Below are 536,391 nucleotides of genomic sequence, written 5' to 3' on the forward strand. Positions count from 1 at the left end.
TCACTTACACAAGCAGTTTAGCATACAGCAAGCATGATAGACAGTGTTATTATGTGAAGCATGAGAAATGAGTCAAAAGTCATGAATGGCAAAATTCATTGACCATAGATGAGAACTTTGCCTGAGTGAAGCACTTGTGTGGGTATTATAAAGTAATACAAGAGATAAAATAACTCAGATTGAAGCATAATTCAGTAGATGGAAAATGTGATGACTCAACTGATCAGCAAGACAAAGCCTATGTCCGGTGGAATTATACATACCCTGAGCATTATTGTGTCCTGGGAAAAAAGATTTATGTCACCTTTGATGTCAGGCATTGATCTGCACAGGCAAAGGGAGTTTGTGGACACACCCTTGATCCATCAGAATCATCAAGAATGCAGCAGTGCAGGGGTGCACACAGGTGTGATAAAGACAAGGCAGAAATAGCATCAAGGCTATTGTACTCAGACCTGCTAGAGTAGAAACACATCCAGAAGTAGCCAGGAAGGACTGTAAGAGTTACCTAGTCCTTTTTCCTTCTCCCAGTAAGAAGGAAAGATCTGTTATACACAGATTATTGTTGGCACAAATTTTTCTGCCTTGATCTGAAAGACCTCAAGATAGAAAGTCTCCATGGTCATCTGAAAACAAATTTCAATGTTTGTGCTCTGTTCTGGTAGTTTTTCTTAGCATCCAACCTCATTCTGATTTACTGTAATTTAAGCTCTTTATGGCTTACTTTCTTCATTATGGATGTAGAAAACTATTCCTCCTCTCATTGAAGAGACTTTTAATTCCTCAACATACTTTAACAAATGTTTTAATAACATTCCTTGTCTTTTAGAAGCAAAACAATGGCAGTTTCTTCAGGTCATATTAGATAGTGCTGCCTCTCTTTGGTATTCTCCTCTGGATTGTCCAACTGGTCTGCATCTATTTTATGATATCCATGACTTATATTTCTGTGGAATACCACTGCCCTGCTGAGGATTTGCCTTTTTGACATCTGTACATCATTGTTATCCCTGTTCAGTTTGGGATTCTCTACCTTTTCCACAGGACTGCTAGCCTGACATTCCCTCATCCTGTACTTGCTAGTTAAAATTATTCCTGCCAAAGCAAAGTGCCCTGCAGTTGTCCTTAATGAGTTTCATCTAATTTTATTCTGATTATATCACCAATTTGTCAAGATCACTTGAAGTTTTAATCCTGCCTTCCAGTACTCTTGCATTCAGTTCCAGCTTTGCCTCATCTACAGATTTAATAAGTATGCTCTCTCTTCCATCACTGAGGTCACTAAAGAAAACATTGGGAGGTCTGTCTCCATGTCTGTATCCCCAAACCATGATCCTGTTCATTAACTGTTCATTAAACATCATTCAGTCACCGGGGGCTGCCTGCTTGCTTGATGCTGTACAGGACATAAACACTGATATTAGAAATTCTCCAGAACACGAAGAATCTTGAACTTCTACAACAAAACAAAGTACTTTGTAGCATGCAGTGGGAGCAGCTACCAGAGTCTAGGCTGCAATTTTTACTGGAGTCACTGACTATAGGATATCCAGACTCAATGGCTTAGCTAATTTGAAAATCTGTCCTGAGTCATGGACTCTCTGAATCACAGAGAAGGGAGGACTTTCATGACCAAAGAATGTCTCGGCTTTGTACTCTGTCTCTTAAATCCTCCTGCTTCTCCTAATTTCCCCATAGATAAAGGTTGCTTGACTTGAGGAGCCCAGTATGAGTGGGAGTCTGAGTTCCCCTTTTGTATTGTGCAAGTCAGAGAAGAGAGAGCAGGCTCACTCCTTTTCTCACAAAACACACAAGTAAATGCACACAAAACACAAACCTAAGGAGTTATAGAAGTAAGCACCTTCATCCCAGCTCTTGCACACATGAGGCACTGCCACCTGCCCTGTGGAACCAACCAGTGGGGATGCAAGTGGGGAGACTGGTGTTCCCCTTCATCCACCCAGCAAATCTGAACGTTCTAGCCATATTTTTACAGTTTTTATTGAATTTTTTTTTTTTTAATCTCCTAGGAACTTTCTCCGTGGGTCATTACAACAAGGACTAACCACAATAGTCTGCTTTTCTTAGCTGGCTTTCACAGGGCCCCTAGAAGTTGGCTTTGGTCCTTCAAAAATTTGTGGGCTGCAAGCTGAAACTTGTTGCACTTGGTCCCATTGTATATGGACCACCACGTCCACAGCAAGATTCTGCCCAGCTAAGAGCCGAAATTGCCTCCTCCCCTCCTAAGTATTTTTACCTTAGGTGTCTGCAGTTCAGGTGGATTAACAGCAGCCATGTGCTTTCTCCCTCTTCTCTCTCCTGCCCTGTTCCACAAGCTGCTTACCTGTCAGCCTCTGTCTTCACACTGCAAACTGTTTGTCAGTCAGTGCCTCCCTGCAGCAGCCTGGCCCATGTTGGACCTACCACCCCAGCTGCAGGACCTTCCCTTTGCTCCTGCTGCAGGTGTTTCCCAGAGCCTGCTCCAGCGTGGCTTCCACTGCCTGTGTGTTACTGGCCAACAGTCACAATGCCATTGTTACTCTCCTATTTTCCTTACAGTTCTAGCTTCACCTTACCCTGCACATCCAGATTCACAGGACTCCTCTGATAACTGACATCACATATTTATTGGAGCATTCACATGAACCTCTCTCTTCTCTGTCTTCATTCTTTTCCTAAGATCCTATTTTCCAATTTAACTCTTCTTGTTTTCATAGACTTTGTCTGATTCAATGTGATTAATCTCCTTCATTATTTTAAAATAATTTAAAATCACTGCAAGATCTCTTTTTAAACAAGATAATACCAAAGCTCTTCAGTCTTGCTTTATAACTCAAAGCTGAAAGGCACAGTATTACTGTCATTTTCCTTGCTTTATCCCTTAATCATATCCTCTTTAGGTAGAGTAAGAAGTACTGAAAAGAGCACTCTCAACAAGAACTCACCAGTGGTTTAGGTAATAACAATAACACCTTTTTGATATATATTCTGTTCTTACTGTAATGCAGCCTAACATCCTGTTCAGTTGTTGGGGTCCCTTTTTTTTTTCCTACAGCTGTGTGTTAGGCTAGGAGCTCTGGGGATTATTTAAAGAGACTATTTTCCAGATTTATCAATTTACCTTTATGAACATTTTGGTCTCCTCGTTCCAAGGGGAGCAATCATCCAAGCCAGCACTGTTCAGTGGCACTGTCCTGCTCTTTAGCTGGCTCTCTACTCAATCTCCTCTCTTGAACCTGACAGATTCCTCCATGGAAGCAATAAAAAGGCAGGCAAGGTGTTAAATACGAAAGATTGCAGGCATTAAAGGATAAAGTCACTGCAAAGCAACAGGTTCCAAGTATTTCTTGGCTAAGCACATGTACACTAATGCTAGCTTAGGTGTTCACAGTATACTTCACTGTCAGCAATGGATTCCACACCTAATGGGCTTGGTTTCCAAAATCCATCCCTCTTCCAGGGCCTCGCTTCCATTTTTAAATGACCCAAGCTGGAGCTACTAAATTGTATTTTACTTATATTCAGCTCCACACACAGAACACAAATCTCTTTTACCACAAGAAATGCTCTCCATCTCTCTGTTTTCTCTTCTGCCTAAGGGAAATCAATCTCTCTACAAATGCAAAGCCAATTCCTAAATAATCCTCTGGGATTACACTGGCTCACAGCCCCTCATGCCACGGGGTCTCAGGCAGGAAGGATACATGGGCTGTCAGTCTACACCCAGAAAGAATCTGGTTGAACTCCCTGACCTACCAGAGCCATCAGGAAATCTCTCAGTGCCTCCTTTTGTAACACAGGGTTCAGTGCTCTGTTATGTATCATGGCTATTGTAAGGATAACAGGAATGGAATAAAAATTACATGGTATAAATAGTAACAACAATGAAAGAAGAGAAATAAAAATAAAAGAAGCAAGATGAGATGTAATCTAAAAAGATATATAAATTGTTTTTTGGCAGAAAGAAAATTATAAAGTCTGCAAGATGCTATGAAATGTTTAAAATTATTGTTGCCCAAAAAAAAAGAAATAAAAGCCTTTGACCAGACTAAGGAGATTTTTGGTATGTGATGGAATGGTAGGACAAGACTATCAGCCTTGCTGTGTGCCTGGAAAGAAGTGTCTCCCAGCATTTTTTGGCTCCATTCAGAATATTTAACTCTCACATTGTTGTGAAAAACCCAGTGCAGTGCCCCAGTGGAGGGTGATGCCCTGTTCTGCATTGAAAACAGGTGTTCAGCTGGCTGCATTCTAGTGGAGCACAGGAGATTTGTCCTAGATTTTCTGGACATGATCTCTAGGTAATATTTGCCCTTGTTTTCAGATGTTTCAGTAAAATCAGATAATAACTGTTGATGTACTGAGCCTTCCCTGAATGGACTGACAATAGATTCCCAGAGCTGAGCTGTAGGCAGGGCAGAGGGGGATCCTGGCCAGTGTACCTGGAGGTGAGTGGACTTTGGTGCTGCAGTTCTGGAGCATTTCTGGTTTATTGGGACTGGGACACTCCAGCTGTGCCTGTGATCCACAGAAGTGCAGTCCCTGCCTGGGGATCAGGAGAACAACAGCCCTGATAACCCAACCATTCATTTCCTTAATTTTCAAGCTGTGTTAGGTGAAGAACTACATTAACAAAAACTCTCCACTGTGTTTACTCATTTTAAATGGCTTTGAGATACAATTTCCTCAAAAGGTCCTATACAATCAATCTCCATTGTTCTGTATATATTTGCAGAAGATAACAGCTTCATTAAAATATGGTGTGCTATTAACTGCAGTAAATGTATAGCCTTAAACCTTAAAATGTAATGTAATTAAATAAGAAATATGAACCTAAGGAGGTTAAGTGCAATCAACCACTGACATACACATTTGATTTTAATTAAAAAACACACACAGAGGGAAATAAAGGGCCTCCGTACATACTTGGATAACAGGAAATCCCCTGGACATAAAAATAGTGAATTTAAGAATGGAGAATATAAAGGTCTAGTTCAAATTTAAGATTTTATGACTGAGGACTCCATTAAATCTTTGAACACTTACAGTAAAGAGTTTGGAATCGTTCCAGTCCAATTCTTTATGTTCTCACAAGTGACAGATTATACTTCTGAACTTCTATGGCAAAAGAAAGAAAGAGTGATTGTATTAATCCATCTAAATCTGCAGCTTGCTAATTAAGATGAAAACTATAACAATCTGTGCTTAGGTGAAGTGCAGTATTTTTATAACCTGGCTCAAGACAGCATCACTAGCCAAGCCAAAAGTAGAAGATTTAAACTCTCAAATTATTGAAGAACAATAAAAAAAGAACCACTTAATACTAAATTATCAACAATCTGTATTAAATATGAGCTCTTTCATAGCACCCACTCTACTTTGCTTTCTATATTTCCAAGACATTCCTCGTGGTGTTTAAAATACAGAGAACAACATAGTGCTTCAAGCCTCACCTGCAGCAGTGGAAGGAGGTTCAGTCAGGTTTAAACTGATTGTTGCCCAAAAAAAATTCCTCTGACAAATTCCTGCAGTGGCAACCCCAGAGGGCCAGTCTCACATAGTGGTTTTTGTAGCCCAGAGATATTAAGGAGGGAATTTCAAATGAGGATTTTGCAAGTGAGCCAAGCATTGGAAACTAATGCACTACCTTTACTAGGTTTTAAAGGGAATTGAGGCAAAATTATCAAGAATAAATCTTTTAAAGTTTAGGATGTAGAGTTAAGAATTCATCACTGCATCCAGGTACCTAAGCAAAGGAGCAAGGATTTTATTCCAAGCTTCTCAAAACATACTAATTACTGGTATAAATCTGTTGTCACTAGTGGCATATTGCCAACAGGTAATTGAGCCTTAAATGAAAATGAATGTGAGACATGTGAAAAGACAGCTGATTTGACCCAGGATGTCAGCAGAAACATAATGTCTGGAAGGATCATTCATGGGGTTAAGGAACTCGTGTGTTTGGCCATAAACTGCAAAGTAACACGAGTCAAACCAGAGAATGAAATTGAGAGAAAACACAATCTTCCTGTCAGTAGACTCTCCTCTCCTACAGGGTACATGGCAGTCCCTCTAAAGACACTACACACTGCTTTCCTCTCTTTTTATGAAGTCATTGAGGTCTGGCTTGAGTGAATAACCAGAACAGACAATGTTAATGTAATGTCTCTCCCCAGACCAACACGGGTGGCAAACACCACAGCTGCCACTGAGAAACAAAGCTGACTTTGAAATTCTGTATTCAAAACAAAAAGCATACGGCTCCAATAGAAAAGGATCCAAGAGTCCTTGTGAATCACAAATTAACAATTAGCCTGTGATTGTCTTCTTTCAGTACTTTCAGGTCTGCCACCTCTGACAGCATTTTTACCAAACATTAAGGAAGATTTTTTACCCAGCCTAACAAGGCTGCCACACTCCTTCTTCCAAGAGTAAAGGTTGCCAAAAACATTCCAGCACAATATTCCTCATTTCTCACCATCAAGGTGTGTTTCTCTTTGCCTTCCCTCACAAACAGGTATTGGGAACACCAGATTTAGGAGGTCTGACTAATGGTATGTATATATGCATGCTTTAATTCCACGTACATGTGCACAGCAGCCAAAAGGTCCTCCTTTGTCTCACTTGGCCATGTCCCCACTGGTCCTCATTACCTCCATTTTGTTAGCACCAGGCTTTTGTGCAGTTTTCCAGTAAATGGGTTCATAGAGCTGATTATTTTATTTTATTTTTTTTATCCCAGAGGTATCAGGCTAGTTTTCAATTTAATCTGTTCCATCTAAACAGGTAATTGGGAGGAAGCTGGATGAAGAACTGGGAGGCAAATACTATTCTTTGAGTGGTGATACAGATAAATGTCATATGTAAAAGAGCATATATCCACAGTGTAAATTAGAGTTCAGGCTCAGTCAGCAGGCAGTGAAGACTCTCCTAAACAGATGCTTCCAATGGTAATTCAGAATACCTAAACCAGAAGCCTAAAATTAAACAGCATGAACATGACAAACCCAGAGTGTCTCAGTACTGTAATTCCCACAAAGAGTTGAGGTTCTACTTACAAATGCAAATGATCTGGGCTTAAGCAGAAATACTTTTGCCTAATGTTTTTTTTCCATGGAAAAACTGAAACCTTCCCCTGTGAGGGGCAGTGAAGACCCTCTGAAGGGCTCTCCTGCTAACACAATAAACATCTGTGGGTTCTTTCCTCCCTAATGCTGTTTTTCTAGGGGTCCCTCTCTGATGAATTAGCAGTCCCAGTAGATTGTGGCAAACAATCCCACACACCACATTTTAGGAAACAGTACTTCTTGGAACTGATTGGTTTGGTCTGCCTTAATGCAGGCAAGTTAACACCACATTATCAAATGGACTGAGGTCACCAACCTCCACAAGATGATCTGCTTGATCCTGTTCAGGGCAAAAAACAAAAAAGAAAAAGAAAATTAAAAAGCTTGGATTCCTTACAGAAATCTGAGTGCTCCAAGCTGGAAGCAGTAGGCTTGGTCACTCACAGCCCACCCACTTACAGATCAAGATGGACTGGAACAACCTTGTCCATAAGCCAGAAAAGTGAAGGGGGTTGGGAGGTGGGAGGAAGAGTTTCATATTTCATCTACCACTTTTAATAGAAAACAGAATGTGGTGGGAGGTTGAAAGAAAAATAGCAAATCCCTGGAGATCCTAAATGTTGGCCTTGCAAGTCAAACCTGTCAATCACACCGTGTGCCCTCCAACTCTACTTCTTGACAGGAGGGAAAGAAAGGAGGAACAGACTGGCACATTCAGCCACTAGGTGTTACTGTTGCTCCACAGACTTTAAAATAAGGAAAACATCTATCAGAGGCATCATCTGCAGCTGCACCTAAAGATTTAAACCACAGAAACTACCTCCAACTTCTGGATTCATGTACTGCAGCTCAAAAATCAGAACTCTTTGGTGTCTTTTCTTAGGGTGGCCATAGAGGCAGACATGTTCCTTGGTCTTGTTTTTCATCTCTGCTTTGTTTCTCCATCTATATAATGGAAATAAAGATCCTCATCTCTCCTGGGAAGGATGTTGAGGCCACAGATCAATAAGAGTTGAAGTCCTTGACAATCTGTTGGCATCAACAAAGCAATAAGGTTTTGTATGAGCTGTTCCTGTTGATTCCAGAATAGGTTTCCTGAGAGAGACTGAACTGAGTGTTACCCACAGACTCATGACAAAGAGCAGGGCTGCACTGCACCCCTGTCAATGCACCTTAATGTCCTGTTTCCCTTTGGTCTCTTGCCATAGCTACACCCAAAGATTTTTCCAGAGAGCAGCCACACTTCATCCAAACCATCATTTACTTAATCAGCTACGCTTTGAGCCCCAGAGACACATCCCTGCCCTGAGCTGCTCAACCAACAAGCTTTGAGATTACAATATTGATTTTCTCCTTCATTTTTAATAACAGCCTACAATGCTCAAAAATAGGTGTTCCTTCCTCTCAGTCCCTGTATTCCATGCCTTGCCTCCAGGTGAACCAGTATCTGTCTGCACCCACTGAAGAGCTGTTTCTGCACACACACAATAAATGTCATGCAACACACAGCAAGCAGGCAGAGCCTGCCCTTCATGGTGAGCTGTGCCATGTGGTTGTATTTCTAAGCCAGGCAGCATTTTCACACACAACTGGAATGCTCCAGGGTATGTTTCCCAAAGTTTGGAAACATTGCTACAGTACATTAAACAAAGCACCAATACTGAGCCACAAAAGCTTATGAAAAATTTTTTTGAGTTGTTTTCATAGGAAAATTTTTATGTGCCACATTAAATGAAATACAATGCAAACTTAAAATACTGAAAGGCTGAATGGTTTGCAAGTGCTCAAGTATTATCTAAAAGCTGACTGGCAATACATTTTACTGCTGCTTCCAGTAAAACCAGTGGTCTCTGCCTTGGAGGCAAATATCCTCTGATCTGCAATTCAGGCAAAAAGCATCACTTGCCCTCATACAGCAATCACTGCATCTCTCACTCAAGTTCTTACTGGCATTTCTAGAGCATAGAAAAGCTTTATTAAAATATCATTGATATCTTGCAGTGGCTTTTGAGGGGTAAAAGGAGGATTTTACAAAGAAAGTCACCTGAAGATGATAATTTTTGCTTGCTACCGAAACATTATGGTGGAAAACCTGCCATCTAATAAATGCAAGACATAAAGACCATTACCAGCATTTTCTGTAGTTCAATGTAAATAGATCACTTATTGCTGGGGTTTCCTCCCTACTGCAGTCTGACAGGGAGTTTTAAATCAGTGAAGGAAAATGATTCACACACATGTGCTCTCAGCAAACAATACACCAGGCACTAACATAGCTTTACCCATATGCCTAAGGCAGATGCTGATAACATCAAATGTACTTGACTTAGATGCCTTTGAAAACAGTTACCCTAAGTGGCTTGAAAGCTTAATTCCCACTTTCTAAAGTCACTTCAAACCCTAAATCACATGGATAAATCCAAAAATTGCACCCTTAGTCGGCTCTGCTCTCCTTACTCTTCAGTGGCTAATATAAACATACAAAAACCCTATCTGACACTCCATCTAAAAATTAATCCTAATTGCTTTCTGGGCAGCAGCACAGACAGCCAGTTTTACCCAGTTTCAGTTACCTCTTATGCATTTTTTTCCCTTCTTCTGTGCTGGTGTCCACAATAGGACCCTTTATAACATATTTCTCTTCATGTGCTAGTGTCAGCTAATACCATAAACCAGCTGAGGCTGTCCTGGTTCTTCTCTCTGGGCCACCCTTTCTGTCTTTCCTTTGGAAGTTAAGGGTCTGAAATGTGGAAAACAACAAAGCTGTGGAAAGAATTAACTATGACTTGTCCCAACTCATTGTGAATTTGGTCCTGAATCATGCAGAACACAAACAGAAAGCACACATCCAGTCTGTTACAGCAGAATCAAGTTCACAGGTAGTTGCAGCTACTGCTTTTTCATTGTCTTAGTCCCAAAAAGCTGAAAAGAAAGGGCTTTGTGATATTTAAAATATATGTGAACATCAGGATGCCACTGCCACACTGAACCACTGTAAACTATCCCTACACAAGGAGTGAAACAACAAATGAGTCTCCACTGTGACAGAGTAGACTGTACCCCCTCAGTGAGAGCAGAGCATTTCTGGTTCACATTTATTAGCAGTACTGGTAATAAACATTTACACTGTGGTAGCGCCTAGAGGCCCTGTTTGAAAGCTTGTCTAGAAGTGCTATTGTACCTGGGCACTAAACAGCTCTGAAGCAGCACATCTGTCTGCCAGATGTTTTATTTTCTTAGAAGCTGCTATTTCAAAAAGTCTCTTGCCTCTCCTAACAAGCCTTAATAAGAATCTTCAAGAGCTTGGCTTCATCATCCTTCCAAGGAGAATCTGCTGTTAAAACTGCAAAGAAACAAGGAAGGAGAGCACTGCTGGAGCTAGTGAGGGACACCAGGGCAATGCAGAATGGTCTGAATTCCACATTGACAGAGGGCTCTGGAAGAGGGCACTGACCTCTGCCTGTTTCATCCCTCCAGGGCTGCCCTCCACGGCACTGGGGGCCAATGTAGGAGCAGCATTGCATGGATGTGGCCAGCAACGGGGTGCAGCAGTGAGCTTGGTGGTCTCTATTCCATCCTTCATTGACTTTTGGACCCTGAAAGTTAGCACAGGAGTGATGGGCTTTATCTTCTCATGGTTCAAAGATTGGTATCTATGGGCAGAAAAACAGTTTGAGAGGGACTTTGCACTTTCTCCCACTTCTGCCCTCAAAAGCCATCAGCTGTTCCTGCTCTGGTCAGTGACAGGGCTCACACAACTCAGTGGTTGGAAATACTGTCTCCTGCTGAAAGGAGCAGCTGGGGAATGTCAGGAAGATTTCCTCCTTACCGAAGCGCCCTGGGCCACAGCAGCACATACATTGTGAAGGATCCCTTTGCTCTTTTGCTGTGACACCACATTTGTTCCAGCAGACCTATGAGCAGGCTGGGCAGAGCAGGGGAACAGAGAGGGAACAATGGGGACAACGCACACAGAATTCACAGAATGACCGGGTTGGAAGAGACCTTTCAGATCAAGTCCAACCCAGTCCCTACACCTCAACTAAACCCTGGCAGCCAGTGCCATATCCAGGCTTTGTTAAACACACCCATGGATGGGGGGACTCCACCACCTCCTCGGGCAGACGATTCCAGCACTTTATCACTCTTTCAGTAAAAAACTTTTTCCTAATATCCAACCTGTATTTCCCTTGGCGCAGCTTAAGACTGCGTCCTCTCGTTCTGTCAAGCAAGGACAGCGCGGGGACAGAGCAGGGACACGGCGAGGACACACGCTGCGGGCACAGTCTGGGGACACCAAGGGGACACTGCGGGGACGGAGGGAGGACGCAGGGGACGGAGCGGGGACACTGCGAGGGCGGCGAGGCGACATGAGGGGGACGGAGGAGTAAAGAGAGCGCGGAGGGAGCGGTCACAGAGCGCGGGCACAGCGCGGACACGGGCACAGCGCGGAACGGGCACAGCGCGGGCGCGGGCACAGCGCGGGCACAGCGCGGACACGGGCACAGCGCGGGCACAGCGCGGGCGCGGGCACAGCGCGGACACGGACACAGCGCGGAACGGGCACAGCGCGGGCGCGGGCACAGCGCGGAACGGGCACAGCGCGGAACGGGCACAGCGCGGGCACAGCGCGGACACGGGCACAGCGCGCCGCCCACAGCCCGAGCGCTGCCGCCCCTCACGGCGCGGCCCGCGCCTCCCGTCACGTGAGCGCGGCAGAGCCAATGGGCGCGCTGGCGCCGGTTGCCGGGCAGCGCGCGCGGGGGCGCGGCGCGGCCGCCATGCTGAGGGCCAAGGTGCTGCTGGTGGGGCCCCGTGAGGTGAGCGCGGCCCGGAGCCCCAGCGAGGGAGGGAGGGAGGGATGGCGCGGGGAGCTTGGGTGAGCTGTAGTCTGGCACGTTAAATTCCTGTGTGTGTGTCTGTGTGTCTTTCACCCCCGCGTTGTGCCAGTCGGGCAAGTCGGTGCTGGCCAACTTCGTGTCCGAGAGCACGGAAGGGATCTGCAGCTACAGCCCCACGCAGGGCGTCAGGTGAGCCAGGGCCCCGCGCCCCCTGTGCCGCCCGCGCCATCGAGCCCACGCGTGTCCGTCATCTCCGCAGGATCCTGGAGTACGAGAAGCCCAGCCTCGGCGGGAGCAGCAAGGGAGCTGGCTGTCGGTTCGAGCTCTGGGACTGCAGCGGTGATCAGAAGTAAGCCGGCATTGTTACTTCCTCCAGGTTACTGAAATCCTGATAGATCTGTTTACAGCATATTCTTAAAGCTCAAGCCAATGATCTGTTTGATATGAAGACAATTCCTGACTCTTTACCCCAATATATTTTTATAGTTTTTGTTGTAAAGCATCTAACACTAGGTACACTCTGCCGTGATAACCCCTGAACTCTGTTTTGGATAAGGACTGACTCAAACAGTAAAGTCCACAACTCCTGGAATGAAGTTACAGATACAGGAGACAGAGGCCCACTCTGTGATTGCCTTCATCTCCGTTAAATTATGTGAATGGACTTCAAACAACATGTGCATATGATTGAGGCCTTAATTTCTAAAATGTAATTGTGAATGATCCGTTCTTAGGGAAATGTTTAATTAAGTTAAAATGAGCATTTGACGAAAGTTTAATTAAGTTAATGAGCATTTGACCAAATTCTACATTGTCAGAAAATCATCAAATTAGAAAATCACGAGATCAACTGTCACAATAGATAAGTCAAAATACTTGGAATATGATATATAGCTGGCATGGTTACTGATGTTGTAGTTAAAAAAGTACTTAATGTGTTCTTGAGAAGGGGAAAAAACTTGAGGAAATTTGAGTGCATGTTTCTGCTCTACAGCGCTCAGTCTTTCAATTCTCTGTGTTTTTCAAGGTTTGAAACATGCTGGCCAGCTCTGATGAAGGACTCTCATGGTGTAATAATAATCTTCAACCCTGAGCTGCCCAGCCACCTGAAAGAAATCGAGATGTGGTACTCATGCTTCGTGCAGCAGCAGCCACTGCTTGACAGTCAGTGTCTCCTGGTGGCACATCACAAGCCAGGCAGTGCAGGGGACACAGAAAACCTGTCCTTGGGTAAGGAGATGGAGAACTCCATTTGTAGCTCAGAGCTTTTCATTGATCTTTGTGACTTCAAATTTGTTAATACTTCATGGTTTTTTCATCTAAATCTGTTGATTAAAGAGCACTAAAGTGCTTTGAAAAAGCAGAAATAATGGATTTCAAAGGTGAGCAATATTCCTGTTTCTGGGAATGGGGAAGGGAAAGTGTCAGTGGCTTCTCCAAGTGTATATGCAGCTGAACCAGAAATTAGAACTCCTGCCTTATTTCCTTATGAGATGTAGTTTGGTTCTTACATTGGATTTTTTTTTTTTTTTTTTTGTGTAACAGACACCCTTTAGGGCATTTAAGTCTGTATTTTGCCAGCCAAAAGAACAGGAGCTCTTCAAAATAAAAGGCAAATGAGCTGCATCTTAAAATTAGCAATAGGTACCTTAGATACTGCAGAATTATTTGTGACTATTTATGGCTGTGAAAACACACATTCCCTTCTGGGCAACCTGTTTAAACAAGGACATGTTTGTTATAAGTATTAATATATTAATACATATTTAATACAACAATATTATTCCATAACTTCTTTGAAGTAATCAAAGAGTATCATATCACTTTAATAATAAAACTGTAGTTCAGTGCTCAATTTGTTTAATTCTGCTTAACTGAATATGAGACCAAAACTAGACTTTACACTTGAATAATAATAAATTTTGAAGAATTTAATCTGGCAATAAGCTATATTTGTTTGCAACACTGACAAACTCTGCTGCATTTCTCCTTGCCCTGTTCTGTGTTATCTGGGGTGTCAAACATTGTGTGCCACTGAATTCCAGCTGAGCTGTTTCATGATTGTGACTATTTCTAAGAAGAATATACCTAATTATTCTTATTTATTTTCATAGCTTATCCACTGAACAAGCTAAAATTGATACATTCCAACTTAGAGGAAGATCCTGAAGATGTTCGGATGGAATTTATCAAATACTTCAGAAGCATTGTCACCATAATAAATGAGAGCAGAGAGAGGGAAGAAATGTCAATTATCTCATAATATTAAAAAATATACTGAACAAGGAAGAAAAAACATTATTTTCCCTTTGTAAGCTATATTAGCCTGTGAACAAACCGTCCCTAGGAGAATTTTCTAGGCTACAAATACTTCAGTCTGTCAAGAGGGTCTGACATCAAGTGAACTGTGGTGCCAAGGAGATGGCTGCACATCCAGGAATCCGAGTGCAGTTTTGTAGCTGCGCTTTGGTATCAGAGGCACAGGAAGGCGTTTCCATGTTGCTGTGGCCCAAAATACAAAGGTTTGGGTCATGTCTTCAGAATTCCTCTGTGCAGGGCTGCTTGGAGAAGAAAGCCTGACAGAACATAAGACTGGAGTTCTGCTGAAGCACCTGGGCGAGGTGCTCATGTTAGCTGGAGAAGGCTTGTCTTTGGAAGTACAAACTGATTGGAATAGAGATCTAAGAAGTGATGGTGTAGAATCCATGTTTTTATGTTCCAAGTTGTCCTTGTCGTTCCCTTGAGGAGAGCACATTGCACAGCCATTGCCTTGGCAGGACAGAGCAGGCTGCAGTCTTTCCCAAGACTAAGTTTTTCTTCTTTTCCAACAAAACAAACGTGTTGTGAGGACACTGTTTAGGTCTCTCTGGGAGGAAGGAATTGAAATCTTGGTTTAATGCAATATTCTGACTTATATTAGGAGCTCAAATAAGTTCTGAATTCTCCAGAGGAGGAAAAGCTGTTTCAAAACTTTACTGTTCCCTGTTGCATTGAAATAAATGGTTTCAGAGATTATTTACTTTCTGATTTGTTTGGTTTGCACTCATTCCTGTTCTTTGTGTGTTTTGCTGAAGAGGGTATTTTTTTGTATCATGTATCACTAAGGCAATAAAAACATTTAAAAAATGCATCCTCTTTGTTCTCAAAGGGGAAGTTAATTATGGGTTTGTGGAACTCTTAGCAGCTTGTTTCATTTTTAGGAAGGAAAATAGTTAATAAATTGTAATATATTTCAGCCTACAACAAGAGACATTTACAAAAACTTGGACCCAAGTAGCCAAAGAAATGACAACACATTGACACTATCTTTTAATAAACATCCTTTAGAGAAAGTATGTTAAAAACCAGGAAGTACTTAATGTATTTTGGTGCAAGACAACAGAAGTAAGAGATTCTTGGGTTTTTTGGTGATCCAGCCTAATAAATTTCTATTTTTTCCTATGTTCATAGTTCTTCTCTAAGCAGTGAGTAGCCTGCCCTTGTGCAAGTGGCATGTGAGGTGAAAGATTCAAAGATCTCTGAACAGTTCCTGTTCTGCCATTAAAGCTGAAAGCTACAGATGATTCTGGGAGGCAAAGAGGGTGGTACTGAAGGAAAATATCAGTACATTGAGAGAAAAGATACTAGGAAATAAGTGAAATAAGCAGAAAAAGATTAATAGGTTGTAGGTGAATAGTGGGAGGCTGGCATTTCAACATCTGTCTTATTTACATGACTTCTGAACAATCAGGTTTTCCATGCTGGCAATCAGTGTCATAGGGTGGTCTGTTGGAGGCAGTTATTAAAAATACACAATCTAACTAGAGAACAGTTTTTTACATGCTGCCTTGGATTACTTTTTCCTTGTTTCCAGCTGTGTGGTGCTGGAGCCAATTCTTAAAATATACTGCCTTAATAAATTCAGTTTTTCCCAACAGCAACATTGTGATATTCACTGGTAAAAGATTGGTGTGAAACCTACCAAATATTTTACTTGGCATGTAAAACTGTTTGTGTGATTCCAGGGTCTAAAAGTCAGTGAACTCTCCTGTTCACCACCTTGCTTCATATAAAATGTTAATCATGATCTTACTTTAAACTCAAAAAAATGTTGTAAATTACAGGTATCTATAGACTGCAACACACTGTTCATCAGAGAATAAAAATAGTGTTAGAACCAAAGACAGATGCCTAGACTCCACTTTGTATCATCCAAAAAGGTCATAATACACAATAAATATGGAACATCATTCGTAAAATCTGGCCAAGAAATGAATTTCTGTCACTGCTGAAGAGCAGTAAAGGCATAGGCTCATGCAATGTTAATCCTTAGTACTGGAGACAGTAGCACAGAAAGTATTTATTCGGAAGTGTCTTTCATTAATTATTTACAAAGGCCATGAGGGACACCCAGCTGGGAAAGAGGTGTGGGAATGCCAAGGAACACCCGTGGGGTCTCTGCCTCTGTGAGCTCTCAGAGCCTGCAGAGCCCCAGGAGATGCCACATCCTGGTGTCACTCAGACTGTGGGGAAAGCTGTGTCTCTGTGCCTGAAGACAGGTGGTTCATGGGGGGTGGTTTCTGTGCTCTGCCCTATTTCTGCTTGGCCAAGGAAGTGCCAGGCAAGTGTAAAGGAAATTGGGAGCATGTGGCAACCAGCCACAAATCAGCTGGCAAGCTGTGTGCTTGGGAGTAGGAACAATCTAGGAGCAGAGAAGAACAGCAGTTTTGCATCAAGAGCACTCTTAATTTATTCTTCCATGCTGAGGACCTCACCACCATGCTTGGATGTTTGTAAAGGCTTTTTGGAATGGTCATTCCAAGAAGAGAAAGGCAGACAACCAGTGCAGTCTGTCAACTCCTCCAAAATGTAGCCTTCTCCAGGTGTCCTCAGTCTCTTCGAGTGAACAGGTCATGTCCCCTTCTTAACCTGTCTGCAGCCATGAACTCCAAACTCTGGTTTTGTATCAGCTGTGCACAAATTGGGAGTCTCCAAGTTCCCTATCCCTTTCTGTGGATCCCTGTCTATACTGGAATTCAGTGGGTATTTTTTCCACTGTTTTTTCTGTCATGATTTTAGAAACTGAGGCTGGAATCAGGGGCATATAACATTTTAAATATTAATTAATTAAAATAAATTCAGTCTCTAGAGTGCAGAATCCAAGTTACAGGATATGCCAGCTGTGCATTGAGAAAACAACCTCATTTCACTTCAACATTATTCAGGTGCAACATTATTTTGGCACTGACTAATGATAATTCTGATAGCTTACTTAATTTTGTTTGTGACGTACAGAAATGGTTTTCAAAGTTTTATTACTGTATAGCCACAAAACCCTTCATAGCTGTACCTGAGTTCTACTCAAGTTCACACTCACCTCCCATGAAAGCAATTACTGGACAGCTGACCTGTCTGGACAAAGAGTCAACATGGAAATCTGATAGGGAGCAGTCAGAATCAGAGGAACTCTGCAGGGCTAAAATGCAGAATTTTAAGACTTCAGGGTTATATCCATAAAGTTAAAGACTGTGGGTACTTTGCAGGCTGGTCATTGAAGATATTTAAGCTCTTCAGTTGTAAGAGTTTGCTCAGGTTACCTCTTACAAGCTGCTTTCTGCACACACAGAACATTGTGAAGTAATTCCTGGTGAGGATGAAGACAGTTACAGGCAGTGCTACCCAGATGTGTGACTTGTTTACAACTAAACTTTGGGAGTAGCAGCAAAGCTGAATGAAATACATTTGGACCTTACCAAAAAAATGCAGCTTTCTTTTCAAGTCATATATTTTGAAGGCCAGGCCTTTGGTCTCAGTTGCTCTCAGCAGTATTGTTCTAATGGACACAATAGACATAAGAAATCCCACGTTGCTATTTCTATTATTGTGTTGCCAAGTGACTAAAGGGAGTCATGTAGGCCCCCTCATGAAGAGTGCCCATCCATGCTGGGGTTCTGCATGCTCAGTTTAAAATATCTAGGGTGCTGACATGCAGATGCTTTAAGAAACAACTTCTAGAAGTTATCCAGTACCTCTTAAAATCACATCTTAACTTTTCAACAGGAGTACCTTGCTCTGGAGGTCACTTGCATTTTCTCTTAATCACTTCTCCAGAACTCTCCACTGGTGGAATACTTGGTGCAGCAAAGATCTGCTAAAATACCAGTTTACCTTGTTGAGAAGTTGTCTTCCCCAAGACTCTGGAAACACTGCAGCAGGAATTCCCCCAGTTTCAGTCAGTGCTCTGTGTGCACACATGGACACCGTGGCACCCAGGAGTACCAGACACCAGGTACTGCTACCCTGAGCAGTGCAGGGGTTATCTCCTGTGTACAAAGCAAGCCTTTTGTCACTTCAGTGTGCATTTTTGCATTGATCCATAGAGGTTATTTACTTAGGACAAGTTTCCCCTTGGGTGACTGAGCTTTGCATAACTAGACACTTTGGAAAGGCACCTGCTCAGAATTTGCTGAGAATTCATCCTGTGAAAATTCTTCCCAAACTAAAGTGGGAGCCTCTCACCTTGTGCTGGAATCACCACTGTGATGGAACTGGCTTGTTCAGGTTTGGCCACCCATGCTCAAAAAGATACTTTAATCAGGAAAAGGCCACTGAACGGCTAAAGAAGAAAGAAACAATTGTATAAGAAGTGTTGTTTTTTCCACTATACCAACATAGCAAGGGGAAATCCTTGATGTCTGCAAATAAATCACACAGAAAGAAATCCACTGCAATTACTTGGACATAAGGTAACAGCAGCCATCAAAAGAGCAGAAATGTTGTTGAAAAAGGGTTGGGCCATTGTAACTAAGGTACACAAATCTAACTATAAAGCTCTCACTTATCCTCTCCTCTTTTTGTTTATTCTCCTGCCCTTAAATTGCATGTAGAAATAATTTGACCTGGAACACAAGTTTTGTTGTTTTTTGTTTTGTTTTGTTGTTGTTGTTGTTGTTTGGTGGTTTGGGTTTTTTTTTTTTTTTTCCTGAAAGACACAAAAAGCAAAGGAAATCTAATGCGTTCTGTTTGTGTGTAATAATCCAAACTAAAAGGCAGCCTTGGCACAATACTAAATGTAAACAAACTAGTCAACCAATAATTCTAGACTGTAAATTGAAGAAGGTTTCTAACAGAGTGGGAAAAACCTGGTTCTATAACAGTGTTTAAGTAGGAGTTTGTGATAGATTGCCACTGGACTTGATCCTTCTAGTCCATCTCTTGTGAAAACAAGAGGCTGCTTTTTTCTTATTATTCATACAGGTATTCTTCTGCAGAGGTGGCACTGAACCAGAACATCAGCTCCAAACTTCCTTGAACTTTGAGAAACTTGGATTCTGATTTGTGCTCCCCAGCTGGAGATCAGCTGAAGACATAGGTTGTATTTACACATATGCAGAGGAAATGAAGCAGTTTTATCAACTCACACCAGAAGAAAGATAACACAAATTTTCTCACATGAGTCTCACTTTAGAGAGTACTGCCTGAAGATGGGCACTGGGTTTTGCTTGCATAACTCTCAGACAGAAACAAAAAAAATGCCACATTTTGCTGAGTTCTATTGTCTCTCCCCACTTTTGTAAGGAAATTAAAGCCTATTTCTCTCCTAGTTCCATGAAATCTATCTGAATCCTGGTAACAAGTCTCTGAGAAATTGCTCAGAGGGAATAACAGACAAGGGTACACCCTCCACTGCTATGTTACTGCTCCATGAGTTCCAGACAAAAGCATTTCTTGTGGTTTGGCAGCAAGCATCTACTCCTAAAACCCTGGGATTGCATTGTTCTTTGCATGTCAAAAGTTGATTTAGTGCCCACAGGCACAGATTGCAGGGTCCCTCTTTTCAGGAGGGATCTTCAGGTTTTGTAGACTGCTGGGGTCACCTCTCACAGCCAGTGACACCATTTGGGACAGTCACACCCAAGTGGACTGTGAAGAACAGGCCTTCAGGTCTGCCCTGCAATGAATATTCCAGGATTTTTATCCTGACCTAGGTTAAATGGTAATACTCCAGAAACTGAGCAACTGACTGCCAGGCCCATAATAACAACTCTGAATCATTAAATAAAGATACATCTTCAGGATAAATTATTGTTAAGGCTCCAAAATAGTTCTGCTGTGTTTGGAATTCTAATAATGGTAGGCAAGCTTGACTGGAACCTCTAATGATACAAAGATCTTGCAGTCTTGCTTATCTGTAGCTAAGTTAATGAGCCTGGGACTCAAACACAGCTATTATGAGGCCCTTCTGTTCAGAATGGTGTATCTTTACTTTAAAAGCAGATCATTAAAAGTAATATCTAATGAAAACTCCATCTGTTTTCTATTGAGCATACACTTGGCTTTTTTCTTTTTTATTCTCTAAGGCTCCATGAAGCTTTGCAGCACACAGGGCTGACACTGTCACATGCTAACAGGACAAGCCAGCCCTTGGTGCAATTCCTTTGTCCAGGGAAGTTAAATATTGGGTATATCTGGACCTATTAACATAAAGGTAACCTTTTAGACCTTTCATTTCTTTCGTATCCAGGAACTGGAGAGAGATGTACAAATATGAAATGGTGTAATAGATTTTAAGTCATGCAGACCTGCACAGAACCAAATCTACAGGCCATAAATGTTATTTTAGATTAAAGCATTGGCAATAAAAGCTGAGACTTGCCACTCTATTATCTCTCTTCTACCCAGCTAAATGGGAATTTCTGAGCCCTGTTAAGACAGGGTATAAGACACAAAGTTGTGCAATTGTGATCCCTACAGACACTCTTACAGTTTTCTATCACATGAACCTACAGAAGCCAAACACATGCACATGCAGTTTCCATTACTAAATAATTCATTTGCCAGTCCCAGAAAAACCTGGTAGTATGAATACACAAACACTTTATGCTAAGTGCTATTAAAGCCTAATTTCCAACAGACTTAAGTCTTAAGGATTTACCCAAGTGAAGATTTTCTGTCCTCTTATAAGAGTTTTCCTTCCTTATTTTTTATACAGACATGGCTACCTGCAATAATTAATTTTTTAGGAATTTCACAGGAAAAGAGAAACATGCCTAAACTGACCATGGAAATGAAAAGGTTTCTTTCCCATCAAAAGAAGGAAATTCTGGAACAAACACCAAATAAAGTGGGAAACTGGGAGAACAGGAGAGACAACAAAGAGGAAAGAGTATATTTTTGAATAGCACCAAGCTGTTTATGAAAAGGATTGGAAACTTGGCTCACTACAGGAGCAGAAGACTGGACTCAGCAATCCAAAACATAATTTTAATTCTACATTTCCTTCACCAGAACTGGTGATACAATAGATAATTTTTCGTTTAGAATTAGTTTTCTCTGTACTTGTCTGTGCAAACATGTAAGTTAAAATGCATGTTACCTCTTTCCCATGCTCCAGCAAGGACAGTAAGAAGAGAATGTGACTTCTTGTGAGACCTATAACAAGCATAAATTAATGATGACTTAATATGCATTCAGTGTGGAAAAAAGTCCCATATTTCATATAGCTTTATAAATAAAGCATACCTTCTATGGTTGATCACAAATAAACCAGAAGAGAATCAAGCAGGTAATGTGGAAATACAAAGTAGTAAAGATTGAGTCTTACCTTTTGCTTTTGTAAGAAAATGAGACTCATGTTTATGTTTGTTTATATTAATTGGCCCCAAATTGTGTTGGAACTGGCTCATAATTCCCACCCAGATTTTTAGAACTTATGATATTTAATTCCTGCAAGTTCTGTGAAAATAGACAGCCAAGTTAAGACAGATTATTCATTTCTCATTGAAGAAACAGGCTAAAATGAATTAAATCCCCATTAGACATCAGAGAATCCATGCCTAAACACAATCCAAGATATAAATCCATAGGAAAAAAATATTTCACTGTTTGCAGAACTACTTGTATTGAATGAGATCACAGAGATATAACATCACTATGACAGAATCTAATCACCACTCAACAAACATTTTGGAAACAAGTCAGCAACCACATCTGCTGCACCAGAACCACAGCCTCATGTGACAGGAAGCTTATTAGAGACCCTGTCTCTCATTATTTTGTTTTTGCTTATAACTTCTCAGCGTGAATATTCAATATTGCAAAAGCAAGCAGCTTCCTTTACAGACCATCCAGAAAGGAGAAAAAAAATTGTGTCAAACATTCCAGATCCTGAAGAAATTGATGCCTGTGGAGCTATGGATTTCTACCAGCAAAACATCTGGCACAAAACAACATTAAACATGAATAACTTGCTTCTCTTTCTCCTTACCATTGGTGCGAGGCAATAATAACTCCTCTGAAGTTTTCTTGATGTATCAAGCCTGAAAACAAGACAAAAGAGAAGAAATCCAGCCCTTTAAACATAGCAAGACATCTTAAAGCAGTGTAACTCAAAACACCTTATTTTCTTAGTAGAAAAGAATGTTACATTGTAAGACATTTTTCTTGGGTACTATACAGGAAACAGTTTCTTTGCAATACTCTGAGTGTAATTTAGGAATTCCCATTTGGTGCTCTTTCAAAGCTTTGGTCACAGATCCAGGAGTCAGAGCCTCTGAGCAGGTAAATTTGGTAAAATTTACAGGGGAAAACACCATTCATAGAAAAATCTGTCCAAGACTGAAGCCAAATGTCCAAATTCTCAGCCAGGGTGACAGTAGCTCTGTGTACTCAGCCGTCCTTAGCTGAAACACTTTCTAAAGCGAAAGGATTAATCTCAAACTTTTCTAAATTGGGTGGGTCATATGCACCAGCCCTTGACTCACCCCTGCAGTCACAGGTGGTGATGTGAGAGCCTGCCCCTCTCACTGTGCCCAGCAGTGGGATGATTTTTGGGAAGAACAAGGCTGTGGAATGTTGTGGGGCTGCAGTATGGGCACCTCCATCTGTCGAGTGGCATCAGTCCTGTGACACACAGCAGCTCCTGTTTTCACATTCCTCAGCTCTGCAGGAATTTTCCTGGCACACGAGGCTGGGCTGGCAGTGGCATTTGGAAGTGCTGAGCTGTGGGGAAGCACTCACCTTCCCTGGCAGGCAGGTGCTGCATGGATCTATCCCCACTAGGGCCTTGTAGTGGGCAGGCGCCTTTCACACAGACAAAAGCTCTCAAACAGGGTCCCACTCTGCAGACACATCAGACAATATCTTCTCAAAACCTCTGGATAACCTTTCTTTCTTCTTTCTGCATCACCTTGTGGACAGATAAAAAGCCTTTCAGGGAGATCTTAAGTTGGTGTTGCCATTTCAACCCCACAGATGTCAAAGTGATTTTTACACTCTTTCTGCTCAGCTAATTGCCAAGCCCCAACAAAGGGACTTTAATGGACTGCACCAGGCAATAAACCATCATCTATTGGCTCTAGCAACAAGGAAGGAAGAGAGGGAATGCAATGCTGGAACAAAGCACAGACCCAGAGCAGGTCCAAATACTTGCAGCAACTGATTTATCCAAATATTTGATACCAGATGTTCTATTCAGACAACTTTAACAGAGCTCCACAGAACACTAAATGCTTCTTGTGTTTTCAGTATCCAGCCCACTCCATCTGGGCACTTCTGCCACAGGGCACAAACAAAACACTGCTTAATATTAATCAAAGAAGTGAGTTTTACTCTCTTTGCTCTTTGCAAGTTCAATATAAAAAGAGTAAGAGCAAACATATGTTAAGCTGTTCCTGGGAACACTGAACACAACAGAGGAGCTGTCTTGGATTACAGCATTTCCAAATTATGCCCAAAATCTTGTTTTGGGGAGGGTATATTAGTGATATGTTACCACAAATATTGTGCTAAACTGGAGCACTCTTCATCTCTGATTAATAAATATCTGGTTCACAAGATACCAAATTCATATTTCCTCACATACCTAGACTTTGCACAGATTATTGCATAGCTCCTAGTCTGCAGAAAAGTTGCATCTTTTTTCTTGGACATCTATTTGAATATCACTCGTTTACAGATAACATTTTTTGTGTGTGCCCATTTTTAGCCCCATGGCCTCCTTGTTCTCCTATTAGTTCCTTTTCTCTAGCCCATTAACAGCCTGTAGCCATATATACTAAAAATTACTACATCTGTGCAAAACCTTTCTCCAAATTATTTTAATATTTGAAATCCAGGACTACCTACATTTGTCAAGCAGTACCATGCTCTTGAGACTGTGCAGTGGCAGCTGAGGTCACTTCTTTATTTTCTCAGCTGCCAGTGCAGCCTCCTAGTCTCTTTTTGCTGATTCAACTCTGCAAAGGGGAAGGATAACAGGATCAGTATCTGGCCCAGTTTTCTCTCTCTGCAGTAGCTCCTCTCCATCATGGATTGAATTCACCTACTTTTCTTAACTGGCCCCATCTATTGCCACCTCCACTTCCTCCTTCCTTGTGTCTCTTGCTCCCTCAGTCAGCAACTCCAACTCAGAATACAGCTGCTCTTTAAAAGATGTGACCTTCTCCATTGTCTCCTGCCCTCCTGAGAGGCTGACAGCTCTGCCAGCCTTCCCTTATGTTATAAATGAGAATTTATTCAGCCAAATTAAAAATAAAAATTAATTCTATTAGCGGTCAAATTCTATCTAGCCAGCCATGGAAAAAGACAGTGCCGAGCCCGGGAATTGGCCCTGGGTGTGCCACAAGGAGTCAGCCTCAGCAGAGGTTTTCCCCATGCCCATCCCTCCATCCTGGTACAAGCAGTTTTTATAGGGAAAATTCCACCTGAGGCCAAGATTTCAGCAATCAGTCTTTTCTTCTATTCAGAGTCCATAGGTTAATAAGATTGTCTTTTTTTGGTGATGAGAAGGAATAATTCAGTGTCCGGAGTAGGTGAATCCCTGATGAGATTTATGGGAAGGCTGCATTCACATGGATCTGTCTGAGGATTTCCATGAGATCCATCTTGGGTGATGATCAGCACCGATGATCAACACCTGCAGTCCCGGTGTCAGCACCTGGAGCCCAGCCATGGCCCAGCTCCTGCCGAGCCACATCCTTTAACTTGTAAATCAGTTCCCAATATACACCCAGTCTCACCTGCAAAGGGGGGGAACTAATACAAACGGGCATAATCTAACAAGTATCCAATATTCCATATTTCATACAAGGAATGGCGCGAATTATATTTACTACACATAACACCTTATAAGTTCCTTCTCTAACTGGCTGTGGTCTCTTTCTATGAACTCCTCGTGCACCCCAGCAGGTGCAGCTGGACCATGGGATGTGCAGAGCTGCCTCTGTCTCAATGCCACCGAGTTCTTGTGTGTTTACTCAGCTCAAGCACTGGATGGTGCTCTTGGCACTTCCATGCTGCAAAAGCGCTTTCCAACTCTCCCACTTCTCAGAGAGCTGTAAAATTTCCCCAGGGTCACATACAGTTGCACATCTAAGCCTCTCAATCCCAAAAAGAACATGTTTTGACTACACAGAATGTAGCTGAGGTTGCAGTGGAAGAAGCTCACCTAGGTAAGGACAAATGCCAAATGAAATGTCACTGCCTATCACACACAAATCCACTGAGCAGTGGCTTTCACATTCGGCCTCAAATATTTTATTTGCTAATTGGTTCCTTATCAGTGTTCCCCATAGCAACGAGGAGATGTAAGTGGCATCAAGTGGGCTGAGTGACATTATGTCTGCATGTAAATGTGACTGGGATTGTGCATGGAGGGGATGATCTGAGGGAGGTTAACAACACAATGTGAAACCTCCTGTGGTCTCAGAGGAGAAATAAGCTTCTTAATGCTGCCTGCAGGAGGTAGGGAAGATATCTCATAACCTTTTTGACAGAATCAGACAGATTCTATAGCAAATGAGTTTGTTTGATCTTTTTGCCTACTAAGAAATATTGATTTTGCACCAGATGTTTGTCTTTGGTTATTTTTCATAAGAAGGTCAGAAGATTTTTGGCATTTTTAAGGGTGTCATGAATAAGCAAAGGAAATATACTTTATGGCAAAAAAATAAACCCCCAAAACAAACCAGTAAGGAGATAGGAGTTAAATGTTCCATTTTTTTTACTTTCTTTTGCTGATTTTTGTTCATCCTCAGGCAAATGAGGCTGTCTCTTTGAAGTTGCTCAGCCTTGTATATTGGAGATAATTCCTTCTCTTCCAGCTCTTTTAAAAGGCTCTTTATTCAATGCATGGTGACACAGAAGTACAAAATATTTTGTGTGTCTGCATCTAAGGAACATAGGTCTGGAAAAGGCACTCTAGCAAATAAAGAATCAAATAGAGAGATCACTGTAGCATTTAGGAGAAATCAGGGGAAAAGTGAGTAAAAGGACTCATAAAGATGGGGTGGCATTGATGAGAAACATCTGGACAAGCTGGATGTACCCACTGACCTTAGATGTGGGATTTAAACCTGTATTGATAAGTATTTGGATTTGACCACCTCTGTTTATACAGACATCAGCACAGCCCCAGAAAAAAACTCAGGAATCACTGAAGAATCCCACCTGGAGGAAGGCCTTGAATTACACTTTCCAGCAATCCTACCTGGATTAAGCATTTCAGAGGGTAGGGTAGTTCATCTGAAGGACTTGCACAGATTTGGTGATCCCCTGAAAGCCTCTAGGCAACTCTTCAGCTCCTAGCCCACTGTTCACACAAAGACTGCTGTGTCTTCTTGGGTATCCTCCTTCTAAATGTCTCCAAAGACAGCTCTGAAAGGGACAAACTGAGGGTTAACAGCACTTGGATGAATAAAACACTCCAAACTGAGCACTGCTGTTGAAGCCTTAACATGGAAATCTTTTGGCTACACCATTTAATACAACACACACGGGACAATGAATTTTACAGTACTTGCAACACTCCCTCCTTCTCTTGGCAAGTGGGCATTGCAAACCATTAGAATTTATGGGATAAGTGAGCTGCTTGTGCCTCAGAGGAAGAAAACAGGATAAATGACCCAGTGCTGCAGATGTGACATGGCTCAGCCCATCGAGGTTAACAGAGCGGCCGCCTCAAGATTCAGAAGTTGAGTGCAGGAGATGCTACTGCTTAGAGAACTGCTACTACAGACAATACCTGAGAGTAAAACAGCCTCAGGAAGCAGAAACACTGCTGTTATTTTAGGTTTTTAAAAGGAAAGTGTAATCTCATGCACAAGAGAGTTCTCTCTGGGGTGCCACTGCCCTTGCTGTCCCCACGTTGGGTGTGCTTGGTGAGCTCTGAGAAATGTGTGGTTAAAACCCTGGTTACTGAGAATTTCAGACTTTCTGCTACTGAGAATTTCAGGCTTTCTCTGCTGACAGGCACTGACCCCCAGGAGAACACTGAATTTCACCTGAGACCGTAGAGAAGACTTCCAAAATTGAATTACAGAACTGGGATTGTAGGGGTGTAGTTTAAATAGAAGTCTGGAATATCACATAGTAGAAAACTTAAAGTTTAAGGTTTTAAAATATAGGAACATATATAAAACAAGAGAGAATTTTTAAAGAAGCTAGTCCTTCTTCATAAGTTTAAATAGTATTATATAATTAGATTAAAAAGTCCACATTACAAACCACAGGTAATTAGTTATTAAGTTAAAAATAAAGATAATTTAAACATAATTTCTTAATTAAACAGTTTATCCTTTAAAAACCTGGTAAAAAAAGAAATTACTCAATTTTTAGTTTATTAAAATAAAATACTATGAAACTCAGTGAATACTATGAAACTATAGTTTATAAAACTATAATATAAATAAAAAGCCATAAACATCTAAATCTAAAGAAAAAATACCATCTCACACATTTAATTCTAACCCTAACAAAAAACCAAAACAAAACAAACAAAAAATAACCACCAAAAACACTCCATAGTGACTGACATGGGCCTTGCTGGTGCCTCTCCACTCTGTTGTGACATCCTGCTGCAATACCAGAGCTGCCAGGAGGGAGCCTTTGTCCAAGTCAGCAGAGATTCAAGTAGAGATTCTGGTATTGCAGTAGTTGCATGTGTGCAGGTAACTTTGTAATGCAGTTTTAGTGAGTCTGAATGGGGTATGGCATATTTTTAGATCATCCCAGGAAGGAGTGTGTAAGCACAAAGCAGAGCTGTGCCTCCCTGCAATGGCAATTCTGATGTACTGCTGAACAAGGTTACCCAAAAGACTTTACTTAATGTGCCCTTTGTTACTCACACAGACTGAATTTCTGATTTCTTGGTTATTTTGCAGTAAGAAACCTTGTTTAGTTTCATGTTATATCACAACATTCAATGATCTTGTCCCTTGGGAACACCAAGAGCTTTCAGATCTTAATATAGACATCTTTCAAATGAGATCATTAATGTGTATATATATCTGGATTTAGAGCCAATGCAAGCACTTCGATTTTTTGCCTGCCAAATTTTCTTTTTTGGCTCCATTTTCTTCCCATATATTCAAAGAACAGCACCACATGGAATCCTTTAAACAATAGATGGGATAACATCATTTTTCAATTGCTCTTGAAAAGGTTTTTAACCACATAAACTATTCCAGGGTTTGTTAAGAAGTTACCGTTGCAAATAATGTAATTGTTCCAGACTAAATTCCTTGCATTCCAGAAGAACTTTTGAAGCAAAGAGCATGACTGATTTGGGATTTTTAACCTGCCTCTTTATGGTAATACTTAGATGAATGTAAATTTTCTCCAAAAGCTTTGCTTTAAAAAGAAAGGACCAAAGCCCAGAAATACTCCTAGCTGCAGAACCAATACTTAATGCTAATGACCCATTGATCTCAACAGAAGGAAAATAAACATTTAAAAATCAGGAAACTGAACCCTTTATTTTAAACAATAAAAAAAAAAAGTGAGAAAAACAGTGGACAAAATCTGGTGAAATCTAGAAATATATAAAGTGCAAGCAATCAATTCTGGTTTTCCTCTTCTCTTTTGTGAGCAGGACCAGGCTGTTACTTGCCTTTGGAATGAAGCCAAGACTCGCTGTCCTGCACTACTGAGTCTCCCCTTAAAGATGTGTGTGACTTCTGCTTCTCTGGGCTTCACCTGGAATTTAAAACACAGGGTTTTTTCTGGTAGCATGTTTACTCTTATCATCTGAAACATTCTTGTTGCATTCCTCCAAAGGTGATGTCATTGCATGGTTTGGCCAGTGGAGACTGTTACCCAACTCTCCACTGTGTAACACCTCCAGGTAGGGTAGGGGGGAGATGAAATCTCCTTCTTGCTGAGGCAGAGGGCGCCAGTCCTGCAATTCTCATCCCCTGTGGGTGCACTGGAGTTTAGCCTTAACAACACACAAAGCCACTTCCCAAATCCACCTCGCTCCTGAGCTTTCTTGGATGAATTGAATCAAGCAGTGGGTGGTTTAGGAGATGAACCACACTGGGAGCAGGGCCTGTGATTCACACAAACCCCCCACCATACAGGGCACAATGGAATCCAACTTCTTTGTGGCAGTAAAGCAGCACACACAGGGAGGGAGCAGCACTTTAGAGGGACTTTTGGATCTCCATTCTGATTATGTGCTACAGGCCAGCTTCTCAGTTCCCACACACCAGCCTGTTTCCACTGCATTCACACCAAATGCAGACTTGGCCTTGCAAGTCCAGAAATTCAGTTTATCTTTCTAAAGATTCTGGGTTTTGTAGAATTGGCTTAGCTGTCATATTAACAATAGTACCTTGTATCACTCAAAAGGAATTAGCTGTGTATTTATTAGCCAAACTCCCAGTGAGTACAAAGCTTTTGGGATCATACTCTTCCCCAGTGTGATCACAGCCCTGTCTCTTTAATCATCCACAAGGAGGGACTTGCTGGAGTTGCAGGGAGTCCCCCAAAGCTGTGCACTTTGTGGCAAGTACAATGTATGTAACTGGGTCTTGTCCTGACATGGAGCTGGGATACAGCTAGGGTAACTCAACCAGCCTCGGGATCTGGGACTAGTGTCACAGATAAGGACAGTGATAATTACATTCTTCAAAGCCTCGTGAAAATAGATGCCTCAGTTGAGGTTAAAGTGCCCCAAGTAAAGGAAAAAAAAAAAAATAAAGACAGAGAAAAAGAAAAATCTTTCTACATGATCAAAAAAAAAAAAAAAAAAAAAAAAAGCAGGGAAAATTTCATTTGGAACTTGAGTACCCATAAGCACAGAAGTCAATCAACCATAAGACCTATAAGGAAAAACAGATTTAATAAGCTCTTTCTCCACTTATTTATTTTCCTCAAGGAAAATGAAAATACTTATTTTTTCCTAGATATGTTATATGAATTACTTCACTATTCTCCTTGCAACCAAACAACCCCAGTCCCCTCATTTTCATCCTGGTCTCCAGCAACCACTGTGTGTTCACACTCACTGCTTGCCCCTGGCTGTTACTGTTCAAACAAAACCTGCAAACTTATTTTTTTCAATGAGCCTGCAGGATTACATTTCAGGCAGAGTGCAAGGTGACAGCTACTCCTCCATCTGTACTGACACAGCACACATTCTCCAGGAAGATGCATCTTCCATTCACACGTGTCTGCTGCTGGTGGTGCTGATGCTCAAAATGCCCGTGTTAGGCTTTTAGGCCAAATAAATTTGATTAAAAATGATGGGATTTTTAGGAGCATTATTTCTGGAGAAGCTTATTCCAGAAATAGTCTCTGCACACCTGCGTCACTGATCCTCAGCACTGCACTTGTCTAACATTCACACCACCAAGACTGTAACTCAGGACTCCTGGTCTCTGCTGGTTCTCTGCTGCAAGACCTTTTCTCTGACAGAAAACTGCTACAAAACCTCCTTTACTTCTTTTAAGATTTAGCTGAGTCATGCTGGGAAATCCTTTGAGATCAAGGCTATAAGAACTACAAGTGAGTAGAATTAAATGGGACACTTTTGGAGGCACAGAGGAAGTTACTCAATTGTTTCAGGTTAGAAGACATTCTATTAGATACTACATAAACCTTCACCTCTGTCAAGTCCAATTACTGTTCAGAAAAGAAAGATTAAGTAAGAACCACACCTATAAAGCTAGTACAGCTCTAAATTGAAAACCAATAAAGGAAAATAAAAGTACAAACCCCTTGAGAGCTCTTATATTTTTCAAACTACATATAAAACCCATTCAGAATGTAAACTCAGGAGTTCAGATAGAGACTTGGAAATGTTGCAATTCCAATAGCCAATATCCCATCATCCTGTCTATGGAAATTATGAAAGTGAAATTATATTAATCCCTTAATAAGCACTTGTAGGTACAGTAGATATCAAGCTTGTTATTATCTTACTTGCTTTTTGCAGCATGAGTGCTGCTGCACTGTTTGATCCTTGACCGACCAGAATGTGTCAGAGTTTTGCCTCAACATGAACAAGATGAAATTAGCTGCTAATATGGGTGCTCTGAGGTACCCACACACCAGGGTGGAGTTTCAAGAGCTCAGTTCCTACACTCAGGACTAGATTTTCAGGGAAATTCATGCACTGAATGCTTGTAATATCCAGCTACTTATAAAAAAGCCTAAGAAGGAGCTAAGACATTTGTAAATGTACCTCAAGTGATAGATCATCCTTTGATCACCTGCTACTAAGTCAGCAATTCCATGAGCAGCTGACACTTCTGGGTTCTCCAAATTTCAATTAAGAAAGCCCTAGATGTCTCAATTTGGGAACACTGAAAAGTTAAGTCTTTATTTTAAGCCTGCTTTATACAATAGCAAAGACTGAAAAAATTTACCTCAACTGATCAAAAAGGGCAAAATGGAATAATTTCCAAAGACTCCCAATTTCAGGTTTGCATTTGGTTTAAATGAGCAAAAGTTTAATGGAAAAGGCAGAATCTCATGCCTCGCCATACCATGTATTTTTGCAGCAAGACTTGAAAAACAGTGGTAACAAGTGAGATTCAGTTTAAAAGTGACTCATTTTAGGGTATGCAAGCCATAAGAAAAGTGAGTTGTAAGAGATCCTGCCCTTGAAAGGAACTGGTGTACTTTCTACTCCAACTCTGCCTTCTGTGATTTCACATGTGCCCAGATGATGTAGATCTATTATTTTATTGCTACAACCTGGAGTTCAGGCATGTTCTCCCAGTGAGGTAGAAGGACTAAAACTCACCAAAGGACTAAACCTCCATCAACACAGCCCAACCACGGGGGCTGGGGAAGGGATCCCTTGGCAGGACAGGCTCCTTCCTCTGCCCAGCCAGATCACAGCCGCATTATTGGCGTGACAACTAAAAATAGGCCATACACCGATTTCCATGCCAAGTGTGTAATTTACTAATAAAGCTTCCTGATTGTTTGCAGACAAATCATGACTTTTGAGGGTCATTTGGCCACGAGGTTTTATGAATCTTGGGCGCTCCCATCCCCTTCAGGGCGAGTCGTCCCACCAGTGATGCTGCACTCAGCGCCACGGTCGGGGTGACAAGGTGGGCATCAGTCTCAGGCTGGACTCGACGGCCTCGGAGGTGCTTTCCAACCTCAATGATTCTGTGATTAAAGGGCGGGATTTGTTAGTGTTGTCTAAATAATAAACATTAATTATGCCTCCGGGCTGTAGGTGATTTTTCCCTTGCCGGGGCCGAGGGGCCAGGCCGGGCAGGGACCCGGGGGGAGCCACCGCCACCCCCACGCTGTCCCCGGTCCCCAGCACCTGCCTCTGTCCCTGCTCCCAGTATTTGGCCCCTGTTCCCCATTCCGCTGCCTGCTCCTCGTCGCTGTGCCCTGTCTCTGGTTCCCGGTGTTTGTCCAGCCCCTATCCCTGGCTCCTGCTCCCCGTCCCTGTCTCCGCCGCCCGCTCCCGGCGCCTCCCGCCCGGCGGCCGCTGCCGTGTCTCACCGCGGGCGCCTGCGCGGGGCTCCTCCTCCCGCTGCCTCTCCTCCTCCCGCTGCCTCTCCTCCTCCTGCCCGTCCTCCCCTCCCGCCGCCGCCGCTGTCAGGATGAGGCGGAGGAGGCGGCGGCCCGGCCCGGCCGCTCCCGTCCCTCGGCCCGTGGCGTAGCGGTCCCCGCCCGGAGGAGGCCGCGGCGGTGCCGCCCGCCGAGCCATGGCCCAGCCGGGCCGCAGCGCCCAGACCGAAGGTAGGGCGGGGGCGGCGGCGCGGCCTGCGCAGCCCCGGGCTCGCCTGGCAGCCGCGCCGGCCGCGGGGCGAGGGCGGCGGCCTGGGCGCGCTCGGCCGGGCAGGGTGCGGGAGCCCGCTCGGAGCGGGGAGCTCGGCTGGGAAGGCCTCGGGAGGGGGCGGGAGGCAGCGCAAGTGGATTTTTCAGGCTGTGAATGTGGAGCAAGGGCGGCTCCCGGCGCGCACGGAGGACGCGCTGCTGCTGGGGAAGGGGAGCCCAGCCTGGATGGGACGAGGCTTCCCCGCCCTGGTGGGAAGGAGAGGAAGGGTGGCGGTGTATCCAGGTAGATATTGATCCTCAGGGTGGGGCGCCGTCATTGATTTGGCCACGGCAGGGGATGTTTGGCTGTGTTCGAAAAGGCACCTCGGAAGGTGCAGGTCGGGATGGGCAGTGTGAACAGTGCGTGCTTTTGCTGGAAAAGACAAAGAAAATAACAGGTCTTCTCTCAAGGTGGTATGTACCTGTGCAGAAGGAAACTAAGCTTTCCCTGAAGGTTCGTGCTGTGGAAACGTTATTTCTTTCTGGTTTGAGAGGAATTATGAATGTTTTTTTACCTTGGAAGAGGTTACAGAACTGTGTGCATATAAAAAAGTTGTAGGTAATGCTTAGCGTGGAAGGTGAGGTTGAAGGGACAGTGTTTACTGTATGGGAAGGGGTGAAAAAGCCAGAGTTTAAATTGAGGCTGGTCATAACGTAGTTATAGAACTGGAGAGATGTGCAGAATCCTGCAGGATTGGTGCTTACCCAGCCTTTGGACTAGGCTAGGCTCTCTTTTAGAGAGCATTTGGGTTTCCTTGGGGAAGCACTCTGTTAGAAAAGGCCAATGATGTATTCTTAATTATGCATGTCTGGGGAATTGCGTGGGCCTCTTTTTTTCTCCTTTTTGTGGAGTTGCATGAGAAAGTGCTTATCCTCAGGGATTTCAGCCTGCCTTTTGGGAGTTATAGTAATAAAGGCGCTTAGATTGTGGGGTTTTCCCTACATTAAGGTCAGTCATTGCTGGCTTGTCCTTTGGGAGCACTGAGGGGAAGGTGAGTTGCCCTGCTGTCATGCTTATAAGGTCAGTGTAGGTAAGGGTTGTTCTCCTGTACTTTGTGGTGAATAACCATTGTTTATTGTTCTTCTGAGGGCTGCAGAACAACTTCCAGCAGATTTTCTTCTTGGCTCCTGCAGACTGTCTCACTGCAAGTGTGCAGGGGAGCTGTGCAGTGTACATAGGTTTGCTGCCTCTTGACCAGGAAAGGTAGCTGTAGGTCTGTAGTGTATTAGAAGATCCATGTTGGATGTGTTTGTGTTGTTGCTATTTAAAAGGAATTCAAAAAGGTACAAATAAATTGAGTGGTTTGATAGGTTGGTGAAGCCTGTCTTACAGGAGGTATGGATTGCTGTCTTTTTCCTGCTCCCTAGTCATGGGAAGATGAGGATGCTGTAGAGAAGGAGACTGGTTGGAAAGTTGGATGGGTTCTGAAAGTGGTTGCCATGTCCTACACTAAAGAACTGGAGCTCCTAAAATGGCTCCTCTACCCATCCTCCTTTGGCAGCCATAGGACCAGTTTGGATTTTTTATCCACTTTGATTACTATACTGTTGTTCCTCATCTGTGTTGATTTTGCTTGTAAGTAGCTTACCAAAAGTGTGCCTTGAAACTGTTCTATTTTAACACGGAAAAAATTCAAGAAATGAGTTATTTCATATCTTTAGTTGTCTGCACTGAATTTATTGCTTAAAGGAGTAGCATAACCTTCGATTTAAGATTACATGTGACAAAATAGAACTGGATTAGTATGTTCCCCTAAGGAAAAAGAATGGTTTTTTATAATTACTTGTATTGATTATAAATAACTTATGCATTCTTTACTCATGCAAGACACAGCTATGATTTGTTTTGTGGAAAGCAAGTATAAAACTACTACTTTTTTTGCTGTGGTAGAGATAACATATGGAACAACATGAGAGGAATTAATGTAGAAATTGTCTTCTATTCTAAAGCCTGCACTGAAATGAAAATGGGCCCAAGAACAGGGGAAGGAATAATGCAGAGAAATAGGAAAAGAATGGGTTCTGTGTCCTACCTTGGTTTGTACTTTGGATTAGTGGAGACATTAATAACCCTCTAATCCAATGTGTGGGGTGACAGAATTGCTATATGATAAGAATTACAGGGAGGCTGAGGGCAGCCCTTGGCTGCTGCTGGAACTCTGTGCTCTGTGCTGGGAGCCCATGCTCTTGACCTGTACTGCAGGTAGGTGTGTGCTGCCTGCTGATCCTGGTCAAGGGGCTTTTTTTGGAGCGATTTTAACTTATGTGTGTTGTCTAGATTGCTTTACCACAGCTGTAATGTCTGATTTTTCAAAATATTTTTACTATTAATATAATATTCAAAATTCAAACCTTTCAGGCTCCCTGGGTTTAGTTTGGATCTGGGTGCTTGCCATCTCTGAATGTAAGGTTGCCAAACAAAATGTGTTGGCATAGCTTTTCCCTATCAGAATGCTCAGGATTTAATTCTCCTCATTTCTGGAAAACACTTCAATGAAGGAACTGCAGTAACATAAAACATTATTTCTTCAATACTGAAGTTAATTAGAATGATAGGCCAATTATTAAACTCTTCTTACTGCTCTAAACTTAAACCATTAGTGCAGTCAGACTGATAATTAGCATATCCATTGATATTGTTCAGTGATAAACTGTTAATGGCACAGTCTATCAAATATTTTAATAAGAATTTGCTGGCAGAAGGAATTGATCCAGTATTGGAGTAACTTAGGCCAGTAAAAAGTGTCAGTCTGTCAGTGGTGGGAGGCTGTGCCAGCTCTCAGTGGAGAGAACTGCTCAGCTGTAGATGGAAGATTGGAGCATGTTGCCATATTGATTTTGGTGCCAGGATCCCAACAAGAGCTGGGACTTGCTGTCACTGTCACCACCCCAGGAATGTCACATAGAAAATTAACTAACAAAAATTCCTGTGTTTTTATATTTCTAGTTACTTTCCTTGTAAGTATATCACTTTTAAACAAAATTGAAGTATCTAAAAATGCTATTACTCATCTCCAAGCGAGGTGTGGTTTGTAGGGGCCTGGCCGTGGGTGCTGATGTTGTATTGTTGATGCAACTGTCAAATGTCAAACTTTTATCTCTTGGGGAGTAATTTCAAAATTGTTGGTACTTTCCAAGAGGCAAAAAATTTCTTCCCTCACTTATATTTTGCTTAGCCCTTGCTTTGTTATTATTCAATAACTACTGATATTATTACTATAATTTCAGTATATTATTACTAATATACTAAAAATGCATTTTAATTAAAACACAAAAAACACACTTGTTTTTTTTAGGCTGTGTGCTTTTCTGTCATTTCAGTGGACAAATCCAGAAATTGCTTTCAAAAACAAAACAGACACCTTGAATATACATATTTCTAAGGAAGTTCTGATTGGCTCAGCAGGTCAGTTTGCTCTGGAAAATGGGAATATCCACATTCAGGTGTCTGTTTTCCTGTCAAAGTCAAATTACAAATCTCCTAATTTTGCAAAATACCCTGACTATGTTCTTTATCATTACCTGTTGATCTGCCAGAAGGCACAGGGAATATGCTTTGATCTGTGGACTGATTCTTGCATTTTGGACACTGGAAGATGTAAATTCTTAACCCATTTTCATTGCTTCTTGGCCACTTCACCATTATCATGGACTTAGTAATGTGTTTTTTTCCCGTCCTGGCCTGGTGCCTTGGGATGCTTAACTGCTTTCCCATAGCCCTTGGTGGGTGGACTGGATTCCCACTGTGAAACTAGTTTGTATGCACTCCCTTGAAAGTGATTGAAGAAGGAATTTTGTTTTAAAACTTTCAAGAAGCTAAACCAAACAATTTCTGTCAGTGTGGGAGTGGACCAAATCCCATAGGCTTCATAATGGATGACGGTTGACTGGCAGACTTGCTGGATTTTCACTCCAGGCATTTTATTAAAAAGTGCTTCTCAGATGTGAAGTTTTCTATCCTAAATTTAGGTATTTTAACTGCACTCTTTTCTTCTTAAAAAATACCAAATATGTAGTTTTTAAAAAAAAATAAAAAGGCCAATTTTGAGATTTTGGCTTTACTCTGACTGAAGTCTTTCAAGGTAAGAACTGGTAACATTGATTAGCAGCACTTACTAAAAAGGCTGTGGAAGCCATTGTGTGTGTGTGTGTATTTCAGAGGAACGTCTTTCACATCAGAGGTCTGGTACTTCTCAGTGGTTCAGCCTTTACCTTCAGAGTTGATTTTAGTGTCTGATTTAGTAGTGGCTGAGTTAATGGTACTACCCTCCACAAGTTATTCTATAAATAGCGTGAGCATTGTGTCATTTTAGTCATAGTATAGTCAGTTAGGCATGATGATGAATTATCTCTGGAAAAATTTAAATCATTAGATATTTTTGTGTAAATTGGCATAGGAAGAACAAGTGAGCAGTGTACCCTTGGTTAATATTTCTGTGCTGCTCAGAAGGAGGAGGGTTTTTTTTACCTGGAAAGTACCCAGTGCTTGAGAAAACTTCGGAGTTGTCCTGTTCCTCTATAAGCAGTGCCTGTAGTACCCTAAGAGTGCAGAACTGCAGCATGACTACTGATCTAATGAGGAATTATGTGTATTTATTGGTTTTTTCCCATTCATGTCTCCTTCTGTCAGCCACAACTCCTTTCATGTCTCCTTCTGTCAGCCGCAACTCCTCTTGGTGTTCAGCTGACTTGTGGTCGGTCGTACTTCCCTCTTTCCTGTTTCTATCCTACACTTCTCTTCCCAGGCCTGGCTCCTTCAGTGCAATGAAGGGGGGAAATAAAAGTTTTTGAATCACCTTTTGTGTCTGTTTCCATCTGCTTTGGCAATTCCTGCTCCACACAGTGAAGGCCTTGCTTGCTCTTTGATCTCAGGGTTTTGCTCCCTCCCTGGTCAAACACACAGTCAGTCATTTGACAGTGTCTTGGACAACTGCTGCTCTTCAGCAAGTCCTGGTTTCCTCAGCCCTCCTTCCCAGTCACCACCTCAGCTTCTTTAATATTGCTCTTCTTGCCTTTTTTAGCCTCTTGTCTGGGGTATCCCCTGGACCTTGCCCTTGTTTTGGCTGCTCCAGGCCTTGCTCAGCTCTGTGGGATCACACTCATCCCTCTGTTCTTCCTCTTCTAGAGAAACTTGCATGACCTTACAAACTTCCTCAGTGAAAAATGTCTTTTCCAAGCAATATGGTTCCCTAGCTATGCTGAATCCTAGCTTATTTGCTCTTTTTAAAATATATTTTTCTTTATTTAAGAGCTCTCCATGATCTGTCACTCAGGAAGGAAGATCTCGTTGTACTTTATTCTTGGTATTCAGAACTACTTATCTGCTTTCCAGCCCTGCCTTATACATGTTCAGGTTCTGAGTGTTTTTTCAGAACAGATTATAGAATTTGGAGGCAGAACTTCAGTTACCTAATCACAAGGTTGGCTGACATCTAATTATTTAATACCTTAGTATCTTTATGAACTGCTGTAGATAAGTGCTTCACAGATTGCAAAAAATTCATTGCTGGAAGTTAACTTATGCCTCTTGGAAATAGAAGTAGAAAATAGAAGCATTCCATCTTTTGGCTATCAGAGTAGTTCTGAAAGTTGGTGTCAGTTGAGAGTAGGACAGGAAACAGCAGAGCTGTGATCTGCTCTTTTGGTTCTGTGTGCAGTTAAGGGCCCTGTCTTGTGTGTCTGGGTTAGGGACTGAAAAATAACCAGAATCCTGGAGTAAAAAAAAAATAAAAAGAAGTCTGATTTTTAGTTACTTTATAAGCCAGAAGCACTTAATAAGCCTTACTGTGGTGAGTCACACTGAAAAGAAATTTAAATTTGGATGGGATTTTATTAATAGTTTTCTTGTTGTATTTTGTGGTTTTTGAAAGTGTTTTTTGGTAAACCTGTAGAGCAAAAATGCAATAACAGAAGTTATACATGGCAAAGTGAATTGGAATCAATAACTGGAAGGCAATGGTAGCATTAGCTGTGTGTATTCCAGAGGGAATAGCCTGGAGGTGAGAGGGAAGGATTACCTGGGGATCAAACCAAACCAGCATTGTCGATTATAATGGTGTTCCCATGCCTTTAAGCCAGTGACCTGAATAGACTGTGTGGTTTGTATTGTATCTTCTGCCAATACACGTTTTTAGCTTACAGATAATTGCAACAAGATTTGCAATGCTGTTTAAATGGCAACAAAGGAGAGGAATATACACAACAAAAGGAGAAACATCTCTTTCACCATTTTTGATGGGTGTTTCCTGTATAATTGTTTGTCCCCCACACCCCTGCCTTGGTAGGGTAACTTTGTATTTGCTTGGCTGGTCACCATTAAAATACTCCCCAACGGAAATGATTTATTTTCATCTGTGCTGCATCAGTGCTATGCAAAATGAGGAGGCAGCACCATGGTTGGTTACTTTAAAAAAAGAACAAAGCAATAACTTACAAACAGTAATGCAGATAAAACCACAGAGTATAATACAGTCCTTACATCTGTGTGTTCAATGTCATTGCCTTTATATACACAGGAAGAAACAGAGGAGTGCTAGAAGTTATTGCTCAAGCAGTAAGTATTTTAACCATTGACAATAAATTTTAATGTCCAATATCCTTTAAGAAAATTGTCTTTCCTAAAGCTTATAGGAGTTCATATTAGACTCCCATTGACTTCAGACACAAGAATTGGAACGTTCATCTTACATCAACAGTAACCTCTGCCAAAATCCCTCTGAAACATGTTATCTGAGGTGTTACTTGGTTTATTTTGGTGAAATACAAAGCATAAATTTGGCTCTGTTAATTCAGATCATCCGACAGGCTGGCATATTTATGTCATACACTGCATCTTTTAAATTTTCTTTTAAAGATTGGTTTCAAGTAAGGTTTTCTTAATTGCCAGCTTGCAATGTCTGTTTATATCTTCTCCCATGTGAAATTAATGGGAAAGCAATTAGGCAGACTCTGGGTTCTGCACTTGAGTGACGCTTCTAGCTGTGAAGATATTAGAGCTGCCTGTCTGGTCTTCACAGCTTCTGTTGGAGTCTTAGATAAAACTGGAGATAAAGATGTTAAGTCTCAAACCGGTGCTTTAACTCCTGATGTTAGGGAGTTAAATTTGTTGGAGGCACTGAGGATTACATTTAGCTGAGGATCCATCAGGAGGGGCTGTAATGGCCTGTTACAATGTCTAATCTAACTGGGTGTTTGCTTTCAAGTAAGAGTAAATGTGAGCCTAATCTTATTGTGGATAGCAATGTTTTCTGATATATTTTTATCTACAGCTCTAAGTTTTGTACCAGTGTAAGCACTTCTATAGTAGAAACTGCAGTGCAGTGCAGCTCTTTCAGTTGCATTTGTTGAAAACCTGTGTGTACAAACACTGGTGGGAAACCTGAGCTTTGGAATTTGCTTTCTAATACCAATTAGTTTGTCAGCTTCCCCAGGAGAGTCTGAGTGGAAATCAAGATTTGAAAAAGGTCATTTATCACTTACAAATGTCAGTCATCAAGTCTTTAAAAAGTAAATTCTGCTGCATGACTACAGCAATCTCAGTTGCCACAAGGGAGAGTGGAGGACAGAAGGAAGGCCAGACTATTTCTTTTGGCAGACAGCAAGCACTTAGGTTAAACTGATAATCAGATGGTACCCATAGGCTGTGGTTTCATGTTGCAGCTAAGCCAGTCTAGAAGGTTGCTGCTGCTGAGAGAAATGTTCCTGCTCTTTTCTTCCTGCTCCCACAGTCGTGTTTCCCTCATTTCCTTTGTGCCAGCTGTGCACGTTGGGCCCATCACTGAGCCCAGTCACCCAGCTGAGAACTACTCACTGCTGAATTAATTAGTTTAATTTAGTGAAAGACCTGATAAGCATTGGAGCTGTCATAAAGGAAGGGTGTAGACAACACAGTAATAATATGAGAGTCCAAGGGTATGGTTCTGACTTTTTTTTTTCCAGTTTACTCTGATCTGGCTGTTCATTGCCACGTGAGTGTCAGGTTTGCTCTGTGCTTAGCCAAGTGCTGGGTGTGGTCTGCCTTGGACCTGGTTTGAGACTCAGTCCCCTCCCACCCTCCAACATTTTCCTGTATCACTTCTGATGCTGTCACTGCTGTCAAAAGCTCTCAGAGCGTGGTGGGGGTAAAAGGCACATGTGCTCAAAGTGAGGTGGGAGTGCTGAGTTACCCTATCAGATGACCACCAGTACAGAAATTGATTTAAAAGGATTGTAACTGCAGGCTTAGTCAAGCCTTCCCATTCTATATTGCTTAGACCCCTGGAATATATAAAATTATTCGAAAATATCATGCTGGAGGAGGATTTTCTTCCTTTTTAACTGTTCAGAAATTCATGTAGTTGACAAGTGGTAGCAAGAAATATGAATATATAGAATCTCAGCAGTATTTTTTGTCAAGAAATAAATTCTAGAGGCTTGGGGGAGTAATAGTCTGTTGTTCTCAGGGAACCTATTAAATTGCTGTAGAAACCTTACTCCAAATAATAGGATCTGTAACCCGTTCCTTATCAAATAAAGATGTTAATTGTCTTTTCTTATTATTATTTGTTATACTATATTTATCATCACAATGTCTCCATATGTGTATCTAGCAACAGGCTATTTTCCAGGCCCTTTATTAAGATTCATATCCTTTAAATGGCTACTATACTGCACAGTCTTTTCATGCCTACAACCTGCTGGTCTGGCAACTAAAATTTTGAAATTACTGTTCCTTGAAAGTAAGTTTTACCTGTTTTCTTTCCCAGTTTATTTTCTGTATACCAATTTGAGTGACCAAATTGAGATTATGTAGCAAGGGATAGGGAACCACAGTGGGAAAGAAATCAGATGTTAACTCCTTGTTGTGCTGCTTGTTCACACCCATAACTCTTGAGTTACGTATAAGTTGCTGCTGTTTCTTTTCTGAAGTTTTTCTGGTACCTCTAAAATTACTGTAGTGCTGTCTGGTAGCTGTGCATGTGGAAGTGAGTTGCCATGCTCTTGTGATTATTTCAGCTTTTGAAAATATTCATAAAGATGCCAATTTGCTTTAAATGGCAATGTTATCATAGCTGTAGCAATGGTAAATTACAGAAACCATTGCCTATATAAATTTCACAAACATTGGCTTCTTGTTTCTTCCACATCACCTTCTTGGTTGAGCTATAGTTCACTTTTGTTACCTTCCTTTGAATTTTTATGTGTGTTAGGTTATCATTAATTTGTTCTTTCTGCTCAGAAATTGGGAAGCAGAGTACCTGGGGTGGTCTGTAGTCTGAATGCTCTCAAAGCTACACCTCAATTCTTGGCCCATAACAAACAGCAAGACAGCACAAGATCTCAGACTAATGGTGTCTGGGGGAATTTTGGAATTAATGTAATGGTTTTCTTTTAGATATTAACTTACTTCATCAAAGAGAACAATGCAGTAGGGTTGTTTTGCATTGTTTTGTTGGTTGTTTTTTCCTGAGAGTTGAGTCATACTTTATTCCCATTTTTCTGCCTGAAGAGGACAGCCTTTAATAAATCTGTAGGCGAAGTGATAAACATATAATAAGGTGTCACAGGGTTTTTTTTCCCTCCCACTGCGAATGAGTCAGCAATTAAATTATCTTGAAAGAAAATTAGTCTGTTGTCTGGGTATAGCAAATGTTTACATTTTAAGAGAACAGTTATATTAGTGGTGCTCAGAGTGCAAATTGTGTAGGGGGTCTCCTGTAAAATGAAATGCATATCAGAATCTCTCCCTAAATGGCTCTCAATCTGAAATATTTTTATTTCATCAGAACATCAGATTCCTGGTGGTTTACTAAAAGAGACAATATCCTCAACTTAAATTTTCTGTAACTGGGAAGACAAACTGAAAACCTCACTGTCAAGTGGAACTGCCACGTGTAATCCAGTTCTGGATTTTCTGGTTATATCATACAAACGATGAGATGTAGTAGTGTGGAAAAACTTGGCAGAAGTATTCCTGTGTAAATACGAAGGCTCATTCATATTTTCAGTTTTGTTCTGGTTAGGAAGATTTACGTGACTGGACATTTTTGGGGACTTGTTTTCAAATGCTGTGGAAGGGAATAGGTGGCTGTGCTGGAGATCTGGTTGCAGGCTGGAGGAACCTCTGTGCCTGCTTAAAACACCCTCTGTTGGTGTTTATCTTGCAGGTAATGAGGAGGGACAGGCTGGTGAAATGAAAGGGGCAGGGAGGTGTGTGAAGCGTTTGACAGCTGCAGTGTCTGAGCTCAGATGTGTGAAACGCTCAAAAAGCTTTGCTGAGCCTGCAGGGTGTGGAGCCCTGCCTAGGGTGGCCTGGTGCCGGCAGGGCTGTGATCCAGCTGTGAACCCTCGTGGAGAAATGTGCCCAATTCTTGGGGACTTCACCGTGCCCAGTTCTGTGCTGCCATCACCCTGCTCTTGTTTGCTCAGGCAGTGACTGGTCTGAGTAAATGCCCACAGCCTGTAGAGTAAATAACCCTCTTCATAAATCCAAGGAGACACTGAGCAGTTTTGGTTTGGTTTTTTGTTTCTTGGTTGTTTGTTTGTGTTTTTTTTCCCAAATTGATCCTCCTAAAAAGAACAGATATAAAAAAGAAAAATTTTTAAAGCAAGGACAACAAGATGCAAGCACTTAGGGAGCAAGGAAAATGCTGGTGATCGTGATGAGATTGGTAACTGTTCTCTCCATTTTGTGTCACTGTAGATGGATTCAAAGTTCACCAGACTGTAGCTTGCTGTTGAAATACTCTGATATGCGTTCAAGCTCAGCAACACTCCGTTTCTGAGGAGATTGATTCACTGGTGGTAGCAGCAGGATACAGCCAAAATCCTTTCCATAATATTCCACTAATGGTGTTGTCTGGTTGACTTTTCCAACTCTGTGATTCATCCACTGCTGCCCTATTTAAATTATTCAAAGAACTGATAAAGCACAGAGTGTGGTTGATTTTCTTGGAAAAAAAAATGCTAACCAGTAGTGTTTTCCTGAAATTTCTTGACTAATTGTTCTCCTCACCAAAACATCAGTGGTAGAGATGAAATAGAGTGAAAATTAATGGTGGTAAAACTTCTTGTGCATTAAGTTGGGACTACTGTGGAGAGGACTATATGCACAGAACTGAGAGTTCTGATGGCAGCCTGGTTAAAAGGAGAGAAGCAGCTACTATGGTGAGCAGGGATGTACAAAAAGCCAGGCTATAATGATGGAGGTAGGGGACTATCCTTGGGAAGAAATTATCCTTTTGGCAAATGAGAAGAAACTACTGGAAAAAAATTCCAGCTCACTTTTGTCAACATGGACATCCATGTTTAAGTGCATTCCCATGATACTTTTTGTGAGTGAGCAATGTTCCATTGCAGTCCAATGTAAATAATGGCTAACTGTGCATAAATTTAAAACTAGACTTCGGTTAACCTGGGGTCAGAATGACTAAGTGTATAGAAGAGCATGAGATTTCGTGAGATGGAGATCTGGACCCCAGGAAGGAACTGCCTGCTTTTGTGTCCACAAAAGAAGATGAAGGAGGCAATAACAGAGCAAGAAAGTAGTTAACACATTGTGAGCGCTGTGAAAAGGGAGAAAAAGTGGGAAGTGGAAAAAAAATGGGGAAGGAGAAACTGTGTGTTGGCCTTCTTTGCCTTGTAATTGTGCATGAAGATGTTTGCTGTGCTTTTGGGGAAAATTACTTAGTTGTTACTGCATATGGCTGTTTATCTCTGCAGGTTTAATTAAGCCATTTAAAGGACCTTTGTTTTCTCTCTCCCTTTTGCTTGTTCTCTTCTTTTGGCTGCCTCGTCCCTGGAAGTGTCCAAGGCCAGGCTGGACAGGGCCTGGAGCAACTTAATCTAATAGAAGGTGTCCCTGCACAAGCCAGGGGTTTGTAAGGAAATGATCTTCCAGTCCATACCATTCTGTGGTTCTTGGTTGTATTATAGAAGACAGTCTTCCCATTTATTCAAACATCTACATTTCTTCAGATTTTAATTACTTTAATTTAGTGATGACTTTTCATTTTCTCTCTAAGATCCTTAAGGTAGGATGTCACACAGTGTTTAGCTTGAAAAAGAAAAATAAAGACTAGAAATAGGCACTACTGAGATTACAGGCTATAGTGGAAAGATGTTGGTCATTTAGCTTCAATTAAAAATAACATTATTTTCAAACTTTAATAATATATTGCAAACTTCCACTTGATGTTAGTAATGTATTTATTATGTGGTTAAATGTTGGTAACATGCAGTGCTTGGCTGAATATTTTTCATCCCGCACTTGCTGATTTACTGTAATAAATATAAAGCTTCTGTAACAGATATGATGCAGCAAGGCCCTGATCTGCATGGTGATACCTGCATTTATCAGCAACACCAAGTTTTATGGATTTGGCCTTAAATTGGTACTGGATTGTTTGCCTGTGAATGTTTAGTCAATAGAGAGCAAATTGTGGATGTCAAATAACCTTCAGCTGTACAATCAGCCAGAAATGGCTGGATGAATGCAGCAGTGTCTGAAAGCAGCACTGCCCAAAATGGGGAACTGCCTGAGCCTCTTCTGCAGTGCTGGGGAGCAGGGCCTGTGCCAGGGCACAGCTGTGGGGCAGAACCCCCTGGTTTTCCCTTTTCTGGGCTTGAGTTCCAGTCCTGTGCCAGGGCACAGCTGTGGTGCAGAACCCCCTGGTTTTCCCTTTTCTGGGCTTGAGTTCCAGTCCTGTGCCAGGGCACAGCTGTGGGGCAGAACCCCCTGGTTTTCCCTTTTCTGGGCTTGAGTTCCAGTCCTGTGCCAGGGCACAGCTGTGGTGCAGAACCCCCTGGTTTTCCCTTTTCTGGGCTTGAGTTCCAGTCCTGTGCCAGGGCACAGCTGTGGGGCAGAACCCCCTGGTTTTCCCTTTTCTGGGCTTGAGTTCCAGTCCTGTGCCAGGGCACAGCTGTGGGGCAGAACCCCCTGGTTTTCCCTTTTCTGGGCTTGAGTTCCAGTCCTGTGCCAAGGCACAGCTGTGGGGCAGAACCCCCTGGTTTTCCCTTTTCTGGGCTTGAGTTCTCACCACACACAATGAAACGCTCTGAAAGGGGAGCTGTGACAGTCGGAGGCGTTTGGTGCCACTCTGAAACAGAAGGTGGCAAGTGAGAAGTCAGGGGTCATTCTCTGCCCTCAAATAAAACAAGGAAAGTGTGACCAGTGAGCTTAAGCCATTTGGCCCAGTAAATCAAATGCTTTTAAGAAAAGCAAGTAATTATTTTCTTCCTGTTTTTTTTTTTTTTTCCCTCCAGTTTAACCTGCTGCTGTTGGATATTTGTGTGTAAGGGCAAATGCTTATTGAAAATAAAGCAACCTCATTTCATAAGTCAGGAATTGCTTCTGTTTAACATGCTTGTTCAAAGAACCATAATCTGTTCCTTTGCTTCTGAGTGTCTCATGCAAACAGCTGGGGTTTATCGGGGGTTTATAAGGTTAAAATTGGGGTTTATTGTAAGAGTGGGGGGCTTGGTTGTTCTTTTTCCATCAAATCCTGTTTGAGTAAAATAAAGAAAAGCTTTTAGCAGTCTATATGAATGGTCTGGTGGCAGATTAAAAGTTTATGTAGTATAATAATATAATAATTGTGTCTCCAGTATGATGTCACGATAGACAAAAATTAGTGCTCATGGAAAATAACAGCAAGTCATAGTAGAAACTCACACTCATAAGTACTTTTTTATACTTCTGTCTCAAGCAATGATGACAACCAAAGAAGGGTAGAAAATGACAGAAACTGCATATATTTTTTTGTCTCCAAAAAGTTGATTGTACATGTAGGTTCTTTCTTCTCTGTTTTCATATTTCAGCTATGTTAGACTGAACTCTTGATGTCATGTTTGACTCTTTAAATATCAAGCAGAAAGCTCTATGGCATTAATTTTATAAATAGACCTGGTACTCAAAAATAGTCTTATTGATAATCAGCTTTATCTGTCTTAGTTCTGGAAGGATTGCTACATGTTTGTGTAACTGGAAACTATCATAGATAAAATTTACCTCTTTTTGGAGCTGGTCTGTGGAACAGCATATAAATAACTAGTCAATAAGAAATGTGTGTTTTTCCTGTGTTTTCCTAGAGTTGGAATTTTGCTGTGCAGTGGGTTAAGAGAAAGCTGTATCTTTTTTCACTAGAGATTCTCTTTATGTATTGCAGCAGTTTCATGGTTCTCCTGTAAATTGGTGAGTCTGCTCTGAAATGGATTTTGCTGCCCTTCTTTTGAGTTCTTCTCCCTGGTTAAGGCACATGATGACATTCACTGTGCTTTGCTGTAATGTCAGTGCCCCACAGGAGATGAGTATCCCTGTTTCTGACCTGGAGTGTCTCTGCAAAATCTGTGTTGCTAGCTAGAAATAAAGCTAGTGATTTAATTGGCATCTATAACTCTGTCATCTGTAGTCTTTCTAGCCTAATAATCTGTGAAAAAACACTATTTTAAATTGTTGTCCAAAAGGATTTCTTGTTAGGATTTTTTTAGTTTGGTATATCATTTAATTTAAAATTTTCTAAGTGCTATTTCCAAAGTTAAGAAATTGATAGGGCTTTTGGGGTTTCTTTAGGGTCTTTGTTTGTTTGTTGATGACTTAGGGCCCTAAATAGGGAATTAGGTCTTCCCGGTGCTCAGTGAGGAAATACAGAGCGTTCCGTGCCGGTGCCGGTGCCGTGGGTGACCCCGGCTCCGGTTGCAGCCGGGCACGGCTCCAGCAGCGCTGCCCGTCTCCAGGGCTGTGTTTGCTCTGCCTCATCCCTGGTTAAACATTGCTAGCTGGCAGCCCGGGCATACTGACTGCAAGTGGATGGCTTTGCTTTTGGGGCTGGCTTGGAGTTGATAGCCTGTGGTAGCAACTAAGTTTTCTTTTTTCAGCTCTGTTACAGGCCTGGGGTGAGTTGGACCTAAATTCAGAGTTAAAATTAAGTGATAAATGACAAAGGCCTAATTGGAAATCTATGGATGAGCCCATTTCCTGCCATTGACTCCAGTGCATTTCCAGGTGGACTTTAATTTGTGCTATGGAGCCTGAGGGTACCTGTGCCTGGCAGTCTGGGCTTGGAATCACACTTGCATTTTGGGAAGCGTCTGTATGGCTTTTGTACAAATTGTACCTCTGAGGAAGAAAATAATTTCTTTGTAAACTTAATCACTTAGCAGAAAGGTGGTAGTTGTTAGGGCATCTCAGAAAATAAACTTTGTTTTGCTTTTGCTTGTTATGCAGGTGCATTTGAGGGGGTTGATGTCGACCTATAAAGCCTGTTGTCCTCAAGTTTGTGCCTTGTCTTACTGCAGGGGGGATGTGCTGAAGTCTGTCCTGAGCTGTATATGTACCACAGGTGGTAAAACCACTTTACACTTAGTATAGAATTGAAAGAACAATGTTAATGCACAGTTGCAGTGATGGATGACCTGCAGTTGAGATCTTAAACTGCTTGTTTTTTTGAATGCATGCAGCTGGCCCTGACAGCTGCCAGAGCTTTGTTGTGGAGGGGGTTGATAATTTAGTTATTTATTTATTACTTTTTAGACCTAACTGCCAGGCTGCAGAGAGGGAGGAATACTGTAAAAATGTAAATATTTAAATTTCATTTCCTTCTTGGTGACTCTGCCCTCCCTCTTTCTGTTTGGGCAGGAGGATTTCAAAAGGATGAGTCTGTTGTTTCTCCAGCTGAAAGCACTTGAACATTCTGCACTTGGGGTGTCCTCTTGCCCTTCCAACCTCAGCAGAAGCAACTCGCACCTTCAGAAGTACAGCTTGGTTGCTTTGCACTCTCTGATGGGAGCAGCAGCACAGCTGCTGCTGTCTCTCTGCTGAAGGAAGATGGAAAGGGAATTAAGTAAACAAGGAATGCTCGAGTCATCTTTGAGGGCAGGAGAGCTGAGTCTACAGTTGATTTAACTTTCAGAATTACCTGCTGTAGAATGAAACAGTTTATTTGTCTGTTCTTCAAAAGAGTATGTGCAAGGTGAATGATGTCCAAATTCTTCCTTGTTCATTTGGAATGTGTGCTGAGGCTGCAGGGTGGTACCTGTGGATGCAGAGCTGCCTGGCTGGCCCTGGCACACAGTTCCCTTAGGCTCTAGTGCCTCCAGGAGTTTCCCTTGAGGAGCTGAAGCTGAGCTCAAGCCCAGCTCCTTAGGGCCAGCACAGCTGTTCTGGGGTGGAGCAGGAGGTGCCACGGTGGCTGCGGGCTCTGCACAGGACTGTGGGGAGTGGAAACACAAGCAAACCCTTTCCCTTTGCAAGACTTCAGCAAGAGATCAAAGGCAACCCTATAACCTTGGGAAGCATTTTTCCTACCCAGACTTGGTTCCACATGTGCTGTTTCATCCCTGGTTTTGATCCAGACACTCTCTGAACTCTCTTGAAACTTTGCTCTCAGCGTGTCTTTGCTGCAGATTCCTTTCATTTTCTGGAGAACACTCCTGTGCAGTTGCCTTTGAACTATCCACGTAAGGATCTCTCACATAAGGAACTATCCCCCCTCTCTGCTGGCCAGAAAAAACTATGTGTTTGTATTTAAGGTGATAAAAAAACCCCAACAAAATTAGGATTTTTTTAAAAAAGCGACTTTAAAATTTCATCAGTCCTATATCTATATTTATCCTTCATTCAGTACAGAGCTGAAGAGATTAGGTGCTCTATTTTGTAGCACCATAAGCTCTTATAACCAGCAATCAGTAAAACATATTTGTGCTCTTAGAAGATCTTTTTTTTTTTTTGGTGTCTGCTCTTAGTCTGCATCATCTGGTACCAAAAATAACTGGCCCCATCTCAATGGCATTGCCCATCCAGTGTTTTACCACTGCAAGCTGTAGAACTGCTTCCAGCTCTTTGTGAGTCTGAATGTTTGATGCTGAAGTTGTGTAGCCTTTGGATTGTGTTTTCAGTACTTGATTGTAGTGGGAAGTGTTGGATGGGATACACAGACACCTCTGATGGATCAATATTTTGTGTATCTAGTCTGTGCTGTATAGAGGCTGTAACTGAAGTGATTCACTTTGCGCGGCAGAGTTGGAACATGCCCACAAAACGCTTTTGCAGAACACACAGAGACTCATGTAGAGTCTCATTGTTTTCCCCAGAGCATTGCAGCAGGGAGATGTGTTTTGTTCTGGTTCATCAGTCTTCTTTCTATTTCATATTTGAATTCTGAGGCGTGCAAGTTGAAACTGCCACCTACAGCAGGACTTGAGGTGCAAAGAAGTTGATATTGCACATTCAGATAGGTTGGTGGTTGTATGGGGTCTTTATATACCATCATAAAATGGTATTATATGGGTTTTTTTTTTCCAATCATAAGCATGTTATAACCATCTTTGTAGATTTCCTACTCTTCCTTATTTCATTTACCACCAGATGAAGGGCTAATGTGATAAATTCTGGAAAACAGTGAGGATTTTTACCTGCTGGAAATGAGGAGAGTTTGATCATAAAATCAGTTAATTCTGTAGATCGTGGTCATCGTCTAGCAAACGTCTTCAGATGTAATCTGGTTCATCTTTTGGTTAACATGCAGAACTGAAGACTGGATTCATAATGGCACCTAATTTTCAGCTCACAGGGTTTCCTTCCTGTGCTTTGCTCTTTCATAGCTGTTAGCTAAGCTGTTGTCACTTTGCTTTCTTTGACCTCAGCCTCTGAGCACTTGGTGCTTTATTGCTCAGCCCTTACACACTTCCCAGGGGAAAAAAACATCACCAGAATTATTTCTATTTCTTCCTTCATTGTATGTACCAAATTGTGGTTTTCTTTGGAAGATTGTTTTCTGCAGAACTCTCTGCCACATTCCCTCTAGTTCCCTAGAGATGTTTAATCAGAATTTGGTGTTACAGTCTTAAGAAAGCCTACCTTCCTTTGTTCCTTACAGGACTGGCTAGTTTTCCTCATTATCATAGGGCAACAGCAGAGCTAATGAGTAAAGATATTTTAAAAAGAGTAGGCCCCAAACCTCAGCCTTGCAGAATGGGATGTCTGGATAACTGTTAGTGACGTACCTTATCTGCTGCTTTATTTTTAGATGCTCTTCTACAACGGGTAGCAGAATTGGAAAAGGTCAATGCAGAATTTCTGCGCACAAAGCAGCAACTTGAGCAAGAATTTAATCAAAAGAGAGCAAAATTTAAGGAGCTATACCTGGCTAAGGAAGGTAAGTCCTCAGTTCTCTGAATTATTCTAAAGGTTATTGAACTTCATTTTGAAATAATTTGAGTATGAAGCATAGTCTTTTAAACAGTTATAATAAGAATGTAAGAGATTCAATAGGTGACTATTGAGCATCCTAGAATGAACTTTAAAATTGAATTTAAAGATTTGCCTCATGGATAGGAGCCAAAGCAACTTGATGTCCATGCAGAAACACCATCACTGAGTTTTAATACAAATTTCCTGAATTCAGGGTGTGCTCTCTGAGCAGGAGCTGATCTGGTAAATGGAAAGTATAGCCTGGATGCTGTGCTGTTTCCATTCTGTTGCCTTTTTTTTAATGTAGCATTTATTTGTCTTAAATTTCCATCTGAGGTAAGCTGTAAGCAGGCAAATGTTATAAAAGTTTTAATACCAGCCAAGGGCATCTATTTCAATAACACAATTTATAGGAAAATTTAAATCATATGAGCTCAACTATCATGATGAAGGATCAGAGAGTAGAGGTAGCTGTTCTGAGAGCCAGATTGATTTATCTAATTCTGGTGATTTTCCTGTCTTTAACATATGAAAGCAGAGCCAAAACATAATGCATTAAGATTGCAGCTGCTGTATAAGCTTATGAGAGCAGAAATACAACAGGCATAATGAAAATTGGATCATACAGCAAGTCTATATTCTTGTGTTTCTAAGGCTGGATGAAAGGAAATTTAAGATACAAGACACTACTGATGAGATCAGCAATAATGTTCCCATTTTGGTACAGTCAAAAAATACAAAATACATTGTGGTAGGGGAAGAAAAAACACCCCAACTTTCACAGCTACTGAAGTGAAAGGACACCAGAGAACAATATACAAGCAATTACTTTTCTTTTTGTTTACCCTTCCTCCAAAAGTTTTTCCACCTCCCTGTGTCCAAGATCCTCTTCTAAATGTCCATTGGAACTGTTGGGACCCATCTTTAATACTGTCATTTGTAAACTAAGAATATTAATGCTACAGAGTCTTGGTTTTTTAACACAAGGATTAATGTCCTTTTAAGTATTTGATTGGCTCTGGGTTCTATATTCTTTATCGGGGTGGGAGCACCACGATTGATTCAGCTTTCTGGTCCTGGGGGAAGTACATGGAGATGGCTTGGTGTTGGTTGTGTGCTGGCCAGATGTTTCTGCTAAAAGTGATTGCCATAGAAGCAGGCTATGTGGGCATAAAACACATATTTTGTGTTAGTGCTTTTGGAATTAATTATATAATACATGTCTTCAGAACTGTCTATTTCAGATTAGCTGAGAACTCGGGAGGATAAGATGAAGTTAGTTTAATTTCTGTTTATAGTTCCAACAATTAGAGAAGTAGTGGGTGTTACATTGAATGTATCCCTTTTCTTTGTAGAAGCTCAGTTTTACCAAAGTCTGTGGTAAAGAGTAAATTAGGCTGCATATTTTTCTCGTGTGTGCTCTCCAAAGTGGTCACAGTGTTTCTGTTCAAGCAATATGAAGTGTTCCATCCAAATTAAGAACCAAATTGGTCCCAGAAATGGTGGGGGGAAACTGTTCTCCAGTCTGTTTGTGCCTTTTCCAAATTCATTACCAGAATTAGTTAAATAACAAGAACTGATGAAAAGCACAATTCACTTTCATCAGGTATATTGGTCCTAGTTATATCTAGTGTCTGTACCATAAGATGCTCCTTTAATAAAAGACAAAGGCAAGCAAAGTCAAGAAATAGGATTCCCTGAAGAGACCTGCCAACATGTGTTCAGTCGTTCCAGGTGGATGTTTTAATACCAGTGCTTCCTTCACTCCCTTCAGTTCTTTGCCATAGCAACTGGGGCTACACTTCAGGTTGAGCTTATTAATCTAGCTAAATGTATACAATCCTGTTTTCAGAGGACCTGAAAAGACAAAATGCAGTGCTGCAGGCAGCCCAGGATGACCTGGGCCAGCTGCGGACCCAGCTGATGGAGGCCCACGCTGAAATGGAGAACATCAAGGCCATTGCCACAGTGTCAGAGACCACCAAGCAGGAGGCCATCGATGAGGTCAAGAGGCAGTGGCAAGAAGAAGTGGCTTCCCTCCAGGCCATCATGAAAGGTAACAACCAGGCAAGCTGCTGAGATCAGTCACCCTGATGTCCTCAAAGATTTGTGCCTGGTCTTCCTCAGAATATGGATAATTGTTATAGCTTGGGAAAGCTGCAGAAGGGCTGAATGAAGTGTAGTTCCCAAGGTTGTGAAAAGGAGCTTGATGGATTTTTATTGTCAGCTTGAGGACAGAATTTAGAATTCATGGCCATGGGAACCTCATGTATATGCAAAGCATTTTTGAGGGACTGTGAATGTGATACTTCATCCTTCCATGAAGATAAGTATTATGCCTGTAATTTGACAAGTCTGCAAACAGCTTTAAGCTGCCAGCATGATTCTCTTTTTTCCTTCTGTGTGAACACAGTTCTGCTCTCACACAGTCAAGTGTCCCTCCAGTACTCACATGGGCCTTCCCCCAGAGTAGTGACTGCACATGCTGCTCTCTCAGCCCCGGGTGTTTTGATCTATTCCTTGTTACATTTGCACATTGCACAGCTGTTGACATTTCTGAGACAAAGGGAATGAACAAAAGGATATGAACTGGGAACAGACTATTGCCACAAATAGTCTGTTTTCTTAAAGGTTCACATACAGGATCACACCATCCTGAACCTAGTGCCTGTCAGCTGTGGGCAGTTTTTCCATCACCTCATTGTGCTTTTCACCCAGAACAGACAAACCTTCATGTATATTGAGTACACAAATGTCTGTTTATTTATGATCTGCACAGATACATGAACCTAGATTAAGGCTCAGCTGTGCCAGTGTAAACAGGCAGCTCCCGAGCTGAGAGGGGTAGTATGAATCCTGTTGCAATGGAAGCTATGTGAGAAGTTCGAATTTTGGAGTACCTTTTTAAGGTTTTAGTAATTTGTTTAGATGGTGTACTTGGGGGTACAAAATGTGCTGCTAAATAGGATATTAGTCATGTACGTTTCCTTGAAATTAGGAGTTGCACAGTTTTTGGGGTAGTTTCTTTCTGTTCTGTTGATGGTACTAATTGAAATTTAATTTCACTTCTTACATATTTGGGTTTTGGGGCAGGAGTCCAAGGGAAGGGAGAGTTGTCCTAGTTTTCATTAATTATAGTAAATCATTGAGTGGTTGGGGAAGGAGTTCCTAAAGCTCTGTTCTTTAACTTAGATTGAAAATAAGTTTTGAAAATGCTGTTTTCTAGAGACTGTTCGTGACTATGAGCTGCAGTATCACCACAGGATGGAGCAGGAGCGAGCTCAGTGGAGCCAGTACCGAGAGAACATGGAGCGGGAAATTGCGGAGTTGAGGAGGCGACTCTCCGAAGGGCAGGAGGAAGAAAACCTAGAAAATGAAATGAAAAAGGTACATTGCAATGGAGTTCCTCAGTTTCTCTTTGAGGATAGGCCCATGGGGTCATGCATGGATGGGTTCATTCCTATGCTTGCTGTGATTCCTCAGCAACTCACACAGCCTGGTGCTGCCAGCCTTTGTTCATGGAAGTCATCATGACCTAATCCATTTAAAGCCTTAAAGACTTTGTTCCTAATTATGTGCATTCAGTGAGAGAATTGCACCTGAGAAGATGGTAAAGTTTAGCCTTCAGCTTGTAAAAACAGACACGCTTGTAAAGTCACTTGTCATGATGTCAAATGAGCTCAAGTAAAACCACCTTTAGATTTTTCTGGATTGACTGCAGTTTTATATCTATTTCTTGAGGTCAGGATTGAAGACACTTGAGATGATGTTTCATGTTCAGGCTTAGGTGTTTATTATTTCTTATTTATGTTACAGTCTCACTACTGTGAGTTCGGCAGCTTTTTCATTAACAAAGCACAAAATGGCTAACTAATTCTTGTTACAAGGTCTTTTAAAACTAAACTATCCAATTAAGAAGGGACACCTAGATTATTTTCCCTTTCAACCCAATAACTGATCCCTCAAAGCCCACAATGCAGACTTTTCTGTCCAATCACAAAACATTACCCAAACCCATGAAGAAGAAGGAAGAAGAAGATAAAGAACAACCTGCTTCCACCCTAAAACCTCCATCTTGCTTCATATTTATCTCTATATTCTAAAATCCCAAACTCTTAAGTTTTCCACCCTGTGATATTACACACTTCCAACTAACTACACACCCATAATCCCAGTGCTATTAATCAATTTTGAAAGCCTGTTCCTGACCTCGGGTCAAATGCAGTGTTCTCTTGTGGGTCTGTGCCTTTAAGCACAGAAAGTTTAAAATTCTCAGCATTCAGGATTCCAACAGTTTTATAAAGTTTTCTTTAGAGTTCTTTACTTTTACTTATTTTTCCAGCTCTTAAAAACTTAAAGTGCCCATTAAAACCTCAGAATATCTAAGATGTCTTTCCTGTTTCTTTAAAGTAAGCCATGTTTGTGCATCACAGTTCTGCTGCCTCCCTAGGAGTACAGAACCTTGCTGTCACAAAACAACAGGCTCTAGATGATGAAAAATAATTCTGGAGTATGGACAGATATTGTTGTAGTTGTTCAAAGATCTGACACTAAGAAAGGTTCACAGAAGTAGGTTGAGGTGCCTTGTCTTGAGTTTGAATTTTTTTTTTTGTTGAGGTTGACATGTTTCAGATAGGAAGGAAATTGAACCTGTCATAATAGATCAGTACTTTATAAAAATCTTTGTGTATCTTATTATAATAACTTGCATTTTCATTAATTTCTCATCTCAGCAAGCTTACCTTAGTCTTCAAGATATTCTAATACAATTTTAAAGTAATGACTGAATCTATATTCAATAAAGAAGTAGGTTAACATCTGATTATCTGCCACATCACTGCATGTCCCTGTTCCTGCTTGCTGTCAGCAGGAGAAATGCAGCGTGGAGAAACATTTTAGCTATTTCTACTGTGTTGTAGCAAGCAATCAGTGTTAGTGTTGCAAAATGGAATTCTCTTTCTGAGACTTGGGAAGAGATTCCTGGCTATTTCTAGTTGCAGTGGCATTGTTGCTGTGGGACTGCTCTTCATGGGTAATTTCAAAGGTAGAGTTAAGACAAAGCCTGTTCTAATCCCACTGCAATTGTAAGACACTTACTGTTTTTAAGAAAAGCATTTTCAACTATAGTCCTTTAAAAGGGAATTAAATATGCCTAAAGGAAAAGGTGATCAGTTTACTAATCTCTGGTAATAGGAGTTTGGAAAGCTTTTTAGGCTTGTAAAGCAGAGGAAGACGTATCTTATGTAATAGGAGGGGGAGGGGAAAATCTGGTTTTCAGAGTGCAGCTTGAAATAATTGCTTAAACTGCTTTGCATGAGGTTTTAATCTTCTTTGTTATTATTAAACCTGTGAGATTTTTCCTCAAGGAGACTAAGAATTAGATCAAAATTAGGAAAAGGACATTCAATTTTACCTAAAAACAAACAAGCAAATCCCAAGGCCGTGAAAAGGTTTGCTTGGGCAGCAAAATAATGAATATTCATGTGTCAGCAGTCAGTGTGAACAGAGGAACTTTCTTGATCACTTGGGATGTGTTATTTGAAGACTTGTAATCAATTCCTCATGCAAAATGGTATTTGCAGCCAGCAATGCTTGTAGTCCATCTTTATATGTTCTTCTGTCAGAAAGAGCTTGTCTGGTGGAACATATGCTCTTGTCTGGAAGCAGCTGTTTTGATTCACCATGTAAATACATTTCAGATTACAAATTGCTAATTTCTGTAGAGAATTTGTGATTTTGTATCACAAGCAATGATTTCTAAGAAATGTTTTTCTAAGAAAACCTTATAATTTTGTCTTCTTAATCTCTCTTCCCAACTCAGAAAAGGTGGATACCTTGACCTAATGATTAACATGCTCACCTAGTGATTAACCTTTCAGAAAACCTGCCAGTGATTTATAAAAATCTGTTTTCCTGTTGAGTTGTAGTAGCAGATAGGTCTGTTTTTTGTTTTTGTTTTTGTTTTCACGGCAGCTAAAAGCAATCTACCACAGCAGCATGTATTTCCCTGCTGGGGAATGACTGAGCTGACTCTGGATGAGTTGTGTGGATGAGTTGTGCCCAAACTTTGGCCACTGGCAAAATGTGACTTGACTTTATTTTTTTTTTTAAGTTAGACCTCATTTTCTGTTCAGGATAGGATCTGTTTTGCTGTTGGAGCTGTGATGAATATAAATGCTCTTCTTAGCACAGTTGTGTCAAATTCTGAGTAACAGAAGTCTGCAGAGCAGATATTTTGTGTACAGAGATAGCAGGAAAGTACAAGGTTCCTGTAAGGAATTGTGCTTATTAATCAGGAGAGGGGAAATTGAAAAGGAAGAGTAATCAGATTTCTGTGACAGAGTTGGTCATAAAATCTGATATACAGTAAGCTATTTTTGTTGGTAATGGTGAAGAACAGTGGGATAAATTTAGAAGAGTTTAAAGTGATTTAGTCCTGCTTTAAAGAAAAATCTTCAAATTGTGTCTGTGTGTTTTTCACTTGTCTCATTTTTAAGGAACAAGCTCAGATATAATGTTACTTGAGATTTCTCCAGTCAGATGTTTGTTCCTCTGAAAATGACTTGGACTCATTTTTAACATTATCTCTCCATGGAGTCATTTTCCTGCTGTGGGCTGCAGTTCCCTCAGTGTGTTCTGCAGCCCCCATGCTGGGGAAAGCAGGTTTGGCTGGGGCAGAAGTGGTTTGGGTGCTGGTTCTTGGTTAAGGAATGAGTAAAGATGAGCTGATCATGTGTAAAACTGTGGCTGTTGACAACCAAGTCAAGTTTACGAAAATGTTAAAAGGATATAAACGTTTTAAGGATCACACCTCTGGAAGTGTCTGAATAGCACCTCTTAGCACAGGAAATTTGGTGCTGTGGCACCTCTTGCCACGTGTGACAGTATCTTTAAGTAGCATTTTTCAACACAACAGATATTCTAATTTTATTAAAAGATTGATTTGAGCTTTAACATAGATTTTGGAGTCTCAGTAATTCTGCTTTATGTCCAAAAGTAGACGAGGGCCCAGCACTCCTTTTGTTAGCAGAGAGAGGCTGTTGGGAGTGTTTAGCTCAAGATCACACTGGCCTTTAATGGGGATCCTTACAATATGGTGCAACCACAATGTCAAACTTCAGTTCTGTTTACCAAGCAGTAAAAGCTGGAGTAATTTTTCTGTATGTGGATTGGGATACAGTTTTGTCTTTCCAGTTGTTCACAGTCTGGTTTTGCTTTCAGAGGACTTTTTGACTGTTTCTCTGAGCTGATTGGTTCCAACACAGGCACATTTTATTGCACTGTATTCTGTGGTGAGCCATGTGAAACGAGGCTGGCAGTGAAATATTGCTGCAATTATCCTGAATAATTAGAAAAGAATGTTCTATTCATTCTATTAAATGAATAGAACTGATATGATAAATGAAATATAAAGCAATGCCTGAAGTGGAACTCCTGCTCCCATTTGTTTGAAAAATGTGACTGTTGAGTTGCTGGCTGCAAGCACCAGGGTCTGGGTGTGTATGACAGTCACATGTCCCTGGTATTGGATTCATTGCCAAGTGACATCCCTTGCTTTCCTCACAGCTTTTATTGGTACTCCAGCAGTGACAAAATGTGGCAGAAATAAATGAAATGTAAAGAAATTTATTTTAGTGTCATGTTCAGATTTTTCTGTAAAGCTTTAAAATTGTAGTGCTTATATAATTGACAGGTATTGCAATAACATTTTATTTTGTCTATTAATTTTAAGTTAGAAAAGTTCAATGTTTAAAAATATTTCTATTTCTCTTCCTAGAAGTCTTTTTCAGAGTATAGTTGTCAATAAGCTCACCAGAAACTCAAAGTCAAATGAGTAACCTCTAAAACCTGCATTTTAGTCTAGTTTCAAAACCAGACATAAGTGTTATCATTTACTTTCTGTCTTTGCTGATGAGGTTATGAAAGGTGTCATCTTTTGAAACTCCAGCTTTGGGGCACAGTTCCCTGCCCTCCCTCCCCTGCTGAGTTCTTGCAGTAGAAGACAGAGAACAACTGAGCTTTCTGAGCCTCATGCACAAAGCCAGCCCAAATTAGAGTGCTGGAATTCTCTGTGCCTTGGAGAGTATTTGAGTGTTCTGCTGCCTCTTGGGGAGTCTGTGGGAGCTGCTCCTTTCACTTGGAAAGTCTGTAGTGCATTCCTGAAGGAAAGGCAGAGCATTTAAGAAATAGGGATGTCAGGGCCAAACATTAATGTGCAGTTCTAGTTTTGAACCCTGAATGCTATTTCTCATTTTAATTCTTGCTATTTTTACCTGTCTTTCCCTTTTTCCCCCTTTCCTTGAAATAATCCTCTAATTCTGCTGCTCTTTGATCTTCTCAGAAGTACTTTTTGAAGGAAATAATGGGATAAATTGTCTATATATAGCTTGAAATATTCAGTACAGTAACACCAAAACCTGATGCTGCATCAGTAGTAATGTAAAGTTGAAAAATGATCTTCTGAAATAAAACTGAGCTACACTAAGCATTACTGTGGAGCTCCATTTGCTTTTAACTTTTTTATAAGTAACTGCATGACCAGTACCTCATCATGCACATCTTTTGGGTTTTTTCATATGTACTATGTGGCAGCAGGTTGTGGGACAGTTAGGGCCTTCAATAAAGGAAAAGTGTACATTATTTTAAATGCTTGATGCATACATTTTCTCACAGGCATCATGAGGGATAGATTTGCTAAAATTCTCTTTTAAATCAGATATTTGTGGCTTAACCCATACACAGATTAAAATTTAGTTGCCTTCTGTGAATGGAGTAATATCAGCCCATTGTCACAGAGATGGCTGCTGAACTAAAGAAATAGCAGTAAGATGAGCATTGAAAGTGGAAGTTTGGTCAGCTTTTTTTGTTGATGTAGAGATTTTCTCCAAATGTCTCCAGTAATGGGAACTGGTGTGAAAATTCTGATGATGCATTGCAATTTATTGTCTTAACTTCAGGCTCAGGAAGATGCCGAGAAGCTGCGCTCGGTTGTGATGCCCATGGAGAAAGAGATTGCAGCCCTAAAGGAGAAACTGGCAGAAGCTGAAGAAAAAATAAAAGCAGCATCAGAGGTGAGGTGGAACTCTAACTGGATCCTGATGTATATCTTGCAGTGTGCTAGTTTGATGCAGACAAGTCAAATTTCATAAGAGAGAAAAAGGTGTATTGGGAACAACAGGAAAACTCTTCATGCCCTTCTTGTCTCCTGTAGCTCAAATATCATGTTTGGCCTACATGCATTTTTGCATCTTTTTGTTTTGAGAGTTGTACTGTGTGTGTGGGATCTGAGTTTAGAATAAATTGCACAGCTCCAGGTCTACTAATAATAGAAAAAGCTCTAGAAAAATATCTGCTTTGCGCTTCTCCCAGCCACCTGGCCTCTGGGTTATTGGCACACTTGGAGCCACGAAGTCAGACTTTCCCATTTGAAAGGCTTAAAGGGCAGCAGATGGAAGGTTTGGTGTCCTGGGGCAGCAAAGCTGTCCCCACCATCAGTGGCAGTCACAGCCCAAGGCTGTCCTGAGCCCTGGCTCGGCGTCAGTGTGTCTTGTGCTGTGCTGAGGAAGATGAGCAGCAGCTCTCTGCAGCCAGTTAGGAATTGCCTGAAGGCTTTGGTTTTCTCTAAGATAAAACCTCCTGTGATTTCTGACTCAGCAAACCATAAAACTGAATAGTGCCATAAAGAAATCTTTCAATTTGTTCCAAGATGGAATCCATTTCTCCAAGCATCATGTCTGACAGATGTTTATGTAACCCTGTCTTAAAAGGTTCTGACTGGAGATTCTGCAGGACACTCATTTCAGTTCTTTGTTAGCTTTGCTATTAAAAAAAACCAAGCAAACAAACAACCAAAAAAAAAACCCAAGAAAACCCAAATATATTTCTTCAGTATTTCTTGATATAATTGCTTTTTGTTGATAGATTTTCTTCCTTTTTGCAGCAATCTTTCATGAGTTGGAAAGTTTTCTTTTCTTGTCTGTCCCCAAGTTTTCTCTCTTCTTAGGCTTACTTCAAGTTTGCCTCAGTCATTTTTTTCTGACTACTGTGATTACTCTGTTTTGAACTAAGGAGTTCTTGGCTTATCAGCATTTATCAGCAAATTAGATCCTGGCTATCAGCGCTGATTACTTCACAGTGAAGTGGTCACTTCACTGTCTGCTTTCCTGAGATACTTCTCTTTTTACCATCTGTGTGCTCAGTGCTGCTGCTGCTGTGGTCCAGCTGCTATAACTGTGATGCACTGATAGGTTTGACTTAGAATTTTAATGAGTAACTCATTCACAAGTAAATAAAAGCACTGCTTACACACTGGTAGTTGAATATTTGTGATCTCTGCAAATAAACTGGTCCTTCAGCACCTGTACATTACCTGAACAGGCAGCACTATGACTTCTGACAAGAAGGAAATGTCTGAGAGTGTTCTCCCACTGAGCTGGTTATTTCTTTCCATTTATTCAGGTTAAAGAACTGAACCATTATCTAGAAGCTGAGAAGTCATGTAGGACAGACTTAGAGATGTACGTGGCTGTTCTCAACACACAAAAATCAGTCCTGCAAGAAGATGCAGAGAAGTTGAGGAAGGAGCTGCATGAAGGTACCTACCTAACAATAGTCCTTTGACTCTCTTCCACTGAGGATGCAAAACCCAGTGGAGCTGTGAATTCTTTTATAATTTCTTACTTGATCTTGATTAAAAGAAATTGGGAGAGGGAAGCAGGACTTTTAAATATGAAAGGACATAAAGCGTTTGCAGAAGAATTTAATATGTAGTTCCCTTATATCAGAAAAACAACAGTCATTCATTCCCTCAAGACTTGTTGAATGTCTGCTAAGCTCTTTAAGCATTGCAAGCTTCATTCTTGCTGAAGTGATTTTAGGTGTGTATTGTATTTGTGCATAATTATGAGCATTATTTCCATAATGTATAGACCTGGCTCCCTGAGTGTGGCAGTGCTGAGTGCTGGAGTGAGTTTGGAAATGTCCCTGTACTCTTCTCACTGGGAAATCTTGAACTGTCAGTAATATATCCTGAATCACAAGCCAAGTTTGGAAATTAAGAAAATGGTATTTGAAATAAGACATTATTAACCTAAATAGTTGTTGAACAAAGCCTGACTGTTCTTGATTAGACGAATAATTACTTTTATTCCTGAAAATGCTTATCTTTGGAAAAGATATTTAAACCCTTCTGGTTCAGAAGAATATTTTTCTCTGCTTGCATAGTTTGCCATCTGCTCGAGCAAGAGAGGCAGCAGCACAACCAGCTGAAACACACATGGCAGAAAGCCAATGACCAGTTCCTGGAGTCCCAGAGGCTGCTGATGAGGGACATGCAGAGGATGGAAATTGTGCTCACCTCAGAGCAGCTCCGGCAGGTGGAAGAGCTGAAAAAAAAGGATCAGGTTACCTGCTGCTTTCCTCTTTTTGCTTTTATTTTTTTTTTGTAATACTGTAGGTTTACTATGGTGTAACAGGTGTGGAAATCACATGTGGGGGGTGCAAGTGTGGTAATAGCTCAGAAAATGAGAACTGACAGTTTTAACTGAAATCTCCCCTCTGAATGACAGCTGGCAGTTAAAACAGACCCCATTTGGACAAGTATTTTAATAGTGGTCTATATAGGAACTGTAAGGTTGCCAATAGTTAAATAAAAATTTAAGAATATCCAGAAATTAGTCTTGGAGGAAGAAATAGTCATCTGTGATGCAAAACGTCTGGGTTAAGGATGTCAGCAAGTTTCACTTCTTTCTAGGTTTTTTCAGCCTTCCAGTACATGTCCTAGACATAAATTAAGACTTTCATTTTAGATTAACTTACACAAGTGATTGTACATACTTATGACTTAGTGATCTATTAGGGATTTTTCTTGATTCCTTATATTCCATCATTTAGTGATCAAGGCACTTTCTGTTTGACTTTTTTTTTAATGTTCATGCTTGTATAATGGCCATTAATGGGTCTTTTATTAATGGGTCTTTTTTAGATATGTTATATATTTATAGTCTATACAATAGCCAATGTACCAGCTAGTTTTGTTACTTGCTAATCCTTATAATTAGAATTTTAAACTAGGTAATATGCTTTTTGAATAAAATCATGCTAGAGCATGAATCAGCCACTAAACGTGCAAAGTTCTCACTTTAGTCAGCTTGGGTGCCTTGTGAAATGAACATTATATTTATTAACTAAAGGAATATTTATGTGAAAACCACTGGGTTTTAACGAAAGTAATCCTTTTCAGTGTCTTCTTTGTAGCTTAGTTTATCATGAAAGCTGATGTCATGACTATTATGGCAAAATTGAATCCCATTTTCTGTGTATGCTCTATTGACCACTGATTTTTAGGAGGAAGATGATCAGCAAAGGCTTGGCAAGAGAAAGGAAGAGAAGCAAAAAGATTCAGATGATGAAACAAAGGCTTCGTGTTCTCTGGCCCCTGAAGAAACCCTTACCCAGCTCTCTAATGAAGAGGTAAAACAATTGAATCTTTCACTTGTACTTGGGCATTCCTCAGGGTGTTCATTGCAAATACAAATGCAAAGTTACAGCCCTCTATTCTCTGTAGCTTCTAATCTTATTAGGCAATAAAAAAATCCTCGGAGTTGCAGTTGAATCTATAAATCCTAATTAAGATTGGAAGACAATAGTGCACCATCCTGAGAGGTGCCATTAAAAATGGTAATTTACATTTTACATTCTGGAGGTTAACTGCTGGTAGATTCTCCTGGGATTTCTAAGCACATTCTAACACACCTAAATGTTCAGGATTAAGCCAATTATATCTGAACATTTAGCTAGAGTGTTGTAGCTACTTTGCTAACCAAATTGTTGAATTCTGTACTTATACTTTCTGAGGGTCCATTTTGGTTTTGTGAGTCAAATGAAGGAAAAATTAATAAAAACCCACAAAGTTTTTGTGCTATAGGAGCTTATTTAACCTTCAAGAGACATGAGAATTTTCAGAGTGAGCCAGTGTTTTGCCTGGTTTTTATCATTTTTGAAGGGGGAAAAAAGGATATACTTTAATATATGTATTCTGAAGTAATTCCTTTACTTTTATCAAGGATTTGTAACAGTTCAGAATGCAGAAAGATATTCAGAATGATGAGATCTAAATGTAGCTGAGATCTAATTCTACCCTTTAGCCTACAGTCACTTTCTGTTTCAAATGCTGTTTGTAGCTTCCATGTCCAGATATGCAAATGAGGCACATTGGTGAGGAACAGAAAATTTATCTTCTCGTGTTTTCTTTAATCTCAGTTCATTGCATATTCTTTAGTCCATCATTCACAACACTTATTTGCTTCTAAGATTTATGCACAATGGAAATTTTGTATTTTGAGAAGGAGCATAATTTTCAGAGTGGTTTGGGTTTGTATATGTGCTTGGTTTTGTTATTTATGATGTTTTTAGCTGTTCAGAATATGTTTTATATGTTGTAATCAGTCATATTATTCATCAGTTCTTACAACTTGTTATATTATAACTGCTAACATCCTCTGTCTTGGGCAGTTTGCAATACAAACATTTGATTTACTAATATTATTTTGGTTATCACAGAACAACTGTAGCCTGAGAATGCAGTTTTATGTAAGTCAATATTCCCTTGGCTTTTTTATTCTGAACTTGTATATATACATGCAAGTATAAAACACCTAAAAATGATTAAAACAAGGCATCTACAATAGTCAAATAGTCATAAACCAGTAGTACATTATATATAGATATATTATAGGTTACAAGCACTTATATGAAGTGCCAGCAGCCTCCTAGTCTCTGGACCTATTTCAGAAATGATAATTTTTCTCAAGAGGCTGGTTCCAGTGTTACTTCCTTATGTGTCTAATGGCAAAGCAGAAGTGCATAATATTTTAGAAGGTATTTTGAAAGCAGTCATGTGCTTTTTAAATAAAGCATTACTGCTCTCTTTTCAGTGCTACAAAAAAACCAAAAATAGATCGAGAGGCTCCATGTGCCTGATACACATCACAGGACAGTGATGGCTTTTGGTGCTGGCATTCCCCAGAATACCTCTGGGTCTAAGCCTGGCCTTTTCCTTTTTCTTTTTATTTTATGTACAAATAATCTTGTGAAGAAAATATTTTGGTGTTTTGTCAGACACTCAAGGCAGAAGAGAAAAATAGAACAACATACACTTGTTGGTATAGAGTAGATTTTAAGTATATTTTTCTCTGTTTATTTTTGTGTTAGTGCATAGTGTTTTCTTTTATGAAAAACTTTTGAGTTTCCTTTTGGACGTGGAGTATCTGCCTTCTGTTGTGTAGATTGTGGTTGCAGAGGGGATGTTTCAAGTACATCTCTTCAGGGGAAGCATCTTGCCTTAAATATTGGAAGATGGAAGGTGACTGTGTCCTTGCTTGTCTGGCAGGAAGGTAGTCTTACAGAAGGACTCTGTTCACAGAATACATTTTTACTTGCTTTATTTGTTTTTGAATTCTAGCTGGTTCATTTCAGTTCTCTGTCCCTCTGTGACCATAAACTTAGAGAGCACATGTTCTTGCCAAAGAAATTTAAATTTGCCTTTGCCATGCCTTGTAATTAGTGTCCAGCTTTCCTCCTGTACCACTAAAATGGTAAATATTTTTTTTTATTCCTTGATTTTCAATTCCAGGTGCATGTGAATAGCACCCATGGCTCAGTCCATTCCCTGGATGCAGACTTGCTTCTTTCCTCTGGCGAATCCTTCAATAAACCAGACACTGATGTGTTTAAAGATGGACTAAGGAGAGCGCAGTCAACAGACAGTCTGGGCACATCTGGATCCTTACAGTCCAAAGCTTTAGGGTACAACAACAAAGCAAAATCTGCTGGGAACCTGGATGAGTCAGATTTTGGACCACTTGTTGGAGCAGACTCAGTGTCTGAGAACTTTGATACGGCTTCCCTTGGATCCCTGCAAATGCCGAGCGGGTTCATGTTGACCAAAGATCAGGAAAAAGCAATCAAAGCAATGACACCAGAGCAAGAAGAGACTGCTTCCCTGCTCTCCAGTGTCACCCAGGGTGTGGAAAGTGCTTATGTGTCCCCCAGCGGGTACCGCCTGGTCAGTGAGACAGAATGGAACCTGCTGCAGAAGGAGGTGAGTCCCGCCCTGCTCCTGCCCCCTCAGCTCTGCCCAGAGCCAGGTGGGAAAGGAGGAGGCACATCCAGGGCAGCTGTTCTCTTTGCCCTCTTGGAATGCTTCTGTAGGTAAAACACATCCAGTGTAAGGTGCATGAGCTGGCCCTGCTCCTGGGACAGGCAGCTTTACTAAAGTTGCTTTGGATTTTGAGGAGAGTCTGGCAGAGGTGGCTGTGGAGCTCAGTATTTTCTGAGAGGAGGGAAAAAAGGTGGGAGAACTTAAAGAACTGGAGAAGATGTGAAGTTGAGGAAAGGGCATTGTAGTGGAGCTGGGGATGAGTAGGAGAAGGCAGAGAGGAGCAGAAGCAGCAGAGCTGGGGGTGCTGCTCTGTGTGCTGGGGGTGTGTGCTGAGGGCTGTGCACAGGGGGCACTTTGGAAATGAGCAGCCAAACTATGCCCAAGGTAAAAGTACCACAGGACGTTGTTGGGGACTTTGGTCATCAGAGACCCATTTCTGAGAGCAACAAGCTAGATTAGGCTAAACCCTGGGCCAGTTACACTGTGGATGACCAAGGAAATTGTTGCTTCTGAGTGTTCTGCCTTGTCAGTTTTTTGGCAGCTTCATATGGTGCCAAAGCTTGTATTTGGTTTCTTGCTGAAAAGCGGAGTATTTGGGGTTTCCTGTGGTTTTTCTTCTGGGGAAGTGAGGCCAAGGAGCCTCTTTCTTCCCACTTTAGGGGGAAGAAAAGATGAGGGGAGATAATAATCCATTTAAAAAAAATGTATTGAAGGAGAAAATGCTACATGGAGGACAGATGAAATGAAGAACTACTGAGTTTTTCTCAATTTGTTGAAATTTAACTTAGTGCAAATCATTGCTTAGGAGGTCTTTCCAAACTGTTGTAAAGTTGATTTGTTGTTGTTGTTTTCCTACTTGATTTGCTATATCTGGAGAAATTGCATTATCCTGAGCTCTGAGCTGAGTGAAATCCTTACTCTTGAGTGTTGCCTTGCCCTGTTGACATTTTGATGACACTTTGACACATTCTGACAGGCAGAACAGAAATCCAGAACAGAAATGCAGCTTCCTACATGTTCTGGAGGCAGGAGCACACACTGGGGTGTGAATGCCTCTTGCCTTGCTGTGGGTTGGACATGGAGCAGCAAATACAAACACAGATTCAGCTCAAACTTGACCTGCAGCTGGAAATTTTATTAAACTTCCACTTGTCCCCTTGGCCAAAACCATTGCAGTTCCAGCATGACAGCAGATTTACTCTTGGTTTCCCTGCTGCCCTCCCCAACACTGTTACTTTCTTCTCTCCTGTTTGGTTTCTGTTTGTCAGAAGAACACAACAGTGACTTGATGAACTCTTTGTGTCATGGCTTTTTGTGCTAATGGTGAGACCCATGGCAGGAAAAGCTGATATCCCACAGCTGATTTGAGTTATCCTTCACTTTTTAGAGCAACTCAATCCTACCATTACATGATTCTGCCACTGTCTTTTGTCTGCAATGCTTTGTGGCCACACAACACACCTGAGTGTGTCTAGCATTCTGCATTCCCTGGAGACTTCCCTGGCTCATGGCAGTGCTGGCTCTGTGTTCTGCAGGTGCAGAATGCAGGGAACAAGCTGGGCAGGCGCTGTGACATGTGCTCCAATTATGAGAAGCAGTTGCAAGGGATCCAGATCCAGGAGGCTGAGACCAGAGACCAGGTGGGAATTCTCTCATTGCTTTAACCAGACTTTTGCAGCTTTTTTAACTACTAAGGGTGAGTGTTACTAACTGGTTTTAATTGACCAATATCAACATATATCAATATATATCAATATCAACAATAGCAACTCAACAGAACTTGATTTGTTGTTCATGTGTGGCCATGTACATATTTCTTAGGGATTCACCTTGAAGAACCCCTTTATTTGATGCTGTAATACAATGCAGTAAAGGTAGTGTTCTATAAAAAGTATTATGCCATGCTGAAGTCAGTATCTTTAATAATTTATACTTTAAAATGCTTGTCATGCATTAAATTCTATTATCTTTGATACTGTAAGATCTGTTAACAGAAAAGGACCTCATCCTAGCAGCATAAAATGACTTTCAAGTCTTGGAGGATATTTGTTTCCTGCCATATACCAAAGGACAATTTTCAGATGGGTGTGGAAGGCATGAGTCACATTCTGCTTTGAAATAAGTGATTGAAGTCATTGCATGGCCATGGTCCAGTGCAGTTTGATGTCCCATGTTTCCTTAGAGGGATAATCTGTGCTGAGCCTGTTTCAACAGCAAGGGAACTTCTGGGTTGCATAGAATTTTTGAGGTATTTTATGTTGTTGTTTTGAGAAGTGAAGGGGTTCAGGAAATAAATACTCCTCAAGAGAATGGAAAATGAATTAATTTTGTTGTGACAACACAGGTGAAAAAGCTGCAGGTGATGCTGAGGCAAGCTAATGACCAGCTGGAAAAGACAATGAAAGATAAACAGGAATTGGAGGATTACATGAAACAAAGTGCTGAAGACTCCTCTAATCAGGTACAAGGATTTGGTGATTGAGATCCAGGAATGATGAAATGTTCTTTAAAAGTATATAACAAGAACTTGTGTTTTTTTAGATATGGATGGGCTACTGGCTGTAGAGGCAACACAAATGAGAATTTCTAGGGTTAGTTATGCTCCACCTCAGTCTGACACAGTTTCTAGATAAATCTATTTTGCCTCTAATGTTGTATTACCCAATTTTGGCCTTAAAATAACATATCTAATAATGAAATCCATTACAGAGGGTCAGTAGGAGTTTGAGTTTTGGAGTGACCTGTGTCTGAAATGACCCAAACATGCAGGCAGAGCCCTGTGCTCTGGGCACAGCCTTGTTGCTAGAAGAGTGGCTCTGTTCCACCACGTGCTCTTATCAGCATTTGACACCCAGTTAATGGACTAGTGGTGAAGAATGCAGTAATGAGGAGCTGAGCAGGCATTAGCAGGGCCAAAATAGGCACTGAACTCCTTTAAAATAATAGCCCACTGGAAAGATTTTTCAGTCTGAGATGTGTACCTAATTCTTCTGGAACAATGAAGCCAAATACAAGAAGTGGTATAGTTAAAAATAAAAAGAAGAAGAAAAACAAAAGTCATCATCTTTGGCCTATTAAAGCTTGCAGTAGTACATGCTGTGTACCAGAAACTGAATTTACTTCACTTGGGCTGGAACTGTGTCTCTTCCATTCCACACAGTATTTTTTCTTACTGAAAAAAGAGTCATTAGACAAAGTCTTAGACAACAGAAACATATTTATATGTTCTTCTGGCTGTACCAGGGTGCTGTTAATTAAATAATGATTAATCTTATTTGTGTTGTTGTGGAATGACTTGTAAAATTTTTGAAAGTGATTTCCGAGAAAGGTACAAAAATTCAAAAAATGCTGAAAACTTAGAAAAAAGCGCTTCAGTTTCCCTTCAGTGTCTCCAGAGTAGCTTACATGTAAATTTTATTAGAATTAACTGTTGATTCAGAGTTTGGTAAAGAGAATATAAAAATGTTGTTGGTGCAGAAACACAACATCTGTCCTTACTGCCTGGAGCTGCTTTCCTGCTTGACTGAGTAAAGAATTAACATAAACTTCAGCGGATTAGTTTGAAATTTCAAAGTACCTGTTAGTAATGATAATAGGCAAGGGAATTTATTTCTTTTTCAGAATCCGTTCCATGCTTTATTTCTTACATGTCTGTCTGCTTTCTTTCTTTAAGATCTCCTTGCTCATGGCCAAGTGTCAGAAGTCAGAGAATTTCCTCAGTGAGCTGCAGCAGGCATTTCTGCAAGCCAAGAGAAGTGTCCAGGAGCAAATGGTGAGCCAGGTTAATTCCAGAGATCCATGACCAGCCCTGTTTGTCTGAGCCTGGGAGCTCAGTGTGTGTGTAAAAGGCTTTGTCTGCCCAGCCAGGGTTGGCTGGAGAGGGCTGAGCATCTTCACTTGCAAAGGGCCTGGGCCAGTGAGCTCTGGTGGCAAGTGCTGGGGCTGGAACAGTTTGTGTCATTCTGTGTCTGTGTTCCTGCACACTCAGGAGCAGGGAGATCACTGGCCAGCTTCTTTTCCCCTTATTCATTATCTGATTCCATGTCCCTTTGCTATCTCAACTTCACCTCAAATCTGAAGACAGTAGATTTTCTCAAGACTCTTTTTTATGATTCATCACAAGAACCATCATTAGTGAATGTTTTCTCAGGTTTTAGAGATGAATGATCAGTGTTGTTGCAGGTCAGACTTAAGATAGCAGCCCTAACACCCAGGGAGAGATATGTATGGAAGATTAATTTTTTTAAAACTATTTTTGAGCATCTTGTTGGAATTAAGCCAGAGAATAGGAAGAGCTCCTCATGTTCAAGAAGTAAGTTTGACTTCCTTAGAGCAATTCATTCCTTTCTATATCAGATTCAAGTTTCTTCTTTTTTCCTCCCTGGCACAGCATTTGTGGGGCATCAAGAGAATTCATCCTCATGAACCCCAGCATTGCATTTTTGGGGTCAGGGATTGTGTGCAGCACATCAGGGTATTGCTGGCAGAGATGCTCTGCATGAGAACACGTCTGGTGGATGTGCAGGAGATTCAGAAAATGTTTTAATCTGAATCAGCTTCTCCTCCTGCTCCCTGCAACACAGCTCCTGCCATTGCTCAAGCTCCCCATTTCCATTCCCCTTGGAAAACTTTCTTTTGTAATGCAAGCAAAGCCATGTCCTCTTCATCCTTTTTCTTTCCATGGGATCAGCTGTTCTGGTGCTCTCCTGGGAGGACAGTGGGAGGCAGACACCCACCATGGAAACTTTCAGGGTGAATATTTCAGGTTTTTGGATAACCTGCTCTTGTTGCTGAGTGCTGAGGTGGTTTTAATAAACATCCCTGCCAGCTCCTGAAAACACCTGTGATTCCCCATCTTCCTTCCCCTCCATGACCATAGCCAGCTAATGGATAAACACAGGAGGAAAGTGGGACACTGAACAAAGCTGTACTTTATCACTTGCTTCCTCCTCTCTGCCTGGACCCTTAAAGTTGGCCGTGCCTTTATTTCTGGTGCTTAGGCCAGGCAAGAGGGAGCTGCTGGTGGTGATCCACAGCATCATTTTGTTTCTCTTCTTTACAAAGAATATCAATTCGCCAGACTTCTGAAAGTAGGGGTAGTAAATGGGGCAGAAGACATTGAGCATGAACCTAAGTGTGAATCTGCTTTTCTTTGCATTGTAGGCTGTCCTGACACAGTCAAGGGAGCAGGTTTCAGAAGAGTTGGTGAGACTGCAAAAAGATAATGAAAGTCTTCAAGGAAAACACAGCTTGCATGTGTCCTTACAGCAGGCTGAAGATTTCATTCTACCAGAAGCAGCAGAGGTAAAACATATTTAAATAATTAACACCAACAGTGCTTGTGACTTGTTCTCACTGGAGCATTATTCTTTATCAAAAAGGTGTCCCAAATAGCACAAACAGTAACTGGAATTTTAACCCTGGAAGTCTGTGATGGGCAAAGCCAGCCAGTGGTCCCCCTGTGCCGTGGCTGCTTCAGGGTGTTGGATGGATTGTAAAACCAGTTAGCTGTGGCCTGACAGCTGCTCTGTGGTCAGTGGAGTGTGGGTTTGGCCCAGTTCAGCCAGTTCAAGCTGCATTTGCCAACTGGGCACACAAGTGTTCAGTCAGCAGAGCCCCACTGTATTGATTCAGTGATTCAGGTGGTGTCAGTCTCTTCTGTCCACTTCAGACCAGTGATAATCCAAAGCCTTGAATAATTATAAGCCTTATAATCCCTTTCATGGCCACTCCTTTCCTTTCAGCCTAAAAGATTTGGTGGGGCTGGAGGGCAGAGGGAGCATCATAAACCCATGGGGATGATTGCCATGTTTTCATTTCCTGTGGCCAAGCAGACTGTGCTGTAATGCCGTGCTGGGAGCAGGAATGAAATCCTGGGATGTCAGGGGCAGCCCAGCTTTGTCCTTGTGCAGATACCCCAGTGCTGGATGTGGCACAAATGCACATCTCTGCTAATCTCTGATCCAGGAGCTCCGGGAGCTGATCCTCAAGTACAGGGAGGACATCATCAGTGTGAGGACAGCAGCAGATCACCTCGAGGAGAAGCTGAAGGCAGAGATCCTCTTCTTGAAAGAACAGATCCAAGCTGAACAATATTTGAAAGAAAATATAGAAGAAACTCTACAGCTGGAAATAGAGAATTGCAAAGAGGAAATAGGTGAGCAGGGATGAAGTGGTCTCAGAATGGGAATATAAGAAATTATTAAGATGCACAAAGACTTGATTTTACAGTAGATTTACCTGGATTCTAATACTGTGCACTTTTGAAAGCAGAGACACCTAAGCTTTGCAGCTGAAAACAAAAGTACAGTTATTTGTTTGCTTTTGAGGTACCTTTGATGTAACACAAGCTTAATTCTCCTTTAAATATTAACAGAAGTAAACAGGGTATGAACAATTTCCTGGGTTTCTTGCATTTAAGTTTTAATATTCTTGTTTTGCAGCTTCCATTTCCAGTTTAAAAGCTGAACTGGAAAGAATAAAAGCAGAAAAGGAACAGGTAAGAAGCTCTTTCACTGTGGAATTTTTGGGTTTGGTGGTGTGGGTTTTTTTAATAAAGGGGTTTTTTCCCTTTCCTGTATTGATGCCAGTGTAGGAGTAGGACACATTCATAGTTCTGTTCCTTAAGAGGTGTTTGATCTGTTTTATTAATCTGTAACCTAAATATTGGATTAGCTAATTGCTAACTAATACTAGACTACCTTGCATTGGCCTAAATGTCAGGTTTGGACATTTCTCTCCAACTCCAAAAGTAAATAAATGGAGAGAAAGTGATGTTACTCAGGTGTTTTCTCTGCCCCTAGAAGAGATTATTTAGGTGTGTTTCTGAGTCCCTGGGTCCCCTATGTATCTGAAAGACACTTAGACTTCCTTATGGAGGGATTGTGGGAGATTGAAATGTTATGAAGTTTAGTTAATATTTTTTCAATATTATTACTATACAGTTGGAAAGTTCTTCACAGGAAAACCTGCAGCAGCTGGAGAGTCTGCAGGAGGCAAAGAATGCTCTAGAAGAACAGCTGAAGAAGGAGACTGCAGCAAAGGTAGCTATGATGTCTGGATGTGAAGTGTATCTGCATCCTTTGTGATGAGCAGCTGTGTCAGAGAATGTGGCACAACCTAAGAATGAAAAAAAAGAAGCTTTTGAATGTTGGTAAGAAACTGGCAGGGCAATAATGTCCTCTGGATGTGGTTTAAATCCTCACCCCTGTTTTCATTGGGATTTGTAAAGTGGTGGCTCTGAATTGCTGCTGACCTGAGCATCCCTTGGGTTGCCCTCCCAAGTGAAGGCTCAGGAACATTCCTGAGGAGTGTCCTGATGACCAAACCTTGGCTTGGATGCTTTGATGCTTTTGAAGAAATGGTTTTTGTAGTTGCTGTAGGAGGGGGCTCTACTTCAGCACTCAGGTGAATTAATTGTGAGCTGAGCTCTCTCTGCCCTCTCATGTTGTGGTTTTGGTTTTTTTTATGCCCTTTCCTCCAACACTTCTCTGACTAAAGCTCAGGACAGCAAGACAGTTACATTGCCAGCAGCAAATTACTGCACTAACCATGAACTTACTGCACTAAAACCCAGAGCTCTGCCTTTGTATTTTGAGATCCCTGCTCATGGTGCTGTTAAAGGACTTTAACCAGTCTGTTGGCACGTGTTAATGGGTATCAGCTCCTGATTTTGCACTTTGGAAAACTGAGGTGTGGAAAGACAGGTTTAGTTTGTTACCTGTGAATGCTGTGCTGCTAGCCTCTGGTATCACACTTTAATCAGGTTATACAAGCCCCTGATTTTTATTCAGTTCAAGCAAAAGAACCTTTTCCTCCTCAGGCCAACCTTGAGCAGCTGGTGTTTGAGGAGAAGAACAAAGCCCAGCGGTTGCAGACTGAATTAGATGTCAGTGAGCAAGTGCAGAGAGACTTTGTAAAGCTTTCTCAGACACTTCAGGTAAGAGTCCAGTCAATGTGTAAGTGCTACTTTAGCTTCATTATTTCTCCAGAGCTGAGTAAAATAAGAAATAGCAGTTGTAATTTTTCTTATGTTGGCATCTATTTTAGAATTTGTTAGTGTAATAAACTGATCAGGTATTCTTACTATGATATTATTATTATTAAAGCTGTTGGGAATCTATTCTGCTTTTCAGCCAGCTCTCAGTTACTGTACTAAAAGAAACTCTGCAGGGCCAAAGGTCTTCCAGACCTGTGTTTTTCCTTGTCCATCTCCTGATGCTTCCAATGTGATATTTTCGTAGCAAATCATTCAGATGCAAATATTTGAGGACTAAGTAAGAAACAGCTACTGCTTGATCTGAAGATATGAAATGGTTCTTAGTGTTACAGTTATTGCTTTCTGTTTATAGATTCTAAAAGCCTTGTCCTTGCTATTGTCTCTGTTGTTATCCTTGTGTTTCCTCCACCAAGTGGAACCTGTGGTTGATGTGAGATGCCAGGAGGTGGCTGAGGGGAGGGGTTTTGTCAGGGGTGTCCTTGAGGCTGATCCTGGTTTGTCAGGCTGTTTTCTGCTGCAGTTTGTGTGCACAGGGACTGTCAGTGTCATGGGGAAGCCAGGCTGGACTGGGCTCACCTTCAGGGTCTGTGTTTCCAGAGCTTGCACCCCCTGTATGTTCCATCACAGAGAGGGTGATGAAGTTCAGCCCCATCTCTTTGGAGTCCTTGTCTCAGTGACATCGAGCAGAATTCAAACATTTTCTGAGTCAGGCATTCAGGTTTACTTGGAAAATTAACACCAGGATGTGGGAGATTTGTTTACTAGACACAGTTTAGCTGGATGGACAATAGAGATCTGTCCTCTCTGGCTCTGTGTCTGGAGGAGTTGGTAGGACAAAGGAGACTATTGAGTTGTCCTGCCTAGGGAAGTTGCTTCTTGTTTGTCCTCATCCTCTTGGATTTTAAAGTCCTGCAGGCACAGTTGTATGCAGTTCTTAGAGCAAGCAGCCACCACTTTGAAGATGTGTGGTGGACTCTGCCACAACTTGCAGGTAGTTTAGTAACCCTTGAGCTCAGTAAGAACTGTAGCTCTGTGTTTTGTGTTTTCTTTTTGCCCTAAGCAGTTACTGCACATCAGTTTGAGCTCCAGTTTAAGCAATGGTTTGTGCCATGTGCAGTGTACACAGTGTGAGAACCATCAGAGGAGGATTGTGGTTTCTTGGCAGGGTTATTCCCTTCCCTGGCCTTGCCAGGGAGAACCTGGGTAGGTGACCCTTGTGTGAGGGGTCCACTGGCCAAATTAGTTATCAGCAATTCAGAGGAAGGGTTAAAAAGCAGCTAAATGCTAGTTGGGGATTTATAACTGAAAGCCCAGTTCCTATTGCAAAGATGGTGAAGGTTTGAGTGTGAGAGAGAAATCAGTTGTGCTCTCTTTGCATTGATTTCACCACAGTTCTGCTGGGCCCTTTTTCAGCAGATAAGAAATAGCTTAAACTGGATTATCAGCAAAGGAGTGAGCCTGGAAGTGGGATGTTTGCTCTGAGAGCATTTTGGCTGTGATCTTGAGAGGTTCCAAGGCACATGTTGGGCTGCTCCTGGGAAAGTTTACTTGGCACATCTGCAGTTTTCCAGTACAGTATCAGTGACAGGACGTGAGACAAAACATGGGGTGCTGGTGATGGCTGGAGCCCCCCAGAAAATGGGGAATTACTGTAAAATCACAACTGCCTCATGTCTTCCTCCTGTTCTTGGACCCAAATTAAGCTTGTGCTCCTTCACACCTTGCATTTCTTCAGCACCTGGTGATGTTGGATCCTTTGGGGGCTCCTTTTGTGCCTGGCTCTGGGCTGTTCCCCTTTGGGCCTGGCTCTGGGCTCCTGGCCCTGGCTGACTGCAGTGCCTGTGTTGGTTCCCTGCAGGTGCAGCTGGAGAGGATCCGGCAGGCAGATTCCCTGGAGAGGATCCGTGCAATCCTGAACGACACAAAACTGACGGACATTAATCAGCTCCCTGAAACATGACACCCTGATGGGCTCCGAGGCTGCGGCTGGGGTTTTTAACTCATCTTTATAGCAACATTAATTATTATTTAACTCTAACCGAGAGAGCAGAAGACAACAGAGGGGAGCGATGACTTAAGTTTTGTTTCTAGAGGGGAAAAAGGTTTCGTACTGGGCAGGAAGAGAGCACAAGGGTGACTTGTAGTGTAGGAAGGAGAACTTTCTAATGGAAACACTAATGAGTGCAGTGTTTCGTGTTCCACTGAGTGGGATCAGTCCTTACATTCTGAAAAACTTCCCTCTTTCAGCCGACTTCGTAACCTAATATAGAGTTTTGGAACATATACCCCTGTCTTTCCCTCTGTTCTTTCCCCCACTACTGTGATCAAAGTAGCTGCTGGAAACTATTGTCCCTCCAAAACGTTGAAGAGCAAAGTGGTTGAAGTTTTTCTGTTTGAATAGTCAGTAACAGTATTCAGCTAGCAGAGAGAATGAGGTGTAGAGTATGCTGTATGAATATTTTATATTAAAATATGACTTTATTAGCAGGACACTGGATATTGATCTTATTTCATAACTCAGTACTTTTTTTTAAAAACCATTGGCTCTGTGAAGAATCTGAATGCTGCTGAAATGTGGATATGAGTGAGCTGTGTATCTTCTGAACAGATAAATGCTAATCCAAAAGAAAAAGAACACTGTACTGAGAATTTAACTCCTTGCCATTTTTCTGTTGAATTCAGATACAGAAAGAAAAGCACAAGAAATGCACTGGTTTGTAATCTCTTTTCACAAATGTAATTTAGAATATGGAGCTACAACCGGTTGTTTCTCATCTCCTAAAGCTGAGCAGTGCCTGGAATCCTTTCTCTGTGGAAAAGAAAAAACCAAAAAACCCAAACAGAAGAAAGCTGGTAAAATCTTGTTAATGTCTGAGGATTGGCCCGAGGTGGTGCAGGTGTGCTCTGCCCTGGGGGTGGCCCAGGGTGTGAAGGCAGGAGCTCTCTGGGGAAGGTGCTGAGGGCAGTGCAGGGTGAAGCTGTTCCTGACCCCTCTGCCAGCCCAGCCTCGTGCCAGCACACAGGAACCACTGCCAGGCACTCCTGGTCAGGGCACAGATGTGCAGGAGCTGCAGGACTGTGCTGCTGCAGCTTGGAGGGGGCAGTGCAGCTCTTTGCTGTCCTGCACTGCTCACAGGTGGCTCCTGTGCTGTCCCGTTCTGCTCCCACAGTTAAATTGCACTGAGTAATGTGGCAGCAGAGGCAAGAAATTCTTGTGATCACTCAGTTGCCAGTTTGGGTTTCTTGTTCTATAAATGGCCAGAGGTAACACGAGCACTCCTCCTCCCCCTCCTGCACTGCTGGGGTTCCTGCACGCAGCTGGAGGGATTCCTGAGCTGCTGCAGGTGTTGATGATCCTGGTGGTACAAACCCAATTCCTGAACTTTACAACTCTGTTAAAAGGAGGCTGAAGGAGCAGATCCAGCTGTCCAAAACTTCATTTTTCCTCCATTCCTTGATGTTTTTTCTTCGCATACTTGGCCAGAGATCTGCTTTTCTTCATCACCTTCAAAAGTGACAGAAAATGCTCCAAACTGCAATGCACATGATTATATATTTTAAGTGCTTAGATCCTATTTTTAGCAGTGTATATCCTGCTACTGACATGAAGTCAGAACCAGTGGTTTTGAAGAGGAATGCCTTAAAAACAACCAAAAAAGCATCATACAAGCTCAATTCCTTGCCACTCATTACAAGAATTAAAGCATTTTATTCACCCTAGCAATTAATTCCCTTCATAATCCTGACACCCAAAAGTAATTTTCCCCACCTTAGTAATGACTAACAGATGGCAGAGCTCTCCTGTCTAGAGATGACACTTGCTGTCACATAAAGGTGATGTTGAAGTGTGGCTGGAGTCTTACTTGGCTATTGCCAGATTAGGGATTTTTTATTCTTCCTTACTATTTGCTGAACTGTGGCTGACAGCAGCCACATCCTAATGCATTTATCCAGGACCAGATATTTTCATTCAGTTTTCCAGTGGCTGGGTAGACTTTGGAGACAAAACTTACAGGCCTTTAATAGGAGCTACAGAACAGAAAGGAAAGCTTTTTTCTCTGTTCCCACCCTCCCTTGCCAAAAAAGAATGTGTAACAGGTTACAGGGTTAGTTCCTGTAACTGGGGACTGCTTCATCTGTGCAGGAGGTGTAAGGAAGCCTCTTGTATGGCAAAACTGCACCACACCCTGCACCCTCTTCAGCAAGCTGAGTGCTTCAGGAGCTGCACCTTGAAGTCTTTCACAGTAAAATATTTTTTGGTTGTGTTTCTGGATGGTCCCAGTGCTAGAGGGCAGGGAAGGGGCTGTTCCTGGCCTTCCAGCATCCCTGCCTGCTCTCAGCAGCCCTGGCTGTGCTGGCTCAGAGCCTTCCAGGTGGTGCAGGGCTGGGTGGCTTTTCCTTGGTGTGTTTTTATGGCTCGTGGGCACAGCTTTCCCCAGGTGTGGTGGTGTCAGGACGAGGTCATGCTGCAGCCTGGCAGGAAGGAGGCGAGTTGGGGCAAGTGGTTTGGGCTCCTTGGTAGCCCCAGGGCCTGTGGAGCGTTCCCAAAGGCAGATCCGCAGGCCTGGGGGGAGTGCTCTTTGTGCTTTTCCTTGTTTGTGAACCAGGCACTGCACAAGTCCCTGAAGGAACTTCCTTGGTGTGGAGAGGAGGGCAGGCAGTTCTTGCATGGTTTTTCCTTTTCACCCCCTGTTCCATCACGCACCCCAACACCTGTGCTCCTGTCCCAGTACCAGCTGTGACCATTTTAGTGTTGGAACACGAGTCACCCTTTTTCACCAGCTGCTGTCATGCCAGACTTAAACAATTCAGTTTGAAATTGGAACCCTGGCTGTTCACAGAAGTGGTGGGAGATGTGCTCCCTGCAAACTGCTGTCCCTCCAGGGGGAAGGACAGCAAAGCTTCAGCAGCAGCAACTGAGCTGCTGCTGAACTCAAAGGGGCCTTTAAAAGTAAAACAAGCAGTGTGTGCCAAATTTGCAGAGCAAATTTAAAAGACTGTAAATGTAGGAAAAGCTCTTGGTGTAGATACTCACTGGATGATGGATTCTGGTGTTGCTGCTCATGAACATGAGAAAACAGATGCTCTTCCTCCCAGTCCTGGGTGTTGTGGAGCGTGGCTGGGCCGGGGTGGGTTCTCCTGACTCGGGCAGTGTCTCTGCTCAGCTGTGGCAGGGGCTGAGCTGTTGGTGGAGGCTGTAGCAGGGCCCAGCTGTTCTGTCTGCGTTCTGTGCCCGTGTAGTCCTACCCTGTACCAAGTTCTCGCAGCATGTCCGGCAGCCGGTCCCGCCCCAGCAGCGCCGCCCCGTTCCAGCAGTGCAGTAGCTCCTGCCCCCGAGCTTCACACGGCGCCTTTCCCCAGGGCAGGGGGAGCGACAACAATTACTTACTGTCCATAGAGCCTGTCTACAGCAGAGACTGGATTGGCCTTGTCATGGCAAGAAGGACTCCAGAGCCATCTTTTGCAGAAGGAAACAGTGTTTGGAAGTCAATACTGCATTCCAGTGAGCCAAGCCATTGGTGTCCTGTGCAATCGTGGGTGTAGAATTCTGCTGTCTCCAGGATTCCAGTGTAACCATTTGTTAACTGTACTGAAGGTGTGTCCTTTATGGAGAAAGTGTTCCAAATTAAAAAAAGCTGCTGAAGTGTGTGTGTGCACGGCTCTGCTCTGTCTCCTCTGCCTCCTGCCACAGCCTCCCCCTCCAGGGAACCCCTGAGGGAGCAAGGGTGGGAGATTATCCCAGGAAAACCCCAGGGAGCAGCAATCTTACCCTCTAATACCCTGACTATAAAACACCTGCAGCACATCCCCTTCCCATGACAAAAACAAAAACCACAGCATGTGAGGAGTCATATCAAAAGTACTTTATTTCACAATTCTTTACAAAATAATATGCAAAAGGTGTATTGTTCAACATACAAATGGTAAATATACAAGGGGGAACAGCAGGGACAGGTGAAGCTCAGCCAGCCTCTGGGTGCAGGGTCCTCTCCAGGGGCACGTCAGAAGTTCACGTGGCTCCTGATGTCGTTGATCTGTTTCACCATCTCCCGGATGTGTTCTCCCCTTCAAGAAAAAGTAACCCAAGTCAAAAGGCTGCACAGAACTAAGCAGGAAGGGAAACTCTTTGGATGGTAGAAGCAGTGAATGGGAGCAGTGCCTCTCATCCCAGGCAGGACTGCAGACTGCCCTGGGATCCTGGGGCAAAAAGCACTTCCATCCGTCTGCTCAGAGTGCTGCTCTCGGGAGCTGCATGTCCCCGGTTCAGCCCCCCTCCCCCAGCAGGGCCTAAATGACCCCCGAGACAGCTGAACTGAGTGAGGGCCGGGGCTCAGGGCCCTCGGGAGGAGCCCAGCCTGCACTCACTCCTCTCTCAGGACAGCCTGGATGCACTTGCTCTGGTAGGCACTGAGGCTGATGCTGGGTTTGCGGGGGCTTCGCCCCTTCTCCATCTGTTTCTGTTGGTATTCCTTTTTCATTTTCACCTGGGGGTTGAGAGAAAAGAGAAGGCCCCAGTCAGTGCTGGTCCTGCCTGCCACAGTGGAAGCTTGTTAATCACAGACTGCTGTGTTGTACTGCAATTAATTGGCTCTCTTTGGGTTCAAACCTGTCTGTTTTTGCACTTTGCACAAAGAGAAGAAATGTCCCTGCCAGGCTGAGGAAGAGGGAGCTCTCTGAGGGCTTACAGTGCTGTACTACGTCCAAGGGCCCAAATTCCCTTTAGTACATTGCTGCTACCTATCACAAGTTCAGCATCACTTGTTGGCAGGACTCCTCTGTCAGCACTGAGGGAGGAGCTGTCAGTAACCTCCCAGCCCCGACATTCCTCCTCTCACCTGTCTGATAGCATTGCTCAGGTGCTGCAGCTGGTCATGGATTGTCTGCAGCTCCTTCTTCATATCTTTTTCAGTGTCAGAGAGAACAGGAAGCTGAGAGTGGAAACTCCGAAGGACTTTCTTCATCCTTTGAAAGCAAGAAATGTCTCTGAGTTAGCTTCCCTGCTACCCAGCTCTGCTCAAACACCTGCAGCCTGGTGCTTTGGCCATGCTCGCCAAGTCTCAGGGGCTTCACCTTCCCCTTCCAGCTGCTCTCAGGTGGCATTTCTGAGCATGGGCTGGCTCAGGCTGGGCCTGCACACAGATCACACCAAGCCCCAGAACACAGAATTTCAGAAGCCCAGTCCTGTAACTAACCAGTGCAGCAGCTCCTGCCCACTCTGTTCTACCACGCCTGCAAACTCTGTTTAACATCAGGTGGTGTGAGGTGAAATACAGCCCCGTGTGCACTCACCTGTTCATGATGTCTTCTTGCTTCTCTTTGGCTTCCTCATACTTGTCAGCCAAGCGCTCGGCCATTTCCCGCAAACTTTTCCTTAAGGTGAGGGAGAAACAGTTCCTTACTTCAGACCCTCACACAGGACAAGCCAGGGTGTGGGAGCAGGAGAAGGGAGCTGAAGAAGCCAGCTGGGGGAGGGAGCAAACCTGCAGGCTTCACTGTGGCTGGGAGTGCCTGCACTTGTCACCTGTTCACACAGGGCCGTGTCCAAACCACCACCACAGGTGCATCATTCCTGAGGTTTGATTTGATAAAGGAGATGGCTTCTACTCACCTCTCCTCTCGACAGTAATTCAGATCCTCCAGTTGTTTCTTTTTCTGTCCCCACAGCAGCTTCACTCTGAAGTAAACACATACCAAAAAAAAAAAAAAAAAAAAAAAAAATCAAACCACTTGCAATGAAGTGAATCAGGATTTACACCACGGAGAAAATGCTGGGAGTGGGAAGAACTAAAGACACGGAAAAAGGGGCAGTGGTGAGAAACTCCCATTTTGTTCTAATGGTACACTGTAAATAACTGACTATTATTTGAAGCAGCAGAGACTTAAGACAATTTTCCTTTGTCAGGATTAGTGCTGAGGTCAGATTTCCTGCCACCCACAGGCCCAGGCAGGCAGACAACACCACAATAAAAAGTTATCTGTGTCTGTTTACCATTTTTTATTCCTCTATAAGCCACTACAGAGATCAGCTATTAAACTGCCCCTTGCTTTTCCTGATAACTCAGTTTTAAGTTCTGTTATTCACTATTAGTTTCACATTTAGTAAATTCACTCATTCACCAGGATTAGATCCACAGAGCAGGGTGAGTGCTCAGTATTTAGTGCTGCTCTGTCACAGAGACATTGGCCAGCAAATTTTTATGAGAGTTCTGCATTACCTTTGCTGAATTTCCTCTTTTGCCAGGTCCTGTTTCAGTATATATTCCTCTCTGAACACCTGGGTGGCTCTGCTGAGGAGCTGAAGGCATTCTTCAGGGGGAGGAGCAGCATCTTTATCTGCAGATCTTAAGATTGAGAATTTTGCCATCTTACTAATATGTTCCTTGGAAAGGCTGAACCACTTCCAGTGTTTATGGCAAAGATCAGGGGGAGGTCTGTTATGAAATCAGGGATTACAATGAAATCCCTTTGCTAAAAATCTTTTTTTTTTCACATGAGGAAATCCCAAGGTAGCTTAAGATACTCCAAACCCAATGGGCCAAGCAGTGAGAACCTCATGAGCTAAAGCTTTGATGCTTTGAGCAGGAGACTGGAGCCAGGTGATCCCCTCCCAGCCTGCAGCATCACTGGATGCCATCCCCACAGGGACACAGTGCAGAGCTGTGCCCCAGCACTGCCATGCCCAAGGCCACGTGCTGTTCAATAGGAGCTGGGCAACACCCACTGTTCCCAAGTGTTCCCCCTCCAGGTGCCCCAGGAAAACTCATTTTGCTCACTTGAGGTGCAGGGGGTTGGCAGAGCTGCGCTGCAGGATGCCCTGGATGTGCTTCTCGAAGGAATGCTCCGACTCGGCCACGATGCGCAGCGGGGACACGGCCAGGTCCTGGTCCTCGCTGGTGCACAGCAGGGGAGGGGAGGCAGGATGGACAGTGCTCCTGCCACACAGCAGCACAGGGGAGAACACACTCAGGACACACACCGAAACCAGCCCCGAGCCTCCTCTCTGGAAGCGAGGAACTCCTCCCCTGTGGAGCTCCTGTGTTACTGCAGGGGCTTCTGAGAGCTGTTTCAGTTATGTGGTAACTCCAGACTCACATCCCCCACACCTGTTTGGTCATGGCTCAAACTAGCAAGAACCATAAATATCCTTTGGCTTAAGGAGAAGAAAGTTCCAGAACAAGGCAGGCAGGCACTGCAACAGCAGCATGAGCTCCACAAAGCATTCTGCCCGGTCACTGCCCACCTGTGTGGAAACAGTGAAATAAATAAAAGGTCTGTAGGAGAACCTGATGTTAACACTGGCTCCGCTGATGGTACCTGTCCTACCTTAAACAGTGTGGTGCAAAAAACAAGCTGAAAATAGTGTCACCCCCTCAAGGTGTTCATTTCATTGTGCAAATGCACATTTACACCACTCTGTATCTTTGCCACCACCTCCAAAGAAAGTAACTGGAAGCACAAACAAAAATCCTGCTTCTTTTTTTCCCCTTTCAGGCACACATAACTTCAGCAGCCCATTAAGAATAGCCACACTCCTGAAAAACAACAACAATGCCATCAAGAACGTTTTCTTTGTCCTAATACTCACTATAGTGACCTGATTAATTATATCCCCTACAAACACCTCATCAGCAGAAGGTAACTGCTACAGTAACACTTCAGTGCTCAGCCAGGGAGTGTTCAGAAAGCAAAACTTCACTGTGTGTCCTAAGAGGTGCAGAAGCCTGGGGTGAAAGAATCAAAGAGTAATTGAAAAATAGGAATCTCATTTTTTGGTCCTGTATTAGTTTTGGTTTAGGGTAAATTTGGGAAAGAACTTTTAAAAGGGTTCTTTTAGGAAGCAGATTTAATCGGCTTTTTTTTTTTAATTGGTTCAGGAAAGATTTTTTTTTGGAGAAAAAGTGGAAAAACTTGTTTATTAAATAAGTAAAATTAAATAATATTAAATAATAAATTTTTTTGCTAGTGTAAGAGACAAATTTGGAAAATTTTCTTGGATTGCAGTCTGGCTCACTTAGTCTCTTATTAGTTTTTCTGGTGCTGGAAATGTTACAGCCTAGGCCCAGCCCTCTGGGCCACAGGTGCCAGCTGCTGTTGTTTTTTTGGTGTTTAGTTTAGAGCAGGTCTAGAGAAAAGGAAAAGCCACAGTCCAGGGAACTTCTTTGCCTCAGCTAGTTAAAACTAACGAGAAAAGTAAAGGAGAGCTCTGTTTTGCTGTCTGTCTGCTGACAACACAGTCTAGGAGCAGGAATGTGGAGGAGTGAGTGCAGTTCTTGAAAACAAACTCTGTGCTTCTCTTTCCCCCTTTCACTTTTGGAACAAATCTTAAAGGTGTAGAAATTATTATTTAACATAAATAGGGCAGATGACTGGGGATAAAGGTATCATATAGTTAACTTAGGACAGGTCCTTTCCATGCAGTCATGGACTTCAACTGAGAACCACATACAAGAGAGGCCTTGTAATGCACTCATAGGTGTTGGTGATGCAAATCATTGTGGGCCCCAGGACATCAGACACGATCCAAAATCCTCTAATTGGAGCAGGCTGCCTGAAGGGAAGAACACAAAAATTACCCAGTCAGGAAAATTCTTTGTTCCTGAAGTTGTGCATGTTCACTCTTTTGGAAATGCTCCCAGGTCAGGTAAATGGTGGTGAAAATTTCTGCTGGTCTGACAAGTGATTTTCAAACAGAAACACAAGAATTTAAGCTACAACCCTAACAGTGCAGTAAGAATCCAGTTGTATTGTTTGAAATCTTTTGAGCTTACTTTAATGGCAAGAATGCAGCAAAAGATGATAAAACACAAATATTTTCCATACCAAGTCCCCAACTTGAAAGCACTTAAGAGTTTGTTTTTTTTACCTGCATGGCAGTGGTTTTGTACAAAGAATATGTTCAACAAAGCACTTCTGTTCTGCTCCCAGCTCTTGTAAACTGTCTTTATCTTCTTCATCTACAAGGAGACATGTCAGGATGCATCAGATCCCCTTTGCAGGGTGAGGGATTCAGTAGTACCTGCATCCACCAGCCTGTTACTGGGAGATGTTGATCTGTTCCCCACTTCTGTCACTCACCTGAACCAAGGAATTTGTGCAGTTTATTGATCCATGTCAGGCCCACACTGTGGACACCAGCTTCGTGTGTGCAATGGTATCTAGAGGGACATTTGGGATCTGAAATTGAAGCAGAAAATATAAGAGATGGCACTGAACTGAGAAAACTCAGCCTTCCAACCTGCACTGCTGATCCTGTGTATCAACTTAGTGTCCAGTCAGCTTTAACATCTTAGTGCAAGCACCAGAAACAGAGATACATGTGTCAGAGTCTAAAATACTGATGAGTTGTTTTGAACCCTTCCTATCACACCACATCTGCATCAGTCAGATAGATTTTCAATGGCAGGTTATTCAAACTAGCAGACCAGCATTCCAACAAACTGCTTGCTCCCAAAGACCCAAACACTTTGTCCTGCCCCCAGTTCCATGGAATAAGCATATCCTTCCCTCAGGATCACACTCTCCACAGCACTTCCTCACACTCACAGGTCAGCACAGATGCAGAAATTTCTACTTTATAACCCTCAGGTGACAGGATTTAGTACTGACCATGTGTAATCTGCCCTTGAGCCAACACTGGAGCCCATCCCAGGCTTGCTCCTTTATTGAGGGCATCAGGCAAATCCTTACTCTGACCCCCCTGTTTGTCTGACACCAATGAGAACACGCAAATAACTGAATCCTAAATGCATGGAATAAACAGCCACAAGCTGAACAACAACCCTACCTTGGTGCAGCTTGATTGGGCAAGAGAAGTCAGACTCCAAAGGATCTTCCTCATCTCCTGTCGCCAGTTTCAGTGCAAGTTCCAGCTCAACACATTCAAACACGTACAGGGAAGGAATAAGATCAGATCTTGGGTCCCAGGACTTTTCTGACTGTAAAGAGCATTGAATTTTTCTGTCAAGACATCATTTAAATAGGAATGCCAACATAAACAGCATCAAGAAAGAGTTACGTGTTTTAATTGTCAAGAAATGTAGTTCAAGTTTACTTAAAAGAAATTAATTCAGACCCAGAGTTTCTTAGAAAATCCTCCTTAAATTAGATCCTAGTAAATTTGATCAAAAACTGATCTACTGTCAGGGTACATAGGACTGGGAGTTAAAGTGTCAGGGAGCCACAGAGACTGGCTGAAACAGGAGAAAGACTCACTACTTCATTCCAAAGGAATGCAGCTTTGGCACTTGGCACGCACTTCCAGGCATCTTGCCACCTTGCAGCCGGGAACATGGATTAAAGAAACAAAAATACCTACAGAAAAACAACCCAAAGCAAGACAAGTACCTGCTCATCGTCCTCCTCTCCATCCAGCACCACGCAGTGGTAGAGCATTCCCGACTCGGTGGCAATGACCAGGATGTTTGGGATGCAGGGCAGGCACAGCACGGCGCAGGCGTCGTAGCCGTAGTTGTCCTCGGCAGCCGGGTGCATGGGCAGGGGCCCCAGCAGCTTCCCCAGGCTGCCGGTGCTGCAGGGAAGATGGGTTTGTTCTCAGCACCAGCTCTGCAAGGGGATTCCCACAGCTGGCAAGCAATGGCTTGGAGCTCTAAATCCCAACAGACTTCTGCAGATTGCAAGTATGACCTGCAGCTCCTTGGTGGAGATCTCAGAGGAGAAATCTGAGCTCATTTATTACATTTTATGCTCTGAAAACAACCAAAGCTACACTGCAAAAATTCAAGAGGAAACATTTTCATACAAGAACACAAAGTACTCATAGAAAGCTCAAGTTAATGATTACTCAGCTGGTTTCTTGCACTTCACAAGCAGCATTTTGTACTGTGGCATTTCTTTGGGCAGAACTTCAGATGGACTAAGGCCATCTCACTGCCTGCAGAAAAATCTCTTCAGTAATGAGGCACACAGAGCTGCTTCTAACCCACACTCTTTAACATTCAGCTACACAAGATCTAACTTGTAAGTCTTGCACCATCTTCTCAGTTTTCTAAAGTAATTCCTTCTTGTATCATGTTTATATTCTTGATTAATCATCCTGACTTTCCACTGCAGAACATGCCTGTGAGCCCCCTATGCTCCTCAAATATTCCTTTTCCTAGGATGCCCCAGGCTCAATGAGCCTCATCCAGAGCTAAGGATGTCTGTGCTGTGAACTGAAAGCCACAAAAGACTGAACAGCCTTAGACCCACTGATCTTTTTACAGCCCTCTGTCTTCGTATCAGATTGCTGGTGGTAAATAATGCACAATGCATTCTGAGCAGTGGAAGCTGCACCCATAATGTCTGGATGAGAAAGGATGACACACTGGTTTTGGATTCCAGTCTGTCAGCACAGCCACAGAGAACAGGCTGCAATATAAGGTAAATCAGCCCAGCATCCCTCACAGAGTCCCAGCCAAGCTGAGAGGTGACTCTCTCACCCCAGCACTGCATATCCAAGCACCCCGTGAGCCCCGAGGGTCAGAGCCTACCTCTGGAGCAGGCTGATGTAGGTGAGGAAGGTCTCTCCATTCTCATAGAGGATGTACAGGGGGTAGCCCAGCACCTCCTCGCTGCCGCGCTGGCCCAGGACGTGCTTCGGCACCGGCACCTGCGGCCCGAAGTCGAAGGCCACGGCCGTCTCGCCCAGGGACGCTGTGTAGGCTCTCCTGGGACAGGGCACAACCAGCTGGGGTCAGCAAGGACTGAGAGCACAGCGAGGTCCTGAGGGAGGTGCTGCCAAACCCCTGCCAAACCCCAGCCCGCCCAGCAGTGCCCTGCCAGCAACAAAAGGGTGTGAGTGACACCCCAGGCATGGCACATCAGCTCTGCAGTGCCCCACAGCTTCAGGGGACACAAGAGCGGCTCTGGTACTTCCTGTGAGGGACACCACTCCGTGCTGCAGGAGTTCTGTTTCCAACCGGGCCAAGAGGGAAATAAAAAGATAATCTACCTTCTACATTTCTCACTCAAAAACCCCTTCTTAACCCCATCTTAAAGTCAATGTGTGTTTTTCAAGCTGCTACTCTGACAAACACTTGACTGTACAGTTTGTCACCACTTTGTTTTAGAAGGATGGAGGAAGGAAGAGAAGGAAGAGAAGGAAGAGAAGGAAGAGAAGGAAGAGAAGGAAGAGAAGGAAGAGAAGGAAGAGAAGGAAGAGAAGGAAGAGAAGGAAGAGAAGGAAGAGAAGGAAGAGAAGGAAGAGAAGGAAGAGAAGGAAGAGAAGGAAGAGAAGGAAGAGAAGGAAGAGAAGGGAAAGAAGGGAAAGAAGGGAAAGAAGGGGGAAAAGTGTAGGTATTCTGCTATGAACTACAGAACTATTCTCAACTACAGAATTCATATGAGATTTTCAGGCACATTTATCACTTACTCATTCAGAACACAGCTGAGAATACTGAGCTTATTCTGCAAAAGCATTTCAAAATACAAAAAGCCACACCAACCCTGTTTTGATTGTAAGAGTCTCCTCCTCAGTGTCCGAAAGCACAATCACTTTGATGGGTGTGTGAGGCACCTTCAGACTGTAGAACCTGGGCAAAGAAACAGCAGCAATGTTCACTCTGCTGGCAGTGCTGCATGTTCCCTGCTGACACAGGCACATCAGCCACTCTCAGCCTGAAATCCCTCCCATCCCACCTTTTTAATGCTAACTCTGGTAAAAACAGCAGGATGCAAATTCAGTGACAATAAATTAAAGACTGGACATGACAAAAAAAACACACTTCAAATAATCCACCACAAAGGGGGCTTACCTTATAGTGTTATCTGATGTCAAGAGCACAATGTGGGGCTCCATGGTGTCACAGGGGTACCAGGCTGCATGCTTTAGAGTCAGGGATGTTGAGCTGGTGAAGAACCGTTCCGCAATAGGAATGGTGCTGGAATGCAGAGCAGAAGCTTGCACTGTGACCAGAAACACACAAGCTACTTCTTAAAGCAAGTGGGGGCAAGAAGAGCTAGAGACACAATGAAAAGGTTTCAGAGTCTTTATCTGTACTACTCTGGAAGTTGGAAAGCAGCTTTAACTTGAAGCCCTCTGTTATGTCCCCCCAAAGATCTGCTTTTAGCTGCCCCATCTCTGGACATGTCCAAGACCACGCAACCTGGTCTAATGGAAGGTGTCCCTATCCATAGCAGCACTTGGAACTTGCTGGCCTTTAAGGTCTCTTCCAACTCAAAGCATTCTGTGAAAAGCTAGAGAATACTAGAGGAGAATTTTGCTCCTCAGCAATTGCAGCAAGTTTAGAAGGTCATTTATTTGGGTCACTTGACAAGCAGCAAGCATTTAAGCCAAAATAATTCTGTTCATAACTTCCCCACAACCCCAGTACAACCTGTACCTTCCACCAGTGCTTTCTGTATCTACCTAACCCCAAAAAAGGGAGGCTGTGGAGGAAGAGTGGCAGGACAAGGGCGTAATTTAACTCCTGAGGTCTCACCCACCTGCAGTTGACCGTGGATTTCCCACCTTCAAACTCAGAATTCTTGCCCCAGCGTTTGGGCAGCTCCAGCACCATGAGCCCCTTGGTACCAATGAGCGCCACATGGTGCTGGGCGGGGCTCAGCAGCGTCTGGTGCACGTCAAAGAGGGGCGGATTTATGCACAGAAGGGTCTGAAAACAGAAATGATACAGGGAAGCACAAGCCGCTCAAAGCACTCGCGGAAGTACCTTTGTTTTGGATGGTGATTTACACGGCACGGAATGAGGCACAAAGCAGTGGGTTCCTTGCGGAAAGGCACCCAAAGGCGGGTGAGGGATGATGATGCTCCTTCAGGCAGCAGACACCTCAGCCCCGTGCCCACCATGGCCCTCCTCCCCTCACACCTCACACCTCGCATCCCCTCACGGTCCGCCAGCCCCTCCCTACAGGACCGCTCTTCCCCTCACACCTCGCATCCCCTCAAGCCCCTCACAGCCAGCCCGTCCCGACACGACCCCTCACACCCCAAACGCCCCCAGCTCCTTTATCCCCTCACGCCCCTCTTCCCGCACAGCCAGCCCCTCACAGCCCGTCCTCTCCTCATGGCCCCTCACACCTCCACCTTCAGACCCCCCCTTCCCTCACACCGCCCGCCCCCGCTCCCCTCAGCGCCCCGCTCAGCCGTCCCCGGGCGCGGGCCGCACCTGGTAGCGGCCGAGCGCGGCGGGGTCGGTGCCGCCGAGGCGGCGCAGGCCGACGGCGACCAGGGCGGCGGCGGGCCCGTCCCAGAGCAGCAGGTCGGAGCCCAGCCCGCACAGGAGGTCGCGGAGGCGCGGCGGGCGGGGGGCGGCGGGCGCGCGCTCGCGGAGGCGGGCGAACAGCGCGTGCTGCGGCAGCGCCGCGCGCCACTGCTCCGCCGGGCCGCACTCGGCCGCCATCGCCCCGCGCCGCCGGCGTCACCGCCCGCGCGGCCAATCCGCGCCGCCGCCCGCGGACTACATTGCCCGGCGTGCCCCGCGCGCCGCCTGGCGTCTCTGCCCGCGCGGCCAATCGGCACCGCCGCCCGCGGACTACATTGCCCGGCGTGCCCCGCGCGCCGCCTGGCGTCTCTGCCCGCGCGGCCAATCGGCGCCACCGCCCGCGGACTACATTGCCCGGCGTGCCCCGCGCGCCGCGGGCTCGGCGCGATGGCGGCGGCGGTGCGGGAGCGCCGGGCGCGCTACAAGAGCCCGGGCGGGCCGCCCTGGAGGGACACGTACCGCAGGGTGAGCGGGGAGGCGGCGGGGAGGCGGCACCTAGGCTCCCTTCTCCCTCTCCGGACCCAGCTCGGTCCCGCTGCGGCGGGTGAAGCGCGCCCCGCCCGAAACTCTCCGCTAAGCCCGCAGCCAAACCCCTGCAGCGCCTCCGGGACGCGGCTGCTCCAGCCCCGTGCCTCCCCCGTGTCCCCCGGGAATTCCCGGTCTCCCTGGGCGCACTCCCCCGGTGTCCCGCCGAGTGCCGGCGCTGACGCCCCGCGCTCTCGTCCCGCAGCGCTGCCTAGAGCGGCTGAGGAGCAGCCGGGCCAAGCTGCTGGACCGCTACCGGCAGGCCGGGGACGCGGCCGGCGGGGCGCTGCTGGTGCAGGAGGTGATGGAGCAGGAGTGGCAGGAGCTGCGGGACCGGCTGCCCGGCCTCCGCGGGGAGCAGCCCATGGAGCAGGTCAGTGCCGCGTCCCCAGCTCATCACACGTGTGACAGCGGTGTCACATACAGCCCCCGCGGGTCTGCTTCAGCGCCTCACTGCAGCCCACAGAAAACAGCTTCAGGGTTTCCTATTTCTGCAGCTCGGGCAGGGTGTGGAGTTGTGAAAGTGCCTTTGGGCATGAGTGGGGAAATTCTTTATTCCCTTCACAAACAGCCTGTGGATCACTGCAGAGGGTTGGTTTCCTCATCTGTGCTTTTTATAGCTGGTCTGTCACTTCCCTCTTCTGAGAATGGGAGTGAAAGCTGAATGTCTTAAAAAGCAAATTTAAAAGGCTCTACTTGGATCCATTCTGGCTGGCTCTGCACATGTGTTTACAGTACAGTTTTCTTCCCACAGTGCATGGCTTTGCAAATAGAGGGATTTACTAGACAGGAAAAGTGGATTTATGTTGCTCAGTCAGATGCTGGAAGTGAGAAAGTGGCTGGGATGGGAGGATTGCTGACTGATTCACCTTTCAGCTGCTGGAGGACCCTGATGAACTGGCAGTGCTGGAAGAGATCCAGCAGGAACTGATCTTGCAAGGTAAGATCTGTACACATCTTCTGATGCGCTTCTAATCACACTTCTGTGTGATGCGTAACACCCCTGACTTCCTGGTGGTGCAGAATAGCTGAGGCTGCACTCCTGGGTTCCTGCAAACCTCGTGATACAGGGGAAGAGCCTTCTTAGAAATCTTGTTGAGGCTTTGGGGTATTGACACCTCTTCTCACAATTTTAAAAGTTTAAGTGGCATTTTAAGGTCTGTGAGAGAGGCCAGAGAAACAGGAGATCTGTTAGCTCTAGGAACCTGTATAAATCAATTCAGGATGTTACTAAAGTGCTGATCAAGAGGTAGAAAGACCCATATGAGACGAGCTGAGCCATAGAAAAAACTGGATTAGCAGGAATGATTTCACCAAGCGTAGAAATCTGACTCAAAAGAGTAAAAGTTCTTAGAAACTCATATGCAGCCCAGCCTGCACCTGGCCAGCAGCTTTGCCTGTGCTGCCCAGCAAGCCCTGAGGAGTTCTGCTGTGCTGTGTTGTTGCAGAGCAGTTGGTGATCGAGGAGTACGAGCGGAGCCTGCGCTTCGATGAGGAGTGTCTCAACGCCATGCTCGACGGCCTGGATGCCACTGACAGGGTCATCTGCCCAGTATGTAGGAAGTAAGAAAGCCCTTGGCATTGGAATCAGATTCCTCACTCTCCTACAGCAGTCTGGGCTTAGAAATGTGCAGAGAGGCTGCAAAATAAAAATGCCTGAGCAATGATCTGAATCTAATGGGAGGGTAGGTTGTTTTGGGTTTTTTTTTGGCTAAAATCTTCCCTTGTTCTGTGTGTCATTGTTTGCTCTTCCCAGGAATAACCTGACTGTAAAGGCTCACTTGGTTCATTGCCAGTGTGGATTGTACATCAGCACACAGGTAAGCTGCACTGTGACACGTTGTGTGTGGCATCTCTGCTGCAGCTTTAAGCTACAGACAGGAACTTCAGCTGGCTTTTCATGAATTATTCTCAGGATATGACAGAAGGGAAGCTTCGGTCACTTCTGGAGAGCACCTTGACAGAGCACAGCCAGAGGTGCTTGCACAGCCCCGAGTTCACAGTCACCAGTGGCATGGAGGAGGAAGCCAGTCTGCTGATGAGCTGCTCCGTGAGTGTAAATGTCAGGTTCCTGGAAAGGATCCCTCTTGGATCTATGGCTCAATTACATGGACAGAAACCACAAGTCTGTTGATCCCTGGGGTTTATGTGGCTGTTTTTTCACAAAATTCCTTGGAAATGGCTTTACCTCTGACCACCAGTAACCATAAAAGAGAAGTTCCAAAGCACACACCTTTAACTGCTGGATTAGGGAAGCTGTCAAATTCAGTGCCCTAACTTCAGCCAACAACTTTTAAGTATTGTGTGCACCATCTGGTAAGTGGTTCATGAAGAAAAGTTTTAAAAAATTCCTTGTTTAAGCCTCCTGAAAAACCTTCATCCAGGTGTCTCAGAGAACACACAGCAGCCCTCTGGCTCAAGCTAGAGCTGGTGCTTGCTTTGCTGTGTGAAACAGTGTGAGGACAGTGGCAGGGCCAGAGCATTTCAAATACAGCCATGGAATTGTTTAAGGTGGAAAAGACCCCTGAGATCAAGTCCAGCCATTCCCCCACCACTGCCAAGGGTACAACTAACCCATGTCCCCACGTGCCACATCTGCATGTCTTTTAAATCTCTCCAGGGATGGTGACTCCACCACTTCCAGTGCTCAACAACTCTTCTGTGATTTTTTTCCCCCCTGTCAGTAGTTTTCCTGTTCAAACAGTTTTGAACATTATACATTAACACAGTTCTCTGTTGAACTTTTTTTGTGAAGGTCTGTGACTCCTGGATGATTCTCCTCTAAGGTGATTCAGCTGCTGCTTTACTTCTGGAAGACTTTAATACTAAACTTTACCCAGAGCTGCTAGGACTCTTGTGTACATACTTCTAACTGCTGTGTCAAAAAGACACTCCTAAAGGCGTAGTATTGCCTTGACCTGCACTTTTAATCACACAGGACATGTTTTGAAATAAATATATTTAGTTTATTTTGGCCTTGGTGTTGTCTTAAATACTTAAATACATCAGTGATCTCACAGCTCATGTTGCACTTCAGCGTTCTCTTTGAGTTTAAGTGAATCTTAAATAAATAAACTAACTAACATGAACTTAAAACCTTCAAATAACAATTGGAGGCATCAGTTTAAGTATGAAATACTCAACCATCACTGCCACAACTACTCTGTGAGCAGCTCTGGCACAGAGAAACTCTACCATCACGTTCATGGCAGCACTGGTACAGCAGGAAGAAGAGAAACCACCTTTTTCACTGATATGTTGAACAGTTTTTATTCTTCACATTCACTCTCAAATTGTACAAAAAGCCCCATGCAGGGCGAGGCAATTCTGGCCTGTAGCATCAGAGAACTTGGGGCTGCACCATCACTACAAATCTCCAAATCCAAGGGAGAATCCTTCTCCTCCACCTTCCAAGTTACTTACTCTCTGTATCCACTGTGAAGATATATTTGGGTATTGCTGGATGAAGCAGCACTGTGGAATACCCACACTTGAGGCTAAATTTCCTAGCCTGACCTACTGACATTTGACAAAGCTTTTAAGGTCTTCAAGGAATTTAATGTACTCCTGGTGCTCCAGGGCAGTGCTGAGCTCTACTAACTCGTCAGCAAAGGTGTTGTCCACTCCTCGGTCAGCCAGGAAATCCATCAGGTGATCGTAGAGAGCCTGGAGCAAGGAACAGAAACCTTCCTTAGTGAACACACCTGGGGAGGGGGTGGATTAAAATGTCCCCTGGAAACTGGCACTTCCTCCCAGGAAAATCAGGCCCAGCTCCCACTGATGCCTTTCGCATTTTCCAGATTCTGTACTGCATTAGTGTGTGACTCTGAACTTCAGGAGTGTTAGCAAGTTCTCCTCACAGTTCAGTCAGACAGAACAATCCTTTTCCAGCCTGAGAACCAAGGACACCATTGCAGCTTCAGGCCCAAAAAGTGCAAACAACAGGGAATTGAGAAGAGCAATCTGGGAGAGCAATTTGGGACTGCATCACCAGGAGAATTGGACAATGAACCCCAATATGAAAATGGACTAAAACTTATAAAAGTGTGAAAACTCCTGACTCATCACCCATCTAGGGTGCAGCCCTGGCTGGGCTCTTGTCCTGCCCAAGGTGTATCCTTTAAGGCCTTTTAATAAATCCCTATTTTATTCCTTTAACACTGTCTAGCCTCTGTTCTAGGCAGCCTCTAAGGCACCACCACAGAGGGCAGGCCTGACCTTGGGTGGAACATTTGGACAGAAAGGGCCATGGAACACAAAATAAAAACCCAAACCCAACTGCAAATGAGCTGCACCCTGGAGATGATCCCCAGATTGTGGGAGCCATCAGGGGAGCTGTGCCAAGGATGACACAGGCCAAGCTCTGCCTGTCCCCTCTACCCCGGGGTGAACTAATGCTTTGTAAAGGTATCTGATGTACAAGTTTGTTTGGAAGGCTTCAGTGTTACAGTCATGAGCTTGGCTTTTTCCTTTCATACACATTTTAAATTAATTTAATATCTTAAGACACGGGAAAAAAAGAATAATCAGTGTGGGATGGTCTGCAGCACACTAAGCAATTTTAACATGGATGCTTCTCAAGGGGATACACTCTAGGACTTATTTCTACTTTCAGTTTTAAACACGTGACAGCCTCAAACTAAAAATTGTAGCTTTTTAAATCCTGGCATTGAGAACATAAGAACAGACAGATTCTACTGTGTATTTTTAGTGTTACAACTCTATCAACACACCTGGAAAACCAAGACACAATGTATTTTTTCAGACACCACACACAGATGCTTTTATCTACACATGGTGTCTGATAAGCCACATTGTTAAACACACAGATCAAAAGACAAGTGTCAAAGCATTTCCAGATCGTGATTCCCTGCTGGGAAATCCACCTATAAAATCTGGAAGGGAAGGAGTTCCTCCTGTCTGTCCTGATTCCTGGTAACGCCAGCAGCAGTGCACAACCCTGGGACCAGGAAACACCTCAGGCTGCAGCAGAATCACCAGCTCAGGGGCAGAGCAGGGCCAGTCCCTGTCTCAGACATCCAGACAGGTTTAATTCCCAACCCAGGAGCAGAGGACAGCCAGGTGGGGTGAGCTGAGTGCCCTCTGTGGCCTTTAGCAGCACCTACCCAGTCAAGGGAATCCGTGTTGAGGGTGTAGTTGGTGTCCTTCCAGTCAGCTTCTCCAGTGGGCTGGAAGCTGACCTCCCGAATTGTGAAAATATCACTTTCTTCCTCTCCTTCATTTCCAATCTGAGGCAGGAAAACAAATGCAATTAGCTGCAATTACTGGGCACTAATGAGCTCAGCCAGCTCATCCCCAGGCTGGGAATCCCTCAGGAAAAGTCCCAAGGCCAGACAAGCTTTCCCCTCTCACCATGTGCCTGTGAGGACAAGCACAGATATGCACAGAACTCAGGAAAACCTCTAAGCTTGTGCTGCCAGAAGGGACCTGATTTAAATCAGCAGCTCGAGGTTTAAAAATATATAAAAACTTCTTCCGAGTCTTCCCATGTCCATCTCACCTTTAACAGCCAGGACTGTTAAACATCTCCTAATGTTTACAAAATAAACCACAAATACCAGTGTGAGCAAAAGCTCTCGATTTTATTTTCTTCCCTCCTTTTTTTTAATCCCTACTTCTCTACTGTAATTCAATAAAGAGCCCAATAAGGGCTGATCAGAAACACCAGGGCAGGATGTGAAGAATGCCATAAACATTTCCTCCCCACTATTCTTGCAAACTTAAAACCTTTTTTTTTTTTTTTGTGATTAAGAGAAAAAAGAAATAAGAGGAGACTGCATATTGTGCTGATTCAGAAAAGCAAGAGATTACAAAGAGCAGTTAAATCCAACAGGGGCACTCACCTCATCTTCAGGGAAATGGCAGTCAAGCACAAGGGTCTGTTTTGTATCATCTTTTATTACTTCCACAACAAAATTTGGAGTTGATGTAAGTTCAGGCTAAATAAGAAAACAGTTGCATCAGCACTTGAATCTGAACAGGAGCCAAAGCAATCACAGCACAGCCCTGTTCTGTATTCCCTGACACCTTCCACTATCCCAGGTGGATCCAAGCCTATCCAACCTAATCCAGGACACTTCCAGGGATGGAGCAGACACAACCTCACCACCCTCACAGGGAACAATCTCTCCCAATACCCAATTTAGCCCCACTCCCTATCACTTAAAAGCCATCCCCCCATAACCTGTCATTCCATTCCCTTGTACAAAGTTTCCCTCTCCCACTCTCCTCCAGACCTTTTTGATAGTGGAAGGTGCTAGAAAGCCTCACAATTCCTCTAACTTCCCCTCACAGAGCCCTCCCATCCTGCTCTGCCTTTCTGCAGGGGAGAGGGAGGTCAGGCAGGGGACAGGCAGCCCTGGAAAATCTGCATTTTGTGCTTTAATGCTCCCAAACATCACATAAGCCTCAACACTCGAGGACAAGATTCCAAGTTCCCTAAGGCAAGATTCCAACTTTGGTCTGTGTCCCCAGCATTTAAAGCACATCAAGGCTACGTTACCTCCTGCTCATCAGGCTTCTGCTGTTCCTGTGTGTCTTCTTCAGCCGAGGGTGGGATGCTGTTATTGATGTTGAATGTAACCGTTATCCTGCAAAAGAAACAGACACAATTCTTTTGAACACACCCAAGAAACGCCCATCAGAATGGGTCTCTCAAGCCCTCATTCAGAATTCGCAGTGTGAACAAAACCAGGCATTGCAGTTAAAAGTCACACCTGGGAGAAGCTGCTCCCTCCAAGCGCTCTCACTTTTTCAAGTTTTACTGAACTGTTATTTCTAAAACGGGAAGCCCGTGAGAAACTTTGTAACACAAAACACAGTAACAAACCGGTGTGGGAAAAGCGCCTTTGGCCCAAAGTGGTCAAACCAAGAGCGTTTGCAGGGCACAGTTTGGGGAGTGAGCAGAAGGAGAAGCCTGGTCACTGTCACCCACCCGCCCTCGGGTGCTGGGGACCCTTCCCAGACCCCACTCACTTCTCCCCCGCGATCTTCCGCACCAGCTTGGCCTCTGTGCCATGGACCTCCAGCTCCCAGCCCCCGGAGACCTTGGGCAGGGATTTGTGCTTCTGGATCTTCTTCTCCTCCTTGATCTCGTCCGTCAGGAACTGCGCAAAGGCTTTGTCTCCTGGTGGGAAAGAAAATGAGGTTAGGGAAAGGGAGGGTTATGGAGAGGGGGAATGAAGGAATGGGGTGGGGGGTGAGTTGAGGGAAAGGGGTGTTGGTAAAAGAGGTGTTGGAAAACAGGGTTAGGAAAAGGGGGCTAGGAAAAAGGGGGACTAGGGAAAGGGAGGGTAAGGGAAGAGGGGAGTTAAAAAAAGGAGGGTTAAGGAAAAGGGGAGTGGAGTTAAGGGAAGGGCGAGTAGGAAAAGGGGGGTTGGAAAAATGGGGGTCTGAACGAAAAAAGGAGTTAGGGAAAGGGGGTTTGGGGAAAAGGGAGTTGCGAAAAAGGAGGTTAGGGAAGGGGGAGTAGGGAAAGAGGAGGTAGAGAAGGGGATGTAGAGGAAAAGGGGGCTTAGGCGATGCCGGAATTTAGGGAAACAGGTGGTTTAGTGAGAACGGGGATTAGGGAAAGGTGGAGCTGTCTTAGGGCTGTCGGGAAAGCCCCCGCCGCCCCACGTGCTTCCCAGTTCGGAGGGGGTGCAGCGCACGTGTCCGCCCCGCGCCCTCCCCGCTCCGGCCCCGCTCACCCTCGGTGTGCAGACCGCCGCAGCCGCAGGACACGCGGCCGGCCGAGCCCCGCCGCGGCCGCAGCAGCGCCGTCCGCCCCGCGCCGCCGCCCAGCTGCCACAGCGAGCGCGCCGGGGCCGGCGCGGCGGCGGGCGGCGGCAGCAGGGCGCGGGGGAACGCGGAGCTGAGCGGGCGGCGCGGCGCGGGCCGCGGCGGGCGCAGCGCGGCGGCGGCGGCGGCGCGCAGGGAGCGGGCGAGGAGCATCGTGCGGAGCGGGCGGCGAGGAGTGCCCGCCCCGGAACCGCGCTCCGCTTCCGGCCCCGGCGCGCCCCGCGCGGCTCCCGAGCCACGGGTTCGAGTCCCGGCTCGGCCGGTAGGGGGGCCCGAGTCCCGGCCCCTTGAGACCGGGTTCGAGTCCCGGTCCCGGTGAGGAACCAGGTTCGAGCCCCGGTCCCGGTGAAACTCCCGGGTTCAAGTCCCGGCCCCGGTGAGACACCGGGTTCGAGTCCCGGTCCCGATCAGGAACCGTGTTCGAGTCCCGGCCCCGATGAGGTACCGGGTTCGAGTCCCGGTCCCGATGAGACACCGGATTCGAGTCCCGGCCCCGATGAGACACCGGGTTCGAGTCCCGGCCCCGGTGAGACACCGGGTTCGAGTCCCGGCCCCGATCAGGAACCGTGTTCGAGTCCCGGCCCCGATGAGGTACCGCGCTCGAGTCCCGGTCCCGGTGAGACACCCGGTTCGAGTCCCGGTCCTGGTGAGACACCGGGTTCGAGTCCCGGCCCCGATGAAACACCGGGTTCGAGTCCCGGTCCTGGTGAGACCCCCCGGGTTCGTGTCCCGGCCCCAATGAGACCCCCGGGTCCGAATCCCGGTTCCGGTGAGATCCCGGGTTCGAGTCCCGGTCCCGCTGAGATCCTGAGTTCGACTCCCAGCACGGTGAGACCCCGGGTTCGAGTCCCGGTCCTGGCAGGATGGAGTGTGCCAACGGCGGACCTGGTTCCTGGGATCCCTGACAATGGAATGACCAGGGATGGCACAGACAGCACCCAGACAGGAGTGAAGGCACAATGAGAGTTTTAGGAATGTGGGAGACATGCACGAGTTTTATCCCAGACATCCTCCCACTCCTAATTATGACTGCTAGTGTACAGGCCAGAGCATGGCAGTCTCCTCAGAACAAGAAAAATGAAAGAGTATTTTAGAGGAAACAGTGACTAAGGCAGTGTTTTCTGGCTCCAAGTCTTCCCTTTGTCAGAAGCTGGCACTAGTGCCCGCTATTGAGAAGCACAGAAGGCTCATTTGCTGCTCATTGCAAGGCAGGAGAAGGAAAGCATCTGTCCCACCCCATCAAAGGACCAGAATTTTAATTCCCAATTCCCCACAGGAATCTGAGCACTGCACATGTAAATGGCAGAGTCCATTCTGCACAAGAAGCACAGATTCACTGTGCTACCTTCACATCTTCAAGCCCAGACTGCTGACAACGAACACACTCCCATGAGAACCATAAACACCAGGACTGTTCCTATGATCATTTGTTCTGTGCCTCACAAAACAACACCCAGGATTGGGATTTTCACCATCACTTCTTTATTCTGGAAAAAACACATAATGTAAATAAATACCCATCCCGTTCCTTGAGGTTATAAAAAACACGGTTATACATCTATCCATTAAATTTTTAGAAAAATAAGTCTTTCAAGGCGGAGCTGAAAAAGCCAGCTGGTCCCAGGGTCAGTTGTTGGCCATGCGGAGCTTCCTGCGGAAGTACTCGGGCGCGGCCTCGTGCAGCCACTCGGCGTCCACCACGCACAGGTCGCGCATGTAGCACCTGCTGGTGCGCAGCAGCCCGGTGTACACCACGCAGGCCGGCTTGGCCTGGAACAGCACCGAGGAGGGGTGGATGGCCACCGCCTGCTGCGAGTCCACCGTGCCGTAGGAGCCGTCCGGCCGCAGCTCGGCCGCGTTCATGAACAGCCCGTGGGCCAGGCAGCGCCGCACGCTGCCCGTGTCGCCGCGGCACGACTCGAGGGGCATCGACAGCTGGGAGAGACGGGAGTGAGCCGGGGCAGCCTCGAGGGGCACAGCCCTGCTCCACTGCAGAAAGACTGGGGGATTCTCCTGGGAGAGCACGCTGGGGGACTAAGGAATTCAGCTTGGGGGGATGCTAGGCTAAGCCAGACTAAGGGCCAACAAAATGGATCGTCACTCTCCTGCTGGAAGTGAGTGTAAGGCTGACCAGCTATAGGAAATCAGGTAACCCCCAACGGGAAGAAATTATGATGTCTGGCTCCAGATCAGAAGGCTGAAGGACCTGCTTTATTAAGACTATATTATATTACATTAATATACTATTTAAAAAGATACTACACTATTCTACATACTTAGTTCTTACTTCCCTATTAACTAACAAACAAACAAACTCGTGACTCTGTGCTGAGAGCCCAAGCCACAGCTGGATCCACTGGTCACTGGCCCTGAACAACCTTCACCAGAATCCAACCCAGCAATCACTTCAGATAAACAATCTCCACACCACATTCCACGTGGGGAAAATTAAAGGAGCGGAGATAAAGATTGTTTTCTCTTCTCTCTGTGCTTCTCCTGAGAGACAGAATTGTGTCTCTCTGTCCAGAGAATGGGAATGCCACAGACCAGCATTCACAAATGACACCCCACAAGACCCCATGTCACTGCAGACTGCCAGGGGTTCAGTGGCAGCTCCCACGCTGTGCCCAGCAGGAACAGCACTGAGGGGAAGCTGCTGCCACACTGAATGCCTGACTCCATGGAGAAGCCAGCCAGAACAGGCTGCCAGCACTCTGTGGCACAGACAGCACAGTGCCACCTGCACTAGAGCAGGAAAAACCCTTAGGAAAACTTGGTCCTTCCCTGAGAAGTCTTCTTAAAAGTTCTCATTTCTCCTTGACCCACTAAGCCCTGCAGCTTTAAGATTTTAGAATGCAACTGCACAGTCAGGAATTTTAGCCAGCTATTTACAGGAGACTGAAAACAATCCCCCATTTTCTCACTCTTTGGGACTTGGTGCACAGTAACATAAGTTTGGGGACAAACAGGAAAATACCAACAGGTGAAACAGAGAAATATGGAAGCAAGTTACCTTTATACAAATGTCCCTGAGCTGAGCTCTGACTTCTGCCATCAGCTTCATGTTCCTGCCATTGATAAAGTTCTCTCTGCACCATCCCTGCAGCAGAGACACCAGGAGTTAGAAGGGGATATTTCTTCACCTCAGGAGCATGACAGCCTTTAGATACTACAAAAAGCAGAATCCCCTCTACAATCTGCCTCGGAGAAAACGTGCTGACCCCCTTCCTGGTCATATTTCTACCTCCCTTTACTCCACTATGTCTAGATTCCCTCCCACTCTTCTCAGAAACAGCAGGTGGTGGTTCTTTTCCCTCTCAGAGCTGCTCAGCAAGGCCACCAAGAGCTGCAAAACAGCCCTTGTTATCCTGCAGGTGATGAAAATAAATCAGGTAAGAATGTCAGATGTTGCAAGGAATGGGGTACATGAGTCCACAGATTCACAAATCAGTGAGGGGTTGATGAGTAGGATAAACCCAAATCTACTTTTAAATATGCTCAAAGTTTTCCCAATGAATCCTGTCCCAGAACATGTCCAGATATGTATCATCAAATCTCAACACTCTCCCACTCCCTTCTGTTTCCAGCTGGAACCAGGAAAGGAAGAGCCCTGGCTGTGATTACAGAACTGGCCCCACAAAGCTTTGCCAGAGCTTTCTGTAGGAACCTTTGTTACTGAACTTCCTCCAATCCCAGTTGTAAAGGATGGGCCCTCTTTTCTCTCTGCTTTGGAGGATGGATGCCTGTGGCACCAGCCATGGAAGATGCAGGTGTCAACTCTGCTCTCTGCCAAAATCCCCTCACCCCATGAGCTCAGGCAGCTCAGATCATCCCACCTTGTGCCCATTGACATTCTTGTAGGCCCTGTACACGTTGAGCAGGGTCAGATGATCCCCCTCACTGGAGATGAATTTCCTCCTGGCAGCCTGCACCTCATCCCGCTGGGCAGGGGGGTTGTGGAGGACACTGTCCACTGATAACAGTGACACGATGGTCAGGATCTCCTCTGCACAGTGGAACTTGGGTGACAGGAGGATGGCCTGCGCAGACACAACAAAATTCATCTTTGGCTGACCAAATCCTCTTCAGCTGGGCAGATCTTTCTGCTCCCTGGCAGTCCAGGAACTCCACCAAACATTGTTTAGGGCAATCTCATAAACTGAGCCTAAGAACAGCTGTAAATCCTCTGATGGGTTCACCAAGCACCTTTAACACCTGCCAGGCTCCTTCCTGAGACTGACCAGTGCACAACCAGCACAAACACAGTGAAAAACCAGCTACAGCAACAGACATTTCATGGACCTGCCAAACAATCCTGAAAATTGCACACAAATTTGTCTTGTTCACCTTCAGAGGTGCCAGAGTAAAGAAAGTCTCTTTTAAAAAACTTCCCTAAATTTAACAACAAATGACAAGCAAGCCAGCAAAAGGGCTGTAAATTATGTACATTAATGTACAGCAAATATACCAGTAGAACTGCAAACACCCCAAATTTCACACCTTGTTTAAGGAGTTTGAAAGAGAAACATCAATGGTACAGAGATGAATATATGAGATTTAAAAAGTTTTGTTTTTGTTTGGTTGGTTTTTTTTGTTTTTTTTTTTCAGTTTTTACCTTGGAGAACTTTGGATCCAGTGGAAAGACTGCCATTTTCTTTCCCAAGGGGGTCAGGACAAGCTGACCTTCCTTGTGGGTCACAGCCCCCAGCAGGTCCAGCTGATCAATTGCTGCTTGAATAGCATCTGTCAAAACAAGGACTGTGAGGCCTCCTGCCTCCCACTGAGGGATGTGAAGATCAGCTGGTTCCATCACTGCCTCCCTCCTCTGGCCAGAGGGACAAGTATTTTCCATTTAGAGAAATGTAGTTTATCCTCCTCTATCCCAAGAGAACAAGCACCCCATTTACTCTTCCCCTGGCAGTCAGGGCACACCTTTATGTTGTGTTGTTATGACACCTTATGTCCCTGCTCTTTTCCCCAAGGCTTCCTTTGTAGCCACTTACCAGGAGATGGTTTGGACATGAAGTCAAAGGTGAGCACATTGGGAATTTTCAGGGCCAGGAGCTGAAGCACCACACTAGCCAGGTTACACCTGCATAGGCAGAATAAACAACTGAGACAGTTCTCTTATTTTATTCTTTTTTTTGTAGAAGCTGAGATAGAATCTCAGGTCTGTGCTGCAGCTTGACAGAGACAAGTCTGATGCTGCTGGTGAAGCCTTACTTCCTAAACCAGGAAGAGGCAAGTCCAAACTCTGGAGGACAGTCAGAACTATTGCTTTAGGTGTTTGGAGACTCAGTGCCCAACTGCCCACCCTGAGCAAACATTTCCCAGTTTTTCTGTCTAGTCCCCACACTTCCATTTTTCTCAAGTCACCCCACCAGCCTCTAGATCCAGTTTTGCTGCACAGTTCTTCCCACAGCTCCAGCTGTAAAAGAGGTGTGGCAAGGGGTGTGATGGCTCTGTCCTCACCTCTGTATCTCAGGTGTTGTCATTTCCTCAAACTTCTCAAAGTCCTCCTCTGTGTAGAGCCGGTAGCAGATCCCGCTCTCCTGCCTCCCAGCTCTGCCCGTGCGCTGCCAGGCCTGGGCCTTGGACACCTGCTGCACTGCCAGCACTTCCAGGCCAGTTTCTGGGCATGGAAAAGCATCACCTCAGCCACTGCCTGAGCAAGGCACAGCTTTGGAAAGCACAGAGGATTGATTAGCAGTAAGAATTCCCAGGGTTTGCCATTCAAATCCAGCTCAGAGCTCACTTGGTTCAGCGCTGTGAAGCACAGTGAACCATCCCATGCTGTGTCCCTGAAGAGAAGTGGCATTTGACAGATTTTTAACCCCTCATGGCTGATACTCAAAAAAACCTCACAAAAACACCACCAAACCCCACACCCCAAACCTGGGTCGTTAATTTAAACAGCATGGAGGGTGTCTGAAATCCTCTTCCAGCAGCACTTACGGCCTCCAGTAACTTCTGCAAACCCAGACCCAAATCTTGGCCCTGTTCCTCCTCAGAACTCCTCACCAGGGCTGTACTTCTTGGCTTTGACCATGCCCGTGTCCACAACAAATTTTATGCCCGCAATGGTGATGGAGGTTTCCGCGATGTTGGTGGAGAGGATAACTTTGCGACAGCCCTGGGAGGAAAGAAAATCAAACCCAGGTCAAGGCCACCTTAGAGCAGCTGCAACACAAATTCTGCTGCTTTTGGCCTCTGTGGGCCTATCCCTCCCCCACATTGTGAACACAACTGTGCTTACTGTGCCAGCTCTCAGAAACTGAGGTAATCTTCAGTTTCTAATCAGCTTCTAACACATTAGTTTGCATTTGCAACAAAATACACCACACCAGAATAACTGTTCTCAACACATCTTTCAACAATTTTGGTTTCATTTCTGGCACAACATTTGTGGTCTTATTTATCTGTTGAGTAGGTAAAAAAGAGCCTGAGGCAGCATGTATTCCTTTCCTTATGGCCCTGACAAACATTCTCAGGTTTTCAGCTTACTCAGTATTTCCCCCATTAGCTGCTGTAGCTTTTTTGTGATATGGACAAAAAATTCCTATGAAATGGAGGAAATTTAAATTCCTGTGCCTTCTAATCTTTCCTTCTTTTTATGATCCCATGTGACTTACTGAATGCATCTATTAAAACCATCACAGTTGCAGTGTATTATATCTCTGGAACCACTCAGCCTAAAGCCAACAGAGACTATTGATTACTATCAGTACACACTGCTTTAGCCCCTTAAAGTCCATATGTTTCATCCAAGGACTCATTGAAGCGAAACCCCTCCTATTCCCTCACCTCAGGGGTAGGTTTGAAGGCACGGAGTTGTTGGGAGTGGGGCAGAGAAGCATAAAGGGGCAGCACTGTCATCCGTGGGCAGCCCTCGGGGAGGTGCTGGGCAACGTCTCGACAGGTTTTGGTCATTGCTTCAATTTCTTCCTGACCAGTCAGGAACACCAGGATGTCCTGGCATGCAGGGGCTTCCTGGAACCAGAGGAAAAAGCAAGTTAGGAGGGTTTGGATAGAAAAGGAGAACTGAGATTGGTAATGAGATGTGGCTCTGGCAGCAAGCCACTGAAGCAGGCTAAGAAGAAAGAAAAGACACACATGTGGTGCAAGGTATGCAACAGCCAGAACTCCCAATGGATTCACCAGAGACAAAAAGTAAATTACATTTTGAGGGATCGAGTATCAAAAGGATGGAGGCATTTCTGTGTCCTCAAATAACTGTCCAGGTCAGGCAGAGAGAGCCAGCAAGCACCCAGGTACAGAGAACTCAGCTGAGGGGAACATTCAGGTTTTAGGCGTGAGTTGATATTATAGAGCTTTGCTTGGCAGTCTCCCTTCAGCTCCAGCCGGGACACACAGGGCCCAAATCCCAACAGCAGCAGCCACTTCAAAGCACAAAATATGTCAGAGTCCAGGACATCCCTCTGGCTGCCCTGGCTATCTCAAGACCCTGGCAGGGGGCTCAGAGACTTTGGCATGAAGTAAAAAAAAACCTGTGGCTTCCATTTTAGCCCATGGAAAGAACTGCCAGCTTTGTATGAGGAATTACAAGCCACAAGGGTTTGAGTAGTGTGATATTTGGATTAACACAGGGTGAAAAAGGGGTTTTTAGAATGTAGTTCAGGGCATCAAGATAGAGGAATCTGGGTGTGTCCTAGCCTTCTTTTCCTTCTTGTCCTCCCTGTCTTGGTGTGATGGTGACACTTTTCTACTGATTTAAGGTAGAGACTCACTGTCCAACACATATGTTAGATATTGGCATGTTATTGTAAACAGACTATAGGCAACTTTTGATATAAAAGGTAAACACTGCCCGAGAGGGCAGACAGAATGCCACAGCCTCCTTGCTAGCCAGAGCTCGGAAGCTCAGAGAAAGAATGTTATAGATAAGGAGAAATAAACAACCTTGAAAACACAATCAGACGCATTCCAGACTTTGGCTGCAGGGCTAGGGAAACTTGAAATGGACTTTTATCACCTTGAGGTCAGCCCAGCATTGAGACCCCAACATAAATGCAGTTTAATGGAACAACACAACAATCCAGGTATTTGGCAGTCAAACACCCCAGCACAAAACAACAACCCCTGGCCCCAGAGGGACACAAACCTGGAGAGACCCTCATACCTGGTGGATTTGGAAAATGGACACCAGTGCTGCCTGCAGGTAGTCACTCTGCTGCTCCTTGGTGTAGAAGATGTCAATGGGATGCTGCCGGCCCTCCAGATAGATGACAGGAGCTCCATTGAAGTACTGGGAGAACAGGTCCACATCCATCGTGGCTGACATGACAATCACCTTTGGGGGAGCACAGCATGGGTCAGCACTACAGCTTCCATCCAGCTGGACACCAATGAGCCAGGACCAGCCAAAAGTCAGCCTCTGGATCCTGAGAACCATGCTGAGAACAACTCACAGGCTTTGGGACAGGAGAGAGTGATTTCTCCTTGTTAAAGCCATCAGCTTTTTACCACAAGCAGAAAATGCTGGTGTGACAGAATGGGCTGGTGTGTGGAACGAGACCATGCAAAGCCCCTGCCAGGCCCCTCCAGCAAAGCCAATGTGCTTTCACACAAATTCCTGACATGTCCACCTGTTGCCCTGATTTTTAAGTGTTTTCTTTTATGCTTCTTTTGAAAGTTTTAAAGTTCTCATAAAACTTCTTTAGCCTTCTGATAATGTTTACATATTTGAGAGTCAGAGTTCCCACAGTTTCATATAGAAATAGAATAGCTTACATATTTCTCTGTGGGTGGAGAGAAATGGTTAATTGATCTTTAGACCAGTGTAGTTGGAGAGGTGGTAATTCCATCCTCCAATCCACAGTCACATTTGGAATTCTATAAATACCAGATGTTGGAATAAAACTGGGTCTTCTCCTCTTTTGAACTTACCAAGCTGCTGTGTACTTATTTAATGCCCAGTAGTGACATCCACCCATCCCATGTGCAATGCTCTACCTGGGAATGAGCATGTCCCATCAGCCAGAGCTTCTGCACCTGCAGTGATCTCAGAAGCAGTGCCAAAACTTCCCAAGCACTCTGTCTAGCCTAGAGCTCACACCCAAGGGGTTTTGGTGGAAAAAAGGTGTGGTGGTGACCAGATACCTTGTTCAGAGGTGTCATACCAGGCCCACTTCACCATAAGTCAGACACCCTTAACTACTGAGATTTAAAGAGACTTTTTAGGAACAGAAAAACGGTCAAAGCTGAAATTCCAAACCTTTGGAAGGCCCTGGGAGATGCTGAGAGCACTCAGAGCCCAGCCCCACCCTGCCCTTCACTGCCATCCCGGGTAAACACACTTTCAGTGGCCGCAGGCCCCGCTCCTTTCGCTTCTTCTGAGCGGCTTTGACCACCCCGAAGAGCACGTCCGTGTGGATGGTCCTCTCGTGGGCCTCGTCCAGGATGACCACGCTGTACTTGTGCAGCAGAGGGTCCCCGATGGCCTCCCGCAGCAGCATCCCGTCCGTCAGGAACCGGATCCTGGTCTCGGCACACGAGCAGTCGTCGAAGCGCACCGTGTAGCCCACCTGGGGAAGGGAGCACAGGGAGCACAGATGGCATTTCTCACTGCCCCCGTGCCACAGGGAAGGGCCACAAAGCCCTGGCCACTGCACTGGACTGAGCCAACCAGAGGGGCATGGAGGCTCTGGAAAGCAGAGCAGTTCCTCTTCCAAATGTAGCAAGCCACCCAAATGATACTGCCAACATCTCTTCTTCCTAACTAGAAGTTCATTTCAAATGCCCCCAAGTTTCCTTCCTTCCTTCCTTCCTCCCTTCCCTTCTCTTCCTCCTTTCCCTTTCCCCCTTTCCTCTCTGTAATTATTCCAGGCTCTCCAAGGATTTTATTCAGGGGAAGTCTTTCTCCTGTGCCTTTCTCCCCCAGACCCACACTAATTCAGCACTCTGCTCTCCTTGGCAGTGATTTCTGACACAGGGAGGAATGGAAGAGAGCACAATATTTATTTTTGTTTTATTCAAAAATCAGTATTTTTTCAAATGGAACAAGCCAGATCAAAAAGTACAATACCACAGAGACAGACCATGCCCACCCTGTCATGGGACAGGTAAAGAGCCATTTTTCTCCATTAATTTAATTATAGAATCACAGAATATCCTGAGCTGGAAGGGACCCACAGGGATCATCCATTCCAACCTCTGGCCTGCACAGACATCCCAACAATCCCACCCTGTGCACTCCTGGCAGCGCTGTCCAAACTCTCCTGGAGCTCTGGCAGCCTCGGGGCTGTTCCCATTCCCTGGGGAGCCTGGGCAGTGCCCAGCACCCTCCAGGGGAAACACCTTTCCTGAGATCCAGCATAAACCTCCCCTGACACAGCTCCAGCTGTTCCCTCAGGCCCTGGTTCTGGCCAGAGAGAGCAGAAATTGGAGCTGTCCCTCAGGAGGAAGCTGCAGACCTTGGTGAGGTTTGACCAAATTCTCCACTTCTCCAGCTGAACAGACCAAGTGCTCTCAGCCATTCCTATGATGTGGCCCCTCCTGTCCCCTCACCATCTTTGCGTTGCTCCTTTGAGCACTCCCTGACAGCTTTTACATCCTTGTTACATTGTGGCACCCAAAACTAATTATGAAATGAACACTATCACCCCTGTGGCTGGTTATTATCCTACCCACTGAAGCCTGGCAGGGCCCCTCCCCAGAGCAGCACCAAACCAAAGTCAATCTGTAGATAACCTACCAGCCTCCCCAGCTCCGTCCTCTTCTCCTCAGCCACTCGGGCAGCCAGGGTGACAGCTGCCACCCTGCGGGGCTGGGTCACGGCGATGGTGCCGGGGTGGCCAATCCCCACTTCGTACAGGTACTGAGGGAGCTGAGTGGTCTTCCCCGAGCCTGTTTCTCCTAAGGAATATCAAGGGAATAGGGTTTTGCCCCACACTTTTGTAGCGTTGTCAAATTCGGGCTTTTATGTTAACTTTTAGCCCTATTTGAGGATGGGGAAGCTGAAGACAGAGGGAAACCCCACCACAAAGCAGTGGCAGGTCAGAGATGCCACCAATGCCCTCCTCTGCAGAGCTCCATCCACCCAGCTGCTCTGCAGCCACCCTCTCGTTTAGAAACGAACTCCAGCCTCCCTGGAGGTGAAGTGTGACACCAACAGGAGTGACATACGAAGCATTTCTCATTTACTTACAATAAATGCTAAGTCTTTAGACTACCAGGTGGGAAGTTGTAGATCTTCAGCTCCTCAAAGTGTAACAAAAAGATTTTTCGTTTGCACTCACAGAAAGCATAATAAAATCAGTGAAAATGTAAGTGAGGAGTCATTAGAAGAGGAGAGCTTTGCCACCTGGCTTTGACTGAACTCCAGGCAGACAGCGAAAGGAGAGGGAAATACTTTTGCCTTCTCCACAGAAACCAAGTCCCCGCTGCTTTAACCCCGGCTGCCAAAGCACACAAACCATTCCATTCCCTGCTCGCCACACTTCAAATTTACACCCAAAACGTTTCTGGGCGCTTGTCCCGGTACTCACCGATGAGGACAGCGGTGTCGAGGCGGCGGAGCCGGGCCAGCAGCGGCCCGCGGGCTCCGGAGATGGGCAGGGAGCGGCGCTGCACGTGTGCGGGCGGCGCGGCGCTCTGGGGCGGCGTGCCGGGGGGCGCCGCCTTGAGCCGCTTGGCCGGAGGCGCCTCGCTGTCCTGAGCCATCTCTCGCTCCCCTCACGGGCCCGGCCCGGTCCGTCCCGCGCTCCGCGGGCTCCCCGGCGCACCGATGACGCAACCGCGCGGCGCCACGCGGTGCATGCTGGGAGTTGTAGTCCCGCCGCCGCCGCCATTTGCAGCGCTGCCCGCTCCGGGCGCCCCTCGGGGCCGGGGAGCCGTGGAAAAACCGCGGACCCCGAACGGCTGACACAAATATAAAAAATAAGCCAAATACAGCCGAGGAGGGCATTTATACAGCAAGAGAGACGGCTGCAGGCAGCGCAGGGACATGTTCCCACTCAGGACTTATCCCAGTCACAAGCTATGGAGAGGTTCTCAAGCACTGAACTAAAAAGAACACACAAAATTAGAGTTTGATCCAATTCCTGCCTCATAACCTATGCTGAAGAAACATTGTCCAATACACTTTCATTCCTGCTCTCTAGGAGCACGAGAAGTCTGTTTTAGAAACAATCAAAACTGCCCCAAAACCAGACCAAAAAACCCAAAGAACCCCTCAAGGCTCCCATAACTTTTTATAACTTTTAACAGACAAAAATGCAGATAGAAATTACCCCACACATTTTATCAGAATCTAGCACACTGCTTGTGGAAAAAGAATTTCCCTTGAGATCCCCACACATTTCTCTCCTGGACTATAAATTAAAAAAAAAAATAAAATAAAACCTGTAGCCAGCTTTTAGAAACAAAATCTGAGACTAAACGAGATAATCCCATCTAATGGGGAAGCTCATCCTCTAATATGCAGAATGAAGATGCAACTTTAACTCCTTTTATCTATTATGATATAATCAATAAAACCCCACCTGATACTTTCTATGGTGATTTAAGAACAACTGACCACAATGAGCTGAACTGGGCTCCAAATTCCTATGTGGCTGGTCAGAAATATTTATAATCAATGTAGCTTTAAGCTAAATGCCACTGAGTCTCACTGGCCTGTGTTGGACACAACCCCACAACAAACTTCATCCACAGATTTCACATCCTGAGCAGACAATGCTGTGTCCTGCACTTCTGAGACACTTTGGGAAAAGCTGCACTTATCTTTGTCTCTTGAAGGACTTGCTTTTCCCAGCCCCTGCTTCTCCACCTGCTGCCTCAGGACTACAGGATGATACAGAGGATTAACCAAAGAGGTTCCACAAGACATTTTATTCAACTCATCATAATTTTTGAGTCCTGACTCCACATAGGTTTCCTTCTCTAGTGCTGCAGGTCATCCAGTAACAGCAGAGGGCACAGGGGGTGGATTTTGCAGGCACACCTATTTAATTAACCACCAGTCTGAAAAATGGGCACCTGAACACACAGTTCTTGGGGGGAAAAAAAAAACCCTTGGCCTGCAGAACATTTCAAAAATCCAACTGGCAGAGAGAAAAGCTGCATGTTGTGTTCCCTGCAGTTCAAAGATGACTGGAGACAGCAGCACCTCAGATTAAAAAACCTTTTGCCATTGAAATAGTGACTTAGCCTTTCAATCATCTTGCAGTTGTTTTATCCAAGAATAAAAAAAATAGTTAAAACCCAAAAAGTTGAGTTTCTCCCCTGCAAAGTTTCCCATAGAGATTTCATGTATCAAATAACTTGAAAAAAATGCTTTAGAAATCACTTTAAACAAGTACTTGTGTGGCCTTGTTAACTGAAGTTAACAGGAAACAGTTTCCAGTTTTAAATTTTTGGCTCCACTGGATTTAGATGATGTCCAGCACAATGAACACCCTGACTGGGAAGGGTGCTGGGAGTGCCTCGGGTGAGACTGCCATTTCATAAAGTGCTTGTGTTGCAAACCACAGAGCTGTGCGAGCCCTCTGTGTGCTGGGCCGGGAGAGCGGGCGTGGGGCTGGAGCCAGGCCGGGCTCTCCGGGGTCCTGGGCCAGGCGCAGGCTCGGATTATCCCCCGAGGCGCTGCCCCTCTCCCCAGGCAAAGCCCCCCGGCCGCTCCTCTGGCAAGGGGTTGTAGTTGGGGTCATCCTCCGGCGTGTCAAATATTGCTTTCCTGCAAAACACAAAGCACGGGCATCCTTGACACTCAGCCCTCACAGCCCACGCGCTGCACACCGGCCTCCCTCAGGAACTGCTTGCCCAGGCACTGGGATTTATGCTCTCCACTTTGGAGCCACCAGGAAGGAGATCCCAAATCAAGATTGATGGGGTTCATCCTCTGATATTTATGGATAAATATTCTATGCCAGACATCTTCAGTCTTATGATTCTATGAGAAACAACTATCAGAGGTGTTGTGGGAGAGGACCACAGGGGATTAGAGCATCCACACAAGAGGGAACTGAGTGGGAGCACAACTGCTCAATACTATAAACACTGAAGGATTTTGTTTTTTTCCAAAATTGTGACATAAGGATGACTTACAGAAGAAAAAAGCCCATCAAATATCTTACTTGTAGTACCTCAGCCACTGTTCAAACTCAGCAGGGGACACAGCTTTGGTGCCACAAAAAAAGCTGTCAGCAAAGCCTGAGAAGTGTTATCAGATAAACCAAAGGCAAAATCCTTTATAGCTCTTCTCCCAGTTAAGTTGGTTCCCACTTAAACAAATTCCAGCACCTCGTTTGGCAATGCAAGTTCAATAAAAAGCAAGAACAGACACTCCCCAATTCTGTCTCTGCCCAATTCACCAGAAGCTGATGTGATTGAATTGCAAACAGTTTTCCAAACAAGCATTTTTTCCACGTCTCTTCCAAAGCAGACACCAATACTCACAGGACAGATGGTGTTCTCAGGAGCCTTCCACCACCAGGCTGATTGGGAAACACATCTTCTAAGAAAAAATATATATGCCCAACGGCAATGCCTGGTATAGAAAGAAAAGCCAAAAGGTGATTTTTCACTAGGTCTCCTTTACAACTCTCAAATGCTTTACACTAGAGTTTTCAGGAAAACAACATACATTGGTTCTTTCACAGAAAATACAAATACAGTAATACAAAACCTAAGGAAGAAAGCTAACAGCAGGTAAAGAGCTTAACTTATACTATATTATGTTAATATTGAGGAAAGGTCTTATTATTAAAAGTACTGATGTTTTGGCTCTGTTAGAATTGATAAAATAGTAATACAAGCTATTTTATTTCAGTAGACTGATGCTATTTCAGTCAGATGATGCATCAGGGCTGATTCCAAGCAAAAAAAACCAAAACATCAAAAGCTCTTTCCATCCTTTATCACAGCACAAAACATGCTACAATGGCTAGAAATCAGAAAAGCCTAAAATATAAAATAATAAATATATCAGAAGAATTAATATCAAATGTTAGGGCATTTAGCCCTTGGATTTGTCCCCATTTCTGTTTCACATAAAGCATGAGGAGGAACAGATCCTCGAGATTGCTGGCATTGCTCACCCAGGAGATCCACAATGATGGAGTTCCCCAAAAGCAGAGAAAAGCCCATCAAGACCCAGGGCAGGAATGGGGCTTGGAAGATGAGGAGACCGAAGAAGTTCATGCGGACGTAGGGATTCCTGCGGCTCCAGACGTACACCAGCATGATGGTGAACGCCTGCCCCAGGAACACCAGGTTCACAAACAGCCCAAAAAGCTGCCATGGCTCGCTAAGGAAACACTTGTGAGGTCAGGAATTTCACAGCTTAATTCCTAATCCTGTGTCTTCCACACAGCTGGTAAATCTGCTTTCCCTGGTGCGAGTACATCAAACTACCGTCCATCAAATCCAAAGCTGCAGCGGGATTTGGGGTACCTGCAGCACGGATCATCTCATTAAAGCAGAATTTAATTCTTCACAGACAACCCGAGCACGATCCCACACCTGAACAGTCCCCTGATAACCTCATCAAGCAGAAAAAAGACCCTGAAAAACCAGCAACAATCCCAAAATATTCAAAACCACCCTAACAAATATCCCTACTCCTTGTGCAACAAACTATACTAAGGTAACAGTAACAACGTGGTTCCAGTTCTCCTTCACACATCTGTAGCTTTACTAAAGGAGCTTGGAATTAAAACAGAAAGGATACAGTCATTAAAAGTCCTCCAAAAAGGAACATAAATACAAAATCTGCCGTGCGACCCCGGAAAGAGCCTTCCTCGAGCATGCGGCAGTAGCGGTATCTGAGGCCACAGGTCAGGAAAACTCCATTGCAAGTGAGTTTAGAGACAGATCCAAGCAGAAAATGATTCAATTCTACATCACCTTCAAAGTGTTTTATCCATTTACTGCATCACTTGGCTCTTTCTGGATACTTCAGCAGAGAGGGTGACCCGGGAGACAAAAAAGTTACCTGGAATTTTCTCCTGCACCAGGTGAGCACCAACCTGAAGGATCAGGCTTGTACAAATTCTTAACACCAAAAACATAATTGTCAAAATTCTTGAAGCCCATTCGTGATACCAGTGAAGCTGGCATTGCTGAATTCTCAGGAATTCAACCTTTCCTGTGTGCAGCATTCCTGCACTCTGGAACTCTGCTTGCCAAGGGAACCAACACAACTTGGTGAAGGATACAAAAAGATCATGTTAAATAAAAAATTAAAGCCAACTGGTCCAAAGAACAAGTAGTTTGTGATTAACCTCCATATCTGGAAATAAGACAAATACAAGGACTTTAAACATGACAGCTTATTTTTATTGTCTAAATAGGAAAGCAAGTAACAACAAAACGGAAATCTCCTTTACAGAAAATGAAATGAAAACCTATTTTAAGGCATAGTGGTCTGCACTCTGGCTGGAATAGCTTTTAAAAAGTGTATTTCTAATACAAGAAGTACACCGTTTTGAGAAGACAAGCACTTAAAAATACTCTACACCACATTTTAAAACCTCCCGTGCTTCAGAACACACTTACTTGAAAGTGCTTAAATATTAACTCAGGGTTGAAATACAGCTGGAAGGGCGTGATAAGTTCTAATTGCTGAAAAAGAAGAGAACATTTTGAAAGGATCGGTACAAGGAATAATAAAAAAAAAAAGTAAGAAGAAAAAACACACATCCAAAACAGCAACCCACTCCTGTGTGTCAAAAAGAGCCCAGCAAGCCCTCAATCAGCACTGAGAGGTTTGTGGCAAGTGGGAGCCTCAATACAACAGCCCTGTAGCGCTGCTGTTACCGATTCGTGCTTTGCAGCTTCCCGGGGCTGCTCCCTCCCTCAGGGCTCCTCGCGGCCCCTCACCGAGCCCCGAGCGGGGGCGGTGCCTCAGGGCTCCCCTTCCACGGCGGCCCCGCGCCCGCCCCGCTCCCGCCCCCGGCGCGGCTCCCCCCCGCGGCCCGCACTGACCACGGCGGCGGTGGTGAGCACGCAGGCCGTGGTGTAGGCCCGGGTCACGGGCGGCACCTGCAGGTACTCCTGCCGGAACGTCTGGTACGCCATCTTGGCGGCCCGGCCCCGCCCCGCGCCCCGCGCTCCCATTGGCTGAGCAGCACCGCCCTCCCTCCGCTCTGCGCTCTCATTGGCCGAATACCCAGCTCCCGGCCTCCGCTCCGCGCTCCTATTGGTCGTCCTGCAGTGACAGCCCACCACCTCTCGCTGTCATTGGCCGAGAGGCCAGCGGGCGCGAGGGACGGAGCGCTCGGTGATTGGGCAGGTGCGTGGCCTGGCGGGCGCTGATTGGCTGCGGGCGGGGCGACCCTGAGGCGGAGTTGGAGCGAGGCGGGAAAAGCGCGGCGGCACCGCCGGGCCTCAGAACCGGCCTCGGGCCGGGAGCAGCGGCAGCAGCATCATCATCATCATCATCATGAGCAGCATTGGGAGCGGCGAGAGCGGTATGGGCGAGAGCGGCAGCAGCGGCCCCGCCGCCTCGGGTAACGCCGGGGAGCCCTGCGAGACCCGTCTCCCCCTCGCGGCCCTCCCGCCCCGGCCCCCCGCCGCCATGTCGGTGGATCCCATGACCTACGAGGCGCAGTTCTTCGGGTTCACGCCGCAGACCTGCATGCTGCGCATCTACATCGCCTTCCAGGACTACCTCTTCGAAATGCTGCAGGTGGTGGAGGGCGTGATGCTGAAGAAGTTCGAAGGCAAAATCAGCCCTTCGCAGATCCGGAAATGCACCGAGAAATTCCTGCTCTTCATGAAGGAGCACTTCGATAAGCTGTTCACCAAAATGGAAGAAGTGCTGCTGCAGCTGGTGCTGAACATCCCCAAGAACGTGCTGCTGCCCGAGGACAGGGTGCAGGAGCAGTACCGCTGCAGCGAGGAGGAGTTCCAGGCGCTGCAGGACGAGGTGCGGCAGCTGCAGGAGCAGTACAGGGCGGAGGTGGCCATGGAGCAGGCGCTGCTAGCCGAGCTGGAGGAGCAGAAGATTGTCAAGGCCGAGCTGGAGAAGACTTTGCAGTGCTTTGATGAGCTTGAGAACATCTGCCGGCAGTACGGGATCGGCAACTTCAAGGAAAGCCTTGCCCTCCTGACACAGAGCTCTAAGAAATTGCAGGAGGTGCTGAAAGACGTTGAGGAGAAGAGCAAAAAATTGAAGCTGGATGATCAGTTAATGTAAGGGAAATTCGGAGAAGGTAGCAGATGCCATAGACACAGCTTGCTTAAAATAACCGGGTCTGATCTTCCCCTTAGTCTGCTCACCCTGCAAGGATTTGGTCTAAAAGCTGTTGAACTGTGCCAGTTTGCACCTCCCTGAGGCAGGAAGGGGAGAAAGCCTGTAAAATGTAACTCAGATTGTTAACTTCCTAAGTTTTGGGCCGGCTAAGAGTTTGAAAACACTGAATGTTATCTTTGAACACAATGTAAGACTTGTAGGAATGTGTAGGTGGTTTCCAGCCTGAGGTCAGTGAGGCCCCGGGGACTTTGCCGGTGGCCAGGGAACTGCCTGGATGTGAAATGCAGGGAGAAGGATGACACTGATGCTGTCTACAAGGTTCTGATGAGATCTGTTGGCATCAAACCAAATTTCAGCTCAGTTTCTGGAATCTGGGGGTTCCTCACCACTCTGCCTGTGCTTGTGTTTCTGTCAGCCCGGAACAGAAGCCACTGGAGGAAATGAGTAATTCCATCACGTTGTCCTACTTCACCTTATGTTGCTTTATGTATATATTTGTTTGGGGTTTTTTTGGTTGCCCAGTGTCCCTTTTCTACTAAACAAAGTTTCTTTTATTAACATTTAATCAGATTTTCAAGTGAAAATGTTATGAATATTGATAAGCTGTTGTGTCTGAATTAAACTTATTCTCTCTGTGCTTAATTCAAAATCCCTGACACTTTCCACATCAGTTTTTTAATCTCCTGTTTAGTCCTATCATTAAATATCAATATTAATTCTACTTTACTAGCATAGAGGTTTAAAAGTCATTAACCCGGTGAATCACTTAGAGGTTATTTCAATAAAAAAGTGTATTGAAAACATGAAACGCAGTTTGGAATTCTTTCTTCCCTGAATTGAGAAGAGTGAAAAGTGTCACTTGGCAGCAGAGGGCAGCAGCAGCCCGGCCCAGGGATCTGCTCCACGGGAGGTTGGTCTGTTTTTCCAACTCAGTGTAACTTTCCTAGACATCAAAACTTATCGTGTTTCCTCAGGTGAATCAGTTGTTTTATTCTCTGTAAACAGGAGACACTTTTCCTGGGTGTTCTGTGCCCAGAGTGACCACACACAATATGAGGAAAACACGGACTGGTAGAAAGCTGCACCCTACTGACTTTGTATACCCCAACACTATTTTCCTTCAAAAATGAATTATTCCCATGTTCACAGGTTTTTCCTCTCCCAGGCAGACAGAGACAATTTCACTGCCAGGCTGGAGTGGTGGGTGGGGGGAATGCTGGGCACAGTGGTTGTACTGGGCTGTGCCCGGCCCACTCCCTGACCCCTTGATGTCCTGCTGTGTCCCCAGCCAGGGAAATGTGTCCACAGCTAAATCTGGGATTGAGCATCCCAGCCTCCTGCTGTAGATTTAACCCATGCTGGCCTTGGGCCCTCCTGTGATCATCCCTTCCCTCCTGCTCTCAGAAATGCCATCCTCCCACACACTGCAGTCACCATAATCAAATATTTTATAATAAATTATCTCTGATGTTCCTTGGGCAGGGAACTGTGGCAGCTCACAGAATCATGGAATTCCTTGGGCTGGAAAAGCCCTCTGGGCATCAATCCCAGCGGTTCCCCCAGCTCTGCCACGGCCAGCACTCAGCACATCCTGGAGTGCCACATCCACAGCAGCTGGATCCAGTGGCTTGGTGAGTAGGGTAGCACCAGGCTAATGCAGGAGCAGGACCTGGAACTGGCTTGGAAAGGAAGGGGGAGTATTGTTAATGCAGGCAAATCCAATGGGAAGAAATGATGTCTGACTCAATTCAGAAGGGTGAATTATTTCTTTATTATAACTATGCTAAAATACATCAATATGCTATATAAAAGGAGGACACTAAAACTACATACTACTTTCTCTGACTCTAACACAACTCGTGACCCTCTCTGAGTCCAGCCCCAGGTGAGTTGGATTGGCCATCAGGCTCAAACAATCCTCACCAGAACCCAACCAAGTAATCACCACAGGTAAACAATTCTCCAAACACATTCCACATGGGAAAAACAAAGAGCAGAAATAAAAAATGTTCTCTCTTTCATTTCTCTCTGTGCACCTCTGAAAAACCCTGAAAGGGAGAGAAATGTGCTTGCCACAGGGGAGAACTTCCAGATGGATGATTTTAATGCTCATTTTCTCCCAGTACTTGCATGGAGCAGGAATATTCAGAGCCCCAGGCTGGGAGTGAGCTACCTCATAATACTCAATGTAAAAGCTGTAACCAGCTGTTGGTAAAACATTTCCAAGAGCCTATTTCAGGAGAAAGAGCCTTGATGTCAAGCACCTGGTGCAAGGAACACCCCAGCAGCAGAGCTGAGGTCTGAGGGGAACAAAGCCACTGGTTTTCCTGCCAGGATAATGCCCTCCTGCTCTGGAACACAGGAGGGGCCCTGAGGATCCATGGGGCTGAGGATGTCCTGGCAGCTGGATGCTCCATCAGATAGAGAATGGCTTCAAGCCCCTCTACAGTTCCTGAGACTATCAGACTTCCAACAAAACTCACCCCTGGGAATAAAAGCATGACCTGGCTGTGAGGAGGAAGAGTGCAGCTGGATTTGCAGGCCTTGTGCATGGAGAGGGGTCAGGTAAAGTAGGGAAGGCGCTGGCTCTGTGTCCCAGGGTTTGCCCTGCAAACCCCTAGGGCTGCAGTTCCCTGTATAAGGAGAAAACAGAACATTTAAATTAAGAAAATTTTGGCAGAATTCACAGGCAGTTGGAGTGGTGTAGCCCTCCTTGACTTACATGCTGAATAATGGTGTAATTAGCAGCCGTTAATGAACCCACACCATGGTGTAATTAACAGCTGTTAATGAACCCACACCTGGCAAAATGCCGGGGGAGGAGGGGGCTACCATATGCCTCCTCATTAAAAGCATTAATTACAGGCAGGAAATGCTGGTGGAAGCCACAAGCTTTAATCACTTCACCTCAACCTGAGGGTGGGTCAGCTCCTGCCTTTGCTGTCCCAAGGTGGCTCAGGGCTCCCATCCCTGTCCACATCCCACAGCAAGGCTGAAGGGACCAACAGGGCAGGGGAAAAGATACCTTTGCATTCTGAAAATGAAACACACCCTTCGGTGGCAAAAAAAAATTCTTCCAAAGGGAGTTTTGCTGGCAAAAACTGAGCAAGTTTTTTTTGGGTTTTTTTTTTTTTTTCCCCAAATTAAAACAACCCTGTGGAAACTCCAAATAAAAAATAATAGAGATGGACAGAGAGAGAGCCAGGCACTGTGAGTTATTCCAGCTGGTGAGTGCATCCCATTTTATGGGATGGGAATGAACATTCTGAGTGCTCACTGGGATTTCTGGAGAGCTGCCCCATGATGCCTCCCCTGCACCCCAGCCCTGGCAATAAAACAAATGGGGCATGGAAAATGGGCATTCAGCTCCCATTAGTGGCTAAACATTGATTTACTCAAGCAAAGAAACTCCGTCAGGGCTTGACTACTGGTGGCTCCTGGCCGTGTTTGTGGGACATCCCTGGAAACTGTTAGAAAAGAACATGGTAAATGACTTTTTCCTACTCAAGAAGAAAATGGAAAACCTGAAAATGTCTGGCAACAAACGAATCACTTCCATGTATGAGATTCTTTTTCCCCCCTAATTAAACCACGGGGGAGAGGGAATATAATTTATAAAGGTTCTGCTGGAGGGAGGCCTTGGAGACAGCTGTGCTTGGTGTGGAGCAGCATGGACAACAATAAAGAGTGAAGTTTATGATTCTCCTTTGCTGGGGACTGGAAAAACTATGTCACTCACACAGCTCTGCATGGCTTTGGCTGCTTCCCTGGCTGTTCATCCTGCTCTGCATCCATCTCACCCCTGCTGCAGCTGGGTTTGGGTTGGAAGGGACCTTAAAGATTATCTATTGCTTGCCATGAGCAGAGACTAGACTAGGTTGGGACAAAATCATTGTAGGAATTAAATTTCAGCTTGAAGAGGAATAAAAAAAAATAAACAAACTAAGGAAAAAAACTAGAAAAATAACATTGAGGCAAGATGGAGCCTTTGGAGGTCAATCCCCTGGATGGATCCTGCCAGGTAGTGGTGCCCCAAAACTGAACACTTTGAACCCTCTGCTTGGTGTCTTTGTAGCTCTGATTAATTTTGTCCCCTGCCCACAGCCTCTTCCTGGGCAGCCCTGCCTCCCAGTGCTGGGCTACTGGGGATTCCATTACCCCTAGGGATTCCATTCCTGATTTCCCTAAAGAAAGGGAATTCTCCTGCTGCTTTGTTTGCTTATCCTTCCTAGGCTCTTATTACTCCCACTTACACAATTCAGAATATTATTCCCTCCTGTCACCTTAATTTCTAATAATTAGTATTTGGTGTAACACTACAGCAGACAGCAGCTCTTAATGAATATTATAATAAGCACTAAATTATAATTTACTGCTCTAGAAATCCATTTTGATACATAGCCCACTTACAAGAAAATTAGGGGGAGTAGCTTTCAGGCCATTTACCTGGTTGGATCCAACTCCAAATTGAGTCTCCAGCAAGATTCTAAATGACCATGAGCTCCAGGGGCATTCAGTGGCCTGGGACACATCACTGACCATGTCAGGGCTGGATGTGCCATGGTGGCAGTGACATGACCTCACCAGGACACTGCATTCACAGGGAACCAGCAATTATCTGCTCTCAGTATTTTATTTACTCCCTGACAAAATGCTGGGGTATGAATCCATCTGGAGAGGGCAACAGCATCAATCCAGGAAGAGTGCTTGTGCTGTAAGGAACCTTGATGTCCCTGTTTCCAACCTCAGCCTCTGCTGGTCCCTCTGATGGAGCTGTTTTCCTTCCATTTGTGGTGGTGGTTGCCAGGAATTTATTCATCCATCAATTAACAGGTAGGTTTGGCATTGGCAGCTATTGGGGCCCATTGTATGTTTGAGCAGAACACAGAGACCCAGAATGGTTTGGGTTGGGAGGGATTTTAAGTTTATCTCATTTTACCCCCTGCCAGGGACAGCTTCCACAATCCCAGGATGCTCCAAGCCCTATCCAACCTGTAACACAGAAGCAGTGAAGGATAATTTCTTTGAGGTATTTATGAAGCAATATGAGAAAACAAATAAAAGAAAATAAAAAAAGAGAAAAAATTAAAAAGGCTGTCTGCAGAAGCTGCTCATCCCTGAGGATGCAGATGGTCAGGAAATGCCTGGAAGTAAAAAAGAGAGCCCAGCTCTCTGCAAGAAGATCTTCCCAGAGGCAAGTGTCCTGGAACTGCCGGCTCCCAGGATGCTGTGGCCAAAGTTAAGGAAAAATACATACTATTACAGGGATATTACATTTACAATAATAGACCCTCTTCAACCCTTCCCCTAAAGGGCAGGAGGATGGAGACTCCCGAGCCACCTGGAAGGGGAGAGTGGACAAAGTTTCCCTGGCTCCCATAGGGCAGATGAATCTGTCTGGAGGAATGGCACCAAAAGCTTGACAAAGGCTGAATTTTGGAACACTCTGATTAACCCTTTTCCCAAGAGGTTTCTTTAGCAAACAAGGACCAGACTGGATACGTTGACCAGTCTGTCAAGCTGAGGGGTCGGGCCTGGCTTTTGCTTTTTCAAATTTTCTTCACAAGTGACTCTTTGGGAAAACAAGTATCAGCCAAAGCCTTCGTGTGCTGTGAAGTGGGATTCCTGCCGATTTTATTTTGTTCCGTCCGCGGGGGCGGGGTAAAGGGGGGAGCTGTTCGAGGGGTCTCCGTCCCTCTCGCCCTGGGGGATGCTCGGGAGGGACGTGTCCCCGTCCCTCTCATTCTGCAGGATCGGGGGTTTCTCGAGCCTCCTTACTTTCGCAAGGCCGGCGGTGACCTCGGTCCCCATCCGCTTTTGGGGGAGCCCTCTGCGCCTGTCGCCCTCCGATATGGGGGGAGCTGGGACCGTGTCAGAGCCCCTCCGACTGGGGGGGACAGGGGGCAGCTGCTGTCCCCTTTCCGCTTGGAGGGGCCGGCGCGGGCTCGCTGTGGCCCCGCGATTTAGGGAGCGCTGGCTCCACCGCCTCCCGCGCTGCGGGGCCAGGGCGGGCGTTCCCTCTGCGCTCCTCCGATGCGGACGGGCCCGCGCCTGCCGCCGCCCTCGCAGCCCCCGGCCGTTCTGCCTACTTGCCTTGGGCCGGCCGGGAGCGCTCTCCGTCCTTCTTCGGTGTGTGGGGGCCGGCATTCTCTCTGTCTCTCTTCGCTTTGTGGGGGCCGGCACCTTGTGCCCCTCCGATCTGGGGGCGAGGGACACGGCGGGGCCGGCGCAGGGGACCGCGGGCGGCCAGAATGGGGGCTCCCGCTTCCCCCTCAAACACGGCGCACAGCCTCCGCAGCCCCGCGAGGCACAGCCGGCCCCGAGGCTGCGGCGTGGCTGCCGCGGCCCGCACAGCCCGCCCGGCGGAACCGCTCGCCGCGGCCCGCACCGCCCGGCCGGGCCGAGCCGCTCTTCACGGCTCGCACCGCTCCCCACGGCCGCCGAGGGATAACTAAGCCATGCTGGCCCGCGGCGCTTTATATGCCGTCTTAAGCCCCGCCCCCTCACCCACAGCCAATAGAAGCTCAAAATGTCACAATGGGGGCCGGAGCAAAGAGTGGCGGTCTTTGTGATGATCCAGCGATGCAGGAGGCGGGGTCGCGACGCCAACGGGCGACGTGATTGGTCGACAGCCAGAGTGCTCTGTGATGGGCGGAGCCCGGGCGCAAGAGAGCGATCTGATTGGCCGGGAGGCGGGGCGCTCTGTGACGGACAGGCAGTGGGCGTGGCCCACAGCGCGGGGGCGGGGCCAGAGCCGGCCGGGCTTTGGGCGGCGATCGGGGCTCAGGCCGGGCTTAGAGCCGGGTTTAGAGCCAGCCCTGGCCTTAGGGCTAAGGGAACCTTGAGTTTAGAGCCGGGTTTAGAGCCAGCCCTGGCCTTAGGGCTAAGGGAACCTTGAGTTTAGAGCCGGGTTTAGAGCCAGCCCTGGTTTAGGGCTAAGGGAACCTTGAGTTTAGAGCCGGGTTTAGAGCCAGCCCTGGCCTTAGGGCTAAGGGAGCCTTGAGCCGGGCTTAGAACCGGCCGTGGCTTTAGGGCTAAGGGAACCTTGAGCTTAGAGCCGGGCTCAGAGCCGGCCCTGGCCTTAGGGCTAAGGGAACCTTGAGCCGGGCTTAGAGCCGGCCCTGGCTTTAGGGCTAAGGGAGCCTTGAGCTTTGAGCCGGGTTTAGAGCCAGCCCTGGCCTTAGGGCTAAGGGAGCCTTGAGCCGGGCTCAGAGCCGGCCCTGGCCTTAGGGCTAAAGGGAGCCTTGAGCTGGGCTTAGAGCCGGCCCTGGCCTTAGGGCTAAGGGAGCCTTGAGCCGGGCTTAGAGCCGGCCCTGGCTTTAGGGCTAAGGGAACCTTGAGCTTAGAGCCGGGCTCAGAGCCGGCCCTGGCCTTAGGGCTAAAGGGAGCCTTGAGCTTTGAGCCGGGCTTAGAGCCGGCCCTGACCTTAAGGCTAAGGGAGCCTTGAGCCGGGCTTAGAGCCGGCCCTGGCCTTAGGGCTAAAGGGAGCCTTGAGCTTTGAGCCGGGCTTAGAGCCGGCCCTGACCTTAAGGCTAAGGGAGCCTTGAGCCGGGCTTAGAGCCGGCCCTGGCCTTAGGGCTAAGGGAGCGTTGAGCTTAGAGGCGGGTTTAGAGCCGGCCCTGGCTTTAGGGCTAAGGGAGCCTTGAGCTTAGAGCTGGGCTCAGGCTCAGGGCTGTGACTGGGGCTGTCCCAGCCTTAGTCCCAGAACGGGGCTGGCCTTAGGGCAGCACTGGAGGCTGCGCCTGGCAGCTGCCTTAGGAACTGCACTTCCAGCCTGGGTCGTCTCTGTGGAATTTATTGTCATTTTCTCATCAGTTCTACAGTACAAAAGCATGCAAAAAATAGCCTCTCTCTTCATGGTACATATTTACAGTGCAACAGCCACATGCTGTCACAGTACTGAGTGCATTTACATCATGCTGGAATCATAGCAGAGCACATACAGGGGCAGAGGTTCAACTTCCAGTGCAACAAGAGACAGAAATACCAACAGAACAGGCCTAGAAATCAGAAAGAGCAGCAAAATTACAGCACAGAGGATCTGCATTGTACCCTCAGGAGTTGCAATTCACATTTTCTTGAATTTACACCGCTTTTTGGGAGCACTTGGATGGCTTGTGGATACTGACAGAGGGTCTGGGCTCTGCCAGCAGCAGCTCTGAGTGTACATGGCTTTTCTCCAGGAAGGGAAGGAGCAGGGCAGTGACTGAGGAGCTGCTTTCCTTCCCTCATCCCATGGGAGGCTGCATTCTCAGCAACAGGGTCATGGCGTGATGCGGGTTAATTCAGCCTGGGAGGGACTTGAGCTGAGCATGGACTTGTGTAGAAGGATCTGGGCCAGAAAGGAATGCCTTGCACTGCTCTGCTCAGCAAACTCCACTACAAACCTTTGGCACCTCATCCAGGTTGCATTTCCATACAAAACCTCCACTCTGCTTTCCAGCCTCCAGAGCAGAGGTGCTTGGGCTCTCAGTGGCATCCCCCAGCACAGCCCTCCTGCCTTGGGAAATTCAGAGCAGAGAATCCCTGTCCCTGGGGGAGCCTGGGCCTCTCAGGGGCTGGGACAAAGCCTTGGGCTGGTGGGACAAAGCTCATGGGGTCCTGGGCAAGATGGGAGGGAAAGCACTGAGCTGGGGAAGGCAAACAAGCTCCCAGCCACACACCACAAACGCAGAAATTCCCCCATGGCAGCGCTGCCGAAGGCTTCAGGACAGAGTTGTGCTGAAGGAACATGAAATTTCTCCCAGCAGCTCCTCCTTGCAAGTCTGGCAATAAATCAGGAATGAAATTGCACCCTGGGAGTTGTTTTATGGAGCCGCTGTTTGTTTTGCGTGGAGCAGCTACCCTGTCCCTTGTCAGGCTCCCTCTGGCTGGAGCCCTACACAAAGTCAGCTTTCCCACCAGCTGCCCTGATGCTGAAACCTCATCTGCTTGCAGCTGTGACAGTGACAGCAGCACATTCCTGCCCAAAGGGTTAAAGACACGGACTGTGCATTCCTCAGTGGAGCACACAAGAGACTTGACCAGGATTTTTACCTAGCACTACCCCCCAAAACCAAAAGCCTAGAGCCATTTATTGAGCAAGACAAATCCACCTCCTGAAGATCAAAGAGATGTGCTGTTCCTCCAAATGAGAAATTTCTTTCAAGAAAATCATCCTCAGCCTGGAAGAGTCTGGAAAACTTGACCAGATGCAATGGTGATGGGAAAAAGGAGCCCTCCTGGTGACTCCAAGCCCAGCTGACCCAGGCCAGAGCATCCCAGTGCTCCAGGAACAGCAGAGAGAAGGATTTGGAGGGGAAAAACACAGCACACACCAAAGCACGAATGTGCCACACCTGCTCTGCAGAGCCCACACTGAACCCCATCTCCTCCATCACAGAGAGGAGCAGACAAATATTTACCCATCCAGCTAAAGAGAATGATTTTACTCAAGAGCTAAAAGCACTGCCTTGCCTGGGATGTTTATTCTCAAATAAATCCCCTCTCTTCAGTCTCTTCCTTTCTTCAGAGCAGAACCAGTTGCCCTGAGCTGCTCTAACATACACATAAACAAGCAAGGATTTCATTGCAGCTGAGTGAGTAGAGCCTGGCTTTGCCTATCTGAGCATTTCTCCTGCTGCCAGGGCACATTTTTCATCTCATTTCATGCAGGTTTTCAGGTTGCTGTTTGTGACACGATAGGGGTGATCTCTGGGCTAGAAAGGAAAGCCTGTTGGCAGATTTGCTGAAGAAACAAGGTGTGACACCAGCTCAGAGCTCGAGGGCTTGGTTCTTGCACCTGTGGGAACAGCTCCAGAAGGATTTCTTGTAGCTCAAAGGGCAAATATTTCTAAGTATATTTTGAGATAATAATAAAAAACACCCATTCCTCTCCAAAACTGAAGTGATGAATTGAGGTACCATTAAAGGAACAGGATATGGAGCTCATTTATAACTCATCATTTGTTTGGTTGCATTAATTGAGGCTGAGAACAGCTTTCCTGCAGCCTTCCCCACCAGCTCCCAACCCCTTGGGCATCACTAAAATAACCCCAGCTGCCTGGGTTATCAAATTATTCTTGCCACGGATTAAAAACACAGTAACTAACCCCATGTTTGCATTCATAGAGCTCTTTGAGCACAACCCAGGTATTGCTTAGACTTCAGAAGTGATGAGGATTACCAGAACTCCCTTTTCTGCCTAGGATAGGGCACATTCCTGAGATGTGTCTGTGCTCCAAGGTCACTCCCTGGCTCTGTCCTGGGGACACCAGTTGGAGAAAGATTTTTCCACAAACTGGAGGACAGTTTTCCCAGCTTGGCCCCTGGTTTGCAGCAGGAGCAGGTGGCACCACAGCACAGATCAGTTTGTATCCACAGACTGTCCCTTCCACAGGCAGCAGTTCCACCTGGACAATCTTTCCCATTTGCAGAATCCCCTGTGCTTTCAGACCTTTCACTTCATACCTCTGGGCACCTAAATCCTCATTACAAAGCAGCAGGATCCAAGCAGAAAGTCCCGTGTCCCAGGCTGGGGGAAGGATCAGGGCATCCTCCTGGTGCTCAGAGGATGCTGAGCTCACAGCTGATGAAGACACCAAAAACCAGGCAGGATTTAGCACCTGGAAGCAGCAGTGCAGAGCTCAGCTCCACAGCAGCAACCTTTACAGGATCCAACACCAGCTGTCAGCATTAAAGGTCTCCATTCAATAGAGAAGCTGCATGTTATTTCCCATTTTGCCAATATTTACAGGTGAGATGCATCCCAATGAGGTGGCTGAGGATGAGTGAGGGCAGGTGACAGGCTGGGGACAGACAGAAGGCACCAACAGCAAAGCCCAGCTGTAAAATGTTAGGAACCATCAAACGAGGTTGCAGCAAACAGAACAGGAGCACCAGGATGCACCAGGCACTACCAACGACCCTTGTACATGTGTCCCCCTGCACAAAAAATGAGGGAACAAAGTCCCAAGTCCTCAGGATTAGCCTAAAAACAGACACTAAGGTGATTATGTAGGAACCAAATTTAATCATGTCCTTTCTCGAAGTGCTATAAAATAAGATTCCAATCCCACTGGCTTCCCAGGGGCATGCTCAGAGACCCCATAAGGCTCAAGGGAAAATAATTACATATATTTTGACAGATGGATATCACTGGTTTTTACTCTCTGAATGGAAGAATGACATTCCTGATAATCCACAGTCTGTACAGTCAACAGCCACAAAAATGGCTGTATTTGCTTTTTTGTATTTACCTTTTTAAGTGCAATCTCTTACCAGTTGTCAAACGATTGAGATGAAGCTTCTAACCCCAAGTTTAGAAGCAATCAATGGAAAAAATAGCAGCAACAGCACATGCATAAAAACCAGAGTCTTAAAATTAAAAGTTAAAGCCTTTAAAAAAAATAAAAATCAAAAGATCAAGCTGTGAACTTGTGCTCTGTAGCTTTCTAAAAACCCTCCACCAACATTTTCCATCCTAGGAACCTCTCCCAGTTTGGGTCATTTTTATGAAAATAAAGTTTAAAAGCATCAGGTACACAAGAGATAAGTGAAGAGAAGGAAATGAAATAAAACAAATCCCAAACCTGCCACTCTTTTCAGCTGGGGAACATGGTCCATGGGTGCAGGATGGGGTGCAGCTGCTGGGGTGCATTCCCAGCCCTGGCAGACGTGCTTGGAGCACTGAGCTGTTGTGTGTAGCAGCATATCCCCAAGCTCCAGGGCTCTGTGACATTCCAGGGCTCACGGCACAGCCAGGGAATCTCCTGTAACTCCTCTGCTTTACAGCTCTGCCCTAAAGCCACGGCTGGGGGCAGGACTGACACTGTGCAAAACTGAGGGATGGGAGGAAAAGGGAAGAAAGAGAAACACAAACACAGGGAGGGACGATGTCCATCCAACAGCGGGATCTCCTCCTCATTCAGCTGATATCCATTTTGCCTTCATCTCCACGCCAGGAGCAGGACTCCTGACGTACACAAGTGCATTAAATAAAACAGCTGCCCTCCCATATAAAGCCCATCTTGTAACACCATTTTCCCCCCTGATGCTTGAAGTAGAGAATGCAGCAACACAAGGAGAAAGTCTGTGGGGGGAAGATGACCCTTGAGAGGAGCAGGCCGAGGCGCTCGGCTGCAGCGAGGCGCGCATGGACGAGCTCATGGCTGGAGCTGCTCCCGTCCTCCTGCCCGGCTCGTGGGGCTGCCCGCCATCGTGCTGGGCTCAGGCTGGCTCCGTGCTGGGCGCTGAGGGCAGTGAGGGCGCTGAGGGCAGCCGCCGCTGCCCCTCAGGCCGCGGCCTCGTCCTCGCACACGTCGGGCAGCTCCGGGTCCCTGGCGGCTTCTCTGCTGCCCTGTGTTCTGCCGGGAGACAAAGACAACGTGGGCACGCAGCGAGGCAGGGGGGTTTATGAAATGAACAGGGCTTGTGCCTTTATTAATGTTCAGCTCTTTATTAAAAAGATCAGCTCGGCAGGGGGCTCGACACAGAGCTTGCCCCTGCTGTTGTAGCTTTTTCCAGGTAGCCAAAGGGAGGGGGAGAAGGCGTGCAGGGTCTGTCCCTAAAGTCTTTGTGGCACACTGGTAGCCACGAGGAAAGGAGAGAGGACGGTCTGCTGGTGGGAACTTCAGCTACAGACCACACACCTCTTCACCCTCCGGCTACCAGTGTGCCACGGAGACTTCAGGGACAGACTCTGCACGCCTTCTCCCCCTTCGGCTTCCTGGACGGGTGAGGGGATGTGCAGAGCCTGTTGCTGAAGTCCAGCAGCAGCTGTCCCCTCTCCTTTTCCTCCTGGTAACACCAGGAAGAGTTGCTTCTTTGTTCCTGCTTCCCACAGCCCAGTCCAGCCCTCTGCAGGTTATGGTGACAGGTCAGACATACACTGGGGATGTGGTTCCCTTTTCCGCACTCAGAGCACCTGTCCAATCTCTTCCACTGTGCCCAGCTCTCCATTTAGGGGTGTTTTCATCCCCAAAACCCCCTCCCAAAATTCCACTGGTTCCTCTATATTGCATTCTAGTCCTAGAGTGGCAGTGTGGGTGGGGGTGTAGGTGATCCCCAGGAGCAATTAGCTAATTAACATTTCAGTATCAGTACTTAGCTCAAGCTACCAGTGTCCCAGTATTGCCATGCAAACCAGGAAGGTTCTTTTGTTCATAACAGTTTATATATCAGTGATGAACCAGCCTGATGTGCTGGTACCTCAGCAATAGCCCAGCACGATGCCCTGCAAGGATGTGCAGCTTGTGCCTGCTCGGCCTCTGCTCCCAAAAACTGAGCTCTCCATTTCCCCAATTGCTCTTCTCCATGACAAGGTATGTGGTTTTAGGGGAAAGTTTTGTAGACCAGCAGCATGGTTTCCAAATTACCTACTTTGCATTTGAAGAGTTCTGGCCTGCTCTCCTTTAATCTGATTTTTTAAATAAAGATCAGATTGATGGGTTGATCCCACAGTTGCTGCTGTAAATGGCAGTAAAACTAAATGTTTCTACCAGAACCCAGTTTTTCCTAAACAAAAACTGTATGATTTCCGTTCCTGTGAGTTTGCCTGGTCCCCAAAAGAGCAGTCCCCAAAACCTGAGAGCAGCAGCTCTAGAATCTCAGCCAAGGTCACTTCCTTGCACTGCACATACACTACAGTAACTTCAGCCTTTTCTTCCTACTCCTAACTTTTGATGTTTTGTCATGTAGAAGGCTTGAGCTGTACTGCTCGAGGAGCAGCACCTCCACCCCCATGTGGAGTGTCCCTGGATGGAGAAAAGGGGACACCTCCAGATACCACCCACAGCAAAAACCAATTGCAGGCAGGTGACTTCACCTACAACACCCATTTCTCCATCATAAAGCTATCCACAACACAAAGGAGGCAATCATCTCCAGGCAATTGTGTCTCCAAGGGGTGTCCAGCCTCGCTCACACCAGTCTGGCTGTGCCACAGAATCATGGAATGGTTTGGGCTGGAAGGAGACCTTGAAGATCACCTTGTTCTACCCCCTGCCATGGGCATGGACACCTCCCACTATCCCAGGTTGCTCCAAGCCCCATCCAGCCTGGCCTTGGGCACTGCCAGGGATCCAGGGGCAGCCACAGCTGCTCTGGGCACCTGTGCCAGGGTATTCTGTAGAACCTGCATGGACAAGCCAGCTTGGCAGTGCAGTGTCAGTGCCTGGAGCACACAGTGTCTGGGGGCTCTGGGGGTATTTCCTGGCTAGGAAGAACACAAAGTACACACAATTGGCTAACCCAATTTTTGAAGAAACAAGAAATGATCAAAAATCATATTCCCTTCTCCCTCCACATCAGCAAAGCCCTGCAGTAAACCTGACCTTGAACCCATGCACCATTTCCCTGCAGGGAAGGCTGAGGAACTGTCTTCAGTGCCTGTCATCTCCCTCTTCAAATGATTGATCACCTCATTTAGCTGCAGAGGTTCTGTTCTGTGGCAGCTCAGCACAGCCCAGCTCCCTGTCTGGCACATCCTGCTGATCCTGCTCCTGTCAGGACTGTCTTCAATGCTGTCCCACCACCCTGAGCAGCCCCTGCCTCTCCAAACACCTCCATGTCAGGGTGAGAGGACTCTCAGGGTGGCAAACAGCAGCCAAAAAGCTGGGGCTGCCCATGAAGCAGCAGAGATGCAGTACCAGAGCTCCATGTCTGCACAGGAACCAGGCTCCTGCTGTGAGGCCTGAGGCTGGATGGGAATCTCCAGTAAATAACTCTTGCTAAGAAATAAGATTCTATTTCTCCTACATTTTGTAAGCCGCAGGGGAGCAAAGCCTGGTTTGTGCAATTACCCAGGAGAGCACATGGCTGTGGGGGGATCAGAGCCACTGGGGATTCACAAGTGTTCTGTGTCCCACAAGGAGTCCCCACACTGCCCTCCCAAACACAGAAGCACGGCACAGGGAGGGTGTGGGACAACCTCCACAGCTCAAACACACACCCCTGGCAAGTGCTTAGTTCCTCCACGAGTCCCCATTCAGTGCAGGCTGCTCAAGTCCCTTCCTTCCTGTGGAAATGCAGCAGCAGGAGGCAGTGGCACCCTGTCAGTCCCCATCTGCCTCTGCCTGCCTTCTCCTGGCTATTTTTGGACAATCTCTGCAAGTCCTTCCTCACTCAGAGCAGGTGACATCCTGGCTCTGGCCCACCCATTTGTCTCAGAGCAATAAGCCAGGCCAGAGTCTCCAAAGTGCAGGATCTGTTCCAAAGGTATTTAGAGATGTGTGTTTGTTTCCCAATCTCTCAGCCCAGGCTGTGTCCTGCCTAACCACTGGATCCCTAGGACTTCCCACAGAGGTGTCTGCAGCTCATCATGGTCTGCATTAATGTTATTTAACAGAACTAACTGGACCAACACTTCCTAGAAGGGTCTGTGCAGGTGGTTGGACAAGCGACCATGTTTTGAAGAAGTCCTGGCTGGGGTGGGGTGTCACTTGGAGCAACTAATTTTGGTGTGCCCAGAGCCATCCCAGTGCTGCACCAGAGGCAGAAACACAAGGGAGTGGTGGAGCATCTGGAGCAGAGGTGGCTCCAGCCTTTTCTTTTGCATAACCACTAAAAATTAAACTCAAATTACAAAGCTCAGCCTTTCCCGAATTCTGTAGCTATTCCCTCTGCAGATGTGGGGCTGAGCACCACTTCCTGCTAAAACCCAACTGTTGTTTTTCACCCCTCCCTCCCTTCCTAAAAGCAGCTGAAATGCCAAAGAATCAGAAATAGAAATAATAATAAAAAGCATACATAAACATTAGTGTCACACACACAGAATCAATGCAATAAAACTGCTCCTACAGGAAGGAAGGATGGAGCCAAATGCTCTCACTACACACAAATCACACAGGCTCAGGAGGGGACACAGGTTTCTACAGCACCCAGGGGAAACACAGACATGGAATTACCTTAAAGATGGATGCAAATATACAGATGTGTTTAAGAGGAATCTGTCCCTGAGAGCAAAACAATGAGACAAAGGAAGAAAATGATCATGAAGATAATGGCAGCAGGTGAAGGAACTTGTATTTCTGTGCCTGTCCAGCCTAGAGTGCAGAGTGGAATGGGATGGAACATCAGCCACATTTACCTAAGGACAGATGAGGACAAGCACTGGTAGCTCTTGTACAAACCCTCTCCAGCCCCTACCACTGCTGGAAGCTCCAGGTGGCTCCCAGCACACTGCTGATGTCCAGCTGTGCTGCCCTGGGCACCGCTGGGCTTTTGTGTCCTATCAGCACCTTGTGCAGTGAGGCACAGCCCTGGGACACTGGGCTCCTCACTGCTGGTGGTGGGTCATTCCAGGGGAAAGTCCTGTGCCACAGCCCTGTGAGGACACCCACCTGCATGTGGGGCATGGCTCTTCCCACAAAACATGCAGTTCTCTCTTTGGGAGGAGCTGTTTCTGCTCAGAGACCCGGGACAGCCACTTTTTATACCTCCTTTTCCCCCTTGCCTTCCTCGTGCCTAACCTACATGGACAACGTGGCCCTAAGGGCAGTGACCCTTTGGGTCTCTTTTTGGGAAGGCTGGAAACAGGATAGGCTTTTTAAATACCAACTGATCCCCCACAGAGGAGCTGACAACCACATTTCGTCAACAGTATTAGCAGCCATAATGGGAAAGTAAATTGGGTCTGTCAAAACACAGCAATTAATTTGATAGGTAGTGCTTGCAATAAATGAGAGCAATAAAATGTGGTGAAGCCAGTGCTGACTCAATCAGGAGAAATGTGGAGTAGGCAGAAGAAATGCAGCAAACACTGCTACCAGAAATCCAGAACTTAGCTATGAATGCTGAAGTGGCCTTAAAAAAAGATCAGTTGCTTCTGCAGCCAGCATTAATGATGGGCTTGAACCTGGCCATGGTCTGCAGGATCCTTAAGATTCCATGAATCACTGCCTCTCCTGGGAGCTCCTGCAGGAAAGGCAGGATCCAGTGACACCTGGCCACTGCCCAGATGACAGGGGAGGTGACAGCTGGCAGCACTCACACCATTCTAGGTGTGCAAAACAACAACTGCTAAATGGAGCATCATCATTTTAGCTCCCCTCCACCTGCTGAGTGTGTCTGTACTGAACATCTGCCTTTTAAACTGCTCAGTGCTGATAAACAGAGCAATAAATAACAGCCAGGAGAGGATTGGCTTCTTCCAGGTCAAAAGAGTGCTAAAAAACCATTCTGTCCTCCCAGGAATAACTTAAGGACTGTTTCACATCAGTGGGGTCTTACTGGTGTCCTCTAAAGGCATCAAGGCTGCAACAGGAGAGCCCTGCTGCTACCACAGACATCTGCCCACAGCATTTCCAGGAACAGAGCCCAGCATGCTGTGTAGGTAATGCAGGGAGAAGTTAAAAAAAGATTCAGCCACATGATTTAGTTTCCTCCTCTCCAAATCCCAAGGAGTGAGCTTGAAGGACAGCTCCATTTTAAGAGTCATCAATTAGACATCAAATAGCAGAAAGCTCTGGTACCAGAGCTCAGCTCACTGCCAGAGGATTTCCTACAGAGTATATCCTCAGAAATGGCACAGATGTAAGATGCTTGAAGCAGCAGTGAGTGGGGCTCTGGCAATTTCACATGCAGCCTAATTAAATAAATTGAATGTGAAACTGGAGTATTCTAATTGCTTTCCTTTTTTCTTCTGTAGAAACACGAAAAGTTATTTCCTACCTACAGCCAGTAGGAGCTGCAATATTACACAAGCTGACTTATGTCCCTCTAAAGGCACTGCTACTGGGACAAAGAGCTCTGTGCAGGAGAGCTTGGCAATGTGTGGCTCATTTTTCTCTCAGCTCCTCCAGGGCAGCCACATGTCCACAGCACAGCGATGGCTGCAGGCACTGCTTTTCTGGCATGTCCCAATTTCGGGGTCCCCTGTCCAGCAACAAGAGTGAGGGACATGCAGAAACTCTCTGCAGAGCTTTATTACAGCAATATTATCTGCTCCTGCAAGATCCTAAAGCTTTACAGAAATCCAGACTAACTTGAAACTTATTTTAATACAGCTGTAATCATAATATTGGCACTTTATATGTGTAGCAAGGGTGTTTTTTCCAGGGAACAAGCAATATGAATTAAGAAGTGGATGTGCTTGGTGTCTACTCTGTTTGCCCCTGAGGAAATAACACTGTCATCAAGAGATAACTCACTGAACAATGAATATTTCCCGTTTAGCTGTGGTTCACTTGAGATTAATGTCATTAGATCCAACACATCTATTTAAATTTGAAGTTATTTTCATTAGATTCAGTCAGTAAAACGTTTTCCAAAGTTTGAAATAATAATAATAATCCATATGCCTTAAAAGGAGCATCCCTGCTGTGGTGTTTAATATACAACACCATTTGTTGGAGAGACTTGGCAAGTGCCTTTCTTTTAAACAACAATTTTGAGATGGGTTTTCAAAGCTGCAGTTGTGCATGAAGTAATTTAGGATTAAGTCAATTGTTACTGTCAAAAATTGGCACTGATGGCATGAGACTGAGAAATTAAGCACAGGGATTGTGCAGTGGAGAATTGGCACATTCATATTGATTTTGGATATTTCTAAGTGCTCACACAGCTGGGCAGAGGCCAGCCCAGCACGGCTGCAGCTGGCCTGGCATGGTTTTGTAAACTAAGGGCACCAGACACAGCAGCACAACAGTGGAAATTACACACTGCTTTAAAAATAAACCTTTTAGTCTGTACAAGGAGCCTGAAAACACACAGGTCCAGAATGAGCTGAGACAGGGGAAGATGCTGGGTTTCAATGAACTGAAAAAAATCTGACTAGCAACTTTAAAAAGGACACAAAAATGGAGGATTACAGCTTGTCATGAAAGCTTAAGAATATTTTATAGAGGACAAGACACTGATAATGGGCTGATCAGAGGTTTCACAGCTACCTGAGATAAAATGAACTTTGTTTTTCCTGAGCAGATACTAAAGCACCCAGCTCCAGGCAGGAACCACCATCAAGGGTCAAGGAATTTTCCCACCACCTGGCTGAGTTTTCAAGCATCTCAAATGAAGGTAGAAGGGAACAGATCCCTTTTGGAAACAGGCACAGGGTTACCAGCCTGAAATATCAGTTCAGGCAGGGTTTGAAAAGGAAATCTGCCTTGCTCCAGCTTACCTGTCTGGGAAGAATAAAATACATTTTTCTTCAAATTTAGTAAATGTTTCCCCATTTCAGAGCAATGCAATGCAATGACCAGCAATGATAGTGAAGATATGGGTAGGAATGTGTGTCCAATTAGCAAGAACTAATTTGGAAGGCATTGAGCAAAGAGGAACAAATCAGGGCAAATCCCTTGTGCTAAGATGGCAAAGGAGCTGTGACTGCCGTGCTCCAGATGTGTCCCACAGCAGCACTCATGAGCAGGGTGTTTCAATGCCAAACTGGTGTCTGGTCATGGACACCAAGACAAAGGCTTCATTAAGTCTCCAGTAATCAGCTGGGGACCTAGAATATTATCATCCTTAATTGAGCTGAGCCCTGAAATCCCCACACACCTGTGAGAGACAGAGAGAGACTCTTCTAATTGTGTTATCAATGGTGCAGTGAGACTCAGCACACCCTCCTGGGAGTCTGCTAGGAATGGGACTGGGATTCTGGGTGGAAAGAATCATTTTGGGACAACACAGCTTTGTTGTCAGCCACAGCCTTATAGATCCTGTGGGGTGAGAACTTTATTTATATAAAAATAATTGTCCCAGATCAGGCTACTGGTCCAGCTGTTATTTACTGGACTGATGGCCCAGAATCCTGGCTCTGAATGGAATCTGTGACAAAAAGGAAGGAGAAAGAGTAAGAACCACGTAAAGGACAGAAGAATTCTCTCCCCATCCCTGTACACACCATCATGGTTAAAAACTGCTAATGAATCTATTAGTCATCAAGATCTCTATTCCTTTTTTAATCTCAATAAAGTAATTTATACCCAGCCTCCAAAGTATCCCCTTGTAATGTGTTTCACTATTTCATTAACTGGCAAAAAACTGTGAAAAAAACCTGAATGTGTTCTCAAGTGAAAAGGCAATTTCAAAGTGTTCTCTTTTGTCTGATGTCTCTGCCCAGACTTGGGCCCCAGACCCCAGGTCAAATCCCATAATCTCATGTTAAGTGAAAAAACCTACATAAACTGCTCATTTGGTACCATTTCTGTTGCCCATAGAAAGGAGAGAAGAATTAAGCTCTCAATATAAATCCAAACTAGACCCTAATGAAACTTATCTTACTTCACCAATCTCTAATGGATCTTTGATCACAGCATTATAAACTAACAGGTGAAAAAAGAGACTCAAGTTTAGCAACCTACATGTGTTTAGGCCAAACCCATCTTACAGTGAGAACTGCATGTATAAAAGAGTTTTTAGGCTGCAGCAGTACACTGTACTTCAATCTGAGAGGACTTGAGGTAGATTTTATCTCCAGTGTTTGATGCAGAAGGAAGTTTTGTCTTTAAATGCTACAGAAAAGATTTGCAAAGTGCTTCCCCACAGGCCGTGCTGCAGAGCCAGGCATGGTGCAGGTACCTACATCAGCAGGTTCCCTGGAGCAGACATGGATCTCTCCTCCCGCCTCGTCTGGACCTCAAAGGGGTTCCCAAAGGAGCGTTTCCTCAGCATGGCCTTCACGAGGATCTTTGAGGAAGAGAACAGAGCAGTAAGAACAGCAGGACTGGCTCCTGGAAGCTAGTTCAAAGGAGGAACAACAGCTTCTTTAATAATTCAGCTGACATTTTACAGCAAAGAGCACGAAGCAAAGGAACCCAGAGAACAGCTGCTTGAGAGAGCCAGGCTGCTGCAGTGGTCACACAGAAGAAGTTCCCAGTGGGTCAAACGGCCCAGATTTCATGCCAGAACACACGTGTCCCCTCTCCAAACCTCCCCCAGCAGCTGAAGGCTTCAGCACAGCCCTCACAGAGGATGTGGTGTGTCACACGTACCACGGCTGGCAGGCTGGGGATGGTCTTCACGGAGTTCTTGACCTCCTCCTCGGTGACCTCCACCACGGAGCAGTGCTCCTCCTCCAGCGGCAGCGGCTCCGCGCCGCCCCGGCTCAGCCAGGGGTGCACCTGCACGGGACACACAGCCCTGGCTGGGACAGCAGCGGGGCACAGGGCTCGCTGCTGTCACTACTGCTCCATCTCCCACTGCCAGAGGTGATTTTAACCAGCCTCCTGCAGTCTGGCTGCAGTCTGGCTCGGTGCTGTCATACCTGCTGCCACCCACCAGAACCACGGCACACCCTGAAACGAGTTTGGAACACTTTGACAACCTGAGTTGTCTGGAGCTTTTTCGTTTTTTGTCTTGCATGCAGCAGAGCAAAGCCCCCTGTTCTTGCTGCCTCTCATGGGATGGTTTCTTGGCTGGGAGCAGGAAGGAAACCCTGTCTGACGGCATGGGCTGAGCACAGAGCCCAGCCTGACACGTCCTCTGTCAGCATCCAAGGCAAGTCCCCAAGCACACCAGCCAGGGACAAGGGCCAGCACTCAGCTCTGCTCTTCTACCTACAGGCTCTTACAGTGAAAGAGAAATACATACATGAAATCCCATAAATACAGCTCCAAACCTGCCTTTGAGGCCAAATTTTTTTTTTTTTTGAGGCCAAAAATCTCCAAACCTGGGCATGGAGAGAAGGGATGTCACAATTTTTTCCTGAAGCTCAGCTTTTCTAGTGTCGGCTTTGGTGGCAATACTGGTGTTGGCCTGGGACAAAGCAAAGCAGAGCTTGCCCTGTAGAGCTTGCTGATGGATCTCTATGGAAATTCTGGGATCCTTCAGCAGGTCTAAAGCCTTGGTGAGGGGTGACAGGAGGACAGCAAGCCCACACAAACTCAGAATGAAACCATAACTTGTGAAGCATTGTGCTCTGCCAGGCCTGTTCATTCTTTCTATTATTAAACATCTCCCAAATAATGGTGATAGAAAAGAATGTGCTGCCTTGAGGCCACTGGCCACACAAGGACCAGGGGAAGAACACATACCCAATCCCTGGAATGCACATCCAACACTGTCAGCCCAGGCTCTGCAACTAGCAGTTCCCCTGACAGTGTTGATTCTCCCAGGGATTCACTGAGATCAGCCAGCTTTTGAGTAATTTTCATTTAAACAAGCAAACAGGAAAGCTTTTGTCAATATTCCCCAAGCAAGAAGCAGTGATGGAGCTGTGGCTGCAAAATGAGTACTCTCCTCCGAGGGAGGGTGCTAGAGACAGCTCCCAAAACAAACACTGGGAAGAGCTTTGCCTCATTAGAAGGTACCAAAGGACATAAAATCAGCTGAGACTAAAAGCTTATTTATATCAAGGTGCACCTTACCTTTATTTCAGGGACTGTTATCCTCGTTTCTGGATTTTTATCGAGCATGCGCAGTATCAGATCCTTCAGCTCCTCACTTATCTGTGCTCTGAGTGAAGAAAACAGCAGCACACACTTAACAAGGCAGTTGTAAGGGCAGCAATGCACAGTTCTTACTGCAGTTACCTGGTAGAGAATCTGCTCTGCTCAGGAGGTGTTTTCTCTGCAAACCTGGCTTGGAAAAAAGGAAGGCACCACAGTCACTGCTGCAGGCCTTGGTTATCCTGTTCTGCCCCCTAACACAGCAGCACTCACTCAAAATGCAGGAGGAGGGATCAGGTGAAGGGGTCTAAGGACATCCTTGAAGACAGCACTACCTAGGGGAATTTTTGAGGGAAGATCTGGAACAACAAAGTGCTCCTGAGAGCTGAACTGAACTCTGTGAATCAAGAGGGGCACAGCTTGATTTGCTGAACCCGCATCATGAGCAACTGTATGCTGGATAAAACACCCCCATCTGACATTCCAGTTCCCAGCTAAGCCTCCAGGTTGTGTTATTTAAATTGCTTCCAGAACACAGATTGCAGGCAGCCTGTAACTCAGTATTCCCTACCTGCAAAGCTCAGCCTTGGGGTAACAACATTAAGGAATGAATACATGCAAATAAGAGAAATACATCTACATTTTTAACACTATTTCCAAGATCTAGATGTGAGAGCACCTGAACCCAGAAGCCACTCTACTGGCATGAAGCCCTTGGTCCTGCAGCCCAAAGGCTGCAATGACTCCTGTGGTTAATGATGCAGGAGAAGCCTTTAAAATGCACTAGATCTGAATGATCAAAGTGCTGCTGCAGTAAAGTGCCAGCATGTGACTGAATTGCATTAGCCAGTTGAAAGTCTGTGTCACAAAAATGACTCTTGAAGAATTGTTTCTTCATGGAGATGGGACTGAGCAGCACAAAATGTCACTCCCCAGGAAGGCTGGATTTGAGACTGAAAACAATAGTGAGCACCAGGTGCTGTGCTCATCTCCTCTGCACAGAAGGGAATAAACTATCACAAACCAAAATGAAAACCACATCACAGCAAGGGGTATTTCAGTCTGATGAAAACAGGGCTGCTGTTTAATAATTCATTAATATTTTATTGGGACTTTGGCTATGAGATCTTTAGAAACAACTACAAGGAAATGCTGCTCGTTCAGAGGCAAAAAGGGGGTTCAGTTTGAAGGGTAAACACTTAGAGCTGCATCAGGGCTCTGCTATACACAGGCAATAGAGCCCAGACAAGGGGAAGAACAGGATGAGTCCTCAGAGACTCGGGTGACAATTCCAGCTGGAATGGAAAGAACAGTGCTGCCCTTGAAATGAGCTCCAGAGGAACAGCCATGGACACTGACAGTGCACTTAGCAGCTCAGAACAAACAGATTCCTTCCAGACACCACACTGATGCAGGTGAGATGGCATTTTAAAAAATACTTTAAATCAGTTCTGTGCCAAAGTGTCAACAGCTTTACTTAAAATACAATAAATAGAATATTAAATCACTTAACGTTTCTGTGCACCAGATTGATTTCTATGCAACACAGGATTAAAGCCCTAGGGAAAAGCCCCATCAACAGGATCACCAGGTGTCAGGTGGGTTATGGCCAGGTGACAGATCACATCACCCTGTCTCTGGTTTCCCTTCTCCCATTCTGCAGCACACTGTGAACACTGTGCCTGGTGGCATTTTGCCTTGGAAAAGCCTGTGCTGTCTGGGATGTCTCACAGCCATAGTCCTGTAAGAGCTCTCAGGAAGATGCCAGGCACAGGGCTCAGCATCCATTCAGGAGGGCTGCCAGCACCCAGATCACTTTACAGGGTGCCTGCAGGTCAGGGAACATTGTCCTGGGCTTCACAGGAGGGACTAGGCAGAGCTGCTGGCTCTGCTGACACATTTGAAGAGAAACTTCAGCTTGCTTTTTATTCATGCCAGGATCCTCAGGGTGTGAGCTAAGCCCATTTGCCTCGTGTCATGGCAAGGACTCAGTGACGTGAATGAGAACTCCATAAATATTTATCCTGGTGTCTCTAAGGGAAGGGACAGGATGGTGACACTGGTACAGTCAGATCCATCTGTCCTAAAGGTTGTCAGGAAACAGGCAGTGAGTTTCCATGGGGTCTCTGCAAAGAGGAATGTGTCTTTTGTAGCCATGGTGAAATAAATTGAAACCAAAATACTCCTCACTATAGAGAGGTGCTAATTCTGTGGGAGGTCAGGGTGGATCCACTCCAGTGAATTCCATGGCTCTGTGGCTGCCTCTAACAAATAGATGTGGTTTGGACAGCTGTCAACACCTTGTAACCCTCAGCTCCCCCAACAACCTAATCAGGGGCGCAGCTTTTTTTAGACTGGGAGAACAGGTCACTGAGGAATCCACATAAATCATGCAGCCCAATTATGGCTGAAGGAAATGCCTGAATGAAGGAAAAGTTCTCAGCACAACCCAGTTAGCCTATTAAATGTTAATAACTTACTGCAGAGGCAGATGGGAACAGTCACTTGTAAGCTGACTGCTAACCCAAATACATGGTGGCTGAGGGAGGGGTGGGAGTTCTGCCAGCCCTGAGCAAGGGAGAAAACTGCCAGGGGAACATAAACAGGTTTGGGGTTTTTTTGGCTGCAGTGCTGTCAAGACAAAGTCCTGTTCCAGCTGCAGGTGGGGACGCAGCAGTGGAGCATGACCAGCCTTTGTGCTCCTAAAGCCTCAAGGCCAGTGACCTGGGCCTGCCAGAATTGCTCCTCAGCCACACTGGGGTCTGTGAGTGCCCTACAGGAGCTGCAGCCTTGGGGCTGCAGGTGCTGTGCAGGCTCCAGCTGGGCAGAGGGGCTGAGCTGTCTGCACTGCCTGTGGCTCCTGTCACTGCAGGGTAATTAATGCAGCCCAAGTCTCTAAAAGAGAGTACTGAGTGTCCATCCCTTTCTGTGGAATCAGAAGAAAGTCTGGGAATGCCAAGGTAGAGGCCCAGACTTTACTGTAATGTGAAAATTCAGTGAGCATCTCACAGAAAAGTCTTGCCTTGCCCCAGATGTTGGGTACATGCACATATCACAGGCTGCCTGACAACATCCCTCCCTTCCCCTCTAAACACCACACATGCCTCTCATTAGAGTTTTAATTTGTGCTTGCTCCAAACCAAGTAATTTTATCTAAAAATTTTTATTGACATGAGCAATGAGGGCAAGAATTCTTTGCCTGACTACTGGGTGAATTTGGGAAGGAAAACAAAGAGTCCAGCTCTGGCTAACTCATCTGTCAGGAACCACAGGAAAGAAATTCTTCACCAACAGGAAGTCACCAAAGGCCTGAAGCTGGAGGAAATGCTGAGGAGTGGCCAACACTTGAAGCTACAGGAATGGTGACCATGGAGCCAGCATCCCTGAGCACACAGGGAGTGTCACCCCTTCCTGCCAGACTCTGACCACGAGCACTCATCAGCTCAATTCTGAGCCTCCACTGCTCAAATGCCACCTGAGTGGCCTTGGTTTGTCCCCTGCTCTGCTCAGGACATGCTGTGGCCACAGCTGCCTTCCCACCTGACACCCCAGCACTGCCACTGTGCCCCACGGGGGTTTCCTTCCCTTCCCTGGCCAAACCCTCAATAGGTCATTGGTGAATTAATTCCTGTTTTTTTCATAACTGCCAGTTTTTTCCCTCTCTGCCAGTGCAAAAGACAAACCCATGTTTTCCTGGGGTGTGCTGCAGGAGTGGGATTTGCTGAGCTGTGGTTGCACATCTCAGGCCAAGCTTCCTTCCATCAGACAGTTCCCCTGGCTCCAAGGGAAGTTCACAGGAGAGGGATGTGTTACTTAGACCAAGACCAAGGTTCATCACCACATTGCTTCTGAAAATGAATGCATAAATCATTCTGGTGGCTGCTGCATGGGGAGACCAAGCCATGCATCCAGCATCTCCAGAGTCAAGCAGGTGGGGCAGAACTTCCTCGATCCTGGGATCCCTTCACTTCCAAAGAGCCATTTCCTTTATTCCTGTCTGCACAACAAGGACAGAGGAAGAGCAGAACACTTTGAACACCTCAACACCAGCACAAAACCCACATGAAGGACCCAGGAGAACACAAAGCACCTCACCCACTCATGTCCATCCCCCCATGGTGACCACTGTGCCACACAGGGGATAAGGCTGAAAACTGAGCTTTATTTTACAGCAGCTGAGTAAAGTTTACTCACTCTTCTGGGAACTCCACAGGCTTGGTCTTGATCCTATTATGAAGACCCAGAATATATTCATCTATAAAAGGGCACTGTAAAACAAACAAGGAGATTTTCCAGTTGTCCAAGATCCTGGCATCACTCAGGCATTTGTCATTCATGTAACACCAAGTACAACCTCTGCATTCCCTGGATTTTACACAGAGATGGAAATAAATTAAATCTTCCCACACACAATAAATCGATTCATTCCTCATTAAAAAATAAATTCAGAATAACAGCAGAGGCATCTAGGGAATACATAACTGGACTGGAATACCCTCCTCCATCCAGTCTGCCAGGTGACCATGAACTGCCTCTGTCACCTCCCCTGGCCACTTCTCACCCAGAGCTGGATGCCTGGTGCCTGTGTGGTGGGATCTGCAGAGGTCAGAGGTTCAGGTTCATTCCTGCTCACACCTCCTGTACTCATCCTGGCACAGCATGGGTGGGACATGGGGGTTCTGGCCACACGGGAGGGAAATGCCATGACAGGACATGGAGTGAGCAGCCAACCTGGACCCCCATCAGTCCTAACTCAGCTTTGGCAGACAGAGCTTTCTGGTTCCCAACGTGCTGCAACAGTTTGGGATCAATCCTATGCCTCTGTCCATGCTCTGGCTCGTTTCTAAATGCAGGAAATGTGGATAAACCCCCCACAAGCTGCTGGTGGTGGTGCTGCTGCTCTGGGTTTGTAGCTCTGCATTCAGGGCCCAGTGCTGGAAATGATCCTTTCCACAGGTCACAACCTCAGCCCCTTCTGATCTGCAGGGGATTTTGAGCTTACAGAAGGTAGGTCTTTGTCTCTAATATTTGCCTTTATTTGGAAAGGAATGAGTCCAAAGGCTGGCAGATAGGGCAGTGCAGGGCTCCAGCACTGAAAAGCAGCTTACCTTCCCATAAACAAAGCAGTACAGGGTGATTCCCATGGCCCACACATCCAGAGCCTGAAAGAGAGCATGAACAGGGAGTAAAGGAGAGGCAACACAGATGATCTGAGTAAGCTGGATTTCCCAACAAATCACATAACACTCTTTGTATGGATTTAACACTTTCTGTGTCACTTTGAAGTTGGGCTCCTAAGGGCAGCTCTTGCCCACCTGAGGAATGAGGGCTGTGCTGGGCCAGGCACAGCTCCCTTGCCCTGCTGTGACCAGCAAGCAGCCCCTTCCTACAGGAAATGACACCATTCAGGGCTGAACCTTAAAAGTTTTCCAGACAAAAAAATCCCTATTAGCCCCTATTCCCCATGTCTGCATCACCACCCTGGGCAGTGTCTCTCACTCCCAGGAAATCAAGGTGCTCAGCAGCCCCCTGTGCCTCTTGATTATTTTGGGAGGGAATCAAAGGCTTCCTCCCTTCCCCTGGGGCAGGGAAAGGGCTCTAGCATGGCTCCTGCCTAGGCAGGGATCCAGATCAAAGTGTCTGCCCACTGCACAGAACAACCAACGTGAGCTTTGCCTGGCCTGGAGAGAATTAGAGCTTCATTTTTACTGACTGACAGCCCTAATTTGTACCACAGTCGGGATGCAGGTGTGGCACTGCCCTTTGTGCCATGCCTGGGGGTACCAGGAGACCCCCAGTGAGCACAGACCTACCTTGCCACTGAAACTTTTGCCAGTCTGTGAGATGGCCTCTGGTGCCATGAAGGCTGGTGTCCCTGCTGTGCTGGAAAGCTGGGCATCATTCCCTTCAAACTGATTGCTGACACCAAAATCGGCAATTTTGACGTGGCCATCATCTCCTAAGAGCAAGTTGGAAGGCTTGATGTCCCTGTGGATGATCTTCTGGTAGTGCACTGAAAAACACCCAAAAAAGGGAGCAAAATTGGCCACGGCAGCCAACATACCCAGAGGAAACCTTTCCAGGAGAGGGAAAATAAAGGTGCAAGCTCAGGCACCACACTCCCAGCCCTGCTGGAGATGGAGTATAATGGTTCCTGCAGCCATTCCTCTGTGGTGCCTCACTGGGACACAATTCTCAGAAATACATCTAGAAATTATGCAAAGAAAAGACACAAACTTAGGGACAGCTCAGCCAGAGGGAACAACCAGTGCTGCTGGAGAAGGAAAACACTCAAATCCTGCAGATTTGCTTGGCCTCATCAGAAGGGGCAGAACCACAGGTAGAATGAAAGAGGTGACAAGCAGCTGAGTGCCAGGTTCAGCCAACAGCTCAGAAATCAGTGGGCATTTCCAGCTCAAAAGGTGGAATAATGGAGCTCCAAGCTTGGAGCAACACCAGCACCCCAAAAGGGCACTCTTTATTCATCCAAGCTTCTCAGTGGAGCCTACAAATAGAGAAACAACCTCAGCTTGCTTTGCATCACCCCAAACCCCACCTGGCCCAAAGCTCCCAGCCATTCCCACCACTCCTGCTGTGGCCAAACCTGGCCCTCATTCCATGAAGCTCCAGCCCTGTCTCACTCCACGAGGCCAACCATGGGCACCAGCTGAAGAGCTTGTACATCCAACGTGCAACAAGCCCTTGCAGAGAGTTTGGAGGCTGAGATGCACTGAAAGCAACAACAAAAACCATCTCTCTTGTGCAATATTGCAGTTGAAAGACATTTCCAGGCCACTGAGCGATCAGGGAGTTGTAGGGAAGTGGCTGATTTCTCAGGAACTCAGAGAACTTGAAAAATAAAAAAAACCACCAACTTTCAGAACATTAAATGACCCCAAAGCAGAACTGTAGAAAACCCAAGAGACTTTACTGAAGGAGGAGGAGGAAATCCTCTAATCCTGCCCTCTCCAGAGGACCAGGACCCCCTGGCATCCCTCCTCCCCTGGCTCCAACCAATGTTTTCACATTTCCTTCTCGCCAACAGAGCATGTTTGTTTTTATACCTCCATGAGCACTTTTCATATCTCCTAGGAAATACACACTGGGTGGAGGAAAATGCTGGTCTAACCCTTTCCTGCTTTACAAACCTGACCAGCACACTGCCACAAAGGCAGCCTGCCCCACGGAGCACCCCAGTTTGTGCTTTAGGACCAAGAATGAACAAACTTCATTTAACTTTCTGCTCTTTTCAAACCAACTTTCCAGCAGGCCTTGCCTGGGGAGGGGAAGTCACACTTGCAGGTATTTTCCCTGCAAGGCCCTCTCCTCAGTTTAAAGCACTTTTGGGGGATGCTGTCCTTGGCACATTAAAGAGCTGCTCTGGAGATCCAGCAGAATAAAACTTGCTGGAGAGCAGCAGTACTTACATCTTCTTCCAGATGTGCACCAACTGCATGGCCAGGCTGTGGTGGGAGGCACTACTGCTAACAGCCTGCCTAGACAGCCAGGATAAACACCCAAACCCTGCAACAACAGTAATTGGGAGGCAACATCTGCTCAGCAGCAGAGCTGGTGGCAAGCTGACATTTCATTATGGTAATATAGGGATAGCAAATAAGGGTGAGGAGGGAGTGAAGGTTTCCTTCAAGAGATAATGAGCAGCCTTTCAGGCAGGTGTCTGCTGACATGCCTGATACCACAGGGCTAAGATTCCCTAAAAAAACCCAAAACAAATATGGACCATGTGAGTACATCCCTGGAGCTCGGTCTGTGAAAATTAAGGCAAGCAAGTACTCCAGGCTTTTTATTTTTTCTTCCTTATAGGAAAGTAAAAAACCACAAACAAAACAAAACCAAAAAGCATTTCCTCTCTGATATAACTAATATATTATAATATAATGTAGAATACATTCCCTGCCTCTGCACCATCTAATGAAAGATGAGGAACACTGTGGGCAGTTTTCCAGCTGCCATGTGTTTCCTCAGTGCCCATCTCTGCTCTGGTCCCCAGAAACACAGAACAAAGAAATTAGAAACACATCCTTTACAAAAATCAAAGCTATCAACCAATGGCTCACTTGGCCAACGAATGTTTGAGTTTCCAGGTGAGAACATTACAGTTCTGATAGTCTGACCTTGGGTGCTCAGAGGAGAGGCTCAGCACAAGAGCCTGCAGGGCTGAGGAGCCCAGGAGTGAGCCTGGCCTCTGGAATGTCACCTCCCAGGTGCTTTTGAACACCTGGCATCCATTTAAAATAACACCAGGCTGGCATGGGAAGGGGACTGGGAGCAGTGTCTCACCCACACACTGTGAGTGACAGCCACCAAAGTCTCCTGCCAGCTGGCTGAAAGTTCTGCTATCTGCAAATCCCCTTCTCCATGCAGCCTTGTGCAAATAGCCATCCATGAAGGGAGAAGGACAGGGGACTGAGCACCAGCTGCTGTAAATGAATATCACAGCCATAAAAACTGTGCTCACATCTGTCAAGAAATGATTTGGAGCTGCTAACCTGATGGAGGAAATCTGAAATCCCTGTTCTGCTCTGAAGAAACGTAACTTGAAGTCCCAGCCTGCCAGTTGCTGTGGCATCCTCCTCTGCACAGCTTTCCAAAATTGGCTTTGGGCTTCAAAATGCACAGGCTTATCCTCTGCTGTGCTGTGCCTTGCCACTGGGACAGCTCAGCACAAGGCAAAGTAAAATAATCCCCTAAAATCATTCCCAAGTCTTCTTGCAGGCAATAGACAAAATCTGGTTTGTGTGAGAGCTGCAAGACCCCAACACAACTGAGCTTGGAAAAACTTCCCAACCCACCAACTTCTGCTGCCAGTGCAGATCTCTTGCAGATTACATTGCAGGGAGAAAGGCAGGGACAGTCAACCCAGCAGGACTGGCCACAGGCCGCCTGGACTTGCCTGCAGTGACACAAATCACTGCCACAGGAGCCCAGGGACTGAGCTGCCTTGGGGGAAAAGTGCTGGTTAATCCAGCAGGATCTCCAGCACAGCACACAGAGGAAAGGATGGTGTTATCCCTGCAGAACTCCAGAGGGAGAGCTAAGCATCTTGGAAAGAAAAGCCTGCCACTAATGACACCTTCCAGACTAATGACTGTACAGAAGGGACAAGGACCCACCCCAAGGGGAGCAGGGGACAGCCACAGTCAAACACAATCACCAGCATAAACTAACCCTCTCATTTCACCATCCTGTTTAAAGCACATTTAGGGGTTTTATTTACATGTTGAAAGTGCTTTTCCTTCTCTGCTGAGCCTGATGCATCCCTGCTCCTCTTTGTGTCACAATGTGTCCTTAATTCCAAGGACATAACAAGTGTTTTGTTTCTGGGACCTCTGGTCCTGGCTTCTAGTGAACTAATCCTAACAAGAGTGCCTTTCCTACCTGCTGCTTGTGAATCTACAGAGGATGAAGCTTGCTCCCAGCTGCTTCAGGATGGTGAAATGAGAGGTTAATTTATGTTGGTGATTGTGTTTGACTGTGTCTGTCCCCTGCTCCCCTTGGAGGGGGTCCCTGTCCATGACAAGGTGTTATTAAGAACCAGTCAGGTTCTGGGTGCACATGTTGGTTATAAATACTGGGAGATTGTAATCAAGTAAGCTTTTTATACCTTCTCAAATTCCCCAGAACAATTCCTGGGAAAGTGTATCTGGCTTTCTCTCTCTGACCAGGCTGTCACAGACACACTGGGACCCCAAGCTGAATCCACATTGTTGAGAGAACTTCCAGCTCTTCTGTGTCCTGCTCAAAGTGCAGTGCTCTGGGTTTTCTGCTTGCTGCAGCTCAGAAAGAGTCACAAAGCAGGCAGAGACTGCCCTCAGACCCAGCCCAGCCACAGGGATGTGGCTGCTGGATGCTGGAAGCTTGGGAAGGACCATCCCATTGGTACTGCCCTTCAGGTCATGCCCAAGGCCACACCAGCAGCTGAAAACCACTCACTGCCATGCAAATACACTTTAACCTGCACCCCTCCCCAGGTTAAAATCCATGCTGAGCTGCCCCAGCACTTTGCTGAAGCTGCTTTGGCAAGCTGTCAAAATGGCTCCACATGTTGCTTTTACCTGGAAAGTTTTGCTCTTAAAGCAGGGCCCAGCAGCTCACCAGAACAACCTGCCTGGGCTCCAAGCCACCCTGCACTTTCTGTGCTGCCAGACCTGTGCAGGGCATGCACTGGTATTGCTTCATCATGAAAATGAAATCACCTGAGATATCACAGAGCCCTCAGGACAAAGTCTGATTATGCAGCACTCTGTTAAATTTGGTTTTATTAGACCCATTCTTCAATTCAGGGGAAAGGTAACACTATTTCAGGCCTATTTGCATCCAGATAACAATACAATGGATTCCTAGAGCATCATCCAGGAAAAGATCTCAAATGTAATAGAAATCCTTATTTGTTAACCCTCACAGCCACCCCATAAACACAGCAAGCAGGTCAGGGGAGTGCCTGTGTACTACATTTTATCACAACTTGTGTTAGAAAGCCTGACCAGGGATAGCTGAAGTTGGATTTAGTCAAGACTTAGAGCTCCAGGGTGCTCAGAAACAAGGAAATTATGCTAAAAGTCTGGTCTGTCTCCTACTACTGCCTAAAACCAGCCTGCTGAAGGCTGATGCTGTACAACCTCAGAGGAGGATTCAGAGCACTCAGGGTGTGAGCAATCCTTGGGAAAGGAGCATCCTTCCCCTGTCCTTGATTTCAGAGAGAGCTCTAGCAGGCATATTGCTAGCATACCACAAAACCCTGCACTTGGGTGTTCAGTGAAAAAATTGCCTAAAATTAAAGGTCTTCCTGAAAACCTGGCTTTTTAGGGTTTTTGTTTGTTTGTTTTGGGTGCTTTTTTGTTGCTGTTTCTTCACTACTATGTGTTTGAACCGAGTTGGCAATAGCAGCCTGTCTTAGAAACAAGAGCACCCTGGAACTGAGGCCCAAGAAGGATGAACAGGATGGTCCTGGAAAATCTTATGTACAGAGGTATGACCAAAGCTCTCAAGAATGGAAAATTGCCTTGGGAAGAGATGCTATGGCAGAGGCTTATAAAACCCTAATTGTTAGAGAAGTGTTGGACAGGAAATGAATCTTTTCTGTCTCTAAAAACACAATACCTAATGGATAGCAAACAGAATAATCAGGTAGCCAGGTTAAACCAAAAGGAATTACTCACTCTCAACCACTGAGAGAGAACAAGTCTCTGAGCATGATGGGCCTTGCTAAGGCAGAGGAACATGGTTTGAGGGTCTCAGTAGATGGGGCTGGAGAAAAGGGAGGATTTTGAGGAAGTTCTCTGTTGCTGGGCCAGCTGGTTCCTATCTGCACACTCCTATCTGGGTCTCCACAGTTCTGCCATTGACCTCCTGCTCCTTAGCAAAGCCCTGCTGAGTACATCATTCCTTTCTGCTCAGTCCCTCAGCTGCTCCAGGTGGGACAAAACAGCCATTTCACAAACACTCCTCATTCCAGATCCCACAGGCTATCCCAGGACTTTCCCTTTCACTCCTGGATGCCTGGGAACTGTCTGCCAACAAATCCACTGACAGGGAGTGAAAACCCAGAGGGAGACAGAAGTGTTAGAAAGAGATCTTGTTCCTTAGTCCTTTCAGAAAAGTTGCTTTCTGCTGCATTCCCCTCTGGAAATCTTGGAGATCCAGCAAGTTAATACAAACTTGCTAAAAGCTCATTTAGAAATTAGACATATGAAACTTTACAATGCACTGACACATCCTGCTATTTACTGAGGCCAGTGCTGAATTCTGCTTGATTAAAACCAGAATCCCATTCCCATTCAAGGACAAAAGCAATCCATATGGTGCTACTGCAGAGCCCACTTAGTATTACTCTCACATCGCTCCTGTAGCACAGAAATGATTGAACAGCCTCCCAAGGAAACTGCTGCACCACCATCCAGAGCTCAAAACAGATGGCTGCTGGTCCACAGGGCTCTGCTGAGGAAGGGCTGGAGGACAGGGGTGACAAGGGGAACACCCCCATGCCATGCCCAGCTGTGCTGCTGTCAGCTCTCTCCCTTGTTTTGCTGCACCCATGAAGCCTCTGCTACTTGGAGAAGTTGCTGAAGCCCAAAGTTTTGCACCCTCAGCACTACCCAGCCCTTTGGAGCAGCTCAGCTCCCCCCGTGCTCCATTCCAGCTGAGCCCTGTGCTCCTGGCAGAAGCTGTGGTGTGGATCCTGCCAGCAGGAAGCAACAGGGAAGAGGGACAGGTAACCTTGCCAAAGGCTGTCCTTGTCCACCTGTCCTCCAGCCCAGCTGAGCACAGCCCTGTCACCTACACCAGTCCCAGAGCATTGCAGAGCTCCCTGCCAGGGCTGCACCCAACCCCAGTGCCCCAGGGGAGCAGGGCACAACAGGGCCAAAACAACCTGCACAGGGCTGCTTCTAGCCCCCAGCAGCCACAGAGCTGCATCAAACAACAAAAATCAAATTGCCTGATCTTCAGAGGCTCCAGCACATCTCTGATCTCCCCCATCAGCTAATTACTCTCACTCTTGTACAGAGTCCATATCGATCAGCATCAGCAACATTGCTCCGCATTAAAGGGTTTTTTGTTTGGTTGTTATCAGCTAAGGAGAGCTTGTCTGCATGTGATAAAACACAAGCCAGCTTCTCTTCTCCTGGTGGTGTCATTATAACACCCAGAACCTTGCAGCTGTAGCTCTCACCTCAACTTGCTCTGTTTGCAGAGCTCCAGAGTTGTACAGGCAAGAGGCAGGAGAAGAGGCAGGTTCCCATTTCCCACACAGGAGCAAGCAGCTTGCTAGCAATCAGCAGAGCATGTAGCAGCTCCACCACAGACTTGTATCCCAGCTCTGCTGGCCCACATCAGCCTGAGGAACTTGTTTCTGCCAAGAACCAAAGCAGATCAAACCATCAACACCACTGATGCCTCAGTGCACCCACCCTGCACTAGATATTCTTCAGAAGACACGAGCCTCTGTTGGCTCATTTGCTTTAAGATAATGGAAATTATATACTGATAACCAAGTAGAGTAAGTCTTCTCTCAGAAAAGCCAGCTTTGAAAAGCCAGAGCCTTTGTTGAGGCTGCAGGCCCAGCATGCAGAGCCCAGGGTCACTGCAGAGCTGCTGCTGGAAAGGGAATTTCCAATGGCTTTAGCTGCATTACCCTCCCTTCAAGCCCACAGCTCAGAGGAGAGAAGCCTTCCTCTGCAGAGGGGAGACCAAACTGCCCCTCCTCTTAGACACAGTCACAGGAGGAGAACTGCAGGCTTTTGCAGAGAATGCAGGAAATACGGTTTTTTCTTCTTCAGCCAGGCTGACAGAAACTGTTTCAGCTTCTCGTGACTGGAATACTGAGCTGGCAGCTCCAGAGCAGCAGGGACAGTCACTGTGCTTCATCTGCATTGTGCAAGTCAGCAGGGTTTTCCCCTGGGCCACCCTGGGTGTGCTCATCACTCTCTGCTCCTGGCCAGTGCCACAGCCTGGCCCCTGCTTAGACAGCCCTTTTGTCTGCTCATCCTTACTCAGGCTCTTACCAAATGAAGATTCTCATGTCCCAGTCCTAAAATCAAACTGGGATACCTACCTGGCATATCCCTCATGCCTGCTGATGAAGCATGGTGAATATTTCCTATCCAGCACACACATTTCTGCTGAGTATCTCTAGGAAAGCAAAGTTTGCCTTACTAGAAGGTAGACTAAAATTTAAATAACCCAGCCAAGCACTATTAGAGGGGAGTTACAAGTGGAAAGGGTGGCAATTGCACATATTCCTAATTGACAGAGATGCTTAAGCACATGCTTTAGTTAATGACACAAATAATCCAGCAAACTTTTCCATCCAAAGTGGTGTTGTCAGCTCTCTCCACTGCTTTGCTGCTCTCTTGCTGCACCCATGAAGCCTCTGCCACTTGGATCAGTTGCTGAAGCCCAAAGTTTTGCAGCCTCAGCACTACCCAGCCCTTTGGAGCAGCTCAGGTTCCCCCTGTGCTCCATCCCAGCTGAGCCCTGTGCTCCTGCAGAAGCTGTGGTGTGGATCCTGCCACTTGAGCTCACTCTGGAATTGGCACTCTGGTGGTGCTCACAGAGGCCAGGCTGCTTCCCCAGCTCCTGAGGGCGTGTGCAGGGCCAGCACTAGTGGGGAAGTCTCAAAAGTGGGAGCAAACCCACTTTCCTCTGAAGGGCCCATGCCACCAGGAACCCAATTTCAGTTTGTTTGAATAACTCCTGACACAGCCACAGCCCTGCAGGGGCACCAAACCAGAGCACACAAATCAGTGATACATCATGCCTAAACTCCAAATGTATTCCCAGCCCTGCAGGGGCCAGAGAAAGGGAGACTCAACAAGGGCAGATCTCCCTGACTCTCACACCTTGAGCTGTTTAGTGAACAAGGCTGGGATTGTGCTTGTGCCAAAGTGCACTCTGGTATTGACACACTAAGCCCAGCCTAAAGCAGGTGACAGCTCTGTGCCATTGTCTGGATCAGGGAGCTCCTGGCTCTCTCCTGGGCTCTGTCCCAGCCTCCCACCATGCCTAATCCAGGCTTCCCACCCAGCTCTCATCACCTGGACCACTGCCTGCCCCCAGACCTCCCCCCACAGCCAGCCCTCTTGCAGGAGGCCTCCAGTCCAGGCAAACTCATGGAAAAGCAGTGAGGGCAGTCCCCACAGACACACAGTGGCCACAGCCACCACCAGTGATTCAAAAATTCAGCCCACATCTCCCACCACCTCGGCTCCTCATCCTGCTCACCATTAACACCTCTCAGGCTCCAACAGGAATCCAGTTTGCAGCTTCCAACCTGATAAAATCCAACCAGCAACGATGCATTTGCTGCTGGGATGACTGTGAGCTTCAAGCAGCTGCATGGTTATTGAGCCTCCCAAATTACACAACACTTATGGATGCTTACATTAAAATTACCTTGCAATCTCTGGATTGCCTGGCAACACTTTTCCTTCAGCATGCACAAATGGTGCACTTTTCCTCTTAATTATATAATAATTGCCATGCATTTACCCAGCAGTTCAGAGAGAACACCATTTTTAACTTTCATTTGCTAATAAAGTAAGTGGTTACTCAATGGTCCAAAACAAAGCATCCTATTGTTCCTGTTGCTGGGAGTGCTTGGGCATCCTATAATTCATTGTTGAATTTCACTCTCTCTGCTTAAGACTACCCACACTTTGCTGCCTTTTTTTTTTCTGTGTACTAAACTCAAAGTTTCCTCTGAGCAGGAACTGTTCCTGCAGCAGCATCCAGCACAGCAGAGCTGGAATCTCCCAGCTGAGGCACACAGGCTCTGCTGCAATCTGAATGCTAATGGGGATATAAAAAGCTGCATCTTCATCCTTCAAGCTCTACTCAAAGACAGTCTTGAGAGTCCCATTCATTTATTAACTTCTACCAACTTTCTGAGGTGACCTGACTAATTTTGGCAGCACCTGGAAGCTTCTGGGCGGCCAGACTTGCAAACACTGATTTTATTCCCTGCTGGTTGTAGATAAAAACTGAGGTGGTGCTGCATTTCAATGTGGAGAGGGACTGAGACCCTCAAACCATGTTCCTCTGCCTTAGCAAGGCCCATCATGCTCAGAGACTTGTTCTCTCTCAGTGGTTGAGAGTAATTCCTTTTGGTTTAACCTGGATACTTGCTTATTTTGTTTGCTTTCCATTAGGTATTGTGTTTTTAGAGACAGAAAAGATTCATTTTCTGTCCAACACTTCCCTGACAATTAGGTTTTTATAAGCCTCTGCCATAGCATCTCTTCCCAAGGCAATTTTCCATTCTTGAGAGCTTTGGTCATACCTCTGTACATAAGATTTTCCAGGACCATCCTGATCATCCGTCTTGGGCCTCAGTTCCAGGGATCTCTTGTTTCTAAGACAGGCTGAACACATAATATTGCACATAATATTCAGGATACTCCTTGTCTGTACCTAAGAGCTCTCAGCGATCCAAATAACCGCACAAAAACATTTTCTACTTTCTTCTTCCTTTCACTCCAAATAATTCCCCAAATCTTGTTAGCCTTGTTGAATCCCACTAAGTAATGGGTTGGCATTTTCAAGAGAACTACCCAGAACAAAGTCCAAGTGAGAAGAGATAATTTAGAGCCCATCACATTGTATGTATTTTCAGTGTTGTTTCTCTCCCTCATGCATTACCCTACAGTCAGCAACATGAATTTTTATCTATCATTTTATCATGCCATCATTTGCTATCAATGGCATTTTCCAGCCAGTTTTCCCAGTCAGTTCTAACAACTATCTTGAATAACCCAGTGCCACCACCCATCTCTCTTATTGTTCTCTACCCTTTTTCTGGTCATTTAGGTCATTCTGGTCACTGAACAACCCAGCCCACATTATTGGCTCCTGTTTAATTGTACTGGTGACTTTTCTCAGTTGTGAAAGCTGTATTCCAACTTTCTTGATTGTCTAGCCCTTAATCCACACAAGAGCACATCCAGCCCAAGAGATTTAGGAGCTGCTTTGTGAGCTACTGGATCTAATCAAAAGCTGTTTAGCAATTGAAACACAAGGTAATATCAGGATCATCTTATCTACATATTTGCTGTCTCCTCTGGAAAACAATCAGACCTGCAAGGTGGGAATGTCCTTTGCAAAAGCTGTACTGCCTCTTCCTCCCCAGAGTCACCATGGACAATTCTTCAGTGTGCCAGTGTGCAGAGGAAGCAGCCAGAGCTGAGAGCACTGAACTCACAGAGGCTGTTTGCAAGAAGTCACTCAGATGGGCTCTGAACAGGGGTGGACAAGGACAGACACACAGGGGGTCACTCAGATGGGCTCTGCACAGGGGAGAACAAGGACAGACACACAGGGAGTCACTCAGATGGGCTCTGCACAGGGGTGGACAAGGACAGACACACAGGGAGTCACTCAGATGGGCTCTGAACAGGGGTGGACAAGGACAGACACACAGGGAGTCACTCAGATGGGCTCTGCACAGGGGAGAACAAGGACAGACACACAGGGAGTCACTCAGATGGGCTCTGCACAGGGGTGGACAAGGACAGACACACAGGGAGTCACTCAGATGGGCTCTGAACAGGGGTGGACAAGGACAGACACACAGGGAGTCACTCAGATGGGCTCTGCACAGGGGAGAACAAGGACAGACACACAGGGAGTCACTCAGATGGGCTCTGCACAGGGGTGGACAAGGACAGACACACAGGGAGTCACTCAGATGGGCTCTGCACAGGGGTGGACAAGGACAGACACACAGGGAGTCACTCAGATGGGCTCTGAACAGGGGTGGACAAGGACAGACACACAGGGAGTCACTCAGATGGGCTCTGCACAGACAGGGACAAGGACAGACACACAGGGAGTCACTCAGATGGGCTCTGCACAGGGGAGAGCAAGGACAGACACACAGGGGGTCACTCAGATGGGCTCTGCAAAGGGGAACAAGGACAGACACACAGGGAGTCAGATGGGTTCTGCACAGGGGAGAACAAGGACAGACACACAGGGGGTCACTCAGATGGGCTCTGCACAGACAGGGACAAGGACAGACACACAGGGGGTCACTCAGATGGATTCTGCACAGGGGAGAACAAGGACAGACACACAGGGGGTCACTCAGATGGGCTCTGCACAGACAGGGACAAGGACAGACACACAGGGAGTCACTCAGATGGACTCTGCACAGACAGGGACAAGGACAGACACACAGGGGGTCACTCAGATGGGCTCTGCACAGGGGAGAACAAGGACAGACATCCTCCCTGTGCTGCTCACCAGCTCTGCCATGGCCAGTGCTTGCAGTGCTAAGCCAGGGACAGAGATTTGTTCCAGCTGAAGCTGACTGGCTGAATCCATGACACTGCAAACACCCATTTTCTGGCTCTGCTGTTGCCTTCAAAGACAGTCTCCAAAAAGAAATAAATGGAAATGAAAAGAGAGGCAATGTCCTTTCTAAGGGTTCTGTGACACTTCCTGGGTTAACCCAGGCTGAGTGGGGCCAGCTCCAACAGCAGCCCCATCACAGGCAATCCAAGGGGACCTCTCTGGTTCATCCAACAGCCCCCCAGGGCCAAGATGCCTCTCCCCAGCTGAGCAGGGGTGTTGGACTAAGCCCTTTTCTGACCCAGAGATGGGGCAACTGAGAGGCATTTAAAAAACTTTTATTCTATTTTTAGTCTCATATGAAGGGTGAAGCAATACAGATGTTACAATTCACACTATCACAATTAGAAGCCAACTATTTCTTAATTACAATATACCATGTTTCTTGGCCTATCAGCTTTAGTCACACTATGCTGTAAATGCTTTAAAGACAATCATCTAAAATTACCTCTCGTGGGTCCTACTACAATGCATCTTTCACAGTTCAATTTCTCTAAAGTATCCAGTCTTTTTTGCAAGGCCATCCTTTGAAACTTGTTTCTAGTTCCATTTCTTTTTCAACCATGTCTGTCCTATTGCATGGCATTTCTAAGTCAGCATTTCTTATCTCATAGTTTGCATACAGATGCACACTGTGTGGGCCTTCAGTCAGGCTTTGGGAATTTCCTGCACATCTCTTTCCCCCGGGGGGGCTGGGCAGACCCTCTGCAGGCCCTGCTGTGCTGGGTACTCACAGTACTCGATGCCCAGGACGATGTCTCGGAAGTAGAGCCGAGCCTGCTCCTCGCTGAAGGGCTGCTCACTGGGCACCTCCATGACAGGCCTGTGGGGACAGGGACAGCCACTCAGTGCTCTGCACAAGGGCAGGAACACCCCTTGCTGGAGGAGTTTGCTCTCCATCACCACGGCCCAGCACTGAGGGCCAGGCTCCTGAAATGCTCTGGGTGCTGTGGCACAGGATGGAGTGTGCCCATTCCCTCTGGAGGTGGTGATGCTTTGGCTACTGAGCTTGGCTAGTGATGGGTGGCTTTGTGTAGCCCCTGAGCCAGCAAGAACCACAGAGCCCTCATCAGCATCAGAATTAACTGCACAAAATAAGACAAACACCACTCACTGACAGTCCCAGTGGGAGAAGAACAAAGCTGGACCTGGCCTTTGGCTTCCTGCTGAAGCTGCCCGTGGCTGTGAGCACCAGCATTGCCAGGAGATCCCAGTCAGCAGTGGGGACACTGCCTGTTGCTGTGCACTGCATGTCCTGCCTGCTGGGGCCCAGTCCTGACACAATATCACTGTGCAGCTGGTCTCCACTGAGGCAGAATAAAGACATGAACCACCAGCTCAAAGTTTAAATGGGAATATTTTCAGTGCTTTGTGCTAAACTGCTTTAAAAGCCTATTTAGCTGCTCAGGGTTCAGCCACCACCAGAGCTCAGCCATTCAGGCCTGAATAGCCAAGGTTACCTGGTCAGCTTCTCCTCTCCTTTCCTTTGAATGCTGCCACTGCTGAGGCATGCACAGACTCCTCTACAAGCTCCTCTTCTGCCTGTGCCTGCTGAAAGCTGAGGGCAAAGAGGCTGCAAGAGCTGGTCAGCATCTGCTGTTCCCTGCTGGAGCTAAGGACCTCGCTGCCCTGGGGGCTAACCCTGCCTGTGCTCAGCAGCCTGGCTTTGCATGTGGGCACACATCACTAACTGGAGCTGCATTTGCCTGAGTGCTCCTGGGACACCATCCTGGCAAGCCAAACCCTGCCAGAGAACAGCCCATTGCCAAAACCAGGCTCTGAGGCTGTTCCCCTCAGCACCCAGCAGCAAATCCTGCCTGCAGCTTTTCCCTCTTCTCCCTGGCTGCCCATTTGATTGATGACCTTCATCTCCCATTTGTGTTTTCCTGCCACTGCCTTCCCTCCCACTTTTATGCACATTTTTCTGTTGCTGAAACCAGGGAGAAGTGAGAGCAGGGCTGGCAGAGCCACTGATGGAGTCCAATTGCCTCCTGCCAGAGGCAGCCAGGTGCACTTGGCTGAGCCACAGGTTCCCCAGCCTCAGCTGTTTACAGGAGCTCCCTCTCCCACAGGTCAGCATCAGCCTGATCACCAGGGAGCCTGGGGAGCCTCTTGCCAGCAACCCACTGGAGCTGGCAGCTTGTTCATGGGGCCAGAGAGAAAAATAACCCCTCTGGGAATCTCCTCCCTCCTGGGCACAGAAATGACGACCTCACTGGGACTGCAGAGCTGCAGGATCAGTGCAGGTGTAGCAAGGAGCAGTGAGGAACCTCTTAGCACCTTATCCCTTCTTCTACTGTGCCAAAGGAATGTGCCAACAGAACAGCCTCCCATGAGAGGTCAGTGCTGAGGGCAAAGGCAGCAGGTGGCAAGTAAATCTTGATGTAACCACAGACCCTTCTATCAGAGGAAGCCACAGTGTGGCTGGAACCCAGCAGAATATTCCTATTCAAGCCTTTTCTTCCAGCCACCTGATGAGGAACTGTCATAGAATTTATTTTCCACATCAGAGTCTGGCACCAGAACAGGTCCTCCCAGCCCATTTCTATTCACCACATCATTCCAGGCTGTAGCAGTGCAAAGCTGGGTTTTGCCTCTCCTGCTGACAGGGTTTGCCCCACTGGACTTATCAAACCTCCATTTCACATGGGAACCTGAGGATGAACACCAAAATTTTCAACAGAAGGGGTCCTAGGAGGGCTACTTACCCTTTCCTCATGAGGTCAAACACTGCAAGAAAAGGAAATAAACCATGAATGAATGAGAAGAGCAGCCTGGACTTATTTGTTATTCAGCACCTACAAAAACACATCCATTCCCATACCTGCAAAATCAATTTATCTCCACTCATTTCTCTTCCCTCACCTATGACAAGGACACCAGAGAATGTAAAATGAAAATATTAATCTCTTCAGCTCAGACAAATATCCTCCCTCCTGGCAGCTCCGTACAGGGAGACAGTGGGTGCTAATTTATCAACCACAGTGCTGCTGCTCTGGGTGTCAGCCCTGGTTGATTTGAGCCCTGTTGTACCTCCAAGGGAGGGTGTTTGGTGTGATATTTCCACTAAATTGCTGATAGCAAAGGAGATGCTGTAAGAACATGCTGCTCCATTTCTGCTGTGTCAATCAGCAGCACAGCTACAACTGTGTCAGAGCCAAACACTCCCTGGCAGGAGCCACTGAAGAGGATTTGTTGAGGTTTGCAGAGCACATGAGTTTGTGTGCCTGATTAGGAGATTGGGAAGAAGTGTTTTTGTGATCTTGCTCTGCCCTGTTCTGCAAACAGGAGAAAGATCTGCTTTTACCTAGAGTAGGAGAGCTTTTTCCCCATGAATTACATGGGGATTTCTTGTGCCTACCAAAAAATCTGAGCAGATCCCCTCCCCAAAGCACTGGGGTGTGGGATCCTCTGAAGGTACAAACACACAGGGCAGCTAATTCAGGCTGCATTGGCTCATCTTGCCCTCCAGAAGCTGCAGCTTGTGGAAGCACTTCATTATTCCACCACCCTGTACCTTTGCAGGTTGCTCAGTGCCTGCTGACATCCCATCCCAGTGACACAAGCCAAGTGCTCACAGCAGTGCCTGATCCCAGCAGATCACAGCAAGCACCACTTCCTCTAGATCTGCTCTGCAGTGGGGGTCATTTTTGGATGGAGAAAGGTGCAGTTATCATCAGCTGGGGCAGCAGCAGGGGGGTGAAAACTCACTTGCAGGATGTCCAGCCCTGAGCAGTGCAACTCCTTCTGCCAAGGGAACTGCAGAGGCAGGAGCTTGATGTGCCTGAACTTCAGGGGATCCCAGGCAGAGGAAAGGGGTGGTGGAACATGGACAACAGGGACATGGCCACTGTTTGTCACTCAGGGACCAGCACAACCTCCAACAGGACCAGGAGACTCCCCACCTGTCCTGCTGCTGTTGCTGCTATTTCTGGGATGGTTCTTTTGCTCCACAGATAGAGCTTGGTTTAGTTTTGGGTTTTTTTTCTCCTTCTGCAACTTTCTACCTCATCTCTCCCCTTTCCTCCATCCCCAGGAGTTCAGGCCTTCAAACAACAGCCTCCATCACCCTCCCACCACGAGTGCCATCACTTTGACATGCTGCCAGATGCCACTGGAGCTTCAGCCCAAAGGGAAAAGTGGCCTTTCAAAGGCAAATTGCTTCATTTGCTAGGCAGAGTCCTCCTTCAGGCAGCTTCAGAAGTGTCCCATAATTATTTCATGAGGAGCAGTCTTTGAACCTGCTTCATCAGGAAAGAGTTTGGGGAAGCAGAGCTGTAAAAGGGTCAGTCTTCCCCTCCTCCAGCCCATCTCAGAGGGCACCTCAGGGCCTCCCAGGCCTGACCCTCAATGTTTACCCAAATGGGGGTTAGGGATGGCTGGTACTGTCAGGGTTTGGAGGAGAGGAAGATAAAATGGGTGGAATTCCCTCGCCCTCTGCATAAACACCCAGTCAGGCATGGCTTCCCCACCAAAGGTGGGAGTGCTGCTCCCTTAGGAGCCCCTGAGGCTCAGCAGGGTGGTCAGAGTCTCTGCAGGGGTCACAGGGAACACTCCCAAGCAACAGTGGAGTGACTCTGGAGTCACCACCACTCTCTACAGCCTAAAGAAGTTCCATAGCAGGAGGACAAGGAAACCATCCTGCACCCTTCTCTTCCCTCCCGGCTCTGGGACTGGAATCAGCTCTACAGAGGGGAGGGCAGAGCAGCTGTCAGCTCTTTTCAGTGTCCCCATGGCAAAGAGATGTGCACAGCTGTACTGACACAAGCTTGCCTTACCCTACTGCACGGAGCCTTTCCATCCCAGCTGCATTTACAGGCATTTAAACTTGGCAGAAAAAAAAAAAAGTCTGCTGAAGTTGGCACAAGTTTCCTCCTGCACTGACCCCGAGTCCTGGCAGGTGTCACTTGCATCACCAGGCCCAAGCCCAGATGGTTCTGTTAGCTTATGAGACTCACATACCCATGTACAAGTTGTCCTCTGCAGGATCATCAAGGACCTGAGAGATCACAGAGAAATAAAGGGAAAAACAGCAGGAAAAAAGATTTTTAGGCAAGCAATACTCCCAGTACACTGTGCTGAGCTTCAGAACACTGAGAACAATTTAGGCTAATATTTAGAAAGTTCTGCAGAGAATTTGGAGGGATTTTGGAGGATAGGGTTTTTTGGGGGGGTTTTGGAGGACAGATTTTCCAGTCTCCAGAAAAATCTGGGCTTCTACCTGAATTTGGAGAAACAGCCTACCAATAAAGGCACTGCTTGTCCTAAACTGACCTCAGTCAATAACTGAAATGGCACTGAAGCCTTGCACTTGTGCACCTTCCCAGGCTTGTCTGCACACAAGTTTCAGTGATCAAAGCTCACTGCTATTTCTACCAGCACAGTGAGCTGCCTTCTCCTGGGCACCAGCCCAGAGCTCAGGGTGAGAGTGCAGTTTATACTACACAGTCAGTAAGACTTCGCTTGGAATCACCAGCCTAAATTTCTGAACATCTATTTTAAGCCAATTCTGGCTGAAGTAGGAGCAGTTAAAGAAAAATCCTCTTGTTGCAATACAAACCAGATTTGTTTCAGCATAACTTAGCGTGGAGAAACAGCTCACCTCTATCAGCTTAACAATATTGATGTGGTCCAGCTTCTTTAGGATGGCTATTTCCTGATAGACTCTGTCCAGGGGTGCCATGGGCTTGGGCTGCTCTCCAGAGGATGCTTTGGACCCTCTGGGAGGAGGCCGACCTGCAAGTGTGACAGCAGAGTGAAGAATTCCTCATTTGGCAGCAGCTCCTGCACACAGGATGAGCAGCCCCTCTGCACACCCCTCCAGCTGCTCTGGAAGATCTCATCACCTTGTTCTCATCCCAGAGCTCTGCAGTCTCCCACCTGGAACTGAGCTCTCCCATTCAGACCAGATGGGTCTGGGGCATCCCACAGCCCAGCCTGCACCCAGGGGCTGTCCCAGGGGTAAGGAAAGGAGGGCAGCATCCTGCCTAAGTCACCACTTCAAAGAGACTCACAAAAACGAGATCCAGGAATCTCATTACTGAGTGTGTTGAATTTCCCTGAGGCTGTATCTGCCCCTCACCACCCCCTTCTAACCAGCTCCCTCCTTGCAGACCATGTTTCTACAGAGAGATTTGGCTGAGGACAACAGGCAGACCTCCAAATGTGAGATACCCACGTGGAAATCCATACTGCTTCAAGAGCTTCTTTTTGGAGAGGACTTTCATAGCCTGGAGGAGGAAGAAAAAGCAGTGTTAAAACTGGACAAGAGCCAAAGAGCTGACTGCTGTGACCTGGAGTATGCTGTGCATCAGGGAATGTCTCAGGGCTGCTGCTCACCCTAGAGAAGGGTCCTGGTCAGTGGTGGCCACACCAGACAGACACTGACCCAGGCTTTCCTGAAAGCACTGCATCTTTCTTTGATTTATTTTCAAATGGACAAAGAAAAAGGAGCCAAATTTCTGCATTTGGGGCAGAAGCTTGAGGGAAGAAGTGGGTTTCTCTGGCTGACCCACTGCTTTGGATGATGTTATGGCTATGCTCCAGCTCAGAGCCACTTCAAGGCTGCTTTATCTTATGTTTTGTCTTGTCAGGGGGTATAAGGAAACTAAACCCAGGCAGCTGAGGTGTGGGAAGGGGTCAGGACAATTCTTCCTGCCATCCAGCTGGCATTAGCATAGTGGCAAAAGGCAGTCTGAATTTAATAAATAGTCTTTGTGCCTCCAGCTGCTCTGTGCATTAATAACCTTTTGGAGAGCCACTCAAACCCCTCAAGTGGCCCAGCAGATGAATATTTAATGAGAAACCAGCTCATGGTACAAGTTGCTTGGGAAAACAGCCTGTGCTTCCAGGAGCTGGGATGGCCACTCACTCCTCCCCTAGCCTAAGGGGTCACTCCTCTTAACATAGCATCCAATATGTAATTCACACTGGAGTGACTCCTACACAATCTAACCAACCAAGGAGTCCTGCAGGACACAAACTCCCAGGAATTTAGCATCACTACCACAGAGGCAGGGACTCTACCTGTTTTTAACACTCATAGCAGGAACATGTCACCAAAGCCATTCCAGTGAGCTCCTTCCCAAGCTGTTGTCCCTGGCAATGATGGCACCACATGCCCAAACATCCCCACCTCCCCTCAGTGCTCCCACTGCAGCCAGGTTCATGGCTTGCTGACAGGATTGTTATTTTTGGTACTGATCCAGTGAAATCCTCTGGATTTGCACCCGTGTAATTGAGAAGAGACACTGTGCAGTGTTTCAATCCTGCCTGACAGCTCCACACCAACTGTTAGAAATGATGGTGTTGAGAGACAGACTCAGAAGTGCTTATCTATGACTTAGCACAGCTCTGTGTCCAATACAGGCAGCCAAATGAGTCATGGTCTGCTGAAAGAGGATCCAAGATGTGCACAACCACCTCCAAATACGGGCAGGACCAAGCCTGGAGGACCTCCTACGCTTCCCATTTTATCTCTCCATCATGAAAATTTATGAGAAAAATCAAAGGAATTGGTACATCCATTTCTCTTTCAACCATTGCCAAGCCAGGAGGAGAACTCTCCTCTTGCTCCAATCCCATCTTGAGTCTTTGCTGCCTTCTGGCAAGGAGCTTCAGAAAAAGGACAGAGCAGAAGATGAAATTTGCTGCTGAGAGTTCCTCAGCCTGAAGAACTGAACTACCACCACCAGCCATGGCCACATCAGGACAGTCCTTCCCAGGAGAAGCTGGAGGGAGCAGGAAGGCACAGAAAGGAGCAATAGCTAAGACAAGACTTGCTCTTGGGGGCAGAAATGGAGGGAACAGGAGCTACTGCTGTCACCCAAACGCCTTGAAGGACACTTGAGGGGCAGTAGGGGGGTAGGAGAGTTGACTGCAGAGCACCACTACTGCTGAAAGAAGCACAAGGATATACTTATGCCAGTTTTGAAGCACCAGTATCTGCTCCTGCACAAGCAGGGCTGGGTCAGAAGAGAGGACCTGTCCCACTGCGCTGACAAACTCAAACAGGGACAAAAAGCAAAGTTCATCATGCTACAGGCCAGAACCACTTAATTATCACAAGAGCAGAGAGGAGGGCACGTGGCTGTGAAGCCTCACTTTAATTACTGTGAGCTGGCAGGGCCAGGCTTCCTCCTGAATCGTGGCTGCTGTAATGGGAGCATCTCAGGGATGCTTCAGCAAACCTCTCCTTCTGGGCTCAATGCATGACAGAGCCAGAGACATTTGTACTCACAGGCAGAGCTAATTACCCAGATAATGCCTTTCTGATAAAGAACCAGCTCAGAGCCAAGCTGAGGGATTTTCCTTTTGCACAGGCAAGTGTTGCTTCAGTCTTCTCAGGAAAAGAGGGAGCCTGGAGATTTCCTCCACACATCCTCCTCCCGACTGTTCCCGCGTGGACACGGGTCTTGACATTTCCCTTTGAGAAACAGCAGGAACTGTGTGCTTTTCTCTGGTGTATGTTTATTATCTAAGTTTACTGCTCTCTTCCTATCAACCCTACAGCTGGAAGCCACAGGGATGCTGCCTAAGGGAAAGGAGATCCCAGGTTTATGGAGAGGAGGAATGCCTGTGACAGCAGCCGGACCACAAGCTGTGGGTAATGACAAGGGCAAAAAGGCCATTAGTTTTGGGAGGGAAGGGTGACAAAATGATTGAGCCAAGTGAACTTATCACCTTATCACCAAGGGAAGCATCACCTGTCCTTGGTGATGCTCTCACAGTGCTCAGAATATCATTTTGTTTGCTAAGGGAGAGACTTGAACTGCAAGGGCAGAAGCCTGTGCACAGTCCCTACCTACAGCTCCCAGGAGAGTGGGATGCTGCTCAAAAATCCCTACTAACCACCTAAATCCTCTGTGGGAATGCTGAACACACCAGAGAGTGTTTCCAGCCCTTCCTCACCTGTCCTGCCTAACAACAACATCCCTCAGACAAAGCAGCTGAGAGGGAAGCTCTGCTGGCAAAGAGGAGTGTTTTTACCTGAAAGAAAATCCTAAACCAGACAGATACAGCTGCCATAGCCTTAAAATCCTGCTCCTGTGTTTGTCACCCTTTTTCCCACCAGCAGAATTCCACCACCGGGCTGTGCCACCACAGCAGGGATGCTGTCCTGGAGCTCTGTCCCCAGCTGCCTCCCGAGGATCCTGCTGCTACCCCGGGTGACCCAGCCCCTCAAAGCCTCAGCTGAACAGCACAGGGTGTCAGACTAAGCCAGAGATCAGCTCCCTGCTGCCCACTGCTCTGAGTGCAGCTGGCAGGGGTTCAGCAGCTGTTACTGAGCCAGAGGATGGGAAATGCAGGAGCTCTGCCTCCCCTCTCCTCCTGGATGGCAACCAAAGCAGTTCTCCGGGGGCTGGAAAGTTCAAGGCTTGCTGCTGGCCACCTTCTCAGCAGCAGCCCTTTGTTCAGCCACTCCTTTCATAAACCTGGAAGGAATTTCTCCCCATCACTGAAACTTGGAAGGAAAGAGCCCTCAGTGCAAAGATTGTTAGGTACAAACAGAGGCAGAGAGCACAATCACACAAATCTTGTTTCTTAGGAAACAAGATTAAAAAAGAAGGATGAAAAAAAGAAAAATCCACTCACAATATAAATGCTGTTGCCTTATTCCAGCAGTAGCATAACAAATGCCCATCATAACCACTTTCCTTTGCAAGCTGATTTAGAGATTGAAAATAGGAGGAAGACATGACCTGAGGCTTCAAAGAATCAAATTCCATCAGCACAATGATTCCAATCTAGATCTCTGCTTGGACACATTTGCCTTTGCTTTTTATTTGCTACTTTTTCAGAGAACTTGGCCTTTGATTTTTCCCTTAGTCATCATCAAAGCATCTCCTTCAAACTGAGACACTGAAATCTTTCCAGTGTAAAGGGCTCTTTGGCAGAGCCCCACAGAAGCTGCTGTAACAGCTTCCTGTGCCCCGGCAGCAGCAGGGTTCTGTGCTCTGGCAGCCTGCTCTGCTTTCCAGTGGGGTCTGCTCCTTGGAGGCAGCACTGGCTCACATACCTGTGCAGAAATTCCAGTTTCCATGGTCTAACACATTCCCTGCATCCAGTGATGTGAGCCAGGACACTTCACAGCCCTCCAGGCACTGTGGTGCACACAGCAACCAAGGGCAAAGCTCTTAGAAGCACTCCCTCATCTTTAATGGAAGGTAAAAAGCCCACTAAGTAAACACAACCCATCTACATTTTTTTCCCAAATGAGGCGGTTGAATTTTTTTCTTGAGAGTTTTTCCTAATTCTAGGCCAGATCCAAAACTCATTAAAGCAGCAGCAATCTTTCCTTTGGCTTTGACAGGAGCTATATGCAGTCCTTGCTCCCTAGAAACTCTGCGTTTTTGAAGGGACCTAGCAGAGAGTCCCACACCTCAGCAAAAATCAGAAGCCACAATGAATTATAGCCCTAAATATTCTTTTTTCTTATTTCTTTACAATTTTGGTCCTTGTTATTGCAGTACAGTAGCTTAAAGACAGTAAAGAAGGCAGCAACACCCTGGCCTCATGCTGAACCACAGCAAATGAAAATCAGTTATAGAAGCAGAATATCATAGAATGATTTGGGTTGGAAGAGACTTTAAAGATCATCAGTTCCATCTCCCTGCATGGGCAAGGACACCTTCCACTAAACCAGAGTGCTCCAAGCCCATCCAACCTGGCCTTGCTCACTAAAGGCCAACCAAGAGCTGATTTCCTCCAGTTACTTCTTACTGCTTTTCACCACTGAGACAAAAAACACCATCCAGAGCTAAATCTGGGGGAAAACACCCAGAAAAGGCCCTTCCCAACTATTAGAATCCCAATTGCTTCTATTAACTGCTGGCAGGAGTCATTAGGTACCCCCGGGGTGCACTGCTGAGGGATATGACAGGGATGGGAAGCACAAGCAGGGCAGGATGGAAGCTGTCTCAGCTCTGGGAGAGCTCCAGGGTCAGGCACACTGTACAATCTACTGTTTCTCTGAAGATTTGGAAAGTCTGCCAGCTCCTGAGCTGCCTGAATGTTTAGGAAAGGCAGAGGTGTCTCCACCATGGCTTGCCCTCCAGAAAACAAGCAGAGGTGGCTGGGAGGATGAGGTGCCAGACATGTGGCTGCACTGGGGAAGGGGACAGCTCCCCCTGCCCTGCCAAGAGGACAACAAGGGACATGGACAGAGTTCAGAGAGGCCCATCCCTCCACACACCTGCCAGGATCAGCTTCTCAGCCCAGGATCCAGCTCAACCCCAAAAGGAGGATGGGGTGAGGCAAAGAGCACATCCCTGCCGGGCTGGCACTAAGGGGGTCTTTGTGCCCTGCCTCAGGTGAGGCTCAGACTGCCCCCAGGCACAGTGCCCCTCCCGGGCTGCAGCACCTTTAAGTGTTTGCTTAGATTAGAAACCAAGATTAAGTGGGGATTAACTAACACACAGCAGGCTAACCTGCACACAGGCTTTCACTTTTGGCTTTGATTCGACCAGCTAAATCTACATCCATGGGGTTAATCTGCATCCAAAAGAGGGGCAGGAATGCAGCAGGCAATGCCACCCTAAACCCAGCTCTCCCCTGCTGAGCTGTAACAGATGCCCTGCCCACCTCTGGGCATTTCCTGAACAAAAAGGCAGTGCCAAAAATGTAAGGATTACAATTTTCAAAGGAAAAATATTTTCAGCTGGAAATAAACATGATTTATGGATGTGATGCATTTCCACTCTGTGCTACTGGTGCTGGCGTGCCTGTGCTGGTGGGACAGATGGATGAGGGAAGCCAGGCCTGGCACCATCACTCTCTGAAGAACAAGCCATCCTGCTGCAGGGCATGGCAGGGAGGATTTGGAGGGCAGCACAGAAAAGGAGCCACTGGAAAAAGCTCTGGTGCAGCTGTGAATCAGCTTGGAAAGGGTGGGAGATGGAAAGAATTGTGGCTCCTTTCCTTGGCCAGCTCCAGGGCACCTTGTCCAGATTTTTGTCTCATCTCTTCCATCCTTCATTTCAAGACATTCCTGCTGCAGTTCCAGACCAGCTGGGAGCACAGAAAGGCTAAGGAACACCCACAGGCACACAGTTCCCACCTGACCATTTCAACCTGGTGTGTCACTTGTAATAAAGAGTCAGGGAGGAAAAACTGCCTGGGGAGCAGTGGGGAATGAGCATGCTTTATGTTCCACAACACATTCTTATCCCCCTTTGTCCCAAGGGCAGCAGGGACAAGCAGCAGCACACAAGACTGCCTGGCTGCTCTGATGGGCTCATTTTCATCCACATGCAGGAGCAACAGCAGGGCACTCTCACCAAATGCAGTGTGGAGCAGCAGGGCTGTGTTGGGTTGAGGTTCAACAGCCCTGCAACCACGCAGCCCTGCTCAGCAGATTCCTGCCCTGCTGGAAGCTCTTTCCAGAAGCCTCCAGGCACAGCCACACATAGCAAGGAAGTTTTCCTTGCTTCAAGCTCCTGCTCTCAGCCTGAACAAAACAAGCCACAGGGCAAGCCCAGGGACATGAGCACATCTGCAGGCAGATTTCACAGGAATTCCAGCTGGGATGCATGGGATTCAGCTCCTTCTGAAAGGGGAGGCCCAGAGCAGGAGCCTTCAGCATAAGCAGCCTTTTGGAATATGAAACTCTCTAACTCTGAGATGCTCACTGCTAAGAATTTTCCTGAGCAACGCCCCCATTTCCTTACAAAACACTCCTGCTCCTTCCAGGCCAGGCTTCCAATGCACAGCAGGTGCTGAATGCCACCACCCACGTGCCTCTAATTTCAGGTGACCTGCTTCATAGCTAGGAGCTGCCAAGGCAGATCAGCAACATGCTTCTGCAGCCTGCCTGTTACATAAAGCACCCAGAGGAGCCTCAGCTCCTGCCAGCCACCCAAACCACAAGGGCACCTGCTGGAAGTAGCCAGGTAGAGGGCAGCCAGCTGCCAGGGGGCACAGCAGCAGCCAGGAGGAGCAGAGCAGAGGCACACTTACATAGTACTTGTCATCGTCCTCGTTGTAGGCCAGTTTCACCACGCCGTAGGAGCCCTGAAAATAAACAGGAATTGTACAGTCAGTTCAGCAGCTTCACCTCATCCTCTTGCTGCTCGAGGCTGGTGGATCACAGCTGGGAAAAAAAACCAACCCCCAACTCCCCAGAGCATGCTGAGCCTGGAGCAGTCTGCAGGTGGTGTGACCCTACAACAAAGCTGTAAGTTTTGGCAGCTCTGTTGGAGCCACTGGAGGATTATCCATGTCTGGAGGAGTTGAGTACTAGCCCACCACCTCCTGCCCTGAGCCAAAGCCACCATGTCTGTCTGAACTCAGATGGGTGGGGAGCAGAGAGAAAAATTTTCAATCAGATTTCTTTTTGGTGCAAATTTGGAAATTCTGCATGAACAACTTTCCTGTTCCACCAACCACTTGCTGCCCAGGCAGATGCAGACCTGGACTGCTGCTGTACCCACAGCTCCAGGGACAGCCTGAAACCAAGCTCCAAACTGCTGTTTTTTCAAAGTCCCAATAAATTCTCATTTTATGCAAGTAAGACATGATCAGGTATTATCCCTGACACATGCCTGTTGAATAAATGAGTTGGATGAACACCAGAGCCTTTAAAATATTTCTCGTGACTTCACTGAGAGCTGAAATAACATTCTGGAGACTAAAGAGCCATCTGGCTGATCCAAAAGCACAGCAGGCCCTCTACCAACCTCACAGTGCCCACCTGCTTGCTGTGACCCACAGGGAAGGGAGGAGGCAGGGAGAAATCCACCTGAGAGAACGTTTCACACTCTCCTTAAATCATACAAAAGTCATAAGTGGGTCTGAAGCTGTGTGTGAGTTTGGGATGGCACCTGCTGGGTGGTACCTGCAGCCTTACTCCCCCCTGCCAGCAGCCACATGCACAGCCCATGGCACAGATGGTGGGGGTGCCATCCCACAGCCTGGGCCTCTCATTTTGGAGGCATTTGGGCTCATTAAACTTCTGATGGTCTCTGCAGCTCAGGGTGCAGCCTCCGCTGGCTGCAGTGTTCCAGCTGCAGAGGCAGACAGCTTCCAGACAGCACCACTGCTTGTTGAGCCATCTGCAGTGGTGGCAGAGGGCCAGATGTGCAGGTGTCTGAGCTGCTCACCAGCCCAGACCTCTAAAAAACTTTACAAAAATCTCTTTTGAATCATTCTGCACCTTTAAACATGCACTAGAATTAAACAGACATTTCACGTGACATAAAAAGTTTAACTAGTCCTGATGGGGACCAAACACCTACCCTGATCATCTTTTTGGGTTATTTTTTCCTTGTTGTGTGTATTAATGTATCAAAAGCTCTTAGTGTTACATTTGGCAAGCAAACAGCCCTGAAAGAGAGCCAGCTTAACCACCTTCTGAAGGAGGAAAAATAAATCTAGATTTCAAAGGAAGTAACTCCACTGTGACCTTGAACAAAACTTGCTCAAACTTATATGGAAAAAACTCTCAAAAACAATAAAAAAAACAAAACCCACAAACCAAACACAGCTTGCAAGGAGCCTTGGCCAGTGATGTCCCTTGGGTTGGCACAATCTTTCCAGCCCTATTCACACGTGTGACACAGGCTGGTGTGACCAACATGAGCCCCAGTACTTACCTTGCCTATTTCACTCTGCAGCTTGTACTGGTTTAATTGCACACAGTCCTGCAGATCAAAGGGAGAACATAATTAGAGTATTGGTAAAGGAAATGACTGAGTTTGAATCAGGTTCAAATAGCAGCAGAGTGCTAAATTATTAAAGACTTAATCTCACTTAAACTGGTGTATGTTACACTGTAAGCAGTGCTTTTTTTACTTTTTTTTTTTGACAGTCCAAAACAACAAAAAAATATGGGCTGAATTCTGATTATGCTGGTGTAAAACCACCCCAATCCCTCAACCTTGCCCTGGGTGCAGCCCAGCAGCCCCTGGCCTGTTTACATTAACCCTCCCTACTGGACTGTGCTCAGCACCAGGCAGGAAAATCCCTGTCCCAGCTTTCCTGGGCTTTCACAGCCTGGCAGCCCCAGCATCCCCCCAGGGTCACAGCAGGAGCCTGTGCCCTTCCCAACAGCAGCCTGGTAAGCACAGGGCCACTCTGGCTGGGATCCTGCCCTGCTCCTCCAGGAGAGCACACAGAGCCAAGCTCCTCTGCTGTGCAACACAAACTGGGGATTCCCTTCAGCTGACACGTATTTGCTAAAAAAAAATCACCCCAGAGAAGGTCTGATCTCTGCTGGTGAGGAACCCAGCCCTGAAACCCCACAGGGTGGGGATGTGGTGATGGGGTGCTGAGCTCCTCCACAGAGTGGCAAAGGGGGAAAACAAGGTGGAAGAGAAGATCCATGCAGGCACCTGGTGTTAAAGCCACCCTTCCTCTGGAGCTGCACACCTTGCTGCAGAACCAAGCTCCAGCAGAGCTCAGAGCTCCTGCTGGCATCTCTGCAGCGCTGGCACCAGGCAGAGTGGGCTGCATGGAGTTTGCCTTGGTCCTCCCTGACCACAGCACTGAGCTGCACTGCAGGGCAGGGAGGAGCCCCCAGCTTTGTGGGGTGAGGAAAAGGAGGAGTTTCCAGCCCCAGGACACAGTGTGGGCTGAGCATTAGATGGGATACACTTCCCAAGCCAGCATTATCAACATTTCTCCCCAAGACTGCCAAGCACTAAAGCAGGCTGGAAATTCACAGCCAGCCTCTGCACTTCTTTGGGAGCAAAGCTGCTATAAAACATGCAGACAGGTAGATTAGCCTTCCCATAAACCTCTAAATAGCCCTGCCATCTACAGAAGCAGCACCACGACATAAAAGCAGTGCCAGATGCCTTCTGTCCATTTGGAAGAACAGGGGTGGGAGAGTCCCTGCCCCAGGCAGCATTTCCACCAACAGCAACACTCCTCTGCCTCTCAGGGCCCAGCACAGGTGTGGGAGATGATAATTTGGACTCTTCTCCATCACCAACCAGAAAACATTCCTAATGCTCCTAACTCAAGAGGTCATCACAATAAAAGGAATGGGGGACTGATGACTCTTAAAGCCTACAAGCCATGGCTTGTCAGGAATATAAGGAATGGTTGAAATCTTGATCTTATTGCCAGGGAAGGAAGTTTTTTCCACCTCCCTGACAGGGAAGAGCAGCCAACTGTGAGTAATGGGGCCATAGAAGTGTATTAACTCTGCTGCTAGCAAAGCACATATCTTTCCAAAGGTAAAACCCCAATCCATCAGAACTAGGAGGTAAAAACCAAGGTAAAACCCAATCCATCAGAACTAGGAGCACCAAGGGATGAGAAAGCATGACCCAGCAAAAGCCAAGATGCAAGGCATGAGGGGCCTGTAAGGATGTCCTTCCCCAAAGGAGGGGTCAGCATGCAGGAACCCAGGGTCTGGACACGAGGAGGACAAATTCCCCTGCAAACCCTGTGCCAGCAGATTCACTTCCCAGTGTGAGGCTGTGCTTTGAATCGTGGTGACTTTCACAGATTCAGCAGGAACACTTTTCTCATGATGTCTCCTGTCCTGGTTTCTCTGTCCTCAGCTTTGTACCCCTCACCTGGTCCTGTGCAAACTGCAGTGCTGCAGAGGGTGAAACACCCACTGGAGCAGCTGGAAGAGGCAGGAAACGTGACCATTCCTTCAAGAAAGCCTCCAACCACCTCAAATCTCCTGCTCTTCAAACCAGGTCTTGCTAGGAGGCTTCCTCCGTGAGCAGGGATGACTTGCAGGAGTAGATAAAGCCTTTCACACACAGCCATCAACTCTTTGCTGTGCACTCAAAATCTTCTTTTAAGCCAAGGTGGCATCTCTACAGCACGAAAAGCTGCTTCTTCTTGCTCACAGACTGCCAAGGAAGCCATGGTGGCATTTTTTCCCTCCTTCCAGAAGGAACAGAGCCCTTTGTATGGGATGCAATCCATCCATCCATCCAGGCAAACCTCCACACAAAGCAGGAGGAGGGACTGTGCCTTATCCCTGTGTCCAAGCCACCAATTCCTTTGACTCTGTCCTTCCACCACCCCTCTTACCTCTGGCCAGAAATCACCATTCTTATCCCCCACCAGACTGATCACCTGAAACATCTCCCTGGTGCTTCACTGCTGCTAGATGGAGCTTGTGACACCACAACCCCCATTTTTGGGGACAGTTTTTTGAAAGGGGTGGATAAACACTGGGAGGGAACACCCAGAAAGTTCCAAGGGAAAGGCAATGAGCAGATGTGCAGCAGAGCCTCCCAGAGCTCACTGTCACTGTCACCACCTGGCCCACAGCCCCCTGCTCTCCACTCAGGTAATTCCTGCTGGGAAGCAGCAGCACTTCAGCTCCTGCAGTGCTTCCAGCACTTGAGCTGGACACAGCAGAAATCAAACCACATTATAGGTGCTCTCTGTGTCTTTTCTTCTTGCTGAAAAGACCATAATTCAGTGCTGAAGCAACTCCTGCCACATGTTGCTGCAGGCTGGAAGGGTTGTTCTGTTATTTGCTTCTCCCACAGGAAATGGGATAATTGTCCTATTCCTTTATCAGAGAAAAACACCTATCTCTGGGCCAAGTGTTTCTTTAAGATAACATTGTACAATTCTCCTGATTTCACCACCCTGATGTGTTTGAAACTGCTGATAAATACAAATAGAGCTGAACCTTAATGAGATCCTTAAATGAAAAGCTGTAACCAAATTAGAGTGAGCCAGTCCAAGTGTGCAATTATTTGTTTCACCCTAAAAAACAAGATGCCCTCTGTGTTAACAAGTCCAAGGTATTAGTCAAGAGAGGAAGGGAGAGGGAAATCAATGCTACAGAAGACAAAAATTGGTCAAAAATCATAAAGCACAGTGCAGCCCAGGCCCAGTGCCAGAAATCCACTGTGGCCACCACTGGGTGACAGGAATCCTGAGAAACTGAGAATTGAGCCTTTGCTGCCCCAGGGGAGATGCATGGATGGGAAAGGAGAACCAGAGCTGATTTCCAAAATCAGACCTTTCTGAAAACAGACTGCCTACATATATATAATGGACAATACATATATAATGGAGAATTTCGCCCCTTAAACAAAGCCAAATTCCCCAACCTGAAAATAATTTTCAGCAATTCAGAGATACACCTTAAAGAGAAGCATGGAAGAAAAATGAGGAAACACTGGTTTAAACTCATCCTGCCTAGAAGGGGAAGTGAAGGCAGTTCTGAAAACAGACAAAAATAAAAACAAAAGCCAGAAAATGGGTATTGAGGGCAGAATTTGTTCAGGGATAGAGAAGGATAGACAGGAAGCCCAGACCTCATGGTGGTAAAAAAAATAAACAGATTGTGAAACAACATCCAAAAAGAAGTGCAAAAAAGAAAGCCCAGCCCTGCTGCACCGCCCTGGCCACGGCTGGGCAGAGAGCTCAGCACTGGGGCTCACCCACCTGAGAGCCCAGAGCTGATGCAGGAGCCTGGGACTCGTGGGACCAAGGCAGACCCTGCCAGCCCCCCTCCAGCTGCAGCTCTGGGCTTTCTCCTCCTCTCACACCTTACCCTCAGGCAAGTTGGAAATGCAACTTTAAATAAAGGTTAATTCATCCAAGGAAAAGAAATTAGCAATGTGAGAGAGCCTTCTTTGAAGAAATGTTTTCCAAGTATCTATAATCTTTTCAAGAGCTCTGTTTGAACATCACAGTAAGGCCTCTAGAAGAAATTCATCCGGGGAACTTGTAGGGCTGGAAGGGGAAGCTCTCAGCCCATGCTGAGCAGGAGCTCAGCTCCTGCCTCTGTCCTGGCCCCACCTGAGTTTACCTTTGTGCACAGCAAGGAAACCACTTTATGAAGAAAACCAGGCAGGTGCCAGGCCTTGGAGGAGTGTGACACCTGGGTCGGCCAAGCACCAAGGCACTGCCTCAGATCTGGACACCAGCTGCTTCAAACCAGCTGGCCAAACAAGCAGGGAGCTGTGATAAAGATGAGAAAGAACAAGGAAAGAAAGGACAAAGAAGTGATTTATTTTCCATGCCTCTGGAGTAAGCCATGGACAATCCAGCATAGGAAAATTCCCTTTGTCAGCTCGTTCTCCTGCCTGCATCTGCAGGCCAGGAGCATCTCCAGGGAGGGAGCAGGCACTGGCCTGACTCATCCTCTCCACTCCTGCTGGAGCACACACAGCTGCAGCTGATTTCCATGACTGCAGGGACACCTGGAACAGTCTCCTACTGATCCTAGAGGGTGGAGAGAATGTAGACACCAGGGCAGGGGGGTCTGGGGTTCAGGGGGAAGGAGGGAACAGGTGAAAGGGAAAGGAAATTCAACTGGAAGAGACTGGAGAAGAGATTGTATAAAGCAATTAACTGTGCTGGCAGGTCTGGGGAGAAAACCTGAAAAAAAAAAGACATATTTTATTCTTTTCCTAGCCACTCTTCAAGTAAGATTTTCTTGGCTAACTAAAAAGTTGCTTTAAAACAGCAGAATTAAAAAAAAAAAACAAAAACAAAACCCCAAAACAAAAACAAACGCAAACCAAACCCACCAGCACTGCACTTTCAAATGCCTCATTCCAACACACAGCACCTCTCTCCTTTCACAGATCCAAGACCTGCTGTTATAGGTGGGACAAACTCTGTCAGTCAACACATGGACAAGATTTCAGAGAGTATTTCCCTGGTACATTCAAACAACAGGGCATCATCTGGGCAGCAGAGCAGAAGCTGCTTTTAGCAGTCTCCGGAAAATCCTCTCTTCTTGCCTTGCAGCCAGCACAGAGCAGGAGCCAGGAATGTCACATCAACAGAGGCAAAGTGGGTCTAAACTCTGGGGCTTGTGCCTCAGTTCTGCAGCTTGATGTACCCTTATTAGCTTCAGCTTAATCACTTCTGTGCCACAGCTAAGGGCAAAGCCATTCCCTTGTCACAGCAAAGCACTGATAGGCAGCAAGGCAGCAGAAATGCCATCAGGTACTCCTGCCAGGGAAGGCAGCACTGAGAGAACCTTCCATGCATAATCTAAGAAAAGAGGGGAACAAACAGGGAGCTTTTAAAATTACAGATCAATTTCTGATAGAGAAATGACAGAACACAGTAACACTGTTGGGAGAGCAGAACATGTTACTTCTCTTGCAGGGCTAAACTGCAGACCCAGACTTGTCAGCAGTGGCTGCAGGACACCAGCAGCTGCCAACTCTTTGTCCAAGGGCAGTTGGCCAGCTGGTGTCTCTGGGAATAGCCTTTGTGCAAGACAACAAGCCCCAGCCCTGCTGCAGCCCTGCCAGCCCAGGAGCTACACCTGCCTAGTAACAAATCCAAGAGCTGTGCTCAGAAGGCAGCTGTCTGTGGAATGGTCCCAGTGACTGGACAGCCCCAATCCACTGCTGCTGCCACTTGATAAATCCTCCCTCAGCTTCAGCTCTTGTACCTCTTGATCCCTGAACAGAAGTTTTCCTCCCAGCTTGTGAACAAATATTAAACCAGCATTAAAAAGCTCAGTAGTATCTCTCTAAGAGAACACAATGTTCTTCCACAATTCATCAGAGAAAGCAGAGCATTCAGCTCTGCTGTATCCCCACACTCTGTCTCTGCACAGCACATCTCTCCAGATCAGTCCAGGATACAGCACCAGCGACAGACAGGCACTGAGCTGCCATCCTGCTGGAGAGGGAAGCAGACTCAGATGAGATGGCTATCAGCACAACAGGAAATTGTGACATGCAGCTGTGCCACCCATCCCTGCCCCTGACAGACAGTGCCTGCACATGGCTGCTGATAAAGCCTGAGTGCTCCTGAACTTCAGCTCCAGCTCTGCACAGACCCTGACCTGGGCAGTGGCCACGAGCTGGAGCAATGGATGTTCTGCTACTGAAAGGCACTGACTGAGGATGCCAGAAACCCAAAGCAAGGGGAAAGAACCAACTCCCAGATGGCTTTAAGCAGGTGAGAGGCACAGACTGGAATACAAATGTGCAGCTTGCCTAGAATAAGGAGCCATTTGCAGGCAGGTCAGGGCAATGCCTGCTGACCTGGATGTTGTCACTGACCCACCAGTCCTGCTGCTCACTGGGGGTCTGCATATCAGAGTGACCACCAGCAGCACCATGACTGTATTTCTCATTATGGGCTGACTTCATCCAAAACAGGACCAAAAGCCTCAACATGGAGAGCCTGGTAACTTTTAGAATCCATGACAGAGGACAGAAGATCTGCTCTCTGGTTCTGTCAGAGCTCCCTGCTGTCTCTCTCACATGCACAGCCTCAGACTGGCAGTGCCTCTCACAGCCACCAACACAACAACCCTTAACAGCCACCTGGCAGAAGCAGTGGTGACCCTGGGCACTGGAGCAGGGCTGTGTGCAGGTTGCACACTCTCCTGGCTGTCACACACTGCTCACCATCCAGTGCCCAGCCTCAAATTTTACCCTGTATCCAAACATGTATTTTCCTAATCCTTCTGTTCCTTATGGGGTACAGATGCTATCCCTATAAGGTGGGAAGGAGCAGCACAGCTCCTGAGAGTACGTGAGGGCAAGCACCCACCCCAGAATGTTCCCAGCTGGCCCAGGTTCCCTTCCCACTCTTCCCACAGCCATTCCCCATTAATATGAGTGATGGTTTCCAATAGGCACAGCTCTGTTACACAGCAGAGCTCTCTCAGTGATATCCAAGTGATCACGAAAAAGGCAGCACTGTGTGAAGAGCTGCTGCAGGAGCAGGGACACCAGGGCTCCACATCTGCATTCCAAACACTGCCCACCCCACCCCCAGGCAGTAACCCTTGCTCCCCAGGATGCAGATGCTGTGGAAGAGGATGGAGTACTTTGAATTGGCTTGCAGATGGGAATGTGCCAGTCACACTTGACTGCAGTTATGTTGAAAGATTTCAGAAAAGCCTCACTCCTGGCACAGTCACAGCACTGCAGGATGGGAGAGCTGGCACTCAAGTCACGTCCTGCTTCCAAGAACTGGCTGCTTTCCCTCCCTGCCTCCCTTATTAAAGCATATGGCTGCTGTCAAAGAAGCTGCAGCCTCTGCAGTGCACCTTCTGCATGTATCCTCTTATCAGCAGGGGATGCACCACCCGCCCCACAGCTGATGTGGCTTGCACAACTCCCCAGAGGACAACTGATTTGGTGTGCACCACCATCCTCTCAGGGGCAAACACCCACTTCTCAAAAGGGAAACACCAAGCCACACAGATGTTTCGCTCCAGGTTCCTTGGACCCACACTGGCAGAAGTCTAAACTCCAGTGGTTTGGTCCCTGTGTTGCCACAGGCATCTAGGTCATGACACTGGGCAGTGTGGTGTGAACATCCCTCTGCTCCCCACCACAGCACTGGGAATTGCAGCCATCACCCACTTCCATCAAGACACTCAACCACTGACAGCATTGTCACAGCTCCTCCAGGGCAGGTCTGGGACCAGGAGAGCAGCTGCAGAACAGCCACAGCCACCCAGACACCCCTCTGAAGGAGAGTAGGGTCACAGCTTTCCCTTACCACTGCTGTTACAAATGCTTTAAAGAGAAAAGAAAACCTGACAGGAGCCAGGCATTTAAGCTCTTTATAAAATTAAATCATGCCTTCAATTATGGCAAAACACAATAGTAGATACTTAATCTCCAGAAGTTTAAATCCATAAAATACCATCAGCAAAGCTGCTGTGACTGGTGAACTCCCCAAGGGCACCTACAGCAGGGACACAAAAGCAAAGTCATTTGGCCACAGCCCTTTCTCTGAACACCCTGAAAGGCTTCCTGCATGCCACCATGACACAGGGTCATGGTCCCTTAGCAAGACTATCCCAGGCAGGTGAGGGCTAAAGGAGCCAAATGTCAGGGCCAGGGCTGCACCCAGCAGAGCTCTCCAGTTCCAAGCTATACCACCCCTGGTTCCAGGGATTTTTCTCCCCCCCACACTTTGAAATAATAGTGCTTTCAGATCTACTACTCCAGAAGACTGAAGGCTCCCATTAGCACCTGAGAAAGACTTACCTTACCTCAACACCTCAGCTGTAGGGGAGAACATGCCTACCTCAGAGTCTGATATGGAGACCCGATTGGACTCTATTGTTGGTCTCCTGATTATACGTGGGGATGGCCCTGTGGAATAAGGACCACAACCTGGAGTGTTGCTAGAAGCCAAATAACCTCCCGATGATCTTTCCTGAAGGGACAACTTCCTACTTGATAGACCAGGTCTGGTTAGAGGTCTCTTGGGAACATGCCTCAAGTGAGCATCTTCTGACTGTTGGGAAGGCAGAAATTCATTGATTCCCACATCACTGCTGACTCCATTTCTTTGGATGTCCTTTATGTTATCAGAAAAGACTGTGTCATTTTCTTCAGGGTTGTCTTCACCATTTTGGTCCTTTCTGTCTGGGACAACAGACACATCTATGGCTGCCACCCTCTCCACCAGTTCAGTCTGTGTGTCCATGCCTCCATCCACGACATTTGCTGGAGAGTCCCCCATGGCTGTGTCCAGCTTGTTTGCTCTCAGATGAGCAAAGTGATGTTAGTGCTCAATGGCTCCATGAAATACCTGAGAGGAATCACAAACAGAGGTAAACCAAATAGAAATGTTCATTCAGCACAAACATAAGCAGTCATTTCTGCCTTCTTCCAGCATGCAAGAAAGCGAAGGCAAAATACTGGCTGGCTGTAAACAAGGTACAAACACTCAGATTAAAAGGCAAATCCAGGCATTGAGCTAGACAAGAAAGAGATAAAAATGAGATTTTATCTGATGTGTAACAAGTGACACAGCTAAAAAGCATTTCTCCTTCTGTAGCCAGACCTACAGCCAACCAGAGCTTACAATACTGGGAGAAGCATCCCAACAGTTGAGGGCCAAGGGTCGAATTTTTGACCTCTTCAATTCTTATTTATAGGATACAAGAGCTTCTGGCATGTATTGAAACCCAACAGGCACAACAGCAACTCCACAGCCATTTAGGGCTCCCCAGTAGTCTCTCTGCTGCCCTGTAGGGCCTTAGAGAGTGTCACAGAACGGCCAAGCCTGGTGACTTCCACACTGCCATGTGCAACATGGTCAGCAAAAGCAGAATTTAACAACAAATCCAGTTCCAGGGTCACCATTAATCTTGCTGCCCACTGTATATAAAGGCTATAGTGATTTGCAAATCAAGAATACTTAATAATTAAAGTGTGGTGAGAACCAGCTTTTCCTCAGGAAAAGACCTACAGAACACAAAAGTGCAATACAAAGCTAAAACTGCTGCATAAAATTGCTGTTTCCTGGATGCTAATTGCAGTCCCAATTTAAAACAGATTTCAGTCTTCCCAGCACAGCACAGAGCAGGAAATGATCCTCTGCAGCACATGGCTGTCAACATTTAATCACCTCTGAAGATGCAACACTGCATCATTTCATCCCTGTGCCCAGCTTCTGAGGATAACAGAGGAGTACTTGACTTCACTCACAGCATCCTAGCCTGCATCCAGTAAATTCCAGAGTAGGCTTAACCCTGAAATATTGCAAGCTGTGGTTCTCTGTAATCAAAGCAGGTTGTGCATAAATCCCTGCAAGCCAGGTGACACTTGCAGCTACATTTAATTTACATGAGGATGGGCTGGGGGTGAGCGAGTCCAAAGAGCCCCATCCAGCACCAGCACTCAGAACCCTTGTCAGGGAGCTGGGCTCAAAGCTGCCCAGCAGTGCAGTGCTCAGTTAAACAAACTACAGTAAACTCTGCTGCACAGGGATGACGTCCTGAGTCCCCCCGGCAGCCAAGCTCAAGCAACCTTTTATATCAATGAGAAAACCAGATTAAAATCTTGACTGGAGGCTCACCGTAGGTCATGTGCCAATCACAGGGAGACAAGCTGGGCTCAGTGTCACAGAAAGGGAATATCCAAATCTAAGATGCTCCTCTCCACATCCCACTGTTCACCTCCTTTCCCCCCTCCTGTCTTTTCTGCAGGCTTGCCTGAAACTAATTGACAGAAGTGTCACTCACTCAAAACAGTAATGAAATGGTGAGATCAGCTTTAGAAGCTTCTATTAAAACTATATTTAAACACATCAATCCCGAAGCACAAATCCCCTTTGGAGCCAGGGTGCAGGCACTGGGGGAGGGGTTCAGTGGGGTTCAGTCCAGCACACACTGCACACAAACCCAGGGGGAAGCAGCACGAGCCTCCCCTCTGCCAGACCTCCCTGCTCTGCAAACCCCAAACCCAGGCTGCAAACCAGCAAGGCAGCAGTGACCCTGCAAAACCCATTTGTGGGAAGTCCACCGAGGATTTGCTGTCTGCAAAATGCCTTTGGGAAGTCTGGAGAGCTTCTGAGCTAAACAAGGAGCACCAGCTCAGGGCTACTGCAAGCCTGCAGTCAGCCCAGCTCTTCTGCAGAGGCTCTCCCTGCTCTGCAGAGCCTGGGAGCAGCACATTTCCCACTGACACACGTGGGAGATGCCTGCATGCTTGGCTCTGTGGGAAGGTGATCTCCTCAGCCCCAGGGAGGCACAGTCAGCCCCCAGCCCTGCCTGTGGATCAGGGCTTCCCAGGGCTGCTCTGCACCAGCCACATCCCTGCTGTCATTAGCCCCTGCCAGGGCTGGGCTGCAGCTCTCCTGGCAGGCTGGGACATCACAGAAATCATTCTAAATGAAGGCAAGGAGGGAGCAAAAATGCTTCCACCATTTAACCCATCTTGCCCAAAGGATAGGAGGAAGCCTCCAGGCTACCCTGTGCTGAAAGCTGTTTCTTCTGCCTACAGAGAAACAAACCACCTTTCCTTGATGCAGCTTTAGCCCCTGGACACTCACAGCTCACCTCACACCCAGGCAGCACCAAGAGGAAAATGAATCTGCAGCTGAAGCCTGCAGCTCCTTCACCTCCTCCCCTCCTCCTGCCATGAGGTTTTCCCCTTCTGTGGGAGCAAGGGCAAGGAAGAATCTGCCCACGTTGCTTGTGGATGGGTGTGAAAGCCCACAAACCACCCACCTGCAGTGAACATTTGTGAGTCTCATGCTGCTCAGCCAGCAGGAAAAAAGGCCAGGAGCACTGGGAAGAGCAGCCCAGCAAACAGTGATGCTTGTGTCAGTCACCTGAGCAGCTCCTCAGCACCCAGAGCAGGCACCCAGGGTGTCTCCCCCTCAAAAGCTGAAGCAAACTTGCTCAGTTCTAACCCACAGCACAGGCTGCAAAGTAAATCCTCAGATAACTGACAACTGAACTAGATAAACTGAAGATAAACCCCATAAATCAGTTCATCCCATCAAAATGAAAACAGACTCATACATTGCTGAAACAAATAATACAGTGCTGCTAAAAGCAGGCTTTAAATAAAATAATAGTTCATCTGTAGAGCTGGGCTTTGTTTCAAGTTCTGCTGTTTTGAAGGATTACTTTTCACTGATAAATCCTCCAAAACTGTATTGGAAAGCAAAGATTTCTGAATAAGCAAATCAGTCATGTGCAGCCCAGCCTCTTTGTGCATAAACTCAGTACAAAAGGCAACTATTCATTTCTGCAAGGCTAAATCAACGGTGGATTTGCAGTTTTTCAGGCTGTGGCACAACCATACCTTGCCATGATCGGAAATCCCAGCAAAACAGAAATTTCACCACCACCATCTCCCCGCTCCTTCACAGCTTTGCTGTCCCTGATCCCCCACAACACTGAACACCTGCTGTAGAGCAGAGGATAATGCTGAGACATGAACCAAAGCTGCAAACAAGCTTATATGAGCAAAATTAATTTACTTACAGATATCTTATTTACCATTTTTCCCTGTAGCTATTCCTCTGCTGCAGGCAGATTGCCACTTCAACCCTGATTTTCACAATATATTTATCAAATGGCTGCATATATTTCCCAGACTGGCACTGAGCAGAGAATGGTACAAAAAACCCTTTTGAAAGGAATATGATCCTGGAGAAAACCTCTCTGTATTTTACGTGGGAGTGGGGGATGAGCAGATGCAATTCATTTTGCTGCTCAATAAAGTATTCCAAATCACTGTTTGAAAAATAAAAAAATGTAAATGTGGTTTACTGTCTGCTCCATCATCTTGGCTAACTAGAAATGTTCCTATCAGGAAGGATTGGGAGACTAAAAGGCCCTGAGCCACAGCAAACCCAGCTTCATTTCCCAAATTTGCTAGAGACTGCAGAAAAGTGACTTTATGGCTTTGTCGCAGTTCCAGGTTAAGAGGAATGATGCTGCTTCTCCTTTGTGTCCCTGAGAACACACCTGCCCTGTGCTGAGGCCATTGCAGGAAAAGAATCCCAGTGAATAATTACTGTAATGAACATTTGCACAGAAAGGGCTCAGGCAGATTCTGCTGCTGCTCAGAGGCTGCCAAGTGCTCATGGCTGGCATCCCCCATCAGGGATGTCACCCCGAGACCCTCCCTGCAGGCACATCCTTCAGCTGCTCCTGACCACACGAGACCCACAGGCACTGTCACAGAGAGAGCTCCCAAAAAGCACAGCAGCTTCACTCAGTGCTCCACTATCCACCAGCAAGGTCAGGCATCAGGCCAGGCTCTCCAGTCAGTGCAATGATCCATGCTCCAGGAGTGGCTGCCTGCAGAGGGATGTCACAGAATTCACAGGATCACTGGGTTGGGAGAGATCTTCAAGATCATGGAGTCCAACCCAGCCCCAGCACCTCAACTCAACCCTGGCACCCAGTGCCACATCCAGGCTTTGTTAAACACACCCAGGGATGGGGACTCCACCACCTCCCTGAGCAGACAATTCCAACACTTTATCACTCTTTCCATAAAGAACTTTTTCCTAATATCCAGCCTATATTTCCCTTGGTGCAGCTTAAGACTGTCATTCCCATCATCAGCATCCATCAGCTCAGGTGAGACCCCCCCCAGGAACCCCCTCCTGCCTGGGGCAGAGCTAGCAGCACATCTGTCACCCCGTTCTTTTGAGAGTTTTAAAGTTCTTCTAAAAGTTTCTTATGCCTTCTGATGTTTACATAGCTCTACTGAATTTTCTCACACTGTTCATGTAAATAATGATTGTTTTGCATTTTTCTTTGTGGGGGGAAAGAATTGTTGGACTGTTGGTTTGATTGGTGTGGTTGAAGAGGTGGCAATTTCACCCTCCAATCCACTGTCACTTTTTCTGTTGTATATATCACAGAGTCAGAAAATAAAATTGTTCTTTGGGTTCTTTTCTTTCCCCTTTTACATCTAGTGTCTGTGTGCGAGTTATTTTGTGTCATAGTGTGACAATTGGAGAAACTTTTAGCAGAACTTTAAAACTCTCAAAAGAACAGGACAAGACACACCCAGCCCTGTGTGTTTCCTTCAGACATTGCCCCCAGCAGCACGGCCAGGGAGAAAGAATCTGCTCTGACAGCTGTCAGCAGCAGCAGAAAGTGCCTGCAAGGAGAGCAGCAGCATGTCCTGGGCTGGGCTGCCAGGTCCTGGACAGCTCCTCAAATGACATTTTAGAAATAGCAGGTCAGCAAGTCCCTTCCAGAGCCAAAGCTGTCTCCTCACACCAAGCAACACAGATTAGGAGAATTTCCATCCTGAAGTGTCTCCTGTGCTCCCAGTTCTGCAGGACTTCCCTGAGCACTGCTACCCTGGTATGAGGGAGATAATTCCACACCCCCACTTTGACCCCATCAATTTTTATACATGTGGGAGGCACTTGCTCTGAGCCCACTCCAATACCTTTGGTCTGGAGAAGTTTGAGGAGAACTTGGGTCCCACAGCCATGCACTGGAGCAACAACTGAGCTGCCACAAACCCCACAAGCAGCTTGAAACACATGGAACTTCAGCTATAATGCACCAGCCATTTATGGGTCTCACTGCTGTGGTGGGAGAGCAGCCAGAGGGTTCATTTTTCCTGCAGTAATTAAATTCAGAGCATGTTGGCACATATTTCAGCTCTGCCCACCCCTGGCACACCAAGCAGGGCACCTGAGGGTGAGATTGCCTCCTGCCCATCTCCATTCACACTGCTGCTGCCAGGAATCAGGCCTTGGAGAAGCAAATGAGCTTCTTGGCATCTGTGAAAATCAGTTTCAGACATTGCTGGCCGAAATGCTGCCCAAACCAAAGGACAATAAGAAGCTGCATCTCTGTGAAGCTGAAAAGAAGCAAATCCCTGCAGTCTTTGCAGAGATAATGAAGGCAGGTGTACACTGCTCATTTGGACTGTGTCCTCCCTGGGAAGGGCCAGTAATCATTTTGGATACTAACTTCTGACTAGAAGAAGACATTAACACAACCTAAATGATAAATAAGAGCATACTGTTGGTGCTTTCTGCACACACCCCATATGTTTGCTTTGTCCTAGGGCTCACAAGGCTCTTGTTTCAGGGCACAGACAAGCATATCTTACTGAGAAATCACTCAGTCCTGCTGTAATCATCCAGGTCCTCTTCTCTCCACAGCTCTTGGCAGTGAGCCTGGCTGTTGTGCCACAGCTGAAAATCAGATCTGAAGCGAGGTGCTTTGATGACTTGTGTGAAGCTCCTCACACAGCTTTAACAGCAGCCAGGGAATGAGAAAGAACAGCAGCTTCTGCAATTCAACACTATGTGAGAAGTCTGAAAAGCAAGTTCAGACCCCTGGTCCTGCTTCTTAAATGACAACAAACATCTCCAGACCACAGGCTGGAAAATGCAGTATTCTACCTCCTCCTCAGTCCTGTTCAAGGCAGGGTGCCTTCCTAAGGGATTTTGGGGCCAGTTCTGCCCCTGAGCTACAGACAACAAGCAATCCAAGGTGCACAACTCTGTGCTTGTCCTGCTCTCCTCTCTTCTCCCTGAGAGGCCCCATCTGAAGGCAGAATTTGGGGTTTTGATCTGATAAAGGACTGAGGCTTTCATGACCCTGGATGTAAAGTATAGATACACATGTGAGACACAGGCTGAGCTCAGCAGTGATCTCCTGACATTATCAGGTGAAAAACTGAACCTACAAACCATGAAAGCCATGTGACCACTTTTAAGAGCAACTAATACCATATTTAAAATAAGTTTTGAAACTAGCCAGGATGCTGAACCAAGATCTCCAGTCTACCAACCTACAATTCAAGAGATAACAATCACCTTGTGCACAGTCCTGAGCCCGGAAAGTTATACAAAAGATTTCCCAACTGCATTATATTTCATCCCTCCATGTTCTAATTATATGGTTAAATACATTTGCATAATCAGATGCAATTATACTAATTGCATATATAAGCAATAATCAACCAAAAATTACTCTGAAGAAAAAAGTTTCTACTTAAGGAAATTTCTGTAACAAGAAAACATTGAGGAATGCCAAATCTATCTAAGCGAGAGTGATATTAACATTAAACACTCCAGATAATGCAGGTGAAACGAGAGCCCTGCCAGAGCATTATCTAGTGCAGCTCTGCACTAGATTTTAACCATGTTTTAACATTTAACTATGTCTTTGGTGGGGACAACACCAAAGAGCTGAAGAGGAGTTGTGCTCCTTTGTACTCAAGCCCTGGCTACAAATGACTTTGGTAAGACAGGTTTGGCTGCTGTGTTTTATTGTGCTCCTTAGCAGAGGTTCAGCAAGACTTGTGGCCATCAGCTTCTGCTGCTAGACTACATTCACTTCTGCTTTAATCTCTTAAAGCTGTTTATCAGTGTATAAGCATCAGAGCTGCTTTTATTTTGCAAATTGCAGCTGGGAAAGCACGAGGAACAAGCAATGAGAAGCACTCAGCCCACATATCCCACAGTTTTTGCTTTCAGTGATTCCAGGTGCTGTGACTCACCATCTCTGCATAGCCCCAAGTGACCACAAAGCAGCACATCCCAGCACGAAGCTCCTCACCAACTCTGGTGACAACCTGAGCTCAGATCGCACCAAATCCCATTTGCCCTTGTGACAAGGGACACAAAAGCCATGTGGGGGAAGGACCCTGGCCACTGTGCCAGCCTGCTCCCAGCTCCTGACACGGTGGCAGTGGGAGGATGGATGAGGTTGGTGTGGGCAGAGAGCCCAAGTCCAGTCCTGCTGTGTGACCACCAGCCTTACTGGGTGCTTTGCCTCACTTCCAAGTGACCCTAGGGACAGCAATGTGAAGGATTTTGGCACGTTAATATGCACACACAGCCTGGACAACATGGGCACCCCATCTCAGGTGTCAGGGGAGAACAAAAACCCATTTCTAAAGCTGCTCTCAGCTGACACCAACTCAGACCTCAGAGCCTGCCTACCCCAACCCCCTCTTCCAGCCACCATCAAGAGTGCAGGAAATACCCCACATGCAACCTGCATGCTGCACAGGGAAAGCTGATGCCCTCAAATCCCATGGAAAAGCAGCACCTGTAAGAGTTCTTGGTGCTACAGCTTGAGGTGGGCACAGGAGGATCCCATGAGGGTCAGTGCAGGACCTGTGCCATGGAGGGAGCAGCTCCTGGGGCTGAACATGAGCAGGGGAGAGGAGGAGGAAGAAGAGGAGGAAGAAGTACCATGGTTTGTTGTCACTTGCTGGGCTGAGAGGCAGTGATTCCTAGGGGAGGAGGCAGCCGTGGCAGGGAGCACAGCTTGCTGGAGGTGGATTTAAACAGCCAGTGAGGGGGTGCTTCAAAAAATAACTGAGAATGTCAGATTATATGAAAGTTGAAAGACTTAGATTATTTGTAAAATACTAACAAGTAAGGCACTAGCCAGGCTCTATTGATTAATGAGCAAAATAACTGCCTCAGAAGCAGAGACGCTTTAATATTTAGGGCCTTCATTGCAATAATGGCTTTCCAAACATCTGTACCATAGCCAGGTAAATGGCAGGTTAAAGAAAAAGAACATTTGCAGTTGTTCTAAGGCAAAGAGACTGGTCTCAGGTGAGCCATCTTCTGATGCAATCCATAATGAACTTCAAAATTGTCCCAGAAGATGATACAGATCTCTGTGTCACTGTTTGTTGTGATAAACAAACTGAAAACTAAGAAATCAAGATACCTGAACAGCCTCTCAGTCTGCAAGGGCTAAGTCTAATATTCCACAATGGCCAAATCCCCACTGATCTCTTGGGAGCAGAACCAGGCACTGAAACCAAACCTGTCTCTAAGCCTGTGCAGCTACCAGAGCCTTTGGGTGACTTTGCAGGACAGCAGGACCAGGGGAGCAGCAAGCAGCCTGTGGAAAGCCTCTGTGGCACAGAGAGAAAGAAAAGGGAATAAAAGAGAAACAGAACTGAAAGCAGAATTCACAGCAATGAGCTCATGCACAGATTTGTGTGAACAGCCACAGCACAAGGCACCTGCCCTCTGGTTTTGGTGTAAGGTCTGGTTTTTAAGCCCGGTAAGCCCAGCCTGCAGCAAAGGCTCTGGAGGAGCAGGGAGCCTGCCAGCCGGGCAAGCCAGCTCTCACACACACCAATCTGTCACCCTGAGGGACAGAAACCAAGTGCACACAACAGCTGATCTTGTGGGACTGCATCCTGCTTCCACAGCAGAGCCCATGGGATACACTGGTAATTAAATAAATTAGGGAGGAGGGAAGTTGCACACCCGAAGCTGTACAGACAGGCTGCTGCTTTAGGAGCTGGGTCTCAGCCCAAGCTGCACATTGGCACCCAGATGCTTCCAGGACATCTCTGCCCTCCTCCTCAGTTTATTCCTTTCACCAGCCTATTTCTCAGCTCTGCCTGCCTCCCCTGCACCTTCTCTACTGACTGCCATGGCTAACTCTGCTCTCCAGGTGCTCACAGAATTTCTCTTACTGCTCAATATGTAAGAATTCAGTGACAGAAAGCAAATCACTGCAGAACAATGCTGCTCATTCAGCTTAAGAGCAGCATAGTGGGATCTAGGAAAGGACACATACAGATCACCAACACACCAAAAAAATCCAGCATCATACACCTTTGCCAGGCTTAGATCTCACAGAACAGACCAGCACTGTTCAAACAATTGTTTAAAATGCATCCACAAGGTGCAGAACAAGCCACAAGGCAGAACAAGTTAGCATTTATATATGTCAGGTCTTAGAGGTTTATCTCCCTCTCAGATAAGGAGAAAGCTTTCAGCTGCCTTTGAGAGATCTGGAGGTATTCCAGGGGATATATCAAGTTGCTTAGTTCTGTAAGACAGCTGCAGTGAAAAGTGTTTTCAGCATTTTAAAAACAATATTTTCCACCCGTTCCAGGATTGCAAATCTACAATAAAAGTGTAAGCACAGAACACTGCAGGCTTTCTTCTTCCAAGCAGTACAAACATGGGTAGAGATTTCTATTCAAGGTGATCTCTGCAAAGAGTTTTAACCAGGGAAATTATCCCAGCACCCATCTCTAAATGTCCCTGGGCTGAAGGGCTTCATCAGCTCTGCCAATCTGCATAGCCCCAGGCAAGGGGCAAAGCACAGAACTGCACAGGGCAAGGCAGAACCAGTGAACTCTACGACAAGACAAATGGACTTCAAATTCAGAGCTCCAAGTGTCTGTTCTATTCCACATGGCTAACTTCCATCTTCTGATAATCCTCACGTCTTCAGAAACCCCAGGACTTGAAAACATGTCCTCAGATAACCTGCAGAGTATCAAAGGCAGCAGAGAGGCTCTGGAGAGAGGGAACAGGCTCTGGAGGATGAAGAACAGATCCCACAGGAGTCAAAACCAGCTACATCACAACAGTTACCCTTGTCCTGCACACACAACCCACACTTGGAAATGTAAAGGGTAGCAGGCTTCCCACTTCCTTTGAAGCCTTAAGCTTTAGCCCTTTAAGCCTAAATGCACTTTCAAAGCCCCGAGGTCAATGACTGGAGATTATCTAGGCAAAGGCTGCTGGGGAGAAAGCTGTTCTTTTGAGTCACTGCAATGCTATTCCTGAAATTCAGGCTGATGACAACTCAGCATTTATCAGAGTGAAAAAGACTTTACAGCACCAAAGGGCCAGCAATAGTTCTCAAGGGCAGCTTTAATTAACACACAAATATGAGAATGCCACCCCAGGGCACCCCTAATTCCACCCCAGTGAAAGGGCTGAACCCAGGCTGGGGTTCCAGGCTGTCCTGGGACACCAAAGCAGTGCCCCTGCTCTAGTGGCTCAGGACAAGTGCTGTGCATTGTACTCAACCTGCTGGGCTCTTTCTCAAGTGTCACAAATGATGCAAAGCCACAGGAGCAAGGCATGACTCTGGTCACCAAGTCAGCAGGTGCAGGAGCAGAACAGGGAGTAAATCTGCTGGCAAGGAGGTGTCCAGGCAGTTTTTGACAAGCCAGGGTATAGTCCTGCCTTGCATGCCCCAGGGAGCTGCAGGAGGTGCTGCCCCAGGTGCAGAGACAGAACAGACACAGCCACACAGGGCCATCCCCTCTGTCCTAGATTGCAAGGCAATGTGTATTCTATTTGCCATCTGTTAGAGATAGGGCAGTTATCTTCTTTCATTGGGCAGTTTTTCTTTATCTCTTCCACAAACCAATCCTCCCCCCTGGGGAGACATCTGCCCATTGAGTGTCACTGCATGACTGATAAAAGTTACAGCATCCCATTGGGAGATGCTCTGCCCAGAGGGAGGAGCCAAGCATTTCTACCTGGATATAATCTGAGATTTTGAGACACCAGACTCAGCCTTTCCACTGGATTTCCCAGAGGAACAGCTGGGGCTTTCCACTGGACCTTCAGAGGAAGACTATACCCTTGTACAGGATCACTGCTCCAACAGAACCACACCTGACACTCCAGGAGGACTGCAGCCACTCCCGTTTGGACTGCTACCAACACCCTGACCAAAAGGGTTTCAGGTTGTATTCTGACTCTGTCCGTGGTTTTTCTTTTGTATTATTGCATAGATTTTGTTTTATTTTTCCCTTTTCCTAATAAATTGTATTTCTGACTTGGAGTCTCTCACTGGTTTTGCTTTCAAACCAGAACAGCCTCCCACCCGGCCTGCAGCACCTTCCTCCTGCTTACAGCAGGCAAAGCCAAAACCTTGAAAACAAGAGAGTTAGAAGCCACCAACCTCCTCAGGATTTTTGGGCTCTTCTCTTCCCTGCCTTGGGCTCCACTGCAGCTGATACCACTTCCAAATAAAACCTGAATTTGGCTGTTTGCTGCTAAAATTTTCAAGGCTGGGGGAAAAGCAACCACTGTCCAAGAGGAAGGGGTGGTAAGGAAATACGATCTGTGCAGTTTAATTGCAAGCAAAGACATGTGGGAGGATGGGATGTGGTTTACAAATGCAATGAGCATCACTCCCACAGCCAGGCCTGTCCCCTCCCCAGGAAGAGAGCAAAGAAGGAAAACCCTGAAGCCAATTGACTTGGGCACTGGTAGCAATACCTGATCCCAACAGCTGTATCCCGTGTCCTGGAAGACATCCCTGTGGCACAGGTCAGGGTGTTGCTGGCAAATGAATTGCATTGCTCTGGCTACTCAGATATCCTTCTCCAGTTGCTATGGGAAGAAAAATCAAAGAACAAGACTGGTAACAATGTGAAAAAACTAAGGAAAGCATGTGTTTAAAAGCCCTGCTGGCTGCCAGCCAGGGTGCTCAGCACCTTCCAGGCTGCATCCCAGAACAATTAGTCTGTATGCAGCCACTGAGTTTCCCAACACACTGCTCACCTCTGTGATGGAGACGTTGGCTCCACTCCAGCAAAACACTTAAACACATTCTTGAACTTTAACTGTGCTCTCAGGACAGAAGGGATGATCACCCATGCGCCAAAGCGTGAACAGAGAAAATCTCAGCCTAAAAAATGTGGAAATGCTCATAGGAGTGTCTGGGTAAATGTGTTCCACATGTGTTTGAAAGGGAGCTGCCCAGTTACTGTGGGAGCCATCCCAGGGCTCCTTTCCCAGGAGGAGAGGAGGCCAGCAACATTTTCTTCCACATTTTCTTAGGCTAGCAGGGCTCTTGTCAAGGCATTATCAGAAATAACTCTCATTGCATTAATCCTCTTAGGAGGGGTTTACCTCCATGCATCTTCCTTTCACCAGCACACACTGCAACGCAGAAGGCTCTGCCTGGCCTGTGAGGAGAGGTGATTCCCTTGGAGGCAGCTTTTGAACTATCCTCATCTGGAAGGCTTTTTGTTCAGTAACAACAGCAAAACACTGAAATTAATACCATTACTGCTACTATTATTGTTACTATCATAGTACTATAATGTATTAGTACCATTCTTTTGCCCTTGAGGCTAGCAACTATAGGTAAATTAGGTAAATTTTAAAAACATTTTAAAACACAACACAATAAAACCCTTCTTCTGCAATTAGGAGACAAAGCAAACTAGAAAACTTCTTGAGGAAGTGATAGATTACTCTTGACTTGAATTATCTGAGAGGAACTGTTGATTAAATCCTCCACACCTGTGACCCCAGAGATCTAGCACAGGCAACTATAGAAAACTGAAAACCTACAAGCCTGTGAATTATTCTCTATTACCTGACAAAAGACACCCATAGGAAAATTATTTTTAGCTTTCCTTTCACCAGTTCTGTTTAACAATAAAATCCAATTCTTCAGCTGTTTTGAAAATCTTGCCTAACACATTTCCATAGTGCCTGTTACCTGCCATGACCTACTTGTGTTTTACAGACAGTGCCTAAATACCAACAGCCAAAACCACATTTACACAGAGGAGTTAGGAGGAAGAAGGAAGTTGTTCAGGGTCACCCAGACACCACCTCAATGGTCTCTGAGAGAACGCCAAATTTTTGATTTCTGAACTCTGCCTATTTCATGCATCTTTGTACTCTTCCTATAATGAACACACCTTCCCTAAGAGCAGATCTATAACACTACATCATCATTCCTGACACAAACCAAAATTGGGCTCGTGCCTTCAGACCTGCTTCTGACAGAGCATCCCCATTTTCAACATTTGAAGCAGAGACAGGAGTTTAGACACATCCAGCTCAGCAAAGCCCCAGGTCACGCCCTGTGTGACTCTGCCAGCTCAGCTGCAGCCCAGCCACCCTGACCAAGTGAGGTGCAGAGATCACACTGTGCCACTGAGCTCCACCAGGAACCCACACCAATCAGGAATTATATCAGGAATTGCCTACACTATGTTTGTTGCAGGATGACTGTGAGATCAGAGAGATGAAAGATCAGAAAAGAAAAATCCAAAAGGTTTACTTGCTATGTAAAGCTTACAGTGGATTACAAAGGAATTTCCCTAGGCTCTCAGATATGCTATTCACTTGCTTACACATGTGCATACTTCTGAACAATTATAACTCAATTTCATCAATATTTTGGTTATAGAAAAAATATAACTACATATAAATAAAAGTTGATAACAAGGGTTTATTTGCATAGCAATGTTGACTATTTCAGGGGGCAGCCTCAATCTGAGGGTGTTTTTACTCACTGCTGGTGGCACAGAGTTTGAGAATGGGCTCAGACTTGCACCTACCCACAAAAGGGACTCACTAGAGTAAGCTGAGAACAAAGCTTGAGAAGTCTTATCTAAAGCCTAAGATCACTCTGCCTGATCAGGAAGCAAAGAGCAAAATTTAAGTCTAAGGAAAATCTCCTGGGATGCACCATACTCACAAGGTAGAGCTGTTTCCTCTTCTGTCTGATGAAATATTCCATCAGGTTCTAGATGCCATAAAAAAAAAAATCAAAGGCAGGGGTGGAATCTTCAGCTCATCTCCACCCATCCCATTCTGGAAGCACCCAAAAGAGAATCACTTATTCTAAAAGTGACTAAGACATGAGTCATCTGATGAGTAAGCACTTTGGCTCTGGAAATCTTATTCAATCCATGACCATATCCAAGTCATTTCATTACCTAAACCATTTATCCATTTTATACATTAATGCAGTAGCACTCCAAGGCCAGGAAGAAGCTCTTGTTTCCAACACCAGGGTAATTGCAGCTTATCTTGTCCTGCTGTGATAGACAGAGCACAGCCAGGAAACCCTGTAGAGGAAAACCTCATGGCAAACCTGCATTACACAGCACTCTGTGGCTCTGGAGATGCCTCCAGCCTCAGCCAACACTTGAATTAAGCTGTACTGGCACCAGCCCTTGTGCAGCTCAGCAGCAGCAAAGGCAAACCCTGCCCTGCTCCTGGCAGCAGGATGCCAGCAAGGCTCACTGCAGGCTGTGCCAGGACTGCAGCCAAATGCTTTCAACCTCCTCCTGTTACTCTCCCAAAAGCTCTCATATGAAGCTGCAAAACCATTAAGTCAAACCACTACTGAGGCTTAAGTATCTCTCCATTCTGGAGGAACATGAGCACCTCACAAATCAAATTTGCTCATCTTCACAAACATCCTGTGGGATACATTCACAGGCAGGGAACTGTGCTGGGGAGAAGATGTAATCCCCAAAAATCCTCCTTAACAGACCCCAACAGATACCTTGATGCCTTTGAAATGCTAGCTTAAGATCCAACAGGAGATCTGTGGGTGATGTTCCCCTGCCCTCTTCCTAAAATCCTGGTGAGCACATGAGTGAGGTTGGTCTGCCCTTGGATGGCCCCTCACACCCCAGCCCCAAGCCCAGCAGCAGTGATGCACCCAGCAAACAGCCCGGGCACCCCCCAAAATGATGAGTCTGTTCAGCCTGGTTTACAGCCCCCTGCACAACCTTTCTTCAGAGCTGCTGATTTCTCTGTGTTCCATCAGCACAGCACAAAACGTACTCTTGTAAGAGGAATAACTTCAAAGCACTAATTTAAGTTGTCCCACACCATTCCTCTGATGTCCCACTATGACCAGTGTCCTGATACTGCATTTCCAGAGCTTTAGGTTTTCTGAATCTTTCAACAGACTCACAGGAGAACATAGCCAGGGTTTTCACCTGAATGGCCAGCCCTGTGAGCATTTCCCTTTATATAAACAAGGGTAAAAGAACAGGGATTTCTCACCAGGGAGTGAATTTGCAATTTGCCTCTGCTGGACTATATATTACCAGTTGCCACCACCCACCTGCTTCCTCCACAGAGCCAATGCTGCTCTGCCTTCATTATTCCCTTTGGCACTGAGGAAAGCTTTTCATCCCTTTGCTCTAAATGCCGTGACCACAACTCACAAACTGAGGTCAAAAAACAGGACTTAATCCCCTAAATACAGTCAGCCTTGGCTTCACAGCTGCTGTGCTGGTGTGGCAGTGATCTTCCTTGCCTGAAACATTAGACCATGTCTGCCCATGGCTCCTGACCACCTTTCTACATCCCACTTCCCTCCAAGAACTTCAAGTTCACCACAAAATAATCTACTAAAAGGGAAGACAACCCACCTCTGGAAGCAGAATGGAAGAATGCCCACACAACAGGCTGGCCTGAGGATGGAGAGACCTGAACACAAAGCAACAGCCCAGAAAAAGTTCGATGCTACCACAAAGCAGCAGCTGCCAGCACTGATGAAGAAAGATGAAAAGGCTGAAAATCTCCACAAAGGCTCCTTACAGCTGCCTGCAGGTGCAGGTACAAGATTAACACAGGATAAGCTGTTTTTCAGCACTGTTAGAGCAAACACCTCTGAAGCTGTAGTGAGTTGACAATCACCCCCAGAAGGTTTGGATGGAGGTCCTGGAACTGACAGCTCAGCTGTGACCACAGCCCAGCTGCTGCCAGGATGGCACAAGCACTCACACACACCTTCCCAGGCATCTGTGCACACAGGAAAAAGGGAAGAGCTGCAATCCCACCAGCACATCATCCTCCATTGCTCCCCATGGCAATGGAATGGGAGGCACCAACAAAGTCTCCAGGAGAGAGGAAAACCCAACAGCCTTCAAGAAGAGTATACAGCAGCTCTAACACAAACCCACACTCAGGCAAGCACATCCTGTCTCTCATGCTAAAGGCATCTTTCAAAATAAAATTATTACTCTTTTGCTATGCTTGTAGTATCATGAGATCTGTCTGCTCCCTACTGGGATAATTTCTCCATGTGTCTGCCTCTGCCCAGCCACTGTCCCAAGCACCTGACAGGGCAGCAAGGCTTCACTGGCCTCCTCCAGCTGCCCTGGCCATCACTCACTGGCTGCTGGAGGATTGCAGGCCAGCATAGTGCCATGGCCCTTTGAATTTATGCCTCTGGAACTAGTGAAAAGGGAATTCAAGGACAGATAGATCCTCTGAGCAAACAGCTGTACTCTGGGGGAAGAGAGAGGCAGGTAGAAAGGAGCTTACTGATCTCCTTAGTCCCCTTCTCTGGAAGTTCTCTAAACCCAATCTCACTTCTGCAAACCCTTCCCCTCAGCTGTTTGCATCCAGCCCATGGGCAAGGCAGGACTTCCCCCAAGGCAACCAGCAACACAATGCCACAGCTCTTTCCTGGCCACTCAAATGAGAGGGAAGCAAAGAAGCACCAGGAAAACACCCAGGGTAAAACACTTTAAAAAGACCAACAATTACAAGTCCCCCATTTCAAGTTAAGGGTTTCACCCTGCACAAGTCCCAGAGGTTACAGACTTCACACAGATTTCTCAGCCACTGTGAAGGCTCCTTCCCACCCCACCATAAGCACATTAGTGAAATCAATAATGAGAGAGCTGCCCAAGGATGGATCTGTGTGCAGCCACCACCATCCTGTCCCACTGCTGGCACTGGATCTGCTCCATGGAGGGGCACTGACTGCAGCCAAGGCAACTTCACTGCCACTCTGTTTTAAACAACCAGAGCTCTCAGAAGTCATTAACTCATATAAACATTTCAGATCTCTTTAGGGAGCTCCATTTTTACAAGCATTCACACATGAAAAGCAAACACTGAGTGCATTCAATAAGAGGTAGAATCAAGAGAGGAAAAAGCTTCTGCTATAAATAGTGGAACATTTCTTGTATTTTGTGCCGTGCAGTCTTTAAATCCTGTTACCTTCAACATCTGCATCTTCACTTTAAATGTTCTGCTTCCCCATACTGCTGCTGTAATTTTCAGAAAGTCAAAGCAGGCCAGAGAATTTGTGGTCTGCCCAGAGGAGAATTGCCTGGCTAAAAATTTGTGCTCTTTCCCCTGCTTCCCCACTCTTCTCTCCTCTATTGGCTGCATCTTGATTTTTAGACAATAAGTGAGTCAGGGTCTGTCACTAACCCTATCTGTGTACAGCACCAGTGCCATCACCAAATATGAACCATTAACAATTTAAATGCAAAATTCTGCTTGTACAGGGACTGGCCCAAAGCTCATTGGAAAGACATCTTTCTCCAATAGCACATGGACCAGAGCCAGCATGAGCAGAAAAGCATGATTTGCACAGGTGACACTTTGGAGAATACAATCATGCCTGATTCTCCATCAGAATGTCTTTGCACTTTCCAACAGACCAAAATAAATGTGTGCACAAGTATCTATGTTTTATCATAGTGTTTTTGGCACAAGAAGCATTTTGATGCCATGGTGATGGGTGCATCTTGTAAGCCCTTAAACACAATAGATAGAGATAAACCTGAAGCCAATTGGGAAAACAATACTGCTGAGCTTACATGATCCACAGCTACTCTGAAAGGGACAAAAATTTAACTCCTATGGAAAGATCAAAACAAAAACCCAGACCCATTGTTAAACAGATTAATCAGACTCTTGGAAAGCTCATGAGGGATTGGGTTCAATCTCTGCAGCTGTTATTAACATAAGCCCTGTACAGCAGTAACAAAAGACCTGCCTAAGTCCCACTCTGCTGTTTACTTTGCAATGAGACTCTGCTCAGGCTCACAGCATTTAACACACACACTCTTCATTAAGGGGACAGGACAAGAGGAAGGATTTGGCTGAAGTTTATACTGCAGCAAAACAAAACTCTTAATGGCCCTTTTTATAAGGGTAGGACTACCAGTATGGAAGAAAACAGAGCCCCAGTGCCAGCAACACCTTTGCAAGAGCCAGTACAGCAAGAGCCAGGCCTTTCCCAGGGAGATGAAGCCATGTCAGGGACAGAGGGGAGCCAGGGATGAGCACGTGCAAAGTGAAGAAAAGCACAATGTGCTGGCTGGAGTGAGCCTGGAGGGATGGAACACCACCCAGCTCAGGGCTGGGGAGGCCAGGCACAGCCACAGATGGACTTAGGGCAGGAAGGCTCCTGCCCACCAGTGCAGCAAAGGTACAGCCAAGAGAAAGGAGCCTCAGCACAACTCCAGAGTGGCTCCCCACAGCTGCAGGGATGGGATGGGGCCTCATGTGCCAATGGCTCCCAGGAGGAGCTGCAGGGACGTGCTGTGGCAAATGGGTTAATGGCATCCAGAGTAAGAAGTCTCTGCATAAAGGCTGACAGGTAGATGGAGCAGGGGAATGACAGCCTGCTGGAAACAGCATCCTGCACCCCTCGTTGGGCGTCGATCACGTGCTCCCCAAAAATCCCCAAATTAGAATTAAATACGACGCTGCCGCCTCCGGAACAGAAATTATTCATTCCATAAAAAGCATTTTCATGCATCTCTCTTATGACTCTTCCATTCCTCTCCAGGCCCACTCACTCCTCTCCTGCAGAGGAGTGACTCGATGAAGGAACTTTTCTGATTGCAGCACACTGCAAACTTTTTCTCTGGAAGGGTTAAATGAGCACATTCCTGCAGGGATGGCTGGTGCCAGAGGAAAAAGTGACAGCAAGGGAGAGGGGATTCTTCCCATTGCACCTGAGCATGACATCTATTTTGCTGAAGGCAGAGGGAGTCCTGTCACCCCTTCCACTCTGATTTTATCATACTATTTTTCAAGATGTGCAGATTAGAACTGAGTATCTCAACACATGCTTCACATGCTTAAGTCTTGCCAAAGCTAAGCAAATGCTTAAGGACGTGTATTGCTTCAGGAAGCACTGCTGGATGGGATCTGTGCTTTGCATGAATCCAAGAGGTTTTCCAGGCACAGCTCAGGAACCTGGGCAGGAATAGAGATGGTTGGTGCATGGTCTCACATACAGTAACATCTAACAATGGGTCCAGGGAACACGTGGAGCCAGCAGGTTGCTGGAGTGTGTCCTGTGAGCCCGTGGATTCAGAACCAGTTGCATGGCTGGGACAGGTAAGAGCCACAAGTTTTTCATGCACTTCTCTATTCCAGCCTGGAGGAGGAACCACTGCTGTAGAAGCAGTGAAGAAGCATTGCAGAAATCCCTGCTGGCAGCCCAATGCTTGGGAGCCAAGTTTAAACTCCTGACTGTCATCACTTCATGGGACAGAGTCAGACCCCACCTTGCTGCTTCTCCACAAACTGGGAACAGCGAATTCTCTAGCTGGGGCTGGAGGCCTGAGCCATCCCCAAGCACCCCCCAGGCCAGATCTCACTCACTTCCCCTGGTGCCTGCACCAAGGGCCACACTGGCCCCTTCCACTGCCCAAATTCCCACTGCCCAGAAATCCACTGCAGCACTTGCATCTCCTGAAAGACTGAACTGGGACAAATGCCATGTTAGACTCTGCTGAAGCACTGCTTGGTGAAGACTGCAGAGAGCCATAGCAGCGACCAAACTGTTTCAAGTGGTAATTAATCAGATACAATAATAAATAATACATATACTTTCAAGTGTTTACTCATTTCCTGAATGCCTCCCATAAATATCTAACCAATAGAGCAAACTTTGAACAGTGACACTTCTATCTTTTCCTTTCTGAGCTAACTCTGTGTTATTTACTTAAAATAGAAAATTCTGTAGGAAAAAGACAGGTTGAAAGGTAACAGAATTTTGGAAGTAGCTTGAGCATTCAAATTTGTTCTGAACAAAGAATACTTAGAAGAAGTATTTAAATTTTTCTCAGTCTTACCTTATTTTATAGACTGTGTTTATACACCTGTTTTAATCCTTTCAGTCAGTTGGGCTGGTGGTCTACAGCTCTCTTCAGCAAGTGTCATATGTGATGCTCACTGCTCAGCCTGCACTGCTGCCAGGGCACAGCTGGGCCATGCAGCCTCATGGAAGCCAGCACCAAGATAAAATCCTGACCTTGAAAACACAGCCCAACTGTGCTTTCACTGAAGTATAGCAGCTTTGCTTTTCACACAGACAGAATTTCTACACTAGGCTTTTGAAACAAAGAGTTGTGTTAAAAAGTAATAATCAAGAAATTAGTGCAGATCTCCCCCCAACACAGGAAACCAGGGTTGTGGAAACAGCTGGAATGCTCTCCAAGGCCTTTGGCATTTGCCTGCAGTGCCTGGAAAAGGTTAGTGTCCTTTGGCTCTTAGCAAGGTTTAAATGAGCTTCAGCCCTTTGTGGAGGGCTGGCCAGTTTGACAGGGCTTAATTTATGATAGTGAGCCCCAGAGCCCTGAAGACAGCCCAGCACAGGCAGTCAGGACCAAGAGCTGCTCACCACCACTGTCCTCCCAGGGATGCCCCACACTGGCCTCAGTCTCCTCTCCACCACAGCCTAGGGACACTCAGCCAAAATCACCCATCCCATCAGGGCTGACCAGACTTTTAAGCTACAAATTTATCAGGAAGTTGCAAAAAACCTACCTTTATATTGCAGCTGGTACCTAATCCCTTCAACTCTCCTAGAGAGGTGCTTTTCATTTCCAAAAGGAACCAGGAGTTAATATTCTTGCCAGGGTGGTTAACCAGAGCAGCAAAGCCTCTTTTCACCGTGCAGGGCCCAGGTGACTGTCTCCAGGGGATTAGCTGTTACCACATTTAGTTCAGTAAAGGGTTTAATCTCAGCTGTGTTCACAAAGGTTATGAAGACATTCACCAGCTGAATTCCTGGGGACTGACACCTTGAGCAGCTGCAGGGCTGGGAGCACTCCCGGGACAGGCATGGAATGGTAATTGGTAGGAGTAGGGAGTTTTTCACCCTTCTCCAGCACAAGAAAGGGCAAGAGACAGCTCTTTTTGAGGGATAAAGCCACTGGCAGCTGCCAGCCAAGGGATGACAGGAGGGTGAAGGAGCAGGAGGGGTGAGGGAGCCAGGGGCAGGAGAGAGGAGATTTTCAAAGCCCTCCAGGGCAGGCACCAAATCTCTGTGCTGATGGTCACAGCAGCTGCTGTCAGGGACACGTGGTTGCCAAAACCATGAAATGTATTCCAGAGAGCTTCTGAAAAGTCCACAGGGTGAAACAACTGGACTTGTGCCACCAGCTCTAATCTGGAGCTCAGTGAGGCTGTGCTAAGCACTGCGAGCCAGGAGCAGGGCTAAGGGAGGGACTGGTGTCTGCAGTCACCTTGGAGGTTTCACAGCAGACCACCAGGCATCCAAGCTCTTCTCAAACCAGTGAGACCTTCCATCTATGAAGAGGAATCACATCCTAAAATCCAGACTTTGTGAATCACTATTCCCTCTGGTGCTGATGAAGCATTTTGATTCCCAACTTACTGCCTGCTCCAACCTCTTGAGCAATGGCTCAGGTATTCAGTAATGCCAAGGACAAACACTGAAGCTTTTGCTTCTTAAACTCTTCAGCAGAAGAGAGGGAAATTAGTATTTTCCCTCTTGCTCATCGAGAAAGCAGGCTGGGGTGGGGCTGGAAAGATTTACAAAGCCCTGGGCTCTCAAGGATAAGAAATTCCACTGTGGTGCTGCCTCCACAGCACATGGGGGGCTCTGCTGGCATCTTGCACCCCAGCTGGCTGAGCACTCAGTGCCTGCATCGTGCCAACACTGCTGCCTGCGCCCTGGAGAGAGCTCTTCTAACTGCAATGTCAAGTGTGTGAACAAAGAAATGTCAGAAAACAGGGCTGGAAGGAGAATGCCTGAAGATATCAGTGAGCGGGACATCACTGGGCACTTAGAAGAATGACAAAGGCAATTTTCACAAATGGAAGGGTGAAATAAAGGAGAAATGAGAGTGAAGATTGAAAACAATTTCCTACTGTTTGGCATGCTCTAAAATTAGTGCTGTAATAGATCTCATCAGCCAGCATTTATTTTCCATTCTGAAGACAAGAATTCAAATAAGCAGCAAGAGAAGCACTTGGTTTGCTGAGCAGCCAACCTCAAACCCAGGCAGCAGCACAAACCAGGCTGTTCAAACCCAGCTGGGTCTTGCTTGGGATTTTCAGAAGTGAAAACTCAAGCTGGAGACCCACTTTTCCTCAACCACATCACAACCCCAGCAGTAGAGAGGTGACTTTCTGGAGCCTCTGGAGCAGGAGGGGACAGGCTGCCCATGGCAGACCTGCTCTGGAGATTTGCTGTGTTCATACAACTATAGGAAAATCCCAAAGTTACACTGCCTGGAAAGGACCTGATAAAACAGGTTACACACCACACTTTGGGAAACCCCTGCTGTTAACAGTCCTGGTGGCTCTCACTCCTGCTGTCCCCAAGGAACAAGCTCTGCTCACTTGGCTCTGCCAGCTGAGTCCCAGAGCCCTGAAGGGGCTGGGGGGACTCCCTGCAGGGATTCCCCACAAATCCAACATTTACTGTGACTGCCCAGGGCACAGGGCCAGCTCAAACTGTGCCCAGAAGTGGCACATGGGTCACCAGAGCCCAGGTGGAAATGTTGGCACACATCTGTACCCCACTTGCTGCTGTGCTGATCTGCACCTCTTGGGGACCAGACCCACAAAGTCTGGCACAAACAAATGCTGTGTGGTTTTGAATTCAAAAAAGCAAACAGCAAATCTCTACAGGCCTCATCTTGCTGCTCCCATAGCTACACTCCCTCCTCCAAGCACGCACATACATGAAAAGGTATTTTACACACAGGGGGGATGTGGAGTACCAGGACACACAGCAGGGCCTGGGGAGCTCTGGAAAAGCTCCCCAGACTGGGAGCAGCAATGGAAGCACTGATGTGATGCACCCACTGCTCTTTCAAAGTTTAAGAACAAATCCCTGATGGCAGAGGAGAACTGGCAGCATCACTCAACTATGAGGTGTCAGAGATATTTCAGGCAGCCAGTCCTGAAATACATTCCCATGCAGAAACCCAGAAAAAGTCACCTCCTCACTCCCCCAGCTGCCTCTCTTTGCATTACTGCTAAAATGGATGTGACTCACTAGAGCTGGGTTTATATTAAACTCCTGAAACAGATTGTTTGGCTGTTATGTAAATCCAGTAAATGTTAAAACACCAGAATAAATCAGTCAGGCCGTTACCACTGCCAGCTCTCCAGACACATCCAAGGGACTGATTTTTTTTAAAAGGTGGAGGTGGTAAGAGATGAGGGGAAAACAATAACAACAATAATAGTAACAACAACAACAATAAAGTATCACCACAGATAATAATAATTATGTTAATAACAATAATACAATTAACAATAAAATAATAATAATAATAATAATAATAATAATAATAATAATAATAACAACAATAACAATACTGATACTAATACTACTACTACTAATAATAATATTGTCACAGCCTTTTAGCTCTTTTCAGGGAGAGCTGTGCCAGTGGCTGCAGTGCCCCCACCACTACTGATACCAGTGTCCTGCCCAGCCATACACAGGCAAATTCCCCAACTTCTGCTGTGGTGATGCAGCATCACCTGCACAGGACACAAACTCTGTGGCAGCAGAAGTGCCTCCTTACCATGCCACCTGAAACAGCAATGTGACCTCAGGGGAGGTCAATCTGTATGACAGCACTGATGCTGGGGTTAGGACTTCAGCATATCATGCTTTAAAATAAGCCCCAAACAAGGCATGAACATTGTTCTTCCCATCCTGTCACTGGGAAGGAGGTTCCTCTGTAGGAGCTGCCTATGTCCCATGGTGCAGAGGGCACTTGCCACTCAGAGAACAGTCTCCCGCTCACAGTGACACCAGCAAGCCAGCACAGGAACAGATTTTCAAATTTGCAAACACAAGCGTTTTTACCCGAAACCTGACTCCAGGTTTATAAACAGTCTATGGGCCAAAGGATTAGTCAGAAAAATTATCTGGCAAATAATCTGCAAGAATAAGCAAAACCAGAGCATATCACCATCTGCTCATGGGTAACTCCTAAGGCAGAAATGAGGAGCCTTCAAATTAAAGCCCTCACTTTGTATGTGATTGTTGATAACCAGGCCATTGCACTCAAAATGCTCCCATAGCTGCATGAGCAACCAAAAAAGGGAAGCAGGTAGAAATTAGCACCTCAAATCTTAGTTGCAGTGTAAAGCATGTTGGCTGAGCTGCCACTTGTATGGGCTACACAGCTCAGACCAAGCCCCTACTCAGCTTCCAAAGCAGCTGGAGCCTGTGCTCTTCACAAATGTGAGCCCCTCTGGGATTTCCACACCACTGGGCACATCTGGAGAGGCACATCTGGGCAGGAGACAGGGATCTGCCCAGCCCATGCACTAGCAGAGCACAAGTTCCATTTCCAGCTGCCCTGGATATGAGACTGCAGAGCAACACCATCACAGCACTGAAATGAAGAGATCTCTGAGCTGTGTTTAATTAAACACAGCCTGGGAAAGTCTCTGCTTTTGTTAAAACACTGCCTCAAAAGAAAAGGGCTGAGTAATGCACCAATGGGGAAAACACACTCTTTAGCTACAAGGTGTTATTATTATAGGCTTAATATCAATGGCTTGTTCAGCTTATTGGCTAGAGCAAACACTCCCAGCCTTGGCAAGACTGATATTACAGTTCTGTATTTCACACTTACATAAGGACTGCAGGTTTGGATGGAGAGGAGTCTCCTGTCTGGAGAGGGAAGGCATTGATTTGCACCAGGTCTCCTAGCGCAGTAAAAGTGGTCAGACAGACAGGAGAGGAGTTTGTCTGTACTGGGCACCAGCTCCACACACGAGGACACAGCACAGGCCACCAGAGAAACACCCTACAGGTCTCCTGAACACTCAGGACACTGACCAGCACCACACTAAGGACACTGACCTCACACCTGATGAACCCAGGAGCCTTCTGCAGAACAGAGGTGATCACTGACATGCAGGGAAAAGGTTTTGGAGCAGAGGGTTGAGCAGAGCTTAAATTACTGCTTCTGAGCCTGCCCCTGGGGACAGCCCACACCAGCAGCCAGGGATTGCCTGTGGCTCTGCAGCACGGTGGGGTTGCTGATGCATCTCTGCCTCCACACCTGCTCACCTGCCTGCAGGTGCAGCCAGCCCCAGGCTGACCCCCCATCTCAAACACCCAAGCTGTTGCAAATAAAAATTGTAAGTATCTGAGACTTTCAAGACACCATGACATTTAAGCCTTTTTTGAGTATTTGATGCAGTATAAGCTTTCAATTCTCAAGTTGAAAAACAAACCCTTTCTCTGTCTTTTATTTGTTAATTAAATGTGTTCATTGTATTCAGATCTCATTTTTTGTGCATAATGTTTTGCCCATCTGTTTGATTAAAAAAAGAACCCAACCACCCAGCTTCATTAAGCTAATTGGATGCATTCAGCCTTTGGTTAATATTCTGAAGTAGTTTACAATTATTCTCCCCCATTATTAAATCTCCTCTGAGGATCTTATTTTCTGTACTAGACTCTTTATTAGCCAGCACTTGAGCTGGACTGCATTTGTCCACTCTTTAACCACATGCAAACAACCCACCAACTCCTTCAATGGTTTGTGATCTGGGACATGGAGATAAATTTGTGCTTAATCTGACACTCTTCAGCTCAGCCTGACCTAAAGCTCACCATAGCATCTTCCTCCCTCTGGGCGAGAGGGCCTTACACTGCAGGAGAACAATGAAGTAGTAAAGAGAGAACTACAAATTCTGTGTCTTGTGAAAGCTCCCAGGTGAAATTTTAAAGGGAAAAACAGTCTCAGAAAGGCTCAGGACCACAGTCCAAGGTGGACCATCCTGGTGGATGAAAAGTGACACTACTACCATCAGTGCAGCAATGGCTTGACCATGTGGCATCATGTGAGTGAGCCAAGTGAGCCTTGCTGGCAGTGCAGTGAAGGGCTCTAAGCTCTCTTAGGCTTTAGGTTTCTGTATAATTTGTGGTCAGGCAACTACCTGCATTGTGGACTCCAAGGTGTCCCCAAGCTCTCTGCTCCAGCACAGAGAACACACAGTAGCTGTCAGGCTTGGTGTTTATACGCTCCACCATCACTGTCCATTGCTTCTCCAAATAACCCAAAATTTGGCCAGCAGTGCTCTCCCAGCAGCCTAGCCCTGAATCAGAGCAGTCCCTGCTCAGAAGTGGTCACAGGACAAGGATTCTCCAGGACCAAGCATCAAGGGCAGAAAAATGGAAAGAATGGCACCAGAATGATGGCAGGAAAGAGACTGAAGGTGAGAGAAGCAGCATGAGCCACCTTGTTCTGGTATGAGCAGAAGTAAAGACTGGAGCCCCTCACTTTTCCCTCACCATAACATCTTCCCCCTCTACCTGGACATCCATCTCCTTGAGAACTTGTAACAAATCCTTGGAGCCCTAACTAATCACAGCAGGACACTTGAGTCCAGGAGGACAAAGGCTCCAGAAGCTGATGGAATGCAGGGTGAGAGACAGGACTGGTAAAACAGAGACTCACAGCAGGTATCCAGCTTGAGCTTCACATGGGGTTTCATTTCAGAAGGAAAACAGATTAAATAAATATATATTTTTTTACAAAAAGCTCTGATTTACATGGTTCTAGTCCTACCCAGCTCTAGCTGACACCAAGACCTTCCATGCTGAGAGGGAGCTGCAAGAGATTAAACTTTCCCCACATGTGCATTATGGAGCTGTAACTGCTGTTCCTGTACCAACACCAAGTTTGAAATGCAGGTCAAGAGCTTCTAGAAAAGAAGCCAGCAGATCATTTATAGGAAAAGCCACACTGAGTCAAGCCATGTATCCACCCTGCCCTGATTTCTAACAGTGGCCAGCAGTGGATGCTGGGAGGAGTGCTGCTGCAGAAACTAAGAGCTTAAAAATAGTTATGATAATGAGGAAAAGTTTAGAGTTTGGCCTCCTGACAGCACCTCCTGGCTTCAAGCAGTTGCTCAGGGAGCCCTGACTGAACATCTCTGAGTTTGACTACAAGCCTTCTGAAGCTATTTTTTCAGTCTCCACAACACTGTAGAGAACTGAGCTCTGCAGTGTGACAAGCACTGCTCAGGAAGCAGAATTTGTGCCACACCTGCCAGACAAACAGGGGAGTTCAGGCATTCCAACACCAATTCCACAGGGTGTCAGAGAGGATAAAGCACACACCCCCCAGTGACCACAGCCCAGGGTCAGCAGGAAGCCAGCACAGGCACTCTGCACACTGCTACAGGACCAGGTTAGAAAATGACCTCTTCTATTTGCTTCTGCAGCCCCAGCCCAGCCTCTACTGTTTGTATTAAAAGAAAACAGCCAGTTTTCATTCCTTTGTTATAAAAGGTGGTTACACTTGCAAGAAATCACTTGGGAATAATTTAAAGGAAGGAGGAAGAAATTTAGAGATTGAGGCAGCTGTGATTTGACATGGGCTGACCCAGCACCTGAGGAGAACCTTAATGACATTTCCTTCCATCCAGCCTGTTCTCCTCAGTTCACACTGTAATTAGCTTTCCCTTTTCGACATCCAGGCAGAAAGCCTAGACCACACTTGAAAATTTGGCCACATTATTACAAATTTTCAATAGCCTGGCAACAGCATCAATTAATGGAGAACTCAATGCCCCACTGTGCTTGATGCTTTCAGAAAGGCAAGCTTTGGCTCAAAGAGCTTAGAATCAAAGCAAGCTTTAAAAATAGAGCTTAAATGTTGTAGTTTAACTTGGCAGGCAGGTAAACATCACACAGCTGCTTGCTTACAGATCCCTCTCCAGGAATGGGGGAGAGAACTGAGGGAAAAAAATGTAAAATTTGTGAGTTGAGATAAAAACAGATTAATAGGATATAAAAAGAAAATAATTAGCAACAATTTAATTAGAATATACAAAACAAGTGATGCACAATGCAGTTGGTCACACCTGCAGACCTGTCAGGAAGCTCTCCCTCCAAGTGGATACACTGCAAGTCAGGTGGGATGATCCCCAGCTTTTGTGGAATCTTATTCAGCTAGAGGGAACAGCTCTGCAGCCCTCCAGAGAGGAGAGGGATGTGGGATCAGGCTTCATTCCCAACAAGCTCTGCCTCCCACCCTGAACACGTGGCCTTCCCCTGGGGACACAGTCAAAGTGAAAGGGGAAGCACCAAGAGCTGGGTCTGAGGTCCTGGGAAACATTACACAAGCTGCTCTTCTGCATCTCCCATCACCAGCCACATTTCTTTAGCTTACCCTTCAAGGGAAATTACAATTGCCAAGGACTAACTCAGACTGTTCCCTTAGTGCCACCAGGGAGTAGGTGAGCTCTGCTGCACGTGCTCCGAGCTGTGCCTGAATCAAGAAATAAGCAGGGCTGGAAAATTAATGTTGTTAGTCAAACCCGAGAGCAGTGCTGGCTCTCAGCCAGGAGTTACTCCAGATGTGCTCCATGTCCTGCAGCCTGGGCTTTGGCTGCTTACTCCTCACTGCTCTCCTCACACATGTCCCCAGAAGGGACAATGACCTTGTCCATCTGTGACAGGGGCACGGGTCCCAACAGGAAAAACACAGGGCTGCAGATTTCCAAAGGGACAATCCCAGTGCTTTGATTCCGTGAATAATTTTTTTTTCAGGCAGAATCCATCTCATGCCACAGACTCCATTCACATTCCTGAATGCCTGTTCAGAGAAACAGGTCAGAACCCACGGAGGGGATGTCCCATCCCAGGCAGCCATTTGGGAAGAAGGCAGCAGCCTTCCCCCACTAACCCAAAGCTGTCCCCCATGAACCCAAGGAACGAGGTGGTGGCTGGTCCCATCTCCCTCCCACCGTGTGATCCAGGTGATCTGTGCCAAAGCTGCTCACAGCAGCCCCACAGCATTATGTGAACTATGGATTCCCATCCTCCAGTGAAGCCACTAACACCCACAAACCCAAAAATCCCTTCAGTGGTTTCTTCTTGGGATCAGCCAACATACCAGACAGCCCAGAGCCAGGAGAAGGATGCACGTACCTATTAGAGACCTGCAGCAGCACACAAATACACTACAGAAGGGACATCTACCTGAAATTTGCTCCTCTCACTCCCAAGCTTCCTTGTTTTCCTTAAGATTATGCCTGCAGCTAAATGAACACATTACAGTAGAAATTTTACTCTTAATTTGTCCCTTGGGTGTTTGCTGACCCTACTAAGAACTATATTTAAATGTGCAATTTCCTGGCTAGACTCATTTGCAGTCCCTCCCCCCCGGCTGCCTGTGCAAGTCTGGCCCAGAAACCAATTAGCTACTACCACACTTTAAATCAAATGAATTACACTCCAACAAGAAAAATACAATTAAATTTTTAATTACATCATTATTACATGTCTAAATACTTACAATTCCCATGCTTTCTGGGAGGTGGTCTCAAAAGACTAGAAAATAACATGTTTCCAAAGCAGAAAAAATTGTAGCCAAAAGAAATAATTTGACAGGAGACTCTGTCCAGCCCAATCAGCAGAAATGTTTGGTTTGACACACTGCAGAGCTGATGTAGGACCTGCGTGGCACCATGGAAGGAGCAGCTGCTCCCCAGCACCTGTGGAGGTATGGGGAACCCAAAGGCTTCCAGCTTCTCACATGAAGGAGCAGCTGCATTCCATCCGGTATTAATGTCAGGAATCTGCTTTCATCAGCATCAGCACCACCCTCCCCAGTGCCTAGGAGGTGTTCCCATTGCAGCTTCCAAAGTAAAGGAGCTGCTTCACTACCTTCAGCTGGTCCCAGTGACATCCAGCAGTGTTCCAGCAGTCCCAGGGGCACATCACAGGGGTGTTGTATTCCTTTCCCTGTCACAGCCTTTAAGGCTCCAGGTTTTGCAGGTCAGTTCCCAACTCTGTGATGATGTGACTGTGATTTAACAGTGACCTCAGAGCACCTTCAGAGTCCCTTCTGGACAGGCTTTCCCAGCCTCTCCAGCTCAGCAGCCTGTGCTCCAGCTCTTGGCTTCCTGCCTGCCTCCAGGAGCTGCTCAGCAGATCCCCCCAAATTCTTTGGCTCTGGTGACTCCCCACAGGACTGTCCAGCCAGGGCATGGGGCTGTGCAGGGCAGCAGGCACTGCTAGGCTGGAAGACATGAGGAGAGCTGATGGTGTTTGGCTCACTCTTCCCAACTACCAGCACTGCTGAGTCTGGGAGCTGCCAGGGCCACAGAGAGGTTCAGAGGAGGTCAAGGACTTCAGAATAGCCAAGTTGCTGCTGGAAATGGTGTTTCTCAATGACAGCAAATAAGGAGTGGCTGGGATGACTTTGCTTCAAGTGTCGGGTCCAAACAAGCTTCAGCTCAGTCCATCCCAAACAGTGCAGCCACCTGTACCTGCTCCAGGAAAGCTCAGGGGCTTCACCCAGGCCCCTCAGCTGCCACCAGCCCAGGTTACTGCAGAACTGAACAACTCCAGAGTGGGACAGCTCAGCCTCCTGGGCAGTGCAGCAGGAAGGGGCTCAGTGTGAGGCACAGGCTTCTTGCCAAGACAGCAGAACAACTGCAGAGGCACTGAGTGACCCACAGAAGACGGCAGCGGAAGGGACAGCTCCAGACACCTGCATGGTGGGACAGGGATTGCTACAGGAGGGAGCACTGCCAAAATAAATGTATTGAAACACAATGATGCTCTCCCTTTTGAATGGAACAGACAGACCATGACATAGACAGGGCTGTCAGACACTTCTGCAGAAAGCCATCAGCTAGGAAAACCAAATTCCCCAGGAGATGAGCAACTCTGAGCCATCTTCCCCTTCTTTTGTAGGCAGCTACACTGACAACTTGCAAAAATACTCTGCAGAGCTCCCTAACCAGTTTGATGGTGAAATGTCAGCACATTTCTAGGTTAATAAAAGCTGGGGCATGGGAGGAGAGAGGAAAGGAAGGAGATTGATTGTCTTAGACAAAGAGAGTGGAATGGATTTCACAGCAAGAGATGATTTCAGGGCAAGGAAAAATTTATTCATACCTAAAGAGCATGGAATATTAAAGACTCTGGGTTTCATTTCCTCCACAGGGCCTTAGTGGAATGAGACTCTCAGCACTTTGCAGTAACCACAAACCAACCTCATGAATCCAGGTGGTTTTATCCAGCTCACAGCAAAACCCCCAAGAATACCTTGGCACTGCAGCCATGGCATCAGCAGGAGGCTGGTGCACCTGGGCATGGAGCAGGCAAAGGAGAGCAGGGAGAGCCAGGGACCTCCCTGGGGATGAGGAGAGGGGAGGGGGCTTCCCCTGGGTTCTGGGCAGGCACTGAACCAAAGGCAGCCCAGTAACATGCTGCTTTTGGAGTCAAACAGAAGACGTCTCTTTAGGTAACAGAATGCTCTGTGCATCCCCAGACCATCTGCCATTTTTTGACTCAGATCTGGAAGCTTATTTTCCATTACTGTGGCACTTCAGACAGTGTTATCACCTGGGCCTGATGCTGCACAGAGAAAATGGTGGTCCCTGCTGTGAAGTTTATGCTCTTAACACAATAAACAATGAGGCAAGCAGGCAGATGTTTGGATGAGCACAAGGAAAGCTGTATTGGTTTTGCTCTTTCTGGTGGCTGAGAATCAGTTCCCACAGGTGGGACAATCTCATATTGTCCTCTTGCATCTCTCATAATCATTCTGCATGGAAGACAGATCTAGTGGCATTCAGGTGGAGTACAGACACTTTACAGCTCCTTGGTAACAGCAAATTATGAAAATTAAGCAAAAATACCAGTTCCATTCTGCATTCAGACTTAAATCAATCTTGTCTAGCATTAAGGAATGGACTCCCAGCTATGGCTATGAATAAAGCATGCCTTCTCACTATTTCTCAAGGCAAATTACAAGCACTGCTCAAATCAAACTGCATGAGAAAGGACACAGCACCCTGGAAGAGATGTCTGATCTCTCTAACCTGGAACTCCATGTTAATAACACAGCTGAGAACACTGAAATTCATGCCCACTACTACCACAGGACAAGATGAGCCAGAGGACCTTGTTCTCACTGTTATAACAAATCACACCCTGCTCATGCAGTAACCCCAGGCTCATCCCCCAGCCCTGAGGGGACACTTTTCTGTTCCCCCTGCACTCAGCAAGGACTGGCCTAACAACCTGCACTTGGACATCTTTCACTTTCCCAGCCCCATCTTTCAGCCTGGAGATGAGGTGCTGACACAGAAGGGCTGAAAGACTCATCTCAGGTCTGTTTTACACTGCTAGCCTCAGACATCATTAACCTTCGTCAGTCAAGCTGCCTGACAGCCACAGAAAGGTCAGTCCAGATTTCAGCATCAAGGCACCTCATCAGTGAGAGGTCAGCAGATGACTTTCCTGTCCTCATATTGCCACTTGAACACCATTAGCAAGCAGACCCAAACCCTTGGTTCCAGCACAAATAGTATCCCAGACCAGTGCTGCCCAGACAGCATTTCCAAAAACAGGTATTAGGAAGTGTCAAAATTAAGACTTGACTAATTTAAGTGGTTGGCTTCCACATGTGCACTGCAATAATTTGTCATAGGAACACTGCAGCAGGTCCTCCTGCCTTTCAAGTACTTCCATTTCTTTGGCATAGGGTTAACCAACTTCTATATATCACCAGTATCCAAGCCCAGTGCTCTCTCCTTCCCTCCCAGTTTTCCACACTGACCTGTAAGCATCGGCAAAGACAGGGGAGGAAGCTCTGAAGCAATAGAACACACTTCTCCAAGGCAGCACTCAACTCACTGAGAGGCAAATTCATCCTTTTTCTTTCATGCCACCATCAAGCACTGCTCACACACTGCAGGAATGAAGCCTCCTTCCCCAGTGGAGCTGTGGTTCATGCTCAGATCACATCCCCACCAGGCTCCTAATGAGGAGGCAGCTCATACATCTTTCAGCTCCTTGTCCACAAACAGGACTCCATGGGCTGGGCTGGAATGAGGGGGAGGGAGGGTCTGATAGGAGATACCCAGCATGAAGCAACAGCTACAGACCCTCTTCTAGGCAGGGGTCCCTTTGAGCATCCCAAATTCTCTCTGAGACACCACATTAGAGCAGCAGAGCAGACTAAGGCCACCAGCAGCATCCAGCACATGAGGAGGTCCAGGGGCAGGAGAAAAACTCTGGCAGTACCTGTGTGCTGCCAGTACCATGGTGAGTAAGAACAAAAGCAGGAGGTAGTTGAGAGTAACTTTGACAGAGCTGGACTCAACAACAGGACAGCAGGGGAGCTGTGATAATTAGAGCCAGCCTCAGGTAGGTACACACATGCACACACTACTCTGCAAAGCTGCGCTGGCTCTTTTTTTTTGCTACTGTTGCCCAATTCTTTCAGCTTTATCTACTGCAGAGGCAACAGCCTCCAGCCATGGGTTTCAGAGGGCTGTGCCCATGTTTTTTGTCTACAAATAGCAAATCCACCCTCAGCAACTCTTTTTGGGTGTTTAGGACCCACTCACTTCTGTTCTGTAGAATGGAAATCTGAACTACTGCTGGGAGTGGGAGAAGGAAGAAGAGACAGTCACTCACGACAAAGTCTCATGATAGCAAAACAGTCTTTGAGTTAATAAATACACTCTACAAAAGCAAAGCAAAACCAAGACAAACTATGGAGTGGGTGGTCCCAGCTCTGCTGCACTCACAAGACTGCTCACTCACAGAATTGTGACCAATCTCTGCAGCAGAGGCACAGCTGAGGAACAGCAGGAGGAGAACAGCAACACCTGACTGAACTGTCACACACAGGCACCACAGCCCAGGTCAGCAGGGTAGGATGATCTCACATCCCTTGGGACCACTGATTCACACTCTCACCTCAATCCCAATCAGTCACAAATACAACACTAACACATCCTCAGAAAGTGTTATTTAGCCTGGGTTTCCCCAGCACTCAATGCTCTGTCCTCACAAGGTCACAAAATCACAGTGCCACTTGGCTAAGAAAAACAATCAGCACACCCCAAAAATATTCATGGGATGTTGCACAGGAACTGCAGGCTTCAGGGATCTGCTCTCTTCCACCTTGGCACAGAGACCTGGGCTTAATACAGGCCCCTCTGCTCTGCAGCAAGGACTCCCACCAACATCCCAGCTCTAAAAAGGACAGTCCTCACTCATACTGCTGTGAGTGAATGGCAACCACTGGAGACAGGGAATTGCAGAAGGCAGCAAAAGAAGTGAGGCCATGAATTTGGCTCCACTGCACTCAGGGAAGCAGTTGCCACTCAGCACCAGGACCAGCAGAAAGGAAAGCTGGATTTGCATGGCTTTTCTGCCTGTCCAAGCCAAACACAGAGACTGCAGCCTGGGAACAGGAGAAAGGAGAAGCATGTCTGCATCTCAGAAAGACACATATTAAAGTGCTGCTCCAGCCTTGCTGTTTACACTCACACCAGAATAATTAGAGCAGTCACTGTTAAATAGCTAACAACTTCACCATCAATTCTCTGAACAATACTGAAGAATTCATCATGACATTTCACAGCCACCACTCTGCAGAAACACTGAAATCACCCCAGACACAAGCAGCCTAAATTAATCCCACACAGACTCTAGCAAAAACAACTACAACTATTTCAGCTGTACTCACCCAAAATTAATGCCTTCCCAGGGCAGCAATCCAAAAGAAATAAGTCCTCAACAAACCACACCTTATGCACAAAGCATGACTCAGCTCATGCAGTGGGTGCCATCAAGAAATAAAATACAAGGGTTCATACTCAGCCAGGTTCACTCCCCAAACCAGCAGCTTTGTGGGATATGAAGCTCCCAGCTGCTGTGGGACAGCCCTCCCTTTCAGCTGCCAGCTTCAGCCCACAGAGAAGCTGTGTCATCAAAAGTGTTTGGGCTTTCAGAACTTCCCCATCCAGGGATACCAGCACCTGAAAACAACAAACACAATCTCTCCTGTGTCAGGTACTTGACAGATATGATAGTTGTGCTTCCCCCTCTGTTTATATCCATATCACTTGTGCCAAAAATATAAAATAAAGTGAATATCTAATCTATAAAATAGGTATGAATATATAAAATATGTAATAAAACTGAAGAGTGCAATGAAGCATGAAAATCTTTCTAAAAACTTAAACCAGTAGAAGGGACCAACAAATCCAGGCTGCAAATTCCTAAGCAAGTTAGAACTGCAAGTTCTGCATATCTTGACTGCATCTCAGCATCAATGACACAGTCTATAAAATCTTTCTCTGTGATTAAGGACTCAGTCTGTAAAGTCACCAACTGTGGCCAAATACACAAGCCTGAGAACCACCCCTGTTTCTGAAGGGCTGGAACACATGTACTCACACCTCACCCACCACCACAAATCAACAGCCACCCTCCCACTCATGGATAAAAATCACTGTGGCTCCTTCCCACCACACCATCTTTCAGATTAGTATCCTTCTCCAGTTTATCAGTTCTTAGGATCTGCTCTCTTTAGAAGGTTTCAGACACTTTTCTCCAACCATGCTAAGCTTAATCAGTGTCTTAATTAAAATGACATGCGTGACTACATGGCAGTTTTTGGTATCATTCATTTACCAGCTGTACCTGATACTTTATCCATGACAAATATCCCTAACCAATCTTCAGACCTGCCTCGATGACTGCATTATGTCAACAATTGCTTTGCACACTTCAACCATTCCCACAGCCAGCCACACACATTCCTTTTTCAACCACTTATTTTTGGTGGCTGGGTCACCTTCCTCCATGCTGGATGTTTGCTTCTTAAAGCAAGTGACATCACATGCCCCCCACCCCCCAAAAAAATGGAAAACAAATATTGAAAATCAGAGGAGCAACAATGAAGACAAAGACAGAAGAGGAAGAATTTTCACAAGGGTTACTGAATACCTGGTTGACCTCAGAGGGTTCTGCTTTGCTGCAGTTTGAGACACAAGCCAAGCATATTTTATCTCATACCTACTCTGTACTTGGCTTTTAGGCTGACAGCTCAGGCCTTGCTTTCATCCCAAAGATGAAGGGGTAACTTGCTTCCTTGCTCTTTCTCAGCAAAGGGATGGCTCAGCTTCCTGAGCCTCCCTCTCCACCTGCCAAGCTGCAGCAGAAAGTAGCAGAAAGCACCTACCAGAGGCTGTGCAGGAGAAGTCTCCCCCCACCCCAAGTGAGAGGTAAAAGCCCACCCAAAAATCATATTTCTCCATCCTCCTTCCTATTCAGGAGAGCTGCTGCTATGGCCTGATGTTGCCCAAAGCTGGGCTCTGCTGCTGACTCCACACAAACCACTGCACCTACTTGTGTTGCTTCACTCAGCATCCCCACAGGGCCCTGGGACCGAGGGAGATCTCTCACACAGGCAGAACCTGCCTCCCCCTACCCAGCATTTGTCAGGGCTTTGAGCAGCTGAGCAGACCCATCAACAGTGCACCTGCCCATCATCCACCTGTGCAATAGGGCACCAAAGGCTATCCTCTCTCCAGGCATCTTCCCAAGGCAGACTAACTGCATAAGTTGATTTCTCATCCTACCAAACTGCCTTCCACAGCTCCAGCACTGACAAAATCCTCACACCGAGCTCTTCACCAACACACATCCCTTCTCCACTAGCTTGGTGTGCCAGGATTTATCCTCTCTGCCCCTTGGCCAGGCAGATACCTCCTTTGGAGACCAAAGCCAACATGCAAGAAGCCATCCAGCAACCTAAGCCTTTTCTTGAAGCCTCTTAGAAAAGAAGTTTCTCTTTCCCCTGTCCTTAGGTAACAATGACCCTATAAAGGCTCTAAGGTCAGCACTGACATTGAAGAGAAGATTTGGCTTTCAGACACAACTGTTCTTTCCACAGTTCATCAGAAAGTGGCACAAACAGGGTTAAAACTGCCTTCAGTAACATCAGGGAACAAATAGCAAAAAGAGATGCTCCACTCTGCAAGCAGAGCCTTGGCTAAAGCACAGTGACACAGCACAGTGTCACCTCCTCACACCCAGCCAAGGTCTGAAACACAGAAGGTTTGTCGTGACCACGGCCTAAGTAGTGCTTCTTACTCCAGCAAGGAGAACTCTGTGACATCCTTCCAGACATCCCCTCTGCTGCAGGCTGAGCACATTCCTACTGCAGCCACCCCATAAAGAGCCCAACAGGGGAAGGGAAATCCTACAACCTTCCCAGCCAAAGAAAAGCTTAGCCTTGAAAGTCTAGCTAGTGCAAGGACAATTAATTGTATCAAGCAAAGACATTTAGGGTTTAATGAACACATTAATTAGAGAGCACAGAGCAGCAGCACAGGCTTTGAAAGCCATGGCAGAAGTACAGCATCTTCTGGCTGTATGGAGTGAAGGGGAAGCTCACTGCTCTGAGGCAATGTCAGGACAGAGCTGCCCCCTTGCAGCTCTGCCCACCTCCTCTGAGCCAGGAGCTGTCCTGGAGCACTCACACATACCCTACTCCAACCCATAAGAGCCATGCCAAACTCTTGGAGAAATAGCTGGGGACAGCTCCAGACAGAAGGAACTTCACACCAGCCAACACAGCTTCCCTTAAGGAAAGAAATCTGTTGGGACCCAGTGGCCTGGCATCCATTGTGACTTAAAGCCCAGCCTTCAGACCGTATCAACCCATGACATGCCTGAACTCCTTGCTGGAATGATAAGAGCCTGGTGCTTAACTCTGGTTGCTAAGATCTGACCTTCTCCAAGCAAAAGCCGAGGGAACAAACCCAGGAAAGCAAATTTATTGCTCTGCCTGGAGTTTGATCCCATTCACACCAGGCACCCCAGCCCAAGCACAGGGCTAACAGCAAACCATGCACAGGACAGGCTGGAGCACAGCCCCAGCACACTGGCTTTGGTTTTTCTCTTCAAGCAACTGAGATAGCGGCTCTCTGCTCCCCTTATCCAGTTTCAAAAGCAACACTTCAAAGCCATCCCATGTCAAACTCCAGAACAAACTGAAGCTGCCAGAGATGCCTCACAGGGAGGAAGTTAACACATGATGGGAAGATTAATGTGGAATTGCAGACTACTGTAAACAGAAAAGCAACAGCTTCCTATAAACAAAACCTTTTCCATTAAGTTACAACTACAACAGAGCAGTAATTTTACCTCCGTCAGAACAGCTGAAGAAAGTGGTATCATCGCAGGATCAGCAGTTTTCCTCGTTCACAGCACACGGGCCGTAGGGAGCTGCAGGTTATTGTGCCTCAGAGCCAAGGTAAGCACAGAGGGAGATAAGCTCCTCTCATGCCAGCCTGGCTGCCAGGTGCGTGCTCCGAGACCCGGCCAGGGCAGGACAGCTCAGGCCACGGCACCGACCCACGACAAAACCCAAACTTTGAGGAGCTCAGGCTGATCCCAGGGGCAGCAAGGAGGGTTAGGAAGCCGTGACAAACCTGCACGGAGCTCACCGCACTTCTTACCTTCTTCTCTGCCCCCTCGAGGAAAGGGCGAGAGACGGCTGGCACGGCTCAAACTGCTCTAAACCCCGGCTTTCAGAGGCATTTTATTTTTCAGCCCGGTAAAATCATCACCTCCGGAGCTGCAGCTGCCGGGCGCATCCCCGGCCGCGCCGCGCCGCGCCGGCGACTCCCGCAGTTCGGGGGATGCGGCGGCCGCCTGGATCCCACCCGCGTCCCCTCCACCGACCCGCGGACCACTCGCCGCCGGCTGCCGGGGGGTTCGCGGCGCGGGGGTCTCCCGTTCGCGGGGGGCTCCGGTGCCGCTCACCTGCTGCCGCCGGGTCCCGCCCGCCCCGCGCGCCGCCGCCGTTCGCGCCGCCCGCCCCGCCCCGCATTGGCCGCGCGGGGCCGGCGCGCGCCGCACCCCGCCCCGCCCCGCCCGCGCCCGCGCCGCCCATTGGCCGGAGGCGGCCGCGCCTCCCGCGGCGCGCGCGCGCGTGGCCGTGAGGGAGATGAGGGGACGAGGCGAGGGGGGGGGCACGCGGCGAGGGGGCGCTGGGGTTCGGGGCAAAAAAAGCCCCCAAAAAGCCCAACCAAACAAACAAAAACAAAACAAAAACCCCAAAAACAAAACCAAAAAAAAACCCACTTTTCTTTTTTTTTTCCAGAAGTGCATCTGGGGTGCGGGCTTTTGGGTGAAAACATGGGGATTTTTTCCTAATCACACAATCACTCAAGTTGGGGGGGGGGGCACGCGCCGAGGGGGCGCTGGGGTTCGGGGCAAAAAAAGCCCCCAAAAATCCCAACCAAACAAACAAAAACAAAACAAAAACCCCAAAAACAAAACAAAAAAAAACACCCCACTTTTCTTTTTTTTTTCCAGAAGTGCATCTGGGGTGCGGGCTTTTGGGTGAAAACACGGGGATTTTTTCCTAATCACACAATCACTCAAGTTGGTGGGGGGGGCACGCGGCGAGGGGGCGCTGGGGTTCGGGGCAAAAAAAGCCCCCAAAATACCCAACCAAACAAACAAAAACAAAACAAAAACCCAAAACCAAAACAAACAAAAAAACCCCCCCACTTTTCTTTTTTTTTCCAGAAGTGCATCTGGGGTGCGAGCTTTTGGGTGAAAACACGGGGCTTTTTTCCTAATCACACAATCACTCAAGTTGGGAAAGACCTCTGAGATCGTCCAGTCCAGCCTGTGACAGAACAGAACATTCAGAGCCGCCTTCAGGGAAAATGACTCCGCCATCTCCCTGGGCAGCTCGCTCCGATGCCTAATCACCCTTTCTGAAGAAATTCTCCCTAAATACTCGTAACACGTATGGTCGGGGCAGGTGGCACTGCCATGGTGGGAGCCGAGGGACTCAGCGTGAGGAGCCAGGATCCCGGCTCACGGTGTCCCCTCATCCAGCCCCTGTCTCTAGAGGAGTAGCGCCCACCCTGACCAGGCACACTTGCTCAAGTCTTGCAGCAATGAAGAGAAATGCTGCGCACCAACTAATCCCACTGCTGTTCTTCCTACAAGCAGATACCCTCTTTGGTTTGACTCATATTTTGGCTTTATTTTCCCCTCCCATTCTCTTTTAACTTCTTGGCTTGTAGTGGACTCTACCCCTGAGTTGAGGGGTTCCCACCGCACCCAGCAGTGAAGTGTTTGCAGTGGGATTCTTGAAGATGTCGATTTTGTGACAAGTGACTCGTGGCAGGACTCACTGGGCTCTGCTGTGACTCCGCTCACAGTCAGGGTCCCCGCCAGGAATCTTGGATTTAGCCAGAGAGCTAAATGGATTAAATCCACATCCTGACTCAACCCACTGCAGACTGCTGCTCCGTCCTGCTGTGACAACAAGCAGATAGAAATGCCTGTGCCTGCTTCCAATGAGTCTCAAATAATCCTCTGCTTTGGAAACAAATTAATTCTTTACCATGGGTTTCATAACTCAAAATAACATATAATAATGCACCTTGTGGTTTACTACCAACTTTTTAATCTCAAAAAAGCTTCCCCTGTTGCCGCTGTATTGAGAGAAGTACCAAAATGTAATTAAGAGGCACTATTCATTAAAACAGCAAAGTCATCTTATAAGCCTGGCAAAGAACATATTTTTTTTTTAATTTGCTCATTCTGTGGGTATGTTTATTATAGTCAGCCATAGCCTGCTGCTATTTGCTATGTGCCTCCAAGTCTTACTTTTCCTGCAGAAATGTGCTTTGTCACCCTGGCTGGTCACAGGTAGCTGAGCAACTCTCTACAGATGAACAGGTCTATTCAGGGCTAATACCCTTTCACTTCCATCTGAAATATTTGTGCATTCTCTTTGCCAATTTTCAGTCAAAACCACTTGGAATTGAAATGTTATGTGGTTCAAATCTTGACTACTAAAGAGTTGCTGCATTCAGTGATCGATCCCTGTTAGAAAGCTACAAAGGGCTGTTTTCAGCTCATCACAGAGAAAACCCAGCAGCGATCTTCCATGAACAGCAAGTGCAGGGGCAGTGAAGGGCTCTTGGGGCAGGTGAACATCAGCATGATAACCAGTGACAGGATGGCAGATGCATTTTAGGATAGCCAAAACCATGCAGATGTGGCACTTAGGGACATGGTTTAGTGTCAGTGTTGGGTTTGTTGTTGGACTTGATCTCAGAGGTGTTTTCCAACCAAAATGATTCTGTGATTGTAACAGCACAGCAGAGAGCCCCTTCTCCTTGAATGTGCCCTTCCAAAGTGGCTGTTGTCTTCCAGCAGCTCTGGATATTAGCTAATGACACTGATTAGACATCATCTCAAGGCAACCAGCAGCCTGAGCTCCTGGGCTGTGTGTTTGCCTTGGTGGACTCTCAGGAAAAGTAAGACAAGCCCACGAGCAAAAGCAAAGCCTCCTCCCAGGCCTGAGTGAAAGCCCCAGCAACCTCCTTGGCTGGCTGGGAGTATGTGCCCACAACCAGGAATGTGCCTGTGCCTGTGGAGGGACTGTGCTGCTGTGGCTCCAGGGCATGAGAGATGCTCTGAAAGACCATAACGTGTAAGCCAAAACACTGACCTGTTTCACAGAGGCTTTCGATTCTATCAAGCAAGGCCTTGCTCATGCAGGGCCAACTCAGCTTCTCCAGAGCAATGAGCAAACCTTTCAGCCTCCTTCTCCTCCTGCCTTAATTCCTGCTGAGGAGGTTTTGCAAGGGTTTCAGAAGTCATTTGGACTGATTCATTTGGCTTTGAGATGTTTACGAGATGCTGGCTGTTTAGAAAATGCTGATATTTGTTCCCTAAGGATCTGCCTTCTTTAGCACCAGGCAGTTTAAATCAGCAGTGATGTCAGAAGCACACGTTAGCACCAGTATCAAGGTTTGAAACTATCAACTCTGGCAAAGACTGTGAGCACTTGATTTAATGAAATAACCTGGTTGGCTCAGCTCAGTCAGAACGTGCTGTTTCTTCCAGAAAAAAAAAAAAAACCAAAAAAAAACCCAAAAGAAATCACGTACCTCAGCTTCCCTTTTCATCATACACAGGTGATTACACTGCAGAGCAGTTGTAGCCAGTGGAAAGAGGGTCACAGAAAATGTCTCTATGATGCTTAGACCACAATGCCTATAACAATGCTAACATAAGACTTTGATATTTCTGTTCAATAGTGATTGAGAATGGCTGGTTGTTAACTGATTTTGCTTGGGTTTTTTTGGGCACAAGGACTGGGAATGTGTTTATTTAATCTGCCCTTGAGTTACAGTCATGAGGGGAAGAGCTTACATTTCCCTAGACATCTCACTAGTACATTTAGGTAAAAAAATATTTAAAGCCATCATTTTTTTAGGAAATCTCTTAGTGGTGCCCATAAAGCTGAGCAGGATCTGTGCTTGGTACTTGTGGGCAGAGCCCTGTTAACTGGAGCAATCCTGATTCACCCCTGCTTAGAAGCCCATCAGGTGACCAGGTTGTTGCTCTATTCAGAACCCATTTGGACAGTTTTGAATTTTATACTTTCAAAATAAGGCAATAAAACAATTAGAAACAAATAACAGAAGGAAGAGCTTCACCAAAGACAACCAAAGATTATAGTGTGGCATAATTAATACAGGGCTGGCAGCAGGGAAGATGGGCTGTAACAACTGCACTGTCCCTGGGAGAGTGGCTGCAGGCTGAGCTGCAGATGTCAAGTACTCAAATGGCCAAAGAAGATCCTTTTGCCACCCAGCACAGGCTGGCCTGAGAATGCCCAGCTGTGGGACAGAAGGAAATAAAAGCATCCTTCAGAGCTGGGAGGATATGCATGTTCCTGCCAGTCCTTCACTGAGTCAGCCAGAGGACTTATCCAACTGAAAACATGCTCCCACAACAAAAGAGAAAGGAAAATAGTGTAACCAGAAAGACAGGTGCTTTTTTAGGGAAAAATCCAAGGGTGTCCTAAGAGGAGAACTGGGTTAAAAATAACAGGGAGTCTGCTCTGCCAGAGAAAGAATGAGTGGGTTTAAAGATAGTAGAGGCTGCACAGGAAAGGAGTTATCAACTTCTTGAGTGTTACTCATTTTAATTTGCCTTGTCTGGAAGCACCAGGTGGAAATCAGGGCCTCATTGTGCTGGGAATTGAGCACAAACATAATGATTAAATGTTGCCAGCTCTGCAGAGATTGAAATGTAATTCTTCATCTCTGCAGAATCACTAACCATCATAATTATTACCAAATAACTTTTTCTCTAATTGCTCTTCTGGAATATCTGTGCTACTTGATTTTTTTCAAAATAACCTTGCCTGAGGGAGTGAAAAGATATATCTGTACAAGGTCCAACCTAGTAGCCTTTACAGATAACAAAGATGGTCAGAAGCAGAAAATTCTCACTACATTTAAATCCCTGATCAAAAATTATTTGCTTGTACCTTGGTTTCTGTTTCTATAAAATGTGAATAGTTACACTACACGCATTGCTTGCTTTTGTTGTCTAACACCCATGATCAAGGTTAGAGTCCTCTGTCAGATGTTTGGAGCACTGACATCATCACATACAAGGGCTTGTTACTGCCAATTGTAAAGAATAGGAATTCTTTCTTGTGTGTTTTCTGGGACAGTTCTTGAATTGCTGAAAGTTGCTTTTCTATTAATTAATAACTGTGTAAAAACCAAAATGCAATCCAACAAGGAGTTAAAAAAAAACCCCACAAACAACCCAACCCTCAACTGGCCACAGCATGAATGGGAAACAACACAGCACACTGTCATTGAAGGGGTTTTGACATGATGACCAAATCCCTTTGGGATTCTGTAACACTTCATCTGCTGCTCAGAGGTCAGAGAGAAGCAGGACACATTGGCCACATCATAACTGCTTCAAATGCAGTTGTTTTCTGGTCACAATGCAAAGAAATTCTTCTGTCTAAGAACAGTAAATTCTCCCCTAATCCTCAGAGCAAGATCAAGTCAAGGCAAGAGGACAGGAATATGATCCTGCTGGTCACCCACACTTCTCCACTGGGACTTGCAACACCAGGTGTCTTAACCAGTCAGCATTTCCATTTGTGAGGCTCTAGCTTTTAACTGTTGTGTCCTATCCTGCATTCAGTAGCTTCGTGTGAGTTTTGACAAACAGGAAGGCACTGGAGGGGGCTGGGAGCTGCAGTGCTGAAGCAGAGCATCTGTGCCAAGGAAGGCTCCTTAGGGGGCTGAACAGAGCAGCCCTTCCTCCTTGGTCTCCAATCTCTGACCACCACTTCCAGCAAAAGAAGGCCTGAAACAAGTGCCAAGGGAACAGGGGACCAGTGTAAAAATCTGACACTTTCTCAGTTTCCTCCAGACAGCCACTGCTCTGTTTGGCACCCACCTGGAAGCCACACAGCCTGGGCCCCCTGGCTTTGAGGAGGAGCTTGTTTAGGGGAAAGAATTAAAATTGCAATATCTTATTCTGCTGGTTGCAGAAATGATGAATGAAATGCAAAGCAAAAGATCCCCAAAGATTGTACATTTAAAGAAAACAAGTTAAAGAGATGAAAATAAATCCTTCCATGGATTTTAAAGCAGCCTTGGGACTTTCAGGGATTCCAGTTCAGAAGTTTAGAATAGCAACTAAAGGGAATAATTTACAAGTTGCCTTTTCCCTGATTTAATATTCTCCCTTTTAATTCTTCCTAGGAAAGAATAGGACTTCGTATTACAAGCAGCTTGAAAGATCAAGCAGAAACATCCCGCAGCTCTACCTGCAGCCTTGCATTTGATATTTTAAGTTTTGACCGGAGATTGACCCGGTGTAAGTGGGTGCTAAAGGTTACCTGAATGCTCTCGCTTCACTGGCTATGGAAAGTGGATTTTAACCAGTCTCTGTGAAACTGGTCTTGCAGTCCCCTCTGCTGGCAGCAGCTTGCTGAGGAGCTGCACCGTGGCACCACATGGGACCTGCTGGGGCCTCGATGGACGCTGCAGGAGATCCCCCAGCACCACTGAACAGGCACCGACTCCTCCAGAGACCTGGAAGCTTTCCCTTACCCTCTCTGCATCCTCAGTGTAAGCACCTGGCACCTCTGACACAGGGCAACTGGGTGAAAAAGTTATCCATGGATACCCTTACAAAAACCCACCTTGCCTGCGAAAGCTGAGGCATCCTGCTGAGAGCAGGTGACCTTACCCTGAGGAACACATGGCTTGATGGTATGGCTTGATATGTTTGTTGAGCTTATGACCAAATATCACCTGCACCTCTTTAAGGCACACATTCTTGTGTCCCTGAGAGCCTGGAGCAGTGCTCCTGCAGGCTCTGGCAGCATTACAGCCCTACAGCTTCTCCACCAACTCTGCCATGGCCGTTGGGATCCACTTTCAAAGAAACCAAAGCATCATTTTCCCCGGGGAGGTAAAAGCAGACATTCAGAGAGGGGCTATGCAGACAGTCAGTGTTGATGTGTCCTGGAGAATAGAACAGAACCAGCAGCACAGGGCAGGGTTGGCTCGCAGGGATGTGGGGTTTGAGCACAGCCCATGATGTGCTGCTGCACGTGATGGGTAATGCAAGTCTTCCAGCACAGAGGGGATGTTCAGTTCCCGGGTGCAAAGAGCTGTTCTGTGAGGCTGCTGCTGAGAAAGTCTTTCTGACCAGCTAACACTGACCAGTGTGGGCAGTGGAGGCAGAGCTGGCACAGGACAGTGGATGGCTGTGGCTGGCAGTGTGCCAGTGCTCCCTGCCAGCCAGCCTGTCTGAGGAGGAAACCCAAGTGACAACTCTGATAACAGCTCTGCTTGTGGCCAGAGGCCCAGGGGCCCTGCATGGGAGGGCAGTTTCTGAAGGAATCATCACTAAAGGGATTACTTTGTATGCATAAACCCTCCAGAAACCACTGCAAACACCATGCTCTGGGGCTAGCACAGGCACATAAAGGGATGTAGTAGAAAAACTAAAGGTTTATTTTTTTAATAAAATACATCCTTACAAAATAACCATTTTTCTCCCAGGCAGAAGGTTGGGCACGGTTCCTGCCAGCTCTCCTTCTTTCCCCTTCTCAATTTGGAACTGTCCAATGGTGCTTCTGGGGCAGAAGAGGCAGCTGTGCTCTTCCCAAGGTCTTCAGGTGCAAGTGGCCTGGCATGGCCCTGACACACCAGGCAGGCACAGTGCAAGCCCTTCTGAAGGGTCTGCAAGGGCAGCAGACCCAGTGCCCCGCAGCAGGGCTGGCAGAGGGCCCAAGATCCCTTAGTTTGACCCATCCACAGCATCATGGCATGTCCCACTACAGGCTGTGTGCTGGGCCAGCCAGCCCCTGCCTGGCTGCAGGGCACCACCTTCCCATCAGCTGGGTGCTGCTTCTGCTGCTCTTGGGGCTGGCCCAGGGAGGTGACGGGATGGCGACCGAGTTTTGAGAGAACAGGAGGAGGAAGAGGGGTGCAGGTTTGTCAGTCAGTGTGGATTCTGCTGAGAGAGAGGTGCTCAGTGATTTCTGGTGTCTTGGCCCCCAGTGCCCTTGTTCAAGAGATGCTGCCATCGAAGATGTGATGTCAGTCCCACATCCTGCATCCGCTGCTGCCCCATGCAATTGCTTATGCTGGGAAGTGCTGACCCCACGTTAGACACTACAGCCCACAGCTCAGGTCTCCTCCAAGCCTCCCTGGAGCCCTGCTGCCTTCCTGAAATCCTTCTCACAGACATTGGGATAGCCCCAAGACCTGTAGCCCTCATCCCTGACAGATGTATGCTAGCAGGGCTGGGGAAACACCACTCACCTCTCACTGTGTGTTGTCTGGCTTCTTTTCCTTCTTGTGCGACTTTGACTGGGGGTTAAATGAGAGAAAACAAGGATTCTTTTACAAACCTGCTCCTTTCTAATGCCAGGGAAGGTGTGACTGCAGTGACTCCTAAGCCCCAGTGTATATGCATATTTTCAGATGAATTTGGGGGGAACTGTTTTTGTGTGCTTTTAAAGACCATGAAACATTCCATTATCATAGAGATGTTCTCAAAGAACAGAAGAAGAGACATTTTCTAATTTGCTAAAGGACAGATCTGCCCCTGCTTCCATTAAAGCAATCCTAGTGTTACCAGATATTGGAATATCTGGGGTTAAAGGCAGAGAATAAAGTTATTAACAATGAGTCACACACAACATCTCAGTAATTTTGGAGGGAAGATTCATGGATCCCATTCTCCAACAGTCCCAAGGGCTCAGGAAGGCGCCTGGTTGCCCCTCAGCATGGATGTTTGTGTTACAGTGTCATTACTCATGCACACATCCACACACACCCCCGCAAGAGCCTCTGCAGGGCAGGCACTTGCTGTTACTTACAGGCTCCTGTTCTGCATATTTGTATTTCTTCTGCTTGTAATAGTCTCGTCCGTGGAGAAAATGCAGCAGGAGCAGGTCACAGAGTACAGAGGCCTTAAATCAAAGTGCAGTTAGGTTTGGAGTTGCTTTCCAAGCTCATCTGGACCACTGTTTTCAGTGGTTTTTCCCAGTTTCCCCCACAATTTAGGGTCACTTTTGCTTCATTCCACAACATGGCAGTTGATGAAGTCTCCTAAATATCCATTTAGGACAGAAGTGAAATGTGCTGTGTTCAAGAAGGAACAGAAATGAAATGTTTCCCCTTTAGGTAAGTGCAGAGCACAATGCTCTTTGAGCCATGCCCAAGTCTTTAACAACCATAACCAAATCAGACACTGGGTTTCTGTCCTCAATGAAATACTACCAATCACCTGAAGACTCTCCCTCAGTGCCAGCTCTAACTTGAAACTATCAGGACACCAAGACCTGCCAAGAGAGCCAGCCTTCCCTTCATCAGCAGGGCAGAATTCACATCAGCCAGAGACCAGCAGGAATCTATTTTCCTGAGCTGGCAAGGCAAGAGAGCACCTCCTTTCCCCCTTTTGCCTATCCTCTGATTTCCTGAGCAGTACTCAGTATATGACTGCAGCTCAAGGACACTTCCCACGGATGTCACAGGCAAGAAGAATAATTTGAGAGTCTCCATATAGAGGCTGGAAATATCTGAACTTACCACTCCAAAAATACCAATTCCAGAGCCAATTGTGGTCATGGTTGGGATGATGTCAAATTTGCCTGCCTGGATAAAGTCAGAGAAAATAAGTGATAAGTTACAGTCAGCCCAGGGGAAGAAAAAGGGATGCTCTAGCTGTAAAGTGGGACTCAGCAAAAGGGCCTTGCAGCAACCCAAACTGCAACCACAGCACACAGAGAAACAGGAGCTGGGAAAGCACTGGTCAAACAGAAAAATATTGCAGATTTGTTTTAGGCTGAAATAAATTAACTTACTTTTCTTCCTGTATGTTTAGTATTAAAAACCAAAACCAAGCAACCAAACAAAAGTATACACTTTGAATATTCTCCATGGGAACACAATGAGGAAAGCCTTCTCTCCCAGTAGGAATAAAAAGACAAAAAAGAAAAATGCAAATGTTCAGCTTTTGGAAATATCAGTAAAAGGTTTTGAGTTTCCACAGGTCCCCCCACTCCCATCACAAAATTTTTTACACAAAACCACTGATCAAGCCACAGATGAAAGATGTGACCTCTAAAACATGTTTTCCTCCTGTCTTCCCTTCCCCGGTATTCCCCAAGGGTTCCTGTGAGCAGGCCAGCACCCAAGGAAACATTCACAGCAGTTTTCCTGATCCCACAGAACCCTGGAGCTGTGTTACAGAGCTGGTACCTTCCCAAGGATATGGCACTGCTGTCCCAGGGGTCCAGGGAATCCACCCTTACCTTGCCATTCACCAGAATGTCGAGCCGGATCCCAAACACCTTGTAGAGTGTCCTCTTTTCCATCCCATCTTCTTTGTAGTATTTGGCATATCTGTGCAATTGGATGGCAAGTGTTAATGTTCTGCCAGGGGGTCTGACAGCCCCTGCAACACTAGAGCATCAGGATTTTGGACAAAGATCTGGGAATGTGCTATCACAGACCTGCTCCTGACCTTCTCCTTAAACCCCCTGAAGGAGCTGGGCTGTTGGCACCTCTCCTCTCTGTGCCTCAGTTTTCCTGCCTGCAGGTTCCAGCTCCTGCTCATGCTGTTTGATCTGATGTCCCCAAGTTTTGTGTGCAGCAGACAGCGAAGCACTAGTGACAGAGTCACACAGAGCAGAGGATAGAGAATATGTGAGATGATCCTGCGCCATCTCCAGTCTTTCAAGGGGCTTCCCAAAAGCTCAGCCATGCAGGAGAGCCTGCAAGGGGGAGGAAATGGAAAGGAAATGGGGCAATTTTGAAGCCAAGGGGTGTATTATCCCTTTTCTCATGCCGTTTAAAAGAGCCCTGGTACTGCTGCCTGGCCCTGCAAAGGTAGTGAGTATTTTGAAGGACAGTCTCTGGCCTTCCACCATCTCTTGAGTGGGAACCTGGAAGCTGTCACCTCTGAATTACACTTGGAGAATTAGCAGGTGTTTCCTTACCTGAAGTTGAACCCTGGTGAAACATTGCTGTCGTCATTGTAAAGGCCGTGGAACTGGTAAATGGGTTTGCAGTACTGCAGGGGCCAGTCGAGGTCACAGTTCCAGTCTATGGTGATGCCCACCACTCCACCCTGCAGCCAAGAGGGGATTCACAAGGTTGCCCCTCCTTGAACCTGGCCCACACAGAGAAATGCTCTCCCTTCTCATACATGTTCTGTCTCGATGCCATGAGGTGTCCTGGCTCTCCAGGTGCACAGACCCCACTGCTGCCTCAGCCTTCTTGAGCAGCCCTGGCTTTGTGGCCTGTACATAACCCCTTGCAGAGGCTCTTGTTTCTGTCCTGAGTGCTGGATACACAAATAAATTCATGCCCTCTTGTTCCTAATCAGAATCCTGTGCCCAAGACATGGTCCTGAGAAACAGTGCTCACCCCAGATGCCTCCTGGTCCTCATGAGACAGCCTTCCCTTGCCTTGAGTATGCCCAAGAGATTGCTCAGGAAATGAAGGAGTCCCTCCTCCCTTCTGAGTTCACTCCAGGCTGTAAATGGCTGTGCCCCAGAGGCTTGTATTTTTGCACCTTTCATATATAGAATCTTAGAATGGTTTGGGTTGGAATGGACCATAAAGACCATCTTGTACCAAACCCTGCCACGGGCAGGGACACCTTCCACTAGACCAATTTTCTCCAGGTCCTGTCCAACCTGGCCAGGAATGGGGCAGCCATAGCTTTTCTGGGCCATCTGATCCAATCCCTGCAATAAATGTTCATATATGCAAGCCTCTCTGATTTAATTCAGTGCCTGGCAAAGTTATCCCAAGGTTTTGCAGCGCAAAGATAGCACATATTCCCACACACCAGCCTGAGGAATGTTAGGCAAAGCTGCATTTTGGAGCCAGGGGAAAGGCTGCAGTTAGCACTGTGCAATGACCAATATTTGACCATCTAGCTGGGATTTCCAAGCTCAATCAGATGGTATTTGGCCACACAGATCTAGTTATTCACTGCTCAAATTAAAACAAGCTGAAGCCTGGGATTTACTGCCAGTGGGTCAAATCTTCTCAAGAGTTTCCAAGAAAAATGTAAATATTAGGCCATGTCCAAGGAGATTCATAATCTTCATGAGATAATTCTGACACTCTTGTTTTCTCAAGAATTCTTCATAAAACCATCTTAAAACCATCTTCATAAAATCATCTTAACAACTGGGGATGATTGCACTGTTGAGTGTCTCTCTCCCATCAACAGCAAGGAACATAATTTGAAATTGAAGTACCTTAACAGCCAGGAAGGTAAAATTCTGACCCGATTCCTTCACTATGTATCCCAATTCAAACACAGGACATAAGGAATCCGTGACTTTGTGATAGGTGCATTTCTTCAGGTACTGCTTGGTAACGCTCTCAACCAAGTTGCGCCTGTGAATGAAAAAGAGTGAGAAAAATTCTCAGTAGCACAATAATCTGGGGGGTAAAAAACCTCTGTAAGTCCTTTGCCCAGTCACTCTCCCATTCACATGCCACTTGTCCATGGGTTCTGCTGGGCAATGTTCTGAGCTCCAGCAATTCTTATCTGGGACACCTCATGGATCGTGAGTGTATCCCACACCTTTTACACTTAGCTGGAGTTTTCTATCTCCTACAGCAAGGGTTAAAAGGAAAGGGCAACTTCTTGCCTTCCATCCCACTCTGCTTTTTTGCCCAAAAACACTTTGTCTGGGAAGCCTGTGGTTTTGTAAGACTTGTGCCTTGCTCAGACTGGTCCCAACGCTGATGCTCAGGAGCAAATTGTCAGCAGTGATCAAAGGCAGGAAGTTTCTCCACAGCAGCCAGCTCGGCCACCCTCACTGCCAGGACCTGCTCCCTCTCTGGGTCCTCTTCAGCCTGTCCTCGCTTGGGCCACCTCTCCTTGCAGCTGGGGGGATCCCCTCTCCCAGCCACCTCTTGGGAGGTGTGAGGTCAGCCCAGGACTTTGCCAAGCATGCCAGCTGCCAGGACATTTAACCTTGGCTGCAGCACAGGGACGGGATCAACTTAGAGAGAAGAATTCGCTGTCTACAGCACAAATAGCTTCTGTTAATTTGTTCCAAATCAGATATATAGTCAGTGCCATCACAAATCCTCTTACAAGTGTGCCTTCAGCCAACAGCATTTCCCCCAGTGCTGCCAGGACCATTTTGCTGAAACAGATGGGATCTGTGATATTAAGGGGGACTCTGGGGCACCAAGCTTATCCTGGCCCTGTGGTATCTTAATGTTTTCTTCAGAGAAGAAAAAAGAAAAATTAGAGTAACTGATTTGTGAGAGTAACTCAGGAGAGGTTAATTCCAGACATCTTTCTAGTAACTACAGCTACCATCTGAGGTGGGACAGATTTGGGAGGGAAATGTCTCAGTTCCTATGAGCTAATATGGGGTTCAGTGCACCAGTTAGAGTGGTCCTGGGATCACTGATGAGGTAGGCAATCCTCTATACCAAGCTGCACCCATGGTTTCCTCTGAGGGACACAGCTGGAGGAACTGACCAGGAGCCATCCCCTCAAACCTCTCCTTACCTGGACACCTTGAACTCAGGGAAGGTGATACTGTTCTTGATGAACAAGGTGAACCTCTCTGCTTCTGACAGCAGGGCAGGGCTGAAAAACACAAGTGTAGACATATGTCCATCACTTGGCTCTCCAGGCTCTAGAGAAAGCTCCATTTGGTGTAAATTCACCCAAACTGAGACAAACAGACCCAGAAAACTGGTGGTCTCATCCCTTCCCTTTCTGGTCTTTCACAAAACAGGCTGTCCTGGCCACATCCCATAGAGGCCCAATTTGGTCTGCTTCACACCAAGTGCAGCTGGGGTGGGAAAAAGGGCAACAACATCATTCCTCACCTGGGAACATGGTAATCAACTTCAACAGGGCACCAGCCAAAGATCTCACAGGTCTTCACAGTGCTGTTGAAGTGTACACACTTGCCAGTCATGAGCCCTGTGGGGGAGACAGCTGCTCACACCCTGGATCCTGTGAAATCTCAGCCTCATGCTGGGATGGATGGGATCTGGTTGGGGCTTCAGCTCTGCCAAGGGCATTCAAGACCCAAAATGCTCAGGGCTTTGGCACCTTTCTAAAACAGGAAATTAATGGTGGCCTATTAGCTCAGGGCAGTGGTTTCTCTTACAGTGCTGTACAGGGGAGCAACTGGGGATTTTTTTTGTTAAAACACACCTAAGAAAATGCTGAGCTGATAAGAGAACAACAGTTTGGGTGAAATGGCTTAGTCCTGATTAACCTTTTATTAGCTGAGCTGTTTGCAGTTCAGGTATCTTTCAAAACAGCAGAGTTGGACCAGCCTACATGGGCCCTTCCAACCAGCATATCAGAGGTTTTCCTGTTCAAAGCAGGTCCCAGCCAGGTGACATCCCAGCCAGGCAGCTTCTCTCGGGGTTGTCTCACCAGAAACCCCAGGGCTGTGTGCCATACCTTGTCCCTGACGGCTGTATTTCCCCTTGCTGCAGTCGCTGTCCTGTGTGCACAGCCCGGCATCTGGCAGCTGTGGGGGGAAAGCAGCCACCTCTTAGCACCCCACCCTGCAGCTTCAATCCCCTGTCCCTCTTGCCTAACCAGACAGCATTTTTCTTGAGAGATACACTGCTTAGCTGCAGCCAGAGCCTTGTTCATACACTGCTTCCCAACCAAGGTTGTCCAGATAAAGCAGGAAAAAAGGGGTGATTTATTCACTCCAGGCAGATGCTTTCATTTAAGCCTCAAGTCTGCTCTGCTTGATCATCTCAAAGGGAAGAAAACTTAAATGGATGCCACCTGTTTTTCAGCAGAATAAAAGTCTTCACATACCACACAGGAGTCAGGAACAATAGTATGGGGCTGGGCTCTGGCTTTTACTAAACCTCCTAATGTTAGAAAAAGTCTTTCCCCAGCGATACTACCAGAATTCCCCTGAATTACGGAAGCTTAGTCCACTGAAGGAAGCCGGTGTGTTTACCTCTGGGCAGGTTCCTTGTTTCTGTCCAGGAGTGACAATGAAGTTGGTCATCACCACGAATGAGTTGTCCCCCTGTGAAGACACAGCCAACGAGCTCACAGCCAGCACAGGGTCTCCTCTGTGAGGAGCTGCTCCCTGGGTGGGGATCTGCAGTGCCACCAGCCCTAGGGACAGTGGAGGATCCTGCTTGCTGCCTGAGATACTGCTCCAGAGGCACTGGAGGAACCTTGATCCTTTTGGAGGCAGCCCCAAATGTGCCTCCTCAGCCATAGTGGGTCCCAAGTACAAATGCTCCCCAGGGAGAACCTGGGCAGAGGTTTGTGACAGGAGCAGCCTCCTTTCCTCCACAGGGACACCCTGTCATGGTTAGCCCCATGGAAAGCCTATGCCAAGGACCCATCTGCACCCCAGCACATGAGGAACAGCAGCCACTGGGACAAAAGCAAACCCCTAACCCACCCACTGTCACTCCTTACCTGGGGTGGGAAAACGTAGTCCACCACATCCCAGATGTGAGGACCCAGGACACTCTCGTTGGTCAGTGTCAGCCCTTTCAACTTCACTGAGACCGAGCTGACGATGCTGTCCTGAGACTGGTAGCCCTTCTCGTAGAGGAACACCCACCTGGACAGGGAAAAGTGTCAGGGTGAGCATGGCCACCAGCACTCCTCCACTGGCCCAATTCCTTGCACAGACCTGTGGACTGGGGCTTTTTCTACCAAGTCTCACTTGAGGAATCATTTGTCAAGTTTCTTCCCACTGGAGGAGGGACATGTTGGTGAAACTTCCTACCCCTCTGCCTGATGCATGTGGTAGTTGCAGGACTCGACCTTCATGCCAGGATGGTGTGTTTTGGGGACTGGGACACATTTTGTGGCTGAGGGTGTGTGATGGCAAGTGGAGCACAGTAGCCATCAGTCATTTAGGGTTAAAGACTATGGCAAGTTTGCAGCTTGCTGGTCTCAATGACCTACCCCAACACTCCTGATCTCCTGATCCACTGCAGAGGAACTCTCCAAAACCCAATGCCTCCAAGGCCAACACAGAGCCGAGGCTGGACACGGTTCACATCCAGAGCCTGAGTTCCCCATCCAGCAAAGGGAATGTGGAGCAATGTCCCTGTGTTCAAGAGGGCTGCAGGAGCAGGGTTAGGGACACTGCTGTGGCCAGAACAGGGCTCTGCCTGCCTTTCCCAGCCCATCACACAGCCATTAGGGCAGGCTTCTGACACTATTTAACCTACAGCATAAACAAGCTGCCGCTGGATTAACTCTGACTCAGGGAGACTATAAACATGGGCAAGCAACCATTTCGGGTAGCGCTCCCGGCGCCGCGGAGCATTCTCGGCACTAAAAAAGGAGCGATCTGGATTTTGTCCCCACTGCCACAGGCATCGGTCCCGCTGGCTGTGACAGAGGCAGCAGGCTCCCCATGGGACAGCCCATGACACCAGCCCGGTGTGTCAACCTCGCCTGTGACACCTGGCTGATGGGCAGAGGGGAAAATGGAGAATGCCAGGTGCTGTCTGGAGGTTTTCTGTTTGGTGCTGGACCTTGTGAGGACTTCTCGGAGAGGGAGCTTTTTAGCTTGCAGCCACATCAGCATCCTGGGACTGAGGGCAAGAGGACCTCAGGGACAGCATCTGCTCCAGTGCCTGGGGATGGGAGCAGAAATTCAGCACTGCTGCCACCCCAGATGGGAAACACAGCTCCAACATCTTCCTCCAAGGCAGAAGACCATACTGGGTTACACTGGTTACAGTGGGCATCTTCTCCCATGCCCTCGGGGCTGCAGGAGGTTGTGAACTGGGCAGCAGCAGGGGCAAAACCTTTCCCTAGATCAGCCTCCAGCACAGACTCTGCTGCTGACCTTATCCCCCTCTGGCAGAGCTGACTACAGGCACACAGGACTGGGCAACCCCACCTCCCCTGTGGCAAAACAAACAAAACCATCCCCTGTGAGGCTGTAAATGCTGCAGCAAGTCCTGTCCAGGTGGTAAAAGTCCCCTGGTGTCACTCCCTGACGTGGCAGAGCCACCAAGCCCTCTTCCCTTGCTGGCCTCATCCTGTGGCTCAGCCTGCAGCTCCTTGCATGCAAGATTTCGGGAAGCGAAACCCAGAAAGCACCCAGCATCTCCTGGGCAGCAGCAATACCACCTTATCACAGTCATCACAGGCAAAAGAACTGCTCCCCAGGGGTGACATGGGGTCTCACAGGGGGGCTGGCATGCACTGATGGCACTACCCATGTCCTTCCAGCAGAGTCGTGCGTTGGAACACATTTCCATGAGCATCCCATGCCTGCTATGAAGGGAGGACAAAAGCTGGGAGAATGGTAAGGGAATTCACATTTGACTGCCAAATTTGCTTTCAAAGGACAGGCTTTGCAGTTTGGTGAGGGCAGCGAACTGGGGGCAGTGTTGTGGGCAGAGAACTGGGAGTAGTGCTGTGGGAAGGGAGCTGGGGGTGCTGCTGTCAGCAGTGAGGGGAAGCCAGGGGCTGGTGGGGCTGGGGGCACCTGCAATCATAGGCAGGCCCTTGCTAGAGGAGCCTGATCTCAACAAACCAGGAAAAACTTGGGAATTACAGCAACTTCATGCCAGATTCCTCTCCCCTGCCACTGGCTGTCACCGCCTGGCTGGTTCTCTTCCTGCTCCTTCCTGGTTGCCTGTCTCAGTTTAGCCAAGTTGCTTAAGCCACGTTTCCTTAGCTGCTCTGCACAACCATCTGTGCCAGTTCCCCATCCACAGGAGCAGCTGCCCCCTGCCACATTTGGGACTGGAGCCCTGGGACATCACAGGTTCAGTCCTTAGCAAAAACAAAGCTGCTTCCCATAACACCAGTGCAAACCTCTTTGCAACAGAGCAACCTTGAGACCTCGGTTGCAGTTTTGCATGAGGATTACCCTTGGGAGTCAAAGTGCTGGTGAGCAGGGTGGGACCAACGTGGGGGACCAATGTGGGGGTTCCACACTGATCCTCTGGGAAGGGTTTTACCCCTTCCAGGGAGTCTGTGCTAAAGGGAGACATGGGCATCCCTGCTCCCCACAGCGACTTGCTTGCACTGAAGCCTGGGAGCCGCTGCCTTTCCTTTGCACCATGCACCACAAAAATTCCTAGATTTTCCAATTCATGGCCAGACATCCTCTTTCCTTTCAAACATCCTGCCCTGGGGCCCTTCCCCATGAAAGGGTGCTGGTCTCCTGATAGGGCTGAGCCCACAGCAGCCATGGGGCCACAGCAAAGGCTCACCAACCATCACATCCCAAAGCATCGTCCCACACTGAGGGGACAGGCACAGAGTGACTGGAGCAGGAGCAGCAGCCCCAGGGCACCTGAGGACACACATCCTCACCCGGTTCTGATCCTGCCTGCTCCACTCACTGCCTTTTTTAAGCAGTTCCCCTTGCTTTTGGAGCTGCCTCCCAGAAGCAAATAAGACCAGGAATTTTGGAGCCAAGCTGTGTCTCGGCCGCAGCGTCAGAGCGGTGAACAGGGAGATTTATGGCCCTGTCTTGAGCCACTTGGGTCTCACAAATCACTGCACTGGCCCCACATGCCTCTTATTTAATATAAATGAAAATAAAAATAACAACAGATTCTCAGGCCACCATCCAGCAGCTGGAGCAGGATCTGGATTCTCTTCAGTGAGAAGACGGGGCCCTGGTGTGCGGAGCAGGGCTGGGCAGGGATGAGCCTCCAGCCTGGATATACAGTAGCTTCTGGGGAGGATATGGGGACTAAATCCATCTAAAAGAGCCATGGAGGTACACTGGGCTGCACGGGAGCAGCCACAACCAGAGGGATGTGAAGCTATTAGCAATAACCCCCTGCGCTGCGATACTGGGGATATAGAAACTCCTCTCCCTCCACTGCTTTTTTACCCAGTGGCAAAGCATTAATTTTGGGGAAAGCAGGTGCTGGGGAGCCTTACCCGATGATGTACGCCAGGACGATGAGCTGGATCAGCCGGAAGGTCAGTCCCACCTTCTTGTTCCTCACCAGCACCATCCGAGGGGTGTCATACTCGAAGAGGAAGGAAGACACCTTGTCCATGCACTTCTGCCCCATGGCTGTGCCAGGGCTGTGCCGCTGCCTCCCGGCTCTTCACTGCTCCGTGGGCTGGGCCGTGCCCGCCGCCGCTCCGGCAGCTCCTCTGCTTGCAGATTAAAAAAACAAAATAAGAATGCTATCGGCGTGGCTCTGTGCACATCTGGGCTGTCGGGTTTCCTCCTCTGCGCAGGGATGAGGCTTCCTCTTCCTATAAGCTCTGGGCTGAGAACAGCGGGTGCCCTACATGGTCTGGGGGTGGGACAGGGTGTGGGAGGGTGCAGGGCCACCCTGTTGCCAAGCCCACATGCCACCAGGACGAAGCCATCTGCCTGTGAGCGATGCTCCCTCGCCCGGCAGGAGCCTTCCCTGGGGACAGAGAGGCTGCAGGCAGGGCTCGGGATGAGCAGAGACCACAAGGCATTCCTGGGGGCAACAGTGGGATGGAAGGGATTGCGGGAGTCCCGGGAGAAATTTTAGGAATTAGGATTGGGGTATCATCCTTCCTACCACAACATCCACCTCAGGCTGTGTGTCCTGAGCCCATGTCCTACTCTGTCTCCCAAATGCTGCCCCAGAAAAAGGATCAGGAAGGAGAAGGGGGAGCACCAGAAACACAGCTCTGCAATTCGGAGCTGACCTGTGGAGCAGAAGGGCGCCCAGCTTGGCCCCCTCCCATGGTGAGCCCAGACAGCTGGGGCTTGGCTCCTTCCCAGCACTTGCACTGGGCTGGGCTGGGTGCATTTGGAAGCATTTCCAGCATTTCCTGAATGGCCCAGACATCAGCAGGGCCAGGCGAGCTGGGGTCACTGCAAGTGATGCTCTGCAGGGTGGTGCAGACACCACTTCAAACAAATATCACTGAGAAAGGGACTGGATTTGAAAGTGCCAGACTGAAATTTGGGGGCCAACAGCTGCAGTGGGAAGCTTTGAAGGGGGTTGGCTCATTGCTGGGGAAAGCACAGAGGCTGTGGATGGAGGACCCTGTGCCCTCAGTGCATCCCACTGGGCAGCTCCAGGGCATGCTCTGTGCTGGGGAGCACTGAGGCTGAGGAGGGAGCACTGGGTTTGTGTTTCTGGGGGAAAGAGAGGATGTTTGCCCCAGAAATCCCAGCGCCAGCTGCTTCAGCACGCCAGGCAGGGACAGGCTCCATGAGCCTCAGTTCATCTGCTGCCTCCCTTGGCCTCAAAGGAGACACTGGCTCTCTGCAGCCACTGAGCCTAGCATAAAGGTCCTCTCTGCAGGAGGAATAAGTTTTGAAAGTATGGAAAATCTTAACCTGCTGGGATAAATCTTTCCTTTCAGGAATATTTCTTTTAGCATCTCCATCCCTCAAGTTCACTTGCCAACAGCTCACTGTCATATTTACCTTTCGACTCAATACATTACAGACCTGACAACTGCAAAATAAGTGGGAAAAATCAATTATCTTTGCTGGGCAATAAGGAAAAATATGGGAAAAGCAACTGAATAATTTATCCAAATCTTTTGGGCGTACCATGAAGCATGGGAATCAAAATCAGATGATCCCACGTTGCAAGTGACGTGATGCAATCCCAATGCCCTGGTCCTCAGCAACATGGAAAGCTGTCAGACAAGGAGCCAAAAGCAAATACAAAATCCTGATATTAATCATACAGATTGAAGGCTGATACTGCTATTGAGTGGAGCAGACAAACCTTATAAGCTTAGATATCTGTCAGGAGAGAAGCAAATAACTTACTGTATGAAACGAGGCCTTTTAGGGAAGGCTGCTCACCCTTGCCAAGGCCATGGGGATAATGAAAATAGGACAGCTAAATTTAACAGCAAAATGACTTGTAAAAGAGTCACTTCTAACCTCCTCTCTGGTGCTTGGAGTCAATAAAATGATTATAGCATGGATTTAGCTAAAATACTTTCTATTGGGAGATAATAGGCATCTGCCATTTTATAATCTCTTGGAGCCATGTTGCAGCTGGAAAGTGGGGTCAGGACTCATCTGGCGTGATGTGGAGAGCAGAAAACCCCAGCCTGGAGCACCAACAGAGGCTGAATATTTTCCTGGGCTGATACCAGCACCCAGCATGGGCACCCACTTGGCCACAGCATCCAAAAGCTTGAAAAAACCACAGCCTAAGCACTTGTGGGCTCACACCTGTCCCACACCCATGCCATCCCTGGGATTGCCACTCCTTAAATTACTTTATCACAGGGAATTTAGTCAGTTTGCAGAGGGATTGCTCACCTGTGTGGCCCTGCGATGGTGCCAAGATGGTGCCAACACACCTGCCTGCCTCTGCCAGGTGGTTTTCGAGGGACAGGGATACAGGGAACAGCCCTGTTTGGGCTGTTCAGTTGTTGTCTGACCTGCCCAGACAGGGCAGCCACTGGCCAGAGATGCTGAGATCATGGGGCTGTGATGCTTCCAGCTGTGGTGCAGGCACTGGGCTGTCCTGAGGCCAGGCTGGGATGTGTTTGCTGTGATAACAAATGCATTACTCCAACACCCAAATGAAAAATAAAGATAGAATTAAGAGGAAGAGTTTTTTATCAGCCTACTGTGTCAGGTGCAGCCTGGGGAGTGTCCCATGACCCTCTGCACCAATTCCTACTCATAGCTGGGACCTTGGGGATGGTTTTATTTTAGGTTCCCACAGACACATACTGGTGTGGTTCTGTCAATACACTCAGCCAACTCTTCTGAATAACTTTTGTACCTTTTGGCTGCTTCCAAGCAGAGCAGGCAGGAGGTGCTGGAGGTACTCTGCTTGGAGCAACGAGGAGCAGGGGCTGCTGGAGGGGCAGTGGCATCTTGAGTTAATCTGCATCAGGTCCTGGGCACTGAGGATGGGTTTGCCCAGGGCACAGAAAGCGCTGAACTGGACTTCACCTGAGCAGCATGAAAACAAAGATCCAAGTGGGACAACACAGGCACACAGAGAGTAGAACTGGAAGTGTTTGAGGCCAGGCTGGATGAGACCTTGAGCAGCCTGGTCTAGTGGAAGGTGCCCCTGACCATGGGAGGGGGTTTGAATGAGATGATCTTTAAGGACTCTTCCAACCCAAACCATTCTGTGATTCTATGACTCTAAAACCAAGCTGAGATAAGAAAAATGAGCCCATCTAGCTCCACTGCCCACGGGAGGGGAAAATGGAGCTAGCAAGAGCAAATGAGGCTCTAAAGCCCCTGTGTTAGTGTCTGAGATTGCAAAGACCTAGGGCCAGGTTTCCCAAACACTCTCCTGGGTCAGCTGGCATTGACAGGCCCCCAGTGCCAGGCTTTGGCCTTATCCAGCATCTCCAGCTCCAGCTGGGCCAGATGCCAAGGGCATTGAGGGCTGGTGACCCTGCAAGTGTATCCCTGGCAGTGTTGTGCAGGGTTAGCACAGGAGTCCATCCATGGCTGTGAAAGGAACCTCTTCCCCCTGCCCATTAAACACACTCAGCCTGTGCTTGGGGCTGAGAGAAAAATGAAACATCTGGCATTTTTGAGGGCGACATTTGGAAATGCAAGTGCATCCTTGCTTTGAGCTGGAACATGAACTGCTGGAGAACAAAAAGGGTTCTGAAAACATCTGCATGGGCCTCAAGCCCACCCACACCAAGGGAAGCACCACTGTGGAAGGCATAAAAGCTACCAGGTATTTCCAGGCTCTCAGACATTGATGGGGGGAAAGAAAATAGAAAAATAATAGATGAAGCTCACTACACAGCCCAGACTCATGCTTGGCAGCATCTAGCATGGAGCTCTGATTTTCAGCACAAAAATGTGTGGCACGCTGCAGATCCATGGATGGGAGGAGTAACACAGAGGCAAGATTTAAAATATGATGGTGGGTGCAGAGGGGACCTGCTGTGGTCGAGGTTGCCAAGAAGAGTCCCTGAGAGCTGGTGGTTTTTCCCAGTAATTTTGGCTTGCCCTCACCAGTTGCAGGAGGCACTTACACTGCAACACTGGCAATGGGAAAAGGAGGGTGAAAAAAACCTGGCAGATGAGAGCAAGCAAGGTCCTACAAAACAGCATGTTCAGTTTTCTTTCCAATTTTAACTTGTCCTTGACCTCTCTTCGCTCCTTCCCAGCAGGGCTGGCTCGGCTCTGTACTTGCCCTGTGCTGCAATGCCCTGGCACAAGATGTTTTTGGTGGTACTCACCCCTCAGAAGTGGCATTTCCATCCCCAGTTGCTGTGACAACACATCTCCCTGGAAATATTTCAGTTTAGCTGATGCCAAAGCAAACATGAACCCGAGGTGCTGGGGGTACCAAAAGGTGCCAGTGGCCCTGTGGCCATTGTGGCCTCCAGAAATGTGGATGCACATCCAGGGTGGAGGCTGGACCTGTGCCACGGGATACAGGGACCCCTGGGGTTTTTTGGTAGGGTAACACCTGTTTTCTGAATCATGCCTTCCAAAGCAAGCACAGTCCCAGGTGATGGTACCCAGGGGTTCAGGTGGGGAATTTGGGGTGGTTTTGCCTTCACCTCTGTGACCTGAGGCAGCATTTCTGGTATGGGGGACTGGCTCGAGGGTCACCTCCAGCCATGGCAGTGGTGCTCCTCTTGTCTGGCATCAGTCTGCACCAGCAAAGAGGAGGCCAAGCAATGGCCCTTTCCCAAAAACAACATGTGCCAGGGTATCCCATGTCCCTCTTTGTAACCCCCTGTGGGTTGCAGAGTTTTTGGCTTACCTTGTGCACCACCTTTGTCCTGCTCACAGCATTGGGAAGGAACATGTGGGGCCACATCCCAGCAAAAAAGCACCAAGGGTAGATGTTGCCATGAACACAGATTTGCTCCAAAACAGGACCTGCAGCTGGATCAGGATTTTCTGCTTCAAACATCACCATGGGCAGAGCTCTGGGTGATGCAGAGATGGAAACACATGGCCCCAAGCCTTGTGCCATCCCTCCAGAGGAGGCTAAGTTATTTAATTATTATTTATTTCACAATTATTTCTTGTAGAGGTTATTGTAGGGCTTATTTAAACCTCCCCCCTCCCAGCTAGGGGAGATAAGGTGATGACTATTCTGGATACAGTCAAAATTAGCACTGTTATTTGTATTCTTGTGCCCCAAGAGTGAATGTAAAAATTCCCAACAGTTGTATTATGCCACTCCACTCATTTTGCCTTTGTCATCCCATGCCAGGCACAAGCTCAGCTCCATTTCTAGTTTGGCTCCTCTGAAAACCCACAAGAAATCCTGATCTGGTGAGCACAATTCCTTTTATGGCTGAAGAATGCCCTCAGGCACTCCCGTATGGCTCCATGGGCTCCCAAATGTCCCCCAAATCAGCCACAAATGGGACAAGAAAAGCAAAAATAATAATTAAAAAAAAAAAAGGTAAAACAACAACAATGAAATAGACAAAAAACCCTCAGTCATCCAGTAAAATTGCTTTTATTTCTGTAATTTTCTAAGTATAAAACAAATCAGCCCAATATTGTGTGAACAGAGTGGATTGAATGGATGTGACCACAAGGAGCCTTCCCACGTCTTCCCAGCACACCTGGCTATTTACAGTCAGACAAAGGACACGGTTTAGGAAGCAGTAATTTAGTGGAAAAATATCTCTCATATAATAAAATAGGAAACCTCATTTCTTTCAGCTCTGTCCCTCAGGTAACACCCTCCCACCCCCCAAGATATAACAATTTACCTTTTACTACGAAGCACAATCTCAGAGATTTCTACATTTGGCTGTTCTGGCATCTCATATAAAAAAAATCAGCATATTCCCAGACTGAAGCCACTGAGGGCACCTGCTGGCAGTTCAGTGGTTGCCCTCCTCTTGGTCCCAAGTGCCCATCACTCCAGGCACACACAGATTTTGGCTCATTTAATGCCCCGCTCACACCAAAAGCTGAATGGCACCACAAGAACAGGTCCAGGGAGCACAATTTACCCTGTATCTCCTCACTGCAGCCCTGCAAATCCTAACCCAAACTGTGCCACACAAGATCTGCATGGAGTAAAGCCCTCTCCTTGGCTGGTACTCCCAGGCTGTCTCACCTGACAAAAAATGCCACTGCAGAAGTGGGAGGAAAAAAAGTCCAGATGGGTCTGAATCTCTGGCATCATTTATACAAAGTGATGGCCATGCCAGGTATGGTACAAAAATCACAGGAAGTCTGAGGAGGTGGTAGTGGGAACTTGGGTGTCTTTGAGTTTCAGGAGTGATGTAATGCTAAGGTCACTGAACCTCATCTCCCAGCCAGGGCCCCTGCACAGCTCAAATCATTATTTGATAAGTTTTGGTGGAGCAGGACCCTGACTGGGAAGCAGTATTATCAACCTGATGTACAAAAGAAGGACCAAAAATTAATGCTGAGTTTTTCTCTTGCTCCTCCTTCTGCCATCCACAGCATGAGCAGAAACTCCAACTCAATCCCAGATCTGATGCTCCTACAGGATCGAATTCCCCCAGCCCCTCCACGGAGCCTGTCCCTCCTACTGCCCTCCCCAGTGCCTGGTGGTGCCATCCAGCCTTGGCTGAGCAGAGCAGCACCAGAAACACACACACACAGAATGTTCACAGTGCCAAAACCCCAAACACACAAACACAAACCTCATCCAGACCTGGGCCACACGACACAAATGGAATGCAGGATGCTCTTTTTCTCTTTGCTCTTTTTCCTTTTCCAATGTGGGATTCCTATGGGATCACACACCACAGGGGGAAGAGCTCATCCAGCAATGACACAATACCCCAAAACAGTACAAAAGACTTTCCACAGCTGATCCCCCTGGTGCTTGCCCCAGGAACACAGAACATTTCCCTCCCACCTTGGCTGTACCCCAGCATGGTGCTTGGCCCCTGAGGAAGGAATATAAAGTGCTCATGGATAATCATAATCCCATGCTGCCATCCAGCCCTGCATCTTGTGGAGGATCTGTCACAGCAGCCCACCAATGCTAAAGGTCTTGCTGGAAAGACCTGAGTTTTATTTATAGACTTAGAATATGCCAGGCAGCACCATCAAAATAAAATTAAAAAGGAAATAATTTCTAACCTCTGTTGCCAAGAAAAGCAAGGATCCCAGAAGTTTTCCCTAAACTGCTTTTTAAAAAAGCTTTAGGGCAAAACAGCCACCCAGTGTCCATCTTCCTTGTATTGCACAGTCAGATGCCTTGGTAAGACACAAGAGCCTATCCCAAAGTGATGGTCTTGGCTCTGGGATCTCCAGGTTTACATAAAAACATGTTTCAGCCTGTAAAAGCTCCCAGCATGCTGCTGCTGGCACACATGCAATAAATAACTACTCTGTGATTTTTCCTGACCTTTCACTGGAGAATAAAGGAAAAAATACTTACATCTATGGATATTTTTCTACTTCATTAAGATGTTTGAAGCATAAGCCTCTGTAATCAAAAGTATGGAGTGAAACCTGTACTCTAAATAATTAAAGGAAGGGGGGAGAGACAAGAGACATGGTCAACTATTCAGAAGGGGAAATGGGGACGTGTCAAAATGGTCCCTCCTAACAAGGGGGCCACCTGCTCCAGGCAGCTCTAGTGCAGATTACCTGGGCTATTTTCTAGGTACATCTGAAGGCTCACAATAGAAATAAAATGCAATTTGCTGCTGCTGGAAAGAACAAGCTGGGACGAAGTTGTGGTTTCTTGCCCACGATGTCTCAGGCTTTGGTAACTCACAATTGTGACTCAATGATGAGCATGAACAAACTGACACTGCCTGGGCTTTCACACAAGAAACTTCTCCATACCACACACATTTGGGTTAAATTCATAATCCTCCACCAGACATTAAGTCCAGGGAAAACAGTGTAACTCAGGTGATGGATGGACCAAGCAGGTTCCTGTAGGCACAAGGGACCAGGGAAATGCCATTGGGCAGCTGCAGGCCCTGCTGGACCCTCTGGACAGGCTGGGATGCTCTGAATCCAGCCCAGCCTCTGAATCCAGCCCAGCTTCTCCCAAACTGGCTGTTAGCCTCAGAGAAACAGAGAAGCTGCTTCCTCTGATGACACTGAGCTGGAACTGGACTAAATTCCCACTGGTTGTTTTTCTGCACAGAGTGAAGGAGATGGACTCAATCATCTTGGATGTCTTTCCCAACTTAAACAATTCTTTAGTTCTGTGACCTGTACTAAAATAATCCTCCCTTTTGAGGAAGAGCAAATCACACGTCTACAGCATTAGTCTTACTGAAGCCTTTTTTGTAAGGCTTATACAGTACCTGGGTCATGTCCTGGTCCTCTACATCAGGGTGGGTCTCATCCATGGTGAAAATTTTTGAAGAGGAATTGGTCATCCCGTGGGATCAACTGATTAAATCATTTAGACAGAACACATTTGAAAAATAAAACTTCTTCAAGACAAAGTATAGTGAGATTTAAAAAATCAGCAACGATCTTCTAACCACAGAGTATCTATAAAGATCTTTTTAAAGAGCTCCATATTAAAATTCCTTGAATACATTATATATTAAATACAGTAACAACATTTCATGCAAGGTTTTCTGTACAATAAATCAGCTCAGTAGTATAACAATTCTGTACATTCCCATTGGTCTGGGGGCTCTGCTCATCTTCAATGCTGGTGATGGGGAAAAGAAAGGAGGGATGATATTTGGCACCTACTGTATGGAAGGAGAGATGCTCTTGCCCAGATGATACAGGAAAACACTTTTAAGAGGCAAAAAGTAGAAGAAAAAACCCAACAGCAAAGGAGCAAATGCTATCCCAGACCCTGGCTCTAGTGCTGGAATGTAAGAGAAAGGAAAGATACAGGCTCTGGCTAACTAGACATCATCAGGATGGATCCTAGGGGACCATAAGGAAAACAGGAGGGAGGATTTGGAGAGCTGGAGAAGAAACCAATCACTATCAGCTTCTCAGCTGACACAGGTCAATGGAGAAAGATAAATTTAATGGATCCCAAAATCCACTCCTGGTCTACAAATCCTCACTGAAGACTGTCTCACTCCTGCTGTGGAAGAAATCCCCAGAGGGCAAGGTAAAGTTGGTGCCTTACAAAAAGGGATGCCACAACAAACACCACTCACGGAGAAAGACTGTGTTATGTACAAGCATACATTCATTCCCATCGTGATCCCTTGGCGGGGATGCCCTGTGCAAGTCAGTGATGTTCTCCAAAGCAGAGCACATCAAGTCATGGATGTGCTCCTAAACACTTAAGCTCTACTACTCCTAGGGAAATAGTTAAAAATTCACTGAGAAAAGAAAGTGTGACCAGGAAGGAGTGGTGGACATGAGGAATGCAAGGTGGGCATCCCCTTGGTTTTCTTCACATGGCTGCCCCTGCAAGGAGAAGGACTGCCTTATATAGTGCAGACAGGATCTAGCAAGATGCCAGATGGAGAACAGACAAAGACTTCGTCGTGCTTTGGTGCTGGATGAGCCTGAGAAGGTGCTGGGCTTTCCATAATCAAACAGGACAGTGTGATAAATAGGGAGAACTTCACCTTCCACCACATGCACCTGACCTCGATGTACAAACACACGTCCATGAGATTCACACCAACGTTGGACACACTCTGAACCTGCTGCAGCCACTGGAGCAGAGCACAGCAGAGCAACACTATGGACATCATCAAGGCTCAACAACCCCAGCACACAGCCCCTCTCCTCTCTCCCTGCCCTCACTCACTGCCAAGCCCCTCCCAGCCCCTGAAGCTGCCTTGTGCATCCCATCCCACTGGGGGATGTGGCCTCAAATCCCAACTTCCTGCCTTAATCTCTCATGAAGGCCACCTTGCCCATGCTCACTCAGTCAAGGTGAAAATTGGAAAGAGGGTCTCAAATTTGGCAAGAACAAATCCCAAGGAACCACATTACAATGATTCAGATCCACACAGCTCCATCCCCAAACTCTACGCCAGCTGTCCAGTAATTGCACTCATATGTACAGGAAAAAGAAAGCTACAGAACAAAATGAAAATCAGTATTTTTTCTTTTTGACGATTCACCCGCATTTGTCTGATAGTCGGACACATGCATGTCCTGCTGGCTTTAGCGATGGTCACGCATGCAAGACTTCAGTCCGAGTTACAAGTTTGGGATCCTCTAGTTCAGAGTCGCCCTCGCGTCGTTCATTTCTTGTCCTCCTCTCCTGAAACAAAGGGCAAAAAAGAGAAATACAAGTATTGGTGAGGGTTTAAAAGCTCCATGTTTTTGTTACCAAGAGTGGCTGCTCCTGGGTTGGTCCCAGAAGGAATCTGGGATTCTGTCTGCACAGAGCTGGCCTGACTGCAGCTGTGGCAGCTCAGCCTGCATGAGGAGAAGGATGCTGGTCCCTGAATGAGGAAGGTCTCTGCAAGAGTTAGGAAAAGAGATGAGTTCACAGAATTCACAGAATTACTAGATTGGAAGAGACCTTCAAGATCAGCAAGTCCAACCCATCCCCAACACCTCAACTAAACCCTGGCACCCAGTGCCACATCCAGGTTTTGTTTAAACACATCCAGGGATGGGGACTCCACCACCTCCCTGGGCAGCCATTCCAGAACTTTATCACCCTTTCTGTAAAAAACGTTTTCCTAATATCCAACCTGAGGTGGAGCCACGAGGGAAGGTGAGTAGGCAGGATCCCTCCTTACTGCTCCTAATGAGGCATGATGCAGGGAACAGCAGTGCCTCAGAGAGGAGGAAGCTCACTGCATCCTCCCAGCCACCCCAGAGCCCCAGCCCTGCTGCAGCCAGAGACACAGATCCTGCTCCATGGGCTGACACCACTTACACACACTACCCATGTACCTACACCCAGAAATACCTTCAAAACAATTAGCAAAGACCAACCTACTCATCACAGCCACTGTCCCAGGGCTGCCCTCCTACCTTCTCCCTTCCTCGAGATGCATAGGGTTGGACAGGGAAGGTAACAGGCAACACATGGCCTGTAGGAAAGTGATGGCATCCAGCTTGAATTCCATGTGAACAGCCTCAAAATCCCTGCCAGAATTTGTCTTACAGCAACTAGATCCCAAATTTTCAAGCAGTTGACAGGAGTGTCCCTGATCCCTGAGGCAGCAGCTGCCCTCCAGCCTGGGGTAGCTTGGTTTACCCAGAACACATCTTTTTCCTTAAAAAAAAAAACCTCCAGAAGCAGCACTTGCTAAGGAGAGTTAAAAAAATCCATTATCATGAATCTTTTGACTGTATTTTCTAACTTTCATCACTGCACACATCATGAAACACATCTCACTGGGGACTGCTGTTCCTGTGCTCTTGATAAATAAGGGTCCTGCCCGGGGTTACCCGCGAGGCTCCGCGCCTGCTGCCAGCCCTGGTGCCGACAGCTTTCAGGGGAATTAATAAATAACAGGCAAGACAGAGGCAAAAGGGTTTTTTGCAACTTTTGCCAACATTTTTTTTTCCAGTGCTGGCTGCAGAGCCCAGCCCTTGTGTCCTAGGATAAAATGGTTTGCTGGGATGGCAGCATCCCTCTGGATGACACTGCAGGCTTTGGTGTAAGGCAGGAATGCTGGCAACTGCATTGTACTAAATATCATTGCAATAATCCAATTAATCTCCTCCCCGCTGCAGCAGCCTCTCTTCCCTCTCCTCCAGCAGCTGAACAGTCCCCACCAGGTGACACACCAGTGGGAATTTGCCAACCATGGCACTTTCCCTAGACACATCACCCCATGGTTGTGCAAACAGGGAGGAGGATGCCATGGCACGTGTCAGGCAGGGACAGGAAGGGGACATGGCTGAAGTGTTTAACCACAGTGGATGCTCTTCAGAAAGTTGCTCTCAGGTCTCTAAAGCAACACAGTCCTGGCATGGAGTGAGTCAGGTGTTTCCAAGAGTCCTACAATCAGCCAAGGGTCCAGCCCCCACATCTGCAGGTCCCTGCATGTCAGTGTCTGTCTGTCCTTCTGGTGACAGAAGCATGGGGGATGTAGGACCTGTTTGCAGGGATGATGGGATGGTCACAGTCCCTCTGGATGCTGCCTCACACCAGGGGTGTCACAGCCCTTCAGCACTTGCCAACCAGCAGGTAAACAATGTGAGCTCAGCTCCTCCAAGGTCTGCTCCCCCCTGGACAGCTGAGGCTTTTGAGGAGGTTTTTCCATACTGCTTCTGACTTCCCTTAACAGGCTCCTGTAAAAGGTGCTGCTGGAGGGATGCAGGCTCCCACTGCCAGCCCAGCTCACCTCCTTCACCAAGGGAAACGCTGCAGCCCTTGTAGCTCTGAAAACTGCACATCTCCCCCGTCACACCAGGGAACCCTGAGCTTCAGCTGAGACCCCGGGCCCCAGGAGAAAACCAAAGGGAAATTGTCCCCCCATCCCTTTGCAATACCAGGGCAGCAACACCAGCAGCTTCCCTCTGCTCTTCCATTTCTAAAGCGCGACACACGGACACATATGAAAAACAGGAGAGAGGGGGAAATAAAAACAAAAGGCAAGGCAAGAGGGGGAAATAAAAACAAAAAGCAAGGCAAGAGGGGGAAATAAAAACAAAAAGCAAGGCAGCAGAGCTGTAAAATCCCGTGTGGATATTCCAGCACTGGAAGGTGCAGCGCTGCTCTCCTGCAGAGCATCCCACAGCTCAAGGGAATATTTGGCCCACGGGGACACATTCCTCTGCCAGCACCCAGCCAAGGTAGCTCCACGCACAGATTACCCTACAAGGGCAGGCCACGGCCGCAGGCACTCGCTCCCCGCTCTGCTGTGCCACGACAGGGATGCCTGCCTCCTCTGCAGGGAACAGGGGCAGCTGCAGCAGCTCCTCTGCTCCTGGGGGCCTTTCAGGAGGTTCCCTCGTACCCAGGTGCATGGGGAAAGTGAGGGTGAACAGCTCCTTTTTGCTATATGCTGGAGGGTTTTTTGTGATAGAGCGTGGGGATTTAGTTCTCTGCAAATTTTGGGTTGTCTCAGATGCGGAGCTTCATCTGCCCCTGGCGGGGAGTGTGATGCACTTGTCACTGCACTGCCACCTCTGCCAGCCACTCTGGGAGGATGCTGAAGCCTAAAGCTGATGCCAGCTTTGCAGGGAAGGGGCCAAAGCTCCCTCAGTGGTGGAGATGCTCACCCCAGAGAGCAACCTCACATGGACATCAGCTGCAGTGGCAGGAGACTGCAGGGCACGGTGCTGCCCATGGGAGAGGAGCAGGAACAGGGTGGGGTGGCCACCAAATTGCACCTCCTGCAAAATGACCCCGGGGGCTGCTGCCCTCACTGGGCACAAGGACAAACAGCTGCCTAAATGCTAATATGCCACAAAAGGCACCAAGTCAATTCCTGCACATCCAAACTCCCGTTTTTCAGCGGTCCTGCTGCTGTCAGGGCAGGCATGTAGTTGTGTTGCAGAAAACACCTGCTTTGTGATCTTGCCCCTACTTTTTCCACAGCACAGGTGAGAAATGGTGATGCTCAGCACCCAGACAGGGCCTGCTGCTCAACATGCTGAGAACAAACACGGCAGCCACTCCAGCACCTGTGAGGGTCTTGCTTTGAGATGGTGGACATGAGGAGGTGCAGGGACAGTGCAGGAGGGGAGCAGGGTGGCCTCAGCAGTGGGCTGATGGTGCACAGAGGAATGTGAGCACTGGGGTTATCTCAGGGCCCTCCCTATATTTGATACTTCTTGAGAACCACTTAGAAAAGAGACAGAGAGACTTCTGCAAGGCCTTGGCACAAATGCCTGGAAACCTTCCTCCTGCATGCCACAGATTCTGAGAGAACAAACACTTGAATGCATAGAGTATGGAAAATATTAAAGATATTACAGCAAGAGATACCTGAGGATGATGAGCCCTTGTAAGCCTGCCAGCATGTGACAGACCCCTGAGAGCATCTCCACATTGCTGACCAGAACATCTGCAGCTCACACAAAGCCAACCTCAGCCCTGCACGTTTTCTCACTCTCAGATTCACATCACCTCCCAAAACCGAGACAGCAGAAACCTCAGAGGGGCCAGAGAGGAATGAAGACAGCCAGATATGCAAAGGATGTGAAATGAAAGGCTGGAAGTGAGCAGAGAGACGGGGAGAGGAATGTAAAGCACTGAGACCACAGTGAGAACTGAAGAGTCTCAGCTTTCTGCCACTTCAAGGACAAGGAGAATCCAGCATAATGGAAACACAACTTATCTAAATCTCATCAAAGGAGAAACTTTTCCATGCAATCCCTGAATCAGCAGAACTCCAGCATGCTATACATGCTATACATTTGCATTCCTCAGCTGAACACCCTTGGCCATCCCTTGGCAGGTCCCATGCTGGAGACCATTCCCAAGCATCATCTTGCAGAAACCAAGTGCTAGCCTGGCCCCTGGACAAAACTGCCATCAAACAGCTACTTCACAGGCTTGTTAGGCTTTATTTTGAAGCAAAACACAGAGACCACTGTGGGAAAGGAGATCCTGTCTGGGTAGAGTCTCTTGGCTCTATTATTGTATCTCTGTTCTATATCTAAGCCATGTTCACCCAGACACATTCCAAGCAGGTCCCCACCACACACAGGCAAGACTGCAGGAAGCCCAGGGGTAGAGCATTCAGGGATGAGACACGTAAGGAAGCCAACCCTTGCTCTGGAGTCTTGCAGGTATTCAACTGGTGCTCCCCGCTCCACTTGGGTCTTACTGTCCTGAGCATGCCTGGCAAAAAAAATCACAAGACCACATATAAAAGTGGCTTTTGTAGGTTTTTTTCTTTCCTTTTTAAAGGCCAGAGGAATCAGGAAGATTAAGAGTTTCAATTACTTCTTTCAAGTCTGAGGATTTAAGCATGGTGATTTTGCCACACAGCCAGGATAGAAGAGCTGCATGGGAAACCCTGGATCCATGAGACAGAGCAACCCGTGAGCATCAGCAGCACCATGACTGTGGGGATGAGGGAAGCTCAGAGAACCTGAAACATTGGGAGTGTGCCATGGGAGGAGAAAACTGAGCTGCTGTGCTGGCACTTGAGAGGATCGTGTGCCTACCAGAAATCTCACTGTGCTTGGAGCTGTGCAGGCAGAGCCAAAGAAAAGCACTTCCTCCAGCAGTGCTGAGATTTTATAGAGAAATACAAAGTGTGGGAGAAAGACAGACTCAGCCCCAGACCACAGATGGTGAAGTGAAGACCAAGGGCATGCATGGGATGCAACATTAACCAGCTCTCCTACACCCCAGCCCAGTGCTGTGCTGTAGAATTGTTGCTACAGGCTTGTAATTGTGGGATAAAACAGACTTGGGTGTCTGATGAGAGATGAAACGATTCAATAAAAACAGGCTAGAAACAATTTCTGTCTGGTTTGTAAAAACAGGAGCCCTGTGCCTCTGTTTCACTGAGCAATTTCTGAGTTTCTGCATCAGCTCAACACAGGAAGAAAGGCTGACATGAGCACCACCTGCACACCAGGACGCACTGATGGGAAGGGAGATCTGTGTGTGATCATTTCCTGCCAGCAATACTTTCCCGTCCCATATTTCCAGGTACTTGCAAAGCCCTGCTCCATGAAAACCAAACACAGCTGTTACAATGCCCCAGAGCCCTTCTTGACAGGGCTGGCCAGACCTGCATTCAGCCCAGAAAGGCAAGAGTGGCTTTGCACAGATATTCTGGATTGCTATTACAGCATGAAGGGAAAAAGAGGGGTTTGTTATGACACAGGTGGCCTAAGGGGTGAAATGATAGTTTGAGCAAGGTGATGGTGGGGAAAAAAATCCAGATTGTTCATCTGCCCACAGAGCTTCTCTGAGCAAGGACAATGCCTTTCCTGCCCTTCTTCTCCCTGCTATGACTGCCAGGGCAAGCTCACCCCAAAAAATGAATAAATCCTATTTTCTGGAGAGGGGCCACCCCTGTGGCAGGCACAGCACTGCTCGGCAGCCTTGGACCTGCAGCCACTGCTGGGAAAACCCGTGGGCTTAACTCAGTGCTGAGATATCCCCCACGGCAACATCTTTTACAAGAAATGAAAGGAAAGATGCTATCATCTCTTTGGAGGGCTGCCCAAAGGCATGCTGTGATTTACAGCATGGAGCCCAGGAGCACACGGGAACTGCTGCTCCAGTGTCACAGGAGCTGCTTCTCCTCTGCTTGTGCCAAGGGATTGCACCCTGAGAGGGGCTGGCCAAGGGCAGCCCCATCAAAACCAGATTTTAAGGTGCTCAGCTCTCAATTGATCACAGCATAGAGGCTGCCAACACAAAATAAGGATGGACAGAGAGGGGTGGAAATCTGAGAGGAAAAAAGAAAGGATTTCTGTTATAAATCAGTATTTGGTTTGTTTTGCTTCATAAGCAAAGGGATCCAGTTCCTGGAGGTTCGAGAGGAGTTGAATTAATAACCTGTGGCAGATTTATCTAATGCTCCAGCTCCAAAGGGAGCATTTCAAGCAGATGTAATCACCAACTGCTCTGCCAGGTGTGGCACCAGGAAGGAATGGAGCAGGAGAAACCCCTTTGCACAGCAAAGGTGGGTGAACATGCAGGTGCAGACACCACACGAGCAGAGGAGGAGAGAGAGATGTCCACAAAGCTACCAGGAACCCCAAGCAAAGTGCCACGGAGCCACCCTAACCCAGGGGGGTGCAGACCATGCTCACCATCCAGGTGGTTGCGGGAAAGGTACTTGAGTCCTTCGTCCAGCAGGATCACAGGCAGGGAGATCTTCATCACAACCACCCACTGTGGCCAGCTCAGGGGGGTCACCTGGAAGATGAGCTGCAGGGGGGAAAGGATTGGACATGTCACTAGGGAAGCAGGTGGGATATTTTGTTGTTTTAAGGGTCACGTTGTCGTATGGCAATGGTTGAGAGAGGGTCATCCCTGGTATAAAGAGGGACAGCCCAAACAGGAGGATTTCTTCAAGGATTGGCAAGGTGGACCTCGGCCAAGATGAGTAAAAAATGATGGTCTTCACCTCTCCTGCAGATGGGGAAAGTGAGGCACAAGTAGGACTGTGTGTTTATGTGGTCACAGGTGCCTAGCAGGTGACAAGGGACAATGCAATGTCCTGGCTACACAAACATACTTCATCTTGAGCACATTTGGGCATCAACCAAGGCATCCTCAGCCTAGCAAAGGAGACAATTCCTAAAGGACTGAACCACCTTCTGGAGATATCCAGAGCCTTTGCATTGCCCATAGGGAGAGTTTTGTACTCCTGGCTCTTGGGGCAGAATGACTCCTATTTTCCATGCTGGGTTGAGCCATGGGACCTGGCCCTGAGGGCACCTTCTGGGAACAGCCATTCCAGAAATTTCCCAACCCAAAGATTGCTCCAAGGATGTCCTTGTCCACAGAAGGCACAGGGAGGTGACAGAGGGCACTCACAGGCATGGGCTTGACATAGAGGATGAGGAAGTGCAGAGCCATGGACATGATGATGGCCCCCAGCAGCCAGATGTTGAGCCACGGTGGCATCCGCAGCAGCGACTGGTTCTCAGAGACACTGTGAAAGTGAGGGGACCACGTTAGCTCCAGAAACCTCCCCACACCTCCCCATGCTGGGAATTTCATTTCCCTCTAACATGCAAGGCCATATGCTATATCCTTCCTTTTCCAGGCTGTTCATCTTCAGGCTTTGCTGCAAACTGGATGTGGATACAACCAGCAATGCGTGAATTAGGGCTGATTATTAATGACCAAATCACTAATGAATGCAGATCCAGCTCTTCCTTCACTGCTCTCAGCTACAGCACACTGCCTTGGAGGAGTTTCTCTATGGAAAACCCAGTGATCCCCTGCGAGGGTGCTCTGAATGGCTCTGGTGAGCCAAAGCAAAGCCCTCACCCCACCCACAGACACCCAAAGAGACAAAATCAGTCATGCACAGAGCAAAGAGAGCAGCCCTGTGGCCAGCACACCTGTTCAGAGCATTGCACATTTCGATTGTCACCAGCACAGACAGAGCCATCGTCGTTGGGTATCGTGACTCGAAGATCTCACAGTCAATTCCTTCGAAGATGGGGTTGTCCTCAGTGCACCTCATGAAGTTCCTCTGTCAGCACAGGAAACTGCTGGTAAATACATGGCAGAGCAGCAGAAAAGGCAGGAGAGAGGAGGAAGAGTCGACTGGTTGGGGGGCACGGGATGAACTGTGCTGCTGTTAAATATCCCACCAATAAACTGATACAGTGACCCAGCTTCTCTTGGGGTTGGGCCTTGGAAACATCTATTTTTGACATGAAAATGTCTTGTGCTGGCTACTCTCCTACTCCAGTGTCTCCCTGTCCTCCTTAGGTATGGCTGGACAGTGGCTTTGAGGCTCTCAGGTGCAGTTGGAAGGAGTTTGAGCACACACGTGTCTCCATCAGAAATCCATCTTGCATTGCACATGCCATTGGTATGTGGTAGCACCTGCTTTCCCCCTACCCTGCAGTTTTCACATTAGCTATAGTAATGTAACATAAGAACAGATCCCTTCCAATAAGGGATGAAGCACAGAAGCTGCTTTCAGCTTCTCTGAATCTTTCTGAATCTGAAACTTTCACTACCATGCTGGTGGCTCACAGAAGCAAGGCTGGAAACAGCCCGAGGGAGAGAATTTGCTTCTGTTTTAAATTACTGTCTTCTCCACTAGGAATCTGAGAATGCTGCAACCAACACAGAGGAAAGACAGATGAAAGACCCCAACACGTGAATGCACAGCCTCACCCATCTGCCCCAGCTGTCAGCCCGTTCCCCTCCTGACTCACCAGCTGATGGAAGGACACCTGCGGTCCCTCGGCGTCGTACAGGAACCACCAGGTCGCTGCGCCCACCGTGGCCAGGCCCACGTACACTGTGGCCAAGAGAGACACCCTTACCCCAGCACCCGGAGAGGGACCCCACCCAGGACACCCCAGGCACACCTCAGAGTGCCCACCCAGCCCGGCAGCGCCCACCTCCAACAGCCAGGTAGCGGAAGAAGAGCCAGCCACTGATGAGTGGCTCCTTGGGGTTGCGGGGCTGCTTCTCCATGATGTCCAGGTCGGGTGGGTTGAAGCCCAGCGCGGTGGCCGGCAGCCCGTCTGTCACCAGGTTCACCCACAGCAGCTGCACAGGGATGAGGGCCTCAGGCAAGCCCAGGATGGCTGTCAGGAAGATACTGGAGGGAAAAAAACAAGAGATGTGAAATTAGACAAGCTCTGGGTAGTCAAGGTTCTGTGTCATGCAAGGGGGAGAGAGCATCTGGATCCAAAGCCCCAAACTGAATATCCACCGCAAGTCCTGCAGACCAACCCACAGCTCCTAATAAGGAACCTGAAGCCCAGCACTGAATTTTGCAGCTAAAATCTGTTTCTGTTGCTATTGAAATTTGCTTTGCAGTTGCAACCCAACTACTGATGTCCCCAGACTACAAAGGTTCCCATTCCCAGCACAAACACCCATGCTGAAATGCAAGGGCAAAGGATGCCCAAGTGATCCCAAGGTTGTGCTGATGTTGCTGAGGACTGGGATGAATGGGCATGGGCAGGGATAGCTGTGACTGGGTGACAGCAGCCTGTGCACAAATATCTGCACCCAGATCAGGCATGAGCTTAAGTGGGCAGTACTTTGACAGAACAGGTCCTGCAGGATGGCAGGATTGTAAAACTACAAAAAAAAATAAAAATCTCCCTGTCCTTGGGGAATGAAACATGGTGCCTGGGATTACCAGTTTGGGCACTACATGCTGCCGACTGCAGGTCCCCTGCCCCAGGGGATGTGTCCCCCCACTGCAGCATGGTGCCCGGCATGGGAGGCTCTCACCAAACGACCTCCCCGACGTTGGAGGAGATGAGATAGCGGATGAACTGCTTCATGTTGCTGTAGATGGCTCTGCCCTCCTCCACGGCCGACACGATGGTGGAGAAGTTGTCATCAGAGAGCACCATCTCAGCAGCTGACTTGGCAACGGCCGTGCCCGACCCCATGGCGATGCCAATCTCTGCCTTCTTCAGGGCCGGAGCGTCATTGACGCCATCACCTGTCTGCACAAAGCGTGCTTAGGTGTGCCAGGGACTGGGCAGGGCGGGGAGGAGGGGACAGGGGCTGGGCTGAGGGCTCACCATGGCCGTGATCTCATTGAAGGACTGCAGGTACTCGACGATGCGGGACTTGTGCGCCGGCTCCACGCGGGCGAAGCACCGCGCCTCCCGGCACGCCTGGCGCTGCGCCTCGGGGGGCAGCTCATCGAACTCCCGGCCCGTGTAGGCCTTGCCAGACACGTCCTCGGTCTCGGAGAAGATGCTGATCCGGCGGCAGATGGCCACCGCCGTGCCCTTGTTGTCACCGGTGATCATGATGACGCGAATGCCGGCCTTGCGGCACATCTCGATGGAGGAGGTGACCTCTTTGCGGGGAGGGTCCAGCATCCCCACACAGCCCACAAAGGTCAGGTTGTTCTGGGTGGGAGGAACACACCCCAGACCCACATTAACCCCTTGGGATGCATCCACTTCCCCGCTGCTGCTGTGACCACTCTGGGCTTCACAGGGATTTCCCCTGGGAAGAAACTTCCAAGAGGTTTCCTACCAACTGCCCCACGGATGCACTCTACAGCCCAAATCCAGTGGGATACTCCCATCCCCTCTGCTCCTCCTCACACGCTTTTTCTTTACTCCCCTCCTCCTCATCCTCACAATGGTCTCCAAGGCCCTCTCAGCAGCCACTCCATAGGAAAACATGCTCAGTGAGATGGGGCTTGTTATCCTTTCAGATCAGCCCCTGAGATTTGCAGAGGAGACGAGCCCACACTGCCCACAGAGAACCCAGAGGGCAAACACTGCTGGGACAGCTGGGAGTACGAGGGGCAACCCTGGGAAGGAGGCAGACAGCTCCCGGCCAAGGCTGCGGCGCCGTACCTCGTAGCGCACGAAGGCAGCGGAGTCATGCAGCTGCATGGTGTCCCTGCGGGCGGGCGAGTCGTGGGTGGCCAGGGCCAGGCAGCGCAGGGTGTCCATGCCCATGCCCCAGTCCCGGATCCTGCCCAGGATCTTGTCCCGCACCGGGGCGGTCAGCGGCACCTTGGCGGTGCCCACGCGGACGTGGGTGCAGCGCTCGATGACGCTTTCCGGGGCTCCCTGCGGAGGAGAGGGGGCTCAGGGGCTGGAGTGAAGCTGGGGGATCTCAGGAAGTGCCAGAGCGAGGGAAGGCACCAAGTTTGGGCAAAGGCAGAGGAGATCTCCCCAAAATTCCAGCACGCATCCGGCCCTGTGGCTCAGGGCACTAGATGGCAGCCTCCAACCGAGCACACCGGGATCACACCCCGGAGCATGAACCCAGGCCAGGTCACCAAGAGCAGGATCTGCTGGAGAGCCAGCTGACTCCTGAAAAACCCATATATCCTCCCAAAACACTCCTGCCCCACAGATCTCTCCTCCGACCTGGGGATAAGGGCTGTAAATCTGTGAGGGAAAAAATGCGGGATACTCAGCAGATGCTTGTGATGCCTTTGCAATTCAGGAAAACATGTCCTTCAGCATCCCAGCCTCTCACCCCAGCCCTTCTGACCTTACAAAGGACACTGATATTACTCTTTTATATTAAACTTGCAATCCTTCTATTGCACCTCTTAAAAAGCTCACCCAGGGACACAGATCAGAGGCTTCGGAGGGTCCCAGCCTGACCTGGAGGGCAGAGTTCACCTACCCAGATAATCTCCCAGTGGGAATAACAATATCCAAATCTTCTCAGAGTCAGCGGGGAGAAATTCCACCGCATGTCCTCTCTTGGGAAGAAAATGCCCTGTGAAGCACTATTTTATTTCTGGCTACAGTGGAAAACTGGATATCATCCTTTGGGTATTACTGGCATCCAGAGGGTCCAAGCCTTTAATAAAAGCAAGTGCCCAAATTCTGCACTACTTCCGCTCTCCCTTGGCCCAGCACCAGCACACTCAGCCCCTCTCTAAAGCATCTCACCCCCTTTCTTCCCTAATCAACATGGCAAAAACTCCCCCGACCCCACCAGCCTACCTGCTGGATCTTGGATCCCCAGGCAGCTCAGAGTTTCCTCCAGAGCTGCAGGGAATGCTCTGCAGCTCCTCTCACATTCCCCAGAGTGCGAGAGGAGCTGCAGAGCATCAGCACAGCCCTGTGCAGCAAGGGCCAGGTGCTGCTGGGTGTGAGGCTGGTGGCCCTGCAGGTGCCACCCCTACCTTGACAAACATCTTGCTGCCCGCAGAGTTGCTGCCAGGCCCGCTGGGAGTGCAGTACACGGACATGGACTTGCGGTCCCGGGAGAACTCCAGGGTGCACTCCTTCCTCATCAGCTGCTTGATCACCTGCAGGAACAGCACGGGGCTGAGCAGGACATGCCAGGGATGCTGCTGCTCTCTGCCTTGGCTGACAGCCCTGCTGAGCCCTGGGGTGGAGGAGAAAGGCAGCCACAAGAGCCGGGAAAGATGGGACAGGGCTTACAAGATTTCTGTATCAGAAAAAAGTCAGGAGTTTTATTACAACCTGCACAGATCTATCCTGGGGAAAAATGCTGGAACAGAGAGCCCTCTGAGCAAGGAAAGACATTGTAAGATTTAAAGCAGAGGAAATACAGATCCAAAATAAAGCATGTTTTCACCCAGGAGGACAGGGAGACACTGGAGTAGGGGAATAGCCAGCACAAGATACTTTCATCTCAAAAACAGAGGCTTCCAAGAAGCAAATGTCACTGGGGCAGGCAAGGCTCTGGGGAATAGGGTTTGGCTCATGCTGAAGGGTGACTGCTCAGTGCAAACTGGGCACCTAGAGATAACTCCAAACTTCCCCATCTGCAGCCAGAGCTGAGGCTATCATTTAGAGGGTCTCTCCTGCCTGAGCAGGGACTGGACCGAGTTGGAGCCTCAGGAATCACCTCCAAAGCTCCACATACGTTGGTCCTCAAGGCCCTGGCATCAGCCCCCCCAGGGCCACAGCTCCAAAAACAGCTCACCATGAGAGCCTGGAAATTGCAGCCTTGTGCCAAATCAGTCCCTTAGATCATTGCAAGTGTTTATTTGCCCAAATATCAGACGTCCTGAGTCCCTCCTCTCCCTCCTGTCCCTCAGTGCTGTAGCTCACAGGGGCTTCTCCCCACTCACTGAATTGCAGGCGTTGGCTCTCTCCACCTTGGAGAGTTTGCTGAGATCTGTGTTGAAGACATTCATCTTCTCCACCAAGCACGTCAGGGCTGTTTCAGTGGCTTCCCCCACCTTCTCATAGACTTTTTTGGACTAGAGGGCAGAAAAAAAGAGCTTAAGCCTTAGAGCACATCCTCTACATGCTGCTGCTGCCCCCAAGGATGCTGCCACCCACCACACCAGAGCATCCCCTTGGGATGAGCTGAAGCCAGGGAAGGGGATCCCAAGGGACAAACTCTACTGGCTTTGCTCTGAAGCACAGCAAGAGCATCCCCCCACCCCATCCTGGCCCTGGTGCCCCCACACCTCATTGTAGTCCAGCGAGGAGTCATTGCAGAGGGCACAGATGGTGGCCAGCTCCACCAGCCCGTCGTACTGCCCGCACTGCACCGGCTGCTCGTCCTTCAGGCTGCGGGCAGAAAACAACCCAACAGCCTCACACCAGCTCACACCTCCACATACCCTTGGCTCACCCTAAACATCCCTTCTAGGGGCATAGATAGCCTACATACCATTCTTGCAAAAGGGGAATCAAAAGCCCAGTTAAAGCACCAGTGCTGGCAATAAATCCTTGGGTTCATATTTTGTACTTTATTAAATGGGGCGGCACTAAATTGCAAATAAAAGATCACAGGAGGCAAATAAATTCTGGAAGTGGCCCAGAAGAATGGGGGCTGCAGAGGAGTTCAAAGGAGCAAGCAGGGGCTGCTCACAGGCTGATGATGAAGGTGATGGACCAGAAAAGGGGCAAAGAAATTCAGGTTAACATCCACCCCCTCAGGGTTTTCCATTTGCTTTGAATGGAGAGGAGCTGTGGAAGCAACAGCAAGTCCCTTCTCCTCCCTGTGATGCTGTTTCACACTCCAGAGGGAACCCAAGGGAGCATTTAGGAGCAGCAGAGAGCTTTAACAGCTGCACTGCTGTGACTGATTCCAAGCAAGTGCTGAACTGTGATCTTTGCTTCCTAAATAGCAGCTCTTTGCTATGGAAAGGAGCAGCCCTAAGCACTCCAGGCAAGCCAGAAGCTTCTCCTCGCCTGGTGGTAGGAATGGTAGCAGTGGTTTTGAAGGAAATAAAAAATTATCCTGGTTCCAGCAGAGGTAACTGCAGGTTAGAGCTGTGTAAACCCAGCCGGTCATCTGCTGGCTGGAAAAATAATTTGTCAGGCATTTACTAGGATCAGCTTATTCCACTGTTGGTTCCTAATGGAAAGAACATTTTGGAGCCCTTGTTACAGCTCGGGAGCGGAAAACACGGAGCAGCCAAGAAAATCTGAAAAATCTGTTTGCTGAGGGAGACGAAGCCAGACTGGGCTGTGAGTGGGAAGGGAGATCCACTGCTCCTGCCCAGAGAGGCTGCCTGGCCCTGGGCTCACAGGAGGGGACAGTGGGTGGAGGAGGGAGCTGCAGACACAGCAAGCGTGGCTTTTGCAGCATGGGATCCCCTGGGTATTGCTGGGAAGGGATGGGAGGTTACAGCCCCATTGTCAGCAGTGCCTGCAGGGTCAGCCCCATGTGCTGGGAAAACATCAGCAAAGGTGCTGCTGCTGGGTGCTGTGTGAGCAAACCCAGGGTCCTGCAGGAAATATCCCCCTGCCAAGGCCAGCTTAAAGCAAACAAGCCTTTCAGTGCCACAAGCCCTGGGGGAAGGGGGGGGTCTCTCAGCAAGCCCACACATCCCTCTTAATACACAATACAAGGATGGGGCTAAAGCAAAACTCAAGAACAACACAAATTGTTGCAGACCAACAGAATGGCCCTGAATGCAGCCCCCAGAGGATAGGGGACTGAGCTTCAGAGGTTGGCAGGCAGAAGTTCAGCCCCCAGGTCTTCCTCAGTTTTAGCTGAAATGCACTGATTGACACCAGCTTATGACTTGGCTCAGTTTTTAATGGAGATTCCTAGCCAAGGATCAAATTGGCTCTATAAATATTCATGAAATTTAGTCTGTGGCTGAGATGAATTACAGCTGCTCCACAGATGAGCAGAAGGGACCAGGCTGACAAATCTGTCTGGGATCATTGAGCAAAGCAAAGGGGAGCAGAGTGCTCCCACCACCAGCTGAGCTTCTCATTTGCCTTCTTCCTAGACTTTGCCACACTGGGGGACATCACCTTCTTCCAAAGAACAGGAATAAACAAAAACAACAGCAGAAAACCCCATGTGTGTGATGACACTTCAGAGAAAAGCCCCCAGATTCCCCTCCCTGCCCTCAGCTGCAGCTCTGCAAAGCTCATGTCTGCCCTGAGACAACCCCTGCCATCAGCAGGATCATGCCCTGGGCACACCAGCCATGGGAGCCATCCCTGCTGTGGGCACAGGGCTCGGGGAGCTCTTTCCTTGTGGGGTTTGAGCCACTTGCAAGCCTCCCTGAGCATTGCTGGTGGCTCCTAGACAAGCTGCCTGCCCTGCATCCTAGTCAGTCACTAGTCAACAGCAAAACTGCAGGCTCCAGAACCACGGAGAGTCACCTGCTGCTGCAAAAAGCCTCCTTCATCACCATGCCCACATTTGGCATCTTCTCTGGCTCACAGGTGGCCTTGTTTTATTGGGATTGCTAACCAAGGGAGAGCCAAGTGTGTGGAAGCCCCTCTGCTGAGGAGTGGGAAGGCAGAGCCAGGGTGAGCAGCACCCAAATCCAGCGGGGGACAGGGACAGCACTGCCCTGCTCCCCGTGAACAGCAGGGTACAGTCAATCACCCAGTGGGTATCCCCATGGGCAGGACTGCCAACCACCGTGGAAACCCCTCCTTTCTCCCCAGCCCTGACCCTGCCACCCTGCCCCAACTCTGCTGCCAGCCCAGGGCCACCCAGTGTCCCCGGGGAGGGGAGGGGACCTCACTCACATCTGTCCCTCGGGGGCGTAGGTGGAGCCGGTGATGCTGAACTCGTGCAGGCTGCACTGGGTGCCCTCCACCTTCTCCATGATGAACATCTGCCAGGGAGAGAGGTGGAAACACAGCATTAGGCAGCAAATTTTTGGCACAAGCCTCGTGCCCAGCCTGGAAACCCAGCAGCTGGTACTGTCCCAGTCACAGCCCTGCTGGCACCAGGCTCTGGCCCATCCCTGCTCAGCCACAGCTCCTGGCTGTCCCCAAATCCTTCCAGCTCTCCTCTGCCTTTTCCATGTTTGCCTCCTCCAGCTCTTTCTTTCCCTAGGAGACAAGAGATGCTGAGCCTGCTCCTAAGAAGGTGCCTGTGTTTTTCTTGGAGCAGAGGAGGAGCTGGGTCAAGGTTTCCACTCCTGCCCTGGAAAGCCTCTGCAGGGCAGGATCTGAGCAGGGGTGGCTGTCCCTGCCACCCCTTCCCAGCCACCTCTCAGCCACCAGCCTTGTGCCTTACTGGGATCACAGCTCAGCTCAGCAATAAAACCCCAGTGAGCAAGAAAAGTCCCCCACACTCTATTTTTAGTGATTTTTGCCTTTCAAAATCCTTCCAGTTTCTCTTTTGCTGCTATAATGAGACAAATCCCTCAAACTCTGAAATAAAATTAAAATTCCCCTCTCCCCAAGCTCTCCCAGTCCCCCCTTGTCCTTCTCAGCACAGCCCACCTTTGAGGGCAGCATCCCTGGGAACAAGAGCAGGGCCTGACCCTGGCCGAGGAGAGAGTTCAGAGATGCTTGTTTCTGCTCTTTGTTATTAATGACCCACACTGAAGTAAAAAAGCAACATAATAAATACGTAAATATGTAAATAAATAAATAAAACTGCTTTGGCAAATGCATTTCCCTGGCTGCAGGGAGAAGCCAGGATTTAATTAGGATGCAGAGAAGTGCTGCTCTCCTCAGCTCCATGAACTTGCTGAGTGCCTCCAGAAAGCAAGTGCAGGGAAAACTGTTCCACTCCAACCTGTCTCAAAATAATTGTTTTTTCTCTATTTATTTCCCCTCCGGTTATTTGTGTTGTTCCCCAGGAGAGGGAAGCAACAGATGCTGGAGGAATCAGCAGGCATCACTCAGCACCAGAGATGCAGCAGCTCCACTTACCACCCACTTCTGTGCCTTCCACGTTTCCTCTGGCAACAAACAGAGGTGAGCTTGCTATTATTATTAATTATTGCTAATAAGACAAGGACACCTCATCAATGCAGCCACGTTGGCAGGTGGAGCCTCCCCCACACAGGAGGCGTCCCCAGGTATGAGCTTAGGGCCAAGCCAAGCAATAAAGGGCACGTTCAGGGGAGCACACACTGCCAGCATGTCCAGCACCAGGACACCCCAGGGAGGTTTTCTCACCTCCCTGTTTTACAGGATTAGGTAAATCAAAGGAGCAGGTTCAAAGCACAGATCTCCAGTGTGAATAACTCTGAGCCTAAAACAACCTCACCATGGCTTCCCAGCTGTTTGCAGATATCCATGAGCCCTATCCTGGGCTAATGCCCGTGCCTCAGGTTTTAGCTTTTCTATTTTTCACATTCTGTGCTGCTTTAGTGTGTGGGTCTGAGCTTCATATTAAAGGATGGTGAGCTCTCTGCACAGTGCAGGGAGACAAAACAATTCCTTCTCCAGCTGGGGACCAAGGACAAATGATCCAAATCTCAGGCCCAAGAGCATAAACAATGTGGGCTGAAGAGAGAAAAACAGGAAGGATGGGACTGCATAACCTAAAGCTGGAATTGGACAATTAACTCCAATATGCAGATGGAGCAGAACTTATAAAAGTGAGAGACTCCATGACCATTTGTCCATTTTGGGACCATTTTGCTTCATCTTGGGTGCAGCCCTGGCTGGGCTCTGGTGCTGCCCAAGGTGGATCCATGGAGGCCTTTTAATAAATAAACTTTATTCTTTAACTCTGCCCAGTGTCTGTTCTAGCAGCCTTCACAAGGCATCAGTGCCCTCAGCTCCTTTCCCAGGGCCCATCATGAAGGCCCATCAGCATCCCTGAAATGTTCTGAAGAAAATATTGAGCCAAAGTGCTGCAGAAGAGGTGGCCCGGGTCCCCTGGAGGCAGCTGGGTGTAAACTCAATAAAGAAAACCTATTTCCTTTGGTAACAACCCCCCAGAGATGACAGACCCAGAACCTCAGGTAAGACACCCAGTCTGACACAACATCAAAAGGAACATTCAAAGGCTAAGCACCCATATCCAACACCATCAGCCTTCCAGAGAGCCAAAATCTCCTGGCCTCTTCAGAAAATGGACTCCTGAAACACCAACCAGACTCATTTCTGAAAAAGCTGAAAGCACCCACCCCAGCCACTGATGGCTGTGCCTGATATGGGCCTGTTTGTTTTCAAATGCCCATGGCTACAAAACAATTATTGCTTTCACAATAGCGTCTTTCTTATTAAAAAGGGGAAAAGGGAAATAAAAAACCCACAACATTCCAAGCCCTTTATTTTTCCATGCCTTTTCAAAAAAGGTGCTACATAACCCACAGCAACCAGAGGTTATATCAAATTTCCTGCTGCTCCCAGCTTGCGTGACTGGCCAAGCATGGGGGCAGCCAGGGCACTGCAGAGGTGTTTGCAGGGTTTTGGTGTGATCAGAGGGTCACAGAATGATTTGGGGTGAAAGGGACATTAGAGCTCATCTCATCCCACCCTCCTGCCATGGCAGGGACACCTTCCACTGTCCCAGGCTGCTCCAGCCCTGTCCAGCCTGGCCTTGGGCACTGCCAGGGATCCAGGGGCAGCCACAGCTGCTCTGGGCACCTCTGCCAGGGCCTGCCCACCTTCATAGGAAGAATTCCTTCCTCAAATCGAATCTAAATCTCTCCTCCTTCAGTTTAAAGCCATTCCCCTTGTCCTGTTGCTCCATCCCCTGTCCCCAGTCCCTCTCCAGCTCTCCTGGAGCCCCTTCAGGCACTGCACAGGGCTCTAGGCTCTCCCTGGAGCCTCCTCTCCTCCAGGCTGAGCAGCCCAGCTCCCTCAGCCTGTCGGTGTTTTGTCAGGTTTCCAGGCTGAGAAGTGGGCAGGTTTGTGGGCAGTGGAAACAGTCCAGAGGAAATAGCTGTGTCTTAAGCAGTTAAGAGCAGAACTAAAGTTTCCATCACAAAAATAATATAAATAATATTAGGAGGAATAGAAGGAGGTGGGAATGCTGCAGCTCAGCTGGGGGCTGCTGACAAGTCAGGCTCACAGAGGGGCTGCCCAACCTCTTGTTCTGCACAGGGAGCAGCAGCTCCAGCCAGGGGAACAGAGCCAGCAGCACCCCAGGGCTTCCCCTGCCCTCAACCCTTTAAAGCCATGCCAGTGATTTGGGGTTTTAATGAACAGAGAGGCTGGAAGGAAAATGTAATGACATGCTCACAAAGAGTGCACCCTTCTCCCAGAGGGTTCCAGCATCACTCTTCCTCCCCTGTCCCGTGGGTCCTGCCCAGCCTGGTGCTGTATCACACAGCTGGATGCTGCTGCTGGGTATTTCTGGAAGCAAAGGGCACTTGTGGGTGCACCAGCCCTGGAGCAGCACATGGCAGCAGCTGTGGGCTTGTCGGTGTGAAGGATTTATCTGCACTACTCTGTATTTTCTGTAGTGCCTTTAAAAGAACTACTCATGGAGGCAAGGCAGGATTGCTGTCTGAAACTGTAAGAGCTGTAACCATCAGTCACTATTCCATCAACCAAGCCATGGATCAGCATCATTTTCCTCCTGCACTGGAAGCAGCCCCAGCCAACAGGCACCCACTGGCAACTGGCACAGCCCCTGGGGACCCCCAGCCAGGTCCCCCAGTAATCAGTGACAGGTTTAGACAAACCACAGTGCTGAGCCAAGGCACGGTGCCCTGGAGATTGCACAGCAAACAGTGCCCACACAGCTCCTGGGCTGCTGCACCAGGGATGGGAGCTGGCACATCCAGGCTCTGCTACAAGGTTTGTGGAAAATAAACCCCTTTGTGCTTCTGTCCCCCAAAACGCCAGCAGCCATCTCAGACAGCCAAATATCACTAATCATCTCCTCCCAGACATGGGGTGCCAGCATCATTCCCCCTCCCCCGAGCCCACATCTCCACGTTGGGTCCTGATTTTCAAGTGCCACCTTGCTGTAAAATTAAGGTAGCATGCATAAAAGGCTGCTGCAAGCTTTAAGAGAGTGATTTAAACTGTGAGAGCAGTGAAAGCTGTGATGCTTCCATGTCCCTTCTCCTCCTGCCAGGCTCCCACTGCTCCCAGCTCCATGGTTATTGAATGGTGGGGAGGAGGCTGCTCCTGGCTCCTCCTGCCCTGGGGGAGATGGAGATCTCAGAGAGCCCCAGCTGTGACACAAAACACAGGTTTACTCTGATTTACTAAGTGGGTTTGGGGCTTTGTCACTGTAACCTTGGGTGGACTGGAGGTCAGAGCAAAACCACCAAAGCCTCGGCCATCCTGGGTGGACAGGATCACAAAGTCCCCAGGAAGTCCCCAGCACAAAGCCCCTCATTTTGGGTGGCTCTGAGGGACACAGGTTCATCCCTGCTGACCACTGGGTGTGTCCTGGCTCAGACAGCACCCTGGCCACGAGACCCCAGAACTGGGGGTCCCCAGAGACATGGCACAGCTCTCAAAACCCAGCTGAGGCTCTGACACCAGACCTGAAGCCTTCCAAGAGTCACTGCAGAGCTCACAGAGCTGATGCCAGCCTGAGACAGTGAGCAGGCCCTGCTCAGCAGCTCAGCAGCTGCCCTCACCCTGTTAATGGGCAACTTAATGAAACCACACTCAATTAATACATTTTCCCAGGTTATTGATTGGGTTTGCTGGCTGTTCAGCCCCACGGCAGAGCTGGCTGCTTGGCACAGGAGCATGTCCTGGGCACACCAACAGCTGCCCAGCACAAATATTTACCCACCTGCCACTCCCAGGGCCAGCACAGCCCCGTCCTGCCCACGTCAGCACGGGAATCCCTGTCCCTGAAACATTAACAGCCCTGGCTCTGGGTGCTGGGGCCAGCCCTTCTCCCAGGACTGTGCCCTGGGAGCCAGGATCCAGCCAAGTGAACAAACAGATATTGGAACAGGATTATGGGGAGATGGGCTGGAGCATACTTTGACTTTTCAATTGCTTTTTTTTTTTTTTTTCAGAGTTGCTGGGCTCATTCTGATGAGCCAAAATGACAATTGATGCCAAAACCCTGGCATGCCACTGCCCCACTCTGTCCCTCTCCCTGCCTCGGTACCACCATCCTGACTCTCCTGACTGTGCCACACTTGGTGGCACTTTGTGCCAAGCTCAAAGAGCAAACCTGCTGGTAGGAAGTGTTTGGGTCACTCCTCCTTCTCCTCCTGCAGTGGGCAGAGCTCAGGAGACCCTCAGCACTGGGGTCACCCTGCCCTTGCTTTGCTGCATCACCGGCTCTGAAAATGGGGCTGGTGGGAACCCCCTCCTCATGCAAGTCATGGGCAGTCTGGTCCCTGCTTTGTTCCAGCCCTGTCTTGTTCTGTGTCCCTCACAGGGCAGAAACACCAGACATTTCCACTCCTCTGCAGTTTGTGCTGAGCTAACCAGCGGCCAAAGCCTGTGGCTACTTTGCAAAACTGTCACAGCTTCCCATCACACTATCTGCGTGTCAGAGAGGAGGGATGTTGGCCAGGTCCTTTTTTTCCCAAAGCAACACATTTTCCAAGGTTCTCCTATAAAAACGACACGCCAAAGGCATGTAAAAAGCTTTCCTGACACTCATGGATTAATGGGAAAACTGAGAAGCACTCAGATGGTCCAGGCTTTCCTAATAAGTCACCTCTCCACACGGCCACTTATGTGGGAGCAAAACTCTCTGGTAGATGAGGAACCTTCAAACTCTTCACCAAACCACCCCAGGGCTCCCTCCATCAGAAATGGTTTTCATAGGTCCAGGCTTTGTAATTTTGCATGGTCCAGAATTTCTCACTGGTTAGGTTAAAAACAGGAAGAGGGCAGAGGAGGCTGATTGCATCAGCATCTCCAGGAGCTCTGTCTCAGTGCCACATCCCAGCACGAAGAAACATTCCCTGGAAAGTGACCCCTGAAATGAGACTGCAACACAGCACTTCCACAATGGTGTGCTGGTAAAAGTGAGTTTTCTAATTACCCCCAAGCCAAGAGAAGCCCTGATCCTTATTGACCCTGGCCAGGAGGACCTCAGGGCTTCCTATAAACCCTCCTCCCTGCTAATAAACCCCCACACTGCCACCATGACACAGCTCTGGTGAGGATACAGAGCCCATCATCACAGGATGGGGTGCTCTGAAGTGTGGGAAATGGATTTGGAGAGAATTCTCAGGGCCTGACAGAAGGCTCACACAGTGTGCATCCATATGCAAACCTTGAGATAAGAAATGCTGACTTAGAAATGCCATGGAATAGGACAGACATTGTTGAGAGAGAAATAGAACTAAAAACGAGTTTCAAAGGATGGCCTTGCAAATAAGAATGCATACTTAAGAGAAATAGAACTGTGAAAGATGCATTGTAGTAGGACCCACCAAGGGGTAGTTTTAGATTATTAGCTTTAAGTCATTTACAGCATGGTGTGGCAAGATAGGACAAGAAATGCTTGATAGACCAATAAATGCTTGTAATTAGGAAATAATTGTCTTCTGATTGCGATGGCGTGAATTATAGCATCTGTATCGCCTCACCCTTCTCAGGAAACTGAAAGTGGAATAAAAGTTTTTAAAAGGCCTCTCAGCTGCCCCATCTCAGGACCAGAAAAGGGCTCAGTCCAACACTTCAGCACCCGCCCTGCACCCGTGGCCCCAGCCCCGCTCTCACCCGGCACACGGACATCTGGTTGGTGGTGAGGGTGCCGGTCTTGTCGGAGCAGATGACGGAGGTGCAGCCCAGGGTCTCCACCGAGGGCAGGCTCCTGACGATGGCGTTCTTCCTGGCCATGCGGCGCGTGCCCAGCGCCAGGCAGGTGGTGATGACGGCCGGGAGGCCCTCGGGGATGGCGGCCACCGCCAGCGCCACCGAGATCTTGAAATAGTAAATGGCGCCCCGAAACCAGGAGCCGCCGTGCACGGGGTCGCTGAAGTGGCTGATGTTGATGACCCAGACGGCGATGCACACCAGGAAGATCACTTTGGAGAGCTGCTGGCTGAACTCGTCCAGCTTCTGCTGCAAGGGCGTCTTCTCAGGCTCGGTCTCCACCATCTGGTTTCGGATCTTCCCGATCTCGGTGTACACCCCTGTTGCGATAACGATCCCTACGGCCTTCCCAGCTGCAATGTTGGTGCCCTGGGAAGGGAGGAAAGGACAGGAGGGGATATGTGGGCATGAAACCTCTCGGTTTGGGAAGGGAAAAGGGTTGCTCTTTGTGAAAGGAGAACATGAGATTTTGGTTAAGTGGAAAATGGGACATCTTGGGTTTTATATAAACCCACCCTAAGGAGCAGGAGAGCCCTTCTTGAGAGCTGTAACCCCTCGAGGACATGACTTCTGCCTGAGGAGAACATGAGAAAGGAGGAAACCCAAATTTGCAATAGCTCCAGGCTCAACCACAAACGTCCTCCCCATCCATAATGCATCCCACTTGACGGAAAAAAAAAGAGCTCTGAGATTGCCCAAGGTATTTAAAGGCCTTATGTGCCACAGCCCAAATGGAATCCAAATGAAGAAGGTTCTTATTTTTATGGATTTGGGGCTCTTTTTATGGATTCAGCTGTTATGCATGCACTCCCTTCGTCTGCTCAGAGATCTCCCACATCCACCAGCCTCTGCACTTTGGAAAACCACAGGAGAGGTGGAGAAAGGTGTAAGGGACTTACAGAGAAAAGCATGTTCTTCTTGTCCTGGTTGACAGCCCGGGGGTCAGGGATGGGGTCGGCATGTTTGATCACCGACACAGACTCCCCTGCCAAGACAAGAGGGGAGAGATGGACCACCCATGTTCCCACTCCAGCCTCAGCTCATCCCTGTTCCAAGCCTGCATCACACACCCCATAGCTACCAGAGCAGCACTTTGCCACCAAACTACCCAAACATCCACCACAGGGATGTCCAACCCCACAGGTCACACAGGAAAGCCCCAAGCTTTGTGCCTGGAAGGAAACCCAAGCACCAGACACATCTCACCTATGCTGTGACTCTGAGGACCTGGGAAGGTCCAAGCGTCATCTAAATCTTGCTCTCCCACCCTTTCCCACCCCAGCAAAGCACTTATCCCAGCACCAGTTCCAAAAGTGGCCTCCAGGAAGACAGCAGAAGGAAGCTGCCTCTGCTCCACGAGGCCCACACGCACCTGTGAGGATGGACTGGTCGACCCGCAGGGTGGTGGAGCGGATCTCGATGATCCGGATGTCTGCTGGCACCTTGTCACCAACTGCAAGGACAGGAGCACAGCAGCTCGCTCAGGTGGCACTGGCAGCACCCAAGACCCCGGGAATGGGGACAGCAAACCCTCAACTGAGACCAGCCATGTGCAGGTGCACAGCACCTTCCAGCCTGGAGTAATGAGGGGTGCAGACCCTGGCAAAGGGTCCTGCACTGGGATACCTCATCTCTGCATTTACAGCTTTGTTAAAGCTTCATTTTGTCTGTAATTTACAAACCTGTCCCCAGCCAAACCCTGGTGGTGCCCTGCCTGCTGTGCTGCATCCCCTTCCCCAACATGTCCCTGTCTTTCCTCTTCCCTGCAAACTCTCCCTGCACCCCCATCTTGCCTCTTACTTGCAAAAAAAACAGAATGTCCCCAAGTTGAAGCAATCTGAGCTTCCTAATACCAGTTTTAACCCTGCTTCAGGTTTCTCTGGGCTGACTGGAAGTTGTTAACAGTGGAAAATCTTCTGTGTCCAAGACAAACAACCATCCCTGGCTCTCCTGGCACGACACAGTAGGCACAGGTGAAAGCTACCCCATCTATTGCCACCCAACACCACTCTCCAAGGCACTTGTGCTTCCTTAAAAAAAAAACAAAACATTTTAAGCTGCTTTTCTCGCTGGGTTTCTTCCCCCTGGTTCTTCCTCCTGCTCCCTTATCGGCTGGACACAGCCACGCTCCGATGCTTTGGAAATACTGAGGCCGAGGGAGCCCTGGCTCCCAGCCCCTCCCATCCCTTACACAACACTGCTGGCTTGGCTGCTAACGATGCTCTCAAACCCCAGACTTTAACGAGGCCTTCCTCCCAGGGCTCGTAAACCCCCCCAGAGCAGCAGGAGGGGGCTGGCGCCGCTCCACCACCCAGCCAGTTCTTCCAGCTGCACATCCCAAGGCTCCAGGAACATCAGCCAGACCCCCCTGCTCCCTGTCTGTCCCTGTCACACCTGTCTGGGCACACTGAGCTGGGGGTGGCAGCACAGACCTCCCCAAAACGTCATGCACAGGCTCAGACTGCATCTGTTCAAGGGGGCTGGAGCATCTCAGAGGAAGCAAGGAGCTCCTCTTCCCCTGGGAAAGGCAGGAGGACTCACAAACACGAGCTGAACCTGCAGGGGAAGAGTCCTGCAACATCCAGGGACAGAGAGAGCCCTGGTGCCACAGGGGTGGCACTTGCTCCACGGTGCACAGTGCCTCCTTTATCCCACCTGGCCCGGCCATTAGCCAGGTGCTGAACGTGTGCTGATGCCCCCAGCACCACAAGGCTCTCCAGAGACAGAGAGAAAACAGGAGGCCACTGCCTGGCCGTGGCCACTGGCCCTGCCTGAGCACCACAGGGGTCACAGCAACCCACGGAGCTCCCAAAGAGATGCTCTGCCTGTGCTTCTTGGCAAAGGCAAAAGCTGCCTGCACCAGGACTCACCTCCATGGCCTTGTCACCAAAGGGCAAAACTCAGCTGGGTTTGAGCAGCCTGCCAACCTCCAACCACACCTCCTTGTCTCAGCATAGCAGGTTTCCTGCTCCCTGCTGCCAAATTCCCTGCATTTGCACATGCAAACAGCAGCCAGCCCCTCCTGCCTGTGCTGTCACACATCCAGGGCATCACCTGGATGTCCATGGCACGTTCAAAGCTTTTCCTCCTGGTGTGCTTTCCTATCAGGCACCTGACAGCACCCTCACCACTTTCCATAACCTCCTAAACCCACAATTTGCTAATAATTTGCAAAAGCCCTCCAGAGAGCCCATCTCTTTCCATTCCAGATGCAGTGATGATTGTGCCATTAAAAAGTAATATTTGGCCACTGATGGGCAGGCAGTATGCACTTCATTTGGGGAGAGATGGCAGAATTTTATTCATAATTCATTAGTTTAATTAAAGGCCAGGTCAGCAGCTGGCCTGTATTGTCAGAGCTGGCTTGGGAGTGCTGCCAGCTCATCCAGCTGAGGATCTGGCTGGCTTGATCCTCCCTCCATTATTTTTTTATTCATCTTCCAGCTGAAGCCCAACTAGAAGACATAAATAACAGCAAGCTGGCTGGGCACAGGAGGGATTGCAGCATGTTTCCACCAGCAGGGCCATGAGGAGGAAAGGAGAGGATTACTTTTGTGGCTCTTGGGGTTTACGGCATCATTTTAGGAACAAACAAAAGAGAATAATTGGAATGAATCCTCCTCAGCTCTGCTGGGGCAGGCAGCAGACCCCCAGGCAAGCTGTGCTGAATGCACAGCTCCAACAGAAGGGCTGGGGGGTACAACCCACCCAGAGGAAAAAGCACCCTGCAGCTCGTCCCCTCTGCCTGTCACCCTCCAAGGCACCTCCCCACAGCAGCAGCACCCAGCTCTGGCCCCTCACCCACACCCTGTCCAGAGATGTGTGTGGGAGAGCTGCTTCCAGAAACAGGGAATCTTGGCAGAAAATTAAAAGTTCTCCTAGCTCCTCCAGGAAAAGGGGAAACCCTCCCGAGACACAAAACCTGCGTCACAAATGGATCCTTTCTCCTCTTTTCTGCTGTTCTCTGCTGCCTGGTGCTCAGGCGAAGCCTTGGCAGGCTGAAGAGCCTCAGCTTTGGGGTCCCCTCTGGCCAGTAGCACCTCCCCATCCGAGCCCAGGCCCTGGGGTGGTGGCACCTGCCTGCCACCTCCACGATGTCCCCGGGGACGATGTCGCGGGCGCGGATCCGCTGCACCCCGCTGCGGTCGGCGCGGATCACCTTCCCCATCTCGGGCTCGTACTCCTTCAGGGCCTCGATGGCGCTCTCAGCATTTCTCTCCTGCAAGCAGGGAGGAGCAGAGCTGTTGGTGTTAGAGCTGCTGGTGCCAGCAGGCTCCTTCCCCACCCCCTGCAAAGACAGGAAGCCCCAAACCCCAGCCCTGGCTTTGGAATCCATTTACACCATGGATGGGACGAGCACCTTCAGCCTCTGCACAATGATTCCTGCTGGCTTAAACCACCCCAGATCCTGGACCTTTGGGGCTGATCATCTCATTCTTGGTTTGAAAAGCAGTGTATCCCAACCAACTCCATTTTTTCCCATCCAGCAAGCTCACCTCAGATCAAGCTGCAGATAAATAAATGGCCTTATAATGAATAGGTAGAAAAGAGGAGCACCACTGGCTGAAGTGTTTGCTCATCCCCCAGGAGGGACACAGTGAGGTGAGGGGCAGCAGCCACTGTGGCTTTCTGGTGGACAGAGCAAAGACCTTCCCTTGGAAAAATACATCTGGGCAGGAGACAAGCAGCTTTTGCCTGGATTAGTGCAAGATAAGCTCCAACCTACAAGAATTGCCAAAGAAAGACTGAAAGAACGAGCCAAGAGGCAGCCAGCAACTGAGCATATGTGCAGGGACATGGGGAAGTATGGCCAACATGGAAATTGAACTTTTGGAAAATGAGTTTGCAGGGGCATGAAGCAGCCAGACCTTTAGATGAAGGGTCTGAGCCACGTGGAGCAGAGACCCCGAGGGCAGGCTGGGCCTTACCTGCCACACACCCACCACAGCATTGGCAATCAGGATCATGATGATGACAATGGGCTCCACAAACGCCGTCGTGGTCTCCTCTCCTTCGTCAAACCAGGCCAGGATCTGGTGGCAAGGGAAAACAAGGAGCACAGTGCGGTTCAAACAAGAGCAGCAACATTTTAAGAAGGATGATGGAAACAAGAGCCAAACAAGGTGGTTATTTGCTGCAGAAGAAACAACCTGGAGGTGGCCAGAGCCACACGGCTTGGTCAGAGTGGAATTGCCACGTCCCACATCTGGAACCTCCACTCCTCTGCTGAGATAAGCTGAAGCATTGAACAAGTGGGGCTGGAGCAAACAGCCAGGCAATGCCTGAGTGGGTGTCTGCACCAGGAAAGCCTCTCTCTTTGTTTAGTGCTCCCGTGGGGAGACCATGGCCATGAGCTGATGAATGGAGAGACCAGGCAGCACTGCAGCCCCTCCTGAGCAAAGGTCAGTGCAGCAGCACGAGTTATCAGTGCAGCAAGAGCAGCTCTGCAGAGCAGGGACTGACCTTGTGGCTCCTACCACCCTGAGCCCCCCTCTCCATCCCTCAAAGGCCTCATACCATAGTACAAATGAAGCACACACACAAATATTTCCACTCCATTTAACTGCTCATCGACCTGCGCTGTGTCAACACAGCAGCACCTCTCTGCTCTGTCACAGAGGCACTGGCACAAGGACCTGACCTCTGGCACAGGGCTCCACACCTGCTTTACCTGCAGTCACTCCACTGCATGTTGTTTTGGGAATGTATTAAACCCCACAAGGGACCAGCCTTCCCCCTTATCTACCCATGGGTCACATCCTAAAGGAAGAAACAAGAGTCTCAGCTTTGCCATCCTGCTGCCAAATATAAAAAAAAAACCCAATTGTTCTCCAGCACCTTGGTGGGAAACATCTCCTCATGCAGAGATGCTCCCAAGGTAGATTGTGAGCAAAATTGGACAGTTCAGTGCTGTGCACAGCAAACCAGGCTCAAATCATCAGCCCCGTGCAAACAGAAGGCAGACCAGGGAGCAATTTGATATCACTTTTGGTGCTTTTTGATCAGCATTACTGAAAAATCCCCCAGCCCCATCTTTAGGCAGACACAGTGCCACTATGCCCTAGGAACCACTGCTCTGCTGCTGCATCTCCTTCATGCCACAGGCAGCTGCTCTCCATTCCTCCTTGGATGTCAGCCCAGGCTGTGTGTGCCCCAGGAGGTGCCACCCCGAGCCCTGGGTACTCACAAAGGACAGAAAAGCTGCTATCAAAAGGATGCGGACGAGTAGGTCTTCAAACTGCTCCAGTACCAGCTCCCAGAGGGACTTTCCTGATGGGAAAACACGAAGCCAAGCACAGTCAGTGCTCAAAAAAATCCCCAGAAGACAGGCAGGCCACTGAGGCCCTAAGACCCACAGAACTACATCCCTGCTTGCTTCAGGGCTGCTCCAGTGCCCCTGGGCCATGGGCATTGGTGAGGACATGCAGAATTGCAGTGGGGGCTTCTCTCTGAAATGGAATGCTTCCATTTCTGGCACTGCCCTGCTTTTACTGGGCCTGGTTTTAAAAATCCTCCTATTCACAGAGGTAGCCTCACCACCACAGGTAAGTTCTACTGTTGTCCCAGCTTTCTCTGGGATTGCAACCAAGATTAAAAGACCCCAAAGATTCCCTATTCCTTGTCCCCAGCACACCTCACCCAGACTCAAGGCATGTGCTGCCACCCCAGCCCATGACTTACCTTCTTCTGCAGGGAGCTCTGTGGGTTTTCATCGACAGCCCAAGGAGCACAATACAGCAACAAATGAGAACAATAAAAAGATCATTAGTGATTTGGACCCAGACTAGCAACCCCTTCCCTTATGCCCAGCAGTTCACTCAGTACCCCAAAATGCAAATTCTTCTGCACAAATTCCCACATCAAGACAGCTTGTCTTCAAACTTCTCAGTCCAACACCAAGTAAGCAGCCCTGGAAACATCATTTCCCTGCTGCAAGTGGCTGTGGCAGCATTTGTTCCTACACTCAGCCTGCCTAAGAAAATATTCTTCAGGAGCTGCCCTCTCCAAATCCAAGACACAGAAGTCCAACCATCCCATAAAATGCCCTGCCAGAAACCCAATACAGCCCCACTGGGGACTGTAACTTTCAGACCATATTTCCTATTAATCTGTTGTACTTTACAGCTTGCAACGCTCTAGGAAACAAACCCAAAGGTGATGCTCAGCTGTTCCAAGCTGTCCTCCTGAACCCACCCAGTGTGTGCAGAGCCTCCATCCACACTGCTCCAGACAAACACAAGCCCAGGCACCTGCAGAACCTGAGAGAAACCCAGGGGCTCCAAAGACCCATCACAGTATGCCCAAGATTCCCACATCCCCAGAGGTGATCATGACCTTTGCATTCAGTGACAGGTCCCATGACCACTGGACAAGGTGATGCCCTAACATTTTAGCTTTTTTTTTTTTTATATATATTTGTTATCCTGCAGTTCTTTAGTGTGTAACTCTAAACTCCATGTGCAGTGTGAGCTGCTACTTTCCCATTTTGGGCAGACACAGCAATTCTTCTCCAGGCCTGGCAATCAAGGACACCTCACTGCCTCAGGCCTTGAGAGATGGAAACAAAAGTGAGTTGGGGGAAGCCAACTTGGGTTAAATGACTTCATTACCTGAAGCTGGAATTGGGAGATCAACCCCCAATATGCAAATGGACCAAACCTACAAAAACATGAAAACCTGTGACCCACTGTCCATTTTGGGTGTAGCCCCTGGGGGGCTTCATCTGCCCTAAATGTACCTGAAGGCCCTTCAATAAATATAAATAAACTGCTTTTTATTCTCTTAACTTTGTCTGGCCTCTGTTTTCAGGTAGTCTCAAAAAGGCATCAAAATTCAAACCCTGGAACCCTCCAAGGGAATCCTCCTGCTCCGGGGCAGCAGGGGTGTGCTGGCCCTGCTGTGGGCAAGGTTGGGCCCAAGACTGTAAGGTCCTCACCCAGGGAGGGCTCAGGAGTGACCCCCCTGATTTTGGTGGCTCATGGGGGCTTGTCTCCATTTGCACCCATTAGAATTCCAGAGTGGTTTGGGTTGGAAGGGATCTTAAAGCTCATTTTGTGCCACCCCCTGCCATGGGCTGGGACACCTTCCACTAGCCCAGGCTGCTCCAAGCCCCATCCAGCCTTGTCTTGGATGCTTCCAGAGACAGGGCAGCCAGAGCTTTTCAGGATAACCTGTGCCAGGCCCTCCTCATCCTCACAGGGAAGAATTCCTTCCCAGTGTCCCATCCAACCAGACTCTCTGGCAGTGGGAAGCCATACCCCTCGTCCTGCCACTCCATCCCTTTTCCAAAGCCCCTCTCCAGCTCTCTTGTAGCCCTTTTAGGCACTGGAAGGGGCTCTGAGGTCTCCCCAGAGCCCTCTCCTCTCCTCACATCCCTCAGTGTACTTCTGCACCCCATGGGGGTGATGAGAAACAGGGGGCAGCTCTGGGTTAATGGCTACACTCAATGAACTCAGAGGTCTTTTGCACCCTTAACAGTTCTATGATAAAACAAAATGTTTTTCCAACTCCTTGTGTTTCTGGGAGGGAATAAGGGACCAGAGGAGTCCAAGAGGAATCAGCCCGAGGCAGACACTGATGCCCCACCACTGTGGCTGCCCCCAAACACCCCCAGTGTGAAGAAGCCCTAAGTGAAAGCAGGATGTGAAACCTGCCCATCTGTTTTTCATCACCTATTTTCATTCAGAGGAATTAGAAAAAAAACCAAACCAAACCTACCTTCACTAAACCAACCAGTGAAAACAAGAAGCCTGAATGTGTTCATGCTTCAGACTGTCCCAGGTCCTCAGTCCTCACAGACACACCCACTGTGAGCTGTTTCAAACCCACATTCCCCCTGGGTCAGCCTGCTCTGATCCCCTGCCACTGTGAGAAACAGACCAGTACACAATGCCCATAATTATTTTTATAGCAAAGAAAAAAAAATAATCTTGGAGCACCTTTAGTGTTTCGACTCACTCTACAGAGCGTGTCAGAGCAAAGTGGCTCTTGGCCTCTCACAGCTCCTCTCCACCCCCAGCTTCCTCTGCCCAGCCCAGAGAGCCTCCAAAATTAAAAGTAGAAGAGATCTGCTGCTGCTGTTTCCATCCAGATCCACTTTAAAGGGTGCAAGCGTGCAAGGTGAGAGGGCTGAGGGCGGGCAGGTGCCCTGGGGAGGCAGCTGGGGTCCCACAGCTCTTGGGCGTTCCCCCTGAGCAGCCAGCTGGAGAGCACCGTGCTCTCAGTGCTTCTCCCACACTGGTTTGCAGGAGGACTGGCAGCAGGGCCCTCCACAGAGCCAGGGCTTTGCATGAGATCCAGATTAAAGCACAGAAAGGGTTTCTGTGAGCTCAGGAAACACGTGCACTGGGGCAAGCACTGCGGTGACACCGCTGGCACCAAACCTCAAACGCAGCAGCGCTGCTGCAGGCGCCTCCCAAAGCCCCAGGTGTGAGCACAGTGATAACCAGGCAGCTCCTTCCACCACTCTTCAAGCAGCAGCTCAGCACCAAACACCCCGAGAAACAGGGCAGGAAGTCAGAACAAGCCCACAGGTTTGGGTGTCACTGATAAAAACACAATGGAAAACAGGAAAGTTTGGGGCTGGAGCTTCTTCTTGACACATCCAAAGTCTCACTAGAAATAAGAGGGTTTGTACTCCCCAAACCCCAAGTTCTGTGTCAGTCAGCCCCATGGCTGTGCTGCCATGTCCCATCCTGCCAGGAAACCCACCACAGGTAGGGAACCAGCAAAATCCCAAATCTGCCATTCCCTTGGGACAACATGGTGAGTGCAAACAGACTGAAATGGAAACTCCTGGCTGGCACCTGCATCGCCCCTTTCTTGGAATGGTGGCTCAGCACAGAAATCCAGCCCTGGGCACGAGCTCACGAGCTCCCTGATACAGCCAGAACAAAATGCACCGACACCATCAAGAGAGGAAAGTGGTAATGGTGGCTCAGAGAATCCCAAAATGGGTCACCCACATGTGCCATAAATATGAGCTGAGCAGTCCCATCACAGGACACATCTGTGGCTCCTGTGCTCCTCCTCTTCTGCACGGCAGCTTTGGAGAGCAGAGCCAAGAAAGGGGAGATATCCCAAGGGGTGGTGGGAGCCTGGATGCCACGGGGCCATTCCCACCAGTAGAAGAGCACTGTCCCCTCTGGGTTAAGGCACCCCCAGCCCCACCACCTCAGAGGGCTTTGCCTTGCAGGGACACAGCCACAGCTCCAGGGACTGCTGGGCATTTGCAGCTTGCTCTGAGCTTGTCACATCACGACATCTCTCCTCGCTGTGCCATCACCTCACCTGGTGACGTTTGGCCCATTCCAGGCTGCAGAATATCCCTACAAGGTGCTCTAAGGGCGTGCAAGGAGCCCGGCCACCCTGGGCAGACGCGGGGCTGGCGTCGGGCTATTTTAGCAGGAGGTGAATCTCCAGCTCCTGCCAACTCAAACAGGGCTGGCAGCCCACGGGCTGGCGCCTGCAGCGTGGCAGGGCACGGCAATCAGGTGATGAGAAGGTAAATAAACAGCAGAGCCACCCACGGGCACGGGGCTCTGTGACAGCCCCGTGTCCCCATGGGGACCGGCCCCGCTCTCCCGGCCAAAGCAAACACGGGCTGGGGCAGGGTGGCACTGGGGAGCTTCAGGGAAATGTCTGAGTTTCTCCTGCTGTAACAGGAGCCAAAATCCCTGGAGCACATCCCTACAGCAGCTGGTGTTTCTCCATCCTGCCCTGAGGTGCTGCATCCCACTCTGCTTTGGGGGAAAGCGAGGAACAAGGTGACACTCAGAGCCAGCACGTGGCAAAGCAACCCCTGCACATTCGAGTCCAGGATGCAATCCAGAACAGCAAACATCCTGCAGGGTGAACACTGAAATTCCATTCTCCCTCACCATTCCAGGAGCTTCCCTCGGATAAAATCAGATTTCCCTCATGGGAAACACTTCTGCCCCAAAATGATGTGGGGAAGAGCATGGGAGAATAATGATGAGCATCACGTCCAGGCCCAGCTTTCTGCTCTAAATAACTTAATTCAAGCTATATTTCTATGTTGTAAACACTTTTTTCCCCCCTGCCTTTAATATCTTTTCCCTTATGCAGGGAAGGGGAAATAGATGCACAAAATAAAGGATGCATCCAATTCTTTTGGATTTCGCTGATAGGCAGTAAAAAAGTAGTGAAAAGGGTAAGAAAACCCTAAAACAACCCCAGCTGGGAGAACAGCTCCTGTCCTGTGACATAAAGCAGGGCTGCTCTGGGATCCTTCCACCATCCCACAAGACAGCAGGCAGGATAAACTGTTATTTTAACTGGCTGCCTTTCCCAGGGCTGCAGGGGAAGGATCCCATCCTGCAGGGATGTCTGCTCTGCCTCACCCCCGCTGACAGCCAGCACTGCACACCTCCACTCCCCAGAACTGCTGGGCTGCACGGGCAGGACAGGCTTTGCTGGGCTCTTATAACACACACCCAGCCCATAAATGCCACCCGAGGATGGAGAGCGGGGCTGCTCCTCATCCTTGAGGTGAGAAGTGTGAAAAGCAGCGTTTGGGAGCCGTGTGCCTGGGTGTCTCAGCGTTATCTGGGATGCAAACACTCAAAGCCCAGTGGTGCTAATGCTCCCCGAGGACAAAACGCAGTAATCCAGGGGCTTGGCTGGATATGACTTCAACTCACCCACTCAGCTTCTGATTTATTGAAAAAATATGGATATTGATCTAGTACCAATATCCAACTGTGATGGACAAAAACTCTCTAACAGTTTAAAGTTAGAGAGTGTATGTTTATTCGACACTGGGCAGTGTGCGGGATCGCTCCCAAATCCACACCACACCTTCCAGGTGATTACAGGGTCTTTTTATCCATACAAGTATTGAATACCCAAAATACAAATCCATATTCATAATTTTGGTACATCCCATTCCCCGCTTCATATGCTAATCACTCCAAAAGCTATTAAGCATGCATAGTTTGTTCCTTGAAATGGGTCAGTGTCCCTTTCATGGGGAGGGGTCCCAAAATGAGGAAGTCAATGAAGTCTTCCTCGTTCTGACCTTTCTACCTTTTCAATGCAGATATGACAAATGAACTCTTGGTAGAACTCTCCCATTTCCTTTTCTTCAGTTGGTTTCAGAACAGAGGAGGCCACACTTGTCTTATGTTCCTAAAAGCTATTTGTCAGTTTGTATATTCTTCATTATAAACCCAGCTAACTAAACATTATGCTGACAAGCAATCAATTATTAGTTAACTACTAACTCCTTACTTCATCTAGGCCTACTCATTTGTTATTATTATTTTAATTAACTCTAGTAAGGCTTATTTCTAACTAAAACCTTAGCTCCTCTAAAGTCTCTAAATTCCTTAAAATTTACGTTTCACTTCCCTTTCTGCACAGCTCCCGAGCAGGCAGCAGCCCCGAGCCAGCCCTGCTCATGTGCCAGGGCACAGTGGCACCCTCAGGGTGCAGCTGAAGGACAGTGCCTGCAGCTCCTCTGCACCCACATCCCCACGTGCTGCTGCACCAGCGCGGGGGCAGAGCCCCAGAGCTCGCTCAACCTCTCACCAGAAAAGCCCCAGAGTCAAACCCCATCAGCCAAGCAGCCACCCGAGACCCAGCAGGGCCAGGGGCTGTCCCGGGCACCCCCTTGGCACGGGGGGCACTGAGCCCAACCAGCCACGCACGGAAAGCCCAGCCCTGGGCAGGCACAGCTGCAGCGAGAGCGTGGGAGCCCCCAGGCCTGCAGCTCGGAGAACTTTGGGCTTGGTTTGGGGTTTTGCATGCTGGTGAAATTTTTTTTTTTTTTTTTTTAACTTGTGTTTTTAAAGAAAAATTTTGTAGTTTTTTGATGTTTGGTTTTAAGGTAATTTATTGTTATTTAATAGATTGTGTTTTTGGGTTGTGGTTGTTTGATTCGTGGTTTCGGTAGAGACGTATATATTTTTGATACTTTGGTGTTTTTTTGGTTTTGGTTTTTTTTTGTTTAGGGTTGTTGTTATTTTTTTATGATATATTATGTATAATATGTTTATAGTTATTTTTTAATATTTATTATTTATATTATTAAGTGGTTTTAATTTTAAATTAATTTGTGAATGTTAATATTATTAAGAATATGGAGGTAAGGAAGAAGAAGGAGGAAGAACAGGATCAGCCCCCTTTCTTCCATCTTAGAATATCTGACCCCCATGTACAAAGTAAAAACCCCCCTGTACAGGTGTTAAAACCCCCCTGTACAATACTAAAAAATTTCCCCTCTGTTTTGTAACTACTTTTACTATACTATCTAACCTTTTGTGACTGTTTGTTCCACCTTCAAAGTTGATAACTCATTCCATGGCTCAAACCCAAAATCACAGCTGTTTCCAGCTGCCTGCCAGGGTCTAAAACGCTTCTGACCAAGGCCTGGAACCTCTAAAAATGTCTGAGGGACATTTTGAGTTCCCACATGCAGCAAGCAGCATTTCCAGCCCTGCTGAGCCTCTGCCACCCAAGCAGCACAGGGAATAAAAATAATCCTGCATTAAAACCACCCCAGGGGCGCGGGCACAGCACCGGGGGCACAGAATCACAGAAGGGTTTGGGTTGGAAGGGACCTTAAAGATCATCGTGTTCCAACCCCCTGCTTTGGGCAGGGACACCTTCCACTCTGTCAGGTTGTTCCAAGCCCTGTCCAAGCTGGCTTGAACACTTCCAGGGATGTGGCATCCATCCCCATCCTTGGGGAATGCCACAGCCAAGCCAAGCTCTGCTTTGTACCACAGCCTGGTACAATCCCATGGGATTCAGCCCTTCCCCTGTCCTCCACCAGCCCCAGGAGCTGGTGCCAAAGCCACAGGTGGTTTCCTCCTGTGCTCTCCCCTGCAGGGCAGAGGCACTGGTGGCTCTGGTGTGCTGTGGGTGGGGAGCCCCTCCAGCCCCAGCACCTTATTTGCCTATCGCCTCACAGCTGCTTTTTCCGGTGTGCCAGGTGAGCTTTGCTTACACCAGCGACAGCCACTCATTCAGGGCTGCTTCAAAAGGCACCAGAAAGATAAAATAAACAAGATACAACCCCCCACTCCCACGGCAAACACCGCTGGTTTGCTGTTTCTGTAATTGCCCAGCTTTCGTCCTGCTCCAGCCACGCCCTGCACTCTGCAAAAGCCCAAAACCCTTCTGGCTGGGGGATCCACTGCCCCAAAAATAAGCAAATTCAGCTCAGCTGGGGATGGGCGAGTAGCACATGAGGATGGATAGCACAGTTTAAGGGCCAGAAACATCCTTGCTGTTTTCCAGGCAATGCTTTAGGGTAAAATGATCCAACCGCTTTCCTCACTGGCACCTGGATGCTGTCAATGGCTGGCAAAAAATTCAGCCCCAAAAATTTCTGGTTTGGGTCACAAAGCTTCCTGGGGCAGACAGAGCTCCAGACCTGCTGCTCATCCCACCCTCAAACTCACAGGTTCTGAACCCAGCCCAGCACCATCAATCCCCCCAGGACAGTGACGGGGTCCCAGTGGAGAACCCGTCAAGAGGGAAAGCTGAAAGGATCATCTGCTCCTTTTTTGGCCAGCTGGGCTGACCTCAGCAGGTCAGGGACTAGGAAATGCAGTTATCCTGGATGTGCCCCTCAAGAGCAGCAAAGTACCAGCAAACCCAGCCCAGTGCTATCTCCTCCCCAGAAAATCAGAAGTGACATCCCTGTGCTGAAGGAGAAGCCACCACCACCTTGCACCACTGTCCAAGGAGAGGGAAACAGGCATGGAGGAGGGAGTGTGACATCTGAACAATGGTCCAAGAAGCAGTGTGAAATAAATAAGGAAAGCCTCACCCATCCCACTTTAAACTTCCTTTATGCTTGGAAATGGCTCGTCCCCAAAATGCTGGGCAGCACAAGCTTCCCCTCACTGCAGTTCAGGGGGTCCTGGCACAGGGCCATCAACCCTGCCCAGCCCTGAGCATCCTCATCCCACGTCACAGTGAAAAACAAATTGGTTCCCTGCCAATTTCCCACTTATCCCAGAAGGTTTTGCCCATTTGCTCTGAGAAATGAAGCTGCCACTTGGGCTTGCTGCTCCAGTGCCCACGTGGTGTTTGCAAGAATAAATCCTTGCAGACATTGAAAAGAAAAACCTTAGGGAAATGGGACTTGGAGCAATGTCCCCTCACCCCTGTCCCCATCAGCACCGCAGCAGATCCTGGGATCACTCTGGGAGTGGGAGGGAGTGGGAAGGAGGAAACCCATGGCTCCAGCCAGGGATGGATTATTTGAGCAAACTAAAAGCAGCAGTTTGTTCCCTCCTGCACCAACGCAGTGGAAAGAATTTCCAGCTCCGGCTCCCGGGTGGAAAAGCTAAAAATCTGCATTTAAATAGTAACGGTTTTGGAAAAAGAAGAAAACAAACCAAAAACCCCCACAACCACTACAGGAGCTTGAAGAAAATAAAGCTAAAGGTTCCATACATTTTTTTTTTTTAGTTTCGGGGTCATGTTGGGTATTTTTTGCTTCTTCCTACCTCTGCTTCAAGCAGACCCTTTCCATAAGTGCAGAGAAAGGTAAGGAATTGCTTCTGGTTTCACCTGGGAACCTTCTGCCAAAATTACCACAACCCCAACCAAGGGGGTCTTTTGAAGCTGCAAAAACTCCCCCTTGGTGCAACTTCAATATATTCTCTGCAACTTCAATATATTCTTTTCTTCCTCCCTAGAAATATTATTTTATTTCCTCCTTTATCACCCTTAAACTAATTTTCCAGCTAAGTGTTAAGTAAATTTGGAATTTTTGTCCAGTAATGTCTCATTTTTTTGGGGTGCTTGGCTGCTCCCCACATCCCTGAGATGCTCAGCCCCAGCCAGGGGCAGTGCAGTGGGGGATCTGTGCCCCCTCCAGGCACACTGCACAAACTTTGCTCACTTGCAGTGACTCCAACACCCAGTGAGAAAACTTAATAACATTTCCCTGGCAGTGCTGGGAAGCAGTTTAGGAAACCAAGCACAGGGAGCTGCAGAGGTGGCAGTGCCAGGAGCCCCAGTGATGCCCTCACTGCCAGGTCAGCTCAGAGATTGCCCAGCCCCAGGAAGATTCAAACACCCCAGGGGAGGAACCAAAATTGGGCTGAGCCTTTCAGCTGAATTCTGCAGGAATGGGGCAAGAAAAAGGTGAGACCATGTTTGGGATTTTTTTTCTAAAAATCCCAAAGGATTTAAGAAAAATCCTATTTTTCAAAAAAAATATTTGAACTGAAATATTATCCAGGTAAGAAAATCAGATTAGGATGCATTTTTCCAAAGGGATGCATTTGATTCTGGAGGAGAAATGCTGCTCAGAACACAACAAATGCTGCTGTGCTCAGTGGGGGAACTGCAAAACTGCCTCCCCAAGGACCAATATCCCCATGAGGCTGTAAGCAACCATTTAGGATATCACATTTGCATGTCTTGGAAAATAAACCAATAAATAATAAAAATAAGCAAGAAACAGAAGTAACAAATTACATTACAAATTTAACTAAAGTTACTGAAACAGAGCCCCAAGCCTGCAGTGTCAATTTTAAAAAGGGGGGAAAAAGCAAACAAACAAGAACTACGGGATATTGCTTTTAAATCCAAACTGCATCTTTTCCCCTTCCCTGCCAAGATGAGGAGCCTGCTCACCCTGACCCCTCTAAAAGCTGATGTTTGTTTTATTTGCTATCTTTTAATCCATATGTTTTAATCAATGCTGCTGCTGCCTGCAGCCAAGCCCCAGGGCACAAATTCTGCATTTCTGGATCATGAACACCCAGACTGTGAACACTGGGCTGGAAACTTTCCCTGCCCCAAGCTCGAGGCTGAATGGATTCAGCTCCATCCTTGATGTGCTCTGGTCTGGAGGGAGCTGGGTTGGAGTATTTTTTTCCATTTGTTTGTTTTCTGGAGGAAATGTTTCTGTCACTGCAAACCTGTGGGGAATATCAAAGTTTGAACACGACATCCCATCCCAACCCATCTCCCATGATAAATAAAATCAGGATGATAAAATACATCCAGTGTATCTGCAGAGTGATGTGTCCTTTAATCCACACGGGTGCTACTGAGCTGCTTTTAACTCAAACTGAGATTATCAGTCATTAATTTATTTTGCAGAACTCCTTGCCCCAGATGACCTGCCTCCACCCCTCCCTTTGCTTTTTCTGGTATCTGTTCTCAGAGAACAGTCTATTTTCAGCAATCCTCTTGGATGGGTTTTCATGGAAAATGAAGTCTACCCAGCCCTCAGTTTGGATTATATCACAAGAAAAAAATTTCTGTAGGATAGAAAGGATCTGTTTTTCTGGATGGGAAAAAGGAGCAAGTTGGACAATTCATGCTTTTCATAGATGAACTCTCTGAGGATCACACATTTCTGTGTAGTTGAAGGAGTTTCTTTCCTGGAATGAGATACTTGGAGATCCCTGGAAATACGAGTCCCTGCTAGGGTTTTTTTCATAATTGCCTTCCAAATATACATAGTATCTGTGTGTGTGACTATAAAGTTAAAATATTATACATATATCTATATATACATGATACCAACATATATTTGTGCATAAGGACAAAATCTTATCTATATCTATATATATATATATAAAAATACAGGGAAATCTAAATATATTTGTGTGGAAAAGGGAAGAATAATTTGAATGAGGCTTTATAAACAGAAGAGGAACCCCAGAAAATGCCTGAGCCAGCACTGCAGAGCAGCCCCTTCTCCTGGGTCACTGCAGGAATCCCCTCTGGAGGGGAGCAGAGAAGATCCCCGGCTCTCAAAGCGTGGAAAAGCCCAGAAAAAACTGCAAAACCCCAAAGCTGAGCCGAGGGGAACCCTGTGGGACGGACCAGCAGCAGAGCTCCATCACTTCCCCCGTCCCGCCCGACGCTGCTGAGCCAGCCCTTTGCATTTTGATTTTCCACTCGCTCCCCACAGATTCCTTAATTTAGCCCTTCTGTTGACTCGGGAGGTTGCAGAATGGAAAAAGGAAAGTGCAAAGAGGCAGGTGAGGGCAGGGTTATCCCGAGCTGCCGGGAGCAGGCGGTTCCTGCTGGGCAAGCTCCAGCTGAGCTGGATCCCGGCATTCGGGAGCCCGGATCACCGCTCAGCTCGTTTTAGTTCAGCTCAGTTTAGCTCAGCTCTTCCTCGAGCATCTCCGAGCTTTCACTCCCCGTGACGAAGGAAAAAAAGAGGAGAGAATCTCCCCCACCCACACAGCTTTCCCAAAAAACAACTAATTTTGATCACCGAGCGATGCAAGGAAAACTGTTTCCAAAGCAGAAGAAGAAAGATTTAAAAAAATAATAATACTTTAATACTAAGAATTTTAAGTAAGGATTTTAAATTATAATTTAAAAAAACAACCCTGTATAATAAAGTATATAGCTAACACCAAAAAAAAACCAAAAAACAAAACAAAACAAAAAAAAACTTGCATTTGCTCTGAGGACGGCTCTGCGAGCGCTCCGGGGGGTTTCTACGGAAAGATAAGGAAAAAAAAAACAAAAAAAAAATCTAAGGGAAAAATGCGTTTTGGCCATGATCACGCCAGGAGGACACGGAGCAGCTGCGGGGACTGGCCGCAGCTGGCGGCTCCGGGGAGCCGCGGCACCGGAGCGCTGCGAGGGACGGAGAGAAGCGAAGCCAGCCCAGCCCAGCCCTCCGGCCGGATTCCCTCCCATCCCTTCCATCCCTTCCCCGCCTCCCCCCGCCGCTTTCAAACCCTGGGAGTGCTTAAATGGCAGGAAACACCCGAAGCAAAAATACCGCGGGCAGGAACCCAGGGGCACAGGGGACACGCAAGAGCGAGGAGCGGATTTCCTCCCAAAACATCGCCCGTGACCCTGCCGCGGGTGGCCCTGCCACCGGCCCCAGTGCTTCACCCTTCTGCAGGACCTGCCAGCTCCCAGGGGGACAAGCAGCTTCTTATTGCCTCTGCTTTGTTGCTTTTCCCTCCATAAAGGGCTTTTTGTTCAAAGGTGTCCCATAGTTACTTGCAAATGTTGATGGGGGTGGGAAATTGTGTATATGTGTGTATATGTGTATATGTATGTGTGTGTATGTGTGTGTATGTGTGTGTATGTGTGTGTATGTGTGTGTATGTGTGTCTGTATATATATAAATTAAAATACTGTATATATATGTATACACATACATACACATATGTATATATCTGTATATGTGTGTATATATACATATATATGTGTGTATATACACATATATACTATATATATTATATTATATGCATGTATATGCATGTATATGCCTGTATATGCCTGTATATAGAGAAATTAAAATACTGTACATATTATATATGTATACACATACATACACATATGTATATATCTGTATATGTGTGTATATATACATATATATGTGTATATATACACATATATACTATATATATTATATATACGTTATTGGTGGGTGAATAAGTTATATTAGTTGGTCATCAAATAAGACATACATCTAGAATCTCAAATGGGAAATTGTATACATATATAAAATCTCAAGTGGGATATATATACATATAGGTATAAAAATCTCAGGTTGGATATATGTTGCTCTCAAATGGAGCACATGTAATCCCAAATGGGATGCACATACACAATCTCAAATGAAGAACATGTATATAGAATCCCAAATGGGATATGTAAGTGCATATATAATCTCAAGTGGGTTCATGTAGGACCACAGTGTACAAAGCCAGGACCTGCATCAGCACATACCACAGATTTCTGAGCATTTAAATTTTAGCAGGATTCTGATGACAGAGCAGTGACACTTTGGGTTAGGACTACTACAGATCTAGACTTTAACAAGAGGTATAACATTTCAGCTTTCAGCCATCACAGGTCACAAAGTGATGCCACCACACGTCCTGAATGTCCAGGGATGTCCTGGACCAGGCAGATGGGATCACCACCAGACCACAGCCTGACCACAGACTCGGCACCTCGGCGGGTGGGAAAGAGAAAAGTTTTTACAGAGTGATAACGAGCAGCCAAACCTCAAAAACCGGGAGGTTCCCACAGCAAGCCAGCAAATGCTTGTTACAGACCGAGGCTAATCGCTGGCAAGGATGAATCCAGCATCTCTCTGGACTCGGATGTGACCCTGCTTTCACGAGTGCTCGACTCACCCACCCAGCGTGGAGAGGAGCGCCAGCACTAATCCTGCCGGGATGGGGATTCTGGCCCCGCAGCAGCCGGGATGCAGCCCGGCCCGCCAGGGGTTAACACCCACGGAGGAGCCTCCGGTGCACGCTCACGTCATGGAAACACTGGAGTAACCACAATTTTCTCTGCTGCTGTTTGGCTCCGGTTTTTTCAACATTTCTACACTTCCAGCCCAGATCTCTGCTACCTGTTTTGCAGCGAGGTAACTGGAACCAACAGCAGCTCCACTGAGCACTGGGGATTTTTTAAAAAAAATATAGGTGATTGATAAACTTTCCATTTCCAGTGCTACCAACACTGATATTAAAACAAAACAAAATAAAAAAAAAAACATGTGTAACAATACCACCCCTAAAAAAATTAGCACATGCAGATAAATGGGCTGTGGGGTTGGTGCTTTCCGAGTTTTCTGCATGTTAATATTGCACTGGGTTGCACTGAACCCCAGACAGCTCCATCCTGCTGCCACCCACTCAGCCACCCAGAGTGGGCACAGGCCCCTTCTCCTCCATCCATCCATCCATCCATCCATCCATCCATCCATCCCACCTATCCCAGCTGTTTCTCCTGCCCGAGGTGCTCCAGCTGAGCAGGGGGGGCTGCCTGCATTGCCTTCACCCCATCTGAGACACCATGGGAGGTCATCCATGTGTGCTATGTGAGAACCAGGGGAAGGGAAAAAAGGAGGGTGAAAAGTGAAAAAAGGAAAGAAGTATAAAAAAAGCAAGCAGAAAAACCCCAACATTCTTCTGATAATCATGTATTTTTACCTGGTAACGGAGACCATGAGTGCCAGACAACATCACCATGCTCAGCTCCTGGTCCACATCCCGCTCCCAGTGCCTCTCCTCTGGAACTTTTCCAGCCCATTTTACTGCACTAACCCACATCCCAGCAGCCAGCCCAGCAGAAAACAGCCTCAGGTCTGCTTCTCACTGCTCATGACCAGCAGAGAGAAGCAAGGGACTGAGCAAGGGTCTGTGAGTGTCCTGATGGGCTTCTCCCATTGAAAATAGTGAGTAGGAATTAAAGAGCACCCTTGTGCAATGTGAGCACCCACACGTCCAGCATTACCTGCCCACAGAGGTTTGTTATTCTGATTTTAATGCCCTAATCCCCCACAAAATACAGCCCAGGTGTTGCTCTTAACTTCTCAGTCCTTCTTTCAACAGCCCTGACTGATTAATTAAACCATTAACGGGGATGGAGCATCCACTGACCCCCTCCCCAGGTGAGCTTGATGGACCAAGAGAAGGGTTTTGAGGCTGGTCCAGCCCCAGCAATGCCTCAGAGGGAGGAGCCCCTTCCCCAGGAGTGGGGCAGCACCAGCTGGGAAAAAGGCACAAGATGCAAACACTCAACATCTGGCTCATAGCTTACAAAAAATAACCATAATAAACCCCCCCAACAATATTTTAGAGGGGTCTCAGCATCCCAACTGACTCTGCAAGCATTGTGTGTGGGAGAAAAATCAAAGCTGGTTCCTCCAGATGTTTGAGCATACAAAAAAAAAAGCATCAAACCACCTCAGGGCCATGAAACCAGAAGCACCTCGGGGCTGCCAGCAGCCCTGTGAGGTTCCTGATGCCCTTGGATGGCCAGTTCAGGTCCCTGGTGCAATCACAGGACAGCCCTGGGAACGCTGCTCTCCAGGGAGCTTTTGTGCACGGAGGATCAGCCATGGCCTCGAGTGCTGCACAGGGCAGCTGCCACCAGCAGAAACAACAACCACCTGCTTTGAGTCACTTGAAGTGTCCCTTGCTCAGCCCTGAGCCTTGCCCAGCCCTGCTTTGTGCCAGCATTTGCAGCCCTGGCCCCTCTTCAGGGTTGTACCACGGGGTCCGTGCCAGAGGCATCACCTGGGCTATGGCTGTGCCAGGACACAGCCAACCCACAGCCAGGAGCCTCCTGTTCTCACACCATCCCTTGGCAGGAGCAGATCAAAGGCAGAGTGAAAAGGCAGCAGCTTGGATGCTTCTCAAAAATTCAAATTCTCCTTGGGAGGAAGAAAGCAACAGCAGGCATGGAGAGAGGCTTTTTACTCAAAAAAAAAAAAAAAAAAAATTGGATTTGAGGGAAGCTTTAGGAAAGGAAACTTACTTGCAACATAATTATCAATAGGATTTTTCAGGGATTTACCCTGGGGGGAGATGACCACAGAAATGGAACACTTCAAATAAAATTTGGAGGGAAGAAAAGGCTTAAAGCACGCAGAAAGACCAATGGTGCTGAAATGGCAAAGAGCAGAGGTGTGACTTTGTGGTGATGGCAAGTATGTACGGCTCTAGGATGGCCATGCACTCTTGGCTGGCAAAAGAGACACCTGAATTACTGGGGAAAAGGATTATCCTGGGAGAAGGGGGGGATCCTGCTGCTAAAGGTGTTTTTGGAGGACATGTTCCAGCCCCTTACTGGAAGCAGCACACCCCAAGCCAGCATCTGGGCATCCACAGTGCATCCAGCTCCTCTTAAATCAGTGTTTTGTAGCACCAGCCCTACCACCCCCCAGCTTTAAAACCAGCAATGGATTAAAAATATTCATGAAATAACACTTGTGCTACAAGGCAGACCAACCCCAGGGGTAAACACAAGACCTGCAGGCACAATCCCTTCTCCCACAGCAGTTTCTGTGTCTTCTTGCCCTGCAAATCTTCCTTCCCTGGTTGCTGCAGCATTTAGACAGCAGATGTCAGTTTTTCTGAGCACTGCTCTTGATTCACAGTGTTTTTTAAAGGTAGGTGTGAATGCAGGTAACCTCAGAGGATGGCACAGAGATGAAAATCCCAAGTTTCCCTGTCAATTATGAAAACTTTGTGTAGTCTCTCCCCAAATTTGAAGGCGCTCGCAAGGTTTGAATGCCTCAGCATGTCTCCTCAGGGAAAGGATTTGGAGGAGGAGAAAAAAAGCCCCACAACCCGTAGCATGTTTATGAATCAGACTGTTCAGCGTGTGTTTCGGGGGTGGAGAAGGTGGGCGATGCTCAGAGGAACAGAGCGCGGAGTTTGATGAGTCAGAAAATGCTGCTTTCCCTCTTCTTGCTGCCACCTCAAATACTTCAGCGTGAAATAGAAATTTTATTTCTTTTTTTTTTTCTTTCTTCTTTTTATTATTGTCAAGAGAGAGCTGGAGCATAACCTTGGCTCGTTAGCAACCGCCAGCAGCTAATTCCACGTCAAGCCCCACGCCGCAGGCGGAGTACGCACGGACACACGCGTGTGCCGGCACACACATCCTGGGAAGGGGATGCAAATAAATCAGAGCCCAGTGGTGTTTCCAGCAAAACAGGGGCTCAGATGTGTGCTCATGCCTTGAGAACGAGCCTCGGTGGGTTTGAGGAGAGCAGCAGCACAGCCCAGGCTGGATTTGGGCTGGGGGATGTCTCCTCCTCCCGCCCATGCGCAGGGGAGAATCCACACAAAGATTTGGGGATCCTGGGCGAGACACACAGAGGTGTGGTGGGAAAAACAAGCAAATTTGCTGGTGGGCTTCGAGCTGAACCAGCGCTGAAGGTTTGAGTAACGCTGCAGCTTCAGCAAGGCTGGGACCTGCAGAGCACGGGCGCGTGTGGGGCAGGGCGGGTAAAGAACAGGATGGGTGAGCCCCCAAGGAGGGCGGATGGGCAGGATGGTCCTGCCCAGCTGAGTTTCCAACCACAGCAGGGCTTCTGCTTCAGAGTCAGAGGAGATGAAACGCAAGATGAGATAAACACCCCTATGCCGAAGCCTCGAGTTTGACTCTGCTGACATTCACAGCCCATTTAGGTTACCGATGGAGCAAATAAAATTATGCATACGCATTAATGGCAGCAATATCCTGCCTGAAATGTACGCTCATTTACACTCAGAAATCCATTTAGAAGAGATAAATCAGAGCTATATTTAAAACAGAAAAATCACTTGTCTGTCCACAAAGCAACTCCTGTTTATATCTGTTGTTCCTTGGCAAAAATCAAATCATTTCAAGGGAAATTGTGCCCCTGGTTCTACATTTAGGAAGGGTGCACGCCCATACCCTCCTGCTCAGTCTGTTATAAAATAACAGATGTGCATTTGGTTATTTTTGTTTGTTTGGGATCTTTTTTAAGTTTTGTGGTCTAAAAGCAACATGTGGAGCTTGGGATGGGATGAAGTATAGGGAAGCACCTGACAGGCACATGTGAGACATCCAAAGCATTTATTAATTAAAACTGACTTGGGAGAATCAGAATTGCCATGGTGAGACCTAAATGTTCTGCAGCTTCTCCAGTTTCCTTGGCAAATGAAAGGCCATGCTGACAGCACTGATGACAGAGCTGAAACGAGAACACAAGCTCTTCCTAATGGAGAAATATCTTCTTCCACTCCAGTAATCTGTACCACACTGCTTGGCTCCCCAGCCATGAGCTGGAGATACCAAATAATCAGCATTGCTCTCTGCTTCCTCCTGCAAATGTGTTTGTGAGCACTGGATCTGAAAAAACAATTTTAAGCTCCAAGAGAATACTGCCCCCCCAAAATAAAATAATTTTATATCAGTCACACCAATGATGGCTGCTTCTCACTTAACGTCAGAGCTCGTTGCAGCTCTTATTTTTTTAAATGCAATAAAAAAGCAGCAGCCAGCAGCTCTGTGAAGCATGTCAGGAGGCAGTTTTTCAGAAAGATTATGTATTTTAGATTGTGATTCACGACCACAGTGGCAGTTTAGAGATCAAGATTAGAAGGAAATGAATGAATGTGAGACAGGAGGGTGCGAAAATGAAAGTAGCTGGAGCTTAAGGCCTGCTCTGCACTTCAAGCCACACAAGATTTTTCTTCCCCTTCTGTGTGAGCTCAAACGAGTCACCAAACTACCCCACACTTCTGCTGCTGGAGTTTAATTTAAACCTAAACTGAAATGCAATTTAATACAGCCCATCTCCAAGCCCAGCTCGTTGTTCCAAGCTGCTCCCTTGTGGCACCCTCACCCGAAGCAGCTCTCCCAAACAGGACACTCCAGGGTATCCCAGCACAGCCAAGGAGGTTGGTGCCTGCTGCCACAACACAACCTGCAAGTTCTCACCATGCTGGAAGAAAATGCCACTTTTTGCTTAAAACCAAAGTTTTAAACCAAGCAAACCACACAGGTCCCTATCTGCATGGTTTTAAACTGTTCTAAACTGTCCACGTCTCATTTGCACCACGAGAAAATACTGCTCAGAAATTGCAGAAGTTCAGAATTCTTAAAAACCTTCGAGCACATTTCACTGAGGGTTGCACTGCCCACATCGCTGCTCTCAACATTCATGCACATCACTGCGAGCTGTGCAGTACAGGAGCTGCAGAGCTGTGCTGGGAAGGTGAAAGACACAGGACACCCCAAAGTCAGCAGCTCTCTGAGCCAACAGCCTGTGAGAAACCCAATGCTGGAGGGCATGGGAAACAAAACTGCCAAGTGAGGAGAGTACAGAGCCACTGCTTGCACGAGGAGGAAGCAAAAAGAAAAAAAATTGAAGGCAAACTAATTGCCACCACTAACCCTTTGCTCTGCACCTACGTCACAGCTCTGAGCTCCCTTTTTCGAGGCAGAGCCCGGTGGCACTGAGCAGCCAACGTGACTCAGTGATGATGATTCACTTGGGCAAACACAGGGACAAAGCCACCAGGAGCCCCACAGCGGTGATGCCCATCGGTGACACCCTGCTGCACAGCACAGACCAGCCCTCTGCCACATGCTCCTGTGGGGCCAGGGCATGGCACAGAAATTGGCTGCAATTATACCCTGCAATCAGACCAGCCACCTGTTTGATAAGGATGTATTTTGTGTTAAGGATGTATTTTGCGTTAAGGATGTATTTTGCGTTAAGGATGTATTTTGCCTTCAGCCCCCAAAGCAGAGGGCCTCCTCCCAGTTAACCAGACAGGTCCCCAGCTGCCCTTCTCCAAAATCAAGCCTAACAGGAGCAGATGTGGTGCTCCATTGCTTGCAGCTTGTGCAGGTGCTCCATGGCAAGAGCTCCCAAGTGCAGCCCTGACCATGCTGGCTCAGGGAACAGAGCTGAAGCCTGGGACAGGGAGCACTGGTGGGATGGTGGGACCTGAGCACAGCTCAGCACGGGTCAGCTGCCCACAGGGCTGGAGGAGTCACAGCCCTCTGATCCCACCTAACACAGCCCTCCCAACACACAGAAATGCAGACAGCAATCCTGCCAGCATCTACTCAGGCTTAGCCTCATCCGTGAGGATCAAGCAAAAAGCAGATGCAGCAAGCTCCAGCCCAGGAGAGTTTACACACTGATCTCCTTGCAGAAGTTTGAGAAGGGACTCACTGCTCCAAAGCACTGGAGCAAACCACCCTAACCCTCCTGTCTCCTGTGCAGAGTTAACACCCCACCTCGGTCACAGCCTGAACAAAGCCACCCTAAAATCACCTGGGCAGGTCCTGACACCGCAGCCAGCCCCTCCTGGGCACACTGAACGCTTTCCAAACACACAAAGTCCCCTCTGAGTCCCGTGAGGATGGCCAGCCGCTCGCAGAGGGTCCCCGGGTCCGTGCGACCCCGGCAGGGCCGGACACGAACCGTGCCCCCAGCACCGCCCCCGGTCCCAGCAGCCAGGGCTGCGGCCGGGGCGAGCGAGATCCCCCCACCAGGACACCGCTCACGGCTCTTTGGGGTTTCCCTCCGTCACCCGCAGGCAAGGAGACCTTCCCCTCTTTCCTTCCTGGTAACAAGATATCGCTGTCCCTCCCCGCTTTCTGTCACTCCGCCAGCGGAATTAACACCCCGCTAATTGCCGACGTTCCTGGTCGCTCGAACCCGCAGTAATTAGCTTTTAATTAAAGCCGATAAATATTGCCCTAATCAACAGGTGTCCCGCGGCACATCCCCACCGATCCTCCGCACAGCCGGGCCCCGGAGGATGCTCCGGGGGACACCCACGGCGGCACCCGGAGCCTTCGGGTACCGGCGGAGGATCCCGCTCCACATCCCCATCCCGGCGGGGAGACTCCGGCTCCACATCCCGATGCCGGTAGGGAGGATCCCGGCCACATCCCGGTCCCGATAGCGAGGGTGCCAGCCGGGATGCCGGCGTCCCGTTAGCGCTGCCCCATCCCACCCCCGCCCCGCATCCCACGGCGCTCCCGCACTGACCATTGGGGCCGTACTTCTCGCGGTTGCGGCGGACCTGCTCCGGGCTGAGCCCGCAGCTCTCGCTGACCCCAAAGCGGCGGAGCACGTCGAGCACGGGGATGCTGTGCGCCGCCTCCATGCCCCGGCCCGGGGGTGCTGGCCGGGGGCGCAGGAGGCACACGGGGCGCCGCTCGCACGGCGATGCCTCGGCACCTCTCCGCCCGCCCGGCGCCGGGCCCGCCCCGGCACCGCCCCGGTACGGCCCCGGCACCGCCCCGGTACGGCCCCGGCACCGCCCCGGTACGGCCCCGGTACCACCCCCGGTACCGCCCGGATACAACCCCGGTACAGCCCGGATACAGCCCCGGTACTGCCCCGGCACAGCCCCGGCACCGCCCCGGTACCGCCCCCGGTACCGCCCGGATACAACCCCGCTACAGCCCCGGCACTGCCCTGGCACTGCCCCGGTACCGACCCAGCACCGCCCGGATACAGCCCCGGTACCGCCCGGATACAGCCCCGGTACCGCCCCCGGTACCGCCCCCGGTACCGCCCGGATACAACCCCGGTACAGCCCCGGTACCGCCCCGATACAGCCCCGGCACTGTCCCGGTACGGTCCCGGCACTGCCCCGGTACCGCCCCGGCACTGTCCCGGTACAGCCCCGGTACCGCCCCGGTACCGGCCCGCGCCGCTCCCGCCACCCCCGGGCCCAGCGCCGCCCCCTCGGCAGCGCCGGCCCCGCGGGACCCCCGGGGCAGGGCTTGGAAGGGACATTAAAGCCACCCAGTGCCACCCCTGCCATGGAGGGACACCTCCCACTGTCCCAGGCTGCTCCAGCCCCGTCCAGCCTGGCCTTGGCACTGCCAGGGATCCAGGGGCAGCCACAGCTGCTCTGGGCACCCACACAGGGAACAATTTCCTCCTCATATCTAATCTGAGTCTCCTTCTTCAGCCTAAAGCCATTCCCCGTGTCCTGTTGCTCCATCCCTTGTCCCCAGTCCCTCTCCAGCTCTCCTGGAGCCCCTTCAGGCACTGCACAGGGCTCTAGGCTCTCCCTGGAGCCTCCTCTCCTCCAGGCTGAGCAGCCCAGCTCCCTCAGCCTGTCGATGTTTTGTCAGATTTCCAGGCTGAGAAGTGGGCAGGTTTGTGGGCAGTGGAAACAGTCCAGAGGAAATAGCTGTGTCTTAAGCAGTTAAGAGGAGAGGTAAAATTTCCATCACAAAAAATAATATTAAAAATATCAGGAGCAATAGAAGGAGGTGGGAATGCTGCATGGGTGCAGCTCAGCTGTGGGGTCTAAGGGGACTGCCTAAGAGTGATATTCTCTTAGTCCCCTTCAGCACCCTACTTTGAGTTGGAAAAGGCATTCCCCAGCCCTGCTCCTACTCTGCTGGAAGCACAGCACTTCCATGTCCACTGACTTCGGTGGGATCAGGATTATCAGTGTATGATAGCAGCAGGAGCCCTGGAATTACAAATCCCTGCCTGACAGCTGTGGAAGCCACTGACGCTGTTCCCATCAATGCACAGTCTCCAGAGAGAGGCAGTTGTGCTGGGCTGCCTTTGTCTTTGGAAACGTGAGATGTAAATTGTCACTGCAGGGAGGCAGAGGAAGGATCCGAGGGAGCTCCTGTGTGGTACAACCTGAGCACCAGCCTCACTGTGCACATCCCAGACATCCTGGGACACCCACACTTCACACTCCTCAGTGCTCCCCGTCCCCATGCAGAAGGCAGAGCATCCATGTTTGAGGAATGGGCTTATCCTGGAGGCTCTTATGTTTTTGCAAGGATTTTTCAGCTTGTCTCACTCCCCTGTTTAGCCAGGTTCCCTGTCCCCTTCCTGCCCAGTTCCTGATGGGCCGGAGCTCCAGTTACACCACACAAGGGCTTTACATCCCTCTTTGTGACAGGCTACTTAAATGACTTCTTCAGCAGCAAAATGACTGCTTTTAGCAGCTCCCTCATGCAGCAGAGACCACCAGCAGCACCCTGACAGCTGCCCTGATCTGGAAAAGGAGGGTTTCCCCCAAAATCCACCGCACAATCCAGCTAAGGGTCACCACCACCACACCTGTGGGACTTTTCAATGTAGTGCACCTGGCCCAGCTCCCTCACTCCAGCAGCTCTTCCATGACCCGGCTCAAACCTGCTCCCAGTGACTCTCCCCATGTGAACACCAGCTTCTGACTTTTCAGGTACTTCCAGTTTTCCCTTGTTGCTGGAAGAAGCCTGTAGTTGATGGTGACTGGCAGTGCTCTCCAGCTGAGAGGGTGACAAACCCAACTTCTACAGAAATGTACCCAAGGCAGAACCAGAGACAGTGGCCAGTGCAAGGAAGTGACAGCAGATATCTCAGGGAGGAGCTCTGGCTTATTTATTTCTATGTAAATTCATTTATAGAAAATGTCTTGCAGCTTCCACTGGCGTGGAGGTCCTGAAGCAATGCAGGTTCCATTTTCAAGTTTGATAAACACATTTTTTGTGGTTCACCGCAGCTGAGGCATGGGAGGCAGAGGGTGCTCCAGAGCTCAGCCCAGCCTGTCACAGGTCCTCCTGCAAGGAGGACAGCTCCCAGCCCTGGGGGCTGGCCTTGCTTCAAGCCTTCTCATTGTATTCCTCTGCCTCTCCCGGGTGTTTCGGGAGGAAAAGTGCTGTTTCTGCTGCTCAGCCTCCCGGGCAATAGTGCTGCGCTTGGCCAGAGTCTGCCCAGAGCTCCCTGGCTCATGGGGCTGGGTGGTTCACAGAATCCCAGGATGGATCAGGCTGGAAAAGACCACAGAAACTCATCTGGTCCAACCTTCCTGCTCCAGCAGGGTCATCCCAGAGCACATGGCACAGAGTGTGTCCAGAGGGCTCTGGAATAGCTCCAGTGAGGGGGACTCCACACCCTCTCTGGGCAGATGGTTCAGTGCTTGGTCAATGTAAATGAAAAAAGTTCTCTCTCATGCTGAGGTAGAACTTCCTGGGCATCAATTTCTGCCCGTTACCTCTTGTCCTATTTCTGGGCACTGCTGGGAAGAGCCTGGTCCATTTTCTTGACATACCTCCTTCAGATACTGACAATCATGGATGAGGTCCCCTCTCAGTCATCCCTTCTTGTTCAGTTCTCTGAGCCTGTCCTCATTAGAGAGATTTCCACCAGGTTCCTGGGAAGAGCCGATGTGATGTGAAAACATGAACACATAATGTGCTCTTGGCCAGGGGCACACAGGACCTGATCACCCTCAGGATTTGGGGGCTGCTCTCCAAGCAGTGACTCTGGCAGGGGTGGGATGGGACCCCTCATCCCCCAGCCTGCAGATCGTGTGGGTGCTCCTGACAGGCAGCTGCCCTGGCCTTGTTAGCCTATTTCAGGGCAAACATGCTGCCTGTCACAGTGAGCTCATGGACACTCTATTTCCCATTCCCCATTCCCTGTGACTCTGATCAGATAACCCTGGACCCTCCTTCCTGCCCCAATGGGGTTGGGGAGAGCCAGGGAAGCCCACCCTGTCCAAAGTCTGTACAGACCCCTGACATTTCCTGTTCTGCTCTTTGGCCCCGCTCTCCACATGGACACCACAGAATAACGAGAGCTGAACCAACATATTTTGGGGTAAGAGCCTATTTTGGGAATCTTTGCCATCTCCTGATATTCCTCCCCTCACAGCCTCGGACCTCTGGGCCAGCCTGATATTCAGGGGGCTGTGTGAGGGGGGGAACATCAGCCTTTGGGAAGAGGGTTCTTGGTGTCCTCCTGGGGTGATCCAGATGAGGCCCCACACCACAAACTGCCTCACCTGCACGCCAGAGAGTGAAGGTCTGGTTTAATGCTCACTGTGCAGACCGAGACCAGGGACAAGACAGACAGCTCAAGTGTGTCACTGTGCATGTACCACCTGGAGACCCTCACTGCTCTCCCGAGCATCTCCTGACCCTTGTGTCACGTTCTCCCAGCCCAGCAGTGTCCCACCTCACACCTGAGTCCAGGCCAGGTGCGGGCTGTTGTTCCTGCTTCTCCCAGTTTCGGGGTGCCAGTCCTTGTCCTGGAAAAGAGCACGAAGATGGTGTCCCAGCTGCAAAGGTGAAAGTTTGATAAGGCTGGGAGCGACTGAGATGAGAATTACAACGGGAACATCTGGCAGCCCTGCTAACAAGGCAGCACCATCCACCACGCCCATAACTAAGCAATCCATGAAAACCATTAGTGACTGGAAGCTGTAAATTAGTCCGTGAGGGGGAAATGAACTGAAAATACTCAATACTACAAGGGAAGGGTCCACAGACATCCCGTGCTGTGGAGGGAGCTGGGCTCCATCCCTGCCCTGAGTGTGGGGATTCCCTTCTGCACTGGGTCAGCCCTGAAACAAAGGGCAAACCTCCTTATTTACCTTGGCTTCCCCCACACTAAGAACTTTTGGAGGTAAACACGCTTGAGAGAGCCATAAAAAGAATAAAATTTAACACCTCCCAGGCTACTGAGGATATATTTTTTTTTTCCGTGGCTGCGGTGTGGGAGGAAGAGCAGGACCCAGCCAGGCCTGACAGCGCTGTACAAGACATGGAAGCCTACAGGCAGTTGTGATTTTAATCTTGCTTCTCCACAAGGAAATCGGGAGTAATTCTCCCCAAAGCCGCGGCTTTGCGCTGCTCCGCTCCCTGGCTGGGGGTGAGGGCGATGGGATGGAGCCACCCCTGGCGCCACCATCCTCACTCCGAGGATTTTACAATCCACGCAAGATTAATCTTTTTTTTGTCTCCGCTTTGCTCCTGTGGGATGGGGATAAAGTTCTGTTCGCTGGGCAGGCGGAGGGAGCAGCGCTGGGGAGCGATGATCCGGGCGCTCCGGAGCCCGGGCAGGCACAGCGCGGCTGCCGGCGCCAAGGTCAGAAAATAAAGGGCTTTTAGGCCATTATTCCATCCTCGCTGCTTCTGCACCCACGCGGTTTAGCGCCCGCATCTCCGCACCTCGCTCGCCTCGGCGCAGAGGGAGGCAAAGCGGGCGGCAGCTGCGTGGCCAGCCCTTGGGTGCGCCCTGCGCGCCTCCGCAGGGATGGCACTGCCACCCCGGGGTCACCAAGCCGGCCAGCCGCGGTGGTGGCTCCCGGGAGAGCAGCCGAGAGCCCGAGGAGAGCCAAGGCAGGGCTCACCACCCCAGCCGAGCAGCGGACGGGGCAGCGGGAGGTGCGGATCTCCTCCGTCAGCAGCTCCCACCTTCCCGAACCGGCCCGGGTGATGTGCAGCTGCCCCACGTCCTGCTCCCACAGCCTCCCCTGGCCCCAGGAAGGTCACACACAGCGGTATTAATTCATTCATTCATTCATTACAGGCGACAGTGCCACTGCCATTTGCCATTCTGCTCTCCTCTCACTGCATACCCCAGTTCACAGACAGCAAATCCCCATCCACAAGGGAGAGTCAGGAACAGCTTTTTTTTTTTTTTTTTTCCTGCAGCAGCTTAGATATTTGCTTTTCCTATGGAGAAAAAAAAATAATACTCCTTGAAATAACAGTTGGAGGCTTTTCTAAATGTTACACGCCAGCCGACCTTTCAGAGGCAGGCTTAGGGGTTTATTTCTAATCCCCTGGCCAGGACTTGCAGCAGCTGTGGGTCAGTCCTGCTCCCCGAGGGCTCAAACACCAATCCTCACCAGCAGGATGCTCAAGGCTGGAGCTCTGCTGTTCCCACCCTTCCTGGAAGTATCTTCCCTTGGCTGTGCATCCTGTGCTGCCCTGGGCACCCCGAGGTGCTGTGGGGGTGTGGTTACCAGCGGGATTTGGCTTCTTGGAGCACCAGTACAGCCACTGAAGGTGGCAGGGAAGCACCAGGCCTGCTATGCATCCCAGCAGGGTGCAGGGGATGGGGTGGGTTTGCAGCACAGAGCCCACCTCGAGCTGTGGATGACAGAGATGGACATCCTGGGAACGCCTGGCCAGCACGGGGTGTCACATCTAGGGACAATGAGGAGGAACAGTCTGTCTGGACAAGGATTTTCTGTGGCAGGCCATGGCTGCACAAGGTAGTCACCCTGTTTTCCAGCTCTGACCCCACTGCAGATGGCTCTGAAAATTAGGATTACTGAAATGCCAGACTTGTACAACAGCAGCTCTTCAGCACATGTTTTTAGCTTTTCTTCCATGGCCCTGTCCACATTAAGCTGGAAGTGGGGCTTTCCCAAGTGCAATGCCCCATCTGGGCCATGCCTGGAATGGCTGCCCAAACTAGATTTGAGCTTGGATCCTGTGGTGTTTCCAAACTCCCTGGCATTTTCCCCCAGCAGCAGACTTAGGAGCTTCTGTTTATGAATCCAGACCAGTATTGGCCCATTATTATTATTTTTTTAAACTGTATTCCAATTCCTTTCAAAGGAAGGAAAATACATCAATATCCATTAAAGGGGGAACACCACAACACTCACTCTGACACTCAAGTGGGTTTTTCCCTGCTGCAAAATGCCTCCTGGAAAACAAATTTGCCTTTGTGGTGTGTCATTCCTGGGATTTTGCTGGAGTTTAGGAAACAGAGAAAACAAACACAACAGAAGGCTCCCAGGCAGCACCAAGGGTCCTTCACATACCTGGGGCTGGGTTCATGGCTGAGGTGGTTAATTCAGCCCTCTCCCTGTGGGTGAAATTTCACTCCAGGTTTCCTTTCAGCAAAAGCAGAAGCTAAAAATGGAAAAAGGTCTGGTTTTCAGCAGGCAGAAGGAATGATTCCTGCTCTCCATGGAGATGTGATGTTCACCAAGGGGAGGGTGAGGGCTGGAGACTTGCTTGGCCCTGGACCAGCATCACCAGGGTTTGCCTCTCTCTTTCATATCCTCAGCACCCTGCCCTCCCCTGCCAAGCAGGAATTGCAGGATGTCACAGCCAGGATATCCCTGGCCCCCTCTGCCTGCTCTGTCTGTTGGCAGGGAACAAACATCACAGTGGCTTTGAAGCCAAAAATGCCCACGGGATGTGGGGATGTCACCAGGGGAGCAAACCCACCTCATCCCCCCCACCCATGGAGGGTGGGGGCCTGGGCTGGCAGGGGGGTGCTCACCCCAGCACGGAGCTGTGGGACCCAAGGGCGTCAGCACCTGGCACACTGCATGGGATAATGGGCTGGGGTTTACCCCATGATTTCTTTTTAGTCCTGAAGAGAGGGAAAAGGAGAAACAGGGGGTTTCTGACTGCGTGAGTCCTTGCTGCAGTTTCCCAGGAGACTGGCTGCCCACACCAAGACACGCTGAGGACAGGAGAGGAGTTTGTGCCATGCCCTGCACTCATCTCCTGCCCTGCTGCAGTCACCAGGGTCACACTGCTGAGACCTGGGCTGACCTCAGCCAGCAGCTGACCTGCACAGAGTAACAATAATAACAGATACAATTTACAAATACTTCATTTAAAAACAAAACTTTAAAACATTTTAAAAGAAAAAAAATGAAAACAAGATTTCAAACAGAAAAGTTTAAAAAGTCATTTGAAATTTAAAAAAATACATATTAAAAATAAAAGTTCAAAGCTGTGAACTGGCCGTGAACTGGTCAGCATGGGAGAAAGGGAGTCAGGATGTCCCAGCTTCACCTCTCCAGCTGCAGAGCTCCCACCAGGGCTGTCACACCCTGCCAGCGAGGAGGGATGTGTCACTAGGATGGAAAAGAAACTCCGTGCACAGCCTGGAGCCCAGCTGGGCAATGAGCATCCCGTCTCGCTCCGGGCTCTGTGCTGCCTCTGAGCTGTCAGGAACGTGCCCAGGGGTCACCTGTGCCCTGTGTGCAGCAGTGGGCTTGGGCAGTGACCTCCAGGCAGGCCGGGAGCCCCAGCCCTGCTGGTTTAACCAGCAGCCGCGGGCAGCAGCGCCTTTCCTTCCTCTTTTCCTTCCAGTGCTGAGCAAAGGGAAGCCAGATAAACCTGCAGCAGCCCTCAGCTCCGAGGCAGGGAAGCCCTGAGAGACAAAAAAAGGCAACCCAGCACATTTCTGTGCTGTGTGAGGATGGATGGCTCGGGCGGAGAATGGGGAAAACACGGCAGTGACTGTACGGATGCGTTTGTAGCCAAAAAGATGCAACTGGGTGGAAAAGGGACTGGTTTGACTGAGAAATCCAGCTGGGAAAAGCAGGGAGAAATAAAAGGCAGCAGCATCCCCCCCACCCCCATCCCCCCCAAACATCCCAGGATCTTGTTTCAGCACTTCTTAAGGAAAAATAAAAGGGAATTCTTCCCTTTAAAGGTTTTGCTCTATATAAGAAGGGGAGGAATCAGCAGTTTTCAGATGATAAAAATCATAGCACTGTTTGGGGTGGAAGGACCAGAACAAAGGGTTTTCTTTTTACTGTAGCTCCCTTTACCGAAATTTTTACTGTATTTTCATTCTGAAAGGAGAAGCCAAGTCACCAGCACCCCAATTTGACACCCACATCAAGAACACTTCTCAACCATCTGAAAATTTCCCATTAATTATCTAACACACTGCTACAGCTCCAGGACACCTTAGTCTCCTGGGTGCATGGATCCCCCAAAACACATGTGCCATATCCCTGCACCATCCCCAGGAAACACAAAGGTGTTTTGCATCAAAACTTTGGAGAATGGGCTGTCAGTCGGTGTAATGGCTGTATTTACAGCTTCAGAGGGAGTCTGTGTTTTGCAGGTAGTCTGCAAAAGAAGTGGAAACAATATGTGGAGGGAGGTATGTAAGTATGGGGCTATTTATAGCTTGCAAATACATCGAATGCTACCTACACTCAACACAGAAGACATTCTTTGCCAAATGCTTCTCATGCTGCTGTCAGCCTCTCCATCTCTCTTCCCTGAAAAAAAAAAAAATCTCCTATATTAATCAGAGAGCAAATATATAGCCCGACAGGAACTGCTTTTGGCTCCACAAGAGAAAAAAAAAGTGTGATTGCTCAGTTTTGGTTTGGATTCTGAGCCTGGAATCGCTGTGGACTGCTGTTCACACCAAGGCTTTTGTGGGAGATGTAAAGCTTTTTTTTTTCCCACCATTTTTCCTTTCTAGATTGAGGAATTGGTGGTGGTTTCCTGGCTCCAAGTATCATTCATGAGCATCCCTCCAAATCAAGTTGCTTTTGTTGATCTTGTTTGGCTTGGGTCAAGCAGGTCAGACTGTACCTGTGGCCAGAAAACCAGGGACCAAGTAGGCAAAAAATAAAGAAACCAACCCAGAAAAACCAACCTTTTTATATTCTCCTCTTTACATTGCTCCAGGGACTGAGGCTCTGGGGGAAAACACATTCCCAAGATCAGAGAATCATGGAATGGTTTGGGTTAGAAGGGACCTCAAAAATCATCTAATTCCAATCCCCCTGCCATGGGCAGGGACACCTTCCACTATCCCAGGTTGCTCCAAACCCCATCAAACCTGGCTTTGGACACTTGCAGGGATGGGGCAGCCACAGCTGCTCTAGGGGGAAATGTCTCATCTCATCCAAAACCAAGGACCACTTACTTGCTTTTATTTATTTTGTGCATTCTTTTATAAAGGCACAGCTCGCCTTGCTCTCCTCACCTGAGTGCAGAGGCTCCATCCCAGCAGGCTCCTTCTATCCCCAGGTTTTCCCCATCTGTGTTCTCACTTGCACACCCTTCCCTGCCATGGCAGGTGGCTCCAGGGGCCCCTGAGGTGCCACAGCCCCCGGGGTGTGCACGGGCAAAAGGGAAGAGCTGGCAGCCAAGGAGAGGCTGTGCCCGCCTTCCCCTGGGCGACCAAGGGGCTGAAAAGCAAATTCCCTGCTGAACTTTGCTCGTGGTCCTCACTCTGCAGGGCAGGGGTGAGGGGAGCTCCGGGGTGGGTGGGATGGAGCCAGGCTTTGCTCAGCACCCCCAGCACCGGCGTGCCAGGGCTGCCCTCGGCGCGGCGGCACCGCGGTCGGCACGCCGGGAACAACCTTCCCACAAGAATCGAAGCCGGGAATCTGGAAATAAAAATATCACAGATGATTTCAGGCTTGCTGAAAGCATGATTGACTGTCTAATTCCCACACACACACACACTCCTTTCCTCACGACCAGGGTGACTCAGCCCTGGCATGGCCACGGAGGCTTCTCCTGGCCCCTGCCCTCGCCGCGGGAGCGGAAAATGTCCCCTCTTGGAAACGGGGGCCGAGCGGGCACTGCCAGTGCCAACAGAGCCAGCCAGGGCTCTCCCCCACGCTCAGCCCACGTGGCAGGAACACCCACTGCCCACGCCACCTTCCCCATCGCCGTGGCACGCCCCGCTCCCGCTGAACCCCAAACCCCCGCCGCACTGAGGTGCTGAGCGGCTCCACCGCTGGGCACAGCTGGTGTGGGGTGGGAAAGCCAAACACGACGGTGTTTGGAATGTCACTAGCGCCATGGGACGGCCTCGAATTCCAGTGGTGGCTGTGGGAAACGCTGCCCATAAACCCATGGATGTGCTGGGCTCAGCAGCTCCAGGCACCTGGAGGAAAATAAACCCCACGGCTCAAGGGAAAAAGATGAGCCCCTTGGGATAGCTCATCTCCCAGGGATGAGTTATTCCTGCACAAAGCTGTGAAGAGGAATGGCAGGAAAAGCAGTGCAGTGGGTATGACCAGCATTGTTCCTGCACTGGGGAAGGAGAAAACACACTATCAAAGGAAAACAGGCTTCTTTAGGGCTGGCTTTTTATAGGGCTGCCTGCTCGAGGGCCATCGGGCCCGGCGTGGTTTTGGTCTACATGGATTATTTTTAGTGTGTGCAAGCCCTCACCGTGCACTACGTACAAGCAGCCCTGCGAGAGGCAGGGAAATCCTCCCTTGGCTGGCCCAGCTTCCCTTCCTGGCAGCAGGGAGCAGTCAGCAATTTTCAGGCTCACCTTGTGCCAGTGCTGCTGCAGCGACCGAGCGTGACCCCAGCGACTGAACACAGCTCTGCTCACCCCAGCCTCCTCTCCCTGCTCCATTCACCCCTCCCAGCTGGCTTCTTTCTGTCCCCTTGTCCCCAGCCCCCAGTGCAGCCCTCCTGGCACCAGCAGCCCCACAGCACCTCAGGGCTGCACTGTGGCCCCTGTGCGGGGACAAGTGGCTCCAGGGGAGCTGGCATGTGCTGTGCCTGCCTCTTCTCCTGGAGTCTCTCACACCAATCTGGGCTTTCATGCTATTTTTACGCTCCAAGTTTCAAGCTGTAGACATGCAGCAAGTGCTCTCCAAATGTAAACCCCAGGATGCATATATTTAGAATCCAGCATTTCTTTGAAAACAAGGTTTGGTTGAATATTTGTTTAAGGTCTAAATTCACAGCTCTGGAGGAAGGACCACGCAGGGCATCTCCTGGTACTGGTGGGATGCAATGTGGGACTTGGCTTCCTTCCTCTCCCCCTGTGAAATGACACGTGCCTGCTTTCCAGCTTCCCTGTGAAACCAGAAGCTCTCTCCCCTCAGTCAACCTGATCACACAGGCTCATGAGTCCCCAAATGCACTTTAAATAAAATACAAAGAGCCAAACTGACATTTAAAACACAAGAATCCCCAGGTGCATAAAGACTAAGAGGGTTTGCAATCCACCCAGCTGCATCTCTCTGAAGATGGAGCAGAGTTAAGCCCTTGTCTCCTACATCAGAAACAGCCTGGGATAAAAAGATTTCTTTAAAAAAATCAAATCAAAATAAGAAAAATCACAAGAACATTCGCTGCTGGAACTGCTGATGGGGAGGGCGGGATGTCTGGAAGGAGCCTGTGCACACAACGTGTGCCGAGGAAGGGACGAGACGTGACGGCTCTGCAGCCGTGCTCGGGGAGATGCAAAGAGCATCCCCCAGTCTGGGGCCATGCTGGGCTCCTGGCCAGGCACGTGGAGCCCACCACGAGCCCCCCGAGTGCTGCCCCCGGGGCAGAGCACGGCAGAGAGCCCAGAGAAGGGGCTTGGAGCCGCTGCGGAGGCGGCTCTCTGCAGATGGCATCAGCAGCAGCCCCAGCGCCAGCCCCAGCGTGTGTCATCGGCTCTGCTCAGGCTGCAGGGATGCAAAGACAGCAAACAATGCCATTGTTGCTGGGATTTTCGGGCTCAGACTGCCTGGCCAGGCTGAGAGCCCCCAGCAGGGCTGGGGAAGGATGGCCACCAGCAATGGTGTTATTTCAGCTGGAGAGGAACGTGAGTAGTTTTTCCAAAGGTTGAGTCCTTTCACTGCACAAATGAATTTTTTTAGTGGCTTAGATTGTCAATAACACTTTTGGCTTCTGTAGGTCTCCAGGACATCAAAATGTGTCCCCTGAGGGTTTTGGGATAGTGGCAAGAGTCACCTCAAGGGACCCAGTGCCTTGGGTTTGCTCAGCCCTGGGCTCTGAACTCATGGAAACATCTCAACCTCAATGCACAAACTGAGCAGAAACTGGCATTTATAAAACACCAGACATTCTTATTTACCTGTGAAAGTCTCCCCCAGTGCCACACTGAGCACAGTGCCAGGGCAGCAACGAGGGGTGAAGCCCTGTTAAACCCTTCTACACCTTCCCACTGCATCCCAGCACGTGGCCAAGCCATGGCACAAGGCAGATGTTCCAGGGGCAGTGACTCCATCTCAGCTTCTCTGCTCTGGCAGCAGCAAGGACATGGGACAGTGGCTTTGCCATCTTCTGCCCATGTGGTGCCTCTTGTCCCTGTTTTTCATGGGGAGTTGTGGGCAATACATTCACTCCACTCAAAACCAAGATTTTTCTTTTGAAAGCTCTGTGCCCAATGCGTCTGTGTGCCCAGGAAGGACAGTGGAGCTGGGGAAGAGTCTGGAGCACAAGTCTGATGAGGAGCAGGTGAAGGAGAAAAGGAGGCTCAGGAGGAACCTTCTCAGTCCCCACAGCTCCCTGACAGGAGGCTGCAGCCAGGTGGGGTCAGGCTCTGCTCCCAGGGAAAAGGGACAGGACAAGAGAAAACAGCCTCTAGTTGTGCCTGGGGAGGATTAAGTTTGGATATTAGGGAAAATATCTTCAACCAAAGGGTTGCCCAGCCCTGGCACAGCTGCTCAGGGCAGTGGTGGAGTTCACCAGCCCTGGAGGGGTTTAAAAGCCTTGGAGAGATGGGTCAGTGGTGGCCTTGGCAGCACTGGGGGAACAGTTGGATCTGTGATCTCAGAGGGCTTTTCCAACCCACATAAATCCAGGAATCTGTGATTCTGTGACCACCTGCTCCAGAACCCTCCAGGGAGGCACACAGCTCCCAGGGCTGATGCACCCTCCCCACTCAGCTCACGCTGCCTGCAGCAGAGTCCTGCAGCAGGGACAGGCCAGGAAAATCCATTTCCACCCCACGAAGTGCTGATCTCCTGTGCAGCCAGAGGCTGCTTCAGCTGGGACCTCCCAACCCCCTGGGAGCAGGACACAGGGTGTCCCTGGCACAGGGCCGAGGGACAGGGACGGGGAAGGAGAGGGGAACAGCCTCACACAGGAAAGCCTGGGCTGCTCCATCATCCAAACATCTGACATCCAGCCTCAGCCTGAGCAGCTCCTCCTCCCTGCAAATACACAGCCCTGACCTGTTTCCAGGGAGCACCAGCGCCCTTTTAAACAAATCCCTGACAAATGAAGGCAAGAAACCATTTCCTCCCTATTTCCTTCCATTAGAAATGAAACACTGCCATTAATCACCAATAAAGAAATAAAACTCCTAAATGATCTGCTAGTGACTGGTTGAGTCAGGTCCCTCTCCTCAAGCTCACCACGGACCCAAGCCCAGGCACAACTGGAATCCTTCTGGTAGTGCTGAGCCAAACCATTGCTCTCTCCCAAATTCACTGCATTAAAAAACAATAGAGGATACAGAGCTGCTGCTGGGCTTGCTGATGCTCAGCCCCATGTGCACCCCCATTTTATTACTCCAGTTATTTTCTTTTTACTCTGATTATTTTTTTCCCTTCCTCCAGGAAAAGCTTGTGTGCAAGAACCCTTCAGGAAAAAAATCACACCCTGCACTGGGTACAAGTTATTCCTGGGGACATTCCAGCTGGACATAAGAGGAAAATTTTTCACAATGAGAACAATCAGCCATTGGAATAATTTCTCCAGGGAAGTGGTGGTTTCCCCAACGTTGGACTCTCAAGATTTGGCTGGATGTGGTGCTGGGCCATCTCGTCTAGACTGTGCTTTTGCCAAGAAAGGTTGGACCAGACGATCCTTAAGGTTCCTTCCAGCCTGGGATTCTAGGATTCTCTAACATATCAGAGTCTCTGCAAACCCTCCAGCCCCAGTGACTGATCCCACTGCTCCAGAGGTAAATCCCAGGAGGCAGCAGGCTGCAAACTCCTGGTGCTGTGGCAGCACTCAGAGCCCCAGGGAACACTCCCTGGAACACTGTGTCCCTCCCAAGCTCTGCCAGGAGCAGCCTGCTGGTGGATGGAGCAATTATCCCCAGCACGGAGGAGGGCAGACACAGTTGGCAGAAGGGAATTCTTCCTGCATTTCCAGGCTTGATTTTTGAAGATAACTTTGGGTTGATTTGCTTTTTTAGAGCCAGATTGGAATCCTCCTTATGCACCATGGGCAGGGCTGTTTACTAATTGCTGTTGGCAAAGCACAGCCCACCACAAACCTCGGTGGCTGGGCTGGATGCAGCTCCCAGCCCTGGCTCAGGGGAGGGTGCAGCATCCTGCTCTGACACAATCACTGGGGCAGAGGGGTTTTCTGTGCCCCACGTTTGGCAGATACCTGAATCCTTGTGCACAGCATGCAAAGAGCTCCCTTTCCTCAGGCAGATTGGCTCTCACAGTGATGCTGAGCACATGGAGGTGTCCTTGTTCCTGTGCCTGCCCAGTGATGCTGCATTCCCCTGGGAACGATACAGTCACAGAATGATCTGGGTTGGAATGCACCTTAAAGATCAGCTCCTTCCAGCTCTCCCTTCCAAGTGCAGGGACACCTTCCACTGTCCCAGGCTGCTCCAAGTCCCGTGCAGTCTGGTCTTGGACACTTCCAGGGGCAGCCACAGCTTCCCTGGGCACCCTGTGCTGGGGCCTCACCACGCTCACAGAGAAGAGTTTATTCCCAATATCCAATCTCAACTCTCCTCTTCCAGTTTGAATTCATTCACCCTTACCACTTCCAACTTGTGAGTGTGGACCCAGCCCTGGGGTGCTTGTGCCACAGCACTTGTGCCACCCGCAGGGTCCCAGCCGGGATGGTTACAGGCTGCAGGATGGGGATGTTGGCAGCTGCTGCCCCACCTCCTGCTGCACCCTCCACCACCCCCAGCCACGCTGGGGCTGTTCCCAGCAGAGGACCTGACAGGAAAGCAATAATCAAACCCAGGGCTATCCCCAGCGCTGCTGGGGGACTCGGGTGCTGCCCTTCAGCTCCCAGCCCCAGGCAGAGCTACTCCATCCCAGCGTGGAGTGAGACACTTCCTGCCCCAGGCTTATCTCGGTGGCCAGGCAGGCTGAGGAAGCCCAACACCCTCTGCAGAGGTTCAGTGGCTGCTGGCCAGGGCTGTGCTGTGTCCCGCAGGAGCAGAGCTGGGCTGGGCCCTCCACAGAGCCCAGCTGCCACAGCCAGGCTGGCAGCGTGTCCTGCCCCCAGCACAGACCGAAAATAAACATTTCTGACCTACTTTGACTCTTACATCACTCAGCCCCTCATGGACACCTTCTTGCCCTAAATCCCAGCCCTGTGAACAGGGTGGGATACTTGAAGTCCCAGGATGCAGCGATGCACCCCAAGGTGCTGCTGCAAAACCTTCAGGAAGCAACCATCAGCTACAAATCGGCTCGAGCCCCTCAGCAAACCCTGGCTGACAACTCATGAATGGAGCAGTAGGGAATTTATTAAATAAATTGTGCTGGGAGTAATTTCTCTTCGCTAAAATACCCTCCCACAGGCAAAGCATCCCTCCAAGGGGTTGGAGGCACCTCGGGGTGAGGTGCCCGGTGCCTTTGGTGTTTTGCACCCTGCAAGAGCATGAAGAAATGCCAAAAACATGCAGAACCTCGATAAGGTCAGCGGGGAGGAAATGTAGCTGAAATCCTCGGGTTTCATAAGGGGCCGTGACAATGGGCTGGAGAGCTGCCAACTTTCCTTTCACGCACCGAGTGACAAGTGTGCTTGGAAACTTCAGCCTCTCTGCAAAGAAAAAGAAATGTTGGAGGAGAGAGTTTTGGAATGGTTTTGCTGTAAGATGGTGAGAAAGGTCCCTTCTAGCATGGCCAAGCTGAGGCAACCTTCCTTTGTTCATGCCCAGCCCAGGATGGAGCAAAGGAAATAAATAAGAAATTCAAGAGCAGAGGAAAAACACAATGTTTCTAAATAAATATTTAGGCTTTTCTGTAAACTCCCTGCTGCAATTGCTTCCATCACATCACTTTTTGCATTTCAAAGTTGAGATTTTCAATGCAAATACTGCTGAGCAGCCAAGCAGGGCCTCTGGCATGTTCCAGGGGATCGTGGGGGTGAGAGCACCCTCTGCTCTGCTGGGACCTGCCACAGGTTTGGCTCCTGGGGAAATCCTCAGTCCAGCTGGAGGGTTGGATGGAGGAAAATCCTTTGAGGAGGTGTTCAGATGAAGCTGTGTCCCATCCCTAGTGGAGATGTGAGGGCTCCAGAGGTGATCACACCACTACAAAGGGCAGCTGTAAGCCAAGAGTCCTCATGCAGCAGCAGAAAAGGGAGAAGCAGCAGCATATGTGGGAGCTGAGCTGTGCAGTGGGTTTGTGCCCTAACTGGGCCTGCAGGGATCCAGCTTCAAAGCCCCAGTGAAGCATCTGGGCCCTGGGGGGATGCACAGGTCACAAAATCCTCCCTGAGCTCCCTCATGGGGGCTGGGGACCCTGTGTGTCCCCAAAAGTGAGCAGAGCCAGCAATGGCCATGGGGCCACCCCTCCCCAGCGCTGCCAGCAGGGTTGGGGAGTCCTTCCCAGGGCAGCAAATGGCATCCCCAGCCAGAGCAATTGACATCTGCACAGGTCACCAGCTTTGCAAAGCGTTCAGGATTTGCATTGGATTAAAATTAAGTGTTAGGAAAATCAAGGCAGCCAGTTCCTTACTGCAGCTGGGCCAGGGCGAGGTCCAGTGGTGGGACCTTGTGATGGAGAGAGCAGGGACAGGGGGGACAAAACCCCCACATTTGGTCTAGAAGGGGCTGGAGAAGGGCTGGGACCTGGGGATGCTGAACGTGGCCAAAGCAAACACCCCGGACACCTCACAGGGAGAGTTGGGATTTGTCGCCTCCGCTCTGACACAGAATTTGTATATGGAAAAAACATGCCAGGCCATGACACCAGAGCTGCTCCATCTGGATAAATAGTTAACTGAGTAGTCAAAATAGCCAGTGCTATAAAACAGCTGCTGGGACAGGAGACAGCAGCAGAAGCACTGCTGGAAAAATGGGATGGGAGGAAGGAAGTGATTGAGCGAGAGGATGTGCCAGAGGAGAGCAGGGAGCAGGCAGCACCACGGAGCCCTGGGTGAGCCACGACCCTCCAGCACTGCCAAGGCACAGCAGTGACCCCCACCAGCCTCCCCCAGGCTTTGCTGAGCCTCTTCCCTTCAGCATCCCAAAAAACCAGTGCTGGAGAGGGTTCTGTCCCGTTCTCCTGTCCCGAGCACTGGTACCCAGCTCATGCCAGGGTGCCTCACAGCAGTCAAGGGGGACACAGCAGAAAGGCTGGACCAGGGGTCCTGCAAAACCTGCTCAGCAGGAGAGCTGAAAGCAGGAGATGCAGGGTGGGAGGTGATTCTGGACCTGCTGGAAACAGAGGAAGATCCCACACAGGAAACGCTGCACATCCCACCCTGGGCAGGATGTCACACAGCACCAGGGCTGTGGGTGCCCTGCCAAGGGCTGTGAAGGAGGGACTGGCCCCTTTCCATCCTGGCTGACTAGGCACAGCTTAGTCCTGTTGACACACCTGCACCAGCTCCCTACACCTGCAAGCCTGGCCTAGTTTCCCCCACTCTGCACAGGGCACAAAAAAGAAGGTTTCCAGCAGAAAGCTCATGGATACCGAGGTGTTTGTCCCACAGCCCACCCCCTGCATGCCATGCAAACCCCCAGCCCTGGCTGAGGGGTGGCTGGGAGCCAGGGATGCCATCAGGAGCAGTTTCCCCATGGCTGGCACAGAGGACACCCCTGGCCACGCTCCCAGCCGTGCTCAGGGCTCGCCGTGGGCCCAGCACCATGGTGGGCTCAGCACCATGGTGGGCTCACCCTCAGCTGCTCCCAGCACATCCCCAGGGAGGCTCGTGTGCTGGGCAGGGGCTGGCACCCACCCCAGAGCCCTGCAGCAAAGCTCCTGCTGGGAACAGCTCTGCAGGATGAAAGGGATGGAGCCTCTCGGGCTGCATCACAACAGGCTCTGGCAGCAGCAGCAGAGGGGTTGGGGCTGGTGTTTAACTGTGCAGGAGTCAAAGGAGATTTTGGGAAGGGAAGGGATGACAAGCATTGTGACTCTGGAGCCACGTGTGGTGGCACCAGCTTTGGGAAGCAAAGTGCTCGTGTCCACCTTGCTGCAAGCCACAGAAGAGCTATGGGGACAGCAGTGCTTCAGTGAATCCTTAACCCCAAAGGAAAACCCCAGGATAAGGCTGGATGTGGCCACAATGTGATGCCCCGTGGCTGATGAAGAGCAACTCCTGAGCCCACGGCCTTCCCAGCACCTCTCCCATCCCTCCCCTCTCACCTGTTTGTCCCACCACGGGCAGGGACGTGATTCCCCAGCCCTCCCCCGGCCCCATTAGCTGTGATTATATTCCCAGCACTAATTACCAGAAGCACTCCATCCCCTCCAGTGCAGGGAGAACACCTGGAGCCATTCACACACCTGGAGGGATGTTACAGGGAGAACACACACCTGTGCTCACCCAGCCAGAGATGGGTTTGCAAAGGGAGATTTTCTTTCCAAATGCTATTTGCATGATCTCAAGGTGTGACCTGCAGCACTCTGTGTTAATTATCTCTAATTGATTTACTCAATCCCAGCAGTGCCTCTGGTGGGAGCAGCAGATGCTCCGGGTGGGTTTGAGCACAGCAATAGGAAGTGGCAGATGGCTCCAGTCCCCAGAACCAGGCAGTACAGGATGGATTAAAAAATTATTACAAGATTTATTAACCCTTCAAGAATTATTATTCTATGATACAGCTGGAGAAACAGGGACGAGAACTCGCTCTGAAATTTCCAAGCTGGAAAAGGCCCTGAAATGTCAATGTTCCCAGAAAAAAACAGGGAATAAAACCAGTTGTTCTTCTTTAGCCAAAACATCATATTTCTGCAAAGTCACTTTGTTTGCTTTGTGATTTATCAAACCTGGTAACAGAGTGCAAAATAAAACAAATTATTTTCAAACAAGAGTAACTTTACAATAAAAAAATGTAAATATTTGTACTGATGGAGTGAAAAGAGCTGCTCCAACACTTTCAAGATCTTCCCTAACCCCTACTTCCCCACTGAGCATGTTTTGCTTTAGTTTTCACAAGGAATCAACAGTTGGAGAAAGCTTTTGGATTTTCCAGTGGAAAAGAGCTGGAGGGACACTCTTCCTACAAGTTCCGCCAATTAGCGCCTGGCTCCCCAGCCCGTGGCTGCTGTGAATTTTCCACTGCTGGAAATCTTAAATATCAAAACTGGATGTTTTCCTCCAAGACAAATGGGACACAGGGCAGCTGACACCACACACTGCTCCCTGCAGCCCTCAGGGTTACAGGAGCGTCCAGCTGCTCGTGACCCATTTCTCCTGAAAAAGCTCATTTTCCACCCAACAGCAGCTTGGTTTTTTCTGATGGACAATGAGCAGGGGGAGAGCCAGGACATCTCTGAAACCCTGCCCTTCCTGCTTGTGCACTCCAGCTCTGCTCCATCCCTCCCGGAGCAGCTGCCCAGATGTGCCTGTGCTCCAGATGTGCAGCATCACTGCAAACCTGCGGCAGTGCGTCCTCACAGAGCTGGAATTTGGGGCATGACTCATGTTATATCTTGAATTCCAGGAAAGACCTGACAGCTGGAACACTGTGGCAGGGTCAGAGCGTGCATGGGGACTGCCCAGCACAGGGGCAGATGAGGTGCAAGGCCTTCGTGGTGTTGCCAAACCCAGTCTTGTTTTATTAAGAGCATTGAAGGCCATTTTCCTCCCTTTTTAAAACTATAACCCACGCACCAAATACCTCCCATTAATCAGAAATACAATTTCCAACACATTAAATATTTAGAAGCCATGCCAAAGCAGCGGGACAATAACAAGAAATAACATTCGGGGGAAGCAACGAGGTCTCATTTAATTGTTCTGTCGCACAGAAGTAGAGCCAAATCCTGAGAACTGCCCCTTGCCCCAGCCCTTCCTTTTCACCAGCACCATCAGGAGCCTGTGCCCAGCTGGAGCTGTGCACCCCGAGGTGTCTCCCTGCTCTTTGCCAGCATCACTTTGGGTGCCAGGAGGAAGCGCTGGGGCTCTGCCCGGGGGGTTCAGCCTCCAGCCCGGGCTGGCTCCGGAGCGCTCCCGGAGGTGTCCCGGGATGCAGGTGAGTCAGTGCCAGAGCTCACCTGGGTCAGGGGTGGCTCCGTGTGGTGGAAAAATCCCTCCTTCAACCCGAGCTTCCAAAGAAAGACTCAGTATTCTTCTGTTGTTCGGTCTCAAAACGTTTTACTGCAACTTATCTAAAAGATTTTCTCCTGGGGCTGCTGTGGTTTGCTCACAGCTCAGGCAGAGGCACACACACACCCTGACATCCTCTCTGACTCCGACTGCTTCTTCTCTCCCTGCCAGGGCTGCTGCTGTCTTTTATATGGTACATTACGTGTTACATGTTCACAGTTTTTCCCCAATGCCTGTTACCTATATTAAATGGTGATTTTCTATATTTTATATGGTACATTACGTGTTATGGGTTACAGTTTTTCCCCAATGCCTATTACCTATATTAAATGGTGCTTTTCTATCTTTTATATGGTACATTACATGTTACATGGTTACAGTTTTTCCCCAATGCCTATTACCTATATTAAATGGTGCTTTTCTACTCTAAACCAATCTGTGAGTGCCAACATCACCAAGAACATGGAGGTGAGGAAGAAGAAAGAGGGAGGAAGGGGCAGGCCCAAATCCCTCCATCTTAAAACCTCTGACTCACATGTACAAAACAGAAACCCCCCCGTACAGCGCTTAAAAATTCTTCCCTTTATTTTGTGACTACTTCTACTCTAATATCTAAACTTCTATGACTTCCTGTTCTTCCCGCAAGGTTGGTAAATCGTTCCATGGCTCAAATCCAAAATCACAGCTGTTTCCAGCTGCCTGCCAGGGTCTCAAATGCTTCTGACCTGGATCCAGAACCTCCAAATACATCTGAGGGACATTTTGAGTTCCGACAAGTCAGCAGCATTGAGAGCGACTGGGGCATGCCAAGGAGCAGAAAGGGAGACAAAGAGAATGGATCCTGCGGTGTTAGAGATGGGATCAAACCTCAGCTACATCTGGAAGGGGAAGAAATGAAATGTGGGAAGGCAAAAGCAGGATTGGTGTGGTCAGCTCACCCTGTAAAGGTCACAATGAGCGCTCTTTGCTCACAGAATTGCCCTTGAAACCCATCGCCACCCAAACCTGGTGCAGCAAAAACACCTTGCAAATGAAGGCCAACTTCCCCTGGGTAGTGTCCATCGCTGGGTGTTTTCTTCTGGGAACACAACAACCACAACTCATGAATGTGGAATTTTTTTCCTTTTTCTAGTGTCTCTAAAAGGCAGTGCAAACCCTTGGGAAGGCTCCTGGTGCCAGGGAAAGCAGATTCCTTCGGGGGAAAAGCCTTTCTCCACACTGTGCTGAACCCAGGGGCTGGGGCACTTTCCAGCTGCCCAAGTGGACACATGAGGTTAATATCCCAAAAGCACTGATGTGGGGGAGTTTTATGCATGAGGAGAGAAGAATTCAATGAGAAAACCTCATGACATATCTGCAAAATCTCTGCTGAGGGGCCATGGGGACATCACCATTCCTGACCCTTTCCAAGGAATCTGCTCCACCTGGGGACCTGGCTGCCAACACCACCCCCAGCCCTGCTCCACACAGTAATTTTAAGGGTAATAACCAGAAAACAAATCCATACCAAGGGGCTGAGCAGGCTGCTTTGAGCCCAGTGCCTGCAGAAAACTGATCCCAGGGGAGCAAAGAGTTTCCTTAATCAGCAAGGGTGAGGAGCGCACAGGACCAGGGCAGGGCTTTTCTCAGGATTTTTATTTAGGTGGCAGAGAAATCTGACCGCAACAGAAAGGAGCTGGAAAAACAAACAGGTGTGTCCGGCAGCTAAGGGGCCGTAGCTATAGCAATGGGACAGGCCCTGTTGACAAAAGGCTGCACAAAAGACCTTCTTGAGAGATTAGAAGTGCTTTATGAGCTGGCAGGGCTTCCCGGGAAGGCGCCAGGGCTGGATCCCAGCCGTGGAAGGCAATTGTTGAAAAATCAGAACGGGGCACATGCACTGGGCACCAATGTGCCTCCTGCAGCATCCCCCGGGGCCAGAGTCAGTCTGGGGCTTCTCAGCAGCTCATGGAAATGTGTGGCTGTGCACAGAGCTGCTCCATTGCTCCCAGCAGCACTGCAGGGTCCCAGCTCTGCAGCAGACACCCCAAAGGGATGGTTGGTGATGGTTGATTTTGGGCATCACCCAGCTCTGCTGGTCAGATGCTGCTTTTCCTCTTACCCTCTGCAGCCTGGGGCTGCTGCTCTCTGGCCTGCAGAGGTGTCCCAGCTTTGGGTGGGGAGCTCAGCCCTGCCCAGAGCTTTAGATGGACACCACCCTCGAGCCTCCCTCGCTCCCATCCCAGGCACCTGCAGTGGCAGAGGTGCAATGCTGCTGCTGGGCTCTGCAGCTGTTGCAAGAGCCCTGATTGTAGGAATGTGCCCCCTGTTAACAGAGTAAACAAGCTACCCTTTGTCTCCTTAAAAAGGAAAAAAAGCCCAGAAGTTTCTTGTGGGTCTCAGATTCAGTCAAAGAAAGAAACTGAGGCCCACAGTTTCTCTCCTCAATTTGGTTAAAAGACACTTCATAGGACCTTGGGGACTTCACCTCTAACTTAAGGATAGCTAATTGGACAGGAGCCAAAAAGTCCTGCCTAAGAAATTACCTAGAAAAAGAAGAGAACAAAATAAGTTAATCGCTTTTTTGTGAAGTGTTTTAGCAGGAGCAAGAACCTCTTGCCCTGACTCAGCTTTTCTCCATAAAGATCTTTTTTATTTTTGCCTTTTATTAAAACTTTTTGTTTCCAACACAGTCACAGGAGCCATCCTGCTTATTTTATGCCACCTGAGGTAGCAGAGCTATCCAGGGTATAATGCTTATCTCTGAGAGCTTATAAGACCAGGCTCAAAAAGAGAAAAAGCATCACCTGATGGCAGGATCTAAAGCAAAACCATGAACAACAGCAGGTCAGCTCAACACCCATCACACAGTGTCCAGAGGTGCAGCACCCTTAAACAGCCCCAGGCTCCTGTCCTGCCTTGTTTTTTCTGCAGCAGAAAGTGAGGCTCTGGTGCAGCAAAACCCTCCAGGGAGATCCAGCAGGCAGAAGAGACACATCTGAGGCAGGAGCTTGGCTGTGCCACCGAAGAGAAGCTCAAGGGATCAAACTGCAGAGCCAGGCTTCGGAGCCAGGGGCTGCTGGGGGTGACTGCAGCCTTTGCCCAGAGAGATTCACACTCGGGTCAGTTCTGCCACAGACAGGGGTTCCTGAAAGCCCAAGTGGAACAACTGCTCACCAGCTGGGGCTGAGCTGCAATTTAATTTTTTCTGGCTTAATTTACCTGAGGCTTTCCAAAGGACTAGTTTGTAATTAAAGCCAAGGATCAGTCGCACTGACAACTGCGTGGCCTCATGTACAGCCACTGCACAGCAAAGAGGAAAAGTCTTAAAAGGAAAAGGCAGAGATTGCCTTGGGCACATGATGGACCACTGGCACTGCCCATGGTGGCATCGTGTCCGTCAGGGTTACGAAGGGCTGATGGGTCACTTGTGTGCCATGAGCCACATTCTGGGGAGGCAATAAACTGGATACAAGGCAGGGAGGCCAAGGCTGCCACAGAGAGCTGGCCCCGGGGTAAGGTGAGGGACACGGCGCTGCTCTCTCGGGGAGATCCGGAACCCCCCCAGGGAATGCAAACTCCTCTTTCTCAGGAGCCCAGGAATGGAAGACGTGTTGCCAAAGGCAGAGCCGTCCCCGCAGTGTCGCACCCGGGGCTGGCGGCTCCGAGAAGCCTCAGAGCTGCTTTCAGCCAGGGAAGCTGGTGCATCTGCAGCTGCCCCGGCCCGCAGAGCCCGGCAGGAACCCCAGAACCCCCAGGATCCCGCAGAGCCCAGCAGGAACCCACAGAGCCCCGCAGGAACCCACAGAGCCCCGCAGGGCCCCGCTCCCTATGGGCAGCACCGGCAGCCGCTGCGGGGCCGGGCAGCCCCGGGCCGTGTGCGGCTGTCCCCATACAGAACAGTCACTCCCAGCCCGGTCCCTGTCCGTGTCCGTCTGTCCCCGTACAGAACAGTCACTCCCAGCCCGGTCCCTGTCCGTGTCCGTCTGTCCCCATACAGAACAGTCGCTCCCTGTCCGTGTCCGTCTGTCCCCGTACAGAACAGTCGCTCCCTGTCCATGTCCATCTGTCCCCGTACAGAACAGGCGCTCCCTGTCCGTGTCCGTCTGTCCCCGTACAGAACAGGCGCTCCCAGCCCAGTCCCTGTCCGTCTGTCCCCATACAGAACAGGCGCTCCCAGCCCAGTCCCTGTCCGTCTGTCCCCGTACAGAACAGTCGCTCCCTGTCCGTGTCCGTCTGTCCCCGTACAGAACAGTCGCTCCCTGTCCGTGTCCGTCTGTCCCCGTACAGAACAGGCGCTCCCTGTCCGTGTCCGTCTGTCCCCGTACAGAACAGTCACTCCCAGCCCTGCACAGCCCACGCCGTTCCCTGCTGGCGAAGCTCCGCGCTCGGCTGCCTGGCAAGGGCTCGGCGTGCACTTGAGACGGGAGGAAACGCGATTTTAGTGCAGGAGAAAGTCTCCAAGAGCCACACAGCCTGGAGAGCGCCGGCAGCACGGCCGCCCTGAGCCTTCGCTGGATCCCACAAAGGGGCATCGAGCATTGGGAAAAAGCAGGGAAAAACCCCAAGGATCTGGAGGGATCTTTCTTGTGCCAGTCTAACGCTGGTTTGGCTGTGAGGAGGAATTGCTAAAGTGCAGGGCAAGCACAAGCACAGGGGACAGGCACTGGGTATCAGGCCTCGCTCCTCATCATGGATCTCCCCCTCAATTCTATTAATTAAAGAGAAGCTATTACTGCCCAGCAGCAGCTCTGCTGGTGCTAAGCATTATTAGTGCAAAAGTGAGGAGAGACTTGCTTTACTGTCAGAGAGGCTTTGAGTTTCTAGTAAATAAAGCAACCCTTTCCAGCTCCACAGGACTGCCTTCCCAAGGAACAGGCAGCGAGCACTGAGCACACCCTCCCAGATGCCATCACCTCTGAAGGGGCTGAGACATCTTCTGCAGAAAAATGAGGTGGCAAAAGATCAAAAACATCACAGTGCATTTTGAAACTGGGAATTGAGTGGGGGGAAAAAATGATGTTGTTTAAAATCCAGTAGTGTATCCAACACTGACCCCACACAGGATGAAATTTTCCTTTTAAATATTAAGTCACAGTGGGAAGGAACAAAACCAAGAACCAAAACAAGCAAACAAACAACCTCCCTCTTTACTGCCCCCACAAGAAAAAAAACATTGGTGGGGAGAAAAGAGCCCAACCTGCTGCTCAGGGAAATAAAAATCCCAAGGTGGGAGTGGGGAGATTTCTGGGAAACCATTGACGTTTTTGATGAATGAGCTTTCTGTGGGTGGTTGATGTAGAGGAGAAGGGTAAGAAACACAGACATGATTTATTCTCAAGCAAAATGATGAGACTAAAGGTCTCCTGACTCAACACTTCTCCTGACTCAAGAATTCATCTTTTTGTTTTCTGCCTTTGCAGATTCTGCTGGATGCCAGGGAAAGCCACGCGATTTGCGCACTTCCCCATCAACAGCACGGTCTGTTTAGGCTCCAAGGCAACAAACCCAATTTAAAGCCTACCTTTAAAAGCTGAACTAGATGTGCTTAAGATTACACCTTAATTCCATATTTAACTTGATCCAAGACAAGCACAGTGATGAGCTGAAGCCTCAGTAAATGTCTACCTACATACGCACATCGAAGCATTATTGTAGATGACTTATTGGGGAGGAAGATCTGCACAGGATGCTTTTGCTAATTAGAAAGTGTAAAATCCTAAGTGGGAGCATTTCCTGTGATTCCTCAGGTGTTTTGTTGGTTCTTAGTGGTTGAGGAAGTTAAAACCTTTGGGTGTCTGAAAGGTGGTGAGGTCAGAGCTCCAGCCCACAACACAAAGGTGTGTAAAAGATCAGAGAATCATGGAATAGGACTGGAAAGGACCTTAAAGCCCATCCCATCCCATGCCCCGCCATGGGCAGGGACACCTCCACTATCCCAGGTTGCTCCAAGCCCCGTCCAACCTGGCCTTGGACACTTGCAGGGATCCAGGGGCAGCCCCAGCTGCCTGTGACTCATTACACAGAGCTAAAAAGAATTTAGTGTGGCCTTACCAACACCTGGATGTGATGATCCAGCTGTGAGGAGATGCCAATAAAGTGTTTTGGAAACGAGCCTATAAGAGAAGAACTGACAAACATTTGCAAGCACTTCAATTCACATTTCCTTAGGTTTCATAAAAGTGACTTTTTCCATGCAAAGCAAGTTTAAATATTTGTTATTTGCACTGCAAATGTTAAGGAAAAAAACTCCAAAATGCAGTAAGATTTATGCAGTAAGATTATGGAAAGTCAGACAGTAAAGTGGGGAATGGAAAGAAGAAACCAGCAGAAAAAAAATTCATTGCTGTTGTCAGAAAAGGATTAGAAGGAAAAACTCCCCAGCCAAGTGTTCAGGGCTTGTGAGGCAAGACCTCTGCTTTGACACAGACCAGTTATCTCTTCTCCCCCTCTTTCCCATGCTCCCTAAATACAAACATTGATTTTTTTTTATATTCAAGGAATGGGAATATCGAAATGCTAAGTACCACGACAAAACTGCCCAAGATTCCCATCTATTTATCAGGAATGCTTGTGGATGTTTCCAGTTGGAGGAAAAGAAGAGTTTGGGGTTTTTTGTCCCAAGTGTTTATTCCTGCATACCCACATGTGAGGGCCACTGCAAGTCTAGGCTGGAGCTGGTACCAGCTTTTTATTATTTGTTCTTTCTTAGGTAAAAATCAGGAAAGATTTTACTGCAGAATAGACCTGATTACATTAGCCCTGACCATCATGGAAAGAATGAGCTTTAATCTCACTTCCTTCACCTCTTACTTATTCACAGTGGATTTCTCTCTTATTCACTTGAATCAGGGTTAACTACTTTGCTTTAAAAGCAGAGCTGAGGCTGTTCAGACTTCAGCTTCCCCCTACAAAACCCTGGTTTTTTTTCCTGTTTTTCCAGGCCATGTTACCAACAGACATTCTTTGTTCCAGTTATTATCCAGCCCGGCCTCCTGGTCCAGTGGTGAAAACCAACCTCTTTACATATACTAATGTGTTTTCCAACATTCTAGAGCTTTCCCTAAAGGCCAGGACATGCTTTTCAAGGCTCCCACGGTTGTGGTTTTGTCCCCTGCAAACAGGAATTATGCTTGTCCTGGTGCTTCCCCAGCAGACTCAACATCATTCACTTCAGGTTGGATTCACCATTGAAAAGGGGAAGGAGTAAATCGAATTATTGAGACTTTTTCTGCCCCAGTGTGCCCAGATTTTATAGCAGGGTATTCCAGGGATCATTCCAGGTTTAAAATGGTATAAACAGGCAGGTATTTGTGAAGGTACAAAACCCACTGCAAATACCAGACCTGAGCTGGGCTGTGAAAACACAAGGATTGGGCCAGTTCTGTTTTAAACACAGCTCAGCCTTCTCCCGAAAGCAGATTTTTAAGTCACCCACCTCTAAGCTAACTTGCAGCCTACTTTTGATCTCTTGGAAGAAAACCAGTCCTGAAGAACTTGACCTGAAAAGCAGATCCAAAGTGCTACAGATGTACCCTCTGATGCATTCCAGTGCCTGGCCCCATGCTACATTTCAGAGCAACTACACTGAATTTTTTTCAGGTTTATCTGCTGAAACCTCAAACCTCAGGGAACAGTCCTTGCTCTCCCACACCCTCACAATCCTATTATTTATTTGTGTTTAATAAAATTTCCTAATTAGACCATTCTCCAAGGAAACAACTTGCAGCTTTAGGCAAATACAGGAAGATGTTGACTTGACACAGCCCTTTCCTCGAGCCAAATCCAAGGCAAACAACCTTTTCAGCTAAACCCACTGGAGCAGGTAGGCACAAGAACCTCTGCTGATAAACATCACTAATTAGAATCAACACCTACTAATACAAATCTCAGCTTTACAGGAGACATCTGAGGCCTCCAGATGGGTGTTTCAGGTCTCAAAGTAAATATACACAGGCACTGAAACCAATGGATATCCATGGGAAAACTGAATTTTCAGGGTAAGGCCACTGGAATGTAAACAGCAGGGCTGGAATTTAAGAGATGACTCCAGAAGTCTGGTTCCTGCATAGCTCGACGTAATATCAGATATTTGCCAACCACATGAGGACAAGCAGGTTTGCTTACAGGCATGGAAAACGAGGGTTCCTAAGAAAAACCCTGGATCTAACTACAAACTCCAACATTAAACATTCAGTGAGGAGAGCAGAAAAACAAACAAAAAACAGACACCGTGTTGTACTTTTTTTGATTTTATAGAATTTTTACAATATATTTCTCTTCATTTGCATATTTTACCCACATCTGTAGCTTTCTTTTTACATGTTGAACTGAACTGGAATAAATCTAAAGGTCTGATATATTTTAAACAACTGATAAAAATTGCAAAGTAGTAAACCCGTAAGAAAAGAAATTATAAAACTCTCGTTTTTAAGTGTTTAATGAAAGCAAGTCAAATGCATCATTAGGAACAATATGATTTGTTTTAAACACATCATAGGTGATTCAGGCAGGACAACTTTTTTAGTTTTTCTTATATTAGGCACATTTTTTTTCATCATACCTGTTTTCCAGATAGTTTTATACAATTCAATAGCATCATTCACATCCACTTGGAACTTCTGCATAATTTTCAAAATGTGATTGATCATGAATATTCATTATTGGTATTCTATTCCTTTTTCTTTAGCGCTACCAGAAGGAAAAAAAATAATCAGTGTTTCTTGTCTGTTAAAAAATCCATAATTAATGATTTGAGTTATAAGGCAGCAACAGATTCAGTGTCAACTCAGGTCACAGTCCTTCAGTTCCATCTAGTGGGTAGAAATTATATTTAGTGGACACTGTTCCTAGACAGTTCCTTCAGGGCAAGACGACTGACTCACGAGGCCAGTCACTGCTGGTAGAGTAAGTTGAGTGGTAATGCCTAGCAAGGAATCCTGGCCACTCCTGTGTCATCCTTGCAGCCTCATGTCTTCATCCAGAAAGCAAAAGGACAGTCCAACAGAAAAAAAACGTGACTGTGACAGAGCTGTGACAGATTCTATGAATGGTTTATTTACAGTCTTCATCCCTGATGTGAGAAAAGAAAAATCCTTCTTTGCCTGACGGGGCTGATGTCAGCTGCTGCACAGCTCAGCACAGCAGCCCAGTGCAGATCTGTGATTCCTCAGCCATGGATGCCCACAGAGGCAGTGAAGAGGAAATCCTCCTGCTCCAGAGAAGCAATTTCCAAGTGCTCACCTGCCCCTTCCACGTGAGTCCCTAACATCAGTTTAGGAACATCTCCTTCTGCTGGAGCAGCCCCCTCTGCCCAGGATCTGTTCCAGCGATGAGAAGGTGTGAAGCACTTGGCTCCCCAGGGATCTCTGACAGCCCAGCAGGGAGGCTGCAAACTCAAACACCTTAAGTGGGAACAGCATGATCTGTGCATTAAAGGTACACCACAATCTTGATAATTCCCTTCCCATCCTGATGTCTTTAAGGAAATCAACTCATGATGCTCAAGGAGGGCTTTCAGAGCAGCATCTCTCTGCTTCCTTTCAGTCTTTCACAATATACTACACTTTTCCTGAATCCTGGCATTCTCATTTGCTAAGAGAGCCACTCCATCCCTGAAAGCATGGTGCTACTTGGTCTTCAGTTTTAAGTCTTTCAAGCAGAAAAATCCCATTCTGATTCAAGCACTTGCTGTGCACTCACTTGGCTGAACAGAAGTCAAAACAAAATTCTACAGCACAAGAGGCTAAAAAAAAAAATCCAAGGGATGTATTACTGCATGCTTCCCTCTCAGAGGGAGATTGGGCCACCCTGACACTCCAGCCCCAGCTGAGAAGACCATCAGTTCAGAGGACACTCCCCAAAGCAGGGCTCCTGTGCACTGGTATTTGGACACCACTCGTATTTTGGACAAGCAGGGTCAATAAATACATTTCCTTCTGACAGAGCCACTGCTTCACACAACTTACATTCAATTACTATTAGAGCTTTTGGCTGTTTTTTTTTTTTTTCCTCCAGTGTTGGGGTGAAGAAGCAAAGAAGAAAATATTTAGCATTAAAAGTGATCTGAATTTGTAATTGACAACACCAGCTCTATAAACTGTGCAGTGGTACACCAAATACACACCCAAATCTTTCTGTATGATTTTTAACTCTTTGGAAAGGGAATAACCAATATAGCTGTGCAGGAAGAAAGCCAATTTATTGCAGCACAGAAGATCTGCAATTCATTCCATGTTCACTAAGAGAAATGTGGTTATTGCTCTGTAAAATAAGAGTGGATTGATCATTAACCCCACCCTGAGTGCTGGGAGTCTGAGATCCCAACATTGCCAAGGACCTCCTAAGCCACTAATATCAAAGTAACTGAAGGAAAAAAAATTCTTCTCATGATTTCTTGTAAATATGTGATTTTTCAGAAATAGGTAAGTTCTTCAAGTCTTCATATCACCAGTGCCTTGTGACTGAAGGCCAGCCTTTGCTCTCTGCACTATAATAATGGGCTATTTGGAATAATGCATTGGAGATAAAGCAAGGAAAGAACAGGTGACCCAAAAAACAGGAGAAACATAAAGCTCTTGCACGAGGATGCTGTGAAACTGGAATCCTTCAATTGCTTTGCAAATCACCCACAATTTGTTTTACAACCTGCAGTTTAGTAAGAATTGAAATCCTTTTCCTTGGGAAGTAGCCTCCAAAGCAAAAATGACAGGATTCAAGTGTGGACCATCGCTGCAGCAGCCACCAGACTGTGGTTTGCCTGTTTCACTCTGAAGATGTACAACAGATGCTGCTGAAGGCATCACCCCAAGTTCAGCACTATTTTCCCAAGCTGACACGTTTCATGGATCAAGTTTCCTCAGGAGCAGATTATACAAACGTGGGGGCCTTCCATTCTCACACTTCAGCTACCTTCTTTACTTTGCTTCCTCTGAATAAAAAACAATATTGTTCTGTTTACTCTAACATGCTACAATATGTGCATACATAACTGTAGGCGACGCATGAGTTACTTCAGGATGTGCTTTTTCTTGAAGTGCGCTGTTACTTTTACAAATTCTACATCAAGGTGGAAGGAAGGAAGGCTGCAGAGTGCTCATACACTGAAGCTGAAGGAACTTCTCCTGAATGGAGTTAAGATGTTTGTTCCCATGTCCTATGAACAAACTACTCTATCCCATGCACTCCGGCCTGAGCCAGTATTAAACATTCCAGAAACTTGTTGATTTGTTTGGATAGTTAATGGCAAGGCTGATAGCAGCAATGTTTTTCAGGGCCTAGAAGAGAAAAGGAAAAACAAAGTCACACCAAATATTCTCCTCAAGCCCAAAGTGTGAAAAAATCATATGAAACTACACAGAAAGAGAAACCTAGAATCATGGACTGGTTTGGGTTGGGAGGGACCTTAAATATTATTTCATTCCACCCCCTGCTATGGCCAGGGACACTTTCCACTACCCCAGGCTGCTCCAAGCCCTGTCCAACCTGGCCTTGGACACTTCCAGGGATGGGACAGCCACAGCTGCTTTGGGAAGCCTGTGCCAGGGCCTCACCACCCTCATAGAAGAATTTCTTCCCAATATCCTCAGAAAGCATTTGTGCAGAGTTCACTCACAACTTTCAGAGCCTGTCAAGGTACTGTACTAGCCAAGTACATTTATATCTCTTTTATAAACTCCACTGGGCAATGAGAAATCATCCAGTGTCTGCCACAAAGATCCCAGACCCACCCAGCCCTGGGGCTGTGCAATCCTACCTGTGCTGTGCAGCGATGAAGATGATCTTCAGTATTTAAGGCAAGCAAATACTCCTGTAGAGATCCAAGCTCCTGTGGCCAGAAAACATGCAATGAACACCAATGTTTCTACCAAAGGTGGTATTGTACTAATTAACATTAAAATGCTGATCATTAGAGTCTCCAAGGACTGCACACCAGACTCTCCCAAACTAGAGCACAGTTTGTGATCATAGAAACGAGCTCATGACATATTTAAAAGTTCAAAAGCAACTCTACAAAAACCACATGCAAATACCTTTAAATTAATTATTAAACCAGAACTGCTCTCAGAATAAACAGTTGCTTTACGGCCTTAATAGTCATGGCTATCACTTAAAGTCCAATGATGGATAAGGTAACAGAATTCCCCTCTAATTAGAACTTGCTGCCACACTCCACAAGTGAAAGTTATTAATGTTTCTGTAGCTCTGAGGAATAAAGGAAAACTGCATTTAGTGTAAAACTCTAATTCTCAGCATTGAGGAAAGGAGGGATAGAAACACAGGAACAGCTTACAGTAACTCTGTTTTCTGTGACAAAGAAGAGTTCTGCCAGCGCACGATGAAGAGGAAGGAGGATACCGGGCTTGGCTGAGTCGTGACAGGAGTTGTTTTCCATGTGGGTGAAGAGCTGCCAAAGTGGCTTCAATAAGGTGAGGTCACAGTCCCTGAGAAAAAAGTAATTTAAATGAAATTGTGATGCAATAGTGAGCAACCACTGTGCCCATTTCTGGAAATGGAGAGGGGAAATCAAACCAAATCAAATTTAAGAGAACAAAACTTTAAATTTGTGACAGCTAACAATAAAAAAAACCCACTTTGCTAAATGCTCTTGTATCTAGAAATACTCATGCCATACACACAAGTTTAAAGATGCATATCCCTTCTAAAACCCAATTACAGGCTTAGTGGTACAACTAAAAATAATTATTTAGAAGCTACTTAGTTTACAGAGAATCAGATCATCACTTCACCAGATTATTATTTCATCCTTACCTTAATTCTACGGTATAACAATACAAAGAGAATAAATTTCTAGAAGATTAATTGAAATCTACCTTTGTCCTATTTTCTGATTTTTTTTTTTACTTTATAATGACATTTGAATTCATTAGACTTCTTTAAATTCCAGCAAAGAAGAGAGACCAAAACATCCCCGCTATCAAAGCACTGTAAATTGCATCTGACAGACAAATTAAGAAAACCTGCTTGGAACCACAGGGGGTTTTTTGCTTCAAAATAATGTCAGTTTAGTGCCTTTTTGTTGCATTGCCCTTTGCCACAGGTGCAGGAGTGGAGCAGGGCACTCACCCCTGGCTGCTGCACTGCACGATCTTCAGGAGCAGGTGGATGGCCTTGAGGCGCTGGTGACCCGTCTGGCGACACGCCACCCCCACCTGCCACTCCCAGATCTTGGCCAGAGGAAGGTGAGGAATTACCCTTTCCTCAGACAGCATCTGCTTTAGAATTTCAAACCCTAGGGAAAAAAAGAAAATTCAAACAGCTGTTCAGTTTTGTAGGGATACATTCTGTTCATATAGTCAGTTTTCTCCATGTATCAAGTATTGCAAGACAGAAATATTGAATTAAAATACAAATATCTGAGATAACCCTAGATTACATCCTAATGTGGCAACTCTTTTCTGAGGCAAAACTTACATAAAAATTAGAAAGAATCATATCCAAAATTAAATTTTTGCCCAAACAAGGCAAAAAAATCAAGGCCCTCCCTATTATATGACATGCAGTAGAGTTTTGCTGATAGCAAATAATCCACAAGCCTCAATTTCATTAAAAATATTTAAACTCTGAAATAAACTAACAAAACCTCTTATGCTAAAAATTAGACCCAGAACCATCCTATTTTAATGGATAGCCACTTTTGAAAAATGCAATTACCATTATTTCTATTTCCAATTACAGCATCCTAGAGTGTTTACTAAATACTCTGTGTAATTACTATCATATAATGAGATCTTGGATGCAAATTACATTATTATCATTGTCATCTCCAAGTCTCTGTGAAGATTCTGTGTTTCTACCCCAAAGTCACAGGAAGTAAGAGACGTCAGTTGAGTTTCAGCTTGAACAAAACCAATCACATTATTTCCAAGACACTGAATGCAAATTCTGAGTCAAGGAAAAGGGATAATCACAGGTCTGTCAAAGCTCAGCAAAATGACTAAAAAAAGCCCTTTTCAATACATTCTGAGCACCTCTTACCTGTCTGAAACCTTCCCAGATGACCTGCTGTCACTGTAAACTTATAACCCCACTCAGTGTTGCTCATGTCAGAAGTAAATCGGTAGTAGAGCGTGTCTCCTATGTGCAGGGAAGGAAGAAAGCCCACATTACCATCTTCTGAGTTAGTTTTGCCATCTCAAATATAACTTAAATAAAAAGTCTGAAATTAATTAATCCTAGATGTCTTTGTTCAAGAGTTGGTCTTTTATTTTTTGGTAACTACGAAACACAAAGAACAAAGGTGACAAAGGTGACAAAGAAGAGGCTAAGCAAAACCCACAATAGTTTTCCCTGTCTAAAGATACTGGATAGGAAGGATAATGTCTTTTACATTTTTGACAACTGAATAGAAGAAATTAAAGAAACTTCATATTCTGCACATGTAACTTCACTTTTCCAACTGTGTTACTGGATCAGTTATGATTTATGAAACAAGAGCCTATACAGGCTCTTTACAACACTTTAATTCATTGGACAAAAGGTTCAAAATATATGAAATTAAAAATTTTACATGTCAGAAAATTAAATTGAACATTTTTATTCCAAGGAAGAAAACCATTAAACTTAATCACTTGAAATAGAAGGATTATCAAAACATTTGACCACTTTACAATCAGGCAAAAAACATTCAAAAGGCTTTTGCCATTGTGGCATCTACACCTTCAGAGATAAATCCTTGTAATTGGCTGTAACACTACACAAAGCATCTTCTTACCTGCTGTGCTCTATAATACTAGAGCTGTTAAAACTTAAAATAACTTTCTGCCCCATGAAAAAGTCTGTTACCCTGGGACAAGCAGGCTAGATTTCATTGGGAAGCAGAATTTTTTGAAGTTTTATGAACAAGAACAATTTTGAAAGCATTTTTTAGGATTTAAAATGAAATATCTATAAAAAAAGGTCCTTTTTAATCATGAAATGGAGAGAGTGTTCTCTCCTACTCATAGAAGAAAGCCCTTCAATCAAATTATAAGCTCAGAAGTCTTCAAATGTCTGGTTTCAGCTAAAACCTGCTGGAACCAAGAACCTTAATCCAGACAACCTTGGCTGGAAATGAATTTCCAGAAGGTGAAACTCAAGTTTCACAGCCAAGGCTGCTCTAAACAATGAGCTTTGAAGCTCAGCTCCTTGGCAAACCTTGGCAACTATTAGGGATGAAAAAGAAGACAGACAGAATTTCACAAAAATCTAAAATATTTCTACAGAACATACATTTGCTTTTACCAAGTACCCTGCAACCCAAAACCAACACCTTGTAACCCTAACTGGTTTGCTAAGAAAGTTCCTAAATCTCTTTACAGGTGCTGACAGTCCTTGAAGTCAAGAGCTTCCTGCAGTGCCCCTGGCTCAGTGGGTTAAAGCAGTTAAAATCAGAAGCAGGGGACTGTGCAGTCCCTGAGCTCTCTGGCATTTGCTCCTCACTGTGCTCTCACAAATGTGCTTAGAGAATCCAGAGTGCAGCTGGCAGTCAAACCTTGGGCTCCTTCCAGCTGTGCTCTGTGCCACCAGCTGGAGCCAAGGTGCTGGCACTGGCTCTCTTTGCTCAGAGCAGCAGCAGAGCACAGAGACAGAGATAAGCATATCTTTTCTTTTTTTAAATAAAAAAACATGCTTCCTGTGGAAAGTAAGACAAGGCATAAACAATGTAAGTGAATACTGTGCAGAACAAGGACTGTGCTGGAACAGAATCAAGATCAAATTTGTTTCCAGTAGCTGAGTGCATGCTTTGAGTGAGTGGTGGAAAGAAAAGGTCACAGCACAACAACAGATAAGCCACTTTGCAGAAACAAATGCAAGAGCAGCACGTCAGAGCAAACAGAGTGGGACAAGGAAGGGACTGGCTTTTTCCCTACACATCTCAGGAACATCCACATTGAACTCATCAGGAGTTTCTCTCAGGAGTCCCAGCCATGCCCTATACACCCTTGGATCAGTCATATTCACCTGGAAGCTCGAAGTCAGTCCATTTCTGTGGAGAGCCACTGAAGCTGTGCCGGTCCTGCTGGAAGTCACTGCTGCTGGACATGAGCAGCTCATCACAGCCCTCCTCTGTGTTACACTGAGAGTCAAACTTGATGGAGAGGTAGATAGCACCAGGAATGTGAACTTTATCCTGAGAAATGAACACAGCAGCTTTGTGTCCTGTCACACTCTACTGCCCACAACCCACTTAACTTTCACTACACAAACAAGGGAGATATAAAAAGTATTATAGCATCTCTGTGAGTTTTTTACTTTGATATTTTACCCTCAGCTAATTTAACAAATGTAAAGCATGGCCTATTGTTCACATTAGCTGTTAAGCATGTAGAATGAATTGCCAGCAATGCTTTCCTTTTTCAAAAGCAGTAATTGTTGCTGATATTGATCTCGCTGCCAGAACCTAAGGGGTTATATGCATTTTAGAAATAAAAATCAGAAGAGTCAGAGCAGCAGGGAAATGAAAAATCCCAAGACTGCCCAGAGGCAATAATTACTTACCAAACTATATCAGAAAAATGCTATCAAACAGTATCAAGAGAAGAAAATTAGAAACTCTTTGTGTCAGGCAAAGAGTCTAAAATGAGAAATACAAGAAAAAAGACACCACTCCTACTCTCATCTAAGGGACTAACAGGCCAAGTGAAACAAATCTTTGGAAGGAAGGGTAGAAACATTTGTTCATTAAGGCCTTGAAACCATTAACAAATCTGATCTGCTTCAAATACATGCACAGTAAAACCAAGTAAGTCATACACTTTTCCTATGATTGAATTAGAATTACATTAAAGTGCTTGATTGAACACATTGCTTTGCAGGACAAGGCCTGAGTTATCTGACATCAGCCTTTTCCAAGGAAAACTGAACAGACTTCACAGGTGCTTCAAGCACAGAAGTCATCCCTCAGATATCCACGTGGAAGTCTGAGAGGCTGCTGCTCCAAGCCCTGGGTGATTCCTGCTTCAAGTCATGCCTGCAATCCATGCCTGCCCCACCTCAAAGTTGGTGTTGTTGTTGTAAGGATGCCGAGATTCTCGCGTCTGCACGGCCATCCCTGGCTCCTCCATGAACTGACAGGCTGTCAGGGCCATGGTCCCCAGCATGCTCTCCTTGCACCCATGCAGCACTTTCTGCAGAATCTGGGGAGAGAAAAGTCATGGAAATACAATCTGCTGTCAAAAGAACATTTACAACTGCACATTCTGATGGCTGACACAAGCCATGTCCAGCCATGCAGGATTTTGGAAGAGGGAATCAAGGAGCCAGCAAGAAACAAGATAAATTCAGAAATTATGCCTGCAAGTGTCATCTCCATAAGCACAAAAGATTTCACTCTGTCCTCTGTTCTAGGCCTTCCATTCTTTATTTGATAAAAACATGACTCATATTGGCCATGGCTCTTCACACAACTGATAGAATCAAGGCTAATCCATAAAGTAATTAACAAGAAATTAAAGCTGTAATCAAATGAGATAAACAACTTTGTTAACATACAAAACAGGCTCCCTTAGCTTCACAGGTTTTGATTTAAATAGAATATGTCATATATTTCAGCCTTCAAAAAAAAAAAAAAGTACAACTCTGCATAAGAAATGATAAAGTATCAATTAGATGGCTGAACTTTTGAAAGCAGTAGATGTAAGTTCTGTGTGTTTAAAACTACCCTAAAATGCCCTTTAATCTATAAGGACACACTAAAAATAATTCAGAACCACCTGAGTCTCCTTTTTTCTTATTTTTATAACAGTGCATAAAAGTCCTGAATCCAGGAATTCTGTTACTTGAGCTCTTTCAGGTCATCAGAGCAACTCATTAAGGCCATGTCTTCACCTGTCATCTCCTACCTCCTCCTGTAAAATGTAACACACCAGCTCAGGCCAGCAGGTTCATCTCCAGATTTCTTGAGAAAAGGAGTTTAAAAAACAAAGGCAGCACGCAGCACGTATTCCCTGAATGCACCCTTTGCCTTGCACTTGCTGGACAGCCTAAGACAAACGCTAGGTTTTTGCATTTAATATGCCTTAATAGATTTTATTCTATCAGTTCATCCTGCCCTTTTCTGAACCCATAAAAACACCCTGGGGCAACAATTTCCATGACTTACTGTGTCAAGAGCCTGTTCTTTTGGTTTGTTTTGGACCTGCCACTTATTACCTTAATCTGACACTCCTTTGTTTTCTTACTGGGAGGGCCAGTGAATAATACTTACTGTTAACTTTTGCATGCTATTTACTGCTTTAAATCTACAGAGAAAGAGGAACAGACTTTTCCATTACTCCTTCTCCCTCAATGTCCCACAGGGGAAAGATCCAGAATGAAGAAAGTCAGTTGGTTCCTCATACTGAAGTTATTCTGTGGCTGCAATAATCCCTACCATTCTTTTCTAGGCCTCTTCCAGTTGTACTGCATCTTATTTTAATTTTTTATGAGATGAGGGAGTCACTGCAGTCCAAAAGAGTGCATAGATTGGTTCAATGGCATATCAATGCCTTCTGCTTTATTTTTCATTCTCTTTTTGAAGATTCCCAGCACTTGATTTGCTTTGACTGCTGTGCAGCCTTGAGCTGACACTTTCATTACAACATTCTATTGTAATTCCAAGATCACTTCCACCACCAGCTCATCAGTGGAGTAGCAGGTATTACAATATACACATTGAGATCTAAGAAAAAGCAGCTTTTAAAAGGCACTGCCTATTTTACCAATTTCTCTAGATTACCATCTATATTGTCTATTTTCAAACCAGACTGCCTATTTTACCAGTTTCTCTTTCATATCTGAAAGAGCTCTCTCTACACAGCATTTTCATTTTCTGCTAATAAGACCAGCACATCAAGACACTGACAGATTCCAACTGCTTTTTCAGAACTAATTTAAATTTTGGAGTTTCAATTTAGTTGAAAAAAGGAACTGCAAGTATTTCTGTTACTCAGAGTCTCAAGACATGTGGGCACAGCTTTTGTTCACATGCCTAAATCAAATCCACTTACTCTTTCCCATAGTTGCTTCTCCTCTAGCTGCATCAGCATGTCCAGGATGTATGTCATATGGGCTGGGCCACTGAGATCTAGGATTTCCTCATTTATTGCCACATCATCAGGCCACTCAGCTAACAAGGATGCCAGCACATGCCTGGCATACAGAACTGCAATTGCCTCATTGACACGATACAGGTAGTCCCTGACAGCCTTTTTACTCCTGGAGTCCAGCTCCTTGTGCAGGAGAATGGAGCTCTTGGTGCGTCGCTGCTTGGCATAGCTGAGCTGCAGGTCACTCTCTGTGTTGGTGATGAGCTTCTGGGCAACAGGATTGGTTTCTTCTGTTGCTTTATCACAGAGTACAGGTTTTGACTGCAAGAAAAGAAATGCAAGTTGGAAAACAGGCTGCCAATAATTTACTGCCTTATGTTTAGATATCTGACCGGTATATCTGCAAGCTGAATTTACAAATTAATTTGTCAAAAACCTCACAGAAGTGGGATCTCTCATACAGCTACAGAACTCCTGAGAAACATTGTTTATGTCTACACACCTCACTACACACTGATGCATTTGTGGCAACAGCAGTTAGAACTCTAACCAGAAGTGTGAACTGAAGCTCACCTACAGAGGTAAAGCCACCAAGTACCCTGAAACGAGGCAAGCTGGGAGGGACTTTTGGAGATCACTTGCTCCAAATTTGACTTAAGGCTGAGATAACTTCAAAATCAGGGCTTTGTCCAGTCATGGGTATTTCACAGCCTCTGTATAAGCTGTTGAAAGGCTTATTTTTTTTCCTTTTAATTATGTGAAACTGCTTCAGGAAGCTCCTTCCCCTTTGCTATGCAACTGTTAAACAACTGTGCTGGTGACACCACACAGCCAGGAGTGAGCCCTCAAAATAAAAAGAGCTGTGGGACCTTTTTATTAAATGCAAAACCTAAAGCTTGCAAGTGTAGTGTCTACAAGATAGATTCATTGTTTCCTTGTTCTGCTGAACTTACTGTTAGATAACAATGATATGCTAAAGCAGTAGCATGGCATAAGCTTACAGCAATGAGATACAATCTCTCTTGTGTAAGGGGAGGAAATTACAGCCTGCAATCACAATTTGTTCTCCTGATCTGAGAATCAAGTTCTTTCACTTCCTTAAGGAAGGAATAACAAGGAAGAAATACTTGCTTCTTGTACCTGCTCATTCATTTTGACATAAAACACTGATAACAGATTATTTCAGATGTATAAAAAAAAATCTCAGGCTTGAATGCCAAAATTCATTATTTTCCAACTGTTCCTTTTTGTAGAGGTGTCCATACCAAACAGGGTAAGATGATCATATCTGTGTCCACTGCCTTGGAGCTCTGCTCCTCCAGCCTCAGGCGTTTGCTGGGCTGCCACTTCTGAGCCAGCGTCCGGATCCTCTCATCCGTTGTGATCACATCCCCATCAAACCTTCACAGAGGCAAAAGAAAATCAAAAACACACAACTGTGTTTCCGAAGTAATGCCAACTCAATTAGGGCAATTAAATGCAAATTAAATCTTCCCACCTTCTGTTTTGGGAAGATTAAACACTGCCTATTTTTATCATGTTAACTGTTCCCCTGTTTTAACAAGCCAAAGGATTTAAATGTTACAAAATCACTCATTTCTGTGAGAACATGGTGTCTCTGTGAGATGCTGTGAGTACCAGAAGCCACATGTGAGCTCTTGACTTTTCCTCAGTTCACAGAATTCAGAGCTTCATATGGGAGCTACCACATAGAAAAGAGCATGTGATGTGTTTCAGAAGATGGTGACTTGCTTCCATAAATACTTCTTAGCAGGAGTTTATTTCCTTACTTTTTCACACATGAAAAACAAATCTTATCCTTGGAAGAATTTCTATCCAGCACTGAGAGGAGTTTAGATTTTCACCCACCACTTTCTCTGCTGGACCCAGAATTTCACATACCTCTTTTGAACTTCCAGGAAAAAAGATTCTGTTCTTTTCATCTGCAGCTCATACATGGCTCGAAGAATGTGGAGAGGTGCATTAAGTGCATCGTGTGTCATCTGAGCAAGGAGCAAAAAGAAATTTAAAAACCCCTAAAAACACATTAGAGTGGAAAAGGAAAGACTGAATTTCTATAAGGATGACCTATGCATTATTTCCCACTTTGTAGGTAGAGAATTAATGAACTTGGTATTTGGACTAATAATAATGAGAAGCAATTTAGCAAAACACTGTATGATGATTTTGTAGTATTCATTACCATAGTTCTAGTTTATTTTCTTTAAAGAATGATGCACTGAAATCACAGACCCACACCCTATAAATTTAAAAGGAAAACAACCATATGAATTACCAAATGTTTTATGCAACAAGCAAATGCATAATTTGCACATTTACCCAAAAGAAGGTAAACTAATTTAAATACCAGGAAGCATATTTTGGTGGCTTCATCCAGGCCCTCCAGAGGATCAAGTTTGTTCTGCTCTAAGTCAACAGGACCAACAAGAGGCTGCTCCACATCCTGATCTTGTTCCCTGTCTTCCAATTCAGTATCCTCCTGTTCAGCCAGGGAACTGATATCTTGCTTTGAGGAATACAGCATTATTGACAAAATCTACAAAGAAAAGAATATGGTGTGACAGCTGTAGGTATTATTAGTTTATTTGCAATCAGCACCTTAGAAGAACATTATGAGACCTGGACAGCGCTTAACTCAAGCTATTTTACAAAGAAGCACACCTAAAAATAAAAAGAAACAACCCCAAAACACAAAATGAAACAATCTCTCACTTCACTAATGAGTTACACCTTCCATGCTGCTGCACAGACAACTTCATTGATTAGCTGAAAGTGCAAAGGAAGTTGAAAAAGTAATTATTTAACCATTTTAGTGCATCAAAGATTTGAAGATTCCAAGACAAAAACAGAGCAAAGGTGGCCATCACCAGAATGCCAGTGATGCCCCTACACACCCTTCTCCTTTGAAAACAGCCCTTTGGCTTCATCACAGTCCTAAAAATGAATTAACACAACTCCTGCCTAAGATAAAACATAACTAATAGCTGAACCACACTTATCTTTCAATTAACAACCACTGTGAAAGAATATGCTCATGTGTGCATTGATCTCCCCACCTGCACTGCAGCAAAACCTTGTGCAAGTCATGCTTTTCTTTGAGATTATTTTCTAAATTGATGAATGGAATTTTAAATAACAGACTAAATAAAATCCATACAACAATCTGAGTAGGTGAATAATGTCTCATTTATTTTTTTCCAAATAAAATCGGATTAGTGAAAATCAGCTCCTGCTTTAATGAATTTAGTCTATTAGCCACAGGATTATGATGGGCAGAAGGAGGCAGATTCAGGGATATAGGGATACAGTTAAGTGAACATTTTTTCAGAGACTAATTAGAGATAATCTTGAGTCCCCAGGAGGGCAGTGTACTGCCATAACCTTTCATGCCACCATGTGAAGCCTGACTTTTTACAAAATGTCACTTTTCTTACCTCCAGGTCTCGGAGAAGCCATGTCTTACTGAAGCCAGTTCCTTTGCTACACTTCTTCACTAGAAGTTTGAGTAAACCAGACTGAAGAAAGGCAGACTGGATCTCCTTAAAGCCATGAATCTGCACACACAGACACACACACAAATAACTAAAAAAGGAATAATGCATCACAGTGCTTGTGAGATCTTGTCACACAGCCTTGGGTGAATTTCCTGCCCAGATGAACTACACTGGGAATCCTTTCCTTTCATTCCCTAAAATAAAAATCCCCACTTCAAATCCCTTAAGGGTATCATCTATGACGTGCACAGTGGTAACTGAGAATCTGTTTTGATCTGACACTCCAAAAAAAGAAAAATTTCCTCTTCAAAGACTTCAAGAGTGAGAAAAGTGAGCTTCACTCCATAAAATGTTATCTCTAGGAATTTCTTCCTGAGCTCTCCTGAATGGCTGGCCCCTACAGAGAAGAAGCAAAACAACTTCCAGCTCAGACTCACAAAAGCTATTTAAAGCCCAGCAACATTTCCAACACCCTACAGACTGGGAATAAAGGGATCCAGCTGTGACAGAAATGCCCTTGTGGTAATTCCCCAGTGTGCTCAGTCAATACCCAAATTCTTGCAGCACAGGGTAAAACATGACTTTTTATTTCTCTATCATAGTCTGTGATAGGTACCTTCAGAGTTCTGTAAAGCCCCTTCAGAGCCAGTGACAAGACCCAAGTTGTTTCCACTGCCTCAGCATAGCTGCTGTCCATGCTGGTCTGCAGGAGGTGGGTGGAGATGAGGACAAAGTGCTGCAGGTACTGTCTCAGCTGGGTGTGGGAATCACTGCCTTCTTGCCCACATTTCTGAATCAACTGATAGTCTTTCACTACAAGAGAGAAAAAACACAATTCACATCAAAATGTTGTAGAGTCATCTCTTAGTAGATATGAGTAGGTTCAGACATGAGACATCTTTACATTGATCATGTTATAATAAAGGTCTTATACAAAAATTATCTCATATTCCCTGAACAGTCAAAAAAGTATTTCATTTTTCAGTACAAGTTAAAAATCCCCAGGTCACTTTTGGCAACAGCACATATTTGCACATTAGCAGTACAGCATGCAAAGTAGCTCACATTGTATTTTACAATTAAAATGGGGAAAATTCTAACCTGCAATTGATATGATGAAATAAATACTGCTGATCTTACTGTTTAAAATGTCAACAGTTAAACAAAAAGAAAAGCTTTTATATTCAAATATTCCTTTAATATCAAAAAGCTGTTTAGTCTGTTGATTTTTCCAAATGTCTTTTACACAGATTCAGTAGTCAAATCTTAGGACAACCTTTTGCTTTATTAACTTCATTATATTAGGTCATACAAAGAGAAAAGCCCTTGCTCCTAAAAAACCCAACTAATCTGTTATATATTAGATGTTTCACTTAGTCTCAAATTTTAGGGATATCCAAACTGTTTTTAAATTAGCAATTGTTCTAAAACATTAAGCACAGGCTTGTAAAGAGTAAGACACAAGCACTACATAAATCTTGAAACAGAAATAACTGCTTCATCTTCATCAAAAGCCTATTTCTGAGATTTCTCAATTAACTAAATGGTCTCAGCAACTTTCTAAGTACTTTTCTGAATAAATTTAATTGAAGTATTTACTGTAGAAGCTTCACAATTTGGCAGTGACCTGCAAGCAGAATTTGGTAACCTATGAGCAGAAAGTCAGGCAACTTACTAATAATGGAATTCAAACTCTGCATACCTGCACAGTAGTCTAGTTAACATTTGCTTTTGGGTATCTGTAACAAACTGTAAGGAAATACTCTGTGATTCTCTGATAAAACAAAAATGTCACAGAACCTGTTTTTCTCTTTCGGGTTTTGATGTCTACAACCACTGCCCTGTTTTTCTCAGTGAAGTGCTTCAGGATAATCACATTATGAGGCTCATTAGCATTGTCCATGTACACAGAACGAGTGCCCATGCACAGCACCTGAAATGGCAGCAGAACTTCAATTAGGATTTGGAATACTTATTTACAAATACACAGCCATGTCTTATACTGGTTACATTTGCTTATTCTTGCTATTGTATTTTTTAGCTGAACCACTGCTTGATGCTTGGTATTTGCTGGTCTTTAGAAAATGGAAGTCTATAAAAGAAATGTCTACAACAACGAACTTAATGTTACACAGGCAATGTGTCAGTTATGAACATCAAGATGGAGAATGGATTGTTTTGCTTGTACAAAAGTCCTTTTAGATACTGAAACAAATGAAGCTGGTTTGCTTGTAGCAGTTATAAGCAGGATCCAAAGAAATGTCAGGCAAAACCAGCTCATTATTTTTCATCAGATCAACATTAATTATACACAAGTAGAAAGATGTGAACTGTGACACACAACAGGTTTTGAGAGTTTATAAAGGTTGCCCCCCCATTGATGGAATCTGTAGTATTTAGAAAGAGATACCTAAAAGCTTTAACCAATTCTGTTTCCTTTAGGACTGACAGGCCACTCACCTCAGGAAAGCCAACGAGCACCAACAAAGTGAAGATGTTGGTGTGCTTTAGCTGGAAGGGCAGCTGCTTGATGCAGTGGTCAGTGAAAGCAGCAAGGACAGGGTGCCACTGCGCAGAGGCGTTCAGGGAGCGCAGGATGTCTGCCATGGAGCTCGCCCAGTCCAGCCCCACACGGCTGCAAAGCAAGAGCAGGCTGCATCAGGAGGGCTCACTGCACGCTCACCTGGAGCTATTCCTCCTCACACAGCATATCACTGCTAATCTGTCACTGCTGCAGCTTGCCATTTACTACAGAACTGTTTTTTCCAAATTTTTAAAAGCTTTCATGCCAGCTGACACCTGAATTCTGCTTTGTTTTCCATAGAGGAGAAATACTATTGTGTTTTCTGAGAGGGTCTACAGTCCCAAATCAAAGTGTGCTTGAATATTGCCACTGTTAACTCTGAATTTTAGTTTAGAACTCAGAAGTTTCTGTTTGCATGGCAGCAAAGTTTATTTCCCATGTATGTGACCACCTGCTCACTCTCTGTCTCACACAAATAACCTACAGGAACTGGTCTCTTACACTAAAATTAGTTTTTGAGAAAATCCTTCCCCTCAGCTTATGCTCCGGATATTCTGCCTTTAATTTCACATGCTTTCCTATTTGTTTATAAACCTCCCTGTAAAACACAGCTACAATTAAAAGTAAGTCACATTTAACAGGCATGTCATGAATCTCAGAATGCTTGAGAACTTTCTCAGGATCTTCAAAATCTGTCCCTCACTGCTGTTTCCAGTGCAATTTTACTTAGTGTAAAATTGTACTGGAGGTGTAAAAAACCTCTCTCTCAACTACTCTTACACAGAAGGGCGAGATCCAGAACTCAGCACTGGTGATAGTGATGTGACACACTCTCCTCCTTTCCCAAGTTATACAAGAGATTTGTAACAATGTGAGAGAATGAATGTCACACAAAAATAAGGACTGTATTTTTGATTTTCCTCATAGTTTCCAAACCTCACTTCCTCCTCCATGACATGCTGTGTAGGTAAGCACAGGAAATTAGGCCACTCTTCAGCAGCCAGCCTTCTTGTGGAAGGAAATTAGGATTCCCACTGCTACAAAGGCTGCAGATGCTAAGCCCCTTCAATGACCAAGGTACAGGTTTAAATACCTTCATATTAAAAAGCCTCTATGCACAAGGCATACATGAAAGAAAATTACTATTCAGCAGAGATTAATTAATTGGATTAAGGTAAGAAGCACCTGTCTAAACACACAGCTCCCAGACTGAACAGAAGATGAGTTGTCTTCCATCCTTCTGGCACTGTAGACCCATCTCCTGGTACAAACAAATTATGTTTGGCTGAAAGGATTTTAGTCACAGCAGCATCCACTTCTGCAGGCATAAGCCTGAGGATTAACTGGCCCAGGAGTCCCAAGGTTAAATGATAAGTTTCATTCAGGTGGCCAGCATTTGAGATTACAACATGAAACATCAGTGGAAGTATTTGTTCCAGGTTGATCAGAGACATAGTGAAGCCCTGCAGAGAGAGAAAAATCTCAGTGAAGCAGGGAAAGGAAACAAGATTTTTAGTCAAAATCAGCATATGAAAAGCTTCTGTTCTGAAGGTCTTTCAAATGGGACAGATGGAATGAGAAACTACATTCCTACTTTGGTTATTGGCCTGTTAGAGCGACCCAACATGTGAAGCTAAATTGAAGATTTAAACAATGCTAAACAGTTAAGACTCTACTTCACAGATACATTAAAATCCCCTTCCCTCTCCCCCCATCCAGGAACAAGCCCTTATATTCCTTAGTGATGTCAATGTCTGAAGACATTCTAATTCACATTTCATAACATGTAAACAACATGGCCCATATCCCACATTTAATTCCTATGAATTTTATTCGTGTTATTTGTGCACATACAAAAAACCCCAGATGGAAGTAAAAAGAACTAACTGATTTGAAAGGTGGTAACATAGCTGCCAGCAACCCCAAAATCCTCTTCTGAGAGCATTCAGCAAAAACTTGCTCCTGGCTAGGTATTAAAACTTTCTCTGTTGGTTTTTGGGTTGAATCCTCCAAGACAGAGTCACCTGTTTTGTAAATAAAAACAAAATAAGGAAATACCTTAAATGACATTAAAAATAAATAAGTGATAACTTAATTTTTATAATCCAAATCTAAAAATAAATAGAAATGATAAAAAATAATCATTACAATTTGAATATAAAGCTTTGTAAAAGTCTGTGGAAACAGAAGGTAAAGAAATTTATACCATCTAGTAAAACATATATAGGACAGTGCTAGACAGATCCATTTAACTTTCGAAATTCTTACAATCCCAGTCTTTAACAGGATAAGACACTTATTTTCTGGTTCCAAGTGCATCAGAACACACTAGTGTTGTGTTAGACCAACAGGGACTGTTATCTCCATAGATGGATAAATACTTGTGGAAATCTACTCTGATTTCCAGACTCCTTTAAACAGACTGCAAGGCACTTGTTCAAAGCACTGTCTGGCAGGTTTGCACAAAGGAGACACAGACATTTGAAAATATGCAAAACTGGATTAGGAATAAAAAGGACAGCTGTTTGCAGATGAGTAGATATTTCTGTGACAGGGAAAATAAGAAAATATTTTTTACCTGTTGCAGGAGCATTCCCATCCACAGACAAGTCTGACTCTTGTCTCACAACAGCTTCCTTTGCAGAGACAGCTTTGATTTCATTTTCTTGTTTTCCTACTTTATCTTCTGCAGGAGACTGGATTTCCTTGCGAGTATCTCTTTTCCCCTAAAAATAAAACAGAAGTACTGAAATATTAAAACAAAATGTAATACCTGCAGAAGCAAGCATGGAAAGAATTCAGTCATGTGCACTTGACAAACATTTTTTCTTGAGTATCAAAATCTTCTACTGAAGAATTTCTTGATATATTCATGTCTTAAACTTCCATAAAATTAAATTATGTTCTTTTATTTTGCTCATATCTCCCTGCATGAAATTACTACACTATAATAGTTTTAAACACTGCATAAAACTGTAGGAAACTCATACTAATACTCAGCACTGCTAACAACCAGGGGAAATGAAAGCTCGTTCACAAAGAACAAGACATGCCCCTCTCCTGCAGCACTTTTGTGAAAATCAGCTCAGAGCAAGAAGATTTTGATCAGCCAGACCTAATGAAAAAACAACTGTCCCCTTTCCCCCCCAGTTTTTATTTATAAATGAAATAATTACTATCCCTTATCTCAGTCCCACATTCAGAACAGGATGTGATGAAGATGTTTAATATCAGATCACATGTCTGGTGTCAGGGGTTCTGGAGGTAACAGGTACTTACACTACGATGCACCAAAGAGCCTGTGCTGCGTTTCTCATCTCTTCCCTTCCCTGCTCTATCACCAGGATGACTTTTTGGAGCACTGTCTGTGGGAGGACTGCCTGAAACACTGCCATTCTCTGAGGTGGACTCATCTTCTGGTAACATGCAGAGAAGAGCTAAATTTTTCAGTCCTGGGAGCAAAAACATTATGGAAGTTATTTAGCTGTTGAGTGGCAAGACAGACAAAAAGCAGAACTGAAACACTTTAAAAGAGAACAGCAAACTTCTTACACAATTCTTTTGAACATTAACTTCATCAAAAACATGTTTTCTATCAAGCTCATATAATTATGTAGTTCCAATAAATACCAGTGATGGACAGATGGTGACATCTTTGACCTCAAAGATGCAATTGGGGTAGATGTTTTAAATTAAGAAAACAGTAGAGTGTTAATTATGAGGAGCAAATGACATTTGTCTTATTTTTCAATCTTCTGACTACTTGCACAATAGTATTGTATAACAAGATTGTAAACAGATTAATTAATGAGTAAATATTTGGTGGTGGTATTGCAGTTGTACTAGAGCTGCTCACAAAAACTACCAGCAAACTTATTTGAATTTTAGTCTAAAATTTTTGATACATTCAAAATGGGTCCCTATTGTACAACCCTATTTTCTGTAGTAGATCTTTGTTCACAGAAACCCCCATTTCCAGAAAAATGAACACCACTGCCAGAAATTTATACTATAAACACAGCTAAAAATCTCTTCCCTTGAGATGCAGAACAAAAAACTTTTTCCATCAAGTTATTTGCTGTCCTTCAGCTGTCAGTGATACATTACTGAAAGAACATGAAGCTGTATTGACTGATCCCTTTACAACAGCTAAGATGGAAAAAAAAACAACCAGAGACTTGCCAAGTTGTGTCCAATGTTTATGTAAGCATAAAATTAGTTTTCTCAAGCACTCTATTTTCCATGTTCCAGCGACCCTGAATGACACTTGTTCTACATTTGCTTTCTACATAAACAGTTATTCTCAGTGAAGTACACAGTAGCTTCCCCTTTCCTTTGGAAACTTTCAAGTAAGTAACCACAGACATTTCTGACACTTGTAGAAAGCATTGTTCAGAGCAGGAGGAGCTGACTCACCTTTTCCGTGCTGTGCTTTCATCAGGCAGTCCCCAATGAGCTGAATGCATTGATGCTGCAGAACTCTGGCATGACTGACAACCTGGGGATCCAGCTTCTCTCCTTCTGCTTCCTCCCCATTTGCCAGATCTGCACTGTAGAGGGTCAAGGCAGCAAAGAGCAGCCAGGAGTAGTTGTGGACGTAGGGCTGGATGAGGCGCTGGCGGTCACTGATGCGGATGGTCACCATGGGATACACCGTGATGCTGTGGGTGGGCAGGTGGCTGGAAGGACAAGGGACACCATTTAGGAATGCAGCTTTTGGTTTGCTGCTAACCAACACAGTCAGTCAGTCAACACAGAACGCCTTCACAGGAAACCACTTAAAACCCAACACATTCCAGAGGTTCAAACTGTGGGCCTGGTTTTTATGACTTCTGGTGTCAAGCAATGAAAACTGTTGTTTTCCACAGTAGGGATTGTCTCTCCTATCCTGTCATACATGACTGGTAACTCCTTCTGCAGCTTTCCTAGCCACATCCAGAAAACAATTGCTGCCAAGTGACTTCAGTTTGAGGCAGGTTTCCTGACATTTTTGCCAAACTGGTCCTGTCTTTGTTTCCCCAAAGGACACCAAGGGGATGTTCAGATGTCAGACACAGCTTCATAGGAAGCACCATGAGAATGACTGATTGTATTTAGCTACTAAATACTGTCTTTCTGCCACATGGGGGAAAGCAAATCACATTTTTAATACCTGTCAGAGTATTTCTTTGCATGATAGCATCCATAGCAAAGGTCAAAGTCATCACAAACATTGCAGTTCATTCTCCGACCTATGATAACTCCTTGGCAGTGATCACAGGCATATTCCATATTCACCATTTCGTGGTCATCCTCATGCCCTTCAGGTTTAACTCCACCTGTAAATAAAGACTTCCCTATAAATCTTTCTGACACAGGACTTCTCCTAATTTCAAGTTCACATTCATACTGGGGAAAGAACAGTTAAACATTTCCAAAGAACTGAGAAGAAAAGTGTTTGACTTTATTTTGTGTATAGTTGTCCTAGATTGCAGCCCCATGTGGCTGGGGGTGCCTATTCTATTGCCATTTGTTAGAGGTGGGGCAGTTATCTTCTGTTCTTTGGGCAGTTTTCTTTATCTCTCCCACAGCCAATCCTCCCTCCAGGAGATCTCTTCTGTTCATGGCCACTGAGTGTCCCTGCATGGCTGAGAAAATTCCATCATCCATGGGGAGATGCTCTGCCCAGGGGAGGAGCCAAGCATTCCTACCTGGATCCAATCTGACCTGGGAACAGCACAGCAGCCTTTGCCCCCTGCATTCCCAGAGGAGCAGCTTCCTTCCCCCTGCATTCCCAGAGGAGCAGCTTTCTTCCCTCTGCATTCCCAGAGGAGCAGCTTTCTTCCCCCTGCATTCCCAGAGGAGCCCAGGCCCATCTCCCCCAGCCCTGGAGCTCCAGAGGAAAACTCCCCCCTTGTGCAGGATCCTGCTCCAGCAGAAGCACAGCTGGCACTGCAGGAGGGCTGAGCCCCCCTGGGATGGGACTGTGGCACCTCCGTGACCCACAGGGGGACAGGGCTGCTCTGACTCTGCCAGTGTTGTTTTGTATTACTACATTTTTCTATTTTTATTTTCTTCCCTAATAAAGAACTGTTATTCCTATTCCCATATCTTTGCCTGAAAGCCCCTGAATTTCAAAAATCATAATAATTCAGAGGGAAGGGGTTTACATTTTCTATTTAAAGGAATGCTCCTGCCTTCCTTAGCAGACACCTGTCTTTTCAAACCAAGACAATAATTTACAAGATACTGTTTTGGCTTCAAATACAGGGTTTTGGGGGGTTATTTAATGGCTCTTACCAAGGAAACAAGTTTTACAGAGATCCATGTCGTTGCACTGCAGACAGCGGTAGCGGTGCCACGGCGCGATTTCATCACAGCCGTTACAGGAAATGTCTACGTTCAACAGGTCACAGTAACGAGCAACAAACATGTGCATCTACAGCAATAAACCAACACAATTTACTTGAGTATTATTTTCTGACTTTGAGAAAGCTTCAGACAGGAGGCAGAACATTTCCCCTGCCAAAAATGAATGGCACTATTTTAATAATTTTAGGCTCTTGAAAGTCTACAGAGATCCAACTAAGAGAAATTAATTATAAACCAGACATCTTTCTGCCCTTTAGGCTTTTAAAGATCTCTTATTTATCCTTTCTGCAGGTAAATATACAAAACATGAGGTCACCTTTCTCTGCTTCTCTGGGTCAGCTTGAGCTATCTTTTCATACCAGGTCTCAAACATTACATCCTGACATTCATCCATCCATTCACAGTTTTGCTTGTAGTCTGCAATTTCATCTTCTTCACTCCACTGACTAAAAGAAAAACAAGCTTAAAATTAAGTTTGAATGCTAACAGGCTTTCCTTTAATACAGCTTTACTTTTAATGAAGAACAAAGTGCTATATATGCTAATAAAAACAGAATTGTGAGAATCCCATTCACTTGGTCAATAAATGACCATACAGACAGCTGCTTCTTGCTTCTGTGATATGTTCTTAAATACATATGGGGACCATAATGCAAAAATCAGGAAAATCTACTCTTATAAAACAGCTTTTGGAATGCTAGCAGATCAGACATTTTAATTTTTTTTGGCCTTCACATTTGTTCATGTGCAAGTTCAACTACTTTACAATTGTCATATGAAGGTGTTAAAAACGTTTGATTTTCTTTAAGGCAAAACACAATATTATATACCTTCTGCTACACTGCTGAACAAGCAAAGTGTTCCAGTAGTAATCAGGTTAAACTTAAAATTCCAATAGTTTTTGTACCAGCAAAACAAAATTTGCAATACTTCAGATAAGCCCTTAGATACTGATCAGAATTCTGCCAAACTTGTTAACAGTACCCTTACTGCTCGTTCCAGCTCGAAGTTCAGGAACCTTTCTGGGTAAAATGGAATCAGCATTTAGCAGCGTGTGAAAGCTGCATTCCTCCTGACTCACCAAATGACACTGTCATGGATGCTGATGTTCTCCTGTGATGTTGTCATGAGGAGATGTGGCAGCTGGATCTCAACAAAGAAGGAAAGATCACTGGGCTCCCAGCTCATATCCAAGAGGTGCAGGAGAGCTGTCTGCACACAGGATAAGGCAGGAAGCAACGACCTAAATAAAAACAAAAGACATTAAAACATGGCAGCTCTAAAGCTGACCTAAAGTTGAAAGATTTAGAGTTTAAATTGTGTGTGGAGAGGAAGGGTAGAAAAACCCCTGAACACTGCTTTTCAGGCTTTACTATGCATTAAAGTAACTCTGTGGCAGGAACTCAGGTTTATCACAGTATTCAACTTACGCAATTTAGGAAGCACAGACTATGGAATTTGAAAGAAGGACAGTTTTTCTTCTGGATTCAGGTAAGATCATGCTAATGGTGTTGCCTGAGCATTAGGAAGAGGGTTTGTCTCTTCTCTACAGTACAGCACTTTCTTGGTATTTGCAATAAATTATTCTGTTTGAAACCTTTTTGCCATTTTCACTTGAAACTGAACAAAGGACTTGGAAGTTATTGTCAGAGAGACTGACATTATAGACATAAATTCTCATTTCTCTTTGACACCTGGCTATAAATCCTCCAAATTCTAACCAGAATGTTGCCAAAACATGAGTTTTAACATTAAAGCATGGCTGCAGAATTGCCATGCTTCTTGTGGCATTACCCTTGCCCAAGTATTCCATGATAAATTTGCTATTTCTAGTATTTTACTACTAAGCTTCAGAGACACACTGCAGAATTGTAACTACAAAATGCAGTAAGTCAAGTTTTAAACACCAATAAGTTTTTGTGCCTTTCTTTATTCCTTTAGTAATAAAAAGACAACTTGGCATTTTTGATCACAAGATCAAGGTTCCTCATTAATTCTGTAAATAATTGAAAGTACAGACAAAATTAATGAAGACATTAAATGACAAATAGTAAATTACAAGGGAGGAGGTGTGAAGGAATGCAAAAAAAAATCAAATAAATAAAGCAAGCAATGTACTGTACCTGTCATTAATTGTACTAAATCCTTTCACAGAATTTACCAGGAACAAAACAAGCTGATAGTATGACTCTCGAATCTCTTTGTGTAGCTCAGCACCACAGCCTTCCAAATTTCCAAAGTAGCTGCAAATTAAAGAGTCATTTTAGTAGCCTAGAATTCACTGTGATGTTTTAGGTAGCATGATTTGTGCAAATTTTACAAACAGGCTCTTTTTAACCCTTCTTCACAAGTGTGAAAGATGTTAGTTTTATTTAAAAATACAGTCTAGAAGATTCAAACAAAAATTAAAGAATCCTGTACCAGAAATCAGAAATAGAAAAGGCAAAGAAAATATTCTCACAGCATTAAGAAGAGAACATTCATTTAAATTAAAAAGTTGCTTTATGAAAATCTAATCAAGATCTTAAAGGAAATCAGAGCATTGCAAGATGACCACAGAAAGCTCCTGACAAGTGAGAAGCCAAGAAACAGAGTTGTGACAGCACTGGCCAGACATAACATAGAAATCCGAGCTAAACATGTTCATGGCATGAACAGCTGTGCAACTATGTCCCACTTGAAAATAATTATTAATTTTTGGTTTTGTTTTTTTTTTTTAACGAAGAACACCAGATATACCTACTAGCCTGAAAACTCTAACCTCAAGTCTTATTTTTATTATCCACATGCATTAAAAAGCAGAACTTTCTAATCTTGTCAGTATACATGCTGAAGGAACACAAGAACTAAGACAGTAAATCACAAGGCAGAGATTTGCCTAAATAATTACTTACTTTGTAAAATCTTTCTGACAGGCTAGAAGTTCTAGGAGAAAAAGTACACAGGGTGGGTTAAAGCAGTGTGGCTGCCCAAGCGAGTCCAGGCACTGGCGGATGGTCTTGAGCACTTCCATAATACTCTGTCCTTGGGATTTTCTCAAAGCAAGAACCTTTAAAACACTGTAAGCAAAAAATATCAGTGAAAACCTCAAAATACTGTGCTTAAAACAACATAAATAAAAGAATAATTCAAGAAGTGCTTGACTAGTTACTTCTGCTTCGTATCTGAATTTTCAGCTGTATTTCAGTGTATTGGTTGGAGTAATAAAAGCTTCGAACAGAATTCAGCTCTTCCTGCACCACTCCATGTTTGAGAGCCCAAAATACACAAGCTGAGAGCTGGAAATCTCTCTTCTGATTTATGTTTTCAGAATACCAGGTAATTTAATGAGAGATGCAACTTGTCTCTATTTGGTACAAAGGATTGGTAATAGTGATACGCTGTGGCTTTGCTTTTACAGATAAAAAGCAAAATACCTCTGGCAAACACATCTGAGGAAGCAAGACAATAAATTGCCAAGTGACTGTTTTTTTACACTCTGTTCTATGTGATAGAAACAAATGAAATTAAATAGTACTCTCTGAGTCCCTACATCCTTGTGAATAACTGAAGCTTGATACATAAGTCTGACAACTGAAAACAAAATATTCTGCCATATTGTCTCGCTGCTAAAATATTTTATTCCACCTGAAGAGGTGCGAAGACAAGCTTCTGTATATTATAACTGACAACATTTTCAATTTGCTTACCTTTCATGTGAAAGTGATTGATCCTTAATAAAGTCTAATATGTTCTTCAAAACAGGATATTTTTCCTTCACAGTAGGCACAGGTTTTGGCTCTTCCATTGATCTGAAGGACAGCAGCCTCAGTCTTCCACGGCTGAGCTGAGACTTCCGGGTAGGAGTGGAAGGAGGGGATGACACATCTTCTTGCTGTGAAACTGTATTCTCAACAGGCTTACTATGACATGCAGCTGCAGCTTCTGCTTGGTGGAGGTCTGGAATTTGTTTAACTTTTGGATCAGACTGTGATGCTTGAACCCTCTCTTTTGAAACAGGGTGAATTCCTGCACTGGACGACACTGATGGTGCTGCCTGGAAGTCCATGTCCACAGCTGATCCTTGTCTTTGGCACTGATCACTCACATACTGCTGGGGATCATCCATGTCTTGGGCTTCCAAACTGTCTGAGGCAGAATCTTTTGTCTTTGCTCTTATGGGCAAAAAATTCAGTAACAAAAGGCTCTTCTGCACACAGAGTTTTGCTGCAGCATAAAAATTGAAAGAGTTAAAATCACAACAATAGAACAACAAATTTGCTGTCTTAGGTTAGGAAGAAAGTGATTTATCTTATTTCTTCTCAGTCAAGACATCTAGAAAACACTGGTTTTCTTGTTATATTGATCATGATGCTACCAGTTGCTTAAGTTCAGATTTCTAAATACTAAATCTGAATAACCACACTGAACCATATGAAGTACAGAAGAGTCAGTAAGAACATATTTTCTTCTAATAACAATCAGCTGCTGTTCTAACATCAGTTAAATATGGTAAGAAGTATCTACAAAAACAGATGAACTTAAGTTCAGAACCAGGTGACCTGAGTGAAAGGTCACCCCCTGCAGAACTTTCTTACTGTTTTCTGCAAAGGATAGCAGAATATAATCCCAGAATATTAATCCAACGTACACTAGGTTATCTCTTAAGGTATGAAAAACTAATCCCAGTTACTAACTTACCTTTCACAGCAAAAATAATGCCTTCAGGTTTACAATGCTTTCCTAAGCTACCTGGAATGCTCAAACATACAAGGCAACACTCACCAAGAGTTTCTGGGTTCATCTCACTTGCTTCTGTGTTCTGCTTCTCCTCAGCATCATTTCCCCTCCCCATCAGTGATTTCTGCTTCATTTCCAACTGTAGACAGGATGTTAATATAGTTAAAATATGATTCTCTCTGTGCCTCTATACAGCAAGGCAGGATGAAGACTGTAATGCTTAAAAGGAATTTAATCTCAGGAATAGATGACTGTAGTTACTATTCCCAGCTGCAGAGCAAACCACCCAGGAACCTAAAGGAGCAGCACCTGAACTGTCAGAGCAGTAACAGCCTCACCCCAAGCTCCTTGAACTTTGTAGGCTGAGGCCATTCCCTGTCTTGTAATTTGATGTGCACCAGTCCTCCAAGGAAAAGAAGGCTTCTCATTAACCCCCAGCACTCAGGAAAATGTAGACATCTAGTTGTGAGATAAAGTTCTCCAAAAATATGTCACCCCCCTAGCAAGCTCTGTCAGATGCAAACATCACCTGTCATACAATGGGTAAAGGCAATTAATCATCTTAACATGCATCTGCACCCATTGTAACTCCAGTACATCAACCTGCCAGGAATTCTTAGGCAGAAAAGAGGAGGCAGAAAGTCACAAGACAATGGAATGATGTTTAAGACACGCTTCTTTCTATGATATACCTCAAAAGAACTAGTCCAACTGCAATATAAGAATCTTTCTAATTTAAAACATAAATTCTTACTAAAAAATAGCAAAAATGTAATTGATTTTCAGTCGAATTCGGTCCTAACTACTCATGAGGACAACATCTGGGGCTGAAGGAAGGAGAGGAGTGTAAGGATGCAATTAAAAATTTGAGTCAAAAGTTTCAAAGTTAACCTATGTTCCTTCTAAGTTAATATGGTTGATGGAGAATAACTGAAGGAAAAACTGTTCTGCCCTACTCCTTAACATTGCACTGTACAGTACTGAAGTAAATTACATTAATAGAGATCCTCCTGAGTGTTCTTACCATCCATATTCTAATGGAATCAGCCAGGGAATATACTTGTGCAAACTCATCACTCAAAGGCACCTTGCCGCCACTGTTGACTGGAAATGAGAGAAAGAAGAGAGCCCTGTTTATTTACAGCTCCATTTTATACAACTGCTTAACCAAAGTTATGCTACAGCTCTCCCTTCATCTCTTAGTCAACACTTGGAATTTTACCTGTAAGAAAAATAGAGAATAAACCTGCCAACTTTCATATGCCATAAATACACAAACTGCACCTTGACTGATTCATTTACAAAGTTAGTTTATGAGTATCTTCCTCATCTCTTCCCAAAATTGCTGCCTGAAGCCATGGAAAATAAAATCCTCCCCTATGCATGCAATAACACTGATGTAGACTTATCAGAATGATCAACAAATGCTTAGTAGTAACTTAAAGCTCTATAGATGTATTTGTTTTCTCTACTGTTTTACACTATGAATTTCTGGAATGGACTTTCAAAACCAATTTGCAAAAATTAAAAACCTGACAAATCAGTTTCTATTCAAACTGCCCTGACAATAACTATGGAGAAAAAGATATCCAGTCTTCCCTCTTTTATTCTCCCTTTCTATTTTTTCTCCTGTATTCTTTTCAGCATCCCTGCTCCAAACTTCCCATACCACAGGTGAACACAGGTCCTGAAATTATTCTGCCCCAGCAGGACCAGCAGATGAAGATACTGACAGAACAGTGGGATGGATTTCTCAAACACTCATTAATATTTGCCCAGTTCTCAATGTCACTCAGAAAATTAGCTCAATTATCAGACATAGACAAAATTACTAAAGGCAGCAACCACATTAGTCATTGCATCAGTCTTTGTGTCAGTCATTTTTACTCATAACTTCACAGCTCAAAAAATAGCTTAATCATTCTATGAAAATGTAAAATGTTTCGTGTCAAAATTATGACAAAATTGAAATCCTTCAAAACCAAGTAACATCTTATTATCCAATACTTCAAATATATCAATGAACTTAGTGGAAAGATGCTGTAAGTTAAAAAGTTGTTCATTTTACCTACTGAAAAATACATGAATTATAATACAATGGCCTGTAAATTAAAAGCAAAATATTATCTTCTACTGGGAAAAAAATTCTGAGGATGGCAGGGCTGATTTCCACAGAATGGTATTTTTGGAGATAATTCACACCTCCTCCAACCCCAACAGTTAATAACAGAAATTGCTGCTGGCTTTTTAGAAAAGGTACAATATAGAAAATGATCCAAGAACCTCTAATAACTGGAGCCACACTGTTCTGAATTAAAGCCCCAGAGGACATCTCTACACTCTTTAGGTATAGCTTTACAGAATAAGAGCTTCTGATGATTATTATTTTACCGGTGCCCTGAAGACAAAAATATATGTTAATAAAAAATAAACACTCTAGAGAGAAAGCTTACCTAGTCTGCCTAAATTATACCTTTCTAGAGAACATCTTCCCTAAATTGCCCCACTAAACTGATTTTTAAATGTTATAAACTCAGCTGTAAGAGAGCCTTTTACAAACTGTAAGTCTTCATTATTAAGATAATCTAATAATATTAGAGTTACCATATTTTTGAAGCTTCTCAAATAAATCTGGAGTGAGATACACCAAAGCAGCAAATGTTGAGTTCACAGCTTGATCAACAGTAGGACCAGCAACTATATCTGTCTTTGGGGTCTGTTTTTTACATGCCTGTATAAGTCCTTTGAAAAGTTCAGATTTTTGCCCACTGAAGTCCTGGGCAGGATCTGATTTTGCAAAGTCGATAAGAAAGTTACGGCAGACGTCGTGGGGCGAGCTCCGAGCCTGCAGAGAAGGGACAACACATCAACACTGGCTGAGAGAAAACAGTGAGCTGCAAAGTCAACTTGCAGTTTGTCACTGCAGCTGAGCACACTGATCAACAAAAGACATCCCTGCACAAGGTGGGGAGTGAATTAGATGATCTCTGAAGGTCTCTCCAAACCATTTGATGATTCCATGAAAATGGAAACTAATAAAGGGCACAGAACAACAGTTTCTTTCCTCCTTGGTATTTGAATCCAGCAGCACAAATGTTTAGTCTAGCACAGCAGCATGAGCTTAAGGGCATCCCAACTCCATAAAGCCAATGAACCTGTGTGATCCACAGGGATTTCATGCCAAGGGAACACAAGCAGTGGATGAGTACCTCTTTTTTGTCTTGGTGCTTGGCACTGGTTTGCCTGGCTCCCGGGAGTGCCTCAGGACACAGCTGATGCCTGAAGACAGGTTTCCACAGAGGAGAATTAAGAACCGAGGTTACTTTCAAAGGAGGCAAGTCTGCTTCACTACCTAATTCTGCAAGAAATTCAGAACAGATCCTTCAGTTACTAAGTAATTTTCTTCATTTTTACAGATTATTAAAAATAATAAACTTTAAACATCTAGTCAGGAAATAAACCTGACAACAAACTCACAACAAAACGTTAATGCAAATAGACTGAACAAGTAATTCAACAATGTTCTGTATTTTTCTAACATGGTACAGAAAACTGATGTACCCTTTCATTAATGGCAGCATCAATATCTTACTTCATAGTGAACAATGTTACAATATGGAAGGACTTTAAATCAAATATTTTCATTGTTTTATAACTACAGCAATTTTCTGATTTAAAAGAGTTTAAAAACTCTCTCTCCTACTAAGCACCTAATCTGTTATATGCAAGCATGCTTATATTAAAAAAGGAAGAAAATATTCTCAAACACTTCAATTAGTTCCCTGAATTCACGTGTCTATTTTCCATGTCTATTTTCTATATTAGCTGTCTAATTTTCCAAGGTAAATATGGACCACTATATTGAATCAAGAACTTTTAGCCTTATTTAATTTCTCCTAAGTGGTGGATGAATTCAGATTTAGGAAGCTAGAGAGACGTGTTCTTGCTTTGAAATTAATAAACAATTTTTAAAAAATTATTTATTAAAATGTAATGTACTTATCTTCAAGGTCAAAATCCTAACTGTACTTAACTACTCGAATTTACCAAACTTTATTTGTGACTTCAAATTTCATTCAATACCAAATGCTCATGTGAAACTTAGAATCCTTTGTGTCCTAAGCCCTGTTATTTTTTCAGTTTGTTGGCTCCATATTCACACTCCCAACATGGGGTGGATGACAGCAGCAGGGAACAATTTTAAATGGAAAAAAAAAAAAAAAGAACATACTACTTCATAAATGTAATTTAACTTAGTAGGATTATTTCCATGTGTCCATGTCTTCCATGGACTTGCAACACAGCAAGTCTTCCATGGATTGGAAGAGAGCAAGTCTTCCATGGATTTGGAACAGAGCAAGTCTTCCATGGATTGGAACAGAGCAAGTGTTCCATGGATTTGGAGCACAGCAAGTCTTCCATGGACTTGCAACAGAGCAAGTCTTCCATAGACTTGCAACAGAGCAAGTCTTCCACGTTCACGTGAGGGAAACACACAAGGAACTCCATTTGCCCAGGGGATTCCCAACACCAAGGAGCCCTTGCAGCCCCTCTGTGCAGGGAGGGAGCTGAGGGAGGCACTCACCTCGCAGGGATTTGAGGGCCATGCTCCGGGAAGCCAGGCGCCCCATCAGCCGGGAGACAAGCAGCTGTAAATCCAAGCCCCAAGACACGGCAACGTCTGGGAGGCCGTAAGCAGTGACGGAAAACTTGTAGCCCCACTCATTATTACTGCTGTCAGAGTGAAAGAGAAACTGCAGCCGTGGGCCAGCCTTAAAGGTCACTTTCTACAGAGCAACAAAACAGTCATTTTGCCAAATGTACATGACAGGAAAACGTTTCAGGGTAATGAATTCCCTTCAGCAACTCTGGGGTTTCAGTATTATGTTCTGGCTATAATAGATCTAATTTCCCCCACCATCTCATTGAGGAACCCACAGTGCTAAGCGGGTAAAATTTCTATTCAAGAGCTTAATGAGCAATTTTATATATGATTCAGATTTAAAAGTCAGAGCCACAAAAACAGAAGAGCAGCATCCCATTTGAGGACAGAGCACAGCCTCAGGAAGGGCCACATTTGCCTTATGATATAAAATCTTGCAAGAACAGAGCAAATTTTACCCATGTATTACTGGCAGTTAAACATCATTATTCCTTTTCACTTTAACTGATTGTTCTTTTAATAACAGGAGCAAAGAGGGATTATTTACTCATTCACTCCTTTTATTTGTAGCATTTCAGACTTCCCCATCTCTTGCCCCCCACCAAAGAAACCTAATAAACACACCCATGCACAAAAGCACACACCCTTTAACATAACAGGTTTCCACAGGAATCATAAGGACTTCCTAAGACTGGATAAATAATTTGGTTCATAATTTTAAAGGTGCTCACCTTAGGCCATTTCTCAGTGCCAACCTTTGTATCGTAACGAGTTTTTGCCCCTCTGGCATCAGTAAACTCCAGGTAATCATACCTGTGAAAATTGCAATTCATTACTTCCAAATTTACTTTTCAAGTTTTGGGGGAGAATGGTTTTGCTTCTGGATTTTCACAAGTGCTGAATCTAAGTGCACACTGTCACTTCTTTTGAGCCACACCTTTATGTGACTGCTAAGGAATTTATTTCATGTTTCAATGCAGAAGTCCCAGCAAACACAGATCTGCCATCCTGCAGGACTTTGGAATTGGTAATGGATGCCTATCTAACATCTGGCAAATGCTTTAACTAAGCAGTAGCCTGATGTGTTACCAAAAGAAAGAGGGCAAAAAAAATACCACAAGCACAAACTGTGATGGTCACAGCATTATTATCAAACAGCTCAAGGCTAAAGGAAGCAAAATTCATACGAACAGCATGTCTGTAAATCTGCCAGGAGAGGTTGCTTTCAGCACAAGGTCATTCAAAAATATAAACTGTGTACTGCTCTGGACAATGAAGAAATTTAAATGGCACGTGTGGAGAGTACATTGAAACATTAATTGTCCCCTCTGTAAACAGACACTGGAATTTAACACAGCACAAGATTAAATTACCTCCTTTCAGTTTCACATTTTTCATCAAATTCCACCTCAAAGTAAGTTGCCCCATGACACAGGAAGACTGAGACCTCATGGCAATTATTTTCATAGTTATGAGGTGATTCCATTGTCCAGGTTCTCAATACTACAGGCTGCTCCTGCTGCCAGCTTTCCATGTCTGTCTGTACAACAAAAATGCATTCTTAGATACAAAGGTAAGAAAAAAAAAATTACCACACTAGATTTTTGTGTCTGTACTTTCAAGTTGCCAGATGTGCATAAAAATGGCATTTAAAAGGCTACAGCATTGATTTACACAGAAATTAGCTCTGAAGACATCCTTGGTAATCATAATAAGGAAGCACTTCTATAGCAAAACCCTCTCAGTCCACTGGAGGAGGAGGAGACTGTCTCACCCACAAGTGACTACAAGCCTCCAGTCATGACAAAGAGACACTGGATGACTAAAGCAGATTTAAACATCTATGCCACAGACATATAGATTTCATTTGCATCACCACAAGCAGTGAAGCTAAAAATGTTAAGCATATACTATTTTAAATTTGTTTTCCTCTTCACCCACCGAATCCCCTCTTTCCTATCCACCTTCCAGGCTGCTCATTCCAGTTGCACTTTCTGACCACTTTCCCTTACCAGCAGATATGTTTGTCATTCTTCACTCAACATTTCATTACACATCCTACACTTTCAGCAGATTTCTAGCTCTTTTCCAATGCTTTTAAACCAACAGAATCACCTCGATTTTCTGTCTTTCTTGCAATTTTGCTTTTGTTTCAGAATGTTTAACAGTGCCTGTGTTCTTAGTTACCTTATGAGGTTCACTACAAAGGCTTTTCAGTGGTTCTATCAAAGTGCTGAATCCCTGTAGCAGAGTACAGTACGGAATGTCTAAAGTGCAAAAATCCAACAAGAAGATGACCTAGGAGCAAACACAGGTGTCAGGAAAATGCCAGAGCCACAGCCATGCCTCCCAGGAACAGGATAAAACCCCACAGGTCACTTACCAGCTGACGAGTTGCCATAGCAAAGACAGAGCTACTTATTTTTTCAACTATTGTTTTGCCACTATATTGAGATAAGAGTGACTGCAAAATTGTTCTGATATTTGACAGGAATTGGCCCACATCTAAAGAAGAAAAAAAAAAAAAACGAGTCTTTTATAGCTACCTTAAGGATTTGCTCCCACAATTCTCTTTATCAAATATTGGGTGCATGGTGATGTGCACAAGGACAAATACAGCAGGAAAGAATCTGCTGCCCCAAGGCTGCAACATCCAACACTTCAGAGAAGTTTTCTGTGATATTTTTATTGTGGAAACAAGTCATGCTTATCAACAATATCACTGAAAAAATAAGGGATGAGTAATTCCCCAAGATTGTTTCAACAAGCTCCATCCAGTAGTCTCCATACACTGCTAAGAAATGCAGCTGAAGTAAAAAATGAGAGTAGGAATTTCTAACTACAGCCTTACTCCATTTTTAAATGTAATACAGGAACACAGCAGATTAATTTATGTACAAATAACATAAATATTGTGTAATTTTACATAAAATTACACCTTTGTTAAGTATTTGGCCCAGTTAACCCAACACTGAGCTGCTGCATTATAAAAATCTAACAATCCCCCCCCAGAAAATACAAATAAAACCCCTTAGATGTACCCAGCTTCTTAACCAACTTCTTGCTATTACAAACATCCAAGAAAGCACATATCACCACCCAGGAGTTTACCAAAATATGGGACACTATGAAATTAAAATGTTCAAATGAAAGCCTGTAACTATTTGTTGTTTGGGTTTTTTTTCAGTATTTGGCCCCCAAAACTTACTGAAATGCTTTCTGAAGATTCTCCCAACGCAGGATTATCAGTACAGATAAAACTCCAAGTTGCTAAATATGACTATTAATTATTTCCTAGAGAGATTAAAAATGCTATGACAGTTCTGAGTATGCCTCAGGCAACCTTTGGTGATCCCTAATTATACTGCAATTTGCAAAATCACATTTTTGCAATACATTTTCAATTATGTATTGCCCCATATTTAATTCTGTATTCAATATTGCCCCAATATTAATTCTGTATTAATCCCAGCACTTACAATTTTTAAGTATTTCTACTGCAAGATCCTTGGCTGAATTATCAGTGCCTTTAAGCTGCAGATAGCACCAGGAGAGGAGGCTGCCCTGAACAGACCAGAATAAGGAAGACAAGACTGTGCCACTCTCTTGCTGTGCAACATCCAGCATCATCATTTCACACTGAAAAATAAGAAACATTCATGAATGTAATGGAGCCTACTCTGCTGCAGCATGACACACAGTATGCACCAAGTAAACTGGGATGGACACAATCATCCCACTCACCCCAGAAAAAGATGAAATGCAAATGACAAGCAGCATGTAACACCCTGCAGCAAGTGATGGGCTTTGTTTTGATATATCACAACTTTAAATAGGAACAGCTACGTATGAGTCACTTGATGTTCTAAGCACAGTTTTTCTGCATATGTAAATAACCCTCCTTCATTTCCACTTCCCTTGGTGATATGCTCAATTCTAGCCTCTCAAAATGGAATGGTTCCTTCAGTATCCCAGTGTCTCTCCATAGAGTCTTTTAAATGCTATGGAAAAACACCACATCTTACATATTTCATACTGGAAAAATATTATTAATTTTGTACTCTACTATTATGAAACGTCAGTGCTTAAAGCAAAATACTTAACAGATTGGAAAAGCTAATCTTACTGACTTGCACAGCCATGAACAGTGGTATCCAGGACAGGGAAGCTGTTTCTGAGTATCCATGGAAGCAGCTTGTGCTTGAGTGCCTACAGAGCTCATGACAAAGAAGCAGGAGCAAATCCAGTTACCTCTCTTGCTGCCACGAGCAGAAGGGTGTCCATGACTGACAATATTTCACTTATGTCAAAATTTGCAGAAACTCCTTTCTCTGGTAATAATAAGAGTCCACCTGGATCTTGATCACTACAAAACAAAGATATTCTTACTAACCAACAACAAGGAGTTCCAAACAGTTCCAAACCAGAAATTTAGTATTTTTTGTGTCAAATCTGTATAGATCCTACTGTGTAATTACAATGAAAGTCAAAAGATTTTGCTTTGATGACTCCAGACCAATTAAATCAATACCAACCATCAGCACTGACAAACAATTACTTTAAAAATTGGAAGACAGCCTAGGAGAAGCCTAAAGAACAATACACTGTGATTTCAGCACCAATCTTGGCCAGTGTTTTATAGAGCTATTCAGTTAATAAATATACTAGGTAGTAGCATGCCCTTTCTAAACAACATTAGTTGATTACTTCAGAGAAATATTGTTCAGGGGAGTAACATTTCTAAAAATGAATGACTACAAATTTATAAACAAATGTGGGGTATCACACAAATCTGCTCAATTTCAGGACCCCTTACCTGAAGTGGGTACACAACGATCTGAAAGCAAGATGTACAGATTGCTTATGTTCTTGCTCTGTGATGTTTTTCTAGAAAAGGAAAAAGATTTATATTTATGATACATTCTGTTTTCCTCCTCTGTGACAAAGAATTCTAATTTCTGTGTTCTATTATTCATTTTTGTAAGAAAGGCAGGGTTAGCTCCTCTGTCTTTGGATAAGCTGCAGAGAGAAAAGGGGAAGGGTAAAAAGAGGCAAAGACAAAAAAAAAAGGTTTTTACTTGAATGGGACAAAGTATGTATTATTTGAGAATAACAAGTCAGATTTGTGCTCTTTTCTGCATAAAGAAAGCAGGCACTAAACAAACAATTTCTCATTCAATGTTTACCATCATGGTGAAGAGCTGGTGTCGCCTGGTCTGTCTATCTGGGAAAAAAACTGCTGCTCCACTGAGTAAGGTGTTCTTAACTTCCTCTTTCAGCATTTTCATTGGCATGAAGTTACTGTCCCCCATATCCACTACTGCTCATACAAAAAGGAAACAAAATTACAAGTTCTAATTAATACCTCATCTAATATGTTAGAGGCATAACTGAATTAAATGTTAGTCTACACAACTTCAAGCCCCTGCAATCCCATTATACACACAGAAAAGGAAGGGAAACTTTTTAACTTACAGCAAGAAGGATTTATATTAAGAAAGAATGTATTTATTCACCAAGTAAATGAATTCTAGCAAGATTATAACTTGACACTCATCAAAGCTAATACAATTTTCAAGATGTGACAGATTCTAAATAAAGTGTTTTCCCTCTAGCTCGCCTCTGCAGGAGACTCTTCAAATTACACTTGAATAGAGGTGTGCCACCCTACTCCAGTGAAATATAACGTGCAATTCCCATTCTCTTCACAGGCTCTAGAATCTTCCCTGTGTTCCTGTAAACCTCAATGTCTACTCATGAGCTCATTCATACTGATATGCAATATCAGAAATAAATAAACCCCAGTAATGTCATAGTCAAAGGGTCACATTCCCTAGTGGTACAAGCAGGTGATACATTCAAAAGGAGTTTTCTATTGTAGCTGTTTCCAGACCACGTTGTCAGAAAGGCTACAAAACCATTTTTTTGGGCCAAGGAAAGCTTCTAGTGATAGACTAATTAACACACATTGACCTGAAGGAGAAACAAAGGAACAGCTGACTTGGCCTCTAGGAATGAGTATCTTTTCCCAAAATTTAATAGACAAAACAGTCAATATATATTGAATAAAAATTACCTTCACACAAATGTCTATAAAGCTCTTCTGCAGCTTCTATGTGACCAGCTGTTTTGCTCTGAGGAGTTTCTTGAGGTTTAGCAGTTTTATTATCTCCAGTAAGTACAGAGAAGCAGCTCTGGAGAAGCTGCAACAGCAGTGTTTGAGCAAAGATACATTCTTCCCTTGGGCTGTAAGAAGATACATAACAAATAGAATCAAAAAAAAAAAGCAGCTTTTTGCACAAAATAAGTATTGCTGTGAAAGTCACCATTTCAGATAGATAAAAACCACTGAGTGGAGAGACATAGCTAAAGGAAGTGGAGCTACCAGCTCAACTGATCTACAGCTTAAGCTTCTACATAACTTCATAGTTAGAAGTCCATATGGCAGCAGCAGGGAAATGTTATTTATGTAAATGATGTCGTTTAGGAAGAACAAACTGCAGTAACTAAACAAAGCATATTTTATTTATACACACACACACTGATTAGAACTTCAGCAGACACTAAAAGAAGAAACTTACTTTTGGTGCAGTTTATTGTAAAAATTCCAGAACAGCTGCAAATCAAGGCCTGTGAAATCTAAAAATGACTTGTATTTTAATCCACTCTCCTTCTGCTGAACCTTAAAAAGGCAAAGAAAATGCAGGACTGGAAAGTTATATCTATACAGAACACACTTATAAAACACAAATCTCTGAGCACTGGGCTTAAAGGAAAGTACAGCCATCTTTCTTATAAATTTGCAGTTAACATGAATTCCAGTTTAAGTTTTTTCATGGACATTCTGGTGCCTAAATGTGACAGCTCATGCTGAAACCTTCTTATTCACAGAATCCTCCCTTCTTTCTGGATTTCTAGTATCCCATCCCTTTTCTCCACCATCAGAACCCTTTATAACCTCTACCTCTCCATCTAATTTAATTGGAAGTAAAAAACCTTCAGCAAACACACACAGAATTTTATTTTTCATAAATAAATTTTTTCCACAACATGCCTTTTAACCTTGGTTAAGAGTGCCCCAACTTTTCTTTGCCCATTCACAACTGCTGTTTGCACAACCTTATTCCTTTTAGCCTGACAAAAAGAAGCTTAAAAAAAACCTCAAGAAGTAAAAATACCAGGTCCTGTGCCAGCTGCTGGATGAAGTGAAGTGTTTTCAGGAGCAGAGTTGTGCCACAGACTGTGTCCTCCTCAGTTTTCCTGCACTGCAGGCAGCTCATGGTGCTGCAGGGCTCGTCCCGCAGGGGCCGCAGGTAGCCCAGAACGCTCAGCCCTTGGACCCCGAGCCGTTCTGCTGAGTCTTGTCTTGTGCACAAGAACTTTATCATCAAGTACTAGATGGGTATAAAATAGCACAAGATTAGGGTTTAAAAGCAAGGGTTTTAAAAGACATGAGTGCATGCAGATGAGGACTGAGGGGGGAAGCCTTAGTCCCTTGCCTATCACCTCCAGAGGATTAAAATACTGACCCTCAGATTCAGGCTAAGTTTGATCTCTCCCTGCTTCCAAAAAGTCACAGGGATGGTTCTATGACCTCTACAAAGTTTGTTAATTCATTATCAGCTCATACATTCTGCACACACTGCTCCTAACCTGCAGTATTCTTGCAGGTTAAAGAATTTTATCAACTGCTTTTAAAAGCAAGCAGAGGATTAATTTGTAATATTTAGAACATACTTTGATCAGTCTGTTCTCAGGGAGGTGCAGAGCACAAAACTGAAGGAACAGAAAGTCCTGCCATCCACATGGACTGGTTACTCTGCAGCAGCAGTGACTTAGCAAGCAGCAAGAGAGTCAGAAAAAATCCCAGTTGACACAACAATACTACCAATTCTCTTAATTCCCACAGTGCAGATGGACAGGGGAATTACAACAGCTGATTCCAAAACCATGATCAGAAATGCAATGTTCCCTATAAATGCAGCAAGCACTTGAAATCAAAACCATCTTCTGCCATTCTCAAAATGAAAGTTCTCCATTCCCCAAGGACAGCAGCCTAACTGATGGAAATCTTCATAATTGCCCACTGAAAGGATTGAAGAACCTGGCTCTGAAAGAATAAATGCTATGACTGCACAGGAGTTAAATGGTCTAGATACTAGAATAAAGAAACAATCATATTCAAACCAGTTAATTTGCACATTATCACATAACTTTGCACTAAATTTGATCATGAAGCACCACTTAACTACAGATAAATATATATATATGCATATAGAGAAAAATAATTAAATTCAAAGGACAAAAGTTGAATTATTCATTTAACTAGAAGCCTATTAATTTTTTTCTCCATTTAGTAGCGTTCTCCCTCACAAAATAGAATTAGGTTTATTTCAGTTGACACAGAAAAGAGCCCCTGCTTGTGACTGGGCCAAGGCTTTTTGTGGGTTCTTACTTGGGAAACTCTGCATTGCTGCATTCTGACATCAACTTCATCCCATTCTTCTTCTACTTCAAACCAGCCAATAGGATCATCATCTCCCAAATCATCACATGAGCAACTGCTTCTGTGAATAAAAGAATGTAACACACTTTGTAAAGAAAAAGTTCAGACACATTGCAAAGCTGTTGATACTCTACCAAAATACTTAAGAGCATGTTATGGCTATAGGGATGAAGAAAGACAGCAGAAAGTTTCACAAACCCAAAACTCTATCACAGTCAAGGTTAAAAAAAAAGAAATCAAGAAAATCCTTTTCGTCATCACCCCTTAACCTCCCCTTACTCTGAATCAACAGTTCTGAAAACTGATGTAATAAAACTTAATTTTAAAATTTCTCTTATCATTGATCTGCACCCCAAGTAGGTTTGTTTTGCTATATCCCTTTTATAATAGGCCTTTAAATCAAGGGGTGTATGTAATAAATACATCTTTTGTTCAACACACCAAACTGAGGCTCATTAAAATCAAACAACAATTAAATTATGCTCCATTTTTAAGTCACTTGGAACAACACTCAGTAGTTCGAGCAGCATTGCAAAACGATCAAATACAACATTCCTTTCCCATGTATGCATTGCAAAAATCCATTTATACCTGGTTTTTAAAAACTGCTTGAATTCCCTCAGCTTCCATTTGTCATAGCTCTCAAACCTTTTGAAGTGCTCCTCAGCATGGAACTTTTCTGAGGCACTGTTGTATGCAAACACCAGCCCGCACTGCGCTCCAATGGCGCCTCGCCGCACCTGAAGGGCAAAGCCACACAATGCAGGAAGGAAAATAAAGAACTGATGGAAAGCAACCAAATCCTGACTATCCTGGTCTCTGGAATTGCACAGGAAGATGAAACACATTTAAAGAAATGTTAGGAAAACTTCTGTAACCCACTGAATTGAGATCGTGTACACGGTTATTATTTAGTCTATTTATCACCCTGCCACCACCCTTATATTAACTAGAATTCCACATATTAATTAGATATACTATAGTTCCACATATTAATTCCCTTTTTGTTTTCCTTTTACATTAAAAAAAAAACAAACTAAAATTATGTTTCGTATTAATATCACTACACTGCAAAACAACTCACTGCCTCTCCAGCTCCAGTTAAAATTTACTTGCCAGAAGTCCATTCATGTTTAAATCTCTTTGACATAGAAATATGCATTCTTGCTCTGGGAATTAAATAATACTACTGCTTTGCCTTAAGTAAATAAGTCAATTCAGCTGCAGAAACCGCACTGAAGTTTTGTCTTGGCCATGAGATTTAATCACAAGACCTTCCTTTGAAACCACGTAACAGTCACACCAAATTCAAATTACACTGGTGTCTCTAACCAGAATTTGAAATACCTTCATTTAATATGAACTCACATGCTTTGTATATTGATAAACCATAAACCAAAGAGTCTCTGGCTTGAGATAGATATTGCAAGATATAGATAAAATCAATATAAAATAAATGTCTTTACTACATGTTTTTGGCTCAATTGAATTTTGGAACAATTTAAGACCTCCTTTTCCTGAAGTTCCCTGACTTACACTGAAGAAAAACTCTAAAATAGCATTATTTCATAATGAATTTAAATTTCAGTTCATATTAAAAAACATCCAAATTCAATTCCACCACTAGGGGAAAAAAGTAAGTCTTCTAAGCCAAAAGCTCACAGGAATTACATACCTTTAATCTAATTTGTGTCACTTGAAATGAAGATTCAGTTCCAGTAGAAAGAATTATACTTGCTCTGGTTTTCCCAGTTTCAGTAAGAAAACCTAAAGCAGCAGTGGAACAGAGTAAGTCTGAATGAGTGCTAGTGCAAGGTGCTGGAAAGAGAATACTGGGATTGTGGGCTGAAGGGGGAAACAAAACCACAAAGTTTTTCCAGTGAAATGTTCATTAGCAAATGTTTCCAAATAAATGGGACCACTTAAAAAATTGTATTTTACACAGAACTCTCCAGGCAGTATCTCTCTGGGCACTGCAATATCTGCAGCAGTTTCAAGAGTATTTCCTTATTAAAGTTTATTAGTAATTCCCAAATATTACTTTGGCTTGTGGCTCTATTCACTGAACTCAGTGAATAGTCCCCCAAACTGTGACCCACAAAACAACAGTAGACAAGCCACAAAATGACTAAAGAATAAACTCAAATAATGCACATGAACTAACAGAGGTATAAAATAAGCATTTAGAAAGTGCCTGATTTTCTGTCACAATGGCTTTCATTTACCAGTAGCACTGCACAAGACAATACACTATTAAAAAAAAAAAAAGATTAGGTGGCATTTCACTTAAAAAGGAGGTCAAGAAACACAAATCTCTTTGTTTAGGTTGTATCCAGTACATAAAAGCATTGCATTAACAAAGAGAGGCTTCAAGAGTGAATTAATAGGGATATGCAGTGAGAATTTCACTGATTTCTACAAACTCTCTCCCATTGATATTTGGGAAACTAACAGAGATTCATAACTTCAGCTCACAAAGTGTGCTCTAGGAGAATATTCCCTATGTCAGCTTACTGCTGACTTCCATGCAGAATATTAATAACTCTCTCCAAAATCCAATATTTTTGTTTGGTTGGTTTGTTTTGACAAGAAACTGGTTTATGAGAATTCCATAGGGCTGCAAAATTGAATTTATATATTGTTTTCATTTGGATTTTTGTTAGTTTACCTTTTTTTTAATTACAAATCTTCCATAGCATAAAGCTATATATATATATATAAGTAAAACAGAACTCCAACACAGCATTGTTAACAATCATGAAGTTTGGTGGAATCATCTAAATTAAATGATTCTATGATTTTAATGTTATGGACTTTAAGTTCAGGCTCTTACCATCCCCAGTCCATGGCTCTACAAGGAGGTTTTCAGGCCCTGATTTATCTTCTTTTCCCTTTACATCACATGCTTGCAGAGTGAGTCGTAAAGGCTTTCCTAAGTCAAAAAATCAACAGGTTTATCAAATTCATTTAAACTGGTAGAACATTATTTTCCATAGTTCTTCATTCAGAAAAAAAAAAAACCCCGAAAAAAAATACAATACTATGAGATTTTTACCACTGTCAGATCCATAAAAGGGGAGGAAAACAGGACTATGAGAGATAGATTAATCTAAGGGAGTTGGTGTTTTAGATACAGATAGAAGGACAGTGGAATTCATGACAATTAATGTTCCTTCCACTGTTGCCACACTTTGGAATTCACGATCCATTAAATACCCCTTGTTTTACAAAAGGCATTAGCTACTCTGGGGAAAATGAACCAATTTTCAAAATTTTCAAAAGTAAACATTGATAAATAATATATATTACATATTATAAAATAATCCATGTGTTCTTTAGCACAAGACAAGAAGTACTGAAAAAAACATATTAAAAGGCAAATAAAGGGTAGAATTCTTCATGAGAGACCAGTAAGAATCTCAGAAGTTGATACCTGAGAAAACAACAGATTTATCAAACAAGTACAGCAAATACAGCAAAATCACCACCTGATGCCAGACCATGAACAGCTCTACACTCATGACATACTCAGATTATAAAAACTTAATTTTGACTCATCTTACAAAAGTGGAAAAAAAAAAAAAAGAAGCATAAAGGGATGCTAATGGCATTACATTTAAAATGCATCTAAAATTTGTACATGCCTGCAGGAGAGTGCATTCACAGAGGCTCACTCACTCAAACAAATGTCTTACTGGAAGAAGAAAAATACTTCCTGCCATTTGCCTTTTAAGCAACACAAACACCATCATCACCATGCTGATACAGTTTCCATGATCTAGAGAGTTCATGTTTTCTCTCTAGAGAAGATCCTACTTGGTTTAACTCTTCAATCACAAAAAGCTTATCAAGCACCAACTTTTTGGGCAGTACAGCTGCTAGGTTGTGATTTCAGTGAGTTTTTAATTAAGAAGATTTGGATAATTTTAAAACCCACCAAGTGGAACAACTCAAAGCTGTATATTTTCTTAACCCTGCAGAGTTAAGGATCCAGGATTGTTCCATTACCATATTTATAGAGCAGGTTCTGTCTGACTGCTGCCATGGAAGAGATAAGGGAGGAAGCCTTGTATGGAGTGTCCAGATGATCAGTGATGGCACAGAGGGAACTCAGCACTTTGGCAACACTCCCCCGGGCTAAGGCAAAGGCCAGGAGTGTCAGTTCCACCTCTGGAGTAGTACAACAACTGTGAGGGAAAACAACAACAATGTGAAAAAAAAATCGGGGACATTCTGGTTTTCAATAAAGACAAGCTGACACAGAATCTCTCAGGCGCCTGTTTCTTGATGTATTTGTATTTTTCAAAATACTTAAGAGCATGTGAGTAAAGATGTTAAAATTTTATTTGTAGACTCTTCCAAACCACTTCCCACTGCATCAACCACACAAGAGTGAATAACACTCACCTTGTTATTCTGATAAGGAAGCTATCTACTTCTTCTAAAACATTTGGTGATAAGAAGCTTGAAAACTCTGTGGAGCCTGGTGTTAGGGATAGAGGTGGCATGTGCTGCAGTGCTTTCCTAGGAAAAAGTGGAACAATGTCAGGAAACCAGGCAGAACTGGAGAAAAGAGCCTCCTAATGTGAATTAGAGGCTTGAATCTTCATATTTTGAGCGGGCAGGTCTCTGCAAATTGCTTCTGAGTGCACAAAATCTATTTACACAGAGGTTCTCTTCAGGAGGGAACAACAGTATTGCCTTCTAGGCAGGGAAAGTTCAATGACTGCTGGGTAGTCTTGAATCTAGTCTCAATCTCAGCTTTAATGAAACAAACACATCAAGGAGTTTTAAATGAAATCTGTGATAGCATTACAAATAGCTTAGTGTCCAAGCACTGCTTTATTTTAAATTGGTCTAGAATTGAGCACGAGCCTGTAAATAAAGTGAAAATTTATTTGAAATTCCCTCAGAAGAATAAGAGAAACTAAGAAAGATACTTGTTAGCTCAAATCAGAATTTTTCTGAATTCCCAAAGAAATTATGATAATCCCCGAAATTAGGAATTTTAAAGCCGTTTCACCAACATTATTCTATCCAACACTAAAGTTCTCAGTATTAGTTATTCCTCCCAATTCTAAAGTTTGGGGTTTTTGCTTTATTATTTTAATCAGTGAATCTAATTCCTGAAAGCATGATTTTCATCAGGATTTCCCCGTTATAATTTTTCAATGATTTATTAGCTCAGAGTTCATGTTACGTTTCTAAAAAATATCTAAACTTCACCAAAACTGAAGGCCCTCAGTTTCAGCAAAGCCTGCAACTACGAGCCTAAGGCATGAGCATGTATGGAGTTATCTAAACTTTGAAGAGATTTCACAGATGACATAAAGTAAAAGATAGGCTTAGTGGACTTTAGCCTGCAGGATTCATTAACCTAATGACAGCCCTGCTCTTCAGCGTGGTGACATTGTGCTAACTGAGCTCTGTAAAAGCTCATGTGGGTGTGGAGAGGTTTTATTAGGATTCCAATCCTTCAAGTCATCCAGCAGAAGTGTTTGGTAATCTAACAAGGAAACGTTACACAGAGAATGGTCAATCACCACGAGCAAACATTTGCATGGAGATGGTGCATATACTCAAATATATCCCCATAAAAAGCATGACAAGGCATTACTCAAGTAGAAATCTGCTAAAAAGTAAGCTAAATTTGGCTTCAGTCCTAAGGGGACTATGTTAATTTTATTGATTATTAATACAGGACAAGAAAAATTAATTAATTTTAGGTTGCTCAAAGTCATTACAAGTAAATGAAAAATCTTTTTTCAGTCTCCATTAAGTCATGGTTTAACAACTAGATGAAACAGACAGGAGAATTACACTTGTTCTAGTACGTGCAAATAGATAAAGGAAAAACATCAAAAATCTGAAAAATGAGACAGAAAAAGATGTTTAAACACCTTAATGGAGGGAATGTAAACCACTCACATACAACAGATTGCTTTCTAGAGCCAGAAGTATTTTTTAAAAAACTTAAGTAGATAAAAATCACACCCTGTGTAAGTTTGGTACTCACTGAGTATTCTGCAAAATGGTGTGAACAAATGCTGGGTTGGTTTCCATGGAAGCTGTCACCAGAGAGGTCAGCAGGGACCAGTACCAGATGGCCGAGGCGTCACTCACGGACACTCCCACCTTCTTCACTCGCTGGTAGCCCACAGCCCGCAGCCCGTGGATCCTGGTGTCACACCCATCACTAAGGCAACGCTTGATGTTTATCTGTACATCTGTCAAAACACAAGTTAGAATTTTTTTCCCATTTCTTCTGCTAGGTTAGAGTTAGAAGAATCCAGCTATTCCAAATATTCAATTAGTGAGGGACCTCTTGGAAAAGTAATGGCAGATATGGAACAGCACTGCCTGATGTGGGCAGCCACACACACTGTGCACCCTCTGGTCTGGAAAATTTAGCCTGTGCATCAACAGCCTGTGCATCCATTACAGATGCTATGGCTAGAAACTAGAAAAAATGTAATAAAATATCCTCAAAGTGGAAAATAGATTGTAGATTATTTCACCAACACCTTCCTACTGAAATACATAGGAAATGTCTTGGAAGCAAACGGTTGTGGAGATAATAGGGATAAAGGCAAAGTTTAAAGTAACATAAAAATTTTCACTGAAGTTCTTGACCATTTTGCACAGATGGCATTGTCCTGATTACTTTTGAGGAAAAACATCCTTGCTGCCCACTTCTGTGGCAGTGAAAGCTCCTCTCAGGGAAAAGCATATTTTGGGACTGAAGGGTCGAAATTCCTGAAGCTGCAGAAATCATCTTAGGAAGGAGCAGCTTTTCTTGATTGATTCCAATATAGCACCCACAGATCTACCAGAATCAAAAATAACACTATTTAAAAGCATAAAACCTGCCTTACATTGGACCAACTTCAGAGTTTCAGTACCAAAAAAGAACAGATTTTTTGCTAGATACTATCAGCCAACATATGCTTTCACTCTGCAAGCAAGGATATTTTGAAACTGCCCCATGTCTTTACATTGAAAGGCTAAAACTACATCTTTAGTCATTTTTCTCTTCAACCCTTAATTCACATTGCAGAGGCCACAGGAAAGGCTCAGAAGACTCTCTTACAGACTAGAAATTAAATTAGAATTAAAACAATTCCTCTGACCCAAGGACATTGCCGAAAGTGTCACCCCTGGTGACTGACACTTCAACACATCTCTCCATGATCTCCCCAAACTTTCAACTTGCAAAAAGCACCAAAGCAGTATCCCAATGGTATCTTTATTGACTCACACATCTGACTAATGTTAGCGTTTTCCAACAGTGTTACGTAGCCAGTGATATTGCTTGGAATGTGAACATCTCGGACCTCCTGGAGATTGCTGGCATTCCTTCCCACTGCCACTGTGACTTGCTGTGGCATGTAACTCTGGTCATTAGCTGCCACTGCAATGGACAGGTGTCTCAAAACCACATCTGGTTTCATCTTTAAACTGCAAGGCAAGGAAGAGAAAACGGTTCTTGCAAACAGAAGGGAAGTCAAGCACTGCGCTTTTATTATTATATATCATAACATTATACATGTGTCTATATAATAGATATTATATAGTTTTTATTATTATTATTATTATATATTTACCTCATTAATATATTTTCCTCTTTATTACTCATTTCCTCGTCTACAAACACAAATAAATAGTCTGAAATTTACCTAATGCTTCACAGGTGTTTAACCTCACCATGGTGAACAAGTTAAAAAATTTTGACTTAGAAAACAGTTGCCTCTGAGAGACTGAATTTTCTATTTATATTTTTAACTGAGAATTCATTCCTCAAGAATAAAAATGCAATGTTAATAATGATTAGAATGAGATGCTTTTTCCTTTGAAGCACACATTCTTAGATCTACCACTGAAGAAAAACACTAAACATTTCTGTTTCATTGAGCATTTCTGTTTCATGGAACATCCTGGACAGTGGCAAAGTGCTTCCATTCAACCACCAACCATTGCATGTGTTACAGCTTGGAAAACTTCACTATACAACAAGGCTTTTTGTCACCACAGCAGATGCAGGCATTTTACAGGTGACCTCTTATTTGGCAGTCAGGCTGTTAAATTTTATGCAGAGATTAATGATGTCTGGTTTTATCTGTATTCACCTGTCACTCATTAATTCCAGCTGTTTTCAATTACATCTGTATTGGGTTTGTGTGACAAGGGGAGGCTACAGGGTATGAGAAGCTGCTGGAGGCCGGACCTTTGTCTCCATGGGGAGAGCAGTGTTCACTGGAGGAGGTTTGCTGGCAGGATTTGTGATCCCATGGGGGACCCGTGCTGCAGCAGCCTCTTCCTGAAGGACTGGTTCCCATAGGGGCCATTCACTTAAGACCTGGACTTGAGGATGCTTGGGGGTCCCTTCCAATTCAATATTCTGTGGTTCTGTACCTGCACCCCAGGGGAAGGACCCACACTGGAGCACTTTGAGGGAGCATCATGGAAGGGATCCTACACTGGTGCAGGGAAGCATGTGAGGAGTCCTGTCCCTGAGGAGGAAGGAGTGGCAGAGCCAGCATGTGATGAACTGAGTGCAGCCCACACTCCCCATCCCCCTGTGCCTCTGGAGGGAAGGAGATAATTTCTCTTCCTTTTTTTCTAAGCCTGGGAAGAAGAGGGAGAAGATTTGGTTTTGTTTCTCCTAACCCCACCCTGATTTAAAAACTGAATTAAATTCCCTGAATCAAGTCTGCTTTGTCTGTGTTGGCAGCTGGTGAGAGAGCTCTCCCTGCCCTTAACCCAGGAGCCTTTTGTTACATTTTCTCTCCCCTGCCCACTGAGGAGGGGAGTCATGGAGCAGCCTTGGGGCCAGCTGGCATCCAGGCAGGATCAATCCAGCACAACCCCCATGGCTGCCAGCACTCGGAGCCCAGCCCCGAGCTCACCGTATCCAGTGGGATCGAGCGCTCCCGTCCGACTGCCAGAAGGAGGACGTTTCTCCGTTTGTCATCTTGTCGATATCGGCGGAATTGGAGGAGGTTTCGATGTGTGTGTAGCACTTCATGACAGATTTCAGCTTGTCTGACTCCTGATTACCATTTAGATCACTGGGGTATTCTGCAAAAAAACAAAAACACTCAGAATATTTTTTTCTTTGGGCTGTTTGGAGTATTGTTATACCCTTGTAAGAATTATCTCACACAATTTAACTCCTTGACACAGAACACAGCCCCTGAAGGACTGTTTCTGATAGAAACTAAAAGACAGCAAAGTTTCATTTCAGATGAAATTGCAATAATCTCCATCTACCACTCTCAGTATGAAAACACCTCCATTCCCTGGAGTTCAATAACCTTTATCTACCCCTTTCATTACTGGCCTCAACAGTGCTTTATTATTTTTGTGCCCAAATACAAACAGATGAAAGGCAAAAGTAAATTACAATGAAGAAAACTTCAATTCATGTATTTTAAAGAAAGGACAAAGCACTCTCTTTTCCATGTAACTTGATCTATTTCAATAGAAGTGCAGAAATCTGAAAATTATCTAGCCAAGCTGTAAAGAAAAGGAGCCCTCCCTGTAGGGACCAGGCCAGTCCAATCAGAGATACAGTATAAGATTCATCACCTCCAGTCCAAAATAATAAAGTGTATTTTAATGCTGAAGAGTCATCTTCACAAAACATCCACCTTCACAGGGAAACTAAGTTTCTAGCAACATATATCTTCTAGTGAAGATATTTGACTGAATACAGAATGTCACAAATGAGTAACCATTAATTCTGAAACAAGCCCAGAGAAAAATAAGAACATTCCAGAGTGTTACTCATATTGCTGGGTAGTTCGGAAATTAATTGATGTGCTTCAAAAAACCAACAAAAATCCACAGAAGCATGCAAATCAACTTCATAAAACATGAAGCCTGTTAGAGGTTTCCATTTTATCTGTAGTCTCTTTTTCAAAGCCATGGTCACACTGTCATCCTAAAAAAGGGAAGACATTGCACACCTCTCTCTTTGAGGAGAAGTCGATCCAAAGAATCCTTCAGCACGGAGGAGCGCATGGTGCAGATGTTGTTGAAGTACTCCAGCACTGGGTAAGGGATGGCAGTGCTGGAGATGCGGTTCCGGTGCAAGAATCTCAGGATCATCGAGGCGTGAAGGCCCAGGCGCTCTTTTGACTCAGAAAATATGTCAATAAACCCTGGAAGGAGACATCATTTCCTTAGGCACCACGATGCAAGAAGGATGCAAAACTATCAGAGGATGGAGCTCAAGTCTGCAACCTCTACAGCAGGAGAAATGTGAAAAGTGGGAAATACAGCAAGGAAAAGTGCAGGAAAATGTTTCTGCCAGTGACTTGAAATGCCTGAAGGAGTTCAAAACAATTATCAAAAATCTTATGTTTATTTTGTTTCCCCAAACCCTTACGTTCAAAATCTAAGTGAAGCAGCTGCTACTTGGTTAACAATCACTCACCCTGAGCTACACTGAGCTTTTCTCTTTGGAATTGTGGATTATTCCTAATGCTTTACACCAGCTTGGTCAGAAATGTGAGTTCCTGAGCAGTGATACCTGAATCCCAGTGCATATAGGTGCATAGAACAGCACTCTCTAAGCCCTCTCCTCTAAATTCTCTGCAGCAAATTCTAGTGTTCCTTGTCTGATCCTTTAAGTCAAATCCCCTTTAGCCTCTTATCATCAAATGCTTGGAAGGAAAGCCAGTAACTGACACTTATCCCAGAAATAAGATCCTGGAAACTGACACTTTCTGAACTATAAACCATAAAACCTGAATTATGTTTTATTGGGATTTCAAATGCTGAATAACAATATAATAATAATAATAATAATAATAATAATAATAATAATAATAATAATAATAAAATATGTGACTCATCCCCTGGAACAGACTGCATGGAGGATTTATTGCTCCAGTTACCAAGTACAAGACTTTATTAGCTGGGCACTCACCAAAATTCTGCAAGGTACATGTTCTGTCTGTGAGATAAACCAAGCAGGGGTAAGACACTCCTCAGTCACACAGAGAAGGAATCAGTGGTTATTTGTGAAAGGAAGTTCTGCATGCAATTCTGGGAAATTTACAACAAATCCACTTGACTAACACAAAAGAACCAAGAAACTTCTGGAGAATGGTTTTGATAAGATTAGAACAAGCAATGTTATTAAAGCAATTTATTGAAGCAGCTTCTCTTCTGTGGGGCAGGGCTTGGGAAATCCTTTCTTCCAACACTGCTCTCATACCTGGCACCAGGGAACAAGCTTGTAGTTGCCTGATTACATGGCTCAGCTCCCCCTGAAGATTTGCTCCACTAGAATTCTTGAGAGCCTCCAGCATATTCTCCACATCTACAGTGCCATCTCCTTCAGCATCAAATTGTGCAAAGGCCTGAAGGGTAACAAAAAAAATTTATTTCAGCATATTTCCTTAAAGCAAGGTATTTCATAGAAACCATAGCAACAAATGTTGTAACACTATTACAACAAAATCAAAAGAATCCATTCCCCAAAGTACTGAATTCATGGTAACAGGAAGCAGGCTGGCTGGAAATCTGCAGTGTTTAGCAAGTTTGAGGTATTTGCACTGCCTTCCTATAAAAGTCAACGGAGTCATGTTAGGTGGAGTCAGCCCATCATATCCACCAGTGAATCAGCAGGATCCATCCATGGCTAGCTGGGACTGTAAGGAAGTAGCAAAAAGCTCCTCAGCTGAAGGGTGGTTTGGTTCCAAAAGCCACACCTTCAATTACTCATCACTGCTGCATCCCTCTCTCACTGCATCCACTCAAATTCCTTCAAGGTTTACATATTGTCTTTATTTAAGAAATTGTCCTAAGAAAAGTAATGCTTTTATTTGATTTTTCATTCCATAAACTGTCCTCCTACACCAAAAATCAGTTTAATAGAGTTTGTCTACGTATTTTTGAAAACAGTAGAGAGAGTTAGAAAAGAGCTGGGATTTTTTTTTTTTATTGAAGAGAATGACTGACAGCTTTATTAACTTTGACCTTAATAAAAATTTTAATATAAAAAGTCATGTTGAGCATGTACAAAAAGTAACTTGCACAGCATTTCACAACTTTGAACTAACAAATGTACAAGGTATTGTTATTCAGCTGAGCCTATAAATCAGAAGCTCATATATGTAACTTACTTTAGCTATTTCAGAGAACTCATGATTCAGTGACACACTAAAAATCTGGCTGTATTTTCACAATCAGATTTAATTTCGAAACAAATTTCTGTTTAATTACTAAAAATAGAACTTGTTCCAAAAGAGAAATGCAGTGTTTCAGGAGCATCCACCTTTTTCATATAAATTGAGAATGCACTTACAAAAGAGATTTCTTTACAAGCAAGACTGGAGTCTCACTGCCCTGAACTTTTATTCCAAGCTGAGCAAATCTGGTCTCTGAGAACAGATGATCTCAAGGTGTCTGAGTCAAGGGATCACTGCTGCTCAGGAGGAAGCTCCTGCTTCACTCTCTGGACTTGTTACCTGATTATCAGACTTGATGTACCATTAACAGTGCTATCCTAGAGAGCAGCAACCCAAAATGATTAGCTCAAAATAACCTGCCAATTAACCATGACATAATTACACCAGTAAAATGAGAGCAAAGTCCTCAGAAGATAACAGAAGTGAAACATGGTCTTTCAGCTGACTGAAGTTCTTGTGGCACTTCCGTGGCACAGAGCTGGATTTGAGCTTGGAAACTTTACAGTGTCTGATTACACACACAGCTGAACCCAAGCTAATAATGATCACCTTTAAAAAATTATTTTGAGCAGCAAAGCTGGTGCTGAGCATCCAGCAGACACCAGGGCCAGTCCAGCCCAGGCACTGGGCAGACCCCAAAACAAAAACCCAACACCTTTGCTTGACGACAACAAGCCAGAGGGAATTAATTCTAACAGACATAACTCAATTGCCAAAACAATTCAATGTACAGTTTCACACAATTCTCACCATTTTTCCTCATACCTGAAGTGAAACTGCACAATTACTAAAAGACAAATTGAACAAGTTTTGTGATGTTACTGGTGACAATAAAACACAAGGCAACAAGGCTGAACCTGTTGACACCTACTTTAAATAAATTTTTTATACTCTCACATAAGGAGGGATAACTGCATATATGCTTTTCCTCACATCTTAATGTAGTATTTTGTTATTTTATTTTTAAACTCTTCCTCTGATCTCAGGAGGTTGCACCAAACCTAGAACTCTAAAATTATTTTTTGACTATTCAGTATAACTTAAACTCTGTATTTGACAAAAACCACACATAATTTCCACTGCTGTCCTGTGTAATGGGGGAAAAAAAATGAGTGTTAACCTGTACTCAAAGAATTTTTGAGCTGTGTGCAAGGACTGACACATGATACAATTCAACAGCAGCCTTACACAACCCAGCTCATCCTACTCCTAAATAAATGCAGTAACTCCACACAGTTCCACCTTGAACATGAAGAAGCATGTGAGAAACATCTTTCACAGATAATGATGGGTGAGAGGGTTGCTTGGAAATATGGCACATGGAAAAATCAGCCCCTCATCTGACAGCTCAGGAGCTGCATGGCACAACAAGGTGACCTGGGAGAACTTCCTATTTCACCTTCTGCCCTCAGTAGAACTGCAGCGTAACTGTTGCCAGCCAAAGCTAGATACATGACATGACAACTGCTGAAGCAGTACTAAAAAAGATTCAGAGGTTCAGTTTATATAGAAAACAGATTTTGCATTTAAACATTGTTCATAAACATTTGAAGTCTGTGCTCAAAGCCCTGCACTGAGAACAGCGAAACTGGAAGGGCAGATCAAACCTGGGCTGTGCCAGACAGGACTCTACAGACATTAAAAAGTGAAACCTGCTGACCTGCCACCCCTAAACTGACTTCTCCTCAGTGTACAAGGAAAGCTCAAACACCACAGCTCATGGGTTAGTGCCAGAAATGATGACATCAAGGTTTTCCACAGAACTCTCAACATCTCGACTGTGCAGGGCAGACCAGATGTGACCACACATCCGCGCCACGCTAAATCCTGTGACAAGCTTTTTCCCCCCTCCCTGGAGCAGGAAATGAAACCAAAACAAATAAATTCCTCATGCAGAGGAGGACGTGAAATACAGACAATCCTCAAAATATTTCTGCAGCCCACAAAGCTCAGCTGTTTGTGCCAGCAAGAAGAACCCAAATGGACTCATTCCACCCTTGCTGCTGTTACAAACGAAGACGTGCTTGTTACTGGCTCTTCTTGTGAAGGAAGTGGAGGCAGCATTTCACCAAGCTACTTAAACCAGTCTGGTAAAAACACACCTAACTGGGCATGAAAGTGAATCTCCTTCCAGTTTCCAGGAGCTTTGTTCACCTGTCAGCACTGATTTGAGGCGTGTGTGTGTGACTGAACAGTTTACACAGTTGTTCTGCTACTCGGGAGCAAAACAAAGACAGCAGGAAGTGACTGCTGAGCCTCAGGAACTGCCTGCACTAAGGAATTCAGACACAGCCACTTTCTCAAGTGAGTGTGGAATTCCCAACAGGGTGTTCTGCTGCATGTTAGATTTCTACAGAGCAAAGCTAAAGCTTAAGTGCTCTAGACATTAAATTCTCCATATCCTTTCCCACAGAAAGGGAAAACTGGAAATCCCAGCAGAAAGGAAACTACTCTCTTTAAACCATTAAAACCTGCCCATACCACCTTCTGGCTGTGGAGGGGGATCTCTCTTACACTACTTCCTTACAAGCTTTCCAAAAGTCCTACTTTACAATAATAGAAACGCTTGACAATTTCACTGCTGGTTTTAAAAAGCTACAATAAAATCCAGTGTGGTAAACTTTGACTTGCTGATAACGCTAGTAAGTATCAAGAAGAATTACTCAGGCAGGATTTCCTACCTATGTTCTGACCACACCTGTGCTCTCAGTTGCACCAGCAGTAGCAACAGCAGAAATATTCCTGTAAACACCCAATTTCTTCTTAAGCGGCTGCTGAGCACGATCACTGATAACTGACATAAGTTTTTTTTTAAAAAAAATATATCTGGAAGCTGCCAGGCTGTGTATCAACAGCAGCAGCCGCTTTTCCAGCCCTGCAGAACCCTCTGGCCCAGCCTCTCCCCACCTACCAGGACGCGTGTCCGGGCTCTCCCGGGTGGTGTGGATGGCCCCGGGCCCGGTGACACCGACCCACAGCGGCACCCCGGAGGTTCCCCCGATGCCGAGCACCCCCCCGGCCCGGACAGGGGACCCCCACCCCTGGGAGTGCCCGCGTCGGACGGCGCTCTGGGCAGCCCGGTGTACAGGAAGGCGTCCCTGCCCGGGGCAGGGGCTGGCACGAGATGTTCGCCCCGGTTCCTCCCTGCCCGAGCTGCGGACGGCGCTCCCCGCCGGCTCTCACCTCCTCGCTCTCCCCGCGGGAGCCGGCCGCCAGCCGGGACACGCTCTCCAGCACCTCGCAGAACTGCTCCAGGCTCACGGCCTCGTCGCCGCGGCTCAGCCGCTCCTCCAGCCATCGCACCAGCGCGCTGTGGTGCCGCGACACCAGCGGCTCGGGCAGGGCCGCCTCCCGCAGCCGCGCCGTGGCCTCCCGCAGCCGGGCCTGCTCCAGCAGCACCTCGGCCGGCGGCAGCAGCGGCGCGGCTTGGGGCGCGCCCGCCGCCCCCTCCATGCCCTCTTCGGCGCCCTCCTCCTCCTCCTCGCTGCTGTGGCTCGCCGCCGTCCCCATGAGCCGCTCGCAGCCGCCGCCGAGTGCCGCCGCCGCCGCTCCCCGCCCGGCCCGGCCCGGCCCGGCCCGCCTTAGTCAGCAACTTCCCGCCCGCCGCACCTGTCAGCGCGGGGCGCCGCGCCGCCGCCAAGCGCCGCCGCGCCACGCCGCCGCCAAGCGCCGCGCCGCCGCAAAACGCCGCAAAGCCCGCCCGGCGGCGGGGCCACCGCGGGGCCGGGGCCACGGCCACAGCGGGGCCGGGAACACAGCGGGGACACAGCGGGACCGGGGACACAGCGGGGCCACAGCGGGGCCGGGAACACACCGGGACCGGGGCCACAGCGGGGACACAGCGGGGCCGGGAACACACCGGGACCGGGGTCACAGCGGGGCCGGGGCCACGGCCACAGCGGGACCGGGAACACACCGGGACCGGGAACACACCGGGACCGGGGACACAGCGGGGCCACAGCGGGGCCACAGCGGGGCCGGGGCCACAGCGGGGCCACAGCGGGACCGGGGCCACAGCGGGACCGGGGCCACGGCGGGACCGGGGCCACGGCCACAGCGGGACCGGGAACACAGCGGGGCCGGGAACACACCGGGACCGGGGCCACAGCGGGGCCGGGAACACAGCGGGGACACAGCGGGACCGGGAACACAGCGGGACCTGGGCCGGGTCGTGTGGAGAACACTAAGGTCTCATTAATTCGTAGAACTATCTCCCAGAGGTGTCGGTAGGGCGGTGCCAGACTCTCTTCAGTGGCACCCAGTGACGGGATAAAGAGTAACAGCCGTGACCAAAAGCACGACAGATTTCACCTCAACATGAGAAAAACTCCCCGAGCCCTTAAAATTGTTACTTAGTGTTTACAAGGGTATAGCTACAGATGACGAAGGGGATGAACATTCTCCACATTAACAACTTGGGCACCGGGACAAGACTTGCCAGAGAGGGTGTGCAGCCTGCCTCTCTGGAGAACGCCAAGCTCAGGTGGAGCCTGCTGTGTCACCTGCTGCAGGTGCCGCTGCCTTGGCGGGGCTCGCTCTGGGCGATCTGCAGAGGGCACCAACAGCGAGAGGTTCTGTGGGTGTCCCTGTGAACAACGCCGTTAGGAGGAGGCGGCGGGGCGCTGACACGGGGTGCCCAGAGAAGCGGTGGCCGCCCATCTCCGGCAGTGCTGGGGGCCGGGCTGGACCGCAGCAGCCGGTGGCAGCGGAAGGGGCGGCAGGAGACGATTCTTACACCGCCCCGCAGCTCCGAGCCCCGCCGCCGCGCTGCCGTAAAGCGCGCCCTGCGCCCGGCCGCCCCGCGGGCGCGGCCGGCCGGCACGCTGCCGTGCGGCGAGGAAGCTGTCGTGCGAGCGGCGCGGTGTCGCGGCGCGATGTGGCGGGGCGCGGCCGCGGCGCTGCTGGGCCTGGCCGCCGCCTGCCTCCTGCGCCGCGGGTTCGAGCCCCGCGCCCGCCTGCTCAGCGCCGCCGAGCTGCGCCGCTACCGGGGCGCGCCGGGCGAGCCCGGGCTCTACCTCGCCCTGCTGGGACGGGTCTTCGATGTGCAGCGGGGCCGCAAGCACTATGGGCCCGGCGGCGCCTACAGCGGGTTCGCAGGTGCCTCCTGCGGCGGGGCGGGGAGGGGGCTGGGTGTGGGTCCGGCTGGGGAGGGGTGGCGGTGGGTGTGTGGCACCGCTGGCACCGCTGGCACCGCTGCCGGGGGGCGCACCCCATGGCTGGGCTGTGTGCCGAGGCTGGGGGGTCACTGCATGTCAGCCAGGGAGGGATTCACTCCATGGCTGAGGAACTCAGTCCATGGCTGAGGGATTCACTCCATGGCTGAGGAACTCACTCCATGGCTGAGGGATTCACTCCATGGCTGAGGAACTCAGTCCATGGCTGAGGAACTCAGTCCATGGCTGAGGGATTCACTCCGTGGCTGAGGAACTCAGTCCATGGCTGAGGAATTCACTCCATGGTTGACGGATTTGCTCCATGTCAGCCATGGAGGAATTCACTCCGTGGCTGAGGGATTCAGTCCATGTCAGCCATAGAGGAATTTAGTCCATGGCTGAAGAATTCACTCCATGGCTGGGGGGTTCACTCCATGGCTGAGGAATTCACTCCATGGCTGGGGGGTTCACTCCATGTCAGCCATGGAGGGATTCAGTCCACGTCAGCCATAGAGGAATTCAATCCATGGCTGGGGGGTTCACTCTGTGGCTGAGGAATTCACTCCATGGCTGAGGAATTCAGTCCATGGCTGAGGCACGCCATGGCTGGTGGGTTCACTGTGTGGCTGAGGAATTCAGTCCATGGCTGGGGGGTTCAGTCTGTGTCTGGAGGATTCACTCCATGGCTGAGGAATTCAGTCCATGGCTGAGGAATTCACTCCATGGCTGAGGGATTTGCTCCATGTCAGCCATGGAGGGATTCACTCCGTGGCTGGGGGGTTCACTCCATGGCTGAGGAATTCACTCCATGGCTGAGGAATTCACTCCATGGCTGAGGGATTTGCTCCATGTCAGCCATGGAGGGATTCAGTCCATGGCTGAGGGATTCACTCCATGTCTGGGGGATTCACTCTGTGGCTGAGGAATTCACTCTGTGGCTGAGGAATTCACTCCATGACTGAGGGATTCACTCCATAGCTGAAGAATTCACTCCACAGTTGAGGAATTCACTCCATGGCTGAGGTACGCCATGGCTGGGGGGTTCACGTTCTGGCTGAAGAACTCACTCCGTGGCTGAGGGATTTGCTCCATGTCAGCCATGGAGGAATTCACTCTGTGTCTGGGAGTCTCTCCCTGCCGGGGTCTCTCCGTGCCAGGTCTCACTGCCCTTGCCCCACAGGCAGAGATGCCACCAGAGCGTTTGCCAGCGGCGACTTCACCCCGGCGGGGCTGGTGGACACCGTGTCGGGGCTGTCACCTGCAGAGCTGCTCTCCATCCACAGCTGGCTGAGCTTCTACAGCGACAACTACGAGCCCGTGGGTAGGTGTGGGTGGGTGTGGGTGGGTGTGTGAGCTCACACAGGGGATGGATGTGCATGTCCTGACCCCTTCGAGGGACCAGCTGGAGCTGCAGCCTAGCCAGGTCTCCGAGGTCTGCTTCCCTCCAAGGGAAAGTGGAATCATTTTCCCACCTGGCTGTTGTCCTGCTTGGATTGTCTCTGCTGAGCACAAAGCATGGAGCCAGCCTGAAATCACCAGGATTCAGGAGAATGTAGGGGTAGCAGCGCAGGGAAGCTGTTCTGGGGAATGGCTTCTGGGTTGTGCAGCTGAAACTGGCTTTGCTTTTCAGCTCTATAGTGAGTCTGGGCCTAAGCTTATCCTGCATGGATTTATTAATATGGGTAAATTGCTGTGTGACCCAAGGGTTGAAGGAATGTAAGCTCAGTTGAGTTTTAACAATTGGGCCGTAGTGACATCTCCTTTTATTTTTGTCTTTAAATAGCAAATTAAAAATAAAGCCCCACCAGAACTATGCATTTTCCTTGCCTGGAAGCAGGTCTGTGGTCTGGAAACACTGTGGTCTTAATTGATCTCCTCTCCCAGGGAAGCTGGTGGGCAGATTCTACGATGAAAATGGGGCACCAACAGAAGCCCTGAGGGAGGTGGAGGCTGCCATTGAGCAAGCTCTCAAATTGCAAGCACAAAGTGATCAGAAGAAGCAGCAGTTCCCACCCTGCAACTCGGAATGGAGCTCTGCTAAAGGCACCCGGTTCTGGTGCTCCAGGGAGAGGTAAGCTTGTCCCCTCTGGAGCAGAGGCTTTTTTTGGGTGCCCTGTGCTTTGTTCCTGTCTCTCCTGGCAGGAGGGGCGTGGGAAGATGACCTGCAGCCACCACGCTCCATGGGCAGGTGAGCTCTGGGACCTGGCACAGGTTGTGTGTGCAGTGGTGCTGCCAGGGCTGGAATAAGCCAGGCAGGGACTCTGTCCCTGCCTGAATTTCCAGGGTTGTTCAGGTGGGAAAAGCCCTGTGAGACCACCGAGCCCATCCATTCCCCCAGCACTAACCTGTGGCCCCAGGTGTTACATCCACACAGCTTTTAAATCCCTGCAGGGATGAGACCTCCACCACTGCCCTGGGCAGCTGTGCCAATGCCTAGCCACCCTTTCCATGAAGAAATTTTCCCCAGTATCCAACCTAAACATCCCCTGGCACAATTTGAGGCTGTTTCTTCTTACCCTGTCCCTGTTCTCTGGAAGCAGAGCCTAACCTTGACCTGGTTGCACCTTCCTGTCAGGGGGTTGTAGAGAGTGAGAATGTCCACTCTGAGCCCCCTTTTCTCCAGGCTGAGCCTCTCCTGTCACACTGGAATCAAAGAATTTAGCACACATGCATGTGATCTGTTCTCAGCAAAACAGGAGAGAAATCTCAGTAGGACTGGGATTCAAACTGGTTCTGTCACCTATCAGGAATACAAGCATTAACCTGTGCTTTTCAGACAGTTTCACAGCCTGACTCACAGGCTGACACCACAACATTTTCACTTAAGCCGCAAAGAAATGAAGTTAAGCTTTGAATAATCATTTCCCACATTCCTGTTAGTAGCTATCTCTCAGCTTAGGGACTACTTTGTCTGAAGATCATTTCACAGGCCACACTGCAAAATGCTTGTGCTTCATGTCAGCCCAGCAGCAGCACTGTGTGCCCCAGGGATCTGCTTCTGTGTGTGCCTGAGCTCGGGGACAGCCTTGGGACCAGGTGTGACGTGGCAGGGATTTGTGTAAGAGGCTTAAAAGCTGCAGTGGTTGGGGAACAGGCAGGACTTGGCCCGTAGAGACACTTGGACATAAAGAGACATGATGAGTTAGCTGGGGAAGTACTTTTTCTTCTGCCCCACTTCTTAAAATCACTGTTTAGTAAAGGCACAGAAGGCCTACAAGAGCCTGCTCTGTTGGAAGGTGGCCCTGCCTATGGCAGGGGCTGGACTGGATGATCTTTAAGGTCCCTTCCAACACAAGCTACTGTGATTCTGTGAAGGTGTGTGGTCACCTGTGAGCATTTAGGTACCTCCAGCATTTTGCTGTGCTCCAGGAGGCTGTGATTCCTCTAGAAATGGAGCACGGAATGCAGGAGTTAGTCACTCTCAGAAGGGTAGAGCCTGCAGCAGCAGTGATGAAACCAGCTCCAGGCCACAGGTTTCTGAAGCACAGCCAATAAAAAGATACAGGCTGTGGGTTGGTGGCTGTTTAAGCCTGGATGTGGCACTGGGTGCCAGGGTTTAGTTGAGGTGTTGGGGCTGGTTTGGACTCAATGATCTTTGAGGTCCCTTCCAACCCGGTCATTCTGTGAATTTTGTGGCAGCAAAGTTAGTTCTAGTTCTCACTGTTAGTTCTAGTTTCCCCAGATGGTCTCAGTTTTTTTGCTAAGGATTCTCTATTGACTGGAAGCGTTTTGTTGGGTTTGAATTGTAATCGAGTTTCACTTTCCGTTCCTAGCGGGGGAGTGCCCCGGGCCTGGGCCGGGGTCCCGCGGCAGCTGCACCGCCCCGGCTCGCAGGGCGCTCGGTGCGTGTGCGTGAGGAGCTCCGGGCCGCCCTGGGGCCAGCCGGGCTCCTCCCAGCACAGCGACAGAGGCGACCTGGATAACCCGCACCTGCAGCAGTACGAGGGCTGCCATCCCCTGGCCGAGCAGTGCGTCCTCCTCACCGGCTGACCTCGCACGTGGCCGGGCAGCTCCAGCTCCATCCCTCCCACCTGTCCATGCCAAGGGAGCAGCAACAATTTCACGTTGTTTGTCATGCTTTTTAACATACGGAGATGGAGGAAACACTTCAGCCACGTTAGTGGCTAAAAAATCAATAGGATGCTTTCTTTATTTCTGTGGGAAATATTTCTGCACCTGGGAACAAACTGTTAGATGCACAGCCTGAATTGTATTTTAGAGCTGCTTCTTGTGCAGTCAGGAACTGGATGCTTGTGTGCACATTGGAGGGACAGTGTGCTGTGGTTTAAGGCAGCGAGGTCAGTGAGCACAGGAGCTGCTGCAGCATCACTGCCCACAGTTCATGCAGTCCTCAGGTCCTGCTGCAGGCAGTGCTGATGCTCCTTCCCAGGCACCTGACTCACTCCTAAGAGTTTAAAGGTAGCAGGGAGAACCCTGAATTTCTTCTCCAATTAAGGTCCACAGTATCAGGAACTTGCACAGTTTAGTTACACTCAAGCTTCATCAAATTCTGGGAGGAGAGAAGGCAAAGGCCAAAGCTGTATATCCTCACTCAGTGTTTGCATTAGATACTGTACCCAGATATTGAAGCCACCTGTGAGAATTGTTGCTTGATATTAATTTAACCTCACTGTCCTGGTCTGTGATTCACCACTTTCAAACTGTTCTGATCAGGAAGGAGTAGTTTTAAATAGCTTTCTTTTTGTTGCCTGGGTGGCAACAGAACCATCCTACTGTAATCTGCCTTGTTTCCATTCTGGTACAAGACTTCCTCCCATCTGGTCTGTGCCTGTCACACTATAACCTGAGCTAGATGTGCCCTTACAAGACCCAGCACTCTAAAACTCTAAACTTAGTGTGTCACAGCTGGCAGAATTCAGCAGTGTGACTCCCAGAAATGCAGGGCAGGCCATTACCCTCTCTGGGGGGAGCTAAAAGGGAGGAGTGAATACCTGCAATACAAACCTCAAGCTGCTGGGAAGCAGTTGCTCATTTTAATGGAATCTACTGTTAAAATCAGTTTTGCTGGAGCTAAGCTTTGAGAGAGACACCCAGGTCAGGGTCCAGTGGTGGCACAGGTCTCTGCTGAGTCAGTTCTTCTCCTTAAGGCAGCTGCCACCTATGTGTAAGCAGCTGCAAAGTGCTTATAAACTGATTTTCAGCTATCACCACCTCTAAAGAGAGGCCCAAAATCTAAATGATAATTAGTAAGTTTACAGGAGGCACCATTCACTCCTTTGCAGCAGGACACATTACAGCACTTCTCACTGATAACAGCTCAGAGGATGCTACAGCTGCCAGGATGGAGCCACACAAACTTAAACATGCACATGCTTGTAACAGTGGGGGGACATGGGGGTTGTGGTTTTATTTTGGGGTTTTTTACCTGAAGAGAAGCTCTTGCAGGCATTGCTCTGCTGAGCCAGCTTGTGTCACCCGGGGGGGAGCAGGATGTGTGGCAGAACCAAACCTCAGGCCTGGGCTTGAGCCATCTCTGGGGGTGGAGTGAGCAACTCCACACAGTGCGGAGGGTCAAGCTTTGGAAAAGGTGCAGGAAAGAGCTGCATCACTGCCTCCACAACTTTGGCCTTCTCCACATTGAAAAAGACACCACCACCAATTTAAAAAGAAATTGCATTTAAAGTAGTGAAACCATCCCCCCAAATGACTGGCAAGTGCCTTTAAAAGAGCTTAATAAAGCTATTTAAAAGTTACAGCAAATTCCAGACTATTCTTATTGCAGTAAGAAGTGAGGGCAAACCAGTCCCAAAGAAGAAGGACCAGCTTGACCTTGTAAGCAAGTTTCATCTTGCTGTAACACTCAATTACTATGAAAATAGTGCTGAGGAGATGGTTTTGACTGCAAGAGCCACACAAAAATCAAATAAACTGCTGCAAAAAGGCAGGGCAGGAAGGTGTTGGTTTAAGTTAAAGTTGGTTGGAAACCAGTTCACAGCTGATTCCTCAGTTTAGGGTTTGGAAATACTGGGGAGGGTTTGCCTTGCACTAGGAATAAGTCATCTATTAAAGCAAACAAGGAGACACTCTCACTGACCTGAAGTGCTCCAAGACTATCATGCTTGTAACTCCAATTGAGCAGCTCAGCTGGATTCTTTCATGGTGGAAAAGGGTAGGAAGAAAACAGTGATAGTTACAGAGGGCTCAAGTCATCACAGACAGTGCTCTAATAAAGCTCACCATTCATCTGTACTTCAGTAAGTTTTATTAATAAAAGACTAATGCATCACAATCTCACCCAGAAGTCTTGGCTGGGTTTGCTATTGCACTGAAGTTTTCCTTTTCCTGAAGTGAAGCTGCAGCAGCTCTCTGCTCTCCCAGGGGGCTGAGCTCCTCCAGAACACAGCTGAGTGCACCCAGTGTTAGGAACTCGAACTGATGAACTCCATGAAGCAGCTCTGGCCCGTGGGAAGCTCAGATTTGTTTCACAAGACTGGTTATAGGTAAGTCTAGTATAAGGCATTCAAGATGACTACATGGTACAAACTAGAACACCAGACCCTGACAGCCAAAAGAACGGTTGTAGCAGTTCCACAACATGAAAATGAATACCTGGACTAATTTCAGAACAAAGAATAAAGTTGTTGTGCCCAATTAGATGTTGTATCCCTGGTTTGCTTTGTGGTTTGTAAGGATAAGCTTGCAGAGGGGCAGCTGTCTCTACAGGAGCAGATACTTCCTTAGCAAGGTTTCACCTCACAATGCATCATCTAATTCTGCATTTTATTACAAGTAGAATCATTACACAACAAAGTAATGCATATTGGAAAAATACATTTTTACAACAACTCCAGACAAACATTGCAGATAAAATGCCATTGTTCTAAGACTTCCTTTTCTATTTCACAGAGGGTATTAGAAGGTTCAGTTATTTCTGTCACTCATACAAGCTTGATTTTTCTAGAGATGAGTTTGCTGCAGTGACCACCTCTGCTGGTTACAGAAAAAAGAGGACTTGCTCTTAACATTTGATCTACAAAACCATCCAGCCCTGGCCTCCCATAGTGTTACAAGTTAGTTTATAAGCACTACATGAGCAGTTGGACAAGCTGTTATCTCCAGCACGGGAAGTCATTAAGGCATCTGTCAGCTTTTAGCCAGCAACTTACTCTGCTCTGTTAGTGCCTTCAACAGCAACATTCTCACTCCACTCAGTGGTGTGAAACAGTGACTGCACCTTCTACAGACAAAAGATTTCAGCCAGACCATGATTTGTGCTTGTGTAAGCGTGCTGCATGACTGCAATCAAAAGGAATCCAGTCTCAGAACAAAAAGCTACAGCATGAACCACCCGACTTCCCATGCAACCCTGCTGAAGTGCCTGAAGCCTCGTGTGACAGCAGCACTTCCAGGGACACCAACTGATTTTCCATCTAACCTTTTGTTCAATGTTTGGCAGACTTGAGTTAATATACACCACTAAAAGCAGGGGTAAGAGGGATGGGGGGGTTTGGTAACAACTGTATTATGCTACAAAAAGGGAAGAGCAGTTGTTTAGAGTTAGAAATGTGTTGACCACCACTACATTACCAAGTGCCTCATTCACATTTGTACCCTGTAGTGGAGCATTGCCAGCAAAACTCCCAAAAAATCTCAGTGGTCTGAGAGCTCAGACCAACACTAGGCAGAGTGGGTGAGGGACTGAGCCCCACCAGTTGTCTGGTGGGGTCAACCCTCAGCTAAACTAGAAAAAAACTAACAGGTTTTGGTTCAAGTTGTGAGCTTTCCCTCTTTAGCTCTGGCAGAAAGATATTTAGAGTTGGCTGGAAGGAAACTATCTCAAAGGCACTTTAAAAGGATCAAATTTGCTGAATTTAGTTGCTTTAAATTAGACAAACACCTCAGGTTGTATATTTAACAATAACCTTAACTTTCCTTTCAGACTTCAGTAAGTCTGGGAGAGTTCTGGCTGTAAACAGCAAACCAGGAGCACTACAGGTGGTTTCCCAGATCTTCCCACAGTTTTACAGTTATAATCAATATCTTATTTTTTAAAAGAGCAACTACCCAGCCTAAATTTGCCATTCAGTTAAGCTGAATTTTCACCAGATCCACATTTTCCATCATTAAAAAGTTTGCTTCCCTGTTCCCTTGCCCTTACATCAGAGAAGCCACTGAAAAAGTGGTGTTTAAATGCTTTGGCAATTACATGCTGTGCAGTTTTCCAAACAGGCTGAAGCCTACAGGCTGTGGCCTTGGAAAACCCCTCCTCTGCACTGTCTTTCAGCATTCTGAGCACACTCTTACCCCTCCACATCACTTCAGCTCCAAACCAAGAAGAAAAACGTTATCATGGGATTACACTCAAGACTTCTTTCAACAAATGCACTTTCTCTCCATCACTCTTTCACTGCTAGAGATCTGCAACCAGAGACACCCTGAAAGATCAGAAGTATGTTTTCCATCACCTCTTCTACTCAAAAAAACCCAAACTGCAGATTGTAGTTAACTGACACCAACAATTACTGTAGCTAACATTAACTGACACCACTATTTCCCCTCATTCACCTACAATATTATGCCAGAGTTGCACTAGTAACTGTTATGAGACCAGCTGTGTTACCCAGGGCATTTTGTTGAAACATGTCAGTAGCAGACATCAAAGAGTGAGGCAAGTTTGTATTGTCATCCATTGTTCTTCCCTAGTGGTACAGGGGTGATTCCAGTTACAATATAGGCATATTGGAGACCAAAGTGCAGATCAAGTGAGACTTGATGTGAAATTAATCATACAAATGTCAGCACTTACACCCTCTTCTCCTTGTACAAGCTTGAGAAAAACTGAGCAAGTTTCCCATAACAGGAGCAGCCTGGTTCATCATCTCATCTCACTCTTTAAGAGCAACAAGTCAGTACTCCAAACAGGGCAACACATCATCACCTGTCCATACTGTTCACTGGAGATAACAGTCATAAAAAATGCACACCAACTCATGGAGTAAAGATAAGGAATGCTGAATTGAGTCTATACTAGCTTTATCTCTTGAAATAAAAGCAGCCTTAACATGGCATGTAGTTTTGCTTAAGTACCCATTTTTTCTAACTGAAGCCTTTGCCCACCAAATCACAAGCTGGTCTACCAGTCAAGTAGTTTCCTGTTTACCTAAACAATGTGGTGGTAGGTTTCCACAGATTCAGCATGTTTAAGAGAGTACAGCCAACCTAAATTAAAACACTGCAGCTTACTCCTGATAGGAAGCCTCCACGTACACTCCCACACACCAGCAATCCTGCTGAAAATGAACCCAGGCTTAGTGTCTAGAGGTGCAGCACATTCTACACTGGGTAGTGTTACTGACTCTCCCACAGCAGTTACCAGGCCCCTTAAGCCCTAGGAAAGTGTTTCTCTTCCTCCTGGGATTCCTAATGCACTTCAGCATTTATTGCTGTACTGTGAGTTAGACTTCACCAGTTTTAGTGTTTCTCCTTTAGCACATGCTCAGACCTTTCAGCAAACTCATGGTCATTTATACAAGTGCCATGGACTGGAAGGACCAACATAAATATGAAAGTGCAACAAAGACTGACAATTCCAGCAGGAATGATGAGCAAGAGCATTCACCTAAAAGAATCTTGCACTTCTCTTGAACATGCTAAAGCTAACGAGTCATTTGCTGAGGAGGTATCAAGATGTGGATCTGCAATTCTCACTGCTTTGCATCAGATGTTGTAAAGCTTTCTGTTGTAAGGCCACAATTCTTAAGCTATACTTAGAACTACTCCCGGGTCTGAAGAGTTTCTTGAACAGTGGTTGCAACAGCTCAGTTTAGCTTCACAAAAAGTCTTCTCTAGACAAGGGGAACGTTTATCTTTAAGACAAAGCAAAGAAAGATACCTGGTTACCCTGAAACTTAATACCATCTCTACTAAGCAGCCTGAAAGTCACAGGACTTAATAGAGTTGCTCAGTGCAAAGCACCATGTTGAGGACAGACCTGTTTTACGCCGATTCAATCAGTATAAATTTCAGCTTCCATACCCCACTGCAACTAAAAGAGGGTCTAAATTCTTTTGTCACTTGGTTTCAACAATCCACTCTGATTCCTAGTGAAGTCTATCGCAGCCCAATACATTTACAGTCATACAAAATCATTTATACCAGAGTATATCATAACAGGGTCCTTAATTAGTTCAGTCTATTGCAGAAGACATGTGTAAGCGTCCTCTTCCCTATCCAGAGGGCTTGTAAGCAGAGCTGCTGTCAGGAGCACTGACTGGGAATCCCTTTACTTCCACAGCATACTAGGAGACTCCTCCCAGAGTCAGGACATCAAAGCAGATGTTGCAAACTCGAACTGGCTTGTTCAGATCAAATTTTATGATAGGAATCTCCTTTGTTGAGCACTTATGGCAGAGCAGACGTCCACAGTGTCGGCTGTTGATAGAAGAGGGGTGGGAGAAAAGTGAATTCCCTTCTAGTGAACACCAGGATGTTATTGTTTGACATTCTTTATCAATGATAGCATCATTAAATACACATTAGCAGTTGAAAAGCTATGATTCTTCTTTTATTTTCTGGTATTTGTCATGGAGTAATTGACTAATGCCAACAGCATGTGCTGGTTCTGTACTAGTGAATCACATGGTGCTGACGCACGTGTGGTTTCTCTAACATACTAAGCTAAGAAAAATCTGAGCTTAACACCCTTCCAACCCAGCATGTTCTGTACAAGTTCAGACTGTTTTAAAAAGGGAACTCCTATCTACACAATAGCAGCTCATGCTCATCTTCAGCCATATTTCCACACTGCAAGCAGGATCCCAAACCTGTCAACACCTGTCCAAATCCGCCACCTTTTTTGGAGGAGGTCATTCTACCACTGTGGTCGTGGTGTGCTCCCTGCTGTCTTTCCTGTGTAAGCCAGAGCTCCAGTGGCTGTTCTTTCTGAACCTCATGCCTACACATGAGGCTCTCCCTGATCCAACCTCTGTGCAGGAAATAATCAAGTCCTGCTAAACCACTACCACATTTACCATTGAACTTCTATTAACTCACTTTTAATAAAATGAATTGGTTCTCCTCTGTGGAGTGAAGTGCATCACACTCTTTCTCTGACAACTGGGTATTTAAATCTTGTTTCACTAATGGAACATAATTTCTCATTTACAGCAAATCAGAATATTAAATGCACAAGCTGCTTAAAACATGATTTCAGTCAGACTACACGTTTCTCATCTAAGACAGGATGGAATGTTTCAGCTGGATTAGTGGTTATACACCTATGTTAACATGGAGATTTCCTAAGCTACTAGAAGGAGCAAGCCTAGCTACATTTGGGGAGGAAGCCATTTCCTTGCTAGCACAGCAAGGGGGCTCATATTACCAGTGATGCTTTCTTGTCGTGACTCCAAATTTGGCAGCACATTCATAGCAGTTGGAGCCATCACACCAGGGAGGTTCTTTTGTCAGCATATCTGTTAAGAGATAGAAATGTGAAGGCAAAATGGGCTCAGACACCTCCCAAGTACACTAAACCTAAAGGCTTTTTCCAGTTCTAGGCTGCATTCCAGTACAGTGGATTTAACTACTCTTGCAGGAGCTAGAGTCTCATTTGTAGATAATCTATAGTTGTTTCCCATCACATTGTCCACAGCAACTGTACAACACCAGTTAAAAAGCAGTGTCTGTGTATTAAGCTACATTGGACTATACAATCAGCCAAGAGTTCCCATGTCTATCCTCCCAGAAAAAGTAGTATCTAACAGTCTGTTGTACAACTTTTGTTGTAAATTTTTCAGCTAATCACCAGAAAAACTAGTATTTCTATTCTGCACTGTTACTAGTATAAAATTCACAAGTTCTACCTCTCTGGAACTACTGTCATCTAAGTCAAAAGTCCAGAGTTTTTTCCTCCAAAGTATCCTTGAAGAATAAGCCAGAAATATTTTCCCACCATAGCAAGTGGTACTTACCCAGCAATCTAAAGAGAAGCTGTTTTGTAGCAACTTGATAGTTGAAGATATTGACTCCTTGGTTATTATTAACTCCCAGGCGAGCCCCAGCTCTCACTATTGCACGACACAAGTTAGCATTTCCCTTCATGTAAGCCAAGAGAAGCACTGAAAAATAAAAGCCAGGCAGTTAATGTAAGCCAAGAGGAGCACTGAAAAATAAAAGCCAGCTGAGTGGCAGATTGTGTTACATTCAGTCCAGACAGGATCTTTAGTTTTTAAGTTTCCCTGTATTGTGTGCCTCCTACTGTATTTAACATACTACTGCCAATTATTCCAGCTTTAAAAGTGACATACCATGAATACAACTCAAGTGACTTTCAAGTTTAATGGTTGTTGAGTCTCACCTACCTGTGTTTCCTTCAGCATCAGGTTTGTCTAGAGGGTATTCTGGCATACACTCCAAGAAGAGGTCACAGATGGCTGCTGCATTATCTTTCCCATACTGTCCCAAAATGTGCATTGGTGACTGGCCTCTGGGGAAAACAGTTATTCTGATCAAAGTCTGCTTGCTACTGCAGCTACTCATCCAACTCTCCTTGCTTTCAAGTTTGGTTCAGACTCAAACAATGCTACATCTCAGTAACTCACACACAACTCCCTACTTAACTTTCCTTCCTTGGTGTATACATATAACTTACACAGAATTTAGACACAGCATCATCTGCACACTTCCAAATTTGTGTATAAATAATATAATACAAGTCAAATATATATTTTTAAGCAGCATATCAGCACATATTTTAAAATACAAAGTGATTCTTTTAGTCTGTTACCTGATATTACTACAATATAAATAACTACCTGATATTAAAGGCTTCTGCATCTACATTGCACTCTGTGAGGAGGACCCGGATGTTGTTCAGACGGCCGTGCATCACTGCCAGATGCAGAGCTGAACAGCAAAAAAACCAAAGAAAAACAGAAAAAGAAGGTTCAAGGAATAATTACAGCCTAATAACGAAATGAAACACCCTCCTTCCACTTTTCCAACCCCCCTTCTCAAACAACTGCTTTGATTTCCTGGACTTGTATTCTTTCACCTTAGCAGTACAGTGCAAGCCCATTCACAGTGAGCTCTCACCACTAGGAGACATCATTAACAGACTTACTGAAGTGTTTGCATTTACTTGTGTAACTTGAAGTTTACCATTATTTCCATTTTCATCTACAGCTGCAAAGTCTACTCCATTCTCCAGAAGGACTGAACAAATGGTGGGCAGATCTTGCTGGGCTGCTAAGTGAAGAGCTGTCTGACGGTGCTTGGTCAGTTCATTCACCTGGGCACCTGCAAGCAGCTGTCAGGATGCAAGAAGGAATATGTTCAAAGATGGTTTCAGGGCTATTTGAGCCAACAGTTTATTTCTGTGAATGAAGCACACAAGACTCTACTGTACAGAAATACTTCTAGGCTTCCAGAGTGTATAAAATGGCATAATTAGTGAGATACAAAACTTGTGTTTGTGTTTAAAGGTGCAGAAAGAGCAAGGAAAGATTCATTAAAAAGAACCAAACCTAGCAATTGCTGCAAACCCAGCATGCTCATGTGAAGGCTGCTGCAGCAGCTCAGCTGACAGCACAAGCTAAGGGGACTTTCTGTCTCAGAAAAGTGGCATCACTTTGATGTGATGGATCACAGGCAGGCCCTGTGCAGTAAGCAGAGTGCACATTTTGGAGCAGAGGAACGGTGAGTGCCCAGCACGCACCAGATTGCGCACGATGATCTCGGAGCCAGCCTGCACTGCCAGGTGCAGGGGGGTCAGTTTGGAGGCGTCCTGCACCCGTGAGTTGACGTTGGCCTGCACGCTGATCAGGAACAGCACGCTCTCGATGTCCGAGTTCTGAACAGCCACGTGGAGGAAATTCCGGCCTTTATTATCAACCTGGGGCAGAAAGGGCACGTGCAATTAGTTTATCATTCCTGTAGAACAAGGTGGTTTATGTAGCAGGACATGTTTTCACTAAGAGACACTTGCTCCCTCTGTTTGAACTGTAGAATCTTGTTCCTTTCACTGGCTGACATGAGAGACTTACCTGATAGGTGTGACTATCGAATAACTGAACTGAGAAATTATCTGCTGCTCAGTCCAGTCTACCTCACACTACTTTATTTCTATTTTATAACCTTGTCCTTCCTTGACCACACATTGGATAGTATTTTTAGACAGACAAAAAGTTAACAGCTGTTGTGGTTAAATACTGAGCAGCAGTTAATGATAAACTCGGTTAAATGAAACAAGCTTGAGTCTATCTGGCAATTAATCCAGGAGAAGGAAGCAACATGGGATCCTGCCACAATGATGTAAAGTGCATTCACTTTACATTCACTAAAGTGATCCAGTCCACTCCCTGCCATGGACAGGGACACCTCCAACTACCCCAGGTTACTCCAAGCCCCATCCAACGTGGCCTTGGACATTTCCAGGGATGCTCTGGGCAACCTGAGAACTCGTTTTTTTGGCTTAATACCAAGTACATGTTGTTCAACTTTGCCTTGCAGCTGATGTTAAAGCATATTTAAACTGGCTGTATTTGTAACCATGTTTTAGATATAAAACAAGAGCTTGCTAAGCACTCAGATATTTGACTAGTAATTAAATTTGCACAGGATAGGAAGAATCTCCTGAACAGCTGCCTGAAGTGTCACACCAGAAGCCTGAAGATACAGTTGGAGGTTTTATAGTTCAGCAGGGCAGCATAGCATCTATTATTCAGTTATTTTAGGTCAGGTTTTCTGTTGTGGACAGCTTTAGGAGAGCTGGGTAATACATTATTTCTGTACTAGTCCAGCACAAGTCAAGAGTGGAGTAAGAATTTTCTCCTTATACACACATATGTCTGTTTCTCAGTTTAGTATTGACAAGACACTAACTCTTAATGTTCTTACTCACACATATCACATACACACCTACAGTTTCCTAATAAATCCTGCTTAAGAGAACTGGCAAATGGATTGCATGCAAAGCCACAAAAGAATAAAACAGAACTGGCTTGTGGAACAGCTGTTACCACAAACTAGTGCAGTAACAAAACCAGCATGGTTTGAACTCTCCCAGCTTACCTGTTCTGCAGCTCCTGGTTCCCTCTTCAAAATTGCTTCAGCTGCTTTATTGTTTTTATATGTCATGGCACAAGCAAAGGGTGTCATTCCTTGCCTGTCACGTACATTCAGTTTAATATCTGGATGTGAAATCATCAGCTGAATGATAACACTATGTTGGTTGCTAATGGCAACATGGATTGGAGTTCTTCCTTCAGCATCCTAGAATGAAACCAGAAAGTTTGTCATATATAGACTCTATAGTACATAAATCCTTCTCTAAATCTGGAGGGTCAAGGAAACTTAGTAGTTTAGTCCTGTAACCTACCCAGCTTCCTTCAGCATGGACACCAAACAGCTGCAGGGCAAGCTCAAACCCACAGGGTAAGAAAAGCAAATTGGGATTTGTTTCTCCCAACGGGCTGAATTCAATCCTGTCCTATACAGCCTTTTAAACAGCTCACCACAACATCTCCCATTTAGTCAGTCATTTTGGGGGCAGGGATTAGCATTCAAATTTAATAGCAAAGTCAGCTGATGTGTTTAAAAATTTGTTTGCATCAAGCAGCAGTTTACAGCCAAGGCTGCTTTGTGACTGTGTTCTGTGATTCATTTTAAAGTCACTTTCAACAGAATCAAGACCAAAATGTCATCAGAACAAAAATGTTATCCATTTGTTTCTTTTGTTGTTATTTATAAAGCTTCTGTTTAAGGATTACTGTGTAATCAAAAATGAAGTGTAACTCATACTTACATCACCCCAGTTTACTCAATAACAGAAGACATTTCCCAAACATACTAACAAAGCAGAGTATTCTGGAGTTTTAAACTGTAGTGGGTTTAATGATTAATTCAGCTGTGCTCCTGTCTTTAATTCCTCACCAGGGACAGGATACACTGTATCCCACTGTACCTGAGAAAACTAACAATGCAGTAAGTTTTCTGTATCATTTTCCTTCAGCACAGCTTCCTGAATTAACCACCATATGGGCAGAGAAGCACCAGGTGTGGAAAAAGGGACAGGAGAGAAAGCAGAGCTGCATCCAGTCACTGCACTGGCTCAGCTCTAAGAGAAAGATTTTCTTTTCTCTATCATACAAAATACACAGGTGAAAGTTTGTTTTCAGTACATTGGAGGAAAAGAATCTACTTTTAAAAACTGGGCATGATTTGTCCACATACCTGAGCATTGACATTGGCACCAAACTCCAGAAGGCACTGGATCACCTCTTCCAGTCCCCAGCAGGCTGCCAAGTGTAGGGGAGTCTGTCCATCATGGGCTTCCTCTTCTCCTTCTCCATTCGGGCCTGGCTTTCTGGGACTATTCACATCACACCCACTATAACAAACACAGTGCAGTCAATTTATTATGTTTAATCCAGATTTAAACTGCTTCAATAAAAGTCACAGAAAAGATGACAAGAGCTGACGCAGCAACTGCTGACACATTCTACAAAAGCACAAGTTCTTGGTTTTGGTTTGACTTGTCATCAAGAACATGATGCTATTATAGATAACAGAATGTGTCTTTAGGATTGGTCAGAATTCCCTAAGTGTCACCCACCCAGAAAAAGTATAAGGAAGCACATAGTTACTGATTTAAGAGAGCATTCAATTAATTTATGCCAGGGACAGCCCTACGTACATGTTAGAAAGTTTGTATTTGGGAAGGGGTCTGACCTGCGGATCAGGAAGCAAGCAATCTGTTCACTGTTCTCATCAATTGCTCTGTGGAGAAGGGTTTGTGAGCAGCCACTTGGTCCTGACCCCCAGCACGTTGCATCACAGCCATGCCTAACCTGGAAAGAGAAGCCCAATGACACAACGAAGGTTTTTTTTCAACAGGCTCCTACTATAGTTCCTGACTAATGTTTCTGGAACATTATCTCCAGGAGGTAAAACTTGAGATGCCCTCCTTGTCTATTCTTGTGACAGTCCCTGAATTTCAGGAAGCTACTCTAAAGTCTTCCAGACCAATACTTTATTAGTTTACTGTATAATCCTTAATTAGGTGGTATTTATTAACAATTCAAATATTTGTCCATATACTTTGATAGACAGATCTAAAGCAGGTTGGACTAGTTACCTCACTTTCAGCAATGACAAGCACCTACAGTAAATCAAGCAGCATCAGCAGATGTTGCCTTTGAAGGTCTGGCCCAGTTACCTGCTTTCTTAGACATTCAGCTAAACAGAGAGCTTTTTTTCCAGGAGCAGTGTTGCTAATATTTGTATTCTTCAACTAGAGAGCTACATACTTGAGCAATGTGGCACTTAACACTTGTTCTACTCCACTTGACAAACTATTGACAAGGTTTAAGGATGAGTAGTTAAGAGTGAACAGTCAAGAACATTTACAAGAACAGTCAAGAACATTTACAAAATGTATTTCTCATGTCACTAGCAGAGTTTTTAAATAGCTGTCTCAAGCAGACAACTGGACAAAGCTTTTAAGTAACTTCATTAGGAAAAAGACACAAGGAGGTCTACTTGTGTCTCCTAGGAAATATCCTGCTGTATCACCCATGCCTGAAAGTAAAGAGTCTTTAAAGTAAACATAAGCCTTTAAAGGCCTTCTTGGCTCAGTTTTAAGATACAATAAAAAGCAGCACATACACTAAAGCATAAAATGAATATTCAGTTTTATTCAGAAAGCTTATCATTACACAAGTTATATATGCTATAGACCAGTCTAAGCAGATCCTTACTTCTCCCAAATCAAGAATCCAGACAGTAGAATACATATAGAATACATATTTTAATTAAAGTGGCTACAAGATATTTGGCTATGCAGACTATAGTATTTTTAAGATTCCTGCAGTAAATAGGAATTTCTGGTGAAGAAATGACCTCCAGAAATTAATAATATTGGACTGGTTTTTCTCTTCATGCATTGAGTTTGCTTTTGCTAATGAATCCTTTTGCTGCTAGGAAGATGAACGAAATTGAAACTAAAGCCAAGTGACAGTCTTACCAGAGTTGATGCAATGTCTTCCAGGTTGTTTTCCAGGGCGAGCCATAAGGGAGGATTTCCTTTCTCATCTGGCACAGACATGTCGGCTCCCCTGGTACAAATGGCATCCACCACGAGTGGGAGCTGGTTTTGGATGGCCAGCTGTAGGGCTGTCTGTCCATCCTGGGTCCTGCAGCAGGGACACTTCCAAGTGTTACAGATGTATTATAAAGCTCAGTGACAGCACTTTATTGGCAAAGCAAGAATTAACTCCTGTCGTATGTATTTTTGCTGTGGTAAGACCATCACAAACACACCACGTATTTCACCACAGCTCTCTAGTCTACCTTTCTTCTTCCCTTCACTTTTACAAAGTGATTGAGATCTACAGTTGGAAAATCAAGTTAGTGTTCTTAGCTCAGAAACATTCAATTCCTTCAGTGCAGCCATTATTTGAACAGAGTTCCTTCTGAGCCAGCCTGCAGCCACAGAAGCAAACAGCTTTGTCTCCAATGTGGCAACAATTCAAGCAACAGTCAAATACCAACTGTTAAAAACTTGAAGTTAGAATTAAACAGCAGCATTAGGCAGTTTGTACTCATGACATTCATTACAGTACAGCTTGCCAAATTTAACAGATAGCCTGTCAGTCATGTAAGCAGACAAATGTTCTGTTAAGTCTAATGTTAAGTTGTTCAGGAGATACTGAGAAGGCAAGATTATCAGACCCCTGTTGCTGGATCTGTATCTAATTATTTTGGATGGTAGCAAACATGCAGTTCTAACAAGCTGGCAAATGGATGAGACAATAGAAGTTTCAGCGCCTCAAGGACTTCAGTCTGCTACAAAGGAAGCTGTTTTACCTAGAATCAAGTGGCACCTCCTGCAGCAGCCCCAAGAGGAGGTACTGATGAAGGGAGCTATGCCTAGGTCCAAGTTAACACATGTAACCCCTCAGCGATAAATAGTGTCAGAAAACATTGCCAAACACATAACTAGGTGTAAACCACAATCTGAAACAAATCTCAAACCATTTTACAAAGGCAGCCACCACCTGCTCCTAGATACATATACAGTGAGAGTTGTATCAGTTAGGATCTTACCTGACATTTATATCTGCCTGGTGTTCCAGCAGGAAGAGGGCACTCTTACTGTCCTGTCTCTGGATTGCCATGTGTAGGAGTGTCTGTCCATCTGACATGGTGTCATTGATGGATGCCCCAGATCCAAGCAGCTGAGCTGCTATTGTGTGCATCCCTGAACAGAACAAGCTCATTAGTATTTTACCTTCAGTTCTACAAAACAGACGAACTGAGACTAATAGAACAAAGTTAACGTGCACAGACAATATGATTAATAGTTTACATCTGATATGAAAACTACCAGGGAGTTCACACAGGAAGGATTCCACTAAAGTGCAAGTACAGTTCTGGGCAGAAGCTGTAGGACTAGAAATCTTTCACTAAGTCACATGTGAACACTAATTTTAAAATATGAAGAACCATCTAAAGCTCTCCTTGACAACTCCTCCCCAGCAGCACAAGCCACAACATGAACACACACCAGCTGTTTTATCTTTAAGAAAATCCTGTTCGCATCATAGTTTCACATCCTGAAGGCACATACCTGTCCAAAGAGCCAATCCCAGCACAGTCTGGTCCCTCGAGTCCTTTAGACTAAAGTCAGGAATAATTTGCAAATTGTTGGTAGCATGAAGAGCATTAGCTACAAGAAAGCACAAGGAATTAGGGCATTCTTGTACTTGACCTGCAGTCACACACTGAAAGCTGTAGCAGCAATGTCTCATTCTGTGCTAGGCTGTTCCTTTAGCAGTCAGTTTGTAAGATCTGAGCAAAGTACCTTCAGCTTCCCTGATGTGACACTGCCTAGGATTCAGACTGTATTGCCCCTACTGACTGATCTTAATACATATACCAAGAAAAAAATCAATTTTCTAGCTAAGTGGCTTAACCTGTTTCTTTCTAGCTGCAACTCCAAAGAGGGTGGCATATACAAAACTCTGAGAGCAAAGAGTGGAGGCTCCACAGTATGGTGGAGCCTGGGATGGGTAATATTTACCCCAGTTCATCACCTGGGATGGGCAATATTTACCTAGGATGGGCAATATTTACTCCAGTTTACCTACTTCCTTCTAAATCCTACTTATGGCAGAAGACAAAATTGGCCCTGCTTCAGCTGTCAAATTCCCTTCCTGCTGCTAGAAAGAAGCTGACCAGTAGCATTTAATGAACTCATCTGCTGGTATTTGAGCACTCAAGTCTCAACTCTACTATAATACCAGCATTGCTCTGTATAAAGTCCTCTTACTAAGGAGTTGAGGGAGGCAGAAGTCTCACCACATTAAAATGCCTTTATCCAAAATTGCTTCTAGCATTCACCTGAAGCAAATGCTTTGAAGTTATCTCAGTTGTAACAGAACCCAAGACTAACTGTTGAAGCCCATTACCTACAATGAAGAATTTACAAACAGCCAAAATAATTTTCTTATTTTAACAAGCAGATAATTTAAGACTAGTTAGCCAGTCTTAATAATTTTTATACTTAAATACTGTTTGCAGGAAGATATGCTTTCTTAGTAATTTGTCAAAACAGCAATTCACTGCAGCATCAACAGTCTGGACACCTACCTTTTTGTTCTAGGATGACTGACACCACATCTGGGTGATTGTAAGCAATAGCCATGTGAAGGGGAGTTTGCAGATGAACGTTCTCTGCTGATGGAGGAGCAGGTGCATCCTTCTGCCCAAGCACTGCTTCTGCTGTCTGGATGTTGGGATTGGCTCCTTGCTGAAGGAGTTCTGCTGTCAGGTTTGCTAGGCCATGCCTGCAGGCTGTGTGCAGTGGGGTTTCTCCCTTTAATAAACAAGGTGCTGGGTTAACAGCTTGAGACATGAAGAGAAGCAGCTTTTATACTATTAAAACTACAAGAGCTAGTGTGAAGAGTTTCACTCCTAGTGGCTGAAGCTCCTCAGGAGTTCCAAACTACATGAGTTAGCTTTCACTAAGGATTTTATTACACCAACTACTGAGATAAGTGCTAAAAGAATGTTAGCAACTGGTGATTCTGCAAGAACAGTGCCACAAGAATGCAAGTGGTCACTAGTAAATACCTGAATATATGCAAAGGTTCACCAAGTGTTCCAACTTGCTTTAAGCTATGGTTTAGCAATTAAAGATCTCTGCTATCAAATTTTGAAGAGAAGCAAGGAAACTTTCAGACTAAGTTTCTGCTTTTACCCATTTGTTTTGGTGGTTGACTTTTGCTCCATGAGTTGCTAGGAAGAGAGAAGCTGCCTCATTTCCTGCACCAGCTGCTCTCTGAAGCAAGCAGTTTCCTAAAGAAAAACCAAGAACACTGTTATTCCAACCACACTTTGATACTAACAAGTGTGCTAACACCTTCCCCACTACCTTACATTACACCTTGAAGTCAACAAGGGAAACCCTTGGTACTAAGGTTACTAGTAGCCCCCTTCCAACTTTCACATCACTTCCATTTAGTGATTACACATCTCGAAACAGTAAAGAGGGTATTAGAACCTGGCACTGAGCCCAGATTTTCTGTCACTTCCTGTAAATCCATCTCAGCTTGTCAGTGCACCAGTTCTGGGTAAAGCAACTACCACCTAGTATTTATTAAGGAGCAATTGCTGCTGAAACCTCATGCAGCTCCTCCAAGTGCAGTCAGCATTAAGCAATTAATACACAAGACTTCTGCCTACAATGAAATACAAACCTCTGACTTACCTGTTACTGTGTCTGGAGCATCTGTATTGCTGCCTCGCTGGATCAATCTTGCTGCAAAACTGTTCTCATCAAATGAGGTTCCATTCACAACAGGGGCATCCTCAAAAGGGTTCACAGACTGATCAGATGATACAGTGATGTACTGGACTGCAAGCCACAGAGCTGTGCTTCCTTCATGATCCTTCAGCTCCAAGTCTAATCTAAAAATAAAAATTAGTGTCCCCCAATTTATACCTTAAAAAGTGGTTCCCCAACTCAGGTGAAGTTCCAAATGTCTGAACAGCTGTACTAGTTAATCTCATACCTCTCTGACAACTTTTGCTTGCCAAGAAGCCTACTGTAGCTCCAGTTACTTCAGAGAATTTTTGAATACTCTGAAAAAAGCACAGCACCTTCTAGTGACTACTAGATTCAAGCTCATTGTTCCTAGGGAAGTGTAGAATCCCTGGTAGATTTGGACTCCCGCTAAGTGTAACAAAAAGGCAAATTCCCTTGAGTAAGCCATGTATAAGAACTGCAAATTCAGCTGCAATGAAACTGAGTCAAATGAAGTCTTCTGCTTCACCACCCTCAGAAGTCACCTCTAGGCAGAACCCAAGTTGAACTCAAGAATATACTGAGATATTTCAAGAGTGTTATTATCCTTCTAGCTCCACTACAAATCAACCTTCACCTCTGGAATTATTTCAGTCTCTTTGAAAAACACAGAGATGCAGTTTGCTGCTTCTTTACAGCAGGGCAAAAACTTACATGGCTGCTGATATGGTTTTAGCATCATCACTAATGCAAAGCCTTTACACTTTTGCATCCCAAGTTATTACTAGTCTTATTAAAAGGCAAAAAGGCATAGAAGAGTTGTTAAACCAGTTTTCACATTTTCACTGTACAAGGTAACCTTAGTGCATTTTACATTCATGTGAGACTTACTGCTTGCACTGCAGGAGCTGGCTGAACACAGGCTCATTCCTGACCACAATGGACACATGTAAGGGGGTCCTGTAATTGGAGTAAGAACAATTACAGCAGGAATAAGTGAGACACTTCAGACTTTGACCCCAGTCACCAACGTGCCCCTAGAGAACTACAGGCTTTCATCTCTCCTTAAAGGAGAAGGCCACAAGCCCTTAAAAGAAAGAGAAATCTAAACTTGTAGTGAACATGACTCCAATTAATTTGGTAGTAAGGAACTCATTAATATAAGAAGTAACTTTAAAGGAAGAACCACCATAGCTTCACCTGTCAAAACTGTGCAGCTGATACATTCCATGTCTTCTATCTTGTTTTATGAACTTGCTTGCCAGCCTAACCTAGCCTGTGAAAAAGCTTACAGGCCCTACACTTCAGATAAACACACAGCAGAAACTGGCATTTTTTGAGAACATTTTGGTTTCCCTGACAGCTTCAGGTATACTATTTGTCATCTTAGCTAGCTTTTACCATTCTGTGATTCAATAAAGGCAATTTAACTGTGTGCCCTGTGTTCTAACACTCAACTCACCCCAGCTTTCTGTAGCTGGGCTATGTTTAATTGCCCATGACAGGGTACCATTCAGCCTGTACAGCTTTCTACTTTGAGTGCTACCAAGAGGTCTCAAATTGGGTAAATGAATTCCTGCTTCCAGCATCAGCTGAAAGACCTGAACAGGTTCTTAGGAGGTTGCATCTGATCACCACAGCATTGTCTGTTCCACTGGCAGCACTTTACTTCCCCCAGTATTTACCTGCCTTTGCTGTCTTGCATGTTTGGATTGGCTCCTGCCTGCAGGAGGGACTGTGCAATCTGTGCCATCTCTGCCATGACATCTGGTGAGTGCTTCTTGGGGCTGTAGGATGCCACGAGGTGCAGAGGAGTCTCCTGCTCTCCCAGCGTAGCAGCATTCACACGGGCACCATTTTTAATGAGAAAGTTTGCAGCAAATTTATCTCCTTTTGTGAAAAAAAACCCATAGTTATTGATGGATATATGTAGCCTATATATTTTATACTCCAGGAAATGGGTACACATGACTTCACTCCATACCATACATTCATTCCAACACAAGTATCTGCTCCTAGAATGCCTCAGCAAGAGGCAACTTCAACTATCCTTCACAGCAAATTCAGGATGAAGATATTTCACAACAAGCCCTTGGAAAAGCTGTTTTGCTCATAGGTTACCTGTGACTCATGTTCTCACACCAGCTTATTGTTATAGAGACACTGACTTTGCTCATTCCTCTATCAAGATAAATCCATTGCTGCATAATAAAACATTGGACAAATTGTGACACTAAACATACAGGTATTTTTTGAACAAAAGGTACTGTTCCAAGGCACTAGTCAAAAGTTTCCAGTTAAAGTCAGTCTGTTGAGTCTTACTACATAAACATGTAATAACACTGCCTTTGCTCTTAGAAATTCAGGCCCTAGTATATATAAGGGTAAGGGCTTTAGCAGTGCAGACCCACCATGCACAGCATTCCCAAGAACTCCTTCTTGAGAGCTTCTCAGGAGGCCAAACTTAAACCCACTAAGACACATGAAACTTTGAACTTGAAACAACAATGCAAAGAATAACTTCAGGAAAATACCAGCTGCCCTTCTAACTTCAAAGCTACTTTGCACAGACATATTCACATTTTGCATGGCCTCAATGCAAGACTGGAGAACAAAGAACAGTGTTTCAATCTATAGTGCTGGATTATCTCTGCCAACAAAAACAGAAGTCCTATTTTCTGATTTCCATATCAGACATTCCCCCACTTTTCAGTGATCATAAGTAGTAAGGATCATGTGGCAAGTGCAGACAATTTGCTTTAGCTCCATTTCCAGAACATGTGATTGTTAACTGTGATTAATTCACTGAAGCTGTGGTTACTGGAAAGCAAGCATTCATTCTCAGAGCTCTATCTCAGCCTGAAAGCAGATATTAGAACTAAAGACAAATGCCAGCATTAAGAATGAAGAGCAGCCTGCTGAAAATCCAGTGTTTTATAGGGCTGCAGCCATCACACACTGACCTATGCCTACAATGTCTCCTACTCCTGCAGCTGAAGTCTCACTCACAGGATCAGATGCCAGTATTGCCCTGTTTAGACATGTAGGAGATTAATTCAAATTTTGTGAGCTTAAAATACAGCTCCCAGTTCTTCCTTTACTTCTAGGGGTCCAAGACAGTTTGGTGCTAGAAATAAACTTTCTGGAACAGAGCTGCCAAAGACATTGCAGAAATAACAAGCAGCACAAGGTGCTTGCTGCAGATCTTCACCACACTTTGACCACAGGCCAAGATGCTGCTGATCCAAAGCCTTCAGAGTACTGTGGCCATGGCAACCAGAACCTGCTGTGCTCCAATTCTCATAAGATGCATTTTCCACTCTAAGGTGGAGAACAGCTCAATATAATCATGTAGTTGTACTCAGACTCCACTCTGATAACTGCACTAGAGCTTTGAAAATATTTAGGCTGGACAGAGGTACCTCCAGTTGCTACTCATCTTTCAGTCAGATTTTCCTCTTCTGAATCTGCTGTGCAGTAGAGAGGACCCTTACTGTTAACCACATCTCAAAAAAGCATATGCTGCCTTCAACTCAAGTCTAGGAAGACTTCATCTTTGTGACCCTTACGTTGTGTTGCTCAATTCAACTATTTGTCAGAAATAATACTGTCAAACTAGAATATTCCCAGTGTCTCCCTGTATTTCTTCTTTTAGCAGGCAGTGTTATAGTAGACTGCACCTGGATATCGCACAGCATAAATTTCCCCAGCCAGCAGACTGGCTCTCAGATCTCAAATAATAGTCTGTTTGCTTTTATGTTAAAAAAAAAAAAAGAAAAAAAAAAGAAAAAAAACAGGACAAAGTTCATACTTCACTACAATTTTATAACTGCAATGTCAACTGCAACATGACACAGGAATAGACTTTGAAATATGTATTGCACACTGGGAACAACTGGAAATTAACAGAGCTTCATATCCCATCTCCTTACCTCTCTGGATGGCTTTATGGAGCAGACTCCAGCCTCTCTTGTCTGCCCTGTCTACATCAGCCTTGTAGTTGACCAGTGTAGTTGCAATACTCTCCAACCTTTGGGCCAGGGCTAGATCCAGAGCAAGATCTCCATTGTGATCCAATTCATTGAGCTTCCCAGGAAGCTACAACACAAACACAGCCAAGTGACATTAAAAGTATTTGAATAATTATTCCCTCCCCTTTGTTGGGGGACAATTTATTTGCTACTTGTTTGGAGTTTTCATCCAAGCACAACAAAGACCTGTTACTTCAGCTTTCAACAGAAAAGCTGTTCAAGGAAATTATTTTTACTGAACTATCATGAAGCAGGAAAGTTGTCTATTATATAATCTACCCAGCTTTAAATGGGCATAGCAATATCAGGTAATGGATTTTATTAGATATATTCCGCTGCATGCAAGATGTTTTATGCATTATGAATCACTTCTACATTATGTCCTCATGTAGCTACTGCTAGATTGATCTCCATTACAGACACAGAAGTAGCTGTGGCAATGCTAAACATGCAAATAAGAATTAGTGACAAAAATCACTAACAAGGTTCAGATTGGTACTTAGGAACTAATTATTTGAAACATCAAATTCTAGATAGATCAAGTCAATCTCACTATACCTGAGAATCCATTTCAATAAGATACAAAAAGACTACATCTTCTCTCTCAACTTTAATGGCCTTATGCAAGGGATATTCTGTCTTTGACTTGAACATTTTATACAATAGCTGAGCACTCATGCTGCTGAAGTCTTCTTTTCGCAAGTCATCCTAGGAGTAATTAAAAAAGAGAAGGGTAAGCAACACTCCTGTTTTATTTATGGACAAGGCATTGCACAATGTAATTCTGAAGTTCACAAAACAAGTTCAGTTAAAAGTTCAATTTTGATAACATTTTGGCAAGAACAATCCCATATAGTCTTTTAAGATTAGGAAGAAACAATCCGGAAGTTTTAAATCTTTCATTTCAATTTCAAGATCAGTTAGTGAAATTTTTATTCCTTTTTGTCTACAGACATGGAAAAGTAGCATTTTAATGCTACTAGATTAACATCTAGTCTTTAAAATAATCCTCTACTAACTTATTCTTAACACTGAAAAAGTCCTACAACAATTGAAGACTGATTCATAAAATTATGAATAAAAGTAAACAGAAGCTTAGAAATAAAAGTATCTTAGGTCTGAGTTAGTGCTCACTTGACTGAACAGAAGCAACTTCATTTCCAGGTAGAGGTAAGCATCAAAAGTTAAGAGTCAAGAAGAAAGTCAAGAGTTGAAACTGCTGACCCACAGGTTCACATATAATCTTTTTTATGTATTAACATATCAAAACACTTCCCTCTGCCTTAGAATTAGCCAAGGAAAGAAACCTCCACATCTAGAGTATGCATTTTAGATTCAGAATAACGTAACGCCCCCCTCAAAGTCTCCTGTTGACAAGTCTCATTTTAAAGGCTAATTCATTACTCAGTTAATCAAACATCCTTCAAAATAAGAGATCAGAGAAAGTGAAACTTCCAAGCTGGTTGCAAGACTGCCTGCCTCTCTCTCCATTACAGAAGATAAACTGCCCTGGCTTCCATGAACTATTTTTAGAAGTAAAAGCAGGCCTGGGATTTGTGATCTGTAGAGACAGAGACCAACTATGGATGAACATGTAAACACTTTGGACCTCAGATTTGACAAATAACCCTCTTGTTTATTAGGAGACAGTCCCTTCTATCTTCCTCATGTTTAAGAAACTAAGACATTTTGTACAGTGAAATATTTCCAATGAACAGAACAAGTTTTTGGGTAGAAGTGATTCCCCCCCACCAAGACATTCTCAAGACAACTGACCAACTAACAGAGGTTAGACAGTGTGGTAAGGTAAGCAAAATTCTACCACTGAGTTTCTACAATGTGCAAACATTTCTCATCTTGCTTCCTCGTGCCAGGACTCACCCAGTGGCTAGCAATGATCTCAGCACAGTAGTTGAGGAGCGTGCTGGCACTGAGCTCCTCAGCAGTCTGATAGAAACGGATGCAGTTCCTGACATTAACGAGTGACATCACTCCTTTTTCACACCTGTCAAAACAGGAGAGCCACTGGTCAGTAATCAAAAAGCTTTACTTAATCACTCTCCCATGCTGTAACAGAGTCCTAACACACTTTCATAGATGCTGGTAAAATATGGCATGGACTTGTTTTACTAAAGGCTGAACTGTATAAACATACTTCCATCAGCAGCCCTAGAAGACACCTCCCCTAAGAGCAGACTTATCAGAATCCACCTAGCCAAGGCTCCATGATAACACCACACTGCAGGAGTCTGCAAGTAGAATCCATCCCAATTCTCCCAAGGGCACGAACTGCAGTTCATTCACTGCTATGAAGCAGGGAAGATGTATTACAGTGGTCACAAGTAGGGGTTGCTGAAGTTGGATATTAGGAAAAATGTCCCCATTGACAGGATAGACAGGCACTGGCACAGGCTGCCTGGGGCAGGGGTGGGGTCACCATCCCTGCAGGGAATTAGCAGATGTGTAGATGAGGCACCTGGGGATACAGCTAATGATGGACTTGGCAGTGCTGGGCTGTTGTTCACTCTATATTAGTGGTCTTCTCTAACCTAAACAATTCCATTATTCAATGATTCTATACCTACAAAAACATCTCATAATTATGAATGGCATCCTACACATGGACCTGTCACTGGACTACTGTGACCAGACAACTGCTAAGTTCACAGTACAACATTAGGGCAGCTTTCAGGCTGGTACAAGGCTTGAAGCAGTTTTAGCCTTGGCCTTACAGATTTCATCTTCTCTGGTCAGATCACTTGAAAGCAATTTAGTTACTTCACATTGAAGCCATACAAATCACAGCTTATGAATGTCATGTACTGCCACAGACATCCCTTGGGCAAAGGATTGTTCTGTCAAAGGATTCTTTGACTAAATTGAAGGCTTTGAAGTTGTACAAAACTTGATGAGATTTCAATTTGTACTTTCAGGCTTCTCACTAACTCTAAATGGTTTAGAAGACTCTAAAGAGTTCAACGTAGCACTAACCCTTAGTGCCACAGTGTAATCATAGTCTCAGAATGGGACAACATCCTACTGTTACATTAACCTTATGTCTAAAGAAAGGTTGCACGAAATACACAGAAGTTGCAAACATTTCACCTGTGCTACTTTAATACTGCAAATTAACTGCCATGGATCCTTCCTAGCATTCTCTAACAATTCCTTTCTTGCAACTCTCCTGAACCTAATACCATCCTATTGATCTCCTCCACACCAGATTAGGGTTATTAGTTTGGCTTCTTCTTCAGGGAGAAGAATTGAAAAGTAAACATAAAACCTATGAGAAGTCTGCTACAGTTTAAGTCTAGAGCAATGCTTTATCTCCCCTGATAAACTAAATTACATGCTGTATTATTAAAAGCTCAAGGCTTTGAAAAAGCATAATTTTATCCTATTGCCAGCAGCCATCATCTTATTTCTGTTCAAACAAGATTTAAGAGTTCAAGTAGATTTACCAAGACTCACCTTTCCCTAAGCAGCTGGAGCTGAAATTTATTAGCTAATTTCATGAGCTCTGTCAGGAAGATATCATCTTCTCTTAGCTCAAGTTCATCTGTGTAGATCCACCGCAGCATTGCCATGGTTACCTCTGGGTCAGCATCTGGTACAGGGAGCAACAGGATTAATAAAATACTTAAAAACAATCACCTATCCTAGTAGTTGCTATTCCTTTGACTTTTTAAAGTCACAGTTATAAAAAAAAAAAGATAGTTTTGTTTTGAAACTGTACTTAGTTCAAAATGTCAAAACTGAAAGGAATAACAGTGCTGGCACCAAGCATGAAAACCTTCTTACACTGTGCAGAATGCAGGGAGCCCTGTAACATCTATCTGCTACACCGATGTTGCATATTTAGGGGCCCTCATAAAGTCCTTGGTCCCTCACATATGGCATAATGCACATCCACACCTGACAAGAACAAAGCCCCTTTTTAATTTAACAGCCATATGTTATGAACTGCTGCATTCCAACAAAGGTACTTACACCTTGTTACACTTTGGTAATAATTACAAAGCACTTCAAACTGCTGGTAGCCATTTCTAGAAGTGCAAAAAAAGCCAGTTTAAGAAGCTGGTTAGATTTCAGGTCTTTACAAGACTGATCACAAACTGATGCTTTTACACAGTGGGAAAAAAAACAGGAAATCACACCATGGGACACTACACAAGCCCAGTGACCAAGGACCTTTGTCACTCATTCACAATTAAGATGACAATCCATCTTACAAGGATGTGGATAAGAAAAACTTCAGAAGATCAGATCAACTACAAGAGAAATATTCATTTAAAAATTAACCTCACTTTGAGCTGTTTTGTTCTTTAAAAAAACATTTTGAATTAAAAACTTTAAAGACACCAAAATACCCATCCTAAACTATCTCCTTTAGATGAAGGCTTGGCCCAGATTATCTGCAGAGTAGTAGAAGTACTTGGCATGCAGACTGCCTCTAAGGAATCTCAAGGTTTTAGTAAGACAAGCCAAACTCAAAGCAATCAGAAAACCTACTTGAGATGTACTATCAGCTCTGCCTTGGCAGAGGTAAAAGAGCATTTTCTCCCCCTCAATAAGTGAACAGGAGGTCATCTCTTTCTACTCTTTTAAAGGTTAGAAAATTCTACAGATTACAAGAACTCTAGGAGTGCTCAATCTCAAATGCTGCCTGCATTCTGAAGATAAGATTCAGGCAATCTTAGCTTGCAAATTCTTAAGAGAACCCCTTAAGAAAACAAACTGCGGGGAACAGCTTGTATCTTGCTCCAGCTACTTCATTAGGTAATCCTTGTGTCATTTATCAATTTTTTAAAAAAATCAATAATGCAATTTTACAGTCGAAGTATCATTTACTGGCATGTATTTAAGCAGTGTTTGCATTGTTAAACATGTAAGACTGCAGTTACATTTGAGATTCTCAGACTAGCTTAGATGTGGAGCTAAAAATGCTTTGGACTGCCACTTGTAACGACACTACAATTAACGTAAGAGCTTTTTAGTAATAATTTTTGTTAGCACAGCACTCAGTTTCAAAACTCTTTGGCATCTGTTTTCTTGTGGCTGTAGAAAGATCCACCAATCGTGTTCCAAGGAAGCCCATGCTGTCCCACAAAACCAGCTTGCTGTGACTTGCTACTTTCCAGATTGTCTGCATTTAGAATTCACTATAAGAATTCACTATAAGATTAAGTGCAGAACGTGAAGCCAATGCTTAATATTCAACATGCCAGTCAGCAAGCCTGCTTAACTTCATACCTGGTTTTACTGCTCACGAATTAATTGTATAAGGCTCTCCTACACTGTTAAGTAGAGAAAAGCCTTTAGAGAGGTTCAATCTGCAGAAGCACTGCCCAGTGTAAGTACATGCAAGGAACAGCTACAACAGAACAAAACGCTCATGTAGAAGATGGTCTGTTAGAAAACTTGTCTTCCTCACCTGTTTTACAAAGGTATTAAAGTGCCAAAGCAAACAATTTCAATAACACATCAGTACTTGCATTCACTTCCCACACACACTATGTTAACAAGCAGCAAGGTATTTCCATGACACGCTTCAGAGAAATTATGCACACTACCTCAAAAAGCCCTGTCCTTCCTCAAAAAGGAAGAAGTCAAGCTCCTCCATATAGATTTGTTTTTCATTATGTTTAGTTGACTCTAGAAAAGACAAACAAGCCACCAATCTCAACCCCTGTTTGTTAAAGAGAAAGAAGGCAGGTTACTGATTTAACTACCACTAGCACCCAGTTCACAAGCTCACTACCACTCTTCAGAGACAGAGCTCGGTAATCAACAGATTAAGCACCACTTTTAGTGGACAGCAGGAGATTGAAAGGCACTTAAGTAACCTTCTCCCAACAGGCCCTTTCACAAGACACCCTAAAGACAACTGAGGCATCACATTACTCAGCAGTGACTGACCTGACAGATCCAGCTCCTCAGTTGAGGCAAGGTTGGCAAGACTCCACGTATCGCTGCGTGCCGCCAAGACAAATTTGTGAGCACGGATGTGCTTGTCCCCAACCTTTATCTTCAGGTCACTGAGAGGAGAAAAAAGCACAAACATGTATTATGCAGCCCTCTCCTGCACGTAGGTATGTATAGATTCAGCATCTCCACAGTATCTATGTCTGGGTATCCACATTCAGGTTCAAGTTGTTTGAGACATTAAAACAAAATTGGTTAAGTAGAACATGTTGTCAAATGACAATTCATATTTTTCTAGGGAGAAATGCAATGAGTCATTCATATTTCAAGTGCTTGGTTTGGTTTGTTTTTTTTAAACAATTTCAGAATAAACAGCAAGAGAATTATTGTAGAAGTTAAAAAAAGCCAACAGTCTTGAAGTTAAATATTTATGTCACAGTGTCCATACTAATACTGTCAGCTGAGCACCAGTGCTTTCAGGCAAGACCAGCAAGAGAACAATGTTGTTTGACAGTAGTCTGAGTGCAAGGCAGAAGCCCCAGTTCCCAGGAAACCAGCTGTCAAGAACACCCATTTCATCCTGACCCTTTATACCAGGTTATCCAATTGCCCTGCTCATTCTGAAATCCCATGGCTTGCAAATGCTCTGTGTAGGTGTGCTTTCCACACTATTTTCCAAATCAAAGCACTGCTAAAAACTACAGGACAACACAGAGATGTTACTTAATGAAACCTGCACTGGGATCTGCTACCTTTCTCATTCTGTGATATGAAGGCCCTTTTAGACAACTATTCAATGTCTATAAAGACAAGAAACTGAACAGAAATTAAGTGCTCCAACTCTTCTGACATATACTACCTGACAAATCTTTTACCCAGCAGGCTACAGTAAGTTCTTGCAGGCAGAGCCTTTTCTCAGGGAGGCTCACAAAGAGATGCTGGTGCAAGGAAATTTTAACTAAAATAGATTTTCCCTTACATGACAAACTCCTTTACTATACTGGCAATGCTTTCAGTAACAGCAAAGAAATTGATAAATATCATAGTAGTCTCAGAACTTAATCAGCTCAGGGATCTAGAATATGGAAGGGATCCTTAGTGTGCCTATGGAAAAGAAACTATTAACCATAATTTTGTGCTGAGATTCAAAAATACAGTGTATCACTAGGTCACATATATCACTAATACAACCAGACAAGCAAAATTATTCAGGCATCTTCACACACAAAAGGAATACAGAATTGAAAATGTTTTATGACTAAGCCTTTCAAGAAAGGAACGGTTTTTCCAGACACATTGTGCAATTAATCCATCAACTAAGCATGGTTCAGTTCAAAACTCCTTCTCTTCAAAGTGAGCTTTGCTGCTGACAGTGATCATGGTTAGTTTTCTCTGAACTTGTCTGAGAGACAAACTTCTGCTTAGAGCTCTCAATGCAAGAACTGGATTCAGTATGCCACAACCTTAGCAAGCTCTTCCATCTACAACTGCAACTCAGGACTCTATTCACAACCGGCAGCAAAGAATTTTCCTTGTCTAAGACCAGGACCTAGTGCAGTCAATAAAACCAAAGGCTCCTGTAATTCCCCTTTCCCAGAGGGGGATTCCTTACCTGTACTGCTCCTGCTGGTAGAGTTCAGCTACAATGGCGAGAAGCCGACTGATGAAGGTGTCGCTGGCATTGTCCTGGTTGGCCTCAACAGCCAGAAGATTGCACCTCCTTTCTGTATCAACAAGTTTCTTCTGCAGCTTCACATACTCCTGGCGGAGGAGCATCAGGTGCTTTTCCAGCTTGGCCACCTCCTCTGCAAGGCACACAGTGTTACTCCAAGGTTGAGATATGCACACCTCTGCTTGACATCTGAAGGTACCTTCACCCTCAGATTGCACACTTTGTTTAACTACAACACGCCAAGGAGAGTCTCTCCTCTTCCAAATACCTGAGCATCTCACCCCTAGAATTAAACCTTCTATTTCGTATCATTTGCATGAACACAGTGATAAAAGCCACTTAGAAAGAAAGTTCTGAATTCTGTTTGGTCAGGAATGCTGTAAAGTTCCTAAAGCCATGGGAGTCTATTTCTATGGGAATGGTGGGGCAGAGAACTAAGTCTTTGGTTCTTACCCATTTTTTTCAGCCTAGTTAAAAGATGCTGTTTGACTTTTCAGCTGATGCTTAAACCACAAGTGAGCATTAGAACAGATGCTAAAGCACCATATCTACCTCAGAGTATTTAACTGACCTGTTTAGAACTCCTCAACCTGTCAGCTAAGAAACTCCCCAAAAAATGGCCAGAGCGGAAAACAGATTGTCCCCAGAATCTACATGCTAAAGGCCAGTCAAAAGTATGTAAAACTACTTCCTACTGGCACACTCCTCCACTGGTAAGGCACAAACAGAGTCAAGTCCATATTGGCTATTTCAGTTCAGGATCAGCAAAACAACAGCACATGGGAATCTGATCCTTTAACAGGAATTTCCATCCCATTCCAGAAGCCACTTTTCCACCACACTTGACTGGTCACTCCAAAACATGGTCAGGTAAATTAACCCACACCACCTCTATGAAAAAACTCTACACTTCACTGCTGTACAGGTATTTAAAACCAATCCAACTTATGAATGCTTATTTATGGATTAATTGCAAAAACTGTATGTTTGCTATTAATCAGAGTGCTTCGTTATCTTCCCTCTATCATTAAGTTGATTTTTCAAGTAAGGCCAAATCCCAAACCAGTCCAAAAACAAGAGGGGGCAGGGAGGATACATTTGGATGCTAAACAGTGATTTTAGGTGGGAAAGTTCCTACAAGATTACTCCCTACTAGCCAGGAATTTATATTTCAATGACTTTCCCAAAATATTTACTAAACATCACTAGTACAAACAATGAGAAACTGAGCTCTGTTGATCAGTATTTTCTTCTTGCTCCTGTAGAAAAGTTCAACAGCCAGCTGACCTTGGTCTTGCTCTGACACAGGTCCCCAGGGCAGAGCATCAGACTCTGGCTCCGTTGCAGACAGAACACCTTGTTTAGCCTGTCCTCTACAGACCCTGCAGCAAATGCTTCTTCATAACTCTCTTCATTTAACAACGATTGTAATGGATAAACAAAACGCAATGTATCCCATTTTATTTTTCAGTTAATACTACATAAGCAGGTTTGGTAGGTACTTCCTTCAACAGCCTTTTCCTTAGCTTCATCCTTCAAAATTTCAGAGATACCATCTCCTTTGGGATAACTTTCTCTTTCTACTGAAATATACTCTGATTCCAGAACTGTGCCATCAGCACCACACCAAGCCTCAAGGAGGGTTTGAAATCCTGCTGTGGTCAGTCTTCCTATGTGAAGATGAATGCAGTTTTGGTGTTCCCAGAACTAGAAGGACATGCCCCTTGAGCAACTACTCCTTCCTCATTTCTCCATAAGGGTAGTAAAGCAAGTTCTACTGTTAGAGCAGGGAGGGCAGGAGTCTGACAGGAGCCCAGAGTAAAAGACACTGAGAACTGCACCAAAACTTAATGTATGAACAGCACCACTGTTTATCCAGTAAGACTTTTAGATGCCATACAAATTCAAATGCTAGGAATAAGAAGCTGCCTAGTGAAGCTCATTGCATGCACCACCTTACAGAAATACTGCACCTTCCAGTCAAACCATGGAAGTGCAAAGGTGGGAATAATGAATCTGTACCATCCTAAATATTGTCATTTTACCAAAGTCAGTTCACTAGCTCCAAATTAGCCTGAAATCACCAGAATACAATGCAGAACTACCTTAAACCCCCAAACAGCAGTAGCTGAAGCTTTGTGCATAACCAACCATCCAGCTTGCTACTGCTGATTTCAGGGCAATCCCAGACAATTCCTACCAGCAGTGAAAGTACCTCAAAGAACCAAAGCTTTGAGAACTCTTGTTTTCAGACTGACACCATTGCTTCCTGCAAAGCCAGTGAGAAGGGCTGAAAGGTATTTGATTACTGTACCACTTACAAGAATTGTAAAATAAAGAGTTTCTCTTATTCTACATCACAACCTGCACACATGCTGTGTAGTAGCTACACTTGAGGACAGTATTTGATCTTACAGCACATTTCAAATGCACATTCAAGAGAGTTCTCAATGTCCAGTTAATCAACATTTACAGCACAAGAGCAAAGGCTCAGTTTTCCCTATAAATTGTTCACTTAAAGAGTGAAAAAATAAAAAGCACAATTACTGCAGGCACACACACCCTTAATGATGGTCCTTGCCTCAAGACACTGAAGGGACAGGCTTAGTCAGATACCAGTAAGCCTCTGGCGGAACAGCAATCCCAATGCCTCAGTGAGGAGGATGCCCAGTTCAGCAGAGTGGAAAACACAAATGCCTCTTCTTCTGAGCCACAGTCCAGGTAAAAAAGAGTACTTTTGTTAACAGCTTTCTGGCAGACTGATCGGCAACCCATGAACTGGCAGAAGTTTATATTCCAGACTTTGAAGAGATTTTCAGGAAAACCACTGTCATTTTTTTAACAGAAGTTCTAGGGAGCAAATAATTAGCTGAATCAAGAAGGGACGCAAAAGGCAATGAGGAAACAGCACATATCAATAATTAGAGGGAGGCTCTAGTGGAATGCATCACACAGCCCATTCCACCTATCAAAAGCAGTCCCAGAAGCCACACAAACTTTGTTTCCTTACAAAGTGGACCTGAGTGAAATATTTCAGAAAACCAAATTATTTCCTTACCCCCTCCACTGCTTCACACTCTGACCCTTATCTCCCCAAGGATGTACATGTCACTGCTTTCTTGTTCCTCCTCACTTTTACATACTTTTGATCTTTACCACCCCAGAGCTCTACAGCTACTGCTTCTTTACACTCAAGAATTAATCCAACAATTCTTACCCATGCCTGCATGTAAACCTCTGGTATTAGCAGTATAGAACACAGAAATTACAAACTAAAATATTCAGTCTGCAGGTAGCAATTGCAGTAAATCTGATGCAGGATTTTTCTGGAGAGAGGCAACACTTCCTTATGAGAAAAAGCACTTGGCTGAGCTAATAACCACAATTTGACAAGCTCCCTTCCTTAACAGGCTTTCACTTTTCAGCTGACTCAACTGTAGCTCTTAACTAGAGAAGTTGGCTGCAGGTAGGTACCTCGTTTGCAGGGACAAAATGAGCCCCTCTTCCAACACAAGCTAAGGAATGAAATGGGTGACAACTCCAGCTTGTTATTCCAGTTCACACAGGATCATTCATTGATCATGTGCTTTCTTCAGCCAAAAGATCAGAGAATTACTTAAGGCAGGGAAGAATCTCTGAGAAGTACAGATTGTCTGAAACAGGGCTTGATTGTATCAGCTGCAGGTTAATTCTGCAAAGGAGGACCCTGAGCCAGAGCCTCACATCCTTGAGGATCTCTTTGGGGAAAGTTTCACTACCTGAAGCCAACTTGGACATCTAAAGCTCTCCAGAACTGGGTCACCAAGGCTTAAAAGCAACACAAGAGGCTGGTCAGCTAAATATGAAGCAGTGGTATTTCAGCACACAAGAAGTTAGGCATTCCTCTAAGGACTTATCAAACCAGCTTGACTACAGCATCCTCTCAGCTGATACATGTCAGTCCAGCAGCATCTGCTCAATCTTAGTATTCTGCAACTGTTCTAAAACTTCACCACTGTCCAAGAGCTGCACTTCAAGAGTTGAAGGCTCTGCTTTCGTGACTCTAAATTAATTTCCTTTGTGACTTGGAGCATTTTAGCTCCGTTTGCACACTCCGTTTCCTCCAAGAAAAAGAGGAAGCTTGTCTTGCAGAAACGAGTAGAACTGTAAAAAATCCAAACTTTTTTTTTTTTTTCCCCAAATCCCTTTAGCTTAAATTAATTTGAATGGTGCGATTGCCAGTCTTCAAGCAAAACAGCAGCACTCCAGGAGCTCTGCAAACCTCACCCGAGCCTGACAAAGGGAGTCCGGCACAAGTGACCGTGCTGCTGCAGCACAGGCAGCCCGCCTGGGGCAGGGCACGGCGGGATCAGAGCCCGGCCGGCGCCGGGATGAGCCCCGCGAGCCGGGCACGAGCCCCCTGCGGCCCCTCTCACCCACCGCCCGCGGGCCGGGGTCGGCGGCACGCCCTGGCCGGCTCCCACCGCCCGCGGCCACCCCGAGCGCCCTGCTGAGGGGCGCACCGCCCGCGCCGGCCCGGCCCCGCCCGGGGGTGTCCGCCCGCGGCCCCCGCCATCTCCCGCTCACCCCGGAGCGGCCCGCCCCACCCGCCGCGGGCGGGGCCGAGCCCGTCCCGCACGGCAGAGCGGCGGGAGCCTCACACTGCGGTGCCCCGGGAGCGGCGGGAGCCCCCGGCCGCCCCGCGGTCCCCGGCCCCGCCCGGCCCCTCACCGGGGCTCCCCCCCTCACCTTCCGCCATGTTGGCTCCGGCGCCGCAGCTCTCGCGAGACCGCCGCGCTCTGGCGCTGGGGCGGGCGGCGGCTCTCGCGAGAGCAGCGCAACAGCGCCGCCACTGGCCGCGCCGCTGGGGCGGAGCCGCTCGCTCCGCGTTATCCCGCCTTCTCCCAAGTTATCCCGCCTTTCTCCGAGTTATCCCGCCTTCTTCCGAGCTATCCCGCCTTCTCCCGCGTTATCCCGCCTTCTCCCGCGTTATCCCGCCTTCTCCCGAGCTATCCCGCCTTGTCTGCTTTATCCCGCCTTTCTCCGCATTATCCCGCCTTCTCCCGCGTTATCCCGCCTTCTCCCGCTCTCCTCCCCGGCCGTCCGCCGGCACCGGCAGCCGGTTCGCGGCACGGCAGCCCCAGCCCGGCGGGAGGCGGTGCGCGGCCGGGCGGAGCCGCCCCGGGATGCGCTCCCCAAGGGGAGCTGGGCTGACGGGGAACAGCGAGGCGGCGGCTGGCACGGCTGGAGAACGCTGGAAAAAAGCCGGCCAGCACCGGGAGAAACGCAGCCGTGCCTCGCCTCCGCTCGCCTGCCCCGGGAGCGCCGTCCCGAGCCCGGACAGCGCCTTCTGCCCGGCCAGTGCCCGCACGGCTGCGGGAGCCGCAGCGAGGGGGGCATGGGGGCTCTTCCCCACTTCAGCTCCTGCTTTTCTTTCAGTCCTGGGCACTGAACGCGTGTCCCCTGCACACTGGATTGGTGCCCGGTGGGTGAATGGTTGCAAGCAGACAGGCAGTGACCAAGTACCAATAACAGGATCATTTTCCCAGCCACGTGTACAACATAGCTCGGCTGTTGTTGTTCGTCATCGCTCCTGCTCAGATGCAACTGAAATGCCAAATACTCGATGCTGGTCCAACAGCAAATTTGTTGCTTGCTTTGAGGAGCAGCTTTCAGTTAAATGTTATTAGACTTTATGCACAGTATTGTTTTACAGACGTAATTTTTTCTGGACTCCAGCATGAAGTGACCTTTGAAAAGTTGCTCTACATATTTATTTTGGTGTTGCATAAAACAGCAAATGCAGAGGTGGGTCCAGGAGGGCTACAGACTGCAGTTTTCTAGACATACCATGAAACAACTTGTCTCATTTTGCACACCTTGATGACAGCTGTGTATAGCAAATTACCCCACTGCTCATGGTGCTACTATTGATCCTCTTGAGGAACTGTGAGGAAACAAGTTATTGCTCCCTGATCAGATTTAGTTTAACTTCACAGTAATAACAGAGATCAGATTTCAAAACACTGCTATGTTTTGCATCACAGGAATTGTAATCTCCTCTGGGGATTTGCCTGGGAAGGAAGCTGTAGTATGACAGTGTTTCTAAACCCCAACCAGCTTCTGATTTGGTTTAGATTCCCTCATGCTGCTTCTGAAGGGACTCACGCTGCTGCTCTGTTGTGCAGTGATGGCACTGCACCAAGAGCAGTGCACCAGATGGTACAGACACAGTGGAGTCCACCCCACATTGGCCTTCCAAAGCCCAAAATACATTTCTAATCAGTTCAGAATTCATGTGCTCTGCTTATTGATCATTTCGTTCCAGTAAGTGTTTTCAGGCATTGCAGTAAAAGGAATTTTAGAGTGATAGTTGACAGTCCTGAGTTTTAGGGATCTGCTCTGGTGCAGCATGGAGAAATAGAAAAAAGGAATCAAGATGGCCACACTAGTTAGACATTGATTAGTATTTGATGCTTTCCCTTTTCCTCCAGTGATATCTGGAATGCAGGGCAAATGCCCTGTGTTGGGGCAAAAATCAGCTCAAACCCCCAGCCAGGATAACAAACCCCTGGAGAACCTATAGTGATAACTGAGCAACCTGCAGGAGCCAACCAGATATAAAGTCTTGCTACAAGAAAAACTGAGGAATGCTTGTTCACCAAGAATCTTCATACATGTCAATCCTGCATCTCCTCAGTGGTGTCCCCATCTGGTTTTATCACTAACAGCTTTCCACCAGTGCCCCTTTGAGTGTGGGGCAGGAACAAAGAGCCAACTGTGATCACAGAAGAGTTAAATAGGCCATTTCCTTGCCTGCCAGAGGCTTCCTACAACCTGGACACTTGGCACCAGACCCTGAGCTGCCTCTTTCATTCAGTCACTGGGCATTAGCCATACCTGCAGCTTGTAGATCTTAGCAGTATCCCATAGTAATGCTCCTCCCTGGGGAGTATCTGGGTCAGATGGGATCACAAACCACCTGGGTAAGCCAAATAAATGTTTGAATTTACGAAGAGGGGAATGAGCAGTGCTGTGGAATTCACAGTTCTTCCATACAATTGAAGCAAAACATTTCCAGGTCTACCCCCTAAAGAACAAACAAGCAGCAATTCTGGAGAGCACAGACCTAAAGCTTTGAACCATCTGTGGATTTACAGGTGAGTCTGTGGTGAACTGTGTGTGGTACTTTGGAAGACAAAACAGAGACCTTGCTGAAAGCAGCAAATACCTGGATGCCTCAGTTCTAGATACACTGTGGAAATTGAAAAGGAAGGTCAGCCTGTGGGGGAGTAAGTCCATTGGTAGGTTTAATAAGATCAGCTTTTTTTCCAGTCTTTTTTTTTTATGAAAAGAATGACAATATGCCACTGAAATTCTGCAGAGTCCCAACTGTAAGTGGAAAAGGGTAGTCAGCTGGTGGGAAAGAAACCTGCTCTGAAGACCTTTCAGACAAGTGCTCCAACAGGAACTCAAATCAGCTCTGGTGTCTGGGGCATTAACTACTGCACCTACCTGGCTGCAGTAGCAGCTAGCCACTTAAAAGCAAATTATTTCACAAAAAAATATCATTCCCAAATAGGTAAATATAGATATCAAACATACCTGTTTATCTAAAGCACCCATAGGAGGAAGTAGGACCTTTCCCTGTAAGTCTTCTTACACTAAATGCCTTTTTGTCCCCAAGAGCTGCCTCGCCTCTAACAACTGTCACCTCCTTCCATGCCAACCCCCCTCACAACACCTGCAATATGTGCCTTTCACCATATGCATGTTGCACAGCAACATAAAATGAAGTCCAGCCAGCAAATTAAGACTGAAGGCTTCTTAAAAGCTGACTCTGACACTGGAAGTCTTGATTTATTAGTGATTTATGCTATGCTGTGGAAAGAGTTCAGTAGTTTCAAGGTCTTCTATAGTTTCTTTAGTCAAAGGCTTGACTGTGAGCAGATACTCTAAGATTAGTATTTGCTCACTAGAGGGTCAAATATGGTTACAATAGGGATAAAAGTGTGTGTTTTGTTTGCTCTTTTGTTATTCAAGATGAAGCACAGCATGTCCAATTGCTCAAGTGTTTGCTAGTGTTGTGTTGTTGATGATGTTCAGGTAAGTTGTGCTCCAGCTACAACTGTACCCTTCCTATTGTGATACTCAAGACAGCCAGTTTGACACATCATTATTGGAAAAAATTATATTTTGGAAGAACTCACTACAGAAGGTGACAGAATTCCAAAAATCAAATTACATGAAAATATACATCGCCATTTTCTTTGTACATTAGGTGAGGAAAACTCTGAAGTAGATAGAAGGCAAAGCAGATGAAGGGCCACAGAAAAGAGTAAAGGAGGGAAACTATTTTTAATACCAAACCCAGAAGTTAGTCATTTGAAAGCCTACAATGTGCATGCTTGAACTCAACCTTGAGAAAAAACAAGCCTCCCCCCAACACACCCCACCCCACAAACAGGCAATGAAAAAGGCAAACCAAAAATTTCACCCATAAAAAGCAGCTCATTCCTATTTTGGACTAACTTAGTCAACCAAACTTCCAAGTCAAAGCATTCAAGTCCTTGGAAGTTAAAAATCCATCAGGCTGCTCAAGGGTGCTCCATGGCCAGTTTTATTGCTATACCAAATTCAAGAAGGATGAGTAATTGAGTTTAAAAAAGGGGTGGGAAGAAAAAAAGCACCTTTGAGACTACAAAGGTCATCATAAAAGAAGACACAAGTAATTGATAGCAAATCCTTTCAGGGTTTAATTAGGAAAATTGTAAGTTCTGATGGAGGAAATAAAAAGGGACCACATTTCCAAAAACCCCCCAAAAAAGAGATACTAAACTTTAATAAGCAAGAAATTTTAATTAAGCCTCGGTGGGTCAAACGAAAATTAAAGTGGGAGGAAAAAAAAACCAAAACCAAAAAAACCAACTTGGTTTTGACATGCTTCACAAGTTGCTGTTCTTTTTAACTCAGGAAACAATGAATAGGGAGAGAAAAAACCTGCTAAAATCTTTAGAATTTACACAATTCTATCCCTAACTACAGACAGCATTATTTGGTACAATGTGTATTTGTGGATGTACATGAACAGTATATATATTATCCGGATCATGTTGTGCTATGTACACATCTTTACAATTCTTCCTGAAGGTTAAAGCAGTTCATTAGATTTCAAAATGCGTAATCATCTTGTGTTGGCACTTGTTAGGCTCTTGTCAGCATTGATAACTGGCATGTTTTATTGCAGCCCAGTTCCAGCCAGTGTTTGCCAACTTGTAACAACAGAAGTCCAGCAATAGGTGGGTAGAGTGCAGGAAAAAAAACAGTGCCATGTTTCTCAATTGGAGACCTGCAAAGAAATCACAGGTATTAAAATAAAACCCCTCCTCACCCTCAATTATTTTCAAGATGTTAATTAGTTTTTCAAGCTCAGGAAGATAACTATTACTTGTTCAAGAGCTTCACATACCTCTGAACAGAAGATGGATAAATCCAAACTCATCACCTGAGAAAGACTGGAGTTAGTTCAGCACACTGTGTATCCAAGCTCAATTATCAGACTTTCTGGCTCCTGTAACTCGTGTTGCTTGTCGAGTGCGCAGCTTGTAAAGCTTTGATTATTCACACACAGGGCTAAACACAGCAGATTTATCACTGAAAAGGCTGTGCATTACTTACTGGGAAAGGTGGGTACAAATTGTACAGCAGTGCTCTGCAAGCACCGACACCACAGCCCCCTGTAACACTGGGATGGTTTGAAACCAGCTGTGGCCCCTTCTCATCCAATTCCCTGCCCATCGCTCGCTTGGGAGGAGTCACCAGACTTAGAAAAGCTTTTGCCTTCCAGAAAAGCAACACAGCCAATTACTTAAAATATTTGTCAAGAGCATTGTTTCACTATAGCTAAGTTGAACATGGCAACAGAGCTGAGGTTAGTTAAGGATACTCTGGAGTGTTACTCACAGTTATTCCTTTTCTCCAAGACAGGAAAAAAAAAAGTCAGCAGCATTAACAATTTTTGCACTCCAGTTACAGGCAGTTGTACAAGACTTTCTGTTCCTTTGCTTAGTCTTTTGATCAATATTAAGCATTTTTCATGCTTAATCCATACTGGACAGAGTTCCTTTCAATCCAAGCATTTCTGCAAAGAGGGACTGCAGAACTAATTTGTCACAGATGGAGCCTTCCCTCAACCCCCCCGTGTTTACAAAAGGGTAAGAAAGGAACTCTCTCCTGTACAACTGTGATTAGAAAAAACCTACCCGGCTGAAGAATGTAGTAAGCTGCTCTGGTTCAGTCTGAACTACAAACAGTGCCATATTTCTGTCCCTGTGAATTATGTATGTTATAGGCAACCAGTAAATATGTATTTGGGGTTTGCCAGCCAAATGGGTCAGAGCAGTTTATTTGCCAAACCAACCATTAAGAAAAGGCAGCTTCAACATGAAGTTCTGTTTTGCTTTGAAAAGCAAGAGTGGCAAATTATTACCTCATGGAGGAAGTTTTTCCTTGGCATACCCAAGACAAAGTGACCAAAGGCCAGGGATTTAAGGGCCATGCCTTAATACAGAGCTTTCTATGAGAGGTTATTAAAAAAAAAAAAAGCCCCATTAAAACCGAGACGGGATTGTGTAAATTTGAGTTAAGTATCTTGAGTCAGAAGCTCTTTAACAGAGTGGCAAAAAATGCAAATGTCACGTCAGCTACTCTCAGGTCAAAACTTGTCCAAGTTCTCAGATACGCCACAGTTCAGTTTCCAAGCAGAACACAGCTGTTTTTATGAAGTTATTCCCAAGCCTTCTTCACTAAAGATGTTTTTTGGGCTGCTGAAGAGAACACCACCTTTCTTGACATTACTGACTAGTAATATCTGAATTTGATGCTTTCTGCTATGCCAGGAGAGTTTCTGTTAAAACACCCATAGATACCTGAAACAAACCCTTCTCAGTGGCTCCTGACAACCTCACTGAAGTCTCATTTAACTCCTATGTGCAACATGCCACCAACATCTGCAAGATAATCCAAAACTCCTGAGATAGTAAGACTTTCAAGATGCTTTTAAGATTCTAATAAGTGCTCTTCACAATAATGAATATCAAGGAATTGTCACCCCCTTATATTACAGCTCCAGTAACCTCTAAGTGCCATTAATAAAGCAGGATGAATTCCGATAAAGAGAAGTTCAACTTCTGAACAGCACAAACCACAAGAATACAAGAGAAGTTCCCCAATTTTGGCAGAACAGGCTGTCAAGTGCACTTAAGTTCTTTTAGTCTTTAGTACTGCATACAGGCAAAGAGTTCCACCGAGATCATGCAGCTGAGAAGAAAGGTATGGGGGTTTCTTTTTGCTTTTGAGGGGGAGAAAAATAGTTCAGCAACACTTAAGCAGGAAATCCTCAACTCAGGTAACTGACTTGTCTTGAGAAGGATACTTACCCTGAAAAAAGTGAAGCTACTAGCTGCTGAATAAGTGTCACTCAAAAGCAGTTTCTTGGCTTTTTCTTACACAGCGGGCAACTTTTCTTTTAAATTCTCCATTTCTGTCTTCTCTCCATTCTTTCTGTAATTGAATAGACAGCTTTCAGATGTCAGTCCTACAACAAGGAGTTGTACAAGTTCTAGGAAGACTTTTGTTTATGTTTTCAGACATTAGCCATCTAGTCAACACCTAAATTTGCTTATAATCATTGAGCTCCTCACTGAAAACCTGTGATATTCAGGACTTTTGAAAGTTTACTCTGGGTTTCTGTGCCAGCTGCTTACAAGACAGTGAGGATGTTAATTTTCCCCTTGGATTTTAGGCACACTCAAGACTAACCTAGTGGCTTACCAGTATTTCACACTGTTTGTGCTAAAATCTATTTGCTTCAGCCTGCATAGTAGCAGCAAACTCAACCCGTAGACCACAAGCTGTTGTTAGGTGTTAGAGATAGTATCTTTAACTGCAGCGGTGAAAAAGGTACACAGGTACTGTGGAGCCAGCAGTTACTCTGAGATTTTTGTTAAGACAGTTTCAGTTCCTTCAATCTAGCCAGGACACTCCAGGACAGAAATACAGAAGTCACAGTATCTAGAAGAGGCACAGCAGTGTCCTTGGAAAGCAAACACCTCCTGGTTAGATATGGCTGTAAGATACTGGCTCTGTGAGAAAGACCTTAGGAGAATAATCAGCTCACCTACAGGGCTGCTCCCTGTGACAGGGATCTGATTTCAGAACTGCAGAGATGAAGAGCCAAGATAAAGATGAGCAGGAAGATAGGTAAGAGGGAAGTGAACCCAGAGATGCACACATCAAGGTATCACAAAAACCTACATGAGAAAGTGCAGCCAGTTTTTTTTTGTGCCAGGCTCACAAGGAGCTCAGATGAAAGCACAGGAGCATCAGGTGTAGTTAAGATTGATGTGCTGGGTACTGCCTTCCAGTCAGAAGTGGTGGGGGAAATATAAAGAACCCCTGATTTCATCAAGTTCCACAGTTCTTAGTTTCTGATACAAGCAATATACTCTTACTGCAGGGGTGAGGGAAGGGGTCAAAACCCCCCACATTGTTTCACCTGATGCAATCTAGCACACAACACCTTTTCACCCCCAATTGGAGTGAAGGTTGTAGTTCATTTGAATGATAAATAGCATATCCCAACATTCATCACCTCCAAGCTCACTTAAACAATCAGCACACTGGAGAGCCCAGCATGTCTTAACTTTCCTATTAAAGCACAAATAAGGCTACTAATTAGTTTGTTCTTTTTCAGCAATTCATGCAGCAAACATTTGGTTCCTTGGACTGGGACATAGGACAGCTTACACAAGATGGCTTAAAGCCAAGAAAAGCCTTGAATTTGTGCCCTCTTGAGCTTCAGAGCCTTAGTTTTTGTTTCTACTTTTTCTATTTGTAGTTCTATGAATTGTTCAGATTTGAATAGCAGGCAAAGTTTCCAATCTGACAGCTGAATCTCCAAAAATGTAATTTTAGGTCATTAACTGTTCTATTTGCTTTTCAAAATATCTATTCAGGTTCCTGATGCTTATTTTTCTCCCACTCCAAGATACAGTAATCCAACAAGTATAGTTCATTTTTTCTGAAGGCAAGTATATCCCCTGCTCCTATAATCTTGTGAATTGCCTGTAACATCTTATTCACTAGACTCACTTAAAAGCAGAAACTACTGACAGCAGACAAAAAGTATCTTACAGTAACTGCCAAATTTTATTGCTGTGGTTAACACAGGAGCTTCTGATTCTTCATTACACTGAGTATGTTTCTTGCTAATATGAAGAGATCTACAGTCCAGCAGGAGAAGCCAACTGCTCCAGCAGCACTTCAAAAGTTCCTTGAAACATGTAATGCCACAGTCAAAAATAGTTTCTAGCATACAAGGTGATACCTCACTACTACCTTCACAGTCAAATCTGGATTTTTTTGTTCTTTCATGCTGGGCTACAAAAAGCTGTTTTTATTTTTGACCTTTATCCTAAGGCAAAATTAATTTTGTGTCTACCTTTCCTAAGGAAAAAAAATCCCCAAAAAATTAAAAACTCACTCCTGAAGTAGTTATCAGAGTGGGGCACAATACAGAAAGTCTGATGTCAAGAAAGTGCCAAGCATAGCTAAAAGCATGTGCTTTCTTCAGGGCTAGGCCAGCTACATTCAACATATGAGTTTGTGAACTCAGGAATTCTAACTGCACTATTAGCATTTTATTAATAACTTGCTCCTCCCAGTGCTCTCAGTAGGAAATGTCCATATTTCCTGGGTAACTGTTTCCACCAGAAACATGACATGAAAAGGGAACGTCCAACATTTAAAAAGGTTAAATGAGGAAATTGTTCACTGCAACTTTTTGTTTTCTGTTTTCTTCCCATTAAATATGTTCCACATGAGTCTGTTCCCATAATGATTTTTCAGGGAGCTCAACCACCTTTGAAAATACAACACAGCAGATCAAAGGCTCCAGGAAACTCCTAAACTCCCACCCACTTCGGGAAGATATAGCTTGGCTGACAGAACAGGTTAACATTCCTTTACAAAACTCTCATCACACAATTCCCATCTCCTTCCTCACTCCCACAGTTAAAAGAGCTAGAACTTCTCTTTTGTGAGAAGACAACATTCACTGCTGAACTGCAATTCAGGAGCATGTCAGTGTTATGTCAGATGAGCAGGGCCTGAAGTCTGTCCCCCTGTGCCTTACCAGAACTGAGACTTTTCCCTCTTCCCACTACAAACATTTCTCAGCCTCACTCTTATATTCTGCTCTAGACACAGCTCTTCTAGAGAGCCAATAGCTGTGTTTATACACACACTGAGCACATGCCATGGTCCAGAACACCGTGCTGCATCAAACACTTGCATCTCACACCTGCAGATTCACCCTGGTCTCTGGCTGCAAATCAGACCATTTTCCTCACTCCAATCTAGTCTGGGACAACCCTCCCTGGTGAGGTGAAGGTCAGATGCCCAGTAAAGCCTTTGAGTACCTTCTCAGAGCACAGAACTACACAGTCAAACCCACTGCTCTAATCCATGGGACAGAAAGACTGCTCCAGAGAAGTGAAAAGAAACTTCCCAAGGCTAATTAGTAGTTTTGTCTGACAACATCACCGTTTTTCCCAACACAATGGTAGCCTTAGCCTGTGATAGAAAAGGTTCTTCCCAAAGTTACTGTTGGCTAAACCAGAAGCAGAACTTGATTGCAAGGTTTCTACATTGAAGACAATTGGCAGACCAACGAAAGCCTTACCGCTGCATCAACATTAGCAGGAGAATCACCATTGGGATCTGCCAGCATAGAAATAACACTAATCATTATAGTTTCCACTGTGTGAATGGGAAGCCAGCGTTCCTCAGGTTTTTCATAGCCATATTTGTCTTCTCCAGGCTCATGAAGAATTGAAATGCAGACATCGCCGTTCTTGTCAACTACAAAATAGAACAAGGCATATTTCAGTCATGAACAACATGCTGGCATTTCTTCAGGACAGTCATGAACTGCTTATTCCAGCTAGTCTGAAATATGTTAGTGAAGACACTTCATAAAGAGGGAAAGTAATTAACTATTGCAGACCTTAAGCTGTAATGAACAGGGCTTGGTGGAAGTCTGGATGTGCCTGGACTCCTGACAGAGAGGGCACATGGGGAGGAAGGACTCAGTCTGACATCATGCTGCAGCTCTCAAGATATTTATTTAGACAGGCTTCCACCACAGCCTTTTCTGTAAGTTCAGCAAACTCGAGTGACTTTTTTCCACAGCAACAGCATCAGCTGGATATTACTGGAACATATTGAAATATGATTTAAACTGCTGGAATTAGAAAGTGCCTGACAAGTACTCTGGTATTTCCAGAGCTGAAACTGACACAGCATTAAAATACTCCCTTGTCCTTTTGATGGGAGCACTGTCTCCTCCCACCTCTCAACATCTAGTTTCTAAAGTTGAAGAACATTTCTCTTTCCCAGTAAAACCATCTTCTGTTTTATTTTACCTTCCCATCCAATCTCCATCAGTCCATAATAAATGAGACATTAGGAGAAGTCTCCTTTAGAGAGACTAAAAGATTTCTTTTCATGCTTCACTAGATGAGGACAACCTTGGGCTTTCTACACTGAACTGCCAAGTCAGTAACAGGAAGATTTAATAATTGAAGGTATAACAAAAGGCAGCTATAGAAGTCAAGTTTTTCCTCAGACTAGAGTTTTGCACTTTGGAAAAAAAATTAAGAAAAAGATCCCTGAACAATTACCAAGAATGCAAGAACCTACTCAGAATAGCTTCTGAAAATACTTAAAGAGTATTTTAACCTGTCAGAGTAGCACTATTAAAAACTCTGCCATTGTTATTAGTTCTCTAAGTGAGGATGGCAAAGTAAAAGCAGGGTTTCATATTTCTAACATGAACAGAAATGTATCTATTTGTCTTCACTTTCTGCATTTTAGTTCTGAACTACAAAAAGAAATTGAAACTTTGACATTTCTTACCATTCGGATGCCAGATTTCTGTGATGAATTTCATTTTTGGCGGCCTCAGTGGGTAGTCTTTTGGAAAAGTAAGATGAGCCTTGAAAACACCACCTTCACTGGGGAATCAAAAATATCTTAGTAGAGTTTCTTGTAAGCTTAAGCCGAAGATCGGAACTTACTGATGTTCTAAGTTTACACTTTAGACAATTTAACATCATGTTGGTAATTAACAGTATCAACACTTCCATATGCAATGTAAAGAGTTTCTACATTCAAAAGATCCTTTTATAAGATACTGCCAGTTCCCCAACATGATCTTTTTTAGATCTAGGAAGATGTTCCAGAGGGGAAAAACCATGGGGGTGGGGGAAAAAAAAAAAAAAAATCAAAAAACTGCCAAGGAATTTACCATCTGGAATCACAACTTACATTTTTCCCTCCCAGTACATTTATTAACAGGAAAAAAAAAGGTATTGCCAATAACTGCCTTTCTCAAGTCCAGTCCAGCAGACACCCATTTTCCTCTGCTAAGAGGCCTCAATCCTAATTCTGTGGTCTCATCTGCAGCAGTGAGCCCCAGGGAAAAACTGCAGAAAGCTCTGGCTGTGTGTAGAGCATTAAATGTAAAAAGACTTCCAATGCCACCTTTTCAACACTAAGCTAAAGTGACTCAGGCATGACAGTGAGGTGTTCTGCATTAGTTACCCACTCAACTGGAAAACAATAATAAACAAGAGACATCCAGGTTTTATGTGGAGTTACAGGCCAGGAATAATATCTTTTGAAAAATGTGAAGGCCTGTATTAGATGGAAAGGTTTACAGATGGAATACTTTGCTAATGTCAATAATATTTGTCCTACTACTGTCATTTCTTCTAACTGAAGGCTGTAACAAAATTTGGAAAGGCAGAACAAAGTGGAATATAAACCTCCAAAGAAGATGGCATGAGATGCACGCTGTGACAAGCTACTCCTCAGCAGGCACACAGACAAAACAACTGGTAAAGAAAACTGTTCAGTGCAATTTTTTTTTCTGTATTTGTAAGAGTAGGAGTTAATAAAGTGCACTGGCTACTGAGAAAAATAACATGTTTTACCAGCATTTACCAAAGGGGTGCAGCTCCAGCAAGTGTCTCAAAAAAAAAAACAAACCCAAAACAAAAAACAAAAGCAAAACCAAGCCAAAGAAACAAACAAAATAACAACCCCAAAAAGGACTGCCTTTAAGTAACTTGGCTCTTTGAATTAGCTGAGAGGATCTGAACCCACAGCATTTATTTTTCACAAGTTTTAAAAACAGCAGGCAGTTTCCAAAGAATACTTCATCCCAACAGAGGTAAGAATTCCAGAAACACTATTTTAACACCCATAATGTCAAGACCAAGGAGAACCAGATTGTATTTGTTGATAGCTGCAAACCAGTCAAACCCTTTCTTTCAAACTGCAAAAGTCCTTTCTTTTTCTTTAAAGAAGTAGATCCTAAAGCTACTAGGTTCTAGGGCATCCCTGGTTGCCCCATATCAACTGCTTATAAATACAGGTTTTAAAGTGGATATACATTAGATAACAGTTAATGAAATACAGCTGTCAATAAAGGTGTTATATGTAGTAGATATAATTCGCGCCATTTCTAATATGATATATGCAATATTGAATATTTGTTAGAGTATACACGTTTGTATTAGGATTCCCCCCCACCCTCGCCGGTGAGACTGGGTGTATATTGGAAACTGATTTACAAATAAGAAGGTAAGGCTCGCCAGGAGATGAGCCGTGTCTGGGGAGATAAGGGAACCCCAGGTGCTGATCATCGCGTGAACGACCCGAGATGGATCTCATGGAAATCCTCAGGCAGATACATGTGAATTCCTGTTAAATTTCATCAAGGGATTCAACAAACTCGGGACACTGAATTGTTCTCCCTCATCACCAAAAAAGAAAATCTTATTAACATATGGACTCTGAATAGAAGAAAAGACTGATTGCTGAAATCTTGGCCCCAGGAGGAATTTTCCCTATAAAAACCGCTTGGGCCAGGATGAAGGTGTGTGGGCATAGAAGAAAACCTCTGCTGAACCTGAATTCTTGTTGCCCACCCAGGGCCAACCCCGGGCTCGTCTCCGTTTTCCTTTCTAGATAGAATTAGGTTGCAAAATAAATATTTATTTTATTTTTTCATATTAATTTGGCTGGACAAATTTTCATTTATAACAAAGGGAAATCAATGCCATTTTTAGCAATATTCCTGATAAAAGTTTCTGTCAGTAGAGTAATGCACTAAGAATAAATGAAGTGGGATCAGGAACAAGATGGATGTTTGAAAATTAAGTTAATTAAGTTAAACTATTATATATGACCATCCTTATCAAACAGCCCAGGGAAGAAGGGTTCAGTGTAATACTACCCTGAAAAACAGCAACCAAGGACTGGAATAGAAGAGAACTTCTTACCTAAAAGCCTCAAAAAAAGTTCAGGACCCAATAAAAGTGGAGTTAAAAAAAACACTATTGCAACTTTTAACACCTAAGATGACAATCAATTGGAAGCAGCATTTCTTTATTGACACTATTTATAAAATAGCCATGAGAATGTAACAGAACCACAGGACTGTTCAGAAAAGGTCAAAAGAAGTTGGAGAAACCATCTCATGCAAGACATGAGAACCACAGTGCAGTGAGCTTGAGGAAAAGCCAAGCAATTTGATTTCAAATTTTGAAGTCTGCTGACAGACTTCATGCTGCAACCAAAACTGACCCCAAGTAAATGTCACAAGGTTTTTTGTATCAGTAGTTTACTACTGCAACAGCTTAATGAAGAGAACAGAGGTCATCTTCAGGAGTACACTTTAAACTGACCTCTCCTGGGCAGAGAACCTTTTCCCAGAAACTGGAGTAGATCACCCCAAAGTACTCCAGGTCACACCTGGAAGTTCTCCCATCTCAATCTGACAGGATTTGAAGCTAATTCTGTGGACTGCTGCAGTTTCCTCCAACTACATCCCAATTGAATTGAGTATTTTTCTACCATCACACACATGAATTTGTAATGGTTTAACATCAGTTGAACAACAGCCCCCCAGCAGCAACAGCAAGATTTTATCTGCCTTACTTACATATGAAAGAAAACAGAAGCTGCCTCTAAGTGCACCTATTGTCTTTCTTTCCCATAAAGTAAAAAGAGATGAGTGTTGCCTTTTCCCAGGGGAGCAAAGCAGTTTAGAACTTACACACAGCAAATCCAGCTATTCCCACGTATTCTGCTACCAAAAGAAGAGCATTATCTGATTTAGCACAAGGTTTTAGTTAACTTCTATTCACTAGGAGCAAACTAGAAGTAGTAAATCCGAGTTCATTCAAGTTTCTGTAGAAGTATTAGTACTTACTATAGTGTATCTGGAGGACCAATAATAAGGACTTCCCATCGATAAAGATCATTGTCATCTATTAAGCCCGCTGAAAAGCCTTCCACTGGATTTTTGTTGAGCTCTGTGTAGGAAAAAGAATTTAAGAGAACTTTAGGTGTCTGTAGTACACATTTGCTGGTTTTGCTGCTGGTCCACACATGACCAAAAAACCCCACGATGCTTGGTGCTTTCTCATGGCCTGAGTGAGTGCCCTCAGCTCCCCCACCACAAACACTTCTGCCAGAGCTGGGACCGTGTCTGACCCTAAAACTCTGAGTGTCATGTGAGCAGAAAGGCCAGAACAACACACAACTATGGGACATGGTCTCCTAAACTAGATACCAACCAGCGTTTAGGTCAGGAAACAGGTTTTCTAATAATACAAGAGCTTTACAAGAAAAGAGCCAGCTTAAGTCTGTCTTTAACTCTAGAAAATGTTAACAGAAGACCAAAGTCACATTACGTTTTTACTTAAAAGCAACACTCTATTTTGTTTAAAGGATTTTTCTTTCAGACTCAAAACATTTGAGACCTGTGCCAGTGAATTTTGGAGATAATTATTTACTATATTTTGAACTAGTAGAAGAGAACATAGAAGACGCTCTGGTATGGAGCTGTGTGTTTTTATTTCTTCCTTTTGCTTCATCATTTTTTCCATCAGAGACAAGCTATAGAGCATTCTAAGTGTATAGGCTACTTCATACAGTTACTACCAGACAGAGGCTTCTCTGGAAATATCTACACACAAGTAAGTCACAGCTAGGTCTAAACTCCACTGAACTTGTGTTTTCAGCCTGCTCCAGGAAAACAAAAACCCTGTAACATGTGAAATTAAACACTTCAAATAAGTTTTGCCTATAATCCAGTGGTGGGGGTAGGAAGGTGAGAACATCTATTAACTGACAGCTTCAGGTCAGAAATGACATTAAATGCCATATTTATACCAAATTCTTCATCCAGCATTTCCAACAGTACATACAGGTCTTGGGTACTTAGGAAGGGGGAAGTTATTCCTTCAATTGGTCATTAACTTCCAGATTAAATTAAGAATGGTAGTTATTGTGGAAAAAAACCACAAAAACAACCAACCATACTTATTTTATAATCAGTTAGACTCTATGCAGTCCTCCTTATTCTGCTCCACAGCACAGTCTACATATTCCCATTTTGTAAAACTAAAAGCCGTAAGACTTAAGTTCAGGGGGGCCTTATAATGCCCTCAGGCACATGCAGAACTTTAAGTGAGAACCTTGTACCTTGCTGGACAAAATGCTGCCATTGAGTCCAAACCAAATTGCCCATAAGATTGCAATCACTGGTGGCCAGTTAAGTTCTGCACTATTTGAAGTGTGGCTGAAAAAGGCAAGAAGAATCAATTCAAGCCCTACACAGAGGAGTCTAAATCCACACAGAGAAAACAAAGTGCTCAGCTCACCTGAAGGACACCAAGACCCTGAAAAGGGAGACAGCAGGAATATCAACTTTAGTCATTACTAATTTAGTCAAACTTATCCACAAAGATGACTCAATTCTAAAACCCCAAGGAACATATTGAAAGGGGTTTTCCCAGGAGCTACTCAGAAGGGTGTAATCAGGAGGTAAGGTCAGCCACCCAACCCCCAAGGTGCAAGACAAAGATTTGGGTACTGAGCCCAATCATGTTTTCTCCAGACAATGCCTCTAAGAAAAGGCACCATCACAGGCTCTCTAACCAAGATGCAAACCTCAAACCCAAAAGCTACAGCATGGCCATGCCTGCTCTAAGCAAATCAGTTTTCAGACTCTGGCATCTATAAAACTTTGTGGAAACAGCTGCACAAGCTTTAGTAAGTATTTAATCTTAGCTGAAAAGGTAGATAGTCTAGGTGAGCCTCTCACATTAAAAGAGTTGCATCAGTCTCTTACTACCTCCTTAATACAAACATTTCTTCAGCATGGTCTATTAAAAGTTCCACCACCTCAGCAGTTGAATATAACCTGCTTTTTCAGGAAAGATCTCATTTTAAAAATTGCCTATTGTTTGTGAAAAAAGCCATCTCTGCTCAGGACATTTACATCTTCATTTCAGATATTATTAATACTGTAATACAGAATACCCACTGTAGTAGCTACAGAAGTCAGAATTCAAATAACAGGTTCTACTATCACAACTAAGACTTTGAAACTTGAATTTAAGCCTGTGAAACGCAAGTCCCATCATTTCTGCATTTCCACAGAGAAGAAAGGATTTGTGCAGAGCTATGTGTGAACTGCTGTAACTCAAACTACTCACATTTAGCTTCTTTATTGTTTGCAAGTTATCACTGCTCACTGATAAGACTTTAAAGACTGCCAGAAATTAAGACTGAAAAACTTCAAAATGTTTCTATTTAAATATGCCACATTATTTCCAAAGCCAATATACACATTTTCTTCTCTATTTCTTAATGTGTGCTGTTTCAATTTCTTTCAACATCTGTCTCAGCCTCAAACAACTTTATTCCTAAGTAGTTCAAAACATTTTTTGTGTATTTATTCCCAAAGAGAGACAGCTCTTACACTCCGACTCTCACCTAGGACCATGTAGCACTATATGGTCTTGCAATAGCAAGAGAACTTGGGAGAAGGAGTAAGATTCCTGGATGCCAACTCCTTTAATGCAGAACATCTGCAAACTGTATGAAAGGGACAATCATTAACAAAAATCTTCAGTTAAAGCAGCTAAAGACGACTGCTTAGTGGATGTTGCCTATAAAGCAAATGAGCATATCACTTTTTTTACAGGAGGTGCCATCAGTCTCAGCTTGTGAAAAGGTTATTTTCCTTCCATGACAGCAGCGTTGAAGCACAGCTCAAACAGCTACTGATTGCAGAAACACTCTTAGGAAAAACAATTAATATAAGCTCATACACCTTCTCCACAAGAGGTATGCAGAATTACCAACAGCAATTTAAAAATGAGCTTTTCCATCCAGATTATTTATGTTAAACTAAACAACATGGCTGGCAGGCAGACAAAAAAGGAAGTCTCAGGAAAGTTCTGCACTGAGACATGAAAAGCATCATCCTTGGCTGCTTTACCATGGACAGCCAGTAGCTGTTACTCATTAAAACCTGCAAACAAGGGCCCAAGGTTTGTTTGGCTTTGTTTTTTTCCCCTGGATATAGTGAGTGTTTTACCAGACAAGTCAACCAGTAGTATCGCCTGTTTCTTGCCTCTCCCTTCACTAGCTGAGCCGCACAGAGTAGTGAAACCCCTGGAGCTAAACCCCAAAGGAGCAGCAATGCAGGCAGGCACAAAAGGACCACACACACGCGGCTCAGTGACACAGGGCTGCTGCCAGGCTGGTGTCACTGCCCACCGCACAAGTGACACTGACACTGCTCCCATGGCAGGGGACAGACACCTGCTCCCTGCGCCTGCCAGTCCCCAGCAGCCACAGCATTAACTGCTTGCAGCCTGAACAGCAGCTTTCCTAGACAAACATGTGGGTAAAGCAAAGAATTCAGCTCCCTTGTCCAGGCAGGGAGAGGGGAACAAGCTCTTAGTGCAGGCCCACTACAAAGCCCTGCTGAAGAACTGCCCTAAAAGTCCTGGAAAAGCAGAGAAGCCAGACGCCTATGAAGAATTGTATCCTTCTACGTTATTTTTCCAACAGCTTTACTTTGAGATTTCTTGTTCAGATGAAGATATGCTGTACTTTTTAAACATAAATGAGTACATTACCATATTTCCATCATGTCCATGCCTAATTAAATGCCATTTACTTGCAAATACTATATATTACAGTCTGTAGTTTAGCATTTCTGACAATATTTTTTGAATTTCTGATTATTTAATATAATAGGCATTTTTCTACCCAGCAAAAGAAAACAAAAATCCAAACATAGTCACACTCAGTCTAGAAGCAGTTTCAGGTAGAGCCCTTTGCAGACCAAGCAGCAGCTAACAGCTAAAGCAGCACACACCTGGACAGCTGCCAAGCAGCAACATACTTGGAACAGAATCCAGTGTCTGCTTATAAATTAGACATTCAGTTCCTTTAATCCCAGCCTTGAACCTGGGATTAAATCCAATACCTGATTTGGGAGGTGAGGAAGCCTAAAGGCCCATAATCCAACAGAGTGTTTAAATCCAGAACAGATTTTAAAGCCCTATGGCTCCCTTTCCACATGATCTGCCACACAACACACTGTCTGTCCCTTTAGCTCTTACTAAAGCAGAACTTAGTTCCCATTGCCTTAAACTTGAGCCAACACAGTACCACGGGCTGCACTTCCAGTTTCAGTGTTTAGTTTACATCAAGCTACTGATGTTCCCACACTCACTGAAACTGCCTTTATATAAGCCAAGAGGCTTCACCAATCCCAGAGCAAAACAGCATCAACAGAAATGACTAAGCAGAAGGAGGCCCATAGCTCCCTAGAACAGCTATGTACGGCATCCAAACTTTTCAGCCTGACATCTCACCCGCACAGCCGCTGCATATGAACTCTTTCAGTATTTTAAGCTACATTACAGTACAAAGCTTTAAAAATATGAGCTCCTATACTTTTTAATAGCAGCATCTTTAGTAAATTACACAGTGTTTGAGTTTTGTGCAGACAGTGAATAGAATACAACACAAAACCGGACTAGGGAGCCCAAGTCCTGGCTGAGGCTTCTGGATAAACCATCCAGCTGATTTACACAGCTCTCACAGCAAGCAGGCCATACCAGCACTTAATATCTGCTGCACCTTAGACTTGTGTTGTCTCAGCACCAGTCCAGGAGCTTCCAACAACTGTTCACACTGAAAATCCTCATTATAGACTCTTCTCTGTACCCCACACTGTGACTTCCATATAGTCCTATTACTTCTCTTAAGTCAGTTACAATTTCCAAAACTTTCCCCCCTGCAAGATCCAGATGTACATCTCGGATTCTAGAGAATCAGGGCTGAGATTATGATAAAGTAACATGATCTCTGTGTGGAGATGTATGCCTCAAGCTCTCCAATTTTATCTGCTTTCCTCGTGTTCTCCCTAGCTGCACAAGCTCCCCCAAGAAGTTCAGACTAAATGTAGCACCAAATATGCACACACTCCTGATAGCCACTGTGGGAGTGACAAATAGACAACACTTAAAACGGAACAGATTAAGTCTCTGAAGGACATAGAAATTATTTTGAAGGGAGACTAAAGTAGTCAAGAGAAACCTGTCTTTAGCAGAGAGTCTACCAATCATTTCAGTAGAAGCTTTAGGTTTAGCCTGGCAACTAATTAATTTCCAGTGCTCCACACATCACTCCTTAATAAGGGCAGCATTTCAGGCTTCTACAAATCAAATTCTGAGCTCAAAAAATTTGTAAGAAGGGTTACACAACAACAGGCAAGCTGCATCTCAGTGCAGTGCTACACACCTTTGTGTACTGCTTCACTTGCCATCTCCTCAGCTATACCTGTGAAGTCTTCCTTAGCTTTGCACAGAAAAGCAGATTTTAGAAGGACAGAGGACAAGGCTAGAGGTTTCTTGTTTGATTTTTGATTTTATTCCCAGTCAAATTCCTAACCATGGACATAGTTCAGCTCTGCAAACAAATGGAGAGCAGCACTAACCTAAAGTTCCTAAAACTGCCACGACAGGTATGAGGATTAAGGTACCAGAGAAACTTGAGTAAATGGAGATGGGGATTACTTTACAAGTAAGATATCCCATTATTATATAATTAAGCTAAAAATTGAGTTTATTGATTCTGTATATTCTGTAGCTCCACAGTCATAAGAGTCATAGCATGCCTGGACACAGATAATTGAAAGTTCAGATTAGTTATTCAGTGGAAAACTGAGTCTTAACACATCAACCAGGAACTTGCAGGTTTTTGGTACTGCCTTGGTTCTTAACGAGCTTCCCATAATCCCTTAAAACCATGGAGGTGGACATCAGTAGACACTGTCAATGCTCCTTTACATTTCTCTCTCACAGGTCTCAAAACCAGCTCTTCGATAGTCTCAACTAGAACAAGATACCCAGCAACTGATCTAACCTGGCAACCCAGTTTACCCAGCCCACGGTCTGTTCCCATGCACCATTTCACCTGAGAATCCTAAAGACAGGCAAGAACAGTCACAACCTATTTTGAGGCATTTCCTTTCTGCAGCACTCTCCACACACAGACCCTTCTGTGTACACACACTCAAACCAATCCTTTTCCAACATCCCACACTACAGAAGGAAGGTCTGCTTTCCCCTCCCTCAATGCATTTGCCAATAAGCAAGTATCTAAACTTAAGTTACTGTGGGCCACATTTTGCCTACTGAACCACAAATCTTTTCTTTCAAAACAAATTACTTTCCTGTCCAAATCACTGGAAATACAAACATACTCATCTAATGAAAACCTTTGAAAGCCATAGTGTTGTTTGAAGTTTTGAGAGTTATGCTTCCAGAATTAAGTTCAACAGTAAATTCAGAATATATGTTCAAATTACCATGAGCCATGTCATTTTGGTAGAAATGGGAGAACAGTGCTAGGTAAAGGGTTTCCTGAACAGCCTTCTTTGACTAGACTGCTAGAAGCATGCTGTGTATCACATCAGACCAGAAACCAGCAATACACTACCCAGGTTAAAATGGAGGTTGAGTAAGGTCTGTTAAAAGACCACAGCAAAATCACTCCCAGTAAGTTTTGAATTTTGAGGGGAAGCGTTATGAGGAAGGGAAAAACAAAGATAGTAAAAAGACTTGGAAGAACCCTGATTCAGAAACCCACATGTAAAAGGAAGCAATTATGACATCAAGGAATATTCAGTGCTTTGCCCGTACAGCAAACTGCAGAACAGAGCCACATTCATCTGTCACACTCAGTGTAACAGAAATGCCACCTCCACTTTACCTCTTAAGAGCGGAAACAGGCATCAAGCATGGAGGACAGACAAGTACTCATTGGGTATCTGCATCTGTCTGCATTTGAGACGGTCACCCTCGGCAGCATTGAAGAGATCTTATCAGGGTAAGCAGTTTGAGACACCATGATTATCTCATCCTGAAGCAGGTGTCAAAAACAGGTCAGATGAATCACACTCTACACACACTTACTTCTGTCACTGCAAAGAGACTTCAAGTTTCAGATGCCTACTGTACACAACTGCTGGAATCTGGAAAGACAGGTGTTATCCTAGGTGCCATTAATGTAGCTGAATTTACCATGGACAGGAGAAGCTGATAAACTTCTTAAAAGCTAATTACCACTAGACTAAAGCTATGAAAAAAAAATCCATGCAAATATCTTCTGAGTAGTCACATACACATTAATCATGAAACAGCACTACTGCACAGAGCCAAGGGTTCTAAGATGTGTAGGGCTCATAGACAAAAACAGAACAACATTAGAAATCCACTGAAAAGGCTCTATACCATGTCTATGCCACAGGGAGACATTAACATCTAAGGAGATGTTAACATCTAAGTTGTTGTGCAAGTCAAGGACAATTTTCCAGCTTGTTTTCTCTCCTGCTTATAATATGAATAACAGGCTTGCATATCCTAACTTGAGCCACATTGTTATTGAGAATTGTTTTAAGACATTCCTTTAAATGACTCCTGACAGCACCACCTTCTACATCAGCACCAAATGCCAGCCAGCTAAAAAAACAGCCAGCTTGACCTATGAGGTGTATGATGACAGCACAGAAATACATTTCCCTTAACAATCCACACACAAAGAGACTGTATGTGAAAACATTTACAGAGAGTTTCTGTCAAAAAGTCTTTATTATTACTCTAAACCTGTGCAAAAACTGCTAACATTTATGTCCAGGAGAGCAGATATTTTTATGGAACCCCCATTTCAATTAGATTGCTATACTTAGTGTTCTTACAAGGTCTGGATATCTGATCTCTGCTCCAGCTGATATGCCTTGGACTTGAGAGTAGGAAAGAAAAGCAAGTATGAACATTTACACTTGCAGGATGGCCTAAAGCTCAAGCCTACTAGAGACTTTACTGAGTGAAAGATCTCATCAAGACTGAAAGATGGGCACACACCACTGAAAACTGAAGCACAGAGCAGGTGCAGCTGGGTGACAGCAAAGGCCTGCACGTGAAGTGCTGCCCTGATTCTGCTCCCATACACTGGAACAAAAAGTGTACAGGAGAGTTTCAGGAGTCACATGCCTTCTTCCTCACACAACCCACCTGCTCTCCTTTCTCCAGGCACCCAAGTCTGCACACTCATTTCAGTATTTGGTTAGTTCTTGCTTTCAGAATAGCAGCCACCCTTCAGATAGATCCGCTTCATTAGAACCCCATCTCTATGCTAGGAACAAACTGTTGTATTTTACATCAAAACAGAAGTTGATTAAACACACTACAGGAAGAAAACTGAGCAGAATGCCTACTTGAGGCAAGCAAGTATCACCTACAAAGGTCACTTATTTTCAAACTGTTTAACATAGGGCTTTAGGGGAACTAAAAACCAACTTGTACCAACTACAGAAGGGACCAAGTAATCCTACATTAGTTGAATATGCACATATTGTTCTGTCTTGCACTAAAAAATAGTTTCAACACTATACAGAAAAGTCAAGGCAGAATCACCTACAATTACATGTGGTTTATCCTGAAGACCATTCACTCTCCTTGATTTATCCTTATCAGTTTCTCTTAAACAAACACATATATATAGCAAAATGATAAATCCTTAGTTTACAGTTCTGCAGCAAATAATACTGAAGTAGGTATCAGTATCAATCACACAAGTCATTTTAGTTGGTTTTGCATGATTTAACATCTCCAAATGAAGCTTTTACCAACAAAGCAAAAATTCTAATGAAAGTATTTTCTCAAATGGTATGAATTTTGCTCCTTACTTCACAGGATCTCTAGCACTGTTCTCCCATTCCACTATTCTCAAACAAAACAGGAATAAATAATTCTACTGCCAGATCCAGATATGCCCTTACTGTGGTGTAACTTACAATACCTTGTTTGGGGGGAGCAGAGAAGCAAAGAACTCCGAGCTCATGGTAAGTTTGGCTCTTTCCCTGAAAGATTAGTAAACTGACCTAGGCAGAGCCAAGGCAGTGACTCCTTGATGAGGCAGGTTATTGCTTCATCCTGTTTAAGCAAGTGGTTGAGTCATCAAGCCCTTCCATTCTTAGTTTAGCCAAACCTCACTTTCCAAAACTGCCAGCACCCCTGAAATTTTGCTGGTGGTGCTGTTATAAATATTCTTTCCTCTGAAGATGCAAAGTTCAGACTATTTCTACAAGAGAACCATTTGGAAAACTAACACGTAGCAGGCAAAGTTCACCATTAGTCACATTTATCATGTTATTTACAGTGCAACTGAAATTCAGGCTGCTTGTGCTGTTGTAGTGATTGGAGTCTGAGCAAGGCCTGTGTTTTGGCAATGATACTGTCTATAAAGTCAGCTTGAGAAAGGCAGCTTTGATAATTCTGTCAGTACAACCTCAAAGAATCAGGATTATCTCATCTGCTGTAACAGGGCCCTATGCTGTCAGGGGGATAAGGTGACTGCCACACACATGCTGTACCTAAGTACACCAAAAAGCAACAGACCAAAAAAATTGATGGTTATCTAAAAACATGAGTCTTCTAAAAACAATATGGAGCAGTGCCTATAATTTCAGGACCAATTAAAATGCTAAATTTTACATATGCAGGACCTTGAAGTCCTAATTATTTGGGATAATACAGAGTATTACTGCCTATATGAACAGACCTTCACAAAGGAGATACCAGGCAATTTAGTACCAAAGTAATACCTCACATCAGTGCCTCTCAAATTATTATCTTGCAGACAAACTTACTATAAGCCAGTGCTTAACTGTAAACAAAGATGTCTTATACACCAGCCACCTCAGAAATATGCAGCATCTCAGCTTTGATGTATGGTTTTCATTTTGCAATTCCCTCTCCATTCACTACTCAAATCGATTTTTTTTAAAAGTTGTATCTAATTGCCAAAAATTCACCTAGCTCAACATTACCCAGTAAGAGTTTTCTGCAGAAGTAAAAATTGTTCAACTGTCACATTAAGTATTTAATACAGTTCTCCAACTTGCTAGTTTTTAATTAGACATTTCTGCTTTGAAATAGAAGCTATACACACTTTAAACTGAAATAATGCCATGTTTCTCACGTTTAAGAAAAGCATTAGAGTGGCTTTTTCTGTATCCTAAATTGGGAGATTATTTACAGCCCAGCTCAACTTCAGCCAACAAAGGCATGGTTATTCCCATTTCCAGTGCTCCATGTTTATGTTACAGAGAACTTGCACTTCTAGTTCCACCGTGCGCTGCTGATTTAACTGCATCCTCCCTATGTGATTTTGCTGGTTGAACTAGACAAGTCTGCCTACTCTAAAGTCAGCAAGAATTTGGCAGAAAGATGAAATAGAAGTATTCAGAGACATACCTCAGTCTGTAAAACCTTGGGCTCGACAGCTCTGGAGACTGGAAGAGAAGCCTTACACCCTGTTGTCTGCATCTCTTTTTAAAGAACATAAAGTTTTGGGGCTGTAAAAAGAACAGTTTATCCTCCACCAGCTCCCCTGAGGGGTGAACTCTGCTAACCCAGTGCTACACTGATCTACATACTTGCCAGAGACTTTTTTTTTTTTAAGTTCAGGGGCACTTTTTTTTCGTGTAGTTTTTCCTGCACTCTGCCTGGAAGAAATGGACAGATCATAGCTTCTATTTCACATTATTATCAAGCCACAAAGTGCCGCTCTCCTCCACAAAAAAAAAAAAAAAAAAAAAAAATCCACCAAACCAAAAACAAACCCCCAAAATAAAAAATCCAAAAACCAATAAAAAACCAAACCCCACCAACCAAAAAAGTAAGAATAAATATGTTTGAATTTTAAACTATTTCCAGAAGCTGCTACTGCTTACAATTAAGTTGATTTGGGAGGGAACCACATTTAATTTGACAGATATCCATAGATAGCTGATCCTCCAGCTCTAGTTAGTCCACCCTTTTTAAATGGCTTTGATATTAAGAGATCCCAACTCATCACTTCCTTAAGACTTAAAAAAAAACAAAAAACCCAAACCCATAAAAACTACCAGAAGTTCTTATTACTTTGAATTGTTCTTATGCCTAAATGGGGGTGAGCACATGTCACTATAAAAACAGCTACTACACTTAGTCCCTGGGGATCAGGCTCAGTATTTCATTAGCAAAGGCACTGTGAAGCCACATAGAATTTGGGAGATTAAAAAATAACCCACATGTAACTTGAAGTTATATTTTGTGACTGTCATTGAATGTCCCTTCTCTCTGAGCATTATCAGCATCCAGAACATGCCACTGAAGCACACAAGCATGTTGTACATGGTGCTGTGGTACCAGCTCCCTGATCAAGTTACAAGCCAGCTCTTTGAGAAAAAAAAAAAGAAATAAAATAAACAGAAGTCTGTCTTCATACACTCACTGGAGCAACTTCAGGCTGTCAAGTTTTGCTCTATTTGGTAAGGCCCATTGTTTTACATCTCACTGACAGCCAACAGCCTCATCAGTTGACCTATACTTTGACAAAGTACTCAGGAATTAAAACAGCTCATTAAAGTGCTCCATGCCAGACACCTTTCCCCATAATTAAGAACCAAAGCATATGGGGGACCAACAGGTAGCCACTCTGAGAACTACTGTTTAACATTCCTCTCTCTTCCTGACATTGTTTTTACTTCTGGACATTGAAAAGAGATATCCAGGGTCTCACCATTAAAAAAAATTATATATTCCTCTACTGCTCCATCATTGTATAGGTTTCAGATCCTCACTTCAATCTCCCTTCATTTCTGGATGTCTTCAAATCTGTCATTATTGAAGCACTACTGAATGACCTAGAGCAATTTAAACTAGCTTAGAGCACATAACTCATATCAACTATTTACTGTTCTCCAAAACCCAACCACCAGGTACAAGTCCATGACTCACCACACCTGATGTAGGCAAAAGCTGCATGGAGCAGAGAGACTGAATATCAGTCCCACCAGGGCAAATGCCACCAGACTGGTGGCTTTTGGTTTGAGGTAGAAGAAACAATGTGGGTAGTAACAAAGGGACACATTGGAGCAGACGAGTCTTGGAAGACAGTGAGCAGTAGGGAAGGAAAATCATGAAGCTCAACCTCTACACGCTAAGACTTCAAGCAGCCCGACACCACAAAAACCAGTGTCAGTCCATTGCCAGCTCAGTTCAGATGTCACACAGAAAATAGTTTCTTCCATACATGGTAACTTTCTCAGGTCAATTATTCCACGTAAGACTTTTGAAGAGTTCAAGACTCTTCTTCAATGCTCGCCATACTTCATGCACACCCAAAGTCACTTTTAATCTGGTTTCAATTTCTTTTAGTACATGTAAAGGGATACCAAAGGTATTGGTATTACTTAAAACATAAAACCCCCAGAATAGCTGTATGATGTAAGAAAACTGCTGCAGTCAGTACAGCTGAATCAGTAATAGGGGCAACTAGAAAAGTTCCCCAGTTTTTACCAGTACACATAAAGCCTTCAGATTAGAGTGAGCAGAAAATTAAACAGAAGTTAACCCTAGATCTAGTGGTCTAACAAATGTACTTAGATATCCAGTCTGTGCTTACACAAGGCCTTAAGATCTCACAAGACAAAAAAATCCAAACAAATAAACAAAAACAACACCACAGAAGCTGAATGCTTACTATCAAGATACTTCAACCAAATGTCCAACTTTCTTTTGTGGAGCACAATTACTGAATTAAAAGATAAATTCCAGACAGCTGAACAACTATTCTAGGTTACCAAATGCTTTTTTTTATCAAGTTAGAAAGCAACTATTCTACACTGTTTCCCTTTAGGTATCATATATAGGAGAGAGAAGCTTCACATCAGATCCAGTCTGGAGCTCCTGCAGTAAGCCCATACCGAGGCATTATTAGCTTATCTGAACGTGCAGACACCTCACTGGATGTCACTAATAACTTCAGCAGTTACCAGGGCATTAACAGGTGCATGCTGATGTTCAGGACCAAGGCCACAGTATGCGATTTTAGCCACAGTACAAGATTTTTTTTTTTTTTAAGACCTTCACGTTAAAGGGGTAAAAGGTTCTGCACTAGTAGTCAACGATATTGAAGTTTCTCAAACTGATCATCAACCGAGGCCAGAAAACAGTGCTGGAGATGCACAAACACATCATCCAGCTCGCTATACTCGGTTATGCAACCTCATGTCTTTACTGCTAACAATGCTGCTTTCCACCCTTAGGCTTCCAACGACATTAACTGAAGTTTCGGGCCAAAATTCTCCTCCGGGAATTCCTGTGCCACCCAGTGACCCTGTCCCTTTGTATGGCTACTCGGCCAACTCCAGCCAGTTTTGCAATTGCCCGAGTTTAGGTACACCTGGCACACATTTCCTTAACTGGGTACGAAGCAATTTTTACGTAAGGGACGAAAAAGGCGACCCCAGTCTCCCAAGGTACCGTGCAGAACCGTGCGCTTCCTCGAGTGGATCGCCGTATCCCGGCCCAGCAGGCAGAGGATGCGGCGAACATGTGCAAGTGGGGGAGGGAGGAAGGGAGCGCTGCCGGCTCGTTTCCCTTTAAGTGTGGCAGCGCACACATGGAGCCGCATTGTGCGGCCCCGCGCATGCGGGGCCCCTCGGCGGGGCCGGGCCGGGCCAGCTCGGCCGCCCGCCCGGGGACAAAGGGAGGGGGCGCGGCGACACCGAGCCCGTCGGACACCCCGATGACACCCCGCTCCCCTCCGCCGCCGGCCGGCCGCGGCGGCCAGGCCGAGTCCGGCCCCCAGGCCGGTGCCCAACTCCTCCTCCCCCGCGCCCGTCCCGCCCTCTCGCCCCCGGCGGACCCCCCACCCCTCTCCCCGCGGGTCCCCCCGCAGCGGTCCCACCCGCTCCCCCGCCCGCAGCCGCTGCTGCCCGGTCATGTCCCCTCCGCCGGTGCCTGCGGAGCCCCCGCCGCTCCTCCTGACAACAAAGGGGCCAGCGGCCTCCCGCTCCCGGGCACGGGAGGTGAGGGGGAGCCGGCGAGGGGAGGCGGGACGAGGGTACCGCAGGTCCCCGCGGGAAGGGGTGCGAGTGCGGGGAGTCAGCCTGGGCCCAGAGCGCCTCGTTCCGGGGGTGGGGGAACAATCCTTCCTCCGCTTCTTTCCGGCCCCTCAGAAACACCCCCAAACATCAGCCCGCACGCATCCCCCGCGCTGCGGGACGAGCTCCGGCTCGGCTCTCCCCCCGCCCCAGGCAGACGGGACCGCAGGGGAGGGGACGAGGAGTCCTGCAGGCTTGGTGCCGGGGGGCTGGGGGGTGCCGACAAGCGCGGCCGGTGCCACCCCGCGCTCCCCCGGCGGGACGGGCACAGCCGAGGGGACGCTCCCGCACCGTGCCGGCCCCGCTCCCCTCCCCCGGCTCCCCTGGCAGCAGTCGCCGGTCGGGCTCCCCCTCCCCCGCTCGGCCTAGTTCCCTCGGCTCCCGGCTGGGCACAGCACGGCGAGGGGGGGCCGTAATCTCCCCTTCCCCCTCACACACACACGCACTCCCGCCCGCCCCCTCCCCGAGCCGGCGCCCCTTCCTTCCCCCGCTGCGGGCCGCGGCCCCTCCGAGGCCGCCCGGCCGCTGCTCCCCCGCGGCGGATCACCCGCCGCTCTCCCTTCCTTCCTCCGCCGCCGGCCCAGGTACCTGCTAGTTGTCTCCGCAGTAGCAAGGCGGACTGGAGCTCCGTCATTCTCCCCCGCTCTGCCCGGGGAGGGAGTCCCAGCGGCGGCGGGGACGGCGCGGCTCCTGGCGCTGCGAGAGGTGGCGGCGAGCGTCCCTCAGCCCGTCCGCTCCGCGCCCGCCGGGGGTCTGGCTCGGCGCCGGCCGCCACAGCACGCAGGGTCCCGGGCAGGGCAGCGCGGCCGTGGCTCCGAGCCGCCCTCCGCCTCCTGCTCCGAGCCCTCAGCGCCGCCACCTCCCGCTCCCCCCGCCAGGAATTTCACCGCACTCGGGCCCGCGCAGGCGCACCCGGGCCGGCCGCCGGGCTTCCGCGCCGCCATCTTGAGAGCGGCCGAGGGGCGGGAGCCGCGCTCGGCCGCCATCTTGGGAAGGTCGCTCCTGCCCTCCCTGAGTCAAGGCTGGCTTAGCGGGCAGGAGGGAGAGCGCTCCATGAGGGGAATCTCCTCGAGAAGGACACTTAGGGACATAAACTAAAGCACATCAAGTTCCACCTCAACTTGAGGGAGAACTTCTTTATGTGAGCGTGGTAGAGCACCGGGACAGACTCGTCCAGGGAGGGTGTGGAGTCTCCTCTCTGGAGAAATGCCAAACTCACCTCAACCTTCCTGCGTCACCTGCTCCAGGTGACCCTGCTTTGGCAAGGGGCTAGACTGGGAGATCTCCAGAGAGCCCTTCCAGCTCTATTGATTCTGGGATCTGCAAAGGCCCTCATAAAGGCCGTTATTAGGAAGGAATGCTTCCTTTTGAATGTGGTGCTCCCCTGCCACAAGTTGCCTGGAGAAGCTGTGGCTCCCCCTGGATCCCTGGAAGTGTCCAAGGCCAAGCTGGACAAGGTTTGGAGCAAACTGGGATAGTGAAAGGTGTCCCTGCCCATGGCAGGGTGTGGAAAGAGATTCTGCTGAGGTACAGCAGCCCCTGAGACACATCTGCCCTCATCACCAGCTGCACAGGACTGTCAGATACAGGAGTAAGGAACAGCAGGGTCTGTGCTCAGAGCCCTGCTGGCCCTCAGGCTGCTGCCACTTCCAACACTAATTACAGGAGGTTTTGAGGTGCAGCAAAACAGAACAGGTTAACAGGGTTACCAGCTGCCAGGTAAAAGTTGTCACTCAGGATTGCTGCAAAATGTACATCTTTGACTGTGTGTGTGATGGGAATGCTTGAAGCACTCTGCCACTGCACTGAGGATGTGCCCAGGGAAGAAAAAGAGAGTTAAAAGGCCTAAATCAACCCTTACACTTATGAGGCAAAGGGGTTTCCTGTATTAGTGTATCCCTGAAGGGCAGCCTAGGCATGGGTTTGGATTTCCAGCACAAACCTTTAGAAAAAAGGCTTTTGAAGGATGACTACAAGTCTGAGGACAGGCACTTCAGTGGGAAAGAGCTAAAAATTAAGATAGTTTATCCCAAGGAACTAAGTAAATTTCCAGGAGAACCTGATAAAAATACAAATTGTCTGTAGGCTCACATGTTGACTGTGAAAAAAGTAGTGTGAGAAATAAGTGTGTGCAGTTCTAAAATAAAACATATGGATTGCTCTGCTTCTCTGGCTTTAAGAATTTAATTAGGTTCCCTAATTTTACATTTCAGTTCTCAAGTATATGCAGTTTCTGGCTAACTGGATGAAACATTATTACCAGTGCTAGAAAGCAGGAAACTCCCTGCTCTATTGAAGAAAGGAATTGCTACAAAGGGATTTATCTTGTATCAGAATGCCAAAATGTTTAAATCCTTTCTAAAAATGAATTTTTAAAATTTATTTTTGTACTACAAGGGCTTTATTTTGTCTACACCAAACTTGGCTTGCAACAAAAGGAAAGAGAATGAGCAATAGTAACATCATTTCCTGTGCTCCAGTTTGGAAGGCCCAGTATAGTCTGAGAGTTTCATTACTGTGCTAGTACAATTAATCAGAATACTATTCCCAGATAGTCTTGCAGTTCTGATTAAATCTGTGTCCTTTTCAATTATTAAACTGGGATGACAGAGGACACCCCATAGTGTATGATACCATTACTGAAATTCATCTCATAAGGGTGTCCTTAGCCAAAAAGAAAGTCTTTGTGAAAGCCTCTCCTTTGTAGGTTGACTCTAATTCCTAAATGTATTTTGTATTTTTATTTTGTATTGCTTCAGTCAGGTTCATCCAATCTTAAAAAACAATCTTTCCATAGGAGGCTATCATGTGCAAGTGCATTTTGTAAACTTATTATGCTAAGAGACAGTTACCCAGATTGGAATTCAGGCGTGTTGATGGGAAGTGACACTATTGTGGATGGTATTTCTCTTTCAGGAATAAAAAGTAGGCTTTGTTCACAATGTCAGTTAAGTCAGCACTAGATTCACTCACTCAACTTTCTGTACCTGATGTCAGTTCAGGCATGAGCACACTTTCTGACAGTTCTATTAATAGAGCACCTAACTACAGCACTGAAAGGTTATATGAAACAACTCTATTTCTATTACATTCCGTTAATCAAAAGCATTCTGGATTGTTCACCAGTAGGTCACTTGGTGGCAATTACCTGACTTAAGAAAGAAAGTTTTCTGTGGTCTCCTATATTTTGTGTATGATTTTCCTTATAAGGAACATAGGAGACTGTAGGTTGGAAAAGAAAAGGATTTGGTTTATGCTGGCACAAATGACCTGGGTTCCTTTATTCTGGCAACAAATTCAACCCTGATGTATAAAAGTAGTATATGTCATTATGGGAAACACTGGCAGTTTGAAGTGCTCTAACAGTGCTCTGTGAAATCACCTTTTGTGCAGCTGCAAAATGTCCACCATGGCCACGGTGGTGAGGGCAGGTGTGTGACTGAGACATAAACTAGTTTAGTGTTTCCTTGCAGCAGTAAAGACTCTGTGGAATCCCATCATGGAAAAGGAGCTGCCATGCCACAGCAGAGGGGAACTCTGTTGGCTTGCATCTCATGTTGCCTGCCCTTAAACACACCAGGCTGTTTGAAAAGAGGGAGAAGCCTTTCTCTGCTAGATTAAGTAATCTGTTATTCTGTTAATATCTGCTTTCTGTACTGCCTATGCACAAACATCTTGTTCTACTGTTTGTTGAGGCAACATGCACTACGTTTGAGGAAAAGCTCTCAAGATAGGTGAGATTGTTTTTTTTTAATTTGTTTTGCTGTCCCTGGCATGCAGCCTCTCTGCAGCCATTTCTCCCATCTCTGCATTGAGTGGAAGGGCAATAAGAATTTAGATTACTTTCTCTTTTCTGGGACCATTTCTGTTATAATGACTGTTCAGCTCTGACAGCCATTTACTGTGGTCCTTACTGCATTAATCTTTCCCTTGGCAAGGGTATATTATCATAATAATTCGCCTCATGATCAGAATAGGAAATCCTGGCACTTTTTCTGTCACCTTAAAAAGGATCAAAGCTTCACATTCAGCATCTTACTTTTCTTGTATAAGATGTCATTTGTTTGACTTTCTCTCCAGTTCCTCCTTCACAACACAAATCACAGATTATACTGGTAGATAGTTTCTGTTCTGTAGTCTTCCAGGTGGATTCACACTGTTAACATCATCTCCTTTCAGCTTCTTGGCAAACTCAAAAAGCTGATGGTAAGATAGACACAGCTCCCTGAAAAATGTTCTGTAAGACTCCTCTAATTTTACAAGCTAGAGTCAGTGAAGAGACATTTTAAATGGTAGCATTGTGAAGTATCAGGTTTTAGGCTTAAAAACAGTTCCTGTTAGGCAAAAAGGAACCATTTGTTGTCCTTTTTAACATTTGCAGGCTTGGGTTTCTTGCAGTTTATATCTAGCAAACAGTAAAGGCTAGGCATTTTAAAGGCTTATATTCCAGATCCAAGTTGTCACCAGGAAGTAATATCAGTTTGCTGAGCAGTTCTGTGTTCCTGTCTGCCCCCTAGCACTTGGTTTTGCTGTGCTTTTATTGATACATAAGTAGTTTCCTCTAGGGAATCTCTTTTTTGAATAAGCTTTGACTGAGTTTACTTCTGAGTAGTAAAATCTGAGTTATTTCTTCATATATTATATGTAGAGGTTAGCCATTACTGTGGATATGCATCATAAAGAAAAATGCTCTGAAAACTCCTTGTGAAGAGAGAAATTGGGAAAAAGGAGTTAGCAATTCATTGCAATTTTTGTTTGATTCATAGCTCCTTGCTGGCTTGAATAAGAGCATAACAAAGACTAAAAGCTGTTTTGTTTCTACTCCAGTGTGACCTATAAATAAAGTGGGGACTAAACTTGGACTGAACACATCAGTCTGGGCTCAAGTATTTGTGCTGAGTTCAAGGCTACTCCTACAGAACAGGTTCAAAAGTTTAACTGTTACTCAAATGTTGCTGGGCTCACGTTTCACTGGAAGTAGGTGTGTGTGTGTGAAGTGTGATTTCCTAGAAAAATATGGACCAGTGAATCAGTAGCATGGCAAACAGAGAGAAGCCTGGTACAGGAATTGCTGCAGGTGCTGTAATGCATCTCTTCAGAACTTTCCTCTGTGCAGGGCATGATGACAATATTGACATTGACTTGTATGGTAGTAGTGCTCAGCTTCTCCAGCTCAGATCAGGGTCCTGCTGCGTTAACACAAATCCTTGATGATCTCCTGTAGTAGAGGTAAGAATCTCCATTCTTCCCTAGCAGTCCAAATAGTCAGGATGGACATGCATGGCAGTCCATGGTGCTAAATTTTCTTGCCCAAGATACCACAGAAAGCCCTGGAGCCAGAAATAGGAGCTAGTCCTGACTTACATTCCCTGATAAATGAAACCACAATGACCCTAATGTTCAAACCTCACCATGTGTCTGTCTGTCATTTCTTAATAAATCCAGCAGTATTCCCTCTAGGTCACTGACCACAGCTAAAGGCTTTAGTTGTGGCATGAAGCATGGACAATGATTGCTCGAGCCAAGGAGAGCAGATATAGATTAGACTGAGTTTTTCCCTGAAGGGTGACACCTAAACAAAGTGTTTTGACCTGACTTTGGGTAAGTTTTCTGGTATGAATCAGGCTTGACAGGAATGGTTGTGGTAAGACAGTCTCTGGAACTGCAGGAAATCCTGATGGATTCTTATGGTGCTGTTGGTTCAGGCTTTTGGCAGAAAGATGCTGTTTAAGAGCTGGGTAAACCAGAATGACCTTGTTCTGAACTTTATTTGTATAAGCTTAAACTATTACTTAAACTGATAGCGTTCCCAGCTGGGAAACAGAGACATGCCTAGTCATTAGTGGTAGGAGAGGGTAAAATGACCCCTGAGAGGTGTTCACTTTACACAACATGGACATAATTTCCTCAGAACTAGATTTCTTTCCTCGTTATTAGTAAAAAAACAACATCAAAATAAATCTGCAAACAAAAGCAGCAGAAATTAATGATGAAAGACTAAATCCAACATAGTTATGGGGAAGGTTAAACTAAAATGAAAGTTGCAATTTTTTAACTGATATTTCTAAATAATTGAGTGTAAGAAAGCTTTGTTCTGCAACCTGAAAGCCTGACCTAATTGACAATCAGTTTAATATACCTGATGGAAAGCAGTCATAAGATCCACTGCTGTGTCAGTGTTCAGTCCTTGGAACAAACACAAGTATTTAAATATGAGGCAGGTCATAATTAATTTGCCTTTTCTGAAATGCTAGTATGTTACTGGAGGAAAAGAAATATCAGAATTCTTTCTTGAAGAAACAAGGCCATATACTTGAGAATGGTTATTTGTATGTAAATTTGATGCCAGAAGTTAAAATACTGTTTTCAGTACTTCCTTTTTCTATTATTGGCTTAAACAAGAGTTAAATACTTGATTCGTGATTTAAAATGGCAAGCTGGAAATACAAATTTACATAATTTATTTTATATTTATAATTCTTAATTACATTCTTAAATAGTGGATTCCATGTGCTTGGCATGATATTACTTTTTGACAGTCAGTAGATCTAGAGTCATTAAGATATGTAACATATATATTTTCAAACTTCTGATTTTGTTCTTTAATCCATCAAGTGCTATTTTATTTATTAGATGCTGTGAGCTTTTAACTGATTCTTTCTGTTAAGTTACATTTGATGGGATTTGGTTAAAATGCACAAAGGAATAATTAAAAATGAAAAATGAAAATTTGCTTTTAGCTCCCCCCACTTCCAAGATATTCATACCATGAGATCTCATCCTCCCACAAGTTAGAGCTAAGCATCCCACACCTTGATTTTGCACAAAGTTTGAGAAAGGAAAAATCAAACTGGTTTCTTTTTCAAAATTCATGTTTGGTTTCCATCTCTTAATGAACCAGGCATCAAAATGAACTTGTTGAATAAACTCAGATGAAGAAATTTCTTTCTGCACCTGCAGATGAAGCTCTGCTGTGAGGAGCTGGTTCAGCACTCCACATGCTATTTCCAGCCACTTACTCAGTTACACCCACCAGTTTGGTGTTTTGACTTTCTCTGAAATTTCTGCAGCAAGCCTGAACTACTGGTATATTCTGTACTTTGTGATGCTGGATTTCATGGCGTGTGGGCTGCCCTTATTTCACATTTTATTTTAGATAGGGCTGTTTTTAAAAGAACATACATACTTGGTTTAAAATAATTACATTTTAAAAGTTGCTTTTCTTTTTAATCTGCTAAATTCTTTACTTTTGCTCACATTTTACAAAATACATCCCAAAAATTCATTTTGCAAACTGTATCCTAGTTGATGCCTTTTACCTCAAATTGTGGCTGGAAATTGTTGATTATGAGACATATAATGTTGATTATGAGATATATAAAGGGCTTGGCAAGAAAGTTAATTTTTTTCCTGGAGCAGTAAAGTTGCAGTTCTTTGAGATATGCTCATATTTGTACCTGACACATTCTGGTGCCTTTGCAAGTACAAAATTAGTGCAGAGCACAAAAGGGAAGGAAATATGTCTGCAGCCTTGGTGGTATTGGATAGAAACTGCTCAGAGATGAAGGGAGCAGTGAATGCAAATGTACAAATGTAACATACAAATGTAATAAATGCACAAGGGCTCCATGAGAGCATGAGCAACACGACCTGCACTGCTCAGCTCAAGGGCCAAATCCCTTAATGTGGATGCACTTAGAGATGTTATGTGAGGATTAGTCCCCTCAAGGAAGCAAAATAGGTTAAGATAGTGTGAGTCCAGCCATCAGTGGGCTATAGTGTTGTCATATAATACAATATTTGCCTCTACTAGAAAAATATACAAGCATGTTATTATATTATACATGGGAACTCTGGAACCGAATTGAATTTCTCCTGAAGCCCAGGGAAAGGCTGGGCTTTGGAGCACCAAGCAAGTCTCTTGTGGAAACAGGTGGGTGGAGAAAAGGGATGAACAGCTCGGACCTGTGGAGTCTGGTGATCTCAGTGTGGGGCTGTGTAGGACTGCTTTGGTTTTCTGTCAGGACTAAGAACTTGTTGGAGGAGGAGGCAAGGGGGAGGGGGAATGGAGGCAGTGAAAACACAGGTGGCTTCAGTTATATTTGGCTTTTTGAACAGATTAATCACTTTGTTGATTTACACTGTCCTTATTCTCTACTTTTAAATCATTTCTTAAGGAAGCATTTTAATGAACTAAGTCAGAACATATTCTATTGACATAAGGCTTTTTGGAAGGTAAAGATTTTTTTTTTTGATAGTTTGTAAAATTGAGTTATTGCAGTTCTTCCATGACTGCTGGTTAATTCCTGCAACCATTCTGGACTTTGAAACAAAGCTTCTTCTTAGCTTCATTTAACTTCAGGATTTACAGTAACAAATCTCATAACACTTTTTTTTTCAAGCAAATGTATCAGCTGAAGTTGATATTAATTCTCTGTTATGAACAGTATCCAAAAAGCTACTTTGAAGTATGGAAAGAAGACTTTGCTTCTTGCTGGCTCATAAGAATAAAGAGATAATAGTTCTTCCACTGGTACTGAACTTGTCTTAAGCAAAAGTAGCTTCTAAAATTATGAGAATAAAATTCTTTTATTAGCAGCCTGAGATTCTGTGTTCTTGTACTTTATAAAAAATGTGTAAAATGTGCAAATGCCAACATGACTCCAGGAAAGAAAGAAAGGCCAGAATTTATTAATATACCTTATAATTTTACATGTGAGACATCCTGAGACCATCTTCAAAGCAGGTAAAATTTTTGGTATAAAGAGTGAATGAAAGGAGATTGTGAATGAAATTAATAGAAACAAGTTTAATTGCTATCTTTTTACTTTAATATTGCTAAGTAATTAATAAATGATTCATACAGTAATTTTATTACTGTGGTTTTAAATTTTGTAAAGAACATTGTATTCAAACCAGAGCTTTAAGAAGCAAGTGCTGAAGCCTGAAAACATCTTGTCCATTAGTTAACATGAATCAGATGTTAAGTAGAACTGTGCAAGTGTTTAAAAGTTTCAATGTTTATTGTTTTATTTCTCCTTTTAAATTATTTATGGGGCCATTTGCTTTAGGACTGCAGGCTTGAGGTCCCTTTGCTTTAGCAAAGGAAGTTAGTAGCAGAGAAAGGAGTTCTCTCTAAATCTTTTCTTCCAGGTTACCAATATAACTGATAGACAATCCTTCCCACACTTTTTTTAATGTTCTTTTTTTTTTCTTTTTTTCTTGTTTTAATTTTTTTTTCTTCATTAAAAGTAGTTGTTCAGCTGGTAAAGATTTTCACAGACTTTTTTATCTCTGCTGGATTAAAATCAAACAGAAGATGCCCAGGAAAAAAGTGACTCTAGCTACTTTCTCCATTTGTTCTCTGCCTCTGGGATCTGCCCTCTGTCTACAGTGGCTACCTATCAATGATAGTATAGATATATTTTAATCCCAAATCCCCATCTAAGTTGCATTATTACTTTAAGAACTTCCAAATATTTGCATAACTGTAATAAAAATCAGCATTCTGGGGTTAGTGCTTAAAAATGACCAAGTTTTCTTTTGTTGCTGGCAGAATTTGTTTCACAGTGCTGTCAGTGAAGCATGGCTATTGTGAATTCATGTACCTACCCTTTCCAAAAGTGTGAGTACAGCCTCACCTTGCCTTGCTGGAAGCACTGAGAGTGACAGTAAATCTCTTTGTGCAGGATTTACTTCTGGGAAATAAAGACATTTTCAATCCTTTAATTAGACTATTTTTAATTTAAATCAATGTTTATTGAAATTTTTAGTTAACCCTGACCTTAACAGTCTCTGTAGTGATTAAAATACTGTGTTCACTGCAGTTTTTCCCTTTCAGTCTGGAGGTAGTGAGGCTGGAAAGAGAGAGGCCTCGTAGGGAAAGGCCTCCATTTTCATTCTGTCAGTGCTTGTCTGTTTGTCATTTCTCATAATAAATGGCTCCTATCTCCTTTGCTGTTGTCTTAACGAAGAGGACCCTGGTGTATCACAGTGAAGACTGCAGTGGTCAGCTAATGACTCTTTTGGGAATGAATGCTTCACTGTGGGTAGAAAGGTCAAAACATAGGTTAAATAGGCATTTAATTCCACTGTTTTCTTCCAGAGTCCAAGCAGATGTCACAACCCTTTTCTGTTATAATTGTGTCAGAAGCACCCAGAATCCCAAAAGGCAAGAAATTCACTTATCAGCTATACCAATAAAGATAAGCTTGAGCTTAAAAAAAAATGGTAAAGTATAAGCAGATAAACTGGTTGGTGAAATAATGTCTTTGGTGCACAGTTACTATAATTCCTCACTTCCTTGGACCTCCATGAGCTGCTCTATGCTTGACTAAATCTCAGCTAGAAGAGGCAGCTCTGTTCCAGCGATGTGCAGCTTTCTCCTTTGGCTGATATTAATGCAAAGTGTTCTCATTTGCAAAGGAGCTCTTTGCTTTTCTTTTTGTTTTCCCAGAGAAGAAGAAGGGAGCAGTTAATAGAATTGAAGTGTGTTCATCTTTTTCTGCTCTGTGATTATGTGCTGGAACTGTAATTTCTTCTGCTGCACATTTGGGACAGAACTATAGGAATACAACCAGGGAGAATGTCACCTGTGAGGTAAATTATCTAGGTAAGCACCCCAATAACTTTTCTTGTAAAGGTGCAGTTTGTTTCCTAATTTAAAAGATGAAGGAGAAGAGTCTGAACTAGCTTCCCTGCCCAACCAAAAGCATCATCTGCATTCCATGAAGTAGGAAGTGATATAGAGCTTATTTGTCAATAATAATGAAATAGTAGGTTTTATACTTTAGTGTGTGTAAATTTTATTTGGTGATATCACAATGCTAGAATATGTTCCAGTGAATCCACCCTGCCTTTTGTGCTATTACTCAGGCAACAAAAAAGAAAGCATTTTAGATGGAAATTCAGGATGAGGAGGTAAAAAGGATGTGGTGACTAAACCCAGCATTTATTGAAACTCACAGAATGAGAATCTTCCTAGCAGACATTTTCCAATTAATTGTATAGTGGATCAGGTGGTTTTCTGGAAGTTTTTGGTAGTAGTGGACTACTACAAAGATGGTTAGTTTGGAAGATACAGACAGAGACTTAAATAATGGCTCACATGTGTAGCTCTGCCTGCAAAGGTGAATAAAAACTGTTGGCAATCTAGTTTTGATTTTCAGGTACTAAATTTCATGCTAAAATACTAAATATTTTCTAACAGCTTTTGACATTATTAGCAGTTGCTACCTGAGTGTTAATCATGGCTAATGTAGCTGCAAGCACCACACAGGGATAGAGCAGTTTCAACAAAGTACAGGTGCAGAATTTCTCAAACTTCCTTTGGTGGAAGGAGAGTGCTCAGGCTCCCTCCCTCAGCTCTATATTCCAAGGCAATAACAGCTTGGCAAATGTGCATCAGTCTGGAGGGCTGAAAGGCAAGAAAAATATACACATTAGTAGATGAGTCATCTCTGGAGTTTTGTAATATAGATTTTTATGAGAACAGGATCAAGTGTTGATTCTGTAATAAATCTGTAACTGAAAATTATTCTACTTTCATACATGATTACATTTCTTGAGTCACCTGCCCTTCTGTCAGGCTGGTCACTGCTTGGTTTGAGCTGTCAAACTGCTGCCCCTCCAGACATGCAGCCCAGGTGTTCATGGCTCACTCCAAGTCTGTCTTTATGTTTTAGCACTGCAGACTGGGTTCAAAACCACAGTGAGTTACTGTGCAGCCTTTGTACAAGTAGTGACAATCCTTAAACCCCCACAGCCTCTTACCTGAATGTCTCACTCTGCAGCTCTTCTGCAGTCACTAGAATTGTCTTTGAATCTCCTTGCAGTGGAATATTTCAGGTTGGTCTGGACATGCATTTATTGAGCTGTCTGTCTACCAGAATGATGTTAAATTTCACTTTTTTGATCTTGTCAGACACTAAAATGATTAAGCTGTGCACAAATCCAAATGTCAATTATTTGCAGAAGCTCATTATTTATGAATTTGCTTCCATCACAAAAGGCTTAAAATACAGTGTAGACCAGTCTTTTATGTTTGGCACTAAATGCATGCTTGTTGGTTCTAACTATATTACAGCAATTAAATATATACTTGCAAATACACACAAGTATGTATTTTCTTTTGGTTACTTTATGTTCTGTGTCTGGGTAATGCATGAGAGATACCAAAAGCAGCTTATTTCTTTCTTCCTAAAACCAGTATTATTAGCTCTAGTCAACAATGAATATTATTTTCATATTTAGTTTTTCACAGATTTTGTTGCTGTTTGCTATTCAATGGCTTAATAAGCTTCTTTTGTTTACATGTATGGAAATGCTTTGGAGTGAATCAGGATAACAAAATATTTTCAGTGTATATCTTTCTGACATCTTGGTTCATTATTAATGCCCCTTCTGATGCAGCTTTATGGGAATGCTCTGGCAAACCTCCAAAGCTGTTCATGGATGTGGCAGCATCCACCATTAGAGGATATTTGGATAAATAAATACATTTAAAGGCATTTTGTAGTAAATACTTGGAAATCCTTTCAGGGAAAGCTGGAAGCTCTCAGGTCAGTTGAGTGTAAGCAGTCCTAGCAGGATTCAGGCAGGACACATTTTTTGGCCTGCTGAGGATCAGCCAACCACTTTAACTATCACCAAACATCTCTGTTCATCTGGGGGAGGGTCTCAGTTGCCTCTGTCAGGTTCAGTCATCAAAACAACTTTTGGTACCACAGCCAGATTCCAAATGGTGTAAGAAAATATGTTGCTCTGTGGCAGGACTAGTGCCAAACATGAGAATAACGAGGTTCTGACTTGCTGCTCCCTTGGGAGGGTTTAACTGCATGGCACAGCTATGACATCTCGTGCTCAAATGAACCACCAAGAGAACAGAGCTTCTCAAGGAGTATGACAGGCATAGAAAGCTGCTTTTTATATTGCATGGGCACCTGGCACCGACAGGGTAAGCCGTGGAGGCAAACACTGCACTTTGTTCCAAGAAAGGAACTGCCTGACTGACAGAACAAATAAGGAAAAAATTTAATTGGCTATAACGAAGTGAGCTGTGATATTGCCTGACACAAGTTGACTTGTATTGTATAATGGCATGCCCACAATGGGGATTGTCACAAACTTTTGGTGGAAGTTTTTGGTGCAGTGTGGTCTGGGCAAACAAGAAAATTGTAGTTGGAGAACAGGACAAGCATGCAGTTAAGCCAGGGTGCCTACCAAGGAATGATGGCAATAGATGCTGAGGAACGTGAAGTCACAGGGGCCCTTCCAAAAACCACTGCAGATTTGAACCCAGCAGTGAAACCCAGAGTGGGTGGAAGGAGGTGGCTTGTGACATTGAGGGAAGGGAGAAGGGGGATGTGCAGACAGAGGTGATGGCACCAGTGGCCAGGTAGTACAGCAACAAAAAGCATGAAGTGATAGCTGGAAACTTTAATGAAGTTAATGAAAAAGGGAATCAAAAGAAGTGTTTAGAAAGGATGGTTTTGTGTTTGTGGGGAACATCTTGTTTAATCTGACTCTGTCTTTGGAAAATTTGGAATTTGGAAATTCTGTTCTACAAAAACAGAATCGTGTTCTTGCCACAGCAGTTATAGTTAGAAACCTGCTTTTGGCCATCTGAAAACATCAGCTCTAGCAGGAAATCTCAGTTGAGAGCAATACAGGATATGCCCTGGATACTCCGACGACGCTTGGCTCAAGAGACATTTAAACTCTCCAAAGTGAGAGTGAAACCCTGACGAGCTGCCCCGTGAGGCCCTTCCTTACAAGGTCCGAGCCGTGCCCGGGCATCAAAGACGGAAAATATTCCCGGGAAAGGATCCGGAGGCCGCGCGGGAGCGGGCGGGGCGGCGGCGCCGCGCCGGCCTTGGGGCGCCACCCAGCGGCGCAGCGCGGCACTGCCGCAGCCCGCTCCCGCTCGCCGCGGGCCTCATTGGCAATGAGAGAGTTGTTCCTGATCTCCCTTTGTCCGCGGCTGGGCCTGGAGATAAAACTCTGGCTTTCTACAAATCGTGTGGATTCTTTAGTGCTTCCGAGAACTTCCAAGGAACTCTTGACTCCGCTGGGTTAGTTAAGCACTGGGATAGTACGGATAAGGTGACATTGCTCAGAGATCATCCTGTGGTCTATAGCAGAGAAAAGGAGAGATAAACAGAAGATAGAACGAAATACTTGTGTTGAGCACGTGGAAGCAAAGGAGTCTGCATTTTGCAAAAGGGCCAAGAATGGTAGGTGCTATTTTGTTTTTCAGTTTGTCTAAAGTGTGAAATACCCAGTTCTCTAAAAAGCCCAACCACAGACCTGTGTCTTCATGCATGAGTCATAAACCATAGCAGTCCTTATCCTTATCACTCTTAAACTCTTAGAGTTTGCTGGTAATATTCACTTTAAATTTTCTTATCAAGGTGCAAAAAATAAATTAACTTCTGAAGCTGGTAATCCATAAAGTCGCTCAAAAGACATGTGACTGAATACTTCTAAAAATGTGAATGGACAGAAGAAGGAAGGAAGACAAAGGTCTACATGCGCCAAAAAAGCCAGAATGCTTTCCTGCGCCCTCTCCTCCTCCCTTTTTGGACCTGTTTTTGGGGGAGAAAGAGGAAGACACAGCCCTGTTTTAAAGGCTGATTGTGTCCTCCCCTCCCCTCCCCTCCCCTCCCCTCCCCTCCCCTCCCCTCCCCTCCCCTCCCCTCCCCTCCCCTCCCCTCCCCTCCCCTCCCCTCCCCTCCCCTCCCCTCCCCTCCCCTCCCCTCCCCTCCCCTCCCCTCCCCTCCCCTCCCCTCCCCTCCCCTCCCCTCCCCTCCCCTCCCCTCCCCTCCCCTCCCCTCCCCTCCCCTCCTCTCCTCTCCTCTCCTCTCCTCTCCTCTCCTCTCCTCTCCTCTCCTCTCCTCTCCTCTCCTCTCCTCTCCTCTCCTCTCCTCTCCTCTCCTCTCCTCTCCCTTTCTTCTGCAGAAAGACTATTTTTAGCTCTGACAATTCACTGACAACAAAGAATACTGTTATTTTTGCATTTGTAGTTTCTGTGTGATCCCTGTGGAGTTGTTTTATTTCTTGGGTGCACAGTGGATTACTTTGCTTTTGTTTACATTTACTTTGCCTTGTCTTCAAGGCCATGGTCTTCAGCACTTTTGCATAACACAGCCCTGCAGCTTTTCTCTTTTTAAGTTCTCCTGACTGCAAGGAACATTTCAGTTCTTAGTGGCTGTGTTTCAGTCCGGAAATGACCGTAGTGATTGAGGTTCCTCATAGCCCCAGCACATCAATTTTGTGTGAGGAAATGCTTCATCGTCCCTGAGTGTCTGCACTGGAAACATGCAAGCCCCCTGTGAACATGAAGACACAAGCTTGCTGCTCCAGCCGCTGTTTGAGGGAGAGGATTATGGAGCTGCTGCAGCAGATGGGACACCATGTCCATCAGTGTCCGTGGCAAGGAACAACCCAGCAAAGAGGGATTGCCTGGTAGTTGCCGTGCTGTGCTTTGGGAATTTAGTAAATTTCATTGATTGGTTCATTGTGCCAGGTGAGAACCCATTTTCCTCTTCTAAAGAAAAAGAAATTTAAGTTCTTAACAGCTCTACGAATGTTTCTAAAGTAAGGATATGTTTTATGTCTTTTTGCTTTTTCTCATTTATCTACTTTACCCTGTTGATCATAGTCTTAATGAAACTTCCAATTATAAATCTGGAAATACCTAGGAGGGATTTATTAGATATTAATAGTTATTCTATTAATAGAATGCTTGTAAAAATAAGATCATAGTTTAAAATCTAGGTCTCTTATAAACAGAATTTAGCATACAGGGCAACTGGTCTATTTTTGTGGTTGAATTCTACAGAGGTGTGACTAAGGAGCTTCTCTTTTCTATGCACAGCAATTTACAAGGCCTTCTTTGCATCTAGTAGATTCTATATATTATTCCTTTATCTGAAGAATACTGATGCTATTCCCTCCATTACAAGTTCAAAAACTATGTGATCTTTGTGATAACTTTTTTATCCATGTTAGTTTGCTTAGGGGAGGCTTAACTTCCTTGTGGGCTGCTGGCAGTCGTGTGATTTCTGCAATTGAGAGTTGAACATGATTGTGGAAAAAGAATAGATACCCACTTCCTTAAGCCTTCCCTCACCCAAGTTATGAGTTCTTGTCTAATAAACAATATCCCTCCTCCAAAATATTTTTGAATTCTTTTTTTTCCCTAGCTGAAAACAATCAAGAGTTGCTTATAGTAAACTGGAGGGAAACTATGGGGGTTTTCTCCCATAGAAATTGTGGTCTGTGTAAATTCTTCTATTTAGTACTACTCCTAAGCATCTCCCATGCTTCCAGGGATCTGATTTAGAAAATAGGGGAAACACTTGTTGTTAGCTTGCTATATTTTACTTCTGAGTGGCCTGGGAAACAGAAATGTTTAAAACCTTGAAAAAACCCAAAGGATGGATTATTGAATTTGGAATTTATACCTAGTTACAGTGCACAAAATAATTATTTTGCCACTTCAACCATTCAAAAATTTGGAACATTCAGTCAGTATCTTTAAAATGGGAGAGTGTGGTGGGTTAAAGAGTTTGAGCTTGGTTTTTTGAGTACTTTTTAACAACACAGGAGGGAAGGAAGCAAAATAGGAGTGCAGTAGGAGTGCATGCAAGGCTGTGAGTGAAAACCTGTGTAAGTGTTCTGTTGTCAAGTAACTTTCCTTGGAGAAGGACAGAGGACAGAAGAGGATGAAAATATCTTCAAGAAAGAACTTGGATCCTAGAAGGGTATCCCCTTGGAGGGTTAAGATCAAGAAGCCATTTGGTTCATTCCAGGATTTGAACTATTCGGGGGCATCTGAAGCAGCTAAGAGCTTAAAATTCTCCCAATTTGCTCTTGTGAGTGAGGTACCTTCAGGGACATGCAAGAATTCAAGAGCAGAAGTGGGGATAGTGCCCATGCCTTTGAAACACCTCCTTTAATTACACTATATGACTAAACCACTTTTTACTTGGTTCTATGACTCCTGGGCAATGGGGAAGTCTGTAAGCTGCAGTTTATACCACAGCAATATACTGACTGTTCACCTGCTAGAATTCAGTGCCACTGCAGAATTCCTGCAACAGCGCATTTGAGTTTGGCTGTCCAAGTGTATGACCACGCTGTTAGCTACCAGCTGACAGGAAAGGGAGGAAGGGGAGGTGTGAGTATCTGCTTAGAAGTAAACTGGCAGCAGTTAAAAAGTTGTGGTTTCCGGATAGTTTTGCTCTCAGGTTTTGACAGCATTTGCATCACAGAAAACAAGCTCTTCCCCTTAATTGTCTGCTGACTCAAGTTTGTTGAAACTAGTGACCATACAGACCTTTCCCCTCTTTTCTGTCCACCAAACTGTTCAAATCAATGCTTTTTAATTTGCCAGGAACTGGCAGGGTCAGTTATTGTAGTTATGTGGAGGGGATGACATTTTAATGGTGCTCAGTGTGAATGTTAGTTTGAGATGAAGTTGTGGTTCTGTTCAAGTCTTGTTAGCTGTGATTTGTTCTAAATACTCCACGAGACCAAACCTGAATTCCTCTAATACAGCATTTCTGTGCATTGATCACTGGCTGCCAGAAAGGAAGGATATACTTGATTGTCCTGTTTCAATGATGCAAAATATTTGAATTATATCTCTTGTTTAAACTTTTGAAACCATTAGGAAACCCCCAAATGTAAAATATCTTCAAGAGTCACTGAAAAACAGCTGTAAACCACTGGAGCTGTTGTTTGGCTGAATTTTGATCTACAGTGACTTGAAGTGATATCAGTAAATAGTGAGTGGACTGATGCTGCAGCCATGGGGACTGTGGGAGAACATGGATTTAGCTTTAAATTAGCTGGTCCCACACTGCTTTTGAGTGGCTGGAGCAGTGAAGTTCATGGCACATGTAAAACCCAGTGTGGGAGAAGGGGTGCCTCTTGCTGACCTCACCCACTCCCTTCTGCTACAGATGAGCTCCTGTGAGCACAGCAGGCAAATTACACAGAACTTGTTCTCTTTAAGTGGTGGTGGTTTCATCCTCTTAACAATGTTATGGCTATCTATTTTGACACAATTGAAGTGGCATGAGAAGTGAATGTCTTTTTTAATTTATATCTTTCAAAACTGGAGTACAGGTATGCTTTTTCAAAGCACTATCTTCTCTTTTCAGTAGGTTTTCAGTGGTGTAAATTGGAAATACAAGATAGGTGAGATGGAAGTTCTGCAGCTCTGGCATGGTATAGAGAAGAAAATGACCTTTTTGTCTGAACATCCACTGTTTTGTTCTATTTGTGTCTATTAAACTTTGATCTCTAAATTTTTCATGTTCTTAGGTGCAAAAGAAGCAGAACAGGAGTGGTTGAAACAGTGGGTAAACTGACTCTCCTATGACCCTTATAGTGGAAGATCATTAATTTTATCTATAGTGATAAGAATTTTTAATTCTCTGTGCATCTTGTGCTTGTGGTAGAGTAATGGCTTACATCTAAACGAAAATCTAAATGTGCTGCAGTTCTTGCAAGCCCTGTTTTTGGGTTGGCAGTTACAAGGATTGAGTAGGGTGCTTTGATATCATTCAATGTCTGCCTCTGTTGCAGGGATCCTGTTGGATATACAAAAATACTTTGGGCTCAGTGATGGGAAGACAGGTCTACTGCAGACAGGTAATAAAATCTCCTCAGTTCAGAGAGCTGACTTTTTCTTGCCCCTCTATGGTCTGCTCCTAAAATAGAGTCCAGTTGCTTAGCTCTTCTAGTTCCTCCTTGTATGTGGTATTGCTCACTTCCACTTGTGGGCAGGCTGACTATAATGCAAAACTGAAAGTCCTTCAAAAATCCCACAGTATGTGAATCACAAAAGATGAAGGGTTTCTCAAGAAATACAGAAGTTGAGTTATTCACATACATTCACATTGTTTAATTCAATTCACATCAATTCAATTCACATACATTTTATTGTTGTATAGGTATTTTGAGTATGCATTTGTCTTTTTCCAAATATCAATCCTCCTCCTAGTCCTAGAAACTTAGCCTGCCTTAAAACCCTCCCCTAAAAATGACCTGAGTTTATCTGAGGGCTGAGCAGTACATATGACAAAAATAATTAGATAAATATTGTCTTTGTTCATTGTTGGATTTTCAGTCTTCACCTTGTGTTACATGCTGGCTGCCCCCATCTTTGGCTACCTCGGAGATCGCTACAACAGGAAGATCATCCTTGGAGCTGGTATTTTCTTCTGGTCTGGTGTGACCTTGGGGAGCTCCTTCATCACTGAGTCGGTATGTTGCTTTTTTAGAGGGTGCTATGAAAATAGCCTGCATCCATCTTGCAGGACTTGATAGAGTCCTTTTCTAGCCACATTTGGAAAAGCATCAGTGACCACTCATTTCCCAAGCCTTAAGCCAGGACTAAACATCCTCCATGCAGGAATGCCTTATAGGACTCTGAAGTCCAGCCTAGGCAATAGAGAACCCACACATTATTGATGGGATTTTATTTTTGTCCAGAATGTTTTTTGTTTATGACCTTACAGTGTCCCACCTTTTTGGATACATGTGCTCTATCCACCCTGTCCTGAAATTCCCTCTGGGTGTCACTCTGAGAAGTCACTGCTGTGCAGCAAGAGAAAGCCAAGCACTGAGATGTGAGTGGAGCAGGTGTGGGAATACAGACACAGGCAAAAGGCAGTTGAATTCTGATTTACTCTGGTAGATTTCATCCACTAAAATGCCCCTCTTTAACAGTAAGCTTTCTTTCTTGCATGGCCTTTTTTTGACTATAACATGTCTTTTCCCTGCAGCATTACAGGATATTTGTTCTTTCACGAGGATTGGTTGGCATTGGCTCTGCCAGTTACTCCACTATAGCACCTACCATCATTGCAGACCTGTTTGAGGAAGGAAGAAGGACCACAGCATTATCTATCTTCTACATTTTCATTCCAGTGGGAAGGTTGGTTTTCTTGCAGTGGCCTTTGGAAATTCTGTCTGACCACATCTGCAATTCAATATCCCTTGAGCCCTAATCAGATTTATTTTGATGTATTTCTTCATTGGCTCTTACAAAGGGATTTGTCACTTCCTTGACAAGTTTGAATAGAGCTGATTAGGTGTTTTTCTCTACTTACCTTGGGAAAAATTCACTTTTTGCCCCAAACATTTTTAGGGAGAGTCTAGACTCTGGAAAATCTGGCTTTGAATAAAATATTGAATCAATTATAAAATAAATATGAGAATGCATGAAAGTGCATGAGAATATGTAATTTATTTCTGTGTTTTAGAAGACAAAAGCTTTCAGATATTAGTTTATTAGACAGATTTTCCAAGAACCCTCCATTAAATGTCTCCCAAGGAAGAACTAGTACTTCCCTCTCCTCTTTTAGTTAAATTGACATTGTGTCTGAAGAAAAGGTGGAGAAGGGCTTGTCAAATAATTTAGAGGCATACTCTGTATCAGAGCAGGCATCCAAGGCTGGGCCCAGAAGGCAGATTAGAACTCAAGAAATTCCTCCAGGGCATAATTCCTTTGGCTAGCACAGAAGAGAGTAGGTAATCAAATGTTTTATGGGCTCTTTGATCTGGGTTTGCAGTGTCATCCTACAGAATATGTTTTCCAAGGGGAATCTGGGACATCACTGTCATCATCTCAAGTCTGCTCTGGGGAGGTTAGTTTCTCTTTTTAATACTGGCTGGCAAGCAGACTAGCACAAGCCACGAGGGTTATTTCTGTTTATCCCTTTGGAAAACTATGACAGAACACTTCTGTGTGTTCTCCTTAGCTGGCAAGACATGTCATTTCAGCCATCCAAAATTCATTGGTGCTTACTGACCATTCCTTTCTGTTGTTTGCAGTGGCTGTGGTTATATGCTGGCAGCTAGCATGGCAAAAAGCACAGGTGACTGGCACTGGGCATTCAGGGTGAGTCACTCACTTTCATTCACCGTAACATCAAAATCATCACTAGAGTTTGGATTCTTTATGTTCATTGTGTTAAAGTGAGCAGTGGGAGGAATTCCTACCCTCTGACAGGTCAGGAACGTGGTGTTTAAGAGAAGTTTTCCTGCAGGTCAAGTAGCAGATTTCTGCCTAGCTCTGATAGGTGTGGGTGAAATTGTACAGCAGCCAGGGCAGCTGCTGATGTTCCTCTTACCTGAAGGCACATTTGGAATGGTTGTTACTGCACCAAGACCTCCTCAAACAGAGGAATTTGAAGGTAAAATGCTCATTATACTGGTAGCACCAGTTTTCTGGGATGCTGTTGGGAACAACTTCTTTATATACAAAATAAGCAGGTGAGTGGGGCAGAATATTTACTGGAGTAACACTGATGTTATTCAGGTAGCATTGGTGACTGCATTCTTGTGTTTGTGGCTAGAATACTACAGTATTCTTTCTTCACTTTTTTTTCTTAATCAGAGGGAGGAGCAATCAGGTATCTGTATGGTGGGGAGGGAGGATCTATTATCTTTTTTCAAAGTCACCAAAGTCACTCTTTTTCTTTACAAATATGGCCTAAACCATCACACATCTATTTCTGAACATATCTGCAATTTTCTGATAGTGGTTCTAATGCAATTGGAATTGCTGTGAAGTTCTCACTATAAGAAAACAGATATCTTTGATCTAACCAACCTTGTGTCTACAGGTAACTCCTTGCATGGGAGGACTGGCACTGCTTCTCCTGATTCTACTGGTCCCTCACAAGATCCAGAGAAAGACAGCAGCACACAGAGCACTGAGCATCTCTGGCATGATAGGAAGAGCAGATGAGAAGCCAGATATACACAGAACTACAAAGACTACTTGGTGTCAAGATGTGGGATCACTTGTCAAGAAGTAAGTGGTTCAAGCTACAGAGTCTCCCTCTGTTGAGGAGTCACCATTCCATTATAAGAAATATGTCCATTGAGTCCCACTTTGCTCCTTTGAGTCACGTGCTGTATGCAAGAGGATGGAAACACCATTAGTAAAAATCTTTCTTCCACTTTTTTACAGAAATGCTGCAAAAGAGATAAAAAATTTCTTTGCGTATTCTGTCCTCTCATTTTGAGGGGGGGTAAGGGGGCAAAGTTATGATGGCAGTTTGCTCCTGTTTGAATCCAAAGCTCTACTTTATACTAATTTTTCCCTTCCTTACAGAAGCTAGATTGGTAAAAGTGCATAATTTTCTGGTGTAAATTTATAAATCTTAACACCTGAGGAAGGTTGAATTAGCATGTCTCAGGTATTTGGGAGAATGCTGTGCATGAGGTCAAAGTTTGTGGGACCCCAATATGGTTTATAAAGTATTATCCATGTGTTTTGATGGGCTGAGCTGTGGCTGGCAGATGACATCTTCCTTTTAACCACACAAAACTTAAAGATGCAGCTGACGTGCAGGGCGGAGCAAGATCGGGACTGGAGCAGGCTGCCCGCAGGCAGGGGTGCCGTGCCGGGCCGTGCCGGGCCGTGCCGGACGAGGCTCTGGAGCGGCTTTGGGGACAGCAGGTGCCGCTGTGCAGCTGCGCCAGACCCGGCTCCGCGCTGCCGCCGCTGCCCGCACGCTGCTTGCCCGACACAGCGCCTGTCCTTTAGAGGCTTGCTTTCCTGCCACATCGTTTGTCTTTGGAGTGCTCTTCTAGACGATCCCGTTTTCTAACTGCCCGCTAAATCTGCATCCTCTTTACATCCTGAGCAGCGGGTACAGAAGAGATCAGTTTTCTAGGATCACAACTTGTAGGCACTACATCCTGAAGTGAATAAAAAAAATAAATCTTCCTGAATAAGAAATGAATTTTTCTGACATTTCAACAACTAGACTGTCTCCAAAGTTGCTTTCCTACAGAGATGTTCCAGTGCAAAAAACCCCATATTTTAATTTTCTTTTCCTTTAGCATTTGAGTCCCATTTTCTTTTACTTGGGCAATTGATTTCCAAAGCATAAAGACATACCAACAAAAAACTATGTGGTTCCACTTTTAATGAAGTCCAAGAGCACTTTATCTTTAGAAAATGGAGAATTAGGTTCAGAACAAATCCTCTAGTTTGGTGGTCACCTGATCATTTGCAGCAGTCTTTAGAATTCATACATCCCTATTGACCTCAAAGGGGGCTTTCTCCTGAACTATTAATGACAAAGAGTCGGGCAAAACATTAATTTTCTCCTAGAATAGGGCAGGAAGGAGACAAGGTTTGGACAGTTTTCAAAAATGCTTCTCCTTTTGTCTGAAACTTGCTGTGGAGATTGAGTCTGTTTTACTCACTCAGGTAGAGTTAAGGAGTGCTTCAGCCCAGCCCAGACCCAGCCATTGCTCTCATATTGGTTACAGAAACAGCTTAAAACCTGAGGCATTTAGACTTGAACATAGAAACCTTTCCTTTAGGTACTAAGCCATTAAATTCTTGCTCACTCTCTATTGTTATACTTCTGCTATCAAAAAATTTACAGCAATTGTTTTGGCAGAAGTTGGCATGAAATCTGCGAGACCTGGATTTAACATTAAATCAGTAGGTCATACCCTTTGCTCTAATTAGTACGTTATTGTTGAATTTCATAATAAAGTCTGATCAGAGTTCAGATATTCAAGGGAGTGGATTTTGATTACAAGATGTCTGTATTGTTTTGTTATTGCTTGAAATTCTGGGTGTTGCAGGTAGGTTTTCCCTTTTTCCTCACACACCATTCTTTCTAATATCTCTTAGTTGTTTTGTTTTGTTTTGTTTTTACTTTCAGCTGTAGTTTTGTCTGTTCCTCACTGGGTCTGACTGCCATGGCCTTTGTCACTGGAGCCCTGGGAATGTGGATGCCACTGTTTCTGTACAGAGCTCAGGTTGTCCAGGGCCTTGTCCCACCATGCCTCCAAGACTCGTGCAATTCCTCTAACAGGTGAGCTGTGCCCCTGGGAGCGACCTGGAAACACTGCACGGTGCTCAATCCCAGATGGATTCCAAAGGGGAGGGGAGGATGTGACCCACTTCTTGTGAATGGGGTGTGAATGTTAAATTGCCTCCCTAGTGTCTGGGACACTCCCCTTTGTTTGTTTATAATCACTCAGTTAACTGGAAAGACGCTGCCAGCCCTATTTAAGTAAAGTGGGAAGAAGCAGTAATAGTAACAGTTGTAGGGGAAAAGGAGCAGCTTTAGCAAGGAGTTTTTAATTAACAGATGACTGTGCACCCCAAGTTACTTAAATATCCATTTAAGTATATTTAAATCCTGTGTTTTAGTAATTTGCCTATTATCTTCTTCTTATTCTGTTTTTATATTCTGTGCCATGTTGGTGAGTTCACTGTGGCTCCCAGTTTGAAGAAAGCATGATGATTTTGATGTAGTATCATATCATCACAGGATATTGTGAATAGCTGCCGGCAGAGCTCTGCTTACAGAGCATGTTCAGGCCAATGAAGATTCATTAACAATATCAAATATTGTACAAGAAGGGGAATTTACACTAGTAGAACACTTTGAAGTAGTCATAACACACATTTTTGAGGATCCTTTTTCCTCACCAAGGAAGCAAAGTTTTTTTTCACAGTGTGTTGTCCAGAGCACAAATATGTATTCAGTGTTCCTCTTGAGTCTTCACAGCTTCCCTCAGTAACAGTGGGCACTGGGACTGACTCCTGCTAGGGGCCTCCATACAGCTATCCCTTTCTCCCAGAGTTATCCAAAGTCTTGTTTCAGTCTCTGCTTTTGTAGTGGATTTCAGAGAACTAAGTGCTTACTGCATGGCCTTTCCAGGTAATGACAATTAAAAGGAAAAGCAATAATCACACCTTGAATGTATCCTCTGCTAATGGGATTTTTCTGGTTTTTTGCAATGGAATAACTGAGTCAACTCAGAAGTGATTTCTGAACTGTAGCAAAGCCAGATGGATTGAAGAGTCATCCCAAAATCCTTCAATGGGAAATGAATTGTGCTTCCATTGATGCTACCAGTGGCACATTACTTATCAATGAACAGTACTGGGAAGGGAGTGACACACAGGAGTCTGGCTCAGGGTAGGCAGATGAGGGAAGCTGAACAGTTTAAGATGTTTGGCTGTATCTGTTCACAGATGCAGTTTAAGTACTTCCTTTGTTAAGTTGAAAGTGTTGGCCTCTAGTTTGTTTTCTAATCCACTTCTGAATTATTATTCCACAGTAGTGTTGTTAGAGCAGACATGGTCTTCAGGGAAGTGAAACAGAGCATCTGATAGTTTAACCTTATGTACTGCTTCTTATAGGATGCATTAAATATAACCTTGGCATAAGCTCATGCCAGAAGCAGCATAAGGCTGGTTTTGGACTGTTATTCCAAGGGGATGTAAAGAAACAGAATATAAACTACTATGTCAGACCTGGTGGTGCTGGAGGAACTGAGCTGCACATTACCAGACCTGCCCAGGGATACTTTAAAGATGTTTTCCCCTCTGGCTGTTCAGCAGTTTCAGACTTTGTTTAAGGATCAGGACTGTGTCACTTAGACTCCTTGAAAACACAGACTCAAATGGCACCACAGCTGATTCAAGTCTCAATCCTTTCGAGGTAGATAAATGACCAGTGTGAAGTTTTTGTTCAGGTCTTTGTGCAAACACTTTCTAAACAGATCAGAGAAATAAGTGAGCATTCTCAGACTCTAAAGGATCCCATAGGAGCCTTTCCCCAATACTAGGCCTCTGTACTTTCCTACTCCCTGTCAACTGAACTCTGCTTGGATTTAGTTTAGCCATTCTCTTTTATTTCAGCTGCAGCTTTATTTCAGCTACAGTTTACAATATATGAATATTCTAAACACAATTCCATGAATGTTTCAATCAACTAATGTCACCTTGAATCTTGCCTCTCTTGAACAGATGTCTGAGATTATTCTGTCAAGTAACAATCTATAATGTCACTATCAAGCTATAGTCTGTGATGGATCAGAATCCTGAAGAACTTGTAGGGAGAGTACAAATTTTCTTAAAGTTTGTTATCTTACATAACAATACCTTTTTTTTTTTTCCTTGTAGAATTACTGAGTTCTTCCTAATCAGCCAGAAAGAAATTAAGAAGTAGATGGCCTGTAGTTCAAAGGAACAGATCATATCCCAGCTGGTTACTTTGCTTTGCAGTTAGAAAAAGCTCAGGAAAATATACAGAACTTACCATGTAACACTCTAAAATATTCAGAAGCACTTCTGCTCAGTATACATTGATCCTGTCCCTTCTTGCTTTCAGAGAATTACGATACAGTTGCTGATCTTGTGCAAGAGACTTGCTTTGTTATTGGGGAGGGGTCTCACTGGGACAGAGACAAAAGCACACATGCAAGTCTCCTTGGAAGCTGAATCTTCTAAGCTATTCAGACATGAACTTGTTGTTCCTGAAGAACACATTTGCATTTACAGATACACAAAGCTGAATGGTATTGGAAACTGTGTTCAGAAAATGCTATGTGGACCTGGCAGTAGTTACCTATTCAGTATTCTGTGAACTCCCTGGGAAGTGGTAGGTGTTTCCCATAGTCAGAGAAGTGACTCATCTCAGCTGTGCTAACCAGAGGGTTGTAATTTAGATGTGTATCATTCCACATGCTAGGATCTCTTCCAAGGCAGCAGATTGTGATGCAGGGTTACTCCATCTGTGTTTCAGGGATGACTGGATAGATTGATTCACAGGGTAACCACCATGACTGTGTCTCCTCTAAATCACAGCATGTCCAAGCCAGATTGTACTGAGCACAGCCCTCCCTGAGCCTGGGTGCATAACACCTGCTCTGTAAATCTGAACATATCTTCTCCAGGGGATACAGCCACCATCACAAGGCCATAGCTTCAGCTGGGGCTTGGAATCACATCCATTTAGAAGGAGTGGGAGGGTCACATGAAGTGGAATAAAAGTCAACTTCCCTATTAAGGATTCCTCTGAAACTATAGGTACAAGCTAACACCATTTATTTTTTCACAGTTCAGTTTTACTATGCTCAGCTGAATCCTTTGCTTTGTCACCAGCCTAATATTTGGAGGCATCACCATTGGGACAGGAATCGTGGGTATTATTGCTGGGGCAGAAGCTGCAAGACGTTTAAGAAAGATAAACAACAAAGCTGATCCTCTGATCTGTGCCTCAAGCATGTTCATTTCTGCCCTGTGCCTCTACATAGCTCTGATGGTGGCCCAGACAAATATCCTTTCCACTTTTGTAAGTGACAATTTGCAGAATGTCTTTTGGCATCCTAGGGAGAATGAGAAGGGGGAGGAGGAGGTGAGGGGTGGCTTTTTTGCAGAATTCTCTTCAGTCTTCTAGACCATTAAGAGGTTTCAGTGACTTGTGACAAGGTGTCCAGGTAAGCTGTGGGCTCTGATGCTCCCATAGCTGAGGTGTGTCCTGTGAGAGCCACACTGGGCAGACAGAGCCCTAAAACTGGGCCTGAGGTCCTGAGAGTGCCCACACTGAAGGGAATAGTAACTATGCATTTAGCTGTGTTGGAACATGTGCCTTATGCAAAAATGTAGTTAAAGCAAGTCTCAATCTTATGTTAATTTTTAATGCTCTGTGCCTAATTTAGTATTCTTATTTATTTTTGCTCTCTGAATACTTAAAGGTTGGTGTAGTTGGGACTGTACAATACACACTGTTCTTGCTAAGAATAATTTAGCCTTCACCTTCAAAGCCCCAGATCACTAGCTGATCTTCAAAGTCAAGCTTTTGGCAATACAAACTGAAGTATAAATCACTTAAATTCCATTCTCAGTAAAAGGGAAAACAGAAACTTACTAGGAATGACAAAAAAAATCCCTGTAAGAGGGAACTGAATGTAAACCCTATTTCAACTATAATCTGGTAACAGCTGGGGAAAGACTCCTGTGCATTTTTTCTGTGACTCCACAGCCAAAATCACCATGATTAGCATGTAAAGTAAAGTAAAGTAAATTACAGTAATCAAGAGTTCTCTGCAAAAGGGCACTTTTGCATGTTTTTTTGGTTTTTTTTTTTTTTTTGCTTCTAAGAATAATGCTTGTTCAAAGAGGTTTTCCTTCTGACTCCTCAGAAATGTGTATTCCTGTGGAAAAACACCTTTACCAAGAGAAAACACAAGTGGATTGGCCTGTCTGAGTGTGTGCACACAAAGCAAAATGTGAAATGTGAAGATTATTTTTGGGTCCAGGAATGGGGATCTAAGTGCCCAGAAGAATTAGCCATTGTCTTTTTCTCCTTCTCAGAGTCCCACATAGCTCCACTCATAGTTGTTCCTCAGGGGATTTTTTGTCATTAAAGGTAGAGAACAGCAGTTTAATTTGCCAGTCTGTGTTAGATGAGTGGATCAATATATTTGGTTGGAGCTACCAAAACATACCTTTCATTAGAATCATAGAATTAGGGTTTGGAAAGGACCTAAAAGCTCATCCAGTTCCACTCCCCTGACATGGGCAGGGTCACCTTCCACTAGACCAGGTTGCTCCAAGCCCTGTCTAACCTTGCCTTGAACAATTGCAGGGATGGGGCAACCACAGCTACTCTGGGCACCCTGTGCCAGGACCTCACCACCCTCAGAAGGAAGAATTTCTTCCTTATATCTAATCTAAAGCATTGTGAAGGAAAAGATGTCTGGATAATGGTCTGTTACTGAGTATATCAGTGCTTCAAGGAACCTTTTCCCCCAACCTGGCTTGGAGAAGTAAACAAATGAACAGAACAGACAAGAACCAAAGGATGTATGGATATCTTAGGTCTATTATCTGTATCTATTACTTACAGGGTATCTGTAGATATCTTTAGTATACCAGGTCTACTTCTCCATAGGAGAATGTAAGCAACCCCTCCAAAAACATCTGAGTTTGTCACTGTACCATTCCTAGGCTGTGTTTTCATCATCCAGGGACAACATCTTGAGCAAGACCTTACCAAACACAGTGCTGGCACCTCTTGTAACAATGTGCCATCAGTCTGATTAGTAGATAAGAATATTGTGCCGGGTGCCACGTGTCTTTGTGGCCTGTGTTTCTGAAAAGATTCTGCTTTCTAGCACTGCTCCACCTCAGTGATGTAACTTCAATGCTTTCCTCGCGTCTTGCTTAGTCTGTGCAGGGCTGGCTGAAAGGATTAATATTTTCTGAGGCCTCAGCTATAAGAAGTCTTTGAGTGCCCTACCCCTTTTCCTCATGGCTGGGTCTCCATCTGTGATGGATTAGGGATTTCCCACAGGACACCAGGAGATGAGACTGCCTGTCCTTGGAGTCCATTCCATTTTGGGAGTTCTTCCTCTGAAGGAGCCCTTAAGAGTACTTGGCTTCATTTGCATCCCTGTGCATTTTATAAACCTGTGCTGAATGCTTCTCTTCCATGCATCTTGTTTTTCTCTCCTTGAGTTCAGTAGCTCATAGCAGTTAATTTGGGAGAGTGGTATATGTTTCCTATTTTGGCTCTTCTACTGAGGATTTGTGATGCAAACACCTTCTCTGCTTTTTTCCCCTACCTTTAAGATGAAGTTAGTGTTTGTAAGCATAGACAGAGGTGTTTAATTTAGAAGTAATTGGTATGTAGGACAAAGATAAGCACAGTCAGCGAGCCTGCCTCATCTTCACAATATAGAAGGGCAATGCAGGGTATAGCAAAGTATAGTATAGTATAGTATAGTATAGTATAGTATAGTATAGTATAGTATGGTATGGTATAGTCACTGCTTTTTTTCTGTTTTGCAGATTTTTATTGCATTTGGAGAACTGTTTTTGTCTGTAAACTGGGCTGTTGTGACAGACATACTGCTGGTAAGTGCTCATAATACTATTTCCTTATTTCAAGGTTTTGACAATGTAATATTGTTCCTAAGCCTGCATCTTAGTGGCTTTCTGGGGACAGATGAACAAACTCCTACAGAGAATCCCCTTGTTGGCATTTTGCTTGGAATCATTGCCACAATGTACTGCTGGGCAAGGATGCCAGTGGTAATAAGGGTGTGGTGGGGCAGTAGTCCAAGTTATTACAATCCCAGGAAGATGTCCTGATTTGGATGGAACTCATGCACGTGGTACTCTCTAGTGCTGCCTGTACCCATAGTATTTTGGGCTTCTGTACAGCTCTGTGTTGTCAGATATCTGCTAGAAAATGGCCTGCACCAGAAACAAGGTCATTTTGTGTCTATAATCAGGTTTTCTGTTTGTTTTCCAGAGGTTTGAAAGTATGATCCCAATGAAGCAAAGTTGATAGTCTATGAATATTAGCAAGTTCCCTTAGTTCAGAATACAGTGCAGATGAATTCCAGCTCTTGTAAGCCCAATTCATAAGTGGTGCTACACTGATAGAGCATCAGGCCAGCAGTGATGCTTAAGGGGCTCTTGGGAATTCCAGGACTGTCACCACAAGCCAGGGAATAGCAGTGCGTGTTTATTTTGATTCTATCATCAGTAATTTCTTTAGAAAGGAGTGATGTGAAAAGCACACATCTTGTAGCACAGTTTGTCTATACTGTGATGAGCAGCTTTTTTGTATAAAGGTTTTTAGAGTTAGTAATTTTACTTAAGTTTTTACTCTAAATAAAAATTTGGCAACCTTTCATTTAGGTTGTAGCTCCACAGTCACTAATAGATGTCTGTGTAAACCCTGGGGAGGATACTATGATTGCTGAACTACACAGATGATTATAGTCTTATCAAGTAGTTTATATTACATTTTTTTTTAATAATCCATAATATGAACAAGTTGAACATGGTTTATCAGTGCAATTAGCAAAGAAATGCTCATATCTGATAGACTGCAAGAAGCTGATTTAAATACCAAAGTTATTTATATGATTGGCAATTCTTTTGTTGTTACCCATGGGCATAAGACAAAATATTTAAATTGACACTACCCTTTTCTCTGAGGAGTAGAGTACTAGATCACCCAAGGGACCCAAACTCAACTTTGGGATCCCTGTGCTGAGAAACTGTGGATGTGATGGTAGCCCTAATATTTCAAGCAGGAAGCTCCCTGTGAGACAGGGACTGTTCAGACAAGTGTGGTACAGGCACAATGCTGCTGCAGGTGGCACTGAAAGTGGGGAAATGGTGTAAAGCCATCAGGACAAGTAAGAGAAGGTACAAAGTTAAGGGACAACAGAACAGAGATCTTTGGTTCTTCCCAAGCAAAAGTCACATGAGTGTTTCCCATTTTATGTAATAATGTTTCATTCTAAGGGAGCTGAAATCTATTTGCAGATTGCTGCTGTGAACTTCATGATCATAATAAATCCTTCATTTAAGGACCACAGTGAGTGCATTCATGTGTAGCACAACATGCAGTGATGCACAATAGCAGTTCACAAGAAGGACAGGAAAAAACCTTGCAGCCTGTGGTTCCAGTGGAGCACAGGTCACTGGCCCTTGCTATCACAGGAACTGGCAGCTTACCCCTGAGGTCACTGGCACTGTGGCCTAAGTTGCTCAGACATACAAATTTCTTGGTATCTCCACTGGCTAACTAAACCCAAGTAGTGGGCAAGCTGAGCAGAGATGAAAGTATCCCTATTATAGTGTAAAAGGATGAGAAAGTGCTCAAATGCTGAGCACTCTAGTGACCAAACTGACCAGCTGTGAAACACTGCAGAACTCTCCTTCCACTGCCTGACCTTGCCTTGATGTGGGTCTGTTTGTCTTTGTATTTCATAGCTGAAGAATCTCTCTTTACATTCTGATTAAGATGAAGGAATGGAACTACTTACATTTCATGGGTCTTCAGCAAAGTCCTGCTGACACTGACTGTGCATTATGTTCTCTTTCACGGTGCTGCTCTCTACATGTCAGTTTTCTGCACTCTGGAATTTTAATAAAATAGTAAATAATGCAGTCAGCATTAGTCAATTGGCTGCTTGCTTAAAATCTTAGCCAGCAGCCAGGAGGGTTTTGATTCTTACTTGACTCTCACAAAATGGTCAGAAAGAATTATCCTATGAGATAATTGCAGCGGTGAACAGGTGCAGAAAAATTATCACTGGTCCAGACTGACAGTTTTACTTATCTTCTATTTCAGTTTATTTTGAAATAATTGGGGGTTTTTAGCAACAGAAGCAAGTATAAATACCATTGCCATTCTTTTTACATTAGTTGAGGCACCAACTTTTTAAAGTCTTTCAGTTTACTTTTCCTTGAACTCCTACATCTGCATTTTAATTCTGTCCTCTGTCCCTGTTAAAGAGGAAGGTGACATCACTGAGTTAGGTAATGGTGATACATGGTGATACATGGTGAGGAGAGTGAGGCAGATGGTTGCTATCAGCTCTTTCTTTCAATTCCTTCCTGAATCCAAGCAGAGCTTTTGTTCAGTTCCATCACTCCAATCTCAGCTTTCTGAGGGAATGCTGCATCACATTGCAGCCTGCAGGAAATCTGTGGGGAGCATCATTGCCTTACCCTGGATCCATCTAAATCTAGAAGAGAAGAAGTTCTTGTCTCCCAGGTGACCAACATCCCTAACTTCCATTTATTTTAGAATATTGTGGGGTTAGTTAGCAGCAATATTGTATCAATTGGCAACGAGTGGGGAGGCAAAAAATTTGGCATAGCAGAGCTCTGTGGTGCTGTGTTCCCTGGGAGCAGACATTGAGTTCATTACCACAAATGTGCTTTGGGTTGGATCTCTTGAATTCTAAATGCTAATAATTGTTTTATCAGAAAAATGATGGAATTGAGCTGAATTTGTTGATGTCTGCTCATTCAGTGACAATCTTACTTGGGACTTATGTTTCATCCTGTTGAAACCCCATGAGTTCAGTGTATTACTGCTGTTATATTGACTGAAGGGTGCCATAGATAACAGCAGTAATTTCTCTTTCTGCCTCATTTCCTATGTGAACTGGTAGGATTTCTGATAATGTAGCTGGATTTGCTAATGCATGTTCTTATTTTGCTATGAAAATTACTTTTCTTTCTTCCTACATGGCACTACTAGCCAGACAATGTAGCTAGAAATTCATTTCTCCTGCAACCTGTGGAGCTGAAGACAAGGAAGATGCTGACTGAATGATAAAGATTTCCTCCCTTTGTGGCTGGTGCATCAAGAGGTATTGCATGTAGCCACCTTTGTGCCTCCTATTCAGTGTAAACACAAAGGTATCTGCTGTACCACTACAGTCCTAATGTGCAAGTGGAGAAGTGCCTTAGCTGCCTTACCCGGAGGCTGTATTTGGAGTATTCCTTATGAAACATATTTGCCATCTGTGAGGTTATGGAACTCTGTCTTTTAGGGTTTTGGCAGCTAATAGTGTAGGAGATGCTGGAACTGGAGGGGTTTGGGAAGGCTACCAATGTGTCCCTGTCTTTGGAAGTGCCCTGGGAGGTACAGAAGTGTTCATCAGCCTGTGTGTTCCATCTGCTTTTTTAGCTGACAGCTCTGTGGCAGAATCTGCAGGGAGGTCTCTGAAACCTCCAGAGGCAGCAGGAGGGATCTGCAAACTGTACCTGTTTGGGGCACCTGCTTCAGTCCAGGCACCTGGGCTGGATCTCCTCAGAGGAGGAGTGTGCAGGATGTCACCTCCACTCCTGCCATGGTGTGGGCTCCTGGGCAGTCACCATGGCCAGGCAGAACCCCTTGGCTTCTTCAGAGTCCCTATGGGACTCTGTTTTGTTTCTTCTTTTCCTAGTGAGTCCCACAGTGCTTTGAGCTCTTGAGTATAGTTTCTATTGTGCAGAAGAACCTGAGCAATAGCACAGGCAGAGTTTGTATGAGCTCTGAAACTATAGGAAACACCCAATCCTTCTCTTGTATTTTTCTTGTTCCAGTTTTGTTCCATCTCTTGTTGTTGCAGATAGGGGATATTAAATACAGGTGGTAAGGAAGTGGTGCAAGCACTGGAAGAGCCAAAGTACATTTAGCTTTTCTCATGCTTTCAATGCCCATGATATATTAAGTGCATAACAATATTTGATTTGCATTTCTCAAACATAGCCTGTCATTATCCGTAAAAGAAATTTGAGTCTAGGACAGATGACATGAAAACCTCAGAGAGCCAAGAGCTGCCAGTCTCCAGTCTAGTACAGTCTGTCATAGCCAGGTCTGCTTCCCAAGCTCAGACTTTCCTGTTGTATTTTTTGTCTCTGTACAAGAGAGCTTGTTCACACAGTGTGCATGCTCATTGTCCAGATAGGTTCTGAGAGAAAAAAAGAGTGGGTAGGCTGCACACCCTCAGTCTAGGCCATAGTGTGCTTTGGCCTCGGTGAGAAGGAGCTGTTGGATTGTTCCTTCATCCCACGGGTGACAAGGATTTCAGAACAGCCAATGTCACATAACTCTGCTCTTACACTGTCTGGGGACTGGATGCAGTGTCGTGGCAACATGACATCACAGTGGTTTTCTGTAACTCTGGAGAGATCTCCAAAGCATCCATGGTTTAATATTTACTATTGTTGAAGCACTCTACCTAAATATTCTTAATGAAAAAGAAATCTTCTATCTATGCTTAGAATACCTGTTTTGGAGGGACTAAGAATGGAGCAGGTTATGCATGTGCAAAGGAAGGAAGGGGGTTGTCTGTTCTAATCCAGCTGCTCAAAGCTTTCTTGCTGGGTGCAGAAATGCTGGTTTAAGAGTGATTTGTATATCCAAGGTTGAGGCCAAGTGCCTGAAAGGGGCACTGCCAGTGTTCTCTGGTTCTTTACTGAAACTGGTTGCAGTATGTGGTAAGCAGGACCAAAACTCTAAATTACATATGAGAACAGGGTCTTTTTTTAGTTTTAAATCCAACTAATCATGCATGTAAATGCTTCCTTGAAGGCAGTGATAGAGCCACAGTATAGATTACACACCTTGAGTCTGTCCCTTGGTAAGACACCAATCATTCTATTAATTAGTGTGTGAGACATACTTAAGGACATTTAGGTGGGTTTCAAAAAAAACCCCCAAATTGTGGAATAGGAGTGAGAAAATATTAAGCATTTTGTTTCTGATATGACCAAGTGGTTGGAAAACAGAGGTATAAAAGTTTGAAATTGCTTCTGAAGCATTATGCTTTTTGCATAAATGTGTTATTTAAATGCTTCTTCGGGCAGAGTTGATCTTCAGTAGCACAGGCATAGAGCTCTTATTACCCTGAAATTACTATATTCCATTTGACAAAATAGTTCTCATCTACGTGATGCTTTGCCATGTTCTGGATATGCACCACATCTTCCTCTCCAACTTGTTATTTAAACTGTGTGCACTGAAAAACAAAATCAGTATGAGATACTGTTGTTACTACAGTGCCTTGTGTCTCAGGTGCTTCCCAGTTATAGGCAATATCACCAAAACATCACCAGCCACTTTCTGGTCTGGCAGGTTGGGTCCTCACCTTCAGTCTTGAAGGGGTCTGCAAGGCCTCAGCTGATGTGTTTTACAGCTCCTCCAGGTTCCAGGTACCCCACTTTCCCTCAGCAGTCTAGACCAGACCTGCTGACACAGATCATAAGATATTTTTCTGAGAGGCTGTCAGTGCTGAATACTTGTTAGCAAATCATTGTGACTGCAAGGGATACTGGCTGGAGGTTTCTACTGATTGCATGGCCAAATGGATCTGTGCAAGTTGCTCTGAGCTGTGTATGGACACATGGGAGTCATGATTTAGCTACTTTACTGTTATTTTCTCCTGTGTCTTCCTTTCTTGAATGTTTTTTTTCCCCAGCAAAAAACTCAGTGTACTCTTTTTCTCAGAATAACTTTTCTGTCTCCAAAGCTGTAAACAGTATTTAACTATGAAATTTTTCTTACAAAGTTGTAAACAATGTTTGAATATGAAATGCCTCAAAGTTGCTCTGTTGATGTCTCTGGATATTCTGGAAGCAGCTGGGCACTCCTGAAGTTCTGTGTGTTGATGTTCCCTCTCCTGTGGGCTGTGCTTTGTTTCAGTACGTGGTGACGCCGAGGCGACAGTCCACAGCCATCGCCCTGCAGATTTTGGTGAGCCATTTGCTGGGAGATGCAGGGAGCCCATACCTCGTTGGGGTTGTAAGTGAATTCTTTCCTTATTGAATTTACCTTATGGTAAAACTTCTAGAAACTGATAGGCAGACACTCTCAGAATCATAGGCACTATTTGTTCCAAAACCAGAAATTACTCAAATTGCTGGCCCTGAGTCTAGGACACAGAGACATTTTTCTAAACATTTTTACTTGCATGAAGCACTTGGTCCTGTGACACTGTTTGTAGGTGTGAGCAGTTCTGTGCAGAGTGTAGAAATTTACAGACTCCTATATTTTTAGAGGCATACATGTTTTGCAGAGACAGTGTCATTGGATGTAAGCACTTTCTGCTAAGTTTGTGAGGAGTTTCATGGAAATTAATTCAATGTGTTAAAAGCCAAGACTTAGTTCAAATCTTGAAGTTTGAAATCTTGCAATTAGTCAATGGTGTCTTGAAAATCAAAATAAAAGTGGTGCAATGGTTGTCTTTAGATACTACTTGACCTTTAAATCTCTGGTCTCAAATCACCTTAACCCTGAATTCCCACATTCCTTGAAAACTGATTTCTCTGCTCTTCCTACATTTACTTGATCTTAGGTGCTTCTTTGCAAATCAGCCTTATACTGCTTTCTCTGTCCAGTTCATTAATTTTAGTTCCAGTGGACTATATCTGTCAATCTCACTTCCTCCCTTCATTTATTTTAAAACACAGTAGCTAACAAAGCACCCATTTTGAGTTTTCTGCTTTACTTGACACAGGAGATTGAGTCTTTGATGGTGATTTAAAGTGTAGTTTTTATGAAACTTTATTTAAAGAAGTTCATCCCCTGTTAACAGTGTCAGAGTTAGACAGGGCCAGCAATCCCCAAGTGAGCTACACCTGTGCAGCTGCTGCTGGCCCAGCCACACAGGAGGTTCCCCTTGTCCTCAGCTGGGTGAAACCCAGGGTCTCAGCTGTATAATCTGTCTGGCAGAGAAGAGAGCCTCTCTCCCTGAGGGATTACCCCTGCTGACTTCCTTTTTTTTGGCAAATGAAGAAACCATTTTGCTCCTTGGTGTTAGGAAACTCCTGATCTCACATATATCTGACTGTATGTGTGGGAGCACAACAACCAACATCCCTGTGGAAAACAGCTCAGAAGGGATGCAAAAATGGGAGATACCCCAAAAGCTGAAATAAATCTTGTTCATTCTCCCTGTGACCAATCTATTGATTTAAGCTTTCCACCTGAAAGATCAAACTGTTTGTGCCTCCTGCCCTCTGTCCTTTGCCCTCTTTGGGACACAGGCAGAACTGAGGCTTTGTGCTGCATCCTGCCTGCAGAAGTCACTTTAAAGAGCAGCTCTTGAGAGAGTGAAGACAAAAAAAGCTTATCCAGATGAAATTAATCTCAGGTAACCTTGTAACTTCACTCAGAACAGAGGCAATAAAGCCAGGAATAAAACTACTGTGTGTCCAAGTGGGTTCCTGTGTACTGGGCACCCACATTGTCCTCTGTAATGTTCTGTGATCCCATACACCAACATTTCCATGACTGCTGTTAGTTAAACACCAAATCTTCTGCTTTCATATCTTGATAGTGTTTCCTAACCTACTTCAGCCAAACCTTTAGCTTAAAATCTGGCTGAAGAATCAGGGAATTTCTCTTTTTCTTCCCTCTGCACTACAGAGATTTTTCCACTAAGCATTTTAAAATTAAATGCATTAGGTTTGTATCATGGCCATTATGCTTGCTGTAGTCCCTAGGTACCCATTTAGAGTTGATCTTCCTCTTATCTTCCTAAACTGTCATAAATAGTCATAGAAACCCAGCAAATGTTGAAGAGTCTCATATTTATGCATTCCAAGTCACACAGTGTATTCTAACATTCAAGAACAAATGTGGGAATAAAAATGACTGCTTTCACCATTTATCTTTTTGTTTATGCTAAGAAGAGATTTCAAGTTCCTGGGTTAAGTGTTGAATCTTACAGAGTTTCTGAAAATCAGATTTTCCTTCTGTCTACAAAAGTAAAATTCATATGTATCATTTATAGCCTTTACAACCTCATTCTCCCACCAGTGCAAAAAGCACCTGCCTGGTATCCTCCCACTTACTCACAATGTCACTCTGTAACTCCTCAAACGCCTTTTGGCTCAAAAGCAGGCCCCAGTCTTGTCTTAAATTAATTTCCATCTATTCCCTGTCTTCTGAGTGTTGTTGCTTGTGCCTGTACTGCTGCTTGACTCCCTGTTTCTATACCCTGGATGTCAATAAGGGAAGCAGAAAGTTACTGAATAGAATCAAGAAATGCCAAAGGTCGCTGCCAAATGCCCATCCTGTGCTGGCAGTCAGGAGATGGGCTAGGAAATGGTAAAATGTGTTTCCTGCCCTTGTGACTGCCACTGAAGGTGTAAAACAACATGAGATTTATTGACCCTTTGGAAGCTGGAGAGCAGTGCAGTACAGCTGTGCTGGGTACCAGGTTTGGCAAACTTCGGGAGCAGTCTCTCATCCCTGTCTGCCTCTTTTATTCTTTGCAAGGCCCACACTGCAAAGAGTCTGTTTAAAGAGGATGGAGGTGTTATTGTGGATTAATGGCAGCCTTGTTCCCTCCCCAGATCTCCAATGCTGTCCAGGCCAGGAACAGCCCATCGCTGCAGTGGAGTTTCCGGAGCATGCAGTACAGCTTTGTCACCTGTGCTTTTGTTGGGGTCTTTGGAGGAGGCTTTTTCCTCCTCACATCTTTCTACGTCGAGGAAGATCGGAAAGAAGCACAGAGGCTCTGAGGTGTCTGGGTGTCTTTATAACTTTGAAACTCAGATGTGGTGACCTGTTGGACACCAGCCATGGTATTGTCACTGTAACATGAAACCATGTTAAAGTCTGCCTTATGGTAATGCCACGTCAGTCTCTATAAAAACAGAGAAGGGCAAAATCCCAGTGAAGTCTCAGGTTAAACAAACCTTCCACATTGAGCAAAACAGACCACAGAGCTCACAAGCAAAATCGCTGTTAATGCAAAATGCTGCAGTACATAGAAATAGCATCCTTTACTGTAATGCACCCCTGCAGACTTCATGGAACATGAGGTTCTTTCTCTACTCTGATCTTTCTCAGCCCTGTAGAACCAGTCCTGTTTCTCTGTAGCACTTCTCTCTCTTCCCTAAAAGAAATCATATTCAAAGTATAAAACATTTAGAAAAAACCTTGAATTGGACAGATCCCTGTCCTCAAGCACCTGGATTCTTACAACCCCCTTCTGCTCGGACTTGGTTTTCCAGGTACCAGCAATGAACTGTCCCTCAAAGGAAGATGAACTCTGGGGAGAGATTTGCACAGAAGAAAAAAATGTCCTCCCTTTTTTCTTTCCTTTTTTGCTTAATGAGATACAGCTGGGGAAAAGGCCAAATCACAATTCCTCCATATGGCACAAAATCCTGCATACTGAATTTTTGGATGCTTTTGACTGTGAATCAAAGATTGCTCATGCATTGGCATATGGCAACTCTCCTCCCCCATCCATACCAGGCCCTTGTCCTCTGTGGGCTGGGGAGCTCCAGAGGTGTTTTACAGAGCTGTCACCAGCATGACTGCTGACCTCAGCAGGGAAGGAGCTTTTGAGGCACAACATCTCCTGGAGATTAGGGAGGCCTGTGAGTTTTCAGCGGGATGAGATTTGCCTGTAGAATTTGGGAAATGTAAGTAGTAAAAAGAGTGTTTTAACTTGTTTAAAAGGACAAAGAGAAGCAAAAACAATCAAAGTCATGTCAGATTCAAGACTGGAGGGTTGTGATAATTTTATATATAACATCTTAATGGCATGCCTCTTCCTGATAGTTGGAGGCTCCTCACTGTACCCTCAGGCCTTGGGTAAGAATCTCCTCTCATGAGTGAGCTGTAGTACCTGTAAAACCACTTAACTATAACTGTCCATTTGAACTCTTATCTCCAAAGTGAAGGAGATTTAGGATGTGCAATCTGCTGTCACAATATCATGCCAGGTACCAAACAAGACATGACCAGTGTGGCCAGCTTCCATTGTTTGTCCTGGCTTAACTCCCAGTAGCACCTTAAAGCCTAAGCCTGAGGAAGATATTGGCAAGTGAATTGTAAAATGTTGTGAATCTTGCATGGTTCTCCCAGTAAATCATAAGGATCATAAAGCACAATATTCCTGTAATGACTGAAAGTCTAATGTCATTGCAAATAGCATAATTCAGCTACTGCAGGTTTTTATTCTTGCCTCTGTCTACCTAATGTTTAAAAAATCTGTTCTGAAATCTGACTTAAACCTAGGGAGTGAAATGTGACCATTGTGGGAAATAATTGAGAAATTTTGGGATACTCAGTGAGAGTGTAATAATTGTCTTTAAAATAAAAGTTTGTATTCTGAAAGATTGAGCAACTTTTTCTGGTTGTAAAAACTCGCTATGGCTATTATACCACTGACCTTTTGGAAACCCCTGTGCTGCCAGAGAGCTCATATGCAAGAAGGGATTTTGCTATTGGATATGAGTGCTTGCAAAGGTCCTAAGTGCTTCAGCCATGGCAGGATTTCAGCAGCTCCATTTGCTTCTCTATCAGTACATTCAGGATTTGTCCTACAAACAGTTGAGCAATTTATCACTTTTGTTATGTCAGCATTAAGTTCCTCTTTAAAAAATTCATCAGGAGCTGCATCTGGCATGCTGTGCAGGCACGTATTTGACATATGAGCAAGAAATGCCAAATGCTGATCTGTAATGGTACGAGCAGCCCATGGCAAACTCCTCCCTCCCCCTACTCCCATCTCCTCTGTGAAAGTCAGTGCCTAGAAATGAGCAGGATCACACTGACTAGTCATCCCATCTTTTTGAATGCCTCTCTCTTTTAATTTCAATTTATGGGCAAAGGATGTGTATTTTTTAGGGGTTTTTTTTTGTTTGTTTTTTTTTTTTTCTGCATTTAGCTGGACTAACAACTGGATAATCTGAGCTGTGCTTGGGCCTCCCTGGAGCTGCCCTGTCCTGTCTCACTGAGAGCTGCTGGCAGAGGCCATGGAGAGATGCAGCACCTGCATGGAACAGCCCAGGGAGCCTCTGCCTCCATGGCAGGGAAGCTGTTTCCATCAGCTGCTTGGTCCTGTCTATTAAAGATGGAACTTCCTCACTAAGATTTGTATGAGGAGTAGAATTTCTTAACATTTTCTACATATCTTGATTTTGCTTCTTAGTGGGTGTCACCAAATTCTGCATGGAGGGGTTCCCTTAGTGCTGGAGGGAGCTGTACTATTTCAGACATTACAGTCTTTTCTTGCCACCAGCAACCTGTGTTAGGGAAAGTCACTGAGTTCTGGCACATGGCCAGTGGAGGAACAGATTTTCAGGCCTTAACTGAAATGCCAGTTGTTTTCTAGAGTTCTAATTAAGTACAAGTAAGAGAAAAAAGGAAGGCTTTAAATAGTTACTAAATCTGTCTACATTGGAAAGAGCTGCTGCTGGTTATTGAGATTGTTTTGCAACATTCCTGCTGCAGGAAATCTGTCCCTAGCAGCAACTGAATGATAATCAAACAAGTTGTTAAAATATATATTTTCTGTAATTGTTTGTATATTCTCCTCCTACCCTTAATATTTGTTCTTTGCTTTTTCTGGTCAAGATAGTGAGTAAGAGACACTTTGAAAGAGCTCCAAAAGGTGGGATTTTATAAGTCCATTCAGGTAATCTTTGTGATCTTTTCCTCCCCTTCCCTCATTCCCAAAGCAGGGACAGGTGACCTTTATTGCTTGTGTGGATATTTTTTTAACAAGTTTTAGAGCTCTGCTTTGCATAAAAATTGCCTTCAGAGCTGTGATTATTTCTAAGTTCTGCCAAATGCCTCTAAAGGTGTCCAGTGGACAGGACATGTGCAAGTCACAATACCAGGTTGTGAAACCACTTTTCCAGGGGGTTCATTTTTTCCACTGGTGATGTGGTGTGACATTGCTGTCAGCAGAATTTTAATTGCCAAAGATGTTTCATGTAACTTTTTCTCTCCTTCCCACACCAGTAGCCCTGTGCTCTGCTCTGAAAAGGGATTTCACAGCACCTCAGGAGCTCCCTGTGCCACAGCTGAAGGTGCAGATGGCAGAGCTTGGCCTCCCAGGCAACAGATTTGGAGATCCTTTCTGGGCTGCTCTCTCCTAAGAACATCTTGTGGTTTATTCCTCTTTGCCCTCATTACTTCTGCAGCTGAAATGTCTTGTGCAAACTGTTTTGCAGAACAGCTGTGAACTTTATAACGCTGCTGATGTAGCCATGGGTGTCAAAAGTGGGGAACAAAGCTCAGGGGATGGTTCTGAAGGGCCTGTGCTGAGCCTGGGTCAGTTATGACCACTCAGAGTTGTACCAATCCTCATGGCTGTTTTTTTACAAACTCACTCCTAACTTCCACTGAAAAATTCAGCAGCTGCACAGGTGCTCTGGGTCAGTACTCCAGCAGTGAAAATATTTCAGAATAGATGGCTGAATTCTGTTTTTTTCCTCTCCCCTGCACTTGTCTCCCCTTGCAGCCCTGCACTGCCCAGTGACTGGAGCTCACCTGGTGCCTTTACCATTAGGTACATGTGTCCTCTTGGCTCAGAATCTGTAGAATTTCTGTATGGAAAGTAAGCTAAAGGAGATAGACACTCTGCACCTGAACACAGCATTATATGGCCCAATCAGCCATATTTATGCTGTAGCTGATTTTAGTTTTTCTTAGCAGTAGATCCATCACCTCTGCTTTTTCTTTCCTTTCCCCACAATATAATGCATGTTCAGTGTCTGTTGAAATAAATTATGAAATAACTAAAAAAGCTAAAAGTCCTCCATTATCCCCAAACTTTCATGGCAAAAGTTTTCTTGAGATCTCCTTCTGCTGCTTTGCAAACACTGTTCATTCTTCAGGCCTCCTTTGAGCACTGGGTTCTCCCATTCTGCCTGTGAGGGTGCCTGGGACTGGGGAGCAGCCACCTCATCCCTTGGAATAGGCAAAAACCCATGAAAGAACAATGTCTGTGGGACCCTGCCAAGTCAGGCTGGCATTCAAGCAGCTGGGACTGGCTGTATTCCATTACAAGAGAGCCACTGGATTCATCTCAGTGCTATAATTACCCTCATTGTAATCCAATAAAGCTTTGGGAAGGTTCTTAGAAAGCTTTTGGCTTATAAGGGAACAAAGGTTAACATGAGGAGGGTCTTGATCCTGATCCTGTGTAGCTGATCAAAACTGTGTGGGTCTCACTTTGTGTAACTTCGTGTTTCCCAACCATTTTGTTATTAGTATGTAAATAGAATCAAATTACTATAATTGGAGAGATTAATGTACATGCTGTCAAATCCCATTGCAGGAAAGTGCCCTGTTGGAAGTGCCCAGGTTTGGAATGTGTCTGTATCCCAGCAGGCCTGACCCTGCCAAGGGAGCTGGAGCAGGCTTGGGAAACACAGCCTGTCTCCCTAAAACCAGGAGTCTGTGCAGTGAACAAACCCAGCCTGCCCAGGACTCAGCTCACACTGTGGCACCAAGGTCTGACTTTATCTGCTCATACACTCTGGTGGGGCTTTTCCTACAGTTAATATTTTTTCTTTATTATTGTGAAAAATGGTTTTAAATTTAATTCAGAGGTAAATTTATGCATTCATGTATGCAGGTATAATTTGCTTTTCAGTATCAAATATGTTGGGCAGTAGGCTTGAAACTGATGGAAAAGGATAGAGAGAATAAATTTTGAAAGTGCTGATTTCAAGCTACCTGTTTAATTCTACCAGCATGTACCCTAGGAAGGGACCTGACTTTTTTCTTTTTTCATTCCTGTTTTCCCAAAAGCCCTGCATCCCTCAGTTCCTAAGGAAGGTGGGTTAATGTGGCAGCACATGTCTCTCTCTCTCAGGATTTTTCATAGAGGTGTACAGAGAGAAAGAAAGAGAAATCAATTTTTCTTTTTGTTCCTTGTTTTTCCCATGTGGAATGTGTTTGGAGAATTGTTTACCTGGTGTGATTGCTTGGTTGGATTCTGGTGAGGATTGTTTGAGCCTGATGGCCAATCCAACCCACCTGGGGCTGGACTCTCGTGAACAGGGTCATGAGTTGGGAGTTAGATATGGTAGAAAAAGTAGGTTTGTAGTTTTAGTATCTCCTTTAACTAGTACATTAATGTATTATAGTGTAGTTATAATAAAGAAATCATTCAGCCTTCTGGAGTCAGACATCAGCATTTCTTCCCACTGGGTTCACCTGCATTTACATAGGTTAAGTCACTGTGTGATCAACACTGGAGAAGATCAGGCCATTTGCTTAAAGATTTAATTATTGGTTTAGGAGCCTAATCTTAGGCAGATGCATTTGAAATCTTGGTTGTAGGCATTTTCTTTAGGAAAAGAAAGGAAAATACCCTGCTTCTGTTGCAACAGGAAAATATCTGTTGCTTCTTAAACCCAAGCTGAGCTTCCTACTCCTTCCCCCATTTTATTTCCTGATGTGACAAACATCTGCCCTCCAGTGATGCTGGAGAGGGGGAAGAAAAAAATCTGAATGCATCCTCCTGCTCCTCCTTACCTCTGGACTTTATTTCTAATGGCCCTGGAAAGCCAGTGTTAGAACTCACTTGTTCAGAGGGGCTGTGACATCTGAGCTGCAGCAAGGACCTGTGGATGTCAGACAGGCACATGCCGAAGGCAATGGAGGTTGCCAGAGGGACAATCTGAGCTGCTTTTTGCTGCCCAGTCAGGCTTTGCTCCACCCTGTTCTGCACTAGCCAAAGGCTGAGCCCAGGGCTGAGGATGGATAATGTTATCCTGTAGCTTCAGGCTTCTTTCCATGGGAGCAGCCTCACTCTTCTGGTTTCAGCTGTGGACAGGATCAGGTGTTTGGCAGGAGCAGCCAGGGCCACCAGCCCTGTCAGGGTGGCCCTTTGCTGCTGCTCTCCCTTCTCTCTGGGAGTCCTGGCTGTGAGAAACATGTCCCAGCAGGCAGGGAGTGCTGAGGGCCCAGGGGAGGCAGTCACCTGTCCCTGCAGAGGGACAGGAAGGAGCACTCACAGGGATGTGAGCCAGAGCAGAGAGGCTGGCAGGTGTGCCCAGCACGCAGCCAGATGGGAGGCAGGGAGCAGCTGGAAGTGCAGGAAGAAGTGAGTAGTAATAGGAACAAATGGCAGGAATGTCCTTGTTTGTGCACTGACATCCAGCATCCAATTCAGCAACCATCTTATTAGGATTTCAAAGAAATGTCCAAATAAACTTGTTCCTTTAAGGGATTTGTTTCAATTCTTTATCAAAATAGGACTTATATGTGCATTTCCCCCTCAGCCCACTGTTTTAATGGGATCACCTTTAGCATCAACCTCATGGACTCTTTAATTTTTCATTCCAGACCTTCTGTGTGCAGCTGTCTCAGCAGATCCAATCAGGTGCATTTCATTGCTTAACAGTACAGAGGAAATGAATTTTTCTGGTAAGGGGAAAGCACAGTGAATAGCTGGATTCCCCTCCTCAAATACCATCTGCAATCAGTTTTGTGTTGCAAATGAAGTCAATGTTTTCCTGGGTCAGAGGTGCCTGATTATTCATAGCACTTTCATTTCCAGCAGCAGAGTAATCCCATCCCTGCCAATCATCTTTCTGTTTTGTGTTGGGTTTATTCACAGTGTTCTGAGGTTTGCAAGTCTAGCTGCTCTCCAAACTCCTCCTGTTCTTTGTTGCCTTTCCTGGGCTAGTGCCAGCAGTTCTCAGCTTCTGAAGAGACCAACAGGAGGACTTTGGCACCAGTATTGCAGTTTTCTCCCATCTTTTGAAATTATGTCACTTGAAAAAAGAATGAAATGGGAGGGGAGGAAGAGTATAATACTTAATTCACTTGTAAGCAACCCAAAAAAAAAACCAAAACCAACTGAGCAGTACTGTACTGAGAGGGAACAGTGTCATCTGGAGGGTTGCTTTTAATGGTAGTAAAGCCCAGAGAATTGTCTTGGTCAGGTAGAGCTGGGATTTGAACCTGGCTGAACTCTCAGGGTGTTTGTTCCCTGCTCAGTGCTTCCCTCTGAGGAATGTCCAGAGCTCACTGTGGCAGCAGCCACACACAGGTTCAGTGTCCCTTAAGCTTGTCCCTGGCAGTGGTGCCCTTGGATTTCCAGCACTTTTCCTAAAATAGATTAGAGGAGCAATGAAGTTTTAGTGCCATTCAGCAAACTGCCCATGCCTGGTAGGGAGGGGAACTCATAGAACTGTGATCCAGCCTTGCATCCTCAAGTGCTCTTAAGGTGCTCTGCACAGATCTGTTTAGAAAGGTTTTAAGAGGGTTCCAGTGTAGATGCTGATAATTAAAATGCTAATTAAAAATATTCCCAATGGTATTCAGTGATAGTGTTGCCAGAACAGGTGAGATTTCAATTCTCTTGCTATTCCTTTTAGAACTAGAGGAGTGTCCTGCAATGAGTTGAGATGAACTACCTGAGCCTTGACTATTTCAAGGCATTTATGTGCTGACTTTTCTCCAGATTTCTTTAGTTTCACTTTTTCATCTCCTCAAGACTGTTCTGAAAGGCCTTGAGGTAACAGCCACCAGTGCAAGGATGTGTCAGTGAGGGGCCCCAGACAGTGCCATCTCCAAAGTCAGACCTTCCTGGACACCAAAGAAAAGATTTCAAGTACTCAATTCTTGCAGCCTAAAGTAGCAGAAAACAGGTGACTGTTCTCAGGAGAGCCCCCTGCTCTGCAGGTTTGATTGGCAAGAATTTAAAATGCTTTGAGTGCTATAACCTGAAAGTAGGAAATGGCACAGGAAGTTGGGACTGTAACGAGAAGAAAGCTGAAGATGGGAAAATCAAAGGAGTGGAATTTGGATTAGAGGGATCCACAGGAAGAAGAAAAGGTGATGCCACATGTCTGAGTAAAAGATGTGCTCTAGTGAGGTGGGCAGCTGTTGGCTTTCACACAGGGATGCCAGGACAAAAGTTTGGTGGCCTCTGTCCCTGGAGCGTGGGATCTCTGGCACTGCAGGACTTGGAGGTTTCACCTGTTTCTCTTGACTAGATCCTGTGTCATGAGGGATGTGGTCAGGAACTCTCTCCAGAATGGCAAGTAAATGTAAACTTCAGAAAAATCAATTTTCTGTAGCCAAGAGGAATGTGCTTTCAGCCTTCCCTTGGAAGGCTTTAGTGCCAGCTGAAGTATTTCCAGAATCAGCAGGTTTTACTGGAGCAGTGTCCAGAAGTGGTGGTGGAAGCAGCTCAGGAACCATCTGACAGAGGAGGAAGGAGTGCAAAAGTGGAAGAAGGTGAACATACGCTAAACCAGAATGTCTGAAGGTAATGAGATGTAAAACAATTCAGGTTAATGAAGCTTTTAATGAAATAAATTTATGCTAAACTCTACCTGGAATACTGCACTGCCTCTTCCTTAGATCAAAGGCTTATGTATTCCTCTGATGCTTACAGGTAACAATGAGGAATATAATTGCTTCCAAACACTGCTTTCCTTCACACCTTGTGATAACCATGGGTGGGGTTTGGTTGTAAAAAGTGATGTCTGTGACACTGCTTTTTGAAGTGAGGTGGGAGGTTTGGAGACAATTTAGGTCTGTTTATAAAATCAGGATGTTGTTCAATGTCTGTTGCATTATAATTTTATGGATAGAGAAAACATTGCAGTCTGATGTTTAACATGTACACACACAAAATACAGTCCTGAGGAGATACTGGGACTCCAGCTTGACTTGAGCCAGTGGAACAGCTGTAAAATACATCTGCACCTGCTGTACCCACAGGGCACCTTCCTATGGCCCAGCAGTGCTGTGCTCACTGCACGAAAATATTTCCAAAGGTTTTTGGTGGGTAAGAAAAAAAATATCCCTGCCATGAATGAAAGTTACTTTAAAGATCCTCAGGGAAGTGTTTTAATCTAAAATTAGGCAGTAGCTTTAAACCCTGTACAGTTTCTTTCATTTTTTTCCTGAAGTAACTCCAGCTGGTCCCTGATGGAAGCAAAAGACTACTTTTTCTCTGATCTGATAAAACTACTCCTTCATCTCCCCTGATTGAAGATGTTGCAAAATTTCAGTGAAAACATATTTTTTGTTAATATCTTCAAAAACTGCTGATACACAGCAATGATGTACAGTTTGAGACTAACTTTGAGTTGTCTTATATTGTCATGGTCTGGTTGAACAAGGTACAAGGTCTCACTTTAAATTACTCTGACACATGAAAGAAAAATATGGATTTAACCACTGGAAAATTCATTGAAGAATCCCCAGGAGCTGCCTAAAGACATCCTGAGTGTTCCAGAATATTTTGCCTCTTCAGAGGAAGGGAAGGCCAGCATTCCTACAGGATGGAGGTACTGTGTAGAGGAGCTGGGAAAATCTGATCCCATTAATTGGGGGGAGGTAGATGTAACTGACTCTTGACTGTTGCTTGCAAACAGTTGGAGCTGGAGCAAAGCAAACTCTTATTTCTTGGTGGTGCTCTGCTGGGCCATCAGTCCCTCTGTGACAGCAGCAGGGACACAGGGAACACAGAGAAGGGTCTACTGGCCCAGCATAGCTCCTGCTCCTAAAAAGTCTCATCTGGTGAAAATCAGCTGTATGAGTATTTTGTAGAGCAGCTTTAGTGGCAACAAGCCCATTTTCTGAATTACAGGATAAAATACACAATAAAGGGCATGTGTTGATTAATTTGAGAAATACATGTAATGATCTGAAGGAGAAAGTGAATTACCTAAGTGGAAAAGTGAATGAAGACCCTTTTCCACAGGTGCTGGAGTGTGTCAAGTGTAAACAACCCTTGTCTGCTGGGAGACTGGCCAAGCCCAGTGCCACTCATCACCCAGCTCTAAAAAAATAAGGAGTCTTGCTCTGTTCTGTAATTAAAAGGCTTGAAATTACACAAGGCAAATCTATCCACCTGCTATTAAAGACACTGACCTGGCTGTAAGGGAGGGAAAGAGCTGCACACTCCCAGCCAGCCAAGAGGAGGGATATTTTAACATCTCTGTGTGAGACTGTCTGGGGCTCTCCAGGGTCAGAATTCCTCACCTGGGTGACAAAGGCCTGGTTTAACCTCTGGCTTCCCTGGCTGGAGTGGCAGCTCTAGATTCTCTGTGTCACTGAGAAGCTCCAACTGAGAGACTCACTGTGTTTGTTACAGAGCATTTGCTACAGGACTTCTCCTTAAAATGGTTTCTCAGTGCTGCCAGACAGTAAAGTCCTTCCACTGGCACACTGGAAATTTGAATATGAGCTCCTAAGAGACAGAACTAAATGCTGCCTATAAGGACACAAGTCCTAATATCCCATGAGAAGTTATGATGTCAGTGCTGAACTGGAAGACCTAAAAATGTAGAACTCAAGTAAGTGTGGGGGTGACAAAGCAGGACTGTGTGTGTCTGTATTGGATCTGTGGTTTGCAGTGCATCCTTTGTGAGACTTGCTCAAGAAATGTATATTGGACCAATTTATTCTTTGCTGATGCCAGGCTGTTTCCTATAATATTTTTTCCTTAAATGACATGTCATCTTATAGCTTTTAATGATCTTAGTTAAGTGTATCAGGAGCATTAGTAAATTTATTCTTTGTCTGATACTCATCCCTCCTAATGTTGTCATACAAATCCCACGTGTTAGCCAAAATATTTCCACATATACCTTTCAAGCCCTTCTCATTCTCCTTCCTAACCAATCCCTCCACTCCTTTTAATTACATTTGCAGTTTGCATATTTAATTTGTCTCTGCTCTATAGAATTGTTGGAGCATTCAGTGGCAATCTTCCTTGGACTGCAGCTATCCTAACAGCCTGCCAACTTCCCATCTGCTCAAGAGCCTTCCTGTCACATGTAAATCACTGTCAATAGACTGTTTTTGGGAATTAAGATATTGCCTGAAATCCCTGTTTGGCTGACAGGCCCATTTTCTGTAACATGTTTAAGTTGTGCTGTAAGTGAGAGCACTGCACGTGCTGCAGCCTTTGTTTAACTCTGTTTTCTCCCCAAACTAGCTGTTGAATAATTGCAGGGCTGGCTGGGGTGCTTTGGGAATCTCTTCTCCTGAAGCTAACTTTTTTTTCTATGTGGTTTACTACAGACTTGCTCTGAGCATGATTTTCTGTAATGAAGCACACACACATCAAAATGCTTTTGTTTCTGAATGACAGAAAGGTCCTTCAAGTGTAAGCAGGGCATGAACTGGGTAACATAAAAAGAAAATAGGACTTTTCCCAGTCCCAAAAGCTCTGGGTACCCTGTTCACCTGGGCAAGGAGTTGGGATGTGCTTTGCCATTGTGGAGCACCATGAAGGGGTTGGTGCATGTGCTGGGCTCTGCTGACTGCACTGAGAGTCCAGCCTGTCACTTCTGTTACATCTGACTGTGTAAGTGATCACTGAGAGGCTCTTCTTTATCTAATAAGGAATAATAACAGACAACTGGAGATTACACAGCATTCTACTTCAGATTGAAACTGCCCTTGAAAAAGCTTTTCCCAGTCATTTCCCTGTGTACTGGCTGATGGACACTGCTCTGTGAGTGCTGTCACTGAACAGCAGGAGGGGAGATGCTGCTGGCTGGGGAAATGTGCTAGAATCCAGCATTCCTGGATTTTTTCTAAAAAAAGCTGCCAAGTTTATTGTGTTTTTCTTGCTTAATGGAGAGAGACAATGTTCCCTGTTCAAATCACTGCCCTTGTCTAGAGCTTGCAAAGACATTTGATACTGCTTTGGTAGAAAGGGCTTCAGCTGTAGAGACTCCTATGGCTTGTGTGAGGCAGATCCTCTCCAGATAGAACCACCAGGAATGGATTTTCAGTTTTGATTCTGTATGGACAGCCTATGTGAATATTCTACAATTGCTCAGGCTACTGAAGGGAAAGATCGTTCCGAGTCCAACAGGAGCCCAGAGCACTGTGGGGCTCTAACTCTGCAGCTTTAATCAGCTGTGTTGCCCCGTTCTTTTGAGAGTTTTAAAGTTCTTCTAAAAGTTTTCTATGCCTTCTGATGTTTACATATTTCTACTGAATTTTCTCACACTGTTCATGTAAATAATGATTGTTTTGCATTCTTCTTCGTAGGTGGAGAGAATCGATGCACTGTTGGTTTGACCAGTGTGGTTGTAGAGATGGCAATTTCACCCTCCAACCCACTGTCACTTTTGAGCTACTATGCCAGAAAATAAAATCTCTCTTTTAGTTATTTTCTTCCCTCTTTTACATCTAGCATCCGTGTGTGAGTTATTTCGTGTTGTAGTGTAACACAGCTGGTTGGGTAAAACACCCCAAACTTCTCCTAAAATTTATGTCAGCTGAAAAGTGAATTTTAATGACTGTGTAGATTAAAAGAGAAGAGTGAAAGCTGCTGCTGTTATCAGGCAGTGGATACAGGCAGCAGGGCTGTTCCGAGCAGGGAGCTGATGTAAAGCTGTAGGAATAGATTACAACCTGTCACTGCACCCATGCTCACCTCATTTGCGTTCCTAGCCATAATCCCTGCAGTGAACACCATCAGGGTGAACAAAAAGATTCCCTCTGGCATTCATGTAGCTTTTGAAACTTCAAAGTCTCTAATCATGCTGCTGAGGAGGGTCGAACTCACTCTGCATCCCGCAGGGAGGACGCTGACATGTTCCTGCAGCAGATTCAGGTGCCTGAGGCAGATGTGAGTAGGACCATTCCCCAGTCAAGTTTTTAATTACTTTGCCCTGGATCCAGCTTAATTTTGAGTCTTATCATAGTGCCTCAAATTAAATGTTGAAGGTTTGACAACTCCCTGCTGGTCACATTTGCATTGGTTTTCAAAAACGGGGCAAAGCAGGAGCTGATGGCTCCTGAAATGAGCTGAAATGGTTCCCCCATGGCAGGCTGCTCTGGCACCTCCATCCGGGCTGGTGCCCACCTGGCTGAGTTCCTGGCACGCTGATGGAGCTGTCAGTGCTGCTCCTCAGTGCCCAGCCCGTGCTCTGAGCTCCAGGGAGCAGCACCAGCCATGCCAGGTGTGCCAGGAGCTCGCGCCCAGGACAGTGCCCTGCAGGTGTGGTGTGTGATCAGCCTTAGCTCTTGTTCAAACTCCCTGCTGACACAAATCTGTGGCTGGGGAAGGAAGCTGGAAGGTCTCACAGTGACGTGGGAAACAAATCTGATGGCTCTGTGTGGGTGAAGCAGAGCAATTGCACCATCCAGTTTATAGAGTGACCCCAGCACCTGGCACAGAAGGGCATCGACCCAGGCTGGTGCCTCAGGAGACCACCAGTGAATTATAACCTGAAAGAATGACTTTTGCAGACTTGCTCTAAGGTTAGACTAAAGACAAAATAAAAATTGAATCTGCATTCCAGACTTTGGTTAAAAAGTAAAGAGACTGTTCCACATCACACACGAGCTCTTGTTGGCAGTGAAATGAGAATTGGATTAATGTCAGTTTAACTTTAATGCAGTTGTATAATCTCCCTGAAAGATTGCAGGGTAGTTTTCTCTTTCTTTAATGGACTCATCCTCTCTGCAGCAGCTTTTCTTCACACAATCAGTGAGTGGTGCTGCTACAGGAGTTAGCCAACTGCATTGCTTGGTTAATTAAAGGGTTTGTTCATCAGGGGGATGAGATCACAGGAAAGAACTGATTTCTGAGCTCTCATGTAATACCTGTTACTGCTGACTGCCAAAACACTAAACTCTACTGCATGACGCTGTTTCAGAAGCAATGCAAACAACTCCAGTGTCTGACATTAGCATTAAATGTTATTTCCTGGACAACGTCTTAATAATTAAATTAATTAGACTTCAGGAATCTTCACTGTTATTGAAAAGCTCTGCTTGGGAAGGGAGGGGCTCATTGTACAGCACAGCTCAGCACATCATTCTTGTGGATTTGTCTGTTAATCAAAACTTTTTTCTGTAGTTTTTTGGTTTAGCTTTCTGAGATAAGCTTATGGGTGAAAGCTTGTTTCAGCCCCTGCATTAAGTGAATCTGGGTTCATATCCATTACTCATGGACATTTGAGACCTCAAGGAGAACTAACAATCTAGAGTTGTTGGTAATTTGTCATGCTAACACCGATGATTGACTTCATTGTCACAGAGGATCAGTGGAACTAACACTTCTAATACATTACAGGTATTTTTTTTTTTTTGATCTTTGACTTCTAGAGCACTCTAGAGTCCTGAGCTTTTCTCCCAATACTGTTAAACTTCTGCCTTTTTCAGAGTGTGTGGCTGTGATCCTGGGGGGTTTGATGAGCCTTTGACAGTGATGGTCAGACCACTGTCCAGCTGAGCCCCTCTCCAGGGGTGCCCCTTGCTCCTGGCAGACGGTGCCTGCTGGCCTGAGGGACCTGGGCCTGAGCCCAGTGCTTGTGCTCATTGCTCCCTCACTTCAGAGGGAGCAGGATCAGATATGGATGGAGCAGACTGCCCAGCAGGAAGCAGGCTGGAAGCTGGAGAGGTACCAGGTGCTCTGGAGAGCTGCTGACTCCCTAAGGAACAGCCGCTTGTGGCATGGGAGTAACAGCCCTCCTCCTCCAGAACACCAAGTGTTTATGTCTTCACACACATTTAAAGAACAAAGGTCAGGTGGAAATACTCCTGTTTCCTCCTGAAACATGCTTATCTGAGCCTATCTGTGCTCTCTGCAAGAGAGGCTGTGCTCCAGGATTGCACCACAGTGATGGGAACTCCATAGAATCACGCTGATGTGCTGTGTGCTGGACACCTCTGTCACACACCTGGCCATGCAAACAGGGCAGAGCTGGGGCCTGGTACAAGTTCAGTGCACCCTCATCTCTCGTGTCATACAGTATCTGCCTCAAGTGTTTAACTACTGAGAACAAATTTAGTGCTTCATTCATCATTAACATGCTGGAGGGGTTAGGGAGTGCTTTGGCAATGGAATGGTGCACGGTCACACACAGGATAGTGCTAGACCCAGCTTGGATTGCTGGGCAAATTCAGTTTGGGAGATGCTGCTGCTGTTGTTAGGGAAGAGAGAAGCAGCTAACTTGGGAGCATAAATCCTTCTGGTACCTGGCAATCTTCAACCCTGGCAGTGGCTGGCCTGCTAAGTCAGCAGCTGCCACAGAGTCCAAAGGGTGGCAAGGTCATGGAAAACGCAGAGGAGTCATTGTTCCTGGCCAGGCCTGCACCCAGCACTGCTCTGCTCTGCTGCTCAGTGTGGAAGCAATCTGCATCAGAGACATCTGATGCCCTTTGCTGGTATCAAATGTATTGGGTCAAATGCCATGCTGAATGTGAGGCTGTTTGCCTCAGCCTTGGCCAGCAGTGGGTCCATCGTGGAGCCAGCTGGAGCTGGCTCCCTCAGACACAGTAATTCTCTGGCAGCTTCTCACAGAAGCCATCCTGCACCCCTGCTACCAAAACCTTGCTACACAAACCCAGTACATTAAGCTGGGCAAAAAAAACATTTCCCCGTTTCTATAAACAAAATACATGTTGGTGTTGATTCATTAATGGTAAGTGGATTGAAAAATATAGTTTTAAATTCTTTCATTTCACCACTCTCCTGGTGATTTATAATTTTTCAGCCACAACAATCTGGCGAGGTTCTGCCTTCCCTGTCACAGCAAAGGGTCACAGACAAAATGTGTCAGACAAGCTTGTTCATGCTAATGGCAGCCGTCGGTCTCACTTACCAGCAAAGTGCTCACTTTGCACAATTTTAATTTAAATCCATAAAAAGCCTTTCTCTCCTGAGGAATGTCAAAGGCCTCTCTGTCTCTGATTCTCTATCTTTGTCCTCATCCTTCACTCTCTGGTAGCACAGGTGCAGTTCTTTCCTTTTTGCCATAGAGTTTTGATGACTTTGACCTATGAATGACAAGGGTAATGGAAACTTGATCTTCCATTGAAAAACACATCCCATAGCTCATCATTTTTCTACTTCAGACAGCAAAGTGTATTTCCTATACCTGTGGCCTCATCTGCCTGTGTGGTAGAACAGCTTTGTGCTTTATAAGATTTCTTCCGTTTCTATTTTTTCCAATTTCATAATTTAGATTGGTTTGTTTGGTTGAGATTCTAAGCCTTGGCAAGTCTTTCTTGAAAAGTAGGTTTTGGTGATGATGAAGAAAGCAGTTTAGAAATCTAAGCTCTGGACTCATTTTGGCACTGATTGGTCTGAGTGAGTGGCAGTCAAATTGACTGTCTGCCTTTGCTTCCCACAGGCTTCCCAGATGGGTCTGGCTGGGGGATGCACTGGGAGGCAGATCTGCAGCACTGGGAACAGCATGGAAGCTTGCAAGTGTCTAAGCTGTGGAGGTGTTGCTTGTTGCCTCTGGCTGTTGCACTGTGTGGTTCCCCACAAAGCCAATTCCTCTCAGAGGGAGACACAGAAGGCTCCTGCTGGGATTGTTCTGAAGGGAAACAGAACAATCTTTTCTTCTGCCAGCATTTCCAAATGCTTCTTGCTAGTCAGGGAGTGAAGGGAAAAGCTGGTATTTCTGAAGGTCGGTGTGATTGTGATGCTGATGAGCTGTTGGTGGGCAGCAGCAGAGGTGGAGGTGTCCAGCAAGGGCTGTAGGTGCTGCCTGAGCAGTTGCTCACAGCCATTGCATTCTGTGCATTTTGGTCTCCCAATGATTTCTCACAAGTCTCTCTTCTGCCCTGAAAGGTGCATTTTTTTATGGGGAAACTGCCCCTGGAGCAGCTGGGAGTGGTGCTGAGGGGAAGGCTGAGGGTTGTGCACAGAGTGAGCACGGAGCTCAGGAAGGAGCAGTGACTCAGTGACTCTCCCAGTCCCATCACCTGGGTCAGGCACAGCAGCACAACAAAGTGATGGCTCTGCTGGCTTGTCACTGTCCATTTCTTGGACAGAACCACCAAACCCTTGGTGTTTTCTCTCCTCGTGAACAGAAGTTGGGTTTTCACTCATTAGTAAAGTGTTTGCATCAGCACCTGAGAAAAGAAAACCCAGTGGCCTGTGATACAAGAGCTTTGGTTTAATCTCTGCTGCAGAGATCAGACAGAGCTCTTCAGGTTCTTCTTTGCCACTTACCAGCTCAATTATATCCAGATAAAGACTGTGCTGGAAAGACAGTTGTGAAAAATCCTGGATAGTAAAGGCACAATGGGGTGCATTCAAACACAGGGAGCTTCAGCCATTCTTTGTCATTCCACTTAAATTCAGGCTTCTTAGTCCTGTTGTGCTGACAAGACATTTTAAAACAGACCAAACCAGAAATTGCAAGGGTGTCCTTATATATTGAGTGTTCAAAGTCCTTGATAACTTAAAAAATGTTATCAGACACAAATACAAAGGATGTGTCCATGCTGCCTTGTGCCTTAATCCCAGAGACTGGGACTGCAACAAGAAACACCGTGGCTGTGCTCAGCACTACATGCCTGCCCAGCTATGCTGGCCTTTGAAGCAGTTTGCAAATAATTTTAACTCAAAAGGATAAAGGACAGCACTTTTAAAATACTAAAGCATTTTGCCCTAAGACTGCCAGTTGAAAAACTGACTTTTGCTTAAGAAATATAAATTTTGAAATGGGGAAAATTTTTTAAAATTATATAAGTCTTGCATAATACAAAGGCAAAGTAAAATACTTCATTTGGGCTGGAAAGCTCTTTGGTCAAAAGCTACAGGCTCTTTCTAAGCACCTGAAAAACCTAATTTATCCCCAAGCCAATCTGTCTCTACACCTTCCCACTCTGAAAATGTGTATTTCCCACTCCCCAGTTTCTCATATGCATGTGCAATTTCACTATTGGACTAAAAATCTTTTATTTGCTCCTCTCTGGGTACATAGAACCTGAAATTCATCAGTTTTCACATCATGCTGATAGATGGAAGTGATCCCATTGCCAGGGCAGTGTTGTGAAAAGTCTTGTGGATGATTTGCCAAGTCCCTTCTCTGCTTGGTCCCATGTTCATTTTGAGAAGAGCTATCAAGTCAGTGATGCTTAAAAACTACAGCAGCCAATCAACCCCACTTTGCTCTTTTCCTTTGTTTTTCTCTGACCCTGTGTAGAGAGGCAGAGCTGGAAGGTTCCCTTTCATTTGCTGTTGCCCAGTGTGAGGATACTATCACACTGCTGAACACTTCTGCCTTATGGAAGCTTCAGTGGTGGAATTGCAGAGCTTGTTATTTGCAAAGATCTCGGCAGTCCTGTGTTTTCTCACCTTAAGGTGATTTTATTAATCCTCCTTGTCCTGGACTGTTGCCATGGTTTGAGTGGACTCGCTTTTCTCCTGTAATTTCTGCACTTATTTGGAGGAGGATGTGTTGCCAAAGGAGTCATACTAACCCTGATTTGAACCCTGAAACATTTATTTCACAGGTTGCTGTGTTTGGAAAGTGCTGTTGTGCTGAATTACAACAAAGCTTTTGCAATTAATGGAAATGTAAGGTGAGTGCTCAGCCCAGATCCCAGAGTCCCTGTGGCCTTGTCTAGACTGGCTGAAGGGACAGTGGCTGTGCTGTGCCACCAGAGTGCATTAGCAGAGCCAGAGCAGACTTGTGTTCAAATGCACTTTCCTTTTCCTATGCCAACATCAGCAGCCCAGCTGCCACCCCAACAGCCCTGTCTAGACAAGATAATGGCCACAGACTTGTGTGCCAGAGGCAGTGGGGGAGCCTGGAAAGGCTGGTGTGCCCAACTGCTCCCTCAGCTCTAAAAAGAGAATTTGACTGTTCTGAGTGAAGGCAAAAACCCTTGGTAAACTTGACAGGAACAGGTAAACTCCACCAGTGAGAGGAGGAGTGGGGGCTTAGGCTGATTCAACTGATTGCCTCAAGCTCTGATCAGCCTCTGTCTTTTCTCCAACACAAATGGGCACAGAAATACAGAAGATCCCTCCTTGCCCTGGTGACAATGCTAAGGAGCTGTCTAGACTACCCTAAAAGATGTATTTAAAGCCCATTAGCTAAAATGACTTAGTTCCCATATTAAGCAGGTGAAGCAGGCAGGATGATCTGTTTTCTGAGAAGGCTGCAGTGAGTCCTGGCTCTGGGCAAACTCGAGGCTCTGCTCCTGTGTCTGAGGCCAGCAGTTCTGTGCTGAGGCTGAAGCAGCCAAACATCTGGGCTCCACCCAGATCTTGGAGAAATCAAATGATACAGAATCAGCTACAGTGTGTAGCTCTCACTTCAGAGCATCAGTTAATAACATAAATAGCTTTTTCACTCCTTACTGTTGCAGGCTGTTAGGTCAACTGGCATTTTATGGCCCTAATGGCTTGTGAGTTTGCTTAATATGTCAGAATTGGTGGAACAGACTGTGTTTAAATTTCAAATAATCCATTTTCCTGTGAAATCTGTGTGAGATTTGAGCAGTGGCTAAATTAATGCATGGCACATTTGAATACTGACTAATTAGACTTAACAAATGAGTAAGAATTGAGCACTAGTGAGAACTAAACCTATTAAAGAAACAGAATATCAATTTATTATAAAAAATAGAGAAAAAAGCCCTGACATTTGATATAGTGTTTTCCATTCATAGAGATGTTAAAATGTTGATTAAAACAATGACCTCTGGGATAAAGCTTGGCTGTGATATCCAGTGCAGTAAGGTAAAGTCTGAGTGAGAAAAGAACAGGATTAAAGTCCTGACTGGTACAGCCCAAAGCTCAGGCCCATCTTTGCTGAAGGATTAATTTTCCAGACAGTAGCAAGAGAAATGAAGTAATTGCTTAAATGACAGAGACTGTACTATTGATGTTTTAGAGTGGCTCCATCCATCCTTCTAGGGCATAGTGAATATTGGATTCCAAGCTAAACCAGGCTGTTTTAAACATCTGAAAGATGTGGTCCAAGGAGTTCCTCCTGGGTTTTCTCAGTGATTTTTGCAGTGCTTAAATGGTTGTTTAATAGGAAACACCTTGGAACCCAGGATAAAGTCCTACAAGGAGAGACCAATGGAAAAAAACTCGAATAAAGCCTCATTTTCTGTCATTAATAATTTTAGAGCTTCTGTCGGAATATGGACAGGATGTATCTGAGGCTGATTTACTCAAAGTTTCTTGGCAGCAGCTCTGTAGGAGGGGTTCTTTCTTGGAACTGGGCTGCTCCAAACTGTGAACAGGAAATTCATTATCTAGGAATCCTCATCTGTACCACTGCCCTGACCTGCAAAGCCCATGAGCAGCAAAGTCCTTCCCTTTCAGCTGCTTCTTATCTGCCATATGGAGATAATTTGCCATGATGAGCAATCCCAAGCATTTGAGAATACCTGCATTGTGTGTGGAGCTACAAGTTGAGGCGATATTTTCATGCTGCAGAAATTAACTCCCATTGTGCTTATTTTTAAGTTAGTCCTTGCTGTCTCTTAAGAGTTTCAGAGCATTAAGTGTATCATTAATGTGACAGGCTAAATGTTGTGACACAGAAGCAGTTCAGACTTTTACTGACAGTATTACTGTACTGCCAATGTGAGGAGTTGTTTATCAGAGCCCTGAGCAAGGCCTTTGTCTTCCTTGTGATGAGGAAGTTCTGTGACTTCCAACAGAGCATCAGAATGGGATGAGAGTAAAACACCTGTGCTATCATAGGGGCATGTCTTTGCATCAGGGTTTTTGCTTGTCTGCTTACTGTTCCTTTAAATTTTGGCACATCTGGAGAATCCCAGTTGGGAGAGGCAAGGCAGGAGACTCTTAAGTGGATCACATTTAAAGCAAAACAGTCTCAGTAGAGACACAGGGGATTTCTGCCAGAGGCTCTCTGGGATGAGCCTAGGTGTAAATCTGCAATGTTCATGTTCATCACTGCTGCTGTGAGGTGCAGGCCTGTATGTGTAATGGTGTTTGCACCTCCACAGCTTGTTCCAGGCTGGCAGGGAACCTGGAACCCCACCCAGAGGATGGCTTCTCCAAGAAACTGCTGTGGCCTGGTGGCAGGAGTGGATGTGCTCCCTGCTGGAGCACAAGAGCAGATGCTGGGCTCCAGACAATGCTCCACCTTTGAGGGAGCCCTCGGTGTGAACGGACTCGTTCAGCTATTCTGCCAAAGAATCTGATTTTGTCCCAGCAAAAAGGAAAACTATGGTGAGTTTGTCTGGCCTAGACACTGCTCTGATTATTCAGGAGGGATTTACTTTAGCCTATATAGAGCCACTGTTTTTCTTTAATGCCTGTTAAGTCTTTTGCCACCCAGAATTCCCTTGGTGAGTTAGTTGATGTATAGAAGCATTTTATGTCAGCCCAAAGCAGACTGCCTTTCAGCTTCAGTAAGAAGACACAATTCCATCTAGTTTTCTGTTCTTGATTATTTCCCTGAAGGCTAAAAACAACCTATTATCAATCTGAGCTGTAATCATAGTCAGTAATTGCATTTAAGGGGTCAGCACACAGAAGCAGCATTTGCAGCGAGCATTTTCACAAACACAATCACATTAAAATCAGGCTTCTTTTCACAACCAGCCTCACTACTAACACACAGAGGCATTGCTCCTCCATCCAGCTAAGGATGTTCATCCCAGAGGTACTTTCCTTTGCTCTAAATGCAACTGAGCTTATTTCCAGAGGACAGTTGTGCAGAGTTGGCTTGCTGCCTTGTACAGAACTGGAATTGGAGCAGTGAGTGCAGTGAGGTTTGGAGCACAGACTTGGAAAAGAAATGTCTCTGTTGCATTTAACTTTATGTAGTTAGCACTGCAGATGAGATTCTATATAATGTGCAGATAAAAAAATGTTGATTTTGCCTTGGGTAAATATTGTAAATACAGGTGAACCCTGTGGGAAGAAATGCTGATGTCTGACTCCAGTTCAGAAGGCTGAATGATTTCTTTATTATAACTATACTATAATACATTAATATACTATTTAAAGGAAATACCAAAACTATAAACCTACTTTTTCTAACTACCATATCTAACTGACTCCCAACTTGTGACCCTGTTCCCAAGAGTCTAGCCACAGGTGGGTTGGATTGGCCATCAAGCTCAAACAATCCTCACCAGAATCCAATCAAGCAATCGCCCCAGGGGAGCAGAAATAGAAATTGTTCTCTCTTTCTTTCCTCTGTGCTCCTCTATGAAAAATCCTGAAAGAGAGAAGAATGGTCCTGCAACAGGTAAATTTGTTTCAATGCACACATCAACTACATATTGGGACCCTAAATGCATTAGTGCTTTAGTGTAAGGCAGGGAAGAATAGTTGGATGATGAAAAATATTCCTGTGCAAATTTAAATTATCTAAGAAAAGCAGGACAGAGAACAGTCAAGATCATGAAGATGCAATGGAGGAATTTAATGTATTATATATGTAAAATAGCTTGTAATGGATTTGTTTTTAATGGTGTGTATAGAAATTATATTGTAATAGCAACAGCGAGAACTTGCCCACTTAGAGAGCTTGGCTTTTGAAATGCAGAGACCCTGGGGAGAAGATCTGTGACCTGAAGCAAGTGTGATATCACCTCATCCCTCGATGGGCATCTCCACAAATTCACTGGGAGCCCTTTCTGGGACCTCTGGGACTGTCACCCACGGCTGCTGCGTCTCAGCTTGTGCCACTCCGTGCTTTGAAGCTGCATCTTCCCGTGGAGGAGCCTTCCTCCCTGATGGCAGAGCAGGAGTTTGGAAGAAGAGGCTCTGTGTGTTCCTGCCTGGATGCTGATGGCACCCCAGGAAGGGTAAAGAACTCTTGGCAGTATTTCCCAGTGTTTCCTCAGACACGTAATGTAATCTTTAGTGCACAATGCTGTACGTCCTTGATGTTGTTCCCATTTTATATTTATTTTCTTTTGACTGCTACACTAAAGCTTGTGGGTGTGTCTTTTAAGTTTTTTATGTGGTTGCTTAATTAGTTGCTTTTCCCCCCTCCTCCCTTCTCTTTTTTCCCTGCTGGTTTTTCTCCAGAATTTTGTTACCCAGACCATTCAATTCACTCATAAACATTTAGCACCACATCCTCATGACACTGCAGGACATGACATTTCTGTGTGTATGCCTAGGTAGTATTTCACAGTAGCAAAAACTTACTAACAGCACATAAAAGTTTTGGTAAAGAATTTTTCACTTAGAAGGTTGTAATATTATACAACATTTCTATCCATCTATGTGGTGTGTTAAAGCATATTTGTTGTGCACCTATAGGACTAGGGTAAATTTTTGGATAAGATATACAGTTCTTAATATTAAATAGGAAGATGATTGAAAGACATACACATTCCAGGAGCCATTCCTTTTTAGTTTTCACTCTGGGTTTTTTGTTGTTTTTTTTCTTCCTGTTACAAGGAACTTAACTCAGGCTACACCTGGGACTGCTTAATTTCCCACTCTGTTTAGTTGCACTGTAAATCTGAGCTATTTCCTTGGAGTTGTTGTTCCATGGTAATGTACCTCCTGCTGTACAATGGCTAATAGACCCTGGATAAAATCCTCTCAGGAGTTTCAGAAATTAGCCTCAGAACTCAGAAGAGGACTCAGTTGGGCAGCTGGTGCTGAGATTATGTTGAAATCTCCCCTAAAACTCAACTTGAACCAGTACTGATGAGCACAGGCACCTTTTTCATTCATATAATGCAGGTTGTGGCTCTGTTTTCAGATGTTTAGGGACAAAGCTGCCAAGAAAAGGTGGTGTAAATGGGGTGGGAGGGTGTAACAACTGAAAACACTTGGCATCAACATCCATAGAAGTCACAGGTACCACGGATTCCAGTGGTAGCTGGATTTCCTAAGCTGAAGTGAAATTCTTCTGCTCTCCATGCCCAGGTGCTGCCCAGCAATGACAGCTGACCCCAGTCTGGCCAGTTTGGGGCACAAGGCCTCCAGTGGGTCCTGCAGGCTGAATGCACCACTTCTGTCCACTCCAGTCTGAAAGCTCGTGGCAGGTCAGTAATAGTCCTCTGCTGTTAGCACAAGGTGAAGTCAGAGCCTGAAGGTGCAGGTGTGTACACTGGCTGCCCTGAGAGTCCCAAGTGCACCCTGCAAACTGACATCAGGAGCCTGGGCCGGTGAGTTTTCTTTCCCAGGGAAAAGGGCTGGAGTTTGTGCCCAGGGTTCTGTGGCCCTGAGTAAAAGGCTGACTGCAAAAATTCCCAACATCAAAGGATGTGTCCCAGGCCCTGAGCAAGGCCTTTGTCTTCCTTCTGATGAGGAAGTTCTGTGACTTCCAACAGAGCACCAGAACGGGATAAGAGTAAAACACCTGTGCCATCGTAGGGGCATGTCTTTGAATCAGGCTTTTTGCTTTTTTGTCTGCTTACTGTTCCTTTAAATTTTGGCACCCCTGGAGGATCCCAATTGGCAGAGGCATGGCAAACTTGGGCTGCCCTGACAGTCTCCAGCTCACCCTGCAAACTGACATCAGGAACCTGGGCTGGTGAGTTTTGTTCCACAGAAAAAGGGCTGGTGTTGGTGTTCAGGGACCTGTGGCCCTGAGTGGTCAGCTGCCACCTTAAATTCTGAACAGTGCAGGATGTGTCCCAGATCCAATCTGCCAACACCTCGAACTTCAGCTGCCTCGACAGCCCTAAGCTCTTCCTACAAACTGATATCAGGAACCTGGGGTAGTCAGTTTTGAACACCTCTCTGGAGCATGAATTATCAACACAGTGTATGCATGGTTCTTCCTTCATTGGCTTCTTTAATGGGGAAGGGCAGTGAAAAAGATTATTCCCTTCAAATTATTTACATGTATCCATTATGATGTCAGAGGGAATATCAGGTTTTGTTTCACAGGCAAAAGGGTCACTGTTTGTGTTCAGGGGCCTGTGGCCCTGAGCGGATGGCCGCCTCCAAAAACTCCGAATGGCCTAGGATGTGTCCCAGACCCAGCCTGCCTCCACCTTGAACTTGGGCTGCCTTGAGAGTCCCAGGCTCAACCTGCAAACTGACATCAGGAACCTGGGCTGGCAGGGGGGACTCTGCAGTGCCTTGCACCCCCTCCAGCCCTCTGGCAGCCCAGCATCAGGGAGTTTGGATGTGGGGTTAAAAGCTGAGCCAAGGTGTCAGTCTGGGTGGGTGCCTCTACCCTGACTTTTATGTAGCCAGAAGCAATAACAGGTGGGAGGAATTGATTTGGAAGTAAAGTCAGTACAGTTTCATCTTCATGCTTTAAAGCATGGTAACCAATTTTCAGGGCTCTAGAATTTAATTGCAATAACAAAAAGAGTTCAGATCATACCTGCAGAGAAATCAAAGCAAGGGATTCTTTCTTTCACAATTTATTTAGCAGGAGAGATGAACAAAGGGAGGAAGCATCACAGTTTAGAAGAGATATTCAGGTATTGCTGGGGCAGCAAGTGCCAGCTGTGCTGTGAAGGGCAATGATCTGCTTTGAAGAAAGCACATTTGCTTCATGCAAATGTGGCACAGGCCCAGCCTGAGCACACAGAGCCATGCAAACCTGATTTACCATGGGTGGCAGTTATTTCACAGCAATCTTTGAGATGTCAATTGTCCTTGCAGCTTCCTTTTCTCTCAGGGTGTGAGGATGAAGATGGCCAGAGGTGTTTGTTCTTCATGTGCTCTGGAGCTGTGTAACATCCAAAGTGTCCAACACTGGGCTGCATCACCCCTGGTTTCATAAATAGGCACATCCAGGAGATTTTGCCTGGAACCTTGTAGGACTTGCTTTTGCCTTTATCTGATCAGTATGTCAAACTGCATGGACACCATGCAACAAAACAACTTCCTAACAACTGCCTTTTTCTTATTTTTCTAATCTTAAACTTGCAGTTTATGTAGAGCCCTGGGTCAATTTACAGCTTACCCTGCATCAGGTTTCTGCCTTGAAGAAGTCAGATGAGAGTGAACCAAAGTGAATCAAAGCACCACTTCTCCTGATGAATGACATTTCTGCAGATATTTAAGAACTGGGACTGTTCTGTCCAAACTAACCAGGTGGAGGTACAGAAAAGTAATGTACTAGCTTGAGAGTGATGTTCTTTCTACCAGCTGTTTTATTAGTCCTACAAACACTGATCCATTTCAGTGGGGTTTGTACCTCCATATATTATTAATCCTAAGGGCTTTAATCCTCCATACAGTAAAACTGACACAGTTCATAAATCATAAATGGGTGAGGCCTTTTTCTCTGGTCCTAGAATTATGGGCCAGACACAGTTAGGGTGATAAAAAGGGGTTACCTTTTTTTGAGGATCCATAGGTGCACATTTTGTCAGGTGGAAAATGCCAAAGATGCGCTCCTGCATAACATGTATACAGTTTTTATAGATTCTGCAAATTAGCAAGAGTCCCCAGTTAGAAGCATACTCAGTGAAGTCATTGTTAGGAAAATAGGGCCTTTTTGTTCATAATATAGAGTTTTCTCACATTCATAGAATAGAGATTTTTACTTAGAGTCTGCATGTTTGGCTCATAATGGTGAATTTAAAAGAAAAGAGGTACAAAATAATATAAACTAAAAAGCAATTGTAGGACTTTAACAAGGACAGATGTGCAAAGAAACACCAAAATGCGAGTGATGTCTGACATGTGCCTGTCAGAAGTCAAAGAGCTGAGGACTGAAGTTCAGTGCCATGCAGAACAAACCTCTTGTGAAGCTGTATAGACTGTGGTGCTTTCCTGACAGGGCAAATGAACTGGGACAGAGATGTATTTATACCACTTGATATTTTATTTAGTGCACATACATATTTTAACAAACCCCTGATTAGCTCCCACAGCATGTCTTCTGTAAATCTTTGCATTGTGCCTGGGTGAGGAGCTCTTGCTAGTCCTCTTTCCTCCTTCTGTAGCAAAAGAGGATCATTCCTGCCTTAGCCTTCAGAGCAAGTTTCCCTTTCTACTTTCTTCCTAATTCACTTCTCCTGTGAAGGGCAGAGTCCTTCTGACCAGGTAACCCCAGCACAGGCTCTAGAGCTTTTGTCTGCTAGGCAGCTCCTCTTCATTTACATTTTTCCCTACTGCCCCCTCCTCTTTCCATTTGAACAGCTAAAAGACAACAACTGTCCTCATACTGTTCTTATTCCCTGTCCCAGGCAGGAATTCTCTGTTCTCTCCTCCCAGTGCAGACTACTCCTTCTGCCTTCCCTCTGCCCATCTAATTAAATGTCATTTACTAAACATGAAGGATTTTCCTAAGAAAGATCAATATTTCTTGCTGTGTAAATTGTGCTTTTCACTTTATAGCAAAACTGCATTGATGTCAAGAGAATCCTGTCTCTGGGCAGTGCTGAGGGAAGTCTGGAATGCTGTGACTGTGGAGAGTAAGGTACCATTGTCACCCATACAAGGTAGATGCATCCTTGCTGTGACTGCCCACAAAAGAATTAAGAACCTTGCAATACTAACTGTGTTTTTTGGAGTTAAATGCATGGGCTATTTTGGCTTGCAACTGGCTTTGCTAAATAGCTTCTTACTGTCAGAAAAAAAAAAAAACAACAAAACAAAACAAAACAAAAAAAACTCAAAAGAGAAATCAGTAATAAGCAGTAAAATTTACTCTTTCTTCTTGCATTGTTATGTGGAAACTTCTTGAGGATGAGCTGTCAGATCTGTCACTAAGTATACAGAAGATATCAAAACAAAATGCCAGGAGAAATGTGCTGTCACACCACCAGCTCTCTGCACACTTTCTTTCAGAGTAAAGTTCTGTGATGGCAATGTGTCTGTGTATCTTTAGTGGGGTAAAAATGTGCTTGTAGGCTACCAGGGAAGAGAAGCTGGAATTGAATTGCTATATGGGCTGTTTTCACCCAGTAAACGTCACCACACATTTTCCTTTTATTTGTTTCTTTTCACTTTGTTTTTCCTACTAAATGTCACAGCTCCAATGACTGTCTGCATGCTAGTTTTGCTGAAAGATGAAGATGTCTGTTGTGGCATCAACAGCAGCTTCTTCAAAACCTAAAACTCTGCAGGGATCTCAAGGTCTTGCTGAAGTTCCATCAGATCTAAATCCGAGGGTGTTCCTTGCTCTGGCTTGGAGTGTTTCCTTCACTCTGTGAGCAGGTGGAGCAACTTGGTGCATGGGCTGCCAGCTCAAGTGCAGACATCATTGGGCCAAAGCTCTGCTCTGAACTCTGGCAGTCAGGTTATATACAGGAAGAAACTTTTCATGTATTTCTCTTGCCTTTATTTTTCTATGTTCATCCCTGGTATCCCTGACTGGCCTCTGCTTTACTGGGCCCTCTTTCTTCCAGCCAGCACAAAGATATGAACAGCTCTGTAGATTCCTTCCTAAGTGTTAAAACAAAGCTGCCAAACATGCTCTGCCTGTGAGGTCACCCTCAGTGGCTGATGTTCCACCTGGGAGTGGGATATCCCAGCCTTTTTTCAGCACTTGTGTTGATCCAACAGCCTTGTTTCACATCACTTTCTTTTTATTTTTTTTTTCATATTATATTTTTCTGTTAGCCTAATAATTCTTTGGGTCCTTGTAACCTTCCTTCCGTAGTACAGAAAATCATGCATGGAGTTGGTTTCTGTCTCAAAAATATCCTGGCTTGATTACTGTAAAAAAAGAACATTTCTTTAGGTCTCCTCTGTGTTGATGATGATGATTCTACTTTATGCATCTCCCTGTAAATACAAAGAAGCTCCTGTGTTGTGGGGAGGTTGTGGACTATGACTGTGAGCAACAAAGTTGAGGGGCAATCAAAAGTACTTCATGAACAGGTAAACAAATTGAAATACCACCTTTGTGTTAATATTTGCTGCTACAGTACATCAGGATGTGTTGATGTAGATTCTATTAATTGGTGATAAGGCATCCTGTGGATAACAGCATCATTCTTTTTCCCTTTCCACCACCACTTGATCAGGACAGAAAGAAAGGGGAGAATAGGCAAGGAGAGGCTCCCAGATGCATTAACCATGAGTAACAGAAATCTAAAGTGTCAGGCACACACACAAGTTACCAGAAACAGATGGTGAAAGAGAAATGGATGGGAACTGGCAGCATACCTGGAGTAACCCATCTTATCAAAACAGAAAGAAAAATAATCACTATGCACCACTTCAAAGGGACCAGAGGGAATCTCTTCCTTTGCTGGAAGACATCCCAAATCCAGTCTTTGGAAGCCTGGAATGTAAATTAACATTACTGAGGATGCAATCTAGTCCAGGGTGTTCTGGTATAGAATGAGCCCCTCTCTGGAGCATGAATTATCAACACAGTGTACGCATGGTTCTTCCTTCATTGGCTTATTTAATGGGAAAGTGCAGTGAAAAAGATTATTTCCTTCAAATTATTTACATGTATCCATTATGATATCAGAGGGAATATCAAGATTGCAATTAAATTTATTCTTACTAGCATTAAACTCCAAAACAATTTTGACAAAATGGATCTAAACAAGAATCCCCCAGGAGAAACACAAGTGAGGAGAAAATTGTTTCTACATTTTTAATTCAGTGTGCTGGTCTCCTTCTTTTTCTGTGCTGGAGAGCTGCACGTGTGTAAGAACAGCAGTATCCCCACAATGGCATCCAAGCTGACAGCAACCTCCTCCTGGAAGACTCCCCAGTAGACTCAGTAGGCTTTCCTCCAATTATTTTTGGGGGTTTATTTTGGGTTGTGGTTTTGTTGTGGTTGTTTGTTTGGTTTGGGTTTTGGAGGTTTTTGTGGGTTTTGTTTTGGGGTTTTGTTTGGTTTTGGTTTTTGTTTTCGTTTAGTTTGGTTTGGGGTTTTTTTGAGGTATTATGACAGAAAAATAATAAAATAGTCACTTGCCTAGGACTGGGAGAAACCCTGTCTGCCACACCCTTCCTTAAGGGCTAGTGTTGAGTCTGTTAAAGCCTAACTTACCAAAGCACCTCAGTCCCTCCCCAGTACAGCAGAGATGTGTCCAACATGGCTTGGGCCTCACAGCTGCAATGGGGACACCAGTGTCACCGGGTGCCTGGGGACACCAGTGTCACCGGGTGCCTGGGGACACCAGTGTCACTGGGTGCTTGGGGGACACCAGTGTCACTGGGTGCTTGGGGACACCAGTGTCACCAGGTGCTTGTGAGTGGGAGTTCATCCCCAAGTGTGAGCCGGGCAGCAGCTGGGGAGAGTCACAAAATGCTCTGAAGGCAGCAGGGCCCCACCAAGGCTCAGCAAAGCCTGACTCCTGGCCCTGCAAAGCCAGCCTCAGGAATCACACCAAGGGCTGTGGCAAAGGTACTGAACCCTGTGGAAATAACAGAAAATTAGGCTGAGGTTTAGTAACAAAATGCAATGCTATGTGAGAAGTGGTATTTTCTAGAGCATTAATGACTGACATGCTCCCATTAGGAGCACTTAGGAAAACCCCTAGCTAAAGTCTCAGGGAACCTCTCTGATTTTAAAGAATGAGACCAGTGGGGGTCTTTTTGTAGACGTGACAATTGGATCAGACTCGGGGTCTCTATAGTAATTTGTAGTGGTGAAATCTCACTGACAGCAGTAACTGATCTAATTCTGTAGATCCTCTTTGTGAAATCAAGAGCTCTTCTGCCAGTTGAATGTGTAGAGACACACCCTAAATCTCCTGCAAAGGCCACTGCAGTGAGTGATGCTAAACTCTTGTAGGTGTGGGTGATTAATCCTGAATATTCAAGGTTAAACTGCTGATCAGTTTCAAGTTAGAAACAAATTTTAGTGTTCTCATTAACTGGTACCATTGAAGCTTGTCTCCCCTACAGCACAAGATGTCCTTGGGCTGTCCTAGGACTGCTTGTTCAGCAGTGCCTCCTCAGAGAGCAAAGGCCCCTGCAGTGGCCTGACTCTTTCTGCGTTCTCAGGGACTCATGCCTTGTCAAATTTTGGGCCTGCCCTGGAGGGGTGTGTGATGTGAGTACTGTGCATACAGCAGGGAATGGCTCTGGCAGCTGGGCCCTATGTCAGGGAGTGGCCCTTCCCTCACTAGAATCACAGATCGAAAAGAAATATAATCAACTGATGTCACCTTTAACTCAGATCATTTTAGTTGCTTCAAAGCAGTGTCTTGAGGACAAAAAAAAACACAAGTAGCAGAAAAGTGGACACATGTCAAAATCTTACTTGGTCTCAAATACGAGCCTTTCCTTTCCAAAAACCAAAAATGGCCAAACCAGCCCTGCAACAACAAACTGGAGCAGGATAAATTTTAGGAACAGGTAAGTGAATCTCAGAATTTCTGTGTGTGATACAAGGCAGCTCTGAGGGGCCTGATGGGAGCTGCCAATTTCTGTAAATGTGAATGCAAGAGCTCGGGAAAGTCTGGGATGGTCACAGCACAAAGAGATCTGAACAACAGCAGCTGGAAATGCCTCAACAGCTCTGGCTTGGCTTCCACTCTGCAAACCTGGGCAAATTGGTGAGGAAGAAACTTTAGCTTTGAGGAGAATATAGTGGCTCTCACCCATCTCAATGGGCTGGGTAGAAGGAAGTTGAAAATAACATTCTCTTCTAGGAAAGTATATGGGTAAAGGCAAACTGATAAAATGCAATGCTGTAAAACCATCAGTTTTAACCAACACTTCTATTTTTGTAATTTCTGTAGGAATGCTGGAATACTTTGTGCTCCTCCATGCACCCTCTGCCCTCACCTTGGATGATTTATTTTTTACATATGTGATGTTCAGTGGTACCTGCCAAGTCCTGTGTGACACCTGGATGTTCTGCAGGTGTGTGACTTATGTGCAGCTCAAAGCAAACTGGAGGTCTGTTGCATCAGCTTCCACCCATGTATCTTTTATTTTGACATCAGAAAATGTATTTTGTAGTGGAAGATAATTCCTACTTACCTCAAAAAACCCTGTGTGAAGCCAGGAATGGGAAGAGTTTGAAAAACTGATTGCAAAGAAATTCAGGGGAAAATTTCGTTCTCTTTCCGTTCACAAGCGGATCTCAATCCTGCAAATGGTTTTATTCTTAGCATTACTGACAAGTGCATGCAGGGACTCCTGCTGATATCCTAATGCTTTAGACATCACCTGGAAGGGCTCTGAAGGTAGTCTGTGATCTGCTTTTTTGGCTGAAATTCCAGACTTGAATCTGGGAAGGAGAGTGGGTCCTTGGAGTTAAAAATACAGGGAAGACCTCCTTTGTCTTTTACTGAGCAATAACACATCTTTTCCAGATTCCTTTTCCCACTTTTCTCTTGCTACTGTCCTCTGTACAAGGAGATTATGGGAAATCCATTTCTAAGTCAATAGCAACTTATGAGCCATTGACCACCTGGAATTATTCCTGGTTAGAAAATGCAGAATCAATTTCTTCTGTAATCTTTCCCACACATTGGCATGTCTGTATTTGTGCCATGGAGTTTTGATTGCTAAGGCACAATGACCTTGTAGCTGTATTTATAAACAGTGCATTAATTCAGTAAAGAAACTGGATATTGGGCATGTTCTGGTTCGAGTTTAGTGCTTCATAAAGTATCCAGATTTATGAAGTGTCCTATGCACAGCTGTAGAAGCCAACAGGAGTGCCAGGTGTGTCCATGGCACCCTTCACCCAAAGCCCAAAATTAAAGTATGTAATGTTTTTGCCCATTTACCTGTGCAAGAATATTTCCTAGGCAGCCACATCTGGGTTACAGGAACATGAATGTTTTAACTGGCCATGGCTGAGCTGGTGCATGTCGCTGTCCCAGCTTCTCCTGTCCCTTTGTTATCTGGGTTTGTAAGGCACCTTCTTTACTCTTTCCCTCCCACATTTAGCCTGCAGGAGGAACAGACAAATCCTGTAGAAACCTGCACATGCTTGAGATTAGGAAGGGCTAGACCAAGGTTAATATTTCCTCTGAAAAATCTCCTTTGCTTTCTGCAGGAACAGGCTTACAAATAGTAAAAACAAACCAGGCTTGTCTAGTTCAAACTCTACAAGTTCCAAATGTCATTTGGAGGTGGTTAGGATTCAGTTCCTTTTATACACTTATTCTCAGTAGAGAAAGATTGCATTTTACTGGGCCAGAAGTAGCACAGTCACTTGTCACTTCAGCTTAGTAAATCTTCTCTTTGAACAGAGCCTAAGCCACTAGAGGTCAGGGGAGGGATAGACGGGGAGAGCTTCTGAGAAATGGAAGTAGGGATGGAATTTGCCAAGGAATGTATTTTCATCCATGCCTGTATCACCCAGGTGAATTTTTATAGCCTTGATTTTTAGATAATCCCCCAAAGAAAACACAGGAGTGTCATTGGTATTTGACACCTTTAGCCAGTCCTTGGCTGTGCTACAGACTTAGAGTGACACCTTTAGGATGTCATCTAATTGCTCAGTGTCACAGCCCCCATCTGCCATGGGAGGATTCCTACTGCACCTTGTGTTTTCTGAACCCACAGAGAGTCACATGTGGCAGTGATAGTTCTTCACTTTGTGTGTGTGTGAAGAATGAGGCTCCACCATTCAGTAGGGCTGACTGAAATGCAGATAACTCAACATCTCTTTTATCTACAAGCATTTCCTTTACCTAGAAGGAATATTTATAGTCTAACCTGGCCTGGTTGAACTGCAGAGTGAGTGATATCTGGTTTTGATGAAAGATCTACTACATGCTGTCTTCTAATTTTTTCCTATTTTTGGTTTTTGTCTGGAGCTTGTTGGTTACATGCAGAGAAGTCAGTTTGTGCTTGTCAGATGAACTCGCATGGGATTGGGAAACTTGGTCCTTATTTCCATAAGGAAATGGAAATCTCTGTCCCTAGGTGAGCTGGAGATGCAGGTAACCCTTCGCCAGGAGAGGGGGCTGCGTGCCCTCAGAAGGAGCAGGCACGGTGCTGAGGTTACAGGGGAAGGCAGGACCTGGCTGTGCCCTGTCCCACCCCGCATGGCTCGGTTTATCACCCGAGCCTTCAAAGGCTGGAAGGAGGCAAAGAGGGGAGGGAAGAAGAAAACATGAACGGGTCTTGCATTGCCCATTCTCAAGGTGTTTGTTCCCACAATTTTGCTTCGGGACAATGAGTCTCCAGTGGAAGTGACTGATATTCTCTTTGCCTGCCTGATTGGGATGGCCACAACAAAATCAGTGGGTCCAGAAAGCTTTGGGAACCCAGCGAACATGGAAAGGAATGCCAGCATTCACCAGGAAATGCATTTAAACTGCTGTGACTGAGCTGGTGTAATAGGCTTCACTATACAAATACTTTCAAATTTCTTTTTGTGTTTTTCCCCTTGTATTTGTTCTGACAGAAGAAATTTGGGCTGATCCAGGAAAGCCTTACTTGTGTTCCATGAGGGCAGTGCACGGCTACACCCAGTGGAGCATTCCCCATGAAGGTGTGCTCTGCACCTGCTGCTGCCCTCCCAGGCTGAGCACACAGTCCTGGATCAGGTGCAGGGCTTGTGCTCTCAGCCTCCTGGGAGCTGGGAAACAAAAGGTGAGGAAGGGGCAGGGGATGTGAGATTTGGGACTTCTAATGCATCTGCTTGCTCACACTGTTCTGCAAGAAACAGAGCATTTCCTTTGTTCTCTGAGGTGGTTACAATCCTCAAAGCCTTCTCTCCCCCTTCTCTTGCTTCATGCTAATAGGACTGTGACCTGTCCCCTGGGGGTGCAGGAAAATACTTCACATATTTTTCCTCATCACTGCTCTTGTGTTGTAACTCTCAGCCCTGGTCTCTCTGAGTTCGTGGCAGCAAGGAGCCCCTTCCAAGTGGCCAGGGAGCACTTGTGAACAGCGTTTTCTGGATTGCTGAGCAAAGGCTCTTGCTCTTGTAGTAGTGATGGTAAGCACACTTTTCTGTACTGAGAGCAGTGATTGCTACTCAAAGGAGTATTAGGCATGTGTGAATGATTGCACCCACACTCAATGTTAGTGCTGCTCATTCTCCATCTGCTCCGTGGAAGATCTAGGAAAGATGCCAGGAAAAATATAGTGGTAAATAATGTTTCTATTGCACCTGCTATTGGAAACACGCAGTGTTTTGCAAGCTATGCCAAAGTCCTGCTGCCACCAGGGAACGGGAGCACGTTCTTGTGCTTGAATAGAGGTGTGAGGAGAAGACTTAACCCTGGCAGCACGGACCTGGTGGAGTCTAGCTCTGTTTCCAGACTTGCAGTATGAACTCGGTTATGAGAGAAGCATAAAAAATTAGTTGGATGCCTCACGGCAATTTGAAGAATCTGGAAGTGCTACCAGACTGCTCAGTGAGGTAAAAAATGCTGCAATGACAGAAATATTTGTGCTCCTGGGCTTGTTCTACCTCAAACACTCACAGGGCAGGACCTTGCCCCTTCCTCCACATGCCAGGCTGATGGCACTCCTCCACTGGGACCCTGGAGCAGCTCTCATGGATCATTTCCTGAGGGGATACTGCTTCATCCAAAACACTGTGTGACTCTCCTGCAATTTCTTTTATGAAGCATTCAAATATTTTAACTAAAACTCCTAACTATGACTATAATCATAGTCTCCTAACTCCTAACTTTAACTATGACTTCTCTGTATATTTCTTTGCTCCTCCATATAAATCTGTAGCTATAAAATGTTTTGTCCTTGCAACAAGTCCCATGGAAGTATCATGTTTTGATTTGTTCCCACTGCTTTACCTCCTCACGGAGCATTGTAGCTGTTTGTGTTTGTTTGAGGGTTGATGAGTAGATGCATTCCTGTTGCAGAACACCTGACCTGAAGCTCTTTCCCACTCTCAAGGACCAGAAGGACAAGTTGGGTTGCTGGTATGCCCTTTCTGAAGGGATCCCTTCTTTCTCCATCTACAAACCTAGATGATGATTCTGGAAGAAGTTATCCTCTAGCCTTGGATTTCCTATGTAAGGAATTTAAATGCCACTGGGATGCCTCCATAGCCATTACACTTTCCTAGTCACTTGCTTTCCAGCTGCTCAGACTCAATGGAGCCCAGCAGAGTAACCCACTGCCCACCTAGACTCATCCTCAGACTGAGTGGATGCCTGAGCACTTCTGCATCACTTTGAAGATGATTACAGACATTGAGTTCCCTTTGGAAATGCTCATAGATAAGCTGGAAATTGTCAGCATGAGAAAGTTGTACAGGTATAAACTATAGATGTTTTTTTGACCTGTAGATGTTTGACTGGACCTTGAAAGAGACACTACTAATTTATTTTTTAAGTTCCTGTGAACAAGAGAGCCTTCCAGTAGGTTTATCTGTGCAAAGCCTTGCACTCATTTGGCCTCATTTCTTGACTTATTCCCAACAAAATGATCAGTATGCTCTCTTTGAGGACACCTTGTCCTGGTGCCTGTTGAGTGGAGGAACAAAAGAAGGGAAGCAGCTTGTCCAGGGATAGGAATGGAATCTGTCAGAACTGCATTTATTTATCCTGGTATAATTTTCCTCAATGCTGTGCCAAAACCACACCTCTCCGGTGAGCTGGTTGGATGGAGCAGAGCATTCTTATGTCCTGGAGTCAGCGAGGGTTTTCCCTCCTATAAAACTAGTTTTTCTCACCCTCTTGCTGATAGCTGACAAAACTAAATCAGCTCCTACCTGTGAGACCCAAACAAGCTGTAAATCAGCTCTACCATGTTTGTGTGGCAGGAGGATGTTTCCAAGTGCTTGGGAGGAAAGCTGCAATTTAAGTCAGTGATGTTGTTTTTATGGCACATTTCTCATTGGGCTGGATGCAGAGGGCAGAGCTGTTCCCATGGTGCTCAGATGTGAGAAAGTTCACTTCATTCCACCACTTATTCCTCAGGGAGTGCAGTCCACCAAAAATCAGGGAAGACCTAAATGCTAAAAATACCTGTATGGAAGAGAAAACCCACAACACATTCATGTGGTATCAAGGGCCAGCTGCTTTGTGGTGATAAAAATGCTGTGGTTTGTGTATTGTGAAGGACTCCTCAGCTCACCAAACTGTGGCTTCTTCAGAGAGAAAGATGTGGCAGCTTTTTTCAATAGTAATATTTCCAAGGCCTTGGTTTTACTTTTATAATTAAAAGCTGCAGATTCAGATTCAAGGGTATCACTGACACTCGTTTTTCATAATGGTAGAAAATATTTTATGAATGAGTAATAAAATCAGCTGTCCCATCTATTCCCTTCTGGCTGGTGTCTGGCTGAGGCACAGCCTAACACTTGTGCAAACAGAGCTAATGGCAGGTGCCCTGTTATTTGTTTGTTCTAGCATAAAAGGGTGACTCTGTGCTGAGGTTTCAAACTTCTCAATCTTCCTTGTAACCCTGATTTTGTCTAAATTGCTTCTCTGAAATCCATCTGTATTATCCAGAAAATTCAAAACATGAGAACTGGTCGCCTTTCTATCTTTTGCTCGGGACAAGCTGGTAAGGACCCATAAAGGAGTGCATGGATAAAATGTTCTGCCTGTTGGTGCTAGAGGCTTCTCTCTTTTAGCAGAATTGTATCTGGGTAAAATCTGTGTGCTGTTATTAAAAAGCCATATACTCCTGGGGACTATTGCACAAAGACAAATCTCCCAGATAATAGACTGGAAAGGAAATGCTCATCAATGTGAGGTCAGATAGCCCTGCATATAATATCTAATAGATCTTCCTCATCAAAATATGCCTGAATCAACAGGGGATGGTGTGACTTCAAATATGATTCTTCCAACTGTTAATGATATGATAAAGAGGTTTCTAAAAAACATGCTAGCTGGGGTGATCATAGATTGATTCTATTTAAATTAACTGTAAGGATAAACAAAAGCAGGTTTATGACTCAGATTTCCTGCTTTCAAAGGGAGAACTGATTAGGAAAACCAACATAGTTGAATATGGATAAAAGTTTGGAATTTCTTTGTCAGTTGCTGTACAATTATTACCAGGATCTTACCCAAGTATTGGCCTTTTCACTCTAGCATTCCAAAAGAACTGGAATATAACAGCACAAAGGATTTGACCAGCCTTGTCCTCTGAGAATAGAACCATACAGGTGGAGGAGTCAAACCAGGCTGCATGGAAATGAGATGAGGGTCGAGAGTAATGATGTTCCTAACAATACATGTGATTTTAATATTTGTATTGGTTTACTTTCATGGAGAATTTTTAAATGTAATGGAATTCAAATGGATAGACTCCAGCAAGAAAAAACATGTGATTATAAGTCCAGAGATCAAGAGAGATTTCTGCTGTACATGGCAGGTAAGTGTAATCAGATGGGGGAGAAGGATGGGAGGGCCAAAGTCTGGATCTGACCTGCCAGGTGGGAAAAATGCAATTGCAATCCTGGTAATCAGGGAAGGATGAGGGGTTATTGATGCACTGTACAAAGCAGGAATGAAGTTTTAACTAGCTTTGCAGCTATTTAGCTCTGAAACAAGTGCAGAAAAAGGTTATTAATTTCACAGTAACCCTAGAAACCCCCTTGATGAGAGAAGGAAAGAGTCTACCATCTATAAATACACTGCAGGAATGAACAACAGGAAGAGAAACATATTTAAACCAAAGGATAGCATTAGTCAAAGAGCAAAAGGGTATGACTGGGCCAGGCATAAAATTGGTCTTGAAACAAGATAAATACCTATAAGCCTCTGAACAGGGAGACTTTAAAACAGTCTCCAAATGGTTTTAAAGCACTCCACAGCTGCTGTGGAGAGAAGAAACTTATTCTAGAAAATGGAGGTCTGGAACGCCTTTCCAGCCCCATGTTTTATGTAAATGAGAATGCAGATACAGCTGAACAAGTTGACATTAAAAGCACCAGGTGCCATCAGGAGATAATAATTTTGTTCTAGGTGGCAGGAAACTGAACTATTTTTTTTAGAAGTGACATTCAGTTGGAGTCTGGTTATCTCCACCAGTGTTTGCCAAAGGCCATCCACCTGTTTTTTGGGACAACAGGACAAGTTTCAGGCCAATATACATTTTGCTACAATGGGAACCAGTGTTGAGTGTATGCATTCTTAAAGAACACGTGCCTACATCGTCATGCCCTTGCAGTAGAGAATATGTTTCCTGATTCTAATTCAACCTGGCTCTATTTCAATTAAAGGAACTGCTGGTAGCACTTTGTGCAGCTGATGAATGGTAGGAAAACGTGAGCTACAGTTGCATTGAACCAGATCCTCCATTGCAAGACATGGACCTTGCTTGCAAAGGTTTTATTTTTAATGTTCTTTACAGCTATACTGACGAATGTGTGGAATTTGTAAAATAAGCCATAGGATACATCTGTGGGAATATTGCTGCTTGAGTCATTTTAGGAAATGATGCAGGTTGGAAACTTTACAATATTCTTCCTGCCAAAGGGGGTATTTCCCAACATACAGCCCAGGCCTCTTTACAGTGAAGTTGTCTGCCAGTCAGTGGCCAGTAGTAAACTGCAACGTGGCAAGAACTGATCAGTCAGAGGCTACATTACCTCAGCTGTGTCTGGGACCTGGTGCTTTGAAGAGAAGGAGGGTTCTTGCAGGTGTTCAGGCAGATGTCCCTGAACAGCAGTGACAATTTCCAGTGCTACACGTGCAGATATAGTTTACCTTGTTCCTTTTACCTGGCTTGCAGGGTTGTGTGACTGGTCTTGCTGTAGGTTGCATTCCAGGATGAGGTTTGAGCTGCTCCAGCAGCTCAAATGAGCAATAGCTACACTGATACACATCTTAAAAGAATTAGCTGCTAAAAAGAGCTAGTTGGAAACAGCAATCCTGAGAGGTTTGTTCTATTCTTGAGAATTAAGCATTTAAGCAATGCCCTCTAGCTTTGTTCTGACTTTGTAATTCTCTGTAATTTAGCAAAGCTTACAAACCTTGCCCTCTTGCCACATATCAATTGTAGTTCATTAGGCTTTGAAGCAATGAGCATAGAAATAGACAAGTGATAAGAAGAATTGGATTTTACGCTCTTCAGTAGCACCACTTGCTACTGCAGTTAAAGCCATTTTTCCACCTTTGTGCTTGCTTGGAAAGAAAAAAAAGCATTTGAACAAACAGAAACACCTGTCCTAAGATTTATTCTTATTTAATATGTATATATGTATGTGTATGTACAAATACATATATATACATATGCATATATATATTTGAATTTGACTATATTTAAAAACAGATTATCAGAGTAGATGAGACCATTTCTGCTTATTTAATCTGATAACCTCTATGATTTTGCTGTAGACTTCTGTAAATTTTGTTCCTGTTTGAACTACACAGGTTTTCAGAAAAATATCTAATTTTGACTTGAATAATTTTTGGTAAAGTAGAATTGCTACAATTGCTGGTGAATTGCTCCAGCTAATTATCCTCATTACTAATAATTATGCCTTGTTTGCTGTTTGTATCCAGCTGGAGAGGGCTTTTTTACAGTTTTGTCACACAGACTACTATAACAATTGAATTAGTCTTCCTACGTACATGCACAAAACCCTGTGCAAATCAGCCGTTGGCCTAAAAATCCAAACCCATGTGTGCTTCTTGAATCTCTTGTTATCAAACATCATTCCCAGCCCCTTCATCTTTCTTGCAGCTGTTTCCTGAGTGCTCTTCTGTTTATCAACAGCCTTCCTGAGTGGCAGTCAACAAAGCTGCACTTGCTGTGTCTGGGCTAGATGTGACACTGCAATTGAGCAGTGACAGCACTCGCTGCCTGTTCCAGCTCTGAGAGCCCATCTCCCTGCAGCTCTGTGAAGTTTGGGCTTCTTGCTGTCAGCCTAGTCACCCTTCCAAAGGGTGCTTTCCAAAGCAGGATCCTTTGGCTGTAAGACTCAGATCTATGTTCTTAGACACTAAAACATTCCAACTTGCCAAGCAACCCACATCATTCCAGCAGGGACCTCTGCTGTCCTCATTTACTAAAAGCTATAGTGTTAGGATGTGGTTGTTGATGATGTCCTCCCTGGTTGCTAACAATTTATTAAAGAAAACAGAGCTGAAATTCCTGAGGAACTCCTTCAGAATTATGCTTAGTAAAATATGCCCATTTCTGTTGTGTGACCTGTTGTATAGCCAGGTTTAATTCATTTAATGTGTCATGGTAAAGCTCAGCTGCCATAATTTCCTGATAAGCATGTTACATGATATCAAGTGAAGTGTGCAAGAGTCCAGTTCAGTGACACTGATACCTTTCAGCAGGCAAGGAAACTTTTGATCCCTTTAAAATAGGAATCAAATTCATTTGGCAAGTTCTACCCTCTGATAAACGCTTTTTTGTTGGTACTAATTACATGATCCCACCTGTTTTTCTATTAATCAAGTCAGCCCTTACACTATTTTACTCAGGATTGATGCCTGGCTGGCAGGCCAGCGTTTCTGTTTAAAATACTGGCACAACATGAGCATCCTTCCAGACTCCTAGAAGTTCTCTCTGTAAATAGTTATCAGCAAGTCTCATGTCAGCAGATCAGAACTCCCTCATCCAGCTCTTTTTACAGCCTGTGAAGTTCTGTCTAGGCCTCCTTACCTTCAGCCTGCAGCCTGGCCTAGTGCTGACAGCTCTATCCATGAGCTAATGAGGAGGCAGTATGCTGTCAGCACTGCTCTTATGCTAAAACAGACTGGAAAACAAAAATATTGTTTGCAGAATATTCTGTGTCCTTTTGCTTTATTATCAACTTGTTTTATTTTTATATTGCAAATTATCAAAATTTGTCCCTTCTGTGGTAATAGTATGTTTTTTGTAGCCTCTTTCTCAGTAGGTGGCTTTCTACACTGTTCCTGTTCTCTAACCCTTCTCTTGACCAGTTGGACTCCTGATTGTTTCAGCTCTGTGAAACAGTCCCTGTTAAAACACCAAGCACTCAGTGGCTATATTCTGATTCAATACAAGAAAGATGACCCAAGTAAAAGCTCACCTACACGAATCACAAACAGCATTTAGTTATGTGGTCAGTTCCCTCTGGTGTCAAAAATGAAGCCTAATTTAAACCTTCTCTTATTAGGATCCAGAATTATTTGCATTAAGAAATAGAAACTGCTAATAATGTCCAGAGTTACCTGCAACTCTGTAATTGGCAGCGCACATCCCTTTTTTCTTTCCCTCATCTCTCCATTCTATTAAGAGGTAAGTTCAAGTGTACCTACCCCTTACCCTATGCTACTTTACCTAGGCAGTGCATAGAGAACCTCATTCTTTCCTTTTAAGACATGAATGATCTGAGAATAATTCGGATGTTCTTTCTCAAATTGCTCTTAAATTCCCTGATCCTGACTACATTCAAACTGTGATCCCTTCAAAGCACCTCACTGGTACCTGCAACCACGGCCACCTTGGGTAGAAAGTTAGCTCAGCTTTCTAAATTTGGAGTAGCACTTTGGCTTTGAAGAAGAACTGCCTTTCTTGTTCTTTCTTTCTTTTTTTTTTTTTTTTTTTTAAATTTTAATGCTCATGGTATAGAATTTGCTGTGATACACAAAGAGCTCTTTGACAGATGTTCTTGGTCTCTTTACAAGCTGGGCAGGGCAACACACCAGTGAAGGAACCCCTGCATGTTCTGTTCTGTTTGATCAAGTGAATCAGCCACCAGAGTGGACTTCAGAGCTTGAAACTGTTGAACTAAGTGTAGAACCACTAGGAACAGCTGCTGGTTCCTTCCATCCTATCCACCTGGTTGCCAAATCCTGTCCCACAGAATTGTAGGCAACCATTGTAGTCCCAGGATGCAACTGCTGGTAGTCTAGAAGGCTGCATTCCCAATATCCTATTGTAAACCAAATGGCTTCACTGTAAATGATGAAAAGTCATGAAAATTACTAAGTGTGAAATAAAATAATTCCCTCTTCACAAAGCCCAGATTGACCCTTTGGGTAATGGGAATATAAATGTATTTTGTTTAACTGAAAATGCTTCAGTCTGCTTAGAGCCCTATTAATTCAAGTGACCCTGATGATGTACTAACATAAAGCACATGATGCTATGAGACTGGGCTTGCAATTTTCATGACAATATCTGGGGCAATGAGTGCTCAGTCCTAATTAGAGCTGCTAGTATTAATCCAGAATTTTCCAAGTTTCTTGAGGAAATTTGGTCTTGAAATGAGTTAAGTCAACTCGATTGAGTAAACCACAGTTACAGCTGTACAGTTCCAGCCTGTTCCATGCTGTGTGACTGCATCTTTTACCTGTCCTCACATGGGCAAAGCAAAGCAGTGGGATCATTTCTGTTAATGTTTTTGCAAGAATCTCCTTCTCATAGCTTGAACCCTTTTGGAAGATGCCAGGAAGCTGTTTATGAATTGGTAACTGCTGGGTCTGTCCTTATTGTTTTAGGATTCCTCTGCTCCCACATGGATCTGGCAGTCTCTTCCTAAAATGCTGGGGTAGTGCAAGAATGCTATTTCTGTAGCTATCCATTCCACACTGGGTTCTTAAATGCTGGTTAATCAGACCTCAAGTATTTGGCAGTTCTGAGAAGTTGGACTAAAGGCAAAGATTCATCTTATAATCTGCAGAATCCAACCCCTCCAGTGGGCGGAGGCAGAAGTTCAGAGTCTACATCCTTCATTCAAATAGAACAAAACTTGCCAAAAATGTGGCATACTAGTAATTGTAGTCCCTGCTGGGACTTGAGGTGACACCACAAACTCCGTTTATTTGGAGCATTAAGATTCCTTTGAGTATAATGAAGGCAAGGACTTCTAGAGATGGATCATGGCATTCAAAAACCTAAACATCAAAGGCCATTTACTAAGACATCACAAAGGGCACTGGCAGTGTTCACCTTCTGTACCAACTGCCTCTGGGAGTGGAGAGAACAGGGTTGTTTGGAGTGCTTTGGGGTTTTTTTGTGGGTTTGTTTTGTTTTTTGTTTTTTTTTTTTTTGTTTTGGTTTGGTTTTTTTTCCCTTTAATTTAGTTTTGGTTGGCATGAGCTATTCTATTCAAGGCAGCCTGGAACATTATACAAATGTTGTAACTGAAAAAGTCACTAACAAATATTGCAGCATTTATGGAGGATTGTAGTGGAGGATGAGAGCAGCTGCTTGTATTGTTGCAAAAGCTAAATGTTTTCATGGAAATACAGCTTCTTCTACATCCAATTTACCTTTTCAAGTACAACTGTGTGAGGATCAGAAAAGAACTAGGACTGGGGATGCCAGCTTCTGTTCATGGATTTTTCTTTTGATTTTGCTGACTTTGTCTCCATCATGTTTCTGTTGAATTCAAGGAATTAAAACACTGCTACACTTTCAATATTAAGTCTAATTTGGCTTCTGAGAGATTTGAAAACTTCTGTGCATCTTGGGGCACTGTTTGTATCTTCTTTGCTTAATGAAATTGTTCTGGAGGTGCCATGGTCAGTATCCAGAGCTCTCTCTCCTCATTGAGACATGTCATATGTGAATGTGGAGGGAATTGAATGATGACCAGAAGTTTATTCACATCAATGAGCATTGAGTGCACTAAATAACAAGATCCAGAGAGTAGTCTCCAGAGGTAGAGTACAGAGCCTGTCTGAGAGTGACTGCTGGAAAACATGGAGATATGTGCTAATGTATATCCCCCTTCACTGCCTTGGGAGAGCTGTTTGATCCTTGTCATGTCTCACAAGAAACCTCTGAGTTAGATGAGCTTGTAAATGCTGCTGTGTAATATCAGGTGTCAGTAACACAGGTTAATTCAGCTGAAAATTTTGTGAAGAGAAAAAAAGCTATGGTATAACCATGGGCATAATGCAAATGCAGGTGTGTAATTGTGGGGTAGTGATTCTAGTCCTGCAGAGCTGCAATCTGTTTGAAGCCCAAGAATCCTCAGTGCTAGAGACAGTTGTGTCATTGTCCTGTGTTTTGCCCTCACAGCCTCGATGACCACCTGACTTTTCATGGAATTTCATCAGTTTAAGGCTTATATCTGAATAACCCAAAATCTGGGGTTTGTGATCCTGTAGTGTGGTATTCTGTGTAGCTCTATTTTTCTTAAGTGAGAAGCTGTGTGTCTCTGTGTGTCTGTATTTGAGTCCTGATTTTGAATCAAATAAAGTGAAACAAGGTAATAATAGCATTGAGTCGTAATTATTTACAGTTGAGCATGTTAGACTGTCATATGCAGTTACTGTTCCTGATAATGGTAGTGGCTACACTGGTGTACATTTTGGCAAAGCATTACTTCAGGGAGACTCCAACCCATTGACAGTTCTGGTTTAGAGATTGTTGTGACTTTCTGAAGACAAAAAAGTGGTTGTTTTTTTTTTTTTTTTCCCAAGATTTTTACTAACTGAAGAAGAAAAATGGATTTGAAACAAGCTAGGCTAATTTCCATAATTTCCAAAAGGCAATGTGATGTTCTTGTGATGGTCCAGTTCCTCAGCCTCTAGTAACTCCTTAAACTAGTTAAGGTCTAGCCTAGTTATCAATCATCTGGGTTTTGCCTTCCACAGGTGATCCAGCTCCCCATTCTTCTCTGCAAACAGACACGATCCCTTGGGAGAGAAGGTGGAAGTCTGCTCATAAGCTTCCTGCAGGCCAGGAACAAGCTCTGCATCAGCTACTGGACTATGTCACTTGAGTTAATATTGGTGCACTGGCAAATGTGGGTTTGTTCCTCAAAGATAACTTCTGTTGTCAAACAGAAGCATTTCTGCTCATACTGACCCTCTCTAGAACTCTGGAGATAAGGAAAAATCAATAAGTGCAGACTAGGATAAACTAAAATAAACATTTTCAAGCTTTTAAGATACTAACAAAATACTGAAAGGAAGAAAATAATCCCTGAAGGGAAACACTCTGTTGACTGCCCTGGGAGAGAGGAGGGCTACTAACAAGTGAGTCTGTTCTTTCTTCACTGAAGATGCAGCCAGATGCCTGCAAGTTCCCTCAGCACAGGACTAGTGC

At 45.6% G+C, this 536,391-nt stretch overlaps 17 protein-coding genes and 5 long non-coding RNA genes across 40 annotated transcripts; 7 read left to right on the forward strand and 15 right to left on the reverse strand.

Moving 5' to 3' along the window:
- Nucleotides 1-11,819: 11,819 nt before the first annotated feature.
- Nucleotides 11,820-15,038, forward strand: IFT22 (intraflagellar transport 22). The gene is made up of 5 exons (XM_021550834.2): nucleotides 11,820-11,887; nucleotides 12,018-12,097; nucleotides 12,168-12,257; nucleotides 12,936-13,138; nucleotides 14,023-15,038. The coding sequence occupies exons 1-5, from the start codon at nucleotides 11,849-11,851 to the stop codon at nucleotides 14,169-14,171; spliced, it is 561 nt and encodes a 186-aa protein (XP_021406509.1). The 5' UTR covers nucleotides 11,820-11,848; the 3' UTR covers nucleotides 14,172-15,038.
- Nucleotides 15,039-18,075: 3,037 nt separating this feature from the next.
- On the reverse strand, nucleotides 18,076-21,399 carry LOC146765786 (uncharacterized). Its single transcript, XR_014949435.1, has 3 exons — nucleotides 21,264-21,399; nucleotides 18,407-18,503; nucleotides 18,076-18,210 (listed from the first exon to the last, which is right to left on the reverse strand). It is a non-coding gene; the product is annotated as an uncharacterized LOC146765786 (long non-coding RNA).
- A 5,005-nt stretch (nucleotides 21,400-26,404) lies between these two features.
- Nucleotides 26,405-32,849, reverse strand: LOC110482074 (uncharacterized). Of its 2 annotated transcripts, XR_013340974.2 has the most exons (3): nucleotides 32,642-32,768; nucleotides 28,776-28,861; nucleotides 26,405-26,542 (listed from the first exon to the last, which is right to left on the reverse strand). It is a non-coding gene; the product is annotated as an uncharacterized LOC110482074 (long non-coding RNA). The 2 variants fall into 2 exon arrangements; XR_013340972.2 differs by lacking the exons at nucleotides 26,405-26,542; nucleotides 28,776-28,861 and adding an exon at nucleotides 32,057-32,293 and having other exon boundaries at nucleotides 32,642-32,849.
- Nucleotides 32,741-79,928, forward strand: RABEP1 (rabaptin, RAB GTPase binding effector protein 1). 2 transcript variants are annotated; one of them, XM_021551010.4, is made up of 18 exons: nucleotides 32,741-32,881; nucleotides 50,962-51,090; nucleotides 52,978-53,181; nucleotides 54,352-54,512; nucleotides 60,083-60,196; nucleotides 61,584-61,719; nucleotides 62,349-62,527; nucleotides 63,471-63,596; nucleotides 65,758-66,225; nucleotides 67,821-67,925; nucleotides 68,630-68,746; nucleotides 69,959-70,057; nucleotides 71,449-71,589; nucleotides 72,253-72,442; nucleotides 72,729-72,784; nucleotides 73,230-73,328; nucleotides 74,108-74,224; nucleotides 76,143-79,928. In XM_021551010.4, the coding sequence occupies exons 1-18, from the start codon at nucleotides 32,848-32,850 to the stop codon at nucleotides 76,242-76,244; spliced, it is 2,577 nt and encodes an 858-aa protein (XP_021406685.1). In that variant the 5' UTR covers nucleotides 32,741-32,847; the 3' UTR covers nucleotides 76,245-79,928. The 2 variants fall into 2 exon arrangements, with proteins under 2 accessions (XP_021406685.1, XP_021406684.1); XM_021551009.4 differs by lacking the exon at nucleotides 32,741-32,881 and adding an exon at nucleotides 33,043-33,203.
- Nucleotides 79,929-80,126: 198 nt separating this feature from the next.
- Nucleotides 80,127-90,651, reverse strand: NUP88 (nucleoporin 88). 2 transcript variants are annotated; one of them, XM_021550826.2, is made up of 17 exons: nucleotides 90,412-90,651; nucleotides 89,729-89,898; nucleotides 89,038-89,163; nucleotides 88,729-88,815; nucleotides 87,775-87,951; nucleotides 86,630-86,813; nucleotides 86,070-86,220; nucleotides 85,361-85,459; nucleotides 85,149-85,239; nucleotides 84,732-84,833; nucleotides 83,059-83,217; nucleotides 82,501-82,626; nucleotides 81,894-81,959; nucleotides 81,575-81,655; nucleotides 81,121-81,247; nucleotides 80,651-80,769; nucleotides 80,127-80,350 (listed from the first exon to the last, which is right to left on the reverse strand). In XM_021550826.2, the coding sequence occupies exons 1-17, from the start codon at nucleotides 90,643-90,645 to the stop codon at nucleotides 80,287-80,289; spliced, it is 2,163 nt and encodes a 720-aa protein (XP_021406501.1). In that variant the 5' UTR covers nucleotides 90,646-90,651; the 3' UTR covers nucleotides 80,127-80,286. The 2 variants fall into 2 exon arrangements, with proteins under 2 accessions (XP_021406501.1, XP_085413211.1); XM_085557085.1 differs by having other exon boundaries at nucleotides 89,038-89,188.
- Nucleotides 90,652-90,882: 231 nt separating this feature from the next.
- Nucleotides 90,883-94,008, forward strand: RPAIN (RPA interacting protein). Of its 3 annotated transcripts, none has more exons than XM_085557097.1 (7): nucleotides 90,883-90,972; nucleotides 91,238-91,405; nucleotides 91,909-91,972; nucleotides 92,481-92,595; nucleotides 92,789-92,852; nucleotides 92,948-93,088; nucleotides 93,788-94,008. In XM_085557097.1, the coding sequence occupies exons 1-7, from the start codon at nucleotides 90,895-90,897 to the stop codon at nucleotides 93,815-93,817; spliced, it is 660 nt and encodes a 219-aa protein (XP_085413223.1). In that variant the 5' UTR covers nucleotides 90,883-90,894; the 3' UTR covers nucleotides 93,818-94,008. The 3 variants fall into 3 exon arrangements, with proteins under 3 accessions (XP_085413223.1, XP_021406650.1, XP_021406649.1); XM_021550975.2 differs by having other exon boundaries at nucleotides 92,948-93,082; XM_021550974.3 differs by lacking the exon at nucleotides 93,788-94,008 and having other exon boundaries at nucleotides 92,948-93,348.
- Nucleotides 94,009-94,286: 278 nt separating this feature from the next.
- Nucleotides 94,287-99,005, reverse strand: C1QBP (complement C1q binding protein). The gene is made up of 6 exons (XM_077787490.2): nucleotides 98,742-99,005; nucleotides 98,029-98,179; nucleotides 97,556-97,643; nucleotides 96,897-96,992; nucleotides 96,159-96,281; nucleotides 94,287-94,698 (listed from the first exon to the last, which is right to left on the reverse strand). The coding sequence occupies exons 1-6, from the start codon at nucleotides 98,983-98,985 to the stop codon at nucleotides 94,549-94,551; spliced, it is 852 nt and encodes a 283-aa protein (XP_077643616.1). The 5' UTR covers nucleotides 98,986-99,005; the 3' UTR covers nucleotides 94,287-94,548.
- Nucleotides 99,006-100,291: 1,286 nt separating this feature from the next.
- Nucleotides 100,292-110,577, reverse strand: DHX33 (DEAH-box helicase 33). Its single transcript, XM_021550865.4, has 12 exons — nucleotides 110,340-110,577; nucleotides 109,547-109,707; nucleotides 108,150-108,377; nucleotides 106,973-107,143; nucleotides 105,637-105,822; nucleotides 104,854-104,965; nucleotides 104,305-104,464; nucleotides 103,836-103,924; nucleotides 103,448-103,575; nucleotides 102,669-102,872; nucleotides 101,846-101,932; nucleotides 100,292-100,767 (listed from the first exon to the last, which is right to left on the reverse strand). Exons 1-12 carry the CDS (start codon nucleotides 110,512-110,514, stop codon nucleotides 100,459-100,461), a joined length of 2,010 nt encoding a protein of 669 aa, XP_021406540.4. The 5' UTR covers nucleotides 110,515-110,577; the 3' UTR covers nucleotides 100,292-100,458.
- A 1,088-nt stretch (nucleotides 110,578-111,665) lies between these two features.
- DERL2 (derlin 2) lies at nucleotides 111,666-115,889 on the reverse strand. Its single transcript, XM_021550866.3, has 7 exons — nucleotides 115,780-115,889; nucleotides 115,351-115,416; nucleotides 115,011-115,084; nucleotides 114,524-114,617; nucleotides 113,892-114,087; nucleotides 113,251-113,341; nucleotides 111,666-112,528 (listed from the first exon to the last, which is right to left on the reverse strand). Exons 1-7 carry the CDS (start codon nucleotides 115,870-115,872, stop codon nucleotides 112,423-112,425), a joined length of 720 nt encoding a protein of 239 aa, XP_021406541.3. The 5' UTR covers nucleotides 115,873-115,889; the 3' UTR covers nucleotides 111,666-112,422.
- Nucleotides 115,890-116,106: 217 nt separating this feature from the next.
- Nucleotides 116,107-117,857, forward strand: MIS12 (MIS12 kinetochore complex component). The gene has a single exon (XM_021550943.4). It carries the CDS (start codon nucleotides 116,237-116,239, stop codon nucleotides 116,990-116,992), a length of 756 nt encoding a protein of 251 aa, XP_021406618.4. The 5' UTR covers nucleotides 116,107-116,236; the 3' UTR covers nucleotides 116,993-117,857.
- Nucleotides 117,858-118,796: 939 nt separating this feature from the next.
- LOC146765787 (uncharacterized) lies at nucleotides 118,797-121,634 on the reverse strand. Its single transcript, XR_014949434.1, has 2 exons — nucleotides 121,496-121,634; nucleotides 118,797-119,682 (listed from the first exon to the last, which is right to left on the reverse strand). It is a non-coding gene; the product is annotated as an uncharacterized LOC146765787 (long non-coding RNA).
- Nucleotides 121,635-121,897: 263 nt separating this feature from the next.
- Nucleotides 121,898-128,653, reverse strand: LOC110482003 (uncharacterized). Its single transcript, XM_085557051.1, has 3 exons — nucleotides 128,620-128,653; nucleotides 122,828-123,831; nucleotides 121,898-122,041 (listed from the first exon to the last, which is right to left on the reverse strand). Exons 1-3 carry the CDS (start codon nucleotides 128,651-128,653, stop codon nucleotides 122,033-122,035), a joined length of 1,047 nt encoding a protein of 348 aa, XP_085413177.1. The 3' UTR covers nucleotides 121,898-122,032.
- CAMKK1 (calcium/calmodulin dependent protein kinase kinase 1) lies at nucleotides 128,041-180,618 on the reverse strand. 2 transcript variants are annotated; one of them, XM_077787489.2, is made up of 15 exons: nucleotides 180,178-180,618; nucleotides 171,816-171,863; nucleotides 170,182-170,235; nucleotides 163,403-163,454; nucleotides 162,827-162,960; nucleotides 162,187-162,223; nucleotides 159,933-159,954; nucleotides 157,959-158,047; nucleotides 145,170-145,369; nucleotides 144,465-144,518; nucleotides 143,551-143,624; nucleotides 139,336-139,423; nucleotides 137,962-138,090; nucleotides 137,553-137,656; nucleotides 128,041-129,393 (listed from the first exon to the last, which is right to left on the reverse strand). In XM_077787489.2, exons 1-15 carry the CDS (start codon nucleotides 180,616-180,618, stop codon nucleotides 129,321-129,323), a joined length of 1,599 nt encoding a protein of 532 aa, XP_077643615.1. In that variant the 3' UTR covers nucleotides 128,041-129,320. The 2 variants fall into 2 exon arrangements, with proteins under 2 accessions (XP_077643615.1, XP_031362327.1); XM_031506467.3 differs by lacking the exon at nucleotides 128,041-129,393 and adding an exon at nucleotides 132,747-136,795.
- Nucleotides 180,553-238,328, reverse strand: P2RX1 (purinergic receptor P2X 1). Of its 6 annotated transcripts, XR_014949433.1 has the most exons (14): nucleotides 238,016-238,293; nucleotides 234,560-234,707; nucleotides 234,084-234,155; nucleotides 233,564-233,633; nucleotides 232,975-233,071; nucleotides 232,649-232,729; nucleotides 231,372-231,513; nucleotides 230,097-230,227; nucleotides 229,410-229,500; nucleotides 228,685-228,750; nucleotides 227,973-228,065; nucleotides 227,413-227,460; nucleotides 192,397-192,510; nucleotides 180,664-180,687 (listed from the first exon to the last, which is right to left on the reverse strand). XR_014949433.1 is itself a non-coding variant. In XM_085557096.1 (13 exons), exons 1-12 carry the CDS (start codon nucleotides 238,150-238,152, stop codon nucleotides 227,416-227,418), a joined length of 1,173 nt encoding a protein of 390 aa, XP_085413222.1. In that variant the 5' UTR covers nucleotides 238,153-238,293; the 3' UTR covers nucleotides 180,553-180,687; nucleotides 227,413-227,415. The 6 variants fall into 6 exon arrangements, 5 of the variants coding, with proteins under 5 accessions (XP_085413222.1, XP_021406612.1, XP_085413221.1 ...); XM_085557096.1 differs by lacking the exon at nucleotides 192,397-192,510 and having other exon boundaries at nucleotides 180,553-180,687; XM_021550937.4 differs by lacking the exons at nucleotides 180,664-180,687; nucleotides 192,397-192,510 and adding an exon at nucleotides 226,593-227,101 and having other exon boundaries at nucleotides 238,016-238,328.
- A 5,166-nt stretch (nucleotides 238,329-243,494) lies between these two features.
- Nucleotides 243,495-298,371, reverse strand: ATP2A3 (ATPase sarcoplasmic/endoplasmic reticulum Ca2+ transporting 3). 2 transcript variants are annotated; one of them, XM_085557084.1, is made up of 22 exons: nucleotides 298,150-298,371; nucleotides 277,563-277,580; nucleotides 277,069-277,151; nucleotides 275,810-275,914; nucleotides 274,962-275,100; nucleotides 272,254-272,334; nucleotides 271,781-271,866; nucleotides 270,786-271,250; nucleotides 263,958-264,046; nucleotides 261,419-261,521; nucleotides 261,074-261,205; nucleotides 260,156-260,281; nucleotides 258,861-259,079; nucleotides 258,066-258,401; nucleotides 257,767-257,987; nucleotides 256,920-257,122; nucleotides 256,731-256,816; nucleotides 255,900-256,033; nucleotides 255,367-255,484; nucleotides 254,637-254,754; nucleotides 252,627-252,699; nucleotides 243,495-248,205 (listed from the first exon to the last, which is right to left on the reverse strand). In XM_085557084.1, the coding sequence occupies exons 1-22, from the start codon at nucleotides 298,265-298,267 to the stop codon at nucleotides 248,160-248,162; spliced, it is 3,099 nt and encodes a 1,032-aa protein (XP_085413210.1). In that variant the 5' UTR covers nucleotides 298,268-298,371; the 3' UTR covers nucleotides 243,495-248,159. The 2 variants fall into 2 exon arrangements, with proteins under 2 accessions (XP_085413210.1, XP_021406534.1); XM_021550859.2 differs by lacking the exon at nucleotides 252,627-252,699 and having other exon boundaries at nucleotides 246,422-248,205; nucleotides 298,150-298,370.
- Nucleotides 298,372-301,147: 2,776 nt separating this feature from the next.
- On the reverse strand, nucleotides 301,148-304,824 carry LOC146765788 (uncharacterized). Its single transcript, XR_014949436.1, has 3 exons — nucleotides 304,691-304,824; nucleotides 302,086-302,188; nucleotides 301,148-301,279 (listed from the first exon to the last, which is right to left on the reverse strand). It is a non-coding gene; the product is annotated as an uncharacterized LOC146765788 (long non-coding RNA).
- Nucleotides 304,825-326,835: 22,011 nt separating this feature from the next.
- Nucleotides 326,836-383,735, reverse strand: ZZEF1 (zinc finger ZZ-type and EF-hand domain containing 1). Its single transcript, XM_021550823.4, has 55 exons — nucleotides 383,289-383,735; nucleotides 379,130-379,274; nucleotides 377,874-378,068; nucleotides 376,812-376,983; nucleotides 375,164-375,363; nucleotides 373,922-374,132; nucleotides 372,313-372,429; nucleotides 371,914-372,092; nucleotides 370,739-370,837; nucleotides 369,581-369,672; nucleotides 368,497-368,645; nucleotides 367,855-367,966; nucleotides 366,578-366,793; nucleotides 365,981-366,081; nucleotides 365,476-365,645; nucleotides 364,586-364,719; nucleotides 364,216-364,286; nucleotides 363,651-363,765; nucleotides 362,879-363,038; nucleotides 361,783-361,904; nucleotides 361,587-361,697; nucleotides 360,773-360,939; nucleotides 360,131-360,212; nucleotides 359,322-359,523; nucleotides 357,946-358,094; nucleotides 357,341-357,581; nucleotides 355,761-355,840; nucleotides 354,782-354,875; nucleotides 353,707-354,223; nucleotides 352,912-353,076; nucleotides 352,141-352,260; nucleotides 351,099-351,260; nucleotides 350,334-350,463; nucleotides 349,946-350,084; nucleotides 348,819-348,984; nucleotides 348,083-348,345; nucleotides 346,946-347,118; nucleotides 346,245-346,392; nucleotides 345,554-345,690; nucleotides 344,852-345,129; nucleotides 343,603-343,777; nucleotides 342,943-343,075; nucleotides 341,759-341,955; nucleotides 341,083-341,202; nucleotides 339,996-340,184; nucleotides 339,530-339,630; nucleotides 338,893-339,028; nucleotides 337,589-337,948; nucleotides 335,594-335,737; nucleotides 334,563-334,731; nucleotides 332,598-332,696; nucleotides 331,686-331,851; nucleotides 330,892-331,042; nucleotides 330,355-330,426; nucleotides 326,836-329,875 (listed from the first exon to the last, which is right to left on the reverse strand). The coding sequence occupies exons 1-55, from the start codon at nucleotides 383,613-383,615 to the stop codon at nucleotides 329,801-329,803; spliced, it is 8,898 nt and encodes a 2,965-aa protein (XP_021406498.1). The 5' UTR covers nucleotides 383,616-383,735; the 3' UTR covers nucleotides 326,836-329,800.
- Nucleotides 383,736-384,968: 1,233 nt separating this feature from the next.
- On the forward strand, nucleotides 384,969-391,870 carry CYB5D2 (cytochrome b5 domain containing 2). The gene is made up of 4 exons (XM_031506419.2): nucleotides 384,969-385,202; nucleotides 386,439-386,579; nucleotides 387,143-387,329; nucleotides 389,032-391,870. The coding sequence occupies exons 1-4, from the start codon at nucleotides 384,980-384,982 to the stop codon at nucleotides 389,246-389,248; spliced, it is 768 nt and encodes a 255-aa protein (XP_031362279.1). The 5' UTR covers nucleotides 384,969-384,979; the 3' UTR covers nucleotides 389,249-391,870.
- On the reverse strand, nucleotides 391,463-423,514 carry ANKFY1 (ankyrin repeat and FYVE domain containing 1). Of its 2 annotated transcripts, XM_021551058.4 has the most exons (25): nucleotides 423,381-423,514; nucleotides 418,593-418,785; nucleotides 416,975-417,093; nucleotides 414,527-414,662; nucleotides 412,937-413,060; nucleotides 411,614-411,763; nucleotides 410,957-411,122; nucleotides 408,710-408,914; nucleotides 407,916-407,984; nucleotides 406,989-407,188; nucleotides 406,479-406,576; nucleotides 405,869-406,094; nucleotides 404,847-404,945; nucleotides 404,324-404,477; nucleotides 403,242-403,410; nucleotides 401,948-402,066; nucleotides 401,450-401,606; nucleotides 400,289-400,489; nucleotides 398,934-399,110; nucleotides 398,378-398,525; nucleotides 398,032-398,122; nucleotides 397,579-397,703; nucleotides 397,189-397,335; nucleotides 396,600-396,690; nucleotides 391,463-395,650 (listed from the first exon to the last, which is right to left on the reverse strand). In XM_021551058.4, exons 1-25 carry the CDS (start codon nucleotides 423,388-423,390, stop codon nucleotides 395,518-395,520), a joined length of 3,507 nt encoding a protein of 1,168 aa, XP_021406733.1. In that variant the 5' UTR covers nucleotides 423,391-423,514; the 3' UTR covers nucleotides 391,463-395,517. The 2 variants fall into 2 exon arrangements, with proteins under 2 accessions (XP_021406733.1, XP_085413681.1); XM_085557555.1 differs by lacking the exons at nucleotides 418,593-418,785; nucleotides 423,381-423,514 and adding an exon at nucleotides 416,629-416,710 and having other exon boundaries at nucleotides 416,975-417,018.
- Nucleotides 423,515-426,807: 3,293 nt separating this feature from the next.
- Nucleotides 426,808-452,927, reverse strand: UBE2G1 (ubiquitin conjugating enzyme E2 G1). 4 transcript variants are annotated; one of them, XR_014949582.1, is made up of 7 exons: nucleotides 452,659-452,927; nucleotides 437,974-438,076; nucleotides 434,610-434,707; nucleotides 433,375-433,553; nucleotides 430,070-430,193; nucleotides 428,101-428,136; nucleotides 426,808-427,980 (listed from the first exon to the last, which is right to left on the reverse strand). XR_014949582.1 is itself a non-coding variant. In XM_077787483.2 (6 exons), exons 2-5 carry the CDS (start codon nucleotides 438,029-438,031, stop codon nucleotides 430,107-430,109), a joined length of 417 nt encoding a protein of 138 aa, XP_077643609.1. In that variant the 5' UTR covers nucleotides 438,032-438,076; nucleotides 452,659-452,927; the 3' UTR covers nucleotides 426,808-427,980; nucleotides 430,070-430,106. The 4 variants fall into 4 exon arrangements, 3 of the variants coding, with proteins under 3 accessions (XP_077643609.1, XP_021406562.1, XP_085413685.1); XM_077787483.2 differs by lacking the exon at nucleotides 428,101-428,136 and having other exon boundaries at nucleotides 434,610-434,702; XM_021550887.4 differs by lacking the exon at nucleotides 428,101-428,136.
- A 9,620-nt stretch (nucleotides 452,928-462,547) lies between these two features.
- SPNS3 (SPNS lysolipid transporter 3, sphingosine-1-phosphate (putative)) lies at nucleotides 462,548-492,299 on the forward strand. Of its 3 annotated transcripts, none has more exons than XM_085557558.1 (11): nucleotides 462,548-462,682; nucleotides 470,668-470,733; nucleotides 471,212-471,348; nucleotides 471,870-472,021; nucleotides 472,921-472,987; nucleotides 473,715-473,905; nucleotides 475,782-475,934; nucleotides 479,021-479,210; nucleotides 481,712-481,777; nucleotides 487,866-487,964; nucleotides 490,523-492,299. In XM_085557558.1, the coding sequence occupies exons 3-11, from the start codon at nucleotides 471,229-471,231 to the stop codon at nucleotides 490,688-490,690; spliced, it is 1,206 nt and encodes a 401-aa protein (XP_085413684.1). In that variant the 5' UTR covers nucleotides 462,548-462,682; nucleotides 470,668-470,733; nucleotides 471,212-471,228; the 3' UTR covers nucleotides 490,691-492,299. The 3 variants fall into 3 exon arrangements, with proteins under 3 accessions (XP_085413684.1, XP_021406592.1, XP_085413683.1); XM_021550917.3 differs by lacking the exon at nucleotides 462,548-462,682 and adding an exon at nucleotides 467,240-467,596; XM_085557557.1 differs by lacking the exon at nucleotides 462,548-462,682 and adding an exon at nucleotides 467,240-467,596 and having other exon boundaries at nucleotides 487,866-487,916.
- Nucleotides 492,300-511,653: 19,354 nt separating this feature from the next.
- LOC146765789 (uncharacterized) lies at nucleotides 511,654-518,329 on the forward strand. Its single transcript, XR_014949583.1, has 2 exons — nucleotides 511,654-513,464; nucleotides 514,546-518,329. It is a non-coding gene; the product is annotated as an uncharacterized LOC146765789 (long non-coding RNA).
- Nucleotides 518,330-536,391: the final 18,062 nt, after the last annotated feature.

This window comes from Lonchura striata, chromosome 19 (assembly GCF_050655825.1).
Source record: "Lonchura striata isolate lonStrDom1 chromosome 19, ASM5065582v1, whole genome shotgun sequence".
Taxonomy (NCBI): Eukaryota; Metazoa; Chordata; class Aves; order Passeriformes; family Estrildidae; genus Lonchura; species Lonchura striata.

What these genes read in the sequence shown, in the direction of transcription:
- IFT22 (XM_021550834.2), top strand. Translation starts at nt 11,849, where the DNA reads ATGCTGAGGGCCAAGGTGCTGCTGGTGGGGCCCCGTGAG. An exon ending in TGCTGGTGGGGCCCCGTGAG is followed by an intron (nt 11,888 to 12,017) that starts GTGAGCGCGGCC and finishes GCGTTGTGCCAG; the next exon opens with TCGGGCAAGTCGGTGCTGGC. An exon ending in GACTGCAGCGGTGATCAGAA is followed by an intron (nt 12,258 to 12,935) that starts GTAAGCCGGCAT and finishes GTGTTTTTCAAG; the next exon opens with GTTTGAAACATGCTGGCCAG.
- RABEP1 (XM_021551009.4), top strand. Translation starts at nt 33,146, where the DNA reads ATGGGACGAGGCTTCCCCGCCCTGGTGGGAAGGAGAGGAAGGGTGGCG. An exon ending in CCTCCAGGCCATCATGAAAG is followed by an intron (nt 53,182 to 54,351) that starts GTAACAACCAGG and finishes GCTGTTTTCTAG; the next exon opens with AGACTGTTCGTGACTATGAG. An exon ending in TTCTACCAGAAGCAGCAGAG is followed by an intron (nt 71,590 to 72,252) that starts GTAAAACATATT and finishes TCTCTGATCCAG; the next exon opens with GAGCTCCGGGAGCTGATCCT.
- NUP88 (XM_021550826.2), bottom strand. Translation starts at nt 90,645, where the DNA reads ATGGCGGCCGAGTGCGGCCCGGCGGAGCAGTGGCGCGCGGCGCTGCCG. An exon ending in AATTACTGTCGAGAGGAGAG is followed by an intron (nt 81,656 to 81,893) that starts GTGAGTAGAAGC and finishes CCTCACCTTAAG; the next exon opens with GAAAAGTTTGCGGGAAATGG. An exon ending in CAGGCTGTCCTGAGAGAGGA is followed by an intron (nt 80,351 to 80,650) that starts GTGAGTGCAGGC and finishes TTTTTCTTGAAG; the next exon opens with GGGAGAACACATCCGGGAGA.
- RPAIN (XM_021550974.3), top strand. Translation starts at nt 90,895, where the DNA reads ATGGCGGCGGCGGTGCGGGAGCGCCGGGCGCGCTACAAGAGCCCGGGC. An exon ending in GGAGGGACACGTACCGCAGG is followed by an intron (nt 90,973 to 91,237) that starts GTGAGCGGGGAG and finishes CTCGTCCCGCAG; the next exon opens with CGCTGCCTAGAGCGGCTGAG. An exon ending in GATTGTACATCAGCACACAG is followed by an intron (nt 92,853 to 92,947) that starts GTAAGCTGCACT and finishes AATTATTCTCAG; the next exon opens with GATATGACAGAAGGGAAGCT.
- C1QBP (XM_077787490.2), bottom strand. Translation starts at nt 98,985, where the DNA reads ATGCTCCTCGCCCGCTCCCTGCGCGCCGCCGCCGCCGCCGCGCTGCGC. An exon ending in CGGAAGATCGCGGGGGAGAA is followed by an intron (nt 97,644 to 98,028) that starts GTGAGTGGGGTC and finishes TTTCTTTTGCAG; the next exon opens with GATAACGGTTACATTCAACA. An exon ending in AGAAGCCTGATGAGCAGGAG is followed by an intron (nt 96,993 to 97,555) that starts GTAACGTAGCCT and finishes TTTCTTATTTAG; the next exon opens with CCTGAACTTACATCAACTCC.
- DHX33 (XM_021550865.4), bottom strand. Translation starts at nt 110,514, where the DNA reads ATGGCTCAGGACAGCGAGGCGCCTCCGGCCAAGCGGCTCAAGGCGGCG. An exon ending in CGACACCGCTGTCCTCATCG is followed by an intron (nt 109,708 to 110,339) that starts GTGAGTACCGGG and finishes GATATTCCTTAG; the next exon opens with GAGAAACAGGCTCGGGGAAG. An exon ending in TGGATCCAAAGTTCTCCAAG is followed by an intron (nt 102,873 to 103,447) that starts GTAAAAACTGAA and finishes GTGTCTGCGCAG; the next exon opens with GCCATCCTCCTGTCACCCAA.
- DERL2 (XM_021550866.3), bottom strand. Translation starts at nt 115,872, where the DNA reads ATGGCGTACCAGACGTTCCGGCAGGAGTACCTGCAGGTGCCGCCCGTG. An exon ending in TGCTCACCACCGCCGCCGTG is followed by an intron (nt 115,417 to 115,779) that starts GTCAGTGCGGGC and finishes CTTCTTTTTCAG; the next exon opens with CAATTAGAACTTATCACGCC. An exon ending in CTGAGAACACCATCTGTCCT is followed by an intron (nt 112,529 to 113,250) that starts GTGAGTATTGGT and finishes TGTGTTTTGCAG; the next exon opens with GAAAGCAATATTTGACACGC.
- MIS12 (XM_021550943.4), top strand. Translation starts at nt 116,237, where the DNA reads ATGAGCAGCATTGGGAGCGGCGAGAGCGGTATGGGCGAGAGCGGCAGC.
- LOC110482003 (XM_085557051.1), bottom strand. Translation starts at nt 128,653, where the DNA reads ATGGACCATGTTCCCCAGCTGAAAAGAGTGGCAG. An exon ending in CCAGCTGAAAAGAGTGGCAG is followed by an intron (nt 123,832 to 128,619) that starts GTTTGGGATTTG and finishes GCCCGGCCTGAG; the next exon opens with CCCCGATCGCCGCCCAAAGC.
- CAMKK1 (XM_031506467.3), bottom strand. Translation starts at nt 180,618, where the DNA reads ATGGGGGACTCTCCAGCAAATGTCGTGGATGGAGGCATGGACACACAG. An exon ending in AGGACGATGACAAGTACTAT is followed by an intron (nt 163,455 to 170,181) that starts GTAAGTGTGCCT and finishes TTCCTCCTCCAG; the next exon opens with GCTATGAAAGTCCTCTCCAA. An exon ending in AGAGGACAACTTGTACATGG is followed by an intron (nt 159,955 to 162,186) that starts GTATGTGAGTCT and finishes CTTTTCTTGCAG; the next exon opens with TGTTTGACCTCATGAGGAAA.
- P2RX1 (XM_085557093.1), bottom strand. Translation starts at nt 238,152, where the DNA reads ATGGGGCAGAAGTGCATGGACAAGGTGTCTTCCTTCCTCTTCGAGTAT. An exon ending in GTCCTGGCGTACATCATCGG is followed by an intron (nt 234,708 to 238,015) that starts GTAAGGCTCCCC and finishes TTCCCTGTCCAG; the next exon opens with GTGGGTGTTCCTCTACGAGA. An exon ending in ACTACGTTTTCCCACCCCAG is followed by an intron (nt 234,156 to 234,559) that starts GTAAGGAGTGAC and finishes GTGTCTTCACAG; the next exon opens with GGGGACAACTCATTCGTGGT.
- ATP2A3 (XM_085557084.1), bottom strand. Translation starts at nt 298,267, where the DNA reads ATGGAGGCGGCGCACAGCATCCCCGTGCTCGACGTGCTCCGCCGCTTT. An exon ending in GCAGCAAGATGTTTGTCAAG is followed by an intron (nt 259,080 to 260,155) that starts GTAGGGGTGGCA and finishes TCTCCTCCGCAG; the next exon opens with GGAGCCCCGGAAAGCGTCAT. An exon ending in CTGCCTTCGTGCGCTACGAG is followed by an intron (nt 258,402 to 258,860) that starts GTACGGCGCCGC and finishes CCTCCCACCCAG; the next exon opens with AACAACCTGACCTTTGTGGG.
- ZZEF1 (XM_021550823.4), bottom strand. Translation starts at nt 383,615, where the DNA reads ATGGGGACGGCGGCGAGCCACAGCAGCGAGGAGGAGGAGGAGGGCGCC. An exon ending in CTGTAAAACTTGTTTCCTTG is followed by an intron (nt 348,985 to 349,945) that starts GTAAGAGCCATT and finishes CTTTATTTACAG; the next exon opens with GTGGAGTTAAACCTGAAGGG. An exon ending in TGTTACCACCTTTCAAATCA is followed by an intron (nt 345,130 to 345,553) that starts GTTAGTTCTTTT and finishes CTCTCTCTGCAG; the next exon opens with GGCTTCACTATGTCTCTGAT.
- CYB5D2 (XM_031506419.2), top strand. Translation starts at nt 384,980, where the DNA reads ATGTGGCGGGGCGCGGCCGCGGCGCTGCTGGGCCTGGCCGCCGCCTGC. An exon ending in CGCCTACAGCGGGTTCGCAG is followed by an intron (nt 385,203 to 386,438) that starts GTGCCTCCTGCG and finishes CTTGCCCCACAG; the next exon opens with GCAGAGATGCCACCAGAGCG. An exon ending in CGACAACTACGAGCCCGTGG is followed by an intron (nt 386,580 to 387,142) that starts GTAGGTGTGGGT and finishes CTCCTCTCCCAG; the next exon opens with GGAAGCTGGTGGGCAGATTC.
- ANKFY1 (XM_021551058.4), bottom strand. An exon ending in TGCTCCAGACACAGTAACAG is followed by an intron (nt 406,577 to 406,988) that starts GTAAGTCAGAGG and finishes GTTTTTCTTTAG; the next exon opens with GAAACTGCTTGCTTCAGAGA. An exon ending in TGATGCTGAAGGAAACACAG is followed by an intron (nt 397,336 to 397,578) that starts GTAGGTGAGACT and finishes TTTATTTTTCAG; the next exon opens with TGCTTCTCTTGGCTTACATG.
- UBE2G1 (XM_085557559.1), bottom strand. Translation starts at nt 451,598, where the DNA reads ATGCGGCTCCATGTGTGCGCTGCCACACTTAAAGGGAAACGAGCCGGC. An exon ending in GAAGCGCACGGTTCTGCACG is followed by an intron (nt 438,077 to 451,447) that starts GTACCTTGGGAG and finishes TTTCCTACACAG; the next exon opens with AGCTCAACAAAAATCCAGTG. An exon ending in AGAAATCTGGCATCCGAATG is followed by an intron (nt 433,554 to 434,609) that starts GTAAGAAATGTC and finishes TCTATTTTGTAG; the next exon opens with TTGACAAGAACGGCGATGTC.
- SPNS3 (XM_021550917.3), top strand. Translation starts at nt 467,389, where the DNA reads ATGCAAGCCCCCTGTGAACATGAAGACACAAGCTTGCTGCTCCAGCCG. An exon ending in GCTCCTTCATCACTGAGTCG is followed by an intron (nt 471,349 to 471,869) that starts GTATGTTGCTTT and finishes TTTTCCCTGCAG; the next exon opens with CATTACAGGATATTTGTTCT. An exon ending in CAAATATCCTTTCCACTTTT is followed by an intron (nt 479,211 to 481,711) that starts GTAAGTGACAAT and finishes TCTGTTTTGCAG; the next exon opens with ATTTTTATTGCATTTGGAGA.